The following is a 576,716-nucleotide window of genomic DNA, read 5'->3' on the forward strand; positions in this document are numbered from 1 at the left end:
GTATAGTTCTTCTGTGTATTCTTACCACCTCTAAAAATTAATTTAAAAAATTCATTGGAGAAATGACTATTTAGGTCTTCTGCTCATTTTTTGATTGGGATGTTTGTTTTGATGCTGTTAAGCATCATGAGCTATTTATAAATTTTGGAAACTAATCCCTTGTCAGTCATACCATTTGCAAATATTTTCTCTTATTTTGTAGGTTGTCTTTTTGTTTTGTTTATTGTTTCCTTTGCTGTGCAAAAGCTTCTGAGTCTAAGTAGGTCCCATTTGTTTATTTGTGTTTTTATTTCAATTATTCTGGGAGGCGGACTGAAAAAGATATTACTGTGATTTATGTCAGAGAGTGTTCTGCCTATGTTCAACCAATGATTGTTGTGTTCAACCCGATCAACAAATGGGAAGAAGACCTAAATGGACATTTCTCCAAAGAAGACATACAGATGGCCAAGAGGCACATGGAAATTTGCTCAACAGTGCTAATTATCAGAGAAATGTAAATCAAAACTACAATGAGGTATCACCTTACACCAATCAGAATGACTATCATAAAAAAAATCCACAAACAATAAATGTTGGAGAGGGTGTGAAGGAAGGTAACCCTCCTACACTTTTCATAGGAATGTAACTTGGTACGCTCATTATAGAGAACAGTATGGAGGTCCCTCAAAACACTAAAAAGAGAGCTACCATATGACCTTGCAATTGCGTCCCTGGCCATATATCCAGAGAAAAACATGATCTGAAAGGATACATACAGCCCAATGTTCACGGCAGCACTGTTTACAGTAAGCAAGACATGGGGCAACCTACACGTCCACCAAGAGAGGAATGGGTAAAGAAGATGTGGTAACTATATGCAAAGTAATATTACTTAGTCATTAAAAAGAGTGAAATACCTCCGTTCGCAGCAACATGGATGGACCTAGAGATTGTCATACTGAGTGAAATAAGTTAGAGAAGGAGAAACAGAGTCTGACATCCTTTTTATATGGAATCTAAAAAATTATACGAATGAATTTACTTAACAAAACAGAAAGAGACTCAGACTTAGAGAATGAACTTTTATGGCCGACGGGGGGAAGAGATAGGGAGTCTGGGACATGGGCACACTGCGGTAGTCAAAAGGGATAACCAACAAGGACCTACTATACAGCACATGGCGCTCCTCTCAATGTCATGTGGCAGCATAGATGGGAGGATAGTTTGGGGGAGATGGATACATGTGTATGTGTGGCTGAGTCTCTTCACTGTTCACCTGAAACTAACAACATTGTTAATTGGCTATACCCCGATACAAAATAAAAGTTTAAGAGAAAAATCCATGACTGAGATTATTCAAAGCTGAGTTGCAGTCTCTGCAAGAACCAGCCTTTTTTTTGGTATAACTTTATCACTAATGTGGAGCATTGAAGTCCCAACACAAAGCAAAGAAACACCCCTTCTTGGTTGCACTGTGTTATTTTCCATTTCCTTAGCCTGACAGGGTTATGAAAACAACCATTCAGTTTCTCATCCTCTCAGCCGTCCCCTCTAAAATGAGTAAATAATCCTCCAGAAGGAAAGAAGTTTTAATCCCTAAGATAACTTTGAGCACCTGCTCTTCCACAGACCCTGGTCTAACAATTATTCACCATCTTATTAGATGAGCAATGCTTTTATCAAAATTTGCACACGTTTCTAAATGTCCCTTACCCTCAGAAAGAAATTCATCTATTTCACCATTACCAGAAGTGAAAATTTCTTTAAACCTTTTCTACTCAGTAGATATAGATTTAGATATTCCCTGGTAGCTCAGAAGGTAAAAAATCTGCCTGCAATGCAAGAGACCTGGGTTCGATCTCTGGGGTGGGAAGAAGGGCATGGATCCTTCTTCTCCAAGGGATCCCCTGGAGAAGGGCATGGAAACCCATTCCAGTATTCTTGCCTGGAGAATCCCCATGGACAGAGAAGCCTGGTGGGCTACAGTCCATGGGGTCTCAAAGAGTCAGACACAACGGAGCGACTAAGCACAGCACAGCACGTAGATAGTATAGACATAAATAGAGAGAACTAGATAGCTATAATATAGATACACAGATATAGATATAATATATTGATAGAATTGTTGAGTGTGTTTTCATCTTTCACAAGAGTAGCATCATAATGTATATTCAGTAAATTTCTTTGTTTTCTCCACAGACTTCTATTTTAGAACGTATAGATCTTCCTCATTCTCTTTCAATAGTACCCGCTGAACTCTTGACAGAGGACATCGCTAGAAGGTCAAGGGTTTGTCTTTGATAGAATCAGCAGTCAAAGGGTACTCTGGCTTTTATATAACATTTTTTAGAGAAGTCAATGAATTCATTTTGACTTGTGAAATTTAACATTTGATAAAGCATAAAAGTTATACTGGTGAAAAGCGCATTTTGGAATAAAAACAGAAGACCTTTGGGAAAGAGAGTGTCATTCTGCCAGACAACTTCTCTGGCATTTACAGATTATTTTCTACACTGTGTGTTTGTAGCAGCTTTTCCCCTGCAGTATTTCAAAAGATCCTATTCCTCCGTTTTTTTCCCCAATACTTTGGTCAACATCACCATCTAACCAATCCGTATGTTGCCCTCTGTTCATGTAACAGAATCTTTTCCCCTGCACACTGAGTTATTTTTTTCATCTTTTCCCCTTTTGCTTCTGTAGGCACACATTGTGCATTTTTGGTGAGCCTGGAGAAGCTGAAGTGAAGAATTTGTTTATTTTTCATGTGAATGAAGATAAAATTCTGTAAAAACCAAGTTCAAATAGCTACAGAGCAAACCTTTTATATGCTCATTTACTCTTACACAGACTATTTGGCAGGGCCCTCTTAAAAGTCAGTAGACAGAAAAATATGCTGTCTTAAAATATAATGTAACAAAAAACAGTGGGCTTTTAATTATTCTCCCAAGGCTATTCCTACCTTTTAAAAATAAATGAAAGCAAGCTTGACCACCTTTTGAAGGTTGGAACGCAAAGTTAATAGGCACTAAGACAGCCGATGGCATGCCTAGCAACCCGAGGCACGTATGCGAGTCTCCTCTGCAGCACCTCCCAAGTGCTCCAGCTTCCCTCTCTCGATCACACCCAGCAGCATCCCTAGATTTCAGCTGTCAACCTCCTCCAACGTGCATGTTCCTCTCAACACCTTGTTTCCCCATCACTTGTTTGTTGAATGAATAAATGAGAGCAAAGCAATTTGCCCTTGTTCACAGTACTACCCAGTAGCAGAATGCACTTGTTTCTCTCTTCAGCGCCCTGCTACCCACTTAGTAGGGAATAGAGGAGAAACACCAAGCATAACTTTCTCCCATTACCTACCTGGGTCCAAGTCAGTTCTAGTTAAGTGCCTGGAAAATTGTCATCTGTACATTCCTACTGTTATTTGTACATCATTTAACCTAATTATTGATGATTTGCTAACTCCTCAGTGAGTGGTTTTAGCTTCCAGTACATAATACTAAAAAGAGAAAATATTTGCCCACAGCTTGATACATATCTTTAGACAGTAAACGGAGGCTCAAAATGAATAAAATGTGTATCTTTAAAGTATATGAATTGGCATACTGAACAGAGGTGATACATGGATTGTGATCAAAACACAGGTTTGTTTTTACCTTCCACTGTTCTTTTGCACATTATTTCATGAGCATAATCGTCCCTGCCCCCAAATTCCCAGTGAGTCCATGGATTTTTTTTCTCACGTCAAGGTTAACAGTCCCACTACCACTTAAATTTGAAGATACGGTTTTGTTTCAGAAATTGGCGCTAGACACTTAGCAATAGAAACGCACGACTTTGTTTGGCATTAGGTCTTCCTCCCCCTGTGTGGGCTCCTGGGTCCTTTGTGGCGCATCACTATCTGGGGACCCCTTACAGCTCTTTCGGAGAAGGCAGTGGCACCCCACTCCAGTACTCTTGCCTGGAAAATCCCATGGATGGAGGAGCCTGGTAGGCTGCAGCCCATGAGGTCGCTAAGAGTTGGACAGGACTGAGCAACTTCACTTTGTGAAGGACCCCTACAGCCCTTGGGCAGCTTACATAAACCTCTGTCCTCTTCCTGTGGGGGTCTCTTTCTGTTTCCAAATAGTCTTGTGTGACAGGACCAAGACACCCCCACCCAACTCTCTTTCCAGCAGAATACACAGTTTAGTCCCATGTGCTGACAAATTTGGAGAGTGTAGGGGTAGGGATTCTGGTCTGGCCAGCAGGAGGCATTCTAAACACAGAAAACCACCATGCACGAGGAAAGGGGCCATTGGATTCAAAGAGAATAGTGGAAGTCTCCTTAGAAGCCACCTCTTCATTGCTTGGCTCTGCTGAACAGGAAATGGAGTGCAAAGGCATGATTAACCCGGTGGGTTGGTGACAGAGCATCTTGGGCTCTCCTATCACACTACTTCTCAAAGAAAAATTTTCCATGTCTCTGTCTTTGCTGTACTTCAGCAAAAAGCAAAAATCAACATATGGGCTAAGATAAGAGATATTTAACATGTCACATTGTTGGATTGGGTTTTCCTGTCCTCTCACCATGTCCCATGTGCGTGATGACCATTCTTCTGGAAATGAAGGCTTGGACGCATTGCTTGACAAGTACCGATACACCAGTGAGTACAACAGGACAGTCTACTGTTAATACATGAACTATCTGAGGGAGCTCTAGGAAGAACAGTCCCGAATAGCAGACTGAGAGTTCCACAGGGAATTCAGCAGAGATGGTCAGTTTGCCCTGCTTTCCCAGAGCAAAAGGACAGAGCTCAGTGGTTACTCTGTGACCTTTAAAGAAGTGAGAATCTTACTGTTAGACATGATACAAGCCTGAGAATACTTATTTTCCTGCTGCTATAAATTAGTCTTGCTCAATTCACTTACTCAGTTCAATGCCGAGCTGGATGAAGCACAAGCTGGAATCAAGATTGCAGGGAAAAATATCAATAACCTTAAATATGTAGATGACACCACCCTTATGGCAGAAATGGATGTCATGAATGGATGTGAGAGTTGGTCTATAAAGAAAGCTGAGCACTGAAGAACTGATACTTTTGAACTGTGGTATTGGAGAAGGCTCTTGAGAGTCCTTTGGACTGTAAGGAGATCAAACCAGTCAATTGTAAAGGAAATCAGTTCTGAATATTCATTGGAAGGACTGATGCTGAAGCTGAAGCTCCAGTCCTTTGGCCACCTGATGCAAAGAACTGATTCATTCGAAAAGACCCTGATGCTGGGAAAGATTGAAGGCAGGAGGAGAAGGGGACGACAGAGGATGACATGGTTGGGTGGCATCACCGACTTGATGGACATAAATTTGAGCAAGCTCGGCAAGTTGGTGATGGACAGGGAGGCCTGGCGTGCTGCAGTCCATGGGGTTTCAAATAGTCAGACACAACTGAGCGACAACTAAACTGATAAGCATCAATATATGATATTTGTTTTTCTGACTTACTTCACTCTGTACGGCAGTCTGTAGGTCAGTTCACATCTCTGCAGATGGCACAGCTTTGTTCCTTTTAATGGCTGAGTAATATTCAGTTGTACATCTATACATGAGATCTTCTCTATCCTTTCCTCGGTACTGGGCATTTAGGTCGTTTCCATGTCTTGGTTAGTTTAAGTCGTGCTGCAGTGAACATTGGGGTGCATGTATCTCTGAATTATGGTTTTCTTTGGGTACATGCCCAGAAATGGGTTTGCTGGTTCATATAGTACTTCTATTTTTAGCTTTTTAAGGACTCCATACTGTTGTCCATAGTGACTGTATCAATTTACATTCTCACCAACAGTGTAATCAGGTTCCCTTTTCTCCATACCCTCTACAGCACTTATTGTTTGTAAATTTTTTGATGATGGCCATTCTGACTGGTGTAATGTGATACCTTGTTGTAGCTTTGATTTACATTTCACTGATAATTAGCTTGTTGAGCATCTTTTCCTGTGTAATTGGCCATTTGTATGTCTGGGCAAAGACTAATAGAGTTTTGCCAAGAAAATGCACTGGTCATAGCAAACACCCTTTTCCAACAACACAAGAGAAGACTCTACACATGGACATCACCAGATGGTCAACACTGAAATCATATTGATTATATTCTCTGCAGCAAAAGATGGAGAAGCTCTATAGAGTCAACAAAAACAAGACCAGGAGCTGACTGTGGCTCAGATCATGAACTCCTTATTACCAAATTTAGATTGAAATTGAAGAAAGCAGGGAAAACCACTACACCATTCAGGTATGACCTAAACCAAATCCCTTATGATTATACAGTGGAAGTGAGAATTAGATTTAAGGGCCTAGATCTGATAGACAGAGTGCCTGATGAACTATGGAATGAGGTTCGTGACATTGTACAGGAGACAGGGATCAAGACCATCCCCATGGAAAAGAAATGCAAAAAAGCAAAATGGCTGTCTGGGGAGGCCTTACAAATAGCTGTGAAAAGAAGAGAAGTGAAAAGCCAAGGAGAAAAGGAAAGATATAAGCATCTGAATGCAAAGTTCCAAAGAATAGAAAGGAGAGATAAGAAAGCCTTCTTCAGCAATCAATGCAAAGAAATAGAGGAAAAGAACAGAATGGGAAAGATTAGAGATCTCCTTAAGAAAATTAGAGATACCCAGGGAACATTTAATGCAAAGATGGGCTTGATAAAGGACAGAAATGGTATGGACCTAACAGAAGCAGAAGATATTAAGAAGAGGTGGCAGGAATACACAGAAGAACTGTAAAAAAAAGATCTTCACGACCCAGATAATCACAATGGTGTGATCACTCATCTAGAGCCAGACATCCTGGAATGTGAAGTCAAGTGGGCCTTAGAAAGCATCACTACAAACAAAGCTAGTGGAGGTGATGAAATTCCAGTTGAGCTATTTCAAATCCTGAAAGATGATGCTGTGAAAGTGCTGCACTCAATATGCCAGCACATTTGGAAAACTCAGCAGTGGCCACAGGACTGGAAAAGGTCAGTTTTCATTCCAATCCCAAAGAAAGGCAATGCCAAAGAATGCTCAAACTACTGCACAATTGCACTCATCTCACATGCTAGCAAAGTAATGCTCAAAATTCTCCAAGCCAGGCTTCAGCAATACGTGAACCATGAACTTCGAGATGTTCAAGCTGGTTTTAGAAAAGGCAGAGGAACCAGAGATCAAATTGCCAACATCCGCTGGATCATGGAAAAAGCAAGAGAGTTCCAGAAAAACATCTATTTCTGCTTTATTGACTATGCCAAAGCCTTTGACTGTGTGGATCACAATAAACTGTGGAAGATTCTGAGAAAGATGGGAATACCAGACCACCTGACCTGCCTCTTGAGAAATCTGTATGCAGGTCAGGAAGCAAATCCAGTTAGAACTGGACATGGAACAACAGACTGGTTCCAAATAGGAAAAGGAGTACGTCAAGGCTGTATATTGTCACCCTGCTTATTTAACTTCTATGCAGAGTACATCATGAGAAACACTGGACTGGAAGAAACACAAGCTGGAATCAAGATTGCAGGGAGAAATATCAATAACCTCAGATATGCAGTGACACCACCCTTATTGCAGAAAATGAAGAGGAACTAAAAAGCCTCTTGATGAAAGTGAAAGAGGAGAGTGAAAAAGTTGTCTTAAAGCTCAACATTCAGAAAATGAAGATCATGGCATCTGGTCCCATCACTTCATGGGAAATAGATGGGGAAACAGTGGAAACAGTGTCAGACTTTATTTTTTTGGGCTCCAAAATCACTGTAGATGGTGATTGCAGCCATGAAATTAAAAGACACTTACTCCTTGGAAGGAAAGTTATGACCAACCTAGATAGCATATTCAAAAGCAGAGACATTACTTTGCCGACTAGGGTCCATCTAGTCAAGGCTATGGTTTTTCCTGTGGTCATGTATGGATGTGAGAGTTGGACTATGAAGAAGGCTGAGCACCAAAGAATTGATGCTGTTGAACTGTGGTGTTGGAAAAGACTCTTGAGAGTCCCTTGGACTGCAAGGAGAGCCAACCAGTCCATTCTGAAGGAGATCAACCCTGGGATTTCTTTGGAAGGAATGATGCTAATGCTGAAACTCCAGTATTTTGGCCACCTCATGCGAAGAGTTGACTCATTGGAAAAGACTTTGATGCTGGGAGGGATTGAGGGCAGGAGAAGAAGGGGACAACCGAGGATGAGATGGCTGGATGGCATCACTGACTCGATGGACGTGAGTCTGAGTGAACTCCGGGAGTTGGTGATGGACAGGGAGGCCTGGTGTGCTGCGATTCATGGGGTCGCAAAGAGTCGGACAAGACTGCGAGACTGAACTGAACTGAACTGAACTGAACTGAACTGATGTCTATTTAAGGTTTCCCATTTTTTGATTGGGTTGTTTGTTATTTTGATATCGAGCTGTAGGAGCTGTTTGTATATTTTGGAGAATAATCCCTGCCCAGTTGCTTCATTTACAAATGTTTTCTCTGTTCTAAGTGTTGTCTTTTCATCTTGTTTGTGGTTTCCTTTGCTGTGCAAAAGCTTTTAATTAGGTACCAGTTGTTTATTTTTGTTTTTATTTTCATTGCTGTAGGAGATGGGTCAAAGAAGATCTTGCTGCGATTTATGTCAAAGAGTGTTCTATGTTTTCCTCTAAGAGTTTTACAGTGTCTGGCCTTCAGGCATGAATTTGGTTTAAAGTTAACTCATGTTACTTGGGCGTGTATGTGACTACCAGAAATAAAAATAAGTTCTCTAGAGGAAGAGTATATCACTCTGGGGAAGAAATTAGTCTACAAACAATTTTGCAAGTAGATGTCTGATCTATAATTAAAACAAAACAGGCGCATGAGGGACGAAAAGAAAATAATAATGAAAACCAGCAGAAACAAGAAATGGTAAGAAAAGAAGCATAGAGAAACCAGATATTGGAGCTATCAGATTCATAGTATAAAATATCTATTGATTATATTCAGAGAGATAGAAGACAACTGTGAGAAGTATGTCAGAGTACTAGAAACTATAAAAATTAAAAAATGTGAAGTCTGCAACTAAAAATTAAAATTGAAATTAACAGCTCAATGAGGGTCTTCCCTGGCGGTGCAGTAAATGGGAGTCTACCTGCCAATGCAGGGGACACAGGTTCGATCCCTGGTCCAAGAGGATTCCACATGCCATGGAACAACTAAGCTTGAGCACCACAACTTCTGAGCCCATGCTCTAGCAACTACTGAGCCTGCAGCAACTACAGAGCCTGTGTGCTGCAACTGCTGAGGCCCACACGCCTGGAACCTGTGCTCGGCAACAGGAGAATACACCCCAGTGAGAAGCGTGTGCTCGGCAACAGGAGAATACACCCCAGTGAGAAGCGTGTGATTTGCAACAGGAGAATACACTATAATGAGAAGGCTGTGCTCTGCAACAGGAGAATATGCCCCAGTGAGAAGCGTGTGTTCTGCAACAGGAGAATATGCCCCAGTGAGAAGCGTGTGCTCTGCAACAGGAGAATACACCCCAGTGAGAAGCCTGTGCTCTGCAACAGGAGAATACGCCCCAGTGAGAAGCCTGTGCTCGGCAACAGAATACACTATAATGAGAAGCCTGTGCATGGCAGTAAAGAATGACTCCACTTATCGCTAGAGAAAGCCTGCATGCAGCAACAAAGAACCAGTGCAACCAAAAAAAAAAAAGCTCAATGACTATCTTTAACAGCACACTAAACACTGATAGAGAGATTTAGTGAACTGAAAGATATTTTGCAAGAAAATATTTAGAAGGAAGCATAAAGAGACAAAAGGAAAAATATAAAATAAAGAAGTAATAGGTATAGAAAATTCTGTGTGATCAGTCATATGATATCTTAAGTGCAAGAAGGAAAGGAGAGGAAGGATGGGGCAGAAGAATATCCTAAGAGATTATGGCTGAGAGTTTTTCTGTACTGATTAAAGATACCAAGCCACAGAGACTTGAAGACATACAAAGCCACGTGGGATAAATACAAAGAAAGTTACACCTAGGCACATTGTATATTTTTGACTCCTTTGTTTTAGGGCAAGTTATTAATTGCCCATATAAGTGTGGGTTCATCTCTGGGCCCTCTATTCAGTTCAGTTCAGTTCAGTCGCTCAGTCGTGTCCGACTCTTTGCGACCCCATGAACCGCAGCATGCCAGGCCTCCCTGTCATCACCAACTGCTAGAGTCTACCCAAACCCATTTCCATCAAGTCGGTGATGCCATCCAACCATCTCATCCTCTGTTGTTCCCTTCTATCAGCAGATAGTCTATCAGCAGACTCCAGCAGTTGGTGATGGACAGGGAGGCCTGGCATGCTGCGGTTCATGGGACCTTTGTCAACAAAGGTCTGTCTAGTCAAAGCTATGGTTTTTCTAGTAGTCATGTATGGATGTGAGAGTTGGACTATAAAGAAAGCTGAGTACCAAAGAATTGATGCTTTTGAACTGTCGTGTTGGAGAAGACTCTTGAGAGTCCCTTGGACTGCAAGGAGATCCAACCAGTCCATCCCAAAGGAGATCAGTCCTGGGTGTTCATTGGAAGGACTGATGTTGAAGCTGAAACGCCAATACTTTGGCCACCTGATGCAAAGAGCTGACTCATTTGAAAAGACCCTGATGCTGGGAAAGATTGAGGGCAGGAGCAGACTATCAGCAGACTCCAGCAGTTGGTGGGACCCAGAAATTTTACTCCTAGATAGACACCCAATAGACATAAAAACATGTGTCTGTATAAAAACATGTTCATAGATATTCATAGCAGCATTATTCACAATAGCCAAAAGATGGAAAGAACTGAAATGTCCATCAAGTTGGTGATGCCATCCAACCATCTCATCCTCTGTCGTCCCCTTCTCCTCCTGCCTTCAATCTTTCCCAGCATCAGGGTCTTTTCCAGTAAGTCAGCTCTTTGCATCAAGTGGCCAAAGTGTTGGAGGTTCAGCTTCAGTATCAGTTCTTCCAATGAATATTCAGGACTGATTTCCTGACATTGTCTTCATTTTCAGGATCTGACCCAGGCTCCTTTCAAATTACTGCCTCTTGGTTGAGAGTTGGAATGTGTGAGATTTTATTTGTGCCCTTTAAGAGCAGAGTCTTTATTCCTTACAGTCCTCCGGCTCTCTCCTGCAAGCTCCACTGGCCTTCCAAGCTGGATGTTCTGGGAGCTTGTCTTCTTGGTGGAGGACCCCAGGCTAGTGAGCCCAGTCTGAGGCTAGGACCCCCGGCTCCTTGGGGAGAACCTCTGCAGTTGTAATTACCCTCCCATTTGTGGGTCACTTACCCGAGGATATGGGTCTTGACTGTACTGTATCTCTGCCCCTCCTATCCATCTCACTGTGGGTCCTTCTGTTTTGAAAATGTCTCTTGCTAGTCTTTAGTTTGTTCTTATAGACAGTTACTGTGTAAATAGGTGTGATCATGGTTTGCCCATGGGAGGAGGTAAGCTTAGGGTCTTCCTACTCTGCCATCTTGGTCACCTTAGCCTTAATTATCTTTTAATATGCTATTTGCTATCTCTATATCATTTTTGTTGAAGTGTCTGTTCAGATCTTTTGATCATTTTTAAATTGAGTTGTTTGTTTTCTTATTGTTGAGCTTTAAAAGCTCTCTGTATTTTGGATACAAGTTCTTTATCAAATATGTGTTTTGCAAATACATTATCCCACTCTGTGGCTTATTTTTAAATTGTCTTAAACTATCTTAATTATTACTACTTTTTTCTTCAACATGTGACAGGCTGGTGAAGTAATTGGTATCCTTACACACTACTAGCGGGAATATAGACTGGTGCAGCCTCCTTGGAAAATAGTCTGGCAGTTTGTCAAATGCTGAAACACAGTTACCATGCGACCCAGAAATTTTACTCCTAGATAGACACTCAATAGACATAAAAACATGTGTCTGTATAAAAACATGTTCATAGATATTCATAGCAGCATTATTCACAATAGCCAAAAGATGGAAAGAACTGAAATGTCTATCAGTGGACAAATGGATAAGCAAAACTGTGTGATATATATCCTTTCAAGGACTATTATTTGACTATAAAAAGGAATGAAATACTGATAGATGCTACAACTTGGATGAATCTTGAAAATGTTGTGCTGAAAGAACCCAGCTATTAAAACAAAAGTTCAACTATTGTATGAATACATTCATATAAACTTTTAGAAAGGGAAATCTATATACTACACAATGGACTATTATTCAGTGTTTAAAAAGAAGGAAATCTTACCATTTGTGACAACATAGATGTGCCTCGTCAGAGAAGGCAATGGCACCCCACTCCAGTACTCTTGCCTGGAAAATCCCATGGATGGAGGAGCCTGGTAGGCTGCAGTTCATGGGGTCACTGAGGGTCGGACACGACTGAGCGACTTCACTTTCACTTTTCACTTTCATGCCTTGGAGAAGGAAATGGCAACCCACTCCAGTGTTGTTGCCTGGAGAATCCCAGGGACAGGGGAGCCTGGTGGGCTGCCGTGTATGGGGTCGCAGAGTGGGACACGACTGACGCGACTTAGCAGCAGCAGCAGATGTGCCTCGAGGATATTATGCTAATTGAAAGAAACCAGACACAGAAAGATAACTACTGCATGATCTCACTTGTAAGTGTATTCTAAAATAGTCATACACAAAGAGTGAGAGAGTGGAATGGTGCCTATCAGGGATTGCAGGTAGAGGGAAATGGGGAGATGCTGGACAAAGGGTGCAAAATTTCAGTTACACAAGATGAATAAGTTCTGGATATCTAATGTATAACAATGTGAATATAGCTAACAATGTTGTTTTGTGTATTGACATTTTCTTAGAAGGTAGATCTTAAGAGTTCTCACCATGAGAAAGAAAAAGGAAGGAAGAAAGTAAGGAAGGAAGGGAAGAGAGTGGTAATTATATGAGGTAATAGATATGTTAATCAATTGAATTGTGAATTATTTCACAATTTATACACAAATCATAACACTGTACCATTAAATATGTCCAATTTTTAGTTGTCAGTTGTTGTTCAGTACCTAATCACATCCATCTCTCTGAGACCCCACGAACTGTAGCGCACCAGGCTTCCCTGTCCTTCACTGTCTCCCTGAGTTTGCGCAAACTCATGGCCACTGAGTCAGTGATGCCATCCCACCATCTCATCATCTGTCACCCCTTTCTCCTCTTGTCTTCAATCTTTCCCAGCATCAGGGTCTTTTCATGAACATGAAAAGCATCTCTCTTGGACCTCCAAGAGCATCAGTTCTTCGGCACTCAGCTTTCTTGATAGTCCAACTCTCACATCAACACATGAAGGTGAAGTTGCTCAGTCGTGTCCGACTCTCTGCGACCCCGTGGACTGTAACCTACTAGGCTTCTCCGTCCATGGGATTCTCCAGGCAAGAATACTGGAGTGGATTGCCATTTCCTTCTCCAGGGGATCTTCCCGACCCAGGGATCGAACCCGGGTCTCCCGCTTTGGAGGCAAATGGTTTAACCTCTGAGCCACCAGGGAAGCCCATACGTGACTACTGGAGAAACCACAGCGTTGACTAGATGGACCTTTGTTGGCAAAGTAATGTCTCTGCATTTTAATATGCTGTCTAGGTTGGTTATAACTTTTCTTCCAAGGAGCAAGTGTCTTTTAATTTCATTGCTGCAGGCACCATCTGCAGTGATTTTGGAGCCCCCCAAAAATGAAGTCTGTCACTGTTTCCACTGTTTCCCCATCTATTTGCCATGAAGTGATGGGACCAGATGCCGTGATCTTAGTTTTCTGAATGTTAAGTTTTAAGACAACTTTTTCACTCTCATCTTTCAATTTCATCAAGAGGTTCTTTAGTTATTCTTTGTTTTTTGCCATAAGGGTGGTGACATCTGCATATCTGAGGTTATTGATACTTATCCCTGCAATCTTGATTCCAGTTTGTGCTTCATCCAGTCCAGCATTTCTCACGATGTTCTCTGCATATAAGAGAAATAAGCAGGGTGACAATATACAGCCTTGATGTACTCCTTTTCCTATGAGGAACCAGTCTGTTGGTCCATGTTCAGTTCTAACTGTTGCTTCTTGACCTGCATACAGATTTGTCAAGAGGCAGGTCAGATGGTCTGGTATTCCCATCTCTTGAAGAATTTTCCACAGTTTGTTGGGATCCACACAGTCAAAGGCTTTGGTATAGTCAATAAAACATAAGTAGATGTTTTTCTGGAACTCTCTTGCTTTTCTGATGATCCAATGATGTCTGGTTCTTCTGCCTTTTCTAAATCCAGCTTGAACATGTGGAAGTTAACGATTCATGCACTGATGAAACCTGGCTTGGAGAATTTTGAGCATTACTTTACTAGCGTGTGAGATGAGTGCAATTGTGCGGTAGCTTGAGCATTCTTTTACACTGCCTTCCTTTGGGATTGGAATGAAAACAGACCTTTTCTAGTCCTGTGGCCACTGCTGAGTTTTCCAAATATGCTGTCATACTGAGTGCAGCACTTTCACAGCATCATCTTTCAGGATTTGAAATAGCTCAACTGGAATTCCATCACCTCCACTAGCTTTGTTCATAGTGATGCTTCCTAAGGCCCACTTGACTTTGGATTCCAGGATATCTGGCTCTAGATGAGTGATCACAGCATCGTGATTATCTGGGTCTTGATGATCTTTTTGTATACTTCTTCTGTGTATTCTTGCCACCTCTTCTTAATATCTTCTGCTTCTGTTAGGTCCATACCATTTCTGTCCTTTATCAAGCCCATCTTTGCATGAAATGTTCCCTTGGTATCTTTAATTTTCTTGAAGAGATTTCTAGTCTTTCCCATTCTATTGCTTTCCTTTATTTCTTTGCATCAATCACTGAGAAAGGCTTTCTTATCTCCTTGCTATTCTTTGGAACTCTGCATTCAAATGGATATATGTTTCCTTTTCTCCGTTGCCTTTTGCTTTTCTTCTTTTCATAGCTATTTGTAAGGCCTCCTTAGACAACCAGTTTGCGTTTTTGTATTTATTTTTCTTGAGGATGGTCTTGATCCCTGCCTCCTGTACAATGTCACGAATCTCCGTCCATAGTGCTTCAGTTCAGTTCAGATCAGTCGCTCACTTGTGTCCGACTCTTTGCGACCCCATGAATCGCAGCATGCCAGGCCTCCCTGTCCATTACCAACTCCCGGAGTTCACTCAGATTTACGTCCATTGAGTCGCTGATGCCATTCAGCCATCTCATCCTCTGTTGTCCCCTTCTCCTCCTGCCCCCAATCCCTCCCAGCATCAGAGTCTTTTCCAATGAGTCAACTCTTCGCATGAGGTGGTCAAAGTACTGGAGTTTCAGCATTAGCATCGTTCCTTCCAAAGAAATCCCAGGGTTGATCGCCTTCAGAATGGACTGGTTGGATCTCCTTACAGTCCATGGTACTCTCAAGAGTCTTCTCCAACACCACAGTTCAAAAGCATCAATTCTTTGGCGCTCAATTTCTTCACAGTCCAACTCTCACATCCATACATGACTACTGGAAAAACCATAGCCTTGACTAGACGGACCTTAGTCGGCAAAGTAATGTCTCTGCTTTTTAATATGCTATCTAGGTTGGTCATAACTTTCCTTCCAAGGAGTAAGTGTCTTTTAATTTCATGGCTGCAATCACCATCTGCAGTGATTTTGGAGCCCCAAAAAATAAAGTCTGACACTGTTTGCACTGTTTATCCATCTATTTCCCATGAAGTGATGGGACCGGATGCCATGATCTTCATTTTCTGAATGTTGAGCTTTAAGACAACTTTTTCACTCTCCTCTTTCACTTTCATCAAGAGGCTTTTTAGTTCCTCTTCACTTTCTGCCATAAGGATGGTGTCATCTGCATATCTGAGGTTATTGATATTTCTCCCGGCTGTCTTGATTCCAGCTTGTGTTTCTTCCAGTCCAGTGTTTCTCATGATGTACTCTGCATAGAAGTTAAATAAGCAGGGTGACAATATACAGCCTTGACACACTCCTTTTCCTATCTGGAACCAGTCTGTTGTTCCATGTCCAGTTCTAACGGTTGCTTCCTGACCTGCATACAGATTTCTCAAGAGGCAGGTCAGGTGGTCTGGTATTCCCATCTTTCAGAATTTTCCACAGTTTATTGTGATCCACACAGTCAAAGGCTTTGGCATAGTCGATAAAGCAGAAATAGATGTTTTTCTGGAACTCTCTTGCTTTTTCAATGATCCAGCGGATGTTGGCAATTTGATCTCTGGTTCCTCTGCCTTTTCTAAAACCAGCTTGAACATCTCGAAGTTCACAGTTCACTTATCGCTGAAGCCTGGCTTGGAGAATTTTAAGCATTACTTTACTAGCATGTGAGATGAGTGCAATTGTGCGGTAGTTTGAGCATTCTTTGGCATTGCCTTTCTTTGGGATTGGAATGAAAACTGACCTTTTCCAGTCCCGTGGCCACTGCTGAGTTTTCCAAATGTGCTGGCATATTGAGTGCAGCACTTTCATAGCACCATCTTTCAGGATTTGAAATAGCTCAACTGGAATTCTATCACCTCCACTAGCTTTGTTCGTAGTGATGTTTCTTTAGGCCCACTTGACTTCACATAGCAGGATGTCTGGCTCTAGATGAGTGACCACAGCATCGTGATTATCTGGGTTGTGAAGATCTTTTTTTTACAGTTCTTCTGTGTATTCTTGCCACCTCTTCTTAATATCTTCTGCTTCTGTTAGGTCCATACCATTTCTGTCCTTTATCAAGCCCATCTTTGCATGAAATGTTCCCTGGGTATCTCTAATTTTCTTGAAGAGATCTCTAATCTTTCCCATTCTGTTGTTTTCCTCTATTTCTTTGCATTGATCACTGAGGAAGGCTTTTTTGTCTCTTCTTGCTATTCTTTGGAACTCTGCATTCAGATGCTTATATCTTTCCTTTTCTCCTTTGCTTTTCGTTTCTCTTCTTTTCACAGCTATTTGAAAGACCTCCCCAGACAGCTGTTTTGCTTTTTTGCATTTCTTTTCCATGGGGATGGTCTTGATCCCTGTCTCTTATACAATGTCACGAATCTCCGTCCATAGTTCATCAGGCACTCTGTCTATCAGATCTAGGCCCTTAAATCTATTTCTCACTTCCACTGTATAACCATAAGGGATTTGATTGAGGTCATACCTGAATGGTGTAGTGGTTTTCCCTACTTTCTTCAATTTAAGTCTGACTTTGGCAATAAGGAGTTCATGATCTGAACCACAGTCAGCTCCTGGTCTTGTTTTTGCTGACTGTATAGAGCTTCTCCATCTTTGGCTGCAAAGAATATAATCAATCCTATTTTGCTGTTGACCATCTGGTGATGTCCATGTGTAGAGTCTTCTCTTGTGTTGTTGGAAGAGGGTGTTTGCCATGACCAGTGCTTTCTCTTGGCAAAACTCTATTAGCCTTTGCCCTGCTTCATTCCGTACTCCAAGGCTAAAGCTGCTTGTTACTCCAGGTGTTTCTTGACTTCCTACTTTTTCATTCCAGTCCCCTATAATGAAAAGGACATCTTTTGTGGTGTTAGTTCTAGAACATCTTGTAGGTCTTCATAGAACTGTTCAACTTCAGCTTCTTCAGCATTACTGGTTGGGGCATAGACTTGGATAACTCTGATATTGAATGGTTTGCCTTGGAAACGAACAGAGATCATTCTGTCATTTTTGAGATTGCATCCAAGTACTGCATTTCAGACTCTTTTGTTGACCATGATGGCTCCTCCATTTCTTCTAGGGGATTCCTGCCTGCAGTAGTACATATAATGGTCATCTGAGTTAAATTCACTCATTCCAGTCCATTTTAGTTTGCTGATTCCTAGAATGTCGACATTCACTCTTGTCATCTCCTGTTTGACCACTTCCCATTTTCCTTGATTTATGGACCTAACATTCCAGGTTCCTATGCAATATTGCTCTTAAAGGATCGGATCTTGCTGCTATCAGCAGTCATGTCCACAACTGGGTATTGTTTTTGCTTTGGCTCCATCCCTTCATTCTTTCTGGAGTTATTTCTCCACTGATCTCCAGTAGCATATTGGGCACCTACCAGCCTGGGGAGTTCCTCTTTCAGTATCCTATCATTTTGCCTTTTCATACTGTTCATGGGGTTCTCAAGGCAAGAATAATGAAGTGGTTTGCCATTCCAAGGAGCAGTGGCTGTGCGCGCGCAGGAGGGCTGAGAGGAGCTACTCCATGTTCAAGGTCAGGAGGGGCAGTGGTAAGGAGCAGCAGCTGCGCTTTGCTGGAGCAGCCGTGAAGAGATACCCCACATCCAAGATAGGAGAAACCCAAGTCAGATGGTAGGTGTTGCAAGAGGGCATCAGAGGGCAGACACACTGAAACCATAATCACAGAAAACTAGTCAATCTAATCACACTAGGACCACAGCCTTGTCTAACTCAATGAAACTAAGCCATGCCTGCGGGCAGGTCATGGTGGAGAGAGCTGACAGAATGTGGTCCACTGGAGAAGGCCAAATTGCCTGTTACCGCAGGTATTTCTTGATTTTATACATTTGCATTCCAATCCCCTATAATGAAAAGGACATCTTTTTTGGGTGTTAGTTCTAGAATGTCTTGTAGATCTGCATAGAACTGTTCAACTTTGGCTTCTTCAGCATTACTGGTTGGGGCAAAGACTTGGATTACTGTGATATTGAGTGGTTTGCCTTCAGTTCAGTTCAGTTCAGTTCAGTTGCTCAGTCATGTCCGGGGATTGCCTTGGAAACAAACAGATCATTCTATTGCTTTTGAGAATGCATCCAAGTACTGCGTTTCGGATTCTTTCACTGACTATGATGGCTACTCCATTTCTTCGAAGTGATTCTTGCTCACAATAGTAGATATAATGGTACAAAAAGAAATCTGGTCCCCTGCAGTTATTATCTCTTACCTCCAGCACTGCTCCCCCAGCTGTAAACAACTAGTTATCCACTTTCCGTCTCTACAGATTCTCTTCTCCTTCATAGGGCTTTTTGGTTTTGATTGTTGATGACTATAGTTGTCCATTTCTTTAGGGAAAGTAAGAAACTTGGATCAAAAGTCTTACTGGGACTGTATTAAGTGTGGCATGTCTATTAGACATTCAAAGGGAGATGTCAAATCAGCTGTAGACTATGTCTCCTCATAGACTTAATGGCCTAGCAAAGTTCCCTTCAACCATATTAAAAGCATCCAACAAGTTGCAGAATGATTTAGTAAATTAATGTACCATAAATGTTATGACATGAAATAGCATGCAAGGATAATTTTTTATTGAAAAAAGTAAATTATAAAAGTGCATGGGGCTTGCTTCCATTTCCAAGAATACAGCATATTATAATATATATTTTGTTGGAATGCAGATAGGCTTGGAAGCAGATAGACTAGAAAAAACAGTGGTTACATCAGGTGTTGGGATTTGGCGTGGTTTTATTCTTAATTCGTTATTGTTTAAAGTGTCTCCAATAATAATGTGTTAATGTGTTACTTAAATAGGATAAATTTATAAAAGTCTTTCCCAGCAGTCTGAGGCTGGTTTATCTGTAAGATGAGGGATATCAAGGTGATTAGGGTGTTGAGGTACCATATGCAAAGGAGCAAAGGCAGTGACGCCCCCCGCCCAAGACCGAGGCTTGGGGGCACGAAGGGGCGGTCCAAAGGCCCCGCCCCTTAACGTCACGTGCTCACCGGCAGCCAATAGCCGCCTCCGAGCCCACCTAGGGGACGGGGCGGGGCGCCCAGCTGTCGTCACCAGGACAACGGGCGTTGCCGGCGCCTTGTGACTCTGGGCTGTGGGCGCGCTCGCGGCTCTTCGGCCATGGTGAGTTTAGGGCCCTCGCAGCCCGGCCACCAGGCCCTTCCCCGCCCGAGCTGTGTCTCCGCGCGGCCGCCTGCTGGTCTGGGCGGGCGGCGCCGGGGTCGCCGAAAGGCCGGGCTGCGGCCTGCGGGGCTGCCGGGCAGGGCAGGGCTGGGCGGGCCCCCGGGAGGGGGAACCCTGGGGCAGGCGGAACGCCCGCCCGCTGCCCGGGAGCGGCGTCCTGCCGAGAGTGCCGGGGTCACTGCGGGGACCCAGACCCGGCCGGCCGCCGGACAGCGTAATGCTGTTTCGCCCTAGCGAGCCTGATAAGCCACTCAGAGAGGGTGTGGTTAGGGGGAAAAAAAGGATAGGTATGAATATCATCTAGCATGTATAGTCCTATTAACACTATTTCAGTCTGCGTGCTTCCTGTCCCATTTCTATGCAATTATGTACAAATAGGTATCTCTTTGAAATTCATCATTCTGACAGGTTTCTGTAGCATGTGGAAATTTGAATTTGTAATTTTGGAGATTCCTCACTCCTTTTTGAAAAATGGGGCATTAAGGTGGTGTTTTTCCTGAGTGCAGCACCCTCACTCGGGGATTTAATTCCTAATTAGTGCGTGGTAAACCCTTTAAATTATTACCTTTATTCAGTAAACTTGAGACTGAGTGGGCATCCCACCTGGACCCTATTAAGCTCGTTTAAGACCTAACCCGAAGATTCGGCTCAGGTATTGGCTTGAATAGGCAGGATTTAGGGAATTGCCAATCGAAGGTGTGAATTCTCCAGAAGCCTCCAAAGGGTATGAAAGAAGAGCAGAGCTGGATTTTCTGCTTGGAGACACACCTTTGGTGTATTTGCGAGAGGGTGTGGGGGTGGGTGATAGGAAAACGGTTAGTTCTGAAAAACAGTTTTTGTAACTGTTGGTAGTGTTACCTAGATTTGCTGCTTACCTACAGGGGTTAGTGGAAGAGGTACCAAACTGAGAGTGCCCGGTGCTCCCCAAGTGCCGGTAAGGCTTCTGGAGAGAGACGCTGCCCTTTAGAATCTTGGCTGGCTCTGTCTTGTCTTAGTAACTACGCTACTAAGAGAACGTGGGTGATGTGTATCTCATTGACCCCAGAAGAACGACTGGCAGCTGTATGACCTGTTGATAGCAGGGAAAAGAATACCCATCACCCACAAATAACAGCAATGCCTTCTTTAGTCCCCTGCATGTTTGTTTTAAATTCTGAGTTGCTTTAAGTGAAAATTAATGGAGCCAGAAGAGTTTCAGGAAATGAAGTTATAAAAAGCTAAGTGTTGTAAATGTTGCGGCATCTTACTTTTTACATGTAATCTGGGAGAAAAGCTCTTACAATTCTAGCAAGGGGAAAGAACATTAGGGAGTTACAGTTTCACAGCTTTCTCCCGTTGTCCGTTTTCCTTTCCTTCTTTTTCGTCCACCTGTTCCATCCTGACCCACACCTTGAGTCACTGTTGTAAATTTTAGAGTTTTATGTACTCTGAAAGCATCTTGTACTTGTGTACTACTGGTTGCTTTGCCAAACTTAGAAATGCTTTGGTTTTTATCTTTAAGCATTAAGAATTTAATTCATGGGAGGAATTTAAGTGAGTGGTAACCTGATGTCTAGGCTCCAGGGTAAAAGGGGAGTGAGTGGTTAGTGTAGAGGGAGGATAAGGAGGCTGCTTTTATAGTCCCCCAAATGTATTCCAGATATTAACATTACCCTTCCGTAAATGCTTGAATCTAAACATACGGCTTTAGCATTTGATATTTATGGCACTGCACTTGAATTTTTCTTCAGGGGCTTCCCTGGCAGTCTGGTGATTGACTCCATGGCTTCCAATGCAGGAGATGTGGGTTTGATGTCTGGTCGAGGAACTAAGAAGTTGTTTAGTCGCTCAGTTTTGACCCCATGAACTGTAGCCCACCACGCCCCTCAATCCTTGGGATTCTCCAGGCAAGAATACTGGAGTGGGTTGCCATTTCCCTCTCCAGGCGATCTTCCCGACACAGGGATTCAGCCCATTTCTCTGGCATTGGCAGGTGGATTCCTTCCTGCTAAGACACCTGAAAAGCCCTAAGACCCACATGCCGTGCAGAAAAAAAAAAAGAAAAAAGAATTCAGTTAAGCCACTTGTTTCTATTGCCTTTGAATGATAAATGACAGCTGACATTTATTGTGTACATTTTATGCGTGAGACATTTTTATAAGCACCCCATGTGTCTTAGGTAACCATCACAACAACCTTACGCAGAAAATACCGTTTCCACATTTTAGAGATGAGGAAATGAGACGCAGAGAGGTAAAGTGACTTGTCCTAGTCACCCAGTCAGGTTTCAAAACCAGGCCTCTTGTCTCAGAGCCTGCTTATACAAATGTTGGATTATGCTATAAGGTATGGTGCCTTGCTATATGTTCCCTCCACATATATGCTATTTTTCTGTTAGGAGATGAGTTTTCTCCCTTATCTGGATTTTAATGTGTTGCACACTTATGAGTATTTGTCTTTTGATCTTGACACTCGGCTGCACACTGTTGAACAGAGTAGGCATGCCTAGCCTTCTCTGCTCTGCCTTTTCTCTTTCACACAGGAAATGAACAGGAATCAATGATGACAGATTATTGGATTAGGGTTCATACTCATGGCTTAATAGCATTTAAAGTTTCTCCTGTCATTTCAGTTTGTGTTCAGGAATTGGCACCTGCTTTCTGTGAATCACAAAGACTGGCTTTTTTTTTCTTTTTTTTAAATTTTAATTGAAGTGTAGTTGATTGACAGTGTCGTGCCAGTCTCTGCTGTACAGCAGTGTGACTCAGTTATACACGCACACACACATTCTTTTTTTAAATATTCTTTTTTGTTATGGTTGATCCCAGGAGACTGGATATAGTTGCCGGAGCTATACTGTAGGACCTTATCCGTTCTGTGTATATAAGCATACATCTGCTAACCCCAGCTGTCCCTCAGCCCCCTCCCGGTGGCATCCACAAGTTTGTGCTCTTCCGTCCATGTTGCTGAAGTGGCATTATTTCATTCTTTGCTATGACTGGGTGGTAGTCCGTTGTATATATGTACCATACCTTCTTTATCCATTGACCTGTAAATGGATGCTGAGGGTGTTTCTGGGTCTTGGCTACTGTAAATAATGCTGCTATGAACATAGCGGAGCGTATATCTTTTGAATTACAGTTTTATCCGGGTATATGCCCAGGAAGTGGGATTTTCGGATTATATGGTAATTCTCTTTTTAGTTTTCTGAGGAGAAAGAAATCCATATTGTTTTCCATAGTGGCTGCATCAACTTACATTTTCTCCAACAGTGTAGGAGGGTTTCCTTTTCTCCACACCTTCTCCACCATTTGTTATTTGTAGATGTTTTGATGATGGCCATTCTGACCTGTATGAGTTGATACCTTGTTGTATTTTTTGGTTTGCATTTATAATTGACAATATTGATCATCTTTTCATGTGTCTATTGGCCATTTGTATGTCTTGTTTGGAGAAAAGTCTGTTAAGGTCTTTTGTCCAGTTTTCAGTTGGGTTGTTTGTGTTTTTGTTGTTGAGCTGTATCAGCTGTTTGTGTGTTTGGGTGATTAAGCCCTTGTTGGTTGCAGCATTTGCAAATATTTTCTCTTGTTCCATAGGTTGTCTTTTCATTTGGCTTATGGTTCCTTTGCGGTGCGAAAGCTTGTTGAATTTGATTAGGTCTCACTTGTTTATTTATGTTTTTATTTCTATTGCCTTGGGAGACTGACCTAAGAAAACATTGTTATAAGACTAGCTTTTAACGTAAAGCCATTAGACTTGAAAGATGAGACTAATTTTAAAAGTAAAATTTTGTTTTCTGAGGTTTTTTTCCTAGTAATCCATTCAGTTCAGTCACGCGGTCGTGTCCAACTCTTTGCAGCCCCATGGACTGCAGCATGCTAGGCTTCCCTGTCCATCACCAGTTCCTGGAGCTTGCTCAGGCTCATGTCCATCGAGTTCGTGATGTCATCCAACCATCTCATCCTCTGTCATCCCCTTCTCCTCCTACCTTCAATCTCCCAGCATAGTTTTCATTTATTTTAGTTGTATATTCTAAAATTGTTTTTAAAAAAAGACATCTAAAACCTTTAAACTTTAATTCGTATGGATCAAAATATATGTTGGATTACCTGTTGTCATCAGGCTTTTGTTAACTGCGTTCCTCTGTAGCTTGTAAGGCCGATTTATTTTTTGGAAATATAAAACAGCATTGTATCATAGAATTTTCCCATTTTAATTGATTTCATTTGGAGTTCTCCCAATGTCGGTCTTTCTGTATTTGCTTGTGGTTAAGACTTCTCAGAGGTGTTGAGAAGGAGAATAAAGTATATTTTATTTTACCAACACTTTTGGTCTCTTTGCTATCACATGGTATAGTTAAGAGAGCTTATATAATGAGATCTTTGTTAACAGAGCATGACAAGTTTCTCTCTTATTAATTTTCCTACTCTGGGCAAAACTAGTCTCCTTTTTGGCTGCACTAGGGTGAGAGGGTACATAATTTTTAGTAATCGTAACAATAACTCCCTTTCATAGAGCCCTTCCACTGTGTTCATTTTTAGGCTGATCACTTCACATTTATCTCACTTAACCCTTCCAACATCTCTGTGAGATTGACATCATTGTACTCACTTAATAGGCCCAATTGTTTAGACAGTTTGCCCAAGGTCACATAGTTGGTGAGTGACAGCCAGGATTTGAACTCAAACAATCTGTCTCTAAAGTGTGGCATTTGAAGCACTGCACCCTGGCTTCTTCCCAAACTAGAGATTGTGCCTGGTACCTGGCGTGCAGCTTTTCCAGTTCTCAGTGCTGCCCCTGTAATTGTGTCTTTCCATTAAATTTTCTGTCCCATGGTTTTCTGTCCAACAGATATTTGTGTATCTCAGTATGTGCCAGTCTCTTCTAGGCAGTGGCTATACAACCGTGAATGGAACAGAAAAGGCTCTGGTCTCATGGAGTTTACATTCCAGTGGTGAGAGGACAGATAATAAGCGTATAGATAAGGTGGTGAGAAGGGCTTTGGAGAAAAAGCTGAATAAGAGGAAGTTTTGAGGATGGATGAGTGGATGAGAGGAGGGAAGACTTGCTTTTTTTTAAAAAAATACTTATTTGGCTATGCTGGGTCTTAGTTGCAGCATGCAGGATCTTTAGTTGGGACAAGCTAACTCTGATTTGTAGCATGTGAGATCTGGTTCCCTGACCAGGGATCACACCTGGGCCCCCTGCATTAGGAACTGGGAGTCCTAGCCACTGGACCGCCAGGGAAATCCCGGAACTTACTCTTTCTGTGGGTGGAAGGGAAGGTGTCTCCGATCAGGTGACATTTGAGCAGAGGATGTGTCACGTGAATGCCTAGGAGAAAGACCATTCCAGGAAGGAACACAAATGCAAAGGTCCCGAGGCACTGCCTGGTGTATCAGAGGAGCAGCAAGGAAAACCTGGAGTGTTGGCAAGAGGGAAAGCCAGGTTAGTCAGGGAGACCAGACTGCGCAAGACGAACCAGCCATTTAAAGGCGTTTGCTTTCCATTTGAGGGGAGAGGAGGTGCTTGGCAGAGTTTGGGGAGAACGGCATAGCATGACTTTGCGTTTCATGAGAGGACCATTCGGTCTGCTAGGTGGGAGCTGTGCTCGAGGCAGGAGTGAGGGGAGAAGGGGCAGGGACAAAGGAAACCAGAGAAGGCCTTGTTAGGTTCAGCCATCCGTGAGGTTGGCTCTGCAATAGGAAAGCAAGTGAAGAATGGTTCAGTGATTGGAGTCTGAGCAATAGTAACACGTTGTCGTTTGCTGAGATGAAGGCTAGGGGAGGAGTAAATTCAGCAAGGGATGAAGAAAGGAGTTGGTTTTGGGCTTGATAAATTCGTGATCCTTATTAAACATCTAAAGTGAAAGACATCTAGAGACACACAGTTACGTTTTCAGAAACAGTGGGATATTTTTAAAACGCAACCTGAATTGAATCTTGAAGTATTAGATTTGGAAGAGACTTCTTGAGTTTTTTTAATACAATTCTTTCATTGTGCAAACTAGAAATGCTGAGAGATCGATTGCCTGCCACAGAGTTAAATAGCCTTTAGTACCGATTCTCCAGTACAAAGAACCCTTGACCTGGAGTCAGGAGATACAAGTTTATATTGTAGTTTTTCTTTTTTTTTTTTTTTCTTTTCAGTTCTAAACCTTGGGTAAGTCATTTATCTGCTCCAAGTCTTTCTTCTATCAGATAATAAAGACTTCTACTGTTAGGATGTTGAAAGTTGCAAAAACTAGACATTGCTGTTTCTACCCTAATGATGGGAAAAGGTTGAGAAGCTAGAAGATTGTGGTTCTCTAAAAACCATCTAGAGAGCTGAGGTCACAAAGAAATGTACATGAATTAAAATTCAGGATGTAACGTGCCCTTCCCAGAAAAAAGGAGACACATAGATACTTTCATGTGTGGAGGGGTCAGCAGGAGGAGGAAGAGTCTGCTACAGACAGCTCCTGGAGAAATCAGTCAACTTTTCCTGACTGCTTGTGGGCTAGAGTGACTGTTGGAATCCCGAGGAGCCCCAGCCACAGAGCACGCTGCACCTACCTCTCTTTCCCTTGGGTCTTCCCTGAGTACATGGATATAGACATGCGCTGGATGCCGGGGCCCAGGGAAGAGAGTGCAGGACCTTCCTGAGGTGGGCAATGCCTGCTGAAGGCCAGGGTCAGGGCAGGAGAATCAACAGAAGTCTCTCTGAGGCGCTAGGGGCTTTCCCCAAGTGCAAGGCAGGGCTACCACGGACAGGGCCACGGCAGGGGAGCTGAGGAATGTCCCTCTGTGGTTATCCAGGCTTTCAGTCAGGGAGGCAGCAGGCTTTGCGGTGGCAGACAGAGGCAGACAGAGAGATCTCCATAAGGCATGGACAGCAGAGGGCGCCACAGCAGAGCCAGCTCCCCGGCTGACAGCCGGAGTGTGAAACAGACAGTGCCCTCAGCTTTCAGAAAGCCAGCACCTGGGTTGTAAAGCTCAGAGAGATCTGTGAAGTTTACCAGTGCTCAGATCCCAACTTCTCCTGAAGGTGCATTTCTGATTGCACCCTAAAAAAAATTTAAAGCCAGTCTGGAACTGAATCTAACTAGTGCTATAACAAAATTGAGACCCAGATCAACTAGAAATTAAAAAGATTCAGTGCCCGCTACCTTCACTCTAAGCAGCCTAATTGAAGGAGGAACTTTTCTTTATGGAGGTAAATGACTGTATTTTAAAAAGAGTCAGGTATAATTGACATAATAACGTATTAAAGTTGTACAACGTAATGATCTGAAATTTGTATATTTTGCAAAATGATCACCGTAACAGGGCTAGTTAACATCTGTCACCATACATAGTTGAAGAATTTTTGCCTTGTGATGAGAATTTTTAAGATCTATTCTCCTAGCCCTTTCAGATATGCCAAACAGTATTGTTAATTATAGTTACCATGCTGTATGTTACATGCCCAGGATTTATTCATTTTGTAACTGGAAATTTGTGCCTTTTGACTGTCTTCGGCTGTTTTGTCCACCCTCTCATTCCCCATCTCTGGAATCATAAATCTGTTATCTGTGAGTTCATTTTTTAAAAAAGATTACGCACATAAGTCAGATCATTTATCTTTCAAAGTATTTGTCTTTCACTGTGTGACGTTTCAGTTGGCATAGTGCTGCTGCTGCTAAGTCACTTCAGTCGTGTCCGACTCTGTGCAACCCCATAGACGGCCGCCCACCAGGCTCCGCCATCCCTGGGATTCTCCAGGCAAGAACACTGGAGTGGGTTGCCATTTCCTTCTCCATTCAATTGGCATAGTGCCCTCAAAATCCTTCTGTGTTGTTGCAAGTGTCAAAATTTCCTTTTTTTAAATGGCCGAATCCGAATAATATTCCATTGTATATATCTGTCATATTTTCCTTATCTATTAATTTATCAATAGGCAACCTATTTACATATCTTTACTTTTGTAAATAATGCTTCAATGAACACAGGAGCCCCTATCTCTTCAAATTATTGTTTTTGCTTTCTTCAGAAAAATACCTCAAATTGGAATTCTTGGATCATAGGTTAGCCCTATTTTTAATTTTTTGGGAAACTCCATACTGTTCTCCACAGTGACTGCATCAGTTTAGATTCCCACCAACTGTGCATGAGGGTTCCCTTTCCTCCACATTCTCACTGCTTGTTATTTGTTGTCTCTTTAATAATATCCATTTGATAGGTGGTATCTCATTTTGATTTGTATCAATATTTCCCTGATGATTAATGATGTTGAGGGCTTTTCATGTACTTGTTGTCCATATGTATGTCTTTGGAAAGACTTCTGTATAGATCCTCTGCCCATTTTTTCATTAGATTTCTTGTTGAATATTGACTTCTTATTACATATGTCTAGCAGAATCATTCATAGATTGTATTTTTAGTTTGTTGGTGGTTTTCTTTGCTGCACAGAAGCATTTTAGTTTGACGTGGTCTGATGTAGTTTTTGCTTTTGTGGCCTTATCTTTTGGTGTCAAGTCCAAAATCATCTCCATAACTTATGTCAAGGAGCTTACAGTCTTTTTTTTTTTTTTTTTAATTTCTAGGAGTTTTATTTTTTCCTAGGAGTGTTTTTCAAATCTTACATTTGAAGCGTACCGTCCATTCTAAGTTAATCTTTGTGCATGGTGTAGGGCAGGGGTCCACCTTCATTCTCTTGCAGGTGGCTGTCCACTTTTCTCAGCACCATTTATTGAGGAGACTATCTTTTTCCCCATGGTACGTTCTTCCTTTGTCGTAGATTAATTGACCCCTATGTGTGTGGGTTTATTTCTGGGTTCCTTTTCTGTCCCACTGATCTGTGTGTATGTTTTCCTGCCAGTGCTGAACTGTTCTGATGATTGTACTGAGAGCTTTGTAGTATAGTCAGAAGTGAGGGAGCTTGAATCCTCCAGTTCTGTTCTTTCCCAGGATGGTTTTGGCTATTTGTCTGTGTATGTTTCCGTACGAGTTCTGAGATGATTTGTTGCAGTTCTATGAAAAATCCCCTGATATATTTTGATAGGGATTGCATCCAGTCTGCAGATTGCCTTGTGTAGTGTGGTCACTTTACCAGTACTAATTCTGCCTATATAAAACACGATATATTTTTTCATCTCTTTCTGTTGTCTTCAGTTTCTTCTTATATTTTTATAGTCTTTTATAGACTTTCCAAGTACGGCTCTTTTACCTCCTTAGGTTTATTCATAGTTACCTAATTTTTTTTTTTTATGTGATGGTAAAGGTGATTGTTTCCTTAACTTCTTTTATAGTTTGTTAGTGCATAGAATTGCAACAAATTTCTATATCTTGTTTGTATTCTGCAGATTTACAAGATTCATTGATAAGCTTTAGTTGTTTTCTGGTGGCATCTTTCAGATTTTCTACATATAGTATCATGTAATCTGCAGACAGTGACAATTTTATTTCTTCCTTACCGTTTTGGATATATTTCTTTTTCTTGTCTGATTGATGTGGCTAGAACTTCCAATACTCTGTTGAATAAAAGTATTGAGAGTGACATCTGTGTTTTGTTTCTGATCTTAAAGAAAATGTTTTCAGCTTTTCACCATTGAGCATAATGTTAACTGTGGATTTGTCTTATGTGGCCTTTTTTATGTTGATGTATGTTCCCTCTATGCCCACTTTCTGGGGAATTTTGATCATAAATTAATGTTGAATTTTGTCCAAAGCTTTTCCTGTGATTATTGCAATAATCATACAGTTTCTATTCTTCAGCTCCTTAATGTGGTGTATTACATTGATTTTTCAGATATTGAAAAATCCTTACATCCCTGGGATAAGTCCCACTTGATTATGGTTTATGATTCTTTCGGTGTATTGTTGGAATCAGTTTGCTGATGTTGTGTTGAAGATTCTTGCGTTTATGTTCAGCAGTGATACTGGCCTGTGCCTTTCTTTTTTACTGTCTTTGGTTCTAGTATCAGGGTGATGAGTGCCTCATAGAATGAGTTTGTGATTGTTCTTTCCTCTGCATGGTGTGTGTGTGTGTGTGTGTGTGTGTGTGTGTGTGTGTGAGAATTGTTTAAGGATAGGTGTTAGTAAACTTTTCCCTAAACGCTTTGTAAAATTCACCTATGAAGCGGTCTATTCCTGGACTTCATAGCCTCCCGCTACACCATGTGGCTTGTGGGAATTTAGCTATCTAACAAGGGTTTGAACCTAGGCCTTGGCAGTGAAAGCACAGACCTAACCACTGGACCACTGGGAATTCCCTGGTCTGGACTTTAGCTTGTTGATAATTTCTAAATTACTGATTCAGTTTCATTACTGGTAACTTGTCTATTCATATTTTCTGTTTCTTCCTGTTCAGTCTTGGGAGATTGTACATTTATAAGAATTTGACCATTTCTTCCAGGTTTTTCATTTTATTGGCATATAGTTGTTGTATTAGCCTCTTATGATCTTTTGTATTTCTGTGGTATCATTTGTTAACTTCTTTTTCATTTCTGATTTATTGATTTTTTTTCTTGATGAATTTGGCTAAAGGTTTATCAATTTTGTTTACATTTGCAAAGAACCAGATGTTAGTTACATTGGTCTTTTCTGACTTTCTAAAGTCTATTTCATTTATTTCCGCTGTGATCTTCATGGTTTCTTTCCTTCTAACTTTGCGTTCTGTTTATTCCTTGTTTTCTAGTTCCCCTAGGGGTAAGGTTAGGTTGCTTGAGGTTTTTCTTGTTTCCTGAGGTAAACTTGCGTTGCTTTAAATTTCCCTCTTAGAACTGCTTTTGGTGCATCCCATAGGTTTTGGATCTTTGTGTTTGTATTTTCATTTGTCCCTAGATGTTTTTGATTTTCTCTTTGTTTTCTTTAATGATCCATTGGTTGTTTCATAACATGTTGCTTAACCTCCGTGTGTGTGTGTGTTTTTTATTCCTTATAGTTGATTTCTAGCCTCATAGCATTGTGGTTGGAAAAGATACTTGATGTTATCTCAGTTGTCTTAAATTTACTGATGCTTGTTTTATGGCCTTAACATGTGGTCTATCCTGGAGAATGTCCCATGTGCATTTGAAAGACAGTGTGTGTATTCTGCTGCTTTTGGGTGGAATGCTCTGTATCTATCAGTTAAGTCTATCACGTCTAATATGTCATTTAAGGCCAGTGTTTCCTTATTGATTTTCTCTCTGGATGATCACTGATATACATGGGGTGTTAAAGTTCCCTACTATTATTATGTTACTACTGATATCTTTTTTTGTGTGTGCTAATATTTGCCTTATGTATAAAGGTGCTCCTATGTTGGGAACATAAATATTTATGAAGTTTGACGTAAAAGTTTCTCAGTCGTGTCCGACTCTTTGTGACCCCGTGGAATTCTCCAGGCCAGGATACTGGAGGGGGTAGCCTTTCCCTTCTCCAGGGGATCTTCCCAACCCAGGGATCAAACCCAGGTCTCCTGCATAGCAGGCAGATTCTTTACCAGCTGAACCACTATTTTGTTCCTGGGTTGATTCCTTGCTCATTATGTAGTATCCCTCTTTGTCTTTGCAACAGTCTCTATTTTGAGGAAATTTTTGCCCCGTGTAAGTATTGCTGCTCCAGCTTTGTTTTGATTTCTGTTTGCATGGGATACCTTTTCTGTCCCCTCACTTTCAGTCTTTGTGTGTCTTTACACCTGAAGTGAGTCTCCTGTAGGCAGCATAAATAAGGGTTTTGTTTTTGTATCCATTCGGCCCCTCTGTGTCTGTATTGGAACATACAGTCTATTGCAGTTAAGGTAATTATTGATGCATATGTTCTTACTGCCATTTTGTTCATTATTTGGGGGTGGTTTTTATCTTTTCCGTTTGTTCTTGTTATTTGATGACTATCTTTAGTGTTATGTTTGGATTTTTTCTTTAAAAAATATTTATTTATTTGGCTGCACTGGGTCTTAGTTGTTTCATGCAGGATCTTCTCTGCATCACGTGGAGTCTCTTGTTGCCCTGCACGGACTTCCTGGTTGTGGCACACAGGCCCAGTAGTTGTGGCGTACAGGCTCTCTATTTGGGGCACACGGGCTGCAGAGTGCACAGGCTCAATAGTGCCACGTGGGCTTAGCTGCTCTGCAAGCATGTGGGATCATAGTTCCCTGACCAGGGATCAAACTAGTGTCCCCTGCATTGCAAGAGGGATTCTTAACCACTGGACCACCAGAGGTCCCTTTTTCTTTGTGCGTGTGCGTGTGTGTGTGTGTGTGTATTAGGTTTTTTGGTTTGTGGTTATTGAGAGGTTTTTTTAAAATATAGCAGTCTTTATATATGTGATTATTTCAATTTGCTGATCTCTTAATTTCAAATGCATTTTTAAAAACCCTCATGATTACTGTTTTTTTATATCATACCTTTCATTTAATTGTTTTGTATATCCCTTAACTGCTTAAGGGGTTTTGATGTAGATGATTTTACTGTTTTTGTTTTTTAACCTTCCTTCTCACTTTGTGCACAGTTGATTCCCTACCTTTACTGCAAGTGTGCCTTTACCAATGACCTTTTTCATTTTGTAGTTTTCATGTTTCCAATTGGGGCCTTTCTTTTTTCACCTAGAGTGGTTCCTTAGTATTTAATATAAAGCTGGTTTGGTGGTGCTGAACTCTTTTAACTTTTGCTTGTTGATAAAACTTTTGATCTTTCTATCAAGTCTGAAGGAGAGCCTTGCTGGATATTCTTGGTTGTAGGTTCTTCAGTTTCATCATTTAAAATATATCACTCTTCTGGGCGGCAGAGTTTCTGCTGAAAAATCAGGTGTTAACCTTATGAGAGTGCCCCTGCTTTACTCTTGCTGCTTTTAAGATTCTCTCTTTATCTTTATTTTTTGTCACTTTAATTACAGTGTGTCTTGGTGTGTTCTTCTTTGGGTTTATCCTGTATGGAACTCTCTGCCCTTCCTGAACTTGGATAAGTGCTTCTTTTCCCAGTTTACAGAAGTTTTCAGCTATTATTTCTTCAGATATGTTCAACACCCCCCCTTTTTTTTTCAATTTCTCTTCTTGTGGGACCCCCATGATGTGAATATTAGTGTTCTTGATATTATCCCAGAGGTCCCTTAAACTGTCTTCATTTAAAAATTTTTTCTGTTCAGTGGTCAGAAATGTGATCCATTTTTCTGTATGTTTTAATCTACTGTTGATTCCTTCTAATATATTTTTGTTTTTAAAAATTAAAAAAAATTAATTGGTAGAAAATTGCTTTACAGTGTGTTGGTTTCTGCCATATGATGTGACTCTCTCATGATTATGTGTATGTCCTCTTCCTTTTGAGCCTCCACCGCGCCACCCCCACCCCCAATCCCACCCCTCTAGGTCACCGTAGAGTGCCAGGTGGGGCTCCCTGTGTTACAGAGCAACCTCCTACTGTTGTACACGTGGTGATGTATGTATGTCAAGGCTGCTTTCTCAGCTCGTCCCACCCTCAGCTTCCCCACTGCGCCTACATGTCCGTTCTCTACTAAGTTCATCAGCACGATTTTTCTGTTTGGTTGCTGCAAAAGTAATTATGGTTTCAGATCCTGAATGTTAAATCATCATAACTAGGCTCAAACACATCTTTATTAGTCAAAATAGGAACCATGACAGTCAACACATTTTAGCAAATGAGAAATGTTTGTTTATTCCTGTAGCATAAAAAAAAAAAAATCTGTGCTTCCAGATATGATGAACTCTTGGAAAGCATTTTCTGCATCCTCCTGGTTGTGGCAGCATTTTCCCTGCAAAAAGTTGTTGAGATGCTTGAAGAAGTGGTAGTCAGTTGGTGAGAGGTCCAGTGAATATGGTAGATGAGGCAAAACTTTGTAGCACAATCCGTTCACCTTGTGCCGTGTCCCTTATGTGCCGTGTGGTTGGGCGTTGTGGAGGAGGGTGGGTTCCGTTCCGTTGCCCCGTGCCGAGGCCCAGTCCGTTCACCCTGTGCCGTGTTCCTTATGTGCCGTGTGGTCAGGCGTTGTGGAGAAGAATGGGTTCCGTTCCGTTGACCAGTGCCAACAGCAGGCATTGCAGTTTTTTGTGCATCTCACTGGTTTGCTGAGCATACTTCTCAGATGTAATGGTTTCACTGGGATTCAGGAAGCTGCTGTGGGTCAGACGGGCATCAGACCACCGAACAGAGACCATGGCCCATTATTTGGTGCAAGTTTGGCTTTGGGAGGTGCTTTGGAGCTTCTTCTTGGTCCAGCCACTGAGCTGGTTGTCATATAAAATGCACTTTTCATCACACGTCACAGTCAGATCGAGAAATGATTCATTGTTGCATAGAATAAGAGAAGGTGACACTCTAAAAAATGATTTTTTAAAAATTTGTTGTCAGCTTATGAGGCATCCACTTATTAAGCTTTGATGATCCTCTCTGTTGATCGTTGTCAACTTCTAATGGCCAGCCACCACGCTTCTCATCTTCAAGACTCTTGTCTCCTTTGCAAAACTTCTTGAACCACCACTGCATTGTATGTTGATTAGCAGTTCCTGGTCTGGATGCATTGTTGATATTGCAAGTTGTCTCTGCTGCTTTATAACCCATTTTGAACTCAAATAAGAAAATTGCTGAATTTTGCTGTTTGTCTAACATCATTACTGTAGGTCTAAAATACATATAAAATAAACAGCAAGTAATAATTCGTTAGCAAAAAGCATAAAGCAAGAATTGTACATTGTGCATTAAAATCATGTATAACATAACCACATGGCAAAGTTCAACAATGCAAAACTGAAATTACTCTTGCGCCAACCTAGTCGATTCCCTATATGTGTGTTAATATGTGATATATGTTTTTCTGACTTACTGTCCTCTGTATAAGAGGCTCTAGGTTCATCCACCTCACTAAATCCAACTCAAATTCATTCCTTTCTATGGCTGAGTAATATTCCACTGTATATATGTATCACGTCTTCTTTATCCATTCATTTGTAAATGTACCTCTAAGTTGCTTCCATGTCCTGGCTATTGTAAATATTGCTGCAATGAACATTGGGGTACATGTGTCTTTTAGAACTGTGGTTTTCCTTCTAGTATATTTTTCATTTCAGCTATTGTATTCTTCATCTCTGTCTTTTTAGATATATGTTTTCTCCTTGCTAAATGTTTTTAACTTCTTGTTCTGTGCATCCATTGTTCTCCTCAGTTCTTTGATCATCTTTACAGTCATTACCCTGAACTCTTTTTTGGGTGGATTGCCTGTTTCCACTTCACTAAGTTCTTCTGGGGTTGTATCATGTTCCTTCATTGGAACATGTTTGTCTGTCACCTCATTTTGCCTAAGTTGCTATTTATACTTTCACATGTCTAGTAGGTCAGTACATATCTTGACCTTGGAAAAACTGTTCTGTGCAAGATGACCTGTGTTGTCCCCAGCCTGTATGCTCTCGAGGTTTCCCCTGTGAGGGCTGTGTGGGTCCTTCTGTTGTGGCAGGCTGACTGTGTGGGCGGTCTGGTAGGCTCAATTGGCCTCTCCTCTAGTTGGTTACCAGCCGTGCTTTATAAAGAGACTGGTGGGGCCCAGTCGCCACGCCACTGACTGCGGTGCCCCAGGAGGCCTGGGCTAGTGCCTGTTCACTGGTGGGAGGGTGCAGTCAGGGTCCAGAAAACTCTGGGGCTGTTGTCCGTCCACTACTGGTGGGTGAAACCAGGTTTTGGTTTAACGCTGGACTATTTATGGTCTAGAAAACTACTTATTGACTAGAAAACTAGTCAATCTAATCACACTAGAACCACAGCCTTGTCTAACTCTGTGAAACTAAGCTGTGCCCGCAGGGCAACCCAAGATGGGAGGGGTCATGGTGGAGAGGTCTGACAGAATGTTGTCCACTGGAGAAGGCAATGGCAAACCACCTCAGTGTTCTTGCCTTGAGAACCCCATGAACAGTATGAAAAGGCAAAAGGATAGGATACTGAAAGAGGAACTCCCCAGGTCAGTAGGTGCCCAATGTGCTACTGGAGATCAGTGGAGAAATAACTCCAGAAAGAATGAAGGGATGGAGCCAAAGCAAAAACAATACCCAGCTGTGGATGTGACTGGTGATAGAAGCAAGGTCTGATGCTGTAAAGAGCAATGTTGCATGGGAACCTGGAATGTCAGGTCCATAAATCAAGGAAAATGGGAAGGGGTCAAACAAGAGATGGCAAAAGTGAACGTCAACATTAGAAGAATCAGCGAACTAAAATGGACTGGAATGGGTGAATTTAACTCAGATGACCATTATATCTACTACTGCGGGCCGGAATCCTTTAGAAGAAATGGAGTAGCCATCATGGTCAACAAAAGAGTCCGAAATGCAGTACTTGGATGCAATCTCAAAAACGACAGAATGATCTCTGTTATCTCCAAGGCAAACCATTCAATATCACAGTAATCCAAGTCTATGCCCCAACCAGTAACGCTGAAGAAGCTGAAGTTGAACGGTTCTATGAAGACCTACAAGACATTCTAGAACTAACACCCAAAAAAAATGTCCTTTTCATTATAGGGGACTGGAATGCAAAAGTAGGAAGTCAAGAAACACCTGGAGTAACAGGCAGCTTTAGCCTTGGAATGCGGAATGAAGCAGGGCAAAGACTAATAGAGGTTTGCCAAGAGAACGCACTGGTCATGGCAAACACCCTCTTCCAATAACACAAGAGAAGACTCTACTCATGGACATCACCAGATGGTCAACACCAAAGTCAGATTGATTATATTCTTTGCAGCCAAAGATAGAGAAGCTCTATACAGTCAGCAAAAACAAGACTGGGAGCTGACTGTGACTCAGATCATGAACTCCTTATTGCCAAAGTCAGACTTAAATTGAAGAAAGTAGGGAAAACCACTACACCATTCAGGTATGACCTAAATCAAATCCCTTATGATTATACAGTGGAAGTGAGAAATAGATTTAAGGGCCTAGATCTGATAGACAGAGTGCCTGATGAACTATGGACGGAGGTTCATGACATTGTATAGGAGACAGGGATCAAGACCATCCCCATGGAAAAGAAATGCAAAAAAGCAAAATGGCTGTCTGGGGAGGCCTTACAAATAGCTGTGAAAAGAAGAGAAGTGAAAAGCAAAGGAGAAAAGGAAAGATATAAGAATCTGAATGCAGAGTTCCAAAGAATAGCAAGAAGAGATAAGAAAGCCTTCCTCATCGATCAATGCAAAGAAATAGAGGAAAAGAACAGAATGGGAAAGACTAGAGATCTCTTCAAGAAAATTAGAGATACCCAGGGAACATTTCATGCAAAGATGGGCTTGATAAAGGACAGAAATGGTATGGACCTAACAGAAGCAGAAGATATTAAGAAGAGGTGGCAAGAATACACAGAAGAACTGTATAAAAAAGATCTTCATGACCCAGATAATCAGGATGTTGTGATCACTCATCTAGAGCCAGACATCCTGGAATGTGAAGTCAGGTGGGCCTTAGAAAGCATCATTACGAACAAAGCTAGTGGAGGTGATGGAATTCCAATTGAGCTATTTCAAATCCTGAAAGATGGTGCTATGAAAGTGCTGCACTCAATATGCCAGCACATTTGGAAAACTCAGCAGTGGCCACAGGACTGGAAAAGGTCAGTTTTCATTCCAATCCCAAAGAAAGGCAATGCCAAAGAATGCTTGAACTACTGCACAATTGCACTCATCTCACATGCTAGTAAAGTGATGCTCAAAATTCTCCAAGCCAGGCTTCAGCGATAAGTGAACTGTGAACTTCGAGATGTTCAAGCTGGTTTTAGAAAAGGCAGAGGAACCAGAGATCAAATTGCCAGCTGGATCATGGAAAAAGCAAGAGAGTTTCAGAAAAACATCAATTTCTGCTTTATCGACTATGCCAAAGCCTTTGACTGTGTGGATCACAATAAACTGTGGAAAATTCTGAAAGAGATGGGAATACCAGACCACCTGACCTGCCTCTTGAGAAATCTGTATGCAGGCCAGGAAGCAACAGTTAGAACTGGACATGGAACAACAGACTGGTTCCAGATAGGAAAAGGAGTGAGTCAAGGCTGTATATTGTCACCCTGCTTATTTAACTTCTATGCAGAGTACATCATGAGAAACGCTGGACTGGAAGAAACACAAGCTGGAATCAAGATCGCCAGGAGAAATATCAATAACCTCAGATATGCAGATGACACCACCCTTATGGCAGAAAGTCAAGAGGAACTAAAAAGCCTCTTGATGAAAGTGAAAGAGGAGAGTGAAAAAGTTGTCTTAAAGCTCAACATTCAGAAAATGAAGATCATGGCATCCGGTCCCATCACTTCATAGGAAATAGATGGGGAAACAGTGGAAACAGTGTCAGACTTTATTTTTTTGGGCTCCAAAATCACTGCAGATGGTGACTGCAGCCATGAAATTAAAAGACACTTACTCCTTGGAAGAACAGTTATGACCAACCTAGATAGCATATTCAAAAGCAGAGACATTACTTTCCCGACCAAGGTCCGTCTAGTCAAGGCTATGGTTTTTCTTGTGGTCATGAATGGATGTGAGAGTTGGACTGTGAAGAAGGCTGAGCGCCGAAGAATTGATGCTGTTGAACTGTGGTGTTGGAGAAGACTCTTGAGAGTCCCTTGGACTGCAAGGAGAGCCAACCAGTCCATCCTAAAGGAGATCAGTCCTGGGATTTCTTTGGAAGAAACGATGCTAATGCTGAAACTCCAGTACTTTGGTCACCTCATGCGAAGAGTTGACTCATTGGAAAAGACTCTGATGCTGGGAGGGATTCGGGGCAGGAGAAGAAGGGGACGACAGAGGATGAGATGGTGGATAGCATCACTGACTCGATGGATGTGAGTCTGAGTGAACTCTGGGAGTTGGTGATGGACAGGGAGGCCTGTGCTGTGATTCATGGGGTCGCAAAGAGTTGGACACGGCTGAGCGACTGCACTGACTGACTTATGGTCCGAGTCAGGCCCTGGGGTCTGACAGTAGTGCCCAGCGATCACAGAGCTGGTATCTGATAACTGATGTGTTGGGGGGTGGTGCGGGAGGTGTTTCCTGACACAGATATGGCGTCAAGGGCATTCTAAGGCTGTGCTGGCCTGCTAGGAGGAAGGGTCAGGGCCAGCCGGTCCCAGGGTAGGGTCTGGCCTGCCTTGGGCAGGCCGGCTGTGCAGAGTATGGTTTTCTTGCATCTAGTGTCTGCCCCCAGTAGGTGAGGCTTGTCCAGAGCCTAGAGCGCGGCTCCTGGGCAGTTTAGCTGGTGCCTGTCCGTGGATGGGTGAAGCTGGGTCCTGTCCCTGTGATGGGCAGGGCTGTGTCCAGAGGTGACTGTGGTCTCAGGGAGTTTTCGGCGGCCTGTCTGCTGATAGGTGGGGCTGTTAGTTGCTTTGCCTGAGGTTTCCCAGCACTGGTCCCTACAGGCTGTTGGACGGGCCAGGTTCCTCAATGGGGCCTGCCAGTGCCCGTGTTTGCCCAATAGAAGGAGCTCCCAAGAATGGCCTCCACCAGTGTCTTTGTCCCCAGGATGAGCCACAGCCCCGCTTCCCCCACCTCTCCAAGAGACTCCCTGAGACCAGCAGGTAGGTCTGGCCCTCGCTCATGTCAAATGACTGCTTTTGCCCTGAGTTCTGGAACACGGCAGATTTTGCGTGCTCCTTTTAAGAGCCTACTCTCTTTCCCTCAGTCCTTAGTGACTCCTGAGGCTAAGCCCCACCGACCTTCAAAGCCACATTCTCCGGTTTGTCTTCTTGCTGCCTGACCCCAGGGCTGTGGAGCCTGATATGGGGCTCAGCACGCTCACTGCTGGGGGAGAACCTCTGCAGCGTAATTACTCTCCAGTCTGTGGGTTGTCATCTCTGTGGTGAGGGACCGGGTTATTTCGCCCCCTCCTACCTGTCTCGTGTAGCTCCTTCTTTATGTCTTTAGCTGTAGATTTTTTTCTGGTAGGTCCTGGTCTTTTTCATGGGTGGTTGTGATTTTGGTGTGCGTCTGAGAGGAGGTAAGCTCGTGGTCTTTCTGCTTTGCCCTCTTAGTTAGTCTCTCCTTCCCTTCTGTCAGTTGTTTCAAAGAAACAGCTCTTGGTTTCATTGATCTTTGTAAAGTTCTGGGGTTTTTTACTCACAATTATTTGTTGTAAAATAACAAATTATGAGACATGGAAAGAAATAAAAGACTGTGACCCATGGTTAGGAGAAGAGCTTAGAGAAACTGAGTCAGTGATGGGCCAGATGTTGAACAGTTGGAATGGATGAGGAGTTGGAAAATTTTAACAGGAAAATGGAAGACTATAAAAAGATCTACCTGGGAATGCAGAAGTGATAGTACCATGTTAGATGTTAAGGACTCATTTGATGGGCATAACAGCAGACTGGACATAGTTGGCAAACCCCAAGTAGAATAGGTACAAAGCTGAGAAACGCTGCTAACTCAGCACTGTTAAATCTTCCAGTTCGTGAACATGTAATGTGTTTCAGTTTAAGTCTGATGACTCAGGACAGTGTTGAGTATAAGTTTTCAATATATAATATCATGTATTCCTAAATAGATTTTTTCTTATGCTATTACAAATGAGATTATTTTCTTAATTTTATTTTCAGGTTGTTCATTGCTAATGTATGGAAATACAAATTATTTTTCTATAAACCCATGGTATATTTGTATGTTAAATCTTTCAACCTTGCTGAATTCCATGATTAATAGGTTTTTATGTCTTTTTTCTGGAATTTTCAGTGTACAGGATCGTGTCATCCATAAATAGAAGTTGTTTTATTTCTTCCTTTTCAGTCAGCATGCCTTTTATTTATTTTTTTTGCTGAATAGCCTTGCCTGGAATCTCTAATACAGTGTAGTATAGAAGTGACTGTGTGTTAACTCTTCTCTAAATGTTTGCCATTCTTATTAAATGGTATAGAATATAAACTGTATTTGTGTCTGTCAATATTGAAGAATACTGACTTCATGAAATTAGTGTCATCGTAATTATGGGATGGTGATTGGGGCCATTAAAAATTTTTTTTTAATTGGTGGAAGATTGATTTACAATTTTGTGTTGGTTTCTGCTCTACAGCAGTGTGAATCGGTCATAATTATATCCCTTCCTTCCTGAGCTTCCTTGGGGCCATTTTGATCTACAAAATATGTAACTTTGTTTTTGATTGATTGAGGGACATTTTAATAATTTCAATTTTTTCAATTTTAGGTGTTCTCAAATAATGATGAAGGCCTTATTAACAAAAAGTTACCCAAAGAACTTCTTTTGAGGTAAGTGTAGGGACTTTGTATATGATTTGAAATTTAAAGATTTAAAGATTTCATGTATGATTCAGTCATCAAGTTCGAAGACATTCTCCTTTCTCGCTGTGAGTCCATAGCATAGAAAAACAGCCAGAATTAGCCTAACTGACTTTCTGTTTTTGTTTTATAGAATGCTGTTCAGCTTGTTGTTAACTTTTACTTGGTCTAATCCAGAATGTACTAAGTATGTACGTAGCATTGGTCTGGATTCTTTTTGTAATGTGGTAAGTATTGTAATAATCTTCAGTAGGTGACACTGTTTGGGTATCAGTAGATTATCTCAATGTAGTCAGTAACTCGAGGAGAGGTTATTAAGGCTGTGAGCTCCTGAAGTTATAGACGTTTAGATGTTTTCTGATAAATTGATTTTAAAATAATTATACTACGTGTTCTTACTGAGCACTTAAAATGGTGTCAGCCCACATATTGATGTTATCCATTTTTTGAGAATTTTGTGCTAAGTGACAGTACTGTAGAACAGGCTCTTTGCCTTTATATTTAGCATTGCGGAAAATACAGGTAGTGGTATTTTGCTTGGCATTTTGCCAGGTAAAGCTATCAACCAACATTTGTTGGTCCTCAGGCAGTGCAGCTTGCTTCCCTACTCAGCAGGCACCAGGGAAACCTTATTTTAGTTTTCGATGTTATATTTTAATTGTTAACAAACAGTTAATACATGAATACATGATAATCTTAGGTGTGGCATTTCCCAAACTTTTCATATCAGTAATGTTTCACAAAACAAAACATAAAACAGGTTTTGTGATCAATAAGTATGGGAAATGCAAGGTAAACAGAACCAGTTTCTTTACTGCGTGCCCTCTCAGAGCCTTAATAGGCTGATGAGCATGGTGGTGCTCCCAAATGAATAACTGTGGCATTTCAAACTTACTGACCTTGGAACTCTTTTAATAATCCTTGGAAATTTGGGAGGGAGATGCTGACCTACAGTAAGAAAGTGACCCGCTGACCCCATTCCCTGCCTGCGCTCACTCTCATTTTAACATGTGGGGGGCGAGTATGTGTGTTGTTTCCATACTGGGGTTGCTCTGTAAATGCCGCGGGCGGCTCACCTTTGCCGCCTCGGTGTTTAGACTCCTGTTCTTGAGTCCGGAATGGGGTGGAGACTTAGTGTCTTGGGCTGATGATCACCTTTTAGGGGCTTCAGGATGGCATTTCATTGGTCATCAGGTGTTGCCATGCGCTCATTCTGCTCAGTTAATAAAGAAAATTAAGTCATGGAAGAATCACATGAAAGATACAGCAGTCACGCTTTATTTGAACAAAATAAATATTTGCTTGGCTAAGAGAGAATATTCTTTGGGTATAATGACCATTTTAAAGTTCCGAAAGTGGTGACAAGGAAGGAGTGATGTGCTTATCATATCCACCCACACGGTCTGGTCAAGCACAGCGAGCTGTGGAGCCAGCGTGGTTCGGGTGGGCCGGCTGTGGCCGTGCGGCTGTAGGGGGTGCCATCCACAGCAGACCAGAGTGAGCAGCGTTTCCAGAGTTGTGCAGTGTTGCCCTCTTGGTCTGAGCACTTTTCTAGCACAGACATCAGACCTTAATGTGAATATGTCGTTTATACCCCGGGGTACTCATAACCAGCTTCAGGCCGACCCACACTAGTCGTTCAGCACTGGAGTGCGATTAAACCCCACCCTTCTCCTGAATACTGCTGCTCTTTGTGACTCAAGGCTTGCTAACTTAATATTTTTTCCCTTCTGGTAGAATTAGCTCTTACACTGTACTCAGCCGTGGTGCTGTTTCTACCTATTGACCAAAACGGAGGAGGAGTTGGGGTGGGGAGTGCTGTGGAATTATATAACTTTCTGTGCTGGTGTGATTTCTGAACTGCTGTTTTAGAAATTTTGATTCTTTTAAGGATCCATCATGGACCCAGCTTTCAAAAATCCTGGAGTCGCAGTTTTTGAATCCTGCTAAGGCTCACACATAGATCATTTTTTAAAACAAAATTGTTTGAGAGCAGATATTTATAACATGTTTATTCGTAGATTTGCATTCCCACTTCTTTCCTTATTTTGGAGTCTGTAAAAGGGGAAGCTAAAAGTTAAAGGACTGCCACGGGAGGTCTTCTCTGACTCTTGCGTCTCAGGCCTAACTCTAGCCAGATTTTAATTTTTGTTGGCCTTTAAATCATTTCTGTCATTTTACTCTCAGATTTTCTATTCTCAATAGTAAGAGCTTTCCCTTTCCCAGCTACCCTTTTTAAGCAAAAGATTGAAGAAGAGTTTGAGCCAGGTTGCCAAAGCAGACATCTTTGTCATACGTTAATTCCACAACAAAGTGAATGAGTGCTACAGAGTCCCCACCTCACGAAGCTTAAGTGTTGATTGCTTTTGCTGAGTTCAGTGAGGTCTTCATGCTTTCAGCCTGTCTTCTGCTTACATTTCTGCTTCATATTGTGCACTTCTTTGTGACAGAGCAGACTATTGTTCCTGTTCTTATTGAACTCCTATTTACTTTCCATCTTCATCAACAGGTGTGAATTCTTTGACTTTATGATAATCTTATTTACTTGCCGCCAAGGTCATCTTTTCTGCCATTTTTTTACTGCATCTGTTACTACCCTCTTAAATTCTCTGCTCGCCTCCGTTGCTGTCGCCTCCGTTGCTGATCATATATAGTGAAGTCTGAGCTTACTCTCTGGAACCATTAACAAGCATGACCTAGAATTACGTACTCTTCATCACTTTATATCACTTCGAATCCAGTCAGAAAAGTCGGAGTTTTTTTAATCTGGTCATCTTATATTTCTAGTTTTAAGACCCCTCAATATTATTAATTCACAGACTCCTTCTGGTACCCGTTTTTAGTTTGTTACTTAACAAGCATTGACAGTTTTGTTCTTTCTGTCCGGCTTTCACTTATAAATTAAGGATGTTAAAGTTCTCCTCTGCCCTTCGCGCGCACACAGTTCAACAAACAGCTTGTGTTTGCTATTCCTGGAGTCAGTTATATAATGCTCAAATAGCGGAAATGTATAGTTATAATCTCTGTATCTGTTAGTGAGTTGGGTTGTCCTTGCTTATATTTATGTTTATTGTTATTGGATATGTTACCTTTGGAGCTTTAGTTGGTTGAAATTTCTGCTCTCCCCATTTACTGGTTGTGTGACCTTAAAGTGACTTCACTCTCCAGGCCTAATTTCCCATATCTGTAATAGTAATAGTTCTTACTTAAAGGGGCTGTTGGTAGCTCTGAGCATCTGGCATTTAATAAATGTTAAATAAATGTTTTATTATTATATAATATCAATTTTGGATGTCTGAATACTTAATAAATACTGTTGATAGTACAGTTAGTTTTAATACAAACAATTGATAAAAGCAAGCTATCCTGATATACATCTTAACATATGCTACTGCTAATGATCTGGTAAAGGACCTGGTTATTAAGCAAGTTAATGTGGCCTACTGCTTCATTTCTTCAACTTGCACTAATTTAATCTCAATAGAAATTGCATACTACCATCTGACGTTAAACTGACAACTTTTGGCGCTTGAGCAGAGCAGTGGTGGTAATTATGACAACTGATAATCATTTTGTATTACTGAGAAGGCAGTCTCTTGGAAAGAACCATTCCTCTTGAGAAAAGCAGTCTGGCATGAGCAAGTATTGGCCCACAATTCAGGTTTCAAGCTGTACGATTAATTTGTTTGACTTTAAGTTTTTACTTCTCTTTTGGGCTTCCCAGGTAACTCAAACAGTAAAGAATCTGCCTGCAGTGTGGGAGACCTGGTTTGATCCCGGGGCTGGGAAGATCCCCTGGAGAAGGGCATGGGCAACCCACTCCAGTATTCTTGCCTGGAGAATTCCATGAACAGAGGAGCCTGGTGGGCTATAGTCCATGGGGTCACAGAGAGCAGGACACGACTGAGCAACTCACACACACACACACGTGGTTGTTTTCAGATTTTAGTGCTGAAATGAAAATGCATGTAAACAGCTTCATAGGAATAGGGAGTGCTACATGCAGTAAATATTTTAAAACATTGTGAGAAGACATGGCTCTTGTTACTAATGAATAATAATGAAAGAAAACTTGTTAGACATATTTTTAAAACCCAAATCACCATTATCTATGTAATTTTCTTTCCTTTTAAAATGTATGTGGATCCATGACAAAGTCCTCAATGTGTTTGTGGGCTTGATGAAGAAGGATTGATTGCCCCAAACAGGAGAGCTGAGCCTAATAATTTTGGCAAATGCAGTCAACTACATAATTACATATAATTTGGCAGTTTTACTAGTTTGCTAGGGAAAATTATAAAGTAACTGGCACTTAAATTTTCAAATTTCCCTTTTCTGAAATTTATAAGCCAATTCCATGAGTTTAAATAATTGTGGTTTTGTTGTAATTATTAAGTTACAGCCCAGTGCCAGTCTGTGATCAAGGGATCCTGGGGAGCAGTGCAGTAAAGGGCTCATTCCTGTTTGGGGCATCATTGAATGAGCGTTCTTGCTTGCTGGCTGGTTGTAGTACTCCATGGACTTTTTCAAGGACTGGTACCTTCTGCTGTCTTGATGTCTTTATATATATTCCAAGGCAACCAAACAGGTAAGATGCTCTTTTAGGGGTACATACTGCAAATTGGGCCTCCCTGGTGGCCCAGATGGTAAAGAAGCCGCCTGCAGTGCAGGAGACCTGGGTTCAATCTCTGGGTCAGGAATGAAGAAGGGAATGGCAACCCACTCCAATATTCCTGCCTGGAGAATTCCATGAACAGAGGAGCCTGACGGGCTGCAGTCCATGGGGTCACAAAGAGTTGGACACGACTGAGTGACTAACAAGTAGTCACAGAACTTCAAATACAGGTTTAAACATCTATGCAGATTTTTCTTTTTGTTCAAGAGGCTTTTTTTTTTCCCTTTTGGTTTGGTCATGTTTATTGTTGTTTTACCTTGTATGAGGCTATACAGGACTGAATTAATGTATGTTGAAATTAGATGCAGATGCTTAAAGGCCCTTCCCTCTGTATACTATTACGTATTATTTTAAGGTTAGCATCTAAGCCCAAATCATGGCAGAGGCAAATTGTTCTCCGGTTGGGGTTATGCTTACAATTAAAACTGTGATGATGCCTTTGGATTTTTAAATCTACATTGGGGTGGCATGAAGCATGGATAGAACGCCACAGATAAGGGTAAAACCAGTACACTGTACTCTAGAGTGCGATCCCTGGAAAGGTATGCTAGAGAACTGCTAATTTAAAAGCTGTGAGTTCAGTAGCTACAACAGAGGAGATTGGCAAATGTGATTCTATGAGTAGTAAAATATGGCAAAATATGCAGCCTAGTGGTAGATGAAGTAATTCAAATACACATTATAAGAGAGGGCTATCTTCTTCAACATATACACAAATGATTAAAAATTATTAAGAAACAGATGGATTAACTCTTAGAAAAATTTGAAGAGGGTCTGAACAAAGGAGGAAATACAGAAGGTCAGTAAATATATTGAGTTGAGTTGAGTTGCTAGAGGTCATAGGCTTGAAAGGTTGTTGTTGAGCTGTGAAAGATGCCAGGATTCTTGGCCTCCAGAGGAGAGGAATTCAACCCAGGGCCAGTGACGAGGCTTGATCACTCAGAGCTTTTGTGTAATGCAGTTTTTTTAAAGTATAAAAGAGATAAAGTATAAAAGAGCAAACTTGTGACATAGACATCAGAAGGGGGCAGAAAGAGTGCCCCCCTGCTGGCCTTTAGTGGTATGTTATATACCTATGAGCAGGCTGCTAATTAGAGAAAGGAAATGTCTCAAAACTCAGAGTGGCACCGGGCCCCTCACCCACAACATGCATTTTGAGATAACATTGGCACAAGGTGAGTCTTCCCGGGCCATAAAACGACTGACATGAATCTTGAAGAAAGGCAGGTTTCCAAGTAAATATATAGTTTCATTAACATATATCAGAACAATGAATGAGTAAAACATACTGGTTTGTTGAGCCATTACTGATTCTGAGTCTTAAGAGGAACAGACTTGAAGAAAGACTAGGGTAAATTAACAGCTTAAGAAAAACGTTTCTGTACGAAAAATGCATTAGTTAGCTCAAGGTTTGAGAAAAGTTCAGGTGTAACCAGGTGTCTTCATGGTAACACAGAATTTTAAGAGAAACCTCCTTTTAATTATGCATAGAGAAGGGAAAAAATCTGACACTTGTCGTTTGTTTCCTCCTGCCGCTGAAGAGAGAGAGAAAAAACGCCTGACACTTGCAGCCTGTTTTCTCCGTTTGGAGACCCCTTAGCCTTTCTGCCTGTTACCTTCTCAGGCTGTGCAAATATTTAACTTCATATGTAACATTTGTTTTTCCAAAGTCGTCTTATCAGCTTGCATTCATACAGACAATAGATAAGAGACCCAGTTAAGTTGTTCTTTCCCAGTTTTAAATGCTGCGTGTGTCTTAAGTATAGACTGACATCTCATTGTGCTGCTGCTTTGAATTTCCCTGAATTCTAACGGCGTCAGCATCTCTTTATACCTTTGTCACTGTGTATATATCTTTTGCCTACTGCCTATAAAAAAACCATTTTGCCTCCTGTCTATTATTGGTCTGTAGGAGTTTTCTTTCCCCTTCTTGTTTTTGTTTATTTATAGTCTGCGCTGGGTCTTTGTTGCTGCTCTCGGGCTCTCTTTAGTGTGGCGAGTGGGAGGCTGTTTTCCGGTTGCGGAGCGTGGGCTTGTTGCCGTGGCTTCTCTTATTGCGGAGCGCAGGCTCAGGTGCTCGGGCTTCGGTGGCTGTGGCCAAGGGGCCGGGTCGTTGCGGTGGGCTTGCTTCGTTGCCCCGAAGCACGATCGCTCGATCTAGTCGGCGTCCCCTGCATAGCAAGGCAGATTCTTAGTCACTGGACCACCAGGGAAGCCCCCATCTTGTTCTTAATAGTACTGTCTCCTCTATAGTTTTCCATTCAGTTTTTTCACGTAATATCTCAATAATCTTAGTAAGAGGACATTGGGGGTTTTAATGATTAAAGTATTTTACTCACTATGATTATTGTTGCAGTTTTCTATTTTTTTATTTATTTTTTATCTTACTAATTTTGCTTCTCTCCTGCTTAAAACTTTCCCTGTTGCCTTTACTGTAAAGTCCACATAAATTGTTAAGACTTATTCTTCCAGAACTTTCCACTTACTATTTCTTACTGTATTTCCTCTCTCACTCTTTTCCAACTTTCTTGTAAACTCTTGATAGCTGATTTACTTCCAGCCCCTGAAAGTGTCATTTAATTTGTTCTCTCCCATAGTCATTCTGCTTTCTTGGAAGTGCCAGTCTTAATTTATTTTTTATTGATGTGTAGTTGAACTACAGTGTTTTGTTAATTACTGCTGTACAGCAAAGAGACTCAGTTTATATATATATATATTCAGTTGTATAGGCCTTGCAACACTATGGACTGTAGCCCGCCAGGCTCCTCTTGTCCATGAGATCATCCAAGCAAGCATACCAGAGTGGGTTGGCATTTCCTCCTCCAGGGAAATGATAAGCCAGAATAGAAGGGAGTGTGTGCGTTCTTTTTCATGGTCTTTCCCATTGTGGTTCATCACAGCATATTGACTGGGGCTGCCTCTGCTTTGCAGCGGGGCCTTGCTGTTTCTCCGTTCTGTGTGTCATAGTTTGCATGTGCTGAGCTCCCACTCCTGACCTGACCCTCTCCCACCCGTCTCCCCCTTGAGAACAAGTCCTCTTTGTGTCCCCGATTCTGTTTGTGTCTCATAGATAGGTCATTTGTGTCAGAGTTTGGACCCCACGTGTGGGATACCGTGGGGTATTCGTCTTCCTCTTTCTGGCTCCGTGTGGCAGTTTGTGTCTGCATCCATGTTGTGGTGAAGGGCATTGTTTCATTCTTTTCTATCACTGAGCAGTATTTCTCTGCATGTTGTACCACTTCTTTATCCATTCGTCTGTCAGTGGACATAACTCAAGCTGTTTTCGTTTCTTAGTTATTGTGCACAGTACTGCTGTGAACATCGGTGTCCATGTATCTTTTTGAATTATAGTTTTGTCTGGATATATGCCCAGGAGTAGGATTGCTGGGTCACACGGTCATTCTGTTTTTAGTTTTGTGAGGGACTTCCATGTGGTTTTCCACCGTAGCTGCACCAACTTAGATCTCTACCAGCAGTGTAGGAGGGTTCTGCTTTCCCACACCCTCTCCAGTGTTTGTTAGTTGTAGAGAAGGTGCCAGTCTTTTGTTCACCCCGGCTTTCACCTCGTTCAGCCTAAGGCTTTCTCTAAGTTCAGGACTGTGTTCTCTCTTTCTTGACTGTGTGTATAGGTTCTTTACACACTTTATAATTTCTTGTGTTTGTCCTGGATGTTGCATAACACAGTAAATCTAATCTTTAAAAAATTGAGGTTTTATATATATATATATATATAGTTGACACAGGTATACAATATAATGATTTGATATTTGCACATAACTGCAAAATGATCACCACATTAAGTCTAGTTAACATCTCTTGCCACACATAGTTACAAAACTTTTTTCTTACGATGAGAACTCTTAAGATTTACTCTCAGCAACTTTTGAATATGGAATACACTATTATTAGCTATAATTGCCATGCTGTGTATTGCATCCCCATAACATTTACTTTGTAACTGGAGTTGTACCTTTTGACCCCATTCACCTGTTTTGCTCACTCCTGCACCTCTGGCAACCACAAATCTGTTCTCTGTATCTTTGAGATCAGGTGTTTGTTTGTCTGTTAAGATACCACATATAAGTGAGATCATAAGGTATTTGTTTTTCTCTGTGTGACTTATTTCACTTAGCATAATACCCTCGAGGTCTGTCTGTGTTGTCACAAATGGCAGTTTCATTCTTTCTTTATTGCTGAATAATTTTCGCATATAACGCCCCCTCTCACATTTTTTGTGTTTTACTTCTTTGGCTGTGCTGGGTCTTAGTTGCGGCACGCAGAATCTTTTCTTGTTAGTTCCCTGACCAGGGATCAAACCTGGGCCACCTGCACTGGGATCCGGGAGTCTTAGCCGCTGGCCATGAGGGAAGCCCCCCATTTCTTCCCTTGGTCATCCATTGATAGACAGGCACTTTTGCTGCTTCTGTGGCTTAGCTGCTGTGAGTAATGCTGCAGTGGACATGGTTGGTGTGTATATCTGTTGCCCAGTCTTACGCTTTTGTTTTCTCCAGACGAATATCCCCAAGTAGCACCGCTGGGTCATATGGTGGTTGTATTTTAAATTTTTGAGGCACTGCCATACTGTTATCCACGGTGGCTGCGCCAGTGTACGTCCCCATAATAGTGCCCAAGGTTTGCTTTCTCTCCGCATCCTCGCTGGTACTCACTTCTCGCCTTTCTGATACAGCCATTCCAGTAGTGCGAGGTGTTGCCTCGCTGTGACCTTGATTTGCATCGCACTGGGGACTAGTCTTGTGGAGCACCTTTTCCAAGTGCCTCTTGGCCATTAGTGTGTCTTCTTGGGAAAAATTTCTGCTTGGGTCCTCTACTCACGTGTAAACTTAATTCTTTGGTTTCTTGCTATTGGGTTGTATATATTGTATATGGTTTGCAGATATTTTCTCCTAGTCAGTAGATGGCCTTTTCATTTTGTTGACGGTTTCCTTTGTTGTGCAGAAGCTTTCTAGTCTGAGGTAGTTCTTTTGTTTCTTTTAGCTTTGGTTGTCTTTGCTTTGGGTGTCAAATCAAAAAAATCATTTCTAAGACCTCGGTCAAGAAGCTTACTGCCTATGTTTCCTTCTGGGAGTTTTATGGTTTTAGGTCTTATGTTTCAGTCTTTCATCCATTTTAATTTTTTTGGTTATAAGACAGTGGTCCAGTTTCATTCTTTTGCATGTGGCTGTCTAGTTTTCCTAGCACCATTTATTGAAGAGGCTGCTCTTTCCCCATTGTATATCTTGGGTCCTTTGTCATAAATTGACCATATATGTATGGGTTTATTCTGGACTCTTTGTTGTTTCATTGATCTGTGTATCTGTCTTTCTGCCAATTAGCATATATGTATGTATGTGTAGTGGGTGGGCTTGTCTTAGGTATATGTGGATTATCTGTGAATGTATACTTATGAAAGTATAGGCATATGTGTGTAGGCATATGTATGTCTGTGTGTGAGAACGTTCAGGGCAGAGAAAAAAAAGTTTCAAAAACAATACTATATTTGGGAAACCTTGTAGTTTATAGTTTCCTTCTCATGGCCCTTGTATGTATTTATTTATGCTTATTTGAAAGTGCATGAAACATAGCATTTTCTTCTGAGTTTTTCCCCTACTTGACATTTAATGATTACACTCCCCTATTACCAAATACTTTTCATAATTACCACTTCAATGGCTGCTTCATATTCCATGAAGTTGATAAGTAATGATTTACTTAACCTTTTGGTTGCTTTTTAAAATTGTAGATAAAGCTGAAATAAATTCTTTTGTTGAATTATTTCTTTGTGATAACTTCCTGAAATGGAATTACTGGATTAAATGAGAACATTTTTACAGCTCTTGATAAAGCCAGTGTTTCCAGAGGTTGTCACAGTTTAAAAAAAAAAAAAAATATATATATATTCAATATATAACTGTATAAATTTAAGTTGTACAACATGTTGATGGGGTCCATTCATATATTGTAATGTGAGTGCCATTGTAGTGTTAGCTAGCACCTCTGCACATCATGTAATTACCGTTTATTTGGGGGGAATAATTAAGATCTAATCTCTTAGAAAGTTTGGTTTTATTACAGTGTTGTTATCTATAATCACTATATTGTTGATTAGATCTCTAGGACTTATTTATATACTAGTTGGAAATTTGTACCCTTAAAACAATCTCTCTTCTGTTCCCCCAGCCCCAGACTCTAGCCGCATCTTTCTGAGTCTGGCTTTCCTTTCGGGCCCATGTATAAGTGATACTGTACAGTGTTTGCCTGTCTCTGACTTATCTTAGCAGTGTCCTCAGAAACCGTGTTGCCGCAGATGGCAAGGCTTTCTTCTTTCTCACGGCTGAGTGATGCTCTGCTGTGTGAGCGGGCCACGTCTTCAGCTGTGAGTCCGCTGACAGGCACTCAGGTGTCCCATGTCTTGGCTGTAGTCGCTGACGCTGCAGTAAACATGGGCGTGCGTACACCTCTTCAGTATCCTGCTTTCATGTACTCAGAAATGGAATTGCTGGATCATATGGTAATGCTATTTAAAATTGTTCCAGGAACCTTTCATATTGTTTTCTGAGGTGGCTGAACTAATTCACATTCCTGCCAACAGTGTACAAAGGTTCCCTTTTCCCCACATCCTCACCAACACTTGTTTTATCTTTTTGACGACATTGGTGTACTTTTTTCTATTTTTTCTTTGTTTTCTTTTTTTAAAACAAATTTCCCTTCTAGCTTTTTAAATCCGCCCCCCTCCTTTTTTCCCCTTTCTTTGGGCTAATTGTGTTTTCTTTAGCTTCTGTAATTTGGACATTTAGGTCATTAATTTTCAGCTTGCTTATCTAATAATAGGTAAGTTCTGTGGGCAATAGTCTTAAAGCTCTATTTTTGTTGAATTACATAAGTTTTGAAGTTTAGTGTTTTTTGTTTGTTTACTGTTCAGTTTCAAATGTTTATCAATTTCCATTATTGCTTCTTTGATTCATGTATCATTTTTTCTTAAGACTTTTTTTATTGTAAAGTATAATACATAGTTAGAGAACCATACAGACCACAATTATCAGACAAAGGCCCTGGTAGCCATTACCTCGGTCAATAAGTAGAACTTCTTCAGTCACCGAAGAAGCACGTCCGTTTCCCATCCGAGTCATGACCACGTCCCTCTCCAGGAGTAACCCTTCCCTGACTTTCGTAGCGGCCACTCTGCGTCATTGCCTTGTGGATTTGCCGCCTCTCTGTGCCTCCCTGCTCATCATGGTTTAGTCTTGCCTGTTTGTTTGGTTTTCTTTCGTGGGTCTATAGCTCTGTTCGACAATTGGCATAGTTCTCATCCACATTAGCTGTCTCTAGATTTTGAACGGGTGACGGGTAACACAGTAACCAGTGTACAGAGCCTGTCTGTTGAGTCCGCATCTTCCTTATGTTCTCTGGACAGCCGCACGTGCGTGCAGTGTGGGACGTTCCTTATTCCTTTGGCCCAGAGAGCTTTATTGAACTGGGTGTCAACATGCACGTGTGGAGTTCCCGTCTCCTTCATGGCAGATTTCTGGGTTTCTTTGAGTGACTGAGGGTCATGCTTCTTAAGACCCATTCCGTGGATGTACTTGTGAATATTGATGGTGTATCCTCTGGACACCACCTCACTGATGGTGGACCAGCCCTGTTTTTGTCTTGTCACCCTTCTTTGTGGAAGCCATCAGACTGAGCTGGGGTTGGGAAAAAGCTAGTCTTGCCACAGATTGGGAGAAAATATTTGAAAAGACTATATGATAAAGGACTGATGTCCACAATATACCAAGAGCACTTAAAATCCAATAAGGAAATAACCAGTTTAAAGGATGGGCAAAAGATCTGAATAGACACCTCACCAGAGAGGATAAACAGATGCAATGAGCATATGAAAAGATGCTTAATATCATAATATCATTCAGGAATTGAAAGCTAAAATAAAATGAGATATTGCTGTACATGTAATAGAATGGTAAAATTTAAAAACCTGTCAGATGTTGGCAAGATTCAGAGCAACAGGAACTCTCCTTCATTGCTGGTGATTCAAAACAGTATAGCAACTTTGGAAGACAGTTTGGCCGTCTCTTACAGCTAAGCGTAAACTTACATATCCAGCATTTATGCTCCAACTGAGTGGAAAGCACTCACCTGTGTACACATATTTATATGTGTATTATTCATAATCACAAAACTGGAAGCAACCAGGATGTCCTTATATAAATGATTGGATAAACAGAAGCAGACAATATTAAAGAGGTGGCAAGAATACACAGAACTGTACAAAAAAGATCTTCATGACCAAGATAATCACGATGGTGTGATCACTCACCTAGAGCCAGTCATCCTGGAATGGGAAGTCAAGTGGGCCTTAGAAAGCATCACTACGAACAAAGCTAGTGGAGATGATGGAATTCCAGTTGAGCTATTTCAAATCCTGGAAGATGATGCTGTGAAAGTGCTGCACTCAATATGCCAGCAAATCTGGAAAACTCAGCAGTGGCCACAGGAGTGGAAAAGGTCAGTTTTCATTCCAGTCCCAAAGAAAGGCAATGCCAAAGAATGCTCAAACTACCGCACAATTGCACTCATCTCACACGCTAGTAAAGTAATGCTCAAAATTCTCCAAGCCAGGCTTCAGCAATACGTGAACCATGAACTTCCAGATGTTCAAGCTGGGTTTAGAAAAGGCAGAGGAACCAGAGATCAAATTGCCAACATCTGCTGGATAATGGAAAAAGCAAGAGAGTTCCAGAGAAACACCTATTTCTGCTGTAATGACAATGCCAAAGCCTTTGACTGTGTGGATCACAATAAACTGTGGAAAATTCTGAAAGAGATGGGAATACCAGACCACCTGACCTGCCTCTTGAGAAACCTATATGCAGGTCAGGAAGCAACAGTTAGAACTGGACACGGAACAACAGACTGGTTCCAAATAGGAAAAGGAGTATGTCAAGGCTGTATATTGTCACCCTGCTTATTTAACTTCTATGCAGAGTATATCATGAGAAATGCTGGGCTGGAAGAAGCACAAGCTGAAATCAGGATTGCTGGGAGAAGTGTCAATAACCTCAGATATACAGATGACAGCACCCTTATGGCAGAAAGTGAAGAGGAACTAAAAAGCCTCTTAATGAAAGTGAAAGAGGAGAGGGAAAAAGTTGGCTTAAAGCTCAACATTCAGAAAACGAAGATCATGGTATCTGGTCCCATCACTTCATAGGAAATAGAGGGGGAAACAGTGGAAACAGTGTCAGACTTTATTTTTTGGGGCTCCAAAATCACTGCAGATGGTGATTGCAGCCATGAAATTAAAAGACGCTTACTCCTTGGAAGGAAAGTTATGACCAACCTAGATAGCATATTAAAAAGCAGAGACATTACTTTGCCAACAAAGTCCGTCTGGTCAAGGCTGTGGTTTTTCCTGTGGTCATGTATGGCTGTGAGAGTTGGACTGTGAAGAAAGCTGAGCGCCGAAGAATCGATGCTTTTGAACTGTGGTGTTGAGAAGACTCTTGAGAGTCCCTTGGACTGCAAGGAGATCCAACCAGTCCATTCTAAAGGAGATTAGTCCTGGGATTTCTTTGGAAGGACTGATGCTAAAGCTGAGACTCCAGTACTTTGGCCACCTCATGGGAAGAGTTGACTCATTGGAAAAGACTGTGATGCTGGGAGGGATTGGGGGCAGGAGGAGAAGGGGCCGACAGAGGATGAGATGGCTGGGTGGCAACACTGACTTGGTAGGCATGAGTCTGAGTGAACTCCGGGAGTTGGTGATGGACAGGGAGGCCTGGCGTGCTGCAATTCATGGGGTCGCAAAGAGTCGGACACGACTGAGCAACTGAACTGAACTGCTGATCGTTGAAAAGGAAGAAAGAAAATTTTCATTGTTCTCAAGTGTGTTGATTTTGTTTGTAGAAAATCCTTAGAATATATAAATGAATTTGGAAATATTGCTATATGTAAGTAGTATATGAAAATTAACTATATACTAGCAACAATTAGAAAGTGACATTTAAAAAATTCTATTTTAATAGTAACAACATCAAACAGCCGGGAGGAGAGAGCAGATCTAAAACTGAACAGCATCTATGTGGAGAAATACAAAAATTACTATGAGATAGTAAAGAAGTCCTAAATAAGTAATGGAGTATATCATGTTTGTGGGTTGGAAGACTTAACCACTGTAAAATTTTATAGACCCCAGAGTGTCTATAAATCCAGCATAATCCCAGTAAAATTTTATAAATTTTTTTTTGTGAAATTTGATATGCTGATTCTAAAACACAAGCAGAGATTCAAAAACTCAGAGTAGCCAAGAATAACCAAGATAATCTTGATGAAGAAAAACAAAGTTGAAGGACTGAAGTTACTAGACATCAAGATCTTTAAGCTTCATAATTGAAACAGTCTTACTGCCACAGGCAGACAGACCAGTGGAGCAGAAACACACCCGCTCCTGTATACCCCTGTGTGTATTTATTGGTAACCATGTTGTCGTTTCAGGGCTCTCCTAACAAAGGGTGGTTATCACATTTGAGGTAGGAAGCAATTTCCAAAAGAAAAGTTTTGAAATTGTTCATAGTTACTTTGTGTGTTTAAGTTGATAGGAACTATCTTTTCATGGAAGCACGCCCAAGTTTTCATTAAAAAAATGAAAAATGTTAGGTTTTGAAGTTTGATGCAGATTGAGTATTTAACCTCTTCTTTGAAACTCTTACCCCTTGAGCTGACTCTGCTTCTGTTGCCAGCGTCCCAGGCTCTGTCGTTCAGGGCATTCGTTTTCTTCACTGAAACGTGGTGCAGGAATTTGGCTTCCGGGGCAGTTGGGAGTGGTAGCATGCCTGCGTGTGCAAATGCAGCTACATGTGGTGGTGGTGTGGGGAGGGTAGGATAAAGAGTGAAGGCGGTGTGCTTCTCCATCAGCAGCTGCAGCGCTGGGCAGTGAGCACGAGATAAGAGCGCAAACTTGTGTTCCCGCTGTTGGCTCTCACTGCATCTGGACATGCGAGCGTCTTGTGTGAGTTAGTGTGAGTCTAGCTTTATAGATGCATTTCCAACAGCATGCTTGCTCAGCACAGGCCGCCTCATCTGCTGTGCAGTTGAGCATCCTGCCTAATCCTGCACGAACAGTGGCTGTATCTTTGTGTAGCATCACGGCCATGGGCTGTCAAGCTGCACTCCGTGGGTTCAAATTCTGGCTCTGCTCTTTCTATCTGTGTGGCCTTTGGGAGATGCTCAGTGTTCTTATGTGTAAAATGGAGAGCGTAATAGCACCTCATAGCATTGTTGTGACAATTAAATGACTAACGTAAACAGTGGCTAGCATATGATTTTCAAGCACACGGTTATCAGTGTTGCTGTTGTAACTGAGAGGTGGTAGAGTGTGTGGTCTCCAAGGTGGCACATTGTTGAGGAATGTTTTCAAGGGAAAGTTAGCTAACCGCTTTCTGCCTTCAGCTTGTAGTCTAGAACGGGTGCTGCTGTGCAACATGATGCATGGGTAGCATTCCCATGCCTCCCTCTCTGGTCTTGGCCTTTCAGTGAGCTCGTGATCAGTTGTGGCTCACTGGGAATGGTCATAGGGCATAGAGCACAGACATTTGAGTTGGTGGGGCCAGACATGCCACCATGGAAGCAATGTATTCTAGGTGTACAGACACCCTGAAATATGTTTATTATATGTGTGTGTGTATATTTGGTACACATTTTCCCCACCAGCATTTTCCTATGTACAAAGTTGCATTGAGTCTTTTAAGATTAACACAGCCCTTATGCTTCTCTCCTTTGCTTTTCCCTAGAAAATGATAGGAGTCTACACAGTAGAACAGTATCTGCACCATCACAAGTCCTGTAGTGCTGCTCTTGGGTGCTTTATTGTAGGCCAGTGCTCTGGTGGTCTGTGGACCTACTGTCTTCCCCAAGCCTGTGGGTTTTCAGCTCACCGCTGATTGTTACCTTTGAAGAGTTTTAAAGAACTTTACAGGTGGCTGTTTGCCATCTCTCTTTCCTCCCCATTCCACACACACAGGCACAGACTGTCCCACCTAACTTCGGGTGCTGTGGGGGTTGAGACCCTGTTGTACCTGACTGCATCGCCATTCACTGTTCCTCTCCCAGGAAAGCTGCTTTTTGTTTTCAGCTGTTACTGCTGAGCGCTGAGGCACATGCAACTATTATACTGCGCTGTGGTCAGCAACTCAGCTCTGCTGCCAGAATGTCCGGCGCTCTCTCCGACCCTGCCACGCTGACAGTGTCCACTAGGTTTTAGGTTACTTCTCTCTTCTTTTCTTTTTCCCTGTCTTTCCTACCTCCTATAGCTTCTTGGCTTTTGCTCAGGAAAAACTGGTCATTTATAGACCTTTCCAGGTAATGAGCTCCATCTTTCTGCCCTGTGGACAAAGACATGAAAAGCAAGTGGGTTTTGTTGCGGAGCTTTTCTTGGCCATACTGTGTGAGCCTCAGGCGCCTGAGCCTGTTTGGTGCATCTCCTTCCTAAAGGGGAGTTTGCACTTGTGTAGGGGCCTGCTCTCACTAGGCTCAGTGTCTGGCAGGTGAGATTGGTCTTTGAACAGAACAAGTTATGATCTACTGTCCCATGTCTGTGATTTAGAACAAGAGAAATAAAAGTTTAATGAGTTCTGGTTTAAGGGAATTTGTGTAATGTTTCTAGAACAACTTTGGAATGTGCAAACATTTAATATTTCACAGTAGTGAGGTAAAATTATAGTGCTCTTGTGTATTATGAATTGAGAAATCTCAAAAAAGTTATTAATATGCAGATGGCACACTAGATTTTATCTTTCAACTGTAGATATTCTAAAATGTTAATACCATCTCACTTTTGTGCTTTTTCCCCTTTCTTCCTAGAATATTTTCCTTCTTGGATATAGTAACCTTGTGCCGATGTGCACAGATTTCCAAGGTAGGGTGTTAACCAGGTTTGTAATCAAGAAATAATCATGTAAAGTAATTAGCCTCCAATTAAAAGAAATAAATAAAAAAAGAAATAAATGGTAAAAAAGAAATAATCAAGTTTTGTTAGAATGAGGATGAGTTTCATTCAAGTAAACAGTTTAAAATATCATTTTTTATATTTAACATAACAGTATTATCATAATTCCACATTTGATTATTAACTTAATATCTATCAAGAATAAATGTTTGGAAATAGAAAAGTTGAATCAAGACTTTATAACAGTCTCAATAAATTTATCTTTTTCACCCTAATCCCTCCTAACCTCCCAGGCTTGGAACATCTTAGCCCTGGATGGAAGCAACTGGCAAAGAATAGACCTTTTCAACTTTCAAACAGATGTAGAGGTAAGTTAACCTGCTTTACACTAAAGATTTTTTAAAAGATAAGTCAACTGCTCACTCTTTCCTGCCCTTTCATTTACCGCGTTTAGATTTAATATTACGCCGCCAAGGTGGGATAGAGAAGAAAAACACCTGGGAGGTATTTGCATACTTCAAGACCAAAATTCTGCTTGTGCTTTACTCTTTGCTTTATCAGTGACAGAATTTTACTTTACCCCTTATTCATGTTTACAGTCTGAGCTTTACCACTCCGCTTTCCAAAGCCTCACCCCTGTATCGTTAAAACTTGGTTCAGTGCTTTAGTCTTAAGAGATTCTTGGCAAGTATTGACCTGAGAACTCCGCTGAGAATTCTCATTCAGCAATAGGGATGGAGAAATGGCAGAGGCACGAGCCCCGGAGGGAGGCTGGAGATAGAGGAGTCCCTCCAGCTCAGCCAAGCAAGGCACGTACTCTCTCAGTGCCTTAGTTTTATTATTTACAAAATAAGGAAGGGGAGTAATCTTCAGAGCCTTTATAATTCCAGGATCCTGGTGTATTTACCTGGAAATATGTAAATGTCTTCATTTAAGAATGGTAAACCACCTGGAGAAGGCAGTGGCACCCCACTCCAGTATTTGTGCTTGGAAAATCCCATGGACAGAGGAGCCAGCCTGGTGGGCTGTGGTCCACGGGGTCACAAAAGAGTCGGACATGACTAAGCGACTGAAGTATAAGAAAGGAAAGAAAGTGAAGTCGCTCAGTCGTGTCCGACTCTTTGCGACCCCATGGACTGTAGCCCACCAGGCTCCTCCGTCCATGGGGTTCTCCAGGCAAGAATACTGGAGTGGGGTGCCATTTCCTTCTCCAGGGGATCTTCCCACCCAGGGATTGGACCCAGGTCTCCCACATTGCAGGCAGACGCTTTAACCTCTGAGCCACCAGGGAAGCCTCAAAACAACAACACTGTTCAGTGCTGCTTGCTCCCCCACTTGAGAGCACAGTGCTTGTGACTTCTTAGGCAATAGCAATTAGATGTTTTCCTGCTTAATCTGAGTACAGCTGACCCTTTCTAGAATCGGGAGTTCTAATGTGTGTCAAATTAACCAAATATGGAATGTAAAAAAATATGCAAAGCTCCCTGGGTTAAAGATTCAACCTGGCAAACGGTTAGTAATATAATGTCACTTTTCTTCTGAGTCCTTTGATTATATCTGCCAGTTAAACTAATAAAGAAGCTAATAATAAACTATTAATAAAAAAAGAATGGTAAACCAGATCAAATGAGAAAATTTTTCTTTAAACAACTTTAATATTAAATACGCATTTCTAACCAAAAAGAAACAGGGAAGTAATAAAGAGTACTACACATAGTAACTGTCTAGAGTACTATTTTAAGGGTCTGGAGATGCTGAAGTCTTATTATCTGCCCATTGTTAGTAAAACCTTGCTGATTCCTAGTTTAGTCAACTCAGTGTAGTGGAATTGTGTTTTAAATCAGTTGCTCATGTAGCGTGTTCACATGTTTTTATTATACATTTTGTGTCTTTTTTAGTGGATGAGGAAATATGTTTAACAGGGAGATAGTGTTACCAAGAACTAATGGCCAGATGTGGAGGCCTATTCCCTCCTTCTCTGGGCACTTGCTGCTTGCCTGTCTCTTTGTGGGTGTTCAGTCGCTCAGTCGTGTCTGACTCTTTGCGACCCCACGGACTGCGGCACGCCAGGCTTCCCTGTCCTTCACCATCTCCCGGAGTTTGCTCAGACTCGCGTCCATCGAGTCATTGATGCCTGTCCTGGAGCCATCTAACCCAGTGAAGCAGAAGTCGCTGCAGGAGGCAGGGCTGAGCACAAGGTTGACCACACTCGGCCCCCAGCCTCCACGCAGGTTGCTGTGCTCTGAGCTTGGCAGGGGGCAGAGGCCTAAGGCTTTCCCAGGCTCCCTGGAAAGATAAACGCTAGTTGTTGGCTTGAACTGTGGTCCCTGAGTCAGGAATTGTTTAAAACTCCTTCCAGACTTAATGATTACAACAGAGCCCCTCCCAGACATGCTGACATGTATTTCCCCTTTGAACTGATAATCTATAGAGCTTTGTTCATTGTGTTTACTTAGCAATGTTGAGGAGAATATTAAATTCTAAAAATTGTGGTCATTTCTTCTGGGCAAAGGAGAGTCATTGTTTTAAAAAAAAATTGTAAGCATTTTTTTCCTGTGGGTGTTTTTTTTTTTTAGTCTTCAGTTTTCTTTGATTTTTCCAAACTGCAACTTTTTGGAAGGCACATAAAAAGCTTTTCAATTCAGATATTTAAAAAGTACTATTTCAGGACTTCCCTGGCAGTCCAGTGGTTAAGACTCAGTGCACCCAGTGCAGTTGCCTGGTTGGGGAACTAAGATCCTGCATGCCACACAGTGTGCCAAGGAAAAAAATGCTATTTCACGTAAATATCACTACCTTGTACATTATTTGATCTCACTATTTTAGCTGACTGCAGCTGTATAAATGCATTGCATAAATACTTGAGTATTTCCACTAAAGTGAAAGTGTTAATTGCTCAGTCATGTCTGACTCTTTGCAACCCATGGACTACAGCCCACCAGGCTCCTCTGTCCATGGGATTCTCCAGGCAAGAACACTGGAATGGGTTGCCATGCCCTTCTCCAGGGGATCGTCCCAACCCAGGGGTTGAAACCAGGTCTCCTGCACCAGGAAAGCCCAACTTCTACTAAAGAGACCAGGTCATGGCTTACCACACACGTAGAGAGCTACCTGTGAAGAATATAGTCTAACACTAATTAGTCCACGCTTTGGGCCAGCACTGTGAATCCAGGTTGGATTCTGAACCGAGTATGGGGTCTCCCATAGACAAATAACGGGTCCTTCCCTCCTAGGTCAGTCAGGGAAGACTGCTTGCAATGTAGGAGACCCGGGTTTGATTGGGTCAGGAAGATCCTCTGGAGAAGTGAATGGCAACCCACTCTAGTATTCTGGCTTGGAGAATCCCATGGATAGAGGAGCCTGGCAGGCTAGAGTCCATGGGGTCGCAAGAGTCAGACATGACTTAGCAACTAAACCACCACCAACCGTGGACGCTAATAGGACCTCTGGGTGGTCACCCTGGGAAGCATCCCATGGATAAACTATGGTCTCAGATTCGTTTGTCTGGGACAAAAGTGGGTCTGTTGAGAGAAGAGAGAAAGTGCCAGGGAGCAGGACTGGTATACTAAGAGTATTATTTACTGTGTGCCGGGTACTCTTCTAAGTACTTTCTGTGTATTAATTTAGCCTTCTCAGAAACACCAAATGGGAGAAACTGAGGCACAGAAAGTTGGAGTAACTTACCCAAGGTCACTCACCTAGTAAGAAGAGGGAGAGTAGATACCTTGAACAGTGGGTTTCATGATTTGAATCTCAGAGCAAAGGCAGAATAGCGCATGCAGGTGGCGGGTGTGCACCAGGCCTCTCCCTGGGCATCGCTGTCTCCTGAGTAAGTGCCGTCTCCCTGATGTTTAGGCATTTTCCATGCCTTTGAGAGCTGAACATTTTGTTGTCTTCATGGTTATTAAGAGTCTGTGAGGCCAAAAATGAGATATAACCAGATAGTCCTGTCTGAAAGTCAGAAGTCCAAAGGCTCCTCTGTTAGGCCTTATTTTTCTGTAATGCCTTTCTTTCTAAAATGCTTACCTATAGCATACTCTCTAATGGATATTACACAGTGTCGCTGACTGGAATTTGCATCTGAAAAAGATTTGCTTGGTTTTTTTTTCTCTTATTTAGAAACAGTGGAACAGAAAATGCTGAATGTAATTTTTAAAATTCCAGTATAAAAACTTCTACTCCAAAGAAGGAAGAACAGGAAGTTTGTATAAGTGTGACTAACTTGAAATGGAGAAAATAGAATGATGTGCTCTATTTGTAGACATTGGTGTGGAGCTATTTTTGTAGTTTTATTCAGTATTTAGATATTTATCTTGGGTTTCCAACTCATAATCTTTTTTTTTTCCCTGCCACTGACAAATTTATTTTAAAGGTGTCTGGAGTTTTGGCTCAAAAACTAATTATTAACATAGGTAGGACTCAAGAAAGCATAAATAAAGCCACCAGCAAGATCAGAATTTGGATTTTCAGCTTAAGTTGTTAGCCAGTCTGTGTGAATCTTGCTTCTGTAATACTGTGGTTTGATGTGTCCTAGTGGACTCTTAGTACTTAGAGTTCAGTATCAAGATAGCTGTTTTGTAAAGTAAGGATGATAGTATTACAAATGAAACAAAATGGCCTTTTCAATATTTCTTCCCTTGTGGGTGTTGTTATCATGCAGAGGACACAGCTTTTAGAGTCACAAAAACTTGATATGAATCCCAACTCTGCTACTCATTGAAGTGTAATATTGGCAATTTAACCATTTATTTTATTTATTTGCAAAATGAAGATATTGAATCCACCCTGTATTAGTCTCGATTCTCCAGAAAAGCAGAGCCAATAAGATTTCGTGTGTGTATATAGATACAGACACAGAGATTCCTTATGAGGAATTGGGTTACGTGATGATGGAGGCTGAGAAGTTCCCAGACGTGCCGTCCACAAGCTGGAGGACCAGGAGAGCTGTAGCTCATCTGAGTCAGAAGGCCTGTGAGCCAGCAGAGCCAGCGTGTGAATTCCAGTCTGAAAGCTGGCAGTTTCGAGACCCAAGAGGAGTTGATGTTTCAGCCCAGGTCCAAAGGCCAGAAAAGAGCAATGTCTGGCTCAGCCCATCAGGCAGGAGATCTCTCTCAGTCAGCCCTTTTTGCTCTGTTCACCCCTGCTGGGGCGGACAATCTGCTTTACTCAGCCTGCTGATTCAGATGCTAATCTCATCCAGAAACCCTTACAGACCACACCCAGAATGATGTTTGGCCGAGTCACAGACTGACACTCTGTGACCCAGTCATGTTGACCATGAAATTAATCATCATGAGTTCACCCCTTGCCAACTTGCACCCCTAGGCATGTCCTTAAACCATACTTAATCTCCTCATAAAAACAGTATGAGCTCATGATTCCACCTAATGTGATTCAGCCATCCAGTGTACAATCAAAAATACGCTTAAGCCCCTCCTCAGAAGCAGAGGCAAAGTCCTAGAGTGATATTCATTCCTCCCGACGCTCGGCGCCTTCAGCACATGAATGCAGAATTGAAAGAACTTTACTATGATACAAAGTCACTGCATCTCATATCACACAGAAAGGGGCTAAGACAGGAAAGACAGAAAAATATTTGTTCTGTACACACACATTCATAACAAAATAGGGAGAAAGTACAACAATTACCGTCCTAATCTCTAACTGCTCATGTGGTCAGAGTTGGCACTTAGAGCTACCTTCTGCCACACATTCTGTCTGTATTCCTTTTGTCCTCAGCAAGCCCCTCAGCTGGTCGGGGTTCCTTATTTGGTGGAGTGACCCAAACTGCCATTCCCAAAGCCATGAATAGTCCTCTTTGGACTGGCTTCAGTTTCCCATTGACTTTAATCCTAGGGCATATTAATACTGAGAGACATCCCAAGGGATTTCCTGTATTTTAGACATTCTCTTCCTTAGTTCATGGAAGAGTAGTCTGCACCAGTTCATGTGAATATTAAATGAGCCTTAACAGATACAAGAAAGTATTAAAATCATGCCTGAAAAAGTGGAAGTGCTTAATCAGTGTTCTCATATATCTGCCAGTACCCAGCCAAAGTTACCTTTTTAAAGCGATGTGTTTAAATAGGGGATTGCTGAAAAGAAAGAGGGGTAGCTTTTATGTTGCATTTTCATATTGCCTGGAAAATCCCATGGACAGAGGAGCTTGGTAGGCTACAGTCCATGGGGTCGCAAAGAGTCGGACACGACTGAGTGACTTCACTTTTTTTTCCACTGTTTAGTTTAAATAGATTTTCTTTTTTTTTTTTTTTTTAAGCAACATTGTTTTAGATCTCTGCCCAGCAGCCAGTGTTGCCATAGCTGGCCTCAAAAAGCCTCAGAATTTGTGGAGTAGCTGTGAGCCCTGGCTCGGGGAGGCCTACCTCCAGAGTCAAGGCTCTCAAAGAGTAGTGTGTGATTTTTAAAAAGAGACTTAATGTTTTAATTGAAAGCATTTTTTCAGTGCTTGCAGTCCTTCTTTACACTAGGAGCAGAAGTGGGGTGTTGGAAGAATGTTCTAAAACATTGTCTGTTACACCTGGAAAAACATATTCAGCTCCTAAACTTCAGGTTATTTTGCTGTTAGATAAGCAGCATGAATAAGATTTTTTCCAACTTTCTCCATTGAAGGGTCGAGTGGTGGAGAACATCTCAAAGCGATGTGGTGGGTTCCTGAGGAAGCTGAGCTTGCGAGGGTGTATTGGCGTTGGAGATTCCTCCTTGAAGTAAGTGAGTCCACTGTGACCCAGTCTGTCACGGCAGCTTCTAGCTGGCTCTCTCATCAGCAGAAATCAGCCAGGCACATTATTTGCTTTTCCTCTGCTGGAGTCTCCCTATGCAGCTTGCATGAGAGCGATGAGAATGTCATGAGTTCGGAGCCAGCAGCCCTGAACTGGGAACCGAGCTCCAGTGTGGCCAGAGGCGTGGCCGTGGGGCAGGCCACTTCTCTCTGCTGCCAGTCCTCCCGCCTGTAAGAGGAGGCAGGCACAGCTCCTCCATGGCGATGGCACGGGAGTCAAGTGACATGTGCGTAGTGCCAGGCACGTAGCCATGTTAGCTCACCTCGCTTCTCTTCGTCACTTTCCCATCTCCCTAGGTGCCTTCTCATAATCACAGCCACCTTGTTGTACAAATCATACTAATTAACAAAATAATTCTTTCAAAAACTTCTTTACCATAACCTGGGATTTTGCTTACCCGTAATGGGATATGGTTATCACATTCACCTTATTCTCATTAGTAATACTCTCCATCCAGCCAAATGCTTGCCCACCTCTTCCTGGATAGCCGTTATTTATTGGAAATGTTATTACTCCACTGTTAAGGACATGGCTTTGAGCTTTTTTTGAGACAGGACGTAATTAAACCTGTATGTCTTTGCCCTTGTGGCCTCTAGTGTTGTTTGAGGTTGGCTCAATTAGGACACACACACTGCCCCTTAGAATCTTGGAATCGTCTTTGCCTCTTGGAAACTTAACCATACCATAGCATAGTCAATCACAGACCTCCAGTGAGAATGTACAGTGTGTAGTGATTGCAGATACTAGAATTTGTAATTGAAACATCTGCTGCACCATTGCTAAGAAAGTCAATTCATGATGCTTTCTAAGGAACAAAACACTTTGTCTACATTATGGAACGCAGAGGTGGGTTTTTTTTTTTTAACCAAAACATTCAGATCATCAGAAAAATTTTGTGCTTCTTCAAAAGCTTTGTAGATCAGTGGAATAGACTGAGTCTGTTTTAACAGGAAGCTTAAATGTATTTTGGCCACCTGATGTGAAGAGCTGACTCATTTGAAAAGACCCTGATGTTGGGAAAGATGGAAAGCAGGAGGAGAAGGGGACGACAGAGGATGAGATGGTTGGATGGCATCACTGACTCAGTGGGCATGAGTTTGGGTAAACTTCAGGAGTTGGTGATGGACAGGGAGGCGTGGCGTGCTGTGGTTCACGGGGTCGCAAAGAGTTGGACATGGCAGAGCGACTGAACTGAACTAAATGTACCAAATAGGTCCTAAGATAACTTATACCAGAAAACCCAAGTCTGATCGTGTTTCCACTAAAGAAACTGAAAGTGAAGATATGATTGTCAGTGGGGACTGTCAAAGAGACACGTTCTCCTCTTGGCACTTGGGATAGAGCCAGGGGTAGCAAAATTGTCCTGCAAGGCTGAGAGTGTCACTGGCTTACCATGAATTTTAGAGCAGAAAGCTGTATCCCGTGTCTACATAAATCGTTAATGTGTGAGCCCAGATCACTGTGAGAAATGGTGATAAACATAATCGAAGGATCCTGACTGGAGAGTTTTGTTACGCGCCAGGTTTTGGTTGAAATCGCCTAGAATCAGCCTCGGCCTCTGTCCTACCCTCGCATGTGTGTTTGTGCTGTGGCGCGAGGGGTGCGATTTGTTTACAAGTGTTGATTGAGCTTGTACTGTACCAAGTGCTGATTTAGGCGCTGGAAGTACAGCAGTAATTATGGTGGGTTGAAATTCGATTCTCATGGGTCTTGCGAATATGTTCTCTGTAACTCCTGCTCCATCATTAGATACGAAGTCCTGTTGATTTTAAATATTGAGATTGAATTGCGCTACAAGGAACTGTGCCTCTTTAAAGTATACAATTTGATATAGTATAGATTATGAATGTACTCGTGAAGCTGACATTGTAATCAAGATAGTGAGTGTGTTCACGTCCCACAGTTTACATTGTAATCAAGATAGTGAGTGTGTTCACATCCCACGGTTTACATTGTAATCAGATACTGAGTGTGTGCACGTCCCGGAGTTTTCCTCCTGTGACTTTGTCATCACCCCTTCCTCCCAGCCCTTCTCTACTTCATCTCGAGGAAACCCCGATCTGCTTTCTGTCACTGTGGGTTAGCTTGCTTTTTGTAAAGTTTTATATTTTACAGCACGTACTCCTTTCGGCCTGGCCTCTTTAATTCATGATTGTTTTTGAGAGTCACCCGTGTTGTTATGGGTGTTGGTAACTTTTCATTCCTTTTTATTGATAGGGAGGGGTCCACTGTATGGCATATAATGCAGTCTATTCATTTATCTGTTTATGGACATTTGGGTTTTTCCACTTCTCACCCATTACACATAAAGCTGTTATAAAGGTTTCCATGCAAGATGCATGCCATCATTTTTCTTAGGAGTAGAATGGAGTAGATCATTTGATAGGTGTGTGTTTCGCTTTTTAAGAAACTTCCAAAATGTTTCTTGAAAAATTGTACCATTTTACATTCCCACGAGAAGTGTATGATGCTTCCAGTTCCTCTAAGTCTTTGCCAGTACTTGGTGGGTCAGTCTGTCATTTCAGCCATTCCTGTGGATGTGAACAGTGGTATCTCACTGTGGTTTTAGTTTGCATTTCTCTCATGACTAATGCTGTTAAGTGTCTTTTTATGTGATTTTTGCTGTCCATGTATTGTCTTTACTGAAATGTCTGTTCTGATATTTGGTTGGTTGGTTGGTTGTTTTGCCTGTTTCTTTTGTTTTTCCGTTAGATTGTTCATTGTCTTACCGTTGAATTTTGTGAGTTCTTAATATGTTCTGAATATAAATCTTTTCTCAGATATGTTTTGCACATTTTTTTCCCCAGTCTGTGGCTTACCTTTGTATTCTTCTAACTGTCTTTTGAAGTTTTTCATTTTGAGGCAGTTCGGTTTATCAGTATTTTTCTTAGGAATCATGCTTTTGGTGTTACGTATGAGATCTTTGCCTAACTCAAGGCCATAAAGGTTTTCTCATATGTTTCTAGAAGTTCTGTAGTTTAGACCTGTGATCCATTTTGACTTGATTTTTGTGTATGGTGTGAGGTGTAGGTTGATACTCATTTTTTTGTCTGTGACATTCAGTTCTTAACACCATGTGTTGAAATGACCACCCATTTCCCACCAAATTGCCTCTTACAGTTTTGTTAAAAATTATTTGTCCAAATAATTACGGAACTATTTCTGTACTCTCAGTATTTTCCATTGATCGAATTGTCTATCTTTACAGCAGACCACACTGTCTTGATAACTGTAGCTTTATAATGAGTCTTGAAATCAGGCTTCATTAGTCCTTGAACTTAATTATCTTTCAAACCTGTTTTAACTATACTAAGTAAGTTGCATTTCCATATAAATTATGGACCCATCTTGTCAATTTCTACAAAAAAGCTTGCTGGGATCCTGATTAGGATGATGGTGAATCCATAGATCAATTTGCAGAGATTTGACATCTTAGAAGTACTAAGCCTTTCAACCCATAAGCCTGGCTTATCTCTCCGTATATTTAGGTGTTTTTTAAATTTCCCTCAGTATGTTATGGAGTTTTCAATGTACAAATTTTGCACATCTTTTGTCGTGTGTATCCGATAAGTGTTATGAAATATTATTGTAAATGACATTTTAAATTCAAATTTTAATCATTGTTGGTAAATAGAAGTATAATTGATTTTTAAAAATTTCTTCCATTAAAAAAAAATTTTGTTTACTTATTTGGCCATACTGGATCTTAGTTGAAGTGTGTGGGACCTGTTAGTTGCCGTATGTGAACTGTTACAAGCCATGCCACCATGTAGGGTCTAGTTCTCTGACCAGGGCTCGAACTCCAGCCTTCTGCATTGGAAACATGGAGTCTTAGCCACTACACCACCAGGGAAGTCCTCGAAATATGATTGATTTTTGTACATTAATCTTTTATCCTGCAACCTGAATAGACTCACATTAGTTTCAGTAGTTTTCTTTGTTGGTTACTCTGGATTTTCTTTGTAGACAGTCGTGTTGCCTATAAATGAAGTTAGTTTTTTTTCTTTTTTAAGGATCTTTTTTAAAGAAGATTCATTCATTCATTTATGGCTGCGCTGGGTCTTTGGTGCTGCATGCGGCTTCTCTCTAGTTGCAGAGAGTGGGGGCTCCTCTTCTTCGCAGTGCCCAGGCTTCTGGTTGCAGTGGCTTCTCTTGTGGAGCACAGGCCCTAGGGCCTGCAGGCTTCAGTACTTGCGGCGCATAGCCTCCGCAGTTGCGGCTGGCAGGCTCTGGAAGCGCTGGCTCAGTAGTTGTAGCGCCCAGACTTCTTTGCTCTGTGGCATGTGGGGTCTTCCTGGATCAGGGATCAAACCTGTGTCCCCTGCATTGGCAGGTGAATTTGAAAAGAATTTTTCTTGTTTTTCAATCAGTGCATTTTCTTTTTTAAAAAAATTTTATTGGATTATAATTGATTTACAATATTGTGTTAGTTTCAAGTGTGTGAGAAAGTGATTCAGTTATACCTACATTCATTCATTTTCAGATTCTTTACACATATAAGGTATTAAAGAATAATGAGTAGAATTCCATATGTTATACAGTAATTCTTATTGGTTATCTATTTTATATATAGTAGTGTGTGTGTATGTTAATCCCAAGCTTCTAATTTACCCCTCTCTCCCACATGTCCCCTTTGGTGACCATAACTTTTTTTTTGAAATCTGTGAGTCTTTCTGTTTTGTTAATAAGTTCATTTGTATCTTTTTTTTTTTTAGGTAGATTCTATAAATGAGTGATAACATATGATATTTGTCTTTATCTTACTTCACTTAGTGTGATAATCTTAAGTCCATCCATGTTGCTGAAAATGGCATTATTTCATTCTTTTTTATGGCTGAGTAATATTTCATTATATATATATACACTGCATTTTCTCTATTCCATTGTCAATGGACATTTAAGCTGCTTCCATTTCTTGGCTATTGTAAATAGCACTGTGATGAACATTGCTGCTGCTGAGTCGCTTCAATCATGTCCGACTCTGTGCGACCCCAGAGATGGCAGCCCACGAGGCTCCCTCGTCCCTGGGATTCTCCAGGCAAGAACACTAGAGTGGGTTGCCATTTCCTTTTCCAATGCATGAATGTGAAAGTGAAGATGCTCAGTCTTACCCGACTCTTAGCGACCCCATGGACTGCAGCCCACCAGGCTCCTCCGTCCATGGGATTCTCCAAGCAAGAGTGCTGGAGTGGGTTGCCATTGCCTTCTCCAGTGATGAACACTGGGGTCCATGTATCTTTTCAAATTATGGTTTTCTCATACATAGACCGGGAATAGGATTATTAAGTCACATGGTAGTTCAATTTTTAGTATTTTAGGGAACCTCGATACTCATCTCCTTTAGTAGTTGTACCAGTTTGTATTCCCACCAACAGTGTAGATTCCCTTTTCTCCATGCCCTCTCCAGCATTTATTGTTTGTAGACTTTGTTTATACTGGCCATTCTGACCAGTGTGAGGTGGTACCTTGTTGTAGTTTTGATTTGCATTTCTCTGATGGTTAGTGATCCAAAGGTGAAATTGTCAACATCCGTTGGATCTTAGAAAAAGCAAGAGAGTTCCGGAAAAACATCTACTTCTGCCTTATTGATTACACCAAAGCCTTTGACTGTGTGGTACACAACAAACTGGAAATTTCTTCAAGAGATGGGAATACCAGACCATCTTAACCTGTCTCCTGAGAAATATGTGTGCAGGTCAAGAAGCAACAGTTAGAACCGGACATGGAACAACAGACTGGTTCCAAATTCGGAAAGGAGTACATCAAGACTGTATATTGTCACCCTGCTTATTTAACTTATATGCAGAGTACATCATGTGAAATGCCAGGCTGATTGAGGCACAAGCTAGAATCAAGATTGCCAGGAGAAATATCAAAAACCTCAGATATGCAGATGACACCACCCTCACAGCAGAAAATGAAGAAGAACTGAAGAGCCTCTTGATGAAAGTGAAAGAGGAAAATGGAAAAGTTGGCTTGAAACTCATCATTCAGAAAACTAAGATCATGGCATCCAGTTCCATCACTTCATGGCAGATAGATGGGGAAACAATGAAAACAGTGAGAGACTTTATTTTGGGGGGCTCCAAAATCACTGCAGATGGTGACTGCAGCCATGAAATTAAATGACGTTTGCTCCTTGGAAGAAAAGCTGTGACCAAGCTAGACAGCATATTAAAAAGTAGAGACATTACTTTGCCAACAAAGGTCTGTCTAGTCAAAGCTACGGTTTTTCCAGTAGTTGTATGGATGTGAGAATTGGACCGTAAAGAAAGCTGAGCACCAAAGAATTGATGCTTTTGAACTGTGGTTTTGGAGAAGACTCTTGAGAGTCTCTTGGACTGTAAGGAGATCCAACCAGTCCATCCTAAAGGAAATCAGTCCTGAATATTCATTGGAAGGTCTGATGCTAAAGCTCTAATACTTTGGCCACCTGATGTGAAGAACTGACTCATTGGAAAAGATCTTGATGCTGGGAAAGATTGAAGGCAGGAGGAAAAGGGGATGACAGAGGATGAGATGGCTTTATGGCATCACTGACCTGATGGACATGAGTGCAAGGCAAGCTCCAGGAGTTGGTGAAGGACAGGGAACCCTGGCGTGCTGCAGTTCATGGGGTTGCAGAGTCGGACACAATTGAGTAACTGAACTGACTGACTGATGGTTAGTGATGTTGAGCATCTTTTCATGTGCATATTGGTTATCTGTATGTCTTCTTTGGAGAAATGTCTATTAAGATTCTGCCCGTTTTTTGTTGTTGAGTTATATGAGCTGTTTGTATAATTTGGAGATTAAGCCCTTGTTGGTCACATCATTTGCAAATATTTTCTCCCATTTCTTATGTTGTCTTTTCATTTTTTAAAAAATTTTTACATAATGGCTTTCTTTGCTATGCCAGAGCATGGACATTTGATTCAGTTCTGTTTATCTTTGTTTTTATTTCTATTGGCTTGGGAAACTCACCTGAGAAAAACATTTAGGTCAGAAAATGTTTTGCCTGTGCTTTTGGCAAGGATTTTTACAGTGTCATGTCTTATGTTTATGTCTTTAAGCCATTTTGAGTTTATTTTTGTGCATGGCAAGAGGGTGTGTTCTAACTTCATTGATTTACATGCGGCTGTCAAACTTACCCAACACCCCTGAAGAGACTTTGTCCATTTTATTTTATTTTATTTTTGTCCATTTTATATTCTTGCCTCCTTTATCAAAAATTAATTGGCCAGCAGTTCAGTTCAGTCGCTCAGTCATGTCTGACTCTTTGCGACCCCATGGATTGCACCACTCCAGGCCTCCCTGTCCATCACCAACTCCCGGAGTTGACTCAAACTCATGTCCACTGAGTCAGGAATGCTATCCAGCCATCTCATCCTCTGTCATCCCCTTATCCTCCTGACTTCGATCTTTCCCAGCATCAGGGTCTTTTCCAGTGAGTCAGTTCTTTGCATCAGGTGGCCAAAGTATTGGAGTTTCAGCTTCAGCATGAGTCCTTCCAATGAATATTCAAGACTGATTTCCTTTAGGATGGACTGGTTGGATCTCCTTGCAGTCCAAGGGACTCTCAGGAGTCTTCTTCAACACCATTCAAAAGCATCAATTCTTCGGCACTCAGCTTTCCTTATAGTCCAACATTCACATCCATACATGACTACTGGAAAAACTGTAGCTTTGACTAGACAGACCTTAGTCAGCAAAGTAACGTCTCTGCTTTTTAATATGCTGTCTAGGTTGGTCATAACTTTTTTTGCAAGGAGCAAACGTCTTTTAATTTCATGGCTGCAGTCACCATCTGCAGTGATTTTGGAGCTCAAAAAATGAAGTCTGTCACTGTTTCCACATCTATTTGCCATGAAGAAATTGGACCAGATGCCATGATCTTAGTTTTCTGAATGTTGAGTTTTAAGCCAGCTTTTTCACTCTGCTCTTTCACTTTCATCAAGAGGCTCTTTAGTTTTTGTTCACTTTCTGCCATAAGGGTGGTGTCATCTGCATATCTGAGGTTATTGATATTTCTCCCTGCAATCTTGATTCCAGCTTGTGCTTCTTCCAGCCCAGCCTTTCTCACGGATGTACTCTGCACGTAAGTTAAATAAGCAGGGTGACAGTATACAGCCTTGACGTATTCCTTTTCCTATTTGGATCCAGTCTGTTGTTCCATGTCCAGTTCTCACTGTTGCTTCTTGACCTGCACACAGATTTCTCAGGAGGCAGGTCAGGTGGTCTGGTATTCCCATCTCTTGAAGAAATGTCCACAGTTTGTTGTGATCCACACAGTGAAAGGCTTGGCGTAGTGAGGGAAGCAGGAGGAGACGTTGGCTGTAGGTGTGTGGGTTTACTGCTGTGCTCTCTGTTCCATTGATCCATATGCCTGTTTCTGTACCAGTACCGCGGTGTTTTTATCAGTGTAGCTCTGTAGTATTGTCCAGAACCTGGAAGAGTTATGCCTCCTACTTTGGTTTTATAGCTCTGCTTTGGCAGTGCTGGTTCTTTTATTCTTCCATATAAGATTTCAGATTATTCTAGGTCTGTGAAAAACATCGTGGTTCTTTGATAGTGATTGCGTTACATCTGTAGATTGCTTTAGGTTGTATGGCCATTTTAACAGTATTCTTCCAATCCAAGAACATGAGCTGGCTTCCCTTCCTCAAGGGTCCTCTCCAGCAGCGCAGTGGGAAAGCATCAGTTCCTTGGCACTCAGCCTTCTTACGGACCAACTCTAAGGGTTAGAGTTTTCTACATGTAGTATCTTGTCATCTGCATGTGGTGTTTCACCTCCTCCTCTCCAAATTGGATACTTTAATTTCTCTCTCTGTCGGATTGCTGAGGCTAGGACTTCCATTAATATGTTGAATAGAAGTGGTGAGAATGGATATCCTTGTCTTGTTCCAGATTTTAGCAGGAAGGCTTTGAACTTTTCTACTGTGGAGTATTACATTGGCTGTTGGTTTGTCATAAATAGCTTTCATTATATTGCGATTCATTTCCTGGATACCCACTTTGGTGAGAGTTTTATCATGAAGGGATATTGAATTTGTCAGATGCCCGTTCCTCATTTCTTGGGATGATTGTGTGGTTTTGTGGTCTTCTTCTGTTAGTGATGTGTATTACGTTGATGGATCCATGTGTATGTTGAGCCTTCCTTATGAACTTGGGATGAGTCCCACTTGGTCATGGTGTATGATTTTTTTTTATGTCGAATTGCTTTGCTAATATTTTGTTGAGGATTTTTACGTCTATATTCATCAACAGTATTGTCCTGTAATTTTCTTTTATGGTGGTATCTTTGGTTTTGGTATCAGGGTGATGGGCTTACCTTGGTAGCTTAGCAGTAAAGAATCTGCCCTCAATGTAAGAGATGGGGGTTCGATCCCTGGGTCGGGAAGATCCCCTGGAGAAGAAAATGACAACCCACTCCAGTATTCTTGCCTGGGAAATCCCATGGACAGAGGACCCCAGCAGGCTGCAGTCCATGGGATCACAAAGAGTCAGACACCATTTATCCACTAAACAATAACAATCAGGGTGATGGTGGCTTTTTCATAGCATGTCTTTGGAGTTCTCTCCTCCTAAATCTTTTGGAACAGTTTAAGAAGAAATGTGTAAGGTCTTTGTGTGTTTGGTAGAATTCGCCTGTGAAGCCATCTGATCTTCCCCTTTTCTTTGTAGGGAGTTTTAAAATTACAGATTCTGTTTCACACCTCGTGATGAGTCTGTTCATATGATCTCTTCTTGATTCTGTTTCACACCTCGTGATGAGTCTGTTCATATGATCTCTTCTTGATTCTGTTTCACACCTCGTGATGAGTCTGTTCGTATGATCTCTTCTTGATTCTGTTTCACACCTCGTGATGAGTCTGTTCATATGATCTCTTCTTGATTCTGTTTCACACCTCGTGATGAGTCTGTTCGTATGATCTCTTCTTGATTCTGTTTCACGCCTCGTGATGAGTCTGTTCAAATGATCTCTTCTTGATTCTGTTTCACGCCTTGTGATGAGTCTGTTCAAATGATCTCTTCTTGATTCTGTTTCACGCCTTGTGATGAGTCTGTTCAAATGATCTCTTGATTCTGTTTCACGCCTCGTGATGAGTCTGTTCAAATGATCTCTTCCTGATTCTGTTTCATGCCTCGTGATGAGTCTGTTAAGATGATCTCTTCTTGATTCTGTTTTGGTATGCTGCCAGTTTCCAGAAAGTCGTCCATTTCTTCTTGGTTTTATTGACTTTTTTTCTGCTGTTTTTTTAATCTCTACTTTATTTCCTCCCTGATCTTTATCATTTCTGTCCTCCTGAACTTAGGTTTTTTGGTTCTTCTTTTTCTAATTCTTTTAGGTGGTTGGTTGAGTTGTTTATTAGAGATTTGCCATCTTTTGAGGAATGCCTGCTTCACTATGAACTTTGCTCTAAGAACTGCTTTTGCTACATCTCATAGAGTTTTGTATGGTTGTGTTTTCATTGTCATTTGTCTCAAGGTATTTTTAATTTCCCTTTTGGTTTCCTCATTGATCCATTGGTTTTTTAGTAGAGCATTGTTTAGTCTCCATGTAATGGTTGAGTTGTTTTTTTTAAATTTCTTTTCTTGTGGTTGATTTCTTTTCTTTTTTTTTTTTTAGGTTAATTTGTGTTTTTATTTGCCAGTATAATTTAACTACAATGGGCTGCAAACTTTTGTGGTCTGAAAAAACACAGTTTACATCAGTCCAACAGAAACACACATGTATAACATGTATACGTATGTATAAGTGAAATAAAAATTTTGCCCAAAATGTCTACCCTGAGTATTAATTCTTTTTGAGACTTTTTTTTAAAGCAGTTTTAGGTTTGCAAAAAAAATTGACGGAAAGGTGCAGAAATTCCCCATATACCCTTGACCCTCACTTGCATAACCATTATTAACAGGGTGATACTTTTTTTTTCTTTTTAAACCAAGGATGAACTGTATTGACCCATCGTACCCACCAGAGTGCACCGTTCTCCTTCAGGTTAGCTTTAATGAAGTGAATAGTGTTGGGTGTTCTATGTTAGACAGAAATATGATGACAGACATCCATCCTTATAATGCCATTCAAAGTATTTTCACTGCTCATAAAAACTTAAACACTCTGTTTATCTCTTCTCTCTCCCAAACTCCTGGCAGCCGTTGATCTTTTTATTGTCTCCATAGTTTTGCATTTTCCAGAATGGCATACAGTTGGAATCTATTTTATGTTTTTCTTTCTCCTTGAAAAGAGAGGTTCAAAACCTGTATGTCTGCATGACTACTCTTGGTTTTACTGATTTTTTTCTGTTGTTTTCTTAATCTCTATTTCCTCCCTGATCTTTATTATTTCTGTCCTGCTGACCTTAGGTTTGTTGGTTCTTTTTCTAATTCTTTTAGGTGGTAGGTTAGGTTGTCTATTAGAGATTTTTCATCTTTTGAGGAATGCCTGCTTCTCTATGAACCTTCCTCTAAGAACTGAATGCCTGCTTCACTATGAACCTTCCTCTAAGAACTGTTTTTGCTACATCTCACAGATTTTTGTTTGGTCCATCCCTACCCTTGCATGGACTGGACAGACTCTAGGTGGCAAACTCCCCCACTAAATACTGTAACTTTTCTTGTAATATGGAGCCCTGTCGCAGTGGTCCTGCCTAGCAGTCACACGGAGGTGCAGGGGAATATGTGTTGGCTGTTTGCTTATAGGAAGGTCGCAGGTTTTATGCCCTTTGTCACAGTGAAACCTGTGGGTGATTTGTAGTTTTGTGCCATTGTGGTCAGAGAAGATGCTTGACATAATTTCTGTACTCTTAACTGTGTTGAGGTTAGGTTTGTGCCCTAGTATGTGATCAGTCCCAGAGAACGTTTCATATGTACCTGAAAAGAATGTGTATTCTGAGTTTTTGTTTGTTTTTGGATATAATGTCCTGAAAATATCAATTAAATCTGTGTATTCCCTTGTATCATTTAGGTTCTCTGTTGCCTTATTGATTTTCTGTCTAGATCTGTCCCTTGCTGTTGGTGGGGTTTTGAAGTCTCCTGCTACGTTTGTGTTCCCATCCGTTTCTCCCTTTCTGTCCATTAATGCTTATTTTATGCACTTGGGTGCTCCTGTATTAGATGTCTCTGTGTTGGCCAGTGTAAAACCCTCCTCTTGCACTGACCTCTCCACCCTTATCTTGTGTCCTTCTGTATCTCCCTTTATAGCCTTTGCTTTCCAGTCTGTCTTGTGTGATACGAACAGTGTGACCCCGGCTCTTCTGTTACGTCCGTTTGCGTGAGTATCCTTTTCCGCCCCCGTCAGTCTCTGTGTCCTTTGCCCTAAGGTGGGTCTCTTGGCAGCAGATTGTCGGCATTTTTTCTTTTAATCCAGTCTGCCACTCTCTGGATTTTGATTGGAGTATTCAGTCCATTGACATTTACGGTAATTATTGATACACGTGTATTTATTGCCAAATCAAGCCTTGTTTTCCATTTTGATCTTTGTTTTTCCTTGGCTTCACTCTTCTTTCTGTGGTGTGATGCTGTCCTTGTCTGTCGTGCTTGTGTTCTCTTTTGGGCTTTATTGTAAGGTCTGACTCACGGGTGCCTGGTTCTTGAAGTGTGTTAACGCCTTCTTGTATCTGCTTGCTGTAGACTGACAGCCATATAGGCTCAAACACATTCCAAAAAAAAAAACCGGGGTCTGCATTTTCCTCCTCTCCTTGCCTGTATTTTATGATTTTGGTGTCCTGTTTTACATCTTCATGTTTATCCTTTTGCTCTTCCTTATATTTACTGTTGGTTTCACAAACAGTTTTTGTCTCTCTTTGATCTCTGTGTTGGCTAGTTTAAGGGATTTACTTTCTGATTATGATTTCTGCCTTTCTATATCTTCTTGCTTCTTTTCTATTTAAAGAAAATCTTTCAATATTTTTTCCTTCTATTCTAAATGATAATCTTAGTGGGTAGCTAGAGTATCCTGGGTCGCAGAGTTTTCCCTTTTGAGACTGTGAATATATATTTCGCCCTTCCCTTCTGGCCAGCAGTGTTTCTGTGGTGAAATCAGTCCATAGCATCTGGGTCCCCTTGTAATGAACTTTTTCTCTTGCTTCTTTAGAATCTCCCTTTGTCTTCCGCTTTTGCCATTTTTATTAGGATATGTCGTGGTGCGGGTCTGTTTGAGACCTCCGTGCTTCCTATATCTGGATATATATTTCCTTCTTTAGGTTTGGGAAGTTTTCAGCCATAATTCTTCAATGTATTTTCAGTCCCTTTTCGTCTTTCTTCCCCTTCTGTAATCCACGTTAGGCCTCTGTTGGCACGCTTTAGACTCTGTTACATTCCTTCCATTTTTCTTCATTTGCTCTCCGATGTGTTGATCGGGTGGTTTCCATAACTCTTTCTTCCAGATCACGTGTTCTCTCTTCCGCTCTATTCATTCTGCTCCTCACTGCCTTTAGCTCAGCTGTCATCTCACCAATAAATTTTTCTTGGCTCCTTCTAGTTTCTAGTTCCTTTTTACAGTAATCTGCATTTCTGTTGACAGCCTTTCTTAATTCCTTCGGTATTTTCATTGCCTCCTTTGTGACCTCGGTGTCAGTTCGACTGAAGGGGTCTGCTTCGTTGTTCCTTCAGGGGAATACTCTTGGCCTTTTAACTGGGAGTGGCTCCTCCACGTCTTCATTTTGCTTGTAATTCTCTTTTCCTGTGAGTTTAGCAGAAACAGTTATCAACTGTGGTCTTGGAGGGCTATTTTTGTGTGGGTGTGCTCCTGTCTGGCTTGTATGGGTTTAATATTTTTTGGTGTGAGGGCTGTTTTTAGTTTGGATGCTTGTGGTCTTTCCTCTGTGTGTGCTGGCTGTTAGCCCTGGAGAGGGGGTGTGCAGGAACACGCCCTTACACTTCCCCGGAAGGCAAGGGAAAGCGGTTGGTGCCTGGTTGCGGGACCCTAGGTGGCGGTCGCGTGTGCTCCCAGGAAGTCGAGGTGGGAGTTGGTGCCTGGCCGTGGGACCCTCTGCAGCAGCAGGAGTCTGTTCCCGCCTCCGGAGCCCAGGATGGCAGCAGGGCGGCTCACACCCACCCCTGGAACTCGTGTTGCTGGTGCCCTGCTGCCTGAGAGCGCCTGCAGAGGAAGATGCTCCTCAGGTGGCCTGCTCCTCTCCTCCTGTGCCCCCAGCAACGGTGCCCTGCCTCTCTGGAGGGCCCAGCCCCATGCTCCCCCGACTGTGGCTCACCACACCCAGCCAACCCCAGTCCTCCCCAGGCCTGCCCTGTGACGCCCGGGCCAAAGCACCCACCCCCTCCCGCCCCAGCAGGAGTGGCTCAGGCTGGAGGGAGCCAGGCGGCACTGGCCTGCTCTGCTTTGGCCTCTGCAAACCGGTTCCTGCGTTCTCCTCCAAGGCTCCCCGTCTGTCCCAGCTGATCTCCCCACTGGGAGGAGACTTCCCAGTGTGTGGAAACCTTCCTTCTTTCACAGCTCCGTCCCAGGGGCACAGGTTCTGTCTAGATCCCTTTGTCTCTCTCTCTCTCTCTCTCTCTCTGTGTGCTATCCAGTTGTGTGGAGACTTTCTTGCCTTTTGGAAGTCAGAGGCCTTCTGCCGGTATTCAGTAGGTGTCCTGTGAGAATTGTCCCACGTGCAGATGTGTTCTTGATGCATTTGTGGGAGAAGGTGAGCTCCACGTCCTGCCTCTCCACCATCTTGATCCGATCACCCATAATTTCTTAAAATACATTCTCAGTCCGCTTCCCTTTTCTCCTTCTGGAGTCCCAGTTGTGTGTAGGTGGGCGTGCTTTATCGTCATTCATGAAGCTCACGTGTTGCTTTCAATTTCTTTCCGTCTGTCTTTTGTCCGCTGTTCTGACGGGGTGATTGGTGATTTCACGTCTGTCTTCCAGATCCCGGATTCATTTTTCTGCTTCACTTTAGTCTGCTCTCCATTGTTGCTCCATTGGTCTTGGTCTGCTTTTGAATGGTTCATCTTTATAGTTTCTAGTTCCTCGTTACAGTGACCTTGCATCTCTCAATAATCTTAATTCCTGTGTCATTTTTATCGCCTCCTTTTTGAACTTGGAGGCTAGTAGATGGCCTGTCAGGAGCTGCCTCTTGTTCTTGTCTGTATTTCCTCTCGGCTGTCCTCCATCCGCGTGGCTGCACGTAGGCTTTCTCTGGCTGTGGGGGCAGCGGCTCCTCTCTGGTTGCAGCGTGCAGCCTCCTCGTGGCAGGGGCTGCTCTTATTCCTGAGCACGGGCTTCAGTAGTTGGTGGCGTCTGTGCGCAGCAGCTTGGCATGCAGGCTCAGTTGCCCTGTGGCCTGTGGAGCCCTCGTGGACCAGGGATCGAATCCTTGTCCCCTGCTTTGGCGGTACTGGCCTCCCAGTACCAGAGAAGTTCGATTTCTCTTGTTTTAATTGGTAGCGGTTTGCTTTTTCATTTTCCTTAACTTTCTCTGTCTCTGTGAATTTAGGAGAAACAGCTGTCCACTGTGGCTCTGAAGGGCCATTTTTCTGCGGGAGCATCTACGCGTAGGCTGTTAGGTCCAGAGGTTTTTGGTGTGAGGGCTGCTTTGGGTATGGATGCCAGCCGCCTCTTTGCTCAGAGTGTGCTGTCTGCTGCCTCCTTGCTAGAGGGGGTGATGGTGTGTCGTAGCGTCTGGAGCCTGCACTCGACGTGCAGTGGGACTTGCTCTTTGCTCCATCATTGTCTCTGTCGAGGGCAGGGCCTGCTCCCCAGCGGTGGAGGTGGAGGTTCTGAGGGTCTGGTTCCGTCAGGCTCTGTTGTTCTGAGTGTGTGTCTTGCACCAAAGGAGCTGATTGCTGCAGCAGTTCCGCTCTGAGGCAGCCCAGGGTCACACAGCTTTCTCTGTTGTGTTTGTCCCAGATCCAGTGCAAGGCTGGGGGGCAGGGTAGGTTGGGGCTCGGGGCTGGGGTATCGTGGCTGCAGGAGTTGAGGTATCTGGGCTGCCCCCTAAGATCTGGCCTGCCTCTCTGGCAGTCTTCTCCCAGGACCTGTCTGCCCCAGAGGTAAGCTGCAGTGTGGAGCCGGTGGAGACAGAACACTCTAGAAAATGCTTGCTGGGAACAGCCGCCCAGGGCCTGTCTCCTGGGGTCAGCACTTGGGTGCTGCGCCAGGTGCTGCCCAGCTAGACCTGCGCCCACTGTGAATACTGACTGTGGGTTCCGTGACTCCGTCTGGGTCCCACGCCAGGTGTGTGGGAGTCTTTAGCTAGAGCCGCATCTGCACCAGGCTGTGCAGTCGGCAGGGCTGGGATGTTTGCCCCTTCGGGCTGGGAAGTGCCTGAGGCAGCAGCCGCCCGTGCGAGGCTCTCTGCCCTGACGGTTGGCGAGCCAGGACGGGCGCTCCTCAGGGGTACAGCCTAGGCTTCTCCAGCCTTCTGGCTGCCTCAGGGGATTCCCCGCAGGCAGGGGGCTTGTCTCCTTGGGCGGGACCCCAGGCCTGGGCTGCTCAGATTGTGAGTCAGCTTGCTCCCTCCCCAGGGCAAGGGGTCCAGCCATGTGGACACTCCTGTCCTCACAGGTCCCGAACCTGATCGCCGCCCCGCCCCGCCCCCCCCCCCCCCCCCCCGCCTTTTTTGTCCTTCCCAGTTGTGTGGATGTTTTTCTTGTAGCTTTGGTTGTATGGTTCAGTTTCCTGTGAGAGTTACTCCTCACGTAGATGCATTTTTGGTGTGTTCATGGGGGGAGGTGAGCTCCATGTGCTCCTGCTCCTCCGTCTTGACCCCCCTTTTCTTACCTTGGTTGGTATTTGAATGTTAAGCCAACCTTCCACCCTTCAGATAGGCCCTTGTTGAGTTGTTCTAGACTGCATTTTTTACATGTTGTTGGATCCTATTTGCTGAAATTTTGTCAAATTTTTTCTTGCATTTGTGAAGGATGTTCTATGGTTTTCTTGTGATGTTTTTGTCTGGTTTAATTATCAGGTTGTGGTAATTATAGTTTTTTTTTAATTTTTTTAAATTTAATTTTAAAATCTTTAATTCTTACATGTGTTCCCAAACATGAACCCCCCTCCCACCTCCCTCCCCATAACATCACTGTGGGTCATCCCCATGCACCAGCCCCAAGCATGCTGTATCCTGCGTCAGACATAGACTGGCGATTCAATAAATTATAGTTTTAATTATAGCTTTCCAGAATGAATTGAAATGTGTTTTCTCCCCTTCATCTTTTTTGAAAAGTTTATGTAGAATTTGTATTGTTTTACCTTACTTGGGTTTGGTAAAATTTACCATTGAGGCCTTCTGCGCCTGCTTGTTCTTTATAGAAGGGTTTTAACTATAAATTCTATTTCTTTAATATATATAGAACTCTTCCAGGTTTTTATTCCTTCTTGAGTTAGTTTTGGTATAGTTTTTGCCTTGTGAAGATTTTGTCCATTTCGCCTGAGTGCTTGAAGTTTTTGCAAAAAGTTGTGAATAATATACTCTTGTTATCATTTTAATATCTAAAATCTGTAGTGATAGCTCTTTGTTCCTGATTTTGGTAATTTTTTTTTTTTTTACTACATGAAAGTAATTGCTATGTCTAATAAAAATCGAAGTGATTTTCAGTGCCTATTGCACTATATATATATTCTTTGAATTTTTATTGACAATACCAATTTTTAAAGAGTAAAGATGAGTAAATTTCTCTGATAGTTGTCATATTTGTCTTTTTATTCCTGGTCAGCCTAGCTGTGCTGTGCTTAGTCATGTCCGACTCTTTGTGACCCTATGGACCTCATGGACTCTTTGCAAGCCCACCCGCCAAGCTCCTCTGTCCATGGTGATTCTCCAGGCCAGAATATTGGAGTGGGTAGCTGTTCCCTTCTCCAGGGGATCTTCCCAACCCAGGGATCGAACCCAGATCTCCCGCATTGCAGGCAGATTCTTTACCAGCTGAGCCACCAAGGAAGCCTGTGAATACTGGAGTGGGTAGCCTATCCCTTCTCCAGGGAATCTTCCCAGCCCAGGAATGGAACTGGGGTCTCCTGCATTGCAGATGGATTCTTTACCAGCTGAGCTGCCAGGGAAGTCCCAGCCTAGCTAGGGGGTTACTAATTTTTTGATGTTCTCAAGGAACCGGCTTTGGATGTCATTTTTTCCCCTTGTTTTACTGTTTTCTACTTCACTGATTTCTTCTCTCCTCTTTATTATTTCCTTTATTTTGCATTTCATTTGGCCTTTTTTCTAGTTTTTTAATGTGGAAGTTGTTTTTTAGTTTATATTGTACATTTTAAAGTTATTACAGTTTACCCTCGAATTATATTACATCTCACTTCCATTTTCCTTTGCCCAGCTATCATGCTGTTACTGCCATACACTTTCAAATTCCAAATATGGTCTTAAATCCACACTGGATAGTTATTATTTTTGTTTTAACAGTCGGTTGTTTTTAAAGAGAGTTAAATAACTAAAATGACTTTCTATAAGTCAAGTTAATATTTCCAGTCCTTCATTTCTTTTTGTAAACACAGATTTTCATCTTATGCCATTTCTTTTTTTTTCTGCCTGAAGAGTGTTCTTTAACTTTTCTTGCACTGCAGATCTGATGAATTCTTTCAGCACTTCTGCCTGAAAGAAACTTACTTTCTCTTCAGTTTTGAAAAAATATTTTTTGATGAATATAAAATTGTGTTGGCAGATTTTGTTTCTTGCTTTTTTACTGTTAATGAGACCTCTTTTGTCATCCTTGTTTTATTCCTCTGTATGAGGTGTATCTTATTTCCCTGGGTGCTTTTAATTTTTTTTAATCACTGGTTTTCACCAGTTTGGATAAGCTTATGCCTTGGTGGATTTTCCTTCCTGTTTCTTGCTCTTGGAATTCCTTCAGTTTCTAGGATTTGTAAGTTTATAATTTTCGTGAGGCTTCTGGTCATTACTGCTTCTGCTACTGTCCTGCCCCACACAATCTCTTGTTCTTTAGGGACTCCAGTCCCATGTTCGTGAGGTTGTTTGAAGCTGTCCCACACTTCTTTCACGCTCTGTTCTATTTCTCTTTCCTTTCCATATTTCTTTTTAGATACTTCCAGTTGCTGTGTGTTTTAAATTCACGAATCTTTTCTTCCACAGTGTCTAATCTGCTGTTAATCCCATTCGTAAATTTTCATCTCAGTCATGGTGGTTTTCCTATTTAAAAGTTTAATTTGTATCTTTATGTCCTTCATGTCTCTGTGTAACATGCTTAATAGACATGAGATGTTTAATTAAGATCTTCACTCCAGCTTCATAGAAGTGTGTTCTACAGAACACAGTTATGATAACTTTTAATGCCTTTGTCCGCTATTTCTGGGCTTCCCAGGTGGTGCACTGTAGTGGTAAAGAACCTGCCTGCCAGTGCAGGAAATGGGAAGGACATGCAGGTTTGATCCTTGGGTTGGGAAGATCCTCTGGAGGATCTAAGGTGTTACAGCCTGGAGAATCCAGGCAAGAGAATCCCATGGACAGAGGAGCCTGGTGGGCTACAGTCCATGGGGTTGTAAGAGCAGGCGCAGCTTAGCACAGCACCCCTCGCTGTATCTAGCATCTCTGCCAGTTCTGGATAGCCTTAATAGATTGAATTTTCTCCTCATTATGGATATATTTTCCTTCTTATTTGAATGGATGGTAATTTTTTTATTCAATGCTAGACATTGTGAATGTTATTTAGGGTACAGAGTATTTTTATATTCTGATAAATATACTTGAGTTTTGTTCTGAGATGTAGCTGAGTTACTTGGACATAGTTCCTTTGAACTAGGAGATCTTTTTTTTTGTCTTAATAGCTTGGACCAAAGCAGTGGTTAGTCTAGGGATGGTTGTACTGCTCTTCTGAAGCAAGACGCATCTCAGTACTCTGCGCAGTGCCCCACACATGATGGCATTTTCACTCTTGTCTCGTGGGCATGGGTACTCTTCCCTTGGGTGAGCCCTGACTTTGTCCCCTTAATGCTTCTCGTTGAGCCCGTCCCTGGTTTTGGGTGATCTGCACACGCTGACCAGTACTCTGCTGAATTCTGGAGGGAACCTTTGCAGATCTCTGGAGTCCTCCCCATTCTCATGCTCTGCTTTGATCACTCTGACAGCCACGGCCAGACATTTGGCTCCACACACTCAGATCAGGGAGTCCGCTCGGCTCCAGCCGGGTCCCTTTCCCTACACCACCGCAGAGCAGAAAGAGCAGGTGAGACTGACACGTGGCTTGAGGCCAGGTTTTGGAGACCTTTGGGTACTACATGGAAGCATCAGGACTCAAGCCTGTAAGATACACTGAAGCCATATTTCAAGGAAATGCAGATGACCTAAGTAAGTCCTGCCGTATATGTTAAGGAGGCAGTGGCGAGTTAGGGATGTTCAATTCTCTGCTTCTGGCCATGCTGCCAACCCCGAAATCGTTGAGGTCGTCGCCCTGCATGACTCGATGTCCTCACCAGGAAAGGCTAGGCCTTGATGCTGACCGATTACTGGCCCTGTCAGTGGCCAGAGATGGTTCCTCCGGAAGGGCCCGGGCAAGGGCCAGCATGCACGGCACAGGAGGGACTCGACCCCTGCAGTTGCTGCCGGCTGATTTCTCTGTAGAGGAGAGCTGGGAGCCCGACCTCTGCTCTGAGACCACCGCTGGAGGCTGAGTGAAGAAGAGTCTCAGCTGATACGCAGTCTGTCGAGGGCGTTGCTTCTCCAAGTGCTGTCCGCAGAGCAGCAGCTCTGGCATTACCTGGGAACTTGCTGGAAACGGCAGACTGCCGAGAGGTTTGCCTCAATCCACCAGCAGACTTCTGCAGTGACAAGAACCTCAGCTGTTTCCTGTGACCATCAGAATCGAAGGACACTGGTGGCTACGGTCAGCAATTACACACTATACACTTAGAAACTTAAGAGAGTAGATCCTCCATAAATTAAACTTTTGAAGAAGGTTGTTCTCAATGTGAATGGTTCCACGTGCCCTCTGGTGGCTGCCTCGCAACTTGCAGGGAGTTTTAGAAATGTTTTCTCATTTTAGGACCTTTGCACAGAACTGCCGAAACATTGAACATTTAAACCTCAATGGGTGCACAAAGATCACTGACAGGTAAGTACCAGAAATCGCTTTGGTGACTGATAGGCCCTGGGAGATTGGGGGAGGGAAAGGTGGTTGAAAATACCTTTAGTGCGCCGGTCCTTTTTCAGCACGTGTTACAGCCTTAGCCGATTCTGTTCCAAGCTGAAACATCTCGATCTGACCTCCTGCGTGTCCATTACAAACAGCTCCTTAAAGGGGATCAGGTAAGAGTGCCTGTCAGTGGCGGTCACGAGCAATAATACCCAAGGCTCGAGCAGCCTGGTGTTTGGAACCTTCCTCGCAGTCCCCCTGCGGCAGGAAGTGGGCGGCTCGGGTCAGGCGGTCTCTCCCGGGAACTGTCTGTGGGTCTCTGAGCTCAGAGATGTGCCTGCGCTCTCCATGGGATGGACTGCACAGGCGCGGCTGTTTCCCGCTCTCCCAGCGAGGGCTGCCGGCACCTGGAGTACCTCAACCTGTCGTGGTGCGACCAGATCACCAAGGACGGCATCGAGGCGCTGGTGCGCGGCTGTCGCGGCCTGAGGGCCCTGCTGCTGAGGGGCTGCACGCAGGTACCCGTCCGCCGGGCTTGTCTGCGCGCGCGTCACTGGGGAGCCGGGGCCCCCTGTCCCCGAGCTGGCTCCACCTCTTCTGTGTTCTCCGCTCATGCAGCTAGAAGACGAAGCTCTGAAGCACATTCAGAATTACTGCCATGAGCTTGTGAGCCTCAACCTGCAGTCCTGCTCCGTGAGTAGCGTGCCTTTCCCACGTGCTTCGTCCAGGGCAGGCTGTGGGTGGGGGGTTGCCACTTCCTTATCTCCCATCCCGCGTCCTTCTGGGACCCACCGCTTCCCACAATGAAAGAAGAGCAATCTAAAGAAAGGCCAGTGCAGAGCCGTGAACATTTCCCCTAAAAATAGCAGAGATTAGAGGCTTGATTTATTTGAAGGTATCAAGGATGCTATGAGCAATTCCTGGGGAGGTTGTCAGTGTTTTATCTTTGCTTATAAACTGGGAGTGGTGGCATCTCTCATGCTGCCTCAGTGGGTGAAAGGAAGTAACAGGTATGAAGAATAAAGGGTGAGCTGTGCTTTGCATCAGTGCACGATAGGCCTGTGAAAGATTGGTTTTTTTCACCGCTGTTAATAATTGAGCATCAAAGATGCTTGCTGCAGCCAGCTGGGTTTCTCAAGGAAAATGTCATTTTTGAGAAAGTTAAATGAAATCCCTTGTATTTAGCATTTAGTGAGTGAATCATAAAATTTAAAAGTCCCTAATGGGAGATAAAGCAGAAACTATCTTATGAGGAAATACTGACCTTATGAGAGAGCGCCATTCAGAAATAGAACCTTGAATTGCATGTGGGATAGCACTGGCAGGGGGCTTGAAGTCTGACATAAATGTACATGTTTATAGTCACAGAAGTTAGTGTATCTAAATAAAGATATTAATTTAAGTCTTTATAGCTAAATTCATAGAATTTAAGCCATTTATCAATAATTTAGTGATTTACTTAATTTTGTTATTTTCTAAACCATTTCAGGAAATGTTATACACATATATGATTTATACAATAGATATCTTTTAATTAGCATTAATCTGTAGAAATCCAACCAAAAATTAATGTCACTTAACCAGGGAAATCCCATGAGCTCTTTGTTAAATCTGATTTTTAACACAAGTTTATAAATTTTTCCTGGGAAAAGACTCTGAGTAGGAAGTGGAATTTAAAAATTTTACTGTTAGTAAGGCTTGAATATTCTAAAGCTGTGCAGAGGGAACATAAATACCCATCTTCTCTGTACTTAACATTGTTTTGGTTGCACTGTCAGGATGAACGTTAAGTCGCGGGTAACCCCGGGCAGTCGGCGGGCGGGAGGCTCCGCGTGGTGCCCCGGGCCTCTGACTGTGCGCTTGGCTCCGCAGCGCGTCACGGACGACGGCGTGGTGCAGCTGTGCCGGGGCTGCCCGCGGCTGCAGGCGCTCTGCCTGTCCGGCTGCGGCAGCCTCACCGACGCCTCCCTGACAGCCCTGGCCTTGAACTGCCCCAGACTCCAGTGAGTGCACCCTGAGGGCCTGGGGCCGAGCGGGGGGCGGGCAGGGGGCTTCTCGCAGCTGGTGGAAAGGTGGCTGCGGCTGCGGTGGTTGAGTCGGTGGCGTCTGTCAGATGGACTGGGATGGGACAGAGCTTGAACTGGCTCCTTTAGGGCTGTGTGGAGGGTGTCACGCTGTCCAGCCCCGGGGAACCTGAGTCTGCATTTCCTGATGGGCATCACTCAGGTGCCCACCTGTTTGGCCTCGTCCTGTCATTACTTTGACATGTGAGTGATCTATGCGAGCAGAGGGACAGTGAAAATACATTTTAATTGTTTACAAGTCAATACATACTGGAGTAATATCGAGAAAGAAGAGCAGTCGTGTGCTGGTATTGTGGGAAGATCCCTGTATTTACTGCCCTGTTGGGGTGGGACTCCCTAAGCCTCAGTTCTGTGTCAGAGAGTGGAATAAGCTCAGCACTGTAAAGCAGGCTCCCCCTTTGCGTGGTTAACCCACTGCTTCTTTGTCTCCCCCGCACTCCGTACCCCAGGATCTTGGAGGCTGCCCGATGTTCCCATCTGACCGATGCGGGCTTTACGCTTCTAGCTCGGGTAAGACAGTGTTACCAAACCAACCAGCCTCTCTGCCACCTCCCTCCAGAGCGACTCGGAGTGTGCAAAAAATGGCCTTCAGCAGTGACAGGCCCCAAGTAGAATAGAGTCCTGGTGGGGCTAGGGGTGCGTTCTGTACTTTCTCCCTTGGGCCCGGGAGCTGAGGGGGTCCTACACCAGGAATGGGGGCCTGGCCCTCAGTCTCCCTTTGTCAGGCGGGGCCACAGTGCGAGCAGCCTCCTCCCTGTGGGAGAGCCCTTCCTTACAGACCCTGACTATCGTCTCGGCAGCGTCCCTCGGCTATGCCGGGCTCTGGCCCCCTCCACACTGCCCTGCCGCCCAGAGCCGCTGTCCTCCTGGGGCTGCTGCGACTCTGCCTCCTGTCGCATCCCCCACCAGCCACCCGGTGGTGAGCGCCCCACCCCGTGTCCTCCCAGAGACCCCTCGTGGCTAAAATCTACATGCTGAGACGCGCGAGCCCCCGGGAAGGTGTAGACGAGAGGAGGACACGCGGCTGCCCCGTGTGCCCACTTCCACGTGACTGTGATTCCGAGGGCGCCTGCTCAGACGTGCCGGCTCACTGGGCCACTTGGGGAGCAGGGGATGTCTCACGGACTCTTGTGAACTCTTGCAGAACTGCCACGACCTGGAGAAAATGGACCTGGAAGAATGTGTCCTGGTGAGTGCACCCCTGACGGCCCCGCAGGGCGCCTCGCAGCCACGGGCACAGGTGTGGCCCGAGGTGCCGGCGCCTGGAGCCTCCTCGCCCCAGCATGGGTGTCAGGGCAATGCGCGCACTCTGGGCTGTTCTGTCAGCAGAGCTGAGTTCAAGATAGTACCATCTTTTGCCAAACTTTAAAAAAAAAAAAGAAACCCTCATTTTCACATAACTTCTTGGAGAAAAGAGCTTGCTTGCCGAGTGATGAGGTGACTGCACAAAGAACCCTGGGGCCCCCTCACCCACTCCCGCTTTGTGCCTTGTCCCCCTTGGGGCTCCAGGGTAAAGACAAGAACAGCTTTGCACCGGGGGGAGTAAGCAGATTTGAGGTTGCTGGTGAGGAGAGGAGCTCCCAGCCTGCGTGTCCTGACATGGGTTGTTAATTCTCTTTTGCACCGTTTGGTTCTTGTGTTCAGGAGAAGCGGGGTTAGGTGGTAAGCTCTGGTGTGGACGCCACACTGACACAGCGTGTTTCTCTGCAGATAACCGACCGCACGCTCACCCAGCTCTCCATTCACTGTCCTAAGCTGCAAGCCCTGGTGAGTCAGCTTTTGGTGGTGGACTTACCTCTCAGGGATGAAAGATGCCCCGCCACCCTGCCCCACCACCGCAGGAACCTGCTGTCTGGAAGGGTGTCGTCATCCTTGGTTTCAGGGGTCTGTTAGTTGGGCTGACTTGGGAGGTAGAGAATCTACGTGTTACTGTTTTCATTTTTGGAAATGAACCTAATCGAGGGACCCAGGTCCTTACACAGATTCACATTCAGCCTGTCAGAGTGAAAAGGTCATGTATCTCTGAGGGGGAATTAGCGAGTATACCGAAAGGTCCAGAATGAGTGATGAAGGCAGCACTCGGGCACGCTGACCTCGCACGCATGTTCCATCCGCTGTGTGAATCGGCCGCCTGCTCCCCCAGATACCCAGACTCGATCCCAACAGCCCTGCCGGGCGGGCACCATGGACACCCCATTTTACCAGCAAGGAAGCCGAGGTGCGGAGCGCTTCAGAAACATGCCGTTTGCAGAGCTGCCCAGATGGTGAGGCTTCCCTGGGCTTTGGTCTGCCCACTGTCCTGGGAGGCCCGTAGGCCAGCTCCCTCTGTCCGCCTTGATCTCGCTCCGTCAGCAGGGTTTTATAGCATCATCAAAGCTCCATCTGGCCTGAGTTACTCTCCCCCTGGCCCCCAGTCCCTCTTATTTCCACATTTCTCCTGGGCTTTTCTCCCTCAGGCACTGTGCTAGGCTTTGGGCAGCTCTGAGACTGTCTTGGGGTTAGGGGTCAGGTTTCAGAGCTAGTCAGGACCTGCCTGTTTGCAGATTTTCCCCGAAACGGTTCCCTCTACTACATCTGCAGACGATTTTGCACATCTCGTGTCTTTACTCCCAGATTGGTTGTGATCTGGTTTTCTAATTGACAGAATCTGCTCCTCAGATGGGATTTCTCCACCCCTTGTCCCCTTGCCCCTGAGACACCCTTGTCCCCGGGGTGTGAGGAAGGTTAGGAGTCCCTGCTTTGTTCTGGTTTAACCTCCTTCCCCTCAGTTGCCCAGGCTCTCTCTCTGCCCTTCCCCGACCCTGAGATACCCTGGTCTTGGACTCCCACCAGCTCCCCAGCTCCTGGAGCGCGGGGTCCACTCCAGCAGGAAATGTTATTCAAAGACTGCTGCCCCAGCGGGGGTTCCAGTGACGGAAATCTTCTGTTTTTCCCTGTACTCATACAAGCAACTCCCAGAAAGAGGACTTAAGAGACACTCTAAGAAAACCCCAAATAAGGGCCTCAAGTAAAGAAAACGAGAAAAAAGCATGGAGGATTATTAGAAGAGCAGGGAGACAGGTGAGCCGAAATCCAGATTCGCTACAAGCGTGTCTTGCGGGAGGGGCGCCCGTGCCAGACCTTGCCCTAGCCTCTGGAGAGTGACAGGGTCATTCGTCAGGGGAGGTGGCTGTTACCCTACCCAGAATCTGCAGGGCAGGGTGTGTCTGGGTCCCTCTGAGGGATACTCCAGGGCCTTCCCCACTTTGAGGGCGGACACGGTTGCCATGCCTGTGGGCCCCCAGGTGGAGTCGAGGGTGAGCGGCAGCGCGGGTGGTGTTGACACGCAGCCAGGGCCCGCCTCCCTGGGGAAGGGCCGACGGTGCGCTGCTGCCGCCCCAGGGGGCCCTCCCCCAGCCCCTGAGAGGAGGCAGGGCCCAGAATTGTGAAACGTGGTCATCTTTCACTAGAGGTCTGCAGCAGGAAGCAGTGGGGGGAGTGACCAGCCCTAGCAGGCGGCGCTCACACCTCATCTGCTGCGCTTCAGGCCCCCCAGGCTGTCCTGTTCATTTTTCATACGAATTTCAAGGAACTGCTCTGCAACCCTCGGGAGGACGGGCCCTGTCCTCTCAAAAACCCTAAATCTAGAAGGCGGTCTGAAAGGGAAACGGATGCAAACAAGGGGGACTCCAGATTCAAGAGAGCCCAGAGGAGTGCAGGAAGCTCGTGCAGCGGTTAAGGAGCCGCCTCAGCCCTTCGGTTCGCAGCCTGCAGGACATGCCGTCAGCGGGTTTCAGTGACGTTGAGGGGCTGGCTTCCACTTAGTACCGGAGCCAGTTTCTTGGGCTTTTAAAAAATATCAGTGCAGCTCATTGCTCCTAAAAGCTATCCAATAATTTTAGCTATTAAAGAATAAAGAATTCTAACCAATAAACGCTGTGTTACTTTGTGGATACTACAGTGTTTTAGCTTTCACCCTGATTTATTATAGCCTTTACCAGTGAGATTTATGCTTTCATATATGTTGTTATAATTAGTGCCCTTTTTAGCTTAACAGGGTCCCTTTAACACTTGTAAGGTGGCTCGTGTGTGTGGCGTGTGCTGTGCTGTGTGGCTCCGAGTATCTTAGTTCCCCAACAGGGATGGAACCTGGGCCCTGGCAGTGAAAGCCAATTCCTAGTCAGTGGACCTCCAGGGAATTCCCCCCCTCTCCTCCAGTTCCAAATGATAACCTTGCTGGTATTCTTGGTTGGAATTTTTTACCCTTTTCTTTCCGCACTTATATCGTGCCCCTCCATTCAGGCCTGCCTGCAAAATTTCTCCGGAAAAATCTGCGGATAGTCTTATGGGAATTCCCTTGCACATAACAAGTTGTTTTTCTCCTGCTGCTTTTAAGGTTCTTTCAACTTTTCATATCTTGATTATAATCCCTTATAGTGAGAATGTTAGTCCACTTGATGCTGTCCTGTAAGTCCGTTAGACTGTCTTTTTTTCCTTTCTGCTGCTCTGATTGGGTGATTTTCACTACCAGTTTTTCAAGTTACCAGTCCTTTTATCTGCTTCATCCAGTCTGCTCTTGAAACCCTCTGCTGTGTTTTTCGGTTCAGGGCTGTTCAGCTCCGTGGCCTCTGGTAGTTTTCCAGAGGAGGGCGTGAACTCCTCTCTGGGGGCCCAGCAGAGGGCCAGCACATCTGCCTGTCTTGGCTGGGAGCACATCTGGGGGCCTCTTGACGGCACCTGACCTGAAGGCTGGCCCATCAGCTCCTGGGCAAGCACACAGGCCTCTTGCCAGAAAGACGGGGTGTTTCAGCTTGCTGCCCGTACAGTGCCTGGGGGTGGTAGTCTGCCAAGAATCTCTTCTCGCGTTAAAAGTCCATGAGACCCGGGAATACAAGCCCCCTTCGGCCATCAGGGTCAGGTGAGCAAGGAGCGTCCCATATACAAAGACTGGGGCACCAGGCAGCTGTGAGACCTGCCTCTGGAGACGCTGGTACCCCATGTGGGGTTCAGTGAAAAACTCCAGGTTTAGAGTTCCCTTCTGATGGGGGTCTCTGCTCTCAGGGGTGGGGTTCATGACAGGCCACGGCCTCCCCTGCCCACTTGCACCGGCTCCTCTCTGCCCAGCATGGAGAAGTTGGCCAGCTGGTTCTTGTGTTTTTTTCCGGAGGCAGCTGGTCCCTGTGTAGCTGTAGACTCGCTGTTTGCGGGAAGAGGTGAGTTCAGGGTCCTCTCGGCACGGACCGTCCCCGGCAGTGTTGGTTCCATCCCTACCCCCGGGGGGACGATGAGAGAGGCTGCTGCCCCCAGGCCCAGCCTCCCTCCTCCCGAACTGTGGTTCCTGCAGACACGGCGCCTCCCCTCCTTCCAGAGCCTGTCCCACTGCGAGCTCATCACGGACGACGGCATCCTGCACCTAAGCAACAGCCCCTGTGGCCACGAGAGGCTGCGGGTGCTGGAGCTGGACAACTGCCTGCTCATCACCGACGTGGCCCTGGAGCACCTGGAGCACTGCCGCGGCCTGGAGCGCCTGGAGCTCTACGACTGCCAGCAAGTCACCCGAGCAGGCATCAAGCGCATGCGGGTAAGCGGGGCAGCCACCTCGCCGGCAGAGCCGCCCAGGCGACAGCAGGCGCAGAGAACCAGCCTGTTTCCTCCGTTCTGCCTGGGGCCGAGTTACACCAGCTACCTCCTTAGACTTATGAATACTGGAATGGGTTGCCATTTCCTTCTCCAGGGGATCTTCCCAACCCAGGAATTGAACCCAGGTCTCCTGCATTGTAGGCAGATGCTTTTACCGTCTGAGCCACCAGGGAAGTCCCTAGACTTGTTCAAAACCTTCTTCTTAGCGTCCATCCGGGAAGATTCCGCTTCTAGGATGGGTCTGGGCAAAAGAACTGAAGGCGTTATCAGTAGGCTTGACCTTTGCTAATTTCCAGGTAGAGAGCCTTCCTAGCGGCGGCGTCCCTTCCCCGTGTAGCCCAGCTGCGCTGCCCTTGCTCTTGAATATGCTTAGAAGCTCAGGCAGCTGTGCACGTAGACCCCAAGCAGGCCTCGGCGCTAACCCCTCACCACTTGGTTTGCACACAGGGGCGGGGACTGTCTCTTAGCTTGGGCTTTCCTGGGGTCACGCGGGTAGTTGCCCTCCTGCCCACAGGTCTTTAGCCGGTGCTCCTCCCGTCGCTTTCAGGCGCAGCTCCCTCACGTCCGAGTCCACGCCTACTTCGCTCCCGTCACCCCGCCCACGGCCGCGGGAGGCGGTGGGCCGCGGCTCTGCAGGTGCTGTGTCATCCTCTGACGGCCAGGGCCTGCCCAGAGCACTCGGTGTGCCGTTCTCTGCCATCACCCAGCTCTGTTGATTCTCCGGTGAGAAAGGCGCTTACAGGTAAAAGACTTGTGCAGGGACTGCGGTACTTCTGGTGATAGTTTTTACCTTTGTTCTGCTGTGATGCAATCAGTTCAAAGCCTCGTGTCAGCTAACAAAGAGCAGGGGTGGTCTTAGTGCAGCCAGGACCGCACAGGAAACCTGGATCTCAAGAGGTGGCGCTGCCCTAGGTACAAAACTCCCCCCTCGGCTTTGCCAGCATTCTTCAACAGACCATCAGCGTTAGCACAAACTGAGCAGAAAAATAAGCTGTTGATTTTTTACCTGATACTTAAGCCAATGACCTCCTTTTATTCAGGAGTCCACTTTGATTAGCAGGACGTCTCCACTTTGAAGGTTAAAATAGCAACTTTATTGAAGTAACTATATTGCAAATTCACGCCTGACAGTTTTCTATTTGGAGACTTACTTGGAAGGCAAGGTAATAGGTTTCCGTGAGACACCAAAGAATGAGGACTCTAGAAAGGGTGGAGCAGGGTCTCCACCTTTCTGTCAACTCGCCCTAGGTCCTCTTGGGGACCAGAAATGGAACAGAAGCAGCTCAGACTCCGTGCTGCCTGATGACAGATCGTGAGCTCTGGGGTAGGCGACAGCACAAAACAAGCTAATCCTGTCATCTCTCACAGAATTTGGGGGACCTTCAAGAAAAAGAATTTAAGGCTCAAGTTATCTATACTACAATCAATTAAAAATAATGGATGCATGTAGAATGGGTGTGATTTTTTTCCAAGTTTATTTTAAGTGTTAGAAATCAAGTTACACCAGAACTATTCAAAAATTTTACACACTTAAAACTCAGCTCAGTAAAGTGTTGGCACCTTTGAGACTTATATAATATAAAATGAATAAACCATTGCAGTGCTTATGTCAGAGGGTTTTATTGCTATTATCTTGTGGCAGACATATCTGACCAAAATCATTCTCCAAACTCAGGCATTCTGTTATCTGAAATCTGGTAAGGCGATCTGGTTTCTGCTCTGTGCTGCCAGACTTGTGACCTTCACTGAACCTCTGTGCTAACCCTTCTTAGCAACCAAGCTTAAAAGCCCAGAGCTCCTGAGAAGCTGAAGAGAAACAGCAAAAGAGAAATTTCCCACGACCAGCAATAGTTCTAATAGAGTTAGGGTTCTATTAGGTGGAAAGTTTTAGAATCATTTAGAATACAAGACCTCAGTTGCATTCTGGGGAGAGAAGGCAGATAGATAAATCAATTAAGAGGATAATCAGAAAAAACATTAGTCCTGGTGATTTTGCAGCCTTATTATATACTCTAGTATTTCCTGATCTAAAAATTGTATGTATGCCATAGCAGTTATTTAAATATACATTTACATCACTGTGTATGGGGAAAATGGGTGCTGCAGAAAACTATGAGTATAGTTCTGTTTTAAAAATTTAAATGACCAGGACCTCCTATACATTCTCTCTTTGGAGCTTGGATACAACCTCTCAAAGCTATTGGACTCTGGCTGAACGACATAGGACTTCAGTTACAAAACAGCAGGACCTCTGTTAAGGAAATCAGGTTTGCTTCCTCTTTAAAATGTAAGCGTGGAACAATCAATCACTGGATGACCTGTCCTCAGCTGCATTTGCTTTGAGAAAACAACAAACTGAAAGGAAAACATCCCCACCAGCTCTTCTAACGCCATTTGGACTGGTGTGCACTCAGAACATACGAAGTGACACTGGCAGGAACTTGGATTTTAAATGAGACACACATTTGCAAAAACAATCGGAAAACATTTATTATACTGAAATGTGTACATCCTACTATTAAAAAAACAAAGTAGCAAATTTGCTGGTGCCATAATTTAACCTGTTTCACTGGGACAGACTAATGTTCAATGCTGCTTGGTGTAATTTCAAGTTTGACGAGCTTTTTTTTTTTAACCCCGCTTGTAAAAACCTGATGAATTCAAAATAGCACACAGCATTAAATGACATTTATTGTTCCATAAATCTTGAGACTCAAAAAGGAATGCTAAATAGACAAGCAAAACTCTAAAACAATGAAGAGAAAGCTCACTTCTTTCCCAAGTGATTGGTACAGAAAACATGTGGTCATAGGAAAGCAAAGGGGAAATGACAGAAAGGAAAGCTCTCCAGCTTGGGGGCCATACAAGTGAGGGATATTTTCAGGCCAAAGATGGAATATTTAAAGACAGTACTTTCTTTTTTTTATCAAATAACCCCCTTTATGAATAAAACAAAATACAAAGCTTTTACCCACTGGAGCAGTTTTGTCTTTGGGGAGAGATTTCAAACTCAAGCATCAAATAAAACACTCAAAACCAAGATACTGGGGAAATAGACAGAGGTGGTATAATTAAAATGCAATCGAAGTGTTTTGTTTTTTCTAATTGTGTCTAGTACACCACAGGCCTCAAATGCTTGCTGATGAATTTTGGGAAGGCTTTGGGTGAAGGGAAGAGAGAAAGATAGTAGAAAAAATTGCAAAAACAGTGATTCCCTTTGAAAAGTATACTGGCCGACAAGCATTTGGTTTTGTGAAAGAGGCACTCTTTTTATAGAAAAAAGAAGCTATTATGTGGTGTATAAAAGTCCCTAAATAATCACCAGAATGTTATCCATGACTGTACTAAAGCTCAAGAAGTAAGAATTTTGATGGTGCAAGATAGTGTTTGTGATGTCTAGTGTTCCGAGAATAATTTCAACTCCTGATAATGACCCCTTAACACCAAGTTACGAACCATCACAGTTTTGTCCTGCTTATGTGTATTTCCAATGTCCAGGACAGGGCTTTAAAAATGTTTAACAGGAAGGGGGTGAGGGGAGGCGGTTGCTAAGTGGTTGGAGATAGAGAAAGGAGAAAGAAAACCACATGAGTTTAAAAGGCATTGGGATTCAAAAATGAAAACCAGAAACAAATGCTAAAAATGGAAGCAGAAGCAAAAAGGTTTTCAATAAATCTGTGACAAAGCAAAAACACAAAAGTCTTTGTACCTATTAGGATTTACACTGATCCTCTCACCAAGGTACTCTTGATAATGCAGTTTGCTTCAAGCATGATCCCGGCAGACGCACACCCTTAGACAGGATTTTCCCGAGAAGCGCCGCGCCTCTCCCCTGACCACCGGTCGGCCCGTGTCCGCGGCGGCCCGTCCCCGCCCAGGTCAGCATAAGGTCCAGGCCACAGACACCACAGTGGCCCAGAAATGTCAATGCCCACAGTACATCTACATTCATCTCCAAACCGCATACAGTGTAGAAAGACAGCGGAGGCTGCTCCGGACCTGTGTGCGCCGGCGCCTCGGGCAGAGGGGCAGGCGGCCTACCTGCGCGGCCGGCGTGCTCTCTCCCGGCGGGGACGCAGGCCAGGTGCGCCTCTCGTCCAGCTCATTAGGAAGGTCATCCTATGTTTTCAATATGAAACATTTCATACGGTAAAATCCAATCCCAAGACTTCTTGGATTCAGTCTTCACACACTTTTAAGCGTGACTTTTATTTGGTGCTGAATAGAGTTCAGACTACGGAAGACGTCACTTCAAAATGATGTGGACGCCACCACCATTTTCAGCTGCGGAAAAAGAAAGGGACGTGACCGCTCAACTTCTTTTTTAATAGGCTGGAGAGTCAAAACTAAATTGAGCTAATTCATATTGACGTATGGCAGAAATGAAACCAATATTGTAAAGCAAGTATCCTTTGATTAAAAATAAATTTAAAACCTAACTCACTAAAACAAACGCTGCTCTCACCCTACAGCCTCCCAGCCCAGCTGAGTGTGCCTTCAAGTATTCCAGAGATGAAAAGGCTGATTAACCTGCTCCAGCGCCCCTCCCTAAAGCATCATGTCCACGCTCCCTCTGCCGCTTGTCTGAGCACATGGCAGAGACCGTCGGATAAACTGGGTGCTGATTCCCACCTTTTCTGGGATAATTAGGAATCACTAGCTACACCTGCTGGCCTAGGGTTTCTCAGAAGATGGCAAGAAGCAGTACAAGCATTCATCAAGGAGCAAATGAAATTTTTCATAAGGACAAATGTCTACAGACAGGACACTGAGATGGGAGGGGCATCCTGTGATGCTGAACACTAGACACTCGCTGCCGTCACAGCCACACACTCTGAACTACCTTGGTCACAGACGGTGTCAGTTCTGCAGACCAAACGCTTTGAGAATGAAAAATTGAGACGAGGGTGCTAGTCTCAGGGCTTTGTAAAGAAAACAACAGTGGGTCAGTTCACAGTCTAAACAGCCCCTGCAGGTATCTTGCTGGCTTGAGACACGTCCAGTGGGGTGAAGTCCTCAATTCAGCCCGTTGTTTCAAGGGGGGCTACTGCTTTGAGTAACTTACCAGAAAAGAGTGACACCAGACATTTTGCTCTTTGAGGTACAGCTTTCCTGCTAAGACTGGATTTAGATCTTAAAGGTCTCTTCTCATAATGACAGTTAAGAAACCCTCCTGTAACCAACCCTTTAACTGGAAGTCTTGTGAGCCCCATCTGGGCCTGCTCTTCACATTCTCTCCCTCCATAACCTGAAGGATTTCTACGGCTTAGAATCACCGAAGACGTGCTGAAGGCTTAACTTACATCTGAAATCCAGGTATCTCCTGCCAGCCCCAGCGGGTATAGTTAACTCGACATTCCCATGTCGTAAAATGAAATCTCAACTTTTTGCAAACTTATTTTTTAATGGGTCTCAAATTCTGTGACATGTTTAATCAAGTTGTTTACATTAAAAAGTACTGATTTTAAAAACCAAGAACTGCTACACACAAATGGTCCACAAGTCTCCTTTCCTTCTGAAAGTTTTATGACACATTGTTACCATTAACCACTTTTTACTATTAAATGACCAACTGACACAAATAGTTCTGAGACTGTTCTTCCACCACTAAGACTAGGGTGATAATGCTCACTTAGCCTTCTGAGCTTGCTAGGCAGAGGTGGGAAACCTTACCAGCTCCAGCTGCCTTCTTGTCCACTGCTCTGATGACACCCCCAGCAACCGTCTGTCCCAAGTCAGGCGCAGCAGCCCAAAGGAAGAGGGTCGGGGGCGCTCTCAACACCACCTCCCCCTCCACTGTGACCACCGCCTACGCGGCTGCTCCTTCTCCCATATGGGGCTCAGCAGGCCCTGTCACTATCCAAAACCCCCTCACCTCTGGCCTAGATGACACCTCCTGCCTCCACTTCTCCCACCTTCTGTCTCTACAAAGTTGCAACAGTGGAAGAAAAGACAAACCTACTCACATTATTCATTTGTTTACAAACAAATCACTGACTGCAGTGCATTTCAAACCTAAGCTCCCACCACTACATTGCCTACCAGACTTGGCTCCTGCTTTGCTTGCCTTTGCCCTGCATGGCAGCCACAGGCCTGCAGGCCTCCAGAGCAGCCCGGCTCCTTCCTCTGCGACAGCCTTGCCCCGCCTGGCTGCTGCTCCTCAGAGACAGTCTAAGAGCTATGTGTCCCCAGCCCAGACGCCTGTGTCCACAAGCACCGCACTTCCCCATTCCTTCACGGCAGCTAAACTCTGTATTTGTAATTTGTGTGCATCTGTTGACCTTTTCTGGTTGCTTTCCCCACTAGAGCAGGGGAAGACCTTTCCAGCACGTGTCTGACATGAGGTGGTCAGTGAAATGTTGAATAGACTGGGTTTTTTCTCCAGGCATCCAGAAGGATGGACTCCTCTTATTTGCTAATTTCTGTTTCTGTCACCAGATAGTGGCTGACTTCATTTTTCAAACTTACTTAAGATTGGTAAAACCAGCATTTGCAAACCCAGACACAAGATGACTGCTGATTTCAGGCACGCCACCTTACATGATTCTAGCCTTTAAAGACATACATACACATGCAAAGTACCTTTTACTGTGGAGAATAAAAAACAACTCTCATCTTGAAAGTTCTGAACCATCTAGAAGGATAAAGCAGATGTATAATTAATACCCAACTCTTATTGATTAGGAAAGATTAAAATTTGTGAAAGAAAAAAAAAGAATAAAAACACATATATGGTGCACAAGTTCAGGACTCAACAGTCAAGACAGCACTTCACGAAGGCTGTATGGGTCACAGGCCTACGCCTGGTGTACAGCCTGCCCTGTGCTGACCTCATACTCACGGGGGTCCCCGCACTCTGGCCCATCACCTGTGGGCCCACGGGGGGGCTGTCCCCACCGGGCTCTCGGACAGACACTGACAAAACACTGCTTGCTTCTCACGGAACATGGACGGGGAGAACTGCCCTCCTACCCTGCTGCTTAAAACCAGTCATCAGATAGGAAAACAAAGGAAAACCCATTCAGATGCCTCACTTTTACATAAAAAGGACCAAAGTCCCAGGAACCTGGAGTCTCCCAGTGACCGGTGTCAGAGTTCAAAGCTGGTGGGAGCTGAGCCGTGGTTCTCCTTAATCTGCATTCCTTCTGCCACCCAGGACACCTCAACTCTTGCTTATAAATTCCTCCCAATTTTGATTCCCAACTCTGACTCCTGAGTACTAGCAAGAGGCCACAGAGTTTTCTTATAGCTCTTCAGCAATACGTACAAAAGCAAACACCAGTGTGAAGGAGGAAAGGGCATGCCAGTTACCTGATCACTAACAAGAATGTGAATACCAGTGGGACCCTGTCTGTAAACCTGGTTAATTTGGTGGAAAGGAATATTAAACACCAGCGCAAGTTTTCGAGCAACTTCTGAGGCAACCATTTCTTCCAAGTAGATTGCATGATAAACTGAAATAAAAAATACAAACAGCATTTTAGCAATCATCTTTGACCTGTTTTCCACCTGATCTATGGGAAGGTCACACCTTTCAAAGTACTAAAGAAATACAAAAGATGAGTAGTTCCCCCTTACTATCCATTTAAATATACTATTTATGCGTACACATATAATTAACATTAACCTCTGTACAAAAATATCTGTGGTTATAATTTTTATTAAACACAAACAGGAATAGAGTACAGATGGGCACGGAGGGTCACTGTGGAGCAATGAGACTAACACTGGATGATGGCAGTGGCTGCAGACGTGCATACTACACTGGAACTGTAAACTTGCAATGGAAGGAGTTTATGATATACAAATTATAGCAAGAGAAACTTGTTTTCAAAAATACAGTGTTTCTAGCAATATATAAAAAGAACTCCAAAGAGGTCAGTTTTTGATTCAGTAAACCTACTATTGGAAATTTATCTTAAAGAATAAAAGCTACGTGTCCTCCAAAGGATTCAGAACAGTGTGAAAATGCAAGAGAAGCTAAGGAAGCGGCCCCCAGGCCCAGAGGGCTGTTGGCTCCAGAGAAGCCCTGGGCCCCCCCGGGACAGCACAGCTCCAGGGAGCCGGGCCCCCGCAGGTCCTGCTCAGCTACTGATGAACGCCAAACAGCGATCAGGAGCTCTGGGGCAGGGCTTGCCCCACACTGCCTGCGCGCGTTGATGAAACTTCATCAGAACAGCGCAAAAGGGCGCTGCCTCTCAGCGGCCGCCTCCAGCAGGCGGCCCCCATCCACAGCAAAGGGCCGTGACAGGAAGCAGAGTGCACCCCCGCCAATACCCGCCTACCATACCCACCGAACGGCGCGGCGCTGCTGCTGTCGCCCCCACCCGCCGCCGGCTGCTGCCCCTGCGGCGCGGGCTGCTCGCGGCAAACGTAGAGGGTCAGGCGGGGCCGCACCGACCTGCAACCAGAAGACGGCGCTTGTGAGCGGGGAGGCGCTGCGCATGCGCAGCTACAGGGCGCTAGGGGCTAGTTCCTCAGAACTTGACAAGGCCTACTTCATTATACCAAACAATTTACGGGTAAGAATATAAAGACACACACCTCACACCAACTATCACAGGTTAGCGCAGGTGGTCTAATCTGATGATCCAGATTCTAAACCATTGAGATGGTCAGTCAGATGCTGGTGAATTTAAGTTTCAACATTATGTCAACAGTTTAACATCAGTAAAATTCAGTTTTATGCAATTCTCACACCACAAGTCTAGAAATAGCAACCACAGTGAATGGATCTTGAAGGCCAACACAGTGTGTGCTTCTAACAGCTGTGCAGTAGGGCACATGACCTTGAAAACCATAGATTCCGCAGAGCTGATCGAAACGAGAAGTTTGTTTTCTTGGCAGCAAGCCCAGTCGTGCAGCCCGTTTCTAGTCCTGAGTCCGCCCCTGCCCTCAGTGCCTGAACCACATCTGGGCCTGCCTGAAGGCGCGCACATGCGGCCCAGCTGCCCACAGCCCTGCACGAGCAAGGGCCATCCTCGTTTCAAGTGGAACAGCCCCTTTTAGACCCCGTGTTCTACCTTGACTTCAGGGCGTTATAGAGCCGGATCCCGTCGGCGGCACCGCAGATTTGTACTAGGTCCTCCTTGGTCAGTTTTAACAAGTCGGCACCTGGAGAAGAGCAAAAAGAGAATCTTCTCCAGGAACTGGGGTAAGACCCAGCGAGACAGGCTGCTTGGCAGCATCCGTCTTCAGTTCAGTGTCCCTGGAAACCATCACGGCTCTCTTATGTGTGCACGCCCACAGGAACAGACACACACACGCCTGTCCTTCAGACACAGGATGCTGGTTCTCACAGCCTGGGTCAAGAAGGAGCTCGGAAGCCCAGAGGCCGGTTAATCGTAACAACAAGCACAGCTGACAGGACGGACTGTTCCCAGCGCAGGACTGCCGTGCGGCCTACTCTGGGCGAGTGGTGCTTGCGAGGATTAACGTGATCTTGACCCGACAGTTCACCGTGAGATGACCCAGGCCAATCTTTACTTTACAAAAGGAAGAAATGGAAGTCAGACCTGCCCAAAGGCAACCAGGTTGTCAGCAGAGCTGGGATTAGGCCTCTGTATTCTGTAACCTGCTACATACAGTCCAACAATAACAACTCTGCCATAGTAGCCAGTTTAATACAAAAGCATGGCAGAGAACTGGTGTGTACGTGGATGGTATGGTGCCCAGGATCTGCTTTAAAGCAGAACAGAAAAGGGAGGTGGGGGGAGTGGCAGGATGAGACTCACCAAGGCTGGTCATCCAGCTTTGGAGCTGGTCGAGTGCCACGGGAGCTCTGCAGACTCTGCTTAATGTCTGAGTGTGTCTACAACCTTTTGTTTTCCCCCTTTATTGATGCTCAAGATGTAGTTTGTTGGGGAAACTAAGATGCCCTTGAGATTAAATAAAGCATGACTTCCATATGATAAATATCCACTCACATATGTAACAAGATAATGGAATTCTCTACTTTTGAGGGCTTGAATGTTAGAGTCTCATAATTTTCTAGTTTGTGAAAGAGAGACCAGAGAAGCATGTCTCCCGTGAGGCATGAGTGCCAACGGGGCTGTCTCTGGCGTCGGGGGGCAGAGCCAGGTGCTGTCGCCTCTGCCAGGGCCTTCTGCCAACAGGAGCGGAGAGGAGCGACCTGGGAGCACAGCCGCCACCCACACAGAACTGGACGGGCATGGTCTTCTCTGAATGCCCGATGGGCTCGGAGCGGGAAGCCGCCTTCCCCACCTCTCGACTGTGGGGAACCTCACAGGGGAAGCAGAAGGCAGAAGGCCAAGCCCTAGTGACCACCACTCACACAACCTCAACGTGTGCGTCTCAGAACAGGAATCGGGTGCCACCGGCAGAGCTCCCCAGTGTTCGGGGCTCTTCCCGCCTCCCCTGTGAGCACCCCAGCGGCTCCTCCCCAACACACACTGAAATGTGTAGCTTTTCCACAGGTAAATCATGAAGTGTGGATCTCGGCTAGCAAGTGAGAAAAAACCCCGCACTTCCATTTCAAAGAGACAAAGCGCTGCCCGAGGAATGGCTGGTCGTGGCGCAAGCACAGCCGCAGAGAGCTGATGAGACAGGAGCCATGCTCTGTGGGAGACCAAGCTTTGCTCTGAGCAGCCGGGTGCACACACACGCTGCTCTCTTCAAAGGCTGGGAGAGCCAGCCGCCATTGCACTGTGGCCCAGGAGGAGCAGGCCGGGCCACGTCAGTAAGTGTTCTGCGGGAAAGGGCCCAGGGCTACCCTTGTCTAGGAACGCTGCCCCTGCCGGCTACTACCGTGCCTCCCAGTGGGCTTCCCACAGCACCCGAAGCAGCACCGCCTGGTTCCTTCTAATGTTCCATCTAAATACTTCCTTAGCTTACTAGGCAAGAGAACACCTATGTCTGTAAAAATCCCCATCTGAGTACATCCCTACCCCATAATGCTACGCAGCAATGAAGAGGAGCAACTGATACATCTCAGATGTTACAGATGTCAGGGCAGGATGCTGAGAGAAGAGCTACCGTACTGTGTGATCCCATTTATGCAACGTTTTCAAAACACAAAGTCATGGAGGCAGAAAGCAGACTGATGGCTGCCAGATGCCAGCGGAGGTGGGAGAGGGGCACTGGGCGCCTAGGGAGACCCCTGTGGCGCTGTCAGCATTCTGTACCGACTCCAGCGGTGGTGGTGGTCATACGAGCCGACAGATGTGATGGCAACGACACCATGCACACACACGGCACCAATGCCAACCTCCTGGTTTCGACACTGTAGTACAACTATGTAACGAGCTGAGTAAAGGGTGCACTGGGACATCTGCGTTATCTTTGCAACTTACGCAAAGCCAAAATTATTTTACATAAAGTTAATAAAAAAAATTGTGCATAAGCATTTATACCTATATAAAAACAAGGGCGTGTAAACCTGGTGAAACAGCATCGAGTTCCTGTTCCAATACTGCACTAAGGGTCTGCAAGACGGCACAACTGGGGACGCTGGGGGGACACAGGGCCTCCCCCTACAGGCTTGGGCAACTTCTTATGATTCTATATACAGCTTCTGCTCCAACATTTAATTACGGCTGATAGTACAAAAACAAATAAGTAAACGATGTATGTGTGCATGTACACAAACACAAACATACCTAAAAAGTTGGAGAACAGTCTTGTGTAGGAAGAGAATCTGTTTTTGAGCAGCCACTGCTGTGTTTCCTGGATCGTGGCTGAAGGCTGAAGTTGCTATTAATAAAGAAAATGAACATAAACAGAAGAAACTATTTAGACTTACAAAAAAAGCCCACCCAAGTCCCTGGCATGTTATAAAGAAGAACATTTAAACACAACACAGAAATCCTACAGGTTTAAAGTTTAACACACCCAGAAAGAGCAGAGGTGTGAGCATTCGGGGACCCAAACAGCGATTCGAATCTCTGTCAGAGGCTTCACGATGCAGGACCCTGAAGGCATGAGAGGTTAGGGTAAAGACACTTACTTCACTAGAGGCCTGTGGAATTCCATCTCCCTGATGATTTGGGGAAGATGAATTGCTGGGGATAAGGAAGGAAGAAAAGGATGATTGTTATATTTCTGAATTACGACATTAAAGGATACTAGGTGAATTTAACACTGTGGGACACAGCAACGTAAATATGCAAAAAGAGTATCTGCACAACTGATCAGGGATAAGGTCAAGACACAAAGGCGATTCCTGGTGGCCTAGTCGTTAGGACTGGGTGCGTTCACTGCCATGGTCTGACTCCTGGTTTGGGAACTAAAATCTCACAAACCACACAAATGTGGCCAAAAAAAACAACAAAGAATTAAGACACCAGAAGATGGTTTCATTTGCAGCTTCTCCATCTGTTTAGCAAGAAAGTCAAGTTTCATGAAACACAAGGGCTCCATTGCCAGGGGTGCCAGGAAAAGGAAGGATTCTCATTCATTTTAGTTAGGGAAAAAATATGAGAATCAGGTAAGGTAAACAGTGGAAAATAACAGCAAGAGAGTCGACTTTAATAATGTGCTATAAGAAATGATCTAAACGAACCTAAGCCAAGATAGAAAATAATATCCCTTTAACGAATCCATTTATCCACTGTTAAAGAGGGTGAAACTCAAGACAACAAAAGGAGCCGCTGTGTGCCACCATCCTTGTGTTTCCCGGGAAGAGTGAGAGCAGCTGCGTGGGGGGTACACTTGCCTTCCGGGTCCCTTCTCAGCACCCACACCCCTGTTTCTCAGGTCCATCATGCCGACTGTTCACTGTCCCCCGCCCACTGGAGCCTGAGCTCCTCCGGATGGGGCTTCACTCATCTCACGGCACCCCTAACAGTGCGGAGACCACAGCGGGGTCCCAGGAGAGATCTGGTGAGCCGGTGTGTGCGTGATCTCACCGCTCCCCTCTTAGCTTTCTAAGACTGTTCAGTGCCCTCTGTGGAAACAAGCTGGTCCCAAGTCCAGGAGTGACCTCCTCCTCCTGAAGCACAGTAACCTACACGGAGACAAGTGGCCTCTTATCCATCCATCTCCTCAGGGAAAAAGCCTTTTTTTCCCCTTTTTCTCACCAGACCTTGTTAGACTAAATGTTCATGTTCCCTCAAAAAACCACCCTACCCGCAGCATGATGGATGGTTTATTAAGAGGAGGGCCCTTTGGGACATGAGCAGTGGATGGAGCCGTGAGGGTGGAGCCCCAGGAGAGGGATCAGAGACCTGGTGAGTGGTGGTGGGCGTGCGCCGCCTCCACTCTGCTCGCTAGCACGGGAACACGCGGGCTCATAGCCCACAGCCTGGGAGATACTGCTCGCCAGAACCATCCTGCAGGCCCCTGGAACCAGGTGTGCAGCCTTCAGACCAGGAGGAGTGACCTCCTGTCGTTTATAAGCCACTCAGTCCGTGGTGTTTAGTTATAGCAGGCCGAGCTGGGTCCGACCTTGCCAGCATGGACCTCTTCCGGCTGCACCATGTTTCTCGGTTCTGGCTGCACCATGTGACCTGTGAGGCCTTCCTGGCCAGGGACTGAACCTGGGCTGCAGCACGAGCGCTGAGCTCTCCCCGCTGGGCTGACCGGGGATTTGCTCCTCTACGGTTTTAACTCTGTTATGAACGTTGTGTTCCTTCCCAGTAAGAAGCGTCCTGAGAGTGAGGACCCTCTGATCCAGCTACTCACCAGGTGCTGCTGCTGACAGGCCAGAAGAGAGGACGGACAAAGCGCACCGAGCCCACTTCTGACACCAGAGCAAGCCTTTACAAGTGGAAAGTCTTCTCCTTTAAGTTTAAAGACTTATTTTTTTTTAAAAAATTAGTGTCTTTGGGAGAGGCAAGAAACAGGGCAGAAAATAATCCATGGTTTGCCATGGTGAGCATCAAAGACCAGTGTACCTTATCATAAACACAACCGCAACCTATTCAAGTCAGTTTCCCCTTAACAACTCAGTCGTCTCTCTACCCATGAACCTCATCAATGTTGTTTTTATCTCACAAAGAATATATCTTGAAAGTGTACCCTTTTCGGAGTCCCACAGCTTTGAGTGTGTGAGGCACAGGGGCTAGGAAGGAAAAAGCTGGAAGGTGACGAAAAGACAATTTTGCTCAGCAGCAGACTGCTTCTCATTTCCATGTACCCCAGACACACACTCAAAGGCCACCGTGACTTAAGAGAGGCGCTAGAGGAGCGAGGCCGCCCGGGGCCCCGGCGCGCGGCCCGCACACCGCTACCTGTCCGGGACGCTGCAGGCGCTCGGCGGCGGGGACGTGAAGGTGGGAGCTGCGGATGGGCTGTTGTTCACGTAGGCTGTGGGGGTATCAGGCCACGGAGAGCACTGCGGATAGAAACAAAGATACGGGAATGGTTCGCTTCTCCAGGATGTGGCAGACATTCTTGTATTCACTCTCTACTCTGGCCAAATGCAAGAGCATGAGACACAAGACACCTGACATTCATCAAGCAACCTCACAGAAACACGTCAGACTGAGTGTGTGCGCGCGCGTGTGTGCGTCAGTGAAAATGTTACTTGTTGTAGCATCTAGACCCTGACTACTCTCAGACAGGCCCTGAGGTGACTGAGGACAGCAGCCAACTTTCCTAAAGGCGTTTCAGATGTGCGCTCAAGTGTCGCTACATTGTGATCTCGAGAACGTCCACCTTCTCTTCATCCATTCCCCAGGAGGTACCTATCGAGGTCTGAATGACAGCAGAGGCAAGCAGGGGCTCGGAAGCACCAGCCAGCACTGTGTGCTGACGGGATGTGACTGCCCGCTGGGTGCGGCTCTCGCCCGCCTCCCCAAGGAGCAGGCGCCCCGGCACCAGGCGCTTCCCTCGCTCTCGGGTGGACGCCATCCCCGAGTAAGATGAGACAAGCCCAGGGACACAACACCAGAACCGCAGAGGGTACTGCCTGCAGCCATCTAGCTATGTGTTCATATCGTCTAGAAGGGCAGAGTGGACTTCAATGTTTTTCACAATTCTGACCAAACACAGAGCTAAAGATCCGGAGACACAGTAACTATACAGTTAGGCGCACTGGCAAAGCTGAAGCCAACACACGCTGCGCAGGCCAGGGAGGTCATGACTGCTGAGGACGGGGGGCTCCACCCCTCGCCACGGGCGTCCTTTCTGAGCCTGACTACACCCCCGGTTTCCAGGGTCCACAGTCATCGTCACCTCCTCCCAACTGACACGAGAAGGCGGCCTCTCTTGCCATGGCTGCAGGCTACAAGACTCTGCCAAAAACTGGGCTGAAGGCCATTCAAAGATACTAGGATGGACACTGAGGAAGTACATGGCTCCAGAAAAATTCTACATGTCAAGGAGTTTTCAGCTTTTTGCTTTCAAAATAATTCAGGAAGACATCTTGTCAGCTGACAGACACTGAGATGGATCCATCAGATCATACAAAAAAGAGATCACTGGTATTTTTGGCAGGTATCTCAGAAGGAGTTCCAGGGCCTGAATGACACACTGCTGAAAAGAAAAATAAATGTATCTAAACAAAGTTTCTCTTAGCTACACAAAATTTATAATAAATTCTATCCTCATCATTCAAAATATATTTCCAATAACAATTCTATTTTTATACTTAGCAATTATTCATCAAAATGTATATGACTTTTTGCTCTGATAAATTGGTACAAATAATAAGTTTTAAATTCCTCAACTGACTTAAGCTTTATATGGTCACAGGAAATTTTAAAAATGAAATTTCAACTTATATTAAGTTTGTGGTAAAAAGTAGTTAGGGTGATTTTTAAAAGTTTTTCAGACATGAAAGTATGTCCTATTTGGACAAAATTATTTAATGGGAATTAAAGAGAAAACACGAGATCAAGAAGTTAAGTGTGAAAGTGTTAGTCACTCAGTCATGTCCGACTCTTTGCAACCCCATGGACTGTAGCCCGCCAGGCTCCTCTGACCATGGAATTTTCCAGGCAGTAATACTGGAGTGGGTTGCCATGCCCACCTCCAGGGGATCTTGCTGACCCAGGGATCAAACGTGGGTCTCCTGCACTGCAGGCAGATTCTTTACCACTTGAGCCACCAAGCTTTCAAACTGAGAGGGTAATAATGTGCTGGCTTCACCTTAAGTCATACATACAAATATTCACTATGTCAGAAATCTACTTCCTTTGCAACTATTTAAATTTACGATGAAAACTTTCAGATGTCAATCTTAAAATGTGCAAGGGAATTGTACTCTTTCTCAGAATTCTTTTGTGTGAAGTCAAGACCACTAGTCTGAAGGGCTCTTGAGGACAGAAACCAAGTCTCCCCAAAGGTTACAGGAGCTCAGCAGCGTGTCTGACACCCATTCGTAACATGGGTGAAAACTAAAACCGAAGTCCCAGAATCTTAACATTCTTCACAACTACCCATTAGGCAGCCCCTCAGAAACAGAGAAAATGATTGCAGACTTGATGTTTCAACTGTCATCAACTTGACAGCTAAATGACATCAAAGCTGGCTGCAATGCCATGCTGAACTGCTGGCATGTCGAACCGACTTCACTGTACATGACATCTGCACGATGCCCGCTCTTTGCAAACTAGGCCTCTGTTCTTTCCAGCTTACCAGGTGGGACCTCCTCAGCACCTACAGAATGAGGAGCGCAAGGCCCTGTGAGCCGCCTGGCAGGCCTCCTGACTCACTGGCGCCCAATGCTCACGGCCACCTTCACTGCGCAGCAGGTCTTCCTGCTGCAACATCCTCCCCGGTGCAGACTCCAACAACACAGCAGAACACGCACGTCTAAGCAGCTCTGACCACCTCCTAGTGAGTCTCCCCAGATCCGCTTTGGTCCTTACTGCCAGGTATATAACCGAGGAAATGAAGCCATCAATAGCTCCAAGCATGGCAGGTAGTAAGTACAGCAAAGACACCAGGTTTACTGTAATTCCATCAACATGCTCATTTCACTTTTACGTATCTAGATTCTTCTAGCACAGAAAAGCAGGGCTGTTAACTGACATCTGAAACTTGCCCAATAATTAAAAGACTCGATTCACTGAACACTGGAAAACCAGCACTCAGTGCAAACTGGCCTCTACTTTTAGAAAAGACAGATTTCGCAGGTTCTTCAACGGCCAGGCTGGATGAAACATCAAGACTCTCCCGCCTGCATTTTTCCTAGGTTTTTCTTAGGCTCAACCTAGGAGGGTCCGCATTCTTGCCTGGAAAATCCCATGGACGGAGGAGCCTGGTGGGCTGCAGTCCATGGGGTCGCTAAGAGTCGGACACGACTGAGCGACTTCACTTTCACTTTTCAGTTTCATGCACTGGAGAAGGAAATGGCAACCCACTCCAGTGTTCTTGCCTGGAGAATCCCAGGGAGAGCAGAGCCTGGTAGGCTGCGTCTATGGGGTCACACAGCATCGGACATGACTGAAGCAACTTAGCAGCAGCAGCAGCAGCAGCAGGAGGGTCCAGGCACACCAAGGAGTATTTTCAGTGTTTCTTCTACCTTGTCGTTCTTCCCTGGCTTTACAAGTAAGCAATGGTACTGCTTCAGCGAGGTTCCAGCAATACCCGACCTGGACCCACAGGGTGGCACCTTTGGTGCCCTATGAACAAAGTCCTTCCCCAGGAGGAACAGAAAATGAGGACCCATTGGCACACCGCAGGCCCTGACAGCCCAAATCCAGGCCCGTGAAACACAGCTCAGATGCTAAGACCAACAGAGATGCGGAGGGCCCAGTTGTGCTGGGCTCTCAGGAACCTGCAGTGTGGCCTCTACTCATGCAGGACTGTCTCACACAGCACCTTGCAGCTTCAGCAGGTAAGTCTGGATCTTCCTACTGAAAGACAGCTGTCACTGTCAGAGAACTGTACGAAATGCTGGCCGACTTCTGTAGGCACTCGAAGAAATATACAAAATGCCGCACACTTTCTTTTCTAAGGAATTCATCTGTACCTTGTTTTTAACAAACAGGTTTCCAAGAAGAGCTCTAACTACCTCCTAGTCTTAATCAAACCAAACCAAACCCAGTCTGGGGCAGCAAGCAGTGCACACCAGGAAGACACGCTGATCCGCTGACAGGTCACTGATCTGCTGACATTTTGCGTACTTCAGACTTAAGAATCATGAATTCTTAACAGTTCTACTGTCTACAAATTCGTTCTGGGCTATAGCACATTTAATTTATAATCATAACCCATTCATTTTAGTTTACAACAAGAGGGGGAAAGTGACTTGAGTTACCAGGGTTTCCCCCCAAAAAAGTTTACGGAGAACCATCTGTGTCTTCAGCTGGGAAATGAGGGGACTAGAAACATAAAGCTGGAGGGGTGGGCGTTTGAGGGAAGGGAGTGTACAGCTGTCCCATACAACCTGTGGTATGAGTCCAAAAACCCACTTAAAGAAAATGCAACGTGTGGGGCCCCTTACCTCTCAGAGAAGGACATTTTCAGTTTTACTACGTACAGAAGCATTTAAAATATTTTCACTCAATGCTTTACTTCAGAAATAATAATCCTGTGACAGTGCCTGTGGCTTTCATAGTCCACAGTTAATTACCAATGTGTGTGTAAACGTGAAAGTCTATTTTCGGCACCTGGATAGCATAAACTCTGCAGTGATGAATACAGTAGCCATTAACACACATGATGAAGCTGTTTTTAAATAGTGATGTTTTCTGTTTCCATTTACTGCAGGTATAGAGCTGATCTAAGAGCACCACAGGATAATCTTCTGTCAACTGTTTGATGAAATATGAAATAAAGACTTTCTTTCTTCTTAAGCTGGGCAAGTTCATATTCAACCAAGGGCCCCCTGGACTACACACCGTGGGAAACCAGGGCTGAGTGCAGCAAGGTGCCCTAGGCTGGCCTGAAGCGAAAGCTCACAGTGCAGGTGCCAAGAGGAAACGCTAACACAGTCCAACCAGTGCTGCCGAACAGGCTTTCAAAAGCACAGACACACACTCTCGTGCCACGTGCAGGGGGTGGCACACTGCAGACGCGACTGTCGAGCTGCTGCCACCATCCCTAAGCACCCGTGGCATTCTCTTATCACTTGCACACGTGAGAAAACAAACCCTTTTTTAATTGCACGGAAATAACTATTTCACTAAAAGAATGTTCAGTCACTGTCAGTGCTCATAAAGGGAGTGTGTGTGCAAAGGAGAGAGGGAGGGAGAGGAGGATAGGAAGGAGGCAGGGAGCGGACACAGTTCTGGGTGCCATTTTTCTTTTCCCCCTCCGAAACCACCCAATATGGTCAACTTTGTTTTAAAGTGTTAGATTTAGGAAATTGTCCTCAGTGAGGAACCAACAGAAAGCAGGAAGTCTAAACAAAAGCAAATTCAATCAGGACAAGGACATCAAAAAACAAATTTGGCTTTACGTTTCGGTGGGAGTCGGTCCTATATCTAACACTGCACAAGGTTTCTTGCACAATGAAAAGAGAAGCAGAAGCCCCTTACACTGCCTCGCTTTGCCAGAGAATCACCGTAGTCTGCTGGCAAAGTCCGCTTGCTGGACTTTTTCTGCTCATGTTCAACTGCATCTTCAATTATAGGCTCAAGCCTCATCTGGACAAACACCAAAGATTGGGATCAATGTCTTTTCGTTACACAGAGAAAGATCTAATACCCTGTTTATGTCTCCACCATCCGATTTAACAAACGTCCGACCAGCAGGATTCCAAGGTTTTAGGAAGATGCAAAACCCCAGACATGACAAACATTGGACGTTCTGGGTCCCGGCTTAATGTCTAACCAACTTCGGGGATTTTAAAGTTAAGTCTGCTTCCGAGACCCGACTGGGATTTCAGCATTTTCATTCCAGACCCCACCCAGGAAACCAATCACTTAAACTCCCCCAATTTAAAGAGAGTATTTTCCCCGCAGACTTCACCAGGAACATCATGCCCATTGACTGCCCAATCTTCCCGGACCCTTCGCGGCCGAAACTCCTCCTCAGAGGCGGTGCCGGAGGGCACGGCCCGGCTCCTCCTCGGAGCCGGAGGCACCCGCATACCTCTGTGAGGACCGTGGTATCATAGGACGGCTGGTACTTCTCCTTCTCGTGCGCGGCTCTCTTCTCCATCTTCTCTCGGTCCGTTTTTTGTTTCCTATCTGCACCTTTTGGCTTAAAAACAAAGCAGACCTTTTCATCTATCAGGCCTCAGACGCACACCTTCTGCAAGCAACGCCAAGCCTCACTTCCTCAAAGCCTGCTCTCCAGCTCTCACCTTAAAAACTTTGATTTGGCAGCTAGCTGAGTGTAGGTGATCTGTGTATTCTCCATTTTCATTCTGCTTGAAGGTGTCAACCTGGATCCTAAAAGGCACTCCCTTCTCACCTCCGTGCTTCCGGGGAGTGAACTCGGTGCTGATGCAGTGTACCTAGAAGAGGACTCGAGCTGAAATGGGTCCAAGTCCTGCCCACTGGTCACCCTTCGGCCCTGCTGCCTTTCAGGAGTCCCGCCACAGGGAAACTCAAGAGCCTTTCACACAGACTCCCACCTATGAGCCAGCCAAATGTCAGGACTCTCCCTTCCCAAACCCAGTGGAGCCTTTCTGAACTGCCCGCTCCGGGGCCTCGCCTCTAACGCAGGACGGGCTCCGGCGATGAGCACTGTCAGCGCAGTGGCCTTCCTGAGTCTGTCCCTGACCCCCGCCCCAGACCAGACCCATGGTCCTGAACCTGCACGGGGCTCCATCCTCAGGAATCCTCACGCCATTACTTACAGCCCCAGGATTTGCCCTCTAGTGCCAGGACCCCAAAACCTAGCCAGCTGGCCACCTCGCTGCTGTTGCTATGTCATCAGCCTGTGGCACTTTGCCTGGGATTTTCACAGTCCTCAAGGCTCATCCCTAGCTCCACGGGCATCCATCTGAGGCTCCTAAGGGTGGACGCGTTTCCCACCACTTCTGCCCCCTCTTCCTATGCCACCTCGGGGACAGCTCCAGGGTACCGCACAGCGTTAGTAACAAGACTTTAGTGATTTCTGACGGCGACATGTCTCCTCTTCGAAGAACTCAAGGTTAAACTGATCTCTACACGAAGACTGAGACACACGGCCAGCTCATACATCCCTCTCATTCACCACATAACCAGACAGCCTGTCAGATGAACAATATGAGACAGTAACAGGTAACACGGCCCTAGTGACTATTAGCTGATGGGGGACACTGCTTGGAGGACCCAAAATGCAAAATACTAAAGATTCTCTGAAGTTCACACAAACCAGAGTCTACTTAGGCTGGTCAGCAATTAAAAGCAATCTTCCTTTTCTATATAAAGATCACCTACTCAGCAAATTTTAATTCCACCACTGACAAATTTTAATATACTGAATATTAGAATTACTGTTGATTTTATTTTACATATAATAATACTATATATTTATTTTTTCAAAAATATCTTAGGAGATACAAACTGGGCATTCACAAGTCAAATGAAATGCCCAAGGGTTGCCTTACAGTACTCCACCAAGAAACTAAGGGGAAATTATAGTATCTGTAGAAGCCAGGATACAGGCACACAGACAATTCATTATCTTCTCTTACTTTTATGGGGGTTTGAAATTTTCACTGTTAAAATATTTTTAAACAAAGCTAGACTATACTTTTTATAGTATGCTGCTGCTGCTGCTGCTAAGTCGCTTCAGTCGTGTACGACTCTGTGCGACCCCACAGATAGCAGCCCACCAGGCTCCCCCATTCCTGGGATTCTCCAGGCAAGAACATTGGAGTTGGTTGCCGTTTCCTCCTCCAGGGCATGAAAGTGAAAAGTGAAAGTGAAGTCGCTTAGTTGTGTCCGACTCGTAGTGACTCCATGGACTGCAGCCCTCCAGGCTCCTCCGTCCATGGGATTCTCCAGGCGAGAGCACTGGAGTGGGGGGCCACTGCTTCCTCTGTTCTATAGGATAGTTTTTCTTAAAACTATACTTTCCAATCATCTCCTTTAAAAGTAGGTTTTGTTCCAAAGAAATGCATTCTGGTAAGTTTTGATTATTGTTACTACCAGTGATAAACGTAGTATTTAAATAATGCTTTACACATCAGATGGTCTCTATATGTTAATGTCTATACATGTTGAATTTAGTAGATTAACTCCAATTTAACAGTGTATGTTTGTGTATACAAAAGACATTACAAGACAGTGTACAAATAAGCATTTAAGGAAAATAAGATCCTGCACCAAGAATTCAGTCTCACCCACGGCCTTCTGAACGAAGAGGCTAGCGAGCTTGTAATAATGTGAAACTCCAAACCTGAATGAAAGCAGATGTGCGTTTTGCAGGATCCCACAGAAATTCAACTGCATTTAACTGGCTTGGATTTGTCCGTGTGTCAATTATTCCTACGGACATTGGAATATCTGCATTTTAAAAAGAAGTGACATAGGAACAAACCAATTAAAAGGTTACAACTAAGAAGATTATGTGCTAATGAAACTATACCGCCCCCTTTCCTTCAGTGCTCTCCATGGTCAGTCACTTCAGCCTCAGCCCAGTTGCTGTGTGTCATACTCTCTCCCACCATGGTTTGTTTCTGTTTCATTTTATTAAGAAAATGAGGGATTGATGCCAGTCAACAATGGTCTAAATGATTTCAAACTCGTACAATTTCTGGCTCAGTTTCATTAAGCACACACACACCCCAACTTCATTTTTAACTATAAAACTACTCAAGCCCCAGAGAATCTGCTGACACCAAACCTTTCCCCACTCAATCACGCACGGTGTGGCGCTAGTGCGTCAACAGGGGCTCTTCCGCGCCACTTGTACCTAAGTCGAGGAGTCTGTCTCCGGGGCGATTCCACTTCCAACCTTCAAGTTGCTGATGCTCTGTATATTGGAGTCGTCGGTCATGGAATACAACTCTTATGATGCTCTACGGAATAAGTGGGGGAAATGAACACTTTCAACTGTCCCAGCTAAAGAGCACAAGTGTATTCACGTCTTACACATTAACCTATAACAGAAAAGCATACGAAAGCAAACTCTAATTTACACATTTTGCAAGTGAGCTGTCTTGTTCTTGGATACCTAGGTTATAGGTACAATTAATGATATTTGGTGCAAAGAATTCTAACTCAAATAAGAATAAAATTGTTTCTTAGGTAAAATTTTTATTAAAAAATCTGACATTGTAATTCAAAATTAAGGTCTGTGTCCATAAGAAATTAGGAAGAGTTATATTTCTATAAAGAAAACATTAGGGACGACCCTGGCTCTCCCGTGGTTTGGGCTCTGTGCTTCCAATGCAGGGCGCCTGGGTTTTATCCCTGGACAGGGAATTAAGACCCCCCCCCCCACCGCAAAGTGTCAAGGGCATGGGGTGAGGGTGGGGAATTGCCACCCCCCTCAGAGAACCTACATACAAAATTAATTTAAGCTGCAAGTGAGGTTATCTGAGGCAAGCAAGGGAAGCAAAACAGGAAAGAACACAGGCAGACCTCATCCAAACACTCAAGTTCATTCCGATGGAAGGCTTTACCTCTGCCCCACAACCTGCGGGCCATTCTCTGCTCTCCACCCATCCCTCCCTCACCTGCCACAGGTCTGGGCTGCCAACTACTGTTTTGTTTCAGGGACAGGATAACAGGTCATCAAAATGGGTTCAGATACCATATTTGCACTAATTAGTGTTTCTGACACATTTATAAGTAATTTCTTCTCAGACTATGATGGAGTAAGATAAGCTTATTTTCAGTAGACTCCCTGCTGGATGCAACAGGAAATAACTTGTTAGCCATACACAGAAATATTACCATTAGTGCCCCTGCCTTCCCCGACACCACATGCTGTCCAAACCAAAGCTGACACGTACTTTGAAAAGAACCATTTAAAAGCGCAGCACAGAAAATGTCATGATTTTGATTCTCTCATATTTAGTAAGAACCAGCTCAAATCCATGAATTCAGATAAAAATAGTATGAGAATATGCTAGGGTATAGCACTGTACTAAACCCCTTTCTAGGTCAGACTAAGGAGCAAAGTAAGGAACATGAAGGGAGGGCCACACTTGGGAAATGACAGGACATAAAAAAACACCTCTTAACTGAGACTGCAAAGGGGAAAAGTTGCTCTCTGCAAAGTGAAGTCGTGTCCGACTCTTTGCGACCCCATGAACTTCAGCTTGCCAGGCCCCTCTGTCTGGGATTTTCCAGGCAAGAATGCTGGAGTGGGTTGCCATTTCCTTCTCCACAGGATCTTTCTAACCCAGGGATGGAATCCGGGTCTCCCGCACTGCAGGCAGACTCTTTACCATCTGAGCCACCACGAAGTTCCGAGTAGAAGGAGATGATGCCCTAGAGAATGAGCCGCAAAGGAGCGCTAACAGGAAGACAGAAACAGAGCAAGCGGAGAGAGCGTGCTGAGCATCTCAAGCACATCACGAAGTTCCCAAGCGCCTTGGCTCAGCAACACTTGATCCCTACGACCTCCCTTCAAGAGTGAGTCAAAGATCATGGGGGCAGGAAATTCAGCTCTAGATGGCTGCAGAGTTTTCTAGGGGCTCTTCTGGCTGAAAAAGGGTGTTTTAAGAAATTCATCCCGAGGATGTTTCTGGTGGTCCAGTGTTTAAGACTCCACGCTTCCGGCGTCGGAGGCGCAGGTGTGATTCCTCGTTGTGGAGCTAAGACGCCACATGACGCGGCCAGAAGACCAAGAAAAAGAAACTCATCCTGAAGTCTCTGGCAGTAACTAACTGTAACTCTGAATCCCAGACAAGCTCTCAGGACGTGACTGGCGTATTCACATCCACCAAAAATCAGACATGTGGTTTCTCAAGTGGTTGATCAAACTAATTTAAGACCGTTTAAAAAGTAACCCCGTGACTGTCACAATGACAACAGAGTCCAGCCACATCGTCCCTTAAGTAACATATTACTAGGCTGACTATTAACCAGGTGTGGTACAATCTGGCAAAGGTTTGCCAGGATGCCCAATACTTGTTTGGCAATGATGGGCTGGAACCAGGTCATGCTGAGAGAATCGACACTGATGATAAGCCTCCTGGACTCTGGAAAATGAGAGGTGTGAGTCTCCCTGACCAAACTCTATTTGTCACTAAGTCCAGCAGAGTATAACCAATCCAGTGGGGCTTGCTTACTGGGAACAATGCTGACACCTTTGTAAAAAGGTGAATCTGATCAGTGTTTACCGCAGGTGAGAAAGCAAAATGAGGGAATTTTTACAAAGCTGGCTTGAAGCCTAACGTTATAGAAAACTAAGATCATGGCATCTGGTCCCAGTATTTCAAGGCAGATGGGAAAAAAGTGGAAACAGTGACAGATTTTATTTTCTTGGGCTCCAAAATCACTGCCAGGGGTGACTGCAGCCATGAAATTAAAAGGCGCTTGCTCCTTGGAAGGAAAACTATGACAAACCCAACAGTGTATTAGAAGGCAGAGGTATCACTTTACTGACATAGGTCCATAAAGTCAAAGCTATAATTCTTCCAGTAGTCATGTATGGATGTGAGAATTGGACCATGAAGAAGGCTGAGTGTGAACTGTGGTGCTGGAGAAGACTCTTAAGAGTCCCTTGGATAGCAGGGAGATCAAACCAGTCAATCCTAAAGGAAATCAACCCTGAATATCCACTGGAAGGACTGATGCTGAAGCTGAAACTCCAATACTCTGGCCACCTGATGTGAACAGCTGACTCATTAGAAAAAACCCTGATGCTGGGAAAGATTGGGGGCAGGAGGAGAAGGGGTCAACAGAGGATGAGACGGTTGGATGGCATCACTGACACAATGGACATGAGTTTGAGCAAACTCCAGGAGATAGTGAAGAGATAGTGAAGAACAGGGAAGCCAGGCATGCTGCAGTCCATGGGGTCACAAAGAGTTGGACAACAACAAATGGTAAAAAATATACAGTCATCTGACTCACCCTCTAGGGAAACGACCAAACTCACTGAAGCAGCACAGACATGACGGACTCCACATGTAAATGGCACATGTGAGAACAGGTAGGTCACCCCTCGCCTTCCATTCCAAGCACGCCGGGAGTCCCTAGGAGTCAGGAGAGGCCTGTGCGCTTATTCCAGGTTGGCACGACAGTGCTCCAGTGGGGAGCACCCCTCCTAGGATTGGGAGCCTTGTGCCCCTAAACGCTCAGAGGCTTTCAGGCCCGTGGCGCTGGGCAGCTGCTTTCGGGGCACGCTAGGCTTGTCAGCATCAGTGGCGCGGTGCCCTCCCCACGCTCGGCTTCTGAAAAGGGACAGGCCTCTCCAACCGAGTGCCTCTCCACACTGAGGGCCCAGTGGGCCTCCCCGGAGGAAGACGAAGGACCAAGAGAAGTCCTGCTTCTCTCTCACTAACACAGCCCCACTGAAGTTTTCCCTCTTCCCACTGAAGCTTTTTCCATAACCCTTGCCCTGAAACGCTCTAGAGTTCTGATGTTACGCAGTGTGGGGAGGGACGAGTACAGATTAGCAGGACCCACCATGCACGGAACTGCAGGAGCCAGGGGTGGGTCTGAAAACTCTAAAAGGACTGGGTTTGGCGGAAAAGGCAATGGCACCCCACTCCAGTACTCTTGCCTGGAAAATCCCATGGATGGAGGAGCCTGGTGGGCTGCAGTCCATGGGGTCGCTAAGAGTCGGACATGACTGAGCAACTTCACTTTCACTTTTCACCTTCATGCATTGGAGAAGGAAATGGCAACCCACTCCAGTGTTCTTGCCTGGAGAATCCCAGGGACGGCGGAGCCTGGTGGGCTGCCGTCTATGGGGCCCCACAGAGTCAGACACGACTGAAGCGACTTAGCAGCAGCAGGTGCATGCCTGGAATGACTCTTCAAATACCTCAGCAGGGTGAAGAAATAAAATTTTACTTAAGAGAAATTTTAAGAGGTAAAATAAAAGGATCTTTAGAGGTATCACAGTAACGCTCACACCTCCTCCCACAGTCTCTTTTCCCCTAAGGTGTCTTTGAAAGAGAAACAAAGCTTTTGTTATATAGCAGTGGGGTTTTCACCCTTGCTCAGCTACAGCTCACTGTTCTATGGCACCTTGTTTCCAGAGGGCCTTGATATTCACTTCACTCAGTAACTGCTATAATTCCTATTTTACAGAGAAGTAAACAAAATATAACTCGAAAAGTTAAGTTTTAATAAACCCGTTACTTTCTTTAAGTGACATTAAATAATTTGTTAATAACTCCTGCAACAAAAAACGAAACTCTTGCAGCAAACCTGCTATTTTTTTGAGTCATTTCAGTATCTTTTCAGAATGTAAATGGAGGTCCTTACCTTTACCAGTTTTCCAGTGATCTCAGGCACATCTCCCATTTTCCGATTATCCAGCATTCGAATTTCGTAAGACTGACCTACATGTAAAAACTGTGTATCAAAAACAAGCCATATAAAGAATCTAACCCTGTGTATTCAGCTCTCTCTCAAACACACAATGACCCAGTGTTAATGTCTTAGAGAAGCAAGCGTGGGTTGGTCTTTCTCTTTCCTGCACGTCACATGCTCTCCCTCTTCCAGTCACAGAAGACTGACGAGCTCTTGGTCACCTCACTCTCCTCTCACTCTGCAGCTTCGTCACACACACACACACAGTATCTGAAACCAATGTTCTTAACAGCATGACTGAGATGCATCTTACATGCCATAAAATTCACCCTTTTGAAGTGTGCAGTTGCTTGTTAGTCTATGCAGACTTGAGCAGCCGTCACTGCTGTTCGCTTTAGAGCACCTTCGTCACCAGAAAGAAACATGCCTGTGAGCAGCTCCCCTCTCAGCCTCCCACCCTGGCCCCTTGCTGTCACTCACCAATCTGCCTTCTGCCTCTTGGGATTCACGTGCTTTGGACCCTTGATTTAAATGGACTCACACATGTGGCCTTCTGTGACTGACTTTCACTTACGTGTCAGTCTTTCCTACTTACGGCCAAATTATTCAGCTGAACACACACACCGCATCTCGTTTATCCACTCAACAGCTGACAGCCATCTGGGTTGTTTCCACTTTTTGGCTGTTATAAATAATCATACTGGTGACATTTGTGGACAGGTTTTTGTGTGAGCTAGAGTCAAATTTTAACCCTGGAGCCTTCTTCCTTGTGTCAGGTAAATCCAACTTACATTTTGTCACTGCTCAATTTTGGTCCATAAAAAAACACAAGCAGATTCTCACATACCAATCTATTTAATTAAGAAAATAAGCTGCCGCCAAAAGTCAAGTAATATGCTCCAGATTTACTAAAAAAGATTTCTGGATTAACTATCATTAAATAATAAAAGTGAAAGCATAATTTGATATGTAGGAAACTAGGAGTAATTAAAGAGGGCTTCTAGTCCATATGAAGTTAAGGCTCTCTATGATGAAACTACCAATATCTTACCCATACTACACTGGGCTTACAAAAAAACATACAAAGGGTGTAAGATCATACGGTCAAAATATAAGTTACCAAAATACAACCAAACCACTCTAGGGCTGGTAAAGGAAAATAACTGCCATATATACCACTAAAGAACAGTCCTTACGTTAATTCAACACACTGAGAGAGATTTAACGAAAAAAACACCTGTATTGCAAGAGAGAGATTTTTTTCCCTTTACAGTTAAATCTGCAGCACACTTAACAATGGATCTGAACTGATCTTTTAAAAAGGCAGGTGAATATCCAGGAGTGGCGGGGAGCTGCCTCCACTGCTACATGTGCCCCAGGGATGCGGCTGGGCCACTGCCGAGGACCCCACGACCAGACCGCAGTTTCGGCATCTACACACCCTCTATCAAGGGACGGATAACCAGCACACACTGAGTAGAGAGACGACAGGCATCCGGATTAAAAACAGCCCTTGTACTAAATAAACCCACACAAACAACACAGGGACATCCCCACATATAAACAGTCCTCCAAAACCACAGTAGATAATTGTTTTTCCTAAACTCACAGAGTAAGAAAATATAAGTAATATGGAGAAGCAGAGGAACCAGTCCTAGTTAAAAGACGAAGAGAATTTCCCTGAAAGAATAAACAATGAAGCAGATCTCTTTGATCTAATAGACACTGAGTTCAAAAAGGAGGTAATGAAAATATTGAAGGAATTATGAAAGGCTACTGACAGAAGTGCAGATTATTGTAAAAAGGAACTAGAAAGTATATAAAGAGGGGCCAGGAAAAATTAGAAAATTCATTTCCTGAGACAAAAGCTGAGCTAAAGGCAATGAATAGCAGAATGGACGATGCAGAAGAAAGAATAAGTGGTCTGGAAGGTAGAATAATGTGAATTATCCAATCAGAACAGCAACTAGAAAGCCAAGTTAAAAAAAAAAGAAAGCAATATAAGAGAACGACCTATGAGATAATCTAAAGCATAACAGGGATTCCAGAAAGGAGAGAAAGAGAAAAAGGGACTGAAAATGTAACTGAAGAAATTATGGCTGAAAACTTCCCAAACCTAAAGAAGGAAACAGATATCCAGATACAGGAAGCATGGAGGGCCCCAAACAAGATGAACCCAAAGAGACCTACACCATGACATATTATAGTAAAAATGGCAAAAGTTAAAAGGGAACTCCAAAGGCAGCAAGAGAAAAACAGAGTTCATCACAAGGGAACTCCCATAAGACTTCAAGCTGATTTCTATACAGAAATGCTGCAGGCCACAAGGGGTACATTCAAAGTCCTGAAAGGGAAAAATGTGCAACTTAGGACACGCTCTACCCAAGAAGATCATCATTCAGAATAGAAGGAGAGATGAAGAATTCCTCAGACAAGTAAAAACCAAAAGAATACAGCAATACTTAGCCTATTTTAAAGAAAATATTGAAAATTCTTTCCTACATGGTAGTAAAGAAGTAAGAATCTATAGGAAAGAGAAAAACCCACAATTGGAAAATAAATCACTTAAATAAGCTAGCACACACATTTTTAAAAAATCAAAAAAATTCCTGTGAAAGAGACGATAACCATAATAAACAGTGAAACGATAAACATGAAGATATAAAGTGAAACTGTTAGTCACTCAATCGTGTCTGAGTCTTTATGACCCCATGGGCTGTAGCCCACCAGGCTCCTCTGTCCATGGAATTCTCTAGGCAAGAACACTGGAGTGGGTTGCCATCTCCCTCTCCAGGGGATGTCCCTGACCCAGGGATTGAATCCAGGTCTCCTGCATTGCAGGCAGATTCTTTACCAACTGAGCCACTGGGGACGTGGTGAAGATATAAAAAAAAGACATCAAAATCATAAAATAGGGGTGGGGAGGGAGTAAGAGAACGTAGACTTTTCCCCCTATATTATCTTTTGAGCCCATATGACTAACTGTCTAGGGGAAGGAGATAAAGGAAGAGGTAGATATTCTTGAAAAACAGAGTAAGCACAAATCAAAAACAAAACAGGCTCATAACAAAACAAAAAGAAGAGAACATAAGTGTAATACAAGAGAAAATCACGAAACCACAAAAGGAGAAACAGAAAAAGGAAAAAGAAAAAAATATAAAATCAATGGGAAAATAGGTTAAAGTAGCAATAAATACTGGAGTGGGTTGCCATTTCCTTCTCCAGGAGATCTTCCCAACCAAGGGATCGGGGTCTCTCGCATTGCAGGCAGATGCTTTACCATCTGAGCCACCAGGGAAGCTCATAGTTATCAATAATTACCTTAAATGTCAGCAGATTAAAAGATGCAGAGCTGCAGACTGGATTTTAAAAAAGAAAACAGAGGCTCAACTACGCTGGCTGTAAGAGACCCACTTTAGGGCAAAGGACACACACAGACTGACGACGAGAGGATGGAAAAAGATACTTCATGCAAACAGAAAAGGCAAGAAAGGGGGGCTGCAATACCCTTAACAGAGAAAACAGACTTTAAAGATAAAGGACACTAGATAGTGATACAAGAACCACAACAGAAGATTTTACACTTGTCAACATACACGCACCTGATAAAGGAGACCCAGATACAGAAAGACTAACAGACATAAAGGAGTTCTTAGAAAGAAGTTCACAGCGATACAGGCCTTCCTCAAGGGGGAGGAAAAAACAGCTCAACCTAACTTACAGCTTAAAAGAATTAGAAAAAGGAGGACAAATGAACCCTAAGTCATCAGAAGGAAGTAAATAACACTTACCATAGAGGAAACAGAGACTAAACACACACAAGCTCCCCACGGGAACGGCCCTAGGGGCCCCGGGGCAAGGCTTCACACTCCCAGTGCAGCAGGTCCCCTCGGTCAGGAACCAGATCCCAGACACCTCAACTAAAGATCCAGCAAACTATAACTGACGATCCAGTGGCCTACAACCTAAGATCCTAAGGCTGCAACAAAGAGTGCCCGCACGCCACAGAACTGCGGAAGACTTGGCACGGCATCCCCCCACCCCCACCCCCCCGCCGAACCTTCTACAAACCACAGTCCAGGACCAGATGCCTTCACAGGCGAATTCTACTTGACATACTAAGAAGAATCTATATGAACCCTTCTCAAACTCTTTCCAAAGACTGAAGAGGAGGGAACACTCTCACAGACATTCTATGAAGCCACCACCAACCTGAGACCAAAACCTGACAAAGATACCAAGAAAAAAGAACACTGCAGGCCAGTATCTGGGATGAACACAGATGCAAAAATTCTCAACAAAGTATTAGTAAATTGAATCTAACAACACATAAAACAGACCATATGCCACAACCAAGTGGGATTCATCCCAAGCTCACAAGGATAGTTCTATATACGCAAATCAATCAATGTAATGTACCACATTAAAAAAATAAAAGTCAAAACCCACATGGCCATCTCAATAGATGCAAAAAAGCCATCTGACAAAATTCAGCACCCACTAAATGTATACCAAAGTGGGTATACACAGAACATATCTCAACATAATAAAAGCCATTTATTACAAACCCACAGCCAATATAATAAATCAACAGTGAAAAGCAGAAAACATTCCTGCTAAAAACTGAAACAAGACAAGGATGCCCGCTCTCACCACTTCTATTCAACTCAGAATTGGAATTCCCTGACACAACAATCAGAAAAGAAAAAGAAATAGAAGGTAACCAAACTGGATGGGAAGAGGTAACATTGTCACTATACGCAGTTGACATGATACTGAAAATCCTAAGGATTCCATACAAAAACTACTAGATCTGATAAGTGATATCCTGCCCTCAAAGTAGCAGAATACAAGATTAACTTTCAGAAATTAGTTGCACTTCTTTACACTAACAATGAAATATTAAAAAAAAAAAAAAAAAGAGAGAGAGAGAGAATGTTAAAAAAAAAAAAAAGTACCCTTTAAAATCACAACAAAATACCTAGGAATAAATTTGACTTTCAAGGAGATGAAAGACTTATGTGGTGAGAATTATAAAACATTAATACAGGAAATTAAAGAGGATTGAAAGAAATGGAAGTTACCCATGTTCTTGATTAGAAGAATTAATACTGTTAAAATTGCCATACTACCCAAAGCAGTATACAGGTTTAATGCAATTCTTATCAAATCACCCATGACATTTTCTACAGAACCAGAAACAAATAATCCAAAAATGTATACGAAACTATGAAGACCCAGAATTACCAAAGCAATCCTGAAGGACAAAAAAGACAACAAAACAGGAGGCACAACTCTTCCAGACATCAGACAATAAACAGCACAGTACAGTACCTGCCACAAAACACACATAGGATCAATGCAACAGCGAGCCCAGAAACAGACACACACCTGCAGTCAGTCGCCAACAAAGGAGGCGGATTATAGTAAGCGGAAAAGCCTCTTCAGGGAGTAGTGCTGGGAAAGTGGACAGTTACATGTGAATCAATGAAGTCAGAACTCATACCGTACCACCATGCACAAAAATAAACTCAAAATGGCTTAACGACGTAAGCTTAAGACATGACACCTGAAGACTCCTAGATGAGAACACAGACAAGACATTCTCTGACATCAATTCAGTTCAGTCGCTCAGTCGTGTCCGACTCTTTGCGACCCCGTGAATCACAGCACGCCAGGCCTCCCTGTCCATCACCAACTCCCGGAGTTCACTCAAACTCATATCCATCGAGTTGGTGACGCCATCCAGCCATCTCATCCTCTGTCGTCCCCTTCTCCTCCTGCCCCCAATCCCTCCCAGCATCATGGTCTTTTCCAATGAGTCAACTCTTTGCATCAGGTGGCCAAAGTATTGGCGTTTCAGCTTCAGCATCAGTCCTTCCAATGAACACCCAGGACTGGTCTCCTTTAGGATGAACTGGTTGGATCTCCTTGCAATCCAAGGAACTCTCAAGAGTCTTCTCCAACACCACAGTTCAAAAGCATCAATTCTTCGGCGTTCAGCTTTCTTCACGGTTCAACTCTCATATCCATACATGACCAATGGAAAAACCACAGCCTTGACTAGACAGACCTTTGTTGGCAAAGTAATGTCTCTGCTTTTTAATATGCTGTCTGCTGCTGCTGCTGCTAAGTCACTTCAGTCGTGTCCGACTCTGTGCAACCCCACAGATGGCAGCCCACCAGGCTCCCCCGTCCCTGGGATTTTCCAGGCAAGAACACCAGAGTGGGCTGCCATTTCCTTCTCCAATGCATGAAAGTGAAAAGCGAAAGTGAAGTCACTCAGTCATGTCTGACTCTTGGCGACCCCATGGACTGCAGCCTACCAGGCTCCTCTGTCCATGGGATTTTCCAGGCAAGAGTACTGGATTGGGGTGCCATTGTCTAGGGTGGTCATAACTTTCCTTCCAAGGAGTAAGCGTCTTCTCTGACATAGATCATACCAAATATATTCTTAGTCTCCAAGGCAATAGAAAAAATACACAAATGGGATCTAAGCAAAGCTTTTGCAAAGCAAAAGAAAGAAAAAGAAAGTTTAGTTGCTCAGTCATGTCCGATTGACTCTTTACGACCCTATGGGGGCTCCTCCGTCCGTGGGAGTCTCCAGGCAAGAGTACTGGAGTGGGTTGCCATTTCCTTCTCCAGAGGCTCTTCCCAGCCCAGGGATCAAACCTGGGTCTCCAACATTGTAGACAGACGCTTTACTGTCTGAGCCACCAGGGAAGTCGTTTGCACAGCAAAGGAAACAATTAAAAAAAAAAAAAAAAAGACCACCTACAGAATGGGAGAAAATACCTGCAAACATAAATGGGCTTAATTTCCAAAATATACAAACAGTTCATAAAACTGAACAATTAAAAAAAAAAAAACAACCCAGTTGAAAAATCGGGAGGAAATCTAAAGAGATTTCTCTGAAGAAGAAATACAGATGGGCAATAGAAGATGAAAGCATGCTGAATGTCACTAATTATTAGAGAAATGCAGATCTGAAGTACAATGAGGTACTACCTCACACAGGTCAGAATGGCCATCATCAAAAAGTCTACAAATAACACATGCTGGAGAGGGAGTGAAGAAAAGGGAACCCTTCCTACTGGTGGGAATCTAAGTTGGTGCAGCTACTATGGAAAACAGTATAGAGTTTCCTCAGAAAACCAGAGTTACCATATGATCCAGCAATCTCACGCCTGCACATATATCCAGACAAAACTATAATTCAAAAAGAAAACTCCATCCCTATGTTCATACGAGCACTATTCATAATAATGAAGACATGAAAATAACCTAAATGTCCTCTGACAGATGAATGGATAAAGAAAATGTGGTATATATACAACGGAATACTAGTAAGTTGTTTAAAAAAAAAAAAAGCCACATAATGCCACTGGCAGCAACATGGATACAAACAGAGGCTACCATACTAAGTGAAGCAACAGGAACAGAAGAACAGGTCCCATATGATTTCACTTCTGTGTGAAATCTAAACACAGCAGAACCTAGCTATGAAACAGAAGCAGAGTCGCGGCCACAGAGAACGGGCTGGTGTTTGCCAAGGGGGCGGAGGCTGGGAGAGGGACGGTCTGGAAGTTTGGGGTCAGAGACAGAACTAGTGTTTGCTGTGCTGTTGTTTAGACACTGTGTCGTGTCTTTGCGACCTCGTGGACCGTAGCCCGCCAGGCTCCTCTGTCCAAGGAATCTCCCAGGCAAGAAAACTAGAGCGGGTTGCCATTTCCTTCTCCAGGGGATGTTCCGGACCTAGGGACAGAACCTGTATCTCCTGCTTGGCAGGCAGATTCTTTACCACTGAGCTACATGGGAAGCCCAAACTAGTATACATAGAATGGATAAGCAACAAGGTCTTACTGTATATTTCAGGGAACTATATTCAATCTATCTTGTCATAAATCATAATGGAAAAGAATGAAAAAGAATGTATAACTGTATCATTCTGCTATACACCAGTAATTAACACAACACTAAGTCAACTATACTTCAATTTAAAATTTTTTTAATTTTTAAAAAATGAATGAATCTTTGATACATCATTACTTATCTGAAATTATACTCAACCTCAGGAAGTTAGAACACAAAAATTAAGAAAATGTTTGTGCTGATTAGCAGATCAACAAAAAAAAATTCAATTAATTAAAAAAAAAAGACAAGTGGGTAAAAATGGGGGAGAAGTAAGCACATAAGATATGGAGAACAAGTTAAATACTGCATCTTTTGACTCAGTTCTGGTTAGTAAGAGGAGGAATATTTGCACCTCACATCACACAGAGGACTAGCTCTTACACAAGAAGAAAAGAACTCCTAAAAAATTGTTAACAAATGCCCAACGTTCCTAGCAGAAAATGAGTAAATCATATGAACATCTGGTTCACACTAGAGAAGGAAAAGCCAACAGTTCTTAAACATATTAAAAGATATCATTCCCCTGGGAATTCCCTGGCGGTCCAGTGGTTACAACTTGGCAAGTTCATTGCTGGGGCCCTGGGTTAGATTCCTGGTCAGAGAACTAAGATTCACAAGAAGCATGGCATGTGCAAAAAAAAAAAGAAACATTTGACCTCCACCAAGCACATCTAAGTTAAAGTCACAACAAAATGGCTTTTCACCTAGCGGGTGAGCATGAATTCCTCAGTTTGAGATCTCTCAGCTGAAGGGAAACAGCCACTCTCATCTGCAGACAGTGGGGGCGGAAATGATTTCAGAAGCAGTGGTCACTCGCTGGAGGTTCTGCGCGTTTTCTGGTGTGAGACAGGGAGCAGCCGAGAGCTCCTTCGGGTTTTTGGCAAGGGAATTCCCTGACACACGGAAGAGTGCAAGGAGCAGATCTGTGGGAGAAAACCAAGACATGGGGCCGTGCACGTGAGTCTGTGAGACCTGCTGGGCACTCAAGTAGATGGTCGAGCTGACTTACAAATCGGACAACAAGCCAAAGAGAAGCAGCCTGCGAGACGGGAGGTGAACCTTTCTCACCAGGACTGCCTCGCAGTCTGCAAAATCTCAAATTCTCAGGGCTGAAAAAGGTAAGAAAGCTCAATGTTCCTATCTTCGTTTGTATTTCTTTTCCTCCTCAACCTTAGGACACTTCTGTGCTCAGTATCAAGTTCCACCTGTTTCCATAAATAGAGATCAGAATTTGCTGCTCCTGTATTAAAGCACTATAGATTTTTGTTCTTCTCAAGTCAAAAGCAGGTTTTTTTTAAAAAACTAACACTTAACATGCTTCAAATGATTTCCCTTTTGGAAACTACAGACAGTATGTCCTTGCTTTCCTCCTTCAGTTTCATCCTGAGTCTCTCACTATTTAGAAATCCCTCCCAACAATTTCATTCAATGGTAATATCCACCGAGAGTAATAGCCAATCATACCACAATTTTATTGGCTCAGTTTCTTCTTCTATTTGATCTCTTCCCATAATTATTTTAATAATAATTTCGTTGATCTACATTAGTCTAGGTTCTAAAAGAAATATAAAAAAAGGGCCCCACTACCAATGAAGGATAAAGTTAGACAAACTAAAAAATGCCATGAGTTACAAGTCTTATTTTTAGCTTTATCTTCTGAATTTACCTTTCATGAGATTTCTTTACTCCTTTCTTGGCTTAGAGAAGCAAGAGCACTGACAGAATTAAAAAATGTTACTGATACAAGTTCATATCCCCACCCACCGCTGAATATAAGAGTCCAAGATGGACATGTGCTCCAGGGCAACATGGAGCCCGAGATGAGACAGGCCCCCCTGGACTAAGTTCAGAGCATTTACTTCTAAGGCCCTAATTCAGAAGGTTATAACAAGAACAAAAGCTCACCTTAAGAAAATCTACTACAGTGTGAAATGAAATATTACTGGGGAGAAGTGGAGAAAAAGCTACAGAAAGAATGAAGAGGATGAGCCAAAGTGGAAACAACATCCAATTATGGTTGTTTGTGGTGCTCAGATGTTGTGAAGACTATATTGCATCAGTTCAGTCGCTCAGTTGTGTCCGACTCTTTGTGACCCCATGCAGCACGCCAGGCCTCCCTGTCTATCACCAACTCCCGGAGTTCAACCAAACTCATGGGTAGACTCTTCAAATGGAGAGCTCCCCACTCGAGGCTCTACAGTGGGACTACAGGTGCTTACCTCATAATGTCAGAGGTTTAAGTCTTCTCGTTACCTAAGAGCTGAGAAGGACAGCTACCCAGGCATAACCAGGAAAACATCAACTCAGTTTAAAATCTCTACTTTTTTTCAATAAAAACTGACACTCTAGAGCATCAATTGGAAAACTTGTTTCAATTTCTACCCAACTGGTGAAATTAAGACTGCATAGAATTTACTTTCTCTACGGTGTTACACAATGACCCATATTTTTCAGCAGTAGCTGCTCAGGACCCAGACGGGGGACTGCCAGTAGGGATGACCAAGCTATGGCTAAAGAATGGCTGCACCTATGTGTCAAGCCTCCTCTGAGGAAACCCCTTTATAAGAAGTGGTAGTGAGAAGATGTTCAGATATTTAAAGCAATAAGAATATTTGAAGCAATAAGAAGGTGAAGCACTTCCCCGGTAGTCCAGTGGCTAAGACTCTGCACTCCCAATTAAGGGGGCCCAGGTTCAATCCCTGGTCAGGGAACTAGATCCCACGTGCTGCAGCTCAGAGTTCACATGCCCTGACTAAAGAAACCGCATGCTGCAACCAAGACTGAAGATTCTGTGTGCCACAGCTAAGACCCAGAGCAGCCAAATAAGGCAATATTTTTTCAAAAAGTGAAACACAGTCCCTAGAGCAGCAGCATCAACATCACTTGGAAACTTGTCACAAACGTAAATTCTCTGGCCGTCCTCCAGACCTACTGACTCAAACTTTATCGATCATGTTTTGATAAGCCCTCTGGGGGATCCCAATGCATGCTAACACTGGAGAACCACGGCTTTGTGAAAAGCTACACATAGCCATTCAGTCCATATTCTTTCCACCACAAAGTGTTCGGGACCTTCTTCTGGGAATAACTTGTCTACGTCAAAATTAAGAACTAACTGAATATAAAGCTGTTTCAGTTACAAAGTTTTCACCAGTAACCAAAATTCACTTAATAGTCATTCCCTTATGTAACAGGATTGTACATCTTTTTAACAGTCGAGGATAGCTCTGGCTCCAGTACACAGGCATGCTTCACAAATCCACTTATCTTCATCTACATTCATTACACTTTTGTGTACAGGCCATACATTTGAATATACATATATGTGCATTCACACACACATATGCATACATGCAAAGGCTCAGGGTTCATTAGATGCCCATTTTAAGACTCAGGTTTGACTGGGCCTTCAGGGATAAGCTAGGAGGCAGGACTGTAGGTTGCAGAGTGTATTCGTCTAAAATCTGAGGAGAAAACGCCAGCCACAGCATGAAAGCAGCTGTGACACACAGCAGTGGCCCGCCCTGCACCACTCCGGAGCTTACCTGCCTAGCACACTTTTGCCTTGGCTGGTGTCTTAGCTCCCTTCTGCCGCTGTACCAAATTACCACAAACTCAGTGGCTTGAAAATTATACAAACTTATTACAGTTCTAGAGTTGAGAAGTCCAAAACGGGTCTAGTGGGCTACAGAGAGGCTGTCGGCGGGCCACATTCCTGCTGGAGGCCGTGGGGGAAAGCTACTCCCCTGTCCCCCCTACCTGAAGCAGTCTCCATCCGTTGGTCTGTGGCAATCTTCTTCCCTCCATCTTATCTCCCTCTGACACCTGACTCCCTTGCCTCTTTCTTTCAATTCTAAGGACCCTTGTGATTTCACTGGGCCACTGGATAATCCATAATAATCTCTCTTTTAATAGTTTTAATTAAATCATACCTGCAAAATATCGTTTGTTATAAGGTGCTTTCCAGGTGACACAGTTAAGAATGTCCCTGCCAATGCAAGAAGCGAGAGATGTGGGTTTGATCCTTAGGTGGGAAGATGTCCTGGAAAAGGAAATGACAACCCATTCTAGTATTCTCACCTGGGAAATCTCATGGACAGAGGAGCCTGGCAGGCTACAGTCCATGGGGTTGCAGAGTCAGAACCAACTGAGCATCTGGGCACAGCACAGCAATCATACTTGCTAACAAACTTGGCAAAATTTCTTAACTGGTAGGCAGCTATCTAGTCCCAGGGCTGCATTCTAACGGTTTGTAAAAACTGCTCATCTTATCTGCCACATGAAACTCCAACATGTCAGCGAAGATGATTAAACTTAGTCTTCCAATACAATCAGAAACCATTAAAGCTACTTAGTTATAAATAATAGTAAAAACAGCAAAGGCTAGCATTGTGCTTCCTATGTAACTCAATTTAATTCTCACCTATCTTAGGTGGAGGTTATTATATTAAAGAATTTGCTGAAATGAGCAAGCAGTCGAATGGGATCTAAGCACAGGCCCAGGCCCCTAGAGACGGCTGAGGACAACCGCTCACTCTACCACACATAGAAAAATACTTAAATCGTCAGTCACTGTAACCAACAGAAACGTTTAAAGGAAAAAAAGGGTATCTGAATAATGTATGTAAGGACATCCCTAGGGAGCCGAGGTGCATATATCCTGGGCATTTATTGAAAAGTGGGGATGCCAGCTTCTACCATCTACTTTAGGAATGGAAGTTCTCTCTTCCATTGTATCTTTTAGTGACAAGACCATTAGATTCATCACAACTATGCTTAAGTATAATTCAGTCACCACAGGAACCAATAAGTTTATTGCAATAAATAAAATATTAACAATTTTTTTATATACAAAGTGTCATAAAACAAGATTACAATCTTCACAGGTGTCTATAAAGGGTTCTAATTCAATCACTACCTGGGCTGAGCAAGCAGAACTAGAGAGCTGTGAAAAGAGCTTCATTGTATATCCTCCCTTTTGAACTTTGAACCATGTATATAAATCATCTAGTTAGACTGTTAAAATTTTAAATGGTGACAATTAACTCAAAATTTAGAAAACACTGGAACTATTCTAGTAAAGAGACTTGGTGGTTAAGAAAGTTGGATTTGGAATCAAACCTCTGGGGTTAAATCTCTATAAAACTATAGTCAATCAAACAGGATAACTGGAGAACTGTATCATTTCTGGTAAATAAGGCAACATTTCCACGGCAAGTCATTTTCCTTTGGTAGAGCTTAAGAGTTAATTTGAACATAAGAAAATTAACTTGTGAGCAAATCTGAATAAAAATCTAACTTCTAAAAACCAGAAGACCGAATAAAAAATTATGTCAACACTTAACAGTCACACCATCAATGCTGATGCATAGATGCTACTATACTAAAATGGGCCATTGAGATATATTTTACATACTTTGCAGGAACTTTTCAGGGTAGTCACATCCAGCTCTTTTTGAGACCCAATGACTGTAGCCTGCTAGGCTCCTCTGTTCACGGGATTTTTTAGGCAAGAATACTGGAATGGGTTGCCATTTCCTCCTCCAGGGGATTTTTTTCCCGACCCAGGATTCACACCCATGTCTCCTGCATTGCAGGTGGATTCTTTACCACTGAGCCACTTGGGCAGACATGCTAGCTAAAAAATAATCACAGGATTCTATTGGAACTCCTAGTTAAAAATTAATCAAGCCCGATGTTCATTTTCCACATCTACACCTGATTCTTTTTATATTTCAGGAAAGGCTTCTGTAAAAAATCAGAACTGTACATGTACAACTGAGAATGTTTCCTTTTGAAAGGTGAGTCTGATCAGCTTATTTTGCTGAGGGATCAGATCAAGATGGCGGGGAAGTAGGATATGGAGCTCACCTTCTCTCACAAATACAAAAAAAACCCCATCTTCATGCAGAACAGTTCTCAGAGGACATCTACTGAATGCTTGCAGAAGACCTCAGACTTTCAAAAAGGCAAGGAAATCCCAAATAACTGGATAGCACACACAGAGAGAAAGACAAAGGGATCTAGATAAGACCTGCGCTTGTGGGAGGGAGCCGTGGAAGAGGCAAGGTTTCCACATGCTGGGAAGTCTCCCTGGTAGGGAGATCATCAGACAGAGGAGGAGCTTCGGAGCCTCAGAGGAGAATGCGGCAACCAGTGTGTGCAGCGCAAGACCGAGAGACCTGCACAGAGGGCTGCTGCCCGGAGCAGCACTCAGCAGCCTGAGACGCTCAGCAGCTGGGGCAGACTCGGGCTGGGTGCTGGGGCACAGGCTTCAGAGGTGGGTCCCGGAGAGAGGATGGCAGCCAGCACACACTGAGGAAAGAGACGGCAAGCATCCAAACCAAACTGCACGCCAAAAAAGAAAAGAAATTAAACCAACACAAGCTACACAGAGGCACTGCCACATATAAATAGCCCTCCAAGGCCACAGTAGATAACCTTCTCCTAAACTCATAGAGTAAGAGAATATAAGTAAAACGAAGATGCATAGAGTCCCAAATAAGATGAACCCAAACAGACTCACACCAAGACATACAGTATTCTAAAGGCAGCAGAAGAGTTCATTACAAGGGAACCCCCAAAAAGCTATCAGCTGATTTCTCCACAGAAACACTGGAGGCTGGAAGGGAGTGGCAAAATATATTCAAAGTCTTGAAGGGAAAAATGTGCAACCTAGAATATTCTACCCAACAAGACAATCATTTAGAATGGGAAGAAAAGTAGAACTTCTCAGATAAGAACTAACGAATATAGCAATATTAAGCCTATCCTAAAAGAAATATTGAAAGACCTTCTCTAAATATAAAAGAAACAAGAAGACAAAGGAAGGAAGATATTACAACTGGAAAGTAAATCACTTAAATTAGCCAGTGTACAGATCAAAAAGAAAAGCCTACTTATAAAAGTGAAGATAAACACATGGAACAGAAAAAGAATAAAGATGAAGGCATTACAAAAGGACACCAGGGACTTCCCTAGTGGTCCAGTGGCTAAGACTCTATGCTCCGGGACTTACTCCCTGGTCAGGGAACTAAGTCCCACATGCCACAACTAAAGATCCCACACACCACAACCAAGACCCTGAGCAGCCAAATAATATATATTTTTAAAATAGTAAACAAAAAAGGACTTCAAAATCTTAAAATGTGGGGAGCTCCCGGGTGGTCTAGCGGTTAGGACTCGGCACCTCCACGGCCAGGGACCCGGATTCAACCCCTGGTCAGGGAGCTAGCTTCTATATGTTGCAAGTAAGAGTTCGTGTGCCACAACTAAATACCCACACGCCTCAACTAAGACCCGGGGCAGTTACATAAAAATGTTTTGGAGAAAAAAAAAAATCATAAAATATGGGGAAGGAGAGTAAGAAAATGCAGGTTCTTCTTTTTTTAAAAGCATGTGTTTGAGCCTATATGACTATCAGTGTAAAGCAAGCAGACACAAGGGGTTAACATACTTGAAAAACAGGGCAACCACAAATTAAAAACAAACAATAGATTCACAGAAGCCAAAAAGAAGAGAAAACAAGCACAAAAGGAAATCATTAAACCACAGAAAGAAACAACACTTCAATTGGAAAACTAGGTTTAAAACAGAAACAAATACATATGTATCAATTAGTTTAAATGCCAACAGACTGAATGTTCCAATCGAAAGAATGCCTGGTGGACTGGATAAAAAACAAAGAGCCTAGGGAATTCCCTGGAGGCCCAACGGTTAGGACACCATGCTCTCACTGCTAAGGGCCCAGGATCAGTCCCTGATCAGGAACTAACATACCACAAGCCACATGGTGCAACCAAAGAAACCCCCCAAAACTAAGAGCCCACAATGTGCTGCCTACAAGGGACCCCCCTTAGGGCAAATGACACACACAGACTGCAAGCGAGGGGACGGAAAAGGATATTTCATGCAAACGAAAGTGACAAGAAAGTGAAGAGTAGCAATACTCGTATCAGACAAAACAGACTTTAAAACAAAGGCTATCAAGAAGGACACTGCAGGGCTTCCCTGGCAGCTCAGTGGTAAAGAATCTGCCTGTCAATTCAAGAGACCAAGGTTCAGTCCCTGATCCAGGAAGATCCCACTCGCTGCGGAGCAACTGAGGCCGTGCGCCCCAGCTTCTGAGCCTGCGTGCAGCAACCGCTGACGCCCGCAGGCTGCAGCGCCCGTGCTCTGAAGCAAGTGAGGCCACCTCAGGGAGACGCCTGTGCCCCGCAACCGGAGAGAAGCCCACGCAGCAGTGAAGACCCCGCACGGACAGAAAGTAATACCATTTTAAAGGCACACTATGTAATAATGAAGGGAGCCACGTGAGAGAGCCTTTCACACTCACCAAGATATATACACCTAGTACAGGAACACTCACCTACGTAAAATACTAACGGACATAAAGGGAGGAATTTATGTAAATACAGTATTAGTAGGAAACCTTAACATCCTACTGACATTAACGAACATAACTTAGAAACAGAAAAATCAACAAAAATAAATCAATATCAAATAAGTTGATTTTTTAAAAAACCAATTATACGCTAGAACAGTTAAGACTTGATTATTTTCAGGACATTTTTACCCCCAAAACTCAAAATACAGTTTTTTTCAAGTGCACATGGTTTATTCTCTGCAACTGACCACATACTAGGGCACAAAACAAAGCTCAACAATTTTAAGAGTATAAGCATTATTTCAAGAATCTTCTCTGACCACAACAGAATGAAGCAAGGAATCAACCACATGAGTAGAAATAAGGGAAAAAAATGATTTCATGCATACTAAACAACACACTACTTAAAAAACAATGGGTCAACAATGAAACCAAACAGGAAATTTAGAGGAAACTGATATGACAATATAACCATACAAATGTTTGGGAGGCAGCAAGAGCAGTTCTGAGAGGGAAGTTCCTAGCAATGCAGGTCTTCCTCAAAGAAAAGAGAAAAATCTCAAACAACCTAGCCTATCACTTAAAAGAGTTAGAAGAACAAACAAAACATAAAATCAGCAGAAGGAACCAACCAAGACCAGAGAAAATAAACAGACTGGAGAAGAATCACTGAAATGAAGAGCTGGTTCTTCGAAAGCCTAAACTACAGTGACAGCCCTCTGACAAGGCTCACCAGGGAGCAAAGAGAGGGACCCACACAAACAAACAACAAATGAAAAAGAACTCTCAACTGATGCCACAGATACACAAAAAAGCTAAGAGAATACTACGCCCAATTATATATGCCAAAAAATTCAACAACCTAGAAGAAATGGACAAGGTTCTAGAAACATACAGCCCCTGAAAACTGAAGCAAGAAACATAATTTGTACAGAACCTTCACTGGAAGTGAAACAGAATTTGTAATTTAAAAAAAAAACTCCACAAACAGAAAGTACAGGACCAGATGGCTACCAAACATACAAAGAACTTACACTGATTCCTCTCAAACTCTTCCAAAAGACTGAAACTCTTCCAAAAGACTGAAGAGGGCAACAGCCCCACAGACATTCCAGGAGCCACCATCACTCTGACAACGAAAGCAAAGATCCCACCAAAAAGGAAAATTCAGGCCAGTATCTTTGATGAATTTAGACGCAGAAATTCTCAACAAAATATTAGCAAACCAAATCCAAGAACATATAAAAAGGAATGCACATCATGACTAAGTTAAATTCGTTCTAGAGTCACGAGGACAGTTCAGATATAAGCAAATCAATGTGATACATCACATCAACAAAAGACAAAAGCCACATAAGAAGCACAAAAAGCATTCAACTACCATTCCCGATAGACACTCTCACAAAAGTGGGTACAGAGGGAACATATCGCAATGTTATCAAGGCACTGATGACAAACCCACCGCCAACATAATAGCCAACGGCGAAAAGCTGAAAGCATTCTTGCTAAATTCAAGAACAAGGCAAGGATGCCTACTCTCACTAATTCTACTCAACACAGTATTGGAGGTATTTGCCACAGCAATCAGAAAAGAAATAAAAGCTGTCCAAGTTAGACAGGAAAGACTAAAACTGTTACTATTTGCAGATGACATGATACTCTATACAGAGAAGCTTAAAACCTCCACATATAAACTGTTAGAATAAATGAACTCAGCAAGATAGCAGGATACAAGAGTAATATACAGAAACCTGCTTCATTTCTTTACACCAACAATGAAATATAGGAAACAGAAAGTAAAGAAAAAAATCCCATTTAAAACTGCATCAAAAAATCTTAGAAACAAATGTAGTCAAGGTGAAAAACCTATACGCTGAAAACTATAAAACATTAATAAAGGACTGAAGATACTTCAAAGAAATGGAAAGATATCCCATGCTCCGCAATTAGAAAAATTAATGTTTCTAAAATGGTAATAACTACCGAAAGCAATCTTCAGATTTAATGTGACCCCTATCAAATCACCCATGACATTTTTCACAGAACTAGAATAATAAAAAAAAATGTATATGGAGCCATGAAAGACTCAAAATCGCCAAAGCAATCCTGGGAGGGGCGGGAGTGTGGGGAAGACAGGCATCATAACTCTTTCAGACCTTCAGACAATACTACAAAGCTACAGTAACCAAAACAATGTGGTACTGGTACAAAAACAGACATATATATCAATGAAACAGAACAGAGAACCCAGAAATAAATCCATATACTTTCGGTCAATTAATCTTTGACAAAAGAGGCAAGTGTACTCTTTAGCAAGTATACTGAGCAAGTTGGACAGCTGCGTGTAAATCAATGAAGTTAGAAAACACCCTCACAACCTGGAGAAATAATCTCAAAATGGCTTAAAGACTTAAACATGAGACATGACACCGTAAGACTAGAAGAGAACATAGGCAAAACATTCTTTGACATAAATCATACCAATGTTTTCTTACGTCTCCCAAGGCAATAAAAATAAAACAAATGGGACCTAATCAAACGTACAAGTTTTAGCACAGCAATGGAAACTACAAAAAAAAGACAAGACAATCTACAAAATGGGAGAAAATAGCTGCAAATAATGCAACCAACAGGGGTCAAATCTCCAAAATATACAAACAGCTCATACAACTCAACAACAACTAAGACAACCCAATCGATAAATGGGCAAAAGACCTTAAAAGACATTTCTCCAAAGAAGACATACAGATGGCCAATAGGTATATGAAAAGATGCTCAACATAGCTAATTATTACAGAAATGCAACTCAAAACTATGTGGTACCACTTCAACCAGTCAGAATGGCTTCAAAAAGTCTACAAAAACCAAATGCTAGAGAGGGTGTGGAGAAAAGGGAGCCCTCCTGCACTGCTGGTGGGAATGCAAACTGGTGCAGCCACTATGGAGACAACTGAAGGGACTCACACAAAATCCTGGGTTCCGAACCTTTTTCAAAATATGCTAGGCAATAAATGTTAGGAGACAAGTCTGTTAAAGAATTGATAGTCATATAAGTTTAAAGCGCTATAATTCCTTTAAAAAGGTATATAGAAGTAGAATTTATGATTACTCAAATGCATTTTTAATGCTTATTCAAATGTATCTTTTCAAAAATGCAGCCTACATGCAATTCATTTTTCTACTTTTTTCTTAAAATGTTGGGAGAAATAAAGAGGTAAATTACCACAATTCTACAACCAATAACATACTCATCATTAATACTGCAAGGAGCAGAGTCAAGTCCCAGAAAGTCATCTGCACTTCTAATATGGATTATGGTCAACCTCAGGTGTCAGCTAGGAGAACAGAAGGAAGCCTGCTAGGGTCATGGAAATACTGGACAGAGGCGGTATTTTTGAGGGAATAAACTATGTATAAATTAACTGACTTACACATTTAAGACTTGTGGGGAACTAACTCCCTTAGTGGGCCAGTGGTTAGGGGCCTGAGCTTCCACTGAAGGAGGCAGAGATTCCATCCCTGGTCAGGGAACCAAGATTTCGCATGCCATGCTACAAATACTTGTGCACACTACTACAGATACTTCAACATTAACAACCATTTAAGTAATAAACAATTTATCGGCTTAAATCTAAGCTTGATCAAACTAACACTGAGCGAGTTTATCAACCGCTCTATGCTTCAGCTTTGAAAATCTGTAATGGATCAACAACACTTCCTGGGTTATTGTGGAAGTGAGACAATGCATACGTAGTATTTAGTACACTGCTTCATGTACAGTAAACACTCAGTGAATGCAGGTCTAATACTTTATCACTACAGATGGTGGACTGCAACTTCTAGCAATGTGAGATGTCTTTATCCAGTTTAATAATAACAGTTGTAAGGTACGAATATTCTGCCAGGCCCAAAGACAGACACATCTGAAGTTCTTTATATAGAAGGGTGAGTTTCCATGGGCTCATTCACCCCATGGTATGCACCTTAACTTATTCAACTTTTCCCTAAGAGAGATTCCAGTTACTTCCTTTTTTCTCATTAGAAACAAAGCGATAATGAATGCCCTCAATCTCTACACTGTCTCTGCTGATCTTTTCATGTCTAAAATAGATTAGTGCATAAACTATTACGGTTCTTTCAAATATGAAACTTAAGTCTCAAGTAATTGAATGCCTACCCATCAAAATCCTAAAATATTAATACCAAAATTAAGAGTATCGCCAGAGGCTACAAATTAGAATTACCTGAAGAAAAACCTCATAAATTCTAAATTTGTATGTCAAATGAAAATTCAGAAGCTTAAAAAAAAGTTTTCTTCCACATCTTACAATAATCACTAACTAAAGTAGTCTAAAATCTATAGCTCTTTCCACAAGTTTGAGGAAATTAAAGATGTTATTTATTGACAGAAAAGCAATCACAAAATACCCTTAAGTGAAAGTCACTCAGTCGTGTTCGACTCTTTGCAACCCCATGGACTATATAGTCCATAGAATTCTTCAGGTCAGAATACTGGAGTGGGTAGCTGTTCCCTCCTCCAGGGGATCTTCCCAACCGAGGGATCAAACGCAGGTCTCCTGCATTGCAGGTGGATTCTTTACCAGCTCAGCCGCCAGGGAAGCCCAAGAATGCTGGCGTGGGTAGCCTAACCCTTCTCCAGGGCATCTTCCCAACCCAGGAATTGAACCGGTGTCTCCTACGTTGCAGGTGGACTCTTTACCAGCTGAGCTACCAAGGAAGCCCAACTCTTAAGTGAACAGATGTTAATTCCCGTTTTGCTGTAATAAAATAGATACACACAAAGAAACACACCTAGGATGTAACTGCTTTTCTTGAGGGGGATGCAACTAAAGTCCAGTTTCAGCTTTATCCCTTGACATATGCAGTTTTTCTACAATGAGTATATACTATTTTTCTAACAACAAAAATGTTCAATTCTTTTTAAAAACAAGGGTCCAGGACCTCCCTGTTGGCTCAGGGCTAAAGAATAAGCCTGCCAATGCAGGAGACGCAGGCTTGGTCCAGGAAGATCTCACAGGCCACAAGGCGACGCAGCCCGTGCTCCACCACTACTCCGCCTGTGCCGACGAGCTGAGGACCAGCAGCTCCTGGACCTGAACACTCTACAGCCCGCGCTCCCCAGCAAGAGAAGCCGCCGCAGGGAGAGCCGGAGCACCGCTCTAGGGAGCAGCCCCTGCCCGCGGCAACCAGAGAAAAGCCGGCGCAGCAACAAAGAACCAGCACAGCCAACTGGATTACTAACCCAACAACAACATCAGAGCCCCTCGGGCTTTCAGTCCCCAACAGATGCAGGTGTCCAACAACTGAGTTCCTCATATGTATAACCAAGTACTTTCGTTAACACTGGTAGGCCTCACTGGCCAGTGCTCCAGCTGCTCAGCACACCTCAAAAAGAAAGTCTTTACTCTTTCTAATGGTAAATCACCCCACATCTCTATTTTCTATTCTGCCCACTCTCACTTTCAAATCGGCAAAACACAGCATTCTCATTAAGCAGAAACAAGATTTAACGCAGTTTATTTTAGCCACAGACTCCACTTTGGTGCAGTCTATTCTCAGCACAAACCTGCTTCACGCCCGAGACCAAGTCCCTTGCTAGCTGGACTTCTGCTTCATTCTCAGGTTCCACACTGAAACCATGTTCCTAAAAATAACTGACATCCTTTCCTACCTGCTTCTCCTTCGGATTTTGTCTTGAAAACACCCTGTAACACATCTTGGTCCATGCCCTCTTTACGAAATCACTTTCCAGACTATTACTTTGTGGGCACAGTAAAACGTTCTACAATTTTTGTTAACTGAAGCTGTCTGAGGGAAGGAATCTAATTTTCTATTATTGCCACGAATCCAGGCTGCGATGCCAAAAGGCCATTTTGGACCTCTGCGCACCCTTATGTCAGCGCGGCGTGGCCATACCGACCTTGGTTCAGGTACGTGAGCGTCTCGTCGTGCAGCTTCACGGCGGGCGATGTCGCGGCACACATCACGTACTGGAAGGGTGGGTGTTTGGTCTCGTCATCCAGCGGAAGGCTAGAATCTTCCTGCTTGAAAATGGGCAATGCCAAGACATCGCTGCAAAGAAAAAGCAACACTGACCTTACTCGGGGTTTAAACTACTTTAAAACGTATAGAAGTATTTAAGGGCAGTTTCTTTTAAATTTCAAGATCACAGATATTATCAAAAGGGACCTCCCTGTGGTCTAGTGGTGAGGGTCTGGCACTTCCACTGCAGGGGTCAAAGGTTCGCATCCCCAGTCAAGGAACTAAATCCCGCATGCCGCTCAGTCGCCCCCCATATGTAGACTAAAGTAACTATTAATGCTAATTTGGCACCCCCAAAAGATAGCTTCAATAACCCATATCTCTAGTGGGAGAGAGAGGAGTGGGTGGCTATAATCAGGCAGAAGTATTAAAATGAGAAATATTTAAAGTAAGCAGTATTTAATAGTTAATAAAGTCCAAACTACTGATAAAGAGATCAGGCTAATAATATATCTGGTACTCAAAAAAAAAATTATATCAAAAACTTCTTTAAAAACTTGAAACTCATTATTTCTATTAACAAGAGCAAGAGTATGGAGCCACCTGTTTTGAAAGGTAGGTCACCCTGGCACCATGAAATTACAAAGAAGCATTTGATTAAAATAGTACTTTATAAAAAGGTCCCTGCTAGGCTTAGCCAAGTGCTGAGAGCACAAAGCTTCACACTCAGTCTGAAACAATGGCTTCTTCTGAGAAGCAAACAGTAGCAGTATAAACAGCTGCTATTTTTTCCCCCCAAGAATAACTTGGAGCATTGATCAGGAGGGGGTGGCGGGGATCTTCTGGGGTACTGTCTATATTCTGTTAACTTGGGTGGTTAAACACACATGGATATATTTGGTTTGCCTTTAAAAAAAATTGGCTATCTTTTACATACCACAAAATTCACCCTTATAAAGTGTATGATTCAGTGGCTTTCAGTATCTTCACAGAGTTATGCAGTCTTCACTGCTATCTAATTCCAAGACATTCTCGGCACCTCAGAAAGAATTCTCATACCCCTAGCAGCCACTCTCTATACCCCTACCCTACCCACCACCACCCAAGCAACCACTGACCTGCTTGTCTCTATGAGCTTGCCTATTCCAGATATATAATGCAAACAGAATCACGTGACCTTTTGTGACTGGTTTCTTTTATTAACACTTAGTGTGTTTTCAAGGTCCATTCATGTTGTAGCATGTATAGTACGTCATTCCTTCCTATGGCCGAATGATATTACATTGTATGAATATACCATATGCTAATTATCCATCATCGGACGATGGACCTTTGACTTGTTTCCATTTTTTGGTTATTAACGAATATGCTCCTATGAACACTTGTATATGTTCTGTGTAGACATGTTTAATTCCTTTAGATTTATATCTAGAAGTAGAATTACTGGGTCGTATGGTAAGTCGTGTATCTACCTTTTTAAGAAACTGCCAAACTGTTCGGAGAAGGCAATGGCACCCCACTCCAGTACTCTTGCCTGGAAAATCCCACGGACAGAGGAGCCTGGTGGGCTGCAGTCCATGGGGTCGCTAAGAGTCGGACATGACTGAGCGACTTCACTTTCACTTTTCACTTTCATGCACTGGAGAAGGAAATGGCAACCCACTCGTGTTCTCGCCTGGAGAATCCCAGGGACGGGGGAGCCTGGTGGGCTGCCGTCTATGGGGTCGCACACGACTGAAGCGACTTAGCAGCAGCAGCCGCCAAACTGTTTTTTAAAGTGGCTGTACCATTTTATATTTCCACCATTAACATGTGAAGGGTAGGGTGTTTTTTTAAAGATAATTTGCTGAGCTGTACATTTGTATCTTGATGACTTTTCTACATCCATTTCTCAATAAGAAGTAAAATATCCAAATAATAACTAGTATAACAAGGACCTCAAAGACTTGTCTGAACTGCTTATTTGTTCTTAGGAGCTGTTAACTGACAGATATCTGGCTGGCCCATTTTAATTAAATTCAACTTTTAAAAAAATGTGGAAATAAATGAAATGAAAGGGAAACCCTGTATTTCCTCTTCCCACATACATTTCTATTAAAGCACCAGACTGATTATTCAGGGACTAAATTACACACTAATTCTCCTTCATTTTACACCTAGAAAATGTCAAAACACTTCTAAGTCAAAAGTGTAACTGAGGAACGCATAGTTAGCAATGGTCTCCAGCCCTCTTCTAGAACACAGAGATATAAAAACTTTTCAGGGAATTTACAAATGGTACTTTAAGACTCAGAGCAGCTCTCTTTATGAAACTACAGCAGTCAAAGTAGCTCCACAGTAGATTAAAATAAAAATATATTCTATTTCACATATATGTAATTATTTAAAGTTTTCTGGGTGAGAGAATTTTCTGGTGGTCCAGTGGTTAGGAGTACTCCATGCTCTCACTGCCGAAGACCAGGGTTCAATCCCTGGTTAGGTAACTAAAATCCCACAAGCCATGCAGTTTGGTCAAAACAAAAAAAAAAGTTCTCTTGGTGAGAAAGGAAAAAAATGAGACGAGAGCTAGAAATCAGATGCTTTAGTTAATCATACTAAAAAGTGAAATGGAGAATAATTTTAAGATCTTAATGCTAACTGCCTTGGTTGATCATTACATACTTAAGACATCAGATTGCAGAAGACTGGCTATTTATAAATAAACTACTGCTGCTGCTAGGTCGCTTTAGTCGTGTCCGACTCTGTGCGACCCCAGAGACGGCAGCCCACTAGGCTCCTCCGTCCCTGGGATTCTCCAGGCAAGAATACTGGAGTGGGTTGCCATTTCCTTCTCCAATGCATGAAGGTGAAAAGTGAAAGTGAAGTTGCTCAGTAGTGCCGAACTCTTAGTGACCCCATGGACTGCAGCCTACCAGGCTCCTCTGTCCATGGGATTTTCCAGGCAAGAGTACTGGAGTGGGGTGCCATTGCCTTCTCCGAATAAACTCCTACATACAGTAAATAAAATTATATTTGCTTCAGATCCTAGAAGGCCACCACCATTATATTCCCTTGGTTATGGTAGCTCAGACAGTAAAGAACTGCCTACAATGCAGGAGACCCAGGATCAATCCCTGGGTTGAGAAGATCCCCTGAAGAAGGGGCTGGCTACCCACTACAGTGTTCTTGCCCGGAGAATCCCCACGGACAAAGGAGCCAGGCGGGCTACAGTCCATTGGGTTGAAAAGAGTCAAACACGACTAAGTGACTAATACTTGTATTTCCATAGCTTTCTATGCTTTTGGTAGGTGCTAAAAACTCCTGAATAAACATAAACCTGTAGAGATCATCTGCTGATGCAATCCCAATCAACTTTTTACTTTACTAGAAAGACAACGCATTCCAACCAACACAGCAGCCAGAGTGAGCCTCTTCAAACAGAAGTCGGACCATTTCATTCCTTTGCACTCTCTTCCATCACCTCACTTTAGAAACCAAGGTCCCTGGAAGGACCTGGTTCAGTCGCGCCAGCCTCCTTCCTCAACTCCTCTGGGGCCTCTGCACTGGCCCTACTCTGCTGATGGCCTCCTGGCTCCCTGCATTCAAATGTCACCTTTTCAGTGACAACTGTAATCCTCCATGGGTACTTGCAGCTGCTCCTTTCCTGCTCTATTTCTCCACAAAGCATTTCACTTTCCAACACTATACCAGACTTACGTTTGTATCCCCCGTAAGTATAACTACCCCCCAAATTGGTTTCTCTTCATAGACTCAAACCCAGCATCTAGCACAAAGGGGCTCAAATATCTGCTCAACTGATGAATGAACCGCAGCACTGATAGTCAATCATTGCTGAAGTGAAAAGCCAGCTCTCCAGACAATTTGAGATCATAATTTCTACCAGGATGAGCCATAAGGAAAGTTCTGGTATTCAGTTCATTTTGTAACCTCATATTCCAGGCAGGTAGGTCTCCCAGGGATCTGACAAGCAAATGAAAAGACACACAAGGATTCGAATTATTCCAAGTAATCCTGAAATGCCAGTATCTAAAAATATCCAAGCACACAAAGACAAACACGACTTTAGGCGCAAGAACCAACAGCAAAAACAACAGATGGCATATACCCAGTTCCAGATCCTGTCTGCTGGCATTCAGTGCTCTCCTGACTCCGCTGTAGAGGGTTAGAGGTATGAAGACTACACAGATAAGACATCTTGCCAGCTGGAATCTTGTTAGGTTGCTCTGAAGGGAAATGAAGAGGGAGTGGGAAAGAGCAGAGGCAGGCAACCACAGCTGCAGCAAAGTTCAAGGCAGCAGCAGCCATGCCTCCAACAGCAAGCCCTTCTCCCTGAAGCCTTCTAGCGCTCTCACAATCAAATACTCCACTAAACCCTTCTCTGCCTCAAACAGCTCTGTGCATTCTATTTTCCCGACTGGACACAGACCAGTACCCACCAAAGACTTCAAGATGCCAGAATTACTGAACCTATAAGATAAAATTAAGCTTACTTTGTTTAAAGAAATAAAGAACGAATATTTAACAGTAAGATTACACAGAAATGAAGAGTATATAAGGAAAATGGAACATAAACAAAAAGTTATCCGGAAGGCAGCACAGAAAATGCCGAAGAGAGAAAGGAAGATTTTACACTGAAGTGTCAGAAGAGGAAGGACGGGCAGAGGCAGGATCTTGATACAAAGGCCCAGTCAAGTCCGGACCAATGAGGTAACACTAAATCGCTGATTTAAGAACCCAAAATAACCGAAGTAGGATAAGCAGTTTTTGAACCAGCACCCAAAAGCACATCAAGAAAAACTTGTAAGCCAGTATGTGGGTTCATATTTCAAAAGTCCCATTTTTCCAGTAAAGTACCAAGTATGGAAATTCCACTTAAAGTAGGCCCTGGCAGGAAGAGTTGTGGGTCTGAGATGGGGCCACCCCATCCTTAAGCAGAGCTGGAGAGGGACTGGGCGAGGGCACAGAGGTGAGACCACCAACCAGCAAAGGGATGTGCTTGAGAGCAGAGGTGGTGTGCTTCCTTAGAGCCACCCTCTGTTACCTAAGGAAGCATCGGATTTAAGCAGGGTTACGGTTGTGTTAAAAAAGAGGACAGGGGAATAAAGCAAAAGGGGGCAAGAGAACAAGGGTATATGTGGGCAAGTAACTACAACGATTGACCAGGAAAATTTAAACTGGTTGGGGAAGAAAACAGGAGCTCAAAAGGGTACGTGTGTGCATGCTCAGTCACTCAGTCCTGTCTGACTTTTTGCGACCCTATGGACTGTCCCAGGCTCCTCTGTCCATGGGATTTCCCAGGCAAGAATACTGGAGTGGGTTGTGATTTCCTACTCCAGGGGATCTTCCTAACCCAGGGATCAAACCCAAGTTTCCTGCATTGGCAGGCGGATGGATTCTTTACCACTGAGCTACTGGGGAAGCCTCTTCAAGAGGGTGAGAAATTGTGATCTGAGAGCAGTGGTTGTATTAATAAATTTTAATGGGGCCAATGATGGCAGAAGGAGGGTAATGAGGGAGAGAGTGAAGGACAGGGGGCAGCAGGTGAACTCTGAATCTGAGATTGCAGGTGGGTCGCATGATGGGTAAATCCAGGTCTAATGTATGACCATAGGATTGAGTAGCTGAGATAATGTCACTGTAAGAAAGATACTCAAGGAATGGAAGTGTCAGGCTGCTGGAAGGCCCATTTGAATATCTTCTGAAATCACCATGAATGAACAGACTAGTTGTGTTCACTGTGACAGTGAGCCAGGATCTTGAATTTTTAAAATAAGAAATGACCCCCAAACCAGATGACTGCAATCACTGAGGACCTGGTGACAATCAGTGGCGTGAAATTCAAAGCTGGGGGTCTTGCAGAAAAGGAGGGAGACAGAACAGTCCGGAGGCAGCTGTGAGAAGCCGGAAGGATCCCTCCCCAGGCTCCTGGTGCAAGAGCTGCTGCTGCTGCTAAGTCGCTTCAGTCGTGTCCGACTCTGTGCGACCCCACAGACGGCAGCCCATCAGGCTCCACCATCCCTGGGATTCTCCAGGCAAGAACACTGGAGTGGGTTGCCATTTCCTTCTCCAATGCATGAAAGTAAAAAGTGAAAGTGAAGTTGCTCAGTCGTGTCCGACTCTCAGCGACCCCATGGACTGCAGCCCAACAGGCTCCTCCATCTGTGAGATTTTCCAGGCAAGAGTACAAGAGCAGGGTTGTGAAAATAAGCCCCCAGCAGTTGCGAGGGTCTCAGGGGAGAAGGGTCCTCAGATAGCAGGTTTCCACAAGAGCAGGGTAGGGGAAGACAGCATTAAGAGACAAAGCTGGCTATACTAGTTTCCCAGGGTTGTCATCACAAAGAACCAGAAACTAGAGGCTTAAAACAGCAGCAGCTTCCTGTCTCACTGCTCAGGGGCCGGAAGTCTGGACCCAGGTGCTGGCTGAGCACTGGGAAGGAAGGCCTCTCTCGCAGCTTCTGGGGTCTGGCAGCGGATGCTGGGAGCGCCTCACGTGTAGGTGCACCACTCCAGGCCCATGGCCAGCTTCTTCCTGTGTGTCTTCTGTATCCCCTCTGTGTGTGTGTGTCTGTGTGCGTCCAGACTTCCCCTTTCTATAAGGACACCAGTTCTCTTCAACTAGTGCCCACCCTGATGACCTCATTTTAACTGGATTACCTTTGTGAAGTCCTTATTTCCAAATAAGGTCACATTCTGAGGCACTGTGTGTGTGTGTGGGGGGGGGGGGTGGTGCCTGGGACTTCAACATATCTTTTTGGGGGACACACAATTCAATCTGTAACACTGACCGCTTGGGAGATTTTTCTGATAGACTGAGAATTCCGGAGAGTGAAGCGGGAGAATTTTAGCAACTGGTCAGAATGGGGAGCTGGCTACAGAAATGAGCACATGCAGAGCACCGTGCCGAGCACAGGGCAAGGAGTGTCCTGGAAATCTGGAACTTCCCCTAGTCCCGACAAACGAGAACCAAGCGCAACGGGCTTCCCTGGCTCAAAGAACCCAACTGCCAGTGCAGAAAATCCAGGTCCTGGTTCCCGGTCCGGGAAGATCCCACATACTGGGGAGCAACTAAGCCTGTACGCTGCAACGACTGAGCAGAAATGCCGAAACTGCTGAAGCCCGCGTGCCCTGGAGTCCACGCTCTGCAAAAGAAGCCGCCATGAGGAGCCTGCACCAGTGCAGCTGGAGGGCAGCCCCTACTCGCCGCAACCTGAGAAAGGCCCTCACGGCAACAAAGACGCAGCACTGCCAAAAATTAAAAAATAAGAGTCAAGTGCACAAAAGGACTGGTCCAGTGTGCCCTAAAAAGTGAGACACACGTCTAGGAGAGACTGATCAAAAAGAGAAGGCACTAATAAAGATGAGTAAAAAAGATGTAACTAATGATATAAAAACCAGTAAGATGAGAATATCACTAACAACTATAGCAACGTATTTGAAAATATGGATAAGATGAACAATTTTCTAGAAAAGTTAACACCAAAACTTTAAGACATAAAAAATTTTACGGGACTTCCCTGGTGGCACAGTGGATAAGAATCTGTCAATGCAGAGGACACGGGCTCCATCTCTGGTCCGGGAAGAGCCCACAAGCTGCAGAGCAACTGAGTTCCTGCTGGCCACAGCTACTGAGCCACAGTGCCCAGAGCCTGTGCTCCTCAGCAAGAGACGCCACCGCAGGGGGAAGCCCGGGCACCATGGGGAGGGGCAGCCCTGCTGGCCACAGCAGGGGAAAGACCACGCAAAGCCATTAACAGCCAGCACTGCTACTAAGTCGCTTCAGTCGTGTCCGACTCTGTGCGGCCCCATAGACGGCAGCCCACCAGGCTCCCCCGTCCCTGGGATTCTCCAGGCAAGAACACTGGAGCGGGTTGCCATTTCCTTCTCCAATGCATAAAAGTGAAGCGTGAAAGTGAAGTCGCTCAGTCGTGTCCTACTCTCAGCGACCCCATGGACTGCAGCCTACCAGGCTCCTCCGTCCATGGGATTTTCCAGGCAAGAGTACTGGAGTGGGGTGCCATTGCATTCTCCAAACAGTCAGCACAGGCAAAGCAAATAAAATCATAAAGACATAAAGGGCTTAAAAAAAAAAAAAGTAATGTGGTTAGGAATTTTCCCCCAGAGAAAACTCTCACAGAGGAGTTCTACCGGACTTTCAGGGGCAGCTCCTATACAAACTATTCAACAGGACAAAAAACGAGGAATTAACCTTATTCCTTATGAAGACGTATGCAATTATGACATCAAAACTAGGTACAAACAAAACTAGAAAAGAAAGTGAAAAGCTCAAGTCAGCCATAAGTATTAGATGCAAAAAGCCTAAACTGAGTATTAACAAATCAAATTGAAGAGTGTAATGACAAACCATCACTTAGGTGGGTATTTCCCAAGAACACAAGGACAGAATCCAGAATCTGCAAACAGGACAACAGCTTTAGAACACTGATGGGCACTGGATTTATAACAGAATGGCAGTATAAAGAGGTGAAGAACAGTGCTCATTTGGGCAGCACATATACTAAAATTGGAACGATACAGAGAAGATTAGCATGGCCCCTGCGCAAGGATGACACGCAAATTAAGGAAGCGTTCCGTACTTTTTATACAGAGTGAAGTAAGCCAGAAAGAAAAACACCAGTACAGTATACTAACGCATATATATGGAATTTATAAAGATGGTAACGATGACCCTACATGCAAGACAGCAAGAGATGCAGATTTAAAGAACAGTCTTTTGGACTCGGTGGGGGGAAGGTGAAGGGGGGATGATTTGAGAGGGTGGCGTTGAAACGTGTGTATTACCATATGTGAAGCGGATCACTGGTCGAGGTTCGATGCATGAGACGGTGCTCAGGGCTGGTGCACTGGGATGACCCTGAGGGATGAGGGTTCAGGATGGGGAATACATGTACACCCGTGGCAGATTCATGTCAATGTATGGCAAAAACCACTACAATACTGTAAAGTAATTAGCCTCCAATTAAAATAAATAAATTTTTAAAAAATAAATAAAAATTCTCAAATGGAAAAAAAGAGGTGAGAAATAAAGTCTTTTCAAAGATATTAGGTAAACTGCAGGCTCATACCGGAGAAGTCAATGGCAACCCACTCCAGTACTCTTGCCTGGAAAACCCATGGATGGAGGAGCCTGGTAGGCTGCAGTCATGGGGTCACTAAGAGTCAGACACGACTGAGCGACTTCACTTTCACTTTTCACTTTCATGCACTGGAGAAGGAAATGGCAACCCACTCCAGTATTCTTGCCTGGAGAATCTCAGGGACGGGGGAACCTGGCGGGCTGCCATCTATGGGGTCGCACAGAGTCAGACATAACTGAAGCGACTTAGCAGCAGCAGCAGCAGCAGGCTCATACAACTGCAACTAACTGGCCCTCTTATACAATACCAAAAACAGAAGGGGGAAAAAAAAACAACTCTAGAGAGATTGTAAACTTAGATGTAATATGTAAAGTAATAAACCTTCAGAAAAGACTATAAGAGTATTGTTATGACCTCAGAGCAGGGAAAGACTGTAAATAAAAAGGCTGGTCAATCTGACCATATCCCAATCAGGACCTTCTGTTTAAAAGCCACCATAAAGAGAATGGGAAGGTGTCATGGAGTAGAAGAGAGCTGTCTGTGACATATATGTGTAATCAAGGCTAGTATCCAGAATATATAAAAGACTACAACAAGAAAATAAACACAGGCTTCCCTGGTGATCCAGTGGTTAAGAATCCTGCCTGCCACTGCAGGGGACACAGGTTCAATCCTTGGTCTGGGAAGATCCTGCATGCCATAGGGCAGCTGAACCCCACGAGCTCCAACTACTGAGGCCCGAGCTCCCTAGGGCCCCTGCTCCACGACAAGAGCAGCCTGAACACTGCAGCTAGACAGTAGGCCCCCTTGCGGCAACCAGAGAAAAGCCCACACACAGCACAGTCAGAAATAGACATAAAGAAAGATGTAAATACCTCTCCAAAAGTGGGGGGAGGGGAACTGAATGGAAACAAAGGTGGTGCCTTCAAAACCTGGGGGAGAAACTTAGAGATAAATATATAGCTACGAATGGACTAGAAGCACACCAAAAACAAAGGCGAAAGTACCTAACTAAAGACAGAAAATCATCAGAGTAATCAAAACAACAGGAAAGAACCACAAAGATGAAACAGAAAACACAATCAAGAAAAACAAAGCCAAAATCTGATTTCTTACAAAATACTAGATATAGACAAACTTCTGAAATAGGTCATGGAAGAAGGAAAACACACAAGAAACACATGGAGTGAAAGATATGGTGTAATCACAAATATTGGAGAGATCAGTTAAAAACAAAAATTCTGGAAAAAATTCCCACAACTAAGATAAATTGTGAATTTCCTATGTCCATTAAGTGAATTTAAACAGGCAAACACCCATGTAGGCAAAAATAAAATAAAATCATCTAATCCAGATTGTCTTTATAAAAAGCTTTATAAAACCTTGAAGAAAAAATTAAGTCCCATGCTCAGATGGTAAAGAATCCGCCTGCAATGCAGGAGATCTGGGTTCGATCCCTGGGTCAGGATGATCCCCTGGAGGACATGGCAACCCACTCCAGTAATCTTGCCTGGAGAATCCCATGGACCCAGGAGCCTGGTCCATGGGGTCACAAAGAGCCAGACACGAATGAGTAAGCACAGCACAGAAAAATATTTAGCCCATAAAAAGAAAGTTACCCAGCTCACAGGAAGCTGATACAGCCTTAATGTTTTTTAAAAGGACAGGCAAACAAAAAAAAAAAAGAAAGAAAATGGAGGCTCAATCTCAGCTAGGAACAGAGACAACCTATTTATGAAACGTTGGAAGCATTCTCTCTAATCAGTAAGTAGACTAAAGACTCAAGTTCTCGGTGTTTCTAAACAAAACTGCAGTGAAAGCTAAGGCTTACCCCACACTAAGGCAAGAAAATGAAATGTAAGGATTACACAGGAAGAAACGAACCCATCACTATTTAAAGATATCAACTAGGAATAAGCCCCTAAAATTATTAGAACTAGTAAGTTTGGCAAGGTCCTGCAGAAGAGGAGAGAGAGAGAGAGAAAAAAAAAGAAAGATAAAATAAGAAAAAAACTACAGCATTCCCATGTGATTTTCCTTCTATCCAGAAAGATCATCTTCCACCTTGAGAAGACTTCTTAGTTATTCGCTGGTGAGCAGCCAACAGGTGCCGTGGAAAGAAGTGGAGGTCAGACCCCCAACTTCAAATCCTATTTCTTCCCTTTGTGGGGCTCTCTGAACTCTAAGAATGGGTTTGTTTTTAATTTAGTAGAAAATACTTTAAATATCCACACTCTAGGCACATGTTAGATGAGAGGTTCTCAAAGTATGGTTGTGGAATCCTGGAGAACCTGAGATTTTCAGTGGTTCAGGATGTCAAACCTATGCTCAGAATAATACTAAACCATTATTTGCCTTTTTCACTCTTGACATTTGCACAAAACCAATGGTGGTTGAAACTGCAGGTGCCTTGGCATCAATCAACACGGTAGCACCAAGCTGCACAAGCAGTCATTGTATAAAAACATTAACTTTATTAAATACTGGTCCTTGGGTAGGTATAATGTATTTCTGTTGTACACCTAAGTGCAATGGTTTTCTAATGAAAAGGTTTCTATGAAACTGATCTGTGAATGGATTAAGCAGCTTCTCTTACAGAATATCATTTTTACTTAAAAACTGACAAACTATGATTATTCATTTCTGAGTATTTGACAGAAATTTCCTCAAAAATAAAGTGAGCCCTTTATTTCAAGGAAAACAACTATGACAGCATTTGTTACCAATGACAAAATCTGCAGCCTCCTTCCGTGCTTTCTCTGATGAGATGGTGGTGATACTAAGGAATGTGATTTTTTGGTATTGCATAGTGAAAAATGAGAACATTGAAAAGATTTGCAAAACTCAAGAAATCATTATTTTCCAAAAAAAAAAAGATATCATTATTTTCCAAAAAAAGAAATCATTATTTTCCAAATGACCAATACTTGCACATTTAAAAGTATACAGGTTCAGAGACCCAGTCAAAGTTCAAAACAGACCAACTGATTCTAATGTAACAATATAAAAAGTACATTGACACAGTTTCAGATTGCACATTGCAACTTCAAGAAACTGCCTCCTGTCAAATGCTGGTATGCTGGTATACTATCAAAGAAGAATATCCAGAATGATCTGAAATGGTTATTAAAATAATCTCTCCTTTTCCAACCACATATCTATGTGAGGCTGAACTTTTTTCAATTATGTCAACCAAAATAGTATACTCTAATAGCAGGTAAGAGAATCCATCTGCTTTACTATGCCAGACATTAAATAAACTTGCAAGTATTTAATGCTATTCTTCACATTTGATTTTTAAAAAGTTTTCACATAAAATATATTTGTGATAATGTATAATGGTTTGTAATTGTTTTCTAAAATAAAATTAGTAAAATGTAAAAGTTTCTGATTATGAATGGACTACAAAACATACAGTATGCTATTCTACTCAGACAGACTGAAACAAAGTAATCCATAATAAAATGACACCAACAAGGCTCTACTCTCCTCAAAATCATTCTGCTAAAATGACAAAGAGCCTTGGAAAGCCAAATAGTATTCATAGGTATAGTCTATGTTTGCCTTCAAAAAACTGTCACATGTTTGAAAACGTAACATTTCTAGTTACTACATATCATAAATATCAGAGTCATAAAAGAGAAGGAAAGACTGAGGGATTGTCATTGAAGGAGATAAAAAATAAATGCAATATGGGATCCTAGACAGAACATGGATTAGAAAAAAGGCAATACAGAAAAAAAAAAAACACTGAAATCCAAATAAAATTTTGTTCTTCAGTTAACAGTTCTGTACCAAGGCAGTTTTGAAAACTGTACTCTGACTATGGCAGTAGGAGATGCTGGGTAAAGGGTAGATGTCAGCTCTCTACACTATCTGTTAAACTTGTAAATCCTAATAATAAACTCACAAAGTTTAAAACAGGAAGACTCTACTACCAAGATTCAGCACAGAACCATTTCCAAAGCAAGCAAAACAAAAATGATACAACTTCTAAATTCAGTGACAGAACCTACAGCAAAAAAAAGGATCAAGCATCTTTTTTTTTCCTTTCCACCAAAAGTAAACATTTAAGTTGTCCTGGCAAACTGGCAAGTGTTACTGTGATGAAACACATCAAATTATGAGACCATATCAATAAAATACCAAGTTTCAAACAACACTGAACGAAGGACACAAACTGTGCTGAACTTACTCTTAGGGGAGCGAGGGGACCACCCTGATTTTAAAAATTGAACACAATGAAATCTATGGACAAATAAAAGGATATGTATAAATTAGTTGAGTGAATGGTTAGTCTACATAAATATTACTTTTTGAATATAAGGTTTCAATACTCAGCAAATGTTTCTCCAAGGCAATCAAAGTATATTATTAGAATCTATCCTTTAGAGCAGGGGTCAACTAGCTACAGACCAAAGGCCAAACCCAGCTGGCCTGTTTTTGTACAACCATGACCTAAGAATGGCTTTTATATTTTTTAAAAGGTTGTAAACAAACAAAATAGAGTGACAGAGATCCTCTGGCCTACAAAGCCTTAAATATTTGCTATCTGGCCTTTTACAGAAAAGCTTTGCCAATCCCTGCTTTAAAGTAATAAATTTTATTTGATTAAGTGAATTTGATTATAGTTATTAATTATAAAGTCCAATGTGGACACTATAACAGAAGTACATTTTTTTAACCAACAATCTACTGAATTCTTTTAATATTAAACCCAGAAAGTTTTTGAAATTTGAAATGAGGAATTTTATAGAAATTATTCCCAATTCTGGAAGTAGTCTCAGGTACCACCATAATAAAATTTTCCAATTTCACTGATTCTGAGAATTTCCTATACTTGCAAGAAATGTCATCCACTCAAGAATATTCTGCTTTAGCATGAGACCCACAGAAAACCATCAGCTATTAATAGTTACAAAATAAAATATATCCTCAGTAGTCTTTTATTAACTTAACACTGATCACAAAGTTGAAATTTTCCCATTTCCTCCAAGGGTCTATAAACTGACCTTTTAACATTTTAATCAGTATAGAAAATCTGTCTTCATCTCAAACCAGTTTTGATTTAGCAAATTATTTATAAACTACAAATGTACCTCCCAACTGAGACTATATGTAAAATACACCTTTTGTTTCAAAACAGATTTAAACCATAGTGAAGTTTTACAGAGCTCAGGCCAATGCCCTTTGGGAAGGGAATTATTTAGTATCAAAAATAATTTTATACATAAAGAAGTCACATTAAAAAAAATTTCAGATTACTCCTTAAATCTTGAAAACTAACTTACTATAAATTATGTATTTTTTGCGAACCCTCAAGATGGAATGAAAATTACCAGGTGGCCCAAAAGACCTTCCTAGAATAGTTTTATTGAGTTTTACTTTTTTGAGTCCTTTGGTTATCTGCTCCTTACTTCACAGAACATGTATGACCCAGATTTCAAGTTACAATGGGTTTCAGCCTTCATTCAGTGAGGGGAAACTCAGTTCTCTCTTGAAACGGTAGTGCCACTGACAATCACTTTACTAACAATCACTTTAACATCTACCAGCTTAGGTTTACTCACTTGGAAGAACAGGACTGGCCTATTAGCCTTCTAAGGTCTCTAACCATCTCTAGACGCCTGATACTGTAACTTAGATTTTAAAAAATATTTATGACCTGCCTCCTTTCAAACAGAATCTGCAGCAGCCTATCCCTTATATACAAATGAGGTACTGGGTACACACAGATGAAAAACACACAGTGAAGAATGGAGTGTAGAAAACAAAAGGGAAGAAGCAACGATTTTATCAGAAATTAGCCTCATCGTAATCCAATACTATCAGCCTACATTGTTTAATGCAAACATACATTTCAAAACTGTCAGACTATTGAGAGAAACCACAGGTTTCCTTCATGCTATCTTCCCCCAAAGCTGAAGCAATCATTTCCTAAAAGAAGTGTTTAGAAATACCTCTTGATTTAAGCATTCAAAAAGCACAGGCAGTAAGCAGACTTCACTCTGAAAAAAATGGAAAGTTGCCTCCAGAGCAAATTTGTATCAACAAGTCGCTTTTCCAGTAATTTCAAGTTGAGCACCTCAAGTTTATTTCTTGAACTTGAGAGAAGAAATGAAACAGACAAAAATCACAAGCCTTACTTCCCTAGAACTCGGGCATGTCCTGCTTCCCTGATGCCTAAGGAGGTCACTGCCCTGCAGAGCAGAGACGCTTGGGCACTCCCAGCTCCAGGGCCGGGCATGGGAAGCACAAGGCCATCAAAGGAGGTCTGCAACAGCCCCAAGTTTTCTTCAGACCTTCTCTAGATCATGGCAATCTTGGAATCTGCCAAAGTTTGCATTTCAAGTGAAGGGCCTTGAATTTGCAAGAGGCAAGTAGTCTCCTGGCTCTTCTCAGATTTTGAGGACCCAATTAAATCCAAAAAAAAATAGACAGGTTCCTTAAAAGTGGTATTTGCCTTCAAAGGTACTTGAAAATTCAGAGTAAAAGACATACAGCATGGATCCACTAACTGAAGACAATCACTGGAAAAAAGTTTCCCCGTGGAAAGTGTTGTTGAAAGACACAAATTTACAAAGATGTCAGACATTAAGAACAAGGTAGTAAAAAGGTTTAATATCAAAACTCTCTTTCTTGGCCACAAACAAAATGTTCATTAGTTGGCTGAAACAAACGGTCAACTAATGAACCTAGTTCTGAAACAAACAGAACTCTAGAAATATAAAGAAGTCTCTCAATAACAGCTCACAATAACCCTCAATAAGCAAAGCTCTCAGCAGCAGACCTTCACTAACCATAATTGAGAATAAACACTGAATTTGCCTCACCTGCTCTCTTCTGCCTTGACTGCAAGTCCAGGGTCTCCAGGAGCAGCATGGCTTGTGTTCCCACTAGGGAATCAGTGCCTCTAGAACTGCTGACAGGAGCGACCTATGACTTTCAGCAGCTCAATTTCTTCAACAACTGAGACAGTTGTTCTAGAAAATAAGCCACCTCATCCAGAGCCCTCAGGCTGCACAGCTGCAGAGAGAGGAAGTGCCAAGTTCAGGAAGACCTGCACAGATCAGGTCAGGGTCACAGACTGATGACCTAAGGCTTTCCTCCAGAAGCTTCCACACCCTACAAACCATCGCCACCTTTCAGCTCAAGAGTTTCCCTTGAAGACTGAAAAGCCTCCCTACCATGCGAGGTCGGCTCTGACCCAGAAGTCTTTCTTCTTGCCTTTTCATTCTCCCTGTCCTTCCCTAGAGCTGCAGTGAGAAACTGGACAGCACTTTCAAGACACCAGGCATTAAAGACCATCTATGGAAAATCTCACATAATTCGCACTAAGGAAAAGCTGCCTAACCACTGAAGTTTACGCTTCAATCGGATGAACGTATAGTATGCAAACTGTTTTTCCATAAAAAGTGCGACAAAATAAAAATACAGAGCTACCATACTGGTAGGAAAAAACAAGCGAATTTTCTTCAGGATCAAGGCAAGAGACTAAGCTCAGATGTGTTTCAACCTCTCAAAATTAAACAAAATGAATGGCTGCTTGTACAGAGAGCAGAGACTAAACAAACTTTTGTTTTTGTGGTGCAATCAGTGCATCCTAAAGCCTTGTTCAAACGGAAACAGCCTCGGAGGGTATTACCCCCCAATGAAAAAAACCTCACCTTGAGACAATTAAAAAAAAACCTAAATTAATGTGCTATTTCTTCCATGAGGATACTTCCAATTATGATAAACTTACTACTGAAATAACAAGAGATTAAAATTTGTAACCAGGAAAGACCACAATGTAGAACAGAGTAGGAACTGATACCAAAACCTTGGAGAGTGTTTCCCAACACAAGCCCTACCATTTCGCACACCTTATTCCAGCTCTAAGTGGCTTGTAAATCATTTGCAAGGCGAGGTAGCCCCTTCCCCCAACTCGAGTCATCATAACAGCGGGGCGTATTTTACAGCAAAACTGTAGCCCTCAGGAGCGGCCCGCGGAGCCGAAACCTGCGGGGCCGCCCTCCGTTGCCCGCCACCGCGGTGGGCAGAGGCCCGCGGGGCTCCATGGCGCGGGCAGAGGCCCAGGGTCGTGCAGGCCTCTCCCAAGGAGACGGAGGCTTCCGCCCGCCCGCCCCCGGGCACTGGTACCTCATGCTGTAGGCGCCGGCGCCCAGCTCCTGCCCGATGCCCGAGAGGCTGGCGTCGAAGTCGTGCACCAGCCCGGACTCTATCACCTCGTCCATCTTGAGCACCCAGGCCATCTTCCGGCCTCGCCGCCGCCCGGCGCGCGGCGCGGTCTCCGCGAGCGGGGCGCAGGGGCCGGAGCTCCGCGGGCGCGTCCTGAGGAAGGGCGCGGGTGAAGCCTCCGGCGGAGCGGCGAGTGGTCACCAGCGGCGGCCCGGGCGGCGGCCGGGATGAGAACAGCCGGGGCCGCGCGGGCAGGGCACGGCCAGCCCGGCGAGCAGCTGCAGCGGGAGCGGCCGGGCCGCCGGCAGCGCCTCCCTCCCGCGGGCGCCGGCCCCGCGCCTCATGCCGCCGCCGCCGCCCACCCCCTGCGCCGCTAGCGCTAGCGCCGCCGCTGCCGCCGCCCGCCCCGCCCCGAGGCCCCCGGTCGCATCCTCCCCGGGAACGCGCGGGAGCGGGAGCGCAGCCCACCCGTCACCCTAGCACCAGCCTCGACCCCCGGCCCTCGGCCCGCCCACCCCGGCTGGAGCGCCCCGCCGCCCCGGCCCACCCCGCCGACGCCGCACCACCGGCCCGAAGGCTGGTTTCTACAAGGCTCCGGCTCGAGCTCGCTCGCCGCTTCCGCCTCCCGCGGCCCCGCCCCCGCGCTCGCCCCGGGCCAGGCCCGCCCCGCACCGCCCGGGGTTTCGCGGCACTCCCGACACTTAGCTGTGAAGGAACCGTAGGGCAGTGTCGTACGGCCCCGCCCACACGGCAGGTTCCCAGCCTCCGCGGCCTGGCGGCCTCCCTGCACGCCAGCCCGGGAAGAGGCGGAGCCAAAGGGCCGCCCGTTTCCGCACATCCAGAAAGGCAGGCTGATTGACAGGCGACCTGAACAATAATGGCAAGCGCCTGATCGAGGCTCCCGTGAGTCTCCGTGCCTCTATACTAAACCACCAATCAAAATCTTTTTCCTCTTGGGCGGGTTCTAGGACTGAATTTGCTGCCAAAATAGAGAATTCATTGGGCCGTACTGGAGGAAGCCGCCCTAAACCCTACTTCTGGAGGTTCTTCGATTTCCTGTGGTCTTTGTGGGTAGTTTCTGGGTTTTGCCCACTCTATAGATGGATAGTGGTTATGCGTCTTAGTCATTAGGGGGCTACTGGCTGTTCAGCCCCGTCTGGGGGCTGAACGACCGGTTAGGCCGAAAGTTTTGATTGACGTGAGTGTAAGCCAATCGATGCTCCCGAGAAAGGGCTCCGGAAAGTTACCTAGACTACTAACTACCTTGAGCAGTTTGGCTAGCTTGAGGTAGAAGGGTTCGTTCTCAAGCTGTTATGCTATTGTTATTGTTCATGGTTCTGGAGTTCGCTGGACATAGGGGTATTCCCATCCAGGGTCTTTCCTGTCGAGTCAAGGATACCCATATTCATGTCTATTGCTGATGCTGTGGACCCGGACCTCAGTTGGACTGCTAAAATACCTACACGTAGACTTTCCGTGTCTTGACATCCATACACCTCTGCAGCTGGAATCCAAAAGCAAGTTCCAAAAGACAAGTTGGAGAAGTTACTGGTGTTTTAGGACAAAGATTCTTTGCTTGAGCGAATTTTAGTCAGGCTCCCTATCTTCTCCTGTCCTATCTGTAAAATTCAGGCCTAGCAGGAAGGAGTCATTTTAGGAACCCTTTATTTCTGTATCTGATCAGATTCCTTAGTCTCCACCATCACCTAGGTAATATCTGATCACTCTCGCCTGCCTTCAACAAGAAACCTATTAGGTGGGTTCAACCAGAAACCCCCTTACCCTTTATGTTTCCTCTTCGTAATTTTCTATCCGCTGACCTCTGCCCTCCTCCTTGGCTCTGAATTCCCACTTGCCATGCTGTATTTGGGTTGAGCCCAGTCTGCTTGGGCTTTCCAGGTGGTGCCAGTGGTAAAGAATTCATCTGCCAATGTGGGAGCAGCAAGAGATGCAGGTTCAATCCTTGAGTTGGGAAGATCCCCTGGAGTAGGATATGACACTCCACTGCCTGGAAAATTCCATGGGCAGAGGAGCCTGGTGGGATGCTCCTTGCACTGAAAAGAGTCAGACATGACTGAGCACACATGTCCCAAGAAGGCTCTAGATATTACATCTATTTTGGGGCTTCAAAATCACTGGAGATGGCAATTGCAACCATGAAATTAAAAGACACTCCTTGGAAGGAAAGTTATGACCAACCTAGATAGCATATTCAAAAGCAGAGACATTACTTTGCCAAGAAAGGTCCATCTAGTCAAGGCTATGGTTTTTCCAGTAGTCATGTATGGATGTGAGAGTTGGACTGTGAAGAAGGCTGAGCGCTGAAGAATTGATGCTTTTGAACTGTGGTGTTGGAGAAGATTCTTGAGAGTCCCTTGGACTGCAAGGAGGTCCAACCAGTCCATCCTAAAGGAGACCAGTCCTGGGTGTTTATTGGAAGGACTGATGCTAATGCTGAAACTCCAATACTTTGGCCACCTGTTGTGAAGAGTTGACTCATTGGAAAAGATTCTGATGCTGGGAGGGATTGGGGGCAGGAGAAGGGGACGACAGAGGATGAGATGGCTGGATGGCATCACTGACTTGACGGACATGAGTTTGAGTAGACTCTGGGAGTTGGTGATGGACAGGGAGGCCTGGCGTGCTGCTATTCATGGGGTTGCAAAGAGTCGGACATGACTGAGCGACTGAACTGAATGAACTGAACTGAACTGAGGTGACTCAGGGGGTAAAGACTCTTCCTGTAATGTAGGAGACCCAAGTTCAATCCCTGCGTTGGGAGGATCCCTTGGAGAAAGGAATGGCTACCCACTCTACTATTCTTGCCTGGAGAATTCCATGGACAGAGGAGCCTGGTGGGCTAGAGTCCATGGGGTTGCAAAGAGTTGGACATGACTGAGTGACTAACACTTTGACTTCAGTCTTGTTGAGCCCCGTCTCCCCAAATGCAAAATTCCATTGCAGTGGTCCCTCTACCTATAATCATGGTCCGTCCATCTTTAACAATTATCATGGATTTTTTTTTTTCCTTAACACTTAAGGCCTGGGGCCAGAAACTGATACAGAGTCTTTATTCTGCATTGTATTTTATCAGTCATGGCTCTTTACAGCATTGGACCTTGTTTCTATCACCAGTTACATCCACAGCTGGGTATTGTTTTTGCTTTGGCTCATCCCTTCATTCTTTCTGGAGTTATTTCTCCACTGATCTCCAGTAGCATATTGGGCACCTACTGACCTGGGGAGTTCCTCTTTCAGTATCCTATCATTTTGTCTTTTCATACTGTTCATGGGGTTCTCAAGGCAGGAATACTGAAGTGGTTTGCCATTCCCTCCTCTAGTGGACCACATTCTGTCAGAATCAAGGCAAATTGGAAGTGGTCAAACAAGAGATGACAAGAGTGAACGTTGACATTGTAGGAATCAGTGAACTAAAATGGACTGGAATGGGTGAATTTAACTCAGATGACCATTATATCTACTATGGCGGGCAGGAATCCCTCAGAAGAAATGGAGTAGCCATCATGGTCAACAAAAGAAATGCAGTACTTGGATGCAGTCTCCAAAACGACAGAATGATCTCTGTTCATCTCCAAGGCAAACCATTCAATATCACGGTAATCCAAGTCTATGCCCCAACCAGTAACGCTGAAGAAGCCAAAATTGAACGGTTCTATGAAGACCTACAAGACGTTTTAGAACTAACACCCAAAAAAGATGTCCTTTTCATTATAGGGGACTGGAATGCAAAAGTAGGAAGTCAAAAAACACCTGGAGTAACAGGCAAATTTGGGCTTGGAATGCAGAACGAAGCAGGGCAAAGACTAATAGAGTTTTGCCAAGAAAATGCACTGGTCATAGCAAACACCCTCTTCCAACAACACAAGACTCTACACATGGACATCACCAGATGGTCAACACCGAAATCAGATTCATTATATTCTTTGCAGCCAAAGATGGAGAAGCTCTATACAGTCAGCAGAAACAAGACTGGGAGCTGACTGTGGCTCAGATCATGAACTCCTTATTACTAAATTCAGACTTAAATTGAAGAAAGTAGGGAAAACTGCTAGACCATTCAAGTATGACCTAAATCAAATCCCTTATGATTATACAGTGGAAGTGAGAATTAGATTTAAGGGCCTAGATCTGATAGACTGCCTGATGAACTATGGAATGAGGTTCGTGACATTGTACAGGAGACAGGATCAAGACCATCCCCATGGAAAAGAAATGCAAAAAAGCAAAATGGCTGTCTGGGGAGGCCTTACAAATAGCTGTGAAAAGAAGAGAGGCGAAAAGCAAAGGAGAAAAAGAAAGATATAAGCATCTGAATGCAGAGTTCCAAAGAATAGCAAGAAGAGATAAGAAAGCCTTCCTCAGTGATCAATGCAAAGAAATAGAGGAAAAGAACAGAATGGGAAAGACTAGAGATCTCTTCAAGAAACATAGAGATACCAAGGGAACACTTCATGCAAAGATGGGCTCGATAAAGGACAGAAATGGTATGGACCTAACAGAAGCAGAAGATATTAAGAAGAGGTGGCAAGAATACACAGAAGAACTGTACAAAAAAGATCTTCATGACCCAGATAATCATGATGGTGTGATCACTCATCTAGAGCCAGACATCCTGGAATGTGAAGTCAAGTGGGCCTTAGAAAGCATCACTATGAACAAAGCTGTGGAGGTGATGGAATTCCAGTTGAGCTGTTTCAGATCCTGAAAGGTGATGCTGTGAAAGTGCCGCACTCAATATGCCAGCAAATTCTGGAAAACTCAGCAGTGGCCACAGGACTGGAAAAGGTCAGTTTTCATTCCAATCCCAAAGAAAGGCAATGCCAAAGAATGCTCAAACTACCGCACAACTGCACTCATCTCGCATTCTAGTAAAGTAATGCTTGAAATTCTCCAAGCCAGGCTTCAGCAATACGTGAACCATGAACTTCGAGATGTTCAAGCTGGTTTTAGAAAAGGCAGAGGAACCAGAGATCAAATTGCCAACATCCGCTGGATCATGGAAAAAGCAAGAGAGTTCCAGAAAAACATCTATTTCTGCTTAATCAACTATGCCAAAGCCTTTGACTGTGTGGATCACAATAAACTGTGGAAAATTCTGAAAGAGATGGGAATACCAGACCACCTGACCTGCCTCTTGACAAATCTGTATGCAGGTCAGGAAGCAACAGTTAGAACTGGACATGGAAAAACAGACTGGTTCCAAATGGGAAAAGGAGTACATCAAGACTGTATATTGACACCCTGCTTATTTAACTTATATGCAGAGTACATCATGAGAAACGCTGGACTGGAAGAAACACAAGCTGGAATCAAGACAGCCGGGAGAAATATCAATAACCTCAGATACGCAGATGACACCACCCTTATAGCAGAAAGTGAAGAGAAACTAAAAAGCCTCTTGATGAAAGTGAAGTGGAGAGTGAAAAAGTTGGCTTAAAGCTCAACATTCAGAAAACGAAGATCATGGCATCTGGTTCCATTACTTCATGGGAAATAGATGGGGAAACAGTGGAAACAGTGTCAGACTTTGTTTTTTGGGGCTCCAAAATCACTGCAGATGGTGATTGCAGCCATGAAATTAAAAGACACTTACTCCTTGGAAGAACAGTTATGACCAACCTAGATAGCATATTCAAAAGCAGAGACATTACTTTGCCAAGAAAGGTCCGTCTAGTCAAGGCTATGGTTTTTCCAGTAGTCATGTATGGATGTGAGAGGTGGACTGTGAAGAAGGCTGAGTGCTGAAGAATTGATGCTTTTGAACTGTGGTGTTGGAGAAGACTCTTGAGAGTCCCTTGGACTGCAAGGAGATACAACCAGTCCCTTCTGAAGGAGATCAGCCCTGGGATTTCTTTGTAAGGAATGATGCTAAAGCTGAAGCTCCAGTACTTTGGCCACCTCATGCGAAGAGTTGACTCATTGGAAAAGATTCTGATGCTGGGAGGGATTGGGGGCAGGAGGAGAAGGGGACGACAGAGGATGAGATGGCTGGATGGCTTCATCGACTCGACGGATGTGAGTCTGAGTGAACTCTGGGAGTTGGTGATGGACAGGGAGGCCTGGTGCGCTGTGATTCACAGGGTCGCAAAGAGTCGGACATGACTGAGCGACTTTACTGAACTGATTCTATCAGTCAGGCAGCCACAAAATCAGATTGTTGGGTGGAGAGTTAAATCATTTCAGGATCATGTCTTAAAACTTCCAGAATCACCCTCTGGCCACAAATGTTTTGCATTCTTTCCACATGCAGGATAAACTCATCTTGTCCCCAGGCCCATGTAAAGTTCTCATTCCATTACAGCATCAAGTTCCAAAATCTTGTGAGGTCCTGGAGCAGATGAGGCTCTTGGATGTAGTTTCTTGGGTGTAATTCAAGTGGTTCCTCTCCATGTGAAGTTCTGTGAATTAAAAAGACAGCGGATCTGCACCAATCACTACCACATCCGTAGTGAGCAATGATGAGAGATGCACAGGAGACTGCCTCTATAGGCATTTCCCTTCTAAAAGGACAGCAATAAAAGGCACACAGTAGTTACTAGTCCATAAAAAGTCTGAAATCTAACTGGGTAAATACTATCAGTTCCTTGATTAGGACTCTGCCAACTTCCTGGGAATACTCAGTGGCTCTTTTCTCCATCCATTGGGCTCTTGGCTGCACCTTCTGAGTTATCCTTCCAGTTCCATAAAAAGTAGCCCATGTTTACAGCTAAATCGTTTTCTCAGCTGCTTCCTGTCCATAGTTGTGCAGAGGTCTGAAGACCTCTTTTCATATTGTACTGTCCCTGTCCCTTCCAATCTAAGCTGATATAATTCATTTTTAAACTTTGTAGGTCTTTTGAATCAATTTATAACCTACTCCAAGAAGCAAAAACTGCACCAACACATTGTGGGGGGAGGTGCAGCTCAATTGTATTGTTCTGGTTCAGTTTCTTATAAAGTCACAGTCATGACATTAGCTCAGGTTGCAGTTGTGAAGGCTTAACCAGGCAAGAGGATCCACTTCCACGCTCACTTGCATGACTGTTGGCCAGAAACCTCAGTGACTCAACGTTTGGGACCACAGGGCTGCTTGTTGTTGTTCAGTTACCCAGTAGTGACTTTGAGACCCCATGGACTGCAGCACACCAGGCCTCCCTGTCCTTCACCATCTTCCGGAGTTTGCCCAAGTTCACGTTCAATGGATTGGTGATGCCATCCAGCCATCTCATCCTCTGATGCCTTCTTCTGCTCTCCATCTTTCCCAGCATCAGGGACTTCTCCAGTGAGTTGTCTGTTCACATCAGATGACCAAAATACTGGAACTTAGGCTTCAGCATCAGTCAGTATTCAGCATCAGTGAATATTCAGGGTTGATCTCCCTTAAGATTGACTGCTTTGATCTCCTTGCTGTCTAAGGGACTTTCAGGAGTCTTTTCCAGCACCACAGTTCAGAGACATTAATTCTTTGGTGTCTGCTTTCTTTACGGTCCAGCTACACTGTCTAGGTTTGTCATCACCTTCCTGCCAAGAAGCAATCGTCTTCTGATTTCATGGCTGCAGTCACCATCCACAGTGATTTTGGAGCCCAAGAAGAGGAAATCTGTCACTACTTCCATCTTTTCCCCTTCTATTTGCCATGAAGTAATGGGGCTGGATGCTATGATCTTCATTTTTTTAATATTTAGTCTTAAGCCGGCTCTTTCACTCTCCTCCCTCACCCTCATCAAGAAGAGGCTCTTTAGTTCCTCTTTGCTTTCTACCATTAAGAGTGGTATCATCGCATATCTGAGGTTGTTGATGTTTCTCCTGCTTATCTTGATTCCAGCTTGTAACTCATCCAGCCCAGCATTTCTTAGGATGTTCTCAGTGTATAGGTTAAACAAAGAGGGTGACAGCAGACTCCTTTGCTGCTTGAATGTCCTCAAAACATGGCACTGGCACGTCCTGAGAGAGCTAATTCCTAGATAGACTGATAAGGAGTCCAGGGCCCTCAAGGAGGAAAGGGTCCAGGGCTCTCGTGGAGGAGAAAGGGGACTACGGCTCTCAAGGAGAAAGAGACAAAACCATCTTTTGAAGGGATAAATGTCAAAGAGTTGGTAGATGTATTTTTAACCAGAAGAGCCACATTCATCATTATCATTTAATAGGTTTTTGAAGGCACTAAAATAGAAGAATTAGATCAGAAATTCAAGGTATAAAAATGGAAAGAGGGAGGTTAAAATTATCACTGTTTATAGACTGTCTGGTCATATATCTGAAAATGTCATGGGAAGACAGTAAAAACTGAATAACATGGTGGCATCTAGGAACTAACTTATGAAATACAAAGAAACATGTGAGCAAAGACTTTTCTCATAAACACAAATGTACATTGAAAATTGAAAACATTCAGCAGTGTGTCCAGTCACTCAGCAGTGGCTGACTCTTTCTGACCCCATGGATTGTAGCCCACTAGGCTCCTCTGTCCATGGGATTTTCCCAACAAGAATACTGGAGTGTGTTGCCATGCCCTCCTCCAGAGGATCTTTTGGACCTGGGGATTGAACCTGCGTCTCCTACATTTGCACTTTACCACTAAGGCACCTGGGAATCTAAAAATACTACATCCAGTATTATAATGGTAGTTCTCCATAAGCTGACAGTAAACAATATGATTTCAATAAAAATAGTAACAAATATTTAACTGGACAAGCTGATTCTAAGATTAATATGGGAAAATAAATAAGCAAAAATAGCCCCCCCAATTTGAAAAAGTCAAATGAAAATATTTATAAACCTAAATATTTAAGAGTGTGCATTGGTGAATGAATAGATAGATAACAGAAGAGAATGAAAAATCTAGAAACAGATCAATATGCATATGGAAACTTACTGTGTAATAAAAACTGGCATCTCAAATAGTGGAAGAAAATGGAACATTCAGTAAATGATATGGGAATCAAGTTAACCATCTGAAAAACATACCAGAATAAATTATAAGTGGCTTTATTTTGTTTTTTTCCAAAAAGATTGGAAAGGATGGAAAAGCAAAATCGTAAAACACTAGAAGTAAATATGAGAACATAAAAATTTTAGTTATTCAGAGAGGAAAAGGCTTTTTAAATTATGACTCAAAATCTAGAAATTTTAAGAGGTGGATAATATTTAATAACCTAAAAATTATACTTTTCTTCCTAACAACCACTTCCATAAGCACATTCAAAGGAGAACAGGAAAATACTATTTAGGACTTACCACAGATAAAAAGTTTTACTTCCCTAATACATAAAGTTCCTATAAATAGATTAAACAAAATACTGTGAAAATGGCCTTTATACACTACAACTCCAAAGAATACACAAATTGGGAGTAAGTCTTTAGGATATACCCAAACAGAAACTTTCAGTGAAAAGAGCAACGAAATTGAAGAGCTACTTCCTGCAGGACAACCTAAAACCTCACCACTAGAATTTTATGTTGCCAGTAATGGTGAAGAATAGCCACATCTGGAGAAAACTTTGTTCTTGTAAAAAGGCGGAGGAAGCTGATACAGCTTTCAACATAAAGGACTGCTATAGCCATAGTCAGTGATCCCATACCTATCATTTTCTCTCAATTAGATGGGACCCTGGGGATCAGCTGAGGAACAACTGCTCTTAGCCTTCATCCAATCAGAACTTAGTGGCAGCTAATGGCCAGGAAGACAGCTGGTAAACAGGAAGGACAAGCTTCTGATGTAGAAAATCAGATCTTTAAGAAATGTTCACATTTGAGTGCTGGATTAAAAAGTGCTACCTGCTTGGAATTCTGCACAGCAATTAATTTTTACTTGAGAAAAATGAATGATAGATAGCATGATTTTCAAATGCTCACAAGTTAGCATGATTTTGAAATGCTTCTGTGTGATGGGTCTTAGGCTTACGCTTAACCATTTCAAAATATGCATGCTTTCAGACTCTGTTAAGCAGTTCATGGGGGCTAGTGAGTGAATGCTTGTGTCCTCTCAAAATTGCAAGTGATAGTATTAGAAGGTAGAGCCTTTGGGAGGTGATGAGCTCATAAGCTCCCACAGAGCTCCCTAGCCCTTTCTGCCACGTGAGGACACAATGAGAAGTCTGCAACCCATAAGACAGCCCTCTCCTGTCTATGCTAGACCACTATTCTCAGACTTCCAGCCTCTAGAACTGTGAGAAATAAATCCTGGTGTTTATAAGCCACCCAGTCTGTGGTATTTCATCAGAGTAACCTGGAGAGATTAAGACAGTGGGATGCTAGGTGTCCCTTTGGGACATACTGAGGTTTTGGGAAAGTTACTGAGCTGCAGTGTCAGGTTTTGCTGTACAACCAGCCATTTCAGAATTTACTAGCATAAACAACCAGCATTTACTTGTCTCATGCTTCTGTGGGTCAACCAGCTGGGCTCAGTTGGGCAACTATTGTGAGCTCAGCCAGTCTTCCTCATGCCACTGCAGTAAACCGTGGGATGGCTTTGCTGATCTTGGCAGGGTCTCTCCTACACCTGGGGTTTGGCCAGGAAAACTGGGCTGACTTGAGTTTCAATGTATGGCTTCCCACTCTCCTGCAGACTAGCCCTGCTTTATGCCCATGGCGGTTGAATGGGTTCCGAGAGATAGTATAAGGACTTGATCAGCCCAGAACTTGAGCACCATCACGTCTGCTGAGATCTCTTGGCCAAAGCAAGTCATAAGGCCAGCCCTCATTCAAGAGATGGGGAAACAGACTCAATCTCTTAGCAGGAGGCGATGCAAAATCACAATTATGTAGAGATAAACGCTGACAAGGAGCAAAGATGATTTTTACTAGCTGGTTCTTAAAATGCTTCAACATAATAAAATGCACTTTTTTTTTTTCCAGATTCTGTTAATGGGGAGGGATTGGAAAACTGTGGCCATTTTTGTAAAAATCATTAAGAGATACCAAGGGAACATTTCGCTGAGCACAATAAAGGACAGAAATGGTATGGACCAAAAAGAAGCAGAAGATATTAAGAAGAGGTGGCAAGAATACACAGAAAAACTATACAAAAAAGATCTTCATGACCAAGATAACCACGATGGTGTGATCACTCACCTAGAGCCAGACATCTTGGAGTCTGAAGTCAGGTGGGCCTTAGGAAGAATCACTTCGAACAAAGAGAGTGTAGGTGATGGAATTCCAGCTGAGCTATTTCAAATCCTAAAAGATGATGCTGTCAAAGTGCTACACCCAATATGTCAACAAATTTGGAAAACTCAGCAGAGGCCACAGGACTGGAAAAGGTCAGTTTTCATTTCAATCCCAAAGAAAGGCAATGCCAAAGAATGTTCAAACTATTGCACAATTGCATTCATCTCAAATGCTAGCAAAGTAATCCTCAAAATTCTCCAAGTGAGGCTTTAACAGTACGTGAACTGAGAATTTCCAAATGTTCAAGCTGCATTTAGAAAAGGCAGAGGAACCAAAGATCAAATTGCTAACATCCGTTGGATTATAGAAAAAGCAATAGAATTTCAGAAAAACATCTACTTCTGCTTTATTAACTCTGCCAAAGCCTTTGACTGTATGGATCATAACAAACTGTGGAAAATTCTTGGAGACGGGAATACCAGATCACCTTACCTGCCTCCTGAGAAACCTGGATGCAGGTCAAGAAGCAACAGTTAGAACCACACATGGAACAATGGACTAGTTCAAAATTGGGAAAGAGTACGTCAAGGTTGTATATTGTCATCTTGCTTATTTAACTTATATGCATTAAAATCATGCAAAATGCCAGGCTGGATGAAGCACAAGCTGGAATCAAGATTTCAGGGAGAAATATCAATAACTTCAGATATGCAGATGACACCACCATTATAGCAGAAAGTGAAGAGGAACTGAAGAGCCTCTTGATGAAAGTGAAAGAGGAGAGTGAAAAAGTTGGCTTAAAACTCAACATTCAAAAAAACTTAAGATCATGGCATCTGGTCCCATCACTCCATAGGAAATAGATGGGGAAACAATGGAAACAGTGACAGACTTTGTTTTTTTGGGCTCCAATATCACTGCAGATGGTGACTGCAGCCATGAAATTAAAAGATGCTTGCTCCTTGAAAGTGGAGAAGGCAATGGCAACCCACTCCAGTACTCTTGCCTGGAAAATCCCATGGACGGTAGGCCGTAGTCCATGAGCTCACTGAGAGTCCGGCACGACTGATGTGACTTAGCAGCAGTAGCAGCAACTCCTTCGAAGAAAAGGTATGACCAACCTAGACAGCATATTAAAAAGCAGAGACATTACTTTGCCAACAAAGGTCTGTTTAGTCAAGGCTAAGGTTTTTCCAGTAGTCATGATGTGTGAGTTGGACAATAAAGAAAGCTGAGTGCCAAAGAATCAATGCTTTTGAACTCTGGTGTTGGAGAAGACTCTTGAGAGTCCATTGGACTGCATGGAGATCCAATCAGTTCAACCTAAAGGAAATCAGTCCTGAATATTCACTGGAAGGACTGATGCTGAAGCTGAAACTCCAATACTTTGGCCACCTGATGGAAGAACTGACTCACTGGAAAAGACCCTGATGCTGGGAAAGATTGAAGGCAGAAGGGAATGACAGAGGATGAGATGGTTGGATGGCATTACCAACTGGATGGATATGAGTTTGAGCAAGCTCCAGGAGTTTGTGATGGACAGGAAAGCCTAGCGTGCTGCAGTCCATGGGGTCACAAAGAGTTGGATGCGACTGAGCGACTGAACTGAACAAACAGGTAGGTAGGAAAATATTTGAAATACTTCAAGTCAGCTGGACAAAAAACTAGCAAAATTTGTTCCTGAAACAGTTAACAAATATGCTCATTGTGAGGTTGGTAGATAAAAATATAATTATGTAGGATTTGATAAAAGCCCTTTGCCTCTGAAATGAGAATGTGAGAACCTCCCTGGTGGTCCAGTGGCTAAGACTGTGCTCCCAGTGCAGGGAGCCTGGATTCAATCCCTGATCAGAGAACCAGAACCCAACTAAGAGCATGCAACAAAGATCGAACTAATCCTGTGAGCCGCAACAAGACCTGGTGCAGTCAAATAAATATTAAAAAATAAAATAAAATTAGAATGTTACCTTCCTGATTCTGTATTTGCATGGGAGCATGCCTTTCAACCAGACTTTGAGAACTGGAAGTATGTCACTAAGAATATGAACACCATGTATTGAAAGAATGCATAACCACAAGTAAGGGTCAGGTACTCTTCTGAACATGAGATAGTAGGTTAGACGGTGGAGCTAGATATGGATTTGAATTCCAGCTCTGCCAATTATTACTGTGTGATCTAGTTACAAAACCCCTTTACCTTAGCTTCTTCATGTGTAACATGGACAGAACAGTATATGTTCTTTATGGAGTCATTATGAAGATTAAATAATACATTGATTGAGCTTGAAACTCTGCACAGTTCATGATAAGCATTGTGTGTTTGCTCTTGTGTGTAATCTCTGAAGAGTCTCTGACGTATCCCGTCAACAAGAATGAGCTGACTACTGTGTCCTGGATAAGCAGGCAATCCAAGCAGAGACATCTGTCATGGTGTCTTTAACCAACAAAGTGTCATAAAAGCAACAAAGGATGAAATGCTATTTGCCCATATGTCAATGTGGACAGTTCTACAGCTTATAATCAGTCATCTCACTGAGATGCCCCAGACACATGGCAGTTTCTTGAATGTTTTACTCTGTGATGAATGACTGAAAACATTCTAACCTAGAGAACTGTGTGGGTCTGGTAATCCATATGCTTCTAAATGCCCTTTATCTAAAAAAAAAAGAAAAAAAAAAACCCAGAACAGGTAATTTTTTTTTCCTCCTAGGCAAATTTAATATTATGCTTCTCCAAATTACCTTAAATCATTCTTATTTTTTCTCTATGTATTTAAAATTTTAACTTAGAGGAAATTTGAAAGAACACAAAAATGATCACCTATGTATTCTTTAGTGATATATGACTATTGTTAATATTGCATTTGTCTCTTTATCCACCTATTATTTGCTTAAATATGTGAAATTAAGTTGCAGATTTCATGACATCCCTACATAAATACTTCACAATGTATTCTAAGAGTAAAGAAATTCTCTAACAGAATTATAATATCTTCATTACATCCCCAAGTTTTTAACTTCAATTAAAGAAGTTATTTATTTTCTATTATTATATATCATTAATGTATATTATTTTATTCATTTCTGAATCTCTCCATTTGTCCTTAAATTGTTTATTATAGTTTTTTCTTTAATCCAGAATTCAGTTAAAGGTCACAATTGCATTTATTTTTAGTCTTTTTTTTTTTTTTGGCCATGCCAAGACCATTGCAGGATCTTAGTTTCCTAACCAGGGGTTGAACCTGGGCCACTGCAGTGGACCTCCAGATTTTCAAGCTACTGCAATTTTGGAGATGTTTGCTAAAGCAATTAGCATGTCTGTATAACCACATGTCCAGCTCCCTGTATTAGCTTCTTAATACACTGTAACAAATTCCTGGGTGATTAAAATAATGCAAATTTATTATCTCACAGCTCTGGAAGTCGTAAGTCTGAAACAAGTATCACTGGACTAGAGTTAAGGTGTTGGCAGGGCAGTGCATCCTCTGGACATTCTAGGGGAGAGGCTGGTTCCTTGCCTCTTCCAGCTTTTGGAGGCTGCCGGCACCCCGTAGCTCTCATCAGTCCAACCTGTGGCCATCACACCTTTCTGACTCTGACTCTCCTGCCTCCTTCTTTCATTTATGATGATTACATAGGGCCCACTTCCAGGATAATCCAAGGTACCCTCCCCAGCTCAAGATTCTTAATCACGCCTGCAAGTCTCTTTTGCCATATAATGTAACATATTCAGTTTCCCAGAACTAGGACTGGACATCTTTGGAAGTCACTATTCTGCTGCTGATACAGTAAAATTACATATCTGAAGGTGGGACATGAAAATATTTAAACGCATTCTCTCTTGGTTCATTCGAGCCACTATCCACTCCCCTTCAGTGTGCACTGTGCATGTCCATTACACATTAACCAGATCCCTTCAGAAAACACACGAAGGCCACCCACCCAAGAAATGCCATTTCCTCCCAGTGCCGGCAAGCTTAACTCCTTAGGAGGTACATTCCTTTCTCAGTCCTGTAAGGGGTCACAGTAATCCACCATTCGCCTTGTTGGATTATGGAAACTGCAACAGGTTAGTTCCTTTGATCTACAACCCTTTGTCGCAAAAATTCATATAACTGTGCTTTGACCACCAATGAATGGGAACAGTCCTCAGAGCTTTCTGAAAGTGTGTTTCATGGGCTATAACCCTCAGGGTAGCTCGAACAAAACTTTCTATTTCCTTCTTAGAGTGACCAATCATTAATTTTTACATTGACACTTCCACACTTCACTTCCTTCACCTCTTTGCTTGATATTCTGCTCTCTGAAGTCTTACTGCTGGTCTTTTTAAGACTCCTACACATCCTCACCGTTTTCATCCCCCTCCCTGATTTTTTTCCCTCAGTCTTCATTGTAATCTCAAGCATGCTATATTTTTCTTATCTTTTCTCTTCAACTAGAATATAAGTCTGTGAGGGAAGCCATTTTTCTCCAGTTTTCAGTGCACAAATACCTAGAGCAAAGCTTGACATTTCAATAGGTGCCCAAGCACTTAAACAAATGACTCAGGGTTGTAGTTAATACATTTGTACATAGATATCCTATAAGAACATGTAATGTAAAAAACAAACAAACACGCTGCTAACTGGCAAGATTTAAAGTGGTGTCCATAAACTGCTTGACGATTGCTAAAAGGATTCTGAAATCAAAGAACTATGCGTTGTAAGTAACATCAGTGCTATTTATCATCAATACCTCTAGATCAGTGCTTCTCATACATTAATATGCATATGAACCACAAACCATAACACACCTGGAAGCTTGTTAACAAGAATGCAGAATGCAGATTCTGATTCTGGAGGTCTGAGGTGAGGCCTGAGCTTCTGCACTGATGAGTTTCTGGGTGATATTATAACTGCTGGTCTATGAAACAGCAAAACTTAAATGATGTTAAAATCAGAAATGTCAATGGTAACTTCTTTTGCAGGAAAGGTGTTAAAACCGAGATCTAAGGACCTAAAGCAAGAATCAGTGTGCCCCAACTGTACCATTACGGATTACTGGTGTGGTAAGGGATTCTCTGAATTCAGATATCACTTAGATTGGTGTTTGTAATGCATAAATACTGGCTTAAATACACAGGGAGGAAAAAAAAAAGGCAGACTAGGTCAAGGAAGCAGAGGAAAAGATAAGAAGGCTTACTTTTTTGTAGGGATTAAGACTTTAAAAATAGAAATATATATGAAGTCATACCCCACATCTCAGTACTCGTTTGCTTTCTTCAGGTACCCCTGTCTTTATATTCCCGCTTGCAATCGCGAATGAACCCTTTCCCCCCAAACTGTAAAACCATATCATGTACATGTGTTAGTTTTTTATTGGTTTTTCTTTTGCCACCATGAACACCTGAAGTGCTTGTGTAATGCATTTACTTTTTAAGAAAATCAAAGTGGCAAAAGTATGTGGCTTGAAACATCTACTACAAATATACTGGAAGATTGGGATTGACGTATTGACTGCTATATACAAAATAGCTAATAAAAGACCTGCTATATAGCACAGGGAACTCTATGCAATGCTCTGTAACGGCCTATATGGGGAAAGAATCTAAAGAAAGAGTGGATATATGTATATGTATAATGGATTCACTTTGCTGTACAGCAGAAACTAATGCTGTAAATCAACTATGAAAAGTGAAAGCGAAAGTCGCTCAGTCACGTCTGACTCTGTGACCCCAAGGACTATACAATCCATGGAATTCTCTAGGCCAGAATACTGGAGTCGGTAGCCTTTCCCTTCTCCAGAGGATCTTTCCAACCCAGGGATCAAACCCTGGTCTCCCGCACTGCAGGCAGATTCTTTACCAGTTGAGCCACAAGGGAAGCCCTGTAAATCAACCCTACTCCAATAAAAAAATTTTTATGAACAACAAAACAATCCAATAATAAAATGATCCAACAAAACACAGTCTGTCCTAATCTCCCTTCTCATGAGGTGGCCACTTTCCAAAGCACACTTTCAACCTTTAGCAATGTCTCCTGATACATAGTTCTAGACACTATCTATCTATTCACTTTTAAGGGAAGGTGAGGTTTCAATAGTCTATATACCTCCCACCCAATCACAGCTAACGCAGCTTTTTGGTGAAGTTAGCTTTTATTGTTACCATCATGATGTGTAGTAGTAGCAGCAGCAGTAGTCGTCGTCGCTCAGTCGTGTCCGACTCTTTGCAACTCAGAGGACTGGAGCCTGTCAGGCTCCTCTGTCCATGGAATTCTCCAGGTAAGAATACTGGAGCTACCTGGGAAGCCCTCATTATGTATAAATATTCAAAATTAAGGATATAGTATATTAGGATACATACTTCGCTTTTCATTTGCTTGTCAAATTACCTACATCACTCCCACACTGTGAGAAAATTTCTTCCCAATATATTCATTCATTACATGCATCCCCCCTTTCTCTTCCCTCTTTCCCTCCTCTTCTTGGAGACATTCCCCTACCACACCTGTAGGAGCTTACTCTACCTGTATTCCGTCTGGGCTGGCTATCCCCCCTTAGGGCTACTGTATGGCTTCTTTCTGAGTCATCTCTCACCAGCCAGGCTTGAAGACAGGCAAGCAAAGGGAGGAAGGGCAGTAGGAAAGGATGATGGAGTCAGAAGGATTAGTCTCAGTGAGATGTTAGGTAGGGCTGGAGCTGGCTGCCCTGCCTAGTCACACTGGGTTACCAAGCATGTCCAAGACAAATGTTTGGGGTGAAATTTTCTTGTTTGGTCGCACCACGGAGCTTGTGGAATCCTAGTTCCCCATCAGGGATCAAACCCAGGGCCCCAGCATTGGAAGTATACAGTGCTAATCACTGGACTGCCAGGGAATTTCCTGTTTGGGTTGAATCGTAAGGCCTCATTTTATCGATGCTTCCAGTATGACAGAGGATATGGAAATTGCATCCTCTTCTTTAGTAACTATGAATATTATTTTTTACTTATTTTGAGAACTTCTGTACTTCCATAGGTGAGATGTGTGCATTTTTAGAAACTTTCTATGCACCAGTTATACAAACTATATAAGGACTATTTTTGAAATGCATAGATGCTTATTGATTTTAAGACCTTAAAAGGCACCAATAGTCACAAAATTGGGAGAAGACCTTACAAGTGTTCATGTACAATTAGAGTACTTATAGCACAGAGATTGGGTAAATAATACATCAGATGATACCCGTGTTGTATCAGAGTAAGAACAGAGTAGGCAAGTTGAAGCAACTTACTTTTTAATTAGTTTTTATTGGAGTATAGTTGCTACTCTGGCCGTAGTCTGAGTTTAAAACACAGCTTGAGCTACACAACTTGGGCAAATCAATTAACTTCTCTAAGTCTTAGTCTCTATTCTGTAAATTGGGGATGATGATGATAATACTTGTTGTGTAAGACTGGAATAAAAAGTTAATGCATCTAAAGTACTCAGCACAAAACAGGACACACAGGAAAGAACAATTAGTACTATACATTTTCATGCTAAAATCTAGAGCAGCCAGTCAAAATGTGAAAACACATAGAATGATTTTATTGTTTTTATGAGATTAGGATATTCCAAAGACTCACTGAATTAATTTACTTATGTATTCATTTATAAAATAAATATTAAGACTTCCTATGTTCAAGTGTTGCAGACAGTGTTACAAATATATAAATGGTTTTTTAAATAAAAGGGCTTATGCAGCATTTCAAAAGCCAAATTTGTACTGATAGATGAATGGATAAAGAAATGTAGTAGATACACACAATGGAATATTATTCAGCCTTAAAAAGAAGGAAATCCTCGTATATGCCACAACACTGATGAAACTTGGAGATGTTATGCTAAGTGTTTAATAAGTCAGTCCCTAAAGGACAAATACTGTATGATTCCACTCCTGTGGAAGTACCTAAAGTTGTCAGAAACATAAAAACAGAAAGTAGATGGATGGGTGCCAAGGGCTAGGGGGAAGGGAATTAGTGTTTAATAGGAACAGAATTTCAGTTTTGCAAGATGAAGTTCTAGAGATGTTATACAACAATGCCAACACTAACTGAACCTAACACTACTGAACTGTATACTTAAAAATGGCTACCATGGCGAATTTAATGTTACATGCTTTCTTTTTGACAATTAAAAGCAAAACAAAACAAAACTTTTTAAAGCCCTGCAATTAGCAAATGAAATGCTGAGTCTATGATGGTTAGGTGGAGCAGCTCAGATCCAAGGAGGTGAAATGACTCAGCAACAGCCCAGGGTGGCAGCTTGATCACTGTGCCCCACCTGCAGTTGTAAAGGCCCTTACTTGTGGAGCTTCCGACTGTGTCCAAGAAACAGGCATTATTTCATTTAGTCTCACAATATTCTTATGTGCTAAGTGCTACTGTTTTTGCTGTTCTGTGGATGAGGAATTGGCAAAGTTTTGAGAGACGAAGTTGTCCAAATGCTGGAAAGAGTTGACTGCACTTGAGCACCAGCTCCTCTGTAAAACTTATTCTCTGCTACTATCCTCTTTTGGGAAGATGAGGAAATCTGGGACAGATGCCAAGTAGCTAATGCAACGGCAGAGGGTGAGGGTGGTGACGAGAGGCAGACGGTGGCAGATCTACCTATGGTATGAACCTTAAAGGTAGGACTTAAGACAAAGTGGGCCCGAGTCCATATGCCAAATTTAGAAAAACACATCAGCACTGAAGTCAGAACCACTGAAATCAGTGTATGAACAGAGTGAGTAGAGAATGCGAGAGACAAAGCCATGATTGACTTCTTGCAACCTCTGTGGCAATACATGTCACTATGCAACTTTTGAAAGAGTTGCTTCCTACAATAGATAACTAATGAGAACCTACTGTACAGCGCAGGAAACTACTCAATGCTCTGTGGTGACCTAAAGGGGAAGGAGATTCAAAAGAGGGGCTACACGCATATATATAGCTGATTCACTTTCCTGTACAGCCGAAACTATCACACCACTGTAAAGCAACTATACTCCAATAAAAACTAATTAAAAAGTAAGTTGCTTCAACTTGCCCACTCTGTTCTTACTCTGATACACCACGGGTATCATCTGATGTATTATTTACCCAAACATCTTTACAGAGAGTCATTTATGGTAATCAGGTTGTGAATAAAGTTCTTAATCACTTTTGTACTTGGACCCCATCTTAATGATCATTATTTTTTTGTTATTTTTATGTTTAGTTCAGTGTTACTAAGCATATTCAGTTTTGCAACTATCACCAACATCCATTTCCAGAACTTCATCACTGCAACATATAATCCTGTGCCTTCATTTAACACTGACTCCCTCTTCCCTCCTCCCAAACCCCTGACAAACACCACTGTATTAAAACTTTCTGTCTCCAGGTACCTCATGCAGGTGGAGTTATACAATATTTGAATATTAAGTTTTTAACACTTTTCAGCAAACCTCAAGGCTATTCTTCGGTGTCTTCTCGGTCATCCACACTGCTGCATACCTAGAGAAAACCTCACTGTATGGAAATTCTCTGACCTCAAGAGCTAGAAATCAGTTCTTAGAAATAAAAATCACCATTTTTCTTACAAGAGCAAAATGCAAAGGACCACCCTAGCACCCAAGCAGAGACATCAGAATGGAATAGGTGGCAGGAGAAAATGAACAGAAAATAGTTTGGACAGAATTGGGGATCAACGATTTGTGTTGAATGTTTGGCATGTGAGCTCATATGTATTAAAGCATGGGAAATTTTATCCTAAAATTCAGCTGGAAATGAGTTCTGGATTCTTCATTTTCTATTCAACATTAGTGTAAAAAACTGATTCAGCGTTTTTAAACTGGGCTGTATTGCCAGCGCAGCTATCTACGGAAACTCCTTTGCTTTGATGCAAGGTTCTCATCCTGGACATTACTAACATTTGGGGCTGCATACTTGTTTTGTTGAGGGGGGGTTGCTGAAGGGGGCAGTCCTGTGTAGGTAAGATGCTTAGTAGCATCTTTGACTTGCACCCACTAGATGTCAGTAGCACTTCCTTACCAAGTTCTGACAACCAAAAAAGACTCAACACTGCCAGATGTCTTCCAGTGGGCAAAATCATCCCAGAGAACTGTGGTTTTAGGAGGATGGAGAAGAGAAAGCACATTTCTTGCTTTGTTGAAGTAACTCAACTGTAAGTCTCTACTTTGACCTGAACTTTGATAAAAATTAGTTATAAATCTGGTTATAGACTAAAACCAGCAAGCACTCTCTTTTCGCACTGACTTCCAATAAAATAGTAGCTCAGATGGTAAAGAATTTGCCTGCAATGAGGGAGACCTGGGTTCAATCCCTGGATCAGGAAGATCCCTTGTAGGAGGGAATGGCTACCCACTCGAGTATTCTTGCCTGGAAATCCCCTGGACAGGGGAGCCTGGCGGGCTACAGTCCATGGGGTGGCAGACAGTCTGACATGACTGAATGATTCACTCACTCCAAAAATATCAGACTCAGTTTCTTTGTGCATGCTCAGTCATGTCCGACTCTTTGTGACCCCACAGACTGTAGTCCACCAGACTCCTCTGTCCATGGGGATTCTCCAGGCAAGAATACTTGAGAGGGTAGCCATTCCCTCTTACAGGGGATCTTCCCAACCCAGGGTTCAGATCAGCATCTCCTGCATTGCAGGCTGATTCTTCACCACTGTGCTACCTGGGAAGCCCTCACACACTCTTAAGGAAAAAAAATACTGGGAGACTGGGCTAGCTGGGGTACTGCACTCAGGGCTAGCTGGTCAGGATGGTTTGCAAAAAGCAGCATGTCTGGGCACTTTCTACCTCGAGTTACAGGCCGACTCCTCCTATATCGATCACATTTCTGAAAGCCTATTAATGCATTTCTCCCATTACCAGATGCACAGCTACATATTAACAGCGGATAGATTTTAGAGGTGCCAGATACACAGCTTCCCTGGTGGCTCAGCTGGTAAAGAATCCATCTACAATGCAACCCACAATGGAGGAGACCTGGGTTTGATCCCTGGGTTGGGAAGATCCCTTGGAGAAGGAAAAGGCTACGCACTCCAGTATTCTGGCCTAGAGAATTCCATGGACTGTATAGTCCATGGGGTGGAACAGAGTTGGACACGACTGAGCGACTTTCACTTTCAAATGCACAGCAGGTGCTCAAACATTTACTAGGTAAATAAGGATAATCAGAACCAGATTCATAGAGACCAATCTGAAAAAAAAATTGTAATGTAAAAACCAACTCACTTTTGAAGTTTTCAGAGTATATAAAATTGAGGTGTCTGTGATGTTAATTCTATAATCATGCTGTTTTTCAGCTTGTCTTCGATGAACTCCTTTGTTCAGTTAGATAAGTACTAGTACCCAGTCAGATGCCAGTCTCCACAGGCATCCCACGTTCCAGCTAAACCAAGCTGTGTAATGATGGCCAGTTGGGGAGATACAAAGGGTATGTTCAGTCTGGAAAGCAGATGCAATATTATAACTGTGTAAGAAAAGGAAAACTTTTGAACTAAAACCACTGAAAGAAAAGCTATATCCAAGGTTGTTTTGTTTTTTGATTGAGAGAATGCACAGATTTTGGGGAAGAAGATCTTTTATGGGAATTTTAAGAGAGAATGAATTTTTTTTTTTTTACCTTGATCAAACAAACCATGGTTTAAAAAGTTCTAGTGATACACCCTAGTGCTACTTACTTCACATATAGCCCTAGCATTGCCTTCCTCTTTGGCTTTCTTCTGCTGTTCCGGTCCTGTAACCCCAATGAGTCTCAGGCCCATTTAGCTCTAGACAAAGTTTACGCCTCACCTCTTCTAGAAAGCCTTCTGTGATTACACCTTACGTGCGCCATTACCCCCATTCCCTACCTCCCATCAACACCTTGTGTGTTATTCTCTACGAGAGCACTAACCACACTGCATCGTGGCTATCTGCTCTACTTTGCGTCACTGAAGGCAAATACTCAGATATCTTTTGCATGAATGAATGTAGGTAAATCTGAGATACTGAAATTCTTACACATATAAAGGTTTCTTGTATTTTCTTGTTTTACTTTTGATTACAAGAATAATTTAAACCCAGCTAGAATAATTTAGACACAGCTATTTAAGTAACTAGGAAATCTTTAAATAAGTGATATCTTTCTACATTTGGCAATTTCATAGTAAAGACATCTATAAAGTTACCTAGTATGAAATAATTTGAGATGTGCCATAGATGTAGCTATTTGTTACAGGAATATTCAGCAAAGGTCTACAACCCAGGATTATGCTGCACACATACCAAGGAATATTTCGCTGCCATGAGACGTCATCCTATAGAAAAACAAATAGAGAATATATTCAAAATGTAATGTTAAAATACATGCACAGGACAGATGCATTCAAAACCTTAGTTTTGAAATCTAAACTTTTCATTCTCTGGTTAATAAAACTTAATGTTCCTTTTTGGAGAAGGAAATGGCAACCCACTCCAGTGTTGTTGCTTGGAGAATCCCATGGACAGAGGAGCCTGGAGGGTTACAGTCCATGGGGTTACAAAGAGTCAGACATGACTGAGTGACTAACACAACAACAATGTTCCTTTATAGTTTTCAGCATTAAGTCAAATTGATTATCTTAGCAATCCACAAAACAGCAACACAGATCATCTCAAGTGGTGCTATTAAGAGGCAATTTCTTTTGCAAATTTTCCAAATATTCCACAATAGCAGTGGACAACTTTTTAACTGACAAGGGTTTTTTTTTCTTTCTGACAAGGTTTTTTAAAGCTTAACTCTGGACCTTGCATTTGCATGGCTATAAAACTACACTGATTAACTACAATAAAATGAACTAAAACAATACAGGAAGCAAAGATGTCAAAGGTTAAGAAAAAAAAAAAACCCTTATGGGGAGGAGGGATAAATTAGGAGTTTGGGATTAGGAGATAAAAACTATTATTTATAAAATATTATACACACACATACACTCCATATAGCACAGGGAACTATATTCAATATCTTGTAATAACTTATAATGAAACAGAACATGGTAAAGAATATGTATGTTGTAAATCATCTATACTTCAATAAAAAAATGTTTCAGAAAAAAACCCACCTCATATATTATGGAGTAATATTACCAATTTTTGTTTCTTTTTACTGTAAATGTTATTCTAAATTAACAATAGTAAGAAACACTTGAATTTACAAATATATCTGGCCTGAAGATTTTAGTTTTTTAATGTTAGATATAACTTGGTGAAAAGTTGTTTTGACCTAAGTTTCTAATAAAATACGAAGGAATAGAGTGAATTTACTCCAAATCTGAAACCTCAGATTCAAACCATATCTTACTTGAAAATGTCAAAAGTCTATTAAAGATTTTGAAAACCCACAAGAAACAAACATGTTTTAAAACATGGAATTACATGCTTTTTTAATTGGTTTTCAGCAGCGTGGGTAAATGAATGACACTGATGCTTAGGGGAGAAAAGTAGAAAGAAAAAAAAATTAACCAGTAGCTTTTAATCACCATTCTTTAATAGCTGACATCTTAATGTTTCTGAAATGAACAAATTAAAGGTATTGTAAATAGCAATCTGAATAGTCAACAGTAACTTTCTTATAGTCTTATCAACTGAAATAATAGAACTTTAAACATGACTTAGCTTTCTACCTTGTCACATTAAACCATAATCTTCTGTTACCCATTCATTTCTTGAGTGCCTGCCTTTACGCGCCAGGTGTTTGATCTAAGTTTTCAAGTAGAGTTATTATTCAGGTTATGTCACTCTATTTAGTTGTCAACAGTAGTTAGAGCAGGACCTTAAAGAGGTCAAAATTAAATTAATATTTCGATCCAAAATGATTATAAAACATACCAAGGTCATGAAACATAAAACATTACTGAGACAAGTTCAGTGCTTAAAATACCTTCCCTTTTTAAGGATAAGTGATAATATATACATGCATTTAGAGATATATACATTGGATTGTGGTTGCTACTCCTGACAAATCTTTTCTCTTCAGATGCACTTACAAATTCATGAGAACAACACTGATATAGGACTTTCTAAAAGCTTTTAAAATCCTAGTTAGGAGATAAGTGACTTGTCACACAGTAAGACAGAAAAACAACTGATATACATTGTTAATTTTTTCAAGTAATGTTATGTACAGTTTTATTGCCAGTATATGCACAACAGTAAGCATAGAACTATAAATACACAATGTAATTAACAGTAGAAAACAAAATTGTTACAGGTAAGGGGGGCGGTGATGTAGAGAAACTATTTTCCTGCTGCTAGAACAAAAGCAAAGGAAGGTAAAATCCTATGACAAATCATCCATTCAGTACTCTTGTCTTAAATTCTTTACATACATTTCTACATTGTTTTTCAATTAAACAAAGAAAGTACAGATAACTCTGTTAACAATAGCAAATTGCTTCCCTAATAGCCATTTGCCTTTCCAGTCAAATTCACTTTATGTTAAGATTAAAAAAAAAAAAAGTCAAGGTAAGAAATCATTAGTATCCTGGTTCCATATGATCTAATCTGCCTTTCACCAAAACTGGTAATTTTTGAAAGTTGGCTGCACATGAAAATAAGAGGTGTAGCAAAAGGTGATTAAAAAATTTGTTAAAAAGTAACAGAAGATCACCCTTTTAGTAGTTTTCTTAAAGACACTATATAGGCAGCAGCTCAATTAAAAGTATTAGCCCTGAAGAGGTAGAGAATTTGAGCCTATTACATGAAGATAATAATAGCCTTGGCACCATCTTCTCTCTCATCAGGATCAATGTTTTCAAGTAAGACAATATCATGGCAAAAGGAAACCAGGTTCCACCACATAAAGAAAAGGTGCTGGTCGACTCCCATGTCGCAATCATTAGTTTGTTCATTAAATGAGAAACAGAAGACGGTCAAGGACACACATGCACTTGCTTTCTTTTTGTCTGTTTCCATTATCAAGTTTATTCATAAGTGAATTTGATATCAATAAATAAAAAAGCATCATTCACAACCAAGATAAACAAACCAAAAAACCCTGCAATGAAACCTTCTACTTGAATAAGTAACAAGAAAAACACAGGCTGATGATTTGGTGCAGCTTTCTTAAGGGATCAGAGAGGGGACATGGTTTTAAATAAACGTGGCAAGGTCAACAACCAACAAACGATACCAGCTTTACAGAACTGGCTGGTTCTGTAACGATTCTTTGAGGTCTTAGTTTTAAACTACGGATCACCCCAAAGAAGTTGCAACTAATGACATGTATCACCATCACACCAACAGAGTCCAGCTGGAGTTCAAATCAGTCCTGCTTTGTTTCACATCATTTCAGTATTTCTAGCATAGGACATGATACGGAACAAAACTTAAAGTAGCAATAAAAATATTATTCTGCATTTGAATAAAGGCCAAAAAGAAAGTTTTAGACTGTTAAACTTTAAAGCTTTAAGCATTCCTGTTTAACCAGCATTAAAAAAAAAAATTATACAAATTTTAACACTGGCAAAGGTTAATGGGAAGACAAAGAAGTACAAACGTGTGAAATGATGAATTAGATTAAAAATTACTTTGTATTGATCAACTGATGTTAATACTGCTTCTTCTTGAATTTGGAATAACTATTGTAAAAGTTACATGCAGACTGAGGATAGTCCTCTGTTACGGAAAATACAAAACAAAACAAAAAACTAAAACTGGGAAACAATGGTAAGTTTCAAAAGATGTATTTGAAAATTTCTTTTCATTGATGAGGGTGGTCTGTCTGTCCTTTCTTTGAGAGACCTGGTTCACTTCTGTCAGCTTCACTAACTTTGTCCAGAAACATCAGTAGTGGGGTCAACTCCTCCAGAACCTGTCTGTGCACGTTTGATGTAAAGATTCAGTAGCTTCATCTGCAGATTCAAGCCAAACACATGTCATTTGAGCAAGCTGCTCTAAATTATCCTGAGATGCTCATTAAAGAAAATTATACACATATGTGAGCTTCAAAAGGTATTTTAGACTGAGGGGTTATTATAATGCACTATTGTTGATAATTAAGAATTAAAAAAAAAATTTTAAGTCTTAGTTTTGTGCATGACTGAGTATTCCAGCATGCCTTTTCAAAAACTGTTAGCGTGATGAACATGTAACACTTAAAGAAGTCACCATTAGGACAAAAACGGTAAACATCTGAGCATTATGTGCTATACAGTATGCCGCCTTACATTCTATCTTTTTATCTTCACAACATTTTAGAGATGAGGAAACTGAGATTCAGGATGTACCATCCCTGCCTAAGGTCAAAAGGGTAGAGAGCAGTGGGCCAGGAGACGAAATTAGGCTCTTGAGTTCCAGCACCCAAGACCACAGACAACTATGTCACCACTCTCCTCACAGGAATGTTTTTGATATCCTGTCATTTTTCAGTCTGTACTGTATGAGATCATATTTTTATAGTTTGGAATCAAAGCACATACAATTCTGTTTTTCACTTTTTTTTTTTTTTGAACCTAATGTCATTCTCAAATATTTTTCCCACCTTCTTATTGTCTTCACATGCAACATTACTACTGGCTGCCTAGTATGCTGATAAAGTGAGGAATTTTAATTCTTCTACAGATAACTCTGGCTTATCAGGACCTAACTTTGCACAAACTCAGAAAACTTTTCCCTCTGAAAACCACACAGTTGTTCAAAATTTGCTTTTCTTAACATCTACTCTTTGACCCAATGGTTTAACCCAGTATCCACAGCATTCAGTGGCTCACTGAACCCTCTGAAACTAGGTATAAAATTTTCTGCATAAGTTTATTTTTAATGAGATTATACCCGAAGCTCAAAGTGGTCTGTAATACAGAAAAGGTTAGGAATCACTGCTTTAATCTATCTATAACTTGTATAGATTTTAATGTAAGGTATATATTTGAGTTCTTTTTCCTTTATATGTATTTCTTATTCCCTTTTGCTACTTAAAAAATAATTTTGATTATAGTAAAGACAATTGTTAGGATTTGTGGAAACTTTAAATGAAGGTGAGGGTCCTGCTAACTGGTTCATAAACCATAATTCAAAAATCATAGTTTATCTTCACCCTTTAGAACAGATTTAAGGTTTTGATGATACCAAAGAAATGAAGAAAACAAGACTGATGATTTTCACATCTTAAGGACCAATTGTAAAATTTATTTTAATATATCAAATAAAAATTAAACATTTATGGTGATCATAATAAGAGCAGAAAGAGAATGAGAACAAATATTTGATTATCATAATTCACAGGGGAGAATTTTTACAATGTTCTAGTGTTCCATAATTTGGTACATATAAATCCATGAATATATAACCACAATTTATTGTTTTTTTCTTTTTTCGGCTGTACTATGTGGCATGTGGGATCTTAGGCCCCCAATCAGGGATAGAACTTTGTCCCTCTACAGTGGAAGCACAGACCCTTAACCACAGGACACATGAATATATAACCACAATTTACTCTGTTTTTTTCTTTTTTTCAGCTGTACTATGTGGCGTGTGGGATCTTAGGCCCCCAACCAGGGACAGAACCTTGTCCCCCTACAGTGGAAGCACAGACCCTTAACCACAGGACATCCAGGGAATTTCCAACTGCTATTTATTATTTTCTTCTTTTTCTATTTATTTTTAAACAGTCATAGGGCTAAGAATTGAGTGTGAGAGTGGGAAGAGTGAGTTGGTGATTAGGAACAACCAGAAGCAGTAGACATTTTTTTCACAGCAATCTACCAACCATCCTACCAAACCGCTGACTTCACTTGAGTGACAGAAGTGAAAGTACAAATAGCTAAAGTGCAAACATTAAGAGCAATTAGGATGGACGCTTAAAGCCTAATTAAAAGTCAAGTAACAAATTACCCTTCAACACACACAAACAAGTATATTTTGAAGAGCGACCCATGGCCACCATCTTTAGGAGAGAGCAGCCCTACTTACTTTACTGCCAGTGAGCTGACTGAGGTGTGGTTTTAGTTCATCACCAATTACTGCATGAACAGCCACCAGGCAGAAGACACAAGCTTTCCGAACACTGCTTTCCGAATTATCATAACCCTGGGAAGAGATCCTTGTTAGTACTCCTGCAGGATCTGAGAAAAGTACCACCGCACAGAAACAGAACTACAACTCAGAAAGGAGATGTCAAGCATGCTGACAAGAAAGTTTTACTGACTGGGTGAAGTTAACTTTTCACCTTTTCAGGCAGCGACGTCCCTTTCCCTCCTCCCTTTCCCTTTGAGCACCCCCACTCCACTGTCAGCCTGTTTTATCAGGGTCTTTCTTATTTAGCCTGGTAAGCTACAATCTCTGGCTCTGAGGCCACCCCAGTGCCTGCAAAAGTCTCTGAATTAACCTTTCTAAAGCCTTCAGCTTTAGCGTATTTAGCAGCTCCTCACGAATGAATAAAACCTAACCTCCTTGGCCTGGCAGTCAGGGTACTCCTCTAATCCAGGCTGAATTAGATTAACATCTGGCCCATCCCTACCATTACTCTAAGTTATTCATCCAACAAACATTTATTCATGTCCACTACTATATGCGTGACACACACCTATTATGTATATTCTGTTCTTAGCACCAAAGCATAGATAAAGAAGGAAGACATTTGGATCTTATCTTCAAGGACCTCACAACTTAGTAGCTGCAGCTTAGAACAGAGTCACAAAGCTAATACTATAGATGCACAAAGAAATGAATGATGGCATCTTACACACACACTATTTAATAGTAGTCATTAAAATTATACCCCACTCCAGTACTCTTGCCTGGAAAATCCCATGGATGGAGGAACCTGGCAGGCTGCAGTCCGTGGGGTCTAAGAGTCGGATACAACTGAGCGACTTCACTTTCACTTTTCACTTTCATGCATTGGAGAAGGAAATGGCAACCCACTCCAGTGTTCTTGTCTGGAGAATCCCAGGGACAGGGGAGCCTGGTGGGCTGCCGTCTATGGGGTCGCACAGAGTCGGACACGACTGAAGCGACTTAGCAGCAGCAGTATATTATTTATTAGAATGGAATAGTAAAAGGTTCCATTCTATGGAAAAGGTTCATAGTCTTTGATTAACTTAAGCAAAGCATGTCACAAAATAAGATCCCATTTTTGTTAAAGGGTTTTTATATGTATGGGTTTGTATGCAGAAAACCACATTAAATGCTCATCTACCACACTAAACAGTAAGTTTTATGTTATGTGTATACTAACCCCCCACCCCTACACACACACACACACACAGACACACACACAGACACACACACAGACACACACACAGACACACAGACACACACACACACAGACACAGACACACACAGACACAGACACACACACACACAGACACACACACACACAGACACACACACACACACACACCACACACACACACACACACACACACCCGCTAGCTATCAGGTCTTTGGCTCTGAACACCCACGACAGCAGGAAGGCTTGGTCGTGACACTGGTGTTGCCTGGCCAAGTACCTAAAATAACTGAATCCCCAGTGTATCAACACAGCTTCTTTCTCCAAGTTTTACTGCCTACCTGTATTAGGCCTGGCATGATCTCTGGCAAAAGCAGGTTAAGCGTCTCCTTGGACACTCTCTCAATCACTTTTGTTTGCATCTTGATGGCAGCCAGGTTGATGGGGTAGTCTGCAGTCTGGATGATGGGACACAGCACTTTGATGCACTGCTCCGGGCTGATGGAAGTGGCCAGCACTGACGCGGCCTCCTCAGCAGATCTCACCACCTAGGACAGAGGGCAATGCTGAGCGGGGAAGTGATTCTGTAAAATGTATGCTGTGTCCTGGGTGTGCACATTTCATGAAATACATAATACAACATGGGATCTGGAGTTTTCTTTGAAAACATGAAAGTAAATAAACGGATACATGGGGCTTTATTATACCATTCTTCCTTCTTCTGTGTTCTCTTTTTAAAAAATAAACAGCATGTATTTATTGGGTAACATTTTTACTCAGTGCTGTAATATAGAAGGTTTGGGGATACCAAAAAGCAATTTCTGTGCCTGCAATCAAAAGGTTTCTATGTATAAAATCTATATGAATTTTGGGAGTTTGGGGACTATGTCTTTATTTTTCTGTACTCTCTCAATGCTGGCTTGGTTTAATGATTAGAGCAGTTTGAACACGGTATTGTGGTCAAGTTCTGCAGGGGAGCGGAGGCTCTGTCCACCTAGACTATCCTGTCACGGGAGTCCTCAGCATCAGCCATGCTGAGACCCTGCTCACTGTTAGGACCCTCAACTCCAGGATGGCTTGTGCCCCTTTTATCATATTACAAAATAAAATAAAAGTCATTCCATTAATATGTTATCAAATTAACAATCTATTTCCCCTACTGTTCATGATTTTCTTTCCTTCTATACTGGATTTGGGGAGGTAAGATGCTGGTTTTGCAAGAAGAAAAAGTTACCTATATTTTTATCGGAATCTGTAATCTCTAAAGATACTCTTGAAAAGATGTAACGATTACTGCTTCTGTGGCTATTTTTGGTATTGTCTCACTTACGCTCTCAATCTGAGAGGTTTATAAAGGAACAGTGGAAGATACACTGGATATCAGAAGCTGCTGTTGTTTAGTTGCTACGTTGTGTCTCACTCTTGCGACTCCAGACTGTAGCCCACCAGGTACTTCTGTCCACAGGATTTCCCAGGCAAGAATACTGGAGTGGGTTGCCATTTCCTACTCCAGGGGATCTTCCTGACCCAAGGATCAAACTCATGTTTTCTGCATTGGCAGGCAGGTTCTTTACCACTGAGCCACGAGGGAAGCCCCTTGGAAGTCAGTAGACCAAGGGCTAGTTTTGGCTGTAATAGCTTAAGGATATCAATTTTCTTTTGTAAAAATTGGTATGATGCCGGCCTTATTTGGCTCAGAAGGTGGATAACTAAACTATAAATATTACATAGTTTTTTGTTGTTGTTAAAGGCTTCAGTAAGATGCTACAGATGTACCACTCAAACACCAGCTGGATTTTTAAAAACTGGATTAAAAATTCAAGTAGATTTAAAAGTCATGGCGCATAATACCACAAGATTCAGTCATAGCTTCTGAAAGGTGACTAACTCAGATGGTTTTGATTTCTTCATAGCATCATCAAGATATTCTTATTGTCATGTATGTGAAATGTTTTGTTTCAGTATGGTTTTAGCTGCATTTCCCTAAAGATGAATGAGACTGAGAATCTTTTCATGTGCTTATTGGCAATTTGTATATCTTCTTTTAAGAAGTGTCAACTGGTCTTCTGCTCACTTAAAAATTGAGTTATTTATCTTTTGATTGTTAAGGTATAAGAGTTCTTCATATATTACGGTTGTTATAAGACATGATTTGCAAAAACATTCTCCTATGTTGTGGGCTGTCTTTTTACTTTCTTGAGAGTGTCTTTTGAAGCACAAAGGTTTTTAATTATGATAAAAGTTCAATTTACACTTTTTCCCTTGTTATCTCTACTTTTGGCATTATATATAAGAAACTACTGCCTAATCCAAGGTAACAAAGTTTGATACCTATGCTTTCTTCTGAGAGTTTTACAGTTTTGGTTCTTATACTGAGCTTTAATCTATTCTGTCTCATTGCTGTTTTAACTTTCCTTTTTCTGGACTTGTCTTTTGCTTATGTCTTAGAGACACCTAATGCTCTCTCTTAGAACTGCAGTCCCTATTTGAAACTGGCTTTTCTAATTATTTCTAAGATTTTAATAAAAGTCCTTATGATTGTCTCATCAATGCCATTGGTTATGGTGGGGATATCCTAACAATGAAGTAATGAGACAGGTTTATAGGACTTTTTCAGGAAAGCTGAAAAAGTGTTTTATTGAATAAACTCTTTTAACAGATACCTAGCTCTTCAAGGCAATTTACCACTTTAAAATAACAACGATTCTTATTTCCATTAGTTATTAAAAATACAAATCCTATTGGTAAATGGAAAGTGAAGTTACGACTGGTAAACTCTTAAGTGGAAATCTAAAAGTGAGTGAAAAGAGAAAATAAAATCAAATAATTTATATCCTGGAGTTATCCTATTTTGGATAAAATGCCATGATATCAACATAACTAATTTAACAGAAAAGAACTTATTTTTGCCTTTCAATCAGATACTACCTTGAACATGAAGTGGTCATAAAGAAAATGTTTGCCAAGGGCACTTTCCAAACACATTTATTATGTTTCATACAATAATAGCAAAAGTACTGAGAACAAAATAATAATTTAACTGTTAGATAACTCACCTCCTTATGAGGGTCTTTATGTGCTTCAAGTGTTTTCATGACAGTCAATTCTGCATAGTTTTTAAATCTTGCTGGTTGATGCCTTAGGATTTCTCTTAAAACCTTCAATGCCAAAGCCCTGATTGTAGGCTAAAAAGAAACATTTTAATGTTGTAATGCAAGAAAAGTTATGACCAACCTAGACAGCATATTAAAAGCAGAGACATTACTTTGCCAACAAAGGTCTGTCTAGTCAAAGCTATGGTTTTTTTCAGTAGTCATGGATGGATGTGAGAGTTGGAGTATAAAGAAAGCTGAGAGCCGAGGAATTGATACTTTTGAACTGTGGTGTTGGAGAAGACTCTTGAGAGTCCCTTGGACTGCAAGGAGATCCAACCAGTCCACTCTAAAGGAAATTAGTCCTGAATATTCATTGGAAGGACTGATGCTGAAGCTGAAACTCCAGTACTTTGGCCATCTGATGCGAAGAACTGACCCTTTGGAAAAGACCCTGATGCTGGGAAAGATTGAAGGCGGGAGAAGGAGACGACAGAGGATGAGATGGTTGGATAGCATCACCGACTCAATGGACATGGGTTTGAGTGGACTCCGGCAGTTGGTGATGGACAGGGAGGCCTGGTGTGCTGCAGTCCACATGGGGTCGCAAAGAGACACACATGACTCAGCGACTGAACTGAATGCAAGGGTCTTAATATAGGTTGAGGGAACTGTAGAGAACTGCATAAAATATGTGGTATATTACGTAATCAAGCTTTCACATCTCCAGCTGAAAACTTACACTTCTCAAATGAAGAACCACTAGCTCTATCAAAAAAAAATTTTACTTCTGAATAATTGATTCAAATATGCAAAAAAAGTTGCATGTTTGAATAAAAATTTATTTCAGCAACGTTTTTCCTGTGGTTAATTGCTCAAAATCATTGATATACTTGGTTGAGAAGAAAAAGTATTTTATGGTGAAAATTTCATGCACACTGAAGCAGCAGCAAAGACTCATTTCCCCAAATGCCAAATATGTGTAGTGTTTGATTAATAGGAAATGACAGGCAACCCAAGGCACAAAAACAGGCTATTGTTTATATGTTCTGCCACTTACCTCTTTATCCCCAAGGGTTTCAAGCAATAAGAGTAATATCGTTTTGAAGTGTTCATCCCAAACACTGAAAGATTCTTCCTGTGTCAGTTTCATGAGTTCATACAGGGCGATTTTTCTTTCTTCTACGCGTTCATTATGGTTAGACAACTCCTTCAACAACTCTGCAACCAGGTCAGAATGGTCTAGGGAAAGATCTGTCATATGGACGTGATGTTAATTCTGTGACTTTAGAGGGCAACTTTCACAAGGATGGGGATGATAACTTTATAACATCTTGAGACACAAACAGAAAGTTGGTTATAAAAAAAAGCAAAGAAAAATGACTAAGATTATTTTCCATTTGTCATCCCCAAAACCTCAATGCTAGCTTAAAACTGTTTATGATAAAAATTCATGAGAGAGAACTGTATAATGAATCCCCAATCATATTATGAACCCCCATCACCCAGACTTAAAAACTAAGATTTTACCATTCTTATATCAACTTTGCTCCCACTCTCACTTATTTTTCTCAAATATTTCTAGCAAATCCCAATCGTATCATTTCATCCTTACTCACTTCAGCATGCATTTCTATGTTGTCATGCCAAGAGGCTCACAGGGTTTGGGTACTCCATTTTTAGCGATACCAATAGTGATCACTGGATTTAACCAGTAACAGCTTGATCCTACCATTGTAAAGTTCTCTGTCTGTCAATCTCTGAATTAAAGATTTCACTCACTGAAGGGGCTGAATTAATTACTTTATTAGGAGTTTAAAATGTGTTGTAATTTTTCTGAGCGTGAGTTTGTCAACTAGTGCTATTTTGATTACTCTGAAAAGGAGTTCAGAGTCAAGAGTTTGGGCCCAGTGGTTATCAAGGAGTTTTCATTTGTTTCTGCTTTCTTTTTTAAAAGTATAATTATGAACTCATTAATTTTCTGAATGTTAAAGGACATGCTGCTTATTTTTCAACAGTCATCACATAATGCTTTGAGTCATCTTTGTAGGAAAGACGATTCAATGCAAAAGTTCACTTCAGAACATTACAAAACACCAGAGTTCTTCCTAAATTCTTTTGATGATAAAATACATGATAAATTCAGGTTTTAAGGGATGTGGGCAGGCATTTGCGTGAGCTGAGCTTGTGCCATAGATTCCTTTCCCTTCTAACCCCGTCTCTGGAATAAAATAACCACAGACCATGGTGCCTGGGCCTAGAAGGTCCACCTGGGGTCACTGCCTCTCCAGAAAAGACGTCTGACACTGTGGAGCCATATGCTCTGTGGCTCTGCTTGGCATGAGCATTCTAGTCTTCTGGAGAGGGTCACAGCCAACAAAAGGAAAGGTTCAAGAGGAAACTGCACGTTTCCCTAAAGTGACCCTGGAGGTTGTAGTCTGCCAGATGGCTCATTACTGGTCCATAAAAATAGACACTACTGTGCACATCCTACTGGCTGGTTGGCCACAGACCGAGAGAATACCAATTACCTGACATTACAGATCTCAGGGAATCTATAACTACGGAAAGAAAAGCTCTATTTCACTTAAGAGGACTCAGAAATCTGAAGAAAGAAAACCAAGCTGAACTACCGGAACGGATGAATTCCCCCCCCTCCCCTTCTGGCTGCACCCCATGGCATGGAAATCTTAGCTCCTCAACCAGGCATTGAACCCATGGCCCCACTCAGCATTGGAAGTGCCGAGTCTTAACCACTGAACCTCCACTGAAGTTCCCAGATGACTTCTACTGGAATAAAACTAACAATGATAGCAAAGGGAAACTGAACCAAATAAAATGACAACACTGACTATAAAAAAGGAAATGTGTTAGGACAACTTTCAGGGAACTATAATAAGAGCACTAAGAACCTCTGATCCCCAAATACTCATACATGACAGCACAAAATGTGACTACTGAAATTATCACTTGAGGTAATCTGGAAAGAATAAGCACTGAGGAGAACCAAATTAGGATTTTGGAAAATTAAGAAGAATTTTTAAGAAATGCAGAGCAAAATCATGAAAAATAAGAAATTTCAGTTCAAAGATCTTAATTTGGAGAAACAAAATAAACTTACAATGAATTCACCTGTTATAGACCAACATTAGAACAATGTTGCTGGTTTAACAAGAGCGACTGCAGCAGGATAAATACATCTCTACAAACTCAAGAATCACTGAGAAGTTACATTATCAGACTTTCAAAGACGTCAGAAAATCATTCTGATTAAGAGTGCATTTTATTTCAGCTGAATAAAGGGAAATCTCAAGAAAGCGCTTTGTTTCAAAGGAACTCGGTTCTCTTCTTCATGAATACGGGCTTTGTAATTACTCTAGAAGATAATTAGAAATGATCTGTCACATAGAATGGTCTGGACAGATGACTGACAGGAACATAATTTCTGCCAAAGAAAGGACAAATTATTTGTTGATAAAGTACAGTCAACTGTATTTCCTCTTCTAACACAGAAAGGCATTGTGGTTCTGTGAAGAGAACAGAGGCTCAGGAGTCTCACCAAGCCTCTCTCTCTCAGCCTTTGTGGGACGGGATCACACTCTTAATTAAACTGTGGAGGCTGGGTTTTCTTATCAGTAGAACTGGAAAACGGCACCCACCTCCTAGGGTCAGAATGATAATCTGGGTCTAAAACATGAGTTTCTCTTGAATAACAGTATTATCCTCACCAGAGATAGTATATATTCTGGAATATTACAGTCCCTGGTGAACTTTACAAAGGTCATAATTAGAAGTGGCTATGAGTGGGTTTGTCTTGTTATTTTAATAAATCTATCACTAATGTATGTATCTGTTTGTGACATGTATAGGAACATGTGAGTAAGAGAGATACTTAATAAGAGCATCTCAGAGTTTTAAAACAAATTTTCTTTCATAGAAACTCTCACTTGAAGAAAATAGTTATCTCCTAACAAAGGTCTGTCTAGTCAAGGCTATGGTTTTTCCAGTGGTCATGTATGGATGTGAAAGTTGGACTATAAAGAAAGCTGAGCGCAGAAGAACTGACGCTTTTGAACTGTGGTGTTGGAGAAGACTCTTGAGAGTCCCTTGGACTGCAAGGAGATCCAACCAGTCCATCCTAAAGGAGATCAGTCCTGGGTGTTCTTTGGAAGGACTGATGTTGAAGCTGAAACTCCAGTACTTTGGCCACCTGATGCAAAGAGCTGACTCATTGGAAAAGACCCTGATGCTGGGAAAGACTGAGGGCAGGAGAAGAAGGGGACGACAGAGAATGAGATGGTTGGATGGCATCACCGACTCAATGGACATGGGTTTGGGTGGACTCCGGGAGTTGGTGATGGACTGGGAGGCCTGGCATGCTGCGGTTCATGGGGTTGCAGAGAGTTGGACACGACTGAGCAACTGAACTGAACTGAACAAAAGTTTTAGATTGTGAAAACAAAAAGAAGAGGAGAAATTTTACTTGGGGCCAGGGTATCAAAGAAAAAACAGCAAAATTGAGGTCTATCTATTAAACAGGATAATGTCAGCAACATTCACAATAATGTCAAAGTCTTCACCTCAGATTTTAAAAAGAAAACAGACAATAAATGAAAATAACTGCTGCACAAAGCCTGGACAAACTACTATTTTGGTTTAGTAGGAGGCTTATCCATCTTTGGAGAGTGTTTACTCAACATAAAAGGTCTGGCTTGTGTTTCAGAAGTCAATCAAGTATTATGCTGTGAAGAAATAACGTTCTCAAATTCAGAACTATTCAACCCAGTTTAGGTTTCAGTTAATTTCCAAAGATATTTTCCTTTAACAAATAGGAAACAGATGATCTTTAGTAAAGGAGAAGAAAATTAGAGTAGGGGGTGATCTTGCTACGCTGTCACAATTATGGCTTTGTGATGTGATACTTGTGATATATCGAGTCTCTTTTAATATGAGAAGTTGGTAAAAACACAATTCCTCAATCTCATAAAATGAAGGTATTTTTTCACTCATCAAAATTACGGGCCTGGGGACACATTCATGGGCAGAGTAAGGAGGGTTTCCACATGTGAGAAGGGGAAAGGTAGGGGTTTCAGAGTTCAGCCAGAATAAGAAGCGTTTCCCCATGTAGTGGCAACCAGGTGTGATCTGTCAATAGCCCAAGCAGAAGGGCACTGGGTATCAGTGTCCACGTGGAAGGGGGAGCCCGGCAGGGTGAGGCATGCATGTGTACAAGTGAGGAAGTGGTGGTTGGGATGGAGAACCGGCTGCACACAGGAGGGCTGATCAAATAAGTAAACGTACTAAAGATAACGGAAGTCAGGTTTCTCACAGGGGTTATCAGCATGCAAAGAGAGAAACTAAAATTAATCTCATGGTGCTAGACTGGAATTGGAGTTACTGGTACAAACATACAGCTTTTGACAGATACAGAAATAGATATATATCAATGCATACATACTCCTTAGCTCTAGTCACTTAGAGGAAGTATAACAAGTGCCCAAACTTTAGTCTTAAAAGATCATTTTCTATTAAAAGAAACCAAGGATTGATCCTTGGAGAAATGGTTGGTTCCAGGACTGAAGTAAGGACAGTGTAAGATTATACTGTGTCACAACGTAAGGATGGGCACATGTTAAAAGGACACAAAGCCAGCTTAAATGGGATCCTGGTGGTCAAATCAAGAACAACTTGAGCATCAAAATAAAGAATGATAATTAAACATTATAGCCCATTGAATACAACAGGAAATTATGTGTCTATATGTAAGTTATATGTCTATACTTATAAGAAGGTCATGTTGCATTTAGTCTTCACATCTCCTTCTGTGTTCAGCTGTTTCTTGGTTTTCATGACCGTGGCACTTTTAAAAATTAAAGGCCAGTTATTCTGTAGCATTTCCCCCAATCAAGGTTTGTTTGATACTTTCTTAGGATCAGATTTAGATTATGTGCTCTTGGCATCAGTATCACAGAGGCGATAGTGCATCTGCTGACTAACACACCATTTGACTTTGCCCCCAGGCTGGTGATATAACTTTGATTACTTAATTATGGTGCTGCTCCTAGGCTTCTCCACTGTGAAGTTACCCATTTTGTAATTAGTAGGTTTTTTTTGGGGGGGAAGGTATTTTAAAACTAAATATCCTGTTTCTGATTTTTGTTCATTCTTTCAGTGGTATCCAACTTTTTGCAACCCCACAGACTGCAGCACACCAGGCTTCCCTGTTCTTTACCATCTCCCAGAGTTTGCTCAAACTTATGTCCATTGAGTCGATGCTGCCACTCAACCATCTCATCCTCTGTCGTTCCGTTCTCCTCCCGCCCTCAATTTTTCCCAGCATCAGGGCCTTTTCCAGTGAGTTGATTCTTCGCATCAGGTGGCCAAAGTACTGGAGCTTCAGCTTCAGCACCAGTCCTTCCAATGAACATTCAGGGCTGGTTTCCTTTAGGGTTGTCGGGCTTTGATCCTTCTCAAGAAGAAGGAACTGTATTCACAACTTTTAAGGTTTTGCCTATTTTGAAATAATACTTAAAAAAACAGCAACCCTACACATAGACACACACATAGATGGGAGATGAAGCAGCTGTGACTGCTGTGCATCAAAAATATGAAGAGAATTAAGTTGTTACAGCTAGGTCTCCACCACCAAGCTGCTGGGATGACTCAGGGATCCAAGGGAACGTTGCTGCTATGTCTGGTTTATTCACACACTCCTGTTATGCTGCTATTGTGACTAAACCTCAACAGCATAGTCAACTATATATGACAGATTAAAACACACCAGAGTGCATAATGGTCACAATTTTATAGATTCTTATGTAATTTAGGGAATTTGGTATATTGTCATTATTTTGCCTTTGTGATATTTGTGATATATTCAGTCACTTACTATGACATGTTGGTAAAAATATGATTTATCGACTGCAATAGTAAATAAATACAGAAGTGAAGAGATCTTTCTACTCTTCAAAATCAGAAAAATTAAAAAAACAAAATTGAGAGCTAATTTTTCAGTCTTCCTAACAATTAAAGAAATTGGTCATTAGGATAACCTATTTTATACCTATCACAATGATAAAACATAAAAAAACTTAAACATTCTGGACTGATGAGGAAATCAGTATTACTTAAACTGGCCATGTGTTTTGAGTTGATAACTGGTAGTAACTCTGAAAACTTAAGGCTTACATATCCTTTAATTAAGCAATTCTCTCTAGAACTCTCTTAAAATTATCTGTATATGTGCACAAAAGTTTATGCAAAAATAAGTTCACTGACAGCAACACTGAGGGAATAAAGGAATACCAGAAACTATTAATACCTAATTACAAAATCATGAGGCAGTGTTGAAGGGGAGACTTTCAAGTTTATCTACATATAGTTACATATTACTAAAGATTACTTAAGCCTTTAGTTCAATAAAGTAATGAATCACATAATTTACAGAGGAAATATGCAATTCCTTATTATTAAAAACAAAGAAAATACTAATTGCACTGTTTTACACTTCATAATCAGTTTCTATATATCTTATCCAAATCTTACAGCATACTATGATTAGACCCAGACTTCCCTGGAGCTCAGATGGTAAAGAATCTGCCTGCAATGCAGGGGACCTGGGTTGGGAAGATCCCCTGGAGAAAGAAATGGGAACCCACTCCAGAATTCTTGCTTGGAGAATTCCATGGAAAAAGGAGCCTGGTGGGCTATAGTCCCACCAGGTCTCAAAGTCTGACACGACTGAGCGAGCGCGCGCATGCACGCGCGCGCACACACACACACACACACACACACAGCTCTAAATCTTGATTATACCTTTTCCCACACTCAATCCTTGATTAGAGAGTTTATAACTTCACAGTAAAGAATGGGTATCCCTTTAAAGGGTTTTGTCACTCTGTATAAAAATTAATAACTAAATGAACATGTGACTGGTTTCAGTTGTTCCTGGGAAAACTAAAGTTTTCTTGATTTCAAGGATGATATTAGGATGATTAATCTGTCTTTTATTATGGAGAAGAAAACTACTAAACCAATAGAAATGAGCTCCTAGAAGATGGCAGAGAACATTCCCAGCCTCAGAGATCCTTCCTTTTTAGGGAATTACACAAAAAGAACATGTATATTCTATAGCGTCATTGATTACCAGTCCTCCGAATACAGATAGGACATACCATCAGGAAACTGGTCAGCATCATCATCAAACATGGCTTCCTTTAGGGCGGACTTGTTGAAGGGACTCATGCTATCTGAATAGTTATACGGATTATAGTCTCGGGAGCGTGGAGAGGAGTGAGCAGGCATTGAATGGAGCAGTGAAGCCTTATTATCAAGGGCTGTTTGGCTTGAGTCAGTAGCATCACCTCCTGCTCTTGGGTCAGACATCCCAGGACCGCCACACATCTATTAATGGGAAGAGGAAGGCACAGCAAATTAAATCATTTCAAATATCTGTTTGAAAGTCTAAAAAGGTATTTACCTACTGCTTGAAAGGCTGTTTTGAAAAGATAACAAAAACCAGCTGAAAAAAATTAAGTAATGGAAATCCACGATGATGAGCTAAAACTTACATTCAGAAAGTCAAAGTTTACTAGAAAAGATGTAAAGAAACCATAGCCATGAGGGCAAATAAGAATCATGAAAGAATGCTGTCTCTACTGGTCCAAATAGGAAAAGGAGTACGTCAAGGCTGTATATTGTCACCCTGCTTATTTAACTTCTATGCAGAGTACATCATGAGAAACGCTGGGCTGGAAGAAGCACAAGCTGGAATCAAGATTGCTGGGAGAAATATCAATAACTTCAGATATGCAGATGACACCACCCTTACAGCAGAAAGTGAAGAGGAACTAAAGAGGCTCTTGATGAAAGTGAAAGAGGAGAGTGAAAAAGTTGACTTAAAGCTCAACATTCAGAAAACGAAGATCATGGCATCTGGTCACATCACTTCATGGGAAATAGATGGGGAAACAGTGGAAACAGTGTCAGACGTTATTATTTTGGGTCCCCAAATCACTGCAGATGGTGACTGCAGCCATGAAATTAAAAGACGCTTACTCCTTGGAAGGAAAGTTATGACCAACCTGGATAGCATATTCAAAAGCAGAGATATTACTTTGCCAACAAAGGTCTGTCTAGTCAAGGCTATGGTTTTTCCTGTGGTCATGTATGGATGTAAGAGTTGGACTGTGAAGAAAGCTGAGCACCGAAGAATTGATGCTTTTGAACTGTGGTGTTGGAGAAGACACTTGAGAGTCCCTTGGACTGCAAGGAGATCCAACCAGTCCATTCTGAAGGAGATCAGCCCTGGGTGTTCTTTGGAAGGAATGATGCTAAAGCTGAAACTGCAGTACTTTGGCCACCTCATGCGAAGAGTTGACTCATTGGAAAAGACTCTGATGCTGGGAGGGATTGGGGGCAGGAGGAGAAGGGGACGACAGAGGATGAGATGGCTGGATGGCATCCTGACTCGATGGACGTGAGTCTGAATGAACTCCGGGAGTTGGTGATGGACAGGGAGGCCTGGTGTGCTGCGATTCATGGGGTCGCAAAGTGTTAGACGCAAAGAGTCGGACACGATTGAGCGACTGAACTGAACTGAACTGAACTGAATGACTCCTACAGTTTCCTTATCAAGGGCGGGATCAAATATACACAATGTGATTAGCAAGTTTCTCTATGCCAGTAAAAGATACAAAACAACTTTCATTAGAAATACAGAACTAAAAGCTGCTAGATTTCATTATTAAGGTTGTAAATTCTATAATGACAGTATGTTAATAAAGTATAAGAAAACCGAATTTAAGAAGGCCTACTTAAGGAAAAAGAGGCCACAAAGGACAGCATGACTTTTGGAATGCTGCATGATGGAGTTTGGGCACATTAACATAACTTATCAAAATACCAATTACCACCATCAATATCACCATTACCACCATCTACTGAGCAACCATGTGCTGCTATGCCAGTAGCAAGGTGTTCTACAAATATTCTTTAAATATTTACTGTACACGTATTCCATGCCAGGCATCATTACTGGCATTGAGAATATATTAGTTAACAAACGAGAGAATGCTGTCTATCCTCATGAAGCTGACATTCTAGCTGAGGGACAGAGACATTAGGAAAATGTAATGAGTGAGTTACGTATGTGGTACAGTAGGAGGTGAATCTCGTATGGCAGGCAAGGGCAGTATTAAAGGGACCTGAGTGCCAAGGCTGCAGGGGAGTCAGTGTGGTCAGAGTAAGGTTCGCTGGGAAGCCACTGCAGAGAAGACCTGGAGGCAACGAGGAGATTGGCCGTGGCTATCTGGGGTAAGAATGTTTACGGCAGAGGGGCAGCCTAGACAGAGGCACTGAGGCAAAGCGCATGCCCTGCACACTCAGGCACAGTGAGGAGGCAAGTGGCTCGAGCAGAAGAGAGTAGCAGGGAATGAGGCTGCAGAGGTAACAAGGGAAAAAATTCTACCATGTAGACTGCGGCTTGTTTCTGAAGACGGAGTACACAGATTTCCTGATGGACTGAGTAGGGAGGATGAGAAACTGAGACAAGATGAGGACAACTGTCTGTCCAAGGTTTTTGGCTGAGCAACTAGCATTGTATTAACTGAGAGAGAAAAGAACAGTTTGGGGGGAAGATCTGGAGTTTAAACAGGAAGCTAGATGTATGGATCGGGAACTCAGAAGAGAGGTCTGGGCTGGATGGAATCACATGATTTATTATATGCATAGTAATTTTTTAAGGTATGCAGTAACATCCCTAGTTTCCTTAGGCAGACATGAGGTTTACAGATGGTAATCTGACTAGTGAGTAAATGGCAAACTCACCCCTGCCAGAATCCACTGCTTGGCACTGCCCCTGCTCCTCTAGGAGGGAAGTCTCAATCATGCAGTGATGCTTCCTAACCTCTCACTGCTACCACACTCAACTTGTGAGGCAGGGAACCTCAAATACGAGTAGTAAATAGGGTTTCGGCAGTCAGTTTACTGGCCCATCTGCCATGTAGGCACAGGGAGAAAAACAATAGCAAGAAAGAAGTCAGGAGGCAGAGAGGGGGCTCTTTAGAGATCTGCTAAAGCACCGCAGCGTTCCACAACTGTGCAAACACTGAGAAACCACAGGTTCCACAGGAAATGGTGGGACAGCTTGTTCTTAGAAAAGTGTAAGATGTCAGAGAAGAGCTGAAGTAGAGTAAAAAAATACCAACAGCTCTTTATATAGTGGCAGAAATAACAAACTGAACAGTAAGATTTACAAAAGTTGGAAAGATGGGCCAAAACATTCTTAACTGGAACCACATCAACTGATGAAAATATCACCACACTGAACAGGAATTTTCAAAAAGTCTAAACACTTTGTTTTGTCCTACAAGAGCCATGGGATTTGGCTGTTCTGGTCGCTGCTCCTTCATAATGCATGTGCTTTCATAACTATACCGGCTTCCGTCCTGGTTCTCAGCTGGACGAAGCCTGATCCCACCTAAGCGTCTCTGTGCCTGCTATTTCCTTAATGGAATGCTCCTCTCCTAGATCGCGTATGGCTCTACCTGGGTCTCAATGCAAATGCCATCTTTCCTACAGCACTAATCTCTATCTGAAACTCCACAAGGAACTTGAGGGCAGCATCTATGCCTTGTAAATCTAAGATGCACAACAGAGCCTGGAGCAAGGCAGCTACTCTGTAAATACTGAGTGAGTGACTCCTGGAAGTTTATATCTGAAAATGACAGAAAGCAAAGTTTAAAAACAAAATTTAAAACTCAGTGAAAATGTGTGCAATGTAAGAATATTCAAATACTCACTGAATCGCCATCCTCTTTTTTAGAATCTCTTTTCAATGGTTCATTCATATCTTCTTGACTACGGAAGCTGAAATTCTGAATTGCTTCAGTGACACCTCTAAGAGAGCTATAAATATCTTCAGAGTTCATATTTTCTGTGTCATAATCAAAAGCACTATGAAAAAGACAACAATTAATTTTTGTTTCTGTGTAGTTTTAAAATACAAATACATCTGAGGAAATGGCACAGGATGTTTATAAAGACAGAGTTAGAGAACATATATGTTCTAAAGCATAATTAGCAAAACAAAACCTGACAGGTACAAATGGCTAAAGAGTATGTGCCGGGAGCCAGTGTGAGGAACTCCGCCCATGGCAAAGGTCATGAGGAAGGAGGCTCGGCATATGCACCCCTTTTTTATTTCTTAAAACAGCCAGATGCAGCTCAGTCGCAAGCTTCTGAAAGCATGTTCCCCTGTTTGCTCATCAAGGGCAGTTTATAGTGACTCTATAAGGCACAGCCCTTGACAACTGGTTTTTCTTTTCACTTTAAGAACTTTTTTTACATTTTTAAGTAGCTGAGAAAAAAATCGAAACACATTTCATGACACAAGAAAATTACATAAAACTCAAATTGTGTGTGTGCACGCATGCGTGCTCAGCTGTGCCCAACTCTTTTGCGACCCCATGAACTGTAGCTCGCCAGGCTCCTCTGTCCATGGAATTTTCCAGGCAAGAATACTGGAGTGGATTGCCATTTCCTCCTCCAGGGGATCTTCCAGGAATTATTTTGGAACATAGCAATGCTGATTTATTTAGCTATTGTCTATGGCTATTTCACACTACAACAGCAGAGTTGAATAGATCTGACAAAGACTTCCCTGATTGCAAAGTCTAAAATATTTACCATATGACTCTTTACAGAGTTTGCTAACCCCAGTGGGTACTGCTGAAGAGGAGATAAATACATTTTACACAAATACATAAGACGACTGAGAATGTTTAATGTAAGTGTTACTGATATGAATTCTTTTTTTTGGGCCACATTATGAGGCATGCAGAATCTTACTTCCCTGATGCCAGGGATGGAACCAGTGCCCCCTGCAGTGGACACAGAGCCCTAAGCACTTGACTGCCAGGGAAGTCCCACTGAAATATGAATTCTATAATCAGATTCTAAAATTCAACTCAGTCTGGAATTTAGCCATCATAATTATCACATATGCATAGGCATGGAAAAAATATGATGGCAAGTTTGCAATATGTTTTGCAATATAATGAAACATTTAATTGTAATGAATATGATGAAGACTATGCTACATGGCTAATAACAAAAATCAAGCTGACAAGGACAATAATGGCTACTAAGCCATTTTTTAAAGACCAGGAGAAGGGAAAAAAATGTTAATCCATTAATGAGTTAATTAATAACTTCTGAAATATAGCTCATGTGGGATTTGCTCAAGTGTGTGAAAATTTCACAAGTCTCATGAAGGATCAATCTCAAGATCACATTTTTTTCCTAAGAAGTATACATACTGCCATTTTATATTTAACCTTTCCTTTATGTTTTTCTTTATTTTTACATTTTTTTTTCTATAAACTTAATTTTGTTTTCTATTTTTAACAGGTGGTTGGCCGATATTAGATCTAAATTTTCATTATAACTTGATCTCATCGTTTATATCAACTGGAAAGTAATGGATTTATACAGCTTATCTGAGAAACAAACAGTAACTGTGGTATTTAATGTTTAATTACTGCTCGCTTTTTCCAAAAGCTGTGTCCATAAGTTCTCCTGTCACTTACAAGAAAAAGAATTCCATATCCTATATATTATTATCATCTAAAGGATTCATTTTGGAATAAACCGAACATTGTTTTAATTTGCTAAGTTTCTATGTGTCCAAGACATTTTAGTTAAGCAGTAATCAACTGGATTTATATTGATGTCAGTTTTTCTAAGAATGGGAATCTGCATATACAAACCATGATGGTAAACAATCCTTCTATTACCTTGGAGATAAAGTATTCTGTGATGTATTGGTAGGAGAAGTGAGAGGACTGGACCAGTTGGCGGGTGACCGTGGTGCTGGTCTTGTCAAAGGACTTCCCATGGAACCCTGATGGACAAGAATCAAATAAACGTGAGCATATGACAGGCTCTTAGGGAAGCCATACAGTCAAGATGTTGAATACATGAAAGAGCCAGATTTATATTAACAGGTCATTATTTTATGTATTTAAAAAAATTTAAAAAAATTTTTTTGTCTATGTAATGAGACAAGTGGGATCTTAATTCCCCAACCAGGATCAAACCCATACCCCTGCACTGGAAGCACAGAATCTTAACCAATGGACCACCAGGGAAGTTCCCAGGTCACTATTTTACTGTTCTCTTTTAATTTATTACTAAAATTCATTTAGCTGCGTTGGGCCTTAATTGTGGCACGCAGACACAAGTTCCTCCAAGTTCCTCCATGGCACGTGGAATCCCAGGTTCCCTGACCAGGGACTGAATCCATGTTCCCTGCACTGCAAGGCGGATTATTAACCACTGGACCACCAAGGAAGTCCTTGCTAGGTCATTATTTTAAAATACTCATGTATGTATCTCTAGTTTCTGTGGGGAAAAACTTTCTTCCCATTCAGCAATCTAGCTCTTTTAAGTTCTTTGTTGTTGTTGTTATCCTCAGCTATTCCTTCTCCTAAATATTACCACAACAATCTTTTTTCCTCAATAATTAAACAAGATTCTAAATTAACAATCTTAAATTAGCTTCCTGCCCTAAGCCAATTCCTTCCTCCGATCATTCAGTTCAGTTCAGTTCAGTCGCTCAATCGTGTCCGACTCCCTCTGACCCCATGAATCACAGCACGCCAGGCCTCCCTGTCCATCACCAACTCCCAGAGTTCACTCAAACTAACGTCCATCGAGTCAGTGATGCCATCCAGCCACCTCATTCTCTGTCATCCCCTTCTCTTCCTGCCCCCAATCCCTCCCAGCATCAGAGTCTTTTCCAATGAGTCAACTCTTCGCATCAGGTGGCCAAAGTATTGGAGTTTCAGCTTTAGCATCATTCCTTCCGAAGAACACCCAGGACTGATCTCCTTTAGGATGGACTGGATGGATCTCCTTGCAGTCCAAGGGACTCTCAAGTGTCTTCTCCAACACCACAGTTCAAAAGTGTCAATTCTTCAGCGCTCAGCTTTCTTTATAGTCCAACTCTCATATCCATACATGACCACTGGAAAAACCATACCCTTGACTAGACGGACCTTTGTTGGCAAAGTAATATCTCTGCTTTTGAATATGCTATCCAGGTTGGTCATAACTTTCCTTCCAAGGAGTAAGCGTCTTTTTAATTTCATGGCTGCAATCACCTTCTGCAGTGATTTTAGAGCCCAAAAAAATAAAGTTTGACACTGTTTCCATGGTTTCCCCATCTATTTCCCATGAAGTGATGGGACCAGATGCCATAATCTTCATTTTCTGAATGTTCAGCTTTAAGCCAACCTTTTCACTCTCCTCTTTCACTTTCATTCAAGAGGCTTTTTAGTTCCTCTTCACTTTCTGCCATAAGGGTGGTATCATCTACATATCTGAGGTTATTGATATTCCTCCCGGCAATCTTGATTCCAGCTTGTGCTTCTTCCAGCCCAGTGTTCTCATAATGTACTCTGCATAGAAGTTAAATAAGCAGGCTGACAATATACAGCCTTGACGTACTCCTTTTCCTATTTGGAACCAGTCTGTTGTTCCATGTCCAGTTCTAACTGTTGCTTCCTGACCTGCATATAGGTTTCTCAAGAGGCAGGTCAGGTGGTCTGGTATTCCCATCTCTTTCAGAATTGTCCACAGTTTATTGTGATCCATACAGTCAAAGGCTTTGGCATAGTCAATAAAACAGAAATGTTTTTCTGGAACTCTCTTGCTTTTTCCATGATCCAGCGGATGTTGGCAATTTGATCTCTGGTTCCTCTGCCTTTTCTAAAACCAGCTTGAACATCTAGAAGTTTACCTCCAATCATTACAATCACTTAAATTTTGTTCCTCCTTCAGTTTGATTTACAAATGATTTTTACAAAGACATCAAAGAAGTAAAATCTGGTCATATTAGCAATTTGCCTATCTCTTAAGGTAATAATAAAACAATATCTTCTCCTTTAATGTTTTTAATTTTAAGTTTTCGTCCCATGTACCTTGCGGGATCTTAGTTTCCTGAGCAGAGAGTCAACCCATGGCCCTGGCAGTAGAAGTACAGAATCCCAGCCACTGCACCACCAGGGAATTCCCCCTTCCCATTTAAAAAAATAATTGACTTTGGTCACAAGGAATGGTTCTCACATTGTTTTCCCCCTTCCACTTTACCTTACTCCTGACATAAGTGCATCTGCTTTCTCCTTTACGCGTTATCAAAGGTATTGCCCGCTTTGTCTTTTTAAAACCCAAGTTCAATTCTTTGGCATATTATGCAAATAGTTCAAGACCATTTAGATATAACATTAACACTTCATTTACTCAGATCTTACTTCTCCAAAATAAACTCTTGTATTATTCAAGCACCTGTAGACTGACAAGCCTGTAATTATTAAATGTGAACATGTCCTTTAAAGCACTACCCTCCTTGGGCCTGTTATTCCTGGAATAAGACATCCTTGCTGGTCCTCCAATAAAGACTGGTTCATCTAAAGAGCATGTTCTAATTCTCAGGGCTTGCACTGATCTAAGTTCTCATCTAAGTTCTGCTATATTTCACTTTCCTTGTTCATACCGTGGTCACCATTCACCACTACCCTAACGCACACCACATAATAATAGAAAAATTAGAGACCTAAGGACTGTTCTTTCCAGGACAATATTTATTTCTGCTTAGGAAATGCTGCCTAATGCAAATGCAAAAATTACATATTAGGATCAAAGTTTACTTCCCGCAAAAAAGAAAGCAATTACTGTTGTTAACCATCCATCACATTAAACAATGGACAAAAAAATAAATAAATAAAACAAGTGAAAAAAGACCTGGGTTCCATTGCCAGTGTTTCGAAGGTGATTATGAAGAAGTTTGGTAGCACCATCCTGAAAAGTTTTTGGTAAAGCTCCTAATAACATTGTAAACTCTGGGGTATTGAGTTCAAATAAGGAAATCAGGACTGACTGTGCTGCCTAGAAAACAAAGACATACAAGAAGCAGATGAATATATTTTGGTTACTCAAAGGAGACCATTTTCTTCATTCAACATTTCTGTTCAATAGTGCCAGACCACCTTTCCTACGGAAAAAGGATGTTCCTACATTCTTTCAAATTTCTTTGCTGAAACAATAAAAAACATTTTTTTGACTTACCATTTGTTTTTTGAAAGAAAGAAGGGATCATGAAAAGTATAACAAATATGATCTACCAAGGGCAATGGTCTTGGCACCTTTGTTGAAAATCAGTTGGCCACAGACACGGGTTTTCTTCTGGACTCTCAATTCTATTCTATTGGTCTTTTTCTCTGTCCTTAACCCATTACCACACTGCCTTGATTACCATTACTTTGTATTAGGTTTTGAAGTCAGCAAGTGTAAAGTCCTCCTACTTGTTTTTTTTTTTTTCCCCAAGGCTGTTTTGGCTATTACGGGGCCCCAGGAATTCCATTATGAATTTTGGAATCAGCTTCTCCATTTCTATAAAGCCAGCCTAGGATATGGTAGGGATTACACTGAATTTATGATCACTCTGGGGAGTACTGACATCTTAATATAGTAAGTCTTCTTATCCAAGAAGACTTGATCTTCTCATCCAAGAACATGGGATGATTTTCCATCCTAAATTTCTTTCAATATTGTTATACAGTTTCTACTATAAACTGTGCTTCATTAAATTTATCACTTTTTAATCTTCTTGGTGCTATTTTAAATGGAATTGTTATCTTAATTTCACTTTTGGATTGTTCAAATGTTTAGAATACAACTGATATTTGTGTATTAATTTTGCACCCTGCAATCCCGCTGAATGGGTTTATTAGTTCTAATAATATTTTAGTGATTCTGAAGGATTTTCTATACATAAAATTATATCATTTGCAAATAGAAATAGTTTTTCTTTCCTTCTTTCTCTTTTGTCTCTTTCATTTTCTTTCTCGTCTTTTTTTTTGGGGGGGGAGGGTTTGTTTTTTCCAGCTCAACTGTCCTGGCTAGAACCCTACTACAGTGTTGAACAGAAATGGTGAGAACTGACATCAATCTCTTGTTCCTGATTTTACAGAGAAAGCATCCAATCTTTCACAATTAAGTAGCTGTGGATATTTGGAGGTGCCCTGCATTGGGCTTAGAAAGTTCCCTTCCCTTGTTAGTTTGCTTGCTATTTAGTGTTAATCATGAGAGATGTCAGATCTTGCCAGATGCCTTTTCTGATGAGATAATCATGTGGCTTTTGTCTTTTTAGTATTCATATGGAGCACTATAACAGATTTTCAGATGTTAACTCAACCTTGCATTCCTGTGATCAATTCCACTTGGTCTTGGTATGTAAGTCTCTTTTTTATGTTACAGAATTTGGTTTGCCAGTATTTTGTTGAGGATTAAAAGTGTCCATATTTATAAGAGATACTGATCTGTAGTTTTCTTTTTGTGTGTGATGTCTTGGTCTGGGTTTGTTACCAAGATAAAACTGTCCTCAAAGAATGAGTTGGAAAGTGTTCCTACTTCTTATGGTTTTTAAAGAAGAGTTTGAGAAGAATTGATATTAATGTTTGGTAGAACTCACCAGTTAAACCATCTGAGCCTGGCTTTTCTTTTTGGGTGGTTTTTTGATTACTAAAATTAATCTCTTAACTTGTTCTATTGACTTTTACAGTTAGTTTTGTTAGTTTGTGTCTATCTAGGGATTTGCCCATTTCATCCAAGTTTACCACTTCCTAGTATACAATATTGTAGCATTCCTTTATAATTATCTTTATTTCTGGAAGGTTAGTAATAAAATTCTCTGCTTCATTTCTAATCCTAGTAATTTCAGCTTTCTTCATTTTTCTATCAATAGAGCTACAAGTTTGTCAATTTTGTTGATCTTTCCAAAAAACACAGTTTTTGGTTTCATGAATTTTCTCTGTCATTTTTCTACTCTCTATTTTATTAATTTATGCTTAATCTTTTTTGCTTGTTTGTTTGGCCTGATTTTTAAAATTGAAGTACTCTTTTTGCTATACAATATAAGTTACAGGTGTATACTATAGTGACTCATACATTCTAACTCACTTATACTTATTATTTCCCTTGTACAATATATCATTGTGACTGATTTTATACTTAAATGCTTATACTTCATCATTCTCCACTCCCATATTATCCCTCTCCTGCTGGTAACCGCTAGATTGTTCTCTATATCTGTCAATAGAGTTCTTTCTTATTATATTCACTAGTTTGTTGAATTTTTTAGATTCCGCACATAAGTGATATCACACAGTGTTTGTCATTGTCCGATTTATTTCACTTAGCATAAAGTTCAACCATGTTGCTGCAAAAGGCGAAACTCTGCTCATTTTTACAGCTTAGTAGTATTCCATGGTGTGTGTGTATGTGTGCGTGTATGCATCACCTCTTTATCCTTTCATCTGTTGATGGACACATGTTGCTACCATCCATATCTTGGCAACTGTAAATAATGGTGCAATGAACATCACTGGTGTGTGTATACCTTTTCAAATTAATGTTCTTGCCTTTTTTTTTTTTAAGATATATACCCAGGAATGAAATTGCTGGGTCATATGGTAGTTCTATTTTTAGTTCTTTGAAACTAAGGACCTGTTTTCACAGTGACTGCAACCATTTACATTTCCAACACCAGTGTATGAAGGTTCTCTTTTCTCCACATCCTTGCTAACACTTGTTATCTGTGTTCTTTTTGATGACAGCCATTCTGACCGGTGTGAGGTAATATCTCTGTGGTTTTGATTTGTATTCCCTTGATGATTAGTGATTTTCAGCATCTTTTTATTTGCCTGTTGGCCATCTGCATTTTCTCTTTGAAAACAGTCTATTCAGCTTTTCTATTTTTCAATTAAGCTGTGGTGTTTTTTTTTTCTGATGTTGAGTTGTACAAGTTGTCTATATATGCTGGATATTTATCCCTTATCAGTCACTTGCAAATATTTTCTTCCATATTCAATAGCCTGTCTTTTGTTTTGTTTACGGTTTTCTTTGCTCTGCAAAAGCTTTTAAGTTTAATTAGGTCCCATTTGTTTTTCTTTTATTTCCTTTGCTTTGGGAGATGGAACCAAAAAGCACTATTGCGATTTATGTCAGAGAGTGTTCTGTCTATGCTTTCCTCTAGGATACTAACAGTCTTTAATCCATTTTGAGTTTATTTTTGTATACAGTCTTAGGGAATGTTCTAATTTCATTCTTTTACATTTAGCTGTCCAGTTTTCCCAGCACCAGTTATTGAAGAGATTATTTTTTTCCTCATTGTATATTCCTGGTTACTTTATCATAGTAATACACATTGACCATTTGTGCATGGGTTTATTTCTTGGCTCTCAGAATTCTGTTCCATTGATCTGTGTGTCTATTTTTGTGTCTGTACCATATTGTTTTGATTACTCTGGTTCTGTCAGTAGAGCCAGATACAGGATGCAAGAAACGAATGATTAGGGTTGAAGAGGAATCTCAGGAAGATGGTGAAGAGAACAGAGGGTCTAGAAAGGAACACCCCAGAAAAGAAAGAACCAGTGTTTTTGAGCATATGGAAAATCTCAGCCATGAGCATGGGGCAGAGATGTTGAACCTATTAACATTTAAAAAATATGTTGGGGGGAGAAACAGGACAATGAAAACCAAGGCAAATTATTAACACTAGGACAAACAAAGTTGCCATAAGGAGGGAGGCAGTAATTAACCACTCGGTGAAAGAATTAATACTTCCACAGTCAAAATTAAATCTTTTCTACTGATTACCAACAACTGATTCATAAGTATTTTGAAGGTTATGGGGGAAAGACATAGGCTAGGATACTGGAAAGTGAAATCTTCATTTACAAAGGCAGACAGACAGATAGATACACATGACTGAATCTATCAACAGGTCAGTAAATAATGCCCAAAATTAATACATCAAGAAACAGTACAAACTCTTTTTTGAAATACATAGGTAAATGCAAGGGAAAAAATTCTGAATGGCTATAAAAATAGAGTTAGGAGGACTGTGTCAAAGACAGCTATTTTTGATTCTAAGTTTGAAAATTATAGTCACATTAACTGGATAAAATTTAAAAGAGAGGATTTTTTTTTTAAAGATCTTTGTATCACCAGGTAAATAACTCTATGCTAATGGGTAACATCCTGAAAATATTAGCTTCCTTAACTGGCAATCTAAAATGACTGATTTGCTTTTCTAATTTATCTTCTGAATCTTAAACTAAAACATACCTTCCGAACATCAGAACTTTTGGGTTCTGTTGTCCAAGTGATGACTCGAGACACTGCCAGGCGAGTTTCACTGGAATTTACAAAATCTCCTGGATCCATCTGTTTGGCCAGAGTTTCTATGTATTTGAGGATAGCAACCTTCACCTATACAGGGATGCACAAAGAGAGAGGACAATCAGCTGGGCATCATTAGGCAGTAAGAACACTTGAGAAATAGATAGGTAATAATTTTTTTTTTAACAAATACAAAATGAAAAAGCATTAACAGCAAAAGAAAAGTTATACATACAACCACCTACCTATCAGAGGTACAAGTATATGATAATGTGGCTTTTTTCCCACACATAGCAGAATTTATAAATTTTATTACCCATCTTTGAGCAATTGTTGAAGACTCTCTTGATAAGATTAGACACTTCTCCTTTAGTCTGCCTTCAGAGCTTAGAACTGACTCTTGTCTAGATCTCCCCGGGAACCAGTCTTTATACATTGAAGGATAATCTGCCTCTTGGGGAAATGAACCAAAGAGTTTTGGAAATAAGGTATTATACATCCAGTGGGTAATCAAGTGGATAATCAAAGTGGGCAATACAGGTTTTTGATAAATATACATTAAGGTTCCAATGAGACCAGGTTCCTTAATAGGTCCATCAACTGCTAGAACCACCTCTCAAAATAAATGTGACAAAAAAGCTTTACAGAAGGACCACTGGGGAAGAGACACTTATTTGCATAAAATAAGTATAATATATGAGTTTTAAAAGTCTTACTATTCTCCTAGAAATTCCTGATATGTGGGTGGCATGGCAGGTAGGAGTGTGGTAGGATGCAGGCTTTGAAATCAGCAAGAGGTGGGGCAAAGCACATACGCTTCTCTCTTAGATGCAGCCTTCTTTACCCTTCGAGTCAGCCATTATTAAATAATCCCCCCTTTCTCGGTATAGCAGGGTAGAAAAAGTTAGAGAACCACTGTTTTTAAAGTCACGTCTAACATTCTAGATTTCTAAATAATGATTCTCTAAGACGTTATCAGTGCACTTTAGAAATGGCACCTGGCAGAGTGCACAGTCCTTGGATACAGCAGACTCTAAACACATACTAAATGCTGATTTGCAGACTTAGAAAAAGGAAGGTTTAAATGTATGATTAAAAATAGCAACTTTGAAAAAATATTGTCAAAGATTAAGGTAATCAGGTATTCTGTACTCCTTCATCCCCTATTATTGATCTTATTATTGATCATTTCTCTCACTCAATCCAAATAAGGTCTCTGGGAAGTACTATGTCAAGTTAATATATAGCAGTAATAAGTTAAACTTCTGACTCTTGAACATTTTCCCCTCTCTGCTTCCAGTTTAAAGAAGACAGAAAGCATCAACTTATTGTCTTCATTTCATAATAAATAATTTTAAGAAGTAACTGTAAGTGTAAGAAAAATTTTTTTAAGTTAATCCAAAACCATCCTGAGTAAATCATACAGTGAAGAGGGAAAGAGATGTATGGTTAATTTTGAGTAGCAAGCCCATCTAAATTATGGCAGCACATAACATTCTGGAGTTTTAAGCCACGTCATCTTCTACTGGTAAGACCAGCTGAAAGAAAGCTAAAGTAAATCAAAGAATAAACATCAATGCATTTTGTTTTTTGAAAATATTTATTTGCACTATGTGAGATTTAATTAGTACCATGTCTTGGCAATTTATAGAGGCATGTAAAGTTTCTAAATAGTTTCATAGAATAGGTGTGTTTACTATACAAATAAGCAAAACAACCATAATACATATATAATCATTTGAAAATTTATATTTTGGTAGTATATTTCAAAAGGTTATAAACATCATCTGTATTTTTAATAACATTAACATGCATTCTTCTTCAGAGAGGAAAAACATCATAGTTGCTAAGGTGTGTATAATTCTAAACATATTTCTGAAACTCAAAAGTCAAAAAGTTCCATTTATTTGAAAAATATTACTCAAATAAAATCACTCTGTATGCCCTCTTTGTCTATTTTATTGCTTCCTTTTTGACATTTGGCTACATGATAGTCTGTGAGAGAAATAAAATTTTATCTGAAAGATCCAGCACTTTTTAAATAAAGAATTTTGGTAAATCTCATACTGAAGTTATTTGTGTTTTTCTATAATCTGTTAAGTTTTTAATTCTTAATCCTGTCAATCATCTCAAAGTTACTTTTATTTTCGGCATAAGATACAGCTCCAATAAAATTCCTTTTTGCTATCCTAAGACATTAATTTGTGGGTGTCTTTCCCCTACAGTGACTTTCCCCTACAGCTTTATGTATATACGTGTGCATAATATATAAAAGCCATACCTATGTCCATATAACAGATTATGATATATACATATTTACAGAGACTGTTTCTCTAAAAGTCATATACACATACATATTCCCTCATAAATATGAGGTAATATGAGGTAAATATTCTTTACCTCAGTCAGTAAAGAATCTGCCTGCAATGCAGGAGACCCAGGTTTGATCGCTGGGTTGGGAAGATCCCCTGGAGAAGGAAACGGCAACCCACTCCAGTACTCTTGTCTAGAAAACCCCATGGACAGAAGAGCCTAGCAGGCTATAGTTCATGGGGTTGCAGAGCTGGACGTCACCGCGACGTACATATGTGTATGTGTATGTATGTATGACTTTCAGAGAAACAGTCTGTGATTCCAGTCTTCAGTATGACATTTCCTAATAGGGAAACTAGTTTTATACTTCCCATTGTCTTTCTCTTCAGGCCTTTAGCAACCCTTATTTTGAAAACTAATGATTCAGACCTCCATTTCTACTGGCCCATGTAACCACTCTATATGTTTTCAATACCATTTGAATACCTACCACCAGTACCTAAATCATAATTCTTTCCACAGTTTACAGTTCATCACGTTATTATAAATATTAATGACAGAAAATTATCAGGAATACCTAGCACAATGGCTTGGATGAATAACAAGTTTAAACAATATCTATCAATAATATCAAGTAAATTATTCTCCTTCTGCAGGTCACTTTTAAAAATCAAAACAGATGGAACCTCTTTCACAAAGCAGCTCTGAGAAAATAACATATGTTGAGTACATGTCAACCCTGGTAAGAAACATAATTGTGACTTTAAGGCAAAATCATATTCAGAAACTTAAAAGGGAAATCAATCCAAGGCAATAATGCTTATAGAAACATTTCGTGCAGAACAGAGCAGAAATTCAAGGCTTGTAAATGTACATATGCTTGTTATTTCCCTGACGTTAATCTCATTTAAGAAAACTCAATAAAACTATTCTTAGTAAAGAATTCAGGGGTACATATTTTCTTCTATGTTAAATAATTATTTGTAACAAAAAATCGGTATCTACCTAGTTTCCACATAAATTATTAGAAAATGTGTGCTAATAACAATTGAGAAAGCTAATCCCAAATCTAAAGCTTATGCACACATCAGAAATATCACATTATAAGAAGAAAAAAAAAGCTACTGTTTCAATTAAGAAGAACTGGAGAACAGCTCTGAGATTAAACTTAAAAATTTTTGTTAATTGAAATACACAGGCAAAACTGATATTCTGTACAGAATACCTATTCAAACTCCTAAACTTTGAAGAAAAAAAAAAAAGGACTGGGAAATCACAAACATAAAATGAGAAAAGACTTTATAGAGAGAGTTTGCACAACAGCTTAGGGTTAGACGGCCATACTTGTGTTGCTTTCTAACTATGAGTCCCCAGTAAGCTTCTCCGGAAGATAATCTGGCACCAAGTAACATTTGAAATCAAACCCGTGCATGCTTTAGAGGCTCGTAATGGTTAGTAGTTGAATATACAGATGCATACAAACATTATTGGAAACACTGCAGAGTTCGTAAAGAGAGTTAAGAAAAGAAATAATGCAGATTAAAACAAAACCAATAAAACCTTGGAGCTCCAAAAAGAGTGAAGCTGGTCCCGAAGTGCTGGCTTGACTGTCTGAAAGTTTATAAAAACAAAATCCACTGATTGAACAGCTTCTCATGTGACAGAAATACAAACATTAACTTTATGAATAAAATACTTCAATTCCTTACAATGTCTTCAAAAGACCTCAAATTTTTACCTTCAAGCTTGGTGTTTGGGTCTGATCAACTGTAAATCTCATTAGAATATTGAACTGAAGATCATTTGGAAAAGATTCTCTGAAATATGCAAAGAACAAAGCAAAAAAAAATTAAGTCAGCAAGTAAGCTTTTAGCAAACTTAACAGATTATTTTTAATACCAAATCATAATGTCATTTAGAAAGCATGCATGAAGCATATCTATATGTGGTATAGTTTATGTGGTAAAGAATACAATAAAAGCTACTCTCAGAAGAATCAGAATGTTTGAATTTATACCTTGCAAGTATAAATTTAACCCCCTGTAGGGGGTTAAAAAGCAACACTAGAGCAAATAATGATCTCCTGCCTCAGTTATAGATTTAATCAGAAAATGTGTTCAGGGAAAAGTTCAACAGTATCAGAGATGTTTCCATACCTAATATCTGAATTCTAGACTCATCTCAACTTAGTAAATGGATATTTAAAATAAGTCACTTCAACAATCTACACAAGAAAGTAGAAATGTATTATTGGTTCAAAATCTTTGAAAAAAGAATGCATAATAAAACATTCTTTTTAAGTTTAGCAAATATTTTAATCTTTATATTAGATTGAATAAAATCCTTTACTTTGCAGTTACATCTTAATTACAATAAATTGCTACCTTGAATTACTCAACCGATGTTAATGAAATTTTTTATAGATTAAATGCAATGTTTGAACTAAGAACCTATGTTGCATCAAATTATACCATGTAAACGGACATTATTAACAATTTTCAAATGGATCTCATGAAGTCTTGATGGTTTGAAAGGACTCAGAAATCTGAACTTTCAACACAAAAACTGAATTTTCTTAATTACTACTGGGTAAACTTGAAATATATGAAGAAAAATCTTACCTTGTAACATCGAGGGCTTTCTGAACTTTTGCTTGAACAGACCCAAGCAGATCAGCACCCATTTTTTTAAGTAGTTGAGTCAGCAGTACAAACAACCAATCCTGAAGATCATCTTTGTGGACTTGTATGAAGTCCACTAGAGTCTCCAAAAACATGCTGAATACCTACAGGGGGTAAATGGGGGAAGGAGAAGAAAAAGGAGCAAATATTGACCTCTATGATCAATTCAAAACTGAAATAGAAAGGAATATAGGAATCAGAGGCACAGCGATTGGCAGCCAAGCGGAAAAACAATCTCTCGCTTTTCACTGGACTCTGTGATACAAGAGTACGTTTGAACTGTTATCCAACTTCTGCTGAAGTTCGACAATTAGCTATTCCATGCAGCATCACTTGGTAAAGAAACTTTGGCCATAATGGCTGGCACACCTAAGGTTGTCAATGATGCCACAGCTTAAACTGAAATTCATTTTACCTGAATTTAGGCCAAGAAACTACCTATAGTCTCACCAGCCCCCAGCTCTCTGAAGTGTCAGTGAGTTAATCAGAGGAAGACTATGCTGACAGCTACCTTAATATATAAGATGATTTTTAACATAATGGGCTAACTGGACACTTCTTAGTTTTCACAGTGTTAGTGGTCACAAAATTCTTTGGTATAAGATGTATTATTCATTAAAACTGCCCCAAAAGTAATTTAAAATGACCTGTGTGCTCAGTTGCTCAGTCATGTCTGACTCTGTGACCCTATGGACTGTAGCGCTCCAGGCTCCTCTGTCCATGGGATTCTCTAGGCAAGGATACTGGAGTGCGTTGCCATTTCCTCCTCCAGGGGATCATCCCAACTCAGGGACAGAATCCACGCCTCTTACGACTCCTGCATCAGGCAGGCGGGCTCTTTACCACTAATGCCACCTGGGAAGCCTTAAATGACCTGGGATACCTGTGCCTAAAATAAATAAAATCAGGACACAAATCTACATCTACATTTTAATGATTTCCACAAAGAACCAGATGGCATGCTATTAGTCTCCATTTCTACTGAGGGGTTTTATACTTGTTTCCAATATTAATCTACTAGTTTTAAACTTCTTATAAGATTCAAGAAAAATTAGGGAAACTAAAATTTGTAAGTGATTTCTCTAATTAAAAATACTTACAAGTGACATACAATAAGGTTATATCTCATCAATAAATTCAATATCATACTGGACAATTTATTTCTACATAAAGAGGGAAAAGTTCTTAAGACAATGTCAGCCATGTTGCATTATGAGACAATTTATAATCCCAATGGATTATAAAATCTATGATTTAAAAAAGTTAAGTTCAAAGTAAGTATGCTAATTTAAAATTAAGATTTTATTCTCAATATATATTTCTTTCCTTTATGTAATTATACACAAATTTCTGTTTTTTCTCTTATTTAAGAAATGAAGGACTTTTTATCTATCAGAATTGTAACTAAGCTTTTTAACATCTTAATTTGAGTTAGAAAAAGATGTGCTTGTGTGTATGCGCTCAGTCGTGTCTGATTCTTTGCAACCTCATGGAATGAATATAGCCCGCCAGACCTGTATGTCTATGGAATTTTCCAGGTAAGAATACTGGAGTGGGTTGCCATTTCCTACTCAAGTGGATCTTTCTGCTCCAGGGCTCCAACCTGTATCTCTTGTATCTTCTGCACTAGCGGGCAGATTCTTTACCACTGTGCCACCTGGGAAGCCTTAGAAAAAATACACTTTGCTTAAGACTCTATTTGTAAAAGCAGAAAGTACAACTACCTAAAATTTGTTATCTCTGATCTCAAGGCAGTAGGTACCTGTGCCTCAACACTGTTCTTAATCACAATGCAGATTCGTTAACTCCAGTCCTACCCTACCAGAACCACTTGGACCACAGCTTCACTGAACTGTCTCAGGGCCTGAGGGACTTCAACAGACCTACTCAGTAACAAATACATGTATCTAACCTAGTACTCACTCTAACTAGCAAATCTGTCCAGTGACGTCCTGGCGTTAGTCAGTACCTGCCTACAAAGGCAAACATTAAATATTCAGGAATTTTGTGAGATGGTTGGTGGCTTGAAATCAGCCATCTGGGACTATTTACACCTCGGGAATTATAACAAACATGACAAATCAGGGCTTCCTGCTAGTCCCTTAAACCTGGTGGGCCAGCACAACACTCTCCAATTCTCCAGTTCACTTTCACTCTTACTGTTTCAACTGCTGCCTATTTTCCTTAGGATTCCAACTTTAAGTTTTCACTATACCAAAATCCATTTCGAAAATCAAAGGCATTAGAATGCCTAAGTCAGCTCTCTCATTTTATCTGATTCTCAGAAAATTGAGAACTAGAAAATTAAGGGACTTACTTGCTCAAGGTTTCCACAGTTCATCAATGGCTAAGTCACTTGGCTTTTAGTTGTGTTCCATACACTCTATAACTGGACAACTTCTTCATCTACTTGACTGCCATTCATGATAAAATTCTCCACTGACTCTCCCCTCACTCTGATTTCTTCTATAGCTATCCTTATAATAACTCTTTCTCCAAGGAAGAGCCAATTTTATTTCTAAGACTAGTCTTTCCACCTGTATTCTTGCTCTCTAAAGTATGGTCTCCTCTATCTTTACTCTTCTGTTCTCAACCAGAATTATTTGTTTCCCAATGCAGAAGACACTGTCTCAAGAATTCTGCCTGCAGTTTCCATCCTATTGCGCCCATCAATTACCTTCCAATAGAGAAATGTCACAGCTTTTTCATGAGCTTAGTACGCCTGGCCATTCCATAGTTTGACACCGTTTTTCCTCTTATCTCCCTTTTTTCATTGTTACCAGGCATTTCCCTTTTGCACCCTGAATGTGAGGAGATCTCTTAGATCTTCATCCTGATTCGCTTTTCATCGAAATTATGACTTCCTTGACAGAGCCTCTCTGATCTAGCCTTCTAGGCCCCATAATAATCTCTATGATAGCTCTCACTTTTGGCCTTACTCAAATCTGTCGATCACAACATCACTGTAGGCACCAGGCATTTCTGACCTCAAGTCTGGATTTCTCTAACAGGCCAGAAAGCAGATATTCTAGGTTTTGCAGGCCATATGATGTGGGTTGCACTCTTCAACTCTGTCATCATAGCATAGCCACAGACACTATGCAGACAAGTGAACACAGTTCTGTTTCAGTAAAACTTTATTTACAAAACAGCAGGCCAACTCAGACTTCTTTCTGTCAGATGGTGACATCACTCTTTTGACAGAAACAAAATTCTTTAATGTCCCTTCACTGTCTACAGAATAATGTCTCAAATGCTTAGACGAGGTTCTAACTCTTCAGACTGATGTTGGACAATTCGGCAACATAAAGTCTTCATCCCTAAACACGTATCCCACACACTCCTGATTTCCTATCACTCTCTAATCCTTCTGTTTACACAAAGTACGTGACTCCCTAGAAAGTTTACCACTCAAGTCCCAGCCAAACAGCTTCTTGGATATCTTTAAACAACAGCCACTGTCCATCCCTATTTGCAACTGGTACTTGGGCTGCCTTTGCAGTGTTCTTTGACTTTTTCTGTATATATGCTATCTTCCTATCTGGAATACATAGCATTTGAGAACAATGGCTCTATTTCAGTCTTATGCCACCAGTCAGAACCAAATCTTAAGTTATCAGAGGCTGAGGATGCAATTAAAAAGTTGTCTGATTAAACTATAGGAAAAGTTCCCTTAAAAGTAAGAATTTTCCTTTAGTTGAGTAAAATTTACCTTGGTAACCAACCCCTTTTCTCAATGCAAGGGAAGATATGGATGACCTTCCTTTCACTACAGCCAAGGTTTTCTTTACTATAAACTTTCTGACATCTCCCACTTCTCTGGACTCAGGGTAGTCATTTGTAGGAGGCCCTTTCTTCTCATCCTGATATAATCCAAAGTTTATGTTCCTGTCAAGATCTGAACTGCTATTTTCTTCAGGAAGACGTGTCTGAGTCTCCTAAGTAGAAGTTTCTTTTGATTAGATAAAATGTGAGTATAGCTGAATAAAACTGTAAATGTGTACTAATAGTACTTTACATATAGAATTATACTATTATTTTTCAAAATGCTTATGCATACACACACACACACACACACACACACACACACATATCTTCATCCAAAATATACATTGGAAGTTTGCATAAAATTTCATGTGACTGCTATAACACAAAGAGTTCACTGTCAGATAGATGTTGATATTCTCCCATTTCCTTATCTACGATTAAAGGAGAAAGAGAAAAGCGGATATACTAGTAAAACATTGGGCTAAACATCTGATTTCAGAAGAGAAAGCTGAGATCACTGCTCCTTAAACTGCTCTGTCTCCTTTTACAGGACACCATTAGCAGAACAGTAGCAAGTGCATATGAAGAGGTTAGAACTCAATTTTTAAAAACTGATTGTGAAACTCGGGAATTTTTTTTTAATAATTCAATGAAATCAACCTTCAACAGACTCAATGTATAATCCTACATATTTCACAACTGTAGTTCACTGGGAAAAGAACTGTAATATTTGTGTTATTACAATTGAGGCAGCCTTGCTTATATCAGGTGTGTGTCAGTCGCTCAGTCGTGTCCACTCTGTGTGACCCCATGGACTGCAGTCCGCCAGGCTCCCCTGTCCATGGGATTCTCCAGGCAAGAATACTGGAGTGGGTTGCCATTCCCTTCTCCAGGGGATCTTCCCAACCCAGGAATCAAATCTGGGTCTCCTGCATTGCAGGCAGATTCTTTTACCACTGAGCCCCAGGGAAGCCCCCATATCTTAGGTGTGCCAGTCATCAAATATAGAACAGAAGAACATAATCAAATTAGATTAATTAGTAGATTAAAAAGCTCATCTCCAAACAGAATGACAGTTTGCGTAACTGCAGATAGCATTTCGTGGATTGCAAAGGTTCCAACACTGCATGAACTCTTCGGGAAAGAAAATAGAGAAAAAGGGTTAATTTCACAGTCATGCAATAAAGTTAGGTTTCCAACAAATATTGAACCAACTTACTCTCTATTGAGAGTTCCAACACAGGGGACAGCATGCAAAAGGAAAAAAAGAAAAAAAAGAAAAACACACAAATTAGTCGCCATCAATGCCAAGTTCCTGTATGGAAGAAAAACACTTAGAAAATAAAAATGACAAATGTTTTCCAAAGTTTTATGACAAACTCAAAATAGTTTTTAACACAAGAGTTAAATGAATGGTATATGAGAAGAATATGTGGTTTTCCTGTATTTCTCTCTCATTTTCTTGCCAAGAAAATTTACAAATAATAAAAGAGGAAAACTCCCTTCTTCTCAGACCCTACTATCCTTGAATTTCAACTTCTGGAAAGAATCTAAGACTAACAGACACCTGCCAACATTTCTGAACAGTGCCAACATTTGCTTCCAAAGCATAGTAGCTAAGAATTTTTTGTTTATTCTTTCCCCCTCTTGAGAAGCAATGTATTCACAAGTTAAATTATTTCTGTGAAGGACTGGAACAATTACTATTGTATGGAGGTAAAAAGATACTACAACTTTTAATATTCCCCAGGTAAGATGCATATTTGGTCTCTTGATTCTAAGACCTGTAGGCAGGCAGGACTACACAGAACATAATATGTCAAATCAAAGCATGTTCTTCAGTAAAGGTGGCTCTCCTCAAGTATTCCTTCTGTGTTAACTGTCAGAATCACAGGGGATAAGCTTTCTGACACACCTTACATTTGGAGGAAAAAGTGTTCTAGAGCAATCAACATAAAAATCTGCCTTGAATTCCTTAATTTTTCAAACTTATTTTTTTAAAAAAATGTAGTGCTTATTGTGTTATAAGGACTTTACATACATTAACTCATTTAATCATCACCGCAATCTTATTAACTTTATTTTACAGATTAAGAAACCAATGCACAATGCACACACTGCTAAAGAGTGACGGAGGTAGGATTTGAACCAAAGCAATCTAGCTCCACTACTCATATTTGTTATCACTGTGTGGTACTGTCTCTCAGGAAAATATTAAGAGGCTTTACACTACACATTTGCAGCTTTATAATCTAAATTACTTTCATACAGATACCACGACTGAATCAGTAGCATCTAAAAGTTGAAAAAGTTTACCAACTTATGGACATCAACTAATTTCAGCTTGTACACTGTAATGCCAACCACATTACTCATGTCACAGAAAAAAAAATCTAGCATCTATTTCAACTGTACTTAAAAAGAGCTCTTTTCCAGCCCTTCCTTTCTGGGATGTCTTTACGGTATAGTGGAGTTTACCTGCTATTTCAGCTGGACTCAGATACTTACTAACACAAACAAGAGAAACGTTCTAGGGGCTGGAGGTGATCCTAGATGAAAGGAGATGGGGCTGCCGCTCACACCCTGGTTCTCTAAGTCTCCTATTTCTGCTGGGGACAGCAGGTGGTCTACTGCTACTTTTCAGAGCTGCTAAAAGAGACTGAAATGTTGACTTCAGCTGAAAAGGACACGGCAAAGTCCACCCAATCAACCTCATGATAGGAAATGTCTGAAACCCTACGGCCCATTCTGGGGGCAAGGCTTCAGATGGTTTCTGCCCTGTGAGCTCTCAGGATGGTTGAGGTTACAGATAAGTGATTCCAATTCATGTGGAGAGCATATTTGAGGAAAGAAAGAGAAATGACTTTGATGATCTGTTTCAAGGCTATGAGGAAAAGTGCAGGGCACATCTAGGGAAATGAACATAGTTTTCAGGCTGGGTTGAGAGTGAAAAGGGAATAACAAGCCAAAATGACAGGCTTTGTTTGAATATTTTCTTGAGGGTAATGAGTAGTCACTGAAGAGTCTTAAGTCAAGAGAAAAGATTTACCTTTTAGAAAGATTACTCAAGGATGCAGAGTGAAAGAGAATTTAGGGACAGAAGGTGGGGAGGAGGTGCAGCAGGCCAAAGGCAATTGTGCCAAGAATGAGTAGTGAGAATGGAAATATTTAGAAGGTTGAATCAATTAGGACTGAGAAAATCTCTAGAATGATGCCCAGTGAGGGGATGGTGGCTTCATCTAACGAGATAACATGACTCAAGAGGAATAGTAGTTTTAAGGTTTAAGATGAGCCAAAGGCATGTAACTAGGTAAGTGAAGGAGAAAAATATGGGCTGGAAGTATCATTTGAGAGTCATCAGGATAAAGTGGGCGACAAGCTTCAAATAAGGTACAGAGTGAAAAAGGAGGGCCTAGGGCAATGCTCTAAGCTACAGCAACACTAGTAAAACAAGCAGAGACAGGTGTCTGAAAAGAGAGGCTGTCTGCTGTGAGAAAGATTGGATCAGACACAACAGAAAACAACCCTTCTCCTCCTCTCCCACACCACATTCCTTAGTGTCAGAAAAGGTAAACTGAATACACTTACAACAAAGCTGAAAAATAAAAAGGGATGTCAAAGAGCAAGTTGAAATTTATGAAAAATTCCTGGAAGACCAAGCAGATGAGAGTATATTAGCAAAAAAACAGAGTACATGTTTATGAGGCTGCCAACAGCTTCAAGGCAAGACCTCCTGCCATTTCCATAGGAGAAAAGGTAGAAAGAATGGGCTTATGTGCAATTAATTTTGCTGATTTGGAGGCAGGAAATGGAGTTTCTGTTGGATGGCGTCTATTTTCTTGGTAAGCTAAGAGGCCAGGACAAATGGTCAGGGCACGAGATGAGAGGTGAACAGGGCTGAAGTTAAATTTAAGGAGAGACTATTTGACACAGTCTCTATGGAGGACAGAAGAGAAAAGCAAGAGGTACAGGGGAGGCAGGACTGAGCTTTTAGACCAAAATCACAGATCAGAAACGGACAGCGTATATAGGAATAAAGGTTGATTTAACCCACCAGGGACTGGTACACTGTTTCTAATACCGGACAACAGTCTTGACCTTCAGCCAGTGGCATGACCATGAGCAGAGGTTCTTGAACATGTTTTTTTTTTTTTTCATTTGGCTGCTCTGGGTCTTAGTTGTAGCATGTGGGATCTAGCTCCCTGACCAGGGACTGAACCTGGGCCCCCTGCACTGGGAGCTCAGAGTCTTAGCCACTGGACCACCAGGGAAGTCCCTTGAACATGTATTTATTTTAGTGTCAATGTGTCAATCATTAGAGTTCATTGTATACAACAGGGGTTGGGAAACTATAGTCTGCAAGCTAAGACTGGTTTTACATTTTAAAATAGCTTTTTTTTTTAAATCAAAAGAAAAGGCTATTTAGTGACACATGATAATTTGATGAAAATTAATATTTCAATGTTCATAAGTAAAGTTTTATGGACACCCAGCCATGGCCACTTGTTTAGATACTGTCAAAAGATGCCTTTGTGCTATAATGGCAGAGCTGTAACAGAGATCATTATGGTCCACAAAGCTGAAAATATATACTGCCTGGCCCTTTATAGGGAGGGGGAAAGAAAAAACCAACTCTTGATAGACAGCAGTTGGGAAACTGAAACTAAAATTTTACTTGGAAGGAAAAGAAAGCATCAAGAACAGCTACTTGATTCAAATGACTGGACTATTAGTACTTTATAAAATTAAAAAGGAGGGATAGCTACTATTTGAACAATATAAAGATACGCAAAAACTCAAATCAAACCCTGATATTTTTAAATCCCCACTGTATGGTGATATAGCCAGTTTATTCTTAATTAATTACATTATTGGCAGTCTCTGATGGACAATCACCAAATAAAAGCTGAGCAAAATGAGTTAACAAAAATCTCCCCTTTATATCTGTATTCAGTGAAATAACTAAAAAAAAAAAAACAAAAACAAAAAACAAAGCAAAGCCAGATGGATCAATAGGAATTGTACGCTATTATAAAACCCCACAGGAAAAAAACAGAAAGTCTCCTTCCTGACACCTATAGGGAGGATTGTGGCTGGTTCTCCATATTTACTAAGGGAGGCCAAACACCTGTGCTTCACCAACATCAAATTTGGCTTTCCTATTTGATCTTCAAGAGACTTTAATTTTAAAATTTACTTCATTAAAAAATTTTTTTCTACAAGAGACTGTTTAAAAAAAGTCTCTTTATTACTGTTAAATCCTAGGATCCAACTAAACTGCATTACTGTCCTAATAAAAAATAAAAAACTGTGACTTCAAGAAATAACAACCTCACTCTCATACCTTCCACTACAGATGAATTATATTACTTATTGAAGATGTTTTAAAACTCTATTTTTAAAAGTTGTAGATTATTAACAAAATATTATTTAATAAAACAAGTCCACACAGATCATAACTGTCTTGTCCTTTAACTCTTACTGCTAACAACAACAAAAAAAATCAACAGTTAATTTGTTTAGGATTTATAGAAATTCTTCCATTATAACAATTCTTACAGTAATTAGTGGTAGTAATATCAGCATAAAATGGTATAGTTATCTACAAGCTCAGTTTAAAAATTATAAACTTAAAAAAAATAAAATAAATAAATAAATAAAAATTATAAACTTAGTGTGCTTTTTGTCTTTAATGGGATCTTGTATTCTTGGGTAAAATAAGTATGCCTTGAGACAAAAGGATAATCTTTGGAAATTATTGCTTTAAAGTTAAGACAGTTTATAATCCTTAGCCAGAGTTTAGTTTATGTAAAGAATGGGATTTTAGTATCTTTAAGTAGTGTCACAAGTAATGAAAATAGAAAAAAATGAGGAGGAATGAAATGTGCAACAATAAAATGAAGACAATAAAAAAATGAAGCAAAATTCATAAATATTTTTCTTATGATTTCCCTCTCACTTAGGTTAGAAATTCTCATGTAGACAGCTGGTGTCCTAAAGGAAGATATTGAATAAAATTTCACCACTGTCAAACACACTGCTGAAAATAGAACAAATGAGTACATTTTACGACAGAACTTTACATTTTAAAACAAAAATTTCACAGTACACATGCAGAGTATACATAAAGTACTTACATATACTTTAATCAGCATTAAAAGCTGAAGGAAGTTCTGAAGATTTTTATGAACTCTTTCAACATATGAAATGTTTCTCTTTTGTTACTCACAAACTGTATCACCCATAGTTCGTGCTTTAAAAAATTGTATTTTACGCTTTTTGTTTTTTAATGGCAGTTCTTGTCTACAAAATTGCTTTTAACAATATATTTGTTAATAGAGAAGAAAACTGAATAAAAAGTTACAAACTTTTTTCAACTTATCCCAATTATTTCCTTTACAAATAGTAAAATGTTTTTAGTAATACAAATACCCTGACTAATTGTAGAAGAGTCGTGCATGTGACTATATATTCTTCAGTTTATAGCCTTAGATAATCTCTCTTTTAGAGAAGCTTAAATAGTTATCAGAGAGCAACTTCTGAATTATGTATGATATCAAATACTCAATTTCAATTATGTTGAAAAGATCATTGCCATTTTAGAGCAATATATAAATAAAAATGGCTTATAGTTTTTTGTTATTATTTACTTCTTTTTTGGGGCAATATAATAATGACACCTTATAGGAGTAACCTTAAATACTAAAACATACCTTGCCATGAGGATCAGCAAACATTCTTGTGAAAATTTCACATAATCTTTTCAGTTCAACTCGACTGTCAAAATAATAAAGTGGCTAATTAATACACTGCTGTAGGAAGAAGTCATTTAAAAGTGACTTACATATATATTTGGGCTTCTTTTTTTTTTTAAGCCAAAAAAAAAAATTCAGCTCTCAAAATCGAGAAATTTGTAGGATTTACTAGTCAGGGCTAAGTACAATTTATCAAATGCAACAATAATTCTGTAGCAATACATACAATATTTTAAAGGTTGAAAGTTATATGAAAAGAAATACAACTGTACTTTATTAATGTAGCACAGCAGAGTAAACTATACAGATGACATTCTCAGCACATGAATCTTACCCTTTTAAATGCTTTTATGTTTTCTTAAATTTTGCCACCTGAGGGCTAAACTATGACTACTTCCTTGCCATTTAAAATAATACACTGAACCTAACACTAATCTAATCTGGGTGGGGCAGAAACATTATGATGATTTATTGTAGTGATTCATGAACTCTAATATGTAATATTCATGAACTGTAATAATATGTAATTAAAATATTAGGAAGTACATAGACAAACACTTATTGTAAATTATATAGTTCTAACACCTCCTAAAATCAAACCCTAATTTCAGGTATTAAGGCAGGAAGTAGCCCTCTATTTTCCACCATACTGAAACTTACAAATTTTCTGAAACTAGGTTCTTAAAGGGATAGACTATAGAGATTTAAAACACTACACAGATAAAAACGATACAGACTTTAGAGGGGGAAAGCAAGCAAGAGCCAGTAGGGCAGGAAACCGAATCAAACCCAACTAAAAATCAATATAAACTTTAAAAAAATTTTATTTTATTTATTGGTGACATCTCATGATATGTGGGATATTAGTTCCTTAACTAGGGATCAAACCTGTGCCCCCTGTAGAGGAAGCATGGAACCTTAACCACTGGACCACCAGGGAAGTCCCTAAACTTCTGTTCTTAGAGAAATTCACTCCAAATCCATTTCATATTATACCAGGATTCAAATACCACATGAACACCAGGAATATACTTTCATTTTCAAGAAAACATAAATATTCTTTCATCTCACTAAAAAACTTATCAGGAATGAAGTTTAATAAATGAGTCAACTTTAATGTTATGCATACTTTATTATTTATTTTCATTTAATAACATTTTTATTTAATAACTACTTATGAATAAAAAGTTTCGTTTAATAATGTTTCTTTAAATAGAGCAAGATAATTATAATTTAAAAATATAACAGTATGGATGGTCCTAAAGGGTTAGGGCTTGGGATAATATTCTGATGCCACTTTTTGAATTCAGGACACATATGAGCCCATACTAATATCTTTAAAGTGTTATGAAAAAGTCAGTCAAAAAGTGCTAACCAGGGCCTTCCAGGGTGGCTCAGTGGTAAAGAATCTGCCTGTTAATGTAGGAGAGATGGTCCCCAGTCCAGGAAGATCCCACACGCCATGAAGCAACTAAACCCCTACACCACAACTACTGAGCCTGTGTTCCAGAGCCTGCAAAGCACAACTCCTGAGCCCAGGACCCGCAGCCGCTGAATCCGGAGTGCCCTAGAGCCCAAGCTCTGCAGCAAGAGAAGCCCGCGCAGTGAGAAGCCTGTGCGCTGGAACCAGAGCAGCCACGCTCGCCATAACTAGAGGAAAGCCGCGCAGCAGTGAAGACCCAGCACCGTGCCCCACAAAAAAGCTCAACAGACAGGATAATCATCTGAAGACACTATAACTCACCTTAGCGTTCTCTGATTTTTCAGTAAGTTCTGCAGACCCAGCAGGCCTTCTTTCCTTTCTGACCAGTTGGAGCTAGCGCATCTGTTGAGGACTTCCGCCACGTCTTCTGTCTGCCTCATGTATGTAGGAATACTACCATTCCGAGAGCTGTAGGAGCGTTCTGAGCAAGCACTGGATGCATCGCTGTTCGCATCATCGTCTGAATGCATCCCATATGATTCGTATCTTCTTCGCGCAGGTTTTTTCTGTTATACATAAAGACTCTCATTAGTGGTAGCTAAAATAACATGCCGGTATTTCACGATTTCTACTGACCAGAAAAGGACTGACCTTTGTTTAAAAATCAGTGTAAAGCATGCTGCTAATCATTGTAATAATAAAATGTCGAATTTTAGTTTTTTTCAGAAAACATGTTTTAGGAGTTAGTAGGAGATGAAATATTCTTTAACTATGGGGAGTGGTAGAAGCAGAATAAGACTACTATATGGAAGTCAGATACGTAAAGCAGGGAGTGCTAAAAACATGAGGTTCTTCCTTTTCTTTTTTCTTTTTGTGGAAAACCAAGAACTACTACTAGAGTGTAAACGAACAGGCTCTGTACTAGAACTCTGAGTCATTACGAAGAAATTATAACCTTTTCAAAGGATGAGAATGTATCAGAAAAACCTGTTTCCTGTGTAAAGTTCTACTTTTTCTGTCTCTCTACCTCCCTTTTTCTCTATTCTTTCATTTCCATTATCACTTCTCTGCCACTCTTCCTTCACTTGTACCCATCTCTGATGTTTCTTTGAGAAGAAAATCACAGAGAATGATGACAGCCCGTTTAGCTTACTCTTACTTTTAGGAACCAAGCTCCTAAAGGTTCTGCATGCTTTCCCTAATGTGTCTAAACTATCTATTTCAATATATATAAGAAAGTATTACTTTGATTTCTTCACATCTGAAGTTATTATTTAATAAATAAAACTGCTAATTTTACCTTGAATATTAAAAGTGAAATGAGACAGAATAGATTATTTGAGATTTCCCTGAAAGAATCAGAAATAAATCTTTAAGTAATCTGATATGTGAATTCAGGCTGGTGAGAGATGAAGATGTTTCTATGAAACACTGAAGAACAATAATTTTACATAGCTACAGGTGACTTAAATTGATCAAGTTTAAAATCTAAAAGAAATATAACCTGAACTTAATTAAAAATAATTTTTCAATGACTTTCCATTACTAAATTGATTTGATTTGGAGGCACCAACTTAATTTAGAATGGCAAAAACATGATACTTTTTGTATTAGGCTCCTAGTTTTGTTATAGACATAGTGTCAATGACATCATCGCATTTGTGCAAAGTAGTCAGGCTAAAAGGATGAGAACCCCCACAGGACACTATTTAAACACTATCTCCCTACTGATAATCATATAATCATATGTACAGAAAAGTGATGTAGGTCTAAGGATTTTATTACTTCCACTTGAATTTTTTATAGAAGACTATCATCTGGTAAACTGATGAAGGCAAGAAAAGAATGTTATGGCACCATAAGATGTCAGAAAATAGCAATGTCTATACCTTAGTCCGCATGTCTCCTAAGAGCTGAGAGCAGTAGATTTTTAAAGAGAAAAATTGAAAATAATGAAGAACATTTTGCTAAACAGCACAGTGAAGTAGGCATAAACAATGCCCATAATCAGAACCATTAAGCTTTTAAATATTAGATACATAAGAACTGCTTATTAGCAGGCTATATCTTTAATTTTGTCAATATCCTTTAGTCCAAAGAAAAATATGTAAGTTACAGAAATAGTCACATAACCAATTTCCCCAAAGAAATTCAAGTCTTCTTCCTATTTGGATCCTTTTGTCATTCCTAAAGTTAATTTTATTTCTATGATTTTCCCTAGGTCCAACCAGGCTTAGTAGTTGGACAGTCCTTTCCTAAAAATTGATAGTTATAATTGGAATATCTATGCTATGCAAATAACAGAAGTAAACACAATCCAATTATTGGGATTCAGTTTTTAGCACTGATGGCTAAATATTCCTCATATAAACCAAATACATCTTATTATAAATAATAGGATAAAGATTATTCAAGAGTAATCCAATCAATTCATAAAATTTGTATGAACAGAATTTAACTAGTAAATCCTTCACATAGAGGAAACTAGAAAATGTGATTGGAGAAATACACTGATCAGGAAGAATAAATTTAAAACATATGACTAATTTAATACCATCAGAACAAGATGTGATTAATATATCCCAAGCTCAAGAGAACAAAGTTCTTATTTAGTAAGTATTTTTATGAAAAAAATCAGGTGGCTGAGGTAAAGAGAAAAATTCAGCACAGAGCAGAACCTCACATGTGATTACATTTAATATGCTATAGCTATGACCAATGAATATTTTTAAAAACTTGCTTTTCAAATATATGTGACAAATAGCATATTGGCAATGGTTAAGAGGTGGCATGTAGGTTTAAAAGGCACAATGTACTTTGTTATTTTAAAACAAACATGACACCTTTGTTAAGTTCTGTGTAAGAAAATGAGTAGATGCTTCTCAAAAATAGGATTAATGTCATAATTTGAGAGAACTGTCATACTGAAATGACATGGGAAAAAGGCAAAAGCCAATCGTGATCACTGTCTCAAATACTTCCTTCATAATTTTATGGGAGGAAAGACTACAGAGACATCTGTACAGCACTCTTCTGACAAAACCGTCATGGATCTGTAGACGACATTTTCAAGCCTCACTGTTTAATGTTTCAGGTTTAAAGAGCTAGAAAGATATCTTAAATATAATTTGTTTTGAAATTGTACTTTCTCTCAGCTCAGAAAATACAAATAAGTAAAAGACTATACAAACTTTTACTCCAAACTAAAACAACCCCTAAATACTCAAGGTTGAGCTAGCTTTGAAATTATATACTTGCAGTGTACATATTTATATACTCATCTATCTGCCTTTATTCTCAGCGTACTACAGTGCATAAAAACACTGTATTAACAATATCAGTATTTATATTCCTGACATTCCATCATGGGCCTTGGCTTAAAAAATCTGACCAATTAATAAAGATCAACAATGAATTATACTGTTTTGCTTTTTCTGCTGCCACATTTGGTCTTCCTAGATTTGATCCACGGGAATCTCCCATCTCCTTCCCCACACTTGTGGACTGGCTCACTCATGTATAAGTTTCCTTCACTGGAACGTCTACAGTGATAAGGAAGTGGACAAGAGTACCAGGGCGTCGGCCACCGCCTCCTCCACGTCGGAACCTGTGTTCAGGACTCGCATGGCGCTGACGGAGGACGACAGTCGGCTGGACTGGCTGATTCCATACCCCGGACCTAATTCATCAGAAGAAGGAAAACAGCTTTGAGAGAGCCATAAACATAACATGGGCAGGCTGGAAAGTTTGAGATCCTTGAGAAGGGGGAAAGAAAAAAAAAAAAAAAACCAATGGGGCAAAGCATTTTAAAAGCAATATTGTATTCTCTGGGTACATTTAGTTTTGGTCAAATAAAACGGTAAAAGCAATTAAAATCACTGACAATGTGTGGCAAGTGAATTTAAGGAATAGTCGCTATGATACATTTATCACCAGAAGATAGAAGAAAGTATGGCTGGTCAACTAAGGGCTTGGAAGTTGGTAGCCCTGTAATTAATCCAGTTCTATCAGTCAGGCAAATTTCATCCATGTGGGTGAGCCACAGGGTGGCCCGGAACAAAGATCAATCCTCAAACCAGTAATGATTAGGGAGCTCAATGAAGCCATGCCAAGAATTTACAAGGAAAAACTCCTCCAATGATTCTTTCTTCTCCTTCAAGATAGGCTGATTCATTCTATAACTAAAAGACATATCATTTGATATTTGTCAAGCACCTACTATTGCCTGACACTCTGAGGTATGTACAGACAAACCACAGTTGGGTTCTTCTCCTCAACTACTTTCTATAATTTATCATCATTTACAATTAAAACACTTCATCCACCATTTTGGTTTTTTTTTTTTTAACATATATACAAAAGATGAAGTACATAACAGAGAACATAAAACAATTCTATTCTATTTTAAAATGACATAACTTAGGTTATACAAAAGAAAAATGTCCATCTCCAGGGAGAAAAATGCTCAAGTAAGATTGCTGAAAGGAAAAAAGTTACTTGAGGGAAAATTAATAACAACAACAACAAAAAAAAAAAACCACACAAATGACTTATTCTTCAACAAATCAAATAAAAACAAATCAATTTTAAAACATGATTACTCAATGGGAACTGAAAAGGACAAAAAACTGAGATGAATGCACAGATGATAGTGAAAATGTACTCATCCTTCACCTGAGACCCCATACACATCGGGGGCGTAGAGGGCACCAGTAGATCTGGAATGGTGTCTGGAGGCTGGAATAACAGGACCATACAAACCTCATCTATTACCACAGAAACAAGGAATAGCGGCAGCACGACAGTCAGGCAAGGAGAGTCAGTTAACAATGGTATTATACTGCTAAATACTTAGGGATCAGAACAGTGCCTTAGATAAGGGCAACTGAATGCTGCAATATCATCCTTGACACACAACAGATCTTACAGCTAAGGGGACAGACGTAAGCCCACAGGAGACAAAGAAGCAAGTATTCAAATGGAAGGAAATGTCAAAAGTACAAGCATGAAACAGAAAAATGAACACTGTAATTTAAAAAAAACCATTATGGTAAATAGTAACCAATAATAATCTTATTTCCTCTAATCCTGAACTCAGGGAGGTAGTTGTTACTATTCAATTTGACAAAGCACAGAGAAAGGTTCATTAATTTGATTAAGGCCACACTCAGTAATTGTAGTCTTTCAGGGTCTTTGCTCTTGAACAGTACACATACCATCCTCACATTGTTCAAAAGATAACATACCTCATTTATATTAGCATAAACATTTTTTATAATGGTTTATACAACCTAAGTTCGGAATTCAGTAGATTTACATATCAAAGCACATTTGAACACCAAAAAGGGAATATTACTAATTTGATTTAAAAAATCTAGAAATATGTGACTTTTCCCTATATTTATGACATCTCTCTAAATCTAAATTTAGTATATTTAAAAATTTTAGATCTTAAAATCCTTTTTTTCATCATGTTATAAAGTCAGTATTATTCTTAAATACACAAATAAGGGAGGAAAATTTCATTTTATTATTTAATGAAACATATTACCCTTATTTTAAAAGTTTCTCTGCCGCAGATATATTAGAACAATTGAAGTACTTTTACTATATGAATTACTCTTTTGTCACAGAATGAATAAGAAAATGATCAAAAAGATGTAAAGACAGGATTAAAGACAGAATGTTGCATAAAATGTTTAATCAGATCCTGAAAGGTGATCGGTATCATTAATAAAACATACTAATATATAGCTGGTTTTAATTTTACCCAACAGATTAATAAAATGATAAGGAAGAGTTGAACCAATATGGAAATGGTTTAATATATAAAAAAACTTTTGAAATCAACAGTTATCTGTGGCTGAAGATAACACTCATATGCTTGTAATAATGTAGCCTTTTTTTTCAATCTTAGTTCCAGATACAGATGGAAACTAAGAGTGCAAGTTCCAGAGTTCATCTTTGCCTAGCTCTGATTTATTTCTGGTGTATCAGGGTCCTGACGCTGGCATTGTGCTACAACTGAATAAATGGCAAACTATGGGATTCATGTGTTGAATGGCCATATTCAAGTCAGAGGTGACAGAAGGTTTCACCAAATAAAGGAAGACAGCAAAATCCAGGCAAAATGTACCAGAAAATCCTGATCTCTGGGAATGCTATTTTTATCCCTGTTTAACAAATAGGGCTAATCCCCTATCTTTGCTATGCAACATCTATATGTAAGCAAAAGGCTACAAAATTTAATTTTTCTAAAACTGTATGATAAAAAGGTTTAACCACCTCTAAACCAAATAGGATGTTTCATCACAATTGAGAAAACTGCCTCCTTTAATAACAAAATTTAAATGATCTCAATTGCCAAATGGAGACTGAGATAAATCTAGAAGATTAATGACTAACAATATCTTCCCTCCTGGCTCAGCCTGTAAAGTATCTGCCTGCAATGAGGGAGACCTGGGATCAATCCCTGGGTTGGGGAGATCCCCTGGAGAAGGAATGGCAACCCACTCCAGGAATTCTGCCTGAAGAATCACACGGACAGAGGAGCCTGGTGGACTACAGTCCACGGGGGACACAACTGAGTGATTAACACTTTCACTTTCCCTTTAAAAATAGGCATATTAACATGTTTATAATTAGAAGTTGGTTATAAATTTCCTATAATCTCTATTGTACAGTTTTAAATGGTCTAGAAACATATTTTGTTTCTTCTTGCTATCTCATGCTTTCTACTAATTCTACATTATACAAGGTATGGTTATAAATTTCCTATAATCTCTATTGTACAGTTTTTAAATGGTCTAGAAACATTTTGTTTCTTCTTGCTATCTCATGCTTTCTACTAATTCTACATTATACAAGGTATTATACCATAAAAAAAATCGAAGATCCTTGCCACTAATATATAACAACTAACTGTAGGTGAGCAAGCACTGTTCAGGGGCAAGAAGTGGAAGAGCGGTGGTGGCAGAGACGACAATCCTGATAACCACATGCTCACTATGTGCAAGTACTGCTTGGAGGGATCGTTTCCATGGAATCTGCTTTAAAGTGTCTTCAGATTAATGCTAAGAACTACGTGCTGCTATTATCCTCATTTTACAGATAAGGAAGCCCTGGTACACAACAGCTACAGAGCTGGGATATCAACCAGACCATCCGACCCTAGAACAGACACTCTTAAATGACCATAAGCCCACTTCAACTCTGAAGGTGATGTGCTTATGTTACGCAAATATAGGATTTATTTCATTTTTAAACAGATATGCATGAGGATTAACCAATACATATGTACATGTATGTGTGTCTGCACATACACAGACACTCTACAACCTACTGTATTATCATACATGAAGTAAACCTATCTCTGGCAAAGTACAGAAGGAAACTCTTTGGCACCTGGAACTGGAACACAAACAAGGGTTGAGGATACCCCTGTCTGTGTTCCTAGCTCAAAGGGTCGGTAGAGAATAGTTTAGTAGTGATACAGTTGAGCCAAATGGCCCAAAAGAAACTTAATTTCTCAGAAGTTCTATACCAAAAGGTCTACTGAAGGAAGTAATACTTCCAACAGCTAACGAGTGGAACCACGTTCTATTTAAGTGTCACAAAATCTGAAGTGCAACTCTCTTAAGTGTTACAATAACCTACACTCTATGGAATTAAAAGAAAAAAACATGAAATGACTTTAGGTAAGTGCATAAAGGTAAAGTACTAGTTAAAATGCTGAGGACCACACAGAAATTCTAAAGATTTTCAACATAAAAAAATTCTGCCTCTCCAATTACTCTAAAATACTAAAGGTTTTAAAAGATCATTTAACATTTTATAATTGAGGTTACAGTACAATCTCTATAACAAAGAACAGACAGGCTGCACAGCAATGACATGATAAAAGCTAATGCATGGGAAATGCTATTAAACTGTAAAATATATAAAAATATTAATCCCTTCCATTTTAATAAGTAGTTCAGGTTATTTTACAGCCTCCTTTCCAGCAATCCTAAATATGTAAGGTGAAGAGTGAATATTTCTGCTGAAAAGCATAAACATCTTTATTCTTATCAAACTAAGTAGTCCACATTTCACTTAAGAGTAATTACTTAAATATTATCTTTAAATTTTATAGGGATGTTTATTAAGAAAAAATCTTGAATTCAATGTTATGTAATCTAAATCTATATGATATTTACTTGACTATGAAGGCAATTTGTTTATCTAATGTCTAATTTCCTTATTTAAGACAAGTAAATGTTAAAGGAACTTCCCAAACATGTAACTTCCCTCTGACTGTCCTTAAAAAGACAGAAAAAGAGGCAAAGATACAGTTGATAAAGCTAAATCCAGGGTCTTTTGAGGTTATCAGATGGTGCGAACACAACAGGGAAGCCGAGACAACTCACCAAGGGGCTGGAAAGAGCGCACAGGACTCGTATCCCTGCTGCTCTCCCGGCTGGCTTCCCGGCTGCACCCTTGACTCACGCTTGGCCGAGGAATCCGACTGCTTCGGGCTGGTATGAAGCAACGGCAGCACAGAAGTGGAGTAAACAGGAGAAGGGTTTGTATTTTTGATATTTTGGTTTTATTCTTTTCTTTCTTATAAAGCTAATAAATAACAAGTTCTGCTAAGGATGAGAAGAAATGATTCTTGATGAAGCATTACCAGGAATACCATTAAAAATTCTTCCTTACACTCTTCTAGTCTGTATGTGGTTAGAAGAGCAAACTGTATTTTACTAAAATTAAACAGCTGCAAAGAAAAAAACATATTTAAAATAGAAGTAATATATCCAAGATAAGATATCTAATTTCATTTTTAAACATATATTTCAATTCTCCTTGAAGTTGTTTTCCTCAAACTTAGAAGTACCTAAATGAGGTGTTCAATGCTACCAAGGCCTAAAGTACAAAAGAAACACAAGGTCCCAAGTTTGACACAAGGATCTTACCCACTGAGAGCCGAGATGGACTGGCCTCTCTGCTACAGCCCTGGCTTCGGGGTATCTTGCTTCTCTTCTGTGTGGAGGCTGAATTAACCAGGACTCTCTGAACACCAGAGCTCACAGTGGAGAGGGCTGTTGTGGTCAGAACTCTTCCTGGAGACCCAGACCGGCTGCCAGCTGAACACCAAACACACATATAAATGTCAGCCTGTGAACTCCAAGAGATCTTTGTCGAAAGGATAAAAATTCAAGAAGTACATCTGAGAAACCTGTGATACAATGGCAAGTTCTAAGTTCCAAGGAAATAGATTGAGGAAGCTTTATATATATACTGAAAACCTGGAATAAAAAGATATACTATATATATATATACACACACACACATATATATATATGTATACACACATACTAGGATTGAATGGTAAATCAAGTAAATATATTTTCAGTTTTGGGGAATATAAGACGTTATGTTTAATAAGGAAAACACTATTATGATTTTCGGAACATAAATAGTAGAGAAGGTTTCCAAAGAAATAACTTATCTAACAATACATTTCATGTAAATATGGTTTCATTTAACTATATGTTAAAAAGCTACCTATTAAAGCTATACATTTATAAGGAAACAATAATTCTATTATTGATAACATTCTTCTTAAGAATGTAATAATGAAAATTTGCCTTTCAAACTGTTAAAACAGTTTGCCTGTTGAGATGCCTTGAAATGGGCATAACAAAGTTGTCTATCTTGCTACTTACATATATTTTAAAATTTTTACAAGATTAAATTTTATTTATTTGTTCTTTTATTTATTTTGGCAACACTGAGTGGCATATAGGATCTTCATTCTTCAACCAGGGATCAAACCCGTGCCTCCCACAGCGGAAGTGTGGAGTCTTAGCCATTAGAAAGCCAGGAAAGTCCCAAGATTAAATTTTAAATGTTTACAAAGTTGGGCCAGCTAAAAAAGAAACAGGTTTTGTTATTTTCCTCCAAATAAAAAAAGGGTCTTGGGTGGCCAGTCTGGCATGTAGATGTTTTGGTGGAACAAAGATTTGTGGGCAAATAAATGTCAAAGAAAACAGATTCTTTCAAAACTAGTAATTTCCAGTCTTGGAAGAGAGAAGATGTGGTCAGGTAGAGAGAGGGAACTGGACAAAATCTCAGAGAAGGGGCAAGAATTTAAAAAAAAGAAACATGCGTTTAAACTAGAATTGTATAGTTTTTAAAGGGGTAAGCTCCTTGTCAATCAGAGCATTTTGTGTTTGCATTGAAAAGGAAAATAAACTAGGTAAGTCCAAGGTATAATTTAACTCTAGATTCTGGATAGTAGCATTATAAAAGTTAAACCTGAACTTAAATAAAACTCCATGAAAGCAAAGTTTCCTCTCTGTTGGGCACTTCTCCACAGTCACTGCTCACCTTGTATCATTTTACCCAGTCATGCCTCACTTCCACAGAGCAAAGATTAAAGACTTAAAGTCAATGGGGAGAAGCAGGGAACATCACTGCGGAAGGAGTGCTGAGTTCAAGGGAGGGAGTGGTGACTTTTTAGTTCAAACCAGCCCCGTATTGAGGTAACACTGGCCACATTTTTGGATTTTTTTTTTAAATGAAAGCTCTGACATTTTCTTATTTTTATCATGTTGTATAGACCAAATTGTACATGAATAGAGGCAGACTGGATATGACCCACAGGTTGCTGATCTGTGACCCTTGTTACTGTTTTCTTGGCACGGTGTTCCTGAATACAATTTAAACTCATGCTTAATTCCTAAACTTTACCAGTATACAATATGAAACTCATCTTCTGCTGTTTATAGCAATACTGTAAAACAAAGCAATGTTTATGATGAAATTGACAGTTTATTATTTGTGTAGAAAGAATTCTAAATTATTGCAGGGAAATTATACAAGTGTACTTTAAAATGATGGTTCATTTGAATTGTTCCATGACATTTCAGGAGAAGAATGTTTAGATGAGGTTTCTTTCAGTCATAACCTTAGCGATACTCACAAGGCACCTATTTTCTCCATGCAGCATCTAAACTAAACATACACACCAAAAACACCCAAACACCCAACATGCCACAAACTCACAATGCAAGGTAAGCTGATGGAATATTTTATGGGAATGTGACAATATAAAAATATAAATAACGAACTGACCACATACAACATGTTATTCTGTTAAAACCAATGTAAGTTTAGGAGGTGAAGGTGTTGGTAGGAAACTGGAGAATTCCTTGAGATGTGGATCTATTCAGCAGAGAAGAAACATGCAGTATAGAAGCAAGAGTAACCACTCCATCTATTCTAGATTGGCTGAATTTATCAAAACTATGTGAGCTCCCTCTCTATATATTTGAATTCATTCATGCCCTGTGCTAGGAAATACAGCAGGCAGTGTTAATTATTTCGTGCTCTTCTCCACTACCTGCCATGAACAGCATGATAATCCAGTGCCTACAACCCATTTGCAGTCATTCATACTTAGAAGAAGAAAATATCACGGCTCTTTCCCCAGCAAAAGAACTAGCAAGGTTAATTATTTCTTTGAGGAAAATCACAGTTGATAAAAAAAAGTGTATGATGCACCTAGCAACATCATGCTCCTAGAAAATAATTTGCAAAATTTGAAATTGGATAACTAATTTCTCTTGTGCTGCCTCAAGTTTTCAAATCACTGTTTTGTACTTTTTATGAGCTATTTTCAAGGCATTACTAAAGCTCCCCTGCTTTGGGATTTTTATACTTTGTGGGCTCAACATGGATAATTTTTTAAAAAACCAGGGTTTTAGTAACAAATAAGGACAGGTCACAGGAAAATCAAAACTGGGAAATTTTACCCCAATAATGGCTACAAAATGATAGAATATTAAATGTTAAGAATTTCTGCTGAATAGAACCCATTCTTGATAATGAAAATAGATGATCCAACAACTGATGCACAAATAAAATCCATAGATTCTTACCACCAATGGTATTAGCAGATTGTGATCCTGAACAAGTGTAAAGGCAGAATTAGGGTAAGGGTTATAATCCATGAAGAGGGAAGGAGCAGATTTAAAATGCATGGCAGATGGAAATAAGAAAGCTTTAGTCAGTTTTGAAAATTAAAAATCCTAAAGCAAAAAAAGCAAACTTTAACAAAAGCAGAACACTGAGTAGTTTTCACAGCTGGTAACTGAGATCAGACACCAATGGACAAAGCAGATGAAATGAAGGTGTAAAGTGCAGATTTTTCAGCTTTTCTTCTGATAGGCTATAATCTAAATAATTAAATGTTTAAACTTTTATTATTTAAACATTTAAAAACCACGGGTGAGGAAGAATTACAGCATCTTCTAGCTGAAGAAAAATTACATGAAAAAGCTACAGATTTTATCTTTCTTAAGACACTGAGGGAAAAAAACTGAACAGTAGCAGGGTGGGTGGAGAGACAAAATGTCTCACAGGCTGTACAATCATTTGTACATAATCAGTCACTACCGACAAGAAAAGACACAATCTTTAAGTAAATAATTAAGTCTGGAAGTCTCTCCATTGGGTCTGCTTTCAATTTATTTTTGGTTAGCCATTAGAACATACCTGCTTTGACTCAAGATTTTTTTTTTCCCTAAATGGTGATATAAAATATGGAAAGACCATGCAAACCCTAGTGAATTACTTCACAACACAGTAATATTTCTGTGTAAATGTGTGTAAAGAGACTTGCATCAAATTATATAAAGCTGCAGTATCTTTCTTCAAAAGAATTTGAAAGGAAACAAACAGTCATTCAAATAAATATATAAGCAAGCAAATAAAAACCTCACCAGTATGATTTAAAACCTAAGTGATTTTACTGTGGGAAAGTTATCCGATCTTAAAATCTTACTGGGTCTAAAAGCCTATTATTATGTTCTCACACTCTAGGAGAGGATTTGAAGTACTGTGCATAGGGTTTCAATGTCAAAAACCAAATATAAAAAAAATTATTGTATATTCTCGATATGATCAGTAGTTATAATACACTTAAAATGGAGGTCCTTAAGGAATATATTAAAAATCGTACACAAAGCACTTTGAATCTCTACCATGGGTTCAGTCTTAGTGTTACTTTAGAAGAAAACTCTGTAAAATATCTCACATGAAACTGAGTTTTATCCTTAAGATACTAGATACAGTCTCGGGTTGCTATCTTTACTTTTCCTTATGCTTTAAATTTCCTTCATTATTTTTGTTTCCTGAAGGCCGTAAGACTAACAAGGTATAGAAAAGTGCACAACAGGAGTATAAAATTCAGTTGACATTACATTAAGAAAAACAAAGAGATCACTTTTATCAGCTAAAATATAGAGCATGTACTTTGTGCTCAGGCAAACACACTAATTTCACCCTCACAACAATCCTGTAAGATTATCCTATTCATTTTACTGGTTATATTCGAAGTACACAGAAATGTAACAACTTTAAATAACCTGGAATAGCCATGATCAACTCTGGGAAGTACAGCTCCAGATACCATGATCTAAATCAATAGTTCTCAGACCTGACTGTAACAGAAGTCACTTAATGATCTTGTTAAAGACTGAATCAGTACACCTGTGGTGAATTTCTCAGGCGTGCATTTCCCAGGTGATGCTGATGTTGGTTTGGGCATCATATTTGGAATAGCAAGGCTCTAAACTTCTGTGTTATACTGCTAAAGATTAAGTTACTTTAAACAATTACTCTATTTTTCCTATTTGTAAATAATCCTCAATTTGCAGACCAATTTTACTGGAGCATTTCTGCTTTTTTTTAGGACTCTTGTTGAGTGATCCAATGTTTACCCTGCCTGGATTTTTTTACTTTGGAAAGAGGAGAATCTGCTAGGCTGGACTTGTCTAATCATCCTCTGGCACCCTCTAAGCCCAGCTCCTTTCCCTAATTCTAAGATTCAAGAATCAAGTTAAAAAACAGACGAACTGGGCATCTATATCTTGAAATATTATCTAAAGAACAGTAGAAGATAGCTACATTTCTTTCTTTCCAAAATGACCAAGTAATGATATAAAGAAGAACCCCAGAATTACCTCCCTAGAAAAAATCCCTGTTCTAAGAGGTATGTACTAAGGAAAATTTCTTGATAAAGAAGGAAAGAGATCTCTTTTAAATTAATTATGCCATAAGTGAATATATTACTATTCTGGAACATAGAGGAATGGATCATTCATTTTACCTAGAATTCAAAATTGTGCTTTTTAATAATTGCGCTTATGAGAAACTCAGCTTCCAATGAAATTGCAAAAATATAAATCTTAAATTTAACAAGGAATATTAACAAAACTGGTCATTTCAATTTGTTTCCTCTTTATAAATCAGTATATACCTGCCAAAAATGCTGACTGTATTCTAATGGATTTTAGGGAAAGTACAAAGATACTACATATCTGTCCTTGAATAATTAGCTAGATGCAACCAGATTTGATGCTAACATACAGCAATTATTTTGCCCCTAAAAAGCACAATTTTCCACATTTACAGTTTCTGAGTAGACTGTGAAAACCTTAATGCTAAAAGATTTGTGTTATCTCCATGCAAAAGTCTGTATAACAGATGAAGTTTCTCTTTCTAAGTGGCAGGTATCAGTGATGCAGCCCTAATAACAACACCAAGGACAAGACAACACCCACTCCAAAAGTTCGAAAACATGCACAACAACTGACCCAAAACATTGAAAAAAAAATACCTTCATTTTTGTCAGGTGATGATGAACCTAAAGTACAGAACAAGAACTCAGTATGTGGCTTGTCTTTTTGGGAATTAGTTTTGTCTTTTTCCACTGGTCAATCTCCTAATACAATAACATACAAAGAACACGCTTATCCTAACATAGTAGAAACATGAGAGAACTAATAGGTAATACATACGCTGTGACTGAGACACCATCTTTGTTCGACTTCTTCCTCTGGAATCTGTCTTGGCATTTCCCATACTAGCAAGTGGTGCTGAAAGCTTTGCTCTCACCCGGCCTAAAGAATAAAATGATTTACATAATTACAGACATTTTTCTATAATATTTAGTAATGAGGGGAAAAAAAAAATCTCACTATAATTTTCTAATTGGGTGTGCTTCTCAAGTATCAAATTCTGTAACACTGTAAACTTCACTCTAAAGATTAGCATTTTCCCTTGAAATTTTAAAAATATATACTGTTTTTTATGTGTTGCACCATAAACTAACTTTCCTTTAAGGGTAAGAGTAAAGTCAAGCTAAAAGATCTCCATTCTCAGTTTGATATTTTTAGTCCAGTAGAGTTATACTTAAGATAACTACCACAGGCATACATTTATTCAGTTTCTATGAAATTTAATTTATTCTCAAATTCAGCCTGTAGTTTAAAATACAAGCTTAAGCTTAGAAACAACAGCCCGGTCTTTTGGACTGAAAACGTACTTCCGAAGGGATTTGCAGAAGATACAATACTAGCTAAAATATCTTTTTATATGCTGTGCTAAACATCAGAGTACTACAGATATACATGGACACGTTTACTATTCTCTTCCCCAAACAGCCAACTTCCATTTATAAAATTATTTGAGGAAACACCAATCACAGAGGAGTCGGCACTTTTCTCTACACATTTCCTTCTCTGCCTCCAATCAGTATTCCTTCCTTCTCTATTACTGTTTCATCCCCCTCCATGAAACCAAGGTGCAAAAATGTTTCTAGAGCTCTTGAACCAAAGGAGAGAATGCTTACTTATCTAAGTGCTTAAGTAAACTGTCATTAGAAAAAACAAAAATATATTACTAGTAGGTACTTTGGTGTTCTCGAGCAATAGCCTCAATCACTATCACATTGGAACCCATACCAACATGATCATGGAGAAGAGCTCAGAATCCTTTTCACTTAAAAGGCACAACTTGGAGGGCAATCACGATCTATGATCTAGCTTGATACGGCAATATTAAATTAAGAAAACATATCTAAAGGTAAGGAAAATTTCAAAATTATGAAATGAGTGAGGGAAGAGAAGAGAATAACTAAGAACAAGGAATAAAATGAAGCAAAATGAGAAGTACAGGTGGTAGATCCTCTCATTCTATCAGCTTCTTCAAGGCCCCAAAAAGCTCATGATTCAGGACTTTCACCCTTTTACAGAGTCTGCTTAGAATAGGACATGATGTTCTCCTGACTAAGAAGTAAAATAGAAAGAAAATTATTATTTTTGAAATGCAAAATTTATCCATTATAATAAAGAAGTTAGGATAAATTATTTTGATATTACCATCTAAATTATAGTGACACAGTGCCAGAAACCATTTTTATAAAGTATTCTAAAACTTAAAATATGAAAATATTTCAAATATGTCAGAGTAAACATGAGACCATCAAAATGTCAAATCTACTTGGTTGTATTACAAGAAAATGCCACTCGTAAAATGTGGGAAAAATTTGTGGTTCATATCAGAGGCTTAATTAATAAGATAGCCTTTAAGTAGGATAAATAAAAACACTGAAGTTTTTCCTTTCTCCAAATTGAAAAGTAAGAAATATTTTTAAAAAGGTAAATTGGTTCAGCAAAATAAAGTATTGTATCTAGCAAGGTTTTTGTACTTCCAAATTCAAACCATATGCAATTCCCCAGGCCCTGATTCAAAATCAAAGATACATTTAAAAGCTGACATAATAAATGCATTTAAATGGGATGATATTTAAACTCCAATGATAAAGCAATGGTGCGTGCACTCACAAAGTATAAATGAACTGGCAAAAATTAAAAAACAAAAACACATAAGAAAGGCATTAATGTCACTACAGAAAAAAATGAAACTATGTAACTTTATACTAGGTATTATTAAACATGTGAAGCAATTATGTTTTTTCCAGCATGAGATAATGTAAGATACACAGCAAAACTCCAGGATGAAGGATTAAAAAAAAAAAAATCTACATGAGTAACACAACCAAACACAAAATGTAGAAGCTAGCACAGCTGGCAAATTATAGATCTGCAAAGAAAGTAGCCTATTTTAGTTTTTAATATTTAATTCCTACTAATGAAAATATTAATGTAGAGGTATTTGTGTTACTAACAAAATGTTTAATTCTTACCATCTTCAGATGCTGTTCCTAAATAAGAGAAATAAAACATTAACGTTTCAACAAAGTCTGCCAACATTGATATTAAGACTTTCCTTGTGCCTCCCACCCAAGACGAAAACAAAAGGGCAAAAGAAAAAAATATCTTCTAGTTTGATAGCCTTGAATTAGCTTTTTAAAGGTTTTGAGATAAAACAAAATTTGAGGTAACCTAAAGACTCACAGCACAAAACAGGTAAAACCAGACAACTGCAAATAGCAAAATTCTGAAATAGACCAGTCTGTCTACTGTATCTCATATTGAAAATTTTAAATGAAGAAAGGCAACAAAACTAATTGCTCAAGAATGATACAGCTCTGTCACTGCTCCCTTCGAAACAAATGTTTTAATATATCTTTCCTATGTAAGAATACTTTCTGAGTATTTTCAAAAGGGAGCCCAAGAAAGAACTAGAAAACTAACTGACAAACATGGGATCACAGCCAGGATCCAGGCCGTGTTGTTTTCATCAAAGCGTTACCTATGAATCTATCAGCTATTTATTCAAGCTTTTTTGTATTCCCTGATTCATGGGGTCGCAAAGAGTCAGACACGACTGAGAGACTGAACTGAACTGAAGATGTTGTAAAAGCTAGCAAAAAAAATTATCAAGTAAAGAGAATTTCCTGGCAGTCCACTGGTTAGGACTCCACATTTTTACTGCTAAGGTCTGGGGTTCAATCCCTGGTTGGGGAACTGAGATGCCACAAATTGCACAGCATGGTCAAAAAAAAAATCAAGGATGAATATCAGAACTCATTACTATTATAGAGCAATAGCAGTATTTCTCTCTCTGTGTGTATATAGATTAAAAAAAAAACACAGGACTAAACATCAATTAGAGTATCACATTATATAACACAGGTGATTTCTCAAATAGGCTGATGTTTCTGACCCAAACAAGAAAAATTTTCATCTGGAAAGTGAGAGTAATTTGTTTTTTTAAGGATCCAGACTCTCAGTGATAGAAGTGATACCACACGGTCTGAAATATAGAAACTATCTCATGGTGGGTTTTCATTCATTTAATAATTCCTTAAATTTATGAAATACATTAAACATAAAGAGATACACAGAGACCAATTATAAATAACACTCATGTACCCAAGCCAAGATTAAATAAATCATCAGAGTGGAAGATAAACCAGTTTCAGAGTTTATGTAATAACTGATAGAAAAACACAGTTATCCATTTTTCCTAGACCTCACACTGTGACTTACAGATTCATGATCTTCTTACAAGTTCTTACAAAAAAGCTCAAGTTCCTAGATAACACTGGTAGTATCTGATGACGTGAAGGAAAAGTATGGATAATAGAGTCTAGTACTAGACAAAATATCATACAGATAAAAATTATCATACTGGATCAAGCAACTAAAGATAAACTAAATAATGAAATTTAAAAGGTACAGCTCAAAATAAGTTCAATTTTGATAAAATGCTCATCTGAAACACACTCTTAAAAAGACAGCATCTGTACTTAGCATTTCATTTTCATAAATGACCACTGTTATTGTTGTTTAATCACTAAGTTGTATCTGACTTTTTTCTGACCCAGGGAATTTCCCAGGCAAGAATACTGGAACGGGTTGTCATTTCCTTCTCCAGTGGATCTTCCTGACCCAAGGATGGAACCTCAGTCTCACGTGTCTCCTGCATTGGCAACAGATTCTTTACCACTGAGCCACCAGAGGGGACATATGAATCCGTAAAATATGTCATCTGTCTCTCTCTATAGCAGAGTTAGTAAACTAAAGAACCGAATTATGTGACTTATGAGGTTCCTTTCTCTTGAATCTGGTATTGCTGAGAAAGACTTGAGAAATCGAGAATATTCTAAGGGCTCAGGTTGAAAAAAGTTAAGAAAATTGATTTAACTTAAACAAACAGTAATCTAGTATTTGAATAAACTGAGAAACCCAAAATGGATATGTCTAGCCCCAAATTCAGAGAATTATGGAGCCATTTTCACATTAAGACTGCTGCTAAATAAGCAGTCTATTTTCAGAAATTAAGAGAACAAAGATATTACACAGAATCCAAGAACCATAAAATTTTTTAGTAGAATTAGAAAAGGAAGTTCTTACCATCCATCTTGTCAGAAGTATCCTCTTTGATGAAAGAGCAAGCAAAGAACAGAGGAAAACTTGGTATATTAGAAAAAGATTTTATAACCCCTAGAAAACATTATTTTTAAGAAGACAGAATTCATAGCACAAATATGAAGCTTTTTTTCAATTAAAACATACTAGATTAAATAAGATGAATTTCCTTTGTGAGACAAAGATATCAGAAAAAAAACACTGAATTGATAATAAGTCTAATTTTTATTTGCCTAGAGAAGTTAGAGAAGCCCATGTTCCAACCTTGGGCGCCTCCACCATCAGACAAACCTCCTGCTTGGGTCTGCTGAGCTTCTCATAATCTGAGTCACTTCGCCTTGCTTGCTTTCTTCCTCTATAGGCTAGAGCACACCCCCAAATTCCACTCTAAATTCAGCTCTTTCGTCATTATCTTCCCTCTACTGCCTTGCTGCTTCCTCACCCCATCCTTTCCTAGTACTTTCGGTCCTGTAAGCCCTGAAGCATGGACAACTCAAACGACTCTAATTTTCTACCACGCTACACTGAGGTGCCCCAATGGATTATAAAACCACAAAGTCATGCATAAAGGCACTGCTAGAAACTAGGGTAATCATCAGGCTTGGCCTTGAGTGATTGTGCAGAAAATTATTAACATACCAGGCCTGATATTCTTAAGAAGAGCCTAATTACAGGGCTGGCCCTTAGCTGGCCACTGGTAAGTTAGTTCTGGATCCTGACGGTTTCAGTGTTGGGGACAAGGTATCGAACTCCCGTTAAAGGAACTTGCCTGAACTGTTTTTGCAGATAATGTGATTTATGAGGAATACCTGCTCTCTCTTTGGGAGAATAGATGTTGGTAATTGTGGCTGGGTATATGGCAGTGCCTACCTAACCACCCCCACTTTACCCTCACCCTGGGCTGAGTCTTAAGTGAGTCTCTCCGGTCAGAAACATTATGCAAATGTGCTACAGTCACTGCCGGAAGAAGGAGCATGTTTCATACAGCCCATCATTTTGCCTCTGGGAGGAATAACTGAAAGCCTGTGCCTCGACGCCTCCAGAACATCCAATGGGTTGCTTTCCCTTGCTGATCCTGCTGTGTGTCCTTTTGCTCTAATAAGCCTCAGCCATGAGTACAGCCAAGTCGTGTGAGTTCTTCCAGCATGTCTCTTAACCGCGTGGGAGGCTGCAGGAAGGCCAGAAGAGGACCCCACCTCTTGTGACCCCTCAACAAGCTGTAGCACACTTCCAGTCGCCTCTCAGACATCCTTTTTATTAGCAGTGTCCTGACTCCATTTCCTCAAACGTGAAAACACAGACGCAATAAACTCCTGATGACGTGGTTCTCAACGCCCAGCTGCCCCAAAGACGTGTGAACTACCTGCTTCTTCCTTTTCTTCCCCCTACCTCAGTGACGCTGATGACCTTTCAACACCCAAGGCTAACTCCCTAGTGCTATACATCCTATTCCTTATGCCTTTCATGAGAATTCTGGCCATAAGTGATTTCCTCTCATTCTTGCATTTTAACTTTTTCTTCTCTACTGATCCTACCAACTTAGTATACAAACATATGTAACTCCCTTAATTTTGAAAAAACAAAAAGTTCATTAACTATGGATAATTGCTACAATGTTTTTTCATCTCTTCTCAACCATTAAGCATAGGAATAATTTATGCAGATTCTCCTTCCAACTTCTTCCTCAAAGAAGTCTGACTTCTGTCACATGATACCACTGAAATAATTTACTTTCCTTTTCATTTAGGCAATCTCACAAACCTAGCCATTGAGAACAAACATTCATAAATTTGGCATAGATATATCAAGGTTTCCTTCACAGAAATTCCTGTCTCCCATTCTATCAAACTTCTCAGGATAAAGTTTTAAAGGGTAAACCTCAAAACACTCATCATATCCCACTGTTAAAGGATTCAGTACTTTAGTGGCGGAAAAGCCCAGTGGCAACTGCTTTAAGTAATGTATTGAGTTTAATATTGAAAGATTACAATAAGAACAATCTCCAATCATTTCTGAACCTAATCTCAAGCACAGATCTCTCTCCTGAGTTTTCTGCCATTGTATGTAATTCTTTCTCATATACTACTGTGCCTCCATAACAATTCCAGGTTGATGTCTCCACACGTCAAACTCAAAATGCATAAAACTCAACAAGCTTTTAGCTGCTCATCCTTTAGCAACCTACTGATAGACTGAGAGACTGTTTCAGTACAGAAGCATATTATCTCTGGATCCATAAATGTTCAGCCATTATAAACAGAATCAAAGTGAAGAAAACAAAGAAAACACAAATCACATCTGTATAAGAAAGGTCAGAAAGAGGGGAGGAGGGCATCTAGGAAGGAAGAAGAGAGGAAAGGAGGGAGGGAAGGAAGGAAGGAAGACAGTAAGGAAAAGAGAAAAAGACACAGAAATAGAAAGAATGAGAAAATCTATTCTCTAAGCCCTGGAAAGAGCCACAGGCAAGTATCTCATTGTCCCTGAGTGTGAGCCTGGGTCAGGAAAAAAAGAGGACAGAGGGCACCTTTCCCTTGTGTAAGAAAGCAAACATGCTCTTCAAACCTTAAGGAACCAAAGAAACAAATTAAGGAATCTCATGGCACTGTTACGACTTTCTTATGAAAAAAACATTGCAGCAAATGGCTTTCAAATTCACATTAAAACATTTCAAATTCAGTATTTTTTTTCCTAATACTAAAAAATAAAAAGCTGTTAAACGTTTTTATTGTTAAGACTCACAATGAGTAGATTTTATTGTTTCCCATTTTTCCCCACTTAAAAAATTAATGTATAATTCATGTACCATAAAATTCACTTTCATAGTACACAATTCAGTGCTTTTACTATATTCACAAGACTGCACAACCCTCATAAATATACAATTCCAGAACACCTTCATCACTTCAAAAAGAAATCTTACACCCACTGATGTCACCCTCTATTTTTCCCAACTCCCATCACTTCGCAACAACTAATTTATGTTTCTGTGTATTCACCTATTCTAGGCATTTCATGCAAACGGAATCATAAATATGTGCCAGTGTGTACCTAACTTGATAACGCTTTCAAGTTCCATCATCTTAGAGGATGCACTAGTACTCCATTTTTATGTAGTATGATCCTTTTTATGGCTGAGTGATATTCCATCTCATTGTATGTACATATCTGCTTAACCAGTTACCAGCTGATGAACATTTGAGTTGTTTCCACTTTACGGCTATTATGAATAATGTTACTTGAACATTTATTCATGTATATATTTTAATGAGAACGTATGTTTCATATGTCTTGGGTAAACAGCTGGGAGTGGAACTCTCTGTTTCACTTTTTGAGAAACTGCCAAGCTGTTCCCAGGGTGGCTCTGCTTACATTCCATGAGCAGTATGTGATGTTTCAATTTCTCCATATCTTCACCAGCCATCCTAATGAGCATGAAGAGGTGCTTTCTGTTAGGACCAAACTGAAGCCAGGACAGGCTCTAAGGGGCAGGCTAGGCCTGAGGTTTAGTCTCTAGCAAAGCTGAAGCACTGGGAACTCCCGCAGGCAGTGTAGCTCGACCAATCAGAAAAAATCCCCATAGTCCCCCACCCACGCCAGACCTGAGCCAATCCGGATAGGGATGCAAGGTTAAAAGTCCCGCGTACCTACGGTTTAACCAATCAGCTATGCTGTTACAGGAACAAAGAACCGTCTGTATAAAAGTAGATGTGATTCAGAGCTCAGGGCTCTTGTCGGATTCTACTGTGCTGGATGAGACCTGGGCCCTAACTCGAGCTAGCAATAAACCCCTTTATGCTTTTGCATTGCTGTGGACATCTTATTCTCTCAGTTTTGGGGACTCGGACTCTGGGCATAACATTTGGGGGCTCATCCGGGATCCCTTTAACTGGGAAGAATAACACTCTCCCGGCAGAAGGGGTTTCCTCACTAGGAGGAGAGATCTCTGAACACCGGTGTTTTCTGGTTAAGTCCAGTGTAAGGCCGAGGCCTGGCACTGTGCTGGGGAGGCGGCTGGCTCTGTTTTCTCGTTAAGACCAGCATAAGGCCAAGGCCTGGCATTGTGTTGGGGAGGCGGCTGGCTCTGTGGACGTCCTGCCGGTAAGATACTCTCAAGGGGAGAAAAAGGTTAAAGAAAGGGGGCCTGGGAAGACCTAGTACTGTGCTTTTGGCCGATGTACATTTGTTGTCTGTTTGTTGCGTCTGTGTGAGTGCCAGCACTGTCTCTGCTCTTTGTGTGCTCATTTGGTCTCCTGTGTTTTTCTCTGTAGTCATGGGACAAACAACTTCTACTCCTTTGTCTCTTAGGACTGACCACTTCTCTGATTTTAAGTCTAGAGCACAGAATCTATCGGTGCTGGTGAAGAAGAACAAATTACTAACTTTTTGCAGCGCAGAATGGCCGACCTTCCATGTAGGCTGGCCCTCAGAAAGCACCTTTGACTTGGGAACTGTACACCAAGTCCGAAATATCATCTTCCGACTGCGGATCGGACACCCTGACCAAGCCCCACCCCCCCTCCCCCGCCTCCTTGGGTAAAACCTTTTTTGCCTCAACAGGGATTTTCAACCCCTCAGGTGTTGGAGACACATGTAAGAAAGAACCCAAAGAATCTCAAGGAGACTGAACCAACGGTGCCGCTATATACCCCATCTTGCAGGGGAAATTGTTAGGGGAAGCACACTGATTGAAACCGCCCCACCCTGGCCAGGCACCATAGTAACTATTTGCATGAGTTGTTTTATGACAGGAGATCCTGATAAAAAATACGGAACTAATAAGCCTCCACCAACCGGAAGAGTTCAGGAAAGGTTTAAAGGAGACACCGCCTGTACATTGTGAGCCACATGGCAGAGCAGTTCTCCTGGGTTTCCTTACCCTGCTGTTCTCCACCTGGATGCCCTTTCCCAATAAAATCTCTTGCTTTGTCAGCACGTATGTCTCCTCGGACAATTCATTTCCGAGTGTTAGGCAAGAGCCCAGTTTCGGGCCCTGGAAGGGGTCCCCTCTTCCTGCAACAAATGGTGACTCTGGTGGGATTCTTCTTCGCCGAGACTGACATCCTGACCACTCGGGGTACTCAGGGGCCAGCTTGCCTGCCAATGGACCAGACCCAGCGGCCGCAACTGGGACCCTTTTGTCCCTGGTCTCCTCCTGACACGGACAACTGGCTAGAGTGCCCTGACCGGTAAGGAACAAGAGACTTTATTGATCTCTCTCCCCTTCCCTCTCTGTCTCCTCTCCTTAACCCTTCCTATCCTTCCCTGTTTTTCTAGTCCCCTGGTCCTGGATGCAGAAATCTGGTCGAAGGGCCCTCAGCCTGAGCTGAGGATTGGAGACTGATCACCTCCTCTTGGCAGAAAACTCAAATTCTGGTTCTGATTTCTGGTAGGGCCGAGTTCCAGTCCTCTCTCCTCTGGAAGCCCAGGGAAAAGTCCCGTAACGCCTGGGTATCTGTAGGTGGCAGGAGACGTCTGTAAGGCCACCCCTTTTGCCCCCTCTCCCGCCTCCTCCCCCTTCTTTCAACCTGGCTTCCTTTCCTCCCTTAAAATCTTTGATGTTACGGAAAGGCTTGGTGGGCTACAGTCCACAGGTCGCAAACAGTCTGATATGACTGAGCGACTTCACTTTCACTTTGATGAGGACTGCCAGGTTTATGTGTGTGTTTTAACTCTGTGATCTGTGTAGTGATTTTTGATGGCCATTTTGCTTTGTCTGGCCACCATGTGGTTTAGACCTGCCGCCATTTGTTAGAACTTGATTTTCTTTCCCTGTGCCTTGAGACCAGGGCTCTTAAGAACACTTATCTAGACTATCTCTAACTTCTGACACTGAGAAAAAAAAAAAAAGACTTAAAGCTAGATCTCGCACTGTGTCTGTCTAAATATGTCTTGGTATGTCTCTGTCTCTGGGTAATATTTTTAAAGTTAATTTATATATGAGATCTATTTATTTGGCTTAAAAAAGGTAAGCGCTTACAAATCAAGTAATTCTAAATTAAACAATAAATTCCAGGTTCATGTGAACTGGAAAATATTCAATGTTAAATACCTGATATTAATGTTTGTTTGTTGACCTATCTAATATAGACATGTCTTAGAGTAATTAACGTTAAAAAAAATATTTTCATTGTACCTAGGTTTAATATAAGTTAAATATTATATCTGTTACAAGTTTGTCGACAAGAAAATTACCTCAAGTAAAAAACTTCAAAGAAAATGTAAATGAGATATGAGCTTTTAGATAAACTCTATTAAGAATAATTATGCTTTAGGAATGTCTGTCTGAAATAGTCTGTCCAAATTGGGGTAACTTGAATTGGGTTGTGCTAAACTAAGTGATGGAAGTTCACTGACTAGCTAGCTCATTTCCAAATAGAGTAAGATTTTAAAACATTTATTACTGAACATTAGTTTCCTCTTACAAAGAAGCTAAAGAAATTTGGGACTGTTAATGACTAAAAATAAGCTGGCGCAACAACTTGAATTTGGCTTTTCTCTCTGTTAAAAGGACACACTTTCTTCAGATGTTGAACTGCATTTAACAATAGATTTAAGTTTATTTGCCTCTTAAATGGTCTGTTCTGTATCTGCCTCTGAAATCCCATATTGTTACTTTGGCTGAGTGAATAGCTATTGTTTCACAGTGACCTATAGTCCCATCTGACTGAGTGCTCAAAACCTTTCTGATATTTGTTGACAAAACTTCCTAAATCATTCTATGAAGCACTTTTGGCTTCTAGCTAACTTTGGGGTGCTTCAGAGGGCCCCTGAAGCATCCCAAAGAGAGATATTAAATTGTGTTTATTTGGTTGGTTAAATTACATAAAAAAGATTATCAAATGAGTAATACATCTGCTCATATTATAATGTAGGGTAAAATTACTAATACAGATATCCTAAAAATTATATGGAGTTTTTAACATTCTGATATGTCCTGGTATTTTAATGGAAAACCTGATGACTTCACAAAAGTTAGCAAAAGGACTGAATAAACCAGTGAATATGCTTATAACTTTTATGGTTTCTATCTGAAAAATTATGGGGTTAAATCTTATGTTTTCAGGGAGTAGGGGAAATCTTCCTCTCAAACTAATTATGACAATACTTTGGTAAAATTAAACGTTATAAACAAAAAAATTATATTTTCTATCTGACTCCTCCAAAAATTGGAAGTTCTTAGGTTCCCAGTAAGTTTATCAAATGAGTTAGGAAGGTTATCTCACGGATACAAAAATCTCAAGAAATTTTTGAGACCTTAAAAAGGGAAGAATTCACCTAGATTTGTTAGGCAAAATCTGTGATAAGCCTTTGGTGTGAGATTCCCAGCCCTGTTTTATTTTAAAAGTTCAGTCTGAGACTCTATAAATGTTTCAGCAAAATAAAAAGCCTATGATCAATTATGATTATAAAAATCATCAGACCAAAATCAGTGAGAACAGACCTATTTTGCAAACAAACTAGCCTTAATTTGGTTATATTTAATAAAAATAAGGGTAACTTTAAGGAAAAAAAGATATTTCAAAATGTTAAATACCAGTTTGTTAATGGAGGTCTGCATCTAGTAAGACTCATCTCTTAGATAGTTCTTTGATGTTATGTGATGTTAATGTAAAATTTAACTGAATTCTTGAAGAACACCCTGTTTGTTTCTGAAGCTTATCTCAGTAATCTATCTTTGGATGAAGATCAGATGCCTCATGACCTGCAACCAGGACTGGAAAAAGACATAATTTAAGGGAATGTCTCCAACATGGATGGAAGGACTTTTTTATCAGGAGAAACTACACTACACCAGGATGAGAAGACGACGACATCAGAGGGAGACAGCTTCCCCGAGATGCGGGCCCTGATTCGTATGATCATTTATGTTTTCTTAACTTCTTAGACCTTTGCATATAAGTCAAATGCTTTTCTATCACAGGCCTGATCCTATGCTAGTTTTAAAAATCAATCCAGTTGTTGGGTTTGTGGCCAATAACCTGTGTCTAGTTCTGGGTTACCTTGGTAAATTTCTCTATTACCAGACTCTAACTGGTTGGCCCTGAGAAAATTTACTTAAAAAATTAAATCATACTAAAGATAATCAGTCTAGTGACACTAAAAAACTGGGCTATGTTCCTTATAGATGGTGCCAATATATAATTTCCCTGAAAGATAAAGATTCTACAGGGCAGACTAAGTCAGATGACCTGAAGATATACTGGGCTACATCTAATGGAAGTTCTTAACATAAGTCTTACTTGTGACTTTACTAATACTGCTGGCTATGTTATTTGTATTTCACCTGTTTTACAAAATTGCTGTTTCTTACACTGTATGTGTGTGAGGCCTCTAATACAATAATATATAGTCCCATATGAGATCGATGATGGTAACAGTGTAACTCTAGATATGGCAAGAAGCAACAAGAGGAAACATTTTCCTGGACCAAAAAGCTAGAAAGACAGGTGGTCCAGAGAATTTTAGATACTGTTTCATGGCCTAGTCCAGTAACAGCACATTGAGTGGCCTGTTTACCCGAGAATGGACACTCTCAGCGCCATGGGATAAAATGGTCATGAAGTGCCCCCCTCATAATCACGGTCAAGTTTATGAGCAAAAAGGGGCTCTGCCAACTGAAGACTGACACTCGCCATCTGCATCTACGAAGATTAAATCATGGCCGCTGCAACTGCTGACTTTGAATGCCCCTGAAAAGAGTTCAGGGTGAAAATCAGAATTGAGGCACTCTGTGCTCTGAGAAAAACTGGCAAAACAGGCCATCAGATAGTTAGATCTTTTCAGGAAAAGATTTTATGAGTCCCAATTCTTGCATCTTCTCATATCTAGAAAAACACTGTCATTAATGGTAAAATCTGCTTTGGCTATTAAAAAATAGTTTATAATTAAAAGTCAAAATAGAGTAGCTATGGTTCAGATATCCTGGGAAATAACTAGGTGATGCTATGAGTGTACTTTCAGATTACAGCTTGTATTGCTCCAAGCTGGGGCAGTCCTATGCCCCATTTTGACAGAAAGTTATCATAGTCATTGTTGCCTAGTTCCCTAAAATTAAAACTGAGCGGGACTCTGTGGGGCTCTGGAGTACAGATCTGCTCTGTGTTCTCCATTTCTTATCTGTAGGATATAGACTTTGTTCAGCCTCCTTGGCTTCCCTGAATTCCAAAGCATAGATTCAAACAATTGCTAATCAGGGAAGGGAGGGGATACAAAAACAGAAACTATCAAAGCTTGGTACAGCCTCCAGACAGAGTCCTGGTTCCTACTCAAAGAAATATGCATAACAATGTCTTTGAGCCCCCACCCAGGTGGAAGATGGTAACTTCAGACTGAACACAAGATTCCTGGAGCACTGCTCTGTTGCCTCACCACCAACCAATCAGAAGGGGTCACAAACCCTGTAACCCTCACCCCAAATGTTGCCTTCTGTTTCCGGGGACCAGAGATGACCATCCTGTTAGGTCTCTTGTTTGACCCTTGTCTATTTCATCTCTGAGAGGGGCCAACTAAATTGCTACAACTACAAGGGTAAAAGCTGGCTTCAGATGTGGAAAACCCCAACTTAGATTAGGTAGAGAGACTTCTGCTCTGCTAGGCAGGCCTACGCCCATGCACAGCAGGAAGAAGTTACAGAAGAAAGAGACCTCCGCCCCAATTCCCAAAAAGTATCTTGAGTATGAAGTCCCTCAGGGGGCCTATGTGCTGTGTTAGGGGGAAAACATTGTTTTTATGTGAATCACTCAGGGGTAATCAGGGAGTCCCTGGCCAAGATAAAAAAAGGGCTAAATCAAAAAAAGAAAAGAAACGTCTCAAAATTAATTTGAGTCCTGGTTCCAACAGTCCCTGTGGTTAACAATGCTAATTTCCACCCTGGTGGGCCCTCTAATGGTGCTACTATTAATACTTACTTTTGGTCCATGCATAATAACTAAGCTTGTTGCCTTTGTAAAAGACCGCGTCAATACCGTCCAACTGATTGTACTGAGGCAACAGTATCAGGCCCTGCCGCAAAATAAAGAGTAAGATTCCTCTATGTAGCTGAAGACAGGGGGGAATGTTAGGACCAAACTGAAGCCAGGACAGGCTCTAAGGGGCAGGCTAGGCCTGAGGTTTAGTCTCTAGGAAAGCTGAGGCACTGGGATCTCCCGCAGGCAGTGTAGCTCGACCAATCAGAAAAAATCCCCAAAGCCCCCGGCCCGCGCCAGACCTGAACCAATCCGGATAGGGATGCGAGGTTAAAAGTCCCGCGCGCACGGTTTAACCAATCAGCTATGCTGTTACAGGAACAAAGAACCGTCTGTATAAAAGTAGATGTGATTCAGAGCTCGGGGCTCTTGTCGGATTCTACTGTGCTGGATGAGACCTGGGCCCTAACTCGAGCTAGCAATAAACCCCTTTATGCTTTTGCATTGCTGTGGACGTCTTATTCTCTCAGTTTTGGGGACTCGGACTCTGGGCATAACACTTTCGAATTTCATTTCCCTAATGTCTAAAGATATTGAGCATCTTTTAATGTGCTTTCTATTGGTAATTTGTATATTGTCTTTAGAGAAATGCGTATTCAAATCCTTTGCCTATTTTTTAAACAGAATTGTCTTTTTGTTACTGAGTTATAAAAATTCTTTATATATTTGAGATCTAAGTCCTTAATCAGATACATGATTTGCATATTTTCTCTATTTTGTGTGTTGTCTCTTCACTTTCTTGATGGTGCCCTTTGAAACAAAATTTTTAATTTTGATGAAGTCCAAGCTTTATCCAGCTTCTCTTCAGTTTACACTTCTGTTATACAGATTCCTAAGAATTTTTTCTTTTTGAGGTTATTGTCATTGGAAATGCTTTCTTACTTTATTTTCAGATTGTTCACTGCTAGCATTTAGAAATCCAACTGATTTTTGCATATTGATCTTACCTTCTATAACTTTTGCTAAACTCATTAAAAATCTCGAATAGATTTTTGTGATTTTCTAAGGATTTTCTATATATAAGATTACATTTTCTGTATGTAAGATCAAGTTTTACTTCTTTTCCAGTCTAAATATTTTTTATTTGCTTTTCTAGCCTAACTGACCAGGCTAGAATTTCCATGGCAATGCTCTTAGGAAGGGCAAGAGCGGACATCCTTATCTTATTGTTGATTTTCAGGGAAGCATCCAGTCTTTCATCATGTCATATATGATAGCTGTGGATTTTTCACAGATATCTTTATCAGGCTCAGAAAGTTTCCTTCTATCCCAGTTTGTTGAGTATTTTTATCATGAAAGAGTGACAAAATTTGTCAATGCCTTTTCTGCATCTAGTGATCATGTGATTTTTGTCCTTTGTTCTACTACAAGGTATATTATATTGACTGGTTTTCATATACTGAAATAATAATGCGTTTCTAGCAAGGTAATGTTTCAAATACAGAAAAGTTTTATGAAAATTAAAAGCAGTGATCAACCCACTGTTGACATCTTTGTCAACATTTTTGTCCAGTCCTATAAGTAAAAATGTTCATAAGTATTATTCATAATAACAAAAAAAAAAGGAAACAACCAAGACGGCCACCAACAGAAAACTAAATTGTGATATATTCATACAATAGAACATTATATATAGAAATATAAAGGAACTTTAGCTACATGCAATGATATAGATGAATCATACAAAAAACCACATTTGCCCAGCCCTTCATATGTATAATTTCACACAAAATGATGAAATTATCATACATTTTTTGGTAGGCTATATCACTTGATCTTTATTAAAAATATGACTTGTCAGTGGCTGGACGGCATATACAAGGGTATACCATAACTTAAACATTTCCCCTTGTAACATATCAAACTTGAATCTAATACATTATTAAAAACATAATAAACGTTCTTTTCATTTCTTGGCATAGTTTTCTAAAAACATCAAAACATTGAACATTTAAAAAAGTTTCATGGGTATCATGAAAATGCCACTCAGATAAAAGTGCTCCATGATTATTTCACATCTGTACTTTTAACTGCATTCTTTATGACCAGCAGTCACTAACTTTAACTTCCTTGTTTTATTTATAGGTCAATTTGCATCTGTTTGATTACAACTGATGTTCAATATCTGTTCTGGTGTTTTGGCGGCAATTCTGAAATATGCTTTTCTTGACATATATACATTTTTTTTCCTATAAAAATAAGCTCACCTGTTTTCCCGAGATGTATAAAACTTGGAGACATTTTACATTTTTGCAGTACCTGGCTAAACCTTTTTCCCTTTCTGTTTTCAGCCACTTGTTACATTTTTACACTTAGATTTTGATCTGAGGGACCTTTCCCTCATGGTTTTTTGGCTTTTATACTTAGAATGTCTTCTCCAACCTGAGATTAGATGAATACTCAACTATTATGTTTTCATCAAGTTGCTTTATATTTTTGTTCAACTTTTTAGTCACCTGGAATAAACTTATACAGTGTAAAACGTGATTCTAACTTAATTTTGTACCAGACTGCAAGCCATGTGTCTAACACCATTTAATGAATAATCTATGCTTTCCTCACTGGATGCAGCTCTGCCACCTTTACCATGTACCACACACCCCCCCAGAATCTCTGCACTTCCTATGGACTGCCAATGGTTTGCCTGCCTAGTGTTCTATCACTATTACTCAAGAGAAAGAAAAATGAAGCACAAAAGTAAGACAAATAATACGGCTAACCAACCGGAAACTTTTAAGGTTGATGGATATAAAAAGCAAACTCTGAATGGCTTTGGGGATGTATGTTTAAGTTTTGATTATGATTAAGCTTTGCAGTTTTCCCAGATTCCCAAAAGCCTTTACCTTCTTGGGAAGGGAACAGAGATAGGAGAAGGGGAATGGAGAAGCTGGGTCTAAGACCAGACTTCCTCAGTAACTAGCAGCTGGCTGTGGCAGTAGTGCAGAACTGTGAAAATAACTCTACAGGCAAATCAAGAGCTGTTCCTTTGATCAAGATGATTAGGAAGAGGAGAAATAAGGCATTTTAGGTATCTCAGAACTACATTCCAAGGACAGAATCATATAAAATGTATGGACACTATTCATAATTAGAAAGAATGAAAGAGAGATGATAAAGCTATCACCACGATCAGTTACTGAAATCGATGATGGTTCCCTAGTGTCCTGAGACCAGGGAGAAGATGCAGCACAATTTCCTGTAGTGAGCTGTCTTACCTAGCGATGCATAGGAGCCTGGGTTCAGGGCCCCTGCGCCTAACCGCCCACTTCGCACAGCCTGTCCGGCAGCATGGTGTGCCTTGGCGCCGGCGGCAGCATTCACATCGATGTCGCTTCGTGAACGCTGCAGGCTTCCAGGAAGAGAACTGGCTTTGCTGCTGCCTGCTGATACTATGAAAAACAAAGGAAGGGTAACCTCTATTATTTTCATCATTGCAAAGGGCATAAAAATTATACAAACTTGAAATCACCACAAGATATTGAATGAGGATTTGAATTTGTGGCGCGGACAGTTCATGAGGTGACAATGGTGCTGGGCGTCTTGCAGGAGCCAACAAACTCGGTGGTGGTATTATTCCCACTTTACAAATGAGGAACCTGAAGATCAGATAGAGGCTCACGGATAATCCAGAACGATCTCTTCATATCAAGATCCTTCATTAAATCTGCAAAAACCCTATTCCAAACAAGAGGAATTCTGCCCAGACTCTGCAGCAGTTGGAGCAAGCAAGGTTTCTCCTGGGTGCTTCCTGGAAAAGTTGCAAAATTGCTCTTCACCTTCTCTGCAGAGTGAGGGTGATCGTGCAGGAAGTCGTGCAGAGACGATGCAGGCTTATGAGGACTGCAACAGATCACACCTTTGAGAGGAAGCCATATGGAGAAGTCTAGAGGCTACTGTAAAAACAAAACTGAAGACCAGAAGCAGGAGGCTTAAATCCAAAGCCTGAAAACATTAGAGAACTCTTGAATTCAGGGAACATTAAGCAATAGGAGCTCATCAATTGCCTTCATACCTACACTGAAACCAAGCTCCACCCAAGGGCCAACAAGTTCCAAAACAAGACATATCACTCAAATTCTCCAGCAACACAGGAACACTCCCCTGAGCTTGAATATACAGGCAGCTCAAAATTATTCCAAAACCTTTGATGTCTCATAACCCATCACTGGTCACTCCACTGCACTCCAGAGAGAAGAAACCCAGCTCCACCCACCAGAACTCCAACACAAGCCTCCCTAACCAGGAAACCTTGACAAGCCACTGATAGAACCCCACCCACAGTGAGGAAGCTCCATAATAAAGAGAACTCCACAAATTACCAGAATATAAAAAGACCACCCCAAACGCAGCAATATAACCAAGATGAAGAGACAGAGGAATACTCAGCAGGTAAAGGAACAGGAGAGTTGCCCACCAAACCAAACAAAAGAGGAAGAAGTAGGGAATCTACCTGAGAAGGAATTCCGAATATTGATAGTGAAAATGATCCAAAATCTTGAAATCAAAATGGAATCACAGATAAATAGCCTAGAGACAAGGATTGAGAAGATGCAAGAAAGGTTTAACAAGGACCTAGAAGAAATAAAAAAGAGTCAAAATATAATGAATAATGCAATAAATGAGATCAGAAACACTCTGGAGGCAACAAATAGTAGAATAACGGAGGCAGAAGATAGGATTAGTGAAATAGAAGATAGAATGGTAGAAATAAATGAATCAGAGAGGAAACAAGAAAAACGAATTAAAAGAAACGAGGACAATCTCAGAGACCTCCAGGACAATATGAAACGCTCCAACATTAGAATTATAGGAATCCCAGAAGAAGAAGACAGAAAGAAAGATCATGAGAAAATCCTTGAGGAGATAATAGTTGAAAACTTCCCTAAAATGGGGAAGGAAATAATCACCCAAGTCCAAGAAACACAGAGAATTCCAAATAGGATAAACCCAAGGCGAAACACCCCAAGACACATATTAATTAAATTAACAAAGGTCAAACACAAAGAACAAATATTAAAAGCAGCAAGGGAAAAACAACAAATAACACACAAGGGGATTCCCATAAGGATAACAGCTGATCTTTCAATAGAAACTCTTCAGGCCAGGAGGGAATGGCAAGACATACTTAAAGTGATGAAAGACAATAACCTACAGCTCAGATTACTGTACCCAGCAAGGATCTCATTCAAATACGAAGGAGAAATCAAAAGCTTTACAGACAAGCAAAAGCTGAGAGAATTCAGCACCATCAAACCAGCTCTCCAACAAATTCTAAAGGATATTCTCTAGACAGGAAACCGAAAAGGGTGTATAAACCCGAACCCAAAACAATAAAGTAAATGGTAACTGGATCATACTTATCAATAATTACCTTAAACGTAAATGGGTTGAACGCCCCAACCAAAAGGCAAAGACTGGCTGAATGGATACAAAAACAAGACCCCTCTATATGCTGCTTACAAGAGACCCACCTCAAAACAAGGGACACATACAGACTGAAAGTGAAGGGCTGGAAAAAGATATACCACGCAAATAGAGACCAAAAGAAAGCAGGAGTGGCAATACTCGTATCTGATAAAATAGACTTTAAAACAAAGGCTGTGAAAAGAGACAAAGAAGGCCACTACATAATGATCAAAGGATCAATCCAAGAAGAAGATATAACAATTATAAATATATATGCACCCAATATAGGAGCACCACAATATGTAAGACAAATGCTAACAAGTATGAAAGGGGAAATCAACAATAACACAATAATAGTGGGAGACTTTAATACCCCACTCACACCTATGGACAGATCAACTAAACAGAAAATTAACAAAGAAACGCAAACTTTAAATGATACATTAGATCAATTAGACCTAATTGATATCTATAGGACATTTCACCCCAAAACAATGAATTTCACCTTTTTTTCAAGTGCTCATGGAACCTTCTCCAGGATAGATCACATCCTGGGCCATAAATCTAAACTTGATAAATTCAAAAAAATCGAAATCATTCCAAGCATCTTTTCTGACCATAATGCATTAAGATTAGATCTCAATTACAGGAGAAAAACTACTAAAAATTCCAATATATGGAGGTTGAACAACACACTTCTGAATAACCAACAAATCACAGAAGAAATCAAAAAAGAAATCAAAATATGCATAGAAACTAATGAAAATGAAAACACAACAACCCAAAACCTGTGGGACACTCTAAAAGCAGTGCTAAGAGGAAAGTTCATAGCAATACAGGCATACCTCAAGAAACAAGAAAAAAGTCAAATAAATAACCTAACTCTACAACTAAAGCAACTAGAAAAGGAAGAATTGGAGAACCCCAGAGTTAGTAGAAGGAAAGAAATCTTAAAAATTAGGGCAGAAATAAATGCTAAAGAAACAAAAGAGACCATAGCAAAAATCAACAAGGCCAAAAGCTGGTTCTTTGAAAGGATAAATAAAATTGACAAACCACTAGCCAGACTCATCAAGAAGCAAAGAGAGAAAAATCAAATCAATAAAATTAGAAATGAAAATGGAGAGATCACAACAGACAACACAGAAATACAAAGGATCATAAGAGACTACTATCAGCAGTTGTATGCCAATAAAATGGACAATGTGGAAGAAATGGACAAATTCTTAGAAAAGTACAATTTTCCAAAACTGAACCAGGAAGAAATAGAAAATCTTAACAGACCTATCACCAGCACGGAAATTGAAACTGTAATCAGAAATCTTCCAGCAAACAAAAGCCCAGGTCCAGACGGCTTCACAGCTGAATTCTACCAAAAATTTCGAGAAGAGCTAACACCTATCCTACTCAAACTCTTCCAGAAAATTGCAGAGGAAGGTAAACTTCCAAACTCATTCTATGAGGCCACCATCACCCTAATACCAAAACCTGACAAAGATGTCACAAAAAAAGAAAACTACAGGCCAATATCACTGATGAACATAGATGCAAAAATCCTCAACAAAATTCTAGCAATCAGAATCCAACAACACATTAAAAAGATCATACACCATGACCAAGTGGGCTTTATCCCAGGGATGCAAGGATTCTTCAATATCCGCAAATCAATCAATGTAATTCACCACATTAACAAATTGAAAAGTAAAAACCATATGATTATCTCAATAGATGCAGAGAAGGCCTTTGACAAAATTCAACATCCATTTATGATAAAAACTCTCCAGAAAGCAGGAATAGAAGGAACATACCTCAACATAATAAAAGCTATATATGACAAACCCACAGCAAACATTATCCTCAATGGTGAAAAATTGAAAGCATTTCCCCTAAAGTCAGGAACAAGACAAGGGTGTCCACTTTCACCGCTACTATTCAACATAGTTCTGGAAGTTTTGGCCACAGCAATCAGAGCAGAAAAAGAAATAAAAGGAATCCAAATTGGAAAAGAAGAAGTAAAACTCTCACTGTTTGCAGATGACATGATCCTCTACATGGAAAACCCTAAAGACTCCACCAGAAAATTACTAGAGCTCATCAATGAATATAGTAAAGTTGCAGGATATAAAATCAACACACAGAAATCCCTTGCATTCCTATACACTAATAATGAGAAAGTAGAAAAAGAAATTAAGGAAACAATTCCATTCACCATTGCAACGAAAAGAATAAAATACTTAGGAATATATCTACCCAAAGAAACTAAAGACCTATATATAGAAAACTATAAAACACTGATGAAAGAAATCAAAGAGGACACTAATAGATGGAGAAATATACCATGTTCATGGGTCGGAAGAATCAATATAGTGAAAATGAGTATACTACCCAAAGCAATTTACAAATTCAACGCAATCCCTATCAAGCTACCAGCCATATTTTTCACAGAACTAGAACAAATAATTTCAAAATTTGTATGGAAATACAAAAAACCTCGAATAGCCAAAGCAATCTTGAGAAAGAAGAATGGAACGGGAGGAATCAACTTGCCTGACTTCAGGCTCTACTACAAAGCCACAGTCATCAAAACAGTATGGTACTGGCACAAAGACAGACATATAGATCAATGGAACAAAATAGAAAGCCCAGAGATAAATCCACACACATATGGACACCTTATCTTTGACAAAGGAGGCAAGAATATACAATGGAGTAAAGACAATCTCTTTAACAGGTGGTGCTGGGAAAACTGGTCAGCCACTTGTAAAAGAATGAAACTAGATCACTTTCTAACACCGCACACAAAAATAAACTCAAAATGGATTAAAGATCTAAATGTAAGACCAGAAACTATAAAACTCCTAGAGGAGAACATAGGCAAAACACTCTCAGACATAAATCACAGCAGGATCCTCTATGATCCACCTCCCAGAATTCTGGAAATAAAAGCAAAAATAAACAAATGGGATCTAATTAAAATTAAAAGCTTCTGCACAACAAAGGAAAATATAAGCAAGGTGAAAAGACAGCCTTCTGAATGGGAGAAAATAATAGCAAATGAAGCAACTGACAAACAACTAATCTCAAAAATATACAAGCAACTTATGCAGCTCAATTCCAGAAAAATAAACGACCCAATCAAAAAATGGGCCAAAGAACTAAATAGACATTTCTCCAAAGAAGACATACGGATGGCTAACAAACACATGAAAAGATGCTCAACATCACTCATTATCAGAGAAATGCAAATCAAAACCACAATGAGGTACCACTTCACACCAGTCAGAATGGCTGCGATCCAAAAATCTGCAAGCAATAAATGCTGGAGAGGATGTGGAGAAAAGGGAACCCTCCTACACTGTTGGTGGGAATGCAAACTAGTACAGCCACTATGGAGAACAGTGTGGAGATTCCTTAAAAAATTGCAAATAGAACTACCTTATGACCCAGCAATCCCACTGCTGGGCATACACACCGAGGAAACCAGAATTGAAAGAGACACATGTACCCCAATGTTCATCGCAGCACTGTTTATAATAGCCAGGACATGGAAACAACCTAGATGTCCATCAGCAGATGAATGGATAAGAAAGCTTTGGTACATGTACACAATGGAGTATTACTCAGCCGTTAAAAAGAATTCATTTGAATCAGTTCTGATGAGATGGATGAAACTGGAGCCGATTATACAGAGTGAAGTAAGCCAGAAAGAAAAACACCAATACAGTATACTAACACATATATATGGAATTTAGAAAGATGGCAATGACGACCCTGTATGCAAGACAGGAAAAAAGACACAGCGGTGTATAACGGACTTTTGGACTCAGAGAGAGAGGGAGAGGGTGGGATGATTTGGGAGAATGGCATTCTATCATGTATACTATCATGTAAGAATTGAATCGCCAGTCCATGTCTGACGCAGGATACAGCATGCTTGGGGCTGGTGCATGGGGATGACCCACAGAGATGTTATGGGGAAGGAGGTGGGAGGGGGTTTCATGTTTGGGAACACATGTAAGAATTAAAGATTTTAAAATTGAAAAAATAAATTAAAAAAAAAATAAAAAATAAAAATTATCAAAGACCAAAAAAAAAAAAAAAAAAAAGATATTGAATGATGATCCAAAAAGGAAATAGTGGCCAAATGGATACTAGAAAAGTATCCATTTCTAGATTCTACAAAAGTACTTTAAAATCAGGATGCCTCAGTTCCAATGTTGCTGCAAGTAAATCTTCTTGGACAATTTTTTCTCAATATTTCTCTGCCTCATTTCCCCCTTTCGAAAAAATGGGAAAAAATAACTATACTTTGTAAAACTTAATAGGATTGTTTTGTCAATGAAAAGATGATATTTACAACTGATTCATGAAACTGAAGTGCTACACAAGATAAACAGATGACAGCAAGGCTACTGTTTGACCATAAAAATAATGCAAGTAGAACCAGTCCAGGGATAAGATAATTCAGAAAACAATTCAGGTTCTGCCACTCTCAGGCAATGCAAATTAAGTCATTAAATTTCTGGTGTTTAATGGCTGAGATGCTGAAAGAAGTCACCTCAGTTCAAAAATGGACCCGAATAAATATTAAAACATAAAAAATAAAATAAAAATAAATTTCTTGTGTTTAGTTTTTCAGTTTTAATAAGGAGTTTTATAAACTCTGAGTTATGACCCATAAAAAAGCTGTGAAATTAACTGAGTGGGTCAGGATGGAACTTTAAAGAAATGAATCAAAACAGAAAAACAGAATGTGTCACAAGTAAAGGTAAGTAGACTTTCTGGAACTTCAGATTACACTATACACATATATTGACATACACTACATGTTACATGTATGCTGTAGGTATATAATTACATATAATACATTGTAGGTAGTATATGTATATGGTATACAAACACAGGTTGTGAAGTGTATATGTGTGGCATTTACAATGCAAAATGATTTTCTCCTTGTTGGTCACATTGAAACAGGTTAAAAACTATTGGTTTTAACTGTTTAGCTTTTAAACAGTTCTAATGTGCTTCAAAAACTTTTAAGGAAACCTTTATAAATGTTTTAAACTTTTAAATTCTTGATGACACTCTGAGTGAGAAAAGCTTTTTACATAGTAACTTTTATTTATAAAGTCACTTTTACTTTATTAAGTAAAATATGCTATGACTCTTAAAAAGGCAAATTTACCTCTTCCAGCCACAGCAGATGGGTTTGCTGTAGACCATTTTGCAGAAAAAGGGCGACTGCAAAGTAAAAAGAAATACTTTTAATAATTTATCACTCCTCTGACAACCCTTAATGAAACACCACTGAGATTTCTCAAGAGTTGAGAAGTACTTGGTTTCAATTTTTCTTTAACAAATTACTTCCAAACAGTTGTTGTCATGTATAATTGGTATCAAATTAGTTGTGAGGCAAAAATGAAATACTAGCACTGAATAAAGACTGTAAGCTCTACAGGAACAGGGACCAGGTGGCTGCTATTCACTCTTGTCCTCAGCACACATATTATAACGGGGAATTCAATAATGGCACTCTCCAACACTTTTATTCTGAGGTATTTTACCTAGAAGGAGAGAGAGGGAGTACTATTACCAGTACACGGGGAGTTCAGTGAAACCAAAGCCTCCATCACCTAAGTCGTAACAGTTGTGGCCACTGGAAAGTCAAGCAATTACTCTGTAGATATAATGCCATCTACAGTAGTGCTATTAAGTGTTCCTGTGCGGGGCAAGAGAAACAAAGCTGCAAACTGCTGCTGAGGGTGACGTGTATTAACAGGATTAGAAAGCAAAACAGCTAGAATCATTTCAAAAGAATCCACTGCCTCCTTTAATATCTTTCCTGATTACTTACCTTTAACTACAATGGTACTCTGCAGCCCCAAAATAAACATATCTAAGTGTGTAAGAGGGTCTGGAAAGTATACCTATGAATTTTATTTCACTTTATCATATTACTCGTTTGTTCACTTGCTTGTTGTGCTACGTGGCTTGCGGGATCTTTTAAGATTTCATCATTCATCTTTGGCTGCACTGGATTGTCATTGCTGTGCCGGCTTCCTCTAGCTGTGGTCCCAGGCATTCTCGTGGAGGCCTCTCTTGCGGAGCTCAGGCTCTGGAGCGCGCGGCTTCAGCAGCTGTGGCTCTTGCGTGGCAGATCACAGGCTCAGCAGCTGTGGCCCGCGGGCTTGGTGCCCTGTGGCAGGCACAATCTTCCCAGACTAGGGACCGAGTCTGCATTCTCCGCATTGGCGGGGGATTCTTAGACCACTGGACCGTCAGAGGAGTCAGCCTGTGGGATTTTTAGTTCCCAGACCAGGGACTGAACCTGGGTCCGTGACAGTGAGAGCACAGAGTCCTAACCCCTGGACTGCCAGGGAATTCCCTATCTACAAATTTTAAAGGTGAGGGGAAGAGAGGTTAATGTCAGACTACTGAAAATATTCTTAAGTTATTATTGTGTATAAGTCGCTCAGCTGTGTCCGACTCTGTGACCCCATGGACTGCGGCCCACAAGGCTCCTCTGTCCATGGAATTCTCCAGGAAAGAATACTGGAGTGGGTTGCTATTCCCTTCTCCAAGGGATTTTCCTGGCCCAGGGTTTGAACCCGAGTCTCCATGTTGCAGGCCAATTTTTTACTGACTGAGTCACCAGGGAAGCCCTAAGTTATTATTATTAAGCAGTAAATTTGGCATTTGGTTATCAAACCCAATATTATATCATTTTTATAATTATCTCCTAAAACTGTTATGTTGAGGCAGATTGATTCAAGTCCACAGATTTCAAAGTTGTTTATGTTTAAAGATGTTCTACTAGAGTAAGATCACTGGAAAAACCATAGCCTTGACTAGACGGACCTTTGTTGGCAAAGTAATGTCTCTGCTTTTCAATATGCTATCTAGGTTGGTCATAAACTTTCTTCCAAGGAGTAAGCATCTTTTAATTTCATGGCTGCAGCCACCATCTGCAGTGATTTTGGAGGCCCAAAAAATAAAAGTCTGATGCTGTTTCCACTGTTTCCCTATCTATTTCCCATGAAGTGATGGGACCGGATGCCATGATCTTCGTTTTCTGAATGTTGAGCTTTAAGCCAACTCTTTCACTCTCCTCTTTCAGTTTCATCAAGATGCTTTTTAGTTCTTCTTCACTTTCTGCCGTAAGGGTGGTGTCATCTGCATATTTGAGGTTATTGATATTTCTCCTGGCAATCTGTATTCCAGCTTGTGCTTCTTCCAGCCCAGTGTTTCTCATGATGTACTCTGCATAGAAGTTAAATAAGCACGGTGACAATATGCAGCCTTGACGTACTTCTTTCCCTATTTGGAACCAATCTGTTGTTCCATGTCCAGTTCTAACTGTTGCTTCCTGACCTGCATATAGGTTTCTCAAGAGGCAGGTCAGGTGGTCTGGTATTCCCATCTCTTTCAGAATTTTCCACAGTTTATTGTGATCCACACAGTCAAAGGCTTTGGCATAGTCAATAAAGCAGAAGCAGATGTTTTCCTGGAACTCTCTTGCTTTTTCAATGATTCAATGGATGTTGGCAATTTGATCTCTGATTCCTCTGCCTTTGCTAAAACCAGCTTGAACATCTCGAAGTTCACGGTTCACGTATTGCTGAAGCCTGGCTTGGAGAATTTTGAGCATCCCTTTACTAGCATGTGAGATGACTGCAACTGTGCATTAGTCTGAGCATTCTTTGACATTGCTTTTCTTTGGGATTGGAATGAAAACTGACCTTTTCCAGTCCTGTGGCCACTGCTGAGTTTTCCAAATTTGCTGGTTTATTGAGTGCAGCACTTTCACAGCATCATCTTTCAGGATTTGAAATAGTTCCACTGGAATTCCATCACCTCCACCAGCTTTGCTCGTAGGGATGCTTTCTAAGGCCCACTTGACTTCACATTCCAGGATGTCTGGTTCTAGGTGAGTGATCACACCATCATGATCATATCATGGTTTTTCCAGTGGTCATGTATGGAAGCGAGAGTTGGACTGTGAAGAATGCTGAGTGCCGAAGAATTGATGCTTTTGAACTGTGGTGTTGGAGAAGACTCTTGAGAGTCCCTTGGACTGCAAGGAGATCCAACCAGTCCATGCTGAAGGAGATCAGCCCTGGGATTTCTTTGGAAGGAATGATGCTAAAGCTGAAACTCCAGTACTTCAGCCACCTCATGCAAAAAGTTGACTCACTGGAAAAGACTCTGCTGCTGGGAGGGATTGGGGGCAGGAGGAAAAGGGGACAACAGAGGATGAGATGGCTGGATGGCATCCCGACTCAATGGACATGAGTTTGAGTGAACTCCAGGAGATGGGATGGACAGGGAGGCCTGGCATGCTGTGATTCATGGGTTTGCAAAGAGTTGGACACGACTGAGCGACTGAACTGAACTAAACTAGAGTAAAATAAAATATCTTATTTAGATCCTTGCTACTGAAAGAATGGTCCACAGACAAAAAGCAATGACATCCCCTAGGAATATGTAAAACATACAGAATCTCAAGTCCCATCCCAGATTTACTTAATCAGATTCTGTATTTTAACAATGATCTTCAGCTGACTCATATACAAAGTTTGAGTACAACAAGTAAAAGTAAAGGGAAAAAAAAGCAACAAAGCTCATTCAAGGTGAAGGATTTATCACAAATTTAAATAGAAGTTTAGGTACAATTATTCCTACAATAATTATTTTTTTAAATAAAATCGTATCTTCTTTTACTCTGAAAACCTATAAGCCACTGAACTCTTATTTAGTGAGTACTTCCTCCAATTGTGCCCCAGATACCTCTCCTGCCCACCCTGGTACCTGTCCTGGACCAGGAAGTTGCCAAGGCAACTAGCAATCTTTGTGGGGGTGAAGACCCTAAAGACACAGAAACTACAGCGAGGCAGACTGATACTCTGTGAGCTGCTCTTCCCTAGAGAAATCTGCAGATATTTCTGGCCACTGCTAGGAATCCTAGCCATCTTATAGGGCTCGAGAAACAGAAAACAGGGTATAACTGCCAAGGCAGCAAGGGTATGAGGTGGCCAGCACAATGATGAGAGTGGAGTTTCAGAGAAGTGAGTCAAACACTAGATAACTTTGTCCCCTGGAGGGAGTTGCTAAAATCTCAAACTATGCCAGAGGCAAGGAAAGAAGGAAATGGCGTTTTTACCAGTCACGCAGTGCTGTGTAAAAGTTTTAAAGACGATTTCTGAATCTCCATTATAATCCCTCCATAACAGTGCCCTAGAAATGGGCTACTTACTATATGGACTATTTTGGGTGTATTAAAAAAAAAGTATACAAATTAGTGGTTTCCAATCTTTCTCAAAGAAATGAACATATTCTAATAAAATATGTCTGAAACTGTTCACACAAACTTTGAATCCCTAAACTCAATCCAATGAGAAGAAGCTATACAAGCATGTGATCCAACCCCTGAGGCAATAGACCAAAGGAAATAAGCACATCCAGTCATCAGTCTTTCAAGGCTTTAAGAAGAAAGCAACCATCCAACTTAAGGAACTCTGTGGAGCTGAAAAGAGGAAGTAATCAGTAATGATCCTTTATATGACCTTACTTGAGGCTTTCTTGGGAGCTAGATGAGGACCTGTCTGATTGTGGAAGAGATGCTACACTGCCAGAACTCTTTAAGTAAGTCTGAAGACTCTTCTGATAAGACGGCTCGAGGGAATTATACAGTGTTTCAGCTTCACCGGGGAAGTGGTTTCTAAGACCCATATATGTCCTGTAAAACAAACAAACAACAAAATTTAAGGGTTTTTTCTAAAAAAACAAAAACACCTTAAAGAAATAACTGCATGATTACACATTAACGGTAAAATGTGTACATTCAAGAAGAGCAAAAGTTTTTAACCCCAAAGGTTTTAATATAGCCACAATGTGCCAAGTGAATACTTTCTAAATTAAACAAGTTTTTGGAGAAAGACAACAGGCTTTTGAGAAAAGGAGATCTCAGTTAAAAACCTGACTATAATCCTTACAATTTGGGTGGCCTTGTGCAAACTTCCAGAACTCCAAACTTCACTTGCCAGAGGAGACAGCACCTTCATTGGATCATTTTAAGGATTAGAAAAGAATATATACCTACTGCCCTACAAAGTACCAGGTACATAACAAATGTTCAGTAAATTAGGTATTTTTATTCACAACAAAAGTGAATATGTTATGATATAATACGAATACTGATGGATATATAAACAACAAGGCTAAGTGAACTATTAAGACAACCAGTACAGGTTTAATGGAGAAAAATCAATCTCCACTTGACTAAACAGCTGATCAAATACAATACTTGGGACACTTTCAATATTTTCATTCTCCCAGTATAATTTCTGTCGAAGAAAAGACCAAAGTATGTTTAAACCACCACAAAAATACCTTATAGACTTACTTTCTTGCCTCCACTCTGGCCTCAGCATCAGCATCATGAATTCCCTTCTTAATAGTTTCAACCAAGACAGCTGCATGTCTATAAAATAAAGTACCTTTAGGTTCATGTATAAAACTGTCTATCTCACCACAAACGATACTGCCTATATACTATATATCACACATCAATCACAAATGGGCAAGGGAGAGAAAAAAGGTAACTAGCATATACTATTGGAGAAGGTTATGGCAACCCACCCCAGTGTTCTTGCCTGGAGAATCCCAGGGACGGGGGAGCCTGGTGGGCTGCCGTCTGTGGGGTCGCACAGAGTCAGACACGACTGAAGCGACTTAGCAGCAGCAGCATATAATAATGAATCTAAGATTGCAACATTTCCTAATAATCCGCCCCACACATTTTGCTCATGTATGGTTTCCTTCTGACAAGTCAAACATTATAAACCTGAACATAATTATTTTTATATGGAGTCCAGATAAATAGTACTAAAATTTTAAATTTTTAATGAATTAAAGAAAATCTTTTGTGTGGTTCCTCAATAACCTACCAGTGTAGAAATGTGCTAGTAGTAAAATCAGTTACAATCTAACCAAACTGAATAGCAGCTGCCACAAAAGAACGTAAAGAAAGCTTGGAATTATATCATGCCTGCAGTAAACAACATATTCTATTTTTTTTTAATGGGTTGTGAATAAATTTAATGCTTTCCATAAGAATGGAAAATCAGCAATGTATTCAACATAAATACATGTATATCCCAAGCTTCATATGAGAAACAAATGAGAAATACAGCCATACAAATAGCCAGTGACTGACTAGCTGCCCATATTTTCCTCTTTTTCACAGCAGAGTTTCATTAAACATTGCCCAGTATATACATGGCCAATGACACCTGACAGCTGGTGTGGAGAAATCTGCCAACAAATCTCTCTTATGTTTTTTATCTCTTTCCTCTGCAAAGAAGTGCCTTTCTTCTATCCTAAATCATTCATTACTTGATTAATTGCACCTTGGGAAACCTATCTTACATGAGTAGAGAGAGATACATTTTAAAATACCTGCCCAATGTAACCTGGAATTTCTTATATAACCTGGAATTTCCTGCCCAATTTAACCTGGAATTTCTTGCCCATTCACCTAAGAGACCCTCAAAGAAGAAAATCACAGCTACAATGAATAAGAGGAACACCTCAGCTTTAAAGGAAAAGCAGTACAAATAACTTTTAAAGGAAAATAAGAAATAATGCAAAACCAATACCATCAATTTCTAAAGAAGTAATGACAGAGGGGAGGGGAGAGTGGCGGAAGAGGAAGAGCCAGTGCGTACCTTTCCAATGAGTGAGTCTGCCACTCCTGTAATAACAAATCTAGAAATTCAAATGAACGCCTGAAAAATAGAAATTACTATTAACTAAATGCTGCAACATTAATACTCAGTTATATAATTTTATAACTAAATGCTAATTAATACTTTCTTCTATAATTCTGCATTTTGCCTTCTGAATTAAACTATAAGACATTTTTAAATATTTTTACTCTCAAATACTTAACTCTTTTTAAGACTCCAACTATTCCTATGCTTAACAGTTCAAAAAGACCTTAATTTTAACTTGGAAATGTTTCTCAGATATAAAATTTAACTTAACTTAAAAGATACTTATCAAACACCTACTATGCACTAGAAACTGAAGACACGGAATGGTGGCCAAGAAAGCTACGAGGTCAACTCAAACACCACATGCGAAACAACAAGTAATCCTCACCCTCTCAGCCTCCTCATGGAGCCCGTATGGTACAGACCAGGAGATAACATGGAGGTTAAATTAACGTGCCCACAGTCACAGAGCTGGGACTTAAACCCTGACATTTTAACTCGAGCGATCACAGCGTGAAGCAGCTGACATCACCTCCCTCATCCACATCCAATAATCATGTCTCAATTCTGTCTGAAATCTCTTGAACTTACTGAATAAAATCTCCTTCAGTCAATTATCACAAATACAGCTCCAGTTTTCCACCGCTTACATTTCCATGAGATGTAAGAAGTCCTACTTAATTAAACCAATGCTTCTCATTGTCCCTTTTTAATCACTGTTCACAGCTGGAATAAAAACTAGGATGGATGACATTACTTCTCACCAAAAACTGCTTATGAAACAATATTGGAATTTCTCTTCCACTCATTCAAAGCTCTCTATACCCTGACTCCTACCTATCTCCTTTTTTCCCCGCAGTCAGCCTCGTTTCCTACTGAACCTCCCCTTTATCACAGCTTCTGGGCTCAGTGGCCTGTCCAATGGCTCTGCAGCCTGCAGCACAGCTTTCCATCTCTGCCTACACCTTACCTCCCTTACAGGTATTGAAATGCTCCCCATTTTCAGGATAATTCTATGATGCATTTCCTGACTTCCTCTTCTCTGTTACATTCCTAATCTTCCAATTACCGTTTTACTCAGTGTAAGACAGTGACTGGTAAATCTCTTCTGTAAAGGGCCTGAGAGTAAATATTTCAGGCAGCAACTATTTTAGACTTTGAGAACAACACAGTCTCTATCTCATTTTTTTTCCCACCTTTTTAAACACCTTTCAAAAATGTTAAGATACAGTCTTAGCTTGTGCCTGTACAAAACTAGACTGTTGGACAGATCTGCCCAATGGACTGTTATTTGCTGACCCTGATGTAAGAGAGAGGTAATTAAACAACTGTCCCCAAATTCCAAATCACTTACAGGTAACAATGATGTCTTATTTTTCCGAACATTCAAAGTACTTAAATAAACATATTTATCAAACAAAAAAGGGGAAAGAGTTTTTTACAATTTCCTTAAATATCCAACACACAAATCTTGTGTTTTGTCTTTAATACTAATGGTGCCAGTGGTGATACCGGTGATACCAAAGACTGTAGAAATAATGAGACAGACACTGACAGACTGACACTATGATTGTATACTCTGAGCCAAACACTATGTTCATGTCTTCCAGTGCCCTTCTCATTTAACCCTCACAGCTCTGTCAGGTCCACATCATTAGGCCCACTAACATACACAGACATGAGGTTTAGGGCAATTAAGTGACTGCCCAAGGCAGGATAGTCAATCAAAGTTGTAGGAGGTAAGGGCTGACTCTAGACTCCAAACTCTCTGAAAACCAAAGAAATAGTGGCCCAAATAAAATGTGGGAGATCTGGGTTTGATCCCTGGGTTTGGAAGGTCCGTGGGCAAAGGGAACAGCTACCCATTCCAGAATTCTGGCCTGGAGAATTCCATGGAGAAGTCCATGGGGTCGCAAAAAGTCAGACACGACTGAGCGACTTTCAGACACACTTTAATACGAAAAGGCCAAGAAATGTGGATAGTCGTAATAAGCACTTTGTTCCTTTTTTCCTTACATAAGATAAAAAACTTTAATAAGGTTTCTAGAAGGCAAGAAATTGATGACAACTAATTTTTGTACCCAACTAAGAATCAGACATAATGCAATATTCAACATAAAGCTATACTAAGTTTTTCAAAACTTACCTCCTTACAGGAACTGATTTCGATGTGCAATTGCTTGTTATTAAAGGTATAAGTCTGGGTACATGAGTATGCTGAAAAAGACAGTTTAGAAGAGGTTGAGAAATACTGTGTACCTTACATAATCTCTTCCTTTACTTGCTTTGCATTCAAGTATTTAGCTATATTAGAAAAGAATAAAAATAACCATAAAATCAGATTTTGAAAGAAATTAAGACCAGTCAAAAGGTTTTCCCAAATTAAAGTAATAGTAATGATACAATTTTGGAAGGGCAGATGTGGTTGTAATATTAAATAATAAAGACAAGTTAACTGGTAACTACAGAGAACTGTTAGGACAGTGTACTTTGGGGGGAACCAAACACATACTGGTCTTATTTTTTGAGGTACCATGGCTACTGCTCGAGAGCACAGTAATTGCTATGTCATCAAAGCAGGTTATCAGAGTGAATCTGCATAATTATTAAGAATGCACCTTGAAATGGTGATTTTAACTGAACTCTCATCCTGGCTGAACCACAGCTCTCTAGAATTCAGGTATATAATCTTCTGATTTCCATTAGTAACTCTTACATTCTTCTTTAGTGAGAGTGTTTGTGTGTTAGTCGCTCAGTTGAGTCCGACTCTTTGCGAGCCCATGGACTGCAGCCTGCCAGGCTCCCCTGTTACTGGGATTCTCCAGGCAAGAATAGCGGAGTGGGCTCCCATTCCCTTCTCCAGGGGATCATCCCGACTCAGGGATCGAACCTGGGTCTTCTGTATTACAGGCAGATTCTTTACCACCTGAGCCACCTCTTCTTTAGTAAAGCAAACACTAAGAAGTTCACAAAAGATGTTAAAATAAAATAGTAACCTAAGGATACATATTTGATGCTTTAAATCTCCTATTTTTCTTCTGAGCTGATGGTACAGGCTGGGTTACCTAGGAAGCAGGCTGTGAGATGGAGTACAGCCTTTTTAATATTAAGCAGTGCTTTTGGGATCAACACCGGTGGAAGTGAGAGGGAAGAAGGAATAGGCAAAGGAAGAAATCAACCTGTGATAGAGCCCAAGGACCTCTTTACCCAAAGTCACTAGGGAGCTCTGGAAGATAGATAGTCTCAAAATGGCCTAAGATGGCCAAAACTCTGCTCTTCTACGTCAATCAGTTTACTGGATATGGGCCATAACTAGGAAAGGGCAAGGCTTCAGGAAAGGCAGATATCTGCAAGCTTCGCAGGCTTTGAAGAGGCTGCAGCTGAAGGCTGTCAGCCCAGAGCTTCTGTACTTGTGAGGAAACAAGTCTTAGAGTGAAGGAAAAAGTGAGTGGCCACAACTAACTCAAGCAACACAGAGAAAAAACTTTTTTCAAGTCTGACAGAGAGAAGCCACCCACAGACCTGAAGTTGTTCAAGATGAGGATAATGCACCACAGGGCTGACCTGCATGTTATTCAACTGCTATATCCAGTATGGAAGGGCTCTGTGGACTTGCTCCCCTAGCACCAGGGACCAGTTTTTTGGATGAGAAGTTTCCCATGAACAGGTTGGGGGTGCGGGGGTGGTGATGGTTTTGGAATGACTCGAGTGTGTTACATTTATCATATACTTTATTTCTATTAGAGCATCCAGAAGAACTCATCCCTGTACATTACTGAGGAGTTAAAGAAAGCCCAAGGGGACTCCCTAGCCACAACATACCACATAGCAGGTCTCACCTACCTTCTTCCTCCTCTCTCTCATGATCTCAAAATCCTACTGCCGCTGATTAACTCTTAAACAACACAGTGGCAGAGATAGGGCTAGAGACTAACCTATTGCTACACCATATTCAGGGGAGCTATTCCAAAGGAAAATAAGTGATCCTCACAATTACAGATGATGCATTCAACCAAATACTAAATCAGAACAACTTAGAAGCAGGCCCCTGGGAAACAAACAAAAATACAGAAACCAGGAAATAATGTAAAACAACAACAACCTGATTCGTATTTTCTGTGAGACGATGGGACATGTTACTGTCTCAATAACATGAGACAAGCTCATGAAAAATGGGCAATCTGAAAACAATACATAAAGTAGAAAAAAACCTAAAAATGGCAAGTTGGGTCCTGTCAAGTAAGCAGAATTTAAAGGATTTTTCCTGAGAACATATCAACTGAAAGACAGGAAACAAGCAGAAGCAATAAATAAATGATACATGAAAACTAACATAAATCTGAACAAACTTCGTTTTAGTCAGAAATCTTGCTCCTCTGTGTAAAGACAGCACAAATGAAAGAAGCTGTGAGGGAACTCCTAGCAGAGAGACGCTCCTACAAAGCTCCCTAAGGCAGTGGTGGTGCTGTTTTTAAATAAAAGAATCAAACAATATCTCACTATAAAAACAATAAAGAGTTCAGAAAACAATTCTTTGTGAAAAGGAGATAATTCTGAGAGAAAAGAAATGTGAACCTGAAGTCCAATTTTTGAATTCTTGTTTGGCAAAGCAAAGCCACTTAGAAATATGAAAAGATAAATATCTACGAAAACTGAGAACACACTGCAGCTGCTGCTAAGTCACTTCACTCGTGTCCGACTCTGTGCAACCCCACAGACGGCAGCCCACCAGGCTCCCCTGTTCCTGGGATTCTCCAGACAAGAACACTGGAGTGGGTTGCCATTTCCTTCTCCAATGCATGAAAGTGAAAAGTGAAAGTGAAATCGCTCAGTCGTGTCCGACCCTCAGGGACCCCATGGACTGCAGCCTTCCAGGCTCCTCCGTCCATGGGATTTTCCAGGCAAGAGTACTGGAGTGGGGTGCCATTGCCTTCTTAGAACACACTAAGATCAAGCAAATATTTTTAATGTTAAGAGTCCTAATAAAGATTGGGCAGAAATAAAAGCAGAAAAAAAAAAAAAACCCACCATAGTCAACTTTAGTTGCTGGAAATTAATTCAGCAGTTAAGGGGAAAACAATGACACAAAAAGATAAGAGAATTTATTCTTGACACTGACAAAGAACAAGAAACTTTTAAGAAAAAAAGATTTTTTAAAAACATGAGACCATGAAGAACTAGAATAATATGAACAAACTAGATTCAGCAATGAATAAGGCTCTCTATAAATGAATCCCATATTTCACAGATACTAAAAGACTACCTAAGTGAATATATGATGTACTCTGATACTAACAAAATTTGGGTTATTCAATGAAGAAGAAATTGTACCACCAAATTCTCTGATCAGAAAGTCATCAAATTACAAAATGATAAGAATGACAAAAGAACCATCTGAAAATGCAGACAATATCCTTATGTAATTCAATGAGAAAGTTGAAATGGAAATTAGAAATGACTGAGAAATATAAAATAGAGTGTGGTAAATCTAAATCACTGGATGCTGCTAATGCCAAACTCAGAACACAACATTATGATAAGAAAGCCTTATGTGATTAAACAATAAAAACGATGACAAAGTGAGAATATACCACAAAAATCTAGGGGAAAAAAAGAAGTAAGCCACAGTAAGTCAAATAAAGTAATTAAAAAATATAAATATAGAAATTAAACAACTAGAAAAAATAAAAGAGTCCCATGGGTACCAATGTAACAAATTTGAAGCTTATAAAAAATCTCTTAACAATACCTCTAACAAGTATTTTCCTTTTTTTTAAAAAAAAGAACATATAATAATATAATACAAAATAGTAATATAACCATGGTAGAAGAAGCTTTTCTTAAATTAACAGTATACAACCTCATGTCAAGAGTCTTCTTAATTAAAGTATTAGCCAACTGCATCTAGCTGTATCATACTGTCAAATGGCCAAGCAGAATTCATTTCATGAATGTACAATGGATAAATGAAGAGAAACAATCATTTCTAAAAGGATATCTGACAAGATTCCAAATCTACTACTGACCAAAACTTAGCGAAATATAAATAGGAGGAAATTCGCAGACCTAAACCAGAATATCTAAAAACTCATCTCAGAGGTCATATTTAAAGCACTCCTATTAAACTCAGAGAAAAAAATAAAGATTTCAATAATTTCCACCAGTTTTGAACACTGTTACGAAGGTGCCAGATTTAGTGAAGCTTACAAAAATATTAAAACAGAAAGAAAAGGGACATTTTCCAAGACAGATTCATAGATTTCTTCACAGGCACTAGATTTTAATGCTAAAAAACACCTGATACAGCAGCATTAGAAAGAGATATCATTTACCAGGAGAGGAAAAATTGATCAAAGAAACTGGAAAGGCATTTAAAAAACAGACCCATATATTTATGGAAATTTACTACAAGAAGAGAGTGGTAGTTTAAGAAAAGACTGAACTATAATCTACTATACACCACGGGGTCAACTGGTTTTGTATCTGGGGGAAAACAAAGTCAGATCTCCATATTTTACACAAAAATAAAATTAAGTTGATCTCAACCTAAGAAACAAAATCATAAAAGGTTCAAAACTGAATATTTTTATAACTGAGAAATGGGGAAGGTTGTTTTAAGTTTATATAACAAAACCCACAAAAATAGCATTGTCTCAAAACAAAAAAATTTCAAATTTCTCTATATATCAAGTGTAGCTTAAACAATATATGAAGAAATGACAAACTGGTAGAAAATATTTACAAATAAAATTAATATACAGTTGTCCTGCAGTGTCCACGGGGATGGTTCTGGGACCCTGTGAGGATACCAAAATTCAGGGATATACAAATACCTTACATAAAATGGTACAGTATTTGCATAAAACCTATACTTTTTTTTTCCTGAATACTTTGTCATCTCTAGATTACTTAATTAGTTAATATAAATTAAATGATACACACATAGTTGTAATTATTATAAATGTTACAGAAACAGATGCCAGTAGAAGGCAATTCAAGTTTTGCTTCTTGAAATGCACTACAATTCTTTCCCCCGCAAATATTTCTGATTTGAGGTTGGTTGAATCCACAGATGCAGAACCCATGGATAAGGAAGACCAACTGTTCTAATAACATAGAAAAAAAGTGAGGAAAAATGCACAGAATATAAATTGGCAATCCTTAGAAAAACTACTAGAGGAAAAAAACACCTAATGTTTTCTAATAATCCAAGAAATGCAAAGTAGAATATGAAATAATATTCTTCAATTATTAAATTTTAAAACCATTAAGATACTAATAATACACAGTGTAGGTAAAGGAAGGAGAAAAAGAATTTCACAAATTTCATGGAGAAATATGGTGAGGACAGCTTAATATTATGCCCTTTAACTTAGAACTGACTTAGACATCAAAAAGAATTAAACAAGGGAAGCTGCTTGAGTACATGAAGTTTAAAAAGCAAGAGTAAAAAAACATTATTTTTACATATATATAAAATATAAATGCTACACTTACATTTTGTAGCAAATATAGTTTGTAGAGGCACAAAATAGAGGTTTGGAAAAGTACATCCTGAATGGCTAGAGTGGTGAGTTGTAGAAGAGCAAAATTTAAAGATTTAAGTGGGGAAGTTTTACATTTTTAACTCTTCTTCTGCCACCTTTAAGAGGTGGATGATGAGAAATATTAAGAATTTGTTGTCATCTTTTACCACTGCTTGTAACATTTTTACTGTTTAACATTTCCCTGTTACTGCAGAAGCAGAAGATATTAAGAAGAGGTGGCAAGAATACACAGAAGAATTGAACAAAAAAGATCTTCACGACCCAGATAATCACGATGGTGTGATCACTCACCTAGGGCCAGACATCCTGGAATGTGAAGTCAAGTGGGCCTTAGAAAGCATCACTACACACAAAGCTAGTGGAGGTGATGGAATTCCAGTGGAGCTGTTTCAGATCCTAAAAGACGATGCTGGCTAAGTGCTGCACTCAGTATGCCAGCAAATTTGGAAAACTCAGCAGTGGCCACAGGACTGGAAAAGGTCAGTTTTCATTCCAATCCCAAAGAAAGGCAATGCCAAAGAATGTGCAAACTACCATACAATTGCACTCATCTCACATGCTAGTAAAGTAATGTTCAAAATTTTCCAACCAGGCTTCAGCAATACGTGAACCGTGAACTTCCAGATGTTCAAGCCGGTTTTAGCAAAGGCAGAGGAACCAGAGATCAAATTGCCAACATCCGTTGGATCATCAAAAAAGCAAGAGAGTTCCAGGAAAACATCTATTTCTGCTTTATTGACTATGCCAAAGCCTTTGACTGTGTGAATCACAACAAACTGTGGACAATTCTGAGAGAGATGGGAATACCAGACCACCTGACCTGCCTCTTGAGAAACCTATATGCAGGTCAGGAAGCAATAGTTAGAACTGGACATGGAACAACAGATTGGTTCCAAGTAGGAAAAGGAATATGTCAAGGCTGCATATTGTCACCGTGCTTATTTAACTTCTATGCAGAGTACATCATGAGAAACGCTGGGCTGGAAGAAACACAAGCTGGAATCAAGATTGCCGGGAGAAATATCAATAACCTCAGATATGCAGATGACACCACCCTTATGGCAGAAAGTGAAGATGACCTAAAAAGCCTCCTGATGAAAGTGAAAGAGGAGAGTGAAAAAGTTGGCTTAAAGCTCAACATTCAGAAAACTAAGATTATGGTATCTGGTCCCATCACTTCATGGGAAATAGATGGGGAAACAGTGGAAACAGTGTCAGACTTTATTTTGGGGGGGGCTCCAAAATCACTTCAGATGGTGATTACAGCCATGAAATTAAAAGACGCTTACTCCTTGGAAGGAAAGTTATGACCAACCTAGATAGTATATTCAAAAGCAGTGATATTACTTTGCCAACAAAGGTCCATCTAGTCAAGGCTATGGTTTTTCCAGTGGTCATGTACGGAAGTGAGAGTTGGACTGTGAAGAAAGCTGAGCACCGAAGAACTGATGCTTTTGAACTGTGGTGTTAGAGAAGACTCTTGAGAGTCCCTTGGACTGCAAGGAGATCCAACCAGTCCATCCAAAAGGAGATCAGTCCTGGGTGTTCATTGGGAGGACTGATGTTGAAGCTGAAACTCCAATACTTTGGCCACCTCATGCGAAGAGTTGACTCACTGGAAAAGACTCTGATGCTGGGAGGGATTGGCGGCAGGAGGAGAAGTGGACGATGGAGTATGAGATGGCTGGATGGCATCACTGACTCGATGCACATGAGTCTTGGTGAACTCCAGGAGTTGGTGATGGACAGGGAGGCCGGGCATGCTGCGAATCATGGGGTCGCAAAGAGTCGGACACGACTGTGTGACTGAACTGAACTGAACTGACCTGTAACATTATTTACACACACATTCTCACACATGCACATGCATATTGTGCCTATTCTGTATACAGCATCTTACTTTGTAATCCTCTTTACTATTTAAATTTCATTAATACCTGTGTATTCCTTTTATTATCAGAAAAACTATTCAAAAGTAATTTTTTTCTTGGCGTTTAAAAAAATTCCAATGATTTATTTAAGTACATTGAAAGAGAGAGACAGAGACAGACAAATGGATAGGCAGACATACAGAGGAAGACAGGAAAAAAAAAGAAAGGAAAAGAACCTACCCGAATTATGAATCTGATTGCCGCACATCCAGAAGTCGCCATGACTTTCGCACTATTGGGGACGAGATTAAAAAGTGTAGGTACAATGGCTTCAGCGCCATGATCAAACTTGTTTCCCAAAACTGTTGAAAGATGGCTATAAAGGAAGACAAAAAATGTTATGTTAGAAAAATAGTTTAACATTAAATATAGGTAGGACCATATAATTTTAAAATATTCTTTTACTGAATTAACTTAAAATCTTTATTTTAACCAGTTCTAAAATGGCAGAAAAACAAAAGAGAGAAAGGGAAGTGCAGATATTACATATTTCTTTCTTTTCCCTGACCTTTTACGGTCTAGTGCACAGTTGAATTTTGGCATTTTAAGCATCTCTCTGGAATAGAGAAGCCATCTGATCTCAGAATTTAAGCATTAACATGACAGGTAAAACACTCAGCTCTGATTGTCCTGATGTTTAGTCTTTATCCATCAGTTATTTTCATTCTGATGCCCCAGTATCAATCTTATATTCAACATATTGTACAAACAAGTAAAATCTTACCCAAATCAGTATTCTGCTATTTGTATTAATGGTACCACTACTATTTCAGTCACAAATACCTCCTGACATCTTTGGCGCAGGATTTCAGAATTCTTGATTGAAAATAGAACTCTACCATACACTGGTTACCAGCTTCCTTGGTAAACAGATGGTAAAGAATCTGCCTGCAATGCAGGATACCCAGGTTCAGTCCCTGGGTTGGGAAGTTCCTCTGAAGAAGGAAATGGCAACCCATTCCAGTATTCTTGCCTGGGGAAAATTCCATGAACAGAGGAGCCTGGTGAGCTACAGTCCAGGGGGTCACAAGGAGTTGGACACAACTGAGCAACTAACACACATACATTGATTGCTTCCCAGGTGGCACCAGTGGTGAAGAACCTGCCAGCCAACGCAGGAGACATAAGGGACATAGGTCTGATCTCTAGGTAGGGAAAATCCTCTGGAGGAGGTCATGGCAACCCACTCTAGTATTCTTGCCTGGAGAATCCCATAAACAGAGGAGCCTGGCAGGCTACAGTCCACAGGATCACACAGAGTTAGATATGACTGAAGTGACTTAGCATGCACAGATGCACTAGTTAGTTGGGTGACTCTGAACAAATGTGTCTTCTCTTTCCAAATTTGCAGTTAAACAACTAATCCAGCCTAATTAATTTAATATGGTTTAGTCTGACTTTGGGTAAAACACTTAGGAAGAATGCTGTAAATACATTTCTGACAAGGTGCAGAAATGGTTAATTTCTACATAGTTATACCTTTTTAGAATACAGTTAGCTCCAAAATATCAGATTCCTGATTCAAAGCAGTACTCAGACCTATTTACTAGTGTTCAGTTACACATAAGCAGGGGAGGCCACCTGTGCCCTGATGTTACTGTCTTCCTTTAAAGTGTGAGCCTTTTGTTCTGGTGAGCAGGTGATATCCTTTCCAAGTAGCCTCATCTTTCCCAGCTTGTTAGGAGGGGTAGCCTGAGAGTACTCAGCTTCCAGAGTAGCCTGAGCAGTACGATTCCTACACCACAGCCTTTCTGGGGTCTCAAATGCATGCCCTGGGGGTTTGACAAGGTCTCTCCAGTCTGGCTCCTCAAAACTTGAACCTGTCCCAGCCCATGCAAGTTGGCTTCCAGCAGTAGGTCTTTCCTGCCCCCATGGAGTTGTACCTTTCACATGCACAGATTAGTATTCAACTAGACTCATGGATCCCCTATGCAGACTTCTATAGCTCTTTTTCTGTGTAGCTCTCTTCTCCCCAGTATTCTGCACTGAAAAGTTGAGCCACTTCAGCTTTCAGAACCTCCCATCTCTTCTCTTGTTTCTTCTTCAACTCAGTAAGACTGTTTTGCTCTGCCTGGGTTCTCCCTCCCCCTCTCTGGTTCAGAAATGCATCCAGGTCAAAACTGTGCCAATGGTACTGTTCAACTGATTTGTTTCAAGAATTACAGTCCTGCTCTGTCTGCTGTCCATTATCTGTACACAGTTGTCTTATACATTTTCTCTAGTTTTCTAATCCTATACCAGTTATTGCATCATGGCAAGAAGCGGAATTCTCATCATGAAGTATTTTTCAAGGTTACGATTTGCAGATTTTTGTTTTGTTTTGCTATCAAGAGATAGATACTCAATTATTTCGGTATACTGACTTGTATCTAGCAACCATGCTGCATGGTCCCTTAATTATAATCTTTTATTAATTCTTGTCTTTTTCTGCATGGATAATTATATCATCTGTTAATAAGGGCAGTTTTGTTCCTTTTCTTGCAATCCTCATAGTTTTCATTTCCTGAGTTTTTTAGTTTATTTTTTTCTGTTCTGACTAGGACATCTAATATGATCCGGATTATAAATACTAATAGTATGTATCTAAGTGTTCCCTCTCTCCAAAGGAAGGCTTATACAACAATATATACAACAAATTTTTTTTTTTAGTCAGGAGCAGCAGTAAAAGGAGTTCAAGTGTTCCACCATCCCTAAATTGTAGAAAAATATAAACATACTGAATAGGTTTAGACTTTGATAAGTTAATGATGGATGTTACAATTCGAGGACAATTGCTAAAATGTCAGAAAAAAAGCTTACTATCCAAATTAGCAAAGAGAACGTTACATAAGAAGAGACCTATTCATTCTTTTCTTATACTCACAGAGTCAGTGGCCAAAAATCTACCAGTAGACTTGTGACACAAAAACACATTTCAAAGTTGGTATAAAGTACTATTAAGAAAGATTTTTTTTTTTCAAAATCACACAAATTTAATCCTTATGCATATGATTTTTGGATCATGCTTTAGGGTGGTTATCCTACTAGTGCTTTACTGAATGAGCAATTCAATCAATGAGCACGAAATTAATTCATAAGTAATATTTATCACAAAAAGAGTATACTTACGCTACAGTAATGCAAGCTTCTCTAACCACTTGGGATCTAAGATCCTTAGCTGAAAGTTTAAGTGCTCCATCCAACAAGCGTAAATGCTGGAAAAAGCAATCATATTGTGCAGCTCCAGCAACAAGCAATGATCGAATTTTCTTTAGCTGAAATAAAGAAAGTTTTCATTACTGACATTCAAAAGTAAAGCAGTATAAAAAAACAAACAACTTCCTAAACATTATTTGAACAAAATTTTTAAAGTTTTCATTAGATTTTATAACTATATTCAGACATTTTAACAGCATTAAACATAAATAAACATGTGAAGAAACAAACAAAACAGCTTTCTGGAAAAGAACATTACAGATTTAGTTATATGTATAATAGACATGTATAATGTTTGAGTATATAAATAAATCTTTAAGTTTTAAGGGAGTCTATTTAAAATTGTGACAAAAGACACACTCAGGTGACATGAAGTTAAAAGTTTACCTAAATAATACCCATGATTATGTAGAATCTCATATTAATTTCAGAAAAGGCAATGGCAACCCACTCCCGTTCTCTTGCCTGGAAAATCCCATGGAGGGAGGAGCCTGGTGGGCTGCAATCCATGGAGTAGCTACGAGTCGGACAGAGCTAAGCGACTTCACTTTCATGCATTGGAGAAGGAAATGCAACCCACTCCAGTGTCCCTGCCTGGAGAATCCCAGGGATGGGGGAGCCTGGTGGGCTGCCATCTATCGGGTCACAGAGTCGAACACGACTGAAGTGACTTAGCAACAGCAGCAAATTAATTTCTGAGCTTTTCTAAATTATCTTTTTTAATTTAAATTTGTTCATTTTAATTGGAGGCTAATTACTTTACAATATTGTATTGGTTTTGCCATACATCAACATGAATCCGCCACGGGTGTACGTGTGTTCCCCATCCTGAACCCCCTTCCCACCTCCCTCCCCGTACCATCCCTCTGGGTCATCCCAGTGCACCAGCCTCAAGCATTCTGTATCCTGCATCGAACCTGGACTGGTGATTCGTTTCTTATATGATATTATACATGTTTCAATGCCATTCTCCCGATATCTTTAAAAGTTAAAAAAGATGAACTAAAGATGGAAAGTATAAAAATAAAATATTGTGAATATTAAAAAAATAGTTGAAAAAATATTATATAGCCTTAAGTATACATAAGGAAGGGAAACTATCATAAGCAGAAATCAGGAGGCATCTAAATGAGATTAACTAAAAAAATCACCATATGATAGGAAAAAATTATCTGCAACACAACAGTACAATGCACAAGGAATGGCAATAAAGTAAAAAAAAGACAACCAAATATTTCATTGGCTAAAATAAATACAAGGAAATGAGCTCAACCTTACTAGCAATAAGCAAATGCAAATTACAACAAAGACACACCATTTTCCTTCATTAGCTGGGCAAAAGTTAAGACTCAGTAACACCCAGTACCAGACAGAAAACAGATATTCTTACTGTTAAGTAGATCATGAATGACTAGTATCTTTGTTCGAAATATTGTGGCAACATCTACTGAAATAAAACTGTATCTATTCTTTACCCATCAACCTCATTTATAAAAATTTAACCTACAAAAATAAAAATACCACTGTTATAAATACATGCAAAGATGTTTATTGCAATATTGTTAATACAGCACGAAACAGAACGAGTCCATCTTACTTTCTAGAAACATACAGCCCACCAAAACTGAATGAAGAATTAACAGGTAATCTGAACAATCTGATCACTGATCATGAAAAATTTACAGAATCTGCAGTTTAAAAAAGCTCCCTGCAAATGGAAGTCCATGACAAGATGGTTCACTGAGGAATTCTATCAAACATACAAAAAAGAACTTATACCAAACCTTCTCAAACTCTTTCAAAAAGAGGGCTTCCCTAGTGGAATAGCTGAGATGCTGCACTCCCAATGCAGAGGGCCTGAGTTCAATCCCTGGTCAGGCAACTAGATCCCACATGTCACAGCTAAAAGAGTCCCCATGTCACAACTAAGACTTGGTGCAGTCAAATAAATAAATAAAACAAAAAGAAAAATTCTTCCAAAGACTAAAGTAGAGGGAACCTTCCCAAAGTAATTCTATGAAGCCACCATCACCCTACTATCAAAACCAAAGACGCTACCAAAAAGCAAAAGTACAGGGCAATATCTTTGATGAATACAAATGAAAAAATCCTCAATAAAATATTAGCTAATCCAATCACATATGAAAAGGGTCATACACCTTGATCAAGCTGGATTTATCCCAGGGTCACAAGGATGGTTCAACATCTGCAAATCAAGCAATGCGACAGAGCACATCAACAAAAGAAATCATAGGATCATCTCAACAGATGCAGAAAAAACATCTGACAAAATTCAACAACCATTTATGATAAAGACTCTTACCAAAGTGGGGATAAAAGAAACATATCTCAACATATCTCAATAAAAGCTATTTTTGAAAAACTCACAGCCAATGGTTTATGACAAACCCAAACTCAACCCTCAATGGTAAAAAGCAGGAAACACTACCATTAAAATCTGAAACAAGACGAGGATGCCCACTCTACCACTTCTGTTCAACACAGTATTTATTAGAACTCTTAGTAACAGGAATCAGACAAGAAAAAGAAATAAAAGGTATCCAAATTGGAAGGGAAGAGGTAAAATTGCCATCACATGCAAGTAGCATGATTTTATAGAAAACCCTAGAGATGCCACACTAAAACAATTACAACTACTAAATGGATTCAGCAAAGCAGCAGGATACAAGATCTGTTGCATACAGGAAACCTGTTGCCTTTCTTTATACTAACAATGAATTATCAGAAAGTAAAAAAAAAAAAACCTTTAAAAATCACATCCATGGTGGCTCAGACAGGAAAGGATCTGCCTGTGTTTGATCCCTGGGTCGGGAAGATCCCCTGGAGAAGGCAATGGCAACCAACTCCAGTACCCTTGCCAGAAGAATTCCATGGGCAGAGGAGCCTGGCAGGCTACAGTCCATGGGGTTACAAAGAACTGGATACAACTGAGGGACCAACACTTTCATTACATATGTGTATTACGTACACACACCTAGGAATAAACCTGACCAAGCTGGTAAAAGATATAATACACTGATAAAGGAAATTGCAGACGAACCAAAGAAATGAAAAGCTATCCCGTGCTCTTGCACTGGAAGAATGAACACTGTTAAATGGCCATACTGTGAAAGCAATCTACAGATTTAATGCCATCCCTAGGAATCCCTAGATTCCTACCAAAAGTGCCCAGGAATTCCCTTTACTCCACAACTATGTAACCCAAAGGAAAGCCACGGCACTGGACCATCAGTGAAGCTCAACAAGTAACACAGGTGGAGACACTAACAAATGGATGAGAAAGACTCTTCCCAAACAGCGAAACAGAAAAAAATGCACCCTGAGAAAAGCCTATTATCTCAATTTGTTTTCCAGAGTGAAATACTACTTATCAGACTCTATTTCCCAAGCAAATACCAGACAGTACTACTACTAAATTTCCAAGTTTTTGAAAAAGAACACTGAGGGGAAAAATAGAGAGAGAAGAAAATAAAAAATTGAACACTTACTGCATTGGCACGCTGATCCCAGTCATGTTTGTCATCTGACAAAATTTCCCTGATTTTATTTAACGTTTCTTCAAGTTCTCGACTAGAATAGATCTTAAAGAAAAGATGCAAAATGATAACATTACTATTTCTTGCCACAACAAAATGATGCCTTGATGTTTAAAATAATCATTTAAGTAACAGTATTTTTCCCATTTTGGCACCATTTTAAAAATGAAGAATGGAAATACATTACAAACAATAATAAAATAAAATGCTTTATCTTCCTTACCAGTTACATAGGTAAGGGTATTTTCTCCACTCATAAGTAACTTCAAATATACTCTTAAAATGCTTTGTCATTTAAAAACAAAATACAAATATCCTACAGATTAGTAAAAATAGGAATGATTCCTCAAAATGACTTCAGGCATATAACAAATCTATTGCATTCATAGAGAGTGAAAAAGTTAGCTTAAAGCTTAACATTCAGAAAACTAAGATCACAGCATCCAGTCCTATCACTTCATGGCAAACAGACGGGGAAACAGTAGAAACAGTGGTTGACTTTATTTTTCTGGGCCCCCAAATCACTGCAGATGGTGACTGCAGCCATGAAATTAAAAGACGCTTACTCCTTGGAAGAAAAGTTATGACCAACCTAGACAGCATATTAAAAAGCAGAGACATTACTTTGCCAACAAAGGTCCGTCTAGTCAAGGCTATGGTTTTTCCAGTAGTCATGTATGGATGTGAGAGTTGGACTATAAAGAAAGCTGAGCACCAGAGAATTGAGGCTTCTGAACTGTGGTCTCAGAGAAGACTCTTGAGAGTCCCTTGGACTGCAAGGAGATCCAACCAGTCAATCCTAACGGAAATCAGTCCTGAATATTCACTGGAAGGACTGATGCGGAAGCTGAAACTCCAATACTTTGGTCACCTGATGTGAACAACTGACTCATTGGAAAAGACTCTGATGCTGGGAAAGATTGAAGGCAGGAAGAGAAGGGGACAACAGAGGATGAAATGGTTGGATGGCTCACCAACTCAACGGACGTGAGCCTGAGTAAACTCCAGGAGTTGGAGATGGACAGGGAAGCCTGGCATGCTGCAGTGCATGGGGTCACAAAGAGTCGGACACGACTGAGCAACTGAGCTGAACTGAATACCTCCTCCACCCCTGTCCATGCTAGACAGCAGCCAGGAGAGATGTTCACTTTTTTTCCCTCTAGAACTAACTGCCAAACACCTTTCACTCACTTAACAAGTGTTCACATAACAAAGATGCAATATTCTAGGCATAAAGGACACTATGGTTAGCAAAAAATAAGCATGGTTTTTGCCTCAGCAGCATATAATCTAGTCAAGAGGGAAAAGAATTAATCAAATGATATAAAATATGAAATTACAAACAGAAAGTACCACCAAGGAGAATTAACACTGTCATGAAAGCGAACATGTAAGAGGGAAGTGAACTAGTGAGGAAAGTGAAACATGAACTGAGGCAGATATCATCAGACAAAACAGAGATCAGTGAACAGCACGTGCAAGGCCCTGAAAGAAGGCCAAGTACAGTAGTAAAGAGCGCAAAGGAAACCAGGCAAGGAGCCAGGGACCCAGGCCTAAGTCAGTCAGCACACAGGATTTCTCTACATCACAGTCAAGGTTCAGAGGTGGGCATGTGACCCAAATCAGTTCGATTAGAATGAAATACAAGTTGTACATGGTCAACCAGGAAAAGAGACAGACTGTAGTGAGGGTCTGAGGCTCGAACAGCTGCAGTCATATTGCTGACCACATGGGAAGACAACGTAGAAGGATCCAGAAATAAGACCTAACAAAGAACAGGGTTCTGGATACCATTTGAGTGGTATACATGGATACCTCAAAATGGCCCTGATTCCCCTTTTACTTAAAACAAAACAAAAACTTGCCAGAAACAAGAGTACGAAGGGGAGCAAGGCATGAGACAAGGCAGAAGAGGTCAGAGGGGGACCAGGTAACATTCAGTTAGAGAAGGACCACTGGAATGTCTAAGCCTTTCTCCCTCCTGCTTTCCCTGCTAAGTTAGGGATCAGCAGGAATAACTTCTAGGTGTCTGACTCTTGTACCTGTTTAAGTAATGGTTTCCACATGAAACACTGAAAGAGTACATTGAAAGGAGAAGATCATGAATCCAGTTGTGCACAGGTTGAACCTGAGATGCCTCAGAGATCCCAAAGAAACAACAGGTGGAAAAATTACTTTCACAATAAAGAGACGTCTGGCTTAGAGATAAAAACCTAAGCATTATCTATGTGAAGGCAGGAACTAAAGCCATAGATTTGAAGGAAGTGACTTAGTAAGAAAATGGAGAGTAAGAAGAGAGGCCTAAAACTAAACCCTTAAGAAATCTCAAATATGCAACAGTCAAATAAAGAAGGATGCAGCTATAAAGGAGAAATAGATGAAACAGACAAAAAGATAGGGGGAAAAAAGAACAACTGTTCACAAGCACCTTTAAAAAAAAATAGTGGATATACTGAGACACTATAATGTAAAATGACTCAACGATATGGATTTAATTATATCTCAGCCTCACTGAAAAATCACTTGAACATCCAACTGTACCAATAAATAATAATTTGATAATAGTAAGTCAAGTATTTTATTTATGCAGTCAACTCAGGAAAACAAGGATTTGAAAAAAAGGGACAAAAACAAGTGATTATAACAGGGAATATGCATGGGGAATGCCACATTACTGGTACCCTTACCTGAACAGAAGGGACATCTGTAAAAGCTTTTATAAAATCATCCTCATCAACTGCTCCGGCACCTCCTTCCTTAGAAGCACCTGATAATTAAATAGAAAAAAAAATTTTTTTTAAGTTTACCCTTAAGCATTTTAGCACCATAATGCCATGAAAAAATTAACTCTTTTGATGTGAAAAAGGCATAATTTTGAGACATTCCATTTTACATGAAGACGTTGAAAACTCTTCAACTTCTAAGAAAAGAGAAGGTACTTAGTAGTAGTTGATTAACTCTCTATAAGATACTAGACAAGGCTGGTAATAGAATCCAAACTATACAAACCCTCTCACCCTTTGTTCAATGAAACAGCAAGGACGCAAGAAATACAGGTAAAAGGATAAACATTAAAAAGAGGAACAGTTTAAGCAACAATGTCACTATCGATGGCAAGTAAGTGAGACAGAGGATCCATGTGTGCTGCAGGGGCCAGGGAAGCAGATGTGGAAAAAATGAGGGTCTTCAAATCAACTGCCAACATACATAGAGCTCTCTTATTGTACATGCACAATCAAAAAGTAAATGCAATAGGCAGTACTTACTTAAAAGTCTCTAATTAACCCAAAAAGAAATGCAAAAAGGCAAAATGGTTGTCTGAGGAGGCCTTACAAATAGCTGAGAAAAGAAGCGACGCTAAAGGCAAATACCCACTAGAATGCAGAGTTCCAAAGAACAGCAAGGAAAGGTAAGAAAGTCTTCCTCACTGATCAATGATCAATACAAAGAAATAGAGGAAAACAATAGAATGAGAAAGAAAATCAGAGATACCAAGGGAACACTTCAGGCAAACATGGACACAATAAGGGACAGAAATGGTATGGACCTAACAGAAGCAGAGATACTAAGAAGAGGTGGCAAACACACACAGAAGAATTGTGAAAAAAGAGATGTTAAAGACCCAAGTAACCACAAAGGTGTGATCACTCACCCAGAGTCAGACATCCTGGAATGTGAAGTCAAGTGGGCCTTAGGAAGCATCACTACGAACGAAGCTAGTGGGGGTGATGGAATTCCAGCTGAGCTATTTCAAATCCTAAAAGATGATGCTGTTACAGTGTTGTACTCAATATGCCAGCAAATTTGGAAAACTCAGCAGTGGCCACAGGACTGGAAAAGGTCAGTTTTCATTCCAATCCCAAAGAAAGGTAATGCCAAAGAACGCTCAAACTACCGCACACTTGCACTCATCTCAGACGCTAGCAAAGTAATGCTCAAAATTCTCCAAGCCAGGCTTCAACAGTACGTGAACCGTGAACTTGCAGATGTTCAGGCTGGATTTAGAAAAGGCAGAGGAATCGGAGATCAGATTGCCAACATCCGCTGGATCACAGAAAAGGCAATAGAGTTCCAGAAAAACATCTACTTCTGCTTTATTCACTAGGCCAAAGCCTCTGACGTTGTGGATCACAACAAACTGTGGAAAATTCTTCAAAAGATGGGAATACCAGACCATGTTACCTGCCTCCTGAAAATCTGTATGCAGGTCAAGAATCAACAGTTAGAACTGGACATGGAACAACAGACTGGTTCCAAATTGGGAAAGGAGTATGTCAAGGCTGTATATTGTCACCCTGCTTATTTAACTTCTATGCAGAGTACATCATGAGAAACGCTGGGCTGGATGAAGCACAAGCTGGAATCAAGATTGCTGGGGGGGAATATCAATAACCTCAGATATGCAGATGACACCACCCTTACGGCAGAAAGCCAAGAAGAACTAAAGAGACTCTTGATGAAAGTGAAAGAGGAGAGTGAAAAAGTTGGCTTAAAACCCAACATTCAGAAAACTAAGATCATGGCATCCGGTCTCATCACTCCATGGCAAATATACTGGGAAACAATGGAAACAGTGACACACTTTATTTTGGGGGGCTCCCAAATCACTGCAAGATGGTGACTTCAATCATGAAATTAAAAGACACGTACTCCGTGAAGAAAAGGTATGACCAACCTAGATAGCATATTAAAAAGCAGAGACATTACTTTGACAACAACGGTCTGTCTAGTCAAAGCTATGGTTTTTTCAGTAGTCATGTATGGATGTGAGAGTTGGACCATACAGAAAGCTGAGTGCCGAAGAATTGATGCTTTTGAACTGCGGTGTTGGAGAAGATTCTAGACAGTCCCTTGGACTGCAAGGAGATTCAACCAGTCCATCCTAAAGGAGATGAGTCCTGAATATTCATTGGAAGGCCTGATGCTGAAGCTGAAACTCCAATACTTTGGCCACCTGATGCGAAGAGCTGACTCACTGGAAAAGACCCTGATGCTGGGAAAGATTGAAGGGAGGAGGACAAGGGGACAACACAGGATGAGATGGTTGGATGGCATCACTGACTCAATAGACATGAGTTTAAACAAGCTCCAAGAGTTGGTGATGGACAGGGAAGCCTGGAGGGCTGCAGTCCATGAGGTCGCAGAGAGTCAGACACGACTGAGCAACTTAATGATTGAACTGAACTGAAATGAACTAAGCTATTGTCTTATAGTTCTTTTATATTCTGTGATACTGGGCCTAGAATCAAGCAAAACACTTTTTTCTGCTAACTCTAATGGTCTAGAATGGTTCTTATTAAACTGTGTCAATGCAGGTGTTGAAAGACCAGAAGCAGAAGGGAGAATGAATCTGCTCCTTCCTAAGTGTTTCCTGTTCTTGTCAGTAAAACCCTAGCAACCCTGGTGGGACATTTCAGTAGGAGTTACAGAATGCAATCTGTCTAACATTCACTGAACCAGTTCATCATGCCTCTCAGAGACACAGGACGGCTACACTTGCCCCTCAGCGGTCTGAGTCACAGCTCTGCAGGGCCTCTGCTCCAAGCCTCTACAGCTTAATCATTTTTACCTCCTCATTTTATTCTTCCAGCTTCACGGGTAGGAGCTACTTACTGTGATTAGCTACCTCCATGATACTTTAGTGTTTTCTTTCTGCATCCTTAATTCATCGATATTCATTTAACAAATTATATTAAATTCTCTCTGTAAAAATCACGTGTGGATTCTGTCTTCTGACTGAACCCTGGCTGGTAACTCTACTTATTATTTATTTCTTCATGGTAAAAACACATGAAATGACTTTCAAATACGTAAGGTATATATTCCAATAGAAAATTATTTAAAAATCTCTCTGATTAAACAATTAAATAGAAAATATCTTTCCGATGAAGTTTATCATCTACCAAAGGAAATATTAGTATTTCAAAACTCCATTTTAAAAAATAATATAATTCAAATTAAAAAAACCACTCAGGATTTCCAAAGGTATGTAAAAAGTGCCTTATCTTAAGAAAAAAAACTCTGAAGGTTTTTATGAGTTTTAACAGCAACAAGAGATGGACCACAGAACAGGATAACATAAAGTTTAAGGCAACATAAATCTGCAAATTAAAAGTAATGACAACTGAATAAAAGAGAAATAAATGCATGCTTACTATTGGAAATTCAATTACAAGAGGAAATAAACTATGTAATTTCCTAGATATTAAAAAGTTCAAGAAAATAAAACTCTCAATGCATGCCCATAATTAGTATAATTAACTGATCACCTGAAAATAACAACAGCAAAGAAACAAAAAGTATGATACCAACCATGTTATTTTAATATCTTACAACATGTATTTATTTACAAATCTCTTAATATGGCAGGGTTTATTGTTTCTGACAATGGATCCCTTGATAGTAATACACAGACATGAACTTTTACAATTTCTTCTCAAAAATTTTTTTTGGCCATGCCAAAAGGCATGATAGATCTTACTTTCCCAAACAGAAACTGAACCCATGTCCTCTGCAGTGGAAGCACAGAGCTCTAACCAAAGGACTGCCAGGGAATTCCCCACCAATCTATCACAGTTGTCTGTCTAAGTCACTGGACAGAAATGTCTTTAGGGACTTGTCCTTGTCCAGTGATGGATATTCAAGATGGTGGAGTAGAAGGATGTGGAGAGTAAAAGGCAAGTTAACCTTGGAGTACAAAATGAAGCAGGGCAAGGTCTAACAGAGTTTAGCCAAGAGAATGAGCTGGTTATAGGAAACACCCTCTTCCAACAACACAAGAGATGACTCTACACATGGACATCACCAGATGGTTAATACCGAAATCAGATTAATTATATTCTTTGCAGCCAAAGATGGAGAAGCTCTATACAGTCAGCAAAAACAAGACTGGGAACTGACTGCGGCTCAGATCATGAACTCTTTATTACCAAATTCAGACTTAAGTTCAAGAAAGTAGGGAAAACCACTAGGCCATTCAGGTATGATCTAAATCAAATCCCTTACAATTATACAGTGGAAGTGAGAAATAGATTCAAGGGATTAGATCTGACAGAGTGCCTGAAGAACTATGGATGGAGGGTTCCTAACACTGTACAGGAGTCAGTGATCAAAACCAACCCCAAGAAAAAGAAATGCAAAAAGGCAAAATGGTTGTCTGAGGAGGCCTTACAAATACCTGAGAAAAGAGAAGCTAAAGGCAAAGGAGAAAAGGAAAGATACATCCATCGGAATGCAGAGTTCCAAAGAATAGCAAGGGGAGAGAGGAAAGTCTTCCTCAGTGATCAATGCAAAGAAATAGAGGAAAACAATAGAATGGGAAAGACTAGAGATCTCTTCAAGAAAATCAGAGATACCAAGGGAACATTTCATGCAAAAATGGACAAAATAAAGGACAGAAATGGTATGGATCAAACAGAAGCAGAAGATATTAAGAAGAGGTGGCAAGCATACACAAAGGAACTATACAAAAAAGATTTTAATGACATGAATAACCAAGATGGTGTGATAAGTCATATATAGCCAGACATTCTGGAGTATAAAGTCAAGTGGGCCTTGACAACGACCAAAGCTAGTGGATGCTTTAGCTGAGCTACTTGAAATCCTAGAAGACTCTACTGTTAAAGTGTTGTACTCAGTATGCCAGCAAATTTAGAAAACTCGGCAGTGGCCACAGGACTGGAAAAGATGTTTTCATGCCAATTCCAAAGAAGGGCAAGGCCAAACAATGTTGAAACTACCGTTCAATTGCACTCATTTCACATGCTAGCAAGGTAAGGCTCAAAATCCTTCAAGCTAGGCTTCAACAGCATGTGAACCGAGAACTTCCAGATGTCCAAACTGGATTTAGGAAAGGCAGAAGAACCAGCGTTCAAACTGCCAACATCCACTGGATCATAGAAAAAGCAAGAGAATGCCAGAAAAACATCTACTTCTGCTTCCTTGACTATGCTAGATGGTGTGGATCACAACAAACTGTGAAAAACTCAAGAGATGGGAATACCAGACCACCTGACCTGCCTTCTGAGAAATCTGTATGCAGGTCAAGAAGCAAAGTTAGAACTGGACATGGAAAAACAGACTGGTTCCAAACTGGGAATGGAGTATGTCAAGGCTGTATATTGTAACCCTGCTCATTTAACTTCTATGCAGAGTACATCATGCAAAATGCCAGGCTGGATCAATCACAAGCTGGAATCAAGATTGCTGGGAGAAATATCAATAACCTCAGATATGCAGATGATACCACCTTAATGGCAGAAAGTGAAGAGGAACTAAAGAGCCTCTTGATGAAGGTGAAAGAGGAGAGTGAAAAAGCTGGCTTAAAACTCAACATTCAAAAAATGAAGATTATGGCATCTAGTCCCATCACTTCATGGCAAATAGATGGGGAAACAATGGAAACAGTGACAGACTTTATTTTCTTGGGCTCCAAAATCACTGCAGACAGTGATTGCAGCCATGAAATTAAAAGATGTTTGCTCCTTGGAAGGAAAGCTATGACAAACCTAGACAGTGTATTAAAAAGCAGACATTAGTTTGCAGACAAAGGTCCATCTAGTCAAAGCTATCATTTTTCCAGTAGTCATGTACAGATGTGAAAGTTGGACCATAAAGAAGGCTGAGCACTCTAGAATTGATGCTTTTGAACTGTGGTGTTGGAGAAGACTCTTGAGAATCACCTGGAGTGCAAGGAGATCAAACCAGTCAATCCTAAAGGAAATCAACCCTGAATATTCATTGGAAGGACCTGACACTGAGGCTAAAGCTCCGATACTTTGGCCACCTGATGCAAACAGCCAACTCATTAGAAACGACGCTGATGCTGGGAAAGACTGAAGGCAGGAAGAGAAGAGGACGACAGAGGACGAGATGGTTTGATGGCATCACCAACTCAATGGACATGAGTTTCAGCAAACTCCAGGAGATGGTGAAGGACAGAGAAGCCTGCTGTGCTGCAGCCGTGGGATTGCAAAGAGTCACAACTGAGCAACTGAAAAACAACCTTATCCAGTAGTTCCTAAATATTCAACACAGTTTTCATAACAACTTTCTTTCCACAATTATTATTTTGTTCCTTTATATGTTAATACCATTTCTTGCAAAATACTTTGTTACAATATTAAGAGCAACTGAGCAACCAGTAGGGAAGTCTGAGAACCAATATCTGACTCCTGGAAACTATACATCCCAACTGGTATAGGAGACCTGCACAGAAACACCACAGCAGAGCCAGTTATCCTCAGTGTGCTCAAGAATGGAAAGCAGAAAGTTCTACAGACAAATGGAGATGTGAAGGGGGAGCTCAGTATGAAGAGTCATTACACTGTATATGCAATTTACCCAAGTGTCATATGTACAACAGAATGCTACTGCCCACACATCAGCCCGCCAGCCACAACAACTCCAAAGGCCTCAAGGGAATGCAGAGAATCTGACCAAACCCCGATAAGGCCAGTGCCAATGACTAAAGACATACATAGGAAAGTCTAAGTTTGAAAGTCACAATTTATTCCAATCATAATGTCTTGATTATGCAGTAAATTCTGTCTTATATAGAGTAGGGTCAAATAAGCTAGTGGAGAATAGAGGGGGGAGGCAGAAATTAAATGGCTTTTAGAAGTCCTACAGAAGAGGGAATTCCCTGGTGGTCCGGTAGCTAAGTCTCTGTGCTCCCAATGCAGGGAGCCCAGGTTCGATCCCTGGTCAGGGAACTAGATCCCACATGCTGTAAGGAAGAGTTCACATGCTACAGCCAGAAGATCCCATGAGCCGCAATTAAGACCCGGTGCAGCCAGATACATAAATTTTAAAAAAGAAGTCCTACAGAGATATAGAGACAAATCAGCCTTAGGACTATCTCAGATATGACAGGCCTCTAAACCTGGACACGAATATTACCAAATTTGGTAAGGACTTACATAGTTTGAATACTTGACCCTAATGTACCTTACTTACTTCTGAGAATCGCTGTGGTTAAGCAGAAGTGCTGCTCACAGAGGCCATGCTGAGTTCTGCATTCTAACCTTTCTTACATCTCACATGTCTTATAAGGACATCTTTTTATAAACCTAGTTTGCCTAATGTTTTTCCTCACCTTCAATTTGAGTGTTTGGCCTACAAAGTGTTATAGGAAAAGGATCTCTGCATAGGAAATAAACTGTTGAATCAATTGTTTCATTTCACATTCGACATTCCATCTTCTGATACAACTTTAAAAAGTTCACCTAAACATACTACAAAATCCCTTTAGTACCAGCAAGGAAATAACTACACAGAAGAAAGTGAAAAAGAGTAATGGGCTTTCATGTCAAATATTACTGCAAGAAAAGGAGAACGGGCATGCACACCAAGGAGACGTATTTAGACAAATTAAGCTTGAAAGCAGGAGCACAGGTAAAGGTTGGGCTGAAGGGACAAGCAAAGCTGGCTTCCAAACTGCCTGAAGCTCTTTCAAATGTAACTGGGTTAACAATGACACCAGAGGATGTTAATGACCTGAAACAGAACAGAAGAGCTCTGCCCAGCTGTCTGGTGGTGGTGATGGTGGTTTAGTCGCTCAGTCGTGTCCGACTCTTGTGACCCCATGGACTGTAGCCCGCCAGGCTCCTCTGTCCATGGGATTCTCCAGGCAAGAATACTGGAGTAGGGTGCCATTGCCTTCTCCAGGGGATCTTCCCGACCTGGGAATTGAACCCAGGTCTCCTGCATTGTAGGCAGATTCTTTACCAACTGTGTGAAGCCCGCACAGTTGCCTAACCACTTTAAAACAGAGGTCAGTAATTTTTTTCTGTAAAGGACTAGAGAGTAAATATTTTAGACTCTGGGGGCCATGTGGTTTCTGTTGCAATTTCTCAACTCTGCCATTATAGCCTAAAAGCAGCCACAGACAATATGTAAATAGTGAACAAGGCTGTATTCCAATAAAGTTCTACTTGCGGACTACTGCAATTTGAATTTGATATAGTTTTCACATGTCATACAATATTCTTCTTCTTCTGAATATTACTAGTCATTTAAAGATGTAGAAAACATTCTTAGCTCATGGGTGAAATAAAGACAGACAGTTGGCTGGACTTGGCCTGTGTACTATAGTTTGCTGATCCCTGCTCCAGAATCTACTCTAAGCTGGTAATCACTTGCACTGGGAGGCACAGGGAGGGGAAGGCCGATTAGGGGGTATTGTCATTCAGGAGATAGCATGGCTTCTCGTGTGCCAGACTGGCTAGAGCAGGCACTCTCAGAAATCCTCAAATACTACTTCCAGAGGTTCAAGTATAAAGAGAAAACTCCATTCTTGCCAGTCCTTAACTACTAAGGATACAAAGGTGAATGAAGCCAAGGGTAAAGTAGTATGTTTTAGATACAGGAGCAAGGAGAGCAAGGTCTCAGAGGTGGAAAGAGGCAGGTTCCTCCCACGCTACAATGAAGTGACTAGCACTGAAGACAAAGATAAATGCAGGAAAAACAACATGGAAGGAAGTATGGCATGAACCTTGATAAAATTCATAAAACATCCATAATTTTTCAAGAGAAAATTACACTAATGAAACAACCAATGATGCTTTTGAAGAGTGCTATGAAAAGACAGAAGAGCTTTCTGGATCCTCAACTTTCTAAGGGAAGTAGGCTGAAAAAGATACTCAGCTGAAAACACAAGACACTTATAGGCAAAAGAAGAAAAGACTTAGGGGGGCAGAGCCGAGGGTCCAGGGCGCAACCAACAACAGAGGAAAACAATGGTTTAGAGAAGCATACCCAAAGAGAGAATGAAACCTTCTTGATGGAACATTCATGACACCTGAAGTAAGGGAAACTGACAGCAGACTCCTGTAGGATTTCAAAATGCTACAAATCAGTGACTATTAGGACGTTCCTGTTCCTCCCCTTTTTAAAATAAGAGTGTCGATTATGGTTTTTCCATGCTGGTACCACCATTATATGTTGACTGTGTGAGGTGTAAGTAGATGTCTTTTTAGCTCAGAGGCCCTAGGATGGAGAGGAGCCACCCAGAGGCTCACACGCATCTGGACCTGGTGCAGATCACAAGATGATGGACTGTAAACCTGATGGTATAATTAGGATGAGACTTTTGGGAAATGTCCACGAGTACCGTTTGTATGTGGGAGACATGTGAATTACTGTGGTCAGAGGGCAAGCTGCAGCAGACTGCACAAAGAGCTATAAAAGCTGCTTTCACTGCTGACAACTTCTCATTTTATAATACAATTTTGTAGCTTTCCCTATTGAAAAGTGAACTTCCCAGGAAAAGAGGTGGAGAGGAGTAACTGAGATTCTAGTTGAGACAAGACCTAGGACAGGCTGAAGGGGTCCCTATCTGGTGATTCTCTAGTGTGTAGCATAAATAAACTTCCTCTGAGGAAAGCTTCTGGAACCTCCAATTTGGACCTGAAGGACCAATTCAATTGAAGGACCAAGTTCAAGCAATGAACTGACAATCAAAGTTCAAATATGTTGACTCCTTGAACAAAACAGAATTAAACTGCACGGGTCCACTTACATATAGTTTTTTAGAATTTATTTAGTTTTTTAAAAATACTGAGGTCTACACTTTGTTTTATTTACTTATTTTTTTGGCTGCACGGCATGCAGGATCTTAGTTTCCCAACTAGGGATTGAACTCGGACCCCTGGCAGTGAAAGCATAAAGTCCTAACCACTGAACCAGAAAGGAATTACCCTAGGATTTTTAAGATAAATAACGCAGTACTACATGATGGATGGTTTGCTGAATCCATGGGTGTAGAATGGCAAACAGGGAGGACTGACTAGGGGACCTGAGTATCCGATGACTTGGGTATTCGTGGTGGGTCCTGGAACCGATGCTCACAGGTACTGGGGGATGACTGTACACAAGAGGGCAAACCATTGTGAATTAAGTCACAGGGAACAAAGAACAGAATTTTAGAAGTGTAGATATGAGAACTGTCTAGGTACAGACTACAGAATATTAATAGAGAGGGTATAATGCTTAAAGAAATAATATGGATAGACTCACAAAGATGTCAATCAATAAAAGATAGCAGGAATAAACAGACAATTTGGGGGGGAGGAAAATGCAGTAGTACAACTATTTAAATTGAAACAAAACAAAACCAACTTTGACTGAAAGATTACACAAAAGAAATATTTAGAGAACTAGAAGATAAACCTGAATAAACTACTCAGAATGTGGCAGAGAGAAACAGGGAAATGGAAGGACATGAAAAGACATGGAGGTCAGCATGAGAAGTTCTAATCTCTACCTAATCGGAGTGCCTCAGAGAGAGAGAGAGAATGGAAATGTTCACAAAAAGATGATGGCTGTAAACTTTCAAGATCCATGGAAACCAGGAATCTATAGAGTCAGGATGCACAACATAACCCAAGCAAGATAATTAAAAAGAAACCCACACCTAGAACTCTGCGGTGTAACTGCATAACACCAAAGAGTCAGTCACCAGAGAAAGAAGAGATCACCTAGAATGGAACAACAGACTTCTCCAAAGCAACAGTGGGAGCCAGAGAATATATTAATATCCTCAGAGTTTTAAAAGAAAGAACTGTAAATCTAATTGTGTACTTAGGAAAATTAATCTTTAAATAAGAACACAAGTGGAAAAAGTCAATGCACTTAAAATGAAGAAAACTTGAGCCCACCTCATGCAATGAGTTGACTCATTGGAAAAGACTTTGATGCTGGGAGGGATTTGGGGCAGGAGGAGAAGGGGACGACAGAGGATGAGACGGCTGGATGGCATCACAGACTCGATGGACATGAGTCTGAGTGAACTCCGGGAGCTGGTGATGGACAGGGAGGCCTGCCGTGCTGCGATTCATGGGGTCACAAAGAGTCGGACACGACTGAGTGACTGAAATGAACTGAACTGAACTGAAGGATGGTCTGATTAGAGGTTGGCAGAGGTTGGCAAACATTTTCTGAAAAGGGCCAGATAAAAAATATTTTAGGCCTCACGGTGTGTGGTGCAATTACTCAACTCTTCACAAATGAATGAGTGTGGCTACATTTTAATAAACCTTGATTTCTTAAATCAGATAGCAAGGACTTATTTGGCTGTTGGCTATAATCTGCCAAACTCTGGGGTAGATAAAAAGCTCAAAACAATATATAGTAAAATCATTTTAGAATTAAACTGTATCTAGGTGATTAGTCGTAAAATCAAAATATAATTAATTTAATTTCCATGCTTCAAGCAAAAAAATTAGAAATTTTAAATTAAAAAATACTATGCTGAGGAACCTTGAGAGCAATTACACTGAGTGACAAATACAGTATGATCTCGCTACTTGTGAATTAAAAAAAAAAAGGCACAGATACAGAGACCAGATTGGTGGTTGCTAGAGGCAAGGGGTAGATGAAATAGGCGAAGAGAATAAAAAGATACAAACTTCCAATTATAAAATAAATTAAGTCATGGTATGTAAAGTACAGTATGCTGACTACAGTTAATATTATATTGCATATTTGAAAGTTGTGGGACTTCCCTGGTAGTCTAGTGGCTAAGACTCTGAGCTCCCAATGCAGGGGGCCCAGGTTCGATCCCTGGTCAGGGAATTAGACCCCACATGCTGCAAGTAAGTGCAGCAAAATAAATAAATAAAACTAAGTTAGAAAAAAAAGTTGCTGAGAGAGTAAATATCAAAAGTTCTTATCACAAGAAAAAAACATTCTGCAATTATGTATGGTAAAGGATGTTAACTCGACTTACTATGGTGATCATTTTGCAATATATACAAATTATGAATCATTATGTGGTACAACTAAAACTAATCTTATATGTCAATTACACCTCTATTTAAAAAAAAAGAAAATGCATTGACTCTGTAGATGAATCTGGGGAGAACTTAACATCTTTATAACACTGTTTTCCTATCCAGGAATGTAGCATGTCCATTTATTCATACCTTTTAAAATTTCTTTCAATAAAGTTTTATAATTTAACAAAATACTATGCTTTTACCATAAAAGAAAAACATTTTCAGGTATCTAGAAATAAACCAAACCAAACAAACAAAAAATAGAAAAACTTTGAGGGGAAGAAAGATTAAATTTTAATGAGACATTAAAGAACACCAAAATTCGTGGATAGATACTCTGTGTTCATGGACAGGAAATCTCAGTATCATAACGATGTCCAGTACTCCCAAACCACTGCCATAATCAAGCCTCAAACAGGATTTTTTGTGGAAATTGTCAAGCTGATTCTAAAATCTATTTGGAAGACCAACGGACCAAGAACTGTTGAAATAACCCTTGTATAAGTAAAAGGTAGAAGTACTTGCCCACCCAGAAATCAAGACTTGCAAAACTAAGATGAAGATGACAATTAGGTTTTACTGCAGGGATAGACCAACTTATCAAACGAACAAAATACAAACCTCAAAAATAGATCCACAAATGTATAAAAAAATTGAAAAATGACAAAGAAATGATTAACAGGGAAAGTAATTCAATAATAATGCCCTAAAATTCAACAAAAGACTGAAATAACGGACTATCTATTTTAAAAAAGTTATTTCCTTTCGAAGGGAAATTTTAAAACTTTTAAAAAGCAAATTAAAACTTAACAGTAGACATTCTGATTCACAAGGTAAAATGGTAGTCATCCAATTTCAAATCAAATGTTCTATGAAATACTCCAAAACGCAGAGACCAAAAAGGAAAACAAATAAAACTGCCCAGAGCACATAACTTGTTATACATGTTCTCACTTCAAACTTCAACTGTCCCATTATAGATAAATGGGGAATATAGACATCCTAAAACCAGCAATGTCAACTACAGAGCCCTTGCTGGAGAGAAAATTCTGAGGAATTTGTATGGAAGAGGAGGATCCTGGCAGGGGAGCATGCAGGTATCAAGTATGGTTCCTTGTAGAACCAGCGATAAGCAGCACCTAGATGAGGGAGGTATCCCTTCAAAGCTTGGTGGATAAAGGAAGAGAAGATAAGGGTTCTCCTGAAACAAGATGGTATCATAGTGTCATAGAATCAGAAGTATAATAGAAAACCCCCTTGTATTAATTAGAAAAGAAGTTGCATTTCACTATACCAACAGAAGAGGGCATTCCTGAACTAAGAAACAGTCTATTTTTCTTTCAGGCCCCAGAGAATCACTTGTTATTTGAAAATATTCTTAGGATATTTGAGGAAATTTGAGTATAGAATGGAAGTGCTTAAAAGGAGGTGTATAATTTAAAAGAATAAACTTACAGAAAATAAAAGGGCTTAAAGGAACAAGTTAAATGTCACCACAAAAAAATCAGACAAATCCACAATATGGGAAAATCTTAAAAGACAACCAGCTTAGACTCTTAAAAAAGTCAATGTTGTGGTATAAAAATTGGTAAAGGAATTGTTTTATACATAATACTCTGAAATATTCTGGCATATGATAATAGTATTATGGTTATAATGAAGACATTTTTAACAATTAGAAGTTTCATATTAAAATACTTATGGCTGCAATGTTGTGATGTCGACAATTTACTTTCCAACTGTCAAGTTTTGAAAAAAGTATGCATGAGAATATATCTATATGGAGATGATTTAAAAAAATATGGCGAAATGCTAGTTGTTAGATCTGAGTGATGATTATTTGCTGTATGCCAATTGATGCTTTTGAACTGTGGTGTTGGAGAAGACTCTTGAGAGTCCCTTGGACTGCAAGGAGATCCAACCAGTCCATTCTGAAGGAGATCAGCCCTGGGATTTCTTTGGAAGGAATGATGCTAAAGCTGAAACTCCAGTACTTTGGCCGCCTCATGCAAAGAGTTGACTCATTGGAAAAGACTTTGATGCTGGGAGGGATTGGGGGCAGGAAGAGAAGGGGACGACAGAGGATGAGATGTCTAGATGGCTTCACTGACTCGATGGATGTAAATCTGAGTGAACTCCGGGAGTTGGTGATGGACAGGGAGGCCTGCCGTGCTGCGATTCATGGGGTCGCAAAGAGTCGGACACGACTGAGCGACTGAACTAACTGAACTGAGCTTTGCTATATGCTAAAAATTTTTCATAATAAAAACTACATAAATTCTAGCTCACTAAAAAGCTACAGTAAGTATGGATTAACATCAGGGAAAAAGGAAAGAATCTACAGGAATCAAAATCCACACAGTTAGTAGTTATTTCAAGTCAATGGAGGAAAGAACGTTTCGTCTAACTGCAAAGACAATAACTTGTCCATACTTGAGGAAAACATTTAAATGAATATACTGTCACCTTATACATAAGAATTTCAGGTATATGGGACAAACAATGTAAAATAATTTTATGTTTTAGAATAAATTAGACTATTTGTATAAACTTTTGGGTCAGAATAGTCCTTATACAAGAGAGGAAATTTGGAAGTAAAAAAAAGGACAGATATTTTACCTAACAAAACAAAATTTTAAAATTTTGATATAAAAGTGCCACAGATAAAAGAGAGACTGAGGAAACACTTGTGACTTATAATAAGAGCATAAAAGGCCTAATATTTTAAAAATTGTAACAAATTGTTGAGAAGATAAAACAGTCCAATTTTTTAAAATGAGAAAATAATAAATTATAACTCACATAAGAGAATATGCTAATTCCCATTAGTAAATTCAAATATTCCAAATTTAACTGGAATATAAACTCTAGGAGGACAGGTCTTGGTTCCGTTCCCTGATATTTCCTAGAGATTAAAAAAGTAGCAGCACATTGAAAAAGCTTTCAGTAAACATTTGCTCATTGCTGCCTGGCTGGGCAGGTGGATGCACATTAAAAGAAAGCGGTACCAAGTGACATTCACCAAATGTCATTCACCAAAATGACAATTAATGAAGCTGTTCTATTCAATGCTGGAGAAGGTAAAATAATGTCTTTATTAAAATGAAAAACAAGCAACCTCATTTAAAGGCGTCTATTCTACAGATTTCCTTCTAGAGAAGGAAATGGTAACCTAGAGTATTCTCTTCAGAAAAGACTGGCAGGCTACAGTCCATGGGGTCGCAAAAGGGTTGGACATGACTTAGCCACTAAACAACAACAAATAGAACAATTCTACAGATTAGAAGCACCAGAAGGTCCAAATATATAAGTACACGGAGACCTGCATTCTTAGTAATCACATTAAGTTGTGAACAGCCTGAATGACACTGACACTGGAATGGTTTATTAAATCATGGTCCATCAATAATGTGGGATACTCTACATTATTAAAAAAAATGTGACAGCTCTCATTCTCGATGTTACAAAAACAAAAATATGTTTTGTGGGGGGCGGGGAAGCAAGCTGCAAAGTGTTTACCAGCATGTTTAATGTGAGCAAAAATAAAATCTAATCTGAATACCTACACAAATAAACATGGAATAAGATATGGAAGGAATATCATAGATAATACTGGCTACTTAGGGCAAAGAGATTAGAGAGACCAGATATTAAGAACTTTTTTTTCTAAACATTTCTCTAATGTTAGACTTGTTAACAGTCAGTGTATCTTTCATGGGCATGCCAGGTGGCTCAGCAATAAAGAATCTGCCTTTAATGCACGAGATGCAGGTTCAATCCCTGGGTTGGGAAGATCCCCTAGACAAGGAAATGCAACCCACTCCAGTACTCTTGCCTGGGAAACTCCATGGACAGAGGAGCCATGGGGTGGCAAAGAGTCGGCCATGACTTGGCAACCAAGCAGTAACAACATGCCTTTTACATTAAAAAAAAAAAATCAAACTATGCATTGCATTACTAAGAAACACAAAAACTGATTCTAAAAAGGAAAAATGTCTGTGTACAAAATAGATAACTACTAAGAACCTACTGTAGAGCACAGGGAAATTTACTCAATATTCTGTGGTGACCTAAAGGGGAAGAAAACCCAAAAAAGAGGAGATACACATATCCATATGGCTGCGTCACTGTGCTGTGAGTAGAAATCAATACACCATTGTGAAGCAACCATACTCCAATAAAAATTAATTCTAAAAAAAGAAATTTAAAATTTTAATTAAAAAATTAAATGTACAACATGGTCATCATAGAAATAATGTTTATCAATTCAATAATATAATGTGATAAATATAAGCTTGGAATTATAAGCTATCAATATTAAAAACTTCTACTTTATATGGACCAAGTATAACAAGTCTAACTAATGGAAAAAGTCCCTCCCATGTGTGACCTATGTTAATGATATTTCACTCTTTTCTGAGACAAACTTTGAAGTCAATTTGCCTGCCTAAATGACACTCTAGTTTTCTAACACTTAAATCTCAAGTCAAAAAGTACAGGCAAATGAAGCATGGAAAGGCCAGAACACTAACAAGCACTAATACTAGTTGGTGGGATGATGAGCATGGACAGAGATAGTCATTTCTTTTCCACTTTTTTCTCCTTGAGCACTCTGATGGTCTGCTCAGTGGCTAATGTGAAGCCCTACACATAGCAGGCTCTATACAAAGACGCAGACCAGAACAATAACTTATCTGTGAAGAGAGTGGGTTTTCAATATGCCTACTAATTTCAATCAAAATAGTCTGGTTGTTTATACTATTTCCTCCCTTCTCTTAAACATTCTGAATGCTTCATAAAATAAACTTTGTACAATGAAAATTTTTTCAACTTTTGCACAATAGGTAAAACAAAACTGAGGTAAAAGAAAATAACTGTAGCAAAACACATATATTTTTAGACATACCAGACAATTAGGCAGCTTACTGATTTATATTTAACTACTTATCAGTTAATTATTCAAATAATATTTACCTTAAAACCAAAGTTAAGAGAGATAGCACCAGGGCTTCTTATGAATAAATGAGAGGGGATTCACAGTAATTTAAGATGGAACCAATCCCTAAATTCCAAATTTAACAGTGTTTTGCTCCATAGGATAAAAATAAGAAATATGTATCTCATGTATTATGAGGGAGGAGATGACCCAGAGATGATCCAAAGAGCCCTTGACAGTGGGCCAAACACTGGGCTCTTGTCTCGTCTCTGCTAATAACTAACTGGTCTTGGATGTATCATTTACTTTCTGAGTCTGTTCATCTGAACTGGGGTTGTATCATTTTTTGAGATAACTTCAGGGCTAAAATCTTCTGGGTAGTACCATTCCCAGTCATTAGGGGGAATAAAAGAGGAATAAAGCAACAAAACAAAATACACAAACAGAAAAGTTACTTGGTTTTATATAATTTCAAAGACAAGAAACTAAGGTTTACAAGTTAAAAATTCAGACTTCAAGATTAAACAAATTCTATGAGATTTGTTTTATTAATTATATACCAATTTTCATAATCTTGATTTTGTTAAAAGGGAAAACAACTTTGCTGTCTGCATGACAGGAATAAATGGGAATGATTAGCATAATCTGTGGAAAATAGATATTTGGACATAAATAATAAAACAGGTAAGACAAGTAAGACAGGTGACAAATCACTAACCTCAAAATCTGGTAAGAATTATAAGTAAGAGCAATTATATCATCATCTAACTCAATTTTTATTTTTAAAAAAGAATAGCAGCCAAAATAATTGGTACAGGAATAGGGACATTATAACTCAGAAGATAAGCTTTAAAAAGGCAGCTGTAAAGAGGAAAACACTAAAAAAAGCATTTCCATTTATAATAAAAAATTACTAGTTGGCTTATTTCCAAATATTCTACTTTGTTGGGAATCACACTAGTTGAGGCTTAAAATGACTGATTTGTGGATGCTGAAAATAGTGATGCTTCCTACAGATTTTAACCTCAGAACTTTAGGATCTAAAGTTTATCGAGTTTAGTACTGGTGGCACTGTAACAAAATGCTTTTTGTGCTTCACCCACTTATTAAAAGCATGACCAGTTCAAGTTGCTTAAATTCTCCAAACTATAGTTTGCTTATCAGTAAAACTGAGTTAATAAAGTACCTAAATTAGTTTTAATAAAACTTGAGTTTTATTAAATTCAAGGTTTAAATGAAAACATACATAAAAACAGACCCTAGTATTTTTGGAAAAAACAAGTTATTGACTAAAATACTATAGAAATGTAAATATCTGAAATAATCAAGTATCTTCACCAATTGTATTGAAGCCATTAAGCCAAAAGAAGGGAAAATGTGTTTATCTAAATTCCTACTATGAAATCACAAATGTTATTCAGAAAATGGAATATTTAAGGGAATTCAATTTATCTTTATTCTAATTTGCAAAGCATAAAGACACTTTTGACAGCCACATAATATGGATTTTCATAGCAATGGTATATCGATATGGAGCAACCCATAATCTTTTAAAAAAAATTCTCCTTGGTTTAGAAGCCACCCACTATGAGAACAGGTTGGCACGTTGAGCCAAAGAACAAAACAAAACTAACACTGAAGAGTAAACACAGGTCTTACTGACTTTAATTAACTGGATAGGATATTTTGCTAAAAATAGCATACACCTCTTTAATCTCGATTTATATCTCTGGGAGAAGTAAATTAAACTCCAAGAACTTCAAAGTAGATTCAATCAGGGTTCTAAAAGATGCTCACTTTATTTTTATTTTGGAAATCTTACCTGAAAAGAAATTTGTTAAACACAGTGAACTGTGATTGGCTTTTACCACTATTACATACCTCTACCTACTGTACCCTTTCAATCAGGAACTTATCATGCCTATTTATTACATACCACGGAGTAGCAAACAAAACGCTTGGACTGACCCACCATTATTCCATATAAAGTTAGGAGAAATAAACTGTACAGTCTAGAAAACGCAATAGTTATAATAGAGGCAGGACAACCCTCAAGTATTTGAAAGTATGTTAACAAATAATCCACCTTCTCTGCCTAAGTTACAAGGAGCAGATTTTTAAGCAATATAAGAATTAAATTACCCAGATTTGAAATGGCTTATAACTTTTGTGAAGGATACTATGCCAAACTGAAAGAGCACAAGCAATCAATGTACCTTTTGATTCAGTAGTTTAAAAATTCATTCCAAGAAATGGCAGGAGATGTGCTGGAATATATGCACGAGAGACTGACGGCATACGACAGCAGAAACACGAAAGCAAGCCTAGGTATTATTTAGCCATGAATAGGTTTAAATTAGTAATTTAAGACCATGAGAAAATGGTCAGGGTTAAGTATTAATATAAAGAAAAAACATATACAAAACTATATAATGAAGGATGCCAATACTGCCCTCCTAAGAAAATGTCTGTATGTGTAAAAATAATTGGAAAAGTAACTATAAAAATAACTGGGACAAAATACAGTTGATTATGTCTTGTGTAGTGGTACTACAGATGGTTTTTGTTCCAAATTTAATCCATGAATATATACTTAATTAGATGCTGAATAATCAACCAAGTATCAGGAATACTCTGAAAGGGACTGCTATACCTAAATAGTAAATTTAAGTATATGACTCCCAATGCCCCTTCTAACTCAAAGATTCTACAACTCTAAGAAAACTATCTGTGACTGATTTAAAAATCAGTAAGCCTCAGCCAAGAACAAAAAAGTTGAAAGCTGTATTTTCAAAGGACTGACAGCCAAGAATAGCATTAATTTCTAAAGCAATATCAGTATCTTCTGGCTAAGAGTTTTTTTCTTAGACAGAAAAATGGGCAGTGAACCTAAATGAGCTACGGCAAACAAAAGAAACAAACAAACAAAAAACTGCAGAATGAATATGCTATTGCCAAAACAATGAAGAGGAGGAGATGAATGAAGAAAAAACGAAGGTGTATCCCTTGTTTTTATCAAAAGGGCTGCCACCAAAATAGACAGCATCCTCTGTATGAGTGATTAATGATGACAATGCTGAAAGCTACCTACACTCTTCTATCTGGTAGGATTACAAATCAGAGAAGGGAATATGGTATTAAGAAAGTCTCTGCTTCTTTAAAAAATCTGATTTTATCAAGTTGATTAACATCAGAATTAAGTGACTTTTAGTAGGTAAACTACAATCTCAACTTTCATCAAAGAAAAGAAAACATGAAAATCACAGCTCCACTGGCTCAGAGTCACAGAAATGTTAAAATATTTTCACAAAGCATTTTAAATATTAATCCATTTTAAGTCAAGGCAATTTCATAAAATAATTATCATAATATCACAGATTAGAAACTTATAAGTCAAAATAAAGAAAACATATTCCTCTTGTAATTAGCAAAGGTAGCCATTTGTTACAAAAGTAAGCCACCACAGAATGTCATTAACTTTATACCAGAGATAAGAATCCATACTAGACATCATGTGATAGGCTATAATGACTAGAGAATGAGAATATACTCTTAAAATTGCAAAACAAAAAGAAAATGATTAAAATACTAAAGTATAAATTACTCAAAATATCCAGAAATTATTTATATGCATGCAAATATACATGTATATACCATACCATACCATCTTTCTTGCTAGTATTGAAGATATTTAAAAGATGAAATATTTATAATAGTTTTACTATGTTTAGAATATCCTATGATGTAAAAAATAACATTTGGTTGTATAGAAAGATCAAGAAAACACAACTTATAGAACCTGGTCAAAATACAGTTCATTTTTCTTTCCTTTTTATTTTTAATAAAAGGACTGTAGACAAAAAAAAAAAAAAATCCCAAAGGCTATGACTTTCCCACTAGCTATCATAAACAAGTAAAAATCTATTTTCCCAAATTATAACACATAAATTTATTAATAAAAAAGAGAAAGAAACTACTGTCTTTTTAGCATTAAATATTTATCTTTTTTCTTATAGAATTCATTTTACTGTAAAAACTTGGCAAAACTAGCACCTTAAAAATACAGCTTTCTAATTAGTGGATGAAAATAATACTCATAAAAAATTCAAAGATAAACAATATGCTAAAAAGTTTAATATGATCAAAGAATATACTATGTGTTATATAATTGCCATAAAACCTGGTTTTTCCTATTTATTATTAATCCAGAATACATTTTTGAGGTAATTTTACTTGACCACCACCCATTTCCTATTGTGACAAATTATTCAATACCCAGTATCTTTAACCATTTCTCCAATGTTAGAGTATTTAAGACTTCTGCCCTAGATGAATGTATATGAACATTATACGAATCAGTACTTCCTTAACAACTAAAGCACCTGAAAATAGCCAAATTCTGAAAAACCTACTTTCTCCTTGAAAACAGAAAGACCCAAACCCCTAACACGCCCTTAAATATCTTTTTATGGCATCTGAAAAATAAATAATCTCAAGAAAACACAAATTCACTTATGTTCTGAGAGGAAATATCAATATACGAAATTTAAATGTTTTCGGAAAGGCAGCATATTCTTCTGAGTGCTGCAACAGATTCTCTAGCTCTGCAATCCTGCTGCAGTCATGAATAAACATATTCCTCTGAAGTTCTAAGTATGTGTGGCCATATCAAGGGCATGAGGCATGCACATCAGATTTGAAATGGATTTACATTACCTCCAACCTTAGGGCCACCTGCTGAACCAGGCTTCCTTGCACTGTTGACAGGATTTCCGGATGTTTTAGGTGCAGGAACCTTGAAGGCCGAAGCAGCTGATGATGGCCTATTTCCATCCACTGATTCTTCATCATCAAAGCTCTTATCTGCACAAAGTGTTAGAAAAATGTATTTTAAGAGAACCAAGCTTTGCTCAATTTTCCATAAAACTCAAAAATCAAAAAAGGTATGTATAAAGTCATTACTTTCTAAGATAGATAATACAAAATAAAGCTCCTTTGAATAAGCATTTATATACTAACACTATATAAAATAACCCAGTGTAATTTAAAATCAGTTTACAATATTATCTTAGTTCTTACCTAGATATATTAAGTCAAAACATAAGACCAAACACATAAACACTAAGAGTAGTAAGAAGCATTTTTCATTTCTCTGCTACTCATACAAGCATTTTCTGCCAGCTCCTCCCATAGTGCATCTTCCAGCACACCCTGCCTTATTTCTTATACCCAGATTCTGCAACTTACAATCACAGATCCGTTTGCAAATCAGTCGCCTCATTCCTCTGAAAGCTCTTAATTTCCCTCACCCTAGGATGCTCTGGATAGTTCACATGGCCAAATACAATAGATTTGATACTAATCAAAGACTCTATCAAAAATAGACAGCAACAACCACAGAACCACCACTGAGGTTTGTGCCGGCATTTTTCTTTCTCTTCCCTGCCCTAGGTGCTGTAACAGCCAATCAGCTACAAGGTGACATCATCTTATGGCAGCTACTGCCAGATGAAAGGTAAAAATTCTCCATGTATTTAAAAAAATTCTCCATGGAGCTGCAATCCTTAAGTCTATAACAAAAATTTCAAGGGTGTTCAATACTAAAGGTTTATAAACCTAAATATGTTTCCTTCTCTTTAAGCCACATGAAAATTTATACAAAGAAAAAATAACCTTTTCTGCAATGTTTGTTCTGCTGGAGTGCTTCTTATTGCATCAGTAAAGCACGGAGTATCACAGTGCTCATTACTGTGCATAATTAACTCTGTAATCTTACAATCTGCTGTTTCTTTAGGCCACAGAAGCCAAACTGAACAATTTGTTCTCATCAACGATTCAAAAATATTCTACAAAGCTCCTTTTGGACTATTTATGAATAACTACACTAGTATAACCTCCTCGTACAAAATGAACCCTCCCATCCCCAATCCACCCTCCAAATCACAAGACGCGTGCCTTTTACTCGTCTGAGAAGATGGTTTTCTCTAGGACCCTGCACAAGCCAACCACGACAAACAAGATGGGCGAGGCAGAGAAGCAGCTTTACCACAGGCTTCAGATCAATATGCCAGAATCTCCTCCTTTCAGTCTGCATCCCTTACCTGCGCAAACACCCAAATCAGGTAAAACAGACTCATCCCTACAAACCACTGCAAGTCCAACTACTCAGTGTATTTAAAAAAATACCAGGCAAGTGTTAAGACTGTTTTATTTACTGGAAAAAAAAAGAATCAAATAGATACCCTAATACAAACCACATTACGTTTCAAGTGTTCTTCTTAAACAGTACAACTTGTAGGAAAAACGTATCTTTTAGTTAAAAAATATATACATTTTTCAGCAATGTGCTACTGGCAGTCAGTTTGGATCCATTAAATCTCTGGAGACTGCTCTGTTAAAAAACATTAATATAATCTCAAATAAACCTTCTTTTTTTTTTTGGGCCACCACCCTATTTTGAAAAAATGCAGCTAAGGACAGAGTATATACACAAATCTACAGAGCGAGAGGCACTAAAACACCGAGCAGCCAGAAGTTCCCATGGAAACAGTGCTCTTTCTGTTCCTACACACACACAGAATTGAAATGAGTAAATACTTCTACCACTTAAAAATAATTAACTCTTAACATTCTAAAACTACTAGCAAATTAATTTTTCCCTTTTTATCAAAACAAGGCAGAGAACAGTATATAAATTAAAGCCTGAAGCTCAATTAGTTTTCATAAAATGAATATGCTAGTGTAACCAGTCTCCAGACTAGTAGATCATTATCAACATTCTCTAAGCTCCCTCACTGAATTGCCCTAAAGTCGTTATTTTCTACCAGAGCTAACTAGTCTAGTCAGTTTTGCCCATTTTTGAACTTTTATACAAAAGGAACCAAATAATAGGTACTCTAGTACGTAGTTCTTTTCACTCAATAAAATGTTTGGAAGACAAATTTTCTCATTGCTTCAAGTTTTTTAGTGCATGAAATGTGCCACGAGTTATTAATATCCATTCTACTGTTGATAGACATTTGAGTTGTTGCCTAAGATTGGTATAAAACAGTGCTAAGAGGTAAGCAAAGTTAAAGGGTTCTAAAGCTTTCAGTATTAACATGGAAGTAGTAAACACAGTGATTTATTTTAGGTTGCAGTAAGCCAAAGATCGGAGAAGGTGATGGCACCCTACTCCAGTACTCTTGTCTGGAAAATCCCATGGACGGAGGAGCCTGGTGGGCTGCAGTCCATGGGGTTGCAAAGAGTCAGACATGACTGAGCGACTTCCCTTTCACTTTTCACTTTCATGCATTGGAGACGGAAATGGCAACCCACTCCAGTGTTCTTGCCTGGAGAATCCCAGGGACGGGGGAGCCTGGTGGGCTGCCGACTATGGGGTCACACAGAGTCGGACACGACTGAAGTGACTTAGCAGCAGCAGCAGCAAGCCAAAGATGCAACTTTGCAAGAGGTTACAAAGACTGTAACCTCTAAGGCAGTGGTACTCAAAATGTTGTCCCAGGCGAGCAGCTGACCATCATTTGGCAATTTGTTAGAAATGCAAATTATGAGGCCCCAACTCAAATTTAATGAATCAGTAACTCTGGATTAACAAACTCTCCTGGTGATTCTGATAAAAGATCAAGTTTAAGAACCACAGCACTATGGTAGAAACAGGCAAACGTTTTCTAAACGGCAATATAGGAAATATTATAAGCTTTGCAAACCTTACATATATGTAGTCTCTCTGTGCAACTATTCAACTATGCCACTGTAGTGTTAAAGCAATGATAACAATCTGTAAGCAAATGAGTGTGGCTGTGTTTCAATAAAATTTTATGTATAAAAAATGGAGGATGACTGGATTTAGCCTGCAAGCAACAGTTTCCCAACCCCTGCTTGAGGGTAACCACTGAAATAAGAGTAAACACATACATAAAAAAAGAAAGCAAAGAAAAAATAAAATAACAAGAAAATAACTGATTAACTGAAAAAAATAGAAATAAAAGAAAAAGTGGAAAAAAAAATCAAATATATCAGTAACTACTCTAAAAGTAAATCAACTAAATAGTCCAAGTAAAAAAACAGACTGAACTTGTTTTTAAAAACAGGTTGCTTAAATGAGAGATGTATTTTACATATAAGGGTCACAAAAAAGTTAAAAGTAAATTGAAGAAACAGACCATGGTAAACATTAACCAGAAGGTTCATGTAGCTATACTAATTTCAAACAAAGCAATTTGAACAAGCATTACTAGAGACTTTTTAATAATGATGAAGGAACCCAACCCAATAGGGGTAAAATATCAGAACCCTACATTTTTATGCACTCATATACATTTCTCTTCAAGAAAATCAGAGATAACAAGGGAACATTTCATGCAAAGATGGGCTCAATAAAGTAAGAAACGGTATGGACCTGACAGATGCAGAAGATATTAAGAAGAGGTGGCAAGAATACACAGAAGAACTGTACAAAAAAGACCCAAGCTCATGTCCATTGACTCAGTGATGCCATCCAACCATCTCCTCCTCTGTCGTCTCCTTCTACCTCCGCCAATCTTTCCCAGCATCAGGGTCTTTTCAAATGAGTCAGCTCTTCACATCAACTGGCCAAAGTATTGGAGTTTCAGCTTCAACATCAGTCCTTCCAATGAATATTCAGGATCCATTTTCTTTAGGATGGAATGGTTGGATCTCCTTGCAGTTCAAGGGACTCTCAAGAGTCTTCTCTTAGACCACAGTTCAAAAGCATCAATTCTTCGGCGCTCAGCTTTCTTTATAGTCCAACTCTCACATCCACATATGACTACTGGAAAAACCATAGCCTTGACTAGACGTACTTTTGTAGGCAAAGTAATATCTCTGCTTTCTCACATGCTATCTAGGTTGGTCATAACTTTCCTTCCAAGGAGTAAGCGTCTTTTAATTTCATGGCTGCAGTTGCCATCTGCAGTGATTTTGGAGCCCAAAAGAGCAAGTCTCTCACTGTTTCCACTGTTTCCCCATCTATTTGCCATGAAGTGATAGGACCAGATGCCATGATCTTAGTTTTCTGAATGTTGAGCTTTAAGCCAACTTTTTCACTCTCTTTTTTCACTTTCATCAAGAGGCTCTTTAGTTATTCTTTATTTTCTGCCATAAGGATGGTGTCATCTGAGGTTGTTGATATTTCTCCCGGTAATCTTGATTTCAGCTTGTGCTTCCTCCAGCCCAGCGTTTCTCATGATGTACTCTGAATATAAGTTAAATAAGCAGGGTGACAATATACAGCCTTGACATACTCCTTTCCCAATTTGGAACCAATCTGTTGTTCCATGTCCAGTTCTAACTGCTGCATCCTGACCTGCATACAGATTTCTCAGGAGGCAGGTAACGTTGTCTGGTAATCCCATCTCTTGAAGAATTTTCCACAGCTTGTTGTGATCCACACAGTCAAAGGCTTTGGCATAGTCAATAAAGCAGATGTTTTTCTGGAACTCTTGCTTTTTCGATGATCCAACAGATGTTGGCAATTTGATCTCTGGTTCCTCTGCCTTTTCTAAATCCAGCTTGAACATCTGGAAGTTCACGGTTCACACACTGTTGAAGCCTGGCTTGGCGGATTTTGAGCATTACTTTACTAGTGTGTGAGATGAGTGCAATTGTGCGGTAGTTTGAACATTCTTTGGCATTGCGTTTCTTTGGGACTGGAATGAAAACTGAACTTTCCCAGTCCTGTGGCCACTGCTGAGTTTTCCACATTTGCTGGCATACTGAGTGCAGCACTTTAACAACATCATCTTTTAGGATTCTAAATAGCTCAATTGGAATGCCATCACTTGCACTAGCTTTGTTCTTAGCGATGCTTCCTAAGGCCCACTTGACTTCGCATTCCAGGATGTCTGGCTCTAGGTGAGTGATCACACCACTGTGATTATCTGGGTCATGAAGATCTTTTTTGTACAGTTCTGTGTATTCTTGCCACCTCATCTTAACATCTTCTGCTTCTGTTAGGTACATACTATTTCTATCCATTCAACTTCAGCTTCTTCAGCATTACTGGTTGGGGCCTAGATTTAGATTATTGTGCCCATCTTCGCATGAAATGTTCTCTTGGTATCTCTAATTATCTTGAAGAGATCTCTAGTCTTTCCCATTCTATTGTTTTCCTCTATATCTTTGCACTGATCGCTGACGAAGACTTTCTTATCTCTGCTTGCTATTCTCTGGAACTCTGCATTCAAATGGGTATATCTTTTCTCCTTTGCCTTTCGCTTCTCTTCTTTTCACAGTTATTTTTAAGGCTTCCTCAGAAAACCCTTTTGCCTTTTTGTACTCCTCCTTCTTGGGGATGGTATAGATCACTGCTTCCTGTAGGATGTCAGGAACCTCTGCCCATAGTTTTTCAGGCACTCTGTCTATCAGATCTAATCCCTTGAATCTATTTCTCACTTCCACTGTATAATCATAAGGGATTTGATTTAGGTCATACCTGAATGGTCTAGTGGTTCTCCCTACTTTCTTCAATTTAAGTCTGAATTTGGCAATAAGGAGTTCATGATCTGAGCCACAGTTAGCTTCAGGTCTTGTTTTTGCTGACTGTATAGAGCTTCTCCATCTTCAGCAGCAAAGAATATAATCAAACTGATTTCAATATTGACCATTTGATGATGTTCATGTATAGAGTTGTCTCTTGTGTCAACAAACATCCATCTAGTCAAGGCTATGGTTTTTCCAGTAGTCATGTATGGATGTGAAAGTTGGACTATAAGGAAAGCTGAGTGCCAAAGAACTGATGCTTTTGAACTGTGGTGTTGGAGAAGACTCTTGAGAGTCCCTTGGACTCCAAGGAGATCCAACCAGTCCATCCTAAAGGAGATTGGTCCTGGGTGTTCATTGGAAGGACTGATGTTGAAGCTGAAACTCCAATACTTTGGCCAGTTGATGTGAAGAGCTGACTCATTGGAAAAGACCCTGATGCTGGGAAAGATAGAGGGCAGGAGGAGAAGGGGACGACAGAGGATGAGATGGTTGGGTGGCATCACTGACTCAATGGACATGGGTTTGGTGGGACTCCGGGAGTTGGTGATGGATAGGGAGGCCTGGTATGCTGAGGTTCATGGGGTCACAAAGAGTCAGACACAACTGAGCGACTGAACTGAACTGAACTTGTGTTGTTGGAAGAGGGTGTTTGCCGTGACCAGTGCGTTCTCTTGACAAAACTCGTTAGCCTTTGCCCTGCTTCATTTTGCACTCCAAGGCCAAATTTGCCTGTAACTCTATGTATCTCTTAACTTCCTACTTCTGCATTCCAGTCCCCTATAATGAAAAGGACATCTTTTTTGGGCGTTAGTTCTAGAAGGTCTTGTAGGTCTTCGTAGAACCATTCAACTTAAGCTTCTTCAGCATTACTAGCTTGGGCATAGACTTGGATTACTGTGATACTGAATGGTTTGCCTTGGAAATTAATAGAGATCATTCTGTCGTTTTTGAGATTGCACCCAAGTACTTCATTTCAGACTCTCTTGTTGACTATGAGGGCTACTCCATTTCTTCTAAGGGATTCTTGGCCATGGTAGTAGATATAATGGTCATCTGAGTGTTACCAGGTTATCTAAAATGAAACACTAAAGGCAAACAATATAAAAACTGGATAAAATGTACATTTAAAAAAGTTTTCTTGGGACTTCTCTGATGGTCCCATGGTTAAGAACCGTTTTCCAACGCAAGGGACATGGGTTCGACCCCTGGTCGGGGAACTAAGATCCCATGTGCCTTGGGGTAACTAAGCCCTTGGGTCACAACTACTGAGCCCTGGCACCACAATTAGACAGTCCTCGAGCTGCTAGGAAAGATCCGTGTGCCACAACTAAGCACCAACACAACCAAAACAAAACAAATAAAAAGAAATACTTATTAAAAAATTAAATTAAAAAGTCTTAATAACCTGACAAACAGTAAGAAATACAAAGACAAAACTTGTACTTTTGAAGGTCTTTAGGGCAAAGGAAGCAGAATTTAAGACTCACATAAGATATAAAATATTAATAGACTTTTTCCACCAAAAACTGGTGTACCAAATGACTACTTGCAAGGTTAAAGTGAACCAAAAATAAACCCTTACCCTCTCATAGTCTTTTATTCTTTTCAAACTTTTCTCAAAAGAGAGCAATAGAGAAAAAACCAGGAGGATTTCATTAAGCTGCTTGGACAGCTGAGACACCCAAGGCCCTTAAACTCAGTAGGCTCACACTAGTAGTACTCCCAAGCTACAGCCAAAGAAAATGCAGCATTTTCCTGGAAGAAAGTCTCTGGCCCACAAATTTATACCAATGGCTAATTCATGCTGATGTATGGCAGAAACCAACACAGCAGTGTTAAGTAATTATTCTCCAATTAAAAATAAATAAAAAAGATTTTTTAAAGTCTCTGGCCTCATATTATTTGCACAAATAAACTGCCAAATGTCACTTGGCGTGACAGGAAATAAGACACCATGAGAAGGAATAAACAGAAAGAAACAGACAGCAGGAATAGATCCCAGAATTATCAACATCCTACCTAGCATTCCAAATTCAAATCTGAGAATTCTTAAGCATAGACTATGAAGTATCTACATTTGGAAGTTTGAAATAGTTGCCTATCTACTAGGCAAGCTTGAAAATAACTTTAAAATATTTTAAAAAGTGGACACAGATTAAAAATAAAACAACTTCTAAAAATAAAAATACAATAACTGAAATTTAAATTCAGTAGGCAGGCATAATAGTAGACTAGACACAGCTCAAGGGATCATTAGTGAACTAAAAGAAAAATCAGAAAAAAAAAATCATCTAGGATATATACAGTAGGCACTTTAATATTTACTGAATAAACAAAAAAAAGGATCAAATACCAAAAGCAACCTATAAATCATGATTATGTTGACACGTCTGTTCTCACTTCAATGTTTCAAAATGACAATACTATGGTTTGGTGCAGAAACTGAAAAGGATGAATATATTAAAAAGAACTAGGAGACAGAAACTAATAAAGTGAGTAGGCTGCAGTGGTAATACACAGGATGGAAAAGCAGAGAAGGCGATAAGAGCAGGAAGATGAGATGAAGATGGAAGAGGAGATGACAGAGGAGGAGGAGACTGGGAAGAAGAGATGGTGACAGAAGGGAAGAGGGGAGAGACAGAAGGCGAGGAGAAGGAAGAGATGGAAACAGAGGATAAGGAAACGGAGGTGGAGAAAAGAGGGGGAGGGGATAAGAGAAGGCACGGGGGAGGGACAGGCAGAAATTGAGGGGGACAGAAAAAAGAAGCCCAAGTTCAATAAGGCTTTACCTTTTGTTTCCTACATTCAACACTTGCAAACAGTCCTCAGCAAGCACTGAGGTATTACAGGCCCACAATCCTGTATCTGCATTCCTGAAAGCCAAAAAGCTTTGGAAGTCCAGTTTCAGCTTGCTTTGTCTTTTTAAATTCATTTGGTGGCAAAATGTGAACTGATTTGAACTCAGCTTATAGCAAAATATGATGTGATTTGACAAGAGACTATTTATTGTCTTATTTTACTCACTGTGAATTTGCATACATTTGACTGCAAAAAATATTAATGTACTTGATTACAAGGGACAGTCTCAGACCCAGGTAGAGTTGTTATATAATGATGCATGGTGTATGATCATATTATTTTTCTATACTCTGACATATTCTGAATTCCAAAATACAACTGGTCTACAAGGTTTCCAATAAGAAAGAGTAAATTCATATTACCCTAAGTCCCTTCCCTTTTTCCTTCCAATGAAAGTCATATATTTTATATGGCTATTTAAACATTCTACTTCACTTTTATGGGCATATATATTCCAAAATCTGCAATTTCTGCTTCTGAATCCATATGAAAGATTAAAAACTTCTCCATTTAACATGCCAAACAAAAGAGCAAGCCAAAACTTTATACCATTTCTCAAAAAAAAGGAATTAATTGGGTGTGGATTTTCTTCAGTAAACCAACTAGTTAAGAACCCACATCACGGATTTTCATGCACAAAATACACTGTTTCAAATTAAGTAGTTTCTTACACCAAAGTTCCTCTTTTCACTTGAAGCTATATCCTTCCTTATTCTAATTAAAACAATGAGTAAAAGGACTTTGGATTGCTAAACTGTTTTACACTCTTACATACCAGTCATGACCATGGTCATAGCTAAATTAGCAACTGAGATTAGGAAACAATAATCTAAAATATCTTGGTTGTCCACTCTCCACTCAGCTGTTACAACAAGATACTCTCCTTGGCTTCCCTCTGACCTCACAAGTCTCTGTAGCTCAGTATCTTTCTCCTCCACTCAGCCACTAAATGGTGAATATCCTCTTCTCCAGACAATACACTTTATGAGTAGTTTCATCCATTCTCAATAGTTTTAAACATCTTCTGTATATGCTGGCAACTCTCAAATGCTTTTTCTTCAACAAATAAATGGCAAGTGGAGAAAAAAAAAGATATGAACGGAGGATTAAAAGATCTATTAATAACTGCAATGGTGAAACTTGTTTGAATCCTAATTCAAACCTTCATATTATCTAAAGAATTATGGGTGGAAGCTTGTGACATTGTACAGGAGGCAGCAATCAAGATCCTCCCCAAGAAAAAGAAATACAAAAGGGCAAAATGGTTGTCTGAGGAGGCCTTACAAATACCTGAGAAAAGAAGAGAGGCGAAAGGCAAAGGAGAAAAGGAAAGATAAACCCATTTGAATGCAGAGTTCCAAAAAATAGCAAAGAGAGATATGAAAGCCTTCCTCAGTGATCAATGCAAAGATATGGAGGAAAACAATAGAATGGGAAAGACTAGAGATCTATGACCCAGAGAGATGGTATTGGGAGGGAGGTGGGAGGGGGGTTCAGGATTGGGAACTCATGTACACCTGAGGCAGATTCATGTTGATGTATGGCAAAACCAATACAGTACTATAAAGTAAAATAAAGTAAAAAAAAAAAAAAAAAGAAAGAAAGAAAGAAAGAAAAAGTAAATCAGAGATACCAAGAGAACATTTCATGCAAAGATGGGCACAATAAAGGACAGAAATGCTATGGACCTAACAGAAGCACAGATAATAAGAAGAGGTGGCAAAAACACAAAGAAGAATTATACAAAAAGATCTTCATGACCTAGATAATCACGATGGTGTGTCACTCACCAAGAACCAGACAGCCTGGAATTCGAAGTCAAGTGGGTCTTAGGAAGCATCACTACGAACAAAGCTACTGGAGGTGATGGAATTCCAACTGAGCTATTTAGAATCCTAAAAGATGATGCTGTGAAAGTGCTGCACTCAATATGCCAGCAAATGTGGAAAACTCAGCAGTGGCCACAGGACTGGAAAAGGTCAGTTTTCATTCCAACCCCAAAGAAAGGTAATGTCAAAAAATGTTCAAACTACTACACAACTGCACTCATCTCACACGCTAGTAACATAATGCTCACAATTCTCCAAGCCAGGCTTCAACAGTACGTGAACCATGAACTTCCAGATATTTAAGCTGGATATGGAAAAGGCAGAGGAACCAGAGATCAAATTGCCAACATCAGCTGGATCATCAAAAAAGCAAGAGAGTTCCAGAAAAACATCTACTTCTGCTTCATGGACTATGCCAAAGTCTTCAACTGTGTGGATCACAACCAACTATGGAAATTTTTTCAAGAGATGGGAATACCAGACCACCTTACCTGCCTCTTGAGAAATCTGTATGCAGATCAAGAAGCAATAGTTAGAACTGGACATGGAACAACAGACTGGTTCCAAATTAGGAAAGAAGTACATCAAGGCTATATACTGTCACCCAGCTTATTTAACTTATACGCACAGTACATCGTGCAAAATGCCAGGCTGGATGAAGCACAAGCTGGAATCAAAACTGCAGGGAGAAATATCAATAACCTCAGATATGCAGACCACCCTTATGGCAGAAAGCGAAGAACTAAAGAGCCTCTTGATGAAAGTAAAAGAGGAGAGTGAAAAAGCTGGCTTAAAACTCAACATTCAGAAAACTAAGATCATGGCATCCAGTCCCATCACTTCATGGCAAACAGACAGGAACAATGGAAACAGAGAGAGACTTGATTTTGGGGGGCTGCAAAGTCACTGCAGATGGCAACTGCAGCCATGAAATTAAAAGCCGCCTGCTCCTTAGAAGAAAAGCTATGATCAACCCAGACAGCATGTTAAAAAGCAGAGACATTACTTTGCCAACAAACATCTGTCTAGTCAAAGCTATAATTTTTCCAGTAGTCATGTATGGATGTGAGAGTTAGACCATAAGGAAAGCTGAGCGCTGAAGAATTGATGCTTTTGAACTGTGGTGTTGGAGAAGACTCTTCAGAGTTCCCTGGACTGCAAGGAGATCAAACCAGTCAACCCTAAAGGAAATAAGTCCTGAATATTCATTGGAAGGACTGATGCTGAAGATGAAGCTCCAATACTCTGGCCACCTGATGTGAAGAACTGACTCATGTGAAAAGACCCTGATACTAGGAAAGATTGAAGGTGGAAGGAGTAGGGGATAACAGTTGAGATGGTTGGATGTCATCACCAACTGGATGGACATGAGTTTGAGTAAACTCCAGGAGTTGGTGATTGACAGGGAAGCCTGGCGTGCTGCAGTCCATGGGGTCGCAAAGAATCGGACACGATTTAATGACTGAACTGAACTGAACTCAAACCATTAAAAGGCATGTATGGAATAATCACAGAAATGTGAACACTGAGTATTTGGTACTGTGGGTTAATTTTTTATATGTGAAATGGTCTTATAATTGTTTTATAAAAAGATGTTTTACTTTATTTTTCATATGTGAAGGAGTATGTGTGCATATGTGCAAACAAACATATCCCAGTTCAGCCAGAGAATAAGGCTGGAGCAGACAGGTAGGGATACAGATGAATAAAGATCAGCTATGTACTGATAATTTCTTGAAGCTGGATAATGGGTGGTAAGGGAGGTTTGTTAGAATATATTCTCTATTTCTGGGTATGTTTGAAATTTTCCTTAAAATAATTGTGGTAATTTGAATCACTTTACTCTCTTGCTCAAGACCCTACAATGAAACCCCAATAAAATGATAAGCAACATCATAAGAGCAAAGAAAATGAAGCAGAGCGGAGAGTATGTGAAATCAGCACCTATAGATAGTATCGATTTCCTAAGAGATGCAAATAAAAAGGATGGAAGGCTTTTGAAGAATAGTATCACAGAAAAGCTGCAACTCAGAATCCTCTGAAACAGCAGAGAGAACTCATCTACCTTGCAGAGTGACAGAGAAGCAACAGTTGTTAAGCCAGTAAGTACAGGGCTGATTAGCAAGGAACAACTGGAAACCCATGGAATGATTTCATCATTAAGCTTGTTCCACCCTCAATTCAGGGAGTTCAACATTTTGCATACAGGTATGCAAGTGCATTCTGTAAAAATGGAACCACCAGAAAACGAAAAGTCAGTTTTTTGAACCATTTAAACTTCTGTTTGCCAAAATTAAAATTTAATAGAAGAACTAGATGAGAAAATCAAGGAAATCTCCCATAACAGAGAATAAAAGGAAAAAACATAAAACTTAAGACAAAACATAAAAGACACAGTGAATCAATCTAGGAGGTTCAATATCTGACTATAAGCAATTCCATAAAGTGAGACTAAAACTAATGAAGAGGAGAAACTTATTATTATTAAAAAAGTAACCAAACAAAATAAGATGACTTCCTAGGGCTAAAAAAAACCACGAGCTTACAGAAGTAAAATAATCAAGCAATCATACTCCAGTAAAATTTTTTTTAAATAAGTAAAATAATCCAACAGTAACAATAAAGAACGCCTTCAATTTAAACCAAAATAAAAAAATTTTAGTAAAATGATTAGAAATTGAAAATCAAAGTGCGTCAAAATAAAATAATCACCAGATTTCAATATTCACAGGAAAATACCATGTTCAACAGCACAGTTAATCTTAAATAGTTACTTCTTAGTTTGGATTTGGTTGCCATTCCTTTCTCCAGGGGATCTTCCCAACCAGGAATTGAACGCAGGTTTCCTGCATTGCAGGCAGATTCTTTATCATCTAAACCACCAGGGAAGCTCTATTAAATAACTAGTTAAAAGATATTTGAAGACTCTTACCCTCTTTGTCAAAGGGATCTTTAAAAATTCAAGACCTTCTACTGGCACAAAAACAGAAATACAGACCAAAGGAACAAGACAGAAAGCCCAAGATAAACCCACACACCTATAGACACCTTATATTTGACAAAGGAGGCAAGAATATACAATGGGGCAAGGACAGTCTCTTCAATAAGTGGTGTTGGGAAAACTGGACAGCTATATGTAAAAGAATGAAATCAAAACACTTTCTAACACTGTATACAAAGATAAACTCAAGTAAGCCTCGGCAGCGTAAAAACAAAAAAACAAAAACAAAGATAAAACTCAAAATGGATTAAAGACCTAAATATAAGACCAGAAACTATAAAACTCCTAGAGGAAAACATAGGCAGAACACTCTATGACACAAATCACAGCAAAATCGCCTATGACCCACTCCCTAGAGTAAATGGGAGGGAACATGGGTAAACCTATGGCTGATTCATGTTGATATTTGGTAGAAACCAATGCAATACTATAAAACAATTATCCTTCAATTAAAAATAAATAAAAACAAAAACAAACAAGTAGGACCTAACTAAACTTAAAAGCTTTTGCACAGCGAATGAAACTATAAACTATTCACATATAAAGGTGAAAAGACAACCAACCCTCAGAATGGGAAAAAATAACAGCAAATAAAATAACTCACAAAGAATTAATTTTAAAAATATATGAGCAGCTCATACAAGGCAACACCAGAAAAACAACCCAATCAAAAAACAGGCAAAAGACCTAAACTGACATTTCTCCAAAGAAGACATACATTTGGCTAACACAGGAAAAGATGCTTAACATCACTCATTATTAGAGAAATGCAAATCAAAACTACAATGAGCTATCACCCCACATGGGTCAGAATGGCTAATCATCAAAAAATCTACAAACAATAAATGCTGGAGAGGTTGTAGAGAAAAGGAAACCCTCTTGCACTGTTGGTGGGAATCCAAGTTGATACAGTCACTGTGGAGAACAGTGTGGAGAGTCCTTAAAAAACTAGGAATAAAGCCAGGAATATGACCCAGCAATTCCACTAATTCTGAGGAAACCAAAACTGAAAAAGACACGTGTAACCCAATGTTCGTTGCAGTTCTATTTGCAATAGCTAGGACATGGAAGCAACCTAGATGTCCACTGACAGATGAATGGATAAAGAAGCTGTGTTACACAGACAACGGACTATTACTCAGCCATAAAAAGCAACGCATTTGAGACAGTCCTAATAAGGTGGATGAACCTACAGCCTATTATAAGTCAGAAAGAGAAAAACAATTATCACGTACTAACGCATACATATGGAATCTAGAAAGATAGTACTGAAGAACCTATCTGCAAGTGGCAATGGAGACACAGAAATTGAGAAGAGACTTATGGACACAGTTCAGCGGGGGCAAGAAGGCGAGGGTGGGCGGTATGGAGAGAGTAACATGGAAACATACATTATCATATGTAAAACAGACAGCCAATAGGAATTTGCTGTATGACTCAGGGAACACAAACTGGGGCTCGAGAAGAACGTAGAGGAAACAGGGAGGGAGATAGGTGGGATGTTCAAATGGGAGGGAACATGGGTAAACCTATGGTTGATTACTGTTGATATTTGGTAGAAATCAATGCAATACTATAAAACAATTATCCTTCAATTTAAAATAATTTAAAAAATTCAAGACCTTCAGTAATTCTGTGAAGTAAAAGGACAAACACAATTTAAATCACTATTTGGTATTCATAAATTTAAATAACAACATATTTCATAATAACCATAATAGCAAACTAAACAATAAATGAGGCTTATAGTAAGGATTATTTAAAACCTTTAAAATGTCATCATTTTAGGTAGTTAAAATTTCACCACAGCTACAGGTTGGTTACAACAGCTGTCAAGAACATCAACTATATATTCTACATGTACACAGGAAAGATGTAAACCTTTTCATGAAAAATCAGGTTCATGAGCAACATCATGTTTGCAGGTAAGTTGCTACTGATGTCCAACACTTTGTACCCAGAAGGGTAAATGGGTCTGTTTCAAGAAGATTTTCCATCTTAGTAACTACTACTTTCCTGCTTTTATTGCTATTTATTGAATGCCCAATTTTTTTTCTCACTTCTAAGTTACTTCCTCTCCTCATAGGCTATTTTTCCCCCTTATTGCTCCTAGAAGAAGAGTTTGCCCTTTTGGCCAGTAAGTTAAAGGGCTGCTTCTTTCAGTGCCTTAAATTATTGACTCCAAGTGTATCACATAGAACAGTCAAGGGTTTGGAAGGCGAGAAATCTATTCAGTGTTAATTTCTTGCTGTTGTTCTCAATCCCCCAAACCAGTAGTTACGTGTCAGATTGGACAGGGGAGCCTGGTGGGCTGCCGTCTATGGTGTCGCAGAGAGTCGGACACGACGGAAGCGACTTAGCAGCAGCAAAAGGCTAAGGGAAAGCAAAGGTTATATCATCACTTGTTTGTCTTTTTTAAAAGATTCATGTTTGGAAGAATAGACTGTTTTGAATTGTTTAAAGTTTAGAGACAATCTATTTGCAACAAAACCTTATTTCTTTCCAGTCACTCTGTAGCATAACAACAAAAGGCCAAATTCCTCTTGTGAGCTTTTGAGGCAGATTTCAGGGCTCAGCGCCACATAATAATCCTACAGGTTTTTAACTCTATCTGGTTTAACTGCCCAGAGCTACTTCATAATCATCTGACTGCTCTGTTTTGTACCCTTAGGTAAGGATAAAGACAACTAAACAAAAAGGCACATGAAAGCCACCCCACCAACTCTTCAATTGATGGTCATTAGAGTGCTTCTCAAATCTGCTAATAAAATCTTTCATATGTCCATGAAGTTAAGCCTGCATAACATTTTTAACAGATAACAGACTAATAACCAGAACACAGAAAGAGAAACTATAAATGAAAAAGCAAAAAGCTGGAGCACAGGGAACTCTACCCAATACTCTGTAAGGACCTATATGGGAAAAGAATCTTAAAAGAGAGTAGATAAAAGTATATGTGTAACTGACTCACTCTGCTATACAACAGAAACTAACACAACATTGTAAATCAACTCTACTCCAATAAAAATTTAAAAAAATAAAATTTTAAAAATTATTCTCAAATATCTCTAAAAGATACACCCAACCCAGGGATCAAACCCAGGTCTCCCGCATTGCAGGCAGATTCTTTACCACCTGAGCCACCGGGGAAGCCGAAGAATACTGGAGTGGGTACCCTATCCCTTCTCCAGGGGATCCTCCCAACCCAGGAATCAAACCACGGTCTCCTGCATTGCAGGGGGATTCTTTACCAGCTGAGCTACCAGGGAAGCCCAAAAGATGCACAGGGGAAAAAAAGAGTCGCCTAAAGATGCCACAAAGCAATTCACAGTAAAAAAAAATATATAAACATTCAAACATATGAAGATGATCAATGTTATCAGAAAAAAGGAAATTTTTTTTAAAGAGTGAGATATTTTTTACCTATCTGATATGCAAATTTTTAGAAGATTAATAATCATGAGAACTGAAATGAATGTAAGATAGAAAGCACTGTTGGTAAGAAGTGGTAAAGCCTTTTTTGGGAGAAATTTGGGAGAACTAGAACAACTTGAAATGAATAAAAACTTTGATCCAGAAATTCTACTTCTAGACTGTTTTTAAAAATGTGTGTGCAAAAATATATGTGCACACACACATGATTTGTACAAAAGTGTTCATTTCAGAATCATTTAGGAAAGTTATATGTGATTAGCAATCTGAAATTCCATAGACAAAGAGATATTTATGACACACATCCATACTATGGAGTACTATGGAACAGTGCAAGCAAATGAGAACAGTTACATATCATGACATTTTTAGAAAAATCCACCACTATGCACTATTGAGCAGACACAGTAAATGGCAAAAATATGTTGAGAATGATACCATTCATGCAAACAAAGTCAAAACACAACTATTTTGATACTTAATATGAATGTTAAGGCAGAGTAAAAGGTACGAAAAAACAAACTCCATACTAATAAAAGTGTTCCTCTCTGCTTATCTCTAGGCTTAGGGGTTTGGAGGTAATTGAGAAGTGGTTCTTTATTCACATTATTTGATTTCTGAAAAAGAGAAGATACTAGCACATTAAAGAATAAAAACCAAAATACATAAGGAATAGCATAAGCCCGTGCTGTATGCCTCTCCAGATACTGATATGGTGCATGTATATTACACGTGAGAGACACTAATATACAGAGAAGTATACATGAAACTCTTAAGAACTGTAAACCCCAGGACGACCTGTTACTGCTTAGATTTTTAATTTTTTAATAAAGATGTATTACTTTATCACTAAAATCCAATAAAAGTATTTTCATTTTAAAGAGGAAGAGAATATGCGGGAAGGTTATTTTCTGAGCTTTATAAGAGGTTGTTACTTTGATTTTTTTAAAAAATCAACACATTCTTAAACAGTCTGAATGGATTTAGTATTATTGAAAAAAGAAAAAGTAAGTAAATATACACTGATAGCTACTGAACCTATAATGTTTAAGAAAGAAATAAAATCTGGATACAGTCCAAATAAAACGCAACATTTAGATCTGCTTAGAAAATAAGGTTTAAAAATAACAATCAAATAAATTTGGCAATGCCCTTAAGTATATGAGAACTTAATTCATTAATTTTGATGGCTTTTGCCTTAAAAACTGGAAGTTAAAATTACATTGTTATTTATTTCTATAAGGACATATAAAAGATAAATTCTTGAAATAAACTGTAACAATATACAAAATCAGATTTACTACCATATTCCATTAACATATATATAATTATTTAAATGACTGTTTACCAATATGATTTTTTAAATATAAACTTGCACCCTATTCCTCAGCATCCCAAGGGGACACACTGGTTAGACAGAAGTCATTAAACAGTCATAAAAGAAGGCTGAAACTGTTTAAAAACTTCCAAATACAAACCAACCTTTCTTAAGAACGTAGCGAAAAATACATGAAACACTTCTGAAGTAACCTCAATTCCCCTTTGTACACATCTCTGGTGTTGATGCGATTATAAAGTATATATACCTCTAAGCATCTTAACAAAAGGTTTAATAATGAAGAAAAAAAAAAAAACTGAAGTACTAAATGTTATGAAGGACAATACCAAAGGCACATTTGAGGCTCTAGATTTGATTCTGGTTTGCTCTGTGCCTGAATCTGGGACTTATAAACTCAACAAGCCTTAGTTTCCTAATCTGTGAAATGGAAATACCAAAATCCTCTTTACACTTCATTTATTTGTACCTTAGGAGTTAATGGACAATAAGTACACTCATGTGCTTTGGAAAACTAGACAGCACTATAAAAATACATTTTAAAAATTATTCTACTCACAATAAAACACTGGCAAAACTGATTTTTTTAAATCAAACTATATCTGTATAGAATTTATAAAGGACTAAATATTTTCTAGAGAACTACTTACTAGAGATATTGACAAATAACAAGCACATCAATTAAAACAGTGTCTATGGCAAGCCATTTTGCCTCTTTATCTACTTAATCACTACAGAATCCTACTTGTTGTCAATACAACAGCAATTTTGTCGAGCTAGGCAACTCTGCCAAATCTGTCATTCTTTCAAAGGCCATGTTCTCTCTTCAAAGCTTCTGCATATTTCCCATGTTTCTTTCAATATCCCTTTATATCCACCACCGAAGACAGAGGGTTTGCTTGGTAAGATGCAAGGTAAACTGTCATATTTGCCAGATTCCATACAGACATATCAAGTAGAAAAAGATACCAATGACAAGTACACATACACGTGCATATATGAACATACAAGCGGTGTGTACACACACATACACAAAGTGTCCTTCATTCTTTAGGGAGAAATACCTTTCTTTTACAGCAAATGACCGTCACTTTAAAAGGAAGTGTACACCACAAGCAAAAGAAGAAAGATAAATCTTACTCACCATCTCCCATAGCCATTCAGATGGTCCAGGGAGCTCTCTCAAACCAAGAGGTCAAACAGCACAACAAACAAATGCAGCTCGGTGCCTGCGCCACTGGGCTCGGCCTGCAGCCTGCAGACACCCTGCAGACACCCGGAGCACGGTGTGACCCAGGCCGCGCTGCAGCTCTGCACCGCAATAGCCAACAGCTGCTACTCCACTTCAAAATAAAAGTCTGGGGTCTTGGTGAAAACCCTCGTCTCTTTAGCAGAGCCTCGCAGAGCTTGATCAAGATTATTCTTTAACTGCATGTAAGAGGTTAGATACAGGTTGTGGTATTTCTCCTTGTGCTGCCTGCCTGAAATTTAATGTAAGAAAAGCTCTGGGAGCCAATAAATGCCATCCCACTGAGGGACTTTTAATGCAGTCATCAAAACACAAGGCATGTGTTCAACAATCATTTTCTGCTTCCCTAAAGATATCCATGTAATCAGTAGCAATCACATGATCTGATGGATTAACTGATTTGTGCCTTTTTTAGAGGTTTTCATCCTTTTGTCGTTACCTTTTAATATTTACAACGGAGACTGCTAGAAGCACACAAACAGGAATAGCCCAGTTTCCATGATTAACTGCTCTCATTATGCAGGAAGCATTTCTGGCTGCCGTAAACAAATCACGTCAAAGGCAGCCCATCAAAGGCTGCTCTGTGTGTGGACAGCAGGGCCACACGGAACAAAGCTTGCTTCTGGCGGAGACAGGACCCAGCCAGTGCGCAGCTGCGGAGACTGGAGCACCCTGCATCCACGCTGCATAGCCAGCAGCACACCGTCAAGCTCCGAGAAGGCCCTGGGGCTCCTGGTCACAGACAGACACGTTTTTCACTCAGCCTAAGGAAAGGGCTGCTTTGCTTTTCACCAAAGGGTATGTTATCAACTAGATTGCCAGTTACCTTATTGCCTCGTATAGCCAAATATCAAGGTAATTTCAAAGCCTAGCTTCTATGCTTTATTTTATTGCCAACCTTCTAAAACAATTATTTTCCTAGCAACTGTTTTCAAACAGAGAAGCTGGGAGATAGTTTACAATGATTACACGCCAAGACTGCATTCGGTCCTACACACACACTTGATAAATCATAATTATGCGGAGTTTTTTCAGTGAAAAAAAAAGACTTGCAGTCACAGCCACCAACACGTCTGTGTTTACATCTCGGTGAGCGTAGGAGCCTGTCTAGAAAGCTCCATGATGACACCAGACCCAGTTGTAATCACAGGGCGCCTGCAAGATTCAGTCTTTTCCTTCCACAGTACTGCTGTTGCCTTCTTTCAGCCATGATTTGATTAATTTTAAATCCAGTTTCCTTCTAATAGCAGTTAATTCCACTGCACTTAAGGATTCTGCCTAACTTACTCGATAATGAGAATTAAAGTCAGACTTGAAATACCCTCAAATCAAACAAACAAAAAATACCATGCATTTCTCACTATTCCCAAATTATATGACACACTCAAATCTCTGATAATAGAATTTACTTTGTGTTCTTGAGTGTGCTGAACTAATGCTCTAGAAAATCAAGTCAAAGAGTTCAAACAGAACTTAAAAGGGTACAGATATGGCAAGCATGAAAGAAATCAGAGCCAAAAGCATGAGATGTAAGGTTATGCATTAGGACGTGCGTAAGGGGAGAAGACGTAGATGGAAGAGGAAATAAAATAGACAATTTTCCCAAACAATAAATGTATATAGGTAGTTTGAGGTCCTATCACTACCACTTACCACAAGCTTCTCCAGCCTAAAATCCTTCTTATTCCCAGAAGCCTATCAAGACTCCTCCTACGGCCTACAAGACCCTCGTATCGTGGTTCCTGCTTACATTTCCAATTAGCTCTCACAGACGCTCTCGCTTCCAACCTAGCTCTTTCCGCGCTAGGTTCTAGTCAGCCCTGGCCTCCTCCACTCCTTTCTTCATATATATGAAGATCTTTTCCACCTCTCGGCCTTTACGGCCACATTTTCTCTGCCCAAAGCATTTTTTACCACCATGTATCCAATGACCAGCTCATTCTCCTTTATCAGGTCTCAATCAAATATGCCAATGCTCAGAGAGGCTTGCCCACCCTTCTGTCTAATGCGGCATCACTGAGTTAACATCTCCATACCCTATTTACTTCACTTAATGACTGTGCAGATGACAGATTTTAATCTACAGTGGCTCTTAGACACTTATACCACTTTTACCACGAATCTTCTGGGTTGGTTTTTATTTGTTTGTATTTAGTAAGATCACTTTTTCATCCCTAAACAACCTAAATCAATATAAGAAGCATGGCATTTCATTATTATAGTTTTAGGCAAAGACACACTAAAAGTTTTTACTGCTTGTAACAGTTTTCTAGTCACAGAACATCAGATGAAACAAATCCAAATTAAATACCAGGTCTGGCTGAACTCAGATAATTTGTTTTGCATATGTACACCAAGGGGGAGAGAGAAGAGGTGATATCTTTAATAGCTCTTCATTCTGTTGTGTGCATGAACTACTGCTACAAGTTTCCATGTTGAGCCTTTATTCTGACTTAAATGTTTTGCTGTCTGTAACTTTATTTTCAAGTTTTAGTTTGAGTGAATAGTAACAAGGAGCCAACAAAGGATTGAAAATTACGCAGAGAAAAATTGTGCAGAAATAAAGAATGGAGCCAAATAACCCTCCATTACATTATTTTAGGTATGATCTTGTTTGCTGTTGTTGATAAGTCACTAACTCATGCCTGACTCCTTTGCCACCCCATGGACTGCAGCCTGCCAGGTTCCTCTGTCCATGGAATGGATTCTCTGTAGGCAATACTGGAATGGGCTGCCATTTCCTTCTTCAACTTGGCAGTTAATAAAACTGGCGTGGACGGAGGAGCCTGGAGGGCTACAGTCCATGGGGTCGCAAAGAGTCGGACATGACTTCACTTTCACTTTCAGTTTCAGTGCTCAATTTACATATTTTTCTACCTGTGAAAATTATTCAGGCATCTTGGGTTGGGATGAAATATACTATAATGTTAGGGAAAATTAGGAAATTATTCATTTAATGGCTTTTTTACTTAGCAGCGAGGATTTTAAGGAATAATTTAAATTAATTTCAGTAAATTCATTAGACAAGGAGTAGTTGTATTTTCTTTCATTACCAACTGCAATCACTCTGGATATGTTTACTTACTTATGATCTCTCTTTCCCCAGAACGTAGGTTTGTCTAGGCTGAAACTTTAACTGTCTTCTTCACTCTTGTGACAAAATCTATTTACATTTTAAGAAGACCATTCTCAATTCTGGTAGAAAGCAGATTTCAGGGGTCAAACACAGAACTGAAACCTATTGCAGCAGGTTGCAAGTAAAAGCTAAAGGAGATTTACAGTAGGGTTTTTAGCAGTGGAGATGTGAAAAAAAAATTAGCAAACTTGACACATATTAGGATTTCAGAGGTAGAAATGACTAGTTAGAATGGGAGATCAATGCTAATTATTAATCATTCTAATCAGGAAAATTTCTAGCTTCAGTTGATGGTGGTGCCATTGACTGAAATGGGTAAACTGGGGAAAGAACAGATTTGAGGGAAAGGAAGAGAACAGGCTTTAACTTTCGGACCTGTTAAGCCTGAGACACTCATCAGGCATCCAAAGCGAAAGGCCACATCAAGGTGACAGGCTCTGGGATGTGGAACACAGAGATAAATGAGGGCCAGAGCTGCACAGTGAGGAGCCATCAGCACATGGCTGCCATGTGGAGCGTTTGGGCTGGACTATCACTGAGAGATAATAAAGACAAGGGGGGAGAGGCTTGGGCCCTGGGACCCACCAACATGACAAATGGGCTTTCCTCTTTTAGCCTCTTAATAACAAAGCTGATATAGTATATTTCAATGATAGTACAATTCCATCATCAAAATCATCCTGACCAATTTTTACACACCAATATATATATTATAGATTTTTAACGTTCACATTTGACTATACTTTCAATATTCAGATTATAATCTCCAAAACAAAAGGATTCCTGAGGATTTCTCTCCAAGAGACATAAATGCCAGGTACTAACCCTAAATCTCCCTGTTTATGGAGAGATCATCAAAAGAAAAAGGAATGAGAGCTAAAAGAATAGGAAACAAAAAAAACCTTCTATCTTTCGAAGGTAACAAAAATAACCTCAGAAAATACAAGAAGGGCAATACTTTCAAAACAAATCACAATCAAATAATAGATATCTTAAATTTATAGTATGCATTGTATTTTTCTTAAGAGGTGTGACTACATAGTCTGGAATACACAAATGAGAATGCACTATAAATGGTACAAAAACACAATTCCTTAATTCAAGGAACTTTAACAATTCGTCACCTTTTTGCTCTTTCTGGTTTGTATGGAAATGGACAGAGGTAACTGCTGGAACACCTTCTATTCAGAGAGGAAGAGTGAGAAACTGCTGGTAATCAGGGTGAGGACCGGTAGTGCTGAAATCAATTTATGCTCCTGCAACTAAGTTTAGATTAGGGTAGACACAATCTTTTTAACACTAAATTCTTTTTTTTTTTTTTGAGAGATTCAGGTAAGGCTTTATTGGGACTCACGTTGCAGCATGAGGGAGCAAAAACAAGAAACACGTGTCCCTGCTTGCTCCCTGAGGCCAGGGGTGGGGGTGGGGTTGAGCTGATCCTTTAAACAGGGTGAGGATGGGGCTGATGGTGGGTGAGGCTGGAGGGCTGACTTGGGTGATCTGCCCACCTCCTTGGTGTTTGGGGATCTTGCACAGTATCCTGCTTTTGCTCCTGAACCTTAGAAGTAGAAGTTAGGTTTCGGTCTTTTTGTATCTTGTTCATAATTTGCCCCCAATTGTGCATGCTGCTGCTGCTGCTGCTGCCGCTGCTAAGTCGCTTCAGTCGTGTCCGACTCTGTGTGACCCCATAGACGGCAGCCCACCAGGCTCCCCTGTCCCTGGGATTATGCAGGCAAGAACACTGGAGTGGGTTGCCATTTCCTTCTCCAGAGCATGGAAGTAAAAAGTGAAAGTGAAGTCACTCAGTCATGTCTGACACTTCAAGACCCCATGGACTGCAGCCTACCAGGCTCCTCCATTCATGGGATTTTCCAGGCAAGAGTACTGGAGTGGGTTGCCATTGCCTTCTCCCTAACACTAAATTCTTACTACATCTGCCTTAATGCAATACAACAAGGCTTGCATGCTAAGTCACTTCGACTCATTGCGACCCCATGGACTATAGTCCACCAGGCTCCTCTGTCCATGGAATTCTCCAGGAAAGAATACTTAGTCTTGGTTTAATCTGGAGAAAACTAACTAAATTATATTAATAACTAGTCTTCCTATCACCTGACTATAATAATTCATACAACAAATTTTTTCTCCAGTATCATATACATTATTAAGCTAAGTATACTATCTTTATAAAATAAACCTATTTTCCTAGGTGCAAAAACTACCTATACTATCTTTGGACTTAGAATATATTATTCACATATACAGTTAATTAACACTTATGGACTGAAGGTAAATGCTACCCAGGAAGATGAAACACAATTTAGCAACCTTACAAAAAGGAAGAGCAACCACAAAATCAAATACATACTAGATACCAATACCAAGCCTCCTTGAATTCCAAGGAGGTCTCATTCTAATTAAGAAGCCAAAAATGATCATACTGGTGAAGTTCCTATGTCTGTGTTTCTTCACTGGTATCATCACTGATAGTCTAAACACAGGTGTAACAGTAATCAACCCTACAATTTCTACTAAAAATCAGTTAAGTAAAACAATTACTCTGCTATCACAGGCATAACATTCTCTAACATAAATCATACCAATGTTTTCTTAGGTCAGTCTCTCAAGGCAACAGAAATAAAACCATAAATAAACAAATGGGACCTATTCAAACTTACAAGCTTTTGCATAAGAAAGGAAACCATTAAAACAACAACAAAAACAACCCAAAAGACAACCTATGGAATGGGAGAAGATATTTGTAAATGATGCAATTGACAAGGGCTTAATTTCCAAAATATACAAACAGCTCATACAACTCAACAACAGCAAAAAAAACCCCAACAACCTAATTGAAAAGTGGGCAGAGACCTAATTATATAATACTCCAAAGACACACAGACGGCCAACAGGCACAAGAAAAGGTGTTTAACATCATTAATTATTAGAGAAATGCAAATCATAACTATAATGAGGTACCCCCTCACACCAGTCAGAATGGCAATCATTAAAAAGTCTACAGTGGAAACAACCTAAGTGTCCACTGACAGATAAATGGATAAAGAAGATGTGGTTCAGATATACAATGGTGTATGACTCAGCCACAGAAAGGATGAAACACCATTTGTGGTAATATGGATAAACTAGAGATGATCAAATGCCATATGATATCACTTACATGTGGAATCTAAAATACAAAACAAATAAACCAATCTATGAAACAGAAATGGGCCCACAGAGAGAGAACAGGCTTGTGGTTGCCAAAGGGAAGGGAAACCAGGGGAGGATGAACTGGGCATCTGGGGTGAGCAGCTGAGAACTATTATATACAGAATGGATAAACAGCAAGGTCCAATCTCCTGAGACAAACCATAATGGAAAAGAATACAAAGAACATATATATGTGTATAACTGAGTAACTGCTGAAATCAACACAACACTGCAAATCAACTAGACTTCAATTACAAAATAAGTTGAGTAAAAAACATTTTATGCACGGAAGGACACAGAGGACAAGGGGGTCATCATATCTTCAACACAGAGGATACCAAAAATAAGGTTAAAGAATAATACCACTTTACACAATTAACCCATTATTAAATTTCCACTTATTCCAAAAGAGTCAGAGGATAGGTAATGATCAGCAGAATATAAAGACTTTGTTACTATATCCTAACCAAGTTTTAACCCACAAAGTCAAATCTGATGAATCAGTGATATAATAGTTGACTTGAAGGCATATTTTGGTATATAAAACTCTGCTACCTAATCTCAGAAATGTTTGAGATCTGGATTAACTTAATTATTCTTACCTTTGCAGACACTCAAAATCATACCGCCTGAATTTTGCACTTCATCAAATTTGGCAAGTATCATTTCTAATCTGGGAATAAAGAATAAATTCTGTTTATTTTACATACTCTTTTAATTAGAAACAATTTCCTTCACCACTTCCCTGAGAAAAAACAATCCCAGGGATTCAGTTAGTTGTATACAACTCTCTTTTTATAATTAACTTGCTTATTGAAAGCAGACACAAAACCCAGCTATTCAGTAGAGACGAGGAGTCAAATACAGGTGGCACTCTACACACTCACAGGTATATCTGTAAAAAGGTAACTTTCAAAGGAAGGGGATTACAATGTATAAAATAAACAAGTTACAGGGGTTTATCGTGCAACACAGGGAACAGAATAACCATAAATGGAATATAAAAATTGTTAACTGCTATGTTGTACACCCAGAACTTGTATAATACTGTACATCTACCATAATTCCACTTTTTTAAAAAAGATAACTTTTACACAAGGCACTTTCATAGTTTCATCATAAAATTATTTCTCCAAACCCATCAAAAATACTTTAGTTCCAACTTTACAATGAATCCACTCAGTCACCAAGTCATTTTTTTAAAGTACATAAAAATCGTTCTAAGGAAGCTTAAAGCAAACATAAAAACAATGGAATACAAACTGTCAGAGATTAAAGTAATGCTGATGATGTCACTGATAATCTCATGCTGAATCTCAATTCAATACCAACTCTATTTTAACTCTTTCATATTCAGAATACTTCCTTTCTACCTTTCTGTCATCACTTTTAATGAAAAACACTTTTTATTAGAAAAGTAATATATACTCATTACAAAAGAAAATCAGGAAACATAAATAGAAACAAAGAAAAAAACCCACAATCCCACCACCCAGAGAATTTATTCAATTGCCTGCTTTCCAATTCTTTATATTTATATATAAATTCTCTTCGGGTCAAAATGGGATCACACAGACAGCACCACTTTTTAATTTTTCAATATTATATCATGCTATGATTTATTCTTCAATTTATGACTTAGAGATCTAGGTAGGTCTTTAACTGCCGAATGTTTTTCTCACATCAATGTTTCTGTCATAATTTCACTTCTAAAACTAGTTAAGCCTTAGCCCACATTCTGTCATCTTTTACTTGTAAACTGAGGATGAAGATACGGTTTGGTCTAGAATTTTTTTTTTTTTTCAATTGAAAACCTTCTAGAAATATATTATAACAGGATTTCTAAACCTTAAACTCATCTCATAGTCACACATCTGAAACCATTAAATTCAACAAATATTCATACATCTGAAAGTACTTCAGTCAAAAGACACCAAGTCCCTTCAGCCTACACAGCAGTTATCTTCCAGAGACTTGAACAGTAATTAAACAGGCTGCCCAGACAACATGTGGACAAGATGAGCCAAGGGAGGGAAAATTGGAACTGGAAGATAGGAGTTCAGAATGAAGACCACACAGGCCACAAAGCTCTTCGGGAAAAAGTCAGAACAAGATGTTAAGGAACATGAAATCAGCACTCACCTATTCAGTACCAAAATGGGAGGAGGAAACGAAGGGCTGCAAGCTCTGAGAGAAAGGATGGTTGGTAAGGAATTGAGGTGGGACAGATGAAACAGCAAGGAGTGAAGATACAGGCAGCTTTAATGGGAAGAGGAAATACTACCAAATATAACAGTAATAGGGAGAAAGATAGGAATAAATAATAAAAGGCTATTATAAAATAATATAGCTATTTAGAAAAACAACCTTATTCAAAATGGAGGCTACATAATCTGATGGAAGAGTAGAAAGAAGAAACTAGGATCTTTTAAGTAATTCAGGAAGAAAAAAAATTAGGCCACTTAACCAAAGGCGAACACAATAGAGGCTGGAATATCCAAAAGCACCTTAGAAGGCCAAAGGATAGAGGGGTATGTAAAGCTCTGGAAGGTTCTGATTCAGGGTAAGGATAGAGACCAATAAAGCATTAGGATGGAACTGGAAAAGAAACACTATCTCCATATATAAGTTTAAAAAAATCACAAATACAACATGAAAGAGAGAATTAGGCATCTCAGAACATAATCTCTTTTGTGTATCAGCCAATTACTGATAAAATATTCATGCCATACAATTCACCCCTTTAAAGTGTACAATTCAATGGCTTTTAATATAAAGCTAAAAGATGTACACAATCAATTTTAGAATGTCATTATACCAAAAAAACAACCCGATACTCATCAGCAGTCACTCTCCCGAATTTTCTGAGTACCATGCAACCATTAATCTAGCTTCCTTTCTATAGATCTGCCGTATCTAGCCATTTTATATGAATGGAATCATCTAATATGGCTGGCTTTTTTCACTGACAATGTTTTCAAGGCTCATTTATGTTATAATATGTATCCGTCATCCCTGTTCATGGCCAAGTAGCAGTTCATTGTACAAATATATTCTATTTGGTTTATCCATCAGCTTACTGGCATGTGGGGATGTGAGACATTTTGACTTTTTAGCTATTATGAATGTTCACAATGTTGTTATGAACATCTGTGCACAAGCTTTTGCATGGATATGTTTTCACATCTCTTCGGTATATCGCTGGGGGTAGAACTGCTGGATCATGTGGTAATTCTGTTTAACATTTTGAGGAACTACAGACTGTTTTCCGAAGTGGCTATATCATTTTACATTCCCACCAACAATGCCTTCTAATTGCCCGAAATCCTCAATAACACTTTTTATTGTCTATCTTCTAATTTTAGCCAACCTAGTAGTATCATGTATTTGTCTGATGGCTAATGATGCTGATTATCTTTTCACGTGCTCACTGGCCACTTGTGTGTCTTCTCTGACAAAATGCCTATTCAAATCCTTTTGCCTGTTTTAAAAATTGGGTCATCTGTCCTTTTACTGTGGAGCTCTAAGAATTCTTTATTATATATTCTTTATATACTTGGGACACAGGTTCTTTTATGAGATTATTATTTGTAAATATTTTTCCCATTATGTGGGTCTTTTTTCCAATTTCTTGATGATGTCCCCTGAAGCACAAATTTTTAATTTTGATGAAAAACAGCTTATTTTTTTCCTTTGGTTGCTTATCCTTTTGGCATGACATATAAGAAACCATTGCCTAGCATTCTCTATAAGTTTTATCATTTTACACTTAGTTCTGTGATACATTTTGAGTTAATTTGGGGATGTGGTATGAGGAAGAAGTTAAACTTTATTCTACTATATGTGGAAATCCCACTTTCACATCACTATTTATTGAAGAGAGCTATTTCAAATCCTAAAGGATGATGCTGCAAAAGTGCTGCACTCAATATGCCAGCAAATTTGGAAAACTCAGCAGTGGCCACAGGACTGGAAAAGGTCAGTTTTCATTCCAATCCCAAAGAAAGGCAATGCCAAAGAATGCTCAAAGTACTGCACAATTGCACTCATCTCACATGCTAGTAAAGTAATGCTCAAAATTCTCCAAGCTAGGCTTCAGCAGTATGTGAACCATGAAATTCCAGATGCTCAAGCTGGTTTTAGAAAAGGCAGAGGAACCAGAGATCAAATTGTCAACATCCGCTGGATCATGGAAAAAGCAAGAGAGTTCCAGAAAAACATCTACTTCTGCTTTATTGACTATGCCAAAGCCTTTGACTGTGTGGATCACAATAAACTGGAAAATTCTGAAAGAGATGGAATACCAGACCACTTGACCTGCCTCTTGAGAAACCTCTATGCAGGTCAGGAAGCAAAAGTTAGAACTGGACATGGAACAACAGACTGGTTCCAAATCGCAAAAGGAGTACATCAAAGCTGTATATTGTCACCCTGCTTATTTAACTTATAAGCAGAGTACCTCATGAGAAATGCTGGGCTGGTTGAAGCACAAGCTGGAATCAAGATTGCCAGGAGAAATATCAATAACCTCAGATATGCAGATGACACCACCCTTATGGCAGAAAGTGAAGAGGAACTAAAAAGCCTCTTGATGAAAGTGAAAGAGGAGAGTGAAAAAGTTGGCTTAAAGCTCAACATTCAGAAAACGAAGATCATGGCATCTGGTCCCATCACTTCATGGCAAATAGATGGGGAAACAGTGGAAACAGCGTCAGGCTTTATTTTGGGGGCTCCAAAATCACTGCAGATGGTGATTGCAGCCATGAAAGTAAAAGATACTTATTCCTTGGAAGGAAAGTTATGACCTACCTAGACAGCATATTCAAAAGCAGAGACATTACTTTGCCAACAAAGTCTGTCTAGTCAAGGCTATGGTTTTCCCAGTGGTCATGTATGGATGTGAGAGTCGGACTGTAAAGAAAGCTGAGTGCCAAAAATTGATGCTTTTGAACTGTGGTGTTGGAGAAGACTCTTGAGAGTCCCTTGAACTGCAAGGAGATCCAACCAGTCCATCCTAAAGAAAATCAGTCCTGAATATTCATTGGAAGGACTGATGCTGAAGCTGAAACTCCAAGCTTTGGCCAGCGAAGAGCTGACTCATTTGAAAAGACCCTTATGCTGGGAAAGATTGAAAGCAGGAGGAGAAGGGGACAACAGAGGATGAGATGGTTGGATGGCATCACCGAGTCAATGGACGTGAGTTTGAGCAAGCTCCAGGAGTTGGTGATGGACAGGGAGGCTTGGCGTGCTGCAGTGAGGGTCGCAAAGACTTGGACATGACTAAGCGACTGAACTGAACTGAACTGACCTATGTATCCTTTTATATATTTTGAATATGATGACAGTCCAGAAAATTAAACCTATTTTAAATAAGCACATGAAATTAAAACCTTTAAAGCCAGTGACAAAAAAAATATTTAGTAATACTTACCTAGCAGGGGGAATTCCTCTCTTATAAAGGTCCACTCTCACTTTCTCTCCCACATGTCTATAAATCTCCACCATAGCCAATATTGCAGCATCTCTAACCTGCCAAATAATTCAGAGCTTAAAAAAAAAATACGAGATACAATAAAATACTTTACCTCAAGATAACATTACATTCATGGACCAACTTGAAGCTCCAAGTCGGTTTGAATGCCTTTAAACCCCTGGGAGATTACATTAGGTCATTAATAAAAACCAAGACGACCTACCTAGAAACGTCTAGAGAAAGCCTGTAAAAGTTTCACAGAAATCTAAGAAGCATCTAAATAAATGCAACTTTTAGAAAAACTTCTATTTGTAATAAGACTGTGTAAAGAACTGATAATATAAATCATTATCACAGTTAACATATTTTCCTGGAATAAACTGCCTTTTAGAAATGTGGCCTGAACTCAAACAGATAATTGTACACCAGTGTTCACAGCATTATTCACAATAGCCAAAAAGGGGAAACAACCCAAATATCTATCCATGGATGAAAAGATAAACAAGATGTGGTATGTATTATTCAGCCTTAAAAAGCAAAAGAAGGAAATTCTGACACACACTACAACATGGATGAACCGTGAAGACATTATGCTAAGTGAAATATGCCAGATACAAAAGGATAAATATCATACGGTTCCACATGATGGCTGGTCAAATTCATATGGAGAGAAAGTAAAACATGGCTGCCAGGAGCTGAAGGACTGGGGAATGAGGGGTCACTGTGTGACAGCTGGGAAGATGGAAAAGCTCTGAAGATGGCTGGTGGTGATGGCTGCACAACAATGTCAGTGTATTTACTGCCAGTGAACTAACTCTACACTTAAGAATGGCTGAAATGGTAAATTTCATGTTTTGACTATTTTACCACAATGAAAAGAAACAATAAATGCGGCCTAAACACAGGAATGTGGAAGGCAGCTTTCAGTTCCTCTGCACAGTTCACTGCAGAAGGGGAAATAAAGAGACAGCAGAACTCTCTACAAACCTCTCTAGGAAGAGTAAGGGCCTAAAAGCAGGGAAACCTAGCTCAGGGTCATTCCAAATGCCCAAGCTGTGCTAAAAGAGTTACAGTCAAGATTCAACTCCACCACAAGGGACAAGTTCCAGAGCACATTCCTGTACTATGTCTAAAGTATCTGTGGCTCAGGGCATGAAATCTCCAGCAAGTGATATACCACTGGCACAAGCAGGGTTATGACTGCTACAAAAATTACTGTTATGCAGGAATGAAAAGGAAGCTGACAATCTGTCCTCATAATTAGCTCACAGGAGGACTACAGAAGGGTGTCCAGGGTCTTTGTTACTCAATCTTTCCAACCTAAGAATTATCCTTTAAGTCCCATCTACCCTTAATACAAGCCAAGCAGCTAACAAACTTAAGTGACACTGTGAATAAAATGTGTTCTTAAAAACTAAAATGTGGTGGAGTTTGAAAACACAGAAAATGAAGTGGAATCTTGATTTTACCACCCCCTTCACCCTCTCTCTTCTTTTTTAAACATGGAATAAGAGCCCTAGAAAACAAGAGGTGGCAAAAAAAACTGACTGTAAATTTAGTGCTTGAATATAAATAAAATTTTACCTGACTGTTGGAATCTCCAAACAGGATACACAAATGTGGTACCAACTTGCTGAGGACTAGTGGCTGAGCCCCAAAACTAAATACAATTTGAAAAAAAAAAAAGTAAAGAGAATTTGGTTTTAATTAAACAGTAAACAAAATACTGTTATACTTTCTTCTTGTCTTTCTCAATAAGACAAATATGGTGGAGAGCATGAGCATACATCATTAAAACATGGAAGGTATGAGACACAAGCAAAAACTAATTCTAAACAATGTGAGATACGTAAAGTTGAACAATCATGACCGACAATGAAAACTGTCAACACATGATCCAACGGAGCAAAATGTTCAACCAATGGCACTCTTAAACCTAGCAACCTATCAATCACTCAGAAAATTTGAACTTTTGTATTAAAATACTGACTCTTTTTTTAGACTCTGGGTCTCACACAAATTTGCATTCCACTAAAATAAGTAAATTAAAAGATTTTTATTTATGCTTACTAATATTTTGATGAGGTCATGGGTTGAAAGCAAACGACAAGGGAGCCAAAAACCACAAAAGCTGTGCAGACTGAATGCACTTACAAGCTCTAGATGGCAGAAAGGACCATAGAGGAGTGAGAGAAAATAAAACAAAGGTATAGTTAGAGAAAGGAAGAGCACTACAGGAAAAACTGAAAGCTCCTACATGCTACCTATCGTGCTGACAGAACTTGAAAAAACTAATCCAGAAAGAGAGCAAATGCTTAATTTACAGTTTCTTCAGACTGGAGCTCTGTGGCATCTGTGCTGTCAGATCTCTGCATACTGTCGACAGCTTCACTGTCTGATCACCTGGGGGGAGTCTTATTCAGTCTAAGATTTTGGTAACCACTTGCACTGCTCTAGAAAGCCCAGGGCCAACTGGCAAAAGGGGGCTGGGGAAATTGGCTACAACAGCTAAAACACCACAGAGTTAAAGAAAACTCCAAACTGGGTCTAGAACAGAAGTAGATTCTAAGTTCTACCAGCATATTTGTTATATGACCATCTATTTCAGGTGGCAAATAACATACTAAAGAGAAAAAGAGAAACTTATCAGTGACTAATAATTTTTAATTAACAACATGAGAGAGAACTTACCAAAAAATTAGCAGATAAAGCTATCAAATAAGATAAAAATTCTGGTGCCAGAGATCAATTATCAACTATTTAAAATCTGTTATTTCTAAAGCTTTCCTTGAGCTTTGTGAAATCGATACATTGTTTTTTCTTGAAAAATGAAAAACATATTCCAATAATCATAAAACTTACATGTTTAATGTTTCAATAAGACACAGACACACGCCTTCTCGAGATCGAAAATTCTTGTGCTTAAAACCAGAGGCCAACTGTTCCCAAATGTACTATTTGAAAGAAAAGTAAACATGTATAACAAAAAATTAAATTACTCACGTTATAATCTTTTCTCTGTTCTCGACCTTACTACCAGCCTTCCTGATAGCTGAACCTTCCCATGGACTGTTCACTGCTCTACAAGCTTTTCTAAGCCAAATGTGCACTGACGCTGCTCTCACCCATTTTTAAGATCTTAATCACATTTTTAATTTTGATTTTGTATCTTTCACTTTAGATGTCTATTATTCTTGGAAAAACTGTGTCTAATACCTAAAAACCTTAGAACTCCCAAGGACACATAAATTCCTCTAAGCTTTAGAAACCTTCAGTAACAATGCTATCATTATAAGCCTCAGAGTACTGTCAGCATTTAAAAGGTCCAATGTTGCCTAGCAACTAGTACAGACTGTCACAAGGAACAGGCTTTTTCAACATTTTGTAATTCAGGCTATTTTCCTTTTAACACTGGATCCAAATACAGAAACACATTTGGGCAAATCATTCTATTGCTACCCACCCAGTAATCTTTTTTTTTTTTTTTTTTGAAAAAACATAGATAAACCTATACAAACAATCTAAAACAATTACATGGGTTTGTTACAAGAAGGAATTGAGCTTTGTTTTTCCAAACATATAGCCAACTGTCCCAATCAGTCTTTTCCCCACATTTAAGAAACACCACCCTTACCGTTTACCAATGTGTACACAGACACATACACACAAACTTTCACACACACATGCATACAAATGCCTCTTTCTGGACTCTCTCCTCCCTGGACTCTGTATTCAATTGCTCCTAATATTATTTCTCTCTGCCATTTCTGGAGAGTAACTTACAAGCTTACAAAACAAAAGTCTTAAATGTGAATAACCTGACCTATTAACACCATGTCAGAACACTTCTCTATCCTTACGTTTATGTCCAAAGACACAAGGATGCCCTGTAGAGCACTCATAACAATAGCATGTCAAAAACAAGTTAAAATTCGAATTGCTAAGCAAGCGTCAAAGGATACTCACCAAGTTATAAATAAGGACTTATATACATATTTATACCTTTATATTCTAGGGTATAAAAAAAGAGGAAGTCTACTTTTACAACTCAATTCTCCAGATTTTTGTAATAAAATATACATAATACAATTCTTATACTGAATTTTAAATAACACAATATCATTGTATATTTTGTAAACTGATTTTTTTCCCACTAAAAGTGAGCTACTCTTTAAATATTTGTTTACATGTCACTTTATTCTTTACTCCTCTTTCAAAATACATCCATTAGACCAATTTTTTACTAGCAACCACTTTTTACAATAAAAATTTTCTCCCTGTCTCAGTAAGGGTTTCAGAAACTCATATAACCCTCATTGAACACCAATATAATTTGCAGGTAGTGAAAACCAGAAAATCCTAACAAATAATATAATCAGTACACTGTCATATCACTGAACTCTATAAGTTAGCTTTTTGAAAAAGCATTAAAGAGTAGAAAATAAGAAAAATAAAACCAAAAAATCAAGCAGTTAAATACTGACAACTTTTTTTAAATTTCAATTTCTTTAAAGCATTACAATAATTCACTGTTTAAAATTCTAAGTTTCACATCCCTGGGGCTTTACTGACTTGCTGTGATTACCACCTATCTTTACTGTTCGTTAATCATCAATTAGCAAAATCTGAACTTTAAAATGTAGGCTTACCATAGGTGGCGCTACTTGATCCATTAACTTCAGTATCAGAGTCTGAGCTTCATCTCGAACCTTGTCTTTGGCATCTCCCATTCTGTCTACTAAAGCTACAATAACTAGAGAAATGAAGAGAGAAAAGAATAAATATTTACAATTCATCTCCATTTATAAACTGTACTTTACAAAATTACAGACATCAATTATTTACATAATGAAAAGTTATGAAGCAAACTGTTTCAAGTTCTCTATCCATGACTCCAATCAAAAATAACTGAGAAGCAAAGTTTTGTAAGAATACATATGGTATGATATCCACTTAATAATGTTCAAAAAACAGGCAAAACTTACTATTATTCTGTCTAGAGATTCATATAGATGCTTGAGCAACACAGAGCAGCAAGGGAATGATTATTCCAAGGTCATGACAACAGTCACCTCTGGTGAATAGTGGGAGGTGTCAACAGGAAAGCACTTATAAGGACCTGGTAGAGTTCTAGTTTTTTGACCTAGGCATAGGCAGGTGTTGGTTTTACAATTATTCCTTAAATTTACATGCTTGATATGTATTCTTCTATATGTACAATGTATTACTCAAATGACAAAAACAAAGCCTGGTCCATGAGACTGAGGTCCTTCTCTACTATATCCAAACCTCTGGCACTATTTCATGAAACACGGCTGGAAAGGCAGGTTAGAGTCCATTCCTGGAGAGTTTTCATGGAACAGGCTTCCATAACTATAAATCAACAAAGCACCGTGAAGAAATCATACCTATTGGGGGTGGGGAAGGAGCAAATGGGAGGGTGGCTAGAACTGAAGTTATGGGTTGTAGTCAGCCCATAGGGTAAAAACACCTCATAGTCAAAATTATCTTTTTGTAATCCCTTAAGCACTATCACTTAGGGTGGTGATATCAGGTGTGTGACCAAAGTACTTAATCTTTTTGTCTTTATCTCCTCAACCCGTAAATGTCTAGAGCAGTACTCACCTCAGATTACTGAGATAAATGTAAACTACTCAGAAAGTGAGGGACACTGGGTAAACATCAAAGGGGTCGCCTACTGCTCCCATCAGCCTACAGGTTCAAACGCATAGATATTAGCTTCTTTTCTCTTTACTTTAATCTTACAGCTACAGCCTTCCTTCCTCTGAGGGGATAGAGGCTGAGGCCTAATTACTCTAGTTGTTTACAGACATACAATTAAATGTGCAGCTAATGTGATGCCAACATAGTCTACAACGTAACACTGTCTACCGTGTAACAATCAGAATTGATAAAATGATGATTAACAGCATTTAAGGGAAGAAGAAACACATCCTTTTTGGAAGAAAATGAAAAGCCAACCATGCAAAGTGGAATGATCATCCAAAAATTTAAGCTTAATCAAAGAAATGATTATTTAAGAAAACAAAATCTTTGCCATGAAAAAAATCATAAGCCTAATCATGAGGCAACTGAAGTATCTGTCAGTTGAAACAATATAAATCCTTCTCATCTTTTTTAAAATTTTTTTTAACTTATTTACTCATTTGGCTGTGCTGGGTCTTAGTTGTGGCATGCAGGATCTTTAGTTACTGCATGTAGCATCTAGTTCCCTGACCAGGGGTCAAACCTGGGTCCCCTGTATCTGGAGGGCAGAGTCCTAGCCAGTGGGCCAATCCTTCTCATCTTGCTTAGACATATATTGTTAACACTAGAGAAGTTCTCCCACATCTACAGAACTGGCTATTGTGGGACTCTGGTTCTGACAGCTTCAGACAGACAGAGACAAAACATTCAACAAATGTTAGATATTATTATGTACTATAGCAAGGAGAGATAAGAAAGCCTTCCTCAGCAATCAATGTAAAGAAATAAAGGAAAACAATAGAATGGGAAAGACTAGAGATCTCTTCAAGAAAACTAGAGATATCAAGGGAATATTTCAAGTAAAGATGGGCTCAATAAAGGACAGAAATGGTACGGACCTAACAGAAGTAGAAGATATTAAGAAGAGGTGGCAAGAATACACAGAAGAACTGTACAAAAAGATCTTCACGGCCCAGATAATCACGATTGTGTGATCACTCACCTAGAGCCAGACATCCTGGAATGGGAAGTCAAGTGGACCTTAGAAAGCATCACTATGAACAAAGCTAGTGGAGGTGATGGAATTCCAGTTGAGCTATTTCAAATCCTAAAAGATGACGCTGTGAAAGTGCTACACTCAATATGCCAGCAAATTTGAAAAGCTCAGCAGAGGCCACAGGACTGGAAAAGGTCAGTTTTCATTCCAATCCCAAAGAAAGGCAATGCCAAAGAATGCTCAAACTACCTCACAACTGCACTCATCTCACACGCTAGAAAGTAATGCTCAAAATTCTCCAAGCCAGACTTCAGCAATATGTGAACTTCCAGATGTTCAAGCTGGTTTTAGAAAAGACAGAGGAACCAGAGATCAAATTGCCAACATCTGTTGAATCATCGAAAAAGCAAGAAAGTTCCAGAAAAACATCTATTTCTGCTTTACTGACTATGCCAAAATCTTTGACTGGGTGGATCACAATAAACTGTGGAAAATTCTGAGAGACATGGGAATACCAGACCACCTGACCTTACTCTTGAGAAACCTCTATGCAGGTCAGGAAGCAACAGTTAGAACTGGACATGGAACAACAGACTTGTTCCAAATTGCAAAAGGAGTACGTCAAGGCTGTATATTGTCACCCTGCTTATTTAACTTCTATGCAGAGTACATCATGAGAAACGCTGGGCTGGAAGAAGCACAAGCTGGAATCAAGATTGCCAGGAGAAATATCAATAACCTCAGATATGCAGATGACACCATCCTTAATGCAGCAAGTGAAGAACTAAAGAGCCTCTTGATGAAAGCGAAAGAGGAGAGTGAAAAAGTTGGCTTAAAACTCAACATTCAGAAAACGAAGATCATGGCAGCTGATCCCAAATAGATAGGGAAACAGTGGAAACAGTGTCAGACTTTATTTTGGAGGCTCCAAAGTCACTGCAGATGGTGACTGCAGCCATGAAATTAAAAGACGCTTAGTCCTTGGAAGGAAAGTTATGACCAACCTAGACAGCACATTAAAAAGCAGAGACATTACTTTGGCAACAAAGTCTGTCTAGTCAAGGCTATGGTTTTTCCAGTAGTCATGTATGGATGTGAGAGTTGGACTATAAAGAAAGCTGAGCACAGAAGAATTGATGCTTTTGAATTGTGGTGTTGGAGAAGACTCTTCAGAGTACCCTGGACTGCAAAGAGATCCAACCAGTCCATCCTAAAGGAGATCAATCCTGGGTGTTCACTGGAAGGACTGATGTTGAAGCTGAAACTCCAATACTTTGGCCACCTGATGTGAAGAGCTGACTCATTTGAAAAGACCCTGATGCTGGGAAAGATTGAAGGCAGGAGGAGAAGGGGACAACTGAGGATGAGATGGTTGGATGGCATCACTGACTCAATGGACATGGGTTTGGGTGGACTCCAGGAGTTGGTGATGGACTGGGAGGTCTGGTGTGCTGTAGTTCATAGGGTTGCAAAGACACGGACACGACTTGAGTGATTGAACTGAACTGAAGCACTGAATTATTTCATTTAATCCTCATAACAACCCTATGAAATAGAGTAGGTCCACTGGATGAAGAAGGTCCGGAGGCATTTTAAATACCTGGATCAAGGTCACACAAGTAGCAAGTAGTAAAAACCAGGATTTAAGTAATCTTTTAGGCCACGGTCATAATTAATTCCATTTATTTGTACCTGAGGTGGTGTGTGTGTGTGTGTCTGTGTTTATGTGTATTAACAATCACATAACAATAATGGGAAAATAAAAATAGACACTTCATCCCAGAGCGGTTGAGTTTAACTCCAAAAAGAAAATACAGGGACTTTCCTGGTGGTCCAGTGGTTAAAACTACTTGCTTCCACTCCAGAGTTCTACCCTTGGTGGGAGATCTGAGATCTCCTAAACTGCAGTCAAAAAAACAATTCGACCCAAACAGGAGCTCACTTCAGTTTAAAAACTAAAATTTATAAAATATAAACAACAAAATCAAAAAACTTCACACTACATAAACTTCAGACTTACAACTATTAACAAAACTTCATAAATTTTTTGCACTAGAATCCCTTTTTAATATATATACTCTTGGAGTCAAATAGAACAAGATTTATCTCTAGCTCTATTGGTTGTTTAATTACATAAGACAGTAAACTTCTGTTAGTTCAAAGACTTTCTCCTCTGTAAAATAAGGGGGTCCAGGTCTATACCTCACACGGCGAGTGAGAGAATAAGTAGCACTGGTAAGAAGCACCTGTGCCAAGACCACAACAAGCGTTCAGAAGTGTCAGCACTCTTCCTTACAGATCTGTATACAATGACCACCACATTATTTATTATTCAACATATGCAATCAATAATCACTGGGAATCCAAAACAGAGCTTTTCACTCTGTAAACTCTCAAAAAGAACTTGTTAAACAAATAAATACATCTATCATAGACTGGAATTTGGACAGGGAAACACGGAAGGAGTTAGTATATTTTATCAATGAGTATAAACATGGAAGCATAGCTGTTAGTATATTTTATTCTCTCGGCATTGTATAAGATGCAAACCATTTACAAGAGGCAAAGCTGAGGACCATGTACCCTGACTGCTCTAATACTTTCTACAATATCATTTTGGATTAAAACTTATCTGTTTCAGATTTGTAAATATCTTTAAACATCTTTACTGGGTTTTGTTTTCATAAAGTTCCCTGGCAGTCCAGTAGTTAGGACTCCCTGCTTTCACTGCCAAAGGGCCAGGTTCAATCCCTGGTTGGGGAACTCAGATCCTGCAACCAGCATGGCCAAGGGCGGGAGTGGCAGGTAGGGGACAGACAAAAAAATAACCAAGGTTGGTGATCAGTGTTAACTTAAATTGTGTTTTGGGGAGGTTTGAACATTTAATTTTTCCATAAAACATCTAGTCACAAAAGAAAATGTAAATATACTAATGAATTACATTAATAGAGTGCATACTCTTTTTGGTACTAAAATTGACATAGATCCCAATTTTCCTAAAACTTCACTATTAATATAAAAAGATTTAAAATATCTGTAACAATAGTTAACCTAAGTGTACCAAAAGAAAAACAGTATCATTCATATCAAGTTACATACACCTAAGATTACCTAATCAAAAAAAGACCTCCAGCACATAACTTAATTCAATTTCCTTTCAAGGAAAGGCTTCTAAGATGGTTTGGCTAAGATTTAAAACAGGGCAAAACAAAAAGTATTGGTTGCTTAGTCATGTTCGACGTGGAATTCTCCAGGCAAGAATAGTGGATTGAGTAGTCATTCTCTTCTCGAGGGGCTCTTCCCAACCCAGGGATCGAACCCGGGTCTCCTGCATTGCAGGCAGGTTATTTAAATCAACTCTGGGATACTTAGTTTAGTACTATATCTCTTTAATAGCACAAAGATACACTGCAGCCTATCGTGTAGAGGTAATTTGTCACACAAATTAGAAATAATTATTTGAGGATAATCTTTCATTTATGTAAAGCAGAGAAGCCCAGTAAATGGATAAAAAGTGGGCATTCAATAAATGGTAGCAAAACTGTGATGAAATATTCCTATTATATCATACTGACTCGCAAGTAATAACAAGCTCAAGTTTCACTAAGAACAATAATGAACACTTAGGGTTTAAAGTGAAAACGACACTGAGTAAATGCACAGGGGTAACCAAATAAGAGATTAACAGATAAAAAGCTACACACATAAGACAATGTAGATATGTGGGAAATACATACAAAAAACACTAGCCAACAAAAACAACTTAATGTAATTAATTAATTTTTAAGGGTATAGAATCATGAAGTAAAGAAAAATTCAGTACTGGGTGAGATTAATCTGAAAAACTCCCAGATAGTGAAATCAGAAGTAAATCATTAAAAGAGAAAGGAAGGACCCTGGAGAAGAGAAGATTTGAAAAAGAAATAACAGCATAGCAGAGGCATAAGCAAGTTAAGCCAGAACTAACAAGAGTGAGCAAGTTTTTTATTAACAAAAGTGGAGAGTATTTGCTGACAATCACAGATAAATAAGGCTGCTGAGGTGGAGAAGAGTCACACTGGCTGAGAAGACTGAAACTCCAAGGAGAGCAAAATCAGAAGTAAGTTCTGAAAACAGGATAGTCCTGGCAGGCAGCAAACGAGGGTTCTGGTCCTAATACTTCCACAGTGCCTAAATTCAAGCAGTCAGTACATACATCAAACTCCACCTGATTATGTGTGAGAAATAAGTGAGATATGCAATACCTAGAATTACTCTGAAGTCTGAAATATTGTCTGCAACAACTGATAGGGCAGGGGTCACAAATTCAGATGCCTACAGTCAAGGAGGTACCAGAAACACCAAAAATGAACCAGATCCGAGAACTCCAGTATTCCAACCTGTGTATTATAACCAAAATTCCAGTTATGAGGAGACAAGAAGAGATGGGAGGAACTTAAGGACTAGAAAGCTCATGACCAAGACAAAGAGGAAGCTACCACACAGCCTCTGCCGATATTCATATGTGGGAATGGAAAGAAGATCAGGGTTGCCGCACTGGCCAATTTTTCAAGACAAGCTGCAAATATGAATTTTTATGTAAAATTTCCTAAATGTTAATTCAAAATACTGTAAGATAATACATAAGCAAGTAACACATGTTAACATCTATCACAGGATTTTAACCAGGAAACTGACAGTTTCAAAAATCTTTTCAGAAGCTATTCATACAAAGATTGAACTGGAACCAGGTATTGATTAAAAAGGAAATGATACAGATAGGGACAGTTACTAAGATACTTCCATTGAAAGGAGAGGCAGTAAAAATAAAGGCCTAAGTTGGCAAAATTGAGTGGTATACTGAACATGAAGCTGACAAAAGATAATTTGAAAATAAGGGTGATGATACACTGTGAGGCATTAACTGAATCCATAAAAGAAATCACAAACATGTGAGGTTACCCTTAAATACATTTCTATATAATAGGACCAAATCCACTCACTGAAGCACTCCAAAAGGCACACAAAGGTCACTTGGGTTGAAAAGGTAAGTCAAAGCCCAGTCTGCCATCTAACTACTATACACAAATGTGATACCAGCACAGCATTCTGGACTGCAAACACACCAGAAGTGCCATTCAGAGTATGGCCAGCAGCCCAGGATCAGTCTACAAACATCTTGTGGGCAAGACAGTGAGTTTTTCTAAAACAAGGTTTGGAAACAATGTGACCAAAGTAAATTTTACATTTGTTGACTCTCACAATAAAAATTGAGCCTTGTATTTTTTTAACATTTCGTTTCACTATAATTTATTCGTACTCTATTTTATAAAATACTGGTCTGCAATAGACTAGCAATGAAAAAACTGGTCCTTCACCACAGATAAGGCTGAAAAGTGGTGCTGCAAATAATTTTGTAAATTACTAATATGTTACAAAAAAGTAAAAGATACAGTAAAAATAATTGAAATATGAAGTAAAAATCTATTAGATGTATATTCGGTAATTTTTTTGCTTTTGTTTTTGTCTTAAAGGAAACATATTTATTTAAATGGGCTTAAAATCTTTTATATCTCAGCAAATTAAAAATGCTTAGTAGTGGATCTCTGAATTGTATACAATTACATTTGTGCATTTACAGAGAACTAATACTGTTAAACAAAAACTATGAAAAAGTCAGTAGGTCAAACACTAAAATAATCTATAAATAAAATTAACTTACCCATTGCTACATAGGACTTAAATCGTGTTGATAATCTGTCCACAAAGGCACTTAAAATTTCCAATCCCATTAATGACACCTACAGATAGAAAGAAATTTTAATGAATACAAATTACAGATGCATATTATAATAACAGTATGTAACTGTGACATAAAGTTCTTCACCTATTACCAAGTTAAAACAAAAGACACTGAAATATTCAGGGTGAACAGTCATGAGCTTCAGTTCAGTTCAGTTGCTCAGTCGTGTCCGACTCTTTGCGACCCCATGAATCGCAGCATGCCAGGCCTCCCTGTCCATCACCATCTCCCGCAGTTCACTCAGACTCGCGCTCATCGAGTCCGTGATGCCATCTAGCCATCTCATCCTCTGTCGTCCCCTTCTCCTCCTGCCCCCAATCCCTCCCAGCATCAGAGTCTTTTCCAATGAGTCAACTCTTTGCATGAGGTGGCCAAAGTACTGGAGTTTCAGCTTTAGCATCAGTCCTTCCAAAGAAATCCCACGGCTGATCTCCTTCAGAATAGACTGGTTGATCTCCTTCAGAATAGACTGGTTGGATCTCCTTGCAGTCCAAGGGACTCTCAAGTCCTCTCCAACACCACAGTTCAAACGCATCAATTCTTCGGCGCTCAGCCTTCTTCACAGACCAACTCTCGCATCCATACATGACCACTGGAAAAACCAGAGCCTTGACTAGACGGACCTTTGTTGGCAAAGTAATGTCTCTGCTTTTGAATATGCTATCTAGGTTGGTCATAACTTTTCTTCCAAGGAGTAAGTGTCTTTTAATTTCATGGCTGCAGTCACCATCTGCAGTGATTTTGGAGCCCCAAAAAATAAAGTCTGACACTGTTTCCACTGTTTCTCCATCTATTTCCCATGGAGTGATGGGACCGGATACCATGATCTTCGTTTTCTGAATGTTGAGCTTTAAGCCAACTTTTTCACTCTCCTCTTTCACTTTTATCAAGAGGCTTTTTAGTTCCTCTTCACTTTCTGCTATAAGGGTGGTGTCATCTGCATATCTGAGGTTATTGATATTTCTCCCGACAATCTTGATTCCAGCTTGTGTTTCTTCCAGTCCAGGGCACGCTATTCTTAAATGGCCAATAACAATAATAATATGCAAATGAAGGAAGATAGTGATATAGCCTATTTGGCAAAATATTAATAACTGATGAATTAGCTAAAGGGTACACAGGAGTTCACAGACTATACCTGCAACTTTCCTGTAATGTTGAAATGTTTCTTAAATGAAACATTTAAGCAAAAACAGCACATTTAATTACAGAGGAATTCCAGCTTCTGTCTAGGATGAAGAAACTGGAAAAAATTATCACTCCCACTGTAAACAAGAAAAAGCCAAATAATCTACAAAACCGTAACTATTCTTGAATCCATTCAGAAAGCTATGGTTGTAGAATCATCATCTAGCTTGAAATCTTAAGGAAAGACAGATGCCAAGGGGAGATGAGACGTAAGCAGTAGGTCACATGTGGAAGAGGACAGAAGTAAGATGAAGCCACAGTGCAAGTGGGTGAAAAGAATTTGGGTATATTCAACCCCTTGCTAATACCTGAGTCTGGGTTGCATGGAAATACAGAAACCTGTTACCGCAGACACAAGAGGAGTTCACGCCTGCTTGCAGGCTTTCTCCACAAACCGCCACTAGACACAGTGAAGACAGAGAGCAGGGTGGGAGACCAGAGAAAGCCCTTGGCAGCTACAGGTCTTGGTAGAAAGGAGTAGCTACCTCTGCAAGCAAATCACAAACCTTCTCCAGCTCCTTGTCCTATAAGAAACAAAAATTTGAAGCTACAGATGGAAAGAGAAACACTGTTATCCTCCTGACAGAGGTAAACACTAACAACTACTAAGTAAAGAGAAAAGGGTGGGGGGCGGGGAGCCTTCTACTTCACGGGTAGGAGGAGAAAACCATGCTGGGCTCTCATGATTAAAGCTTCCCATTGAGGAGGGACAGGGTTTCTGAAAGAGCTTTACCTTAAGGGTCAGGGACAGAGGGTTCCTAAGACTGAAGCTGGGCCAGGAAAACAGAATAGCCCCACTACTCATAAACGAGGCAGCAAGACAGGAAGAAGCAACTGCAGTTTACCACTGGGGAAAGGAGAAAACCCCTCTCTGCAGTACAAGAAAAAAGAGAAAGCCTAAAGTGTATGGCTAGATGATTTACAAGCTGGAATCAAGATTGCAAGAAGTATCAACAGCCTCAGATATGCAGATGATACCACTCTAATGGCAAAAAATGAAGAGCTAAAAGAGCCTCTTGACGAGGGTGATAGACAAGAGTGAAAAGTCTGTCTTCAAACTCAACATTCAAAACACTAGGATCATGGCATCTAGTCTCATCATTTCATGGCAAATAGAAGAGGAAAAAGTGGAAGCAGTGACAGATTTTATTTTCTTGGGCTCCAAAAATCACTGCAGATAGTGACTATAGCCATAAAATTAAAAGATGCTTGCTCCTTGTAAGAAAAGCTATGACAAACCTAGACAGCATATTAAAAACCAGAGACACCACTTTGCCGACAAAGGTCCGTATAATCAAAGCTATGGTTTTTCCAGTGGTCATGTATGGATATGAGAGTTAGACCATAAAGAAGGCTCAGTGCTGAGGAATTGATGCTTTCAAATTGTGGTGCTGGAGGAGACTCTGGAGAGTTCCTTGGACTGCAATGAGATCCAACCAGGCAATCCTAAAGGAAATCAACCCTGAGTATCCACTGGAACAACAGATGCTGAAGCTGAAGCTCTAGTACTTTGGCCACCTGATGTGAAGAGTCAACTCACTGGAAAAAACCCCGATGCTGGGAAAGACTGAAGGCAGCAGAGGATGAGATGGTTAGATAGCATCACTGACTGAATGTACATGAATGTAAATGAACTCTGGGAGATAGTGGAGGACAGAGGAGCCTGGCATGCTGCCGTCTATGGGGTCACAAAGAGTCAAACACGGCTTAGCGACTGAACAACAACAACAAAGTTGGGGGGTGGGTGCAGAAACAGTGAGGACTCAGCAATTCCACTCCTAGGTATATACCCAAAGGAATTAAAGCAGGACATAGATGCTTGCATGCCAATGTTATTATACACCATTCATTACAGCCCAAAGGCAGAAAAGCCCAAATGGCCATCAGATTGGTAAATAAACCAAATGCAGTATATGCACGCAATCAAATACAGTTTGGCCATAAACAGTAATGACTGATGGGCTTCATGGTGACTCAGACCGTAAAGAATCTGCCTGCAATGCGGGAGGCGAGGGTTGGGAAGATCCCCTGGAGGGCATGGCAACCCACTGCAGTATTCCTGCCTGGAGAATCCCTAGGGACAGGGGAGCCTGGCGAGCTACAGTCCATGGAGCTGCAAAGAGTCGGACCTGACTGAGCGACTAAGCACACAGCACGGTAATGACTGACACAAGCTGCAACATGGACGAGCCTTGAAAACACTCTGATGAGTGCAAAAGCCAGACACAAATGGTTACATGTTGTGTGATTCAACTTCTCAGAAATGTCCAGAACAAACAAATCCAAACAGAGAGAAAGTAGATTAGTAGTGCTTAGGGCTAGTGGATGTAGGGGGTAGGGAGGTAACAGCTAAATGGTACAGGGGTTTTTTTTGACGTAATGAAAATGCTCCAAAATCGACTGTGCTAATGGTCATGCATACCTGCAAATACACTAAAAAACAATGAGGTGTGCACCTGAAATGAGCGAACCGTATAACATGTGAATCACATCAATAAAGCTATTAAAAACTTAACTGGAAGTACAGACACACTCATACACAAAATTTAATAGATGATGGAAACAGTATCTGAAATCAGCAGGAAAAACACACACTCTTAGTAAAATCTCACTTAGGAATCGATCCTGAAGATACACCAGCAAAATTATGAGAAGACACAAAAAGATTAATGCAAGAGACTGGAAACTACCCAAACATTCATCAGTATGAGACAGATTCAAAAAATTATGGTCCATCCACACTACTGACTACTATGACACTTTAAAAATAAAATTGAAGGCTACCCTACTTTTGCTTTGCAATGAACTCCAAGATACATTAAGTGAAAAAAGCAAGTTGGAGAGACACATATTTAATATATATTTAAAAACGGGACTACTGGTCCAGGGTGGAAGGGAGGCTCAACAGCAAGGGAATATATGTATACTTATAGCTGATTCACGCTATTATACAGTAGAAAGTAATACAATGTTGTAAAGCAATTTTCCTGCAATTAAAAAAACTTAATTAAAAGAAATTTTTAAAGGAGGGCTACAAATATTAAGGGATATAGTTATGAATGTTTAAAAAATAACAACAATGGAAAGATAATCAGAAAAAAAATTTTATGGCTGGGAATAGTGTATATAAGTCACAGACAAAGAAACCAGACTACTTTGAATATACCTTCTTTGCAGCAATAACTAATTTCATTGAAAATGAAATAAAATAAGTAAACATAATGCTGGTGTTAGTCACTCAGTCGTGTCCAACTCTTTGAGACCCCATGAACTCTACAGCCCACCCAGGTTCCTCTGTCCATGGAATTCTCCAGCCAAGAATACTGGACTGGGTTGCCACTGCTTTCTCTAGGGATCTTCCCAACCCAGGGATCAACCCTAGGTCTCCCACACTGCAGGCAGATTCTTAACCATCTGAGCCACCAGGAAAGCCCAAGTAAACTGAAATGTATACTCAATTAACAGCATAACCACACAGAAGACTATTCCAAGTGACTTTAAAATAAAGCAATCTGACTGTCCCTCTCTAGTGGGATACACCTTAAAGACAAAAATAAAACTCTGCAAAAGAGAAACAGTCAATGTTATTTAGAATTTCTGTTGATAAAAGGAGATATAGATGGAAGATATATAAAAACAGTAAAAACTGCAGTCTTGAATCTGAATATAAGTATGAACTCAAAAAATACTATTCTTTAAAAAAATCTAGAAACAAAGATCAAATGAGTAACAATAAGTTCCATTAGCACCTATGTTGTAGTTTCCACATTCCATTTCCCACAAAAAGGAATTAAGTAGCTGATTGCAGGGCAGGAGCAGCAATATGATCTCATGATACTGGAGAGCAAAGACTACCAAAGGTTCTTAGGGTCATCTGATAGCACAGTTTGGATATTAGTAAGAATAATGACTGGGAACTTCCCTGAAGATTCAGTGGTTAAGACTCCAGCCTTCCACTGTAGGGGGCAGGGTTCAATCCCTGGTTAAGGAACTTGAAATGTATTAGACATATTTAAATGCAAGACTTCGTATGATAACAAAAACTATCTGGCCAACACTGGAGCATGCTAGTTATTTTTACCTCATTATTTTGACAATTAGTAAATAAAGAAATTATACAAACTATACAAAAGGAATGAAACAAGGTTCAGAATTTAGAGTTCCAGAATATCACAATCACTGACAGTAATACCACTTGCAAAGTCTGAACCACCAGCAACCACATACCAGTAGTGGTGTGAATTGGCAGTGGTAACATTTACAGCAATATGTACTGGGGCAGCCATCTGACTAGCATTATGCCTTCCTGGGTAATCAGGTTGGCACATTTATACATGGAAACATTTTATCTCATTGTAACTATATGTAATTTTCCTTTATAGTACAGTGAGAACATACTGGGGATTTTTTAAAGTGATGAGTATTGAGTAGTTTCTATAAACTTTATTTCAGGATTGTAAGGGGGAGCATTAAAAGAGGGTGCTGGCAGCTCCCCTGGCAGTCTAGTGGTTAAGACACCATACTGTCATTGCAGGAGGCATGCTTCTGATCCCTGGTCAGGGAACTAAGATCCCACTTGTGACATGGCACAACCAAAAAATAAAAAAAAAATTTTTTAAAAAGAGGGGGCCCTAAATTGGGTTCATAATCACTACCCTACAAAACTCTCATGCACACATACAAGGTGACAATGCAAAAGAACAATGTGAATAGTAAAAAGGCAAAAACCTGGATGTTCTTCCTATGCAGCAGGTAAGCGAAAAAGACAAGATCCATATATCCAGACAGACTTCAAACAAAAAAAATAGTATACTGTCAGAAATTGATGGTTTATAAGATATACAATCAAGGTTTTGCTAACACTGGAAGGTGGCATCATCCTTCAAATGGTAGAAGAGCTGTGATTTTGTATTACAAGAAAAGACTTGAAATCCTAGCATGTTACTAGCCCAGCACTACACAGTTATAATATAAATGCTGTTTACTGTCTTTTCCATTTTGAGAGTCAACTTATTATTACATTTACAGATAGACAAAATTAAAAAGTTACAGATGACAAATGATAGGAAATTGAAGAGGTTTACCAAAATACAGAAAAGGAAAGGAAAATTCTAATGTCCCTTGGTTCAAATACTATATCAATTTACCAGTCTAGGACCTAAGCCAAAATACTTACATCTTTTCTACACAATGAGCAAACAGTATTGGCTTTCTAAGGCCACCTTAAAGATTAAATGAAATAATGGAAATAAAGCACCTGAGACAATGCCTGGTACTCACTAAGGGCTCTTTAAATGGTGGTTATCATATTTAACTGCATTTTACAAGGAACATTTTTATTGCTATAACACCATTTTTACATTTGGTTTTTCCAGTGGTCATGTATGGATGTGAGTGTTGGACTGTGAAGAAAGCTGAGTGCCAAAGAATTGATGCTTTTGAACTGTGGTGTTGGAGAAGACTCTTGAGAGTCCCTTGGACTGCAAGGAGATCCAACCAGTCCATTCTGAAGGAGATCAGCCCTGGGTGTTCTTTGGAAGGACTGATGCTAAAGCTCAAACTCCAATACTTTGGCCACCTCAAGAGTTGACTCATTGGAAGACTCTGATGCTGGGAGGGATTGGGGGCAGGAGGAGAAGGGGACGACAGAGGATGAGATGGCTGGATGGCATCACTGGCTGGATGGCATCACCAACTCGATGGACATGAGTTTGGGTGAACTCTGGGAGGCCTGGCGTGCTGCAATTCATGGGGTTGCAGAAAGTCGGACGCGACTGAACTGAACTGAACTGAAAATCACAGGACTTACCAAAATCAAATGCCAGAGCATATATATCTTATATAATGTACATACCTATCCACACATTTTTAAACCTTCAATTAATGATTTCTCCACTCAGCTGAAGATCCCAACTGCCCGTTTAACATCTCAACTTGGATGTCAAACAACCTTCTCAAACCTGACTTTTTACTTCCTTCACCTGACTTGTTTTCTCAGTCTTCCCCATTTCAGTAAACACTACCCTCTATCAGTGCTTAAGCAATGCAGTGACCCCCAATTCCTCTCTCTCAACCCTCATACTCAATGCTGTTGGCTCTGCCACTAAATCACCCTCCAACCTCTCGCTTCTCAAGTACTGCCACTGTTACCAGACCAGTCTGAGCCACCAACTCTCCGATTCTTTTGCTGCTTTAACTGTCCACTCCTCACAAGGATGGCAACCCACTCCAGTACTCTTGCCTAGAAAATTCCATGGACTGAGAAGCCTGGTAGGCCCCGTGGGTTCACAAAGAGTCGGACACAACTGAGCGACTTCCCTCACTTCACTCACCTCACAAAGCAGCCAACCCTCTACGTAAAAACCCTCCAATGATTTAGAATAAAATCCTATACAGCTCTTTCTACCGGCCCCTTTGAGCACCTCAGCTCACTTGGAAACTCTAGCCACACTGGCCTACCTCCTGTTCCTCAGCAGAGCTAAGTCCTCTGCATCTGTGGCTTCCTCTGCCCAAAGGCATTCTTCACTCCTGGACTTCTTTCCTAAATGTACTCAAATTTCATCTCACTTCCTTTACTTTCCAAACAGTCTCATCTTCGCCTCATTCTTTTACATCAGTTGATTCATAAGCACTTATTACATGGAACTCATCTGTATACCCATCTGCCTTCCTCTTTCTTACAGGATCTCCATGACGGCAGCAGTCTCACTCCCCTGCTTTAAATCACTCCGTCAGTGAGGTCTTCAGTGACAATTTAAAATCCACACATCTGCATCCTACCCAATACTTTTATTCCCTTCACTGCTTTTCTCCAAAGCATTTATCATCATCTAACACAGAAGAGACTCCAGTTATTTACCTTGTTTATTCCTCTGCCCCCATGAGAATCCAAGTACACAAAGGCAAGGACTTCTGTTGTTTTTTCACTCTTGTATCCCAGGGCCAAGAAGAATATGTATACATCATAGATCTTCATGTAATAATGTTAGTTGCTCCGTCGTGTCCGACTCTTTGTGATCCCATGAACTATATATATAGCCCACCATGCTCCTCTGTCCATGGGTCTTCAGGCAAGAATAATGGAATGGGTTGCCATCCCCTTCTGTATCTCAAGTGCCCAGAAGAGTGTCTGCACATTGTAGGTCCTTAATTAACGCCCAAATGAAGCTGAGTGAATAAGCCTTTCTAGTCTTGTTCATAGGTGGGTTCTCAATATCTGGAATACTTAGTATTAAGTATACGCACTCAAATTCACTGAAGCAATGACTGTTAATTAAAGACACACACCAAAAAAAAAAAAAAATACACTCAAATTGTGAAGTACTAACAATTCCAAAGAAAAACTTTATTTTGTTCAGCATAGTTTGAATTTAAGTACACTTCTATTTGTGTGTATATTCAAAAAACTGATACACTTTTTTCAAAAGATTTCAATAGTCATTGTACCGTCAGTAAAAAATGATGACTTAGCTTGGTAATTCAGTATATAAATTTCAAATAAACTAACTAGAATGCTTTCTCCCGAACAATGTCAGAAAAGGTCTTATATTATAGCATTCACTAGAAAGGAGAGAAATAATGATTCAGGCAGGAGAGATCCAAGTTGATGAATTCATGTCTTGAGAAGACAAGAGGGCATGGACACACATGCCTTCAATACCCACGTGGAGGAATTGGTAGAAGTGAGAAAGCCCACTTCTGTAACAGAAAAGGCAGAGTGACAGGGGCACGAAAGGAAGTCTGCAGGTGAGGTTATGGGAGTTCTCTCCCGATTTCTAAAACTCTCTCAGGCTACCATGTCTACCGAGGAGCATGGAGAAAATGTACAGTAAAGAGATAAGAACATGAGTCAGGTCCCTGATGGATCTAACTCTGAAGGACCAGTTAAAGGAAAAACAAAGCAATGAGTAGAAGTTCTGGGCAGAGACATCAAAGAAGAAGCAGGATACCGTGGAATCACAGAAGCCAAGAATATGTTTCAAGAGATGGGACAGCTCAACTGTCACTCACTGATGGCACCTCTGAGAAGTGCCAATTCAACCACAGGCAGCATAGGGGTGACACAAGGGCTTTCAGGTGGCAATGGAAGTAAGCATTACCAAAGAGCCAACTTTGTACAACAGTCTCGGCTACAACACAAAATCAACTATCTTAAGTGCCTATGCCCTTCCTACAGTGCAAGTAAATTTAGGTCTCGTCTTCCAAAGAAATAAGACTAATCCTCCAAACAGTAACGGTGTATCCTTAAACATTAACTTTTCCCAAAGTTTTCAAAAATAATACAGAAGCAGTATATACTGGAACACTGAGGTGGTTAATTCCCAACCTGTTTATTATCGTTGTAAAAAGTCAAACCCTTCCAAAACTCTTAAGTTTCATCATTAAATCTGCATAATAATTTTAGAGTTTCCCTTTCTTCTCTATGATGATAATGCTTTCAAACTACAGCCTATTCGCTGTTTTAAGTATCTGTTACTAAGAAGAATCACTTCAACCACACGATGCTTGGACCAGCATTTTAAAGCAACACTGCCACCAGAAGACTAGAAACCAAAGTTACTGCTAAAAACCACAGTACAGGCTGATTACAGAAAATTTACCTGGTCTCCCAACGTGGCTGCATTACAACCTGCCTACTACCGGCTCTTCTGAAACACTCATTCCTTCTTGTACCTCATTTTTTTTTTTTTTTTTTTTTTTTTGCCAGTATCAGCTAACCTGCCTCGGCACGGTTTCAAATCCGAGTCAGTCCTTAACCACGGCAAAACAAAATGACACAGAGCGTTCAATTGCTTTCCGTCGACTATAAACAAAAAGCAAATAAATAATGCCATGAAGTCAGCCTCTTTTCACTAGATTTAACGGTAAACTTAATCAGGCACCTTATTACACTCTAGAAGATGCTTTAGACACGAAAAGCACGACCTTTCAGAAACAGAAAAAATTATACAAGAAAAAAGAAACCAGGCGATTAAGTAGGATAAAAATGCTAATTCAAAAGGATTAACTTGACATCTCTTTTGAACTTAAAATCTGAATCTTCCTGTCCTACGTCTCGCCCTGGGTAGTGATACACAGGTACGTACGAATGTATAATAAAGGGTCTGCTACACGTTTACGCATGTAAATGATCACTAATTTTTAAAAACAGGTGTTGAAACATAATGCCTTAGTGCCAAGGAACTCTACACGGTGTCACAGAATCGCTGAATTTGCCACTGCTCACAACCGTGGAAAAACTTGGTCTTGGTAGGAAGGTGGGCTCCCGCTAGCTTTCGGAGAGGCAGGCTCGCCGCTGGTGGCCAAGTCTGGGGACCCAGGGTCCGCCGGGCGGTCCAGAGGTGCCCGGGGCCGCCCGGGGGCCCACCCGGCCGCCAGAGCGCGTCCGGGATTAAAGGGCCGGCGGGGGAGGGCGTGCCCCGCCAGGCCGCGCAGCCGCCGCTTACCCGGTAGTTGCTAGAGCCCACCCAGCCGGTGAGAGCGTCGACCGTCTTGCTCAGACGGGCCAGGTCCTCCTCCAGATCCGGGATGGCGCCGGGCGCGCCGAGGTAGAGCAGCAGCTCCTGTCCGACCTGCAGGCGGCCGCCGACGTCCTTCTGCTGCACCTGGGCGCTGAAGTACTCCATGCTGCGGGGCTCCATGGCCGCGGCCGCCCGCCCGCCCGCCCGCCCGCTCGTGAGGGGCCAACTTTCGCCGAGCGCCGCCCAGCCGCCAGAGCGGGGCCCCGCGCGAACGGGCGGGACGCGCTCGGTCCGGCCGAGGCGCGGCTCGCGGGGCGCGGCGGGCGGCGGGAGCAGCGCCAGGCACCCAGCGGCCCCCCAAACTAGTCAAACTCGGCGCCCCCCGCGCCCCAACCCGCTTCAGAGGCCGCGGCCGCCGGCGACGTCAGCGCGCGCGTGACGTCAGCGCGACGCCGGCGAGCGAGCGCCCGCCCGCCTGCCCGCTGGTCCGCACACAAGGTTCGCGGAGGCGGCGGCCGCAGCGGGAGCCGGTGGGGGTCGTGGAGCCTCTGGGGAGGTTGCGGTCGGTCTGGGTTGGCATCCCCAGGAAGCCGACGCTTCTCTGCCAGCCGCCACCTCAGCACTCAGCCGTCGCCTTGTAAAATCTTAGGCCCTTTCAAGTTTTCCTCCACTTTAAATCAGTACTTGGGAAAGTTTCTTTGACTTGGAATTCCCCTTCCCTAACTCCACTGCCAGATTTGTGGGGTTTTTTAGGCTTTGGGAGTTTGGGTTTGTTGGTGGTGGTCTTATTGCTTTTTTGTTGGCTTGTGTGGGGGGTTTTGGTTTTTTGTAGAATACACTTTCTTATATTAAAAAAAATATTAATAATGACCCCTGCTTCCAGCCACCGCCACTTGTTGGGTTGCCATTTGAGTATGCTTTACAAAAAAAAAAAAAAGGTTTAATTTACACAGACTAAAATGCACAGATTTTAAGTGGCCCATGCATTTTGTCAAAGGTACTCACCAGCATAAATAGCCACCATCCTAGGAACAATAGAGCATATTTCCGTCATTTGGAAGTTAAGTTAGGAACTTCCAAATGACGCAAGTTAGGAAGTTAGGAACTTCCAAATCAATAATCATTGCCTTGCCAGGAAATACTAATCAGATTTCTATCGCTGTAGCATAGGTTTCCATATTACTTAATTTCACGTGACTTCATACAGTCTATGCTTTTACTGAGTTGGGCTTTTTTCTTTAGTATGTTTTGAGGTTGATCCAGTGCTGTTGGTCTGTCAGTAGTCCCTTTTTATTGCTGAGTAGGAGTCCTTATATGGAAGCACCATAGTTTGCCACCCCGTCACCTGTTTATAGACATTTGCACTGTTTCACTTTTCAGATTTCCGGCTGTAACCAGCTATAACCGCTAGTGTACAAGTCATTGTGCAGAGACAAGGTTTCATTTCTCTTCGGTAAATACCAAGTGCTGGAATTACTAGGTCTGTGTCATGAGTGTATGTTTAACTTTAGAAGAAACTGCTGAACTGTTTTCCAAAATGTCTGTACCATATTAAACTCCCATCAGCAGTGCTCAGAAGTACCAGTTGCTCCCCATCCTCCACAATATTTAGTATGGTTGGGTGATTAATTTTATCCATGATGTTGTTGTTCAGTCGCTCAGTTGTATCCAACTATTTTTGACCACATAGACTACAGCATGCCAGGTTTCCCTGTCCTTCACTATCTCCCAGAGTTTGCTCAAACTCATGTCCATTGAATTGGTGATGCAATTCAAGCATTTCATCCTCCATTGCCCCGCCTTTCTCCTCCTGCCCTGAATCTTTCCCAGGATCAGGGTCTTTTCAAATCAGTCAGCCATTTGAATCAGGTGGCCAACCTATGGAAGTCATGTTAGTGGGTGTAAACTGGTCTAGAATACACTCTAAATGGACATGTTAGTTCAGTTCAGTTCACTTCAGTCACTCAGTCGTGTCAGGCTCTTTGCAACCCCATGAATCGCAACACGCCAGGCCTCCCTGTCCATCACCAACCCCCAGAGTTCACTCAGACTCACATCCATTGAGTCAGTGATGCCATCCAGCCATCTCATCCTCTGTCGTCCCCTTCTTCTCCTGCCCCCAGTCCCTCCCAGCATCAGAGTCTTTTCCAGTGAGTCAACTCTTCGCATGAGGTGTCCAAAGTACTGGAGTTTCAGCTTTAGCATCATTCCCTCCAAAGAAATCCCAGCGCTGATTTCCTTTAGGATTGACTGGTTGGATCCCTTTGCAGTCCAAGGGACTCTCAAGAGTCTTCTCCAACACCACAGTTCAAAAGCATCAATTCTTCGGCACTCAGCTTTCTTCCCAGTCCAACTCTCACATCCATACATGACTACTGGAAAAACCATAGCCTTGACTAGATGGACCTTTGTTGGCAAAGTAATGTTATTTAGCTTCCTGCTAATTATTTCCAGCCACAATTTAATAATTTTAAATATCTGTCTCTTCTATTACACAGAAACTCCAAGATCATTCGTGTTTTCCCTAGGATGGTGCTGGACAAATAATGGGTGGTCAATCAATTTAAGCAGAATAAGTGAATGAATTTAATGAAATGCTTGAAATGTTCACGTTAACAAAATAAGAACAAAATAATAATACACTCTCCAAATCCAAAGAAACCTGTTCTGTGTTTACTCTGGGGTTTTTTTCCCTATGTTACTCTGTTTCTCTTTGTATCGTGGTGTAAAGTCTCTTCCATCGTTAATTAGCTGTAATTTCTGTGCAGTTGGGCCTAAATCAACTACTATAATAACTGTTCCTTGCTGTCTAGAGGTTCCTTTCCTAAGGGTTGTTGTTGTGTTGTTCAGTCGCTAAGTTGTGTCCGGCTCATTGTGACCACATGAACTGCACCATGCCAGGCTTCCCTGTCCTTCACTGTCTCCCAGAGTTTGCTCAAATTCGTGTACATTCGGTAATGCTATGTAACCATCTTATCCTCTGCCACCCCCTTCTCCTCCTGCTCTCAACCTTTCCCAGTATCAGGGGTCTTTTCAAGTGAGTCAGCTCTTCACATCAGGTGGCCAAAGGATTTACCTTCAGCTGCAGCATCAGGCCTTCCAGTGAGTATTCAGGGTTGATGTCTTTCGAGATTGCCTTGTTTGATCTCCTTGCAGTTCTAAGGACTTTCAGGAGTCTTCTCTAGTACCACAGTTCAAAAGCATCACTTCTTTGGCACTCAGCCTTTTCTGTGGTTCATTTCTCACATCCGTACATGACTACTGGAAAAACCATAGCTTTGACTATACCGACCTTTGTTAGCAAAGTGATATCTCTGCTTTTGAATATACTGTCTAGGTTTGTCATAGCTTTCCTTCCAAGGAGCAAGCATCTTTTAATTTCATGGATGCAATTGCTATCTGCAGGAAATTTTGGAGCCCAGGAAAATATAATCTGTCACTGCTTCCACTTTTTCCCCTTCTATTTGCCAAGAAGTGATGGGACCAGATGTCATGACCTTAGTTTTTAGAATGTTGAGTTTTAAGCCAGTTTTTTCACTCTCTTTTTTCATCCTCATCAAGAGGCTCTTTAGTTCCTTTTCACTTTCTGCCATTAGAGTGGTATCATCTGCATATCTGAGGGGTTGATATTTCTCCAAGCAGTCTTGATTCCAGCTTGTGACTCAGCCAGCCCAGCATTTCGCATGATGTACACTGCATATTAGTTAAATAAACAGGGTGACAATATGTATAGCCTTATCGTACTCCTTTCCCAATTTTGAACCAGTCAGTTCCATGTAAGGTTCGAACTGTTTCTTCTTGACCCACATACAAGTTTCTCAAGAGACAGGTAAAGTGGTCTGAGATTCCCATATCTTTAAGAATTTTCCACATTTATTGTGACTACACAGTCAAAGGTTTTAACATAGTCAATAAAACAGAAATCAGTGTTTTTCTGGAATTCCCTCACTTTCTTTCAGTTCGTTTCAGTTCAGTTGCTGAGTCATGTCCAACTTTTTGAATTGCAGCATACCAGTCTTCCCTGTCTATCAACAACTCCCGGAGCTTACTCAAACTCATGTCCATTGAGTTGGTGATGCCATCCAACCATCTCATCCTCTGTTGTCCCCTTCTTCTCCTGCCTTCAGTGTTTCCCAGCATCAGGGTCTTTTCCAATGAGTCACTTCTTCGCATCTGGTGACCAAAGTATTGGAGCTGCAGTTTCAGCATCAGTCCTTCCAGTGAATATTCAGGACTGATTTCCTTTAGGACTGACTGATTTGATCTCCTTGCCGTCCAAGGGACTCTCAAGAGTCTTCTCCAGCACCACAGTTCAAAGCAATAATTCTTCAGTGCTCAGCTTTCTTTATGGTCCAACTCTCATATCCATACATGACCACTGGAAAAACCATAGCTTTGACTAGATGGACCTTTGTCAGTAAAGTAATGTCTATGCTTTTAATATACTGTCTAGGTTTGTCATAGCTTTTCTTCCAAAGAGCAAGTGTCCTTTAATTTCATGGCTGCAGTCACATCTGCAGTGATTTTGGAGCCCAAGAAAATAAAATCTCTCACTGTTTTCATTGTTTCGCCATCTATTTGCCATGAAGTGGTGGAACCAATGTCATGATCTTCTTTTTTGGATTGTTGAGTTTAAGCCAACTTTTGCCCTCTCTTCTTTCACTTTCATCGAGTGAAAGTGCAGGAGATACAGGAGACCCTGGTTCAATCTCTGAGTAAAGAAGATCCCCTGGAGAAGGCAATGGCAAAGCCGTTCCAGTGTTCTTGCCTGGGAAATCCCATAGACAGAGGAGCCTGGTGGGCTACAGTCCATGTGGTCGCAAAAGATTTGGACACGACTAAGTGACTAAAGCAATAACAGCAAGTATTTGAGTAACTCTGGAACTACCTATGCAATGTCTAGTTAACACTGGCTACGATTACCTGTGCATATTGTCTGTATGTTTCATTAATTCATCAACAGATATCTTCTGAGAGCTTGTTATATGCTACACACTGTACCATAGGCCACAGATGCAAAGTTCATTTAGATATGATCTCTGCCCACAACATCCCCATGTAGAGACAAGAAAATCAACATTTCTAGGATGTAAGGATCAGGTAAGCAGAGGGTTTTTGCAAGCCTGGGTGACAGTCTCTCTTTGTCTAGCTGGCACAGAGAATAGGGGTGCGAGTGTGGTAAATTGAGAAGGTTTCCTTGAAGAGGTTTATATATAGAGGTTTGAGACTATATAGGATTTGGCAGAGGTTTGAGAATATATAGGATTTAACTAATTAAAGAAGCAGTTCTTTCATAAGATCCAGCAGCCCCATTCCTGGGCATATATACTAAACAACACCATATTTCAAGAAGTTCAAAAAAAAGGGGATATATGTATATGTATAACTGATTCATTTTTCTGTATAGTAGAAACTAACACAACATTGTAAAGCAACTATACTCTGATAAAAATTACTTTAAAATAAAGCATAATTAGAACAGATACGTAAATCTGCTGTGTTCACAGGAGCATTATTTACAACAGCCAAGGCATGGAAAGAACCTAAATGTCTGTCAACAAATGAACAGATAAAGAAGATGTGGTACACACATACACTGGAATATTTCTCAGCTATAAAAAGAATGAAATAGTGCCATTTGCAGCAATATGGATGGACATAAACATGATCAAGTGAAGTAAGTCAGAAAGAGAAAGACAAATACCAGATGATCACTTATACGTGGAATCTAAAATACGACACAGCTGAACATATCTACAAAACAGAAACGGACTTACAGAGGACAGACTTGTGTTTGCTCTGGGACAGTAATGGAGGAAAGAAGGACTGAGAGTTTGGGATTAGCAAATGCAAACTGTTACATATAGGATGGATAAACAACAAAGTCCTATTGTATAGCACAGGGCACTATATTTAACATCCTGTGGTAAACCACAGTGAGAAAATAATAGGAAAAAGAATATGCGTGCGTGCTAAGTAAAGAGCAATACTGCATAGGAACTTGGAATGTCAGATCCGTGAATTGACGCAAATTGGAAGCAGTCAAACAGGAGACGGCAAGAGTGAACATTTTAGGATCAACATTTTAGGGATCAGCAAACTAGAATGGACTGGAATGGGTGAATTTAACTCAGGTGACCATTGTATCTACTACTGTGGGCAAGAATCCCTTAGAAGAAATGGAGTAGCCATTATAGTCAACAAAAGAGTCCAAAATGCAGTCCTTGAATGTAATCTCAAAAATGACAGAATGATCTCTGTTCGTTTCCAAGGCAAACCATTCAATATCACAGTAATCCAAGTCTATGCCCCAACCAGTAATGCTGAAGAAGCTGAAGTAAAATGGTTCTATCCATCTAGAACTAACACCCAAAACAGAAGTCCTTTTCATTATACCGAACTGGAATGCAAAAAAGGAAGTCAAGAAACACCTTGAGTAACAGGCAAATTTGGCCTTGAAGTACAGAATGAAGCAGGGCAAAGGCTAATAGAGTTTTGCAAGAGAACACACTGGTCATAGCAAACACCCTCTTCCAACAACACAAGAGAAGACTCTACAATGGACATCATTAGATAGTCAACACCTAAATCAGATTGATTATATTCTTTGCAGCCAAGGAGAAGCTCTATACAGTCAGCAAAAACAAGACCAGGAGCTGACTGTGGCTCAGATCATGAACTCCTTATTGCCAAATTCAGACTCAAATTGAAGAAAGTAGGGAAAACCACTAGACCATTCAGGTATGACCTAAATCAAACCAATAAAATAGATTTAAGGGACTAGATCTGATAGATTGCCTGATGAATTATGGATGGAGGTTCGTAACATTGTATAGGAGACAGGGATCAGGACCATCCCCAAGAAAAAGATATGCAAAAAAGCAAAATGGCTGTCTGAGGAGGCCTTACAAATAGCCGTGAAATGAAGAGAAGAGAAAAGCAAAGGAGAAAAGGAAAGATATACCCATTTGAATACAGAGTGCCGAAGGATAGCAAGGAGAGGGAAGAAAGCCTTCCTCAGTGATCAGTGCAAAGAAATAGAGGAAAACAATAGAATGGGAAGACTAGAGATCTCTTCAAGAAAATTAGAGATACCCAGGGAACATTTCATGCAAAGATGGGCCCAATAAGGACAGAAGTGGTATGGACCTAACAGAAGCAGAAGATATTAAGAAGAGGTGGCAAGAATACACAGAACTATACAAAAAGATCTTCATGACCCAGATAATCACGATGGTGTGATCACTCACCTAGAGCCAGACTGGAATATGAAGTCAAGTGGGCCTTAGGAAGCATCGCTATGAAAAATGCTAGTGGAGGTGATGGAATTCCAGTTGAGCTATTTCAAATCCTAAAGATAATGCTATGAAAGTCCTGCACTCAATATGCCAGCAAATTTAGAAAACTCAGCAGCGGCCACAGGACTGGAAAAGGTCAGTTTTCATTCCAATCTCAAAGGCAATGCCAAAGAATGTTCAAACTACCACACAACTGCAGTCATCTCACACGCTAGTAAAGTAATGCTCAAAATTCTCCAAGCCAGGCTTCAGCAATACGTGGACCGTGAACTTCCGGATATTCAAGCTGGTTTTAGAAAAGCCAGAGGAACCAGAGATCAAATTACAAACATCCGTTGGATCATCAAAAAAGCAAGAGAGTTCCAGAAAAACATCTATTTCTGCTTTATTGATGATGCCACAGCCTTTGACTGTGTGAATCACAACAAACTGTGGAAAATTCTTCAAGAGATGGGAATACCAGACCACCTGACCTGCCTCTTGAGAAACCTGTATGCAGGTCAGGAAGCAACAGTTAGAACTGGACATGGAACAACAGACTGGTTCCAAATCAGAAAAGGAATACATCAAGGTTGTATATTATCATGCTGCTTATTTAACTTCTATGCAGAGTACATCATGAGAAACACTGGGCTGGTGGAAGCACAAGCTGGAATCAAGACTGCAGGAAGAAATATCAATAACCTCAGATATGCAGATGACACCACTCTTATGGCAGAAAGTGAAGAGGAGCTAAAAAGCCTCTTGAGGAAAGTAAAAGAGTAAAGAGTAAAAAAGTTGGCTTAAAGCTCAACATTCAGAAAACTAAAATCATGGCATCCGGTCCCATCACTTAATGGCAAATAGATGGGGAAACAGTGGAAACAGTGGCAGACTTTATTCTGTGGGGGCTCCAAAATCACTGCAGATGGTGATTGTAGCCATGAAAGTTAAAGAGGCTTACTCCTTGGAAGCAAAGTTATGACCAACCTAGACAGCATATTAAAAACCAGAGACATTTTGCCAACAAGGTCTGTCTAGTCAATGCTATGGTTTTTCCAGTAGTCATGTATGGATGTGAGAGTTGAACTAGAAAGAAAGCTGAGTGCCAAAGAATTGATGCCGCTGAACTGTGGTGTTGGAGAAGACTCTTGAGAGTCCATTGGACAGCAAGGAGATCCAACCAGTCCATCCTAAAGGAAATCAGTCCTGAATATTCATTGGAAGGACTGATGCTGAAGCTGAAACTCCAGTACTTTGGCCACCTGATGGGAAGAACTGGCTCATTTGAAAAGACCCTGATTCTGGGAAAGATTGAAGGTGGGAGGAGAAGGGGATGACAGAGGATGAGATGGATGGATGGCATCACCGACTCAATGGACATGAGTTTGAGTAAACTCCAGGAGTTGGTGATGGACACAGAGGCCTATTGTGCTGCAGTCCATGGGGTTGCAGAGTCAGACATGACTGAGCAACTAAATTGAACTGAACTAATTTTTTTCTGTTGTGTGTTACTCTTTTTGACCCTATGGACTGTAGCCCTCCAGGCTCCTCTGTCCATGGGATTTTCCAAGCAAGAATACTGGACTGGGTTGCCATGCCCTCCTACAGGAGATCTTCCAGACCCAGGGATTGAACCTGCATCTCTTAGGTCTCCTGCATTGTCAGCAGGATATATATATATATAGCTAAGACACCTTGTTATTTAGCAGAAATTAAACAACATTGTAAATCAAGTATACTCCCATAAAACTTTTTTTTTAAAGAAGTGGGGTTTTTTGAGGAATAACCTGTTTATCTATAAGATGTAGACTTGACTATTTAAACATTTGTCATTATCATTACATACCTCCTATAAAATCTGCTTATTTCTCTATATCACTCTTGTCTGTCCTCTGTTCAACATCCTTAGAACAGAAAGTTCTCAAACCTCCTAGTTCAGCACTTTATCTCAGTCATTTTTCACACACCCATAGACCAAAAGAAACACCTAACAATTACCATCTACTGAATACTAAGAACCAAACAACTTAATGAGTATTCACGTCCTAACATCTTGGCAGACATATGAAAAATAATACACATAAACTGAAGGAAGTGCATTTTCATTTCGTCCTTAAATAACACACTAATAAAGTGCCTATACCTGTGGATACACTGCACAACTTCTAAAACCTTGGAACCAGACTGGACATGGCCATCTTCATCCTGTGGTACACTGATTTTTGTGTAGCACTTGCTTTTTATCACAGCAACCATAGCAAACAAAGCCTAGTAAAAATAAGACATCAGTGAAAGAAATGTACCACAATCTAATGTTGAAACTTTGAACTCCTTGGAGCTGGTAGTTCACTCTATGACTGACATATGCCAAATATCACTGTTTCCTTTTAAAGTTAAACTATTTTGGAATGCTCTTTCTTTTATTTATTTTTTTTTTTCAGCCACTCTGCACCAGCAGGTAGAAACCTAGTTTCCTGACCTGGGATCCAAGCCATGTCCCCTGCATTGGAAGCATGGGAGTCTTAACCACTGGACCACCAGGAAAGTCCCCTGGAATGCTCTTGGTAAGTTTCTGGCAGCACGCTGCTGTACTTGAGCACACAGTTTAAGAATCCTGGCAGACATATCTGATGATGCTTGAGTTATCAGAGAGACAAAGAGAATAAGAAACAAAAATAGCAGCTCATACAGGAAGAAGGCGTAGGTCTAGTGAGAAATGGATTTCACTAAGGCCACTGCTCAGCTTGACACTTGTTAGGTCTTTTTTTTTTTTTAATTTTTTTATTTTTGGCTGTGCTGGTTCTTCCTTGCTGCTCAGGCTTTTCTCTAGTTGCAGTTAGCAGGTGCCAGAATCCAAAATAAAGCAATTTTTACTTTCCTTAAGCCCAGAAATGCTTCCCCAGTTGTGGTGTGGGGCTTCCCATTACAGCGGATTCTCTTGTGGAGGAGCACGGGCTGTAGGGCGCATGCGCTTCGGTAGTTGTAGCCTCGGCTCTAGAGCACAGAAGTTGTGGAGTGTGGGCTTAGTTGCTCAGTGGCATGTGGGATCTTCCCTGATCAAGGATCAAATCCTGTGTCTCTATGTTGCCAGGTGGATTCTTTGCCACTGAGCTACCAGGGAAGCCTGACACAGCTTAGGTCTTTTAATCCTCAAGGCGAGAAAGCTAAGGCTCAAATGTTAAGTCTCCAGCCTTACTCATGAGTTCAGATTCATGATTTAAACACAGGATATCTGGCTTCTCCCCAGCAGATAATTTTAAAGGAAAGAAAACAAACAAGCAAAAAAAGTTTGTAATTTGCTACCAAAATAATAACACTCCTTATAGATAACAGTCTTTCTTTGAATATCTAGGCAATAATTCCACTGAGAATCTGCTTTCCTCTGAATTGCTGTTAAAAAGAAAAGGACAAAGAGACGAAGGAAATGGGTAGAAAAATTAAGGGAACAAACAGCATAAGAAACAACTACATTTTTTTCATAATCAGTCACTAAATGTATCTGGGAGTACAAGTTTATTTTTAACTGGCAACAAGACTGAAATAGATCATATAAATACAGGAGACTGACTTCCTGACCTATTTGTTCATTATTTGTGATAATAGTGGAAACTTTGAGTCAACTTTGTTCTGACACTGGACTTTATTTTCCACATGAAGACTGACAGACAAATCACCACACTGCTAGTTTAAAACTATACTTCCAACAAATATCCATCAAGGGGGGGATTGTTAGTGATACTAGAGTGTGGGGGTTGGGGGGCTTACCAAAGACAGATCACAATCTCTCCTCAAAGGTTAAAAGGTGTTCAGAGTGTTAAAATGAGTGTTCAGAGCAGCTTTATTCATAAGTCCAAACTGGAAACACCCCAAACATCCACCAACTGGAAAATTGATGACTGTGGTACATAGCCATACAATGGAATTCTACAAAGCAATTAAAAAAAAACAAACTGATGGACTTGCCAATGAGCATGAATCTCAAAAACACCATGCTGAGCACAAGAAATCATATACAAAAGAATATATACTCTGTGATTCTATAATCGAAAGTGGGATCCGGCTGCCCACCGCTCAAACGCCATTAAAAAGGCAAGGTTGTTGGAAAGGAAAGTTTGCTATATTTTGGATGCTGGTAACTTGGGGCTGGGGGAGTAGGGGGCGTTGCAGATGCCTGTCCAAAGGCCAACTCCCCTCAACTGACAGCCAGTCGGCAAGAGCTTTTATAGGCTGAGGGAGAGGGCTACATGCAAAAAAGTAGTCAGCAGTGACAGACATCTTGAAATTGGTCATCAGTGGTCTGGTCAGTGTCATCTTGATTGTTTTAGGCAGAGTTAGTCTTCAGTTCCAGGACAGGTTTGTTTCCATTTCTCTGAAGCCAGTTCTCAGATCTGTGCAGCTGACGTCATGGCTACTCCCCAGGTGACGCAGCGGTAAAGAATCTGCCTGCCGATGCAGGAGATGCGGGAGACTCAGGTTTGATCCCTGGGTTCGGAAGATCCCCTGGAGAAGGAAATGGCAACCCACTTCAGTATTCTTGCCCGGGAAATCCCATGGAGAGAGGGGCCTGGCAGACCACAGTCCAGGGGGTTGCAAAGAATGGGACACAACTGAGCAAAACTGAGCCTGCGCACGCGCATGTCATGGCTACCGTCTGGGCATCGTGCAGTTAACTTCTCCACCTGACTGGGGTGTCAGTGTCTATAAGGAAACTCACAGGATATTCAGAATATTATCTACAGTCCTTAAGGAGGAGCTAAAGGTCCTTGACAAGGCTTAATGACTAAACCATTATTATTTGGTCTCCTTTGACTGTTTTCCTTTGTTTCTGCATGTTCTCACTTCTCTTTTTAAATTTATTCCTTGGCTAAAGTTTTTCTACAGACAAAAGGCATGGGGGACAAGGATCTGCTCTGTTTCAATTCTGATTACAGGAAGTTCTAATACAAGGAAAACTTACTGGTGGTGATACAAGTTAGAAGAGTGGTTAGCACAAAGAATGGCCATCGGTGGGTATTAACTAGGAAAGGGCCTGAGAGAACTTTCTTCAGTAATGGACATGTTCTATATCTGGACCTGAATAGTGATTATTGAAGTGTATGCATAGGTATCAATTCAACAAGCTATGCATGTGAGATGAGTAAATGGTACAATTACTACAGTTATGTTAAAACTAATAGAAAATAGTTTAAAAGTTATGAATCAATTAAAGGAAAATAAAAGATAAAAGATTTATGGTCTATTGCAGTGCTATCCAGTAGAAATACAAAATATATGCAATTAAATTTTTTCTAGTAGCCACATTTTGAAAAGTAAAAAAGAAACGAGGTTATATTTAGTAACATAGATTATATTTCATAATATTTTACTGATATTTTTAAAATAGCATTTAATAAAATTATAGGCAATATTTTCACATTTATATTTAATACTTTATCAATATTCAGATGTTATTTAGACCTGTGATGAAAATGAAAATTATTAATAAAGTATTTCATATATTAGGCAGTACATGCAAGTCTATTGATATTAACACCAGTTTAGAATTAGAAAACTCAAGTTATTACATGTATGACTGAATGCTTCACTGTATGCCTGAAATAACATCAGTTCAGTTGCTCAGTCGTGTCCAACTCTTTGCGACCCCATGAATCCCAGCACACCAGGCCTCCCTGTCCATCACCATCTCCTGGAGTTCACTCAGACTCACATCCATCGAGTCCGTGATGCCATCCAGCCATTTCATCCTCGGTCGTCCCCTTCTCCTCCTGCCCCCAATCCCTCCCAGCATCAGAGTCTTTTCCAATGAGTCAACTCTTCGCATAAGGTTGCCAAAGTACTGGAGTTTCAGCTTTAGCATCATTCCTTCCAAAGAAATCCCAGGGTTGATCTCCTTTAGAATGGACTGGTTGGATCTCCCTGCAGTCCAAGGGACTCTCAAGAGTCTTCTCCAACACCACAGTTCAAACGCATCAATTCTTCGGTGCTCAGCCTTCTTCCCAGTCCAACTCTCACATCCATACATGACCACAGGAAAAACCATAGCCTTGACTAGACGGACCTTAGTCGGCAAAGTAGTATCTCTGCTTTTGAATATACTATCTAAGTTGGTCATAACTTTTCTTCCAAGGAGTAAGTGTCTTTTAATTTCATGGCTGCAGTCACCATCTGCAGTGATTTTGGAGCCCAAAAAAATAAAGTCTGACACTGTTTCTACTGTTTCCCCATTTATTTCCCATGAAGTGATGGGACTGAATGCCATGATCTTCGTTTTCTGAATGTTGAGCTTTAAGCCAACTTTTTCGCTCTCCTCTTTCACTTTCATCAAGAGGCTTTTTAGCTCCTCTTCACTTTCTGCCATAAGGGTGGTGTCATCTGCATATCTGAGGTTATTGATATTTCTCCCAGCAATCTTGATTCCAAACGCTAGACCATTCAGATATGACCTAAATCAAATCCCTTATGATTATACAGTGGAAGTGAGAAATAGATTTAAGGGCCTAGATCTGATAGATAGAGTGCCTGATGAACTATGGAATGAGGTTCGTGACATTGTACAGGAGACAGGGATCAAGACCATCCCCATGGAAAAGAAATGCAAAAAAAGCAAAATGGCTATCTGAGGAGGCCTTACAAATAGCTGTAAAAAGAAGAGAGGCGAAAAGCAAACAAGAAAAGGAAAGATATAAGCATCTGAATGCAGAGTTCCAGAGAATAGCAAGAAGAGATAAGAAAGCCTTCAGTGATCAATGCAAAGAAATAGAGGAAAACAACAGAATGGGAAAGACTAGAGATCTCTTCAAGAAAATTAGAGATACCAAGGGAACATTTCATGCAAAGATGGGCTCGATAAAGGACAGAAATGGTCTGGACCTAACAGAAGCAGAAGATATTAAGAAGAGGTGGCAAGAATACACGGAAGAACTGTACAAAAAAGATCTTCACGACCCAGATAATCATGATGATGTGATCACTAATCCAGAGCCAGACATCTTGGAATGTGAACTCAAGTGGGCCTTAGAAAGCATCACTACGAACAAAGCTAGTGGAGGTGATGGAATTCCAGTTGAGCTGTTTCAAATCCTGAAAGATGATGCTGTGAAAGTGCTACACTCAGTATGCCAGCAAATTTGGAAAACTCAGCAGTGGCCACAGGACTGCAAAAGGTCAGTTTTCATTCCAATACCAAAGAAGGGCAATGCCAAAGAATGCTCAAACTACCGCACAATTGCACTCATCTCACATGCTAGTAAAGTAATGCTCAAAATTCTCCAAGCCAGGCTTCAGCAATACGTGAACCGTGAACTCCCTGATGTTCAAGCTGGTTTTAGAAAACCAGAGATCAAATTGCCAACATCTGCTGGATCATGGAAAAAGCAAAAGAGTTCCAGAAAAACATCTATTTCTGCTTGATTGACTATGCCAAAGCCTTTGACTGTGTGGATCACAATAAACTGTGGAAAATTCTGAAAGAGATGGGAATACCAGACCCCCTGACCTGCCTCTTGAGAAATCTGTATGTAGATCAGGCAGCAACAGTTAGAACTGGACATGGAACAACAGACTGGTTCCAAATAGGAAAAGGAGTATGTCAAGGCTGTATATTGTCACCCTGCTTATTTAACTTATATGCAGAGTACATCATGAGAAACGCTGGGCTGGAGGAAACACAAGCTGGAATCAAGATTGCCGGGAAATAACATAACACTGTAAATTAATTATACTCCAACAAAAAATTTTAGGTATTTTAAAAAAGCAAAAAGTAAAATTATATCATATTCCTAAAAAACTGAAGAAAACTCAAGTTCTGAGTTCTTAGTTATGTAAACTATCAATTTGTCTGAGCATCAGGGTTTCAGTCAGTCTACGTAAAGGAAACTAATAATGCTTGTGGGGAGAGAGACTCTGCTACATGAGTCTCACATACGTTTTTGCTCTGTATGCCAACAAAGGAGACCCTGACTGTTACTGACAACGGTTTTTGGTTTCCTTAATCAATAGAAATTGATAAGTGACTTCTCTGGCGGTCCAGCGGTTAAGAATCCACATGCCAATGCAATGGACACAGGCTCGCTCGCTGTTCTGGGAAGAGTCTACATGCCACGGTGCAGCTAAGCCCGTGTGCCGCAGCTTCTGAAGCCGGAGCGCCCTAGAGCCTGTGCTCTTCAACAAGAGAAGCCAGCGCATTGAGTAGTCCACACCACGACTGGAGAGAGCCGCATGGAAGACCCAGCAGAGCCAAAAATTAAAAGATTAACTTAAAAAATTAAATACAAAATAGACATTGATAAGAGGCCATACAAGAAATTCAGGCAAGGCTTTATTGGGGGCCTCTGTTGCAGCAGGGCCGGGAGCTTTGCTTTCTTGCTCACTTCCTGGGCTGCAGCAGGGTGAGCTGGTTTCTTATATGGGGTGAGGATAGGGGCAGGTTCAGGGGTGGGGCCAGAGGGCTGGTGTGGGTGGTTTGCCCTGCTCTTTGGTGGTGGTGTGTGCAGCTTTCACTTCCTAATGTACTCCCTACATGCACAGTACCCTGCTCTTGCTCCTGGCTGTTCAGAAATGGCAGTTGGGGTTTTTGGTCTTTTTGTATCTTGTCCATAATTTGCCCCAACCACACATACACGCAGTTATTTTTAGTCCCCCCTAGTGCCTTTGCACTTTGCTGCTCAAGGAGACATTAGTCTGGGTAGGAACACTGAGGTTGAGGGTTCCCAGATCCCAGCTTCCAGCTTGCCTCCTGGCCACTCTTTGCCTGGTATGTTTGCAGTGAGCAGCCTGGAGGGATGAAATGATGTCTTCCTCCAGGACAAAGAACAGGTTACTTAGGGCTTGCTATAGAGCGGAGGATTTCCCAGCCTCTGTTTCTCTCCTGTAACAGAAATTTGGGTGGAGACAAAGGGGAAGGGTGCAAACATGAAGCTTAAGCACCAGAGAATTGATGCTTTTGAACTGTGGTGTTGGAGAAGACTCTTGAGAGTACCATGGACTGCAAGGAGATCCAATCAGTCCATTCTAAAGGAGATCAGCCCTGGGTGATCTTTGGAAGGACTGATCCTAAAGCTGAAACTGCAGTATTTTGGCCACCTCATGTGAAGAGTTGACTCATTGGAAAAGCCTCTGATGCTGGGAGGGATTGGGGGCAGGAGGAGAAGGGGACGACAGAGGATGAGATGCCTGGATGGCATCACCGACTCTATGGACGTGAGTTTGAGTGAACTCCGGGAGTTGGTGATAGACAGGGAGGCCTGGCGTACTGTGATTCATGGGTTCGCAAAGAGTTGGACACGACTGAGCGACTGAACTGAACTGAACTGAACTGATGCTGGTTATTTGCCTTGAGTGGAAAAGCCTTTTGTTTCTGACCCAGGAGTCTTGGGTCTTCCATTAGCATCTATAAAACAGCAAAAGGCTGAGTAATTAGCTTGTAAGTAGGGTAAAATCAAGTCCCATTTCCCACAATCAAAGGTGTGTTTTTTTTCTTTTTTGGTAAAAATAAAACGAAATCCATTAGGAAGTGAAAATATTCCATCAAAGAATATGAAAAAGAACATATATATATGTATAACTGAATATATAAATATATATAGGTACAATAACTGTCCAGAAATTTATAAAACACTGTAAATCAACTATACTTCAATAAAATTTTACAAAAAGATTTCATCAGTGTAGTAGATACATTTGAAAAACAATACTAGGTGGCATATAATGAACCCCTAGACAAATTAAACACAAGTATTAAGGAAGTCTGGCTAAAATAATCTGACAAAACTTCACAGATCGCTCTAGAAATTAATGATGAAACAGACCTACCGGTTGCAGCAATGTTATAAAATTGTTTCTGTGAGTAAATATTTTCTCATAAATTTCCAATATAAGAAAGCCAGGGACTTCCCTGGTGGTCCAGTAGCTAAGGCTCTGCCCTCCCAATCCAGAGGGCATGGTTTCAGTCAGTCAGCAAACTAGATTCCGCATGCCATGACTAAGACCTGCTGAAGACCAAAAAAAAAGAGTCAAAGGTAGGTTCCCAAAGACACGAATGCTTTGTTGAAGAATGGGGCTAAGAGTTAAAAGCGTGATCAAGCCCAGATGCATGGAGAATGACAGTGTTTAATCACTCTGCCTATTGGGTAGGCTTTACCCAACTATACTACCAATGGCTTCAAGCCTCTTCATTTCCCACTATGACACAGGGTACAGGACTTATTTATATATTTCTTTAACTAGGAGATACCTTTGGTTTTCCTACCATTTTTAAGAATTTGAGTTGTGTTCCCACGGGTACCCAACCTCTGGGATCTAATGCCTAATGATCTGAAGTGGAGCTGATGTAATAAATCACATCGTAAATGTAATGCACATGAATCGTCCCCAAAACTACACATCCCAGTCTGTGGAAAAACAGTCTTTCAGGAAACCAGTCTCTGGTGTCAGAAAGGCTGGGGACTGCTGCTATGAGGGATCATTCAAAGCCAGAGGGAACTTAATGTTTCTTGGCAAGAAGAATTTAACTCAAAACTATCAACTTCAAAAACATTTATCTTATCATGCTAGGTGTAGAAACAGTCATAAATGAGTGGGGTCCAAGGTGGGCGAAATGATTCTCACATGGCAGATTTAAGAGATACTTCTATAGATAGGAGCAAATGAGGCAAGTGGGAGTATGGATATGACCTCAGCAAGGAGAAGCAGAGAAGGGCTCCCAGGGACAGGGAAGGAATCTGGATGCAGAGGCAGGAAATACCAGGCTGAGCTCAGCAACCATGGCCTTCCCATTTCAGTTGGTTCCTGGGACCTATATGGAGGAGTCCTTACCAGAATTTTTAAGCCCTAAAAAGGTTTTGTCACATGCATTCAATAAGGAAAGTGAACAATATCCCACTTTGTCATGGCAGCCAATCTTCCTTTCCATAAGAGTCTGGAAAAATAGGAAATTTTATGTGCAGTGAATGATAGGAAATTTTGGTGGTTTGATGTTATCAGGGTGTCCAGTGACGGTTTCCCACCAAACATATCAAAAGTGAGTTAGAATGTGGTAAGAAAGCCATGAAAATATCACAAGGATGTACTCAGCCAATATCTTCAAAAATAGATTTTCCACCTTATAAAAGATGTTTTTAATTAAAAATTTTTTTTGGCCACACCAAGCTGGGCATGTGGGATCTTAGTTCCCTGACCAGAGGTCAAATCCACACCCCCTGCATTGGAAGGCCGACTTTTAACCACTGGACCACCAGGGATGTGCCCTGGTTTAAATTTTTCCGTGACAAAGAAAATGATCTACTAACTCTCATTAAATCAATTCCTGCTCAGTTGCTTATGACTGGATATTTTATTCCAAGTGTTGCTGTTAAAATTTCATTTAGCAATGCATTGTTTGATAAGAAAAACACACACAAAAGTTTGTGTTTTGAAACTTTGGTTTCTTTCTGATTGTCCTTCAGTTCAGTTCAGTTCAGTTGCTCAGTCGTGTCCGACTCTTTGCAAGCCCATGGACTGCCTCATGCCAGGCCTCCCTGTCCATTGCCAACTCCTGGAGTTTACTCAAATTCATGCCCATTGAGAGGAACCAGAGATCAAATTGCCAACATCTGCTGGATCATGGAAAAAGCAAAAGAGTTCCAGAAAAACATCTATTTCTGCTTGATTGACTATGCCAAAGCCTTTGACTGTGTGGATCACAATAAACTGTGGAAAATTCTGTGAAAAATTCTGAAAGAGATGGGAATACCAGACCACCTAATCTGCCTCTTGAGAAATCTGTATGCAGGTCAGGAAGCAACAGTTAGAACTGGACATGGAACAACAGACTGGTTCCAAGTAGGAAAAGGAATACGTCAAGGCTCTATATTGTCACCCTGCTTATTTAACTTCTATGCAGAGTACATCATGAGAAACGCTGGACTGGAAGAAACACAAGCTGGAATCAAGATTGCCGGGAGAAATATCAATAACCTCAGATATGCAGATGACACCACCCTTATGGCAGAAAGTGAAGAGGAACTAAAAAGCCTCTTGATGAAAGTGAAAGAGGAGAGTGAAAAAGTTGGCTTAAAGCTCAACATTCAGAAAACGAAGATCATGGCATCCGGTCCCATCACTTCATGGGAAATAGATGGGGAAACAGTGGAAACAGTGTCAGACTTTATTTTTTGGGGCTCCAAAATCACTGCAGATGGTGACTGCAGCCATGAAATTAAAAGACGCTTACTCCTTGGAAGCAAAGTTATGACCAACCTAGATAGCATATTCAAAAGCGGAGACATTACTTTGCCAACAAAGGTCTGTCTAGTCAAGGCTATGGTTTTTCCATTAGTCATGTATGGATGTGAGAGTTGGACTGTGAAGAAGGCTGAGCACCGAAGAATTGATGCTTTTGAACTGTGGTGTTGGAGAAGACTCTTGAGAGTCCCTTGGACTGCAGGGAGATCCAACCAGTCCATTCTGAAGCAGATCAACCCTGCGATTTCTTTGGAAGGAATGATGCTAAAGCTGAAGCTTCAGTACTTTGGCCACCTCATGCAAAGAGTTGACTCGTTGGAAAAGACTCTGATGCTGGGAGGGATTGGGGGCAGGAGGAGAAGGGGACGACCGAGGATGAGATAGCTGGATGGCATCACAGACTCAGTGGACGTGGTGAGTCTGAGTGAACTCTGGGAGATGGTGATGGACAGGGAGGCCTGGCGTGCTGCGATTCATGGGGTCGCAAAGAGTCAGACACGACTGAGCGACTGAACTGAACAGAACTGAGTTGGTGATGCCATCTAGCCATCTCATCTTCTGTCATCCCCTTTTCCTCCAGCCTTCAATCTTTCCCAGCATCAGGATGTTTTCAGATGAGTCAGTTCTTCCCATCAGGTGGCCAGAGTATTGGAGTTTCAGCTTCAGCATCAGTCCTTCCAATGAATATTCAGGACTGATTTCCTTTAGGATGGACTGGTTGGGTCTCCTTGCAGTCCAAGGGACTCTCAAGAGTTTTCTCCAACTCCACAGTTCAAAAGCACCAATTCTTCAATTGTCTTTATTTGTCATTTATTGCTGAGTAACACATTACTTCAATTTAATGGTTTGAAAAAACAGTATAGGACTTCCCTGGTGGCGCAGTAGATAAGAATCCACCTCCCAATGCAGGGGGCGGGTTTGAACCCTGGTTGGGGAAGAATCCACATGCCACAGAGCAACTAAGTCTGTGCGCCCACAACTGCTGAACCCACATCCTGCAGCTGCTGAAGCCTGTGCCCCAGAGCCTGTTCTCTGCAACAAGAGAACCTACCACGATGAGAAGCCTGCACACTGCAACAAAGAGCAGCCCCCACTCACTGCAGCTAGAGAAAGCCCATGCAAAGCAACGGAGATCCAGCACAGCCAAAAAATATATATGTGTGTGTATATACAGGGGACTTCCTTGGTGGTCCAGTGGCTAAGACTCCTCTCCTAATGCAGGGGCCTGGGTTCCATCCCTGGTCAAGGAACCAAGATCCCACATGCTGCATGGCACTGCCCATAACAAACAAACAAATCAGTATATATTCATAATCCCATGGATTTGGGTGACCAGGAATTCGATAGCAACATAGCTGGATGTTTCCTCACACAGTCTTTCATGAAGCTGTGTTTAAGACATCAACCAGGGCCTGCAATTCGGAAGACCCAGGTTTGATTGCTGAGTTGGGAAGATCCCCTGGAGCGGGGCACAGCAACCCATGCCAGTTTTCTTGCCTGGAGAATCGCATGGACAGAGGAGCCTCGCCAGCCCCAGTCCATGGGGTTGCACAGAGTTGGACACGACTGAAGTGACTTAGGGTGCACGTGCGCTGTCAGCCGAAGGCTTGACTGGGTTGGAGGATCTCCGTTCCAGGTGGCTCACTCCAATGGTTGTGGGCAGGAGGCCTCAGCTCCTCACCTCTTTCATTTTTCCAGACGTCTGCTTGATCTTTGTGACATGGCAGCAGACTTTTCCCCATGTGAGTGATCCAAGACCAAACAGAAGTTGACCATGTCTTTTATAGCCTCATCTCAGAAGTCACACACCATCATTGCTCCAATAGTCGTTGTTTACAGGGATCAGGGTGGGAGGGAACAATACTACTGCGTGAAAACTGGAGGCAAGAATGGGGATTTGTTATGAAAGCTGATAACACACTATCTTTCATTGTGATGTTTGAAAAATGCTGATAATTGCATTTTCAAATGGGAACAGGAATCAAAAGTTAAAAGGATTAAGTTGTTACTAGTTAGTTTGAAACAGTGAGAACAGAAGAAATTCAGAAAACCTTGAAGGTATTGAGGCTACTGACAGTGAAAACTACCCCAATTTTCCTGTAATTATTTTGACAGTGCTATATTCCAACCATCATTTTAACAAGCTGAAGTCCATTTAAAACATATACAGGATATAATCAGATGTTTAATACAAATTTCTATTATTGTACAAGTGGGAATGAGTCTAAAGATTGGCATCTGGTTTTTGAGAAAACTGAGTAATAATTGCCTGAAACCATTATATTCAAAGTGAATATAATTAAAATCAAATCTGTGGGGCTTCCCTGGTGGCTCAGCGGTTAAGACTCTGCACTTCCACTGCAGGAGGCACAGGTTCTGTCCCTGATCATGGAATTTCCACATGCTGCGAGGTGCAGTTAAAGAAAAAAAAAATCAAATTTGCAAACTTAAAAACTGTAACCACATTTTAAAATTATAAACAGAGAAGTCCTGACTACAGTATTACAATAAAATTCACAGATAAATTAAAAATTTCATAAAGCTTCAAGATTGGTTTTTTGAATTACCTTGGAAACTGACATTTATTTTTAAAATATGGGAACTTCCCTGGGGACCCAGTGGCTAAGACTCTGTGCTTCCAGTGCCGTGTGTACAGATTCAGTGTCTGGTCAAGGAACTAAGATCCCAAAAAAGAGAAAGAAAAATTGGCAACAAGCTATGTGATTTGTTGTTGTTTTTGTTTAGTCACTAAGTCTTGTCCAAATCTTTGCAACCCCGTGGAGTGCAGCACACCAGGCTTCCCTGTCCTTCACTATCTCCCGGAATAGATATTTCCAAATCTGTTTAGGTCAAAAAGAGGTTGTCAATCTGAAAAATATGTTCTTATAAAAATAGCACAGTTAATAAACACACTTGAGTGATTTTTTTTAAAGTCATATGTAATCCAGTTCTTTTTCATATAATTGGATGAATGCATGGTTGACTAGGAAATTTTTATTATATTTGTAATGGTGATGTCTGTGAAGATGTATGTTGGTAAACTGATGAAAATATTTTCAACCAAACAGTAAAGGATTTTAGCACACAGCATTTTCTGGAATTAAAAATATGGGAATAGGCAGAGACGAAACATATTATGGACAGAACTCCAGAAGTGGTAATTCACATCAAGGCCCTGCTTCAAGAACACATTTTGCAAATAATCTGTTTTAGTAGTTTTTTTAGAGGGCTAGTAAAGAAGTAAACATCGCTCTTAAAAGAAATCAGTGGTTTGATCATTTCTTCTTTTGAGTATCAGTTCAGTTCAGTTCAGTCGCTCAGTCGTGTCCGACTCTTTGCGACCCCATGAATCGCAGCACGCCAAGCCTCCCTGTCCATCACCATCTCCCGCAGTTCACTCAGACTCACGTCCATCGAGTCTGTGATGCCAGCCATCTCATCCTCTGTCGTCCCCTTCTCCTCCTGCCCCCAATCCCTCCCAGCATCAGAGTCTTTTCCAATGAGTCAACTCTTTGCATGAGGTGGCCAAAGTACTGGAGCTTCAGCTTTAGCATCATTCCTTCCAAAGAAATCGCAGGGTTGATCTCCTTCAGAATGGACTGGTTGGGTCTCCTTGCAGTCCAAGGGACTCTCAAGAGTCTTCCCCAACACCACAGTTCAAAAGCATCAATTCTTTGGTGCTCAGCCTTCTTCACAGTCCAACTCACACAACCATACATGACTACTGGAAAAACCATAGCCTTGACTAGACGGACCTTAGTCAGCAAAGTAATGTCTCTGCTTTTGAATATGCTATCTAGGTTGGTCATAACTTTTCTTCCAAGGAGTAAGCATCTTTTAATTTCATGGCTGCAGTCACCATCTGCAGTGATTTTGGAGCCCCCCAAAATAAAGTCTGACACTATTTCTACTGTTTCCCCATCTATTTCCCATGAAGTGATGTGACCAGATGCCATGATCTTCGTTTTCTGAATGTTGAGCTTTAAGCCAACTTTTTCACTCTCCTCTTTCACTTTCATCAAGAGGCTTTTTAGCTCCTCTTCACTTTCTGCCATAAGGGTGGTGTCATCTGCATATCTGAGGTTATTGATATTTCTCCTGGCAATCTTGATTCCAGCTTGTGTTTCTTCCAGTCCAGCGTTTCCCATGATGTACTCTGCATAGAAGTTAAATAAGCAAGGTGACAATATACAGCCTTGACGTACTCCTTTTCCTATTTGAAACCAGTCTGTTGTTCCATGTCCAGTTCTAACTGTTGCTTCCTGACCTGCATACAGATTTCTCAAGAGGCAGGTTTGGTGGTATAAGTTATATTTAATATATTGATTTTGAGAACTTGCTTTACTATGCAGATACATACTGAGTTAGTTAGAAAGAGCAGCTGGTCATAGATTTCTAACTTAATATTGAATTGTTGTTTTTCTTTATTTATTAAAAAAAGAAAGTAAATGTTATGACAAAGAGTAAAATTTGGATTAAATGAATGAATTCTTTATAAGACCATCTTATCAATCACAAAGTTGAATCATTTGTATTTTAAAAGCTAAACTCTCAGATGACAATTACAAAGTAAAGCTAATATTTTCACTGTATGTGACAAGACTACTGGAGTGAAAATAAAGTCTGAGTTAGAGGAGAGTTCAGACTTCCCTGGGGGCTCAGCAGTAAAAAATCGGCGTGTCAATGCAGGAGATATAGGTTCTATCCCTGATCCAGGAAGATCCCCTGGAGAAGGAAATGGCAACCCACTCCAGTATTCTTGCCTGGGAAATCCCACGGACAGAGGAGCCTGGCAGGCTGCAGGCTGTGGGGCCGCAAAAGAGTTGGACATGACTGAGCAACTAAACAATATCAGAGGAGAGTTCGTGGCGGAACTATGGGTTGTTTGAGAATTTTGGTTCATTTATATTAGATTTCAAATATTGGCAGTTAACTAAGAATCATCAGTAAGCTTTTGCAGTCACTGAAAAAGTGTTTTGACAAATATCCTGAGAGAATAAGGGAACGGGAATGACCAATCCCCCCTTGCCCTGTTTTATTTTTGGCTGAGACTCAGGGCATGCAGTCCCCAACCAGGGATTGAACCCACATCCCCTTCTGTGGAAGGAAAGAGTCTCAACCACCGGATCTCCTGGGAAGCCTGGGGAGCAGGAATGGTCAGAAATTGTCTGCCAATAAACCAAAGCAATTCAATCCTGTGATGCACAGTGGTAGGCAGCTATATATTTTTTCTGCCTAGCACCCTTTCCCATCCACCCTTGAGTTGCAACCAGTTTTCCTTTGGGTAACGGGAGAAACAGACCAACTGCCTTGGTTTACCCTAACTCAGTTTTAGCACTTAAAGTTCTATGCATAGGAAACTTTATAGTCCTGGGTAAACAGGAAGCATCGGTCATCCTAGGAGCATGAGATGTGGAGAGGTGACAGGCTCATTTCTTCCCAGATGTAATTGTGGCACTTGATCAAGGTCTGATCACTTACTGCATCCTACCCATGTGGTCACAGTGATTGAATGAGAAATGGATTTGAGCAAAGCTGGTCTGTCTCTACCAGAGGGAATAGGGAAAATGAGCTCTTTTCAACTTGTGCCATTTACCATGATCGCCATCTTGATTGCCTCGTGGAAAGATCTTTCCTAGAAGTGGAGAGCCAGGGACCTGATCATTTGACCCGTGGAAACAGCCACTGAGGAAGCCAGCTGCCACCCTGGACTTTTAACTTACTAAGCCTCCCATGGATGGAGGAGCCTGGTGGGCTGCAGTCCATGGGGTCGCAAAGAGTCGGACACAACTGAGCGACTTCACTTTCACTTTTCACTTTCATGCATTGGAGAAGGAAATGGCAACCCACTCCAGTGTTCTTGCCTGGAGAATCCCAGAGAAGGGGGAGCCTGGTGGGCTGCCGTCTATGGGGTCGCACAGAGTCGGACACGACTGAAGCGACTTAGCAGCAGCAGCAGCAGCAAGCTATAAATTCTCTTCTCTGCTCTCTCTTAAGTTGATTTTCTCTCACTTACAGCCCTAAGAATCCAACAACTTGTCAGCATGAAGCCATATTTATTAAAATTTTAATCAACAGGAGTCTGTAAATGTACTTTTCCACCTCTTTGTCAGCATTCAGTGCATCTCTGCTTAACCATTATCCCACATAGCAGTTAAAGCAGGTAAATATATATATATATGTGTGTGTGTGTATATATATATCCATACATTTAACTGTGTGGATTCTAGAAGCATCGTGACACCAACAGTGAAAAGAAATTGCCTAGTCTAAGCTGTCAGGTCTCTGTTATTCAGTCTAATTATCCAAAATTGATGCAATAGCTTTCATCAGTTAACCAAGGAAACAAGTAGGAAAAGTCCCTTGAAAACTTTACTGATTAGCAAGAAGTGTGAAATGTTTTCTGAAGTTAAAATAAGCATGGCCAGGTTATGGATTAGAATGTAAAGTTGACATAAAATTTTAAGAGCCTAGAATTCAAAGACATTTCTTACTTGTGCTTCATTGTTTTAGTTTATATATATATCCCAGGGCACATGTTCTTTTTTTTTTTTTTTTTTTTTTGAGTACTTAGGAAAGGTATTTCTGTACAAAACTTAGCAAAGTCTCACAGTGGAAATAGAGCAATATTAAAAACTTTGAAAACAAGCAGAGACTTGACCAGAGCTACTAACAGCAATAGGTAAGATGGTCTGGAGAAAGAGGAGATTACAGATGAGACCCCTTTGGAATTCAGTACAATTGTCAAGACAAGTAATAGTGACAGTCTCAGTAAAGATAAATGATTTTCTGTTCTGGTTTCTACCTGACCCATGCAAGTGCCAACCATAAAAGGGAAAGGACATACTAAATATTAAACAGTCAACATATATAAAGTGCTTCATATAGCAAACACCCAGACAGCATTTATCAAGATCCAGACACTATTCTAAGCACTTTACAAATATTAGCTCATTTAACTCTCATAAATTTACGAGGTAGTGGGACTTCCTTGATGGTCCAGTGGCTAAGACTTTGCGCTTCCAATGCAGAGGGTCCAGGTTCAATCCCAGATCTGGAAACTAAGATCCCACGTGCTGAGTGATGCAGCCAAAAATTAAATAAACAAGTAGAAATGAGACCTTCCACCTTGCTCACCCCTGGGCAGATCCCAGGGACCCACCTCCCAGACCCACCAGTCTACGTGTTCCAATGTTGCATGGGAGGAGCAGAAAGATCAGTGAGCTATAGAGGTGTCTTGAGGGTAGTGATGAAAAACAACTTGGCAGTGAACTGCTCATGTCTGATAAACCAAGTATCAGATGCCTAGGTGATGGAGAAGATTAGGGATCCTACCAAATTCTCCAGAAGGCAGGAATTTGGATGAAAACTTAAGGAGAAAAGGGTAGCAGGGACCACACAATTTGACCAAGATTAAATTTCCGCCACTCCAAGTGGAACAGAGGCTTACAAGAACAATTATAAGGGAAATTATACAGGAAAAAAAAAAAAAAAGAATGTAGGGACTTCCCTGGCAGCCCAGTGATTGAGACTCTGCATTTTCACTGCAGGGGGGCCCAGGTTCGATCCCTGTCAGGGAAATGAGAACCCACAGGCCATGTGGTGTGGCCAAAAAGTAAGTAAATAAAAAGAATATTAAAAGAATGAACGCAATATCTTTGCATATCTGAACATGTTGCCTAAGATTTGTATCCACAAAGCACAGAAGCACAGAGGTTACTGACCTGCATCTGCCCATAGAATAGAGTGGCAGAATGAAGGAAGTTACAATGGCAGGATTCAGTCTTTGAGAAGATAAAGGATCCTCTCAGGGGTTCTCTTAACACTGTGGCTCACTGTACCTTGTCAGCCTCACATGCTCAACTTCCCATACTGTTTCTGCCCAGTTAATACGCTCTCTACTTCCAACTTTTTGTTTGGAAATCTTATGTGTCCTCCAAATCCCAGCATATGAAACCATGAAGCTGTGAGCACTCCTTTTCGATCTCTCTGAGATTCCATCATGTATACATAGAGGATGGAGAGGGCAATGGCACCCCACTCCAGTACTCTTGCCTGGAAAATCCCATGGATGGAGGAGCCATGGTGGACCCCATGGTGCGCTGCAGTCCATGGGGTCGCTGAGTTGGACACGACTGAGTGACTTCACTTTCACTTTTCACTTTCATGCATTGGAGAAGGAAATGGCAACCAACTCCAGCATTCTTGCCTGGAGAATCCCAGGGATGGGGGAGCCTGGTGAGCTGCCATCTATGGGGTCGCACAGAGTCGGATACGACTGAAGTGACTTAGCAGCAGCAGCAGCCATATACATAGAGGATGTGTGTGTGTGTGTGTGTGTGTGTGTGTGTGTGTGTGTGTGTGTGTGTGTCTTAAGCCACCTCAGTCATGTTTGACTCTTTGTGACCCCTTGGACTGCAGCCCACCAGGCTCCTTTGTCCATGGGATTCTCCAGGCAAGAATACTGGAGTAGGTTGCCATACCCTCCTCTAGGGGAATCTTCCCAACCCAGGGATTGAACTCATGTCTCTTATATCTCCTGCATTGGCAGATAGGTTCTTTACCATTTATGTCACCTGGGAAGCCCATATATGGAGGATATTCGATATTTTCTGCATGAATAAAAAAGCACTTGACCTCATCTTATATTTCTGTTTCTCCATGTCTCACCTCACTGACTAGTTTTTTACTTTTTGTGAGGGTCTGGACTGTATTATATACATCATAATTGTTTCTTTTTTTAAAAAAATTTATTCTCTTTATTTTATTTATTCTTTTTATTCTTTTATTGAAGTATAGTTGATGTACAATATTTTATGTTACAAGCATACAGATATATAGTGATTCATAATTGTAAAGGTTATACTCCATTTACAGGAATTGTAAAATATTGGCTATATTCCCTGTGTTGTACAATATATCCTTGTATCTTACTTTATACATAATAGTTTGTACCTCTTAATTCTTCACCCCTATATACCCACCTCTCCCCATTACTAGCTTGTTCTCTCTGAGTCTGCTTTTTGCCATATTTACCAGTTTGTAGTATTTTTTTAGATTTAAGATATAACTGATATCATACAGTATTTGTCTTTCTGTCTGACTTCTCACTTTCAGCATTTTTTTCATAACAGCCTCAAATGTATAAAAGGTATTCACTGTATATATATGAAAGAATGAATTCCCAGGCTGTCTGTACAATATAATGGAATATCTAGCGTCTTAGATTGGGCTCTTCCAGAAGCCAGCTAAACCACAGATTCAAGTTCAAGTTCTCCTGGCACAGGTTAGTAAGGGAGTCAGGGAAGCAGGACCGTGAAGGGGAGGCAGACAAGAAAAGGGTGCAATGTTTGATGAATCCTTGAACATGGTCTGAGCATGTAGGGAGCTCTGGAGCATAAATTGCACCTTGAGTTCCTGCAGTCTTGAGGTTAGGGAGCTGGGCTTCGTCCACCCTCACTAGTCAGGGGCTGCCTACCAGCCACCTTGGGGAATGGGCACTCTCAGGCATCTCGAACCTTCCAAATGGAGGTGGCTCCAATAGCCCAGGGGCAATTCTTTGAAGAAGGTTGCTGGTACAACCCGAGGAGTTTCTGAGGGGTTCTGAGCAGTGTATCTCTGTGTTCATTGCACCTGGCAACAAACAGGTCATAGAGGGCATCTTTGATTCATTTTGAACATTATGTTCCTATTTATCCTTGGGTTTTTTTCTGGTTCATTGATTTTTTTTTTCCTAGTCTGTTTGCTAATCTATATCGTACCTCCTTGTATTTGTTTATATAAAACAATAAAAAGAATTATAGCTATTCTTAAACACAAGCAAATACCAGATAGTCCAAAGATTTATATCTAAAAAAGGAAACCATAAGTCCTGGAGGAAGGCTCCCAGCCACTCTGGGTGGGAAGTAGGGACTTGAGAAGGTCGAATTACTCTACAGAGGAAATGGAAAGAATTTGTTTTTTATGGTTTTTTTTTTTTTTTTTTTTTTTTTTTTTTTACATTCTGGGAGGGCAAGCACAGAGCAGAGAGGAGTAAGGCAGAAACAAGAGATGTAGCCAAAGGACGGCTGGGAACCAGAGTGCCTGATGTTTGATTTTAAGATGCTGTGTAGCTCTGTTCTGCTAAGCGGTTGTTGTAGACAGCTCCAAACCTTGGGTAAATAGGAGCTGCTTCTGGTATAGAAACTAAGAGATGGATCGAAGAGGAGAGATGAAAGAACAATCTGGAACTGCACGATGGAGAGCAAGGGTTCAGTGTCGGCAGCTCACACCAGCCGGGCCAAGAGACCAGAACTCCACAGGGAATTGCCGCGGTCTTGACCGAGGTACTGGGTTTCCTTTTCCTGGAGGCATGGAATATGACCAAGCCAATCTTCTCTAGATCCTTCTGATAACTGAACTGCACCAAGGAAGCTAAAAGCCCTTCAAAGTATCTTTACAAAGTGCTTTTATAAAATAATATCCAATCATAATATGGGAGAAGTTACATAAGTTGTGTGAAAATATGGAATAAGGCAGAATCAGAACCTGAGAAGTTCCCAGTCCAGGCTTCTGTAACATATTTTTGTTCCCCAGCAGCAGCTTGCACTCACAGGGCCAAAGCTGCTGCCTGCATCTGGTGCTTCTCTGAAAAGCTTCACAGTGAAACAGGGAATCTCAAAAATGGGTTCATTTAAATCCCCTCTGTGTCATAACGGCCTGAAAAGTTACAGACTTGGGAATAAGAATAATATATAGTCACCATGACAGATTTCAAGTTTTGGCCAAATCAGTAAAATGAATGTGCACCCTCCCAATGGGGGGCTATGGTGACAACCAGCTCTTAAGAGTGCATAGATATGCAGAGGTTGGGACCAGTGGGGGAGGGAGGTGGTTGATTCAGGAAGTGATCCCTGAAAGGATGATGGGAGAGTTAAAAAGTGAGACTGGGAAGGAGAGAGCCAGGAAAGGAGACGTTAATGAGTGAGTTACTACAGTGGGTAATCAGGGCTGTATCCTTGTGCAGAATACTTAGAATTGTCTCACAGAGAGGCAAGGAAGATGGGATATTTATTGACCAATTCCTGAACCTTTTTGGTTAAAGGTTGCTTTGGGTTGTTTATTTGTTTGTGGGTTTTTCTTAATTTGGCTGCACCAGATCTTGGTTGGAGAACGCAGGATCTTTGATCTCCGTTGCAGCATGGGGGATCTTTAGTTGTAGCATGTGGAATCTGGTTCGCTAACCGGAGATCGAACCCGAGCCCCTGCATTAGGAATATGGCGTCTTAGCCACTTTAGGGTCTAAATTCCCCAGCGTTCCCTCATTGCCAGAGAAACGATCTGGGAGAGAAATGTGTGACTTCAGTTGTCCGCGGGTGGGACAGTTAGAGTTTTGAATGTCCTTTCGCTCGTCTGTTAGTTATGTGACTTTTCTTCTCTGTGCTTCAGTTTACTCACCTACAGAAGCATGTTGATAATAATGGAAACTTACAGGGTTTTCATAAGAGTTAAATGACAAGATATATATGTAAAATGCTTAGAAAATTCTCAGGAGCCAAATTAATAATACAATTCCCATGTTAAATCTACCACATCCATTAAACCAAGTTAAGTGAATTATAGCTATTCTCTCTTACTCTTTGGAAAGATAATAACTTATTTGCATTAGTTGCCTTTTTTTTCTAAGCAATCTAATGTTTTTTTCCTTAACAGATTTTCAACTTCATTCGTGCTTATAATTGTGAATTTTGTAATGTTCATAATGAATAATTATAAAGGTGGGTATCTGTGAAGCAGATGACAGATAAAGTAATTTCTATACAGCTTGAGCTGCAGACCAAGTTTTATGTACAGTCAGGTTTTTCTTTTGTGTTTTGGTTTATTTTCTAATGTTATCTCTGTTAAAGGAAATGACCTAAGCTTTGCTCCAGGTCCCTGGGATTGGCACTGTGTGTTGGGTATCACTGTCAGCTGCTGCTAAACATTATGACTGAAGGTGAATCTTGAAATTAGAGCAGTTTCTTTTTTTTTTACTGATACCATTCCCAGCATTATGCAAAGTCAATGAACATATACCCAAAACTAGAAATGAAAATATTTCAACTTGACAGACAGAAAAAAAATGGATTCCTGGGAATTTCCTGGCAATCTAGTGGTTAGGACTTAGTGCTTTCACTGCTGAGGCCTGGGTTTGATCCCTCTCTGGTGGCTCAGATGGTAAAGAATCTGCTTGCAAGCAAGGGACCCGGGTTCAATCCCTGGGAGACCTGAGTTTGATCCCTGGGTTGGGAAGATCCCTTTGAGAAGGGCATAGCAACCCACTCCAGTATTCTTGTGTGGAGAATTTCATGGACCGAGGAGCTTGGTGAGCTACAGTCCATGGGGTCGCAAAGAGTCAGACACAACTGAGCAGCTAACACTGTGGGGAACTAAGATTCCACAAGTCAAACCACACAGTGTGGCCAAAAAAAAGAAAAGAAAGAAAGGATTTCTAATCTACTTGGTTTTTGTCTTGGATTTCTTCATGTTCAGGATCAATGTTTAGATGTTGTTTATAACCACACTATGCCATCTGTTTATGTCCACGATGTGCACGGAAAGTCATCCATTGCTGAGAAAGGCTGAAATGCTCAGGGACTGATCTCCTCAGTGTGATCATCTTGAGAAACTGCATCCGCAATACTAAAGGTTATAATAAGTCAGCTGTGTGAGAGCTAGTGAAGAGAGTGAATATATCCCCGACGTGTACTACTCAAGCAAGCCACTTGAAAACTGGCTTTAAAATGACATACAGAAATGTATTCAGATGATCCCTCGTTAAAAAGACCAATGAGAACAGGAAGGGTGCTTCTGTAGGGAAGCTCAGTTATAGTTATTGCTTTTTTTTTTTTTGCCTGAGGTGCAGCTTGAGGGATCTCAGTTCCCCGACCAGGAATAGAACCTGGCGCCTGGCAGTGAGAGCACTGGGTCCTAACCACTGGACCAGTAGAGTAGTCCTTTGTTTTCCCTTTCAGATAGACAAGTTTTAGAGCAGTGCTAGGTTCACAGCAAAACTGAGTAGAAAGTACAGATTTTCCACGTATCCTTGGCCTCCACATACACACAAGCCTCCGTGCTATCAACATTCCCCACCCACCAGCGTTGTATGATTGAATCTGCATCGACACCTCTCATAACCATAGTTTATGCTGGGATTTACTCTTGGTGTTGAGTATTCTGTGGGTTTGGACGGATGTATAGTGGCATGTGGGCTTCCCAGGTGGCCCTAGAGCTAAAGAATCCACCTGCTAATGCAGGAGACATAAGAGGCGTGGGTTCGATCCCTGGGTTGGGAAGACCCCCTGGAGGAGGGCATGGCAACCCACTCCAGTATTCTTGCCTGGAAAATCCCATGGACAGAGAAAACAGGTGGGTTACAATCCAGGGGGTCACCAAGAGTCAGACACAACTGAAATGACTTAGTAAGCACACGTGCATAATGACATGTATCTACCATTATAATATGGTACAGAAGATTCACTGCCCTAAAAACCTGTGTGCTCTATCATCTCTCCCTTGCCCCAGCCCCTGGCAACCACTGATATTTTACTGTCTCCATTGTTCTTGCCTTTCCAGAATGTTGGAATCATACAGCCTTTTCAAATTGCCTTCTTTCCCTTGGTAACATGCATAAAAGGGTCCTCCATGTCCTTTCATAGCTTGATAGCTCATTTCTTCCTAGTGCTGAGTACCAGCCACTGTCTGGATATACCATAGTTTATTATCCATTCACCTACAGAAAGACATCTTGATTGCTTGCAAGTTTTGGCAATTATGAATAAAGTTGCTTTAAAGATCTGTGTGTAGGTTTTTGGGTAGGGATAAGTTTTCAACTCATTTGGGTAAATACCAAGCTGGATCATTTTGAAACAGTATATTTAGTTTCATAAGAAGTCTCCAGCCTGTCTTCAAAAGAGATTGTACCATTTTGCAACCCCACTAGCAATGAATGACAGTTTATTGTTGATAGTTCAAATATTGCTATCGTTCATAGCAACAGTTCCTGTTGCCCCACATCCTCACAAGCATTTAGTGTTGTCAGTGTTTTGGGTTTTAGGTGTGCAGTGTTAGATCACACTTATTTTAATTTGCATTTCCTTAATGACATACAATGTGGAACATCTTTTTGTATGTTCATTTGCCATCTGTGAGGTATCTGGTGAGCTTTCTATTCCAATCTTTGGCTTATTTCAAAATCAGGTTGTTTCCTTATTACTGCGTTTTAAGAAATCTTTGTGTATTTTGCATAATAGTCCTCTATCAGACATGTCTTTTCCAAGTATTTTCTCCCGGTCTGTGGTTTGTCTTCTCATTCTCTTGGCAGTTTCTTCCACAGAGCAGAGCAGAGTTTTTAATTTTAATGAGGTCCAATTTATCAATTCTTTCTTTCATGGATTGTGTCTTTGGTATTGCTTCTAAAAGAGTCATCACCATGCTTGAGGTCACCCAGATTTTCTCCTATGTTACCTTCTAGGAGTTTTACATCAGTAGGTTTGCATTTTACATTTAGTTCTATGATCCATTTTGATTTATTATTTTTGTCACAGTTCTAAGTTCTGTGTCTAGGAAATTTTTTTTGTTTGTTTTTTGCATATGGATACCTTGCTGCTTGGCACCGTTTGTTGAAAAAGATGATCTTTTCTCCATTGTATTGTCTTTGTTCTTTTGTCAAAGATTAGCTGACTCTATTTATATGGATCTATTTTTGCACTCTCAATTCTATTCCATTGACCTGTTCATCTATTCTTTCACAATGCAGTCCTCTGACTTTGTGCTTTTCCTTTAATATTGTGTTGGTCATTTTGCTTCTTTATATAAACTTTAGAATCACTTAGTTGATATCCACAGAATAATTTGCTGAGATTTTGATTGAGACTGTGTTGAACCCACAGATCAAATTGGGCTGATATAACATCTGGCATGCTGTAGTCGATAGGGTCACAAAGAGCTGGACACGACTAAGTGACTGAACAAAAATAAACATCTTGACAATTTGAATCTTCCTATTGATGAACATGAAATATTTCTACATTTATTTAGTTCTTTTTTGATTTATCAGAGATTAATAATTTTTCTCATATACATCTTGTTGCTGATCTTTTTGAAGTATGTATTTGAAGACATACATATTAGTTGTACTTTTGTTGTTATTGTTCAGTTACTAAGTTATATCTGACTCTTTGTGACCCCATGGACTGCAGTATGCCAGGCTTCCCTGTCCTCCACTATCTCCGGGAGTTTGCTCAAATTCATGTCCACTGAGTCAGTGATGGTATCCAACCATCTCATCCTCTGTCGTCCCCTTCTCCTCCTGCCTTCAATCTTTCCCAGCATCAGGGTCTTTTCCAATAAGTCAGTTCTTCGCATCAGGTGGCCAAAGTACTAGAGTTTCAGTTTCAGCATCAGTCCTTCCAATGAATATTCAGAACTAATTTCAGGATTGACTTGTTCGATCTTGCAGTCCAAGGGACTCTCAAGAGTCTTCTCCAGCACAATTCAAAATCATCGATTCTTTGGCACTCAGGCTTCTTATGGTCCAACTCTCACATATGTACACAACTACTGGAAAAACCATAGCTTTGACTAAATGGACCTTTGTTGACAAAGTAAAATGTCTCTGCTTTTCAATATGTTGTCTAGGTTTGTCATAACTTTCCTTCCAAGGAGCAAGGGTTTTATAATTTCATGGAGGCAGTCACTATCTGCAGGAAATTTTAGAGCCCAGGAAAATAAAATCTGTCTTTTTCCCCTCTTCTATTTGCCATGAAGTGAGGGGCCCAGAGGCCATGCTCTTAGTTTTTTGAATGTTGAATTTTGAACCGGTTTTTTCACTCTTCTCTTTAACCCTCATCAAGAGGTTCTTTAGTTCCTCTTCAGTTTCTGCCATTAGAATGGTATTATCTGCTTATCTGAGCTTATTGATATTTCTTCTGGCAATCTTGATTCCAGCTTGTGATTCATCCAGCCCGGCATTTCGCATGATGTACTCTGCATATAATTTAAACAAGCAGGGTGACGAAATATAGCCTGGATGTACTCCTTTCTCAGTTTTGAGCCAGTGAGTTGTTTCATGTCCAGTTCTATCTGTTGTTTCTTGATCTACATACAGATTTCTCAGGAGACAGGAAAAGTGGCCTGGTATTCCCATTTCTTTAAGAATTTTCCAGTTTGTTTAATCCAAACAGTCAAAGGTTTTATCACAGTCAATGAACCAGAGGTAGATGTTTTTCTGGAATTCCCTTGCTTTTTCCATGATCCAGTGAATGTTAGCAATTTGATCTCTGGTTCCTCTGCCTCTTCTAAATCCAACTTGTACATCTGGAAGTTCTCCATTCATGTTCTGCTGAAGCCTAGCTTGAAGGATTTTTTTTTTTTTTTTAGCTTGAAGGATTTTGAGCATTACCTTGTTAGTATGTGGATTAGGCACAATCATGTGGTAGTTTGAACATTCTCATTCCTTGGCATTGCCCTTCTTTGGTATTGGAGCAAAAACTGACCTTTTCCAGTCCTGTGGACACTGCTGAGATTTCCAAATTTGCTGGCATATATAATGCAGCACTTTAACAGCATCAACTTTTAGGATTTGAAATAGCTCAGCTGGAATTCTATCACCTCCACCAAGCATCCTTAGTGATGCTTCCTAAGGCCCACTTGACTTCACACTCCAGGATGTCTGGCTCTAGGTGAGCGACCATGCCATCGTGATTATCTGGGCCATTAAGACATTTTTGAGAGAGTTCCGTGTATTCTTGCCATCACTTCTTAACCTCTTCTGCTTCTGTTAGGTTCATACTGTTTCTGTCCTTTATTGAGCCCATCTTTGCATGAATGGTGTGCTGTGATTCATGGGGTTTGCAAAGAGTTGGACACGACTGAGCGACTGAACTGAGCTGAACTGAACTTGCATGAAAAGTTCCCTTGATCTCTCTAGTTTTCCTGAAAAAATCTCTAGTCTTTCCCATTCTGTTGTTTCCCCCTATTTCTTTGCATTGTTCATTTAAGAAAGCCTTCTTATCTGTCCTTGCTATTCTCTGGAACTCTGCATTCAGTTATGTGTACCTTTCCCTTTCTCCCTTGCCTTTTGCTTTGTCTCTCCTCAGCTATTTGCAAAGCCTCCTCAAACAACCACTTTGCCTCTTGCAATTTTGTCATATTTAAGTTTCTTCCAACTATTACATTATTTTTATTATTATATTTATATTATGTGGCAAAAAATAAAGACCCCAAGCTTGTTTCAGAACATTTCCAATCAACATCAATTAAATGGTGAAAAACAGCTACAAATTATAACAACTTTTGATCAATACCAACATGGAAGAAAAAGTTCTTTGGATATAGTTCCATCCCAATAAGAATATAGAACGATGACCAGCACAAATTATACCCACATTGACACTTAAAGCTGGTCACAATTTTGAATCTCTTTCATGAAGCTAGCACATTAGATAAAATAGTTTTGTAAAGCCTTTTAAGAAGGGTCATTGATCTGTTCCAAATCAAAGGAAACTGAAGAGACACGACAGTTAAAGGCAATGCATAATCCTGGATTGGACCCTGGACCAAGGGGAAAACAGCTATAAAGGCCAATACTGGGACTATGCATGAATTTTAACATGGATTAGCTAATAGCATTGCATCAATGTTTCACTTCTTGATTTTGATCATCAAGATGTCCCTGTACTTTGCAAATACACCCTGAAATATTTAGAAATGAAAGGCCTGATATTTTGAGGTTTCTTTCCTTTTTTGTTAGACTATAGAGCATGTTGTACATGTATACGTGAAAAAGTGTACTTTTTTTTATACAGAGGGAGATCATGAGAAATCTAATGCAGGAAAATTAAAACAAACTGGGTAAAGAATACATAAACAATCTTTGTACTCATCTTGAAACTTCCCTATAAGTTAGAAATCATAATAAAATGAAAAGTCACCAAGCCAATAAAAATGCTCTAAAATTAAGTCTAAAAAGTTAAAAAAATCATGTATTTGACATATTTTCCTGACTTCACTCTAATATTTCAGACTTTTTTAAAGCCAATTCAATGCAATTCAAGCCAATTCTAAAGATTTAAACGTAAGCGAAAAACAGCTTAAAATACTACATAATGTTCTATTAATACATGACCGCTAGACAGAAAATATAGAATTGAAGAGAACACTTAATCTTAGATTCTTATAATCTTTTGTTTCACTATTTGTGAAGTTAACACTCATGAAGAGGTAATAGTATAAGTAGATTTTTTTTCTTCAGTGAAAGAGACCTGAGAGAAGATATGCTTCTTTGCCTTCATGAGAAGTGGGATGTGTTTAGAGGTACAGGGGCGTTACATAAACAAATTGCTCTCAAATGGTTTGGAAAATAATAATATGAGATGGGAATTCCCTGGTGAGCCAGTGTTTAAGCCTCTGAACTTTCAAAGCAGGGGGTTCGGATTTAATCCCTAATCAGGAAACTAGATCCCACGTGTCCGAAATATAAATAATAATAATGATAAGAGAAGCTAAAAAAGTAAAAGTGGCTTAAGGTTAACAAAAGTGGGACTGAGATGAAGCATGTATGGGAGTCCTTTGTACCCTTTTTTTCTCTCTTGTGTTTTCTTTTTGACTGAAACTTTTCTGTAAGTTTGAAATTATTTTGATATAAAAGATTACAGGGAAAAAAATCCCCAAACACATATTATGAGTCATCAGATAGCCCTTCTGGTCTGTTCCATATTGCACGATCTGCCTTCTGAGGCAGCTGTCAGCACGGGCACATGTCTGGATCCACCCCAGTTGGCCTTCTATCTTTCTCCTGCCTGCATCTCAAGCCCTGGGACTACTTGCCAATGAGCCTGACTCAGGCTAGGACGTCACTACCCTGAGCAACTCGGCCAAGACTGGTCCAACTGGTTAGGGTCCTCTGACCGTGTATATAGTTAGGCAGGCAAGTAACACCAACAGCACATACTCAGTCATTAAGTCATGTCTGACTCTTTGCGACCCTACTCTTTGCAGCCCGCCAGGCTCCTCTGCCCACGGAATTCTCCAGGTGAGAATACTGGAATGGGTTGCCATTTTCTTCTCCAGATCTTCCTGACCCAGGGATCGAACCCATGCCTCCTGCATTGTCAGGCGGATTCTTTGCCACTGAGCCACCTGGGAAGCCCAATGGGCCCATTGCAAAACATACGCTGTTTAGGTGAAGCTCTAAAAATGAAACAAAATCAAGTTTGCTTCAGCAGCAGGAGACCAGTGTGAAGTTCTCCGTTTGATGATAGACCCTGAGCAGCTGGGAGCACCGGTCCTCGCCTCAGGTGCCTGCAGCCTGGCTGGCATGAGACTCTATGTCCCCTTCCTCCGCGACCCTGATCTCTGTGATTACAGTTTTTATTTTTGTGATTTCCTTCAGTATAAAATCTAGGTCAGGGAGCATATTCTTCCCCACAAAGACTGATTAAAGCAATGTGTGGAGTGACATTCAGTCTAACCTTTTTATTTGCATATTCTTTCTTGCTTCCTATAGAGCTGGTGTGTCATCAGCTGATAGGAAAGCACATTTTCCTGGTATGAAAGTACATTTTCCAGGCTCTCAATATTATTGTAAATATTAGGTAACATTCATTAAAGGGGAATTTACTGCATTGGATTTAGGATATTTAGTATATCGCAAGTGGGATAGCTATGAAGGATGTAAACTGTAGTTAACAGAGGATTTGAAAGGAAGGCATATATTCATAGGGTTATGCATGCTTGGTGAAAATATTTTTGTGAATAACTTGGTGGGGGGAAAAAAGAGTGCATTGAATCAGTAAAATAAAATAAACACATTTTAATCAGCAAGGGCATAGGCACTGATAATGAGGATAAGGTAGATCAGTTTCTGCACTTTTTTAGTTAAAAAGTAAAGTGAGACAGAGCTGAGATTGTACCAAGGGGAACAGAGAGCTTGACTGAGAACAGACTGCATAGCCTTATGAGTGCACGCTAAGGGCTGCCCTCTATGCTAATTTCATGATAATGAGCAAAACCGCAAAACCGCGTGGGAGCATTAAGAGCATAAGTTGTACTCAAGAGCCAATTGGACACTTGGAAGGTCTGCTGGGCACAACATTTAGAAGGAGCTTCAGGAAAAGATAAAAAATTATATCATCTGGGAAGGGCATAGATTTTATTTAATTAATTAATTTACTTACTGTATTTCATCAGTCTTATCTAAGTCATATTGAGAAAATAGGTTCTTTCCAGTGAGCCTGTTTCCCAGAATGCAAAAGGGTGGGTGAGGAGGAGGTACGGGTGTGGCTGACTTTCCCAACTCTTCCCGTTGTCCAGGAGTTCAGGTAAAGTTAAAAATTGGCAGTGTCTTTGGAGCACTTTCATCCCCTTCACTTCATCCTCAAATGAGAACATGGAGACGTCTTGGTAAGGAATTCTTTTTCTTTTTTGGTTGTGCTGGGACTTCGTTGCTACAGGTGGGCTTTTTCCAGGTGTGGCAAGTGGGGGCTGGCTACTCTCTAGATGTGTTGTGGGGGCTTCTTGTTGCAGTGGCTTCTCTTGTTGATGAACAAAGGCTCTAAAGCGAGTGGGCTTCAGTCGTTGTGGCACGGGCTCTGTAGTTGCGGCACACAGGCTTACTTGCTCCCTGGCATATGTCATCTTCCTGGACCAGGGATCAAACCCATGTCTTCTGCACTGGCAGGTGGATTCTTATCCACTGCGCCATGAACGAAGTCCTAGATGAGGAATTCTAATGCCCCAGTTTATTGCAGCCTGTCCAAGGACATGCAGAAGCTCAGAACTTGTTCCGAAGCGCTGGGTCATGGATCAGGTAGGAAACTGGAGGATGGGGCAAGAAGCAGGGAAACCACCAAAGGGGAAGGGAATAGTGTACCATTAGTGTCTCCTGAGTAGTCCTTAGCACTCAAGTATAGACTGCAGGGTGACAATGTTGTCATCCTGCTCATTTAACTCACAAGCAGAGTACATCATGCGAAATGCCAGGCTGAATGAATAACAAGCAGGAATCAAGATTGCCAGGAGAAATGTCAACAGCCTCAGATATGCAGATGATACCACTCTAATGGCGGAAAGTGTAAAGGAACTAAGGAACCTCTTGATGAGGGTGGAAGAGGAGAGTGAGAAAGCTGGTTTGAAACTCAATATTCAAAAAAAAGAAGATAATGGCATCCAGTCCCATCACTTCATGGCAAATAGAGGAAAAAAAGTGGAAACAGTGACAGATTTTTTTTTTGGGGGGGGGCGGATCCAAGATCACTGCAGATGGTGACTGCAACCATGAAATTAAAAAACCCTTGCTCCTTGGAAGGAAAGCTATGACAAACCTAGACAGCATATTGAAAACCAGAGACATCACTTTGCCAACAAAGGCCCATATAGTCAAAGCTATGGCTTTTCCAGTAGTCATGTATGGATGTGAGAGTTGGACCATAAAGAAAGCTGAGTACGGAAGAATTGATGCTTTTGAACTGTGGTGCTGGCAAAGACTCTTGAGAATCCCTTGGACTGCCAGCAGATCAAACCAGTCATTACCAAAGGAAATCAACCTTGAATATTCACTGGACAGACTGATGCTCAAGGTGAAGCGCCAATCCTTTGGCCACCTGATAAGAAGAGCTGACTCATTGGAAAAGACCCTGATGCTGGGAAAGATTGAAGGCAGGAGGAGAAAGGGATGACAGAGGATGAGATGGTTGGATGGCATCACGGACTCAATGGACATGGGTTTGCACAAATTCCAGGAGATGGTGAAGCTTCCAGGAAAGCCTGATGTGCTGCAGTCCATGGGGTTGCAAAGAGTAGGACACGACTTAGCGACTGAACAACAGATTGCAGAAACTTTTAGAGACACTTGACTTCCTGGAGAATCAGAAAGCCCTCGTATACAAGGAGAAAAAGGGTTCCTTGATGAGCACAGATGTTAAATAAAAAGAATACACTGTACCTGTGAGTTCTGAGGTATCATGGACACTGCACACACCTATAATTTCTCCCACTGGTAAAGCAACAACTTGTGAAAATCAACCAAGGACCAAGGATCTGGGAGTCCACACAGTCCTGCCTATCTTGCTTCCCAGGGCTACTGCATGGAGAACACTTGGAAATGGAGACACCAAACTCTCTCTTCTCATAGATTGAAAAAAACTTTTTCCCTTGGCCATGCCATGTGGCATGTGGGATCTTATTTCCCTGACCAGGGATCAAACCCATGCCCCTTGCATTGGAAGCACCCAGAGTCTTAACCACTGGACCACCAGGGAAGTCCCTCTCTTCTCACAGCTTTTCAGGATTGGTTTTTTTTTAATTAAACTTTTAATTTTGTACAGGATTATAGCTGATTAACAATGCTGTGATAGTTTCAGAGGGATAGCAAAGGGACTCAGCCATTCATATATGTATGTACCCATTCTCCCACAAATTCCCCTCCCATCCAGGCGGCCACACAACATTGAGCAGAGTTCCCTGGGGAAAAGGATAGTTAAGGAGTTTGGGATGGACAGGTACACACTGCTATAGTTAAAATGGAAAACCAACAAGGACCTACTGTATAGCAGAGGACTGGTTTTGATATGCACCTGAGAGGAGCCGGTCACTCCTCTCTGCCCCAGAGGAGGTCAGAGATGAAGGTGAGGTGCCTCAAACTTAAAACACAGAATGTTCTCTTGGAACATGGGTTTGCAATAATAAACGAAACAAGACGTCTTTGAGCACTTTCCCCTCATATATGCCAAGGGCACTTTTCCCTCCTGCTCTTACATAGTTTTGACCAACTCAAGGGCTAAATATCTGTGAGAATGCATACACGATGGCAATTTATTTTCTACGTCTGACAATGTCATTCAATAAAATAAATGTTGCCAACAGTTCATTCTGCTAGCTCTCCAAGCCTAATGTTTGACATGAACTTTGTTGCGAGGATATGCTTGCTTTATGATGATAACTTGATTTAGTCCTGTTTGTTACTCAAACTGCAACTGTGAATGATGTTTTTCTGGTATTGGTCTCTTCCCCTATGCTTGTAACAAGACCCATTATCTACAATGCTCTGAAATTAGGTAGTAGTGATGACAACTCTGCAAATATACCCCAAACCACTGAACTGTACGCTTTAAATGGGTGACTTTCAGAGTACGTAAATTATATCTCATTAAAACTGTTCTTTTTTTTTTTAAGTGCTAACTCCCAATGTTCATTGCAACACTGTTTAAAACAGCCAAGATATGGAAGCAACCTAAATTCCTATTGACAGAAATGGATAAAGAAGATATAGTACATATACACAATGGAATATTTCTCAGCCATTAAAAAAGATACAATAATGCCATTACAGCAACGTGGATGGACCTAGAGATGATCATACTGAGTGAAGTAAGTCAGATAAAGACAAATATCACAGGACATCACTTATACGGGGAATCTAAAAAAAAAAAAAAAAAGATACAAAAGGACTTATTTATCAAATAAACTCACGGACTGAGAGGAATGAATTTATCGTTACCAGGGCAGGGGTGGGGGAGGGCCAGTTAGGGAGTATGGGATTGGCATGTACACACTGCTATATTTAAAATAAATAGCCAGGACTTCCCTGGTAATCCAGTGGTTAAGACTTTACACTGTCAGTGCAGGGGGTGCAGGTTTGATCCCAGGTCTGGTCAAGGAGCTAAGATCTCACGTGCCTCGAAGCCCAAAACCAAAACATGAAACAGAGGCACTATTGTAACAAATTCAATAAAGACTTAAGGAATGGTCCACATCAAAAAGTCTTAAAAAGAAATAAAACAAAAATGGACAAACAAGAAGCTACTGTATAGCCCAGGGAACTCTGCTCAATATTATATAGCAATCTAAATGGGCAAAGAGTTTGAGAAAAGAATAGATACATGTATAACGGAATTACTTTGCTGTGCACATGAAACTAACTTTTTGTTTAATATTGCAGTCAAAGAACCGAAAGAGACTTGTTTATAGAACATAGCTCACATGGGTAAAAAAATTATGATTAGATATTATCCCTGCTCATCTTTATTGTCTTAAAGAGAGGTTTCATATGGGGTTGGAGCAGCCGTTTCTTTGAAGCAGGTGACTTGCTGAGAGGGAAAATCTCCCTTTCCCTAACACCGTCTCTAAAAAAGGCAGAGGATCAAATTTTGCTTGTACATCTTACAAGTAGAAAGCTGAGATTATTTTAAAAAGACTGAAACCAATGTGGTATTATCTGAATGTTGAACATTACAATTATTAAAGAGCAATGGTTCCCAACCTTGGCAGTACATTGGAATCACCTGAGGAGTTTTAACAATACAACAACTGGGTCACACTTGAAGAGACTCTGATTTATGTGGTCTGAGGTGTGGCTGGGGTTTGGAGTTTTAAAAGCTTTGCTAGTGATTCTAATGTGTAGACAAGGTTGAGATACACTGCCATGGAGAAAAAGGAGTAGCCGAATATCTGACTAGTTTATTAGTCCCTTGGTGCTCTGAAATTTCCAATTACTGCTCATTTTCAAAAGATTAAATGTATGCCTAGGTCAGACAGATGATGTTGGTAAGTGCCTAGAACAGCTAAGTTATTCTTAGTGGTTGTATTTAGGTTACTAATTTTAAAGTCTTTATTGAATTTGTTACAATATTGCCTCTGTTTTATTTTCATTACTAATTTTAAGCTTCCAATAACCATCTCTCAATGACTGATGTAACGACTTGGGGATATGGAACAACACAGCAGAGAGCATCAAAGATAAAAGGTAACTTATTTCTTTGAAAAATTTCTCACCTCTATTGCTCTGTTCTTTCTTTCCGGAACTATTTATTAGACATTAGAGTCTCTGGATTAGTTCCACTCACTGGTTTTCATATCCTTTTTTCCTTTTATTTCAAGTATCTTCTATTTTGATTCTACTTTCTAGGACAATTCCTCTATTTTATTTTCTAAACTATCTATTGAATTTTAAAATACTGATTGTTATACTTTTATTTCCAAGAACTTTTTCTAAATCTCTTACTGTACTTTTAAGAAATCTGTTTTTGTGTCATAGATGTAACTTCTGTTATTTCTCTAAGGTTCTTACAGATTTTTTCCTGCTTCCTGCATATTCTATTTACCTGAACTTCCTTTTTTTCATCTCTGTCTTTCACGATAGCATGTGTCCTTAAATGTTTATTTAGTAGGAGGATAACAAAAATATATTGGGAGCTTTGTATGTATGGATCAGAGCACTAGGGTGTGATCAGGCGAGAGCAAGGATGTTTGATTTGTACTTCACCAAATGTCAGGATCTTCAGGTTTGTTCCTCTTGACTAGGTCAGTTTTCTCAGAGAGTAATCCTTCAACCTCCTGCCTAGAATGCAGTTATGGGTTGAATTGTGTTCCACAGAAAGGTATGTTGCAGTCCTCACCTCCAGTGCCTCAGAATGTGACCTTATTTGGAAATAGGGTTGTAATTCATTAAGATGAGGTCATATTGGTGGAGGGTGAGCCCTTAATCCAATATGACGTGTCCTTATAAGAGGAGATAGAGACACACACACACAGGGAAATGACCAGCAAGTGGGGATGGAGGTAGAGACTGCAGCGACACGTCTATGTACCAAGGACTACCTGGGGTTATCAGAAACTTGAAGAGACAGGAAGAATCCTAGGAGCTTTGAAGAGAGCATGACACTGCCTACACCTTGATTTCCAACTTCTAGTTCCTTAACTGTTAGACAATAAAGTGAAAGTGTTAGTCACTCAGTCGTGTCCGTCTCTTTGAGACCCATTGGACTGTAGCTCACCAGGCTTCTCTGTCTATGGGATTTTCCAGACAAGAATACTGGAGTGGTAGCCATTCCCTTCTCCAGGGGATCTTCCCGACCCAGGGGTTAAACCCAAATCTCCTACATTGCAGGCAGATTCTTTACCGTCTGAGCCACCAGAGATGTTGTTTTAACCAGCTAATTTGCAGTGCTTTGCTACAATAGCCTGAGGAATTAATATAGATACATAAGCCTGGTTTTCACGAAACAGCAGGGAAAGGATCCTGCTGATCTCATTCAGTATCTATACTATAATTAATTCCCCTCTTCTCACTGTGGCACTTTACCCCTGCCCTCAGCTCTGCCTCATATCCTCTTTGGTTCAGTTTTTTCAGTATCTGAGCCTCCAGTATTATGCTATTGTGGAGGAAGGGTAGCCTTCTGGTGGCACCAGGTGGGGAAAGTGACTTTCTGTTTCTCACCTGTTGTTTTAACTGCTTCTTATTCATATAATCAGCCAATCCTCCCACACTCTCATCCTACCTTTGGAAGTGCTTGGTCCTTCTTTTATGCATATAGAATTATATTTATTTATTTGGGGCTGTGCTGGGTCTCTGTTGCCGCGTGAGCTTTTCTCGAGATGCGTGATGATCGGGGGCTGTTCTCCACTCGCGGTGTGTGGCCTTCTCATAAGGTGGCCTCTCTTGTCACAGTCCAGGGGCTCCAGGCTCAGTAGTTGTGGCTCACAGGCTCTCGAGCACAGGCGCAGTAATTGTGGTGCAGGGCCTTTGTTACTCCATGGCCTTGGGATCTTCCTGGATCAGGGGTTGAACCTGTGTCTCCTGCCTTGGCAGGCAGATTGTTTACCACTGAGCCACTAGGGAAACCCTTGGTTCTTTTTTAAAGTCTTTTTTTTTTTTTGAAAGATTTTTTTAAGTGGACCATTCTTAAAGTCTTTGTTGAATTTGTTACATTACTGTTTCCATTTTCTGTTTAGGTTTTTGGGTTGTGAGGTATGTGGGATCTGAGCTCCCCCACCAAGGAGTGAATTGCATCCCCTGCATTGGAAGGTGAAGTCTTAACCACTCGACCACCAGGGAAGTCCCAGTACTTATTCCTTACTTATTCTGAGTTCAAGTCTTTTCAGAGGGTTTTGCCCTTCGATTAAGTTTGTTCTAAATTGCTCCCCTCACCACTGAAAGGTAAGTAGGCTCTCAGCTTTTGCAGTGCTGTTAAGTCAGGTTTTTTAGTTGTCAATATTTTGGCTTTTGTTTTTTATTCTTTGAGTCTATATCTTTTTAAAAAAAATCATATATGATAATTTTGGTGAGGATTTGGGAAGGAGCCGATGAATCTATGTACTCAATCTAGGATGGTCAGCTAGAAATCCAACCACATAACTTTTTAGAGGATCTAGTTGTGAGTTAAGTAGAAAGAAAAGAGAACTTGTTCAACTTGATAAAACCTACAGCTAATAAAATATTTAATTACATATAATGTTTAATGGCAAAATTGTTGAATGCTTTCTCCCCTAAGATCAGGAACAAAACAAGTGTGTTTACTGTCCCTTTTACTCAGCATATCACTGGAGATGCTAGCCAGTGCAATAAGGTAAGTTTTGCTCTTGGAACTTTCTGGAGAAGAAAATTTTTTCTGAATACTTTCATATTAGTTGACTCTGTGGATGTGGAACCCGTGGATACAGAACTTGCGGATACAGAGGGTCAACTGTAGTTGACTGTATGTCAAATGTACCTCAGTAAAGCTAAAAATTAAAAATTAAAATTAAAAGTTAAAAATTCAACTCAGAGAAAGACAAATGTCATATTATATGTGGAATAATAACAATGATATACATGAACTTACTTACAAAACAGAAAGCGACCCAAAGACATAGAAAACAAACTTATGGTTACCAAAGAGGAAAAGGCGGTGAGGGAGGGATAAATTAGGAGTTGGGATTAGCAGACACAAACTCCTGTGTATAACATAGTTAAACAAAAAAGATGTACTGTATAGCACAAGGAGATATACTCAGTGTCAGTGTCAGCCTGTAATGGAAAAGGATCTGAAAAAAGAATATACACCACCGTTATGGCAGAAAGCGAAGAAGAACTAAAGAGCCTCCTGATGAAAGTGAAAGAGGAGAGTGAAAAAGTTGGCTTAAAACTCAACGTTTAGAAAACTAAGTTCATGGCATCTGGTCCCATCACTTCATGGCAAATAGATGGGGAAACAGTGACAGACTTGATCTTTTTGGGCTCCAAAATCACTGCAGCCATGAAAATAAAAGACGCTTGCTCCTTGGAAGGAAAGTTATGACCAGTCTAGACAGCATATTAAAAAGCAGAGACATTACCTTGCTGACAAAGGTCCGTCTAGTCAAAGCTATGGTTTTTCCTGTGGTCATGTATGGATGTTAGAGTTGGGCCATAAAGAAAGCTGAGTGCCAAAGAATTGATGCTTTTGAACTGTGGTATTGGAGAAGACTCTTGAGAGTCCCTTGGACAGCAAGGAGATCCAACCAGTCCATCCTAAAGGAAATCAGTCCTGAATATTCATTGGAAGGACTGATGCTGAAGCAGAAACTTTGGCCACCTGATGTGAAGAACTGACTCATTTGAATAGACCCTGATACTGGGAAAGATTGAAGGCAGGAGGAGAAGGGGACGACAGAGAATGAGACGGTTGGATGGCATCACCAACTCAATGGACATGAGTCTGAGTGAACTCTGGGAGTTGGTGATGGACAGGGAGGTCTGGCATGCTGCAGTCCATGGGGTCGCAAAGAGTCAGACAAGACTGAGTGACTGAACTGAACTGAACTGATATATATATATTAGGTTGGCCAAAAAGTTCATGTGGGTTTTATAAGCCCTTATGGAAATATATACACGCATACACACACACATATACACACATACAACTGAGTCACTTTGCTGTACACTTGAAACTAAGACAACACTGTACATTAACTATACTTCACTTTTTTTCAAGTGGTGCAATAAAAAAGTTGGACTCTTGTCATTTTGGTGTGTTTTCTGGCTGGAGCAGAGAAATAGATGTGGTTCATCCATCATATTTACCTGAAAATCCAATCACATAACTTTTTAAAGAATCCTGTTTTCATTCCAAAAACTTTTTTTTTGTAATTTTCTTGGTCTATTTCTCTCTATCACTCATGAATACTCCCATTCATTTATGCCTCATTTTGTTCCCAGCCCAACCAAGTTCTGGGTTGAGTCTTAGGGATGGGTTTCAATGCAGTGAATTACGGAAGGTACCTGGAATGTTATTGCCTGAGGATTAACTGCATAGTTAAATCAGGTACAGATCTGTCCCTGAAGCAAGAGAATAGACCAATCAATGTTTCAGGTTATTTTCTCTTCAATACAAGCATTGATTGCTCATGTTATAAATGGTGACTCTTAAAAATGAAGGAGTTGACAAATTAGATAGTATGGCTTGGCATTTGCAGTTTCATATATGCCCTTTCCCTCCTCACCCCTTCATCCAAGCGTAATCCAAGTCTTGATAGTATCTGAAAAAGACCTTGACTCTACAGGCTCCTGGGATGGGTGGAGTGAGCATGAATGACGTACACATGTAAGGTATGCCCATCACATGTGTGGACATGTCAGAGGAACACCCATGTCATGACTGGTGAATCTAGATGGGAATTCTTTTCATCAGCACTGCTTTAATCATGCATTACTTCTTTTTAATAAGAGGAGTCTCTGGTTTTACCAGTTATATTTTCCTTACAACACATTAGATAAATAATGGGTTTCATTTTAAGTGTTTTTGTTCTCACAGTGAATGGGAAAGTCCCAGGATGATCAGGAATTTTTCTTGAGTATAAATCTGAAACAGAAACACCCGGATCTTAAAGACTTTTCAGATAGGCTCCAGTCTGGTATGAAAGTGAAAAGTGAAGTCGCTCAGTCGTGTCCGACTCTGCGACCCGTGGACTGTAGCCCACCAAGCTCCTCTGTCCATGGGATTCTCCAGGCAAGAATACTGGAGTGGGTTGCCATGCCCTCCTCCAGGGGATCTTCCCGACCCAGGGATCGAACCCAGGTCTCCCACATTGCAGGCAGACACTTTAACCTCTGCACCACCAGGGAAGCCCTTCCAGTCTGGAATAGCACCTTACAAATGAGGTAAAGCCATTTACTAAGTTGTTAAAGGAAAGAAAAGGAAGAAAACCGGGGGAAATGAGCCCGTTGAGGGTAGTGTCTGTGTTTTATTACTTCTGTACTCATATTGCCAAGCACAATAGCTAGACATCTGTTGGGCATCTATTATTTGGGGTGTAATTTGCATTTCTCTCCTCATACTCTGATACCAGACTGCTTCTTTCCTGTGGGGAAGTCCTATCAAGTGGGTCTGGTGAGATTGTCAGTGTTCACTCCCCCACAGGTGACCAGGTCTGGCCATTCATTTCCCCAGGAACGTTAATCGATTTAGACGAACAGTTACCTGAACTAACCTAGGCCAAACGCAGTTTTCAATTAAGTCTTCTTTTCCCTGCTCGTTGGAGAGATTTCTCTGAGATATAGATACTGCTTTTTCATATAAATTTTTTTGAATTAGCTTTTTATTTGTTTACTTATTTATTTATTTGGCTGTGTTGGGTCTTAGTTGCAGCATGCGGGATCTTTCATTCCAGCTGAAGGAAAGTTACACGGCTCAAAATAGCCTGGAGTTAAAACTCTCCTCTGGGTTCTCCCCACCATTCTATGCAAAACAAAGAATTCTCTCACCCGAAGGAAAAAAAATGGACATTAAGGTTGATTACTCCAGCTCCCAGCCGGTCCAGCCTCTGGCCGGTCTCCAGAATTCCTTGCCCCAGCCATTTAAGAGATAACTACTCCGAACAACCTTGGAGAAGAACAGGCCCCTTAAGACAGTAGCTTTCCACATACATGCCTCTGGATACTTCCTCTTTTCTCGGTCAGTGCAGCCACTCACGAATCTGACTGCTGCCCCTTCTGGCCTCATTAAAGGTGATCTGTTCCTGTAAAATGCCCGCTCCGTCTTTTTCCAAACCTCAGCTTCTCTAACTCCCTTACCCTACAGCAGCTCTTGGGCTTCCCTAACTGCTGCTCTAACTCCAGAACACATGGGCTTATTAGTTACGGCATGCAAACTTAGTTGCTCCATGACACATGAGATCTAGTTCCCCAACCAGGGATCAAACCGGCATCCGCTGCATTGGAAGGTGGCTTCTTAACCACTGGACCACCAGGGAAGTCTCATGAGACACAGACCTAACCTTGGACTGTAGGAGAAAAACATGAGCCCCTGTAGACAATGTTTGAGCCCCTAATCCAGCTACAGCTGAAAGTAGATGCAATCCTTTACTGTTTGAGCTAATTTGCATTGGGTTTCTGTTACTCACAACCAAAAGAATTCCAACTAATGCAATCATGATTTAATGGCACCCTCTAAAATATTACTTTTAAAAATAAACATGAAGGTCAACAGTCTCCCAACTCAAATGAAAACAAAATACAGGAAACTAAAATTTAACCCCATGTTGGGAGAGAATGGTTTGCAACTAGGATCAATCTTCAAATAGTACAATCTTTCAGACAATAAATAGAAGTAGTGAGGAAGTCTCAACATTTCTTTTGAGGGACTTCTCTGATGGTCCAGGGAATAAGACTCCATACTCCCAGTGCAGGGGGCCTGGGTTAGATGCCTGTTTGGGGAACTAAGATCCCACATCCACAACTAAGCCTGTGTGCCGCAACTAGGGAAGCCCACATGCTACAGTGAAGACCCAGTGCAGCCAAAATAAATAATAGAAAATGAAAGTAAATAAATAACCATGTCTTTTTAGAATTTTTAGAAGTGATCTCTCATCGAAAGTGGCCTAGCTATCTAGACCTGGAGAATAAGTGACAGCTTAAGATCTCTGAGAATGCAACTATAGCTTATGTGTCAAAGTTACGCTGAAGTTAAGAATAAAATGAAGCCATATTTTCTTAAGGATCTTTAGCTGTTGTTTAGTCACAAGTCATGCCCGACTCTTTTGCGACCCCATGGACTGCAGCCTGCCAGGCTCCTCTGTCCATGGGATTTCCCAGGCAAGAGTACTGGAGTGGTTGCCATTTCCTTCTCCAGGGGATCTGGAGATGGAACTCTCCTGCATTGGCAGGCGGATTCTTTGCTGCTGAGCCAGTTACAAAGATTTTGAGCCCCTCCCTCCCACTAGGGGGAGAAGGCAATGGCACCCCACTCCAGTACTCTTGCCTGGAAAATCCCATGGACGGAGGAGCATGGTAGGCTGCAGTCTATGGGGTCACTAAGAGTCAGACACAACTGAGCGACTTCACTTTCACTTTTCACTTTCATGCATTGGAGAAGGAAATGGCAACCCACTCCAGTGTTCTTGCCTGGAGAATCCCAGGGATGGGGGAGCCTGGTGGGCTGCCGTCTGTGGGGTTGCACAGAGTCGGACATGACTGAAGCGACTTAGCAGCAGCAGCTGCTCCCACTAGGGTACCCAGTCTCTGCTCCTATATGCCCTGTCCTTTCTCAGAGATCCCCAGGTATTGTCTCACTGCTGGTGACAAAATGACCCTCCTTTTGCTCCTATCTGATCAGCTTCCCTGGCTGTCTGGAGTCTTCAAGAAGAATCCAGAGTCAAGGAGCAGTGCTGATCTCCTGGACCCCCTACTGCACCCCTGAACTTCCAGAGGCTTGTGGTTGTCATGTCAAAGTGGGAAGAATGACTTCTCTGCAAGTGCTTTGCTGCTTATTGTTAACCAGGAGGTCCTGAAGTAGCACTAATGACTCATCAAGTCAGTCATGAAAACCGGTTGAGGGACTTCCCTGGCGGTCCAGTGGTTGAAACTTTGCCTGCTAATGCAGGGGGTGTGGGTTTGATTCCTGGTCGGAGAGCTAAGATCCCACATACCTGGTTGCCAAAACAAGGAAACACAAAGCAGAAGGAATATTGTAACAAATTCAATAAAGACTTAAACAAAAAACACAGGTTGAGACATAAGTTCGAACATGGACACACATACACACCACACACACATGCTTATACATATGCACGCTGCTCTTTAGATACAGAACACAGCCATTTTTATAAAGTAAATATATAATCTCTCCACCTACAGCAGCATGGACAAATTTCACCTTCGTCATACTGAGCATTCTAGCAAAGGCAGAGACTTTCACATCTCCTTTTCAAAAGGAGTTCTTTGGTTTACATTTTTTTTTTTAAATGATGGTATAAAACTGGTGGTGAAACTTATCACTTATTTTTAATTTTCTACATTCTTTTAATTTTAAGGGAGTTTTTAGTGTTGACATTTTACCAGTTTGAGTGAAGCATGGAAACCTTACTGTCTTTTCCCCTTATCTATCCCCATTTATAATTGTCTTTAAATGTTTCCTCTCCACATATTGAGGTATGTCAGACAATGTTATCATTTTTGCTTCAACAAACAACCATAATTTTAAAAACTCAAGAAGAAAAGTCAATTGTATTTATCAGTATTTTTACTCTATTCATTATCCTTCCTTTTTCCTTTCTCAGGTTACAAGAGTCCTCCTTTTATAAGTTTCATGGACTTCCCTGGAGGCCCAGTGGTTAAGACTCAGCTTCTAATGCAGGGGGCATAGGTTCGATCCCTGGTCTGGGAACTAAGATCCCACACGCCACTCAGTGCAGCCAAAAAAAACAAAACAAACACCACCTATCTCCTTTTGTAAGCTTCCTTCTGTTTAAAGAATTTCCATTAACTATCTTTTCAAGTTTAGTCTGATGCTGACAAATTCTTTTAGTTTTTCTCCATGAGAATGTCTTGATATCCTCTTCTACCTGAAGCATATTTTCACTAAATGTAGAATTCTGGATTCACAGTTCTTTTCTTTTAATGCTTCAAAAATGTTGAGTCACTTCCTTTTGGCCTCCATGATTTCTGATGAGAAATCTGACATCATTCAAATTGTTTTTACTCTACTTACTTGTAGACATCACTTCTCTCTCCTCTCTCTCTCTCTTTTTTTTTTTTTTCTGTCTTTAGCTTTCAGAAGTTGGTTAGGATCAATCTTGGCATGTATTTCTTTGGGCTTATCCTGTTTGAGATTCAACAGCTTCTTGAATCTATGGGTTAATATCTTCTGCCAAGTTCAGAACACTTTCAGCTGCTATTTTGTTGAGCTCTTTTTCAGGCTCACACTCCTTCCCTTCTCTGGAAAGACTTGTTATGATCTCACATATCCCTGAGGTTCTCTTCATTTTTTTTTTTCTTTCAGTTTATTTTCTTTCTGTAGTTCTAATTGGATAAGTCTTATTGATCTCACTTCAAACTCACTGATTTATTCTCCTGTCTGCTATTGAGCCCCTCCAGGGAGTTCTTTTATTATATTTCTCAGTTCTAAAATTTTCTTTTGGCTCTTCTTTATAGTTTCCATTTCTTTGCTGAAATTTCCCACTTTTTCACTTATCTAAAACATGTTCAGATTTTTTCATTGCAGCATTTTTTATGATGGACTCCTTAAAACCCCTATTGGCTAGTTCCAACATCTGTGTATCTTGGTCTTGCCATCTGTTTGATTCCAGTGGAGACTTTCCTGATTCATGGGAGTAGGGATTCTTTTTCTAAATTAGTTCCAGACATCTTGGTTATTATGTTACGAAATCGTGTGTCTTATTGAAACCTTCAGTTTCAGCAGGTTTGCTTGACACCGCACCTCTGGAGGGAGCGGGATGCTGTCTTTCACTGCCAGGTGGAGTGGGAGCCAAGTTCTCTGGGTGAAGCTGCAGAAGATGGAGGGCTTTTGAACAGGACGGTTAGGATGAAAGTCCTGACTCCTCACTTGACCTTCTCTGACATCATTCAGACACAGGGAGGAGGGTGCCTCATTCCAGCGAGATGAGGATGGAAGTTTAGGCTCTCCACTCAACCTCTGTTGACAAGGGTGGGGATGGGGCCTGTTATTCCTGAGGCATTTGACTGCTGCTCCTGCTGCTGCTAAGTCGCTTCAGTCGTGTCCGACCCTGTGCGACCCCATAGACAACAGCCCACCAGGCTCCTCCGTCCCTGGGATTCTCCAGGCAAGAACACTGGAGTGGGTTGCCATTTCCTTCTCCAACACAGGAAAGTGAAAAGTCAAAGTGAAGTCGCTCAGTCACCTCTGACTCTTCGCGACCCTAGGGCCATTATTGTCTACAAGTTCTCAGTCTTACTAGACTGCTCCTTTCCTGTCCTTTGGCTAGAAAGAATGAATTTTTCTTAGATTTTTTTTTTTTTTGGTCGACATGGCATTTCTAGATTGGTAGCTTCTCCAGGACCCAGTTGAGAATATGAGAGAAAAAGAAAACCTCCAGAATTCAATACACAGGGATCCTTGAGTTCTGAGGTCCCTAACTATTCTGTTTTCTTTGCTCCATCTTTCAAAGCTGTCTTTATTTGTTTTAAATATAATATCCAAAGTTTTTAAGGAGATCAAGTCAGTCAGTCCTAAAGTAAATCAACCCTGAATAGTCACTGGAAGGGCTGAGGCAGAAGTTAAAGTTCCAATACTTTGGCCACCTGATGCAAAGAGCTGACACTGGAAAAGACCCAGCTGCTGGCAAAGATTGAGGGCAGGAGGAGAAGGAGGCAGCAGAGGGTGAGATGATTGGATGGCATCTCATCTCATCTCAATGGACATGAGTTTGAACAAACTCTAGGAGACAGTGAAGGACAGGAAAGCCTGGTGTGCTTCAGTCCACAGGGTTGCAAAGAATCAGACACAACTTAGCGACTGAACCACAACAATTCGTTTAATGTATATACTCATCAGCCCAGTGCCAGTGGATGGCAAATAGCAAGTACTCAATAAAACAATGAGCTTTTATTATTTACAATGACATGAAATAAATATCTGCTGGATAGATTGCCCCACCCCATGGGTTAGCAGGCTGTAGCTTCTCTTTTCAATGTTTTGTGTTTTCGAGTATATTCCAGGAGAAGGTATGTCAAGTCTATTTCTGAGTTAACCTACACTTGAACCCAATTTCTCTATTGAATGGCACCTTAAGGTCTCAAGCCTCAGTACCAAAGCCAGGTCTTTTTCTGCTGGTCACCACTGCTTGTATTGTAATTGTTTCTGGTGGTTGCAGCTCTCCACTACCTCAAGTGTTCACAAAGGTCTCCTTTTTGCCCCCAAACACTCCATATAGCAGGTTTACTGAAAGTTTTAACATAAGTGAATGTTAGTACAGAGAAAGTGGAACTTTGAAACTGTATATCTGGGGACTTCCCTGGTGCTCCAGTGGTTCAGATTCTGCCTTCCAATGAAGGGGACATGGGTTTGATCCCTGGTCAGGGAACTAAGATTCCACATTCTGTGGAGCCACTGAGCCTGGGTGCTATAACTAGAGAAAGACCAGGTGTTGCAATGAAGACCCAGCACAGCCAAAAAAAGAAAAAACCTGTATATCAATCGTTACTACTCCTAAATCAGCCATGCTGCAAAATCTTGGTTTTTTTGTATCAACTAACAGCTCTTAAAAGACTCTTTACAGCTTTTACAACCTACAAAGCAAAAGACAAACATTACAGCTGTAAATTTTAAAACAATATTTTCTCTTTCCCTAAAACCCTAGGAACAGTGTTCCCACAATACTCTCTACAACGAAGCAGTATTAAAACCATCTTTTAAAATGATATTTTTTTCCTGTGTCTTTCCACCAAGGATTCAAACATATTAAGGCTCTAATTTATATAAATAACCCTATGTGAGCATGTGTGCTCAGTCACTCAGCTGTGTCTGACTCTTTGCAATCCCATGACTGTAGCTTGCCAGGCTCCTCTGTCCATAGCATTTCCCAGGCAAGAATATTGCGGTGGGTTGCCATTTTCTCCTCCAGGGGATCTAGGGATTGAACCCCCATCTCCTCTATTGGCAAGAGGATTCTTTACTACTGAGCCACCTCGGAAGCCCTATATAACTCCACACTCTCCATATTAAGATACATCTTTTTATGTGACCAAGAATATTCACAAAATATGATTTTTTAAAAGTTAATAAATTTTAAAAATAGAAATTGATATAGGCAACATTAATTTTGAAAATATTATTTTACCTAATATAATTAAATTAGAAATTAATAATATGACTATACCAGTAAATCATGAACATTTTAAACATTTTTTGGATTAAAGAGGAAATTGAAAGTGAAATTGTAACTGAATTTAATATACAAAAACATCTGAGATACATACAAAAGTATTAAGTTCTAATACATTAATTGTTTAAAAAGCAAGACTAACAGCAAAAGGACTAATGTTCAAATGAAGAAATTAGAAAAACACAAGAAAATAATCTTAGCATTATAAAAATTAATGAATTAAATATAAAAGCAAAGTTAACAATTTTTTAAAGTGGCAGATCTGAGAAATAAATCCCAAACAGAATTTTTCAAAAAAATAAAGCAAGATTAATTAACATTTTTTAAACTTAATTGAAGTTAAAAGAGTAAAATCATAAATATATAAAATAAGAATTTATATGAAAGTTAAATATAGATACAGGAGAAATTAATAGATTAAGGTAAGACTATCTTGTATATCACTAGAAAAGAAATTTGAGAACCTGGTTCAAATGAGGGATTGCCAAAACTGACCTTAGAATGGATAGAAAATATAAATAGACTGAGTACCATAGAAAAATGTGGGGAAATATTAAAGAGCTACTCCCCCCAAACCACCCTGGCACAAATGTTTTCACTGAAAATTTCTACCAAACCTTCAGAAATAATGACTGTGTGCTCCTGTGTTCTAAAGCTTGTAATGAAAAGACTTCATAATGTTTAATGAAGTGAATATAACCACAAAGATATTACCAAAAACTAAAACTATAGCTTAATATATCTTACAAATATTTATATAAAAAGCAGAGACTTCACTAAGCCAACAAAGGTCCATATAGTCAAAGCTATGGTTTTTCTAGCAGTCATGTATGGATGTGAGAGTTGGAAAGAAGGCTGAGCGCCGAAAAATTCATGCTTTTGAACTGCGGTGCTGGAGAAGACTCTTGAGAATCCCCTGGACAGCAAGGAAGTCAGTCCTAAAGGAAATCAACCCTGAATATTCATTGGAAGGACTGATGCTGAAGCTGAAGCTCCAATACTTTGGTCACCAGATGCAAAGAACTGACTCATTGGAAAAGACCTTGATGCTGGGAAAGCTTGAAGGCAGGAGGAGAAAGCAATAACAGAGGATGAGATGGTGGGATGGCATCACTGACTCACTGGACATGAGTTTGAGTAAACTAAGCCTGGCGTGATGCAGTTCATGGGGTTGCAAAGAGTCGGACACGACTTACTGATGAAGAATAACAACAAAACAGAGTTAATGCACGCACGCGTGCTAAGTCACTTCAGTTGTGTCCGACCCTTTGCAACCCCATGGACTGTAGCCTGCCAGGCTCCTCTGTCCATGGATTCTCCAGGCAAGAATACCGCAGTGGGCTGCCATTTCCTTCTCCAAACAGAATTCAGGAGTACATTAAAAGAATAATACAGGAACTTCCCCGGGGGCCCAGTGGTTAAGACCCTGCACACCCGATGTAGGGGGCATGAGTCCAATCCCTGGTTGGGGAATTAAGATGCTGCATGCTAATAATAATAATAATAATAATAATATCATTATTATTAAAAATAATAAATAAAAATATAAAAAATGATACAGCTTCATTAAGTGGTATTCACTCCAGGAATGCAAGAATTGTTCAATAATTTACCACTTACTAGAGGAAAAGCCAAATCATATTATCTCCACAAGTCCTGAAAAACATCAATGAAGTCCAACATTTATTTTTTATAGTATCTAGACAGAAATAATAAGATAGGTCTTTTTAATAAATTATATTGAGATAACTGGCTATTTATCAAAAAAAAAAAACTGCATTATTTCTTTTCAATTTGTACCCAAATTTCAAATGCACCCAAATTTCAAATGCATTAGATTAAATGTTAAAAAAAAGGAAAACTCATGAAAGTATCAGAAGAAAATGGAGAACTTTCAAAACAATTCAAACCAGGGAAGAACTTGCCCAGTAACACATAAAAATCAAGAACAATAAAGCAACAGATTTATATATTGAACTACCTAAAAAACAAGACAGAATTCTGCACAGCACTGAAACCTCATAAAGAAAGGAAAAGGGTAACTAATGAACTTGGAAATAATATTTACTTCACAGAGAGTTAATTTTCCTAGTATATAGAGTGCCTACAAATTAATAATAAATAGCAAAATCCAATATAAAAGTGGAAAAGAACATAAATAGTCTCCAAAAGGAAATACCAATGGCTCTTAAATATATAAATACATGCATAGTGTCATTTACTGTAAAAGATACCATTTTTTACATGTCAGATTGGCAAATATAAGACAAATAGTTACACATCGTGTTGGGGAGGGTTAGACAAACAGCCATTTCCACATATTTTCCATGGCAGTGAAAACTGATTTAAATTCTGTGGAAAGCACTTCAGCAATATCTGGCAAAATACATGTACCTTTTGACCCAGAAATTCCTCTAATGAGAATAGTCCTTATAACAGTATTCACAATTTATGATGTTTCACACAAAACAGGATTCGCTATAGCATCCCCACATGTACTTCTTTAGTATGTAGACTTTGGAAACGACCTCAGCATCTGCCTTGTGCTCGGTCATGCCCGACTCTGTGACCGCACAGACTACACCCCTCCAGGCTTCTCTGTCGATGGGATTTTCCAGACAAGCCTACTTGAGTGGGTTGCCATTTCCTTCTCCAGGGAATCTTCCCCACCCAGGGGTCGAACGTGCATCTCCTGTGTCTCTTGCACTGCAGACGGATTCTTTACCTACTGAGCCATTAGGGAAGTGGTACGTGGCAACAACCTTCATAATTAGGGGACCAGTTTCCTGATTACAACAGAATACTGAATAGCTTCCACAAGTGAAACAGCATTGTTTACTGGCTAGGCACCATCTCCAACATATATTTTCAAATAAATATGCAAAACAGTGACAGTGATACCATTTGTTTATATTAAAAAAAAAACCTACAAACATGCATATTTCAAACATCTAATTTATATGTCCATGTGATATATATGGCCTTCCCTGGTGGCTCAGATGGTAAAGAATTCACCTCAATGTAGGAGACTCAGGTATATTTTTATTTTATATTTCTGTTAGTTTATCCAAAACACTGGCAACCCTGGTTACCTCTTATGAGTGAACTGGATGCCTGGAGGAGAGACACAGGAAGGAAGCTTACTTTTCCCTTTATCCTCCTGACTTATGTCACATTCCCTAGATGCGGAAATAGGGATTCTTGAGTATGTGCTTTCAAGGAAAGGGCAGGGATCAAAAGCTAAGCAAGAGGGCTTTCCCTGGTGGTCCAGCAGTTAAGAATCTGCCTTGCGGGCCTTCCTTGGTGGTCCAGTGGCTAAGACTCCACGCTCCCAATGCAGAGGGCCTGGGTTTGATCCCTGGTCTGGGAGCTAAGTCCTATATGCCGCAACTAAAGATTCTACAAACAGCAGCTAAGACCTGACACAGCCAAATAAATAAAAATAAATATTAAAAAAAAAAAAAGAATTTGCCTTGCAATGCCAGGGAGGGACACAGAAAGATCCCACATACCATGGGGAAACTAAACCTCTGTGGCACAACTCCTGAGCCCATGCTCCAGAGGCTGCGAGCTGCAAGTACTGAAGCCCATGCAATCTAGAGCCGGCGCTCCACAGCAAGAGAAGCCCTTGCGAGAAGCCTGTGTACCACAGCTAGAGAGGAGCCCCGGCTTGCTGCAATTAGAGGAAGCCCACTCACAGCAATGAGGATCCAACACGGCCAAATGTAAAATAAATAAGTAAACATTTTTTGAAAAGGTAAAAGAAAAAAAAAAACTAAGTGAGAATATGTCTTACCTGGAGTCTAGCTTCTGCCTGACACCTTGAGGAGCTCTGGAGTGTGAACTGTACCTTGAGACAGAAGGTCCAGGCTTTTGTATCCTTATCAGTCCGTCTTTGGCTGTGAGCTGCCTTCAGGAGGAGGGAGTATCCTCTCAGGAGAAGGGGCTTCTATTGGTTAAAGGTAAATCAGTCCTGAATACTCACTGGAAGAACTGATGCTGAAGCTCAAGCTCCAATATTTTGGCCACATGATGTGAAGAGTCACCTCATTGGGAACAACCCTGATGCTGGGAAATATTGAAGGCAGAAGGAGAAGGGGGCGACAGAGGATGAAATGGTTGGATGGCATCACCGACTCAATGGATGTGAGTTTGAGCAAACTTCAGGAGATGGTGAAGGACAGGGAAGCCTGGCGTGCTGCAGTCCATGGGGTGGCAAAGTCAGACACGACTTAGCAACCAAATAACAACAATTCTCCAGGAAAGGGTCTACTCTGAGGAATTAGCAATCAATTTTTCGAGCAGCCAAGGAACTAAATTAGAAAAAGGGATGTAGAGCCTATAGGTGTCTACTACAAACTCACTGTACTGCCTGAAATCTATATGTCAGTATTAAAAAAAAAAACAATTAAAAAAATCAATATTACAGAATGGTCACTTTTTGTTTTTTGTCTAGATTCTAAATCCAGCACGGATGCCAAAATTTAAACAGTAAAAGTTAGCCTTCAGAATACTTAGCAAGACTCCAGTTTCGGACAACATTAGTCAATTTTTCCTCCAGTACTGGAACAGATTGGGTTTTTTTGGACAAGCACCACATGAAATAGTTGGCTTGCATTTAGGTGACCTCCTGTTTGAAAAATCCACAACTTTAAACATTGGACTCGTTCACTGACCAGAGTCCCCAGGACACAAAGAGGAAGTGAGGGAAGAGTAGATTTTTATCTGCTTTCCCAGGCTCATCCCAGGATGAACGGTAAGGGGACCAAGCATATCATTTGTCTCTATCCTTTATTTTTCCATACCAAATATAGTTATAAACGTTGCATATGGTGGTATACAGAAAAAAATTTCCAGAAATTCGACAGAGTCCAAAAACATGATTAGGGGATCCTTTTTTCCTGGCTGCAGGGCATGTGGATCTTAGTTCCCCAGCCAGGGACCAAACCCGCACATCCAACAGTGGGAGTGAAGAGTCTCAACCACTGGACCACCAAGGAAGTCCCCACATCAGAGCACTTTCTCATAAGCTCTCCTGAGATCATGTCCCCCAGAAAGTGTGACTTTGGCTAGCAGCTGATTAGGGCCTAGGTATCTCACAACACTGTAAAGTTAGATGTTAACTTGCGAAAACTGGCTCAGTTCAGTTCAGCTCAGTCGCTCAGTCGTCTCCGACTTTTGGCGACCCCGTGAATCGCAGCACACCAGGCGTCCCTGTCCATCACCAACTCCCGGAGTTCACTCAGACTCATGTCCATCGAGTCCGTGATGCTGTCCAGCCATCTCATCCTCTGTCGGCCCCTTCTCCTCCTGCCCCCAATCCCTCCCAGCATCAGAGTCTTTTCCAGTGAGTCAACTCTTCGCATGAGGTGGCCAAAGTACTGGAGTTTCAGCTTTAGCATCAGTCCTTCCAAAGAAATCCCAGGGCTGATCTCCTTCAGAATGGACTGGTTGGATCTCCTTGCAGGCCAAGGGACTCTCAAGAGTCTTCTCCAACACCACAGTTCAAATGCATCAATTCTTCAGTGCTCAGCCTTCTTCACAGTCCAACTCTCACATCCATACATGACCACAGGAAAAACCATAGTCCTGACTAGATGGACCTTAGTCAGCAAAGTAATGTCTCTGCTTTAGAATATGCTATCTAGGTTGGTCATAACTTTTCTTCCAAGAAGTAAGCGTCTTTTAATTTCATGGCTGCAGTCACCATCTGCAGTGATTTTGGAGCCCCCCAAAATAAAGTCTGACACTGTTTCCACTGTTTCCGCATCTATTTCCCATGAAGTGATGGGACCGGATGCCATGATCTTAATTTTCTGAATGTTGAACTTTAAGCCAACTTTTTCACTCTCCAATTTCACTTTCACTTTCATGAAGAGGCTTTTGAGTTCCTCTTCACTTTCTGCCATAAGGGTGGTGTCATCTGCATATCTGAGGTTATTGATATTTTTCCCGGCAATCTTGATTCCAGCTTGTGTTTCTTCCAGTCCAGCGTTTCTCATGATGTACTCTGCATAGAAGTTAAATAAGCAGGGTGACAATACACAGCCTTGACGTACTCCTTTTCCTACTTGGAACCAGTCTGTTGTTCCATGTCTAGTTGTAAATGGAGGTGGGACTTCCCTGGTGATTCAGTGGTTAAGACTCCTTGTTCTTAATGTAGGGAGCACAGGTTCCATCCCCGACCAGGCAACTAAGATCTGGCATTTCACATCGCACAGTAAAAAAAACAAAAATAATTGGGGGTAACATTGACAGGGACTTAACATGTTTCCCATACTCGGTTGTGCACTACAGTTAGATCTTGATATACTGAATGTTTGCAAAAAGGGCTCTACTGTAACCAAGTCAGATCCTAATCTCTAAACAGATTGGCCGAATTCCTATTTATTAATATTAAGAGGAAAATTGCATCCTACAGAGAACACCAAAGTCCATAATTCTGTAATGGAAGTCAGTATTTATAAAAGGGAAAAAAATGTTGAGTGATCAGAAGACATGAGAAAAGTGTAAAGTTTTTTTGTCTCAAAATAGCCAAGCCGGCGCATATTTCACAAAGCTTTGTTACAAAGTGGAATTTGGGTTACAAAGCTGAAAATTAATGCAACTGAGTCCTAGATTATAAAAATGAGGCAAATCTCAAATGATCTATTTATAAGCAGTGTGTGAGTGTGATTTTTCACACTCAGTCTGAGGCAGGCTGAAACGAGCAGTGTCTCACTTCAGCTCCTCTGGTTGGCCCACCCAGGTATCCTCCCAGGACTGTACCTGCCATGTGACCGATCATACACTCCTTTCCTATTGCCTTTCCTGGTTACCCTGATATACAGCTCCAGAATATTGCAAAGCAGACTCCTTTCAACTTAGTGATAAGTGCATTTGAAGTTTTTGTTACTTTCAGTTTGTTTCTGGACATGGGCTCCCTCTTGTGGTTCATAGGGTAGGGCTATGCTATACAAGATCTAAGAACTTTTATTTTCATTTTTGCGGCTGCAAGATTACTTGGGCCCTGGTAGAAAAAACGATTGTAGCTGAATGGAATGATAATTTTTAAGGAAGCATTGCAAAGACCTAAGTTAACTTATTTCATCCAGAATGATACATATGTAAAAGACCCAGTGTGGGGCTTCCCTGGTGGCTCAGCGGGAGAGAATCCACCTGCCAGTTGGGAGACACAGGTTCCATCACTGGTCTGGTAAGATTTCACAGGAAACTAAGCCCATGCACCGGGACTGCTGAGCCCACGTGCTGCAGCTACTGCGGCCAGCACACACAGATCCCATGCTCCGCAACAGGAGAAGCAGCTGTGAGAGAAGCCCGAGCAACAAAGAGTAGCCCCCGCTCATGCCAACTGAGAGAAAGCCCGCACAGTAATGAAGACCCAGCACAGCCATAAATAAAAAAAATACCCAGTATGTAGAGAATTATACCAACTGAACACAGAAAAAGCTAACTTGTTTATTCTCCCAAAAATAATAACCAGCATTTTTTGAGTGCTTAGGCTTCCCAGTGGCTTCGCGGTAAAGAATCCACCTGCAGTCCAGGAGCTGCAGGAGACGTGGGTTCAATCTCTGGGTCAGGAAGATCCCCTGGAGGAGAGCATAGCAACCCAATCCAGTGTTTTTGCCTGGGAAATCCCATGGACAGAGGAGCCTGGTGGGTTACAGTCCACAGAGCCACAAAGAGTCAGACACGACCGAAGTGACTTAGCACTGTTTACTAAGTTTCGGCTACTGCTATAAACATTTTATGTAGAGAATTTTATTATGGGAAATTTTAAGCTTAAGAAATAAAAAGCATGAAAAAACCTCTATGTATGCCTTGCACACCATTTTTTATTGATCTTTTTCTAATTGGAGTATAGTTGAGTTTCAGTGCTGTGTTAATCTTTGCTGTATGGCAAAGGGACTCAATTATATATACATTCTTTTTTATTTTTATTTTTTAAAATTTTCCTTCTTCAAAGTATATATATATATTAATATAAATTTATTTATTTTAATTGGAGGCTAATTACTTTACACTATTGTATTGGTTTTATCATACACCAACATAAATCTGGGGAACACATGTACACCTATGGCAGATTCACACTGATATACATTCTTTCTTAAAATATTCTTTTTCATCGCTCTTTATCCTAGGATACTGAATATAGTTTCCTGTGCTATATAGTAAGACCTTGTTGTGTATTCATCCTAAATGTAAATAGTTTGCGTCTGCTGCTGCTGCTGCTGCTAAGTCGTGTCAGTCGTGTCCGACTCTCTGCAACCCCAGAGACGGCAGCCCACCAGGCTCCCACCAGGCTCCCTCGTCCCTGGGATTCTCCAGGCAAGAGTACTGGAGTGGGTTGCCATTTCCTTCTCCAATGCATGAAAGTGAAAAGTGAAAGTGAAGTCGCTCAGTCGTGTCTGACTCCTAGCGAACCCATGGACTGCAGCCCACCAGGCTCCTCCGTCCATGGGATTTGCCAGGCAAGAGTACTGAAGTGGGGTGCCATTGCCTTCTCCGAGTTTGCGTCTACCAACCCCAAACTCGCAACGCATCATCCTTGCTCCCTGACTCTTGGCAACCACAAGGCTGTTCCCCCTGTCTTTCTTTCTGTTTTGTAGATAGGTTCGTTTGATGTAGCACCCATTTAAAATCATTATCATCAACATTTTAACATTTTGCCCTATATGTTTTATCTACCACCACTCTTCTCCCTCAAATTTTTTTCCTGAAGTATTTAAATCCAATGCCAGATGTCCTATAACTCATTCATAACTATCTTAAATAAATTATTAATTTAAAAAATATATTAGCTATTTTAGTCCTTAAAAGCAGATAATCTTATTATTCCCATTTCCCTATGTATAAACTGAGGCAAATGTGATTAGATGATTTAAACCTTGGAGTCTGACTGCCAGCCTCCCAGGGGCCTTGTGCCCTGGCTCCTGATATCTATCCTCTGTGTAAGTTCCCCAACATGTTACACCAGGGTGGATCTGTGAGACCCATGGCATACGGTGGAGAAGATGCTATGTCACTTCTGAGATTGGATTATGCCTTCTGTCTTGGGTGACTTTCCCTTTGTTGAATTACCTGCCTCTAGGGGAAGCCAGCTGCCATGTCCAGCAGTTCCACGGAGGGGCCCACGTGGTGAGGAATGCAGGCCTCCAGCCAGCAGCCAGCCCAGGGCTCAGGTTCACCAACAATGGCATGAGATAACTCGAAGCCAGACTCTCCAGCCCTATTTGAACCTTGTAATGAACACAGTCAGAGCTAACAGTGTGACCGCAACCTCAAGAGGGACCCTGAGCCAGGACCATCCAGCTGAGCCAGGACCATCCAGCTAAGCAACTCCCAGATTTCTGACCCACAGAAATTATGAGAAGATATTTATTGTTGAAGCTGTCATGTTTTGAGTAGCTTGTTACGTAGTGCTAGATTATTAACAGTCTGTGTTCTCAATCACTGTTGTATTCTGTCCCAAAATACAAGTCTGTGATAGCGTTTGCTTTGCCACTACTGTGATACTTAAATGACAGTGCTGAGGCAATGAACAGAAAGGATATATTTAGGGAGCTTAATGTCATGCACACATTTCATTGGTACTCTAATCTGTGAGTGGTGAATATAATAACAAAAACACTAGTTAATTAAACCAAATACTGCAACCATGAAATTAGAAGATGATTGCTTCTTGGAAGGAAAGTTGTGACAAACCTAGACAGTGTATTAAAAAGCAAAGACATCACTTTGCTGACAAAAGTCCATATAGTCAAGGCTATGGTCTTTCCAGTCGTCATGTACAGATGTGAAAGTTGGGCCATAAAGAAGGCAGAATGCCTTTTGAATTGTGGTGTTGGAGAAGACTCTGGAGAGTCCCTTGGACAGCAAGGAGATCAAACCAGTCAATCCTAAAGGAAATCACCCTTGAATACTCACTGGATGACTGATGCTGAAGCTAAAGTTCCAATACTTCGGCCATCCGATGCAAACAGCCGACTCATTAGAAAAGACTCTGATGCTGGGAAAGATTGAAAGGCAGAAGGAGAAGAGGGTGATAGAGGATGATGAGATGGTTGGATGGCATCACCAATTCAATGAACGTGAACCTGGGCAGACTCTCAGAGATGGTGAGGTACGGGGAGGCCTGGCATGCTGCAGTCCAGGGGGTCACAAAAAGCCGGACATGACTTGGCGACTGAACAACAGCAACAATCCCACCATTCATATCATTTTCAATTTACTTCCTACTTTTAAAAAAAATGACTACAAGGAAATCCCCTGATGGTCCAGTGGTTAGGGCTCCATGCTTCCACTGCAAGGGGGCCAGGCTCAGGGAACTGAGGTCTTGCAAGCCGTGTAGCAAAAAAAAGAAAAAAAAAAGACGGCAGAGTATTTTCCATTAGTTATTACACCAATACCCTATTCATATCCTATTAATTGCAATTTAACTATTTCCAGGTTGTCTTCTTTTTTTTTTTGCAATTATAAATGATGCTTCGTTAAACACTTGTATACATCCTATCTTGACGAACTTTGGCAGGTATGATCTTATGGAATATTTCTAGCAGTGAGCTTGACTGACCAAGCATATGTGCATTCTCCACTGACAGCAACCCTAAATCACGTACACAAAAGTCCAGCTAGTTATGATACTACCAATCCTATGTGGACATCCCCGCCTTCCCACACTTTTGTTAGAACTAGATACTATTAAATTTATCAATTTTGCCAACCCAAAAGGTGTTAAATATCTTCCATTATTTAGATTTGCATTTCTTTAATTGCGGCTGAAGTTATGCCTTTCTTTATGAGTTTATTGATCATTAGTATTTCTTTTTCTCTGAACTATCTGCCGTATAAGAGCTCTTTGCAGTTTGGACATTAGCTTGCCAAATATGTCGCTAGTATTTTTCCGGGTCAGTTGACCTTTGACTGTTTACGATTTATGGTCTGGACTTTAGGTGCTACTTAGTGAGGCTTCCTTTATTCTACAATAGCAAATACATGTTTCCATGCTTTCTTCTAGAAGTTTCTGTTTTTCATTGGTTGCATAACATTTTTGCTCCCTCTGGAACTTATTTTGGGTTAAAGAATGAAATAAAGATTCAGTATTTCTCCCCCAAATATATATAGTAATCTAGTTGTTTTGATGCAATATATATAATTTCTCATTCCTCATCAATTTGACATGATACCTTTACGACAAACTAACTTTCCATGTGTATTTGGATCTATTTTGCACCCTTTATTCTGTTCCATGGATCTGCCTATTTCTTTGCAAGTTTTTAAGTACTTTCATTATTATAGTTTCAGTTTGTGGTTGGACCGGTTCCCACCCATACTTTGTTTTGAATGTTCCTGGTTACCATGAATTATAGAATTGTTTTTCAAGATTAAAAAAATCCATTGTATTTTAATTGGGGTTGGATTGAATTAGGATGACAATTTAGGAGGAATTTCTATATTTAACATATTTAGTCCCTTGATCCAAAAAATGTTATGTCTTTCAATTTACTTATCTTCTTTCATGTCCCCAAATAGAATTTTGAAGTTTTCATTCAAGTTTATACATTTTTCATTTGTGAATGCTAAGACAGTTGATCAGTTTATAGTTTTTAAAATAAAATGGCTTCTTCCACTAAATTTTCTGAGTCATTGATTAGGGATATGTCGCTCATTTTTATACACAACATGTATAACGTTCCATTTTCATGAATTCCACAGTTGCTTCTAATAGTTTTTAGTAATTCTCTAGGTTTCTTTTTTCCTTCTAGATATATATTGTAAACACTGTTTTTTAAAAATATGTATTTATTTTGCTGCACTGGGCCTTAGTTGTGGCATTCAGGATGTAGTTCTCTGACCAGGGATTGAATCTGCCCCCTTCCTGTCCCCAGCGCCCCTGCACAGGGAGCATGAAGTCTTAACCACTGGACCATGAGGGAAGTCTCCGTCAACACTATCGGTGTCCCACTCAGATCCCCTTTACAAGCCCAGCGCACCCATCCCCCAGGGGCTGTGACTGTTGATTACTAACTACTGACAGGTGGCCCCTTCTGTGGAGAACTGGGGGTTCCCACGTGGCTTAATGGGTAAATAACCTGTCTGCCGATGCAGGAAACAGGTTTGATCGTCCTGAGTCAGGACGATCCCCTAGAGGAGGGGTTGGCAACCCACTCCTGTACTCTTGCTTGGAAAATTCCACGGACAGAGGAGCCTGACAAGCTACAGTGCATAGGGTCACAAAGGATTGGACACAACTGAAGCGACTTAGCACGCTTGCTGGAGAATTGCCTTTGGATGGATGGGAATTGAGTTGCCTGGGAGACAACATTCTCCACCTCAACCAAGCAGCTCGTAGTCAATAACTAATGACTTTAATCTGGGTGGAAAATATAAGCTTACTCCCTTGCTTCAAAATGGTAGCAACTCTGTGGTGCCAGTCATGCTCCACAGCTCTCCAGGGCAGGCCGAGTCTAGACTGCAGCTGAGACCACATCCCTCCTGAGTTCCCCTTCCTGCCTTACCCTGCTGGCCACAGTACCTTTCTCCAAAGATCACGCCTTCAATAAAGAACATGCTTGTGCACCCCTGTCTCAGGCTTTCCTTCCAGCAAACTTTATTGGAGACCATATATAATTCTATGGATTAAACAAATATATACTAAGCCAATATTAATGGGCATTTGTAATGTGCTAGAACTTCGAGACAGGCATCTGAACAGACCAAGTTCCCTGTCTCGTGGAGCTTATATTTTAGTGGGAGACACTGACGTGAACAAGTAAACAAAGATATAAATATATAACAAGGAGGATCAGGGTGCCTGTGATAAGGCAGGAGCACTATTTTTAAAAGAACAATGAGAGACGTTATATCAGTTATTTTACTTTTGGTACAAGTAAACAAAACCCAACTCAATGTGGTTGAAGCAAAAAAGGAAATTTATTATAGCACATAACAAAAATTCTAGAGGCATGAGGGCTCCAAAGTTAGTAAAATAAAGACATCTCCAAGGAACCAGGTTCTTGCTGTCTTCTTACTATGCCATCCTTAGTGCATCACTTTTGACCTGCCCCCCAAAGAAACAAACAGGGACTTCCCTGGTGGTCCAGTGGTTAAGACTTAGCCTTCCAGTGCAAAGGGTAGGGGTTCAATCCCTAGTTACGGAGCTAAGATGCCACATGCCTAGTGGCCAAAACAAAACAAACGTTAAAAAAAAAAAAAGAAACAATACTGTAACAAATTCAATAAAGACTTTTAAAAAATGAAACAAAGATCCTGAGGCAGAGTGAAGTGTTCATACTCCAAAAATACTTTGGAGACAAATTTAGCATGAAGTCGTCAGGACTTACTTATCTAACAGGTATAAAAGAGAGAAAACAGCCTTCTGACGACAGGGTCCCTTGTCTCTCAAGGGCAAGGGCAAGACCTATAAAGGCAGAAGTCACAAGTTTTCACAGAGAATAATGGTCTCTTGGTTTCAAAAACTCCTTTGATTGCAAGTTCTAAGTTGGTTAGTTACAGTAGAGCTTGGCACAGCTGATTGTTATGCCCCAAGTCAGTTTGTTGAGTCTAGATAGTACAGTCACAAATTCCTTACAAGGTTGCTTTTCTACTGATTGACTAGTTTTCTGAAAAACAGTTGCTCTGGTTCTTTCTTCTGGGGAAGCAGTTGCTCTGATTCCTTGCTAATATTGCAGGCTCAGGGTTACGCAGTGAGCAAGTCTGAATACATATATTCAAGATTCAGCAAAAAAAAAATTGTTTAATCCCTTTCCTCATGGCCACAAGATGGCTGCAGCAGTTCCAGAGGTCAGATCCAGGCATACAATATGAAAAGACTGTCTTAGTCATGCTGCAGCATTGCAATTTATCAAGCCTTCAATAACTCGTTTTAATAGTATACGAGATAAAATGTGCTGGATTCACAATGCAATACTCATTTACCTCCAAGCAACGAAGCAGAAAAATACTGGTCAGAATGAGAATCATGGTGACTCATAGTTTTAAAAAGGGCAGGTTGAATCATGAAAGAACCAAAGATTCTAAATAAATTGCCCAAAGAAATACCTAATTCCATTTGCATCGGATTACTTTCTTGACTAAGTAAATGTGTTTTTGGAGCTATTGATTACACATTGAAAAATCCCTGAACTCAAACATTTTAAAGAGTTATACTTCTCTGCAATGCCTCCCTTAACCAATCCATGTCAAGTTCTAACTACACTACTTAAGGAGGAACCTGGGCTTTCAAGAAGCAAACTTCTGGAAAACAGAGTAGGAAATAAAGGCAAGAAACCCCATCTCTTCTAGGAAAAATACTGGATTTTATTTCAAATCATTGGTGATGCATTTACTGTTTATAGCCTGGGAAATCTGTCCTGAGGCCACTTCACTACAGGAATTAGGGGTATTTGGGGAGCTAATTTCAACATACCACCACTGTATTTTCCTTGAAATGTAAAAAAAAACAATTGGGCAGAAGGGAGTGCAGAAAACTTGAGGGGATTGTCAGCCTGGAGAAGGGCTGAAGGAAAGAGCTGAGGTCTAGGGATCACACAGACAGACCAATCCAGTTTCACAATCTTTCCTGGGGCCAGGTCGAAATGGTTTACTTTAAAGCTCCTGAAACTGGTTGAACTACCTCGTCTCTGTCTTAAGTCCGTAATTTCTTTGGGTATAAACTTCATTCATAATTACCACGTGGCTTGTCATTAGCTAATTCAATTTTTAAACTTCTTAAAAGTTTCTCACCACCTCACCCTTCCTAGTGTGGTTCATGCTTTTGTTTTCTTTTCACATAAATAACACTATTTTTTCAAAAGATATAGGAGCTTTCCAGTCCAGTTCCAATTCTGGTAAACTAGTTATGGAAACTGCCCTGGTGGCTCAGACACCAAAGAATCCCCCTGCAGTGCAGGAGATCTGTGTTTGATCCCTGGGTTGGGAAGATCCCTTGGAGAAGGGCACGGCCACCTACTCTCCAGGTATTCTCACCTGGAGAATCCACGTGGACAGAGGAGCCTGGCAGGCTATAGTCTATAGGATCTCAAAGAGTTGGACACTACCGAGTGACTAAGCATGGCACAGCACAGAACAGTTGTGGAGACTATACTGGCAGAGCAGAAGAAATAGCTGGCCTAACATTTATTCATTCAAGAAATGTTTGCTGAGTGCCTGCTATGTGTCAGCAGGGAATGAGATGAAGAAGACAGCCTTTTCTTTAGTTTAGTGATTATTCTTTATCACTACTGGCTTCCCAGGTGGTGCTAGTGGTAAAGAACCTGCCTGCCAATGCAGGGGATGTAAGACACGTGGGTCTGATCCCTGGGTGGGGAAGATCCTTTGGAGTTGGCCATGGCAACCCACTCCAGTATTCTTTCCTGGAGAATCCCATGGACAGAGGAGCCTGGCAGGCTATACTCTGTAGGGTCACAAAGACTCGACTGAGCTATTTAGCACACCTGGGAATTTATAGATACTAAGTCACTTAGGTGACACCATTTCATAGTCAGTATCCATCCATTAAGAAGCTTCATTGTTTGGGGGCTAGAATTCAAAAGAAGAAACATCCTGCCAGCTCTTCAGCTTTCCAGGAGAAGGTGACACTTTTTTCCCAAGGTATTCATCATTAGGCAGATGGGGCATGGCATCAGGAAGCTTGGGTCTGAATGGAAAGGCATCAGGCTGATATCCTGAAGTCCCTATACATATCCTTGCTTGACTCAGTCTCCCACCAAATAACATAAAAACTTCAGTTCATATGTGGGCACTTTCATTCATTCTTTTATTTATTCATCTAAAAATATCTATTAAGCACCATTTGCAGAAAGATGAGAACTGTCAGGATTGTTCCCAAGATAGAGGCTTTTGGGAAACTGATCATTTCATTTCTGGTTCCTCCATAGGCTGACTGGCTTTAGCTTGAGAGGCTGTTTGCAATAAATGTCATCTCCGCAGGTCTGAGATTTGGGATGGGTCCCCTCAGCTTCCTGCAAATGAGGACTATGGTTGTAGAGAGGAAAATGGCGTGTATCTGATGAAATCTTGAAAATAGCAGGAAAATATATCTATTACAACTAGAAAGACATTCATAAGGAAGAAATGATATGCAAGTTGTTGTGTGTTTTCAGGTATTGTCCCTTTTTAAAAATATTTATTTATTTGGCTGCACCGGGTCTTAGTTATGGCAGTTGGGATCTTCAATCTTCACTGTGGCATGTGGGATCTAGTTCTCTGAAACGCTGTAACAGAAATGAAGTGTGCCTTTGATGGGCTCATTAGTGGACTGGACAGGGCAGAGGAAAGACTCTGAGCTTGAAAGAAAGTGAAAGCGAAAGTCGCTTCGTCGTGTCCAGCTCTTTGCAACCCCAAGGACTATACAGTCCATGGAATTCTCCAGGCCAGAATATTGGAGTTGGTAGCCTTTCTCTTCTCCAGGGGATCTTCCCAACGCAGGGATTGAACACAGGTCTCCCACACTGCAGGTGGATTCCTTACCAGCTGAGCCACAAGGGAAGCCCAGGACCTAGTTCCCTGACCAAGGATCAAATCTAGGCCCCCCTCCATTGGGAGCATGGAGTCTTGGCCACTGGACCACCAGGGAAGTCCCTCGGGTATCACCTCTTGACTGTCATGTCCCTGGTGTCCTCCAAAGACCATTTTCCTTGATTACCACACCCCAAGACCAAAGCTACCAGGTGCTATGGAGACTTTCTGCCATATTTTCCTTCTGTCTCTCCTTAGTGTAAACACCTTTGACAATCAACCATCTTCCTCACTCCTGCTGACCACCATCCGAAAGACACAGATGGCCAAACTGTGCATGGTAACCAATCGGCATCCAAGCTCAAGGAAAAAAAAAAAAAAGATTTATTCACTTAATTGTTTTATTTTTAGGTTATAAGAGTGAATCTTTATCTATTCAATTAATTATTGAGCATCTTTATGTATAAGGCAAAATGCTCTGCCTTTAGAAGCAGTTTCACTGTTACAAGCATTTCTTCAGAACATTTACTCCTATATGTGAGGAAGGGTAGCAAGCATTGAAGATGGCCTTCCAGTAATGTTCACCTCCAGGTATTCCCACCTTTGTGTTGCCCCCTCCCACAGTGTATCAGGGTTGGTCTGGATATGGCAGAAGTGATGGTACACGATTCCCAAGGCTCAATCATAAAAAAAACATGGTGACTCTGCCTGGCCACCCATAGGAACTGTAAGATAATCAATTTAATTGTTTCAAGCCACTAAATTTGAGGGTAATTTGTTATGCAGCAATAGTTACATCAATATGGTACATGAGGCCAGGATTGATCCATCTGAAGCTTTAAAACAGGGTTTAGTGGACCGACATGATTTGTCATAATAGAATAACAAGTTGATAATTGCTTATCACAAAAGTAGTTTAGCAAACTATAGCTTTGAAAAGGTAATTTACCTCTAAATGCTAAAGATATCATGAAAAAATGATTTTTTTCATAATAATCAACATACAGGAAGTACATAATGAAATTATATTATGCCAATTTTATAGGAAAAATTGCCCAAAGATTTTAAAAATTGTAATTAATGGATCCTGCTTTAATGGATTTTTAAAAGATTTTTAAAGCAGCTAATAGTATATATGAAAAACCATCAAAAAAGAAAATTTAGGAAAAGTGATTCTCAATTTTTTAAGACTTAAGACTCTATTTTCTTCTCTTAATAATAGCTGTCATTTTAATTAAGTCCTTAAAATAGTCTTGTGAGGAAAGTATTTCTATGCTCAAATTTTAGCTGAGGAAACTGAGGCTTGGACAACTTAAATAAAACCTGTTTAAAGTCACCCAGATAGTAGGTAACTGACTTAGTATTTGAACCCAATTTTGCCTGTCTCCTAATCCTATACTTTTTCCATTATAATGGACATTTTTCTATGATTAGGTTTAAGGTTCAATATGTGTTGAATATCGTCTAGGCTACCACTACATACGGAAAATGAGTAGACTTAATTTCTTATAATTTGGGTTTCTAAGAAAGTCTTTACTCTTAAATGAAAAGAAAGGGGTTGGTCTTTTCAATTATTCAAAATGTCTCCATTTTCTATCCATTCCTTCCACTGGTTAATTGGTTACTTTCTTGTTCACTGTGGATAACTGCAAAATTGATAAGAACTTGTTATATAGAGAGGAATTCAGTTCAGTTCAGTCGCTCAGTCGCTCTTTGCGACCCCATGAATCGCAGCACGCCAGGCCTCCCTGTCTATCACCAACTCCCGGAGTTCACTCAGACTCACGTCCATCGAGTCCATGATGCCTTCCAGCCATCTCATCCTCGGTTGTCCCCTTCTCCTCCTGCCCCCAATCCCTCCCAGCATCAGAGTCTTTTCCAGTGAGTCAACTCTTCGCATGAGGTGGCCAAAGTACTGGAGTTTCAGCTTCAGCATCATTCCTTCCAAAGAAATCCCAGGGCTGATCTCCTTCAGAATGGACTGGTTGGATCTCCTTGCAGTCCAAGGGACTCTCAAGAGTCTTCTCCAACACCACAGTTTAAAAGCATCAATTCTTCTGCGCTCAGCCTTCTTCACAGGTCAGCTCTCACATCCATACATGACCACAGGAAAAACCATAGCCTTGACTAGACGGACCTTAGTCGACAAAGTAATGTCTCTGCTTTTGAATATGCTATCTAGGCTGGTCATAACTTTTCTTCCAAGGAGTAAACGTCTTTTAATTTCATGGCTGCAGTTACCATCTTCAGTGATTTTGGAGCCCAAGAAAATAAAGTCTGACACTGTTTCCACTGTTTCCCCATCTATTTCCCATGAAGTGATGGGACCAGATGCCATGATCTTCGTTTTCTGAATGCTGAGCTTTAAGTCAACTTTTTCACTCTCCTCTTTCACTTTCATCAAGAGGCTTTTTAGTTCCTCTTCACTTTCTGCCATAAGGGTGGTGTCATCTGCATATCTGAGATTATTGATATTCCTCCTGGCAATCTTGATTCCAGCTTGTGTTTCTTCCAGTCCAGCGTTTCTCATAATGTACTCTGCATAGAAGTTAAATAAGCAGGGTGACAATATACAGCCTTGACGTACTCCTTTTCCTACTTGGAACCAGTCTGTTGTTCCATGTCCAGTTCTAACTGTTGCTTCCTGACCTGCATACAGATGTCTCAAGAGGCAGGTTAGGTGTTCTGGTATTCCCATCTCTTTCAGAATTTTCCACAGAGAGGACTTACCCCCTAATTAACATTTAGTTGATAAAGATTCTCTTATATAACATATATAACAAATGACCTATAACTTGCACATAACAAGAAATCATTTCCCAGCTAACATTTAGTTGATACAGTCATGGTATCTGCTTTTTTTGGTAGCAGATGTGATCTTTCAACGCTTGGTAATCCATGCACAAGGAAACCTCAGAGGTGGCCACCTTAACCATGACATATTCATGTAAAGTAACAAACTTTCTCTTGCTTTTTTAGTTTTTCTACTCTGAATATAATAAAACAATGCCCATTCTGTAAGTATTTTTGTCAATAAAATTGTCTATTTAATAAATATAGCAAGACCATAGTATATATTTTGTGATTCTATTTCTACAGAGATCTTTTCCTCTTTCAATATGATGAAAACACCTGGAAGATGATGTGCTTTGCTGAAATGTTTTGGTTTGTGCTCATGAATTAGCATTTACTTTCTCTCAGTGTGTGGCACAGTCTTCTGTATATTTTCCCCACACTACTTTCTCTAGGAAGCGCACATATATATATATATTTTTTACACCAGTCACAAGTAAGTACTTTGAAGTACAATCTTATAACACTTATATGCAGAGTACATCATGAGAAACGCTGGACTGGAAGAAACACAAGTTGGAATCAAGATTGCCAGGAGAAATATCAATAACCTCAGGTATGCAGATAACACCACCCTTATGGCAGAAAGTGAAGAGGAACTAAAAAGCCTCTTGATGAAAGTGAAAGTGAAATTGGAGAGTGAAAAAGTTGACTTAAAGCTCAACATTCAGAAAACGAAGATCATGGCATCTGGTCCCATCACTTCATGGGAAATAGATGGGGAAACAGTGGAAACAGTGTCAGACTTTATTTTTTTGGGCTCCAAAATCACTGCAGATGGTGACTGCAGCCATGAAATTAAAAGACACTTACTCCTTGGAAGAAAAGTTATGACCAGCCTAGATAGCATATTCAAAAGCAGAGACATTGCCGACTAATGTCTATCTAGTCAAGGCTATGGTTTTTCCTGTGGTCATGTATGGATGTGAGAGTTGGACTGTGAAGAAAGCTGAGTGCCAAAGAATTGATGCTTTTAAACTGTGGTGTTGGAGAAGACTCTTGAGAGACCCTTGGACTGCAAGGAGATCCAACCAGTCCATTCTAAAGGAGATCAATCAGTCCTGGGATTTCTTTGGAAGGAATGATGCTAAAGCTGAAGCTCCAGTACTTTGGCCACCTCATGCAAAGAGCTGACTCATTGGAAAAGACTCTGATGCTGGGAGGGATTGGGGGCAGGAGGAGAAGGGGACAACCGAGGATGAGATGGCTGGAAGGCATCATGGACTCGATGGACGTGAGTCTGAGTGAACTCCGGGAGATGGTGATGGTCAGGGAGGCCTGGCGTGCTGCGATTCATGGGGTCGCAAAGAGTCGGACATGACTGAGCGACTGAACTGAACTAACTATAGTTTAAAGAAATAAATGCATTTTCACAGTGTTTGAGACCATAAAACGTAATTTAAAGATTTTGTGTTGAATAATTAGAATGTTCATTTAACATGAAACTCTTTTTTTCTTCCTTCCTGCATACTTGATACCTTCTACACAAATCCATCCCTTTGTTCCAGCCTCAGTAGAGGTGTGTGTTTGCTCAACACATAGATCTTTGTGCTTGACCTCCCTTCTCCCTGTAGACTCTGGTTCATCAATTACTCCTTTCATTCCTTTGGCCTCCTTCTCTCTCTCTCTCTGCTAACTTTTGGCCTGCTGCTTGTAGTTGAGCTCAAAATTCCCAGCCTGATATCAAAACCAAAGCCCTTTCCAAAAATTAACCCAAGAAGATGTAAAAAAACATTAACAGTTCAATAACTAACAGAAAAAAAATTGAAAAAAACATTAAAGGAAAAAAATCATTAATTGATCATTAATGACAATAACTACATTTAACGGTCTCGCTAAACATTTACTATATTTTAGTGCCATGCTGAACAGTTAATATAAATTATCTTATTTAATCCTCAACAACAATATGAGTTAGATATTAACACCTTTTTACAGAAAGGGAAATTGAGGTTCAAAGAAGAAATGTTTGTGCACTTCAGAGCCTGCACACCACAACCAGAGAGTGTGTACCACAATGAAGACCCCATGTGCCACAACCAAGACCCAAAGCAGCCAAATATAGATATATATAAGAGGTAACGTTGTCCAGTGTTATACAGCTGTATGTATCTCAGTTACTGTGAAAGAGCTGGAGCAGGACCCAAGTTTGGTGGATTCTCTTAACTGTATTTCTTCACTTGGTCAGCCAATTTAATGAAAGATAACTTAGCACCTTTGTGTAGCTTTTGAACATTTGTTGCTGTTGTTCAGTTGCTCAGTTGTGTTTGACTCTTTGTGACCCCATATCCTTCACCATTTCCCAGAGCTTGCCCAAACTTACATCCATTGAGTTGGTGATGCCATCCAACCATCTAATCCTCTGTTGCCTCCTTTTTCTCTTGCCCTCAGTCTTTCTCAGCCTCAGGGTCTTTTCCAGCGAGTCAGCTCTTCACATCAGGTGACCAAAGTATTGGAGCTTCAGCTTCAGCATCAGTCTTTCCAATGAATATTCAGGGTTGATTTCCTCTAGGACTGACGGGTTTGATCTCCTTGCCGTCCAGGGGACTCAAGAGTCATCTCCAGCACTGCATTTTGAAAGCATCAATTCTCTGGCGCTCAGCCTTCTTTATAGTCCAACTCTTATATCTGTACACAACTACAGGGAAAACCATAGCTTTGACTAGACAGACTTTTGTTGGTAAATTGATGTCTCTGGTTTTTAATATGCTGTCTAGGTTCATCACAGCTTTTCTTCCAAGAGCAAGCATCTTTTAATTTCATGGCTGAAGTCACCATCCACAGTGATTTTGGAGCCCAAGAAAATGAAGTCTTCACTGTTTTCATTTTTTCCCCATCTATTTGCCACGTAGTGATGGCGCTGGATGCCAAGATCTTAGTTTTTTTTGAATCTGAGTTTTAAGGCAGCTTTTTCACTCTCCTTTTTCACCTTTATCAAGAGGCTTTTAAGTTCCTCTTGGCTTTCTGCCGTAAGGGTGGTGTTATTTGCATATCTAAGGTTGTTGCTGATATTTCTCCCTGCAATCTTGATTCCAGCTTGTGCTTCATCCAGTCCAGCATTTCTCATGCTGTACTCTGCATATAGGTTAAATAAGCAGGGCAACAATATACAGCCTGGACATGCTCCTTTCCCAATTTTGAATCAGTCCATTGTTCCTTGTCTCGTTCTAACTGTTGCTTCCTGACCTGCCTATAGGTTTCTCAGGAGGCAGGTAAGGTGGTCCTGTATTCCCATCTCTTGAAGAATTTCCCACAGTTTGTTGTGGAAACCAGTTCTACATAGTCAAAGGCTTTAGTGTAGTCAAAGAAGCAGAAGTAGATGTTTTTCTGGAATTCTCTTGATTTTGCTATGATCCAATGGATGTTGACAATTCGATCTCTGGTTCCTCTGCCTTTTCTAAATCCAGTTTGTACATCTGAAAGTTCTCTTTTGAACATAGAGGAGAATAAATAAATTTCTAATTTTCTTGGGAAAACTAGCTTATCTGTCCAAACCTATACTATACATATGGAGAAGGCAATGGCACCCCTCTCCAGCACTCTTGCCTGGAAAATCCCACAGACGGAGGAGCCTGGTGGGCCTCAGTCCGTGGAGTTGCTAAGAGTCAGACATGACTGAGCGACCTCACTTTCACTTTTCACTTTCATGCATTGGAGAAGGAAATGGCAACCCACTCCAGTGTTCTTGTCTGGAGAATCCCAGGGATGGGGGAACCTCGTGGGCTGCTGTCTATGGGGTTGCACAGAGTTGGACACGACTGAAGTGACTTAGCAGCAGCAGCAGCAGCATCATACTATACATAGATGCAAAAATGATAAAATCTAACAAATATATTAAATTTATATTATTAATAACAAAGGATCATATTAAACTATTGTGTGTGCATGCTAAGTCACTCAGTCATGTCTGACTCTTTGCGACCCTATGGACCATAGCCTGCCAGGGTGCTCTGTCCATGGGATTCTCCAGGCAAGAACACTGGAGTGGGTTGCCATGTCCTCCTCCAGGGATCTTCCCAATTCAGGGATTGAACCCACATCTCTTATGTCCCCTGCATTGGCAGGCGAGTTCTTTACCACTAGTGCCACCTGGGAAGTCTATTTTAGGCATGTGGGTGTGCATGCTAAGTCGCTTCAGTTGCATCCGATTCTTTGTAACCCTGTGGACTTTAGCTGCCAGGGATGTCTATGGGATTTCCCAGGCCAGAATACTGGAGTGGGTTGCCATGCCCTTCCACAGGTGATCTTCACAATCCAGGGATGGAACCCATGTCTCTTAAGTGTCCTGCTTTGGCAGGAGGGTTGTATACCACTAGCACCACCTGAGAAGCCCATAATATGTATATAAATCACATACGTGCCCTATAACATAAGCAGTCACTCCCATCAACATTCATATCGCTTCATTTGAAACCATACACAGAGGCTCACACTTAGATGCACACAGCTCCCTGTTGATATGCAAATACCCTTCCTCTTTTCCTTACCAGGGAGCTGCTGCTCTTGTCGCTTTCACTTTTCAACCGCACATACCCGACCACAGAGCTCACACAGGTCAGGCTTTCACTCCACCAAAATATGACCCTTGCCTGGACGATACCAAACTCAACCATCAAATTTTCATTCTCTTTGTTTAAACGGAGGTATAGTTGACTTACAATGTTGTGTTAGTTTCTGTGAGCAATGTGATTCGGTTACACACACACATTCTTTTTCATCAAGTTTCATTTGAACTAATAGCCCTTGGCATAGCTGATCATTCTCTCCTTTTTCAACGACTTTGCCCACGTGGCCTCCAGGCCACCCCTCTCTCTGTGTTCTCCTCCTGTGGCTCCAGCTGCTCCTTCTGCCTCGCTTGCTCGCTCCTCTGCATCATCTTCCTGAGCTCTGAACACTGGAAGGACCCTGGCCCAGGTACTAGAGGTCTTCTTTCCTTTGTCTACCTCATGGTCTTCTCCAGCACTGCTTTTTGAAAAAATTTTTTTAAATTAATTTTTATTTTATTGAAATAACACATATACACTTAGAAAAGTCAAACAGTGCTTGTGAGATAATGAAAATTATGTATCTTGGTGTCTGTCCCCATTTCCTGACATGGAATTCCTAAAACTATTGTGATTTCCTAAGTGGTAAGAACACTAGGAAATCCTAAAGGATTCATTGGAAGGACTGATGCTGAAGCTGAAACTCCAATCCTTTGGCCACCTGATGTGAAGAACTGACTCATTTGAAAAGACCCTGATGCTGGGAAAGATTGAAGGCAGAAGGAGAAGGGGACAGCAGAGGATGAGATGGTTGGATGGCATCACCAACTCAAAGGACATGAGTTTGAGCCGGCTCCAGGAGTTGGTGACGGACCAGGAAGCCTGTCGTGCTGCAGTCCATGGGGTCGCAAAGAGCCGGACACGACTGAGCGGCTGAACTGAAGACGACTAGAGAAGCATCACTTCTGTTTTAAATTTTTGTTTTGAATTTTTTGGCCTCACAGCATCTTTGCTGCATTATGTGGGATCTTTTGTCGGAGTGCACGGACTTTCTAGGTGTAGCAAGTGGTCTTAGTTGCGCTGTGGCATGTGGGATATTAGTTTCCCAACCAGGGATCAGATCCATGTCCCCTTCATTGGAAGGCAGATTCTTTAGGATTCGAAACTTGTAATTTCCAGCCTCCCCCCTCAGCCTCCAAAGAGGAGAACATAGCTAAAAACAATTATTTATTGATTATGCCTACTATTTATTGATTATGCCTATAATATACATCAAGGCTGTATATTGTCATCTAACTTATTTAACTTATATGCAGAATACATCATGTAAAGCACAAGCTGGAATCAAAATTGCCAGGAGAAATATCAATAACCTCAGATATGCAGATGACACCGCCCTTATGGCAGAAAGTGAAGAGGAACTAAAGAGCCTCTTGATGAAAGCGAAAGAGGAGAGTGAAAAAGTTGGCTTAAAGCTCAACATTCAGAAAATGAAGATCATGGCATCTGGTCCCATCACTTCATGGCAAATAGACAGGAAACAATGGAAACAGTGAGAGACTTTATTTTCTTGGGCTCCAAAATCACTGCAGATGATGACTGCAGCCATGAAATCACTGGAGTGGGTTGCCATTTCCTTCTCCAAGGCATGAAAGTGAAAAGTGAAAGTGAAGCCGCTCAGTCATGTCCGACCCTCAGCGACCCCATGGACTCGAGCCTACCAGGCTCCTCCATCCATGGGATTTTCCAGGCAAGAGTACTGGAGTGGGGTGCCATTGCCTTCAGTTTAAAGAATCCTGGGGGTTTACTTGGTCATGGATCTAGATCTCAAGACATAGGGTGGACTTAGCTCTGGTTTGATTCAGCATCTCAGTGACATCACTGTTGACCCAGTTTCCCTCTGGCTCTCCTTTCTGACCTCTGGCATATCGGTTTCATCTGAAGGTTGACTCTCCATCAAGGCCACAAGATGGTTGCCAACAGCTTCCAAGGCATAGTGGACATATGCATTCTTATTGCCTGCAAGGCACCTTTGAAACCTTTCCTGGGGTTGGGAATTTCTCCATCTCTTGATTCCTGCTTCACCAATGCAGAATTCAGAAATTCTGTTTCCCAGGCTTTCTTGTAGCTCTACTAATATACCCAAATGGTTCTTGGTGACATGAAGATGAAAACCACACAGACTCTTCTGGCAGAGGTGACAGGACTACCTTCAGGGGCAGCAGTTGGGGGGGGTTCAGGTGTGATCCCTAACGGTCCCACATTCTCTACCAGCAGGGTTGCACACAGTGGGGAAGCAGTAGTGTTTTCTCTGGAGCAATAGGACATATTCTGCCTTGTGTCCTAGGATTCTCTGGCTGTCTCAGAGATTCCATGGAGGTCCTGATATTAAAAAAAAAAAAAATTATGTATTTGGCTGCACTGTTTCTTAGTTGCGGCATGTTCAGTCCTGACCAGGGACTGAACCCAGGGTCCCTGCATTGGGAGCTTGGAGTGTTAGCCACTGGATATATCCTTCAATATATCCGGTAGAAAACAACAGAATGGGAAAGACTAGAGATCTCTTCAAGAAAATTAGAGATACCAAGGAAACATTTCATTCAAAGACGGGCACAATAAAGGACAGAAATGGTACAGACCTAACAGAAGTAGGAGATATTAAGAAGAGGTGGCAAGAATACACAGAAGAACTGTACAAAAAAGATCTTCATGACCCAGATAATCACGATGGTGTGATCACTCATTTAGAGCCAGACATCTTGGAATGTGAAGTCAGGTAGGCCTTAGAAAGCATCACTACAAACAAAGCTAATGGAGGTGATGGAATTCCAGTTGAGCTATTTCAAATCCTGAAAGATGATGCTGTGAAAGTGCTGCACTCAATATGCCAGCAAATTTAGAAAACTCAGCAGTGGCCACAGGACTGGAAAAGGTCAGTTTTCATTCCAATCCCAAAGAAAGGCAATGCCAAAGGATGCTCAAACTACTGCACAATTGCACTCATCTCACATGCTAGTAAAGTAATGCTCAAAATTCTCCAAGCCAGGCTTCAGCAACGTGTGAACCGTGAACTTCCAGATGTTCAAGCTGGTTTTAGAAAAGTCAGAGGAACCAGAGATCAAATTGCCAACATCTGCTGGATCATGGAAAAAGCAAGAGAGTTCCAGAAAAACATCTATTTCTGCTTTATTGACTATGCCAAAATCTTTGACTGTGTGGATCACAAGAAACTGTGGAAAATTCTGAAAGAGATGGGAATACCAGACCACCTGACCTGCCTCTTGAGAAACCTGTATGCAGGTCAGGAAGCAACAGTTAGAATTGGACATGGAACAACAAACTGGTTCCAAATAGGAAAAGGAGTATGTCAAGGCTGTATATTGTCACCCTGCTTATTCAACTTCTATGCAGAGTACATCATGAGAAACACTGGACTGGAAGAAGCACAAGCTGGAATCAAGATTGCTGGGAGAAATATCAATAACCTCAGATATGCAGATGACACCATCCTTATGGCAGAAAGTGAAGAGGAACTAAAAAGCCTCTTGATGAGAGTGAAAGAGGAGAGTGAAAAAGTTGGCTTAAAGCTAAACATTCAGAAAACGAAGATCATGGCATCTGGTCCCATCACTTCATGGGAAATAGATGGGGAAACAGTGGAAACAGTGTCAGACTTTATTTTTGGGGGCTCCAAAATCACTGCAGATGGTGACTGCAGCCATGAAATTAAAAGACACTTACTCCTTGGAAGGAAAGTTATGACCAACCTAGACAGCATATTCAAAAGCAGAGATATTACTTTGCCAACAAAGGTCCATCTAGTCAAGGCTATGGTTTTTCCATTAGTCATGTATGGATGTGAGAGTTGGACTGTGAGGAAAGCTGAGCACCGAAGAATTTGTGCTTTTGAACTGTGGTGTTGGCGAAGACTCTTGAGAGTCCCTTGGACTGCAAGGAGATCCAACCAGTCCATCCTAAAGGAAATCAGTCCTGATTATTCATTGGGAGGACTGATGTTGAAGCTGAAACTCCAATACTTTGGCCACCTGATGCAAAAGCTGACTCATTTGATAAGACCCTGATGCTGGGAAAGATTGAGGGAAGGAGGAGAAGGGGGTGACAGAGGATGAGGTGGTTGGATGGCATCACCAACTCAATGGACATGAGTTTGGGTAAACTCTGGGAGTTGGTGATGGACAGGGAGGCCTGGTGTGCTGCAGTTTATGGGGTCACAAAGAATTGGACACAAATGAGCGAGTGAACTGAACTGAACTGATATCCAGTTTAAAACTAAATATTAAAAAAACCCTAAGATCTTGGCATCCGACTCCACTACTTCTCGGCAAATAGAGGGGGAAAAGGTGGAAGTAGTGATAGATTTCCTCTTCTTGGGCTCTAAAGTCACTTTGGATGGTGACTGCAGCCATGAAATCACAAGACGTTTGCTTCTTGGCAGGAAGGCTATGACAAACCTAGACAGGGTGTTGAAAAGCAGAGATATTAGTCTGCTGACAAAGGTCCATATAGTCAAGGTTATGGTCCTCCCAGTGGTCATGTACGGTTGTGAGAGCTGGACCGTAAAGAAGATGGAGCGCCAAAGAATTGATGCTTTCAAACTTTAGTGCTGGAGAAAATTCCTGAGAGTCCCTTGGATAGCAAGGAGATCAAACCAGTCAGTCTTAAAGGAAATCAACCCTGAACACTCACTGAAAGGACTGATGCTGAAGTTGAAACTCCAGTATTTTGGTCATTTGATGCTAACAGTTGACTCATTGGAAAAGTCTCTGATGCTGGGAAAGACTAAGGGCAGAAGGAGAAGAGGTCGTCAGAAGATGAGATGGCTGGATGGCATCACCAATGCAATGGGCATGAACTTGGGCAAACTTCAGGAGATGAGGAGGGATAGAGCGGCCTGGCATGCGGCAGTCCATGGGGTCACAAAGAGTCGAACATGACTGGGCAACGGAACAACAACAACATATCCTTTAATACATTCTTTTCTGCTTAAACTATACACAGTTCATTTCTGTTGCAGATAAGAAAGAACCCTGATGTACAGAAACATGCTCCCTCATCCACATCTAGGGAAGGAAAGGTCACTTTCTGAAATTCTCTCAAAATAGCGAAGAACTTTCCTTTTCTGAGACCTCTGACAAACCTCTTTATATCTCAGCAGCCAGAATTGGGTCAATTTTTTTTTTTTCTGAATTACTGGGGCTTGAGGATGGGATTGCAGTAATGAGCTAAGGCCTGAGCCACATCATTATCCATTAAGGACTAAGACAAAGGACAAAAGAAAAAAGGACATAGAGAGAAGTGAGGATACCCAGGTGAGGACCAGGATACTTAGAGAAGGGGAATGGGTGAGGGTATATGAGAAGCAGGATAACCTCAAAGTCCACCAGATTACAGTGGTCTCTCAGTATCCATGGAGAATTGGTTCCAGGACCCCCATGTATATCAAAATTCAGAGATGATCAAGTACCTCATCTAAAATGGTGTAGATTTACCCTATGCACATCCTACCATATACTTTATTTTTAAAAGTATTTATTTAATAATTATTAAAAAAATTTAAAATGTATTTGTTTGACATCAGGTCTTAGTTGCAGCAGGTGGGATCTTCTTTGGGGCATCCAGGATCTTTCCAGTTTTGGCATGCGAACTCTTAGATAATGGCATGTGGACTCTAATTCCATGCCAGGAATCAAACCTGCATGCTCTGCCCTGGAGCACAGAGTCTTAGCCACTGGGCCACTAGGGAATTCCCCTACCATATACTTTAAATCATCTCTGGATTATTCATAATACCTAATACAACGTAAACACTATGTAAACAGTGGCCATTGTGGTAAATCCGAGTTTTTTTTTGAACTTTCTGGAAAATTTTTTCCAAATATTTTCAATCTACTATTGGTTGAATCCATAGATGAGGAACGCACTGATACAGCGGGTTGACTGCATGACCACACACTTTTCAAGAGTGACTCTCGCCCTGGGTACAACTGATGTTTTGAGCAGGACATCTCTTTGTTGCGTGGGGCTATCTTGTGTGTTGGGAGGTAACATCGCTGGCCTCCACCCTCTATCCGACAGTAGCACTCCCCTACCCCGAAAGTTGTGACAACCAAAAGTGTGTCCAGACATTGCTAAACATCTCCTGAGGGCAAAATTACCCGAAGTCGAGAACCACAGGGCTAGCGGAAGACCCTGGGAGGGAGTGTGGTGGGCGAGGGCAGGGTGGGGAACTTGGACTACTCAGATCCTACAAAGTACAAGGTAGGGAAATTAACTCCAGGTTACTGTGAGTTGTAGATGAGATTCTTTTCGTTTCTATGAAAGGTGCTACAGGGGACTGTTGAATCACCATCTCCCAAAGGCAAATATTACTTTTTATAGAGAATACAGCCTAACCACAAAGTGGAAAATATATACTTTTTCATCCGCCCTATAATTTTCAAGGCCACATCTCTTAAAATGAGGTTGCTTTACATTACATAGTATTACATATTATTCAGAGTGGATTTAACCCTCCTACCTTGCTTCCAAATGTGTCTTTTTTGCATCATCGCTGAGTGATATTCCTTTTAATTCTCTTAACTATCCAAGCATTTGACCAAAAGATTGAAATTTATTAGTTCGATACATAGATATTTTGGGTTACCTGATACATAGGTATTAAAAAGCTATATGTCATTTTAGGTACATTTTTTTTTTCTGGACAATTTTATTCTTTAGCATTATGAAGTGTCCTTAATCATATTTAAATCTTTTTTTTTTGGCTTCAATTGTCTGATATCAAGATAAGAACTTCTATATTCTTACTGTTTTCATGTGGCTGGTGTATCTTTGCCTATTTCTATTTATCCTTTCTGAACCACTTTGTTTTAGGTGTAGCTTGTATGTGGCATGTTGGTGTATCAGTTAGCTTTTGCTGCACAACAAACTGTAACGAAACTTGGTGGCTTAAAACAAGAGTCATTTGTTTAGCTCATGGTTCTGTGGGTTGGGCATTTGCTGTCTAGGCTGGCTCAGCAAAACTGACGGGCTTGGTCAGTAACTAACATCAGCTGTGGGGTGGCTGGTGGCCAAATGATCTAAAAATACCCTAATTCACCAGGTGGCGCTAATTGTAAAGAACCCGACTGCCAATGCGGGAGATGTAAGAAACTCGGGTAAGATCCCTGGGTGGGAAAGATCCCTTGGAGGAGGAAAGGGCAACCTACTTCAGTACTCTTGCCTGGAGAATCCTATGGTTTGATCTCTGGGTCGGGAAGATCCCCTGGAGGAGAAAATGGTAACTCACTTCAGTATTCTTGCCTGGAGAATCCCATGGACAGAGGAGTTTGGCAGGCTACAGCCCATGGGGTAGCAGAGTCAGCCACAACTGAAGTGACTTAGCACACCACACGTGATGATTAGCACACCATTGGTGAGTGCTAGGGGGATGACTGGGCCCGTCTTTCATAATGCAGCAGGTTAGCCTACACACAGGGAGGACACGATTCTAGCTCAGTCAGAAAGGACAAGCTCCGAGGGCTGAAGTGTCTGTTTGCGTCACAATTACTAATGCTCTATTGGCCGAAGCAATTTATATCAACAACCGGGACTTAAGGATAGCTAAGCGAAGTGAACTGAAAGTTGCTCAGTTGTGTCTGACTCTTTGTGACCCCATGGATTATACAGTCCATGGAATTCTCCAGGCCAGAATGCTGGAGTGGGTAGCCTTTTCCTTCTCCAGAAGGATGGAGAAACAGACTCCAGTTCTCGATGAGATGATCTCTAACACCACGCTGCAAAGTCATAGTTGAAGGGAGAAGTCGTAGCCAGTTTTTACAATCTATCACATTCGGGTTTTCCTTTCGATTCAATCTAAATATTTTTTCTTTCGATGCTGCTTTAAACCCAATTACATTTATTACATGACTGTTAGGTTTGATCTCAATTTGCCATATCATTCTGTGCTATATTTATTCTGTTGTTATTTTTATTATGTTTCTGCCTGTGTGGCTGATTTGCTCTTTTAAGCTATTAATTTTTTTGGTTTTAGGAAAAAAAAATATATTTTTTGGTCATGCCATGGGGCTTGTGGGATCTTAGTTCCCTGACCAGGGATCAAACTCATGTCCCCTGAAGTGGAAGTGATGAGTCTTTGCCTCCGGACTGCCAAGGAAAGTTCCCTCTATCCTTAATGTTATTGCTTTCAGCAAGTCTATTTGAACATTTCTATTCCATGCCTCCTTCCCTCTAAGTCACCTCCTGTGACCCGCTGCAACACTTTAAAAGTTTACCCTGAGAGTGTTGAATAAAGAAGTGAGGACACCTCCTCTACCTTCTGCCCTTCACTTTCTTAGACTCCTCCTCTCAGCAACAAAAAGGGCTTTCTCTTTCTTGCATTGCATGGACTTTCTTTACATCAAATCCTTGCCCTATTTACTCTCTCATTTACTATAAAAACTCTTTCTTACAGTCTTCTGGGCTTGGCTTTTATAAGCTTCTTTTCTCCTCCACAAGGCTTCCACTTCTTCCAAAAACCACAAGCACTTACTTTCAGGCTATTGTTTCAACATGGACTTGAAAGACTCTATTTTGAAACTTAAAGGTTTTTTCAGCAGGATTCTGTCTGTCCAAAGAGGATGATTTCCATTAGTTCAGCAGTGGGGGTAATGATGGGCCAGACCGGAACCAGGGATCATCAGGCAGGAAAAATTTATTGATTTAATATTCCCCAAAATGTTACACTGTGGATACACTGTAAGAAATTGTATGGAGTTTCATTACACAGAGGGCTTCCCAGGTGGCACTAGTGGTAAAGAACCTGCCTGCCAATGCAGGCAACATTAGAGACGACGGGCTCGATCCCTGGGTCGGGAAGAACCCCCGGAGGAGGGCACGGCAACCCACTCCAGTATTCTTGCCTGGAGAATCCCATGGGCAGAGGAGCCTGGCGGGCTACAGACCAGTGGGTTGCCAAGAGTTGGACATGACTGAAGTGACCTAGCATTACACACATGGAAAATCAATGTTATTGTAAGTGAGTTTGGAAGCAGTGAAACATCTTCAGAAAGGATCACTAGGGCTCCCTAACATCCAGTTTTCTGGGCCCTCGTGGGCATACAAAAGACCACCGCTCCTGGTGTGATGGAGTCATGTGAGGCGTTCTAGCCAATGAAAGGTAATGGAAGTGAAAGGGCTGAGGCAGTGGACAGCTGCTGGTGTGACAAGTCCCCTCTGCCCCTTTGAAATGAGTTTCATGGTGAGACGGATGAACTGCAGGATCAAACTAGTCTGAACTATACAGACACTGCTTAGAGGACAGCTACCTACCCTGGAGAGTTGCTGGTCCACAGGAGACTCTGCATGAGCAAGGAACAAATGTTTGTTATGTTAAGATGCTGAGATTTTTGAAATTGTTTATTATCAGACCATTAGCTGGCCTATGCTTATATACCCTCCTTCTTTGGCCATTGGCCTAATGCCTAATAAATGAGGGTACAGGCTATTGAGGGCAAAGTGTGTGTGTGTGTGTGTGTGTGTGTGTGTGTGTGTATGTTTAATATGGGCCATTTTCTAAGTCTTTATTGAATTTGTTAAAATATTGTTTCTGTTTTATGTTCTGGTTCTTTGGCCAAGAGGCATGTGAGAATCTTAGTTCCCAGATCAGGGATCAAACTTGCAACCCCTCCATTGGAAGATGAAGTCCCAACCACTGAAGGGAAGTCCATGGAAAGTGTTATTTTGATAGTTGACTTTTTTTTCTTTCTTTTTTGCAAGTAGTGAAACTCATTCACTCATTCAAAAATATTCACTGAGTTGCCTACCAAGTGCTAAGAGCTGGAGATTAATAGAACACAAACACACACAAAAATGTTTGGCCCTTAAAGAGCTTATATAATGGTCAGAAAAAATCAAATCAAGTAACAAAATACTTGCTATGAGATAAGTGTTATGAAGCGAATAAACAATGGCTGAGTTGGACCTTAACAAGGGGTGGGGGTTCTAATTTAGATGGTATGCTGGAGAGGAGGCATTTCTTCCAGCACATGAAGAAAGGGGTCAAGTATTCCAGGTTACATGAGGAAAGAAAGATCTTAGAGTTTGAGGAACTAAGACCAATGTGACTGGACAGGAATAAATGAGGAACAAGCAGAAAACACAAAGTTGGAGAGACATACGGACATAGATCAGGTTCTATCAGATACGATCAACTTAATCTTCCCGGGATCAATGCCAGACAACCACACCAATGTTCATTTCCTTTTTCCCTCCATCTGCCTCAACAAAGGACACATCCCTCACCTTTCTGACAGTTAATCCCTCTTCTTAGACCCTCCCTGCTCTGGTCACACTTTCTGCTCCTCTTTTCATGCACTTGGCTCCTTTGATCATCCTCAGCTCTTCTGAATCTTCATCCTCTCCCCAGTGCATCAGTCCTGTCAGCCAGTGTACAAAATACTCTATTTCTATCTTAAAAAAACCATAATCTGGTATTATATTTCCTGACAGCTTCTGATCTATTTTGATTTGTGTTCCTTCCTGGGCTTGCCTGGTGGCTCAGACAGTAAAGAATCCGCCTGCAGTGCAGGAGACCTGGGTTCAGTCCCTGGGTTGGGGAGATCCCCTGGAGGAGGGCATAGCAACCCACTCCAGTATTCTTGGCTGGAGAATTCCCATGGACAGAGGAGCGTATTGAGCTACAGTTCATGGGGTCTCAGAGTCGGACACGACTGAGTGACGAAGCACAGCCCAGCACAGCTTCTGATCTATTTCAGTTCCTTTGTGTTCCTTTCTAGTCCCAGAGGTTTATGATTAATTTGTATGCTCACTGTTGATTCCCAAACAAGATGTCTTCTTGGAGCTCGAATCTCATATACCCAATTGTCAGTTTAGGGACTCCATTTGAAGGCTTGGTAGAAACACTTTCCATCTTCTGAGCCCATCAGTGGATTATCCATCAGTTTTTCGTTTTTCTTTTTGGTCACGTCATGGGGCTTCTGGGATCTTCCTTCCCTGACCAGGGAAAAAACCTGGGACCTAGGCAGTGACAGCGGAGTCCTAACCACGGACTGCCAAGAAATTTCTCATTTGTTTTTTGTTTTTTAATATATCAGGCAATGATCCCACTGACAGCTCAGAGGTTCAGGCCCCAAATCTGGGAGCCTGGCTCACTACCGTTAATGCTAGTTTTCATGATCTCATGCCTGAATTTCTGAAATGGTCTTATGATTTGGCTCTCTGCTTCTACCGTACCTTCCTCTAATACATTCTCTACATGATTATTTTATTTATTTTAACCCAGAACATTTTAACTGAAATAAATTTTAAAAAATTAAAGAAATTGTGGCCAAACAAACTTCTATAACAAAAGCAGTATATATACTGTAAAACTTACACAAAAAGGGGACTTCCCCAGTGGTACAGTGACTGGAAGGAAAATTTCCTTGGAAGCAAAGTTATGACCAACCTAGCATATTGAAAAGCAGAGACATAACTTTGCTAACAAAGGTCCATCTAGTCAAGGCTATGGTTTTTCCAGTTGTCATGTATGGATGTGAGAGTTGGACTATAAAGAAAGCTGAGCGCCGAAAAGTTGATGCTTTTGAACTGTGGTGTTGGAGAAGACTCTTGAGAGTCCCTTGTACTGCAAGGAGATCAACCAGCCCATCCTAAAGGAAATCAGTCCTGAAATATTCATTGGAAGGACTGATGTTGAAGCTGAAACTTCAATACTTTGGCCACCTGATGCAAAAGCTGACTCATATAAAAGACCCTGATGCTGGGAAAGATTGAGAGCAGGAGGAGCAGGGGATGACAGAGGATGAGATGGTTGGGTAGCATCACTGACTCAATGGATGTAAGTTTGGGTAAACTCTGGGAGCCGGTGATGGACAGGGAGGCCTGGCGTGCTGCGGTTCATGGGGTTGCAAACAGTCAGACACGACTGAGCGACTGAACTGAACAGTGACTGGAGCTCTGTGCTTCCAGTGCATCACGTCCAGGTTTGATCCCTGGTCAGGGAACTAGATCCCGCATGTCACAACTGAAACTATGCATGCTACAACTAAAGATCCTCAAACTAAGACCCAGCACAGTCAGATAAATCAATGAATTTAAAAATATTACACAAAAAGATAGCAAAAATAAAGAAAATAAAAAATAAAAATATGTAAACATTTTCACTTCCAAAGAGTACAGCTGCTAATGAAATTGTGTACAAGCCCCTGCATCATTTTCTTTTGAAGTAAAAGGCTGACTCCAGAGTTAATGATTGGGAGATGTGAAGATGTAGAAACAAAGAATAGCTATTGGGCTGGGGAACTGGTAACAATTTAGATTATAATGCAGCCACATGGCAGAATCACTGAACTCACAAGTTTCCTGAAAGATATAGATAAAGGCCTGACACATATTCCTAAATTTTGTAACAGGAAGCAGACTCCCTCCAGATGAAAACTGCTGACCACAAGAACATGGGCTCTAGACTGGACTGATGATGCTTGAAATTTCACCTTGATGTCAACTAGTCCAAGAACTGTCCATGAGCTGATCACACCCTGCTCCCTAGCCACTGTAAAACTCCTCACTACCCCCTCCACAGTGGGCCACACAGTCTTGATGGCAGAAACCCACTGTGGCTCCCTCTGCCTGGCAAAGCAATACAAGCTACTCCTTCTACTTCCCCCAAAAATCTGTCTCCCTGTCTCTATGAAGAGATGGCCAAGTTTTGGCAACACTAACAACTTACATAAAATCCTTCTAGATCTTTTTTCATACTACATAAATACACATATGTGCATTTTGTAATCAAAATGAGATATTGTAACATACGTATTGTTTTGTGACCTGCCCTTTTCAGTTAACCAACTCCACCTTTCCATGGCACTGTGTTTCCAGCTCATATTCAGTCCATCTATATTCACATTTCTTCAGTTGTCCTGAAATTTCATAGGTAGTCTGTTCAAATCAGGATTCAATCTGGACCCTATGTCCCTCATATTTCTTTTTATAGAGCAGGGGCTTTTTCCCCTCAACTCTAAATTTTTAAAGAGACGGGACCAGTTTTTCTGCACAATGTTCCACCTTCTGGATTTGCTTGGTTACTTTGTATGGTATCATTTAGTTTGCTCTTTTATCCCCTGCGTTTCTCATAAATTGTGTTAGATGCAAAGAACTGAGAGAGTCAAGTTAAACATTTTTGACTGGACTAGATCACAGATGAGGATATTGTATACTTCATACGACACCCAACGAGGTTGATGCACAGGGTGGTCTTTTAAACATGAATGGTATCATGTCACCATTGCTTAAATGCCATTTATAGCTTCCTACTTATTCTACATTACAACTCTTCAACTTGGCTCACAATGGTCTGAAAGATTTGGTGCCTTACTCTTCCACTTTAATTTCCTCCAGTCTCTGCTTGCTTTTTAAAATTGTTGCTACGCTGTTTCCACTCCCTGAACATGGGAAGCCGAAGTACTTGCCTTCTAGGACCTTTGCCCCGTGGTCTGGGAGACTCTCCCCAGCCACTACTTTCTCCGTTTCTCTTCCTTCCTCCTAACGTCAAGCATCTTATCAAACTGTACGCCCTTTTTTAAAAAAAATACTTCATATAACTATTATTAACTTTTTTTGCCACTTAACTTGGCATCTTCCATCCAACCTGAGCCCCCTACAGTGGAAGCATGCAGTCTTAACCACTGGAACACCAGGGAAGTCCCTCAAACTGCAGGTCTTTTAAAGTTCACTTCCTTAGAAAAGCTGTCTCTAATTATTTAATAATTGTAATTATTTAAACTAGCTTCGTTGGAGGGACCTTCATACCCTACATCCCAAGCACCTTGCTTTTCTTTTTTTTTTTTCCGTGTTTTCTCATTAGTTTTATTTATTTTTTTTTAATTAATTTTTTAAATTTAATTTTAAAATCTTTAATTCTTACATGTGTTCCCAAACATGAAACCCCCTCCCACCTCCCTCCCCATAACATCTCTGTGGGTCATCCCCATGCACCAGCCCCAAGCATGCTGTATCCTGCGTCAGACATAGACTGGCGATTCAATTCTTACATGATAGTATACATGATAGAATGCCATTCTCCCAAATCAGCCCACCCTCTCCCTCTCCCTCTGAGTCCAAAAGTCCGTTATACACCGCTGTGTCTTTTTTCCTGTCTTGCATACAGGGTCGTCATTGCCATCTTTCTAAATTCCATATATATGTGTTAGTATACTGTATTGGTGTTTTTCTTTCTGGCTTACTTCACTCTGTATAATCGGCTCCAGTTTCATCCATCTCATCAGAACTGATTCAAATGAATTCTTTTTAACGGCTGAGTAATACTCCATTGTGTACATGTACCAAAGCTTTCTTATCCATTCATCTGCTGATGGACATCTAGGTTGTTTCCATGTCCTGGCTATTATAAACAGTGCTGCGATGAACATTGGGGTACATGTGTCTCTTTCAATTCTGGTTTCCTCGGTGTGTATGCCCAGCAGTGGGATTGCTGGGTCACAAGGTAGTTCTATTTGCAATTTTTTAAGGAATCTCCACACTGTTCTCCATAGTGGCTGTACTAGTTTGCATTCCCACCAACAGTGTAGGAGGGTTCCCTTTTCTCCACACCCTCTCCAGCATTTATTGCTTGCAGATTTTTGGATCGCAGCCATTCTGACTGGTGTGAAGTGGTACCTCATTGTGGTTTTGATTTGCATTTCTCTGATAATGAGTGATGTTGAGCATCTTTTCATGTGTTTGTTAGCCATCCGTATGTCTTCTTTGGAGAAATGTCTATTTAGTTCTTTGGCCCATTTTTTGATTGGGTCGTTTATTTTTCTGGAATTGAGCTGCATAAGTTGCTTGTATATTTTTGAGATTAGTTGTTTGTCAGTTGCTTCATTTGCTATTATTTTCTCCCGTTCAGAAGGCTGTCTTTTCACCTTGCGTATATTGTCCTTTGTTGAGCACCTTGCTTTTCGTACCAAGATACTTTTTTCGCATTGGCAGGTGATTCTTTACCAGTAGTGCCATCTGGGAAGACCCCCAAGATACTTTTTTGGTCCGCCTTAGTATCTGTGTCCATACCTGACAGTAAGCTGCACAAGTGCAAGGGCCTTGCCTGTTCGACTCACTGTGAACACAGCATCTGTGCAAAGCACGCCGCCGACTGAATCACCATAGGTCACAATAACCCTGAAGCAGCCGGGTCTTGGGCACGTGGCCGCAAACTCGCGTCAGTGCCCGTAATAGGAGTACTTCCCTGGGAAATCGTTCGAGTGCAGGAAGTCATTTTTACGCAAGTAATTTTTCGGCCCAATTGCCGAAGCAGTAGAAGGAAAGAGAAAATTCCACAGGTGGGGCAGGCTGGCACCTTCAGCCCAGGACGAGTGGGGCCCAGGTGAGCAGCCGGCTCCCCGACTCCCCGACTCCCCGACTCCCCGACTCCCTCACGTGACCGCGGGCGGCACGCCGAGTGCGCCTGCGCCGGAGCTCCCGGAAGTGCCCGGACCCGAAGCGCAAGCGGAGCGCACGTCCGTCAGCCGCTCAGTCCGCCCGGCCGCCGGCCCGGTAGTCCGCGCGCCTAGACCCTCGTCGCCGTCCCGTGGTGTCTTTGGCCCGAAGGGCGGCCGAGGCGCTCGCCATGGCGGCGTTCATCTCAGTACAGCTGAAAAAGACCTCGGAGGTGGACCTGGCCAAGCCGCTGGTGAAGTTCATCCAGCAGACGTACCCGAGCGGCGGGGAGGAGCAGGCCCAGTACTGCCGCGCGGCCGAGGAGCTCAGCAAGCTGCGGCGCGCCGCGCTCGGCCGCCCGCTGGACAAGCACGAGGGCGCGCTCGAGACGCTGCTGAGGTGGGCCTGGGGCCGGGTAGGGGAAGGCTGTCGGCCGCCTGCCGCTTGCCTTACTTCCTCCGCCCTTCCTGACTCCTTCACACCCGCGGCCGGGCCGGCCGCCCCACCCCGGCTCGGCCCGGCGCGTAGGTGTGGTCTGCGTTCCTTTCTGCTGCAGGCCCCGGTGACCCTACCCGCTTCCCCTGGCTCTCCGCCGCGGTCCTCGGTCCTCCGGGGCCCGGTCCACCGGCCACCCGCGAGGAACGGTCCACCACGTATTCACTCTCTCTCGCCACATTTACTCAGAACTACTTTTCTTCACTTTTTTTTTTGGGGGGGGGAGGTTGTCTGTGAGACACCTCCCTTCCTCCATTTTTGCCTCACCGCCAAACTTTGTTGGCCAGGTTGGAATTTCATAATAGTAATTGGCTTGAGGGAAGTGGCAGAATTGGGGCTCTGGAACTCAACGTTTGTTACTTACTCCATACTGTCCACTTTGAAATGAGCCCTCTTCCTAAGTTCATCGCAGCCTAACGACAGATGGAGAATTCCATTGGTTAGGAGCTGCCATTATTTAAAATTTAAACTTGAATGACAGAACGGTCCAGATAGGTTCCTTTTAATCAGTTTGTTCACAAACAGGTATGCACATAATGGAGTAAATTTGTTATCTTAGTAAATATTTATTGAACTCAGGATGTATTTAATGAGAGTCTTTTTCTGTAGAACTTTGCAGTTAGAATGGCAGGACATTTTTATAGCACTTTATAGTTAAAATAAATTATTTCGCCCACCTTTTAATCACATTTCCTGTGTCTAATGTAGTCTCAGTTCACAGGAAAAACACAGCTATGTTAGGACGCAAGTAGGAGCCGCTCAGGTTAAACTCACTAACTGAAAAAGCGACGGATATTGCTTCCTTAGTTTTAGGCATTCCTGGAGATGATTCTGCCTCCAGGATGTTTTCCTCTTAGGAGAGCTTTCTTCCTGTAATCCGGAGAGATGGCCACTGGCTCTCCTGTAATTACGGTGGTCTTAATAGTCAGGATCTTACACAAGAGTGCTTTTCTCCTGCGCCCTGGCAAAAGTCCACGGAAGCCTCTGATTGGATTGGCTTGTGCCCATGTGCAATGGTGGGAAATGGCCTAATCGCCCTCCTCTGAGTCACTCTGCTGGTTTAACTTCTCCGTGCAGCATGGATTAAAGTAGCATTATTATGGAGTCAGTTTTACAGAAGGAGGGTACTGAATAGATTACGACCCCTTGGTGGTAAATTTTAAATGATAAGACTCGGGTTTCAAAGATCATTAGCTTGATACTTAGTATAAGCTTTTTAAAAAGTTAACCTATGAATGCTTAGACATTCTTTATATTAACATACTTAAGAATATTTCCAAAGCAATTCTTACCTAGACCTGAGTAGCGTTCAGTGAGGATTTTTGACTAGTAGTATTGAAAGTGGAGAAGGCAGTGGCACCCTACTCCAGTACTCTTGCCTGGAGAATCCCCATGGACAGAGGAGCCTGGTGGACTGCAGTCCACCACTCCAGTGTTCTTGCCTGGAGAATCCCGGGGATGGCGGAGCCTGGTGGGCTGCCATCTCTGGGGTCGCACAGAGTCGGACACGACTGAAGCGACTTAGCAGCAGCAGTATTTAAAAAGCATGGGTCATGGTATAATGAAAACAACAATGCATTAGGTTTGGTCTCAACACTTAAGGAGCAGTGGAGTCTTCAGAGACTTGATAGACAAGAAAGGATAGTGAATATTGGTAATGTGAGGTTTAAAACTTTTTTCGTTTGTGCATTCTTTTAGTATTTTCCCAGGCGTAAATGTGACAACTGTTCCTACGTTTTAGGGCTCTTGCAGAGATAGTTTGTTTGAAACTGTTTCTTTAGTCATCTCTGCATTATCCTCATGTTAGCACATTCTTGCTTTTCCAGTGGCGTTAGGGTAAGCTGATAGATATTAATACAGTGTATTATATTTTATAATGGAGCTATGTACAAAAGTAGCTTTGGTATGCATCCTGTTATTGGTGAGGTTCATCCAATTAGCAGAATGTTTTGCTTTTAATAATTATATTTTGATAATCATATAAACTGAGCATTAATTTACATATTTTAACTTAATAAACTTTTTGAAAAAGAAGATTTAAGTTAATTCCTAAAGAATAGAAACCAGCTTGGTAAGTACTGGCACACAGCTCTACATGTATAGGTCCAGTGATGGACTTGTCTTTTTTTAGACGAACTCTTAAAATTTCCTAAAATACATGTTTGTGTGTTGTAATATTAAAAGTGAATGTTATCCTTTGTAAAGTGACTTTAAGTACAAATTGGTTAGGAGTGCCTCAGTAAATATTGAATCTTATACTAGGTGATCAGATGGGATGGTTTTTTGGGCAGGGAAGCTCCAGATAACCAGCTTATACCAGTCTTTTGTGGTGATTAATTTCTTTGTAGAGAAAGCTTACAGTCTCCTTCCATGAAAAAGCCTGGTTGTCAGCTTTCTGAAATTTGATTGAAAAAATGGAGGGTGAGCAGCATTCATGTATGGAGTTTTCTGTGTCAGCCTATTTTAGTTTTGTATCATATATATTGCTGTATGAGGGTTGAATTAAACTGTATGTGGGAGATCTCAGAATATCCGTGAGTTAAATTATGATTCTGGTCTTGTGTGAAAAGTTGGTAGAGGGGTAGTTTAGATAGCTTAGGGATGGTATGGGCTTCCCGGGTAGCTCAGCAATGCAGGAGACCCCGGTTTGATTCCTGGCAGGAAGATCCCCTGGAGAAGGGATCGGCTACCCACTCCAGTATTCTTGGGCTTCCCTGGTGGCTCAGACTGTACAGAATCCGCCTGCAATGCAGGAGACTTGGTTTTGATCCCTGGGTTGGGAAGATCCTGTGGAGGAGGGCATGGCAACCTACTCCAGTATTCTTGCCTGGAGAATCCCCAAGAACAGAAGAGCCTGGCAGGCTGCAGTCCATGGGGTCACAAAGAGTCAGACATGATTGAACGACTAAGTACAGCACAGCCATCAGGCTCAGGCTTCTTTCAGGTAGCCACTCTGTAAAAGCTAGAGTCCTCGTTCCCAGGGTCCAGATAGCAGTTATACTCAACTTTTAGACAAGAGAATGGAGGGAGGGAGGGGGGAGGCAGAAGGCTCAGCCTTTAGAATGTTACCTGAAAACTGCCCCACAACACCCTCCTCTTATGTTATTAGCCATTATGTATGTCCACATCTCGGAAGGGTAGGAGAGGTAGAGGAATTTTTATTAAGGGCATGCATATGCTGCTGCTAAGTTGCTTCAGTCGTGTCCGACTATGTGCGACCCCATAGATGGCAGCCCACCAGGCTCCCCCGTCCCTGGGATTCTCCAGGCAAGAACACTGGAGTGGGTTGCCATTTCCTTCTCCAATGCATGAAAGTGAAAAGTGAAAGTGAAGTTGCTCAGTTGTGTCCGACCCTCAGTGACCCCATGGACTGCAGCCTACCAGGCTTCTCCATCCAGGCAAGAATACTGGAGTGGGGTGCCATTGCCTTCTCCAAGGGCATGCATATACCCAGCTAAAATATGTGATTTTCTTAGGAAGGAAGGATAGGTAATGATGTAGATGATTAGCACCATCTGTAGGCTCTGGTGGCTTAGCCAGTAAACAGTCTGCTTGCAACATGGGAGACCTGGGTCAGGAAGATCCCTTGGAGAAGGGAATGGCAACCCATTCCTGTATTCTTGCCTGGAGAATCCTATGGACAGAGAACCTGAGGGAACATATCTGAGAAACTCACACTTTGGCTTTACTTTCAATAGGCTCTCAGTTACCTTTGTCCCCACTTAGCTGCGCTTGGTGCCCACCTGAGCTGTGCTTGGTGTCCTGAACATTTTCCTGAGAGTGAGCCTGTCCTCGTAGTGGAGGGTCTGGGAGCCTCAAGATTTCTTCCAAAGATCTTCAAATGACCAGGGATGGAATCCATGTCCCCTGCAGTGGAGGCAAATCTTAACCACTGGGCTTACCAGGAAAGCCCCCTCAAGTTTCCTGTCTGGCTGCTTTGCACAATTTTCCTGCTTTCTCTCCAGGCAGTTAGATTTTTCCGCTTTGTCTGCTTCATTTACTCACTTTCCTTCCACCTTTTAGGAAATGTCCTTGGAGCTTCCTGTATGCTGTTGTGCCCTTTCCCATTCTTTCTGTCCTAGTGCAGTCACATCTTTTTAATTTTTATTGCCTTTCCAGTGGAAGTTTGAGAGAGGGAGCAGAGAAGGTTGTTTATTCAGATCTCTTTGTTTAGCAAATAGCGTATTTGCATTTTCAGCTTTCTTCTGTATTTATATCAATTTGCATTCTCCTTGGCAAGTAATTTTTTTCCCCTCCACATCCTCAGGAATACTCGCTGATTAATAATTTAAATAAGTTGCTTCTTGCTGAATTGATGGTGCGAGATGGTACCCAGTTTTAGGTTGCATTGCCTTGATATCTCTGAGATCCAGCATTTTCTGTTTGCTGGCTGGCCACTTTTCTTTTTCTGTAAATTGCATGTCCTTCTTTTTGCCCATTTTCTACATTGTGTTTTCCTTAGTGATTTTTAAGAGTTCTGTACATTTTCTGGCAATTTATCCTTTTTCTGTTATTTATAGTACAAATATCATCTTTAAATCTGTGTTTTGTCTCTTATGTTTATGGTATCTTTTGTCACACAGAAGTCCTTGCAGTTTTTTTCATTGGTCTTGCCTCCTGTCATGTGGGATGTTAGTTCCCCAAACGGGGATCAACCCTCACACACTGCAGTGGAAGCTCAGAGTTTTAACAAGTAATGAATCCTGAAGAGTGTTTTATTCTCCTCAAAACCTGTTGTTACAATTTTTTTCTTATTTCTGATGTTGCATATGATTACCCCCCACCCCCCAATCAGATCTCTTGAAAGTTCAGAGCCGTCTTTTTTTTTTTTAACCAAGTCTGCTTAATTTTTGGTTTTCTGCTGTCATTCACTTGTTTCTTTTTCCTCTTTTTGTATAGAATGATTAGCTTCTCATCTTTTTTTGTTTTTCTAATACATCTATTTTAGGACTGTATGTTTTTTCTGAATCTGATCCAACTGATTTTGGTATGTAGTATTCTTGTGGATATTTTAAAAGTAATTTGTAATTTTAGTTTTCTTTAATGTGAGTCTTTTATATATATTTTGTAAAATTTCTAAATTTGTGTGTCAATTTTTTGTGGCTTAATACGTAGTTTGCTGCATTATGGTACTGTCTTTTTCTTTGTAAAATAAAGTTGATGGAACTAGTTTCATAATTTCTGGAAATTTTCCCAAGCACTAGTGTTTTGTAAATCAAGAAAGAAAATATTGCTGTTCCATTTTACTTCTCAGCTGTTGCTTACATTCTGATTGGTGGTGAAGGTATTGAGATAATATTAGCCCTAATGACATTGCTACAATTTGTTAATCAAATCGAGTATGGTGGATATAAAGATAAATAATACTTGACCTTTGATCTCAAGGCGTACCTGTAGTTGCCAGACCTTAGTTTGGATGAGTTAATTTTATTTATGCTACATAAATGAATAAACACAAATTTAACAGAAGAGTTAAAATCTTTGTTTGATAAAAAAAATGGCTTGTCAGGACTGTCTTCATTATTTGTAAACCTGGAGGGAATTTGCTGCCATACTCCACTGCAGCAGTGCTTCTGTAAGTGATTCTTCATGAGATAGGTTGGGCAAAGAAGGAAGTCTGAAAATAAGGTGCAGGAGGCATCCACTGACTCTAATCAATGTCTGGCTCAGCTCACTGGTCTTCTGAATCTGGTTGGTGGGCTTGGAGTTGCCCAGCCCTCAGTACTGACTGGAACTGAATGGGTTATGTGAGTTTGTGTTGCGGTATCACTTTCCTAATGTGGATTGGTTGTTCTTGGTCTCTATACCATCCCCCTAAAAAGTTTTTTTTAATTAGAATTTTTGGAGAAGACTCTTGAGAATCCCTTGGACTGCAGGGAGATCCAACCAGTCCATCCTAAAGGAGATCAGTCCTGGGTGTTCATTGGAACGACTGATGTTGAAGCTGAAACTCCAATACTTTGGCCACCTGATGGGAAGAGCTGACTCATTTGAAAAGACCCTGATGCTGGGAAAGATTGAGGGCAGGAGGAGAAGGGGATAACAGATGAGATGGTTGGATGGCATCACCGACTCAGTGGACATGAGTTTGAGTAAACTCAGGGAGTTGGTGATGGACAGGGAGGCCTGCTGTGCTGCAGTCCATGGGGTCATAAAGCGTTGGCCATGACTGAGCAACTGAACTGAATGGAAATTTGTTTTATCTTTGGTATATTAAAAGAAATATATTCGTTTGCTATTTTTTTTTCCCATGAGATTTAAAAAGTTGAGTTCTTAGATATTTGCTCTAGAGCCATTGAGTTTTTAAAATACTAGAGAATATAAAAAACACTTCTGCATATTTGCAAAACAAGAATCTGTAGCTCCTGTTTTTCCAACATGTGCTGTGTGTCTGAAACTGTCTCAGGTTGGGACTAGAACCCATGTGCTGGGCCTTGAACCCAGCCAAAACCCACACTACCTGGTTTTAGTGCCGAATGAAGTTGAGGTTCCTGCTGCCTTGTGGCAGAAAGAACACAGTGAGAGACAAAGTGATAGGTAAGAAATGGATTTACTGGGATTCAGAGAGAAACATGCTCCACAGACAGAGTGTGGGCCATTAAGAGAGCAAGTGCTGCAGAATGTGGCGTGGTTAGTTTTTATAGGCTGGGTAATCTCATACACTAATGAGTAATTTTGTTGCCTAAAAGATGATGCTGTGAAAGTGCTGCACTCAACATGCCAGCAAATTTGGAAAACTCAACAGTGGCCACAGGACTGGAAAAGGTCAGTTTTCATTCCATTCCCAAAGAAAGGCAATGCCAAAGAATGCTCAAACTAACACATTTGCACTCATCTCACACGCTAGCAAAGTAACACTCAAAATTCTCCAAGCAAGGCTCCAACAGTATGTGAACTGAGAACTTCCAGATGTTCAAGTTGGATTTAGAAAAGGCACAGGAACCAGAGATCAAATTGCCAACATCCATTGGATCATAGAAGAAGCAAAGGAGTTCCAAAAAAACACGTACTTCTGCGTTATTGACTACACCAAAACCTCTGACTTTGTGGATCACAACAAATTGTGGAAAATACTTCAAAAGATGGGAATAACAGACCACATTACCTGCCTCCTGAGAAATCTGTATGCAGGTCAGGAAGCAACAGTTAGAACCAGACATGAAACAACGGACTGGTTCCAAGTTGGGAAAGGAGTACGTCAAGGCTGTATACTTTCACCCTGCTTATATAACTTAAATGCAGAGTACATCATGAGAAATGCTGGACTGAATGAAGCACAAGCTGGAATTAAGATTGCTGGGAGAAATCGGTCACCTCAGATATGCAGATAACACCACCCTTATGGCAGAAAGTGAAGAAAAACTTAGAGTCTCTTGATGAAAGTGAAAGGGGAGAGTAAAAAAGTTGGCTTGAAACTCAACATTTAGAAAACTAAGATCATGGCATCTGGTCCCATGACTTCATGGCAAATAGATGGGGAAACAATGGAAACAGATTTTACTTTTTGGGGCTCCCAAATCACTGCAGATGGTGACTGCAGCCATGAAATTAAAAGACACTTGCACCTTGGAAGAAAAGTTATGATGAACCTAGACAGCACATTAAAAAGCAGAGACATTACTTTGCCAACAAAGGTCCATCTAGTCAAGGCTATGGTTTTTCCAGTAGTCATGCATGAATGTGAGAGTTGGACTATAAACAAAGCTAAGCGCTGAAGAACTGATGCTTTTGAACTGTGATGTTGGAGAAGACTCTTGAGAGTCCCTTGGACAGCGAGGAGATCCAACCAGTCCATCCTAAAGGAAATCAGTCCTGAATATTCATTTGAAGGACTGATGTTGAAGCCGAAACTCTTAATAGTTTGGCCACCTGATGGGAAGAACTGACTGATTTGAATAGACCCTGATGTTGGAGAAGATTGAAGGCTGGAGGAGAAGGGGACGACAGAGGGTGAGATGGTTGAATAGCATCACCGACTTAATGGACATGAGTTTGAGTGAGCTCCGGGCTTTGGTGATGGACAGGGAAGCCTGGCGTGCTGCAGCCCATGAGGTCCCAAAGAGTCGGACACAACTTAGCGACTGAACTGAACCTGTGGTTAGCAATGTCTCCTTTCTTTTGAAAAGAGTTAAGTTTCTTTGTGGAGTTTACTCCATACTATAAAATCAGGTATTAATGATTTCCAGTGACTACTGCACTTATATTTCATTTTTTTCATACTTAGAGTTCATGTTATATAACCTATCCTAAAAGTTGCTCAGTCATGTCTGACTCTTTGTGACCCCATGGACTATACAGTCCATGGAATTCTCCACGCCAGAATACTGAAGTGGGTAGCTCTCTAGAGGATCTCCCCACCCAGGGATTGAACCCAGGTCTCCTGCATTACAGGCAGATTATCAGCTGAGCCCCCAGGGAAGCCATTCCTCCCTTGCCAGAGAGTCCAGCCATCTCAGCCTGGACAGCTGGCCGGAGATAAGGCAGCTTTATGAGTCACCAGTTGCTGGTTCATGTCAGAGCCATGTCCCCCTGCGACACCATGAAGTCAGCATGGAGTTCTCTAAGCAAGAATACTGGAGTGGATTGCCATTCCTCCTTCAGGGCATCCTCCCGGCCCGAGGATCGAGCCTGGGTCTCCTGTATTGGAGGCAGATTCTTTACCATCTCAACCACAAAGGAAGCCAACCTATCCTAAGACACTTATTTTACTTTGAGAATTCCATCACGTAGCTTTTAGGCATTTAAATGTAGGATATAAATGTACTGTTACCCACACAAGTCAAATTTTGAGAGTTAACCCCAAAAGCTTTGGAGTAAATAGATATAAAGAAATTTGGTATGTTCTGTGTAGCCTTTCTTTTTTTCCTTGATTCATTTGCAGAGCGAGTATTTTCATCTCCTCCTGCTGCTTCCAGTTTAGAGCAGAGGGCAGCAAATGAAGGCCTGCCCAGCTGCTTTTGTATGGTCTGGGGCACTCTCTAGCGGGTTGGCACTGGGAGCCTTGGAGAGCTGGGTAGGGTGCTCCTTTCTGCACCGTCCTCCCTTTGATTTTCAGTGTCCGCCTCCCTGGCCGGTAGCCAGGTTTCACTGCTGCTCAGGACTTGCTTAGGTGTCACTATTGGGTGTTCTGCTTGGCAGTGAATGATGTAATCTCGAACCAGGAATTGGTGACTCAGCAAGTCGCCTTATCTCTTGTCAGCTGTCCAGGTTGAGATGGCTGGACTCTGGCAAGGGAGGAAGGCATGCTATAATTTGAGTGTCACCGGGGCAGAGATCAAAACTGACTGCATTGATCAGTACCCACCTCTGTCTCCTGGGCTTCTCACCACCTGACTGAATACTCTTCCTTCAGAGAACTTCAGCTGATGGTAGTTAGATACCTGTCCCTAGAGATCCCATCATCTGAGGTGGCCCAAGCAGGTAGAAAGGGTGCAGGGCAGGGCAGATGTTTTCTCTTTTGTTATTTGGTAACAGGTACCTGCATATTAGCCTTGATTTTTGCCTTTGTTCTGGCAAGGCCTAGGATGTGCTCAGTCATGTCCAACTCTTTGCAACCCCGTGGACTGTAGCCCGTCACGCTCTTCTGTCTGTGGAATTCTCTAGGCAAGAATACCTGAGAGGGTTGCCATTTCCTCCTCCATGGGGTCTTCCTGACCCAGGGATCGAACCCACGTTTCCTGCACTGGCAGGTGGATTCCTTACCGCTGCCACCTGGGAAGCCCAAAGACCAAGTGTGGGGTCCCTGCTCTGTAGCCCTGCTGGCCCCCGTGCTGTGCTGGCTCGCCCTTAGGGGCTCTGTGGCCTCAGAGTCTCTGTATTTGCTTGTCTCTCTTTATGGACACATTCTTTAGGAGTTCCTATTTGTTCTCAAAACAGAATCTCGGGTTTTACTTTTCAGAGATAAAAAAGTTGCTTTTTTGAAAACTTTGCATTTTGCTGATTCGTTTGTTTGGAGCTAGCAATGAAGCTTAGCAAATAAGATCCAGTTCCTGCTCTCAGGGATTTTAGAACTGATTAATATATAACTGACTGTGGTAAATTGTGAAGGGAAAATCCCGGGCCCTAAGTGATTATCTGATTTCGGTGTTGACCATTTGGTGATGTCCATGTGTAGAGTCTTCTCCTGTGTTGTTGGAAAAGGGTGTTTGCTATGACCGGTGCGTTCTCTTGGCAAAACTCTATTAGCCTTTGCCCTGCTTCCTTCCGTACTCCAAGGCCAAATTTGCCTGTTACTCCAGGTGTTTCTTGACTTCCTACTTTGCATTCCGGTCTCCTATAATGAAAAGGACATCTTTTTTGGGTGTTCTAAAAAGTCTTGTAAGTCTTCATAGAACTGTTCAACTCTTGAGAAAACTATATGCAGGTCAGGAAGCAACAGTTAGAACTGGACATGGAACAACAGACTGGTTCCAAATAGGAAAAGGAGTATGTCAAGGCTGTATATTGTCACCCTACTTATTTAACGTCTATGCAGAGTACATCATGAGAAACACTGGGCTGGAAGAAGCACAAGCTGGAATCAAGATTGTGGGGAGAAATATCAATAACCTCAGACATGCAGATGATACCACCCTTATGGCAGAAAGTGAAGAGGAACTGAAAAGCCTCTTGATGAAAGTGAAAGAGGAGAGTGAAAAAATTGGCTTAAAGCTCAACATTCAGAAAACGAAGATCATGGCATCTGGTCCCATCACTTCATGGCAAATAGATGGGGAAACAGTGTCAGACTTTATTTTTTTGGGCTCCAAAATCACTGCAGATGGTGACTGCAGCCATGAAATTAAAAGATGCTTACTCCTTGGAAGGAAAGTTATGACCAACCTAGATAGCATATTCAAAAGCAGAGACATTACTTTGCCGACTAAGGTCCATCTAGTCAAGGCTATGGTTTTTCCAGTAGTCATGTATGGATGTGAGAGTTGGACTGTGAAGAAAGCTGAGCGCCGAAGAATTGGTGCTTTTGAACTGTGGTGTTGCAGAAGACTCTTGAGCGTCCTTTGGACTGCAACGAGATCCGACCAGTCCATTCTGAAGGAGATCAGCCCTGGGTGTTCTTTGGAAGGAATGATGCTAAAGCTGAAACTCCAGTACTTTGGTTACCTCATGTGAAGAGTTGACTCACTGGAAAAGACCCTGATGCTGGGAGAGATTGGGGGCAGGAGGAGAAGGGGCCGACCGAGGATGAGATGGCTGGATGGCATCACCGACTCGATGGATGTGAGTTTTAGTGAACTCCAGGAATTGGTTATGGACAGGGAGGCCTGGTGTGCTGCGATTCATGGGGTTGCAGAGAGTTGGACACGACTGAGTGACTGAACTGAATTGAAGTGATTGTCAATGGAGAGGCATTTGGAAAAGGCATGACATGCACTGCTGCTGTTGCTTCTGCCACCACTGTGCATCACCTCCTGACTGCATCAGTGTAGTAGCTTCCTGACTTCTCTGGACTCCTGCCCTTTGCACACCTGTGAGTCAGTTTTCTACAGAGCGTCCGGGGTGAATCTGAAAATAGATTAGCTCGTGTTACTCTTGTCCAAACCCTTTGATGGTTCCTCCTCTTACGCAGTAGTAGAAGCTACAAGTCTTACAGATCACACTCGAGGCATTATTACTTCCTTGATTTCATCTCCTGCTGTTTTCTCCTGTGCTTGCTCTCCAGCCGTATCCTCCTTATTGTGCAGAGGTATTTGCAGGCACACGTTTGTCTCGGATTCCTGGCACTTGTTCTCCCCTTCACTGGTGATGCTTTTCCCCACATCCCATCGCTTCCTTCATGCCCTCTCTTATTATACATGACATTAAAAATTTTTTTGTTTTACTTTTATGTAGTCCAATGACCATGTTATTAAAAAAAAGACTATAGCGTTCTCACGTCACCCCATACACATGACCTTACCCCTCTCACCTCTATTTCTTCCGTTGCATTTAGCACTATCTCCTATTCTGCATTTTTGCTTAATTTTGTTTTGCCTCCACCTCTAAAAGTAAGCTTTGCAAAGGTGCAGATTTTTTAATATTTATATACTGAATTCCTGTTGTAGAACTATTTGGTGGATAGCAGACTGTTAGCATGGGCTTCCCAGGTAGTGCTAGTGGTAAAGAACCCGCCTGCCAACGCAGGTGTCATAAGAGACTCGGATTCGATCCCTGGGTTGGGAAGATCCCCTGGAGGAGGGCATGGCAATCCCTTCGAGTATTCTTGCCTGGGAAATCCCATGGACAGAGGAGTCTGGCAGGTTAGAGTCCATAGGGTTCCAGAGTCAGACACGACTCAAGTGACTTGGCACACATACAAACCGTTAGTATGTCTTTGTTGAAAGAGTGAATGAATGAGGACAAGAAAAATGGGAAATTGTGATGGGAAAGTTTCCAGGTGAAGGGGAAGAAAATGGGTGAATGCCCTGAGCCAGGAGAGAGCACAGAATCTTAATGCCTGCAATGTATAGTGAATATTCTTAGAGAGGCTGGAAAATTGGGTAATGAATGGTGTCACAATTTTTGGATGGAGTTATAAGTATAGTGGGAATCCAAGAATACTCCTACATAACCACAGTACAGCTTTTAAAGTGAGGAAATTGACATTGATGAAATATTACCATTTAATCTGTTGTACTCATTCAAATTTTGCTGACTTTCCTGTTAATGTTTACAGGGCCAGAATCTAATCCCAGATCTTGCATTGCATTTAATTGCCTTTTTAGTCTACTTCAATCTGGAACAGTTCATCAGGTTTTGAAGAGTAGGTACAAGCTGCTTACTTTGTAGAATGTCCCTCAGTAGAAGGGCTTGCCTCTTGTTTTCTTGGATTTTAGGCATGGTGGGGCTGTAGTACCAACCCAAGTGATGCTGTGTTCTTTTTAATGCACATTAAGAAAAGCATGACGTTGATTTGTCCCAGTGCTGGGATGTTTATCACTTTGTTAAGATGGTGTCTGCCAATTTTTTTGACCTTATAGTTAATAAGTTATACTAAGTAGTAAGTATCTTGTGGGGAGATCCTGTTTCCATCAAACTTAGGTTTTAGCTTCTGTTAATGATTTTACCTGAATCAGATGTTATGTTATGAAAGGGGCCACGTTGTGACTTTGCTCACTTCATTGTTTCTTCTAGATTCATTAGTTGGCATTGTATATTAGGGTTGAGTTTTCCCTATTAACTTGTTTGTTTACTTTAGAATGATCTTCTTATTTTCCTCAGTGGATTATGATTTGCTGTTTATTTGAATTATTCTGCACTTGGCTACTGGGAGCTGCTTTCAGCTAGTTCCTGTGTACTTTTGACGTTTCCTCCTCATGTTTTAAGTACTTCCTTAGCTTTCTGGCATAGCTGGATGTTTAGGCTTGACTTGAATTTTCTCATTCTCAGCTGTGGGGTCCGTCGTTTCTCTAAGGAGCACTGGCTCTGTTTATTTATTAATTATTATTCATTTATTTATTGGCTGTGTCACACAGCTTATGGGATCTTAGTTCCCAGACGAGGGATGGGGACCCGTGCCCCCTGCAGTTTAGTGCAAAGTCCTAACCACTGGCCCACCAGGGAAGTCCCAACGCTGGCTCCATTTAATGCAGAGCATTATTTCTCTGGTGTGCTTTTTGCTACTTAGTATTATTATTGTTAGAACCTCTTAGCATATACATTTAGGAAATACACACATTTATACCACTTTCTGTATCTGTATTACACTGTGTTAAAAATGAGTTCACACTGATACCTCCAGTTCCAGTCCAAAGCCAGTTTCTTCTAGTTGTCCACCATCCCGTATTTGTAACTCTTTTTTTCCAAGGCAGTTAGAAACCTGACTCCCATTTTCTTCAGTGTATTTATTTAATTGTTCTTTTCTTCCTGTTTGTAACCAAACTTGTAGCCATGGCAGCCATAAACTTGATCTCTGATTTGTCCTGTCTGCTCCCACCCCTCCTAAAAACTAGGCGTCAGAGATAACAATTGCAATCAGCCCTGATGACTCATGGGAGGGGATGGGCAGGGAGGTGATAAGGGGAGGAAGAAAGATTAGAGGCCAGTTAGAAGCTTGGCCTTGGACACCCCCTAACCCCCACCTTGCTAGCTCAAAGGTCAGTGTGATGGGCAGGGCTGCATCACATTTCACCGTCATTCTGGCTGCTATATGGAGAACAGATGGAAGAGAATGAGATAGAAGAGACAAGGTGACTGGCGGGGAACTTGTGGGTTAGTCTGCTTTCAGGGGAGAGGGGGAATGTTTACACACTGTGTAGCGTTGGTGGAAATGGATGGGCAGGCGCGCTGAAGTCACGTTTGAATCAGTTCTGTTGAGATGGATGAAACTGGAGCCGATTATACAGAGTGAAGTAAGCCAGAAAGAAAAACACCAATACAGTATACTAACACATATATATGGAATCTAGAAAGATGGCAATGATGACCCTGTATGCAAGACAGCAAAAGAGACACAGATGTGTATAGTGGACTTTTGGACTCAGAGGGAGAGGGAGAGGGTGGGATGATTTGGGAGAATGGCATTGAAACATGTATACTATCATGTAAGAATCGAATCACCAGTCTATGTCCGATGCAGGATACAGCATGCTTGGGGCTGGTGCACGGGGATGACCCAGAGGGATGTTGTGGGGAGGGAGGTGGGAGGGCGGTTCATGTTTGGGATCGCATGTACACCCGTGGTGGATTCATGTCAATGTATGGCAAAACCAATACAGTATTGTAAAGTAAAATAAAAATTAAAAAAAAAAAAGCTATCAGTAACCTCAGACATGCAGATGACACCACCCTTATGGCAGAAAGTGAAGAGGAACTGAAAAGCCTCTTGATGAAAGTGAAAGAGGAGAGTGAAAAAGTTGGCTTAAAGCTCAACATTCAGAAAACGAAGATCATGGCATCCGGTCCCATCACTTCATGGGAAATAGATGGGGAAACAGTGGAAACAATGTCAGACTTTTATGTTTGGGGCTCCAAAATCACTGCAGATGGTGACTGCAGCCATGAAATTAAAAGACGCTTACTCCTTGGAAGAAAAGTTATGACCAACCTAGATAGCATATTCAAAAGCAGAGACATTACTTTGCCAACAAAGGTCTGTCTAGTCAAGGCTATGGTTTTTCCAGTGGTCATGTATGGTTGTGAGAGTTGGACTGTGAAGAAAGCTGAGCGCTGAAGAATAGATGCTTTTGAACTGTGGTGTTGGAGAAGACTCTTGAGAGTCCCTTGGACTGCAAGGAGATCCAACCAGTCCATTCTAAAGGAGATCGATCAGTCCTGGCTGTTCTTTGGAAAGACTGATGTTAAAGCTGAAACTCCAGTACTTTGGCCACCTCATGCGAAGAGTTGACTCATTGGAAAAGACTGTGATGCTGGGAGGGATTGGGGGCAGGAGGAGAAGGGGCCGACCAAGGAAGAGATGGCTGGATGGCATCACCGACTCTATGGACGTGAGTCTGAGTGAACTGCGGGAGTTGGTGATGGACAGGGAGGCCTGGTGTGCTGCGATTCATGGGGTCGCAAATAGTCGAACACGACTCAGCGACTGAACTGAACTGAAACCTGGGCAGTGGCAACCCACTCCAGTACTCTTGCCTGGAAAATCCCACAGATGGAGGAGCCTTGGTAGGCTGCAGTCCATGGGGTCGCGAAGAATCAGACACGACTGAGCCGCTTCACTTTAACTTTTCACTTTCCTGCATTGGAGAAGGACGTGGCAACCCACTCGAGTGTTCTTGCCTGGGGAATCCCAGGGACGGGGGAGCCTGGTGGGCTGCCGTCTGTGGGGTCGCACGGAGTTGGAAACGACTGAAGCGAGTTAGCAGCAGCAGCAGCAAACCTGCTTTTAATCAGTAGTTTACCAGAGGTGTTAATTTGTCCAGTGGATGTAAACAGTTACATCCTGAATAGGAAATAGTATTTTAAGAAATGCATTGGTTACCTAGGCAGAGGTTAGTTTGCTTTTAGACAGTAATAATAGACAAATATTTTTCTTTGGTGCTAAGAGTTTTTTATTAACAGTTTTTTCATTGCATGCATTTTAGCTACAGGTTTACACTTTAAAAAACTATGTTAATTTTAAAATGGCTTACTGAAATGTAATTTGTGGGCCACTCAAAGTAAGCATGCATAATTTTAAGTATACTCTTAAACCAGTTGTATATATATAAATGTGTGTCATATTTAGCTTTGGTAATTTTAGGTTTTGACTGGTTTTTATATTGATTAATTATTTTTTATCATTCCTTTTGTTCCTGATTCATGGAGATGTAATTGGCACTTAGCTCTGTGTAAGTTTAAGGTGTAGTACAGCATAAGGATTTGATGTAAGTCATGAACTGGTGAGTACTTTAAGTTTAGTGAATATCCATCATCTTATATAGATACAAAATTAAAGAAATAGAAATCTTTTTCCTTGTGGTGAGAACACTTAGGATTTAGCTCTTAACAACTTTCATATATAATATAAAGCACTGTTAATTGTATGTATCACACTGTGTTTGACAGCCCTGGTATCAGTAGTTACCTTACGACTAGAAGTTTGTACCTTTTGACCGCCTTTATCTAGTTCTTCCTCCCCTCAAGTCCCCACCTCTGGTAACCGAAAATCGGATCTCTTTTTCTCTGTGTGTGTGTTTTTGAAGTAGAATTGCCCCACAACACTGTGTTAGTTTCTGTCACACTGCATAGTGATTCAGTATTTCTGTACATTTCAAAGTAATCCTAGTATGTTTAGATGCCATTCGCCACCACACAAAGATACTACATAACTATTGACCACATTCCCCACACTGTACGTTCCATTCTGTGGCTCATTTATTTTCTGTTAGACATTTGTACGCCTAATCTCCTATACAATAGGGAAAAGACAGCTTCTAAAGTAAATGGTGTTGGAAAAACTGGACTACTTCTCACACTTAATTCAAAATGGATTAAAGACTTCTAGATGTAAGAGCTGAAGCCATAAAACTTCTAAAAGAAAACAAAATACACTGTTTGGTATGAGTCTTAGTAATATCTTTTTATGCCTCCTCAGTCAAGGGAAACAAAAGTAAAAATAAACAAATTTGCTCTCTTTTTCAGATACTATGATCAGATCTGTTCCATTGAACCCAAATTTCCATTTTCTGAAAACCAGGTAAGTCATTAATTTTAATTTGTTTTAAAGTTACATGTGATAATGGTAAATCACCCATTTCCTCTTACCCATGGTATTTTATTAAAATAAATGGTGCCTCTTCATTATCTCTAGGTTTTTATAACACTTTTAAAATGAAAAACTTTTAAGCCCATCTGTTACGAATCTGTGCTGCTTTGAAGTGTCTCTTGGAAATTCTGTTTATGCCGTTCCTGAGTCACTTCTGTGATCAGGTAGTGCATTGGATTGCATTTTTCTTCCTGCATTTTTTATCTGTAGGAATTATGGACCAAGATAATCTGTGATGTCCTTTGCTTTGGTTTTTACAGAATAAAGTAGGAAACTATATGATTCAGGACGTATTTAATTTCAGTTTATGTGCTTTAAAAATTATTTGCCCAAGTTGCATTTGTATATAAACTTGCAAATACTGTTATGATTAGGTGTTACACTGTAGGAATGTCAGTCTTTCTCTTTAAAGATAGATACTGAAAGTGCTGATGATTTCTTGCACTTATATTTGGGAGACTTGTTAAAAGTTTTTAATTGTTGTGACATTTCTAAATTTTAAAACAGTTTGTACAAAATACTTTAAGCATAAAGTTTTTACAAGTCAAGTAATGTGGTGAGACTTGCTTTAAAATACCCCAAGAGAAAAAGTATGTGTGTGTTGGTGTTTGGATTGAAAAGTGTGGGTAGATGAACAGGGAAGGGCAGAAGACTGATGTGTGTATGGGAGTTCCTTGTGTTCTTGTCTCTCCTTTCAGATGTATTGAAAATTTCTCTCAGCCGTAGTTGAAAAATTTTGTATTTGATTGCAATACATAATTTAAAAGAGCCTAAGTTCTTTTTAACCTTCACACTGTGGAATAGTTTAGAGTGAGATGCAGTTTTTAATTAAGTAAACTTTTTATTCGTGTATAAAACACACACGGAACAGTTAACAAACGGTGTATAGCCTGAGTCATCACGAAGTGAATATACACGTCTAGCCATCACCCAAATGAATAAATAAAATTTTATGTCATCCTGGAAATCCTCCTCCTTAAGTGCTTGTTATGTTCAGGTCATTGTGCATTTGTAAGGACGAGGAAGGCCGTGTTTCCTGGAGAAGATAGTGTGTGTGTGATTACTGCTGAAGAGCGACATTGCAGATATCCTACTGCCCGGATTTTACTTCCAGAAAAGAACATTTCATGGTTCAGAAAAAGGAAAAGGAGTTGAGTGGTTAGAGAAGATAGTGTTTTAGACAGATTGAAGCTTTTGTCCGTTTCTTCACTGTGGATTTTTTTTTTGAAAGAGAGTTAATAAGTGAGATTCAGGAAGGTAACATAATTTTCTTTTTTCCCCCCTCTTTCTATCAAGATCTGCTTGACATTTACGTGGAAGGATGCTTTTGATAAAGGTTCACTTTTTGGAGGATCGGTAAAATTGGGTATGTAATCTTTAAATAAAAATGATAGGAAATTTGTTCTAACTATTTTGGGTTGTTTTAGTCTCCAGAATTGCTCTCCTAATGACTCTTTGTAAATAATGAAAATTTTTATGTTTCGTTTTCTTTTTAACTTCCACTTTTATTTATTTTTTTTTTTTTCCAAGAAACACATTATTTTATTTACAGTCCCACTGTTTTATATGTACATTTATGGGCTGTCCAAAAGCACTTTTTTTTTAAACAATCCTGGAAATTTTAAATACTCTAAGCAGCTCCTGAAGATCAAGTTGTCAAATTCCTCACCAAGGACAGCCTTAGGTCATCTTCACGCTTCCAGATAGTTAAGTATTCAGCTGGCAGCAGTCTATGCTTCAGCGTCCATCTTTCACCTGCAAGGATGGTGATGCTCATTTCCGCCAAATTCTGCACCATGACATAGTTATCAAGATCTACACCTGAAATGACACTCTCGCGTTGACCCGATTTCACACCACAGGGTCGGCATACGTGCTGTCACACGATGAAGCCTTTCCCTTTCACACGCACAAAATCCCCTCATTGGATACTCCCTGACACACAGTCGATGAACTCAAAAGCCCCCACCCCCATCGCCCCGTCTCCTGGCATGGAAAAGCAGACTCGGGGCCGCTTGGAGCCTCCTGAGGTCTCAACGACAACGTGGCGGAGGCCAAAGCAGGCCGCTGCCCTCCACGCGTTCAGGTGCCGGGAGCATCCTGCCCGGCCCGCTTGCGGCAGCAGCCTCCCAAGACTCAGGGAGGCCGCAGGGTCCTGCCCGGCGCCCGGGCCCTCAGAGGGCTGGCTGCGGGACGACCCGAGCCATCCGAACCTCTAGCTAAGAACACCCCCACCGCGAGCCGAGGCCAGAAAAAAGTTAACTTCCACTTTTAATGAAATTTCCAAATACTTGTAGAGAGCCTATGTCTTGCCAGGCATTCTGCTAGTTTTGAAACTGAACAAGATAGTTGCGTTCAGTCTGGTTGGAAGATAGCTGATCATTTTAAAGTATAGTGGGAAGTATACTAATCTCTGAAGAGACTTACGGGCATCTAGAAAAGGAAGTAGCTAATTCTGCTCTGAAATGCACGTGATGTTTGAATGAATCCTTGAAAGATGAATTTGTTTTTTCCAGGTAGAAAATAATGCTACAGGTAGAATATCATAACCAAAAGTCAGAAGAGTGGAGGCTTTTTTTATCTACAAGCTTATCATGTTAATCCTTCTGTGTGTTAATTTTCTCATCTCTGAAGTGGGATTATTAAATGAGTGGAATACATGTAAAGTCCTTAGAACAAGGCTCAATAAATATTAGCTACAATGAATAATATTAATATTACACATAACTATAAAATAATGTGTATGCATTACAGGATATATACTATATAATATTAAATAACAGTGTCATATAGTATAAGTTACCATATTAATACATATTAATATAATTGTTGCTCAGAGTTGAAACTATGGGGGATTTGGGGATTTTGGAAGGTGAAGTAGATTGTGAAGAGTTGCAAGTGTGCTATCAATTTGTGTTCTTCCCTCATAGCTTATTACACCTGGGCACTGTGAAAGGCCTTTATACATATTATCTAACTAAATTACCTCTCAGCACAGTGAGAAAAGGCACTATTCTTACTAAAACTGGTTTAGAAAGATGAATGACTTTCTAAGATTTAATGAAACTAGATATGACTCAAAAAGCCTAAATCCAGAGACTAGAGAGAAACAGACCCATTAAACTGGTAAGGGAGAATTACCAGTTGAAGAGGTTAGACCAAGTATCGTGTCCGTGGGTTGGTCTTGAGAGAGGGTTCAGAGGTGAGAACTGATGGACCTGCTGGCTCTCTATCAGAAGGAGCTGACGCTTGACTTCAAGATTTGTAACTTGGTTTGACCTGTGGATGATTATTTTTTTCAACAGACAGGTCAAGTTTGACTTTTTTGTGTGATATCTGGGTAGAAATTTCTCTTTGGCATTTAGGTGTAATGTATTTAAAACTCAGAGGTGGAGACGTAGATTTAGGAACAGTTTCCTTAAAAGATAATAAATTTGTCTTCTCTGGTAGACTGTAGGTTGGGAAAAGTATGAAAGCCAAACTAGGGAGTATAGCTTTCAGGGGAAATTAGAGGAAGAGTTTCCTGGGAATGAGGTTGAGAAAAGGCTTTCAGATCTTGGAAGAACCAGGGGAAAATAGAGACAGGATTGAATTCCAGAAGAGTTTCAGAGGTTGTGCAGTCCGGTGGTTCCCAAACCTGGCTGCATGTTGCAGCTACCTGGGGAAAATGTTAGAAATACTGATTGTATTTACAGACAAAGATACAGTATGCCAGATGTGAAAGGCGGACATTGCAGGGTGGGCCAGTGGAATTCATCTCTTTGAAAATGCCTGCATGTGAGTTTCATGTTGAAACATCATTGACAGAGTTGTGGTGGAGGTCAAAGAAGGTTGTAAAATTTTGTAGCTCAGTCGATAAAGAATCCACCTGCAATGCTGGAGACCTGGGTTCGATCCCTGGGTTGGGAAGATCCCCTGGAGGAGGGCATGGCAACCCACTCCAGTATTTCTTGCCTGGAGAATCCCCGTGGACAGAGGAGCCTGGCGGGATACAGTCCATGGGGTTGCAAAGAGTCGGACATGACTGAGCAACTAAGCACAGCACAACACAGGAGGGAAAGAAGTTTCCCTAGGGCAGGCTGAAGTCAGGTTTTGTTGGGTTGAGGAGTGGACCGGAAGTTAGGAAATGCGAACAACATGTGGGTGCTGAACAGCTCAGTTCAGAAAATAGGCAGTGATGATTTGGGGACAAAGGGATCATTATGCTGAGAGAGAGGCAAGATCAAGAAAAGAACTTCCAATGCTGCTGTGACAAGCCGATTCTTTGGCTAGGAATAAGGAGCAGGTATCAATAGAACTAGGAGACACTTAAAGTGAGATAGGTAAAGTTGATGAACCGAGATCCTAGAGGAACTGGGATGGAAAAGAATTGAGCGCATATATAAAACGGGAGGTAGAGATCAAGGCATTTCTAGTAGCAGTTATGGTGGATTAAATGTCCATCAATAATGTTTAGGGTAAATGAAGCATGGGCTGCCCATTCCTTAGAATATTGTGTAATTTAAAGTATTAAGAATGATAATACAAATATATATTTGTTGAGATGTAGACCTGTGTCCCCTGAATATCCAATAAAAGACATGTTACAGGTGAGAGCTGCTATATAACTCGGGGCCCCAGAGTTGGTCTCCTTAGGACACCTTTTGTATAAAACCCAAAGTGATTGCTGCTTCCTGGATAAGAAATTGTCAAAATAAAATAGCAGACTACGACCTGGGATGATAATGTTTATGGGAAATATAATAGGCTGGGATATATATTTTGTATGTAAAAGTTTACTTTAATCTGTTGCTTGGAGTATATTTCATTCTTGAAGTCTACTGACGGTCATATATTGGATGAGCTGTTTTCATATTTACACTCTCACTTTCTTGTACTGCTCTGTGTGTACGTTTACAAGTTTTAATTGCTCCACCAACACATACATTCTGTGCTTTAATCATAGTCTCAAGATTCTGCAAACTCTCAGTCTCATTATCTCTCTCTCTCGACTCCCCTCTTGCTGAGCGGCTCCTCTGCTCCCTTTGGTGTCTTCTGTTCTTTCTTGAGTATGAGCCGTTTGCTGTCTAAAGCTGCTCTATGACGGTTATCCTTTAGGTTAGAATCATTGTTTTCTGAATATTGTGGGTTCCTCCTTCACTGGACTATATTCTTTTTTTGTTTGTTTTTGTTTTATTTTTAGTTTTGACCATGCTGGATCCTGCTGTGTGTGGGCTTTTTATAGCTTGGTGAGTGGGGGCTTCTCCTTGCTGTGGCTTCTCTCACTGTGGAGCACCGGCTCTAGGGTGTTCAGGCTGTAGTAGCTGTGGCTCCCAGGCTTAGTTGCCCCGTGGCATGTGGGTGGACCGCTAGGGAAGTCCCTTGAATATATTCTTAGATAACTGTCTTAGAAAAGGTCAAAGATCTGCATCTCTCCTTGGGTGAAAATGTCTGTGGTTTGTTCTCACATGAATTTGGTTTGAAATACTGGCACCTAGTGCTTAGGTCAAGAAGCTTGGCATCATTCTTGAAATTGTTTCACTTCGTTCCCCACATTCAGTGAATTCACCAGCAGATCCTATCAGATTTTCTGTGAAAGTTATTCAAACTACAGTCACTTCTCAGCACTTTTGCTCTCCCCTCTGTTCGGAGCCAGTCACCCCTTGCACCTGCTGCAGCAGCTGACTGTCCTCATTCCTGGCTTCTGCGAGCGCTGCTTCCCTGCCGCCTGCTGTCCCTGGGTGGGCTGAGTGCACCTCTCTTCAAAACTGTTTACTTCCCGCCTCCCTCAGAGTAAACGCGAAAGTATTGCAGCAAAACTTGACTCTGTTACCTCCCTGACAACATTGCCTCCCATTTTGTCCCTTGTCTCCCCTTTTTTCAGCTATACTGGCTTGCATATATATTAATATTTGTTGAATTAATTAGAATTATGTTTCTTCTTTGATAATTTCTTCATTTTTTCCCTCTCTTCTCTTTGGAATACTGAATTAATTGAGCCTACTTTTCTGAGCTACTCACTCAAAACTTTCACATTTTCCCTTTCTTTCCCTCTTTATGGGCTGCTTAGATATTTTCTAACCTTTCTTTTGAAAAATCAAATTTTCATTTCCAGGGGCTTTTTCTTCTTCATGGATTATTCATTTTTAATAACATCCTGTACTTGTTTTATATCTTTGAGTCTCTTTTAAGGATGCTCATGAGGATCTTGGAAATGTTGCTTTCTATTACTGGAATTGTTTTTGTTTATTCTGGGTTCAGATTTTAGTTCACCTTGATCTTAATTTTTTTGTGTGTTCTGCTCCTGGTTATTGTAGATTGTTAATACATTTATCTAAGAAAGTAGGTTAGAGTATTCTTGAGTATTCTTGCCTTGAGAACCCCCATGAACAGTTCAGTTCAGTTCAGTCGCTCAATTGTGTCTGACTCTTTGCGACCCCATGAATCGCAGCACGCCAGGCCTCCCTGTCCATCACCAACTCCCGGAGTTCACTCAAACTCAGGTCCATCGAGTATGAGAAGGCAAAAAAATATGGCACTGAAAGATGAACTCCTTAGGTCTGCAGGTGCCCAGTATGCTACTGGAGAAGAGTGGAGAAGTAGCTCCAGAAAGAATGAAGAGACAGAGCCAAAGAGAAAACAATGCCCAGTTGTGGGTGTGACTGGTGATGGAAGTAAAGTCCAGTGGTGTAAAGAACGATATTGCACGGGAAAGTTAGGTCCATGAATCAAGGCAAATTGGCAGTGGTCATATAGGAAATGGCAAGAATGAATGTTGATGTTTTAGGAATCAGTGAACTAAAATGGACTGGAATGGGTGAATTTACTTCAAATGGTTATTATATGTCAACAAGAGTCTGAAATGCAGTACTTGGGTGCAATCTCAAAAATGACAGAATGATCTCTGGTCATTTCCAAGGCAAGCTGTACATTATCACAGTAATCCAAGTCTGTGCCCCAACTGCAAATGCCAAAGAAACTGAAGTTGAGTGGTTCTGTGAAGACCTACAAGACCTTCTAGAATTAACACCCCCAAAAGATGTCCTTTTCATTATAGGGGACTGGAATGCAAAAGTAGAAAGTCAAGAGATACCTGGAGTAACAGGCAGGTTTGACCTTGGAGTGCAAAATGCAGCAGGGAAAGGCTAACAGTTTTGCCAAGAGAACGCCATTGGTCATAGCAAACACCCTCTTCCAACAACACAAGAGACCACTCTACACATGGACATCACCAGATGGTCAATACTGATATCAGATTGATTATATTCTTTGCAGCCAAAGATGGAGAAGCTCTATATGGTCAGCAAAAACAAGACTGGGAGCTGACTGCGGCTCAGATCATGAACTCCTTATTGCCAAATTCAGACTTAAATTGAAGAAAGTAGGGAAAACCACTAGACCATTCAGATATGACCTAAATCAAATCCCTTACAAATATACAGTGGAAGTGACAAATAGATTCAAGGGATTAGATCTGATAGACAGAGTGCCTGAAGAACTATGGATGGAGGTTCGTAACACTGTACAAGAGGCAGTGATCAAGACCATCCCCATGAAAAAAAAAATACAAAAAGGCAAAATGGTAGTCTGAGGAGGCCTTACAGATAGCTGAGAAAAGAAGAGAAGCAAAAGGCAAAGGAGAAAAGGAAAGATGTATCTATCTGAATGCAGAGTTCCAGAGAACAGCAAGGAGAGATAAGAAAGCCTTCTTAAGTGAACAGTGCAGAGAAATAGAGGAAAGCAATAGAATGAGAAAGACTAGAGATCTCTTCAAGAAAATTAGAGATATCAAGGGAACATTTCATGCAAAGATGGGCACAATAAGGACAGAAGTAGTGTGGACCTAACAGAAGCAGAAGATATTAAGAGGTGGTGGCAAGAATACACAGAAGAACTATGCAAAAAAGATCTTCATGACCCAGATAATCACGATGGTGTGATCACTCACCTAGAGCCAGACATCCTGGAATGCTAGGTCAAGTGGGCCTTAGGAAGCATCACTATGAACAAAGCTAGTGGAGATAATGGAATTCCAGTTGAGCTGTTTTGAATCCTAAAAGTTGATGCTGTGAAAGTGCTGCACCAATATGCCAGCAAATTTGGAAAGCTCAGCAGTGACCACAGGACTGGAAAAGGTCAGTTTTCATTTCAGTTCCAAAGAAAGGCATTGCCAAGGAATGTTCAAACTACCGCACAATTGCACTCATCTCACACACTTAGTAGAGTAATGCTCAGAATTCTCCAAGCCAGGATTCAACAGAATGTTGAACCGTGAACTTGCAGATGTTCAAGCTGGTTTTAGAAAAGGCAGAGGAACCAGAGATCGAATTGCCAACATCTGTTGAATCATCAAAAGCGAGAGAGTTCCAGAAAAACATTTGCTTTATTGACTATGCCAGAGCCTTTGAATATGTGAATCACAACAAACTGGAAAATTCTGAAAGAGATGGGAATACCAGACCACCTTACCTGCCTCCTGAGGAATCTGTATGCAGGTCAAGACGCTTGCTCCTTGGAAGAAAAGCTATGACCAACCTAGACAGCATATTAGAAAGCAGAGACATTACCTTGCTGACAAAGGTCTGTCTAGTCAAAGCTATGGTTTTTCCAGTAGTCATGTATGGCTGTGAAAGTTGGACCATAAAGAAAGCTGAGTGTCGCAGAATTAATGCTTTTGAACTGTGGTGTTGAAGAAGACTCTTGAGAGTCCCTTGGACTGCAAGGTGATCCAACCAGCCCATCCTAAAGGAAATCAGTCCTGAATATTCATTGGAAGGACTGATGCTGAAGCTGAAACTCCAGTGCTTTGGCTACCTGATGTGAAGAACTGACTCATTGGAAAAGACCCTGATGCTGCAAAAGATTGAAGGCTGGAGGAGAAGGGGACGACAGAGGATGAGATGGTTGGATGGCATCACTGACTCAATGGACATGACTTTGAGCAAGCTCCAGGAGTTGGTGATGGACAGGAAAGTCAGGTGTGCTGCAGTTCATGGGGTCCTAAAGAGTCGGCCATGACTGAGTGACTGAACTGAACTGAGGCTAGAGTAGCTGGTGTGTGTGCCTGCTTAATGCTGCAGAGGCTAGAATTAGGTTGGGGGCAAGCTAAAAGCCGGCTGTAATTACAGGGGAGACTACTAAAGTGCTACATAGCAATGACTGTTTTGCTTTATGACACTTCTGTATGGCACAAACACACAGCTGTAATGCTATTCTGATTTTCCTGGGTGGTTTGTTCAGTGGTTTTGTCAGAAGTCTTATGATTATTTTGCTTGGTTTTCAGTATCTGGCACATTATGTGAGATCTTGAATGTGGCTATGATTGAATTTGTTCTTCTGTGTGTGTGTGTGTATGTGTTTAAAAAAAACCATAACATAAAATATTCTATCTTAACCAATTTTGCCTGGAAAATCTCATGGATGGAGGAGCCTGGTGGGCTGCAGTCCATGGGGTCGCTAGAGTTGGGCACGACTGAGCGACTTCACTTTCACTTTTCACTTTCACGCATTGGAGAAGGAAATGGCAACCCACTCCAGTGTTCTTGCCTAGAGAATCCCAGGGACGGGGGAGCCTGGTGGGCTGCCGTCTATGGGGTCGCATAGAGTCAGACACGACTGAAGCGACTTAGCAGCAGCAACCACCACCAATTAAAAAAAAATTTTTTCCCCCCTCATTGTGTGGCTTGTGGGCTCTTAGTTCCCTAGCTAGGGGCTGAACCTGGGCCCCAGAAGTGGAAGCACCGAGTCCTCACCACTGGACTTCCAGGGAATTCCTGCTCTTAACCAATGTTAAGTGTATAGTTCAGAGGTGTTAGGTGTATTCACACTGTGAAACATATCTGGAACGCTCTGATCTTGCCAGTCTGAAACTCTGTGCCCTTTAAATAACAGCTTTCCTTTTCACCCTTTCCCCAGTACTTGGTGACCACCATTCTACCTTCTGTTTCTATAAGTTTGACTGCTTTAGACACCTCATGTGGGTGGGATCATAGAGTGTTTGTCTTTTTGTGACTAGCATGTTTTGCTTAGTGTAATGTCCTCAAGATTCATCCATCTTATGGTATGTGATCGGATTTCCCTACTTTTTAAAGCTGAATGATACTCCATTGTAAGTTTATACCACGTTTTGCTTCTGTTCATGAATCAGTGAATGCGTGAGTTGCTTCCTCCTTTTGGCTACTGTGAATCATTCTGATATGAACATGGATGTACAGATATCCCTGAGACTAAACCCTGCTTTCATTTCTTCTGGGTTTATACTCAGAAGTGGAATTGTTGGATTATGCAGTAATTTTATTTCTTAACTTTTTGAGGGATCTTTGTATTGTTTTCCACACGGCTGCAACATTTTACATCTCCACCAAAGTACACAACGGTCCTAGTCTCTCCACATGCCTGCTGACAACTGTCCCACTCAGTTTTGTTTCTCTTTACTCAGTTTTGGTTGTGCTGGGTCTTTGTTGCTACGAGGGGACTTTCAGTAGTTGGGGTGCGCGGGGGCTACTCTCCACTGGGTGAGTGGGCTTCTCATTGCGGGGGCCTCTCTTGTGGAGCACAGGCTCCAGGTACGTGGGCCTCGGGAGCTGCAGCGCTCAGGCTTGGTGGTTATGGCTCATGGGCTCATTTGCTCCGTGCATGGCGTGTGGAATCTTCACGGACCAGGGATTGAACCTGTGTGTTCTCTGCATTGGCAGGCGGATTCTTATCCACTGTACTGCTAAGGAAGTCCTCTATTTTGTTTGATAGTAGCTATCCCAACTGATGTGAGACGTGTAGAGTCTTAGTCAGAATTGTATTTTAACCAGATAGTCTTCTAGTCCTCTGAGAGATACATTATTAACATAAGGAAGTGAGACACAGAAGGCCAGGTTGGGAGTTTGCACCAAGTGAGAAACTGGTTTGAATGTCTTGGGAAAGTATCATTTTGAGAGAGCTGATGGAGAAATGGGAAGAATTTATTTGAATTGAATTTGAAATGATGTGAGAATGACTTTTCATTTTGAATCTAATAGTGTGGATGTAAAGGGAAGGAAAGATGAACTTATTGATCCTTGAGTTTTAGGTGATGAGAATATTGTTGTGGAAATAGATGTCTGGCAGGGCAGCTAGAAATATGGGAGAAGATTATGGGTGAGAAAACAGGTCTGGAAACTTGTTTTTGTGAGAGCCAGTGGGATAGAGGTCATAATATTTCTCTTTGAAACATTCATTTTCTTTAGAAAAAAAATAATCTGATGAATTTTTCCTTCTCAATCTTTTACAGCTCTTGCAAGCTTAGGATATGAAAAGAGCTGTGTGTTGTTCAATTGTGCAGCCTTAGCTAGCCAGATTGCAGCAGAACAGAACCTGGATAATGATGAAGGATTGAAAATCGCTGCTAAACATTATCAGGTACGCAGAACAGTAGTTACTACCTCACTGTCAATACTGAGTTGGATTGAATTGAAAATCATTTGCGATTAGGGTTTATAAATGTTTCTTTACATACAGATGCTTCCTTGAAAAATAATGTACTTTTTAATGAATTGATACATTTTTTTGAAGTCCTTAGATAAAAGAACGTGCTTGTAAACCCAGCTCTGTTTTTCCTCACTGTTGTACACCCAGCACCTAGCACAGTGCCTGGCACATAATAAAGGCTCAATAAATGTTGGGAGAAAAAATGATTAATTGTTTGAGATAAAATCTTTGGCAAGTCCCTTTTAAATGCGTGACCTCATTTAAAATATTTGTACATTATTTTTGCATAATTTTTCTTAGCGAGATATAGTTAAAATTTCACCAGTGTCACAAAAATGAAGATCTCTTGGCAAGAAAATTTTACCTCTGAGACTTGTGGAGAGGTCATAGTTAAATGTGGTCAGACATGTAATGTTCTTAACTAAATGTAGACTTTACATATAGTCAGTTACTAATATGGCCTCTTATTTGGCGACAGTGTAGTGTTAACTCAGCTTTTTATGCTTCAGTTTAAGGAAAAATAAGTGGTTATTGTGAAGTGGTAATCTATAATTATGTTTTCATGTTTTATGTGGCTTTATCATTTACAGAGTACGTTCATGTTCTCTTGCACACTTGGTGATGCACACTGCATAATGTCATTCTCGTTTTCCAGACGAGGGGACCAGAGGGCAGAAGTGTTAATGCAGTGGTCCCCTGGGGTTTCAGGTGTTCTAAGTTTAGGGAATCCCAAATGGTCCTTGTAATTCTGTCATGGTTCTGAAGTTTGCTTGTTTCAGAGGTGGAGTTCGTTCTTTTCCATTGTTTAGGGGAGTTGAAGAATGCTGTTCTAAGAAAGTGAGAGGAAAGTGTACTTTAGCCACACAACATGCTCCCAGTTTTGGATGGGCACAGACGACAATCCCGATGCAAATACCTTTCCTTTGTGAGGCATTAAGTGGCGGGCTTTTTAAAATGTGAAAATGAATTAAAATTTTATTTAGTTTTCTGTTCGTTGTAAACTCCAGTTGTTGGCACGCGAGATCTTAGAGGGAATCCTGAATGACTGAGGGTACATTCCCCTCCTACTCACAGCAAGGCCCCTAGTGTGAGGGCAGGGGAGGCTAAGTCTCTCTCCAAGCCATTTGCTGCCAAGATTCTCTGCCCTTGGGTAAGTGCTTTAATCTGTAGCTCTCCAGTCCTTACTTGTGAATGGGAGACCAGATCCCTTGGTTTGTAGTGTGTGATTCTGTTACTTTACTGAGTGTGTCAGCTCCTTGCAGACATTCATCTAGTTTTGTGGTGCTTTCTGACTGCAGCAGATGTGATGTTCACTTTGGTACAGCTTAACCTTGAGTTAGCTCTGTGTAGCTTAACTGCATAACCCACAGCTCCTTTCAGTCCCAGATTGATGTCTTTCTTTTTCCCAGGGTCAGTTGTTTCATAAATGCAAAGTTATTTCTGTGTTAACCTCAGCGCAGTGCTCAGTTGTGTCTGACTCTTCTGTGACCTCATGGCCTGCAACCCACCAGGCTCCTCTCTCTGTGGGATTCCCAGGCAAGATATGCTGGAGTGTAGCCATTTCCTTCTCCAGGGGATCTTCTGACACAGGGATGGGACCTGTGTCTCTTGTGCCTCCTGCATTGGCAGGTGGATTCTTTACCACTGTGCCACCTGGGAAGCTAAGCAAAATATAACAGAAGAAAAATCTGATGGAAAACGTTTTACCAGGGAGCTCTGAAAGCCAAATAAAAGATCCTTAGCCTTGGATCGTCCTGCTGTTCCCAATTATTTGAGAGATGAGTTTGGGACCGAAGCAAGAACATTTTAGGACTAAAAACATTTTAATAATATCCCTGCCTCTGTTCACACGTTGGATTTTGAGGAAGTATTTGCAAAAGTTGAATCAGTTTGTCGCATCAGTTTACTTTGTTGCTGTTGAATGTCTAATGCATGTTAAATCTTATTCTGTAGTGTTTTTAGAAAAATATTCTTATTGTTGGTAGGTGAGACGTCTTAGGTCTGTTTTTCATAATATAAGAATTTAAATACAGTAACTGTTGAACTGAGTTAACATTTGAAGTGGTTTTGTGTCTTGCTGAGTTCTTACAGATTTTAATGAAATTCTCCTTTTCCTTCCTCTAGTTTGCTAGTGGTGCCTTTTTACACATTAAAGAGACCGTTTTATCTGCCTTGAATAGAGAGCCCACTGTGGACATATCTCCAGACACTGTTGGGACCCTCAGCCTTATCATGCTGGCCCAGGCCCAAGAAGTGTTTTTTTTAAAAGCCGCAAGAGGTAATTCCACTTTGTTCTCCATTTTGTTGCATGGGAAAAGAAGTGACAGGCTTTTAAAATAAGGTGATTATAATATGTTCAATGTAGAACTTTCATCTTTGGATCTTTGACCCGTGGTTCATCGAAAAATTTCAACTTTCCTTTTCTGACCTGAAGGTGGTACAAACACATAGTTCAGAATGTAGGCTGTTTCTGAAGTCTTTTATGAAATGTGTAGTTATCATCCTAAAACACTGAATCCTGGAGTAGTAATTATGTAGGTTTGTAACATTTAAAATTCATTCATTCATCAGATATTGTAATTACTGGGTACAGCTGTATGCAGGTCCCTGTGATAGGCTCTAGATGGAGTCAGCAGACAGAGAAGATTTCTGTTTTTAGGAAGCTTGCAGTTTATCATGGGGGAGATGATAAGCAAGAAGTTAAGTAGCCAAGGTAATTTTAGAGAGAGATAATTGCTATAAACAAAATAAGATGTGATGATGACTGGTGGTCTGGGTGTGGGATAAGGATGTAGGGGGAGTCATGCTGTTTTTAGATTCTTCAGTCAAGAAGAATTTCCTTGTTTAAACTAGACTTCAACTAACAAGGAGGAGCCATCCCAGCAGAGTCCCTGGCCCTGCGAGTGAGGGAATAAGGAACTTGTTCTAAGGTGTGTAAGTCAGTGTGAGAGAGAAGAACAAGGACTGAAGGTACAAGTGTAGAGGAGTTGAACATGAGAGCAGTCCAGCAGGTGGAAGCTAAATGAACTGGAAAAGGGTTTCTTTTAAGATAACAGCTTATACTGAGGTAGAATTCGTAAGTTATAACATTTACCCTTTTAGCCTATACAGTTCCTTGGTTTTTAGGCATTCAGAGTTTTGCTGCCATCCCTAATTGTCTTTAGAACATTCTCACCCCTCGAAGAAATGCCACAGGTACTGTCAGTCACTCTCCACTCCTCGTGAACCTTGGCTTCTGACAGCTGCTCATTTATCCCAACTCTCTGGATCTGCCTAGGGAATAATTAACTTGTACACAGGAGAATCAGTTTCATCAACAAGGATTTTGTAAGACAAATGTATAAACTTGTGATCTCAATGTCCTCACTGAGTTACCATGACATATCAGATTATTTTATATTTATTTTCATTGAAATGATCAATTTAATATTTTATTCCAGATAAAATGAAAGATGCCATCATAGCTAAATTGGCTAATCAGGCTGCAGATTATTTTGGTGATGCTTTTAAACAATGTCAGTACAAAGATACTCTCCCCAAGGTCAGTTATTGTTTTTTGTAAATACTTGGTTGTTTTGCATGTGGAACTATTCGGACATTGTTCTGTCTTAAGCAAGTTGAAAGTTACAATTTCTAAAGAGATTTGAAATTTAAGGGGAGGCATTTGAAGAATGTGTTTGTAGAAATAGTTTTTAATTTAAGATGCATGACACTTTCTCTTTCATATTTAGCGAATGCCTTTGCTTCTGTTCTTTACAATATTTATTTTTCCGAGCTAAAACTCTTTCTGAAAAACTGTGAATACCTATCTCCAGTAATTTTATCAGATCAGGGCATTGTTTTGAATCATTGGTCCTTTGGTACAGCATGATACTTGAGCATGTTGATTATTCACTGTTTTAATTATTGTCCTGTTTTCTTAAAGATGAATCTTAAAGCACACAACAGACATAAAGACAAAAGGAAAAGGAAACTTAACAAATTCACCCCGTACTTTGATTAGAATTGAGTTTTGCCAACAGGGACAGAGAATTGGGCTGCTGTTGTACAGCTCAGGAAAACCGCCGTCTAAAACCTCGTGTCACAGGAAGTATTAATTGTTTTAATGTTAACCTTTCTGAAGCAGCATTTGAAGAGACTAGTCCGTGACGAGCATTTGTAAATGATAAAGCAGACAATTAGACTGAGAAGTAATTCAGTCTGCTTAAAAACAGAAGCTTACAGATTGAAATGTCTTAAGATTAAGTCAACTGCTCTCTTTCAGAAATGTTCAAGGAATTCATTTTGTCTGTATGCTAGCAAATGGTATTTGTTGCGTGCTTTTTATTAGGGATAATGATTTATAAGTCATTCAGGAATCTTTATAAATTATGAAATTGCAGACAGTTTTGTGGCAAAATAAAAAAGCACGAAAGTACATCAACATATGAGTGTTGAGAATAAGCAGAATATGAGCATCAAGGAATTTGAAGTGTGCTGGAGATTTAAAATTCACCAAGAGATCAGTAGAAGAATTTGCCTAGGACTCTTGGGTAGTAATAGTGTTGCTGTTAAGAGACTTGGGATCTCCTCTCACCTTTTCTTCATTTGAAAGACCTCGTGATCAGCTGCCCAGTGTACTGTTAAATCCTGTGGGGCCATTAGTTCAGTCCTGTCCTGGCGAGAAGACAGTGTCACCTACAAAGACTTGGGAACTACCTCTGCACCACTCCTGGTATTCCATGAAAAATCTCCTATTTAAGTACCCAGTTGCTCCAGACTTAACCTTGAGAACTGGCATGAGTGCAGTTTGAGATTTTAGATGGCTTTTATTTTTGCCTTTTGACTGATAAAGCTCATCAGGTATTTTCATATTCTAGTTATAAAACTGGAATATCTGCAAGTAGTGACCCAGGAAGCTAGGAAATTATTCACTGGGAGACAGGAAAGCAAACAAGGTAGTAATTCAGTTTTCATTTCTCTTATTATTATTATTTTTTGTCTAGACAGTGATTGTCTAGTATATTTCTTGGGTATTAAATGGCATGTACTTCCTAAAAACATTGAGCTTATAGGGTAGGGGTTGATATTTTGGAAGACCCTCTACTGCTCTTTTGGTTCATGTTTTTGGATCTTCTAAAATCAGTTTTGGCTGGAACTTTTTTCAGAGCAAATTAGGGCAGAGTAACGCTTCATCATTTCAGTTGTTAGCTCAGTGCCTCTGTCTGCTCTGTGTTTTTGAGTGTATGCTATTGAAATGTTAGTCTTTATGTGATGCTGTGTAATTTTTATATGGCTAAAAATCAGTTATTAAAATTCTCTTAGATTGTGAATTTAAGTGGGAACTTACTTCACTGTCTTTTGTCTTTTAAACATGATGAAACAGTCAGCTATAGAGCAGTTTCGTTAGTATATGTGAGTAATGGTGTCTTAGTTAACTGAGAGCTGGGTAAGGGCTCACAAGCAAGCTGCTAAAGCCCTGTGCTTGGTGTTCCTCTGTGAATGTCCATTCTACTTCTCTTTCTAATGCATGCTTTCCTTTTTTCTTTGTAAACAAAATGTTGACTTCATGGCTTAAAGAGAATTGTAAAAACCTAAATTGGCTACATTTAACAGTTAAAAAACCCAATTGTTAATTCTAATTGGAAGGAAAAAAACCGTGAATTCATTGAATCTAGTCCACACAAAATCATGTGGTCTCCTCTGTTTACACCTAATGACTAACCTATCTCTAAACTATTAATGGGGTGATTCTAATTTCTGTCTCCTTTTCCTTTTTCTTCCTGCATCCCATGTTGTCTGTGGTGGTTTGTGTGGTTGGACTCTCCCTGGTCAGTATTTTTATTTCCAGGAGGTGTTCCCTGTCTTGGCTGCAAAGCACTGTATCATGCAGGCCTATGCTGAGTACCACCAGTCTATCCTGGCAAAACAGCAGAAGAAATTTGGAGAAGAGATTGCACGGCTACAGGTGAGTTTCTTAGAAATAAATATTTAAGTCACTTGAATACTTGGATTTCCTTTTTCTTCTTTTTTTTAGTGAGATTCCAAAGTTTGCTCATAAAAAGCTTTCCCACTCATTTCACCTGTCCATGAAGGTGGGTGATTGTTTTTATTTTTTAGGCTATGAAGGAAATGGCAACCCACTCCAGTGTTGTTGCCTGGGAAATCCCATGGACAGAGGATCCTGATGGGCTGCAGTACACTGCCTCACAGAGAGTCCGATGTGGCAGAGCAACTGAGCACAGCACAGCATACCTACTGTGTGCTTTTGGAAGTTTCCTATTTTATCTAAAAATTTCATGTTAACTTTGCATTCAGTTCTCTTTTATTTACTCGTGTTTATTTTAGTATAAAATACTCTAAATTAATTTTCATGCTCCAGAAAGGATGTAGAGTGCTTAACTTGTGGCATAGCTTGGTCTGTAATTGGGTCATACAATTGCATAGTTTGAGAAGGACAGGTGTAATCTATATAAATAGATCTTGTAATCAGCAGACTACCTTCTATGCTGTATCTGCCCTAGGTGTGTGAGTAACTTGCTATGACATCTGGGGCAGCTTTGCAGCAGGGGCGAGTGGTGTTATACGAATTGTTTATAGTTTGAGAGTTAGTCAGCAGATGGTAGGAAGAGGACTGTTAAGGAAATTTAAGTATGGACTAGTATTAGAAGATACAATGCAAATCTTACTTAGGAAGTTCAGTGTAATTAGTCTTTTCATGAGAAGAGAAACCCAAGTTTTATGAAAAAATAAAATATATGCTTGTATTATACTCCACATTGACAAAATCAGAGAAAGGCACACTCAGATTATCAAGCATTTATTTGTCCAGGGATTCACTTTGATTGTAGTAACTTAGCATCACATGAAAGCAGATGAAAACATATGCTTCTGAGAAAGGGGTTTCTAGGGAGTGTTTTTTCAGGGTAGTATATTTAAAGTATCAGGAGTATGGGCTGAAAGAAAAGCACACAGCATATGAATTGGAGTGTAAGTTTTATTCAGGGACTTTATGGAGGACTGTGGCCTGGGATCTCCAGTACTCTTGCCTGGAAAATCCCATGGACGGAGGAGCCTGGTGGGGTGCAGTCCATGGGGTCGAGAAGAGTCAGACATGACTAAGTGACTTCACTTTCACTTTTCACTTTCATGCATTGGAGAAAGAAATGGCAACCCACTCCAGTGTTCTTGCCTGGAGAATCCCAGGGAGTCTGGTGGGCTGCTGTCAGGGTCCAGCCCTGGTAGATCCAGGGAATTCGAAGGGTGGACGGAGTTGGCGAGGAGAGATTTATTTAATTAGAGATATAAGATTAGATTAGGAAAGAATAGTGTAGTAGGAAAATTAGTGGAGAAAAGAGGCTGAATAACTTGGTTTACATGGAGAACTAATAAAACCTCGAGACAAGAGGTTTGCACCATCTACGTTAGGCCACCGGCACCTGTTTGAATAGTGGAGGTTGCCCCGCCTTGGGCTCCCTCTCGTGTGGGTCTTAGAAGCCAGGGCAAGTAAGTAGACATGGTGAGCCTCCACGCCCCAGATGGGAATTCAGCCAGAAAATAAAGAAGACATGGGGAGACCAAGCTGCTTCGGTGAGCGAGGCCCCAGTAACTTTATTTTTTAAAAGGACTTTATACCTTTCCCACAAATGATGTTGTGTACATTATCTTCTGGCCTTGGAGGTCTGTGAAACATTCTAAGATCCTCTTTAGATAAAGGCTGCTCAACCAGAAAACTTATTTTCCCTTGAAGTGTTTTTTCGTCATATTTCTAATCTATGTCAAAGTATCAAACAAAGTTACATTTTCACTAAGCAAAGGTGCAGTAAGTTACAACAAAGAAAGAACCAATTAGCTCAAAGGTCTGATTTTCTTACATTCTAACTATGTTAACGAATGTGCTCCCAGGTGTACAGTGGATGAGAGATATGGGAACTTAGCAACAAGCATTGGCCCAATAATGAAATCCTATACCAGCACTACTCTAATAACTTTTAACTCTTTGAAAGACTTTATGTTTGAGGCTTCCCGTGCCTCTCACAGCTGGGGGGCTGTAAACAATGACATGCGTAGTTGTAAAAGTCCAGGTAAGGCAAGTTAGAGAGCCATCAGAAGGGTTTGAGCTGAAACACTCCTTTCAAATGCAGAAGACTGAAGCCCTAAGTTAACTTTTTCCAGAGAGTGTCAGAAGAGTGGAAAAGCACAATGCAATAAAATCAGGCCGACTCTGGTTTTTGGGGGTAGATGTTCAGGAAAACTCAGGGGGAACCCCTGAAGCCAGATCACGCCTTTGCATTTTGTCTGGCTTCCTTCCTCATGACCTTTGCCGTGGGTGGGATTCCTCATGCTAGCTCCTGGCAGGCTGCCGTCTATGGGGTCGCACAGAGTCGGACACGACTGAAGCAACTTAGCAGCAGCAGCAGCAGCAGTGGCCTGGGAGATGGCCTCTCAGTAGCTCCGAGGAACCTTTCTGAAGAGGTAGGGGAGAAACCCACTCATATTTGATTTTGATGAGAGAATACCTCCAGTCAAGCAAACCTTTCAGTAAAAGATTCACAAAGAACAGATATCCCAGGTTAATGATTTTCTGTGTATGGGAAGATATAGGAATCTGGATTCATTAACATTCTTCCTAAGATATACATCTGTCTGAGGGGCCTGTTTTTCCAGAGCGTGAGGAGGGCGTCATCTTGTTTTTCATCCTGAATTCCTCTCTCAGGGTCCACTGTTGGTCAGCCACTTCAGTGAATATTGACTAGATGGTAAACTGGTCTTTGTTTTACAGAAGTATAGCTTCTTTATTTTGGGGAGATTCTGGAAATTTTATATTCAAATGAGTATTCTCTATAAACCAGTTGTATAAGATCTCCTTTTGAAATTTTAATCTAATTTTTAAAACCTCTTTGGAAAAAGGAAGCTATTTCAAATTCACACAGGAGATAAGGACTTCTTTCACTTTTAGACACTTTTTTCAGCTATACACCTGAAGAGTGTATAGCTTCAATTACACAGCTTTAGTCATAGGTCAGAAGTTAACAACATAAATACTTACTGATTCATGTCTCCAGGGGCTGTTCCTCTTTCCATTAGGCATGAGATATAATTTTCTTACTTGATTTGAGCTAAGACATAGGCAAAGAGATAAAAAAGATGAACAGTAAGTCATATTCTCTGCAGTCTCCTGCTCAGAACTCCCCATGTACCTGATGGTCGCACTGTTCAGTCAGTTTTGCAGTCATTGTTAACAGTAATGGGGAAAGCTTTTAGTCATGAGCAAGCCAGAAATAAAAAACAAAATTGCAGGACTCAGGAATATCACAGCAATAGGTAAGATAGCAAAGGGAAAATTGCTGTGGGTGATTCACTTCTGGGGCCAAGAAAAATTGTACCTGGGCTTAATAGTTCATGAGTGCGCTTCGTGGACAGTGTAGTTCATTAGGCTCCAGGAGATGGGTCTACTTGATCGTCCTGGTGAGTGTCTAAAGCTACCAAGGCTCAATTTTAAAAAAGACATAAAAATGCAGTTTACCCTTGAACAGCACAGATTTGAACTGTCCAAGTCAACTTATATGCAGGTGTATTTCAATGAATAAATATTCGTTTCTCCATACTGGCAGCTTCTGAATTTGTGGAGTCACCCAACTGCTGGTCGTGTACTATGTTTAATCTGCAGACACAGAATCTGTAGGTACAGAGGGCCAGCTATAGGACTTGAGCATTCAGATTTTAGTGCCTGTGAAGAGTCCTGAAACCAATCCCCCACAGATACTGAGGGATGCCTCTATATAAATGTAAAATTGTGACTTAGATAAAATGGATACATACCAGATATTTATTTAATTCATTAATGAGTCTAATAAGATGATAAAACTGATTTTATGAAAGTATTGTTTTTTCTTTGTTAGATACTACTTTGTAGGTATTACGGAGAGTGTCCTCCTTAGATATGTGCTGAGATATTTAGGGATGAAGGGTTTGATGTCTGAAGTTCAGTTTCAAATAGCTATATAAAAAGAAAAAGTCTGTGTATATGTGGGAAAGAGAGCGAATATGACAAAATTGGTAACAGTTGTTAAACTTGCCAGAGGAGGCGTTTTTTCTCAATTGTTCTGTTCTTTTAATTTTTCTGTGAACTTAAACATTTTCAATATAACAATTGGGGGAAACAGGCATACACTTAGCCAATCTCTACTTTTTCCCTTCTGTTTTACTCCCTACAGCCTTTCCCCCACTGCCTCATAAGTAATTTTCATTTATTTCTCATTTAATCCTTTCAATGTTGTTTTTTTTTTTTTAATTCTCTTTGAAAATATAAGCAGATACGTACACACGTGCATGCACACTTAATGCACAGTCTTAACTCTCCTGGTGTTTATATAAGAGATCATAGGCCATGGGTGGCACATTGGTAAAGAATCCACCTGCCAGTGCAGGAGACACAGGAATTGTGGGTTTGATTTCTGGGCTGGGAGGATCCCTTGGAGTAGGAAATGCCAACCCACTCCAGTATTCTTGCCTGGGAAATCCCATGGACCGAGGAGCCTGGCAGGCTTCAGTCCTTGTGGTCGTAAAGAGTCAGACATGACTGAGCAGCTGAGCATGTACATGCTATGTGTAGTGTTGTGCATCTTATTTTTCTCATATAGCATATTGAAGCCATCTCCATTTCATACAGCAGCAAAGAGACCTTTCTCATTTCTCTTTGGAGCTGCATTGTACTTCACTATATAAACCACACGTTACTCTGGATACTTGCGTGTTTCCAAGATTTGTAATTGCAAACCACACTGCAGTGATTAATTATGTGAATGTGGCATTTTGTATTTCAGTAGTTGTCTTAGCTCAGGCTTCCATAACAAAATACCATAGACTGGGTGGTTTAAACAACAGAAATGTATTTTCTCATAGTTCAGGAGGCTGGAAATCTGAGGGTGTCAGGATGGTGGGCTTACGTACTGCTAGCCTGTCTTCTTGCTGTGTACTTTTATGGTAAGGAGAGACAGCATGCTTCTGGTGTCTCTTCTTACAAGGGCACTAATCCTTTCACGAAGGCTTCACCCTCGTGACTTCTCCATGATCTCCCGAAGGCCCCATGTCCAAGTACCATCTCTTGGGAAGTTAGAGCATCAACATACAAATTTTGAGGGGGTGGGGGTGGGGAAACAGTTCATCCATAGCAGCAGGTATATCTTAAATTCCTGGAAAAGGGATTGCTGACATCAGAGTATAAGTACATATGTAATTCATTGTATATTCAATTCTTGGATCTTTGATCCACTTGGAGTTTATCCTGATAGGTGATGTAAAGGATGGATGCAATTTTTATTTTTTCAAATGGCTACCCAATTGTCTTCAGATCGTTTACTGCAATGACTTTCTTTGCCCCATTGCATTGAGATTTTGACTTTATCACTTACTAAATCCTTCATATGTATTTGGGTCTGTTTTTATTCTGCTATATTGGCCTGTTTTATCTGTTCATGTTCCAGCTATACCATTTGAATCATTGACACTTAAGAATGTTTTAATACCTAATTGGTGGTGATCATCTCTCATTCCCTAAATTTTCTTGATTGTTCCTGCTTATGCATCTGTATGAATTTTATTTAAGTATTTATTATGGAAAGCTTCAAACATATATATATAAATAAGAATCATCAAATATCTATTACGTAGTTTCAGTGATTATCAATATTTTCTCTGTGTCTTATCAGTTCCCCCTTCCTCTTATTTTTTTGATGTATTTACAGCTATCTCACATATCATTTCATCCTTAAGTTACTTCAGTATATGCCTCTAAGATAGATAAGACTTAAAAAAATTAAAACCACAATGTCATCCTATCCAGTACAGTTAGTTCCAGTTCGTAAGCTAGTAACCTAATACTACCCAGACCTGGTTTAGTTTTCTTTGATTTTTTTCTAAAATGTGATTTTATAGTTTGTTCAAATAAGGATTCATGTGGAGTCCTCACATTGCGTTTGGCTGATTTGTCTCTTGAATTTTCAGTTTGTAATGGCCTCTGCTCCCCAACTGCCATGTAGAATTGTCTTTACTTTTTCTTGTTTTGTATGTTTCTTACAGTGGTTTCTGTGAAACCTATTATCCCTTTCATGTTCTTTGCATAAATGTTTCAGTCTTTCTTTTCTTAAATGATTTCATATTTGTCTTCACTGAGTACTTTGGGTCTCGTTTCATGTTGCTATCAGAGTATCACCCACTGTTACCTGAGTATTACCCACTGTTACCTTGCTATCTGAATAGCATCTCTGTTCATATTTTGTGTTCTTTTGGTACTGCGATTGCATCCTTACGTCTTTTAGCTTATTTTACCTTGTTTAGTAGGCTGTGTTCTTTCATTTGTGGCAACATTTTTTTTTTCTTTTTTCTTTTGGCTGTGCTGCACGGCTTGCATGATCTTAGTTCCCTGACCAGGGATTGAACCTGGGGCCACAGCAGTGAAAGTGCAGAGTCCTAACCACTGGATCGCCAGTATTTCCTGTGGCAACATTTTCTTTGGTGAATTTTCCTTGTCTGTTGAAAAGTTACTGCTCATTTTCACCCTTTTCCTTGTGGTTTCTTTGTGTTGAGGCAGATGGAATGCCTTTTTGGTTACTTGTGTTTGAATGAACTTGATTTTAGTTGAAGAGGTTCCTGGGTGGGGGAACACTGGGTATCTTTCCAAGCCTTCTTGTGTAGGGCCCTTCCCCTCTGGTTCTCAAAGCCTGGTGTAGGAAGGATTCCACTTTTGTGCCTTTGCTTTTCCAGGTGGTTTATCTGCTGTAAGTTTGTATTTTGTGGACGTTTTCTGAGTGCTCATCCCTTTTCCTCTTCCCCACTTTTCTGCCCTCTTTTCTGCTTACCCAGTATCCCTGTTCTTGTCGTTATCTGCCTTGTTCAGAGGAGGCCCCTCAGTATTCCGTTTTTCCTTTGACCCTTGTGTGGCTCCAGGAGGCCATTTGGCTTTTCCTTTATCATCAGCTGGCAGCTGTCACCTCATTGCATTTCATTGTTTTCAGATTTGCTTAACTAAGCCCTTTCCCCTCAGGGTGGGCCCTTAGCCTTCCCTTGTTTCTCCCGCTCTGATGCTCCTAATACCAATTTTGCTATTAAGGAGAGTGTTTGATCACATTTACAAGTCAAATTTGATGTACAGATTTAAAAAGTGGTTTAAATTTGTGTGTTTTCCCATCTCCTAGTTTATACTAAAGATGTAGCTTTTGTTTGTTTTGGTTATCCTTATTTCTATTTCATATTAATCTTGCACAAATATTTTAAGATTTTGCATTGCTAGTAACTGGATTATTATTTTTTGCTTATCTTTCCAGATTGGTGGTGGTTTATCTGTATTTTCTATGTTGATTTTGTATCTAAACTACCTTTTACTTAGAATAGTTGGTTCTTTTAGATTTTTCTGGCATGCAAATAAATATATCACCTGTAAATAATAAATTGTTCCTTTTCTAAATTTTACACTTCTAATTTCATTCTTTTGTCTGGTTATTTTTACATGGTCAATGTTCATGATGATACTGGTGATCTTTGTTTTATTTCAACTCTAGGAATATTTTATTTTTCTGCTAAGCATGATATCAGCATTGAGGGTTAAGATTTTAACATATAAGGAACTGGATATTTATTTTTATTTTACTAAAATTTAAGAAATGTCAAGAGTGAATATTTTATCAAATGATTTTGCAACATCTGTGAGATAATTTGATATTTTTAAACTTAAATTTATTATTTGGAGAATTATATAAATAGGTTTTTTAACATTAAACCATTCTTATAATCTTGTAATTTTGATATTTTTACTTTATCTTTTGGTGTTTTTGCTTTTATGTCTTCATGTGGTCACTACAGATGTTCTTTATAAGCCTGTGACTATTATATATTCTCTAGTTGTGGAGTGCAGAGTTCTCCATGTCTGATAAATCAAACTCATTAATTGTGTTGTTCAGAACTTCTGTAATCTTAACCATTTTTGGTTTACTTGGTCCATTTATTGCTGAAACAAAGAGTGTTAAAATCATCCACTCTAATGATAATAAAATGGATAGATTTATCAGTTTTTTATTATAATTGTTTACATAGATGTCAAGTGAGTGTATGCTCCTTGGTTCTGTCTCGTCACAACAAAGATTTGGAGTGATGGACATTAAAGCCCTCTTTGTGTCACAGCTCTTGGGTCTTGGACAGACTGTGTTATAGCTCTCAAGTCTCAAACGGACTGTGTTACAGCTCTTAGACAAATCAGTGTTACAGCTCCGTGTTACAGCTCTATTTTATTTAGATAATAGCAGGAAAATCCATCCTTGAGACATGAGGGCGTGCGCCCCAGCGCGCCGGGGAGAGGGCCCTTTCGCTCCTCTGTTACATGGTGTTCCCTCCCCTGGGCTGGCCCTGTGTGAACCGGGCCAGCCAGAGGTGCTGTTTGTTCTGCCTGAGGTCCTCACTCCGGACCTTCCTTTGTTCTGTTTTCACGGGCTTTTCCCTTCTTTGTCTTTTAGCCACCACCATTCTGGACTCCTGTTTCCTATTCTAACTACCTAACGTAAAGGCTTTCAAATACAACATTTGTGAGTTTATATCTTTCTGGCAAATTGTCAGTTGTTAAACATTATATTACTGCATTTATCCTCAATAATCTATTATTTAGATTTTAATTAATTATTATTATGTACCCTCATTATCTATTTTATTTGGTGTTACTGTACCCAATATCACCTAAGTAATTTGAGCCCTAAGTTTATGTAAGGCTTATGTTCATCTTCTGTATCACAAGGGCAAGTTTTAAAGAAAAAATTCCGATTGTTGCTGACATGACATGCTGCTTTGTTGTTTTCCTGCATTGCAGAGTTCTTTTCTGACCCACCGTTTTCATCCCACATGTAGCCCTTTGAGGTTTCTGCCTTCATGTGGGGGTGGGGCGGTGAAGGGGATGTTTCTTCGTTCTAGTTTGCTGTCTTAGGTAGTTTCAAGACCCCATCTAAGTCTCCCTGAGGGCTTTTAATGCATTTTAATTGCTAGTCCTTTGGATACAGAAATACCCAACAGCCAGAGACAGCTTTCCTCAATGTCAGTTTATAGTTTTGATTTCTTTTATTCTCTTGGTAATTCATTCATGTCTTAGAGGGGTGTCTGCTGTGTATTCTTCATTTTTGATATTTTGGTATTTTTTGATAAGAGAATTGCTAGGTTATTCTGTTGCTCACAATGCTAGTAATGTTAGTCTTTAAAGATTTTTTTAAAAAAAACCAAAGCTTGGATATTTGTTGGAAAAAAAGAAAACTTTTTTTTTCTTTTTTAACATTTTCTTGCTAGCATGCAGCAGAATTGATAAAAACAGTGGCATCTCGCTATGATGAATATGTCAACGTGAAGGAATTTTCTGACAAAATCAACCGTGCCCTTACTGCAGCAAAGAAGGATAATGACTTCATCTATCATGATCGAGTTCCAGACCTTAAAGATCTAGACCCTATTGGCAAAGCCACACTTGTGAAATCTACTCCAGTCAATGTACCCATCAGCCAGAAATTCACTGGTATGTCAGCTATTCAGAGGCACTTTAGTGTTATTTATTTTTTCTCCAGTTTAATCTATTTTTTGTAGCTAAAATCACATAGTTGCAATTGTATGCTTTGAATATAATTTTATTCATATTAAGTGAAATTTTAAGATGGACAGTAAATGGTAGTAAACCATAAAGTATACAACAGAGTCAGAAAACTTGAAACTGAGTAATTATAAAGACTTAAATGAGCACTTGTCTTTTTGTTAACATTTGTTATTTAAGATTCTGATATTAAAAATAAATGTATATAAATATGACTAAGCATATAAGCTTCTGGAGTCATGGTTGTATCAGATAAGTAAATGTCATCATACCCTTGACTATTATAGGTCTTTGCAATATATGGTAGCCTCTAACTTGAATTTGCAGTACTCTGGCAACTGTTCACATAGCGTTTACATTGTATTACGTATTACAAATAAGCTAGAAATGATTTAAAGTGTATGAGAGAATATGTGTAAGCTGTATGCAGACACTGTGCCATTTCATGTAAGAGGCTTGAGCATCCTCAGAGTCTGGTACCCACTGAGGGACCTGGAACCAGTTCCCTGAGGACACCATGGGACTACTGTACTTACTTCTGTTTAACAAGCTCAAAGTGTTTACCATGTGCCAAAAGCTCTCTTAAGCACTTTAAAATATTAGTTCATTTACTTCTCACAGCAGCTATATGAGGCAAGTGTGGTTATTATCCCCGTTTGACTGCTGAGTATACTGAGGCAGAGTGGTGTAGTCATTTGCTCAAGGTTGCAGAGCCAGGAAGTGGTAGAGCTGGAAACCATGGTACTATGGTCAATTTTATCAATGAATGAGTATTATTTTCTCTTGTGTAGATTTTCTTCTCCCAAAGATCCCTTAAACTTAATGATAAACACATCTTTAAGAAAATTAAGTTTGGGGAAAAGCCTTCATTAACATTCCCTGTGAATACAGTGTTCTAAAAATTCTCTTTATCATTGTCCTTTCAATAGATTTAGTTTTGTTCTTTAAATGTTTGAAGACTTTTAAGGTGAATATTGGAAAGGAGATATGAATAGTCACTTTACAGTTTGAGTTTTTGTCTTAAAATTTTATTGAAATTGGTTCCTCATTTTAGATCTGTTTGAGAAGATGGTTCCTGTGTCAGTCCAGCAGTCTTTGGCTGCCTATAATCAGAGGAAAGCTGATTTAGTTAACAGATCAATTGCTCAGATGAGAGAAGCCACCACTTTGGCAAATGGGTAAGTAGGGCTTAACTTTCGTAAGTTTATCTAAATTTCTGATGTTTCCTGGTGGGTTATTTATGAACATTGTACTTTTCTGAGCTTAGAACTGAATGTTAAGGGTATTTGAAACAGCAAATATATAGTGTCCCCAAGAAATGGACATTTTGGTTGTTACAAACATTGATGTACACATCTTTGTGTGGACATGTTTTATTTCTCATGAGTAAATAACCTAGAATTACAGAATTGTTGAGTTGTATAGTTAGTGTATGTTTATTTCACAGGAGATGGCCAGATGGTTTTCCAGAGTCATTGTCCCTGCGCCGTTTGAGAAGTGCTGTTTCTTGGCACCTCGTCAGAACTTAGCATTGTCAGTCTCTGATTTTAGCTGTTTTAGCTATTTTAGTGTGTGTTGTAGCAGTGTCTCACTGTGGTTTAGTTTGCATCCCCCTGATGACTAATGATATTGAGCAACGCTTCATGTGCTTATTAGCCCTTCATGTCTTTCATGAAGTGTTGAAATTTATTGCTCATTTTTCTTCTTAATAATCTTAAAAGAGTTCTTTAGATATTCTAGAGGTAAATCTTTTGTCAGATATGTTACTGAGTTTTTTTTCCCTAGTCTTGTTTGCTTTTTCATGTTTTTAGTTTTGATGAATGAGTAAGTTTTGACCTCTATTCTTTTTCCAGCAGGAAGGGAGCATAAGATTTCATTATGTAAATGAAATAATAGAATAATAGTTGCTGTGCCATAAAACAAATGGAAATTCTGTATTAATATGTATATCAACTGTGTCCTCTTGACATTATGCCTAGATGATGTGAAATTGGGTGTTAGTTCTAGAAGGTCTTGTAGGCCTTCATGGAACCATTCAACTTCAGCTTCTTCAGCATTAGTGGTTGAGGCATAGACTTGGATTACTGTGATGTTGAATGGTTGCCTTGGAAATGAACAGAGATCATTCTCTCGTTTTTGCGATTGCATCCAAGTACTGCATTTCAGACTCTTTTGTTTACTATAGGGGCTACTCCATTTTTTTCTAAAGGATTCTTGTCCACAGTAGTAGATACAATGGTCATCTGAGTTAAATTCACCCATTCCAGTCCATCTTAGTTCACTGGTTCCTAAAATGTTGATGTTCATTCTTGTAATCTCCTGTTTGACCACTTCCAATTTGCCTTGGTTCATGGACCTGACATTTCTGGTTCCTATGCAATATTGCTCTTTACAGCATCGGAATTTACTTCCATCACCAGTCACATCCACAACTGGGTGTTGTTTTTGCTTTGGCGCCCTCTCTTCATTGTTTCTGGAGTTATTTCTCCACTTATCTCCAGTAGCATATTGAGCACCTACTGACCTGGGGAGTTCATCTTTCAGTGTCCTGTCTTTTTGCATTTTCATCCTGTTCATGGGGTTCTCAGGGCAAGAATACTGAAGTGGTTTGCCATTCCCTTCTCCAGTGACCACATTTTGTCAAAACTCTCCATCATGACCCGCCCATCTTGGGTGGCCCTACAATGGCATGGCTCATAGTTACATTGAGTTAGACAACTGTGGTCCATGTGATCAGTTTTGTTAGTTTTCTGTGGTTTTCATTGTGGGTTTTGTTCTGTCTGTCCTCTGATGGAGAAGGATAAGAGGCTTCTGGAAGCTTCCTGATGGGAGAGACTGACTGAGGGGGAAACTGGGTCTTGTTCTGATGGGCAGGGCCATGCTCAGTAAATCTTTAATCCAGTTTTCTGTTGATGAGTGGGGCTGTGTTCCCTCCCTGTTGTTTGACCTGAGGCCAAACTGTGGTGGAGGTAATGCAGATAATGGCGACCTCCTTCAAAAGGTGCCTCTGACCCTGCAGCAGGCCACCGCTGACCCATGCCTCCGCTGGAGACTCCTGGACACTCACGGGGAAGTCTGGGTCAGTCTGTTATGGGCTCACTGGTCCTTTCTCCTGGGTCCTGGTGTGCACAGGTTTTGTTTGTACCCTCCAAGAGTCTGTTTCCCCAGTCCTGTTTAAGTTCTGGTGTAAGTCTCTGGGTCCTGGTGTGCACAAGGTTTGTTTGAGCCCTCTGAGTGTGTCTGGTGAGTATGGGGTTTGATTGTAAACACGATTTTGCCCCTCCTACCGTCTTGCTGGGGCTTCTCCTTTGCCCTTGAACGTGGGGTATCTTTTTTTGGTGGGATCCAACATTCTCCTGTCGACGGTTGTTCAGCAGCGAGTTGTAATTGTGGATTTCTTGGGGGACTGGAATATAAAAGTAGGAAGTCAAGAGATACCTGGAGTAACAGGAAAATTTGGCTTTGGAGTACAAAATGAAGCAGGTCAAAGGCTAACAGAGTTTTGCCAAGAGAATGCACTGGTCATAGCAAACACCCTCTTCCAACAACACAAGACTGTACACATGGATATCACCAGATGGTCAATACAAAAATCAAATTGATTATATTCTTTGTAGCCAAAGATGGAGAAGCTCTATACAGTCAGTAAAAACAAGCCTGGGAGCTGACTGTGGCTCAGATCATGAACTCCTTATTGCCAAATTCAGACGCAAATTGAAGAAAGTAGTGAAAACCACCAGACCATTCAGATATGACCTAATCAAATCCCTTATGACTATACAGTAGAAGTGACATACAGATTCAAGGGATTAGATCTGATAGAGTGCCTAAAGAACTATGGATGGAGGTTCGTGACATTGTACAGGAGGCAGTGATCAAGACCATCCCCACGAAAAAGAAGTGCAAAAAGACAAAACGGTAGTCTGAGGAGGCCTTACAAATAGCTGAGAAAAGAAGAGAAGCGAAAGGCAAAGGAGAAAAGGAAAGATATACCTGTTTGAATGCAGAGTTCCAGAGAATAGCAAGGAGAGATAAGAAAGCCTTCCTCAGTGATCAGTGCAAAGAAATAGAGGAAAACAATAGAATGGGAAAGGCTAGAGATCTCTTCAAGAAAATTAGAGATACCAAAGGACATTTCATGCAAAGATGGGCACAATAAGGACAGAAGTGGTATGGACCTAACAGAACCAGAAGATATTAAGAAGAGGTGGCAAGAATACACAGAACTATACAAAAAAGATCTTCAAGCTCTAGATAAGCACAGTGGTGTGATCACTCACCTAGAGCCAGACATCCTGGAACATGAAGTCAAGTGGGCCTTAGGAAGCATCACTACGAACAAAGCTAGTGGAGGTGATGGAATTCCAGTTGAGCTATTTCAAATCCTAAAACATGATGCTGTGAAAGTGCTGCACTCAATATGCCAGCAAATTTGAAAAGCTCAGCAGTGGCCACAGGACTGGAAAAGGTCAGTTTCCACTCCAATCTCAAAGAAAGACAATGCCAAAGAATGTTCAAACTACCACACAATTGCATTTATCTCACATGCTAGCAAAGTAATGCTCAGAATTCTCCAAGCCAGACTTCAACAGTACATGAACTGTGAACTTGCAAATGTTCAAGCTGGATTTAGAAAAGGCAGTGGAACCAGAGATCAAATTGCCAACATCCGTTGGATCATTGCAAAAGCAAGAGAGTTCCAGAAAAACATCTATTTCTGCTTTATTGACTATGCCAAAGCCTTTGACTGTGTGGATCACAGTAAGCTGTGGAAAATTCTGAGAGAGATGGAAATACAGACCACCTGACCTGCCTCTCGAGAAACCTGTATGCAGGTCAGGAAGCAACAGTTAGAACCAGACATGGAACAACAGACTGGTTCCAAATTGGGAAAGGAGTGCGTCAAGGCTGTATATTGTCACCCTGCTTATTTAACTTATGCAGAGTACATCAGGAGAAAAGCTGGGCTGCATGAAGCACAAGCTGGAATCAAGATTGCTCGGAGAAATATCAGTAATCTCAGTTATGCAGATGACACCACCCTTATGGCAGAAAGCAAAGAAGATCTAAAGATCCTCTGGATGCACGTGAAAGTCGAAAGTGAAAAAACTAGCTTAAAGCTCAACATTCAGAAAGCTAAGATCATGGCGTCCAGTCCCATCACTTTATCACAAATAGATGGGGAAACAGTGGAAACAGTGCCTGACTTTATTTTTTGGGGCTCCAAAATCACTGCAGATGGTGACTGCAGCCATGATCTTAAAAGACACTTGCTCCTTGGAAGGAAAGCTGTGACCAATCTAGACAGCATATTAAAAGGCAGAGACATTACTTAGCCAACAAAGATCTGTCTAGTCAAAGCTATAGTTTTTCCAGTAGTCATGTATGGATGTGAGAGTTGGACTACAGAGAAAGCTGAGCGCCAGAGAATTGATGCTTTTGAACTGTGGTATTGGAGAAGACTTTTAAGAGAATCCCTTGGACTGCTTGGAGATCCAACCAGTCTGTCCTAAAGGAAATTAGTCTTGAATATTGATTGGAAGGACTGATGTTGAAGCTGAAATTCTAAAACTTTGGCCACCTGATGTGAAGAACTGACTCACTGGAAAAGACCCTGATGCTGGCAAAGATTGAAAGCAGGAGGAGGAGACAACACAGGATGAGATGGCTGGATGGCATCACTGACTCGATGGACATGAGTTTGAGTAAGCTATGCAAGCTGGTGATGCCCAGGGAGGCCTGACGTGCTGCAGTCCATGGCATCACAGTCAGACGTGACTGAGCGACTGAACTGATGTGAAATTATAACTATTTAGTGTATTATTTCTCTTTTGTCACTGACAGTATATCAATCAGGAGTGTGATAAAAGATCGCATTTTTAAAATAGAGTTTTTGACTTTTAATTGCTTAGGATGAAAGAAGTAAAGTTTAACCAGTGAGCCAAAGGTATCTAGTATATTTTAATGTAACTTTTAAACATTTTGGTGCTCAGTTCTGAATTGTGAATCTAACTTAATTCTCTAATGATGTTTTATTTAATTTTATCAATTCCTGATTTTCTGTTCTTCCTTTGTCTTTGCTTTATGTTTCCATTTACAGGGCTTATCTACTTTTTTGGAGTGATAACTCCGCTGCTAGTGTTTGAAAGAAGGATTAGACCTTTAGATGACATAGTATCTCATTTTTTCAGGGTGTTAGCTTCCCTCAATCTTCCAGCAGCAATTGAAGATATATCTGGAGATACCGTACCTCAGTCTATATTGACCAAGTCCACATCTGTGATTGAACAGGGAGGCATCCAGACTATTGATCAGTTGATCAAAGAGCTACCTGAACTTCTACAAAGAAATAGAGAAATCCTCGATGAGGTATGTTTTAAGAGGTTTGCTTTTCAGGTAAATAAAATACTCTTTGGCCCCTTGGTGTCCAGCAGGGATTGGGAAAGGAGGCTTCTTCCTGTGGTTTCACAGGGTAGCACTCATCATTCAGGTGAATTTATTGGGGCCCATAGTCTGCCCTTCAGCCTCAAGAGGAATTCTGAGTGAGAATGGGTTCATATGTCTTAAGGGTATATAAGTGTGCATTCATAAAACTTACATGACCATTGTGTGAAACTAGTATATTGTGGGAAATGACTATCACACAAACTGTTCAGACTTTTTCATTATTAAGGACTTTTTTTTCTTGTGAAAGATTCAGTCTCTGGTGAACAAGGAATCAGACTAAGGAAGTTAGGCCATCATATGTTTTCCAAGCCCACCATGCTCATCTTCAGATGGCAAGAGCAGTTTATCAATAGGAATGTAGCACTAATGTTTGTTGGCTAAAGTCAACTATTTGCCAGTGCTATTCTGCTTTTAAGGTGCTTTTGCCTCGTTCTACTAATTGATACATTTGTTTCTTTGACTATAAATAAATGTGTTCAAACTGGTTATTTTGTTTTTTGACAGTTGAGGAGTCATGTCTCTTTTAGGTGACTTCTGTTATCAATGCTTTAATCCATGCTGTTTCAATCTTTCAGTTAACTATCAGAGGAAGTTGTATTTACACTGTTTCCAAATACTTTGGGGCAAAGACAGAGTACTTATATACTGTGATAGTGTGAACCTTGGGAATGAGAATATATACCTTCCAGGTTTACTTAAGGGCTTAACTAAAATAAAACAAATATCAATGTGAAAAAAATCTCATCTCATAATTAAGGAAAAACTGGCTTAGTATTAGTGTGTATGGTGTGTGTGTTTTCTGCCTCTCTTATGAGGTATTTTTATTTATTTTATCTTCTAACAGCCTTATGAGTTAGACTCATTATTATTCTCTTTGTTGTAGTTTCATTTTATAAGTTATTAAGTTGTGAAGCTGATAATGTTTTTGAGTGTTTGTCTCTGGTAGCAAATTTAATTCTAGTCTTGGTTTTCAGATAATTTGAAGTGTCCACTAATGTATTTTCTAAATGATAAATTTTTCTTGCTTGGGATCTGTTGGATCCTTTCCATCTTAGATTCATGGGTTCTGTTTCTTCAGTTATTCTTTTTTCTCCATTCTCTCCTAATGAATTCCTGTTAGATTGATGGCAGTGCTTCTGAGTCAGTTCTTTGCATCTTCTAACGTTTCTGTTGCGTGTTCTCTGTGGGGGACTGTCTGAGGCTAGCCTCCCAGCTCACTGACTGCCTGTTTAACCCTGCCTTTTGTGTTCTTCAGCCGCTGTATTGCATTCCTCCCCCCCCCATATTTTTCATTTCCACAATAAGGATATTTAATTGGTTCTTTTCATAAATCACCTACATTTATCTATATGTGTCTTTTTTCCTTTTTTTTTGGTAAAATTCACATAATATAAAATTTCACCATTTTGGTCTCTTTTAAGTGTACGATCCAGTGGTTTTTAAGTACATTCACAATATTGTATGAGCACCAATACAGTCTAATTCTGGAACATTTTCATCACTTCCAAAAGAAAGCCTGTGCTAGTTAACAGTCACTCCTCTTTCTCCCATTCCCCTTGCTTTTGGCAACTACAAATCTGACTTCTGTTTGTATAGGTTCATTCATTCTGGACATTGCAGATAAGTGGAATCATGCCTTTAAGCTTGCCTGTTTCACTTGGCATCTTTTCAAGGTTCATTCATGTCACAGCACTTCTCAGTACTTCATTTCTTTTTGTGGCTAAATATTCCATTGTGTGGTTGTATCATTAAGTATTTTATTTATCCATTCATCAGGAATAGATACTTGGGATGTTTCCACTTTTTGGTTATTCAGAATAATGCTGTTATTTGTGAACAGGTTATGTTTGAACACCTGTTTTCAGTTCTCTTGGGTTATATACATAGGAGTGGAATTACTGGGTTATACAGTAATATTGTGTTTAATTTTTTGAGGAACTGTGAAACTGGTTTGCAAAAGTAGCTGTGCCCTTTTACATTTTACCAACAGTGTATGAAGGTTCCAAATTTCACATCCCTGCTAACCCTTATAATTGTCTTAAAAGAGAAAGAAGCCATCCTTGTGGCTATGAAGTGGTATCTTACTATGATTTGATTTGACCTTATATGTAGAAAATCCCAAAATTAGTAGGAGTTTAATGAGGATTGTATTGAATGTTTAGGTCAGTTTGAGGAATATTACTGATCTTTAACAGTATTACGGCTTCCAGTCCATGGACAGAGGCTGTCTTTCCATTTGATTTCTTTCAGCAGTGTTTTATACTTTTCACTTTATAAGTATTTTATTTCCTTGATTAAAGTGATTCTTAGTTACTTTATTCTTTTTGATGCTGTTATAATGGAATTATCTTAATTTCCTATTTGGATTCTTCATTGCTAGAGTATAGAAATACAGCTGATTTTGTGTGTTGATTTTGTTTTCTGCAACTACTAAATTTGTTTATTATCTCTAATAGTTATTTTATGGATTGCTTAGGATTTTTCATATAAAAAGTCATATCATTTGCAACTAGAGATAGTTCTTCCTTTCCACTCTTGAATGCCCTTTATTTCTTACTGTAATTGCACCAGTTAGTTCAATCCTGATTTAAGCAGTGAGAGTCCACAGACTTGCCTTGATCGATATCTTCGGGGAAAACATTCCAGTTTTTCACTGTCAAGCTATTAAGTTTTTCACAGATGGCTGTTCTCAGATTGAGGAAGTTCCTTTCCGTTCTTAATTAGTTGAGTGTTTTTTATCATAAAAGGGTGTTGGATTTTGTCAAATATTTTTTCTGTGTCTCAAGATAATCACATGGATTTTCTCCCTTCATTCTACTAATATGAAGTATTACGTTAACTGATTCTTGAGTGTGACCACCCTTGAATTCCTAGGTTATCCCACTTTGTCATGGTGTAGAATTCTTTTAATGTGCTGCTAGATCTGGTTTGGTAGTATTTTGTTGAGCATTTTGCAGTTATATTCATAAGGGATACTGGTCTGTAGTTTTCTTGTGTGTGTGACTTTCAACTTGTGTGTTTTTGTGATTGTGTCTTTTGTAAATACCATATGGTAGTAAGATTTTTCCTTTACTTTTAGCTTGACAATCTCTTTCTGGAGGGTTAAATTATTCATATATTTAGAACCATATTTTTCTACAACATTTGTCTTTCTCTTTTGATTTCTGTTTTCTTTCTTTGGTTCCTCCTCACCCTCACTTTTTATGGTTTTATTGAGTTCCCTCCATTTTTTCTCACCCCCTCCCACCTTTTTTAACAGGATGAAAGTTGTATACTTACTTTTCTTTTTTATAGTTTATTATGATGTGTCTGGGTATGGGTTTTCTTTTATTTAAGTTGCTTGATATTCCATGGGATTCAGTGAATTTGAGAAATTGTGTCTTTCATCCATCCTGGAAAGTTCTTAGTTTTCACTTCTTTGAATATTGGTTTTTCCCAGTTGTCATTATTATGTCTTTCTCCATCTCTGATGTTGAACCTTCTCAGTTTATTTTCTGGGTCTTCCAGCCACTTGTGTTTTCTGTTGCTCTGTGCTTCCTTCTGCCTGATTTCTTCTGGTGTGTCTTCCAGTTCACTAGTTCTCTTCAGTTATATTCCAGCAGTTTTTTAGCTATCAATTAGCTTCCTAATTTTATAACTTCGTTAATTTCCAGAAATTTTATTAGGCTCTTTTTCAGTTCTTCTCATCTTCTTTCTCCTGTCATACTTTTACTCTAAAACATATTAAATATGTTTAGTTTATATTCTTTTTCTTATCTTAGGGTCAGTAGTCTTTGTGGTTTGGTTCTGTGATTTGTTATTTTTTCCTGATTTTTTCTCATACCGGTTTGTTTCCTCTTATTTCAGTGTTTTTGTTTGTGTGTTTCCTGTATTTTAAAACTCTTTTGGAGGGTTGTGTGTGTGTGTGTGGTTAATCTTTTATTTTGAAATTCATTTTAGGAGTTTGTGTCATACAGGTAGTCATTTCCAGCCCTAAGTTCAGGCTTTTGATTAGGAATCTTGAGGTGATACTTCTTTTCTTTTCTATATAGAGCCAGGGTTCAGATGGTCAAATTCCCTTCAGTTGGTCAGTTTTCCTTTAAATACTCATCCACTGAGTGTCATCTATTTGGAAGTCCCCATTTGAGGGAAGATAGTGCCTTTGATCTGATCTCCTACTCATATTAGCCCCACCTGTGTTTCCTGTCTCCTGTTAAATGTACACTCTGAGCCACTAGAGAATGTGGAGTTGGTGAAGTATGGACAGTAGGCCAGCTCCACCTTGTGGCCTGTTTTATATGGTTCATTAGTTAAGAATGATTTTTACCACTTTTAGAAAACTGTTATTAAAAAAAAAAAAGAATATGTGAGACTGTAGTCCCCAGTCCTAAAATATTTACTCTAACGTTTGACACACAATTTGCAGATCTCTGCTCTAAACGGTCAGGCATTAACAGGTACCATTGACTCTAGCACTTGAGTCCATTGGTGGATTAGCACTTTCTTACGTTTCTGCCTCTACTGTCTTGTTTTCTCAGCTCTGCATTCAAAAGGCTTTTTTTTTAATGTTAATTTTCAGTTTGTTGTATTGGGTTGACGTCTAAATCTTTTATTTGTATGAATTAATCAGTTTTCTCTTTGTTTTGTTTATGGCTTCAAAGTTCTAAAGGCTTTCTGTTTATTTTATCTTAAAAAAAATCTTCATTTAAAAGTAGTTTTGGTATATGGATGTACATAATCTCTTAGTCATCTTAATTTCACTGAGTAAGGTAATGGCTAACTTAGCCTTAAATTTTACAAGATGTTTTGTTCAGTATATTATGACTTGGATTTCTACAGTGGAAATTATTGTACTAATTTATATTCTAACCAGTACTGTAGGAATAGCCCTAGCTCACTAATTCTCACCTATATTGAGTATGATCATTTTAAAAATGTTCTAAAGTTTTTTACACCAGAAATGATATTTCACTGTTGCTTTGCCTCCTTTTTAAAAGTCATTAAGGTTGTTGGATGAAGAAGAAGCGACTGACAATGATTTAAGGGCAAAATTCAAGGAACGTTGGCAAAGAACGCCATCCAATGAACTTTATAAGCCTTTAAGAACAGGTAAAAATGTCCCTAAATGACTTCCACTTGAGTAAGTTCTCATTTTGTATTCACAATTTTTGCTTGATTGAATTAGGCTCCATATGAAAATCCAGGTGTTTTGCTTCAGTTCCATGTAAGATAAAAAATAACAAGGATGTTCACCATGATAAGTTCAGATTCTTAAGAAAGTGAAAATATTAAAATGATCCTGTAACTCTTACTTCCTGTTCCAAGCTTTCTGCATATTATAAAAAAAGATAAATGAGATCTTATATAAATATATGGTGTTGTGATTTCATTTCATTTAGTAGTGATACTGTTGCTGCTGCTAAGTCGCTTCAGTCTTGTCCGCCCCTGTGCGACCCCATAGACGGCAGCCCGCCAGGCTCCCCCATCCCTGGGATTCTCTAGGCAAGAATACCGGAGTGGGTTGCCATTTCCTTCTCCAATGCATGAGAGTGAAAAGTCAAAGTGAAGTCACTCAGTCGTGTCCGACTCTTAGCGACGCCATGGACTACAGCCTATCAGGGTCCTCCATCCATGGGATTTTCCAGACAAGAGTACTGGAGTGGGGTGCCATTGCCTTCTCCATAGTAGTGATACTACCAGGTAGTAAAAGATGAGTTTTAAATTAACCTGAGGCCAAATTATTATTTTTAAGACTTTGATTATAAAGATTTTGTGCTTGTTCAGATAAATGATATCTAGACTTGCTTTATTTCTCTGTAAAAAGTATTTAATACTATTGTGAATTTTCTAAAAATGTATCTGCTTTTCTTATAAGTCAGATTTAAAGAGTGATCCTTTGAGACAGGAACATTTTTGAAATAAGTTGTAACAGTTTTTGGAGTGAATGTTATCTTTCTATATTCATGAGTTGTAGAAAAAGATTAATGTCAGTTGGCTTTTATTTAGTGGACTGTAACCACAAAGGTGTTTTAAGGTTATAAAACACTAAAGATGCAAAGACTGACAGGAGCTCAGTTTCTGTCATCTGGTGCTTTCGGGCTGGCAGGGAGACAGGTAAAATTGGGGAACAAAATTGAAAGTACAACCAGCTTGTGTACTTTACTGCTAAAACCATTACTGTGCTCTGGTAACGTTTTCTTCTTCTACAGAGGGAAACAACTTCAGAACCGTTTTGGATAAAGCCGTGCAAGCAGATGGACAGGTGAAGGAGCGTTACCAGGCTCACCGAGACACCATTGCGCTTCTGTGTAAGCCGGAGCCGGAGCTGAATGCTGCCATCCCTTCTGCTAACCCGGCGAAGACAATGCAGGGCAGTGAGGTGAGGATGTGCGCTTTGATGTGGGTGGCCGGCCGCGTCTGACAGCTATGTTCAAGCCATTACACACAGTGAATTGCCCAGTTTTCTTCTTACTGACCTTTTTTAAAAAAATGATGTACATGGAGGTGGTTGTGTTTAGAGCGTCATGATATATATACACTGTGTAAACATTATATTACTATCCATTTATTGAATGTTTCCTCTGTGAGCTCAGTGCTGTGTATATTCACAGTGTTTAATTCAAATTTGATAAAAGGGAGCAACTTGAAAGTAAAGGCACTTCTTTGAGGGGGAAGGACTGGATTGGCCAGATACTCCTCTGACCACATTCTTTGTTTCTTGCATCTTTCAATATGCCACCTTCTACCATATTTCCCTGGGATTACCTCTGAAGGGAGGGTTGTCAAGGTGTGCATGTTAATAAGTGGATCACATTGGGATGATATTTCTACTGGTTACAGGCTCATGGGAGCGTGATTGGCTGAGACCCTAAGGGGATGGGTGTGACTGATCACTGTGAGGTGAGATAGGGGCCCTGAAGCACACAGGAAAGTAAGCCAAAGGGCAAGAGATACTGCTGAAAGCTTCTTGAAAAAGGTGAATTTCCTGTGACAGTAGTTCTCAGAAGTTATCATTGTCATTTCTTATCTGTCTTTGCTCAGAAGCATTTCATGTATTCATTCAGCCAAGAGTTAATGGACAGGCATTTGCTGTGTAAGGCACTGCGCTCGGTACACACGATGGCCAGCCCTCACTCCCCACTTACAAGCAGGCGTAGGAGAGGAGACATACACAGAGATAACCGGGATACAGGTAGAAACTGAGACGTGTGGGGGCTCTAGGTGACGGAATTCTCAACGTTCCAGCATTTGGAGCCCTTGTCTAGGTGGCTTCTTAGGACATTGGCACATTATGAGAACAGTGGACAGGCAGAAAGGTGAACAGGAGTAGGATCCGAGAATGTTGAGTGAGTGTATGCAGAGCAGCTACCAGAGGTTGAGTGGAAACCGGCCCCTGAAGTGAAGGGAAAACGGCGTCAGGGGATATGCACAGACCCTGGATCTCTGGTTGGGGGCCAGAGAGAACGACCACTGTGAAGTCAGATGCTTTGAGGATGTCGAGGAGAAAAGGAAGGTGGTTGAAATATTAAATTTGTAAAGAGGAGACTGCACACCCATAGAACAGCAGCATGTTCTGGCTTCTTTTGATTTTATTAGAACTCTCTTTAATGTCCCCCCTTTTTTCTTTTTAGTGTCACATACACAACTCAGAACTTGCATGGCTTTCGTTCTTTGATTCTGCTCTCTATAGAAAAGGAAAAAAAATTTTTTTTAATTTGTAATAGCTGCTCTGTTAATCCAGAACAGTATTACATAGGGGAAGAAAAGTTTGACAGTCAATATGAAGTTATTGTATTGAAACTAGATTTTCTGCATGGAGGTAACCAACAATTTTCAGTGCTGTATATATTCATTCATCATGTGTCTTTATCAGAAAAGGCAAGCATCATTTATTTATTAAAGCTCCTTCAGATAGTTGTCACCATAGTTGATGACACATTAGCCAGAGTTCTTATGAGAAACACCCAGCCATTTGAATTGCTGATTATTAACGTGATACAAGGTACCTGTTTTATTAAGAGGTCCAAGCATAATGGGTAGGGCTGTTTTTTCTTTCTTTCTGAAGAGGCCAACTATCTAGTTATTTATCTTTGTTCTGTTTGGGCAGCTGTTTTTAGGTACTGAGAGGATGTTAGTTTCTATACTACATAAGACGGTCTGTTTCAAGATAGTACTGACTTTCAGCTTTGTTTACTATTTTTAAAAAAATTAATTCTGCATATTCCTATTTCTCCCCTAGCTTTATTTCACTTGACTTCTATAAAGTTTTTGAACTTCTGTTAGGCATAACATACGTATAGAAGAAAATGACATTTCTTACTTTCCTAATGGCCAAGCAACCTTCACATAGGGTTAAAGTCAAGGTTGAGATTCCATTATCAATCTAAATTTATCAAGAGGTAAAGCTATCAAAACCTTTTCGAATATATATGCTATTGTATCCCCCAACACAAACTGTGTTACATGATTATAGAAATCCTTATAATTCAGCAGAATAAAGGATACTTTAATTCTTGGTCTGTTTCTCATTTTTCCTCTGTTCTTGTCTCAGCGCTTATATGCTTAAGCCTTTTTAGTCCACAGTGCATGCAAAGTAGAGAATTAAACTGTGAGACATAACCAACAGTTAATAATAATGGCTCCTACTTATGGAGCACTTAGCCTGTGTTAGAAATTACATTAAGCACTTATATAGACTTACTTCAGTCTTTCCAACTGTCCTGACATATAGGTACTATTATTTTTCTTGTTTTGCAGATGAATTTTCCAGGTAAACTGTCCTTGGTTATATGGTAACAAAGCCCATGATATTCACTAAGGGAGTATAATCAAAGAGTTGAAATATTTTTTTCTATGTCATCATGTTTCACTTTGCTGGACAGCTAGATTCCTTCATTTCTGTATTGCAGTTTTGATTTAATTTTGTGTTTTGGATGGGTAGAAGAATGTTCATGGTTCAGAAGGTTCCTGTAGAGAACTCTCAGCCCTGTTCTTTCCACCTTATTCCCATCTGCTCTGTATACGTAACGTATTCATTAGTGTCTGGTCTGTGTTTAGTGCTTTTGTATTTGTGAAAAATACATATGCACACAGATATACAGAATATATTATGTGTGTGTATAGCTTTATATTCTGATTTCCCTTCTCACTGAAAATGCGACATACAGTGTATATGCTTTTGTACCTTTTTTCATTTAATAATATGTCCTGGAAGTCATTTGCAAGCAAGACTTTGACCTGCTTGTCTAATGTCAGATTCTGCTAGGCCCCTTTAATAGACTTTGCTGTGCCCATCCAGCCATGATTCTTTGCCCTCTTCTTCCTTTTAGAGTGTCTGTGGTTTGATGCTTCTTAGACCTCTGGGAGTCACGTTAGAACATGTTAAGAGACTGCATTTAAGAGAGGACACCTAGGAGATAAACAGTGGTTACCAGAGGCTGACATGTAGAAGAAACTTGAGGCTTTTCCTCAGGTTTTGGTTACCACATGGGAAGGTTGCCCTGGACCCTCCTGTCAAGGAGCTGATGACTAAGGGCATGGACTGCAGAGCAGGGCAGCTTCTTAGGCACGGGCAGTCGGTGAGGAGACCTTTGGGGTTGAAATTGCTGCTGGTAAGAAGCGAGTCAAGGGTGGAGATGGGGTTCTTGGACGGTCCCTTCTTTGCCCACTTTCTTGCTCTGAGCATTCTTGGTCAAGCAGAATGGGGGCTTGGGGTTGCCCAGGCGAAGTGTGAAGAGCTGTGAGTGAAAGGGAGCAGCTCACAAGGGCCTTAGAGGGCAGGCACTTGAACCCTGAAACACTATTACCACATAGGGGTGTTAGGCATTTATGAATCATGTGGCTGTTAGGCAGAGACTGAATGAGAGGCAGAACTCATGATGTGAAGAGAGATAGGACCTACCCCTTCTTTCTCTCCCAGGGTTTAAAATCAGTGTATGACTTAGAGCTTTCTGTCTCTTCTTTGTCTCCCCCTCTTGAGTGCGGTTTCCATGTATCGTTATCTCTATTTTTATCTCCATGTCTCCCTCTCTGAATCTCACTATGTTGGCAAAATAGGGTATCTCTTGACAAAACACACCTTCCTCTACATCATCGTGAGGACACAGTAAAGTATAAATGTGGTTAGAGAGTGGTTTGGAGTCAGGCAGACTTAGGTCTCAGGTTTCACCTCTGCTCCTTTAGTAACTGTGTAACCTCAGGCCGGTGACTTAATTTTTCTGAGACTCAGTTTCTCCATCTGTGGAATAGAGGTAATAAATACATACTCTATGGGATATTGTAAGGAGTGCATTAAATTAGATCTGTGAAGTGTTCAGGATCGTGCCTGGCGCATGATAAATGTTCAGTAAATCTGTTTTCATTATTGCTGCTGCCATTGCAGGCTGAACCACTAAAGGTACAGCAGTGTCTGTATGTAAGTAAACCTGATGTCTGAATTATACTTGGCTCTCTGAGAAATCATCTCTCCCTGACCCTGGTGAACCTTTGTATAATTCCCTGCTGGTAATTGGCTTCTGGTTTTTTGGGCAATTCAGCTAAAAGTTTTTTTAAATTGTATAGGTGGTGAATGTCTTAAAATCCTTATTGACAAATCTTGATGAAGTAAAGAAGGAAAGAGAGGGGCTGGAGAACGACCTGAAATCAGTGAATTTTGACATGACGAGCAAGTTTCTGACTGCTCTGGCTCAAGATGGTGTGATAAATGAAGAAGCTATTTCTGTTACTGAACTGGATCGAATCTATGGGGGTCTCACAACTAAAGTCCAGGAATCTCTAAAGAAACAGGAAGGACTTCTTAAAAATATTCAGGTAAAGTTTATATACTTCAGTAAGATTTTTATTTTAAAAATTACAGAAGGGATAATCTGTATACAGGAGGGATAATCTGGACTAAATCTATCTGTTTAGGATTGTGTTTTTGGCAAGTATTCCATATTAATAGAAACCTGTAAACCGTTGGTTATATTTTCATGCCCACTGAATTTGGGGTAATTTTACTAATGGAAAGCTATAAAGTAGTGTGCTACTCCAAAGGGAATATATTAGGTAAATATCTAATAATAACTCAGTGTAATCATAGGTGATTTTCATAGTTGGAAAAGTATCAATAAAAAATGTCATGAGTGATATTAATTTCATAAATATATATAACTGCATAAATCTTTCTTTTCATAAGGTCTCACACCAGGAATTTTCAAAAATGAAACAATCTAACAGTGAAGCCAATTTAAGAGAAGAAGTCTTGAAGAATTTAGCTGCTGCGTATGACAACTTTGTTGAACTTGTGGCTAATTTGAAGGAGGGCACAAAGGTATGAAGCACACAAAAAATAAGAGCTAACTGACCAGTGTAGACGTGAGGATATAGTTTGAGAAGCTAATTGGCATTTCCAGCTGGACCAAGTCATTCTTCATCTTGAATTCTTCAGCTATCATGACTTTGGCCCCCGAGAGCTTTGTTATAAGTGGGAGAAAGCTTAGTGAAGGTGGTGGATTTCATGGGAACTTTGCAGAATGAGTATGCGTAGACATTCATTTCAAGTAGCAGGATTTAGCAAAAATCAGCAATACTTTGTTACATGATAGAAAGTCGGCCAGTCTGAGTGAATTATGAGGGAATAGGAGTCGTAGTCAGAGCTGATATGTGATGGGGAAGGGGGTTGGTATGACTTTCATAGTCTCTGCTGATGGTTTAGGTGATGATAGATTTGTGATATGCTTGTGTCTTAGAGTGCTTACTGAATATGTTTCAGTATTTTCTAGCCTTTCCTTTATTTATTTTTGGGGAAATGCTGATATTTGGTTTGACCAATTTTGGGGATTTTTTAAGTTTTTCAAATACGTAATTCCTGTTGGTACTTTAACTCCACAATGATGACTGAATAAAGTTATCTCGATTTTAATACAGTAGGTATAATGTAAAACCCTCTAAAGAGAGCATAGAAATACTGCCAAAACCTTCCAAATAGAGAGGATAGTAAAATGCCGTTTTAATATGATTTAAAATGCTTTGTTGAAATAGGTAAGCTGAGAAAACTCTCCAGAGTGCTTTTGGAAATCCTTTGAAAAGTTTCTGAAATGATGCCTGCGTTTCTGAAGTGAACGTGCAAATCTAATGTTTCCACTTAAATAGGTTGTTTTTATTAAGTAGTAGATTTTTTTCTAGGAATTGGGAACTTGTTCACGATCATGAAACTTAACTTGTCATTGAGTTTTCGGTGACAGCACTTTCTAATGATTATTTTATTTATTTTTTTCAAAATATTTTAGGTCATATTTAACAATAAGGTACTGGACTTAAGTGGTATGACTGTCTCTCATGCAGAGGGTTTTAGTTCTTTAACTGTTATTGACAAATGAGCTTTAAATTGTGTTCCTCTTAGATTAAAAATTATTCTGGTTTATCGCTTATGTTTCTTTGCTTGTAGTTTTACAATGAGCTGACTGAAATACTTGTCAGGTTCCAGAACAAATGCAGTGATATAGTGTTTGCACGGAAGACAGAAAGGGATGAGCTCTTAAAGTAAGTTTATTTTCTGTATCAAATTGTACTTTTGAAGTATTTTTCTTAAAAAAAAAAATCATATTCTTGCTACCTCTTTTAGAAAAATCACATGTGGATACTCTTGTGGTGGGTTGGCAGTGTGAGTTAGCAGTTTCCTTCATTTCCTCTGGTGGTTTACAAAGCAACAGGTAACCAGCCGCATGATTCAAGAACAGCAGGATGTAAAGGAGCACAAACTCTAGATGAAGGGAGAATAGTGATGTCACAGAAGTGATGGCAGCACAGCTCATGTGACGATCTCAGGGAATGCCAGCAAACACGAGCAGTTCACCTTGAAGAGGCAGATGGGGTCCTTGAATGGAGCTGCAGGCACAGCATGAGGGAGAGAGGATTTACAGCTCAGAAAATGTCAGCAAAAGCACTTTCTATAGGGCCTACTGGGCAAGCAACATAGGACTCACTCTGTGTGGAGTAATGGAGAGCCGACTCAGCATTGATACCCATTAAGATGAGAAAGAGAGCAAAATTTAACAAGACTAATAGATGAAAAACATTCACCAGAATAACATTGTCACAGAACAGGTGAAATTTTACTGTGAATTAAAAAAAGAAGGTTAGGAAACAATCACTAAGGATTACCACAAACAAAGCCAGTACTCAAGGAAGATGGTAGGAAAACAAGAGGTCATAAAATATGAAGTGTCAGGATTTAGGACACAATTGGAAGAGAACAGAACCATCACAGATGTGAGATGAAATGAGGAGGAGCCAAAGCAAGAAAAGACAGCGAAGAAAACACAGGAGCAAAGAGTAGCAAAGAAGGAATCAAAGAAAATAAAACCAGAGCAAGGAACAGGATTAAAAAAAAGTAGAGAAGGTGGGCCAAGAAGATCTAACATACGTAAAACTGAATTCCCTTCAAAGAAGAAAATCCCAAACAGTGAACAGAACAAATACTTAATGATACTACTCAAGAATATTCTTAGAATAAGTCCTGTTGAAAGGGTATACGTCATTTGGTCAGGAAAAACAAGTAAGAACTGTTAACACTTATTTGTATTAAGGCATATACATTATTAGCCTTCAAAGATAATGACCAAACTTCCCTGGTGGCCCAGTGGTCAAGGCTCTGTGCTCCCATCACGGGGAATCGGCTTGATCCCTGCTTGGGGATCTGAGATCTCACATGCACATGGTCTGGCCAAATAAATATTCTTTAAAAAAGAAAATGGCAGAATCCTATTAAGGCAGTCAGGCAGACAGATCAGGTCAGTTTATAAAAAGGTGAAAAAAACCTAGGCTGGCATCACTGCATGCTAGAAGAGAGTGGAATGATTGCTATTCAAACTCAAGGAAAGCAAATATAAGACAAAGATTTTATATCCGGCCCGCCTGTCCTTCAGGTATATTCAAAGTCAGGTGGTCATTAGCGATGAATATGAAGAACCCAGAGACTACTACTCAGGAGCCTTTCTTGAGCCCCTCAGATGACCTCACCATTATTCTCATTTGTCCATGCTTAAAACAGTTTCCTGTAGAAGAATGGGGAGAGCTTAAGAGCTACTTCCTTCTAGCCCCAAGACAGAGCAGGGCCATTTGTTATCAGCTTTTCTACTAAACCTTTAAAAATCAAATATTTAAAATCTTTTAAAAACGGTTTTAGAGGTTAAAAACAAACCCAAATTAGTTTTAGTAGTAAGTAAATCTGAAAAGAGTAAAACAGAGCAGTCTTCGGACCAGTTTTATTTATGAATATGGATGTGAAAATTCTAAATAAAATGCTTGCCGTTTGTATTCTCCGGGATATTAACTAATGAAGGAACATGAGCATGACCAAGGAGTGGGTGGTTATTCCATGAATACAGTGATTGGTTTAGTATCCTTACACCTAAGGAGAAAAAGATGGTCTTCACAGATGAGGAAAAAGCATGAGGAACTATGCACATTCCCCCTAAAGACCAGTGCCACCTGTCAGTGCTGTCATTCTATTGGCAGCACCAGCCAGCACCATTGGGCAAAAGGCGATGAGAGATACAAAAATCGTGAACTGTCACTGTTTACAGACTTTATGATTGTGCATCTTGGAAACCTAAAAGAATCAGCAGCCAGAGTCTGCAAATAATAAAAGAATTGGTGATTGTGAAAATAATTTGTAGCCATCAATAGCATTCATACAAGTAAAGACATAGAAGATACAGTGGAGGGAAAGACCTCAGTTAAGTAGTCACGAGAAAGTAAAATACATAGGAATAGATTTGTCATATATGAGACCTGTATGAAGAAAGCTTTGAAACACTATTCAAGGACACAAGAGAGGATTTGAGCAAGTTATAAGACATATCATGTCCTTAGATAGGATGAGACAGCTTCATGAAGATGTCAGTTCTAAATAAATTTATCCATTCAACATAATTTTGATTAAAAAAAAAACACATTTTTGTTTAAAAGTAGACAAGTTGTTCTAAAGCTCAAGGTGAAAAAAGTCAAGAATAGCCAGGAAAAACTGCATAAAAATAACAGCAATGGAAACTAATTTACCAGATTTTAATATATGTAATATTGTCTCTAATTAAAACACAGTACTGGCACATGATTAGACTAAAGACAGAAGATAGGAAGAGATTTAAATCCTTAAGTGAATTTAGTGTTTTAAGAAAAAAAAATCCTAAATCATAGAAGTTAAGAAACAAGTGCCTAGTCATTTAGGAAATGAAAGTTATTTTTACAACAGAATAAGTTCCAAACAGATCATACTTGAAATGTATAAAATGAAATGAAAAGAAAATGAGAGAAATTTTTAGTAAAGCTGGAATGGGAAAGGTCTTTGTAATTCTGACATAAAATCCAGAAGCCATTAAAGAAAAAAGAGTAAGTTCACCATAACATGATCAGCAGAGTCAAAATGTAATAAGCTGGTGGAAAGTGTTTGAAACTTATTCCCGGGACAATAGGCAAATTTACCAAATTTATAAAGAACTCTGAGATACTGATGAAAAGGGGAAAAAAACCCAGTAGAAAAATTGGCAAAGGATGTGAACAGAAATTCTGCAGATGAAATAAAAGTGACTGATAAGCATATGAAAAAATACCTCCCCTCATTCAATATAAATATGAGTTAAAATTACTCTGAAATGGCATTTTTCAGACTGTCAAAATTTGGAAGTTTAATAGCGTGCTTTATCGGCACACTTTGGGGAGCAAGTCTCATCCTGCTGTGGGAGTGCACAGTGGGGCAGCCCTTTTGTGGGACACGGTAAGGTCTGAATTGCAGACCCATACATTATTTAATCCAACTTCTTTTTAAAGGATGTTTCCTATTTACCAATATACAAAAATCTCTAAGATGAATAATTTATGTTAAAAAAATAAGATTACAGACTAGTGTAAAATATGCTTTTTGTGTAAAAAGGGAGAAAATAAAAATGAACATTTGGATTGGTTTATTTCTGATCAGGAATCTCTGGACAGGTTCATAAGAAAGAATAGTATAGTGTTTGTGTGTTTGTGGGAGTGAATTGGTGGAATGAGAATTTGTAGATAGTGGTCTGTCAGTTTTTGAATCAAGTGAATATATTTCCGTTTTGTAAAATTATACCAAATTTAAATAATTATGGAGATTCTGAATTATTTTTATAGTCACCATCAAGTAGTCTGTAATTTTATTTTTCCGATTGTGTTCCCATCCTTGGCCCCCAAGGATGTTGAACTCTTGGTTCAGATTCAGTCTAGTAGAGAAGCCCAGTTCATGAAACAGATAAAGATGGATCTGTGATTTACTAGCTTTGTTTTATATAGTGGCTAGGAAATTCATGTAGTGGCTAGGAAATTCATCTAGTGACTAGGAAATTCAAATAGTGGCTAGGAAACTCTCATTTGTCCTTTAAATGTGTTAATTACTGCAACCGTGTCTGGTTTTTCAAAGGAAAGAAAGACGTTTTATATCTATATTCGTGTTAGATATTGTATTTATGATTAAATATACTCAACTAATTAGGTAATTATTAAGATAATTATAGATGAGTAAAATACTTAAACTATTAAATGTATTATATTTACTATATATGGGATACATATACAGACACACATATACTAAATGTTTCAGAATCTGACCTTTTAAAATTTTAATATGGGCTAAAAGCTTGTAGTTTATATTGTAAGCATTTATTACAGATTATAAACATTTAGGAAGTATTTGTGATTTCTTGATGAATGTGTGTTCATCTTTTTTATATATGGAGTGTCTAATTTATCTTTCAACTGGGATTGTTTTAGAGAGTGAAAGTGTGGTCTGGGGACACTTGCTGGAATCGTTCCATCAGGACAGCAGGGCCTGCCGCAGACACTTGAGGGCATGTTGTGTTTGTTGTTCCGTGCTTGTGAATCAGCACAGTGAGAAATTGATCAGTACCAAATATTTCATAAGAGTGTATTTTACTTTAGGGTTTTGTTTATCGGGATTTGGGGATAGATTCCAATTTACTGTTGGAGGAGTCTTTAAATTTTTTAAAAAATTTTGATGCTGTATTTTAGTGGTGCTTTCAATGTCTGTCTTTAATGAGATTACCTATGTGAGGTATCTTTTAACATGAGGTATCTCAGTGCCATGTTTTGGATATCTTCAGAAAATTTCATCAAGAAATTTCCATTGTTTTCTGTAAACACTGATATACAGTGATTAAAATATTAGATAGGAGATTGTAAACAGTTGTGGTTTTCTGATCATTTTTAGATTTTTATGTTAGGAGTTTCTCATCTAGGGGCTGACCTCTTACTAGAGAGAGGGCAGTTTCTTAGGACTGCTTGCTCAGTTTAACATGTTCCTTACTCTGGCTATAATTATGGGCTCTGGAAAAGTTTACCTTTTTCCCTTATCTTCAGAAATAGAATAAAACTGACTTTATTTTATTTAGTAGTAGGAAGAAAGATGATTTCAGTTAGTTCTTGCCAAGAACAGAAATATATAGTATATTTTAAAACACTATCATTGTTTTGATTCTGTTTTCTGTGTTTCATACATGAAGAAAAGAAAGAAAAATATCTGGATTTTACAGATGTTGGTTTTTAAAATTGTATTAATTTCTAATGCTTCTGTCTTTAATAAGGGACAAAAATTGTGTTAATTTCTAATGCTTCTGTCTTTAATAAGGGACTTGCAACAAAGCATTGCCAGAGAACCGAGTGCTCCTTCAATCCCAACACCCACGTATCAGTCCTCTCCAGCTGGGGGGCATGCACCGACGCCGCCAACTCCAGCACCAAGAACCATGCCGGTCAGTAAGCAACCATTACCTTCTAAGATGGAAGTTTTACGTGTTTGTGACACTTTGCTAGCTGTGAAGGATAACACAGACTTTACCTTGTAGAGCTCTGGTGGGCACCACTTTGATCAGGTGACCAGCCTTCTGATGTTTTGCAGTATGAAGAATACGCATTCTTTATTTATGGACACTTCTGAATTTTTGCTAAAAAATATTTACCTTGAGTTTAATGAAGTCTTTGGAACCAACTTCCAGTTTATAGCAAAGACAGTGATAAAACCATAAATTAAATCGTGCTGTTGGAAACACTTGGACAACCTAGAACAGGAACATTCTTTGAGACACTTGTCTTGGTTTTCTAAAGGCGAATATTATAGAAAGAGAAAAGGTAGATGGCGAGGGCTTCTAGATTAAAAGAGAGGAAAGACTCCCAATAATCAAATGTAGTACATGAACCTCAATTGGATCTTGGTTTAAACTCTTATAGGTGTTTTTATGAAAAATAAGGAAACTTGAATGTAGGTTGGATACTCAGTAATACTAGGGAATAATTATTAATTTTGGAGTAACTTATTAATTTTCTCAGGGTGAAATGGTATTGTGATTATATAGGAGAATATTAGGACTTGTATACTGAAATCTTTAAGGCCATTGTCCTCAAGTTTACAGCTTAACTTTCAAATGGTCCTGCAAATATGTAGAGATAAATATAAGAATATAATTATAGGTAAAGCAAAATTGGCCAAATGTTAATAATTAATAAATTTAATTGGTAATTATGTGATTATTTATGATAGTACTCTTTTAAGTTTTCTGGTGTTTGAAATTTTAATATGAAAAATCATGGGGCCAGGAGGAGATAAGAGAAAAACGCTATCTGACCCGTTCCTTCCTCCTCCCTCAAATGTGTGACCACAGATGGGAGCAGTAAATGATTAAATATTGGGCATCAGGAATAGAGCAGTGCTATGGAATATCCACAAATTGGAGAATTATTTTTCAACTGTGGTACATTCCTGGAGTGGTGAGCCCACATTTAAGAATGGGAATTAGAAATACATTTGGTTGGATTCTGGAGTTTCTCGTACACTCTCATTCATTTTAATTGATAGCAATTTGGCAGAAAGCTGACCTGTGTTGTAGTCAGTGCCGACTTTTTCTTACAGCCTACTAAGCCCCAGCCCCCAGCCCGGCCTCCACCTCCTGTGCTGCCAGCAAATCGAACTCCTGCTTCAGCTCCGGCTGCAGCTCTAGCTCCAGCCCCGGCTCCGGCAGGCACTGGGACCACTGTACCAGCTCCATCACAGACTCCTGGTTCAGCTCCCCTGCCTCAGGCCCAAGGACCCCCATACCCCACCTATCCAGGGTATCCCGGGTAAGACTGAAACTCTGTCTGTCCTAGTGAATTGGCTAATGTTTCTAACTCTGGTTAGTCTTTTAAAAGCAAGGTCACCCATTCTCTGAACGGAGGTGTCACATAGACTACATTGTCAGCTCACATAGAAATGCAGTGAGTCACAGTCACTTTGAGCAGTTGAATAGCCATTTCCCAGGTTTATTTAATTTGTTTTTAGTTTTTATGTGTTGGGTTTATAGTAAACATACCTTCGGTATGGAATTCAGAATGTGCTTCCTTGGTCATCTTTATTTAGGTGATAAACAGGTGCCTTTTCTGGACTTAGGAAGACTGATAAGGCCTTCTTCACATACCTGTACTCTGACGTCTTGACATTCCTATCAGCTCTTGAACCAGGAATCTACCTAATTATGGCATATACTTAAAGATCAGCTGTCTTTGTTATTTTTGTAATCTTAAAAATCCAGACAGTTAACTTCCTTTTAAGGTGTCTGCCAGACTTAGGAAGTAAATTGTATCTTCCAAATGTTAAACCTGTGAAACCAGTATAAATCTATGAGCATTACAGTAAACATTGAATCTTGTAAAACAGAAATGGACTTTGATTGCCACAGTAAAATGAAGAGTCTCTGTTTTTATTCTTGGTGATGGTTGAATATTTAATCTTATTTTCTTCAAGAGTCTTTACTTGGGTAGTATTAAGTACTTTTTTCTTTCATTTCAGTTAATAACAGGATAGAACTCTTTTCTCTAGCAAGTACCTAGGAACAGCTGTTTTTTTCCCTCTCCACTGTTCTCTAATAGACTGAGAAAGAGAGGAAAATGTGGTTTTCTTGAAAAAAACTTCATTTTAGAATAATTACTGTATGGTTTATTGTCTAGTATTTGGTTTACCGATGTAGGTTTTTTTTGTTCTTCTTCCCATCAGGTATTGCCAAATGCCCATGCCCATGGGCTACAATCCTTATGCGTATGGCCAGTATAATATGCCGTATCCACCAGTGTATCACCAGAGCCCTGGGCAGGCTCCGTACCCGGGACCCCAGCAGCCTTCATACCCCTTCCCTCAGCCCCCACAGCAGTCTTACTATCCACAGCAGTAATATGTCAGCTCAGAAGCTCAGCTGGTTCAGTTCAAAGGGAAAGAAATACCAACCCTGCAATAAGTGTACTAAACTCTACGCTCTGGTTACTATAACGTCCTCTACTGTGCTGAATGCAGTGTATAATTTCTGTCTGCGGCTAGAAGCTGTGCCCCAGTTCCACACTTGATTGAACTTGGGCGATTTGCTGCTGTTGCAGTGTAAACACTAAGTATAATATAATTTGAATTAAATTACATTACAGTTCATAAAAGTTGAAAATGAGAAATTAAACCCACCGGTGAAACGTTTGAAATTATTACACTTAAGTACGTGATTGGAACATCAGATGCTTACAACAATGGTTTAAGTACGGATATACAAGAAAACTAAGTTATCTTTCTCTTTTGGTTTATTGATATGGTTTGATTTTCCTTATGCTATTTTGCATAATCAAAACATTGTAAATCTTTTAATTTAAAAATAAATTCCTTAAGAACAGTTGTTATTGTTATGTTTTGTCATTGATTCCCATTGCTGTCTAATTTCTTCCTGGTACTAGTCTCTCATTTTATGTGTACATAAGTTAAACAGATCCTGTGTTAAGTGCATGATTAATGCAAGTTAATAGTCAGGTTCAATATATCTTATAGGAAAACCAAAAGAATAATAACCATAATTTATCTTTCATATGCTGATTAGTAAATTAATTTTGACATTTATTTTGAAAAATCTTATAATGTGGAAGAAACAATTGCTACCAAAGATTCTTCAAATATTCAAGTGAATATGTATATTTAATGTTTTATTACTAACTTCTCCAAGAAATCAATACAGATTCTGGTAAAAAATTTTTTCTTTTTTTCATAATCTGGTTAAAATAAATACATGTCATTAACAGTACTGTCTAATGTAATGGAATTGTTTAAAGAAAATTTACTGTACCCTTCTGTCCTTTTTTTCACCTTACTGTCTTAACCTAGTAACATTTAATGCGCAATGTGTATGAATAGATATGAGAAGCCCTTTCATTTTTATGCTCCTAAAGGATTGGACTATTTTATAATTCAGGGAGTACACAAAACAATTGTTGGGAGCATATGCCAATTCTGGAATAGGCTGTGTATTTAATACTAGTCTGTGCTGTTCGGATAACTCAGTGCTGTATAAACCTCAGTGAGACTTGCCTGGTGGAATGCACAGACGTGCATCGTGGAATGAGAAAGTGAGAGAGGAAGGAGCTGACTGATATCCCAGTGGGGTCTGTTCTATGTGAGGCTCATATCTGAACATACCAGACATCCGAGCAGCATTCCAGTGAATCTGTTTACGCTTATTTTCAAAGTTTTAATGCTAACCTTTTCTTGAATTGTTGTTTCATTTAAATGATGTTGTCAGTTGGTCCATTGTTGTTTTCATTTGACAGTTTGGGTTTATATTTTTAAATGTGGGGCTGAAGGTGTGATTGTAAAGGGAGCTAATTGGTTTAAAATATATGTATATTTAAAAAAATCTTACTTTGTTGTTGTATGTAGAAAACATGAAGGCATGTTACTTCAGTATAAATGACTTTTACATGCAATACTGAAATTGCTTTAAAGTTCAGTAGTTGAAACCTTGGCAAAATAATTTTTTACATATCATAGCTGACTTCTATTAATATGGAATCATCAGAATATGACATGGACTTGTTTGACTCTTGTGTAAATGGCACTTAAGTTCCTCCTCCTTATTATTCAAGGTACCATCACCAACAGAAGATACTCAGTGAGATTAGGGGTATCCCAAATTGCTAGTTTATAATTCTCACTAATACAGAAAAAACCAAAAAACAAAATTGGCCTGAATATTCTCTTGGGGAAAGAAGGCACTATTAGAAAAGAGTAAGTGCATCAGAGGGCCAAAAGAGAAGTTACAAAGCTGTTTGGCTCAATTCCTGTGCTGGGCTGGGCTTGTTCTCAGAGCCACAGGAAGATGGTTCAGAAACTTTAGGAAAGGTGCCTCCATAGACCCTCGTGGCAGCCTCCCCGGCTCCCTGCCCATTCCCTCCTGTCTGTTCCCTCCTCCTGTAGAGGATGCAGATGCTTTCTTCAGGTCACCTGTGTCCACAGGTGACCAGGTTTTCACAGTCCTTCGTTGCTCGATGTGTCTTCATGGAGCTGTCTAGTTCCACTAAGGTGACACGTGAAAAGTTTTTCTTTCGTCTATTTTGCATCCTAACGAACAAGGAAGCCCTCACTGAAATTATTTTTGTTGCCAAACTTTTTTATCCTTTGCTTTCTGTGTTCCAGAAAATACCCTACAAAGTTATGGATAATGCTTTTTATTTAAAGGAAGGAGAGTGTCACTCTGGTTCAGGTATGTTGTACCTATGTTTATAGTTAGGCTATTTGATTTCCTAAAGCACACTATTTCTGTTTTACTTCTTTATATTGGGCTTTGGAATGCTATTTTAAAATGGACTGTAAGTAATGATCTGAAAAGCTGGTCTGAAGTGGGGAAAAAAACTAACATTTCTTACTCTTAGTTTGAGACAGATGGCTTGATTTCTGAGTCTGGTGTCAAATAATGGTGTACTCCTGTGCCCCTCCGTCTTTATTCTCATTTAAGAATAATAGTCATATGCCATTGCAAGCCAGTCAATCTTTATGAGATCTGTGTACCCAACTTCTTTGCAATTTCTAGTCTTCCTCTCCCCAAATATAAGTAGTTAGAGAAAAAGAGTCACTGATTTTCTGTGTCAGTCAGTAACCTTTCTAGTCAGATTTAAAAAATGTTTTCCATTAGAGCTTTACAGTTTGCAAAAGTGCATTGTACACAATTTCTAGTTTCATAAACATAGCAAAATGCACTTCGTTAAGTCGGTTTCAGTTTGTTAATGGGGAGCTTTTTTTTTTTAAATGATCAGTATGTCTTAGAAGAATCTGGCTACAACCTAGTGCCATCTCTTTTTTTTGTGACACTTTTGCAGCTATTAGTTGCTTCACAGTACAGAACAGGATACAAAGTAGGAGAAAAAGTGCATTTTAATTACAAGTTTAAAAATAGACTTTAGAACTAAATGGTTGGTTATAAGATTTACATGGAAAGGCAAAGAAGGAAAAATTATATTTTTAAAGAAAAAGAGAATATTCAGGCTTTATTTCTGGTATGAAGTTTATATTTTTTAAAAGAAATCCTATATTATCACGCCAGAGATTTTAGATTCTTTTCTGGTTACAAACATTGCTGGTAGTTGGATTATATTTTTTATTGTATTCATTTCTCTTAGGGGGAAAATTGTAAAGAAAAGGGTCCAGATGAAATGTATCCTAGAAATAAAAGTTGAAAGATTTTTACTTCCTTGTAGTATGAATTCTTATTTAAAATATTTATCCTTCAGCTTTTATATTTCTCTTAATTTCTTCATTGAACAGTGGGTTGGGAAATTAAAAAAATAACCCACTTGAACTAACCGCATGGGACTTATAAAAAAGACGACAGTGTTTAAGTGTTTTCTTACAGCTGTCAACCTTATAGATGATCATGGTTTTCAAACGTCCCTTATGATTGAACCCAGATCTTTCAGATGAGTAATCTCTTCTTCAGGCTTCCCTGGTAGCTCAGCTGATAAAGAATCCTCCTGCAATGTGGGAGACCTGGGTTTGATCCCGGGGTTGGGAAGATCCCCTGGAGGAGGGCATGGTAGTCCACTCCAGTATTCTTGCCTGGAGCATCCCCATGGACAGGAACCTGGCAGGCTGCTGTCCATGGGATTGCAAAGAGTCAGACACCACTGAGCGACTCAGCACAGCATGGCACATAGGGGTTACTTTTTGGAATTGTTTGGCAAGATTACCACGGTCAATTGGTCAGGGAAAAGGGGATGGTGAAAAGTGGTCATCTTTGAAAACATTTGTATTTTCTTATTTTCTTCCTCCTCCTTCCCTGTTTCAAGATCAGATGCAGCTGTTTTACTGTGTAGCTCAGAATACGCAGTTTATCCGAGGATGTGTTGATTTTGTATGTCTCAACTATGTTGGAGTTGAACAAACTAGCTCCAGGAATGAGTTGAGAAGCTGAATCCCTAATACGTGTAAGATCTTTGTTGGTTGGTTTTCACTTACCTGGCTTCTAGGTTGGAGACTACCAAGTTCTCCCTGAGGGGCTTGGGAACCTAGATGCGTGGGGTGGGAGGGCAGTGGGGATCTAACGGACCCTCCCTGGAACTGGGGTTCACCTGCAGCTGAACTACAAGCAGCTCTGCGCTGGGGCTGTTAACGACTGCAGGGCAGGTGGGCTTGGCCTGAGCACAGACAGGAACTTGGCTGGAGCCAGTGCCCCAGAGAGCGCCTGATCCCTGCTAATGAGGGTCCCCATCCACTGACTGACCTTGCCTTTGTAGTTAATTATCCATCTGGGTCACATCCAAGTCGTCTGCCTCAGCACTCTGCCCACAAGGGACCCTGGCTTGTGTCAGCTCTGTGGCTCCTGAAAGCCTTCCTTTTTGCTTAAAAGTTGCTTATGTCCTTTTTAATCAATGACACCAAGTGAAGCAGGTAAATAGGTCAAGTCTATTACCTTTGTGTTTCTTTTTAAGTTTTCCTGTATTTATAACTGTTTTAGTCTCTACACATTTTTAAGCCATGTAATTCATATGTAATGACCATCTTCCATTTTCACTTTTTAATATATTTTACTATTAATACCACTGGTTTTTTCTTTCTGGATGTATTAGTTATGGTTTTTTTTTTTGGCAATCCAAGAGGAAAGTTTAATTTACAACTAGGTTGAGGTTATTAATATAGTTATGTGATCTGACATTTTGTGTGTTTGGAGTGAGTATTTTTTGTGTTTCCTTTTCCAGTCTTTCATTGCTTGGATTGTGTTGTCTTTTTTCTAGTAATTGAAACACTACTACTATTTTCTTCCTTCCCATCCCCAGGAAGATTTTTTTTTTAAAAATATGCGTTTGTAAACAGTGTTTGGACTTAGTGTTAATGTAGTAGTATTCTTACATTATGACCTTTGTATTGTTAGCTTGGTTGCTTCTGGTTTCTGATGATGACGAATAAAGCTGTTTCGTGCTCAAGTTTGTTTCCCTCCCAGATTTTGGCTCCAGTGGCTTCTGCTCCCAGTAACCTGTGATGCTGTGTCTTCACCTGTGTCTCCAGTTTGGGGAACTTTGTCCCGTGGTTCCACATCTCATCTCTCTGATGCACTCTTTAGTAATTCACCTTTCTGTCTCTAGTCCACGCTGCTGTGTTCCATCGACGTCATGGTTGCCTCCTCTTATTTCACGTATCAACTTGCCCAGCATCAAGCTATGTGCTTACTGGTTCTAAGGACTGTACTGAGTCTTTAAGAATTCATTTGTTGCAGAAGAACCCCGTGAAATTGGTATTTTTATTCATACTCACTCTACACAGGGAAGTCAACTTGGAGAAGCTGGGCAGCTTGCCTGTGGTGACACGGCTGCCGAGTAGCTGAGCTGGGGCTCTTTGCGCAGCCGCCTGTGATCTGAGCAACTAATGACGGCCTCTCCCTGCGCTGGCACTGCTGCTGAAAAGAGCTCACGTCTGCTGAGTGCTCGCCACGATCCAGGCCCTCTTCTAAGCAGTTCAGATCCAGCAACTTATTCTAGTTGAGCAGTCAGTATTGAGGTGGCCACTAATTTCATTACATTTTGCAGGGCAGGAGGAAACAGGGCACAGAAGGATTGAATGTCCTGGGGCTGGCTGGTGATGGAGCTGGGATCTCACTGAGATGAAAAGTTAAAGGCAAAAAAACCCACCAAAACAATCCACAAAAACGGAAAGGGTCATATTCCACTGTATATGCTTGCCACATCTTTACCCATTCCTCTGTTGATGGGTGTTTAGATTGCTACCATGTCCTGGCATGGTACCATGTAAATAGTGTTGCTATGAACACTGGGGCATTGGGGTGCATGTATCTTTTTGAATTGTGGTTTTCTCTTAGTATATGCCCAGTAGTGGGTTTACTGGGTCATACAGTAGAAACCGGCACAACATTGTAAAGCAACTACATACTTCAATAAGAATTAATTAAAAAAAAAAAAAACCCCAAAGTTAAAGGCTTTCTAGAGTTTCTCCTGTCCCTTGGAGTCTTTTTATTTTTAAATTTCCTTATTTGACTGCACTGGGCCTTAGTTGCGACACTCAGGGCCTTCAGTCTTTGTTGTGGGATCTAGTTCCCTGACCAGGGATGGAACCCGGGTCCCCTGCACTGGAGGGGCTCAGAGTCTCAGCCACAGGACCATCAGGGAAGTCTGGCATCGTTGTTTTATAGGGCATTTGCTCTCATTTCTTACATCCATCTATCCATTCACCTATTCATTTTTTTCTCCCCAATAATTAAAAATTAAATATCAAAAGGCTATTGACTAGGTGCTGGGAATACAGCTGTGTCCTCAGGGAATTTATATTCCGGGAAAGAGTGAAATTGAACTGGGAACAACAATAGGTTTAAGTGTGAATTTGTGGGAATTCTCCCATTTCCTTCCTCCTCTCAGTGCCACAAGGTAGCTTAAACGCTTTGCATGTTTCTGACCCAGGGTTGGTTTGCTGGGTGGGGAGCAGAAGCTGGAGTCTCTGGGGCGAGGAGTTGAAGCAGCAACAGCCCCAAGGGGATAGGTTTTAGGACAGCATTTTTAGAAGGTCACAGCGGGCCCAGAGGGTATCATGCTCTAGATGAGGCGAAGCGTCCGTCTTTGAAGGGACCGTGAGGCTGGACAGCATGGAGTGGTAACCCAGGACCTGCCACTGCCTTGGGTGTTAGTGTGGGAAGTCAGTAATGACTGAGACTGAATTTCTCATCACCCTGTGGGATGGGCCTCAGAGTCAGAAATGAATGACTTCAGTCAGTAGGTATTTCTGTACCTGTGCCAGCTTCAGTTCATAGCTGCCTACTGCATTCGGGCCATCTTTGGGAGAGCAAGGGATGTTGATGCCACTCATACTTGCACCCATGGTCTGAGTGTCCAGGTTTGTCTGTGAAGTCTAGAACTCTAGGAAAGGCCCTTCTGCTAACGACACTGCATTCATTTGGTTGGATTGGCTGAGGCCCCACTGGAGAACTGGAGAGCAGAAATAGCAGGGCTCCTGGAAGCTTCTTGATCAATCATGTCTGACTCTTTGAGACCCCCTGGACTGTAGCCCACCAGGTTCCTCTGTCCAATGGGGTTCTCCAGGCAAGAATACTGGAGCGGGTTTGCCATTTCCTCCTCCAGGGGATCTTCCTGACTGAGGGATCGAACCCACATCTCCTGCACTGGCAGGCAGATTCTTTACCTCTGAGTCACTGGCCAAGTCCCTGGAAGCCTCTACTGGTGTTCAAAAGAGTGATCTGAATGCTTTCACCTGCTGGTCAGATACACGGTTGGCAGGATGGAGGGAAGGTAAAGCACCCATGAGACAGTGCTGAGGAGACTCGTGTTGCTCTGCTTGAATCCTAAGGTGGCCCCAGCCCAGTCATGCCATGTAAGGCCCAGGCCAAGGGGTTGCCTCAGTTGTGGGGAAGCCTGTCATGCTATGGTAGCAATGAGCCCACTAGAAGCTGTGGATGTTGAAAGATGAAGCTCCAACTTGGTCCCAGGAGAAGAGTCTGCATCTCCTCGTGGCTCATTCCTGAGGCAGCAGGTTGGTGGTTGAGAAACCATAGGTGTAAATGAAATCCCAGGGGCCCCAGGGCTGTGCTCTTAGAACAAAGGAGGCTCAGTGGGTGAGGCAGACCCCTGCAGCTTCCAGGGGCTGCACCCTTGCAAACACACAGAGGCCTGCTGGAAATTGTCCACACCCACCGGTCAGGAGAGGTCAGAAGGGCCTTCCGCAGAGAGTTCTGGACTTCACAGACAAACCTGGACACTTAGGACAGGTGCTGACAGACATGAGCAGCACCTCCCATCCCAAGCTGTGTGTGACCCACCCTCACCCTCATCCCTTCTCCAGGCACCAATGCTGTAAAAGCTGGCACTAGTGAGTGAGGGGAACCAGGCTCTGCCAGAGGCCAACACATGGGGATGTGCCTCAGACCCTCGGGAAATGGGTTGGAGCCTGCATCCCAAGTGTAAGGGTGACCCTCGGTCCATCCTCATGGGGTGGCCTGGGCACCCTGGGGAGAGACCTGCTTAGGAAGGACAGCAAGGTGAGGCAGGTAAGGGACACCCTGCTTGAGAAAGTGTCCTGACGAGTCCACTGCATGCTGTGGGGAGACCTGGGACATTAAACAGGTTTTCAGCCATAGACAGAACTTGTAGTTGGTGAGATGGCCGAGGAGGGCTTGGAATCGTCAAGAAGCCAGAAGGAGCCTGCAGGATGGAGGCAATGGGACACCACTGCTGGTTCTTCCGCTGCGTTCACCCGAGATCTCGGCTCGGATCTTTACGGTCATTGCTCTTAGCTCTCTGTCAGGTAGACTGCCTGTCTCCACCTCAGTTCTTCTTCTGGGGTGTTATCCCGTGCCTTTGTCAGGAACTGCGGTGTTTTGCTTCACTTCCTGTGTTTGTGGTCTCCGTTCTGCAGGACGCGGGACGGTAGCTCCTCTGGCTCTGCTGACTACCCGGGTGGATGGGCGTGGTCCGGGGCTCCTGCAGACTTCCGGGTGGGCGGGGCTGGCTCCATCCCTCTGGCGGGCCGGGACGTCAGATGTGTTTGTTTAGAGGGCTGCGGGGTCAGGACGACTTGAGGCAGGCTGTCTGCTGATGGATGGAGCTGCGTTCCCGTCCTGTTGGTTGTTGGTCCTGAAGGGTCCCGCACCGGAGCCTAAGTAAGGGCTGGGGGTGCCCGCCAGGTCGCAGCGCCCAAACGGCGGCCTGCGGAGAGCTCACGCTGAGGAGCCTTCCCCGTGGCTCGACCACCAGTGTCTGCTCGCGCCTTCCCAGGACACCCTCCAAGACCCGAGGTAGGCGCGGGCCAGGCTCCCCTGGAGTCACTGCTTTTGCCCCAAGTCCCAGCGCATAGCACGCCTCGTATGCCCTCCAAGCGTGGAGTCTCTGGCGACTTGCCTGGCCGTCCAGTGATGAGGGCTTCTTGCTCCCACTGTAGGGGTTGCGGGTTCAATCCCTTGGTTGCCCTGGTCGTCGGGGAACTAAAATCTCGCAAGCCAGGCAGTGTGGCAAAAAACAAACAAAAAACCTCCATAAAAAGCAAAACCAAAAAAACCCACAAAAAACCAATGAAGTCTCTCAACCTGCTTCCCCTAGCCCTGTGTGGCATTCAAGCCGCACCGGCCTTCAAAGTCAGATGCTCTCGGGGTTCCTCCTCCTGATGCCAGACCCCCAGGTCCCTGGAGTGTGACCTGGGGCTCAGAACTCTTACTCCTGTGGGAGAACCTCAGCGACAGAATTCTTTTCCAGTTTGCAGGTCACCCATCCAGTGGGTGTGGGATTTGATTGTATTGGGAAAGCACCCCTTCTACTGTCTCATCGTGGCTTTGCATTTGGAGATAGGGATCTTTTTTGGTAGGTTCCATTTTTTTTTTGTCTGTGGTTGTTCTGCAGTTAGTTGTCACTTGGGGGTTTTCCTGGCAGCAGATGAGCTCAAGTCTTGCCACCAGCCATTTTATCTCCTCCACCCCTTCCCACTGTGTCTAGATGGCCAAGGGAGACCCCTCTTCACCTGTGTGTGTGTGTGTGTGTGTGTGTAGCAGGGAGGCAGTGGCGGGGCCGGTTGGGCAGTGAAGTGTTTATTTATTCATTTTTTGGTGGCATGCAGGATCTTAGTTCTCTCACTGGGGATCAAACCCATGACCTGTGCAATGAAAGCCCGGATTCTTTTTTTTTTAGATGTTCTTTATTTCCTTCTGAATTATGTTATTCCTCACAGTTCTTTTGTTTTCTTTTCTTTTTGATTTTGGCTGCGCTGAGTCTTCGTTGCTGCACTCAGGCTTTCCCTAGCTGCAGCGAGAGGGCACGACTGTTGTGTTGTGCCAGCTTCTCCCTGTGGCGGCTTCTCTTGTTGCAGAGCGCTGGCTCTAGGCACTCCGGATCACCATGTGTGGCCTGCAGGCTCTAGAGCAGGGGCTCAGCAGTTGTTGCTCATGGAAAGCCCGGATTCTTAACCGCTAGACCACCAGAGAAGTCCCAGCAGTGAAGTGTTTAGATGAAGGCCATGTGTGGGGAGTCCAGGGGTGTGAAAGGGTGGCAGCGAGAGAGCCCCGCTGGCAACAGAGGTCCCAAGAGGGTTTGGGTAGGAGAGGGGCAGCCATGTGAGGTTTGGGGAGCGCAGCAGGGAGAAGGGATGCATCTGGACGTGCTGTGGAACTGCTTGGTAGATGAGAGCCTTGTGGCAAGTGGGTCGGACACTCTGGACTAGGGGTCCTTTGTTGTCATGTTCTTGGGTCGTTCTCCACGATTGGGAGGTAGTCCTTGGCTAACCCCTGGGTCCTTCTCACAGCTGCCCTTCCCAGAGGACAGGCTTCCCCTTCAACTTTTCATTCCAAGTTGAGGTCCTTGGCTAACCCCTGGGTTCATTCACTGGGGTCTCCTGGGGTCAGGGGCCTTCTCACAGTGGCTATTGATTTCACCCTGAAAGTCCCCAATTTTCAAACCACTGGCAGCACTGAGCGGAGGTTGAAGACTGGTTGGTAGAAGCAGCCTGACCTGGGCTGGGTCCTGTGTGATTCTGGGCGGGACCCTGGGCTGTAAGCCTCTGCCTCCCTGATGGCAGGAAAGGAGCAGGTCCCCAACACCTGCTCGGGTAGGTGCTGCTGGCTGTTGTAATGGTTTCGAGCACAAACTCTCCCTCACTTGGGGAGAATCTGGTGAAACTGTTGGCATTTCTATGGCTTCAGGCTTATTTCTATTTGGCTGTAGGTCACGTCCATTTCTGGCATGTTTAGCCAGGATGCAACAGGAAGCTGGTATCCTGCTTTTCAGAGTAGTGTTGTTTCACTGGCCGTTTCATCCAGATTCCTCAGTTCTCACACCCCGGAGCTAACACTAGCATTTCCCCCTGAAACGCTACAAAACTGGTAAACTCCATTCCTCCTGAGGGTAAACCACTCCATGAATAAATTAAGGTAGATAAACTACTTGGGTCCCATAACCCCAAAGTGTCCTCAAGGGGATGGAATTCAGGAAGTAGAATCCTCTACTAGAATGAGAAAAATTGGAGCTTTGTATTTACGAAGCTGTCACTGAAATACGGCTTCCCAGGTGGCTCTATAGTAAAGAACCCACCTGCCCATGCAGGAGATGCAAGAGATGGGGTTCGATCCCAGGGTCGGCAAGATCCCCTGGAGAAGGGAATGGCAACCCACTCCAGTGTTCTTGCTTGGAGAACCCTGTGGACAGTGGAGCCTGGCGGCTACAGTCCATAAGATAGCAAAGAGTTGGACACACCCGAGCGACTGAGCATGCACACAACTGAAATACAGAATTTCCTCCAATTATAAATTACAACAAAACGTCAAATCCTGACCAGTGTGGTGTTACTGGTACCTGTGATATATCTCTTCTTGAAATCCTAGGTATTTGTATATCGTATTACAGTTGCCACTGATTTTTCAAAATGTCATTTATACTTATCACTACTTTGCATCTATGATAAATAGACCTGCCATGAGGTCTTGTTATTTACTGTCAAAAAAGCACATATGATATTAGTATAGACCCCACTTGTTTATAATAATTGGAAAATAAATCTAAATAGAATTGGTTCCCTTTGTAACTCTATATATTTTGCTTTATGAATTTAGGAAGAGGTCTATAGGCTTTGCCTGACTGCCCATTTGGTTCACAGCAGCACAAGAAAATGTATTAACCTCTATAGATACTGGAAAGCTTTCTGGGTAAGAGCGGCAATTTCCACTTAGACCACAGGAGGGAACTATTTCCCAACTAATGCTTTAAAAGATCACAGCAGGGATTTTTCTTATTCCTCTTTTAACTCTTGTTCTAAAATTGGTTCCAGTTTTTTTCGTTACTGTTAACAATGTAATTGAGGCCCCGTGATGAGGCGCTAAAGCTGATATCCCGCCATGAGCTGAGGCATCTAGGTGTTGTGAGTCTAGGAAGATGTGATAAGAAAAACCGAGTCTCCTACAGATGAGAACTTGTTTAATGCCCACAGCTTGTTTGCTGTCTCTCCCTATTCCCAACCCTGCAAACAAAACAAAACAAAACACACAACCAAATTTACGAAGCAGAGAGTATACTTGTCTTGTTGTTCTGGTAGGAACAGACCCTCCATTAGGACAGAAACAAAGCTGAAGGGTTTTCATTAAGTCGGCGGCTGTCAGAAGTGGCTGCACTTGTCTGTGTGGAGGGGAGGGCAGAGGCGGGAGATGGAGTAGGAGGGAGGGACTTTATTATTTATTTCTTTTTAACTTTTTTATTTTATATTGGAGTATAGCTGATTAACAATGTTGTGATAGCTTCAGTTGCACAGCAGAGCAACTCAGCCACACATAAACGTGTATCCAATTTCCTCCAGACTCTGGGAGGGTCTTTATACAACCGGAACTTTATAGGCACAGAGAGACTATGATTCTAAAACAAATCCCAGGACCCAGCCAAGCCTGCAACTTGGTGACATGGTGGTTACCCCAGGGCTGATTTTAATGGGAACAATCTTACACTATGTCCTTTGACCACGCACGTCAGCACATAGGTCACTGGATGTATTTAAGGGCTCAGAATGAAGGTCTGAGACTGTCTCATTGTAAAGGGCAGCAGCCACTTTTACAAATGAGCCTGGGTCAGAGGAACAGCTATGCGAACCTTCACTTGCCCCCACATAGAAGTAGGGTGGGACTGGAGGAAAATGATGTTGTGGGTGGGGTCCCTACCGCAGAGGCTGGCTCTGGGCTCCAGCGGCCTGCCACAGTGACTCTAAAATTAACTTGTTTGCTCGCTCTCTCTCCCTGCTCTTCTGACCTTTAAGGATTTTTGGCTGTTATTACATTTTACAATTATAAAATATTGCTGTTCTGTGCTAAATTGCTTCAGTTGTGTCCGACTCCTTGCAACCCTGCATGGATGGTAGCCCACCAGGCTGCTCTGTCCATGGACTTTTCCAGGCAAGAATACTGGAATGGGTGGCCTTTCCCTTCTCCAGGGGATCTTCCCAACCCAAGGATCGAACCCAGGTCTCCCACATTGCAGGCAGATTCTTTACTGTCTAAGCCACCAGGGAAGCCCTATAAAATATTAGCTTTATTTAATATCACAATATTGAATAATCTCTAGGAATATGGGTACTCCATCCCTTTGGTTCAGTATCAGCACGATTTAAAAAAAATGTTATTTGGAGGATAGTTGATTTACAATGTTGTGTTAGTTTCAGGTGTACAGCAAAGTGGATTAGTTATGCATATTCACATAACCACTCTTAAGATTCTTTTTCCATAAATGTCATTACAGAGTATTAAGTGGAATGCTGTGCAGTAGGTCCTTATTAGTTACCTATTTTATTTATAGCAGTGTGTATATGTCAGTCCCAATCTCTCAATTTGTCCCTCACCCTCGTTTCCTCCCTGGTAACCGTAAGACTGTTTTCTACACCTGTAACTGTCTGTTTCATAAATAAGTTCATTTGTACCATTTTTTTGGGTTCTGCATATGTGATACTATATGATATTTGGCTTTCTCTGACTTCACTCAGTGTGACGATCTCTAGATTCATCCATGTCATTGCAGATGGCATTATTGTTATTTTTTTGTATCTGAGAAATATTCTATTGTCTATACATACCACACCTTCTTTATCCTTTCCTCTGCCTGTGGACATTTAGGTTGCTTCCATGTCCTGGTTCTTGTAAGTAATGCTGCAGTGAACACTGGGGTGCATGTGTCTCTGGGTATCAGTTCAATTCAGTCGCTCAGTCGTGTCCGACTCTTTGCAACCCCATGAATCGCAGCACGCCAGGCCTCCCTGTCCATCACCAACTCCTGGAGTCCACCCAAACCCGTCCATTGAGTCGGTGATGCCATCCAACCATCTCATCCTCTGTCACCCCCTTCTCCTCCCGCCCTCAATTTTTCCCAACATCAGGGTTTTTTCCAATGAGTCAGCTCTTCGCATCAGGTGGCCAAAGTTTTGGAGTTTCAACTTCAACATCAGTCTTTCCAATGAGCCCCCATGACTGATCTCCTTTAGGATGGACTGGTTAGATCTCCTTGCAGTCCAAGGGACTCTCAAGAGTCTTCTCCAACACCACAATTCAAAAGCATCAATTCTTTGGTGCTCAGCTTTCTTTATAGTCCAACTCTCACATCCATACATGACCACTGGAAAAACCATAGCCTTGACTAGATGGACCTTTGTTGACAAAGTAATGTCTCTGCTTTTGAATATACTGTCTAGGTTGGTCATAACTTTGCTTCCAAGGAGTAAGCGTCTTTTAATTTCATGGCTGCAGTCACCATCTGCAGTGATATTGGGGCCCAGAAAAATAAAGTCAACCACTGTTTACACTGTTTCTCCATCTATTTGCCATGAAGTGATGGGACTGGATGCTATGATCTTAGTTTTCTGAATGCTGAACTTTAAGCCAACTTTTTCACTCTCCTCTTTCACTTTCATCAAGAGGCTTTTTAGTTCCTCTTCACTTTCTGCCATAAGGGTGGTGTCATCTGCATATCTGAGGTTATTGATATTTCTCCCAGCAATCTTGATTCCAGCTTGTGCTTCATCCAGTCCAGCATTTCTCACAATGTACTCTGCAAAGAAGTTAAATAAACAGGGTGACAATATACAGCCTTGACTTACTCCTTTTCCTATTTGGAACCAGTCTGTTGTTCCACGTCCTGGATACATTTGGCTGTTATTTTGATTACGAGCACCGCTGTTTCTTTCAGTCACTGCTTCCTTCAGGCATGCATGGGTGTCTTCATCTACCGTAGCTGACCTTTCAGGCTCCATCCTGGATGCTGAAGCCACAGCAGAGACCCAAGGGCTGTGGCTTCTAGTTTCGTACAGAACTCTGCACACGGGTCCAGGTGACCACTCTGAACATGGTTCTTTCAGATGTATTACCGCATGCCAGTCAGACAGGTTGTAGATTTGCTTCAAGCCTCAGTTTCCTCTTGTATAAAATGAGAAAGATATTATACCTACCTCAGGAGATTCTTGTGAGAATGAAGAAAACCAAGGGTGTACGTGGCTAGCACCGTGCCTGGCTGTTATCACTGAGGACCATAGCTTTGTCCTCGAGTGTGTGGTGTACTTGAGATGAGCAAATGGCCTAGAGTATGAGTGGCTGCAGCTTCAGCTGGGCTTTCTGGCCCAGGTACCCCTGTAACCTGGGGAACTTAACCAGTGCCCTTCACTAACGTGCCCTGTATTTATTTTGAGGGATAACAGTGTGACATGGTGGTCATGGGCTCTCGGTGGGTCTGACACTTACTCGCTGTAGGACTTGAAGCAAATCACTTGGCCTCTGTGATTCAGCTCCCCCAGATGGAAAATAGGTCCAGTAACACTTCCTGCATGAAGTGATGATGAGCTGACACATGAAAAGCTCTTAGAATGGTCTCTGGTACGCAGTGAGTACTCAGAATTATGAGCTATTATGATTATTACTGTTATTGTCCTAGGCGACTTGCTAAACGTTCTCTGATGACAAATATAGAGGTTTGCGTGGATCTACTGGACGGTCTAGACCAGTGGTCAGCTCCATGGACCCTGTCTCCCCGCAGGTTGACCTGAGAACTGCCAACCCTCCCATCTTCCCTTGTCCTTGGGAGGTGCCTTCCGCCCACGGCCCCTCAGGGGAGCCAGTTTCAAGGACACAGCCTTGAGAGAGAGTAAGGTATTGGGGTCATCTGGACGGTGTATGTTAAGGCCTCTGTTTAAACTTGGAAGCTTCTGGCAGGTGGGCGGGGAGATGCCCTCGACTGCGGTGCCCCAGACCAGCCTCATGTGTAGGTTCCCTGGCTTGTCACGCCTGCCTCCTCCCCACCTGGAGTGGCTGCCTCTTTCCTTGGTCTTTCTCTGCCCTCTGAGTATAAGGTTAGTTTTTGAAACAGGGAGACAGGCCTGGGACCCTTTGCTGCATTTGCTTCCCAGGTGGCGCCAGTGGTAACGGATCTGCCTACAAGTGCAGGAGACATGGGTTTGGTCCCTGGATCAGGAAGATCACCTCGAGGAGGAAGTGGCAGCTCACTGCAGTATTCTTGCCTGGGATAGCCCATGGACAGAGCAGCCTGGAGGGCTACAGTGAACGGGGTTGGAAATAGTCGGACACGACTGAGCGCACATGCACGTTTGTACCTGGCCACACCTCTCCTCCAGCATCGAAATACAAAGAAACTATGTGGGGCTAAAAATAACTGTGTTGCACATGCAGTTAGGGCAAATTCTGGATAAAAGATACAGAGAGACTGAAAAACCCAACCGCCACTTTTGAAGAGCCTGGAGCAAAAGCAGGTACTGTGCATGCCCCCTGCACACACCACCTAGAGGGTGGGCAAACCATCTAAGCACCCCTCTGGTCTGACCCCTGGACACACCCCTACCCTCACGCCATGTAAGGAATGAGCTTGCCTCCCCCTGCCACGCCGTCGCTCCACCAAGGGACTGAGAGAGCAAGGGACTGCTGTTCTTGCCCCACCGCTTCTGCAGCAGGGGCCCCAGTAGAACCTCGTCTGAATTTCTTGTCTGGCCTCCGATCAATTTCTATTGATTGAGGAAGGCCAGGAACCCTGGTTGGTAACACTAGCACGTGCTCGTGGGGGTGGGAGGGTGATGGTGGTCCAGTGGGTGGTGATGGGTGAGTTGAGTGATGGAAGTCTAGGCAGGGAATGGTGATGAGTAGCTGGTGATGATGGTGGGGTGATGGGTTGGCAGCGATGGTGCTCAGGCTCCAGGAGAACTGCATGGTGGGGTGGGAGGGCCGACCCTTCCCTCTGACTCCCTGGAGGCCCTCCACGCTGTGAGATAAAACAGGACCAAGTTCAGGAACTAGGTGTGTCCCCGATTCCAGTGCAGGTCAGGTGCAGAGAAACACACGACACCGGGCAGTTTCCCGGCAGGAGCCCAGGTGTTCCCCCCGCCACCATCGGTCCTGGCTGGGCTGGCATTCTGAGCAGCAAGGCGAGTTGTGGTGTGAGGGCTAAGACTTGTTTCACTCACTTTTGGACATGCCTACACTATATTTGACAGTCTCACCTCATATTCAGTTCTTTTTTCCTCTGAGAAATCACAGGGACTTTAAAGATATTGTATGAATGTTTCTTATAACATCCCTTTGATGTTCAGGTCAGGTAAGAGAACCCTACTTTCCAGGTGACAAAATTGAGGTGATTCTGCAGGTCACATGTTTCTTAAACTATTGAGGGTTTACAACCCTTCCTGTGGCTGCAGAATTAATTTTTGTTGGAAAAAAAAGAGAAAGGGGCCATTTTGTTCTATTTCAACCTTCCCTCAACTATGGCAAAAGAGACGACAAGAAAAAGTCTCTTCTCTTCCAGAGAGTCCTGCTGGGCCCCTTCTCTCCTGTGTGTCTGTGACCCTGTTTCCTTTCTGATGAGAGCGAGGTGCTGGGCTGTGGGGTCTGATACTGTACGAGGGAGTGGGGAAATGGGAGCAGAGAAGACATTTTGTTTTTTTAAAAAATTTTATTGAGGTGTAGTTGATTTACAAGGTTGTGTTAATTTCAGGCATCCAGCAAGGTGATTCAGTTATAGGTATATAGTCATATTCTTTTTCATACTCATTTCCATTGTAGGTTATTATGGGATCTTGAATAGAGTTCTCTGTGCTATACAGTAGGTCTTTGTTGATTATCTATTTTTATATATATTAGTGTGTATCTGTTAATCCTAACCTCCTAATTTATCTCTCCCCTACTCCCTTTCACCCTTGGTAACCACAGTCCATTCTCTATGTCTGTGAGTCTCTTTCTGTTTTGTATATAAGCTCATTTGTATCACCCTTTTAAGATCCCCATATATGCGGTTTCATATGATATTTGTCTCTCTGTCTGACTTAAGTTTTCATTTTAAATTTTGGTGAGTGAGTGTTGTTTGTACTACCCTTGTCATATAGGGAACCATTTCAGAGAGGGGAAAAAAACTGCACCTAAGCTGTCTTTGGAAAAAAAATTTGCTCCACATTCCATAAGGCTGAGCAAAATCACGTTTTCCTTGTGAAAGCAGTCGCAGTTTCGTGCAGAGAACCTTGGAAGATAGACTGTGGCCGCCTTTCCTGGCGGCGTCCTGTCGAGCCAGGCCCAGGAGAAGTGAAGCTGGCCTGCACGTCCGTGTGTTTAAACTGGAAAAGAAATAGAAAGGGGCACTTTAGCAAATGCTGCGCTTCACAAGCCTGCTTCGTGGGACTGCTACTGGTGCATGTTAAACCTCAACCCTAGGCTGCCAGCAGCCCCTGTGACGCCTCTTTGCAGACACTTTATGGATGTGATTTAATCCTCAGGACTCTTCCTTTCTTTCCTCTGCTGAAGGAGCTCGGTACTCTCAACTCATTAACTTGTGCTCCTATTATTTGCCTGCCGTTGCAGTCCTCTTCTTGCAATAACGCAGCATCTCGCTGTCAGGGGAGGTTGCAGTCACAGAGGTGGCCTCGACGGGCCATCGGCAGTGATGGCAAGGTTGCAAATTTAAGAAGAGCGCACACGGCAGAAATGAAAAGCAGCAGGGCAAGTGCTGATGAAGACTTTCTAATATTCCCGTCCTGTGGTTCCACGTGATGTGTGCGCTGGGAAGGGGGAAGAGTTAGGAACATTTTGGTGCTTAGGGTTGAGATTCTTAGAGGCCTAGCCATGCTGCTTTGTGATGTGGGGTCTTTTAAAAGAATCAGTTCAGTTCAGTTGCTCAGTCGTGTCTGACTCTTTGCGACCCCATGAATCGCAGCATGCCAGGCCTCCCTGTCCATCACCATCTCCCGGAGTTCACTCAGACTCCCGTCCATTGAGTCGGTGATGCCATCCAGCCATCTCATCCTCAGTCATCCCCTTCTTCTCCTGCCCCCAATCCCTCCCAGCATCAGAGTCTTTTCCAGTGAGTCAACTCTTTGCATTTATTAAAAAAATTTTTTTGGCCATGTGTGGCACTTGTAGGGTGTTGCTTCCCCAACCAGGAATTGAACCCGGGTCACTGCATTGAAAGTGCCAAGTCCTAACCACTGGGCTGCCAGGGAACTCCCAGTGGTGGTTGGTCTTGGGGCATTTGTTCCAAAGACACCCAAGGGACCTGTTCAGTGCAGAGGAAGACGTGGACCCCATCACGAGGGAATGAACAGGCCCTTTGGGAGAGAGGTAGCAAGACGGTGGAACCAAGGAGAAATGTTCCAGATAGTAGATGTCAATGGGAGGGGAGATTAGCTCTGCTGCACTGGATCAGATCGAAGAGGAAGAGATTGTCACCAACCACTTGCCAAGGGCCCCAGGAACGCACATGGAGTTGGACTTGGGTTCGTAAGCTGCTACGTGAAGAGAGAACACGCACCCCAGGGAGCTGTGCAGTGCTGGGTAAGAATGGCTCCGAGGGGCTTCACAGTGGCTTTGGGCTTGTGTTTGGCGATTTGAGTACAAGGAAGTGAGGTCTGTTCTGGGATAGTGTTGTTAGAAAGAGGGGCAGTTTGATGACTGGGCGTCTTAATACCTTTCATCTAGGAGACGGGAGGAATGGAGTGGGGAGTAGAGACGTTCTTGAAAAGAAGCCATGGCAGCTCTCTTCAGCCCCAGGAGGGGAGATGTGGCCCTTTTCCTGGTTGCACAGTGTCTCTGTTCCTCCCTCTCTTCAGGTATGATATCCGCGTGGTATCATTGTCAGAGTTCTCAACTGGTGTTGATATTCTATGAAACTGTTTATCGAGGGGACATCATGACCTAGCTGGTAGCAGCTGGGACAGTGACTAGCTGAAAGCTCCCAGGGCTGCTTTCATTTTTCTCAAAATACTTGATCTGGGCCCTGAAGGATGGGTAGGAGTTTTCCAGGTCAAAAAGGGAAGCCATCTCCTACAGGGAGAGGGTGGGACTGGATGAGAGAGAGGGCAGTGTGGAGTATCACAAGAGGCTGAGGACCCTGTGGGGGGCTTGGGAACCAGACAGGAGGATGTATGTGGGAAACAGGGGAAGAAAGGCCCCGAGTCTAAGCTGGCCAGCTGGGAAGGGCTTTGGGGAAGCTGCGGAGCTCCAGCTACAGAGCTCAGCTGTAGCCCAGCTACAGAGCTCTGACATCTCTTTAGGCTATCTTCATCAGAGTGCTCAAGTCAGAGTGGCTGGTGGACAGGTGTTCATGACTTAGGATGACCTTCATTCTTTCTGCACGTGGTTCTTGCCTTCACAACCTGTACAGCCATCAAAGCCCAAAAGGAACGCTACCCAAAGCAGGGATATCCTTCTAGGAGTCCAGGTATGCTCTCTTGCAGTAACTCTTGGGCTTCTATAGGCACTGAGCTGGAAGGCTTCTCCCCGCACATTTGGTCTGCTCCCCTGCTTCCCCAAGGTGAGCCTGAAGCCACACATGACAGCATACTGGCTTGAGATTCCATAGCGAATCGTGAAAGGATAATTGACCTCACACCTCCTGCTGCCTTGCCTCTGCTCTTTCAGAATGTGCCTGAGTTGATGCTTATTCACCAGAGTAAATATTGGGGCTCCACCTGGCTGGGTCACTGCAGAGACACTCTTCCCCCGACTATACACAAAGATAAAATGCAGCAGCCAGAGGTATTGAAAAGGAATTCCATTGTGACAGGACCCTGCTGGCGACCTTTCAGGGGCTGTGATTCCTAAGCTCTAATAACACTTCCAAAGGCCTTTTCTTCTCACGTGATCTCTGTGCCAACACCTACCTGGCTCCCTTATCGCAGTCCAGGGCTGGGTCTTCTCCTGCTCCTTCCTTCCTCCCATCTACTTCTTTCTGAAATGGACTGGCCTGGCCTTTCTGTCCAAAGCCCCCGTCTCCTCCTCTTTCTCAGCGCCCATCCCACCTTTCTATCAGTCATGATTGTGTCTGGTTACATGTTGCAGAAACCTCACTACAATGGCTAAAACAAGTACAAGGTTTCTTTTTCTCCCTCCAGAAAAGTCTATCGCAAGGTGTTCCGCAGCTGGAGCAGCAGCTCCTTCTGCTTTTCTGCTCTGCCATTGAGGCCGTGTAGGAGAAGGCAATGGCACCCCACTCCAGTACTCTTGCCTGGCAAATCCCACAGATGGAGGAGCCTGTAGGCTGCAGTCCATGCGGTTGCTGAGGGTTGGACATGACTTCACTTTCACTTTTCAGTTTCATGCATTGGAGAAGGAAATGGCAACCCACTCCAGTGTTCTTGCCTGGAGAGTCCCAGGGACGGGGGAGCCTGGTGGGCTGCCGTCTCTGGGGTCGCACAGAGTCGGACATGACTGAAGCGACTTAGCAGCAGCAGCAGCAGCAGCAGCTTTCTTCATTCTCACAGATGGATGCTGCACCTTTAGGCATCATATTTGCATTCCAGGCCAGAATAGGGGAAATGGCTAAAGGCAGAAGACATATGCCTGATTAATGATTTCTTTATTATTATTATTTTTTTATTGAAGTATAGTTAGTTACAGTTTTGTATTAGTTTCTGATGTGCAGCAAAGTGATTCAGACACACACACACACACACACACACACACATAGAGAGAGCTTCCCAGGTGGCTCAGTGGTATGGAATCTGCCTGCCAACATAGGAGATGCAGGAGACCTGGGTTCGATCCCTGGGTTGGGAAGATGTCCTGGAGGAGGAAATGGTAACCTACTCCAATATTCTTGCCTGGAGAATCACATGGACGGAGGAGCCTGGGGGGCTACCATCCATAGGGTTGCAGAGTTGGATACAACTGAGCAACTAAACATGTTTATATATAAATATAAATACATAAACATATAAGTCTACACACACACACACACACACACACACACATACTCTTCCACTATGGTTTATTACAGGCTACTGAGTTAAGTTTCTGTGCTATACAATAGAACCTTGTTGTCTATGTATTCCCTGGTGGCTCAGAGGTTAAAACCTCTGCCTGCAATGTGGGAGACCTGGGTTCGATCCCTGGGTTGGGAAGATCCCCTGGAGAAGGAAATGGCAACCCACTCCAGTATTCTTGCCTGGAGAATCCCATGGATGGAGGAGCCTGGTGGGCTACAGTCCACGGAGTCGCAAAGAGTCAGACATGCCTTCACTTTCACTTTGTGGGAAAAGGCAATGGGAACCCACTCCAGTACCCTTGCCTGGAAAATCCCATGGACAGAGGAGCCTGGTGGGCTGTAGTCCATGGGGTCGCTGACTTGGACACGACTGAGCGACTTCACTTTCACGCATTGGAGAAGGAAATGGCAATCCATTCCAGTGTTCTTGCCTGGAGAATCCCAGGGATGGGGGAGCCTGGTGGGCTGCCGTCTCTGGGGTCTCACAGAATCAGACACGACTGAAACGAGTTAGCAGCAGCAGCAGCGGTAGCAGCAGTTTGTACCTACTAATTCCAAATTCCTCCTAATTTATTGCTGTCCAACCTCCTTCCTTCTTTGGTGACCATAAGTTTTTTTTTCTACCTCAGTGAATCTGTTTCTGCTTTGTTCCTAGGTGGCATTAGTGGTAAAGAACCCACTGCCAGCACAGGAGACATAAGAGACGTGGGCTCGATCCCTGGGTTGGAAAGATCCCCCTGGAGGAGGACACAGCAACCCACTCCACTATTCTTGCCTGGAGAATCCCATGGACAGAGGAGCCTGGTGGGCTACATAGTGTTGCAAAAAGTCAGACTCAACTGTTGCAAAGAGTCCATAGTGTTGCAGAGAGTCCCAAAGTGTTGGAAAGAGTCCATAATGTTGCAAAGAGTCAGACTCAACTGAAGTGACTTAGCCCACAGCATTGTATTTTCGATTCTACTTTGCCAACAAAGGTCCGACTAGTCAAGGCTATGGTTTTTCCTATGGTCATGTATGGATGTGAGAGTTGGACTGTGAAGAAGGCTGAGCGCCGAAGAATTGATGCTTTTGAACTGTGGTGTTGGAGAAGACTCTTGAGAGACCCTTGGACTGCAAGGAGATCCAACCAGTCCATTCTAAAGGAGATCAGTCCTGGGTGTTCTTTGGAAGGAATGATGCTAAAGCTGAAACTCCAGTACTTTGGCCACCTCATGCGAAGAGTTGACTCATTGAAAAAGATTCTGATGCTGGGAGGGATTGGGGGCAGGAGGAGAAGGGGATGACAGGATGAGATGGCTGGATGGCATCCCCAACTTGATGACGTGAGTCTGAGTGAACTCCGGGAGTTGGTGGTGGACAGGGAGGCCTGGCCTGCTGCAGTTCATGGGGTTGCAAAGAGTCGGACACGACTGAGCGACTGAACTGAACTGAACTGATAAGTGTTATTATATGAAATTTGTCTTTCTTGTCTGACTTCTTCACTCGGTATGATCGTCTCTAGGTCCATCCATGTCGATGCAGATGGCATTACTTGGTTCTTCTTGACGGCTGAGTAATTTTCCATTGTATGTATGTACTACATCGTCTTTATCTCTTAAAATAAAGCATATAGGAACTCAGAGAATCATTGATCCACATTCTAAAATTCAAACCTTGCGCCCGCAAAGTTATTTGATGTCATTTTAATTCTTGTTTGTTCAATCAAGCTCCTGTGCGCTCAGCAAAAACAGTGTAGAGGAGGACTTGAAAATAGTGATGCAGCCCTTATCCTCAAAAAGCTCACTACAGTTACAAAGGCATGACACAGAACTTCACACAGAACTTCTGTATCTCTTTATATCAGGAAGACAATTACTTTCCCAGAAGCCCCATGCATTAGATTGCCACTTGCATCTCATTAGCCAGAAATGGTCACATGGCCATCACTAGCAGCAAGGGATCCTGGGGAACTAAGTTGTCACCTTCCAACCCTGAGGAAAAAAAAATCAGGGTCAAGTTAATAAAGACAGAAAGAATAGATATTGTATAAGAATTTGGCAATGTCTGGTATACACAACCTCTAGATTTTGTATCACAAGAATTTGGGCATCTAGTTTGGAAGAAACAGGGCTCTTGTCCTTGTTGGGTTGGGGGAGAGAAGCTGATGGAGCAAAGTTAACCCTCATGTCAATTAGTATTTACTTAAGCAAGCATGATTCATTCTAGAACTTATTGATTTGTTCTTATTCTGTAACATCTTAACCTTTTAAAAAATCACTTTATTTTTTTATTTTTTAAAGAGAGCTTGGGAATAGGCTATTTAATTAATTTATTTATAGCCATGCCCTGTGGCATGTGGGATCTTATGCCCCCACCATGGACTGAACCTGCACCCCCTGCTTTGGAAGCAGGAAGTCTTAACCACTAGACTGCTAGGGAAGTCCCCTTTAAAAATAAGTTAGAAATCTAAATAGACATTTAGGATATGTTACCTATAAGAAATGAAATATTTCTTCTTAATGCATTCTACTCAACATCAGGGCTTTGCTCTGAGATAGTTCAATTCAAAGAAGACAAATTGCCAAATGTATTCTACTTAGAGTTGCTTTTCTCTTATCATGCGCTAAAATAAAATAGTTACAGGGAACAAAAACACCAAGCTCTTGGTACTATAATATCAATTCTCTTTTTTGTCATTGTGCACATAGGCGTTTGATGTTACTACAGTGGGTGTGTACCAGTCGGTAGTGATCTGTTCTTTTCCACTTAACATTATCTTACTGACAGGGCTTAATGGAGTGACAGTTCATATGATTATTTTTAGTGACAGTGTAATATTCTGATATGCTAGAGCTCATTTAGCTATTCCCCTTTGATCAGATGTTAATGTTTAACAACTGATACCTCATTAATATCGTTAAGTCAGGAGAGACCAGACTATAGAGACAGAGTATGTACTTAAGACCCCTGCTGGGCCTGGCGTTCGCCATTGTTGCTGGTTTGTAGAGTAGCCAGGGGTCTCTTTGCTGCTGGTGGGGGATTTGGTATGAATATTTAGTAACTGATATAGAAGGATGGCAGCAATTCAACGCTGTGCTTAGTCTCTCAGTCGTGTCTGACTCTTTGCGATCACATGGACTGTAGCCTGCCAGGTTCCTCTGTTTATGGGGATTCTCCAGGCAAGAATACTGGACTAGGTTGCCATGCTGCCATGCCCTCCTCTGGAGGGATCCCCCAACCCAGGGATCGAACCCAGGTCTCCTGCATTGCAGGCAGATTCTTTACTGTCTGAGCCACCAGGGAAGCCCAACAATTCAATAACCAGTTGTAAATAGGCTTTTTTTTTGGCTACACTAGGTCTTCATTGCAGTCTGCTTCTCTTGTTGTGGCGAGAGGGCTTCTCTTGTTTTAGTGCTGAGGCCCCCGAGTGCACAGACTCAGACTGTGGCTCTCAGTCTCTCTAGTTGCAGTGCATGAGATTAGCTGCCCCGCGGCAGGGGAGTCTTAGTTCCCTGATCAGGGATAGTGGTTAAGAATCTGCTTTGCAATGCAGGGGACCAGAGAAGTCCCCTGTAAATTAGCTTTAAGTGCGTAGTAAGCCATTCCAAAGCATAGTGACTTAAAAAAAATACATCCCACCACATTAAGCTCATGATTCTGTGGTTCTGCAATTTGCGCTGGGGTTTGAGCGGTTCTACTGGTCCTGACTAGGGTCAGTCATGTGTCTGTGCTTTGCTGCCGGTCAGTTAGACTGTCTGCCTCTGGGTGTTGCAGGTCCCCTTGGGTGATAGAGGTGACCTGACCGTATGTATTTCATCTTCCAGAAGGCTAGATGAAACTTTCCACATGGCTCGATGAGCATTCCATAAAAAAGAAGCAAAAAACCACCCAAGGACTCCTGAGGCCCAGGCTTGGAATGGGAACGATGTCAACTCTGCCACACTTAATTGGCCAAAGCAATTCCCAAGGTCAGCCTCAAGGACAAAGAAATACTCTCCACCTCTGGAAGGAAGATGCTGCGCTATCACACTGAAAAGAGGTATGGATACAGGGAGGAGCATACTTGGGCCATTTTTGCAAAAACCAACAGGCTGTTGTGTATCAGAATGGCAGACTAAGTGTCACTCTAAGTGTTAGAAACGAAGCATTTATAGTATGTATTATTCTGGACATTACATATATTACTGCTGTGAATATATTATGTTCTTCCTGATGATTTTAGCATTCTTGACATTAGAAGAATGCATATACAGGGGAGCAGGGTTGGAAGACCTTCACTCATTCTGGAATCATTCGTTTGGCCTCTCTGTGCAGAAGGTCGGGGCAGGGCGGAAGCGCTGGGCACATTTTTCTGGAGTCCAGCAGGGAAGGTACACAGCAGAGCCCAGCGTGGACTGTGGTTTCTGCTCTGGCAGTGATATGTGTGGAGGGGTCTTGGCCCAGGGAGAGGGATGTGGGTGGAGCGTGTGTGTGTGTGTGTGTGTGTGTGTGTGTGTGTGTGTGTGTGTCTTGTGTAAGGCAAGGCATCCCAGGGGTAGGTAATGACTGACTTTATTGTGCTTCTTTTTATTTCTGACTGATTGATTGTGACTGATTAATTGGCCGAGTCGTGAGCCTTGTGGGATCTCAGTTCCCTGACCAGGGATCGAACCTGTGCCCCCTGTAGTGACAGCACGGAGTCCTCACCGCAGAACCACCAGGGAGTTCCCTGTAATGACTGGCTTTAGATTTGAAAAATGAGTCAACCAGATGAGGAATGTGGTGAAGAGTGAATTCCAGTACGCACAAGGCATTTCTTTCACCCAGATAATCAGTGAGGGCAGGGAGTGAGCCAGAGGGGGATTGCACTGAAAAGCTGGGCCAGGTCCCAAGTGCCTTCAGCCTGCCTTTGACCTTTATCTTGGAGGCAGTGCAAGGCCGCTGGTGACTGCCCTTTTTATTGTGAGGGTTCTCAGGACTGGAGCTGAAGAAGCGACTTTGACCAGTGCAAGCCATTTGATTCCCTGCAGTTGGGAGCTAGCTTTTGTCCTAGAAGCAAAGGAAGAATCACTTTTTTTTTTTTTGCTTTTGCTTTTTCTGGGGCCATGCGTCGAGGTATGAAGGATCTTAGTTACCCCACCAGGGACTGAACCCATGTCTGCTGCAGTTCTGCAGTGGAACCATGGAGTTCTAACCACTAGGCAGCCAGGGAATTCCCTAGACTCACTTTTCTTCTCTGAACTCACCTTTTTTCTCTGAGAAATCACACCAGGAGAAATAAACGTGGCCTCACTCTCACATCTTCCATCAAGATAAGATTTAGATGGAACAGTGATTTAAATATTAAAAAAATAAGGTCATAAAGTATTAGTAGAAAATATGAAAATGGTTTTAATCTCAAAGTGGACAAGACTTGCCCAGAAGTCATAAGAAAAGAGATGAATGTATTTAACTACATAAAGCAAAAATAGAAATAGAAAACACCTGCATTACAAAAAAACACCATATGCAAAGTGAAAAAAAAAAACCACAGCAGATTAGGAAAAAATATTTGCAGTGTGGCAGCCCTGCTCTCTGGTAATTTAGTTTTTCCTCCCTGGGTCACGAAGATCCCTGGAGTAGGAAATGGCAACCCACTCCAGTATTCTTGCCTGGAGAATCTCATGGACAGAGGAGCCTGGTGTGCTACATACAGTCCATGGGGTCGCAAAGAGTCGGACACGACTGAGCGACTAACATGTAACATTATTTTGTTGAAACAGTTTTTTTCTTACTATTTCAAAATATCATCTTTATTGTATGTTAAATGTCTATTTATTTGTGAATCTTTTGGGGAAGGGGGCTTTAAATTCTGTTCCTTTAATCTATCTGTTTATCCTTTCCTGTGCCAGTACCATATTAACTTAATCACTGTAGTATTTGTGTGTGTGTGTGTGCGCATGTGCGTGCACGTGCGCACTTAGTCATGTCCAGCTCCTTGTGGCTCCAGGGACTATAGCCCACCATGCTCCTTTATCCATTTGGAATTTTCCAGGTTAGAATATTGGAATGGATTGCTATTTCCTACTCCAGGGGATTTCTCTGAACCAGGGATTGAACCCAGGTTCCTTACAACTCCTGCACTGGCGGGCGGATTCTTTACCACCAGCACCACCGGGCAAGCCCCATAGTATTAAAGTGTATCTTAATAACTGGCAGTCCTCTCATGTTACTTTTATTTTTTATTGAAGTAGAGTTGATTTACAGTGTTGTGTTAACTTTAGGTGTACAGTGCAGTGATTCAGTTAAACATATATACATATAAGTGTATGTGTGTGTATTGTGTTTCTTATAGGTTACTACAAAATATTGAATATGGTCCCCTGTGCTATAGAGTAAGTGCTTGTTGGTTATCTGTTTTATATATAGCAGTGAGTGTACATTAATCCCCTAATCCTAATTTATCCCTCTCCCCTCTTTCCCCTTTGGTGACTGTAAGTTCATTTTCTGTGTCTGTGCATCTATTTCTCTTTTCACATGCTTTAAAAATTTTTTTAGATTATTTTTGGCTGCCCTGGGTCTTCGTTGCTGCACATGAGCTTTCTCTGGTTGTGGCAAGTGAGGGCTACACTTTGTTGGGGTGCACAGGCTTCTCATTGCAGTGGCTTCCCTTGTTGCAGAGCATGGGCCCTAGCATGTGGGCTCAGTAGTCGTGGCATACCAGCTTAGTTACTCCGAGGCACGTGGGATCCTTCTGAGCCAGGGATCGAACCCATGGCCCCTGCATTGCAAGGCAGACTCTTAACCACTGGACCACCAGGGAAGTCTTTTCAAATGTCTACTTTTCAAAAGTCTTTTTTTTTTAATTTAAATTTTATTTTTTTACTTTACAATACTGTATTGGTTTTGCCATACATTGACATGAAGACTTTTCTTAAAAAGTCTGCTTGGATTTTGCTTTTATTTGTTCTGTATATGAGGGGTTTCCTGTTTGAGAATATGGTACATCCTCTCATTAGTGCAAGTCCTTTTTTGACGTGCATCCCTCAGGGACAATTTTAATTTTTTTCACATCAACTTTGCACATTTAGGTTATTTCTATATATTTTATCCTTTTTGGTTGTTACAAATGAGATCTTCTTCCTTAATAATCTAACTGGCTATTAAATTCTTTCTATTAATTTTATAGTCATCCAACCTACAAAAAATTTGTATTGTTTTTGGCTTTTATTGGGGCTTTTATTAGTCAGTAATCATACCAACTACAAAGACAAATAACTTTGCTTCCACTTTTAATTTGTACTTTCCATTTCTGTTCATTATTGATTGCATTGGTTAGTATTTTCAGAACCATTGTAAATAATGGGCTTCCCAGGTAGTGTTTATAGTAAAGAACCTGCCTGCCAATGCAGGAGATGTAAGAGACTCAGGTTCAATCCCTGGGTTGGGAAGATCCCCTGGAGGGAGGGCATGGCAACCCACTCCAGGATTCTAGACTGGAGAATCCCATAGACAGAGGAGCCTGGAGGGTTACAGTCCAGGGGTCACAAAGAGTCGGAAACCACTAATCGACTTAGCACGCATGGACTGTGGTGGACATTCTTGTTTTGTTCCTGGCTTTCGTGGAGTGCTTCTTGTGTTTTCCCATTAAACATGAGGCTGGTTTAAAAATTGAAATAGATATTTATCTATTATAATACATTAGGGAAGCATGCATCATTAATAGCCTTTGGTATAGCCAATTCCTTTGGCTAGTCAAGTATCTGTGTATCTTTTCCCTATATAGAGCCTCCCCACCCCTTAACTGGGGGCAGAGTCCCATTTGGTTCTGCTTCTGTGTGAAAGGCCAGGATCTCTGGGTGAGGCACGGTCCTGCCCATCAGATCAAGACAGTCTTCCCTTGGGACTTCCCTTGTGGTCTGATGGCTAAGACACTGTACTCCTGATGCAGGGGTCTCAGGTTCAACCCCTGGTCAGGGAACTAGATCCTGCATGCTGCAACTAAAGACCCTGTGTGCCACAACTAAGCCCTGGAGAAACCAAATAAAGAAATATTAAAAAAGAGAAGATAGTTTTCCTCCTGATTTGTTTTTCAGAAATTGTCAGATGGTCTGATCTTCATTTTGTAAGAGATTGTTTTCTCAATCCGCAATATAAGATCAAGTTTAGAATCATAATTTATTTTGTCAAATTTCTGTTTTTTTAAAATAAAATTATTATTGAGGTTAGTTATGTCAGAGAGGTAACAATATACACTAGGAGTGAAAATAATGAAGAACTTTAAACTTTTTACAAATAAAATATTCAGCTCTTTATTGAAGAACTTTGGGTTTGAATGTCACAGCATGAATCAGACAGACTTGCTTGGTGAAGATATCTGAGGACCAACAGAAAAACAGGCTGTTTCTTCAGAACATTTCCCCCCACACCAGCAAAAAAAGATAGTCTTCTTGATCTGGTGGTCTTTGAACGAAAAGGGAAGTGATCTAATCACAGCGTGGCCAAAATGTGGTAACTCAGTGGACACAAGTTAATACAACGTGAACCCCATGTTGGAAAGGGAAAATGGGGAATATGATAGACACTGGTCCATGGCAGAGATTACACTGGACTTCAGGCTTCCCAGGTGGCTCAGGGGTGAAGAACCTGTTTGCCAGTGCAGGCGATGTAAGAGACTTGAGTTTCATCCCTGGGTCGGGAAGATCCCCTGGAGAAGGGAATGGCTATGCACCCGAGTATTCTTGCCTGGAGAATCCCCAGGGACAGAGGAGCCTGGTGGGCTACAGTCCACAGGGTCACAGAGAGTCGGACATGACTGAACGTGGTGAATGTTCCCTTTTCTGTCTGTGGAACACATTTCATTGCTGAGTCCATGTGGACCACCTTTTTCTGCTCCCTGGAAAAATGCATTGTCCTCTGAAATTCCCACTTCTGCCTGGGGAAACTTTCTTTTTTATCTTTTATTCTTCAAGGCCGTAAAAGTACTGACTTCCAGTCAACTTAGATTGCTGGCCACAGACAAAAAGTCCCTCTCCTAGCAGAATTATATCCCCTTCCATCTGTGTTTGTGACTGGCTGGCTCTCTACTGAGTCCATCACTCTTGTAACGTTGGGTGGAAGGAAAGAAAAAGACAGCATGCTTTTTTCCCATCGTTTGTATATTAACACATATATATGGAATCTGCAAAGATAGTTCTGATGATTCTATGTGCAGGGCAGCAAAGGAAACACAGACATAAAGAACAGACTTTTGGACACAGTGAAGGAAGGAGAGGGTGGGATGATTTGAGAGAATAGCATTGAAACGTACACGATACCATCTGTAAAACAGATAGCCAGTGGGAGTTTGCAGTGTGACGCAAGGAGCCCCAAACCAGCGCTCTGTGACAACCTGAAGGGGTGGAGGGTGAGGGAGGTGGGAAGGGGTACAAGAGAGAGGGGACATATGTATACCCATGGCTGATTCATGTTGCTACATGGCAAAAACCATCACAATATTAAAGTTTTACAAATTAAAGATAAAATATAAATTTTGTACAAAGGTAATAAATACTCAAAATACCAAAAAAAAAAAAGAATTTTGGAATTTTCCCCAGGGCTTCACCTTCACTGGCGCGTTGTCTGTCTTCCAAGAAACCACCAGTGATGGTTCAGTGAAGAGCTTTGCATGGAATAGCAAGGGCTCAGATGACCAGCTTGTGAGGCCGTATTTTATGCGAGATATTCATCATTGCTGGGTATCTCTCTTACTCAACAGTATTAAAATGTAAAGCATGACACATGGCTATTGTAGTGCACCCTCATTGTAAGATGAAAATCAACTTCAGAGATGTTAAAATGGGCAAAAAATGTGCACCTTAGAATGTGAGAAGATACCACGCCTGTACCTTAAAAAATTTTTTTTTATTAAAAAAATGCATTTATTTATTTGGCTGCGTCAGGCATCAGTTGTAGCACGTGGACCTTCGTTGCATCATGTGGACCTTGCTGGTTCACGCCCTCTCTAGTTGTGGTGCTCAGGCTTAGTAGTTGTGACGCGCAGGCTTGATAGTTGTGACATGAGGGCTTAGTTGCCCTGTGGCACATGGAATCTTCCCAGACCAGGAATCGAACCCGTGTCCCCTGCACTGCAAGGCAGATTCTTAACTACTAGCCCACGAGGGAAGTCCGTCAGGTCTGCGCCTTTGCCGTGGGCTGTCCCACCAGTTCCGCCTGGAAAACATCTCATTTATGCTCTGCTACCTGAGGCTCCCCACCTGCAGGAAACAAGTTTTGTTTCAGGTAGGGTGAATTGCTCTGTCATCTTCTAAGTTCCTTTCCCGCTTGTGTCCCAGGTGGCTGCGCCAGCCCCGGGAGCCATAAGCACTGTTCTAGTAGCAGAAAGGAGGGAAGGGAATATACATGGACATTCTCTTTCCCTGTAAGTGTACATCCAGGAAGTTGCTCAGACCATTTCTGCTTTATATCCCACTGTGTGCAACGTAGTTACACACTCACCTGGGAGAATGTAGTTTTGTTCTAGGTTGCCAAGTCCCCTGCTAATATTCAGGTATTTGATTACTGTAGAAGGAAAGGATGAAACTTGGGGACAGCTATTTCTTATGGAGCATTTTACCACTGACCTTGTTTATTTTTTGACTGTGGAGCACAACTTGTGTGTTCTTAGTTCCCCACCCAGGGATCGAACTTGGGATTCCCACAGTGAGAGCACCGAATTCCGACCAGTGGATGGCCAGGGAAGTCTCTCAACTAACTGTTTCTAAAGGTTTATAAGATAGTCGGTGAAAAGGTTCCTCTCTTTATTACGAATGAAATCATCCTAAGAATGTACGTGTGTATGTGTGCTTAGTTGCTCAGGCGTGTCCCACTCTTTGTGATCCTTTGGACTCCAGCCTTTGGTGTTCCTCTATCCATGGAATTTTTCAGGCAAGAATACCGGAGTGGGTTGCCATTTCCTCCTCCAGGGGATCGTCCCAACCCTGGGATCTAACCTGCACCTCCCATGCCTCCTGCACTGTAGGCAGATTCTTTACCCGCTGAGCCATCATTAAATGCCTTTTAAGCATCTCTGGAGATGATTAACCCCCAGCCCCCAACTCAGTCTGAGCCCCTTCTCCATAGGACGTGGGCTGTCACTCTGAAGTCTGTAGCAGCTTTGCACAGCAGAATCAAGCATTCATTTCTGTGATTCCTTAATTCAAATCTGGCCCCAGTAGCAGCGGATCCCACCAGGGCGACTACCGGGAGTCTAGCACCTAACTTGGAACCTGATACTTAGTGGGCAGTCAGTAAATTTCCAAAGAATACCCGAGTGAATGAGCAGTTTGTGTTTTGTGTGAGGTTTTTCAAGAAAATAGCTAGTCTTTCTCTGCCCTCTTACACCCAGCCCCTGGTTCCCTCCCATACGCAGCAGCTTGGATGAGATAGTTAACAGGATAGGTGGGCAGCTTCTGGTGTGAAGCCTGCAACTTCTCGGCCCACCTCCTGGAGTCTGTGTGGACACAAGGAGCTTTGCATTAACAGTGGGCTCTGGGTGGGGGAGCCCACAGAGCTGCCGGCGGGCCAGGCTGGGGGCCGTTAGCACTGGGGACAGGGCCAGCTCGAGAGTCTCGCCAGTTATGGCCAGTGCAGGTGGTGGGAGGGTGCGCCCTGGTTCGCACGAGTCCCAGGGGCCTGGAGTGACCCTCCTGCCTGGTGGGGCAGAGAGAGGCTGTTTAGCATTTTTTGATGCTGGCGGGAGCAGCAACCTGAGCTGAGACATCTTTTCTTGCCAACTCATTAAGGATTGGGCTGGAGCCACAGGAAACCTGCAAACTCAGGCCACTTAGCAGGAGAGAGGCCCTGAGGCGTGTCCTCACCTGCTGGTACTCTTACTCCCTCATGGCTCCCTTCTTGTTCTCTGGGGATTGGGGTGGTGATGCCAGGGGTTACTGGAGGAAAGAGGGTGGGTGGCAGGGAGAAGGCGGCACCCAGGCTGCCTGCCTGCTTGAAGCCTCAGTGACTCCCTGCCTTTCTCAGAGACCCTCAGGTCCGAGGGGCTGCAGATCTGCAGCTGTAGACCTGCTATCAATCCAGAATGTTCTCTGGCCAAGTTGGTTCAGTGTCACCAGCATTTTTTTTTTTTAGATCTTTTAAAAACATTTAAAATTTTCTATATGGCTGCACGGGGTCTTTGTCGCTGCATGTGGGCTTTCTCTAGTTGCGGCAAGCAGGAGCTACTCTCATCGTGGTGTGTGGGCTTCTCACTGCAGTGGCCTCTCTTGCTGTGGAGCATGGGCTCTAGAGCTTGGGCACAGGCTTAGCTGCCCTGCAGCACGTGGGATCTTCTGGACTGAGGATGGAACCCATGTCCCCGGTATTGGCAGCCAGATTCTTAACCTCTGGACCGCCTGGAAAATTTACCAGCAGTTATGGAACTTCTGCTCCATTCTGGGACCTGCGTGTGGAGATCAGAGATGTAAGCAGATGCTCTGGATGTGAAGAGACCCAGGCACTGATAGAAGCATATCCTTCACAGCAGGTGTGCCCAGCAGAGGGTGCTTGGGCCGAGACAAGTATCTGGGAAACTTCTAGGGGGAACAGAGGCTTGCGCAGGCTTCACAGATGAGTGATGCTTGACAAATGGATAAGGGTTTCTGCACAGAAAAGTCACAGGGGAGCCAAGCAGCATGGCACAGTTTGAGAGCTTCCATCCCTCACGCTACTCCTGGTTAAAGCATGCCGCTCACTTATCAAGCTCCAGGGAAGGTTCTCAGTATTTTCAATGGTCCATCTTAGTTCTCAGAGAACCTCTGAAAATGAAGAACCAGTGTCTCATCTCACCATTCAGGGCCTGGGGCACTGGGAGGTCAAATGACATATCCAGGATTCACCTCAGTAGGTGAATGTGTAATTAAGGGGCTTAACTATCTAAGTAGTTAGTAAGTAGTTTAGAGACTTCCCCAGCAGCCCAGTGGTTAAAGCTCTGTGCTTCCAATGCAGAGAGTGTGGATTTGGTCCCTGATCAGCAAACTAAGATCCCACATGCCACACAGTGCGGCCAAAAAAAAAAAAAGGCAAAAATATTAAATAAATAAAATAGCTTGAAATGGGTATGAATATTCTAAAAAAGTAGTTAATAAGCAGTGGACCAGGCTTGTAGAATCTGAAGCCCACAGTGATGATAATGATGATAGCAAGAATTAGTCATCCCACTCACTGCATCCTCACTAAGTGCCAGATACTGTGCTAAGTGTTATTTCAGTTAGTTTCCAACAGAGGCAAGTCTGCCCTGTTTTATCCCCACCTCATGGATGAGGACACTGGGAAATGGTTAAGTGACTTGTCCTGGAAGAGATGCCCTTGACCAGTGGCTGAAGGTTTGCTCCCAGGCAGCCTTAAGGCAAAGCCCATGTTCCTAATCATTGTCCTTTTCTGATTTCTTTTTCTGGAAGGGTGGAGTGAGGGAAGGCGAGTGGAGCAGCAGGCAGAGAGGCCTCAGACCCTGGAGCACCCAGGCCCACGGCCATGAGGCGGGGCAGTAACAGAGCTGGGCTGCCCACTGCAAGAGCTGCAGTGGAGCCTGCTTTGGAAGGGTGGCCCCAGGGTCTCCTCCACGAGTCTGGCTGGAATCCATTCTCCTTGAGCTCCACTTTCCTCCTCTAACTGGACTGTCCAGATCTCTAGATGGGTGCCATCCGCCTCTCCATGGTCTCTTCAGGGTCACATCACGATCGAATGGTGGCAGGGGTGGGAGGAACCAGTCTCACTGCTCAGGCTTCCCTGGGTGGCCTTGGTCCCATCCAGAGCAGCCTCTGTCCAGTGAACCTCATACTTCCTGAGTTCGGCACCTTAGCCCACAAGCCTGCCCCTCTCAGCCTCCCCGTCTCAGTCACTGACAGTACCAGTGCGATGGTTAATTTTAAGTACCAGCTTGACCTGACCACAGGGCACCCAGATATTTGGCCAGTCATGTTTCTGGATGTTTTTTGCAAGAATGTTTTTGGATGAGATGAAC

The 576,716-nt window shown here is 40.9% G+C and overlaps 4 protein-coding genes and 2 non-coding genes across 30 annotated transcripts; 4 read left to right on the plus strand and 2 right to left on the minus strand.

Annotated features, from left to right (window-relative positions):
- Positions 1–86,387: 86,387 nt before the first annotated feature.
- On the plus strand, positions 86,388–99,339 carry FBXL2 (F-box and leucine rich repeat protein 2). Its single transcript, XM_068982688.1, has 12 exons — positions 86,388–86,412; positions 86,492–86,606; positions 86,825–86,951; positions 87,052–87,126; positions 88,306–88,436; positions 88,967–89,027; positions 89,662–89,706; positions 90,228–90,377; positions 92,554–92,574; positions 93,865–94,077; positions 94,684–94,878; positions 98,609–99,339. Exons 1-11 carry the CDS (start codon positions 86,388–86,390, stop codon positions 94,789–94,791), a joined length of 1,071 nt encoding a protein of 356 aa, XP_068838789.1. The 3' UTR covers positions 94,792–94,878; positions 98,609–99,339.
- On the minus strand, positions 95,909–161,016 carry UBP1 (upstream binding protein 1). Of its 2 annotated transcripts, XM_068982685.1 has the most exons (16): positions 160,904–161,016; positions 143,605–143,756; positions 121,316–121,392; positions 116,838–116,943; positions 116,322–116,428; positions 114,295–114,447; positions 114,081–114,191; positions 113,525–113,632; positions 108,326–108,429; positions 106,102–106,156; positions 105,755–105,848; positions 103,160–103,250; positions 102,431–102,537; positions 101,448–101,590; positions 100,719–100,770; positions 95,909–98,420 (listed from the first exon to the last, which is right to left on the minus strand). In XM_068982685.1, the coding sequence occupies exons 1-16, from the start codon at positions 161,014–161,016 to the stop codon at positions 98,383–98,385; spliced, it is 1,611 nt and encodes a 536-aa protein (XP_068838786.1). In that variant the 3' UTR covers positions 95,909–98,382. The 2 variants fall into 2 exon arrangements, with proteins under 2 accessions (XP_068838786.1, XP_068838787.1); XM_068982686.1 differs by lacking the exon at positions 113,525–113,632.
- Positions 152,158–152,264, plus strand: LOC138088034 (U6 spliceosomal RNA). The gene has a single exon (XR_011145628.1). It is a non-coding gene; the product is annotated as a U6 spliceosomal RNA (small nuclear RNA).
- A 24,956-nt stretch (positions 161,017–185,972) lies between the features above and the next one.
- CLASP2 (cytoplasmic linker associated protein 2) lies at positions 185,973–374,107 on the minus strand. Of its 23 annotated transcripts, none has more exons than XM_068982071.1 (40): positions 373,913–374,107; positions 363,198–363,276; positions 355,443–355,546; positions 353,656–353,747; positions 352,378–352,453; positions 350,752–350,849; positions 345,923–345,993; positions 319,479–319,625; positions 297,737–297,816; positions 295,002–295,094; positions 291,406–291,551; positions 288,478–288,613; positions 280,966–281,036; positions 278,772–278,831; positions 277,448–277,525; positions 276,614–276,781; positions 272,231–272,286; positions 264,855–265,028; positions 251,660–251,683; positions 249,544–249,561; positions 247,355–247,456; positions 241,463–241,633; positions 240,917–241,024; positions 236,081–236,187; positions 234,398–234,421; positions 232,830–233,074; positions 231,044–231,107; positions 225,550–225,552; positions 220,503–220,666; positions 219,620–219,698; positions 215,515–215,658; positions 211,129–211,272; positions 208,122–208,228; positions 206,127–206,280; positions 202,500–202,728; positions 195,386–195,579; positions 194,290–194,418; positions 191,575–191,781; positions 189,973–190,089; positions 185,973–187,916 (listed from the first exon to the last, which is right to left on the minus strand). In XM_068982071.1, the coding sequence occupies exons 1-40, from the start codon at positions 374,105–374,107 to the stop codon at positions 187,830–187,832; spliced, it is 4,545 nt and encodes a 1,514-aa protein (XP_068838172.1). In that variant the 3' UTR covers positions 185,973–187,829. The 23 variants fall into 23 exon arrangements, with proteins under 23 accessions (XP_068838172.1, XP_068838175.1, XP_068838167.1 ...); XM_068982074.1 differs by lacking the exon at positions 225,550–225,552 and adding an exon at positions 311,371–311,373; XM_068982066.1 differs by lacking the exons at positions 225,550–225,552; positions 234,398–234,421 and adding an exon at positions 237,183–237,245.
- TRNAG-CCC (transfer RNA glycine (anticodon CCC)) lies at positions 309,551–309,623 on the plus strand. The gene has a single exon. It is a non-coding gene; the product is annotated as a tRNA-Gly (tRNA).
- Positions 374,108–469,704: 95,597 nt separating the features above from the next.
- Positions 469,705–544,186, plus strand: PDCD6IP (programmed cell death 6 interacting protein). Of its 2 annotated transcripts, none has more exons than XM_068981613.1 (18): positions 469,705–469,988; positions 487,140–487,194; positions 488,560–488,629; positions 498,506–498,633; positions 500,827–500,980; positions 502,143–502,243; positions 504,518–504,649; positions 514,003–514,225; positions 515,352–515,475; positions 520,489–520,666; positions 525,721–525,832; positions 526,933–527,102; positions 531,284–531,532; positions 531,900–532,034; positions 533,151–533,245; positions 538,374–538,497; positions 539,652–539,860; positions 540,771–544,186. In XM_068981613.1, exons 1-18 carry the CDS (start codon positions 469,780–469,782, stop codon positions 540,943–540,945), a joined length of 2,643 nt encoding a protein of 880 aa, XP_068837714.1. In that variant the 5' UTR covers positions 469,705–469,779; the 3' UTR covers positions 540,946–544,186. The 2 variants fall into 2 exon arrangements, with proteins under 2 accessions (XP_068837714.1, XP_068837713.1); XM_068981612.1 differs by having other exon boundaries at positions 504,533–504,649.
- Positions 544,187–576,716: the final 32,530 nt, after the last annotated feature.

The sequence above is a fragment of the Capricornis sumatraensis genome, chromosome 10, assembly GCF_032405125.1.
Source record: "Capricornis sumatraensis isolate serow.1 chromosome 10, serow.2, whole genome shotgun sequence".
NCBI lineage: Eukaryota > Metazoa > Chordata > Mammalia > Artiodactyla > Bovidae > Capricornis > Capricornis sumatraensis.

Bases quoted from the DNA above. Each gene is read 5' to 3' on its own strand.
- FBXL2 (XM_068982688.1), top strand. From the start codon at position 86,388: ATGGGTGCACAAAGATCACTGACAG. The intron at 87,127-88,305 runs GTGAGTAGCGTG...TTGGCTCCGCAG, and splicing joins TCAACCTGCAGTCCTGCTCC to CGCGTCACGGACGACGGCGT. The intron at 89,028-89,661 runs GTAAGACAGTGT...GAACTCTTGCAG, and splicing joins GCTTTACGCTTCTAGCTCGG to AACTGCCACGACCTGGAGAA.
- UBP1 (XM_068982685.1), bottom strand. From the start codon at position 161,016: ATGGCCTGGGTGCTCAAGATGGACGAGGTGATAGAGTCCGGGCTGGTG. The intron at 105,849-106,101 runs GTAAGTGTCTTT...CTTTATTAATAG, and splicing joins TTCCACAGGCCTCTAGTGAA to CAACTTCAGCCTTCAGCCAC. The intron at 100,771-101,447 runs GTAACTGGCATG...TTATCCTTCTAG, and splicing joins ACATTCTTGTTAGTGATCAG to ATGGTTCAGAACTTTCAAGA.
- CLASP2 (XM_068982066.1), bottom strand. From the start codon at position 374,107: ATGGAGCCCCGCAGCATGGAGTACTTCAGCGCCCAGGTGCAGCAGAAG. The intron at 352,454-353,655 runs GTAAGTTTTATG...AATTGTATTTAG, and splicing joins CTTATTGAAACATTAAACAT to TTTTGGGGCTCAGCCACTAG. The intron at 291,552-295,001 runs GTAAGTGTTCAA...TCTTTATTTCAG, and splicing joins GGGATCAGCGTGCCAATGCA to CTAAAGAAAATTCGATCATT.
- PDCD6IP (XM_068981613.1), top strand. From the start codon at position 469,780: ATGGCGGCGTTCATCTCAGTACAGCTGAAAAAGACCTCGGAGGTGGAC. The intron at 538,498-539,651 runs GTCAGTAAGCAA...TTTTTCTTACAG, and splicing joins CAGCACCAAGAACCATGCCG to CCTACTAAGCCCCAGCCCCC. The intron at 539,861-540,770 runs GTAAGACTGAAA...TCTTCCCATCAG, and splicing joins ACCTATCCAGGGTATCCCGG to GTATTGCCAAATGCCCATGC.